The 576,716-nt window shown below is 44.8% G+C and overlaps 2 protein-coding genes across 5 annotated transcripts in view; one reads left to right on the plus strand and one right to left on the minus strand.

Moving 5' to 3' along the window:
• Positions 1-74,000: 74,000 nt before the first annotated feature.
• ASTN1 (astrotactin 1) lies at positions 74,001-438,520 on the plus strand. 2 transcript variants are annotated; one of them, XM_083157261.1, is made up of 24 exons: positions 74,002-74,474; positions 74,869-75,176; positions 260,866-261,053; positions 281,015-281,411; positions 292,306-292,479; positions 313,079-313,186; positions 313,409-313,561; positions 317,183-317,350; positions 317,441-317,525; positions 318,701-318,775; positions 321,673-321,810; positions 325,786-325,936; positions 348,997-349,163; positions 351,357-351,551; positions 352,393-352,520; positions 371,965-372,069; positions 373,889-374,077; positions 387,811-388,082; positions 395,942-396,075; positions 401,439-401,590; positions 402,813-402,948; positions 403,462-403,562; positions 418,759-418,942; positions 423,052-438,520. In XM_083157261.1, exons 2-24 carry the CDS (start codon positions 74,909-74,911, stop codon positions 423,287-423,289), a joined length of 3,906 nt encoding a protein of 1,301 aa, XP_083013387.1. In that variant the 5' UTR covers positions 74,002-74,474; positions 74,869-74,908; the 3' UTR covers positions 423,290-438,520. The 2 variants fall into 2 exon arrangements, with proteins under 2 accessions (XP_083013388.1, XP_083013387.1); XM_083157262.1 differs by having other exon boundaries at positions 74,001-75,176; positions 281,015-281,324.
• Positions 438,521-455,506: 16,986 nt separating this feature from the next.
• The window catches only part of PAPPA2 (pappalysin 2), a 204,632-nt gene continuing 83,422 nt past the window's right edge, over positions 455,507-576,716 (minus strand). For all 3 annotated transcript variants that reach the window (XM_083157266.1, XM_083157265.1, XM_083157264.1), the window contains exons 4-23: positions 572,715-572,860; positions 567,561-567,854; positions 563,283-563,475; positions 559,137-559,258; positions 557,143-557,635; positions 547,969-548,097; positions 547,253-547,344; positions 546,976-547,172; positions 543,849-543,938; positions 543,569-543,704; positions 538,409-538,613; positions 537,897-538,035; positions 531,484-531,658; positions 525,863-526,076; positions 516,336-516,498; positions 488,031-488,163; positions 487,665-487,774; positions 482,264-482,335; positions 459,721-459,819; positions 455,507-456,119 (exon numbers count right to left, since the gene is read on the minus strand). In XM_083157266.1, the coding sequence (XP_083013392.1) occupies positions 455,979-456,119; positions 459,721-459,819; positions 482,264-482,335; positions 487,665-487,774; positions 488,031-488,163; positions 516,336-516,498; positions 525,863-526,076; positions 531,484-531,658; positions 537,897-538,035; positions 538,409-538,613; positions 543,569-543,704; positions 543,849-543,938; positions 546,976-547,172; positions 547,253-547,344; positions 547,969-548,097; positions 557,143-557,635; positions 559,137-559,258; positions 563,283-563,475; positions 567,561-567,854; positions 572,715-572,860 (3,343 nt within the window). In that variant the 3' untranslated portion in view covers positions 455,507-455,978. The remainder of the gene's footprint in view (positions 456,120-459,720; positions 459,820-482,263; positions 482,336-487,664; positions 487,775-488,030; positions 488,164-516,335; positions 516,499-525,862; positions 526,077-531,483; positions 531,659-537,896; positions 538,036-538,408; positions 538,614-543,568; positions 543,705-543,848; positions 543,939-546,975; positions 547,173-547,252; positions 547,345-547,968; positions 548,098-557,142; positions 557,636-559,136; positions 559,259-563,282; positions 563,476-567,560; positions 567,855-572,714; positions 572,861-576,716) is intronic.

The raw sequence follows: 576,716 nt of genomic DNA on the forward strand, positions 1-576,716 counted from the left end.
ATGTCCAACAGAGCTTACAAAACTTACGAATTAGAAAAAATATATATTTCCCTTTGTTGGCAATTCTCTAAGTAGCTTACATATATTGGCAAACAAAATTAATCAATCAGAGTTAAAAAGTCATTTTTTTTGAACGTGTACTATTCTGGATTTCTAATTTGCAAATGTTTAATATGATTAATATATTTTTTGTTGTTTTCTTTAGATTGTTTTTCATCACAGCTGAATAGTTGTCTCAGGTCTTTTTTTGCACTTACATGGAATAACATAAGTTGTGATTGATTTGTTTTCAGCATGATTTCTGGAACAAGCAACCTTGGTTTAAACTGGCATAAATATATTTATTGGCTGCAATTTATCCACTTTAAAAAATATACTTTTAGACTTATTGGGTGAGATTTAATAAGATGAGAGATTCAGAAAGTGAGAGATTTGGTAAGAAATCTCCAGTTTTTTTAAAGGGGCAATCATTTACACTGCAAAACCAGATTGATTTTGCAGTGTAACTGATTGCCGCTTTAAAAAAACTGGAGATTTCTCACCAAATCTCTCACTTTCTGAATCTCTCATCCTATTAAATCTCACCCATTGTGTTTACATATCCAATAGTAGGCTACTGTTTCTGTTAGTACTGATTTTTTTTATCCTCCATACAGATGTAGCAGCTCTCAATGGAGCTACTCCTGGTGATGGAATCGCCAATCACCGCCCTGCGCCAACTGACAGAAGGGGGCACACACACGAGATGCGCGCATGCCCTGTTATGTCGGAAGCCCTCTGCCGCCGGTCCCCTGCACATCCCGGCAAGTCCCCCGCAGCCCCCACTAGCTGCCACCACTCCCTGACAGTCTCCCAGAACGGAGACAGGCAGGAATTCCGCTCCCCGCCGCCTTGTTGACGGAAACGCTCGAGCGTGTGAGATGCTCGGGCATCCCCATCAGATGGAGCTCCTGTCCGCTAGCCTGCGCCATCTCAGGGAATATGGCGATCATGCAGGCTGACTGACAGGCGCTCCATCTGTGCTGATGATACAATGTAAATGTATCTATCTCTCATTCCTTTTTCCCCAAAAAATGTAACAGTGTAATGTGGGCTAGGTGACATGAGGGAGATTGCTAGACTAATGCTAGACTAATGAGCGAGTGAGATTGCTGCTGTTTCAGGGAGTCTCCTGCAGAATGCAGAAGGGTAGGCAACGATGCTTTATCACCAGCCAATCAGCTCCTTACTGTCCATTTTTAAACTCGTTAAATGCAATAATTGTGCCATTGAGCATTGGGGCCATAATTACTCATTTAAATTACATGGTGCGGCCCCTGGACCTAACATCACTGAGAAAGTGGGACGGGAACCTGGAGGTAGGTCTCCATGTTCTACAGTCTCCCATGCATTCTGGGAGATTAGGCAACTATAATTTTATGGGATTTGCTTAACTCTTTTTATGTATATATATAATAAAGAGACCCTTACAACTGCTTTTAAAGGGATGACCTAGGACCAGTGTCATAACTACAATAGGTAGTAATGAGAGTAGTTATCTGTCAAAGAGCTGGGGAGGGTGGAAGCAGTGCTCTCTGGATGGGAGCTGGGGAGGATTGGGGAAGTACTCTGACTGCAGATGATGGAGCTAGTAGAATCTGACTGTGGAATGATGGAGCTAGTAGTCTCTGGCTGGGGAGGATGTGGCTAGTACTTGACTGATATGTGTGGAGGATGGAGGTAGTACTTTATTGGTAATAAGGGTGGAGTATGGGGGTCATACACTCTGGATGAGAGCTGAGGATGGGGACAGTACTGGCTAGCTGAGGTACTAGCTGTGTATGTAGCATAGATCTGGTGTTCTAACCCCCCACCACCTTAAAACCACCTGACTCCCCATTGTCTCACAGAGCAATGGGGGGGGGGGGGTAAATCTTTCTCTGGGAAGTACATATTCTAGTTACACCCAGCAGGAACCAACAGGAACTCAGTTCCTGAATCCTCTCATTGAATATGATATCATCATCGCATTTTTCCAGAGAAATAGTACTTGTTACACCCCTACCTGGAGCTACTGCTAATTGATTTTTAATTGCAGAGAATGGTTTCTGTAGATAATGGCAGTTGTTTTGTTCTGTTATTTGGCTGTGACAACCATAGTGTTTACATTACCAAGGAACTAGAAGAATCAGGCTTTAAGCCTGGACCCAGACAATGGTGCCTACTTTAAAAAGGGTCTGGGTTCAGCAGAGGGGTGCTACACAAAGCACAAAGTTACAGCAAGACGCCACCTCAAATCCTACATACTAGTGTTTCTGTGACAAATTATGGAGAAAGATCCGGTCTAATCCATACATTACTTGGTGCAATCCATCAATTCAAGGCTTTGGATATACGGTACTCAGCTTATATGCAATCTTAAATGCCACAAGCCAAAATGTTTCCGTTTTGTTAGGAAGAGGTTATGAGAACATAGTTACTAGCGTGAAGAAAAAAAGAAAATTCATCCCAAGAAAATACTTAGAGTAAAAGCTAAGTCCCTTTAACAGCAAAGTAAAATACTGCAATTTGGCTTTTATAAAATCAACTACATGAAATGTTCTGTGCGTCAGATATTTTGCTTTTCTAAATGTCCTAAATGTCATTTACTTGTATAGGGCGCTAGTGGTGTTAGATAAATCAGACATACAAGACAATTAGCTATCACTCATCTGGCTGGATCACTAACAATTATGGTCCGATTCAATTGTGATTGGTCCCTAGTGTATTGGCACTGGGGACCGATGGTGCGGTTCTGCGAATGCACCTGTGCAGGGCCGCATTACGAACACCTTCGGTAACTATCACTTTGCCGAGGCGTTCACATGGGTAGGGGGGCGGGCAGGGGTATCTGAAGGGGAACGCCTAGCGATTTATGGGCATCCCCGTAAAAATTCTTCACCTGGGAACGCAGGCAGGCCGATGGCGGACGGCTGAAATCATAGGGCAACAAAGGAAATAAAAGTGAGCTAAGACTGCCTTTTATTTCCGAAGGGGAGATAAATCATTCGTACATCGCCATGCATGTTACCGAAGGGATTCGGGCTGCATTAAATCGCTCACGAAGCAGCGAACGACCGCTGCTTACCAAGAGTGTTGAATCACCCCTTAATACAAAAGCCTTATGAAACTGGCTGTAAACGGCGACCATAAATGTAAAGCCAGATTATGTCTTACCGCATGTACCCCTTTAATTCAACCATTTCACATTCCAGTGGCAGTACACCAGGCATAAATAATAAAAGGAAAAAAGTATAAAAGGCATAAACAAAAGACAAAAAAGAGAAAATTTCATAACATGCTGTTTCAGTAATAAAAATGTTTATTAGGCAATATGCCTGCAGCATAGAGGGCAATATAAATCTTTTATCTCTTCGGTTGTATGCCATGAAATTCTTTTCATCACCCAACAACTTTTTTCCTTTTTTTCTCTAGTACCATCCAAATATGAATCCTTGTTCCTGCAGCGACAATTGCCCACAGGACAACTGGCACAATAGGACAATAGGAAGATAACTATTACCCAGTGAGCCCCTGATCATGACATTGGTGGAGATGTATTCAGCAGTGTACAGAGTGGGGAAGTGGACCAGGGAAGAAGTTGCCCAAAGCAACCTGTTAACTTCTACCTATCATTTTATAGAATGTACTTGAAGAATGCTTTTACTGATTGGTTGCTAATGGCAACTTCTCCACTTTTTCCACTTCACTCTCTATACTTCTTGATACATCTCCCCATGAGGCAGTACATTATAAAATCTCTCTTTACTCTTGCTGAAACACATCGGTATAGAACACGGGTTCTTGGTGAGCATCATAAGTTCTAGTGCAACAATAAAATCATTAGACAGATATTTAAACAATTCCCAATATATCTGCACAGACCTGTATGCTGGTAGTACATGAGATCTTGGGCCCGATTCAGTCCTGCTGTCTGGGCTGCATGTGTCCAGAGACCAGCGAGCAGGTTAATGTCGCCCCGCCGAATGCACACCCCGCCCTGGCCGGTAGTGAAGGGCTGCAAACAGATTGGTAAGGATGCGATGCACATCCATTTATAAGCGCCTGGACAAATAATTTGATGGTTACTTACCTCTTCTCCCTGACCCTCGCAGCCGCGTAACTCAGGAGTCACTCGCCCGCCCATAGCAGGCAAAGGAACACCTTCATTTGGCCAGGCACTCCCAGCGTTTCCATGGGCGCGCCTACTGTTTTGGGGGCTTGTCCATAAAACACCGTGGGTCCACCCTGACACACCTCGGCCTGTCAATCAGGCTACAATGCCTTGCAAACACAGAAGTTTGCAGAAAGCGCTCACATGCGCATTACGGATAATATTTAAAATAAAAAAAAACACAAACCACCCCATGCTTTAATAAAACTCTGAAAATAGAGCTAGGGTAGATACACAATGCAGTGTAAAAAATGACAGTAATCAATATTGGGGTTCTATGCTGCCTATAGATCTGTCAACACCCTAATAGATGTCACCACAACTAAACAACACACAGAAAAAATATATTGGAATTGACATGATCTAGTGGCGCAAATGAATATATATATATATATATATATATATATATATACATAGTAGAAAGTGGGGTGGCACTCCTGGATAGCCAATGGTAGCAAAAACTAAAACTGGTGCCTTCCTAAGAGGTGGTCGGTGCTGACCACTTGATAAGCAGCAATTCGGGTGACAGCGGCACTCAGAAATAACCAGGCAGAACAACAAGCGGTGTGGGGACCGACGTTCCAAGGCCCTTAAGCAGCCCATACACGCTGCGATGCCGAGTTGTGCGTTCTGTGCTTTGAGGTGCGCGCTCCTGCGGCACCTCATCGCACAGTACAAAAAGTATGTGCTTGCACATACTTTTTGTACTTAGTTTTCATCACATTGCATCGCATTGCATGCACAACGCATGCACAGGCAATGCAATGCAATGTGATCCCTGCTATTGAAGCCCACAACGCACGCCCGCATCGGGACGTGTCTGGGCTGCTTTAGGCCTTTTTATCAAGGTGCTGAATTGGAGTGGTTTTTCAGGTGAAGGTCCCACGGTGTATTGAGAAAGATGTTGATCAAATCCACCAGAGCGCCATGACCTTTGTTTTTCTTCCTTTCTTCCTTTAACATACAGTATGGTATTTTAGAATACCAGCATTGCTGGGAAGAAAGGATAATGAAATAGGAATTAGAGATGTCGTTTCTGATTTCTGATGTTTTTTTTTTTTAGATGTACAGTATAACAACACTTGATACATCATGGATGAAAAGTTTATTTGTACTGCCTTTCTCGCTCACCTCTATAGAAGGGATGAGGAAGCGCATACAAATATCTTTTTCTGTAGTTAACAAAGGGATCTACTCAGAAGGTGGAATCAGAATGGCGTACCCTACTCACAGTGAGCCAGATGCAATAAGTTTCAAAATTGATCAAATGGAGAGTGATAAACAGCCAGCCAATCAGCTCCTGTCTAACATTTTTCACACACAGTGTGACATGACAGGTAGGAACTGATTGGCTGGATGTTTATCACTCTCCATTTTATCACTTTTGAAGCTTAGTGCATCTGGCCCATAGAATGTGTTGTTATCACGCCTATAAAGGTATCTTTTAACCCTCTGTCTCCTGCTTTCATGTAGAAATAGCAGTAGTAATTGGAAATTTGCAGAGATTGCGTACCCAACTCAATTAGAAGTATGGGATGACTCATATAGTGGTATCTTTGGAAACATGTACAGGTAAGATTGACAGAAATGGCCAAGATTGCGTACTCAACTCACAATAAAGCATATAGGGTGACTCCTATCATGGTTTCTTTGGGAGCAGTTCAGAATTAAGAATTGCCCCTGGAGAATGTCTATTGAATGCAGCTACCAAATGGTGCATACCATAACTTACTCGTGGAGCGGTGTGATAAATACCATCAAGGTATATTTTAGGTTATTCCAGACAGGTGCGCCAGACTTCAATATCCATGCACAAAAAACTCCAGGAGGAGCAAAACGCGTTGGTTGTAACAGGCAGTGTGAACAGCCAATTCCCTCATCACTCTGGTTGTATGTATAAGTAATGGTCACAACCAAACCCAAGCAACACCGGGTATCTCAGCTAGTTTAGCATAATGTACAATTGGTCTAAGGCCCTCCACTGGACAAATTTGAATGAGAACTTCAAAGAGGGATGGCAAATGGTGCACAACCAAACCCGAGCAATACCCAGTACCTCAGCTAGTTTAACATAATGTACGATTGGTCTAGGCATTTCTGGTGCAACTGATGGGGTCATCTAAAGACAAAACTGCAACCCCAATTTCTTTTTGAAAACCCTTGCTAAAAAAAATGCATTATGTCTGTTCATTTCCTTTCTACACCACTAATGAATTGGTTTGATCTGATCATCTGTCTATACCTCCTTGCAATTTAATTTTCGATCATCAACCAATCAACAATGGTTTGGCTTAAACGTACATTTGCAATACTTTTATAATGGGTTTTAATATATATAGTAATTTATACTGTAGTTCAATTCTATATACCTAGATGTGAGGCTAAACTCTGTGTGTCTGAAATGTATACAATAGAGGACAATGGCATACTATGTTCACCTCCTTTATATCATTTACAATATCTCGCCTACTGCCATTTCTCATCATGTCACCTTTCCCCTTTTGCCCTCTTCATTAGACCCTCATTAATTTTTTTTCATCCACTACTTTTTTACTGCCAAGGCTCTGCATTGTGCGGTTCTGGTTTGAATCACCATGGTGTTATAATGGAGAAAATACCTGCATACATGTTCATTGTTGTACATTGCAGCTATAACAATTCAGAAGCAAGTCATTTGCTAGTACGTAGATAGTATTTGCTAAATTCCTTCTGCAATTGTATTGTGTTGACAAATAACATCTATAGATATGTGCTCATACAACTATTGTCTATGCGGTATACTGTATATATAGATGACCAGTGGTGGTGATGCCAGCGGTCAGAATACAGATGCCTGCATCCAGATGCATAGAATTCCATCAGGAGTCTGGTAAGAATACTTACATTCTCTAAATCTAATCCTCATTCCCCACAGCCGAACTCTAACCACATATCACACCGGATGGTTGTTTTGGATCTGTAACAGGCTGCGTTCCTGGGACGGGTTGTGCTTGGGGTGCTGGAAGCATGGCGGGTTGTATATAGGATCTGTGCATAAACCCACTGGACGTGTGACTTGGCTATACTCCTTGACGAGGGCGCAGAGTCTAACTGCCCAGCTGTGCATTTGAGGACTGACGTAGGAGTCTCTAGTCAGAAGGCAACTGGGACAACTTTGTCCCAGGCAACTGGGACAAAGGCCGACTTGCCTTTAGGGAAAAAATGAAACTCAGGTAATGACGGTAACTGAAATGGCCAACTTGGCATTCGGATACAGGGCTTGGTTATGTATACATGACAAGATCTGCAAGCTACTGTGACGGTTCGTACAATATCATTCCGTGCCATCAGTGATAATAATATCCTGGGTACACACTGGATGATATACACAATGATATCATCATCGTGCATATTGGTCATTAAAATCGTATTGTGTGTATCCAGGGAATATTTTGGGCCTACAACTTAAACATATTCTCCCACTGTACCTATTTTGCACATTTTTTTGTACATTTTTTTGTGGCCTGCACCAGCCAAAAAGGGCTTTGTACCATTGGTTCTTCAACTCTACTCTACATTGTACATATAGGAAGCAGGCAGAGCCACAACCCCTTTTCCCATGGCCACACCCCCTTTCGGCATTTGTACCAGTTTCTGCCCTTCAGATGTTGGAGGGTAATAGAGACACATGTCTGCAGCGCTAGGGAGTAGCGTAGTGTGTGATGTGACCCTGCAGCCACCACGCTGGAGGACTGCCAACCTCCACAGTTTAACACAAAGAAGAAAATAGCATGGGGCGCTCAAGAGGTACACATTAATAATCAATGAAATGTATTAAATACACAAACAAGACAATACATTGAATATAATATTTAAAAGTAAAACTCACTTATTATGCATGTAGGCTTAATTGCTCTTGAAAAGTCAGTGCAAACACCAGTATCTGGCTATATTTAATGGTACATTATAGCAATTTGTTATAAACGGGCTGTGAGGCTGACCATTTGAGACTCTGCTCAGTAATGAGGTAAGTGTTCAGCTTTCTTGTAAACATCCAGCGCCCAACCATCACAAACAATCTGCCCAGCGGACTACTGCAAATAGTAACGGCAAGAGCAATAAGGGCCAGATGTATCAAACTTCAAAATGTGATAAAACGAAGAGTGATAAACAGTCAGCCAATCAGCTCCTACCTGCCATGTTATAGGCTGGGTTTTAAAAATGTCAGGTTCGAGCTGATTGGCTGGTTGTTTATCACTCTCCACTTCATTAGTTTTTGAAGTTTGATACATGTGGCCCTAAAAGTGGTATGTTACCTCCGGCAATTTCAGCTGTGGATCACCAGTCCAGCGCAATGGTGACCGCTATTTGGGGAAGGAAAGGAGCCCCTGCAGATATGAGCTTGCACGGCTCCAGATGTAATGCAAGGCATCTGTTGCAGTGTGAGCCGCTTGTCTCACTTCCCACGCATGCGGCTTCCCAGCTTAAATGTCTGTGTTGCCCGGCTTCAGTTGTCCCATCGGCTATTGCCGCTTCTCCCGCTGGGCTCACGTGGTGTCATGGCGCTGTCAGATGCTCTGCCACAGCTCCGATCGCACCAGTATGTTAATCACCCACGGAGTCACTTGCGATATTGTAGATTCGGGCGGCCGGGTATCCAAATCAAATCAAATTTTTTATTTGTCACATACAAAATCATACATAGTACAATATGTAGTGAAATGCTTATTATACAACTGTCCTACATTACGATAAGTAGATCGGCTGAGGAAGAGTGTAGAGAGAATGTGTCAGGTAGGGAAAGAAAGAAAGAAAGAAAGAAAGAAAGAAAGAAAGAAAGAAAGAAAGAAAGAAAGAAAGAAAGAAAGAAAGAAAGAAAGAAAGAAAGAAAGAAAGAAAGAAAGAAAGAAAGAAAGAAAGAAAGAAAGAAAGAAAGAAAGAAAGAAAGAAAGAAAGAAAGAAAGAAGAAAGGCCTGTGGGAAGAAGCTCCTTCTCATTCGCTCTGTGTTTGCCTTCAATGAGCGGTAGCATTTCCCCGACCGCAATGGAGAGAATAGTCCATTGTTGGGAAGGCTGAGGTCCTTCATTATCTTCCTGGCTTTGGTCCAGCCTCACTTGCTGTATATAGTGCCCAGGTCAGGAAGCTCGATACGGATGGTACGCTCTGCCGATCGCACAACCCTCTGGAGAGCTTGTCTGTCCTTTTTGGTGCTGTTGCCAAACCAGGCCGTGATATTTCCTGTCAGCATCCAGTGGACAGACTCCTTAGAAAACACGTTTCTCCACTCTCAGGACTCTCTGAAGGGAATGCTAAAATAATAATACCATCTAAATCAGCATGTGCCCCAGCATATATTCCCCTTTACTGTTTATTTTTTGTTAAATAAATGCCTCTAGTATTTGGGAATTAAATTAAGTGGTGGTCAAAGAAAAAGTAACCAACACTTTAAAGTTAGTTATGTATTTCCCGAAATACTAATTACCATCTAGGTCCGCAACACTGAAGAAGGAAAAGCAATATTCCTGCATGGAAGCATATCTCAAAGCGGAATGTAGCATCTCTCTATACAGTATATGGATTGCACAAAACTAATGCATTGTGACTAATTTGCTGTTTCTGATAGATACTGTGAAAAGCGAACTGGTCCCTTTCAGCATACCCCTACTAAGGGAAGCATTGAAGAATGTTATGTCTATGTAGAGAATGTTATATGGAACATTAAAGAAACAAATGATAAACACAACATATGGCCGATATTTTATTCTCTTTCATGATATGTTTTTGAAAATTTGCATGATGACAGATGCTCTTTAAAGTAATGTTATTGGTTTCCTTTTAGATATTAGCATTTTCATCTGCTTTCTTAGACGTCCTTGCCACTGGCAACATTTATAAAGGAATAAGACGACAACAATGTAAGGAGTATCCTTGTAGTTTAAAATGAAAGACCTTGCCGCTGTCACTTGTGTGAAATTAATAAAAAATAATTCATTACACAAATTTTTCATTGTTTTCAAAACACTGTTCTCTAATCAAATCTGTATTTGATGTTAAAATGGGATTAACGCGCGTTATGTATTGATAAAAGATCCGGAGGTGTACCCCTAGTATGGTCCTCAGACGTGTCTATTGCAAGAGGATCTGGGGCAGCAAACTATGAAAATGATCAAACTAGTAGGGTTCTGCAATTTATGGCACACTCCTGACAGGGCATGTGGGACTTTCACAACAGCTAATGAGCCAAAATGACTTGATTAGGATGTCTTGCCCCCTATCAGCCCAGTTAACTATCCAGTCACGCCCCCTATGTGTCTGCCAGACTCGACCCTCCTGGAGGAGTAGGCAGCAAAGTAGGAGAATGTACTGAGCCACCTGTTGGATCTGTCTGACCTGTTTTACATACTGTATCTGGTATAATCTTTTATGCTGAATCTATGGGCCTAAACAGAGCCGATCCTATATAATTTGATGCCATAGGCAAGACTTTGATTGGTGCCATTTAGCATTGTTACTAGTTAAACCCCTGGTCCATTGTTCCTTATCCATATTACACCACCCTATATTGTTCCTTATTCACACTACACAACACAGTATTGCCCTTTATACATGGTATACCACACTGTAGTGCCCTTTATTCACGGTACACCAAGAGTAGTGCACCTTATACACATAATGCTGCACAATAATGCCCCTTACATATGTTACATATTATTCAACACATTAGTAATATCAATAAACATAATGCCACACAGTAAGTCCCCTAACACATTGTGTGACATTTAATGAGATGCAAAAATTTGATTTTTGCGATTTTTTTCGCCGAAATCGCACTTTTTCCCGAATTTGCATATTTAATGAGATGCAAAAAATGCATGAACACATAGAGGTGATATCGGTCAGAGGTGATAACTTTGCAGCACATGCATTGGATCCCATCCTTGTACACTATGTGGAAGAAAGACATTGGACACCCTGGTTTAACTCTGAAATAATGGAATCTTCCTGACAAAGTGAATATGGACTCTTCCTACATGTATAAATATTGAAGCAAGCATCGTAGCAGATCATTTTGCTGATAAAATGACAGACAGGAAACGCACTCGGTTATCATGGTCGAGCTGCAGCTCACAAGCCTCTGATCACAAAAACCAATACACGACAGACTTTGTTGGTGTAAGGAGCAGAAAAACTGGACGGAGGAGCAATAATAACAAGTCCTATGGAGCGATTAATCACGCTTCACATTGTTTAGATCAGATGGGAGAGTGTAGGTATTGCGATTGCCTGGAGAACGCCTGTTCCCCGAATGTGTAGTCCCAACAGTAAAATTTGGAGGTGGAGGCCTCATGTTCTGGTGTTGTTTCTGCTGACATGGCGTGGGCCCACTCATACAGGTGCATGGGAACATGACATCAGCGACCTATTTTGGATAACTCCATGTTACCTACGTTGTGGCGTTTCTATGGGAACAACGATTCTGTGTTCCAGGACGACAATGCGACGTGTCATGTTTTGAGCAGTAGCGATTTCTATTCTGAGCAACAGCATAATAGGATATATTTGTACAACTGATATATATACATGCCTGATTCAGACCTGTTAGCTAGGTTGTGTTTACTTGCAGCCTAGCGAACAGGTTAGTGCCGCAGACCATGGAATGATTTCTCTCCACTTTATTTCCGCCGCCAATCGCAGGAAAGGGGGGCAGGTGCTGACGTCATGTGACGCCAGCACCCGCCCCGAGCAGGCATGGACCCAGGTGTGTTCCCAGGGGAACCCCCAGCTTATCATGGGTACGCCCATAAAATGCTGGGTGTTCCCCTGCCTGCCCCCATCCCTCTCCTCCTGGAGTAAACAGCTCGGCGAGTGTGAAACGCGCCAAAGCCGTTCATTCCCGGGTTTGCAGATGCGCATATTCGCACATGTACATGCGCAAACTTCCCACCATTGGACACGGGCAGAATTCGGATCCAACAAGAACTGGTCTGAATCAGCCCCTAAATTGGGACATCAGACCAATTTATTGTATTCACAATAGGAATTATTATTTATGTGTTTAACTACTGGGTGAACATTTGTATTTTTTTCCTCTAGGACAATATTATCTATAATCAATTAATGAATTCTTTTGATATGTCTTGAATTTGTTCGGCCAGATCATTATAATTTATTTGATATACAGATGGAGCACCCCTCTTACTTGCAGGGGCTGGCAGTAGATTCGCCAGCCGCCAGCCGCTGGAAGGGGCCGCGCACACACGAGCCGCGCATGCGTCCCCTTACTTCAGAGCTCCGCCGGACCCCACCGCTTCGCCGCCGGTCCGCGCCGCCCGATCCCAGCTCCCCCCTAAACCTGCCCGTCTCCCAGGAAACGCGTGCGTGTGGGACCGGTTCGCTAGTGGGGGTGGTCTTGCGAGCCTCAGCACTGAATGAGCAGCTCTACATCTGTAAGCGCATGTACACTTTTTGCTAATTGTTTTGGAGTTTGCAGTTATAGTACTTTCCGTAACCAATTGCACTACATGTGTAAAAGTTAATTTATTTCCTCCGTATTATTTTATTATCAGCGCCTGGTCACTTATTGCGTTATTTGGAACTATATCCTACTTTATCTCCTGTATCAATCAGTATTACATGATAGTATTAAATATGTATAAAGAATATTTTTGTTGTTCTCTAGCTGTACTTTAGGATGCATTAGCATTTATTTTTTACTATGTGCAGATCTTTATGAATTATCTTATGTTATATTGATGTATTTTGCAGAATGTTTTTACTGTTGTTCTTTATTTACCTTGCTCAGTTATCATTAACATTTCCATTTTCTTTTTTAATCAGTGTTATTTCATTTAAAGTGTAACTAAATATGTTTCTTAGTATCTGAAACAAAAATCATTGGGATCATAAACAAATAAAATATTTGCAAATAAAAAGCTCCAAACAGAATTTCTGCGCTCACCTGACTCTTGCCTTGCTTAAAAGAGGAAAAAATCTCAGGATTCCCTTTCACATTTACTATAGTGTTTCCTAATAAACAGAAATGAACAATGTGGGTAATTCAGACCAGATAGCTCGGCCGCAAATTCGCAGTGGCTAGTGTTAAGTTAAGTTAAAACATTGTGGCACCCTGGTTCACTATATATACAGAGTTTCAGAAAAAATGATGGCTGAATAAGCACAGAGGTGGCATAAACCACTGAAGGGTTCTGGAATGCCATCACTTCAGATAGCAGGTTGTTAGGGGCTATGTGATATGATGAGAAAGGGTGAGCCAATAGGGGTATAGGGGGAGGAGTAGGCAGGCTAGGATAGACCAGGAAGTAGTGTGATCTGCCTCTTTGTGAAGTTCCCCCTCCCTCTCATCCCTATGTCTTTTTCTTTCGGCGACGGTAAAGAATGCTCATTTGTGTATATGTAGTAGTATATAGATAGTTGGTGCACTCTCCTGACATCGATTGTCATTAGCCCATACTCCTGGACGGAGATGGCTACACCACCTGCACATGTGGGTTGTGAAGGTAGAGTTGATCACCAGCGGTGTGTGAATCGTGTGTGGTGATTTTAACCCGTTCCCCTGACCGTTCTTTAGTGCCGCCACCATTTATAGTTAATAGTCAAGTTGTCAATTAATAAACTTGACATTCATTTTGAAACGCCAGCACTTGTGTCTGTGTCTTATTTTAGTGTTAAGTTAAGGTTTACGTTTATTAAAGTGTAAGCATAAAGATACCCAATGGTGAGTTTCAAGTATTTCTCCTATACATTCCGTGATCAAGAATTTCCTACATCCCTCTATTTTCCACCTACTGGATGATCCACTGCAGGCCAAGTCCCAACCTTTGTCTGTTCCAGTTATTCCTCTCTATATATGTGTCCTGTTCCTGCCAGCTTTCCCCGGCCCCTCAAGTATTCAGTTGCTTGTTCAGCAGAAAAATTGTCTTGTAATCCGCTGAATACAGTAAGTAATGTAACCAGTCGATCGATATTAAGAAGGAATTAACATCACACTTCATGTAAAAGAGAAAAATGACTTAATTAAAAAACGTAACTCAAATGAGCCTGGTAAAAGATAGATATATCAAAGCAGATCATATACAAGAAGTGCATTGTGTATATGGATGCTGCAGGGGTTATAAGCTGCATGACTGATAGCAGGAGAGAGCGGGGAGGAGAACAGAGAGAGACAGCTGCAGCGATTCAGTTCCAAGAATAAAGATGACCTGTTACCTTTTATATGGAGATATACCATCCAGCGCTGTTAACAAATTCAAAGAGGTCTCAGTGTGGCTGTAAGACACAGTAACTCTTCAGTGATTGCAAATTGTCATATTGTCCCTTTCTTGCCCTCTCCCTGATTGGAACGATGCTCTAGCAAACCGGAGCTGCAGGGGAATTAGAGAACGCATTCTCAAACTGTTGACCTGCTGAGCAGAAAGGTGACTTAAGTCCTCTCTTAAAGAAGCAGAGGAAAGAAGCCAAGATAAGGAAAGGAGCCAATATGGCGATTTTTCTATCGCAGAAAAGATGCAAACTTGCATCTTTTACAGCTGAGCCAGGGCTCACGTTGAATTTTCTATCAGTGCCGCGTAGCATAACTGTGTGCAAAAAATCCAGACAGGACTTTTTAATATTTCATGTTTGATTCCCTTTAAGAAGAAGATGAAGAGACGAGAGACGAGTTTGAAACTGACTAAGGCTACAGACCCAGTAATAAATAAATACGTGACAAAGCACAACTGGCTTTAATCTCAGGTTTTAAATGGCTTCTTAGGGACCTCTGGAGTGGTTAAGCTTGGTGCCTTTTACCGAGTCCCCCTAGGTGATGTCTACAATAGACAAGTTAAACCGGAAGGCATATATGTGAGTCTTTCTGTTCAAAGGACAGAGTCGATCAATGTGTGAGTACACGTAACAGAGTGGCCAACATAAATGTGACAGTGGCGCGACGGTTCTTTGAGCAATGAGGGGTTATTGCACATAATAATTTATACCTCCAACACCTTATAAAACAAGATGATTTCAAATGGTTGTTAAGAATGTATGTGTTGCCGCCGGTGGAAGCAAGCAGATTTAAAAGTTGTTTATAGCATATTTATAAATGTGAAACGGTGACCAGGGGCCTGATTCAGACCTGCTCACTAGGCTGCTTCGTGAGCAGGTAAACGCCGCCCCACCGAACGCTCACCCCACCGCCGACCAAATCCCCACACTAGCATGTGAGCAGATGTGTACGCTTACACATCACTCGCATGCGGCAACAAGTAGGAAAAAATAATTCAATGGTTGCTCACTATCGAAGGACTTTTCCTCCCTTCATGGATAAAGTCTATACTTTTATCCTGGAGGAAAATGGCCGAAATGTGACGTCAGCCGCCCGCTCCGAAGATGCATGGGCACGCCTGCGTTCACAAGGGTACGCCAAGGGTTCCCATGGGTACCCACATGCCCATAATATGCTGATTGGCCCCCTTCTTCCTCCACATGCCCACCCCCTTCCCACCCATCCTGGTACGAATGCAACTGCGAGTGTGAAACCCGCCAAAGACGTTCACTCCTAGGGTTTGCACATGCGCATATTCATGCAAGCGTGACCATCAGGACAGGGGGGGGCGAATTCAGACCTGAGCGATCAGATATGATCACCCTCCAAGTGCGCACATTAAGAGGAATGGGATATATACATAAATGTTTTCAGGTTGATGTCTGATGTCCCCAAACAGTAACCATTTTGCAAGAGGTCGCTATTTCCAGACCATCAGTGGTATTGTTCTAGTGTCGTTCTATTTTAACTTACTGGTTTCTGATTGGTGATCATTTATTAAATGCCAGAGGGTGGTTCCAACACACAGAGAAAGTCAGGTTGGCTGCGCGCAGCCTCTGTCAACCCCCGACCTGATGTATGTATATTGAAGGAAAATGGGGGCATGCTGCAAGGCCAGGCCCCTGACTCATGGTACACCCCTGTGAGCAGTGGAATTTCACCCTGTAATGTGTATGAGCATCACGCACAATAAATCTAGGGCAGAGAGAAGCCCTAGTCCATCTCAGGTGGCAACCCAATAGTGAGAATTCTGACGGACCTCCATAGTAAACACTGGGGATAGGATTTGGGTTAGGCACAAGGGGGAGGCTTAGGGTTTGGCTGTGGTGGGTAGTGGTTAGGCTGCAGTGGGTAGTGGTTAGGGTTAGGCTGCGGTGGGTAGTGGTTAGGATTAGGCTGCGGTGGGTAGTGGTTAGGGTTAGGCTGCAGTGGGTAATGGTTAGGCTATGGTGGGTAGTGGTTAGGGTTAGGCTGCGGTGGGTAGTGGTAAGGCTGCGGTGGGGTAGTGGTTAGAGTTAGGCTGCGGTGGGTAGTGGTTAGGCTGCGGTGGGTAGTGGTTAGGGTTAGGCTGCGGGAGGGGACTGTTAGCCTTAGACTTTGAGAGGTGTGGGTTAGGGTTGAGGTTTAAATACTTACCAAAATGTAAGATGTACCAGATGACTATAAAAATATGCTAATCTCATACGTTACTCAGCCCTTTTCATTAAAATACAATTTGTCAGTAGCTAAATCTTTCTCCAGCTATGCTGCACTTTGCATGTGTAGGTACTCAGTATGATGGAAAGAAAGAAAATGTTGCATTTTATTAAAATGTGCCCATTTTACATCTTAGACACTGGTTATTACGGCCTCGTTTATGTCTGAAATTAATCAGAGCGAGGAAACAACAGGATTCTTTTTATTATGCGTTTGTATGTTTGCTTATTAAAATTTTTATTAAAATAACTTGCTGCAAAATAAAATGTACTTTCTGAGGTTGGATGCAGTTAGGGTTGCCCAGCCCGCCTTAAGCTACAGAAGGTAAGTTCCAATTTTATAAGCTCCACCCATAGCTCATAAGATTTTAAACTTTGTAGCGCAGAAATGTTGCCACCACTATGTACTGTCAGAAATCAGGTATCTGGTGTTCCTGGCTATGGCAGCAGTGGGCCAGTGGAGGATTCTGGGAACTTGAAACTGGGAGGTTTGATGTAGTGGTGGTGCATGTACTGAGAAATACTGGAACACTGCAGTTGTCACAGCTAGAGAAAGTGCTGGTGGAGACACTATACAGAGTCGCAGAGTCTAAACCCACCGGTAGTCTTCTCCAGGGAACCCCGCAATGGAAAATGTTTTTCACTGCAACTAATGGACAGGTCGCGGCCCTCTGTTAGAGTCACTCTAGCTGAGCCTGGGACTGCTCTGAGGATCTGGTACTGGTAGGTAAGTATCGATGGTTGTGAGGAATGCATTGAGGATCTATTACTGGTAATTGTCTAAGAACTGATGGTTCAGGTTAGGGATGCCAATCCCGGGGCATTTTTTCAATCCCGGAAATCGGGATTGAAAAATGGCCAATCTCGGGATTCCCAGGATCCCGGTATTGACTTCCCTAATATAGGAATGAGGTAGCCAGGTTAAACCCACCCCAGCTGCCCCGCATAGTAACTTACATGTGCAGTGCGGTGCGGCCGGTGAAGCCGGGAGGGAGACAGTCTGTGAGAGACAGTGGGCGGGCGAAGCAGAGAGACAGTGGGTAGGCGAAGCCAGAAGCTGGTGGGCGGGTGCACAGTAAATACGTGTGCCGGGAAGCCGGATAATGAAAAGAAGGCCGGGCAGCGTGGACGGGGCTGTGCGGCTTTGTGGCCTGTGCAGCGTGACCTGGTCACACTGCACAGAGCCGCACTGCCGGGACGGGAGAAGCCGGGCAGCATCTGAGCACTCGCTCAGATACTGCCCGGCATTAGACTGCGCATGCGCAGTCTAATCCCGAAATCCCGGGATTGGAAACGCCAATCACGGGATTGAAATCCCAGCGTTTTAGGGGCCAAATCCCGGGATCCCGCCGATCCTGATCCCAGGATTGGCCACCCTAGTTCAGGTATCGTTTTGGGAACCGGTGGTCAAGGGGTTGGTCTGGGAACTGATGGTTCAGGTATGTCTTAGAACCAATGGTTCAAGGACCGGTCTGGAAACCGATGGTTCAAGGTTCGGTCTGGGAACTGATAATTCGGGTATCCTGTGCTGTAGCCTGGAAGCCGTTGATAACTCAGGAAGCTGGAGGTGGTAATAGCAGAGTATCAGGCAGGTGACAGGTGAACCAGAAGCCTAAAAATCCGCCTCTGGGTTTTTTCTCAGGAAGAAGGAGACAAATTATTCTAGACCACAAGCTATTCTAAACTCACTCCTTCTAAACTCACTCAGTGGCAGCTGATTGGAGGGCTGTCATGTGACTGCAGATTGGTCCAGGATTGGACAGTAGGATTTACACTGGTCTGAATTTACCTTAATCACATGACACATTCTGGGAATTCGGGATTGGAGTGCATGGGTCAGCTGACCCCGAATTTCATCTAGCCACATCCCGCCTTGCGACTCCAGACCGTGCGCCAGACCACAGCAATGAGGTGACAATAGTACATCATGCCAGCGCGCAGCAACGCCAGCAGCACCGGCAACAGACCTGTTGCAAAGTATAGATATAGACTAACACACGGGTAAGATGCACGTGCAAGAACCACGGTTCCTGACATGCACCAACCCATATGCTTCCTGTATACACTGAGGGCATTTCTGCATATTGTGCATATTGGTGCATGGTTATACTACATGGCAGATTTGGAGCAGGGTACTTTTTTCCAGGTTTAGAAAAATCCTTAATATATGTTGCAGTCGGCAACTAAGCTGTTGTAAGTATCGCCATTCAATCATTCTAATGTACTGTAAGCAATTATACTTAATGCTGCAAGGTTTTATTTATTGTTGTCTGAAGTGTTAGGCATAGTGCTGTGGATCTTGTGTACTATTGATGTGTAGTTTGTGTAGAAAGGATTGCTATGTACTGTTGTCAACCAATAACTCCAATTAAATTTTAAGAACAAGCTGTATATCAGAAACAGAACACGAGTGGGAGTATTTTGTAAACAAGAACAAAAAGCAAAACACAAATGTAGAATCTATAAAAGATACGAGTACACAATGCACAGGAGCTGGAGCACAATGACACAACTGACAAGAAATAATAAGTGAGAGGCAAATAATAATAATCCTCATCAAATAAACGTATTATATTACTACAGGGCATGGCTTAGCGACACTCGCTCAGGACTGCCCAGCCCTCTCCTTCTTCCGGCAAGCCGCAGCACCCTTTGCTTTGTGATTCTTGGCGGTGCCAAAAGTTAGGACATCTGACATACCACCCAGCACCCACCCAACGATGCTGCAGGAGCTGCTACTTGAACTTCCCCAACCCACCCTTCTCCTGTTGGCCAATCAGTGGCTACTGTCCTACTCATGACATTGTGCCGCCACTGCACAGTCCCACGCACCCCACCTACCTCCGGACAGTACAGAGCATAGGATGTTAAGCAGGTGACACTCTGCCAGGTAAACTGTCCTCCTGGCTACTGACACCTCCTTCTGTCGGGCCTGTCGTGGTGCCCAGGGCACATACAGTATACAATCTATATAAGGGCCATAGGATGGTTTATTACTGGGGTGCCGGACGGGTTCCCGACAGTCGGGATCCCGACAATCATTTACCCGACGTCGGGATCCCGACTGTCAAAATGCAGACAGCCGGGTGCCCGACGGCCACCCGCTATTTTCCCTCGTGGGGGTCCACGACCCCCATGGAGGGAGAATAGAATAGGTGGCTCGCGTAGCGAGCCACCGTGCCCGCAGCGTGGCGAGCGCAGCAAGCCCGCAAGGGTCTTTTTTGCACTCGCCATGCTGTCTGACTGGCCAGTCGGGATCCCGACGTCGGGATAATGACTGTCGGGATCCCGACTGTCGGAGTCCCATACCACACCCTTATTACTGTAATAGGCAGGAAAACACACAATGCAAGCTACTCTTTAGCGCATGAACCCACTAATGTTTGCTGCCTGACTACATGCTGTCCGTCTGGCAGGCTGCGGCATTGTAATGTGCTGTTTCAGCAACTTGCATGAGAAGAGGTACAGTAAGCCCAGCAGAAAGGGAGGTATCAGGGAGGTAAAGGTAGTACATTTGGAGGGGGTTCAGTGGCTCCAATCTGGATCTGACTATATTCTGATTCTGTAAAGTAGGGTCTGGATCCCATTTTAGGTCCTCTCTGGTCCCCCTCAGGTCCCCCAACCCCTGTATTTGGAAAACCAGGTTATGCTGGGGGTGGGGTAAAAAAAATTAGATACTTGCGATATAGTACAATATGCAACCTATTTCATATCACCCAAGATAGCAGAACAGAAGCAGAAATACTCCAGGGTGGTGTCCAGATAGAGTCAAAATAAATATTTAAGAGGGGTCACTAGAGGCTGAGCGAATCAAGTTAGACATAACATACAGTAATGATATATGTACAGGGGTGGGACTAGTGACCAAGGAGGAGTTCAGGTACAAATTAAAAACTAAAATATATAATGGGTGGGGGTGATGGAGAAATTGCAGCTTCATCATGTTAAATGTCGTAATAAGAGGACTGGTTGCACCTATTGTAGTTTGAAATAAAGCACCAAATGCCAATCATACAAATGTGTTGGGGTGAGAGTTGGAGGGAGGGGGTGAGTAACAAAGGCTATTGTCCCGGGTATGATGAAGATATACAGTATGGAGTTCATAATTCTCTGGGTACCAGCAACCCATCATTTAACAAAATTGGGGGTCCTACTTTACTTTTTTACTGTTGCAGGTACTATAGAAGCCAAATACAGTACCAACCCCTCAGCCTGGCACCCTGAGCTAGTGCCGTAACTAGACCTTTTGGTGCTGTGTGCCAGCAAGTGAACTGGTGACCCCCAACACATAGTGGAAAATATAGCAGCATGGCTTCACGTGGAAGGGGCGTGGTCACATAATAGTACCAATTATGCCCACAGGTATAGCACCATTTATACACATAATACCAGCAGGACTAATTCCGCATGTGCAGACAATGCCCACAGGAGTAGCGTCCCTTTCCTCCAATGTTAGCTCTGTCCCCCTTCCCCCAGTTTCAGCCGTGTCCCTCTTCCCCAGTGTCAGCCATGTACCCCTTACCCCTTTGTTAGCCCTGGCCCCTTCCCCCTTTGGTATCCCTGCCCCTCCTTCCCCCATACCTATTTTTTGAGCTGCTAGTGCCCACTGCTGCTCCTCTCTGACATCCCTCTTCCATACTATAGCCAGTGACAGCCATTCATGGTGCTGGCTGCCGAGCAGAGCACTGATTCTAGGACACAGAGGGGGAGCGCTGATCAGTATCAGCATACCACTAGGACTTGGTGTCCTAGACTCAGTGCTCTGCCTGGCAGGCAGCACAGGGACTGACTGAGAACCAGGCTGCCGGAGAGCACAATACAGAGTGGAGAGTTGACGAAATAGCAGTGGTGGGGTTAATTAGGAGGGATGATGAGAGTTTATATAGAAATGGGTAGCTAGGTTAGTGCATTGGAGCAAAACGAATCACCTTGTCCTGAATGGTACTAAGACAAAATAAATGGTAATTAATTTTAGAAAACGTACCGGCCTGGCTAAAGTGTCAGTAAATATAGAGGAGACCAATATTGAGATTGTTGACTCTTTTAAGTTTTTAGGTATCATGGTATCTAATACTTTTACTTTGACTTTACGTAAAACTACCATAAAAAAATAGGTTTAGAGAGGTAATATCTTGAACCAATGGACTGCACTGCACATAAACAAAATAACTCAAACAAATCTAACTCTCTCTATACATATTTCATCTGCCCCACCTGCAATGCACATGGTTTTGCCCATTTTGAGAAACTAATTTGTACTATGATCAGATCTGAATAAGGGCCAAGGTGTGTGCAGATGTGCTGTGGGCGAGGTACTGCTGGCACACACCTAGTTTTGGCCCTGCCCTCATGTTAAATATTGTATTATGGTTTTATTAAATTGTATAAAGTGGGCTTATAATGTTCTAGGAGGTAATTTACTAAATGCCAAGTTTGATCATTTTTTTTTAATTGATTTCAGATAAATTAAAAATCGTTCTTAATTCCTGGGCTAAAACACTAATTTACTAACATCTAAAAATGAACATGAAAAAAAAAATCATCTTTTAGTAAATGTGCATTTAACCCTGGAAATCCAACATTAATCACTTTTCAATCACAAATCGACCTTGAGTTAATCTACCCCTACCTATACAAAGCACTGTGCGTACCTCCCAATAGAGGGAGCCCGAACTTTCACTGTTAAAATGATTTTTATTGACTGTTATTAAGAGCAACGCACATGATCTCTACAGTTTATAGGACATGAGATAAAGATGGTGCCAGTAATGTGTTAAGTCCTATGGGCCGATTCAGTTTTATTAGCGAAGCAAAAAAGAATGTAAATGGGCAAAACCATGTAAAGAATGTAAATGGGAAAAATCATGCAGGTCGAGCAGATCTAATGTGCAGAGATTTGGGTGGGGTGTTTTCAAACTGAAATCCAAATTGCAGTGCAAAAATACAGCAGTCTAACACTTGTTGGCCAAATGCAAAAGCAGCCAGTATTTACCCTGCAGAGAAACAATATACTGTAAGTATATTTGCTCACCTTGCAAAACAACATTGTTTGTTCCAGGCCCAAAATGACGTGCTTTTCTATATACTGAATCTGGCCTTATGTACTGTATGGAACTATGCATGTATTATTTTGTAACTGCTTTTTCATCTTACCCTGCGTGCATTAGAAACCGGAGATGACCAGACTTTAATTAGAAATAAGTTCCATAAGTCTTCCAGAATCTTACCTTGCAGTGTTAAATATTATATCCCATAATTCCAGGCTGACAAGGCTCAGTTGATTATTGCCTCTTTATCCCCTGATGGTTTTATACAATGCAATGCCCTCCTATCACTGTAATTAATTTGTGTACACCAGCTGGATGTTAGCACATAGCTGCAAGTAAGAACTAGGTAAAGAAGGGCAGAGACAAAGCCACAGTTGTGTGCCCTCATTAGCTTTTATACATGTATCATTTTTTTTATTTTTTCATTTTCTCAACAACAGTTCCCGAAAACATTTGACCCTGCTCCATTCAACCCCGGGAGGAAATGAACCAGCCAATCCCACTGCGACCTTAATTATTCTTATGTGCTCAACTGTGCCTAGATACATTTTTTTTATTACCCAGGTTCAGGCATTATTTGCTACCTAGGAAAACATTGATAATGAAGTCTCACTACAGACGGACCTATGGACGGTGGTACTGAACTGACCCAATCGTTCTCACACTCCCCCCGATGATCCCATTCTTATAATTATGTGTCACAGCAGATGTTTCTTGTCCATGGGCATGGATTGTATATGCTACTCTACTTAATCACAGTCTTTCTATAAATAAAAAAATGATTTTACTGTATTGCTGTGAGTAAGAGGAAGAATCGGCGGTGTAATACTGTGATTATCCCTTTTTCAATTTGTTATGAGTGCCAGGAGATGAAATGAATAAAATGATAAATTTGGATTAGACAGTCGGGGAAAGGGGGCATTTCGCAATTTACAAACTACTTCAATAGAAAAACAGCCTTTTATCTCCATACTGAATAGTAACTAAAAACAGAACATGTTGAGCAAATTATTTATTCTGTATTTGGACCAATCTTCAGGTGTTTAAATGCATCTCAAATCTCAATGTAATATCCCACTGTCCTTCATTGTTACTAGTATCTCTAGATTACAATAGTGAAATAAAAGATATATTATTCTAACACTTTGGAGCAGAAGCGATTACTGCACCAGTTGGAACAGTGAATATTGGGTTGCAGCACGCTAGAGCCACTTGTACCTTGATATGCAGGTAAAGTATGGTTATGGGATATCAAGACCGGCCTTGACCTACTAGGTGCACTGGGCAGTCTTTTAGCTGGTGTCCCCGCCCAGCCTATAATTTGGGGGATGACTAATGAACAGCAGGGGGTCAGTATAAGCTCTTGGAAGAGCCCCCTAGGAGCCATGGATTTGTTGCATACAGTACCTCTGAAGACCCTCGTCATGGCATGGCCAGCAGCTCTCAGAATGGTAGCCGTGCCCCGACAGCATAAAAAACAACAAGTGCAATGGTCATAGGCCATGCCCCTGATCACAAGGCCACACCTCCAAATTTCAGGCGTCCCTCCTTCCGATTAGGCAAAGTTGGGAGGTATGGTTCTGTCTCTTCCAGTCTTCAGTGATGTTGATATTGTTCCCATTGGGTCACCTCTTCCGTGCGGAGTCTTTCGGCCTCATCAAAAGTTCTTCTGCCTGGGCCATCTGTGCCCAGAAGTGGCCCTGAGGGGTATTGTAACCTAGGCCAAATACAAGGACATGTTCCCCAAATTAGGAATACATACACACAGGTATGGAACTGTCTAAATATATATGCCTGGGAAAGCAGCATTATTTGTTAAATTATGACGTCCAGTGAGCCTGACTAATAGTTAAACCTTATGCTGAGGTTTTCGCAATTGAGTGACTATCAATAGTCTGTGCACGCGTCACTGCCGCAATGTGTGCGGAGATTAAATTGTAATTACATCATAGTTGTTTCATAGGAAGCGGTCATTTTGTGAGCGGTAATGGTGAGCAGCAACTTAGAATGTCTCCAGTGCCTCAGTTGTGGCAGCCATTTTAAGTGACCATAGACTTACTCAGGAAATTGGTGTTTCCTGCATCTGCATCGATGCTGCAAATGTGTACGCAGCTGAGGTCAGCTGAAAAGGCTCTGGTGGGAGTCTCTAAACAAATCCCAGCCTCTGTTACATTAGAACATATTCACACATCCTCTGAATCAGCGGCAGTCCGGCAGCATCATTGTACTACTTCCAATCTGGTCCACTGTCACAAACAAGCTGCTTGTGATTGGCTGTTTGCAGAAACTCCGCTGACACTTATTTGTTCTTTCTTTGTTGGTTTGGCATACACCTGTACTCTAGTCACTGTTTCTTTCCAGGGCATGATCTTCTAGTATAGAAAACATTGCGTACTCTTGTAGTAACTGGAAAATGAGATTAGGAACTGTTATTAATGCCGTCTAATCTCTCCATTATTTTGAAAACACAATGCTCATCATCTAACGGAGGATCATTAAACAATTCTAGCTCACGGGCGGTGAGTGTTAAATGGCACATTGCATGCATGAGTGCTGCCAGTTATAGCAGTACAATAATCTTTGTATTTCATTTTTTGGCATCATCGGTCATCTTCTATTTGACTGATCCAAATATTTAGAGCTCTGGACACTGATACACTGATAGAAGCCTAAAGAATTATTATATTCATTCTCCTCAAAGGCATTCTGCCCTTCGTTTTGTGGACATAATTCATATTTGTATGTGACTACACAACCCAAGGAAGCAGCTGAGCAGTTCTGTGCACTTTAAATTCAAATGCAGGAGGAGGCGCCTGTAGGAGATAGAAGCCTCCTGCATGCATTTGTGAGATCCAAGTGTTGCGTCTAAGGACACAGCCTCCAACCACCGTCCTGACCATCGTGCACAGGGCAGCCTACGTACACTAACGATGTACGATGCCCTGTTTTGTAGACTGATGCCAGGTGCTGCCACCCAAATAACGCAGAATGCCAATCAAGAATCATACAAGAGTCAGGAGTGGATATTGCGCCTGTGCAGAGTTCTCACCATTAAATTTGTACATAAACCATCAGGTTTACATAATGGGCTGGATGTAATGGGGCGGCAATGCGGAAAGCTAGCCGGACCCCGATTTATTTTAAAGGGGCAATCATTTACAAGGCAAAACCATGCCTTATAAATGATTGCCCCTTTAACCCCTTCCTGACAGAGCCTGTTTTTGCCTTCCTGACAGAGCCCTTTTTTTCAATTCTGACATGTCTCACTTAAGTGGGGATAACTTTTTTTTGCTTTTACTTATCCCAGTGATTTTGAGATTGTTTTTTCGTGACACATTGTACTTCAAGTTAGTGGTAAATTTTCGTCGATACAGTCTGTGTTTTTTTGTGAAAAATACCAAAATATCGTGAAAAAATGGAAAATTTAGCGATTTGCAAAATGTTAAATTTTCTGCTTGTGAGACAAATAATCTTACCACTCAAAATAGTGAATAACTAACATAGACCATATGTCTACTTTATGTTGACATCATTATTTCAACTTCCTTTTAATTTTTTGGGACACTAGGAGGCTTACAATATGAATAGCAAATTCTCAAATTTTCAAGAAAATTTCAAACACTGATTTTTTTAGGGACCAGTTCAGTTCTGATGTGACTTTGAGGGACTTGTATGTGAGACACCCCCATAAATGATGCCATTTCAAAAACTGCACCCCTCACAGTATTCAAAACAGCATTTTGGAAGTTTGTTAACCCTTTAGGTGTTTCACAGGAATTAAAACAAAGTGTAGGTGAAATTTCAAAATTTCTTTTTTTTTGCAGATTTGCAATTTTAATACATTTTTCTAAGGAACACAGTACATTTTACTAGAGAAATGTGACTAAAAATTGATTCCCCCAATTCTTTTGTTTTCATAAATATCCTATATGTGGCCCTAGTGTGCACGGTGACCAAACCACAGGCTTCATAATAGAAGGAGCACCTACTTGATTTTGGAGCCTCCTTTTTATGAGATTATTTTTTAGGCACCATGTAGGTTTCTAGGCACCATAACATGCTAAAAGTTAGGAACCCCCCCACAAGTGACCCCATTTTGCAAACTACACCCCTCAGGGAATTCAGCTAGGGGTATAGTGTACATTTCAAACCCGCAGGGGTTTCACCAATTGTGGTACAACTGGGCAGTGAAAATGAAAAATTATTTTTTTTACACAAAAATGCAGTTCTGGCTCCAAATTTGTCATTTTCAGAAGGTATGAAGGAGACAAAGCACCCCAAAATCTGTGCCCCAATTTCTCCCGAGTACAGCAATGCCTCACATGTGACCAAAAAATACCAGTTGGGTGCATGGCAGGACTCAAAAGGGAAGGAGTGATTTTTGGATTTTGCAGCTCAGATTCTGGTGGAATTTTGGTGGGTGCTATGTCGCATTAGCAAGACCCCCCAAGCACCAATACAGTGGAACCCCCCCACAAGTCACCCCATTTTGCAAACTACACCCCTCAGGGAATTCATCTAGGGGTATAGTGTACATTTCAAACCCCCAGGGGTTTCACCAATTTTGATACAAGTGGGCAGTGAAAATGAAAAATTACATTTTTTTACACAAAAATGCAGTTCTGGCTCAAAATTTTTCATTTTCAGAAGGTATGAAGGAGAAAAAGCACCCCAAAATCTGTGCCCCAATTTCTCCCGAGTACGGCAATGCCTCACATGTGACCAAAAAATACCAGTTGGGTGCATGGCAGGACTCAGAAGGGAAGGAGTGATTTTTGGATTTTGCAGCACAGATTCTGGTGGAATGAATGGTGGGTGCTATGTTGCACCAATACAGTGGAACCCCCCCACAAGTCACCCCATTTTGCAAAGTACACCCCTCAGGGAATTCATCTAGGGGTATAGTGTACATTTCAAACCCCCAGGGGTTTCACCAATTTTGATACAAGTGGGCAGTGAAAATGAAAAATTACATTTTTTTACACAAAAATGCAGTTCTGGCTCACAATTTTTCATTTTCAGAAGGTATGAAGGAGAAAAAGCACCCCAAAATATGTGCCCCAATTTCTTCCGAGTACGGCAATGCCTCACATGTGACCAAAAAATACCAGTTGGGTGCATGGCAGGACTCAGAACGGAAGGAGTGATTTTTGGATTTTGCGGCTCAGATTCTGGTGGAATTTTGGTGGGTGCTATGTCGCATTAGCAAGACCCCCCAAGCACCAATACAGTGGAACCCCCCCACAAGTCACCCCATTTTGAAAACTACACCCCTCAGGGAATTCATCTAGGGGTATAGTGTACATTTAAAACCCCCAGGGGTTTCACCAATTTTGATACAAGTGGGCAGTGAAAAAGAAAAATTACATTTTTTACACAAAAATGCAGTTCTGGCTCAAAATTTTTCATTTTCAGAAGGTATGAAGGAGAAAAAGCACCCCAAAATCTGTGCCCCAATTTCTCCCGAGTACGGCAATGCCTCACATGTGACCAAAAAATACCAGTTGGGTGCATGGCAGGACTCAGAAGGGAAGGAGTGATTTTTGGATTTTGCAGCTCAGATTCTGGTGGAATTTTGGTGGGTGCTATGTCGCATTAGCAAGACCCCCCAAGCACCAATACAGTGGAACCCCCCCACAAGTCACCCCATTTTGCAAAGTACACCCCTCAGGGAATTCATCTAGGGGTATAGTGTACATTTCAAACCCCCAGGGGTTTCACCAATTTTGATACAAGTGGGCAGTGAAAATGAAAAATTACATTTTTTTACACAAAAATGCAGTTCTGGCTCACAATTTTTCATTTTCAGAAGGTATGAAGGAGAAAAAGCACCCCAAAATATGTGCCCCAATTTCTTCCGAGTACGGCAATGCCTCACATGTGACCAAAAAATACCAGTTGGGTGCATGGCAGGACTCAGAACGGAAGGAGTGATTTTTGGATTTTGTGGCTCAGATTCTGGTGGAATTTTGGTGGGTGCTATGTCGCATTAGCAAGACCCCCCAAGCACCAATACAGTGGAACCCCCCCACAAGTCACTCCATTTTGCAAACTACACCCCTCAGGGAATTCATCTAGGGGTATAGTGTACATTTCAAACCCCCAGGGGTTTCACCAATTTTGATACAAGTGGGCAGTGAACATGAAAAATTACATTTTTTACACAAAAATGCAGTTCTGGCTCAAAATTTTTCATTTTCAGAAGATATGAAGGAGAAAAAGCACCCCAAAATCTGTGCCCCAATTTCTCCCGAGTACGGCAATGCCTCACATGTGACCAAAAAATACCAGTTGGGTGCATGGCAGGACTCAAAAGGGAAGGAGTGATTTTTGGATTTTGCAGCTCAGATTCTGGTGGAATTTTGGTGGGTGCTATGTCGCATTAGCAAGACCCCCCAAGCACCAATACAGTAGAACCCCCCCACAAGTGACCCCATTTTGCAAACTACACCCCTCAGGGAATTCATCCAGGGGTATAGTGTACATTTAAAACCCCCAGGGGTTTCACCAATTTTGATACAAGTGGGCAGTGAAAAAGAAAAATTACATTTTTTACACAAAAATGCAGTTCTGGCTCAAAATTTTTCATTTTCAGAAGGTATGAAGGAGAAAAAGCACCCCAAAATCTGTGCCCCAATTTCTCCCGAGTACGGCAATGCCTCACATGTGACCAAAAAATACCAGTTGGGTGCATGGCAGGACTCAGAAGGGAAGGAGTGATTTTTGGATTTTGCAGCACAGATTCTGGTGGAATGAATGGTGGGTGCTATGTTGCACCAATACAGTGGAACCCCCCCACAAGTCACCCCATTTTGCAAACTACACCCCTCAGGGAATTCATCTAGGGGTATAGTGTACATTTCAAACCCCCAGGGGTTTCACCAATTTTGATACAAGTGGGCAGTGAAAATGAAAAATTACATTTTTTTACACAAAAATGCAGTTCTGGCTCAAAATATTTCATTTTCACAAGGAATGAAGGAGACAAAGCACCCCAAAATCTGTGCCCCAATTTCTCCCGAGTACGGCAATGCCTCATGTGTGACCAAAAAGTGGCAGGACTCAGAAGGGAAGGAGTGATATTTGGAGTTTGCAGCACAAATTCTGGTGGAATTTTGGTGGGTGCTATGTCGCATTAGCAAGACCCCCCAAGCACCAATACAGTGGAACCCCCCCACAAGTCACCCCATTTTGAAAACTACACCCCTCAGGGAATTCATCTAGGGGTATAGTGTACATTTAAAACCCCCAGGGGTTTCACCAATTTTGATACAAGTGGGCAGTGAAAAAGAAAAATTACATTTTTTACACAAAAATGCAGTTCTGGCTCAAAATTTTTCATTTTCAGAAGGTATGAAGGAGAAAAAGCACCCCAAAATCTGTGCCCCAATATCTCCCGAGTACGGCAATGCCTCACATGTGACCAAAAAATACCAGTTGGGTGCATGGCAGGACTCAGAAGGGAAGGAGTGATTTTTGGATTTTGCGGCTCAGATTCTGGTGGAATGAATGGTGGGTGCTATGTGGCATTAGCAAGACCCCCGAAGCACGGTGAAATTATGAACCTAATATTCCATAGATGTGTGGTATAATTTAAAACACTCCTTTATACATAGGCCGGGTTTGTCGGGGCAAGTGTCACACTGGAAAATAGTTTGCTTTCTTATTCCCTTTTTATAGCAAACTTTGCACCTTTTTTGTGTCCTGCCCTTTTTTCCAGTGGAGGGGATTTCATCAGGAAAATGCTGCCCTGGTACAATACGGGGGCCAGTACTAGAAGTACTGGGGCCCTCTGCCTGCTGGTTCCCAAATATTAGGCCCTTTATGACTTCCTCTTGAAAGTGCATAAATGTCCCCCTCTGGCCGGTAGAACGGAATAGCACGTAAGCGTTATACAGTGCCATCTGGATGATATACACGGCCACCTTCTTGTACCAGATTTTTGTTTTCCGCAGGGCACTGTACGGCTTCAGTACCTGATCTGAAAGATCCACTCCGCCCATGTACCTATTGTAATCCAGGATACAATTAGGTTTTGAGGTGTGGGTACTGGTACCTCGTACAGGGACGGAGGTGGTACTGTCTCCGTGAATTGTTGTCAGTATAAGGACATCCCTCTTGTCCTTATATTTGACCAACAACATATTTTCGGTGCATATTCCCCTGCTTTCACCCCTTCTCATTACTTGGGCAATGTGCGTTTTTGGGAGGCCTCTTTGGTTCTTGCACACAGTACCGCAAGCTGCTGTACCTCTTGAACCAAGGGCCTTAAACAGGGGGATGCTAGTGTAAAAGTTATCCACATAGAGGTGATAACCTTTATCCAGGAAGGGGTGCACTAAATCCCAGACAATTTTCCCACTAACACCTACGAGGGAGGGGGGGCATTCTGGCGGTTGAATTCTTGAATCCTTCCCTTCATAAACCCTAAACCTGTGGGTGTACCCTGAGGTGCTTTCACACAGTTTATACATTTTTATGCCATACCTTGCCCTCTTACTGGGAAGGTACTGGCGGAATTTAACCCTTCCTTTAAAATGTATAAGGGACTCGTCGATACAAATAAATTTTTCAGGGATGTACACCTCTTCAAATTTGGCACTGAAATGATCAATGACCGGCCTGACTTTGAATAGCCGGTCAAAGGTGGGATCATCTCTGGGTGGGCACTGTGCATTATCGGTGTAATGTATGAATTTAAGAATTGTCTCAAATCGAGTCCGGGGCATGGCCATACGGTAAAATGGAGTACTGTACAGAACATCTGTACTCCAATATTGCCTAATTTCTGGCTTTTTTACTATGCCCATATGAAACACCAGACCCCAAAACGTCATCATCTCTACTGCATCTACAGGGGTCCACCTAGCAAATGATGACGTGGGGTTTTGAGCAATAAACTGCTGGGCATATAAATTAGTTTGGTCCACCATTAAATTTATAAAATCATCAGAGAAAAATAATTTGAAAAAGTCAATTTCTCTGAGACCTGTGGAATCAAATTGGATTCCTGGCATGGCCAAAAACTCAGGAACCTGGGGCTCAAAATTGTCTGGTGGTGGGGTCCATACTAGATCAATTATTGGGGGGGGAATCTCAGCTGATCTACGGGGGCGTCTTTGAGGGGGTCCCTCATCAGCAGAGGAGGAAGAGGAGCTTAAGGCAAATCCTTCAAATTCCCCGCTTGCATCACTGGCTGTGTCAGAGTCAGAAGCAAGCATGGCATATGCCTCCTCCACTGAATACATTCTCCTGGATGATTGGGAGGACATTTGGGAGGACATTTGGGAGGACATTTGGGATGCCATTTTTATTTTTGTGTTACCGGTAGTGAAATGTTTCAACACGTGTATAGTGTAGGGGGGGGCACAAACTTTATTTCAATCCGGGGGGTATGTAGTGTGTAGTGTGTATGTGGTGCAGAAAAAAAAAAAAATACTTTATACCAATAAAAAAAAAAAAAAATGAAGGGGTTAAAAAAAAAAAAAAGGAAGGGGTTAAAAAAAAAAAGGTCCTGCGCCAAAAATTGAGCACAGATGTTGGTCAGTAACGTCTGTCACTGAACAGCGCTCAAAGGCAACAGGAATTTGATCAAAAAAAAAAAAAAAAATAGATCAACCCTGTGCCGAAAGAGATGATCAGTGATGTACGTCACTGATCAGCGCACAGCGGCCACAGGACACCCACAAAATCACAGTGTGTGTAAAAAAAAAAAATAAAAAAATACCCCACAGCACACACACAAAAAAAAAAGGTGATCAGTGATGCGACACTGATTACCAGTGAGGTGCAGCAGGTGCACAACCTTTGGTGCAACTGACAGGTATATATAAAAAAAAAAAAACCTCTGTACCCCCAAAAAAGTTGCTGATCACCTCAGATATAGTGATCAGCACAAAAGGCGGGGACAGCAGACACAAAATTTAGCACTCTCTATCACTATCTCTCTCTATCTCTCTATCTCTCACTATCTAACACTATCTAACACTCTATGACACTGCAGCAGCAGCACTCACAGGTATATCTATATATAAAAAAAAACCTGCGCCCCCAAAAAGTTACTGATCAGTTAATTTATACTGATCAGCACAAAAGGAGGGGGCAGCAGTCAGTTATATAAAAAATATATAGCACAATCTGTCACTATCTCTCTCTATCTCTCTCTATCTCTCTCTCTCTATCTCTCTCTATCTCTCTATAACTATCACACTGCAGCAGCACAAAATATAGCACTCTGTCAGTAGGCCTCTCTCTCTATCTCTCTCTCTCTATCTCTCTCTCTCTATCTATAACTATATCACACTGCAGCAGCACAAAATATAGCACTCTCTGACACTATCTCTCTCTCTATCTCTCTCTATCTCTCTCTATCTCTCTCTATCTCTCTCTATCTCTCTCTCTCTATCTCTCTCTATCTCTCTCTATCTATCTCTATCTATCTCTCTATCTATCTAGCTAATACTAATACAGTGCAGCAGCACAATATCACAGTATGGCACAATTATTGCACAGGATCCAGGAAGCAATCAGCAGCGATCAGGTAAGTATTGCAGCAAGTATTTCTGGTCAGTATGGCGGCAGGGGGGTACGGTGACCGCACTGCACGCTTTCCAGACCGGAATGGCGTCTGCAGTGCAGTCACCGTTAGTTTAAATCTCCCTCCTTGGCTGTGATTGGTCCGTCGGTCCGACGGACCAATCACGGCCTTTGGGGGCGGGCGGGGTGAGGTGGGGTGACACCAGTGTCACCCTTACACCCCGCGGTGATTGGTGCTGTACTTTACAGCACCAATCACCTCTGATCCCGTGTCACCGGCGAACGTTATTCGCCGGTGACACAGGAAAACGCTGTGAATGGCTGTTCACACTGAACAGCCAATCACAGCGATCGCCGACGGGGGGGCGGCATCGCAGCCCCCCCGGGGCATGCACGGACATGTCTGCTGTCAGGGACAGCAGACATGTTGAAACTGTCACCGCGTCTATAGACGCGGTGACAGTTTAAATCCATGACGTACATTTACGCCATGTGTCGGGAAGTGCTTCCCGACCATGACGTAAATGTACGTCAAATGTCGGGAAGGGGTTAAAAGAAATGTCTGAGGCATCATGCACAGCCACCGGACTCACACTGCATTACATCTGCACCCAATATCTAAATTAGGCCTTCTGGCTGCCCCATCTGATGTTGTTGGCATTGTGCTAGGACCAGGAACTCAGGCAGGGGTAATGTGACTCAACAGTAGTGGAATGGAGAAAGATTTAGAATACAGTGTTGCCGTCACCAGCGCATGCTGAGATAAACGGAGAAGACTAATGTGACCTACACACTTAATTTGACTGGATTACTTAGAAAATGCCCCTACATAACTCCATGTGTAGGGGCCATAGTGATTGCAATGCGCGGCCCCGCGCATCACTCTATCGCCTGGTCATTAAGATCCAGCATGCTGGATAAGTCTAGTAAGATCGTCGGTCAGGCCCGGTGTTCTCATCGGAGAACACTGGCCCTGACATATCGCGCAGCACACAGTGCCAGCACATCGCTGTGTGTAGAGTGATCTTGTTGATAGAATGGACCATCGAGGGACAAGTCAATCTGCACACACTAGCGAACTGCATACATATAAGTAGATGCACTTTGAAATTGGAGGAATGTAGATAGAACAGTAATATACACTAAGGTAAAACTTTTATTTTTTTATTCAGACGCGTGTACTATCAATAAAATAGATCCTGCACCACACAAAATAAATGATAGTGATGCCATCAAATTTCCTGATGGAGTATTATCAAAAGCTCTAAAGAGGACAAACTGGAGGTGTTTCCCAAAGCAACCAATCAAATCTTAAGCGATTAGAGGAGGAGATAGGATTGTCCCACGAACATAAGAGACTGGTGCGGGAATCATTTTTGTTTTTGTATGTGACCAATCAAATCTTACCTATCATTTTATAGAATGTACTATAATAAATGGTTGGTGAAATCTGCTTGGTTGCTACAGCAACACATTCACTTGTCCTCATTAGGTTTACTAAATTTCATATTACAGAATGTCTCCCAGGTATTATGCAAGCATTGGAAGAGTTAAGAATTCTATCCCGCACTCCTATATAATAATTTGTTTAATTAATTTTTAACATATTATTTGAAACAATCAAATGGGTATGAATTAGGTTAAAATTTTTAAACTAAAGCTTTTTTAATGTGTAGGTAAGATGTTATTTTATATATATGTGTGTGTGTAATTCTATATATAGGAGGGGCCGTGCAGAGTCAGTATACTGTATACAGATGACCTTTAGGTCTTATCATTAAGGCCATATTATGGGATATAAGATGAAGGTGGAAGGTAACCAAGGGTTACTCTTCTTAAGAGCTAGGGTTCCTAGGTCATGTGGAATTGCTATAATCTGTCATTTACTGTACACAACTGTAGCTGTCAGTCTTTCACATGACATGACCTGATCTAATCTATCATCTACCAATTTGCAATGGTCTAAAATAAGATTGTGCCATTGATTTGTAACGCTATTGTGCTGGAGCTGGAGCCATACGTAGAAAAAACACTTCAATCAATATAGTTGATAGCCCACATTGCTCAGTATTTACAATATATAGAAATGAGCGTGTATTTGAAAACAAGAGTTGCAAAATAATTTCCCAAATTGAGGCAAAACATCATCATCCTGGAATCGGACGGGTTTTGGATTTTGTATAAGGACCTTGTGGTGCTCTGCTGTGTCCATCCACACACAAATGCTGTGTCCATCCACAAGGTGTTCTGTGATCTGCTGTGTCCCTTCCCAATACTTTGTCTATATACAGTATAAGTGTCAGAAGTTACCCTGTGGCGCTCCGGGGATGCAGCTCCCGGCTGTTGCCTGGCGAACGGGATGCTGCACCTCTTCCAGTGGCCTGCGGTGGGGTGAGGCAGGTGAGGCACAGTCATATTAACGTATATGCTGAAGTTTCAAGTTTATAAAGTATGTCGAAGATACGAATAATATATATATATATATATATAAAATGCTAATAATTTTTCGAATGATTTATCTGCCCTTTTGAAATAAACGTCATTCTGAACTGTCTTTAATTTCCTTTGATAATCACTGAAGGCGTTTGCACAGCGGCCCTGCACATTCGCAAAGCCACGCCATCGGTCCCCAGTGTGAATACGCTGGCAAAAGATCACTATTGAATCGGGCACTACTGTATGTCAGATTCACATTGCCTTACATTTCTCTTTCATACTTGCATTACCATGTTTTACCACTGTGTTGTTTAGTGCTACTGTGTTGCTTTATGTTTGTTTGCAGGTAAGTCAATTTGGAAGCAGCATGCTGATCTCAGCTTCTGGTCTGCATATCTGTTTGTGCCAATGAGCAGCGGTGTAGCTAGGTGCCATGCTGCCCGGAGCAAGGGCATATTTCGCGCCCCCCCCCATGGTAATGAATTGGGGGCGTGGCTAACATGTGTTGGCATGTTACATTTGAAAAGAAAAAACGGAATCTGCTGCGCTATATAAGACACTGTAACGGAATCTGCTGCGCTATATAAGACACTGTAACGGAATCTGCTGCGCTAAATAAGACGCTATAACGGAATCTGCTGCGCTATATAAGATGCTGTAACGGAATCTGCTGCGCTATATAAGACACTGTAACGGAATCTGCTGCGCTAAATAAGACGCTGTAACGGAATCTGCTGCGCTATATAAGATGCTGTAACGGAATCTGCTGCACTATATAAGACACTGTAACGGAATCTGCTGCGCTATATAAGATGCTGTAACGCAATCTGCTGCTCTATATAAGACACTGTAACGGAATCTGCTGCGCTATATAAGACACTGTAACAGAATCTGCTGCGCTATATAAGACACTGTAACAGAATCTGCTGCGCTATATAAGATGCTGTAACGCAATCTGCTGCTCTATATAACACACTGTAACGGAATCTGCTGCGCTATATAAGACACTGTAACAGAATCTGCTGCGCTATATAAGACACTGTAACAGAATCTGCTGCACTATATAAGATGCTGACATCTGTAAATAAATAAATATATATATACAGATAAAGATATACTGTATACTGTACAGCACAGCAGGGCGGCAGCAGAAGCAAGAGAGATTCACTCTCCCCCTCCCCTCCCCCAGGCCCCACGAATCCTCCAAACCCCAATTACTAAGTTTATTAACATCATTAATTAGCTTTAAAAAATAAATAAAAGAAATCCACCTTGAATAATAACTGAGCACAGCAGGGCCGGGTGGCACGGGCGGCAGCAGAATACCTTCTCCTCCTCCAGGCTACAGCCAGCGCTTGGGAAGGCTGATGACGCTGCTGTAGCCAGGGAGGAGGGAGTGAGTCACTCTGCGAGTGACAGGTGACTCTCGGAGGAGTCTGGGGTGCTGCTTCGCTGCGCTGCTTTGCCCGGAAGCCGGTCCGAGCAGCAGCAGCAGCAATTTAGAGAGGAGTGAGGACAGCCGCCCGGACAGTGCGCTTGGTGGCAGGGACCGCAGGGCGACCAGGGCAGGAGGCAGGCACCGGGCAAGGCAGGCGCCGCGCACGCTGCCCGCCGTTAATACTTTTAAGTATGATACTTGTGCGCTAGCATTCCCTGCGATCATTTGCGGAGGGGGGGCGGGCCGGCGGCGCCATTAGACCAATCGGCGCCCGTAGCATGAGCTCCGGTGGATCCGCCCTCCCTACGCCTCTGCCAATGAGCACCTACACAGCCACTACAATGTACTATGCTATGTTGTGTCCGCCCGCAAGCGCTTTGTCTAACCACAAGTTGTGCTGTGCTCTGCTGTGTCCATCCACAAGCTGTGCTGTGTCCATAAAGTGGTTGTCCAGGTACCTTAAGGTGCCCACACACTAGAAAGATCTGCGATCATAAGATGTGCGCATAAATTAGCCTTGATATTTTTTTTTGCGTCCTGGACAAAAGATTTCAGGCAAGCGCACATCTTTACCAAAGATTTTTCTTAAGATCCCGTGTGCGTTCCTATGGATCTTTTGTTAAATCTTCTGATCTTTTGTGCAGAACGTAAGATCAGAAGATTCAGCTAAAGATCCACGGGAGCGTGCATCGGACCAAAATCGGCCGATTATCGGTAAAAATCGGACGATATATCTGCCAATTTATCGGAAATCGGCCAATCGGCCCAAAAATCGTTCTAGTGTGTGGGCACCTTAAGGCCCCAATACATAGAGCCGACTTGTCCTAAGGACAAGTCGGACCCTATTCTCCTCCGAGCCGCCCGGCAGCTCCCCGGGAGGCTCACATACGATGAGGACTTTGATGTGCCATTTTTTACATGTGATAAATCTAATGCGATTTATCACATGTAAAAAAAATATCAGGGAGCTGCAGGGCGGTGAGGACCAGTGGGGGAGGGCAGCTGGGGAGGAAGCAGTGGGGCAGCAGCGCGTTACCAGGTCAGTGCTGGGGCGGCGGTGACCATCAGTCTCACTCTCCACTATCCGTGTCCAGACTCCAGCGATGTAGCGGGCAGCAGCCACGGCTATTAGATCTTTAAAATATGTCAAATGACTGCCCGGCTAATGATTGGCTGAGAAAGAGCACTCTCAGCCAATAAGTGGCCTCCCTCCGCGGCCGCTGATTGGCTGAGAGAGCTCTATCTCAGCCAATCAAAAGCCGGAGAGTCATTTGACATATTTTAAAGTTCTAATAGCCGCGGCTGCTGCCCGCTACAGCGCTGGAGACGGACAGTGGAGAGTGAGACTGATGGTCACCGCCGCCCGCCCAGCCAGCACTGATCTGGTAACGCGCTGCTGCCCCACTGCTTCCTCCCCAGCCGCTCGCCCCCACTGCTCCTCACCGCCCCGACTGATCACATCGTTTGTCCCGCCGGTCCGACCCCTGGGGCCGGGTCCGATATGCACGGGACCGCGCATCGGACCCGACCCCATGTCACAAAGAACCGATTTGGTCCGATTTATCGGGCCGATTGATCGCAATCGGCCAAAATCGGTCCAAATCGGCTTGATGAATGCCCACCTTTACATGGGCAGAGAGAGTAAGATTTGGGTGTTTTATTGTTTCTGTGCAGTGCAAATACTGGCTGCTTTATTTTTACACTGCAATATAGATATCAGTTTCAAGTACACCCCCCACCATAATCTAACTCTCTCTGCACTTTACATCAGCCCCACCTGCAGTGCATATGGCAAATCCTTTTAATCCCCAGCTGTAAATTATTTTTTATTTTTATTGTTTTGTACGGTTCTGTGTGCTGTAACTCAGTAAGACTTTGTTCATGTATTATATAGAAAACACCATTTGAATCCCTGCAGTGTGAGGTGAGATGTGAATTTAAAACAAATATATTGTTCTATTGTTTGAACTGTTCTTTGCACTGCACGCAAGTGAGACTGTTTAAGTACATATAAAAACCCTATGACTAAACTGCCGTGTGTTTGTGCCGCTGCTCTGTTGTTTAGCAACCGGCTCAGCTAAACGGGATGAAAACAATGTTGCGAGGTGGTCAAATTATAGCAGAAACATTCTGAGAATTGTAGTTGGGAATATATCTGTACATTAGAGCACCGGTTCTCAAACTGTGGGTCCTGACCCCAAAGTGGGTCCCAACCTTCTCAACATGGGGTCACGACACCATGTTGCTGACCATCAGGCTGATGACTTTTCTAATCTCAGTCAGTGATTCAAGGAGTCTGAAAAATCTGTTGAGTTGTCTGTTATTTTAGGCTCCTCCCATCACTCTGTGCCTCCACAATGCTGCCATGTATGTGCTGTCTGCTGCCTACACATGTGATGTGATGGGTTATGGTATATTAGACTCCTCCCATCACTCTGTGCCTCCACAATGCTGCCATGTATGTGCTGTTTGCTGACTACACATGTGATGTGATGGGTTATGGTATATTAGACTCCTCCCATCACTCTGTGCCTCCACAATGCTGCCATGTATGTGCTGTTTGCTGACTACACATGTGATGTGATGGGTTATGGTATATTAGACTCCTCCCATCACTCTGTGCCTCCACAATGCTGCCATGTATGTGCTGTTTGCTGACTACACATGTGATGTGATGGGTTATGGTATATTAGGCTCCTCCCATCACTCTGTGCCTCCACAATGCTGCCATGTATGTGCTGTCTGCTGACTACACATGTGATGTGAGGGCCTTCTGCAGTAACTTGTTGCGGTCCCGTAAATTATTTTCATTGCCTGATGGGGTCCCAGAGCAAAATAGTTTGAGGACCTCTGCATTAGAGTATCCATAATGTATTCAATGCACCCATGCTTAATTACTAAGCCGTGGAAGAACTCACTAAATGTCGGTTCAAAAAAAAAAAAAAAACAGTGAAAAAACTCATGTCAACCTTTTCACATTGTCGACCTTAGCTTGTGTCGACCTTCCAACCCTGTCGACATCACTTCATGTGTAGGGACCATAGCGATGCACGGCCCCGCCCATCAATATCGCCTGTCGATTAAGATCCAGCATGCTGGATAGGTCTAGTCACCGAAGATCACTGGCCCTGACAGATCGCTCAGCGCTCTACAACAAAAAAAACCTGTGAAAAACTCATGTCGACCTATTCACATTGTCGACCTTATGACTGTGTTGACCTTCCAACCCTGTCGATCTTAGCCATGTCGACCTATTTAGGTGTCGACGCAATGCCTGTCGAACTTAATAGGGTTGCCCTAATGACTGTATCCCCTATTACTCTAGGAATAAAAATCTCTGTGACATCTTGGTCATTTAAGATGTCACAAAGGGGGAAATTTACTAATATGAAAAACCTAGTTTTTCGTATTAGTATTTCCCCTACGACTGCATACGACTGTTTCAGTCGAATGCAAAGTCGTGTTCCGGAGGGGGATTTACAAAGCAGTCATACAGTGGCGTAGCTACGTTTTGGGCGCCCATACCCACCCCCCGCCGCCGCCCCGTCGAGCACCCCCCCCCGGCCGCCCCGTCGCCCCGCCGCCTATGCTAACCCCCTCCCCCGCAGTCTTACCTATCACGCTGGTCCCGGCGGCTCCGTCCGTTCATCTGCTGAGGACCACCACAAAATGGCCGCCCCCGTACAGCAGACAGTTTCAGAGAACTGTTTGCTATATGGGGGCGGCCATTTTCTTGTGGTCCTCATCAGAAGAACGGAGCCGCCGGGACCAGCAAGATACGTAAGTCTGCGGGGGATTTGGGGGGGGGGTAACTATAGCACCGCAGCCCCCGGCGCCCCCACATGCACAGCGCCCCCCCCCCCGCGGTGGCGGGGGCTGCGGTGCTATAGTTACGCCCCTGCAGTCATATACAACTGCTTTGTAACCCTCCGATGTCGTAGTCATTCGTATTAGCTGGCCATAGTATATACGGCCGCTAATACGAATTTTTCAGGCAGTCTGCACGGATCAGTCAGATCCGTGCAGGCTGCAGTGTGTAAAAAAATAGAAAAAATAAATAAATAAAAAAAACGGCGTGGGGTCCCCCCCACAGCTGTAACCAGCACCAGGCTGAAGGAGCCGGGCCGGTAATAAAAAATCAGGGAACCCGACAAATAGGGGTTCCCCGATTTTTAACAACCAGCCCCAGGCTCCAGGTCCGGGGCTGGTTCCCAAAATACGGGGGACAAAATGACTAGGGGTCCCCCATATTTTAAGAACCAGCCCCAGGCCAAGCCAGCCAGCAGGGTAATGTCACAGCCGGGGGACACTTATTATATAAGGTCCCACGGCCAAAACATTAACCCTACCGACCAGTCAGTCTGGCCAGGGGCCCTGGGGGAGTGGGGAAACCCCCAATAAAGGGGTCCCCCCCCCTCCAGGACTTACCTGACCAGGCTCAATCCTGGTGCTGTCCCCAGTGACCCTGGGCTGTGGTCACCGGGCTGATTTCAGTGTAAAAAAAATAGATGAAAAAACTATTGTTTAAAACTGTGGAACTATGAGTCCCAGCAAGCCTCCCCCGCAAGCTGGGACTTGGAGAACCACAAGTCCCAGCCTGCGGGGCATTAAAGGGCCCGCTGGGTCTTGTAGTTCCACAGTAATAAAAATAGTACAATAAATACACACTGACACAATGAAAATCAAAGTTTAATACATACATTACACACATACTGATACTTACCTTTCTTGATCCCGTAGGTAGCCCTCTGTCCTGGTGTCCGGCGTCCTGTGTCATCCTCCAGGTCCATGTTGGCAGTCCGTGTCATCCTCCAGGTCCATGGCGGTGTCTGGGTCCGAAGTAATCCATGGTGGAGCTGTTGAAGGAAAACCTACTCACCTGGTCCTGTGCTGACAATGTCTTCTCTTGGTCCGCCGTAGTCCAGGTAATCTTCATGCTGCCGCGCTCCCCGCACTCTCCGCATCGCACTGAGGAGAGATGCTGAGATATTTCATATTCTGCGCCTCTTCTCAGAATGATTCTATTCGGCGCCTAGCGGCCAATCAGGAGCCAAGAAAGTCGGCTCCTGATTGGCCGCTAGGCGGCCAATAGACTCATTCTGAGGAGAGGCGCCGAGTATGAAATATCTCAGCATCTCTCCTCAGTGCGATGCGGAGAGTGCGGGGAGCGCGGCAGCATGAAGATTACCTGGACTACGGCGGACCAAGAGAAGACATCGTCAGCACAGGACCAGGTGAGTAGGATTTCCTTCAACAGCTCCACCATGGATTACTTCGGACCGGGACACCGCCATGGACCTGGAGGACGACACGGACTGCCGACATGGACCTGGAGGATGACACAGGACGATGCGGACAGTGCGGGGACCGGCGACAGCTTGAAGATTACCTGTACTACGTTGGACCAAGACAAGACATCTTCGCCACAGGACCAGGTGAGTAGGATTTCCTTCCACAGCTCCAACATGGATTACTTCGGACCCGGACACCGGCATGGACCTGGAGGACGACACGGACCGCCGACATGGACCTGGAGAACGACACAGGACACCGGACACCAGGACAGAGGGCTACCTACGGGATCAAGAAAGGTAAGTATCAGTATGTGTGTAATGTATGTATTAAAGTTTTATTTTTATTGTGTCAGTGTGTATTTATTGTACTATTTTTATTACTGTGGAACTATAAGACCCAGCGGGCCCTTTAATGCCCCGCAGGCTGGGACTTGTGGTTCTCCAAGTCCCAGCTTGCGGGGGAGGCTTGCTGGGACTCATAGTTCCACAGTTTTAAACAATAGTTTTTTCTTCTATCTTTTTACACTGAAATCAGCCCGGTGACCACAGCCCAGGGTCACCGGGGACAGCACCAGGCTTCAGCCTGGTCAGGTAAGTCCTGGAGGGGGGACCCCTTTATTGGGGGGGTCCCCACTCCCCCAGGGCCCCTCGCCAGGCTGACTGGTCGGTAGGGTTAATGTTTTGGCCGCGGGACCTTATATAATAAGTGTCCCCCGGCTGTGACATTACCCTGCTGGCTGGTTTGGCCTGGGGCTGGTTCTTAAAATACGGGGGACCCCTAGTCATTTTGTCCCCCGTATTTTGGGAACCAGCCCTGGACCTGGAGCCTGTGGCTGGTTGTTAAAAATCGGGGAACCCCTATTTGTCGGGTTCCCTAATTTTTAATTACCGGCCCCGGCTCTTTCAGCCTGGTGCTGGTTACAGCTGTGGGGGGGACCCCACGCCGTTTTTTTTATTTATTTATTTTTTCTATTTTTTTACACACTGCAGCCTGCACAGATCTGACTGATCCGTGCAGGCTTAAAGCAAATACGACAGGACAATCAAGGTGTATTTTCCTGTCGTATTTTCGTGCCTGTTTTACACCAATTAGCAGCCGTATGATCAATACGGCTGCTTAGTACATCAGGAACCACCATTCTGTTGAATGGTGATTCCTGTCGTATTCTATCGATGGTATACGAATGTCCCATCTTTAGGAATACGAATTGCTGTATTTTTGGGATAGTAAATCCCGAAAATACAAATGTGTAAAAAATAGGTGTATTTCTGCCTACGAATACACCTATTTTTTACGAATTCATATTAGTAAATTTTCCCCAAAGAGTCAAGATGTCCCTAGACACTTTTCATCTAAGATTTTTAAATGTTTCTGATGCCCGTGGATTAATTGCAGGTTTATTTATAATCGATGCAGGATGTGTGGTGCAGAATCACCATTGATGATGCAAGTTGGCAGGGCCATCATCAGGGGGATTCTATGGGAAGCTACGGCCTCTCTGTATCCCCACAGCCCGCAGGGATGGTAGCACCACACCCCCCACACACACACACCCTGCAGCCGCTGGCAACTGGCCACCATCCCCTCTCATTACAGCGGCGGGCCGCAAGTCATCCGCAGCCCGCCACACAGACAAAGTCTCCTGACACAGAGTTGTGACACAGCACATACCCCCCCACCGCGCGATGTGACACCACTTCACCCACCAGCAGAAGGATGGGCCTAAGGAGTTGGAGCCCCCATCCTTTAATGGTAAGTATGTATTGTAATTTTAATACAATTATCTCTGCATGTGTCACCTTCCACAATATTACTGGGAAAATTGCACCCCTCGGAGAACGTACAGGGGGGATCTGCACACGGGGACACTTCATAGGAGGGACGTCACTGCCACAACACCCCCGGGATGTTAATAAGCCCCCTGTCCAAAGAATGCACACTTGTTACTCTTGACGTAAACCTGGTGCATATACTGGTATACTACTGAATAAATATGTCATTATTAAAATCCTATTATGAACCAAGGTTACTGAGCACATAAATATATCATCCAAAGTTGCCTTATTAATTTAAGCTATAAGTTTGGAAGGTATTTCATTTTGTGATCCAATAAACATACTGTACCTCTGTAAGAGTCTGCATTTCAGTATCTGTAGTAAATTTTCTTGACGTTCTCTAACAACATCCAGTGCAATTCTGCAGCATAATGTTTCAGTAATTTAAAGTGCTAAACAACATCAGTATTCCTTTTTCTGTTCAAATTGATATTGGTTTCAGTTAGTTTCTTGTTTTAATTTTCATCTTTTTCTTTGTAGAAAGAATAAATCACTGATCTACAGTGTGTGTTCCTTAGCACAAACATTTACATACAGTAAGGTCAACATTGTGAAAGTCGATATTTATCATGTTTAACCCATACTTATCTACTCTCCCGGAACGGCTTCAAGGCTCCCGAAAATCGCAAAGCTTTCAACCATGAATTGAGTAATTTCGCCGCGGGGCTGCGCATTGGGGTCGAATCAAAATTGAATGCGTTCGATTTCCGTTAGATTTTAATTCATTTTCTATAAAATTTTGCTTATAAAAGAAAAATCGAATAGGAAAATAGACAAAATCGAACCATGTATACGCACTATAAGAGTGTTATTTATTAAAGCTTTGAGAGAGAGAGATAAAGTACAGGTTGAGTATCCCTTATCTGAAATGCTTGGGACCACAAGCATTTTGAATAAGGGATTTTTTGGATTTTGGCAAAAAAAAATGTCATACTAACTTGGTCCCCTGGTGGTGCACCGATGGTCCTCCAACATCCACTGTGTCCTCCGGCCACGGGGGCCTTCAGGATCCTCTTCAGCAGCATCTCCAATCCCAGGGGTGCATTGCGTGAGTGCCTGGACGCGCCGGTGACATCACCCCTGGGAACAGAGATGCTGCTGAAGAGGATCCCGTAGGCCAGAGTGGACATCGGGGGACAAGGTAAGTCTGAAAAAAAAGGGCTTGGGGGAAACATCCCCCCACATACACGGATAAGGGAGACCTGACCTGTACCAACCAATCAGCTCCTAAATGTAGACTTTCAAGCACAGCCTGTAAAATGGAAGGCAGAATCTGATTGGCTTTATCTCTCTGGTACTTCCACAATACAGATATCTAATACTTACACAAACAACGTATTTCAGGTTTTTTTTCCTACAAAGTTTTTGTGAATTAAACTGTGTCATAGGGATTGATGAACCAAGCAGTGATAAAAGTGGTGCCGTGGACAAGTGGAAAAGTTGCCCACAGCAACCAATCAGCTTTCAGGTACCATTTATCAGGTACATTCTATAAAATGAAATGTAAAAGCTGATTGGTTGCAACAGGCAACTTCTCCAATGGCCCACTTATCTACTCTTTTCACTGTTTCATACATCAACCCCAAAGGAGGAAAACTCATTGAGAGCCTCAGTGTTTTAAAATAAAGTCATCAAAGGACAACGAAATTCCAGTGTATGTAATATCTGGTAAATTCAGAGAATTGGCCAATACTTTTGCAAAGCTACTGCTGTAACTAAATTCTGTAAAATAGGTTCCCTCCTGATACAATTGGTCTTCCTGAGGGATGGAGAGAATCCTGAGACAGTTTATGTTACAAATATAGAAGCGTTATGTGAGGATAAGACAGAGATGAGCCATCGAATTCACGATCAATTACACCACAAGACAGAGCAAACAACTGAAAATCCTAATTTGCTATTGGAAAAGGCAGCTGTAAGATCCACAGTGAGCTACTAGAATATGTATGGTCTTAATCCGTTTTAATAAAGGTAAAAAGGTTGTTTTTTTTCTCCATTATTGTATTGTATTGACTTATATCTGTATGATGCCTTAGATATATATGTGTTAACATTGTGGTGTGCATTTGCCATTGTTTTCTTGCAAGCAAAACAGTGATACTTGTATTTGTAAGCAAACTTTTATTTTCTTGAGAATGAGCCTGTTTCAGAGATAAGGCCAGATGAAATAACTGTGATGGATGCCAGGCGAACTCGGACATTTATTTTTAAAGGAGCAGTCATTTACAAGGCCTGATTTTGCCCTGTAAGTGATTGCCCTTTTTAAAAAAAAGACCACGTTCACGTGTTTAGCAATGAAACGTTGCTGTGAGATTAAAAGATTTGATTAAACAGATGGAGTGCTGCTTCTAATTGGAGATTTGTATGCTATTGTAGCAAGCTGGCACCCTCCAAGAAAATTGCAATACAGTAGATCAGCGGTTCTCAAACTGTAGGTCCTGACCCCAAATTGGGTCCCAAACACCTCAGCATGGGGTCACGATTATGATGCTGACCATCAGGAAAATATGTCTGTGGAGGTGGGACAGGGTATAACTCATTAAGTAAACACCCACTGCTTCACTCTTCCACCCCCCCCCCCCCCCCCCCATTACCTACTGCCTCCCTGTCACAATAACAATCGCTTCACTGACCACACATGTGGCGGCAATTCAGTAGTAATTTGCTGGGGTTCTGTAATCATTTTTATTGTCTGATGGGGTCCCAGAACAAAATAGTTTGAGCACCCCTGCAGTAGATAGATAGATAGATAGATAGATAGATAGATAGATAGATAGATAGATAGATAGTAACTGCAGTGGCACTTAATGTAGTATTCTGTACAACATATTTACTGGTAAATGGTAATACCAGTTGGATAGTATTAAGTTTGCCAGAGCAAGGATGTACAACATTTTCAAGGCACCTGCAGGTGGTGCAACTCATGCAATTATAACACCCAGGCCTTTTACTCAAGAACACTTTAACCCCTGAATATATATACAGTATTACATTTTATGTATTGTCAGTCATGATATAACTAATATAACTTTAGATTATTTTTAGTCTGTTTATCTGCGATATTCATTTGTGACGTACACGCTTAGGTTATAATGCTTTACTGGAACAATTCTTATTTTCTGTTGTCTCTTATTGACTTTTATGCTTTTTTATGTGTTATTGTATATGTATTTTTTATTATGTTCTGTTATTTTTTCACAAATATTTCTCTTTGTGTTTTGACTAGTTTATTATTAGTTCCCTATGCCTTATGTTTGACACTATTGTATGCTCAGTTGACTTGCAGCATTGGTGCATTGTTTTTGGTCTCTATGGAGACGCTGTGCTAGTGGGGGTAGCTGCCTACTCTGTGCTGTCTGTTATGAAATTGTTCTGTTTCGGTGGCGTTGCTGATGACATCACCACATATAGGGCCTTATTCAGATCTGATCTCAGTACAAATTTGTTTGGAAAATGGGCAAAACCATGTGCACTGCAGGTGGGGCAGATGTAACATGTATAGAGAGAGTTAGATTTGTGTGAGTTATTATGTTTCTGTGCAGGGTAAATACTGACTGCATTATTTCAGCACACCCCACCCAAATTGAATTCTCTCTATACATGTTACATCTGCCCCACCTGCAGTGCACATGGTTTTGCCCATTTTCCAAACAAATTTGTACTGAGCTCAGATCTGAATAATGCAGCCCACACACGCATCGATTTTAGAACGCGTTTTGTACTTTTAAAGTACAAAACGCATCGTGCGTACAATTATCGGGGTGTATTCGTGCGGCGTGTGCGACGCGATGCTGTGCTATGCGCGTTCCCGGGGGCCGATTTTAGATGTCCAAAAAAGTATGTGCAGCAGGTACTTTTTTGGACATTATCGCATAGCATCGGGCTCAGCATTATACAGGCATACGAGCCGATGCTATACGACGGGTTTTTTTTTTTTTTGAGGGAAATAATTACATACAAATTGTTATCAACAACTTTATTGCAGGTTTAAAACATGTGAACTCGAACAAAATAAAGGTCAGAAAAAGCCAGTGAAAAAATGTGCTTAAATCGCACAGCATCGCATCGCAGACAGCAAAATAACCATCACATCGGGTCATGCTTAATTCTGGCAGAAAAATTGTAAAGAACCATTGTACAGCCAAAAACGCATAGCACTGAAATCGGTGCGTGTGTGGGCACCATAAGGCCCATAGTTTGCTAGTTGCATGTGACTCAGACTGATGATGTCAGCATAATGGTGGTGGTTGGATGCGCGGAGATTCGTTATGCACATTGGATGTGTATTTAGGATGTGTATTTATTTACAGTTTCTGATATAGCGCAGCAGATTCCGTTGCGCTTTACAATGGTAGACAGTGATAAAACAAATGATGTAACAGACAGACTTGGAGGTAAGAGGGCCCTGCTGCAAGCTTACAATCTATAGGGAAATCTATATGGTATTTAAGGATTGTGGACTTGGTTTTTGTTTTGTGTTCAAAAAAGGTAGCAACACCGAAACATTCTACATTTATTGTTTGTCCAAAAAATATAACAGCTACATAATGTGGGTAAGGTGTAATCAGGTACATTTCTAGGCCCTTCAGGGAGTAAGGGAGTTCCCTGCTGTTTCAGAGAGTGGGCCAGATTCTCTAAGCTTCAAAAGTGATAAAATGGAGAGTGATAAACAGCCAACTAATCAGCTCCTGCCTGACATTTTTCAAACACAGTCTGTGACATGTCAGGCACTAGTTGATTGGCTGGCTGTTTATCACTCTCCGTTTTATCACTTTTGAAGCTTAGAGAATCTAGCCCAGTCTCCCTGACAATCAGGAAGAGTTGGCAAGTACAGCATGAGATTACGTAGTCAATAGACTATCTATGTTCGTATAGAAAAGTAAAAATAAATATAAATATGTGTCATATACTTTTAAATGCCTTTTCAATATATGCAGGATAAATTCATCCTATTAATAAGATAATAGATCAGTAATAAATCAGTAAATAAACAAATGTAAGAGATGTTGCAGAGTTTGATAGGCTGGTAACAAAGCAGGAGCACTACAATACTGGATGTGTCTAGAAGTGCCTCATGACGGTAATGCAGTGTATCACTGTAAATATGAATAGGTTTGTCCTTCGATGCATTTGCAAATATGTGCATACTGTACTGTACTGCCCATTGTTACATAGCTTCCAATGATACAGAAGTAATATACAATGCTGTGAAAGAAAACTCCAAATGCTTTGATAGGCATTCACAGATGGAAAAAGAGAACAAATGACAATCTAATGTGTATCAATATGCATATTTAGGGTCCTAGTGTAAACCAGGGGTCACAGGCGGACGTGTGGGCCGAAATGTAACATCTAGATTTATTTTCAATAAACATATTTAATTTAAATCTAGCAGCTATCTTTTCGCCGGTGCCTACAAATTGCAGGATATTATATTTGGGTATCCTCCAATAATCCAATTACTGACTCCTGCATTAGTGAAGCTTGAGGTTTTCAAGGTGGTTATTGAAAGGTACATAGGTTCTATTCAGAGATGGATGCTAATAGAGCCACAAATACAACTTTTTACACAGCCAGGGGTGTAAGTAGGTATTCGTAGACCTGTAAAACATTACTTAGACAGTAAAGATGGGCCCACTTCAGCTATGGGCCCCATAGCAGCTGCACCCCTTGCACCTATAGTAGTTGCACCCTTGTAAACAGCTAATGCCAATGGAGTTAATATAGAAGCCTAGTGGCTGGGACGCTAATCTGCCACTTTGCATAAGAAGATATGAGTAGATCTGCCGATTGTGTCGCAGAGTGATTGTTGGAACATTGCCTCTGGCTCCAGTTCAGCTGCATCTTTTGGATTCAGGCGGTGGCCACAGCAGACCCAAGTCTGGCTAGCCACTTCTCTGTTACTACCTTGGGTCCACTTCCCCGTTACTACCCTAGGTTGCCCACTTGATTTAATCAATGCATCTGAACAACAGTTTCTGCCCATTTTCCAGTGTTTGGGAGCAAATAGTTGATTGTCATTTGCTCTCATCCATTACCAGATTTTCATTCACACTAATCAAATCACGCGAATAATCTGCCAGATAATTGTATGGTGTGTGTCCAGTTTTATAAATTAACTAGTTCCACAGCAATCAAAAATGAAGGTCCTGACCTTCTCGCTAAGCAGCAGATTTTCGCTGCCTGGAGAGCAGGTAAATGAGCAAACGTCTGCGCCCCCCTGGGGATTCCCCAACCATGCGAATATCCCCGCAATTGCACGCAATGGGATGTGTATGCTTTTTTTTTCCTATTCGCAAATAAAAGTCAGTCTAGGCTGCCTTTTATACCTGATGAACATGGCCGAATTTGGGACAGGCGCTAACATCATGTGATATCAGCCACCCACCCTGACCAGGCATCACAGGGGGAAGTCCACCATTTTTTGTGGGCATTCCCAGGAAACACAGGGTGTTCCCTGCCCAAAACACTATCTGCCCACCCTTCACATTACGAGCACTGATACTCGCCGAAGGCATGCATACAGCGGGTCTGTACATGCATATTTTTAATCATGCACATGAGCAGACCCGCAATTCGTCACTGGGTCGAATTCAATCCATACCGATCCAACCTAAGAGGGGAGTCCAGGAAAAGAGCATTGGGTACTTCCTCATCTTTGCAGCCACCGCTATGCCAGTTACATTAACCACTACTTAATCACTATGTAAGGATTTTCGGCGAAGGAACCATCATTATCTCCGCTTTGCTCGCCACAATTTTACTAAAGGTAATAGATGGTGAAGCGGACACAGGAAGGTTTTCCATCCTCTCGCCTTCGCGGCCGTAGAGTATGTAAGTTCCATAGCGTAATCGCTGGCTGCAAAGATGAGGAGCTGAGCATTGTATAAGTACTGGAATGGGTCATGTTGGGAGGTATGGTAGCACAATCGAAACCAATTGTTTTTCTCAGGGGAGTGAGGTGTCTCAAAAGAGAGCATGAGAATCCAGTATATTGTATCTGAATTTTGCAAAGCACCAGTTAAAAGTCTGGAACAAAGGGGTTACAGAAACAGAACAAAAAGAAGAGCTCATAATTCCGGCAGCTGCATTTAGAATGAGCTGAAGGGTGGAGAGTTAGGAGCTGGGAAGGTCAGTAAGAAGATGATTACAGTAATCAGGAGGGAGAAAGTACAACCGCCTTAGTGAGTGTTTCAGCAGCGGGACACATAGAACAGGTGTACAAGTGCTAGAGGAGGGATTGACACGGTGCTGCTGTTCAGTGCTGCATGTGTTATAAAATGAAATATGAATAAATCTATTGTGACTCTTAAATGCTGCGGGGCTCATGCTGAGCGTGGGTGCATTCACTTGCAAAATGCACAAGTAAAATATGCTCCCTAAAAATAAAAAATGATGCTCATATGCTGAGTTGCGTCAGGAGCAAAATGTATCTGCTGTGCTAGTAAAGTAATTACTAGATTTACGTCAGAAGGACAAGTGATGTTTTGATTTTATGAACATATTTTTGAATGGGATTTACGATTTATGTACTAGTTTACGTTTATATTAGAAATATACCTTTTATAATATATGGTTATAATCTTTTTTCTTATTTGCAAAAAAAAAAAATCTCTTATATATTTGCCCAGATCTGTCACTCCGTGAGTGTGTGTATAACGCTGGGCGGAGTCAGAGTGAAACAGCCCAGTGTTATACACACAGATATGGACTAATATATAGGGGGCAGTGGGGCACACCAGTATGTACAGTAATAGGGGGGCAGTGGGGCACAGCAGCATGTACAGACACTACATAGGGGCTGCGGGGGGGGGCAGCCACAGCATGTCACCCCCTGCCAATGAGCATTTACCCCTAGCATTGTTCACCCCTGCCACAGCATGTTAACCCCTGGCACAGCATGTTAACCCCTGCCAATGCACATTTACCCCTAGCATTGTTCACCCCTGCCACAGCATGTTAACCCCTGGCACAGCATGTTAACCCCTGCCAATGAACATTTACCCTTAACACAGTATGTTACCGCCTGCAAATGACCATTTAGTCCTGGCACAGCATGTCACCCCATGGCAATGAGTATTTACTCCTGGTACAGCATGTGAACCCTTGGCAATGAGCATTTATACACGGCACGCTATGTTAACCCATCGCACAGCATGTCATCCCCTGGCACTGAGCATTTACCCTTGGCACAGCATATTTACCGCTGGCAACAAGCATTTACCCCTCGCACAGCATGTTAACCCCTGCCACAGCATGTCAACCCATGGCAATGAGCATTTACCCTTGACACAGCATGTCGCCCCATGCCAATGAGCATTTACCCCTAGCACAGCATGTTAACCCCTGCCAATGCGCATTTACCCATGCCAATGTGCATTTACCCCTGCCACAACATGTTTACTCCTACCACAGAATGTTTACCCCTGCCACAGCATTTTAACCCCTGCCAATGAGCATTGACCCCTGACACAGCATTTTAACCCCTGGCACAGCATGTTAAACCCTGGCAATAAGCATTTACCCCTGGCACAGTATGTTTACCCCTTGCACAGCATGTCACCACCTGTCACCGAGCATTTACCCCTGACACAGCATATTAACCCCTGGCAACAGCATGTTAACCCCTGGCAACAAATATTTACCCTTGGCACAGTATATTAACTCCTAGCACAGCATGTCAACCCCTCACAATGAGCATTTACCCCTGGCACAGAATGTTAACCCCATAGCAAAGACCATGCAACACCTGGTATCAAGCATGAAACCAGGGCCGGCGCCACCACTAGGCAGGTCTAGGCATTTGCCTAGGGAGCCGGCCACTGGAGGGCGGCAGTTCACCCCTCGCCCCGTGCAAAGGGGGTACCTGCTGCGCCGTCTGGGGAGCGGGCAGGGGGGTCCATGCCGGCTTCTGACAGGAGCCTGCAGTGGTGTCCTTGCTGCGTGGGTACCTACGGCGCTGTGTATATTAAAGCTGGTGGTGGTGGGGGGTCCCTGCAGTGAATAAGAAATAACTATCGCTATGCGGCGCCGCGGGAAATTCAGCCAATCAGCGTGCGGCCAGTGTTTTCAAAACAGAAGAGCTTCCCGCGCCGCCGCATAGCCCGACAGATAGCGCTAGTTATTTCTTATTCACTGCAGGGACCCCCCACCGCCGCCAGCTTTATACACAGCGCCGCAGGTACCCGCGTGGCAAGGACACCACTGCAGGCTCCTGTCAGACGCTAGTATGGACCCCCCTGCCCGCTCCCCAGATGGCGCAACAGGTACCCCCCGGCACCGGCCCTGCATGAAACCCATATCAACCAGCAATTACGTAAGCGGATCATATGTGGCATACTATGTAATAGGCATTACAGTGTGTGTGTGTTATTATATGTAATGCCCATCACGTGTGTGGCATACTGTGTAATGGCCATTATAGTGTGTGATATAATAAGTAATAGGTATTACGGAGTGTTGCATAATGTCTTATGGCCATTATAGCATATTGTATAATAGGAACTGGGTGTGTGCTGTGTAATAGGCATTACTGTGTACATTTTTCCCGCTCAACTTTTGTGCGCACTGTCCCTATTTTTAGTTTGTCTAGCTCCTACACTTTCATCCTCGCTCCTACATTTTAAACAATTTTGGCAAGCCCTCTACTAACCTGGATGTGCAAAAGTGTCTTTTCTTATGTAATTTTCTGCCATTTCCAAATGTGTATAGTTACTGTATATACTATAGGTGTATAAGTAGGTATATACGGCTATAAGAAAATACAGTACTCGAGGCAACACTCACAAGTAAAGGGGTCAGAGCCCCTTACGACGGTGTGAAGAGTGCCCGTAGGGCACGATGAATCGCCTAATATACAGTGGCGTAACTATAGCATCGCAGCCCCCGTGGTCGCAGGGGGAGCTGTGCATGTGGGGGCGCCGGGGGGCTGCGGTGCTATAGTAATGCCCCCGCCCCCCATCCCCCGCAGGCTTACCTGTCTGCGCATCCCGGCTCCCCTCCTGGCTTCAATCAATTCTATGGAGACGGACCACGATAAAATGGCCACCCCATAAAGCAGACAGTTCTCTGAAACTGTCTGCGGTATGGGGCCGGCCATTTTATCGTGGCCTGTCTGCATAGAATTAATTCAAACCAGGGGGGGAGCCGGGACGTGCAGACAGGTAAGCCTGCGGCGATGGGGGGGGGGGGGTGCCCCAAACCATTAACGGCGGGGGGGTGCCCCAAACCAAGCTACGCCACTGCTAATATATAAATATATATAAGTCAACCAAATAAATTGTATACGTTCTAGAAATTAAGAACAGACAGTTAGTGATGCCGAATGTCATCATTATTGGTGTTAATTACCTAAACCATCATGCGTCTGCATGTAGCTGCTGACAGGTACTGTATCTCCATCCCGGTCTGGCCCGCTTGATAATTCAGCAAACATCCCTTACTGTAGGGAATCCCTCATGTACAGACTCCCTTTGTGCTGCCTATCCAGCCTTGGGATCTGACATTGGTGATGTCAGCTCTCCATCGCTCTCCTTTTGAGCCCCTGGATTCAGTGGATCTCAGGTGGCTGAAGAGGAAAACCCTATTTTTGTTGGCCTTGTCACATGGTTCCTCTTATATGTTTTTCATCCAGACAGGGCGGTTCTCCTTACCCGCATAGAGTTCCTACCTAAAGTTATTTCTCAATTACATATAAATCAGGAAATTGTTGTTCCAGCTTTTCCTCCTTCAGAGGACTCTCCAGAACTTTGTTCTTTAGATGTTGTTAGAGCTCTGTGGCTCTATGTTAGTCAAACTTGAGACATCTACAAATCAAATGCATTGTTTGTGTTGTACAATGTGGCCAAGTGCGACTGGCCGGCATTAAAAAAAAAATTGCCCCGCTGGCTTCGCCTAACTATTAAACAGGCAAATTTGTCCTCTAATACACCAGTTTCTTTATCTATTTGGACCCATTCTACTCGCTTGGTAGGACCCAGTTGGGCAGCTCGTCAGGGGGCCTCTGCAGAGCAGCTGTGTCATGCGGCCACTTGGTCCTCCTCACATACTTTCCTTTGTTTTTACCAATTTGACAGATTCTGCGGTACTTGTGTAGTTTCACGGCGCCAGTATGACGCCGTGCGTCTGAGTCCCCTTGCGGGGCTCGCTTCGCTCACCCACGCTGCGGGCTCAGTGGCTCGCTACGCTCGCCACGCTATTTAAAATCAACTCCATGCCAACATGGATAGTGGGGGTATGACCTATCCATGTTGGCATGGAGTTAAGTTACTTTTTTTTAACATAGTTTGTGGCGAGCGTAGAACCCGGAAGTAGCGCCATGCTGGCGCCGTGAAACTACACAAGTACTGATTCTGCTTTTGAACACCTTGTCCTCAGTGCAGCTCAGTTGCGTTCCCTCCAGGATACGGTTGTTTGTTCTACAACAACTAGGGCGACAAGCATTGGGTCGACACCACTAGGTCGACATGCAGCAAGGTTGACATGTGTCAACAAGGGTTAGGTCAACAGTGTCAATAGGTTGACACAAGCATTACATTGAAATGGGCAAGGTCGACAGTCAAAAGGTCGACATGGGGTTTTTCATTGTTTCTTGAGCCGACATGTGCCAATAGGGGGTATTTCGTGCCCTACCATCCACTAGGGCATGGTGGGAGGATAAAATAGTGTGCCGAGCGTATCGAGGCACCGAGCCTGTAGTACGAGCATGGTGCCCTTTAACCTGTGTCCATGTCAACAGTGTCAAAATTCAGGTAAAAAAAACAGCGAAAAACCCCATGTCACCCTTTTGACTGTCGACCTTGCCCATGTTGACCTAATGACCCTGTTGACCTAACCCATGTCGACCTTGTCCCATGTCGACTAGACCCATGTTGACCTTGTTGCATGTCGACCTAGTGGTGTCGACCCAATGCTTGTCGACCTAGTTGTTGTAGACCAAATGATCCACACCGTTCCCTCCCATCAAAAGTGACAGCTTTGGGACGTCCCACTGTCCCAGTATCCACCATTGGTAGGAAAGAAAAAACTGGATTTTGGTCTTACTTGTAAAATCCTTTTTTCTGAATCCATGGTGGACACTCGGCGTCCACCCTTCATGCTCTGTGCTTGGGGTTTCCTTTGGAAATGTTCTTCTTTTCTCTGGTTGCATGGTTTTCTTTTCTCTTTCTCTTCCTGTTCCTTTATGGTATACTGTTGAACAAACGAAGCCTGTAGGGGGCATGGAGGAGGAGGAGCCTTTGCTGCACTCAAATAATCTAATCTCCTTGGTGCCTGTATCTGAAGCTTGACCCATACACCACTGTCCCAGTGTCCACCATGGATTCAGAAAAAAGGATTTTATAGGTAAGACCAAAATCCAGTTTTCTCTTTCTATACAGATTCAGTCACACAGATATAAAAGGGTAATTGATTACAATAAACACAGCAGTCTCCTATTGTGTCCAAATTACTGTACATTATGTTAATTTTCAGCACAAAAAAAACCTTAATGCTAGAGGATTCTCACGCAATGTGGCATGCCAAGAGAGGAATGCAGCAAAGATGTACTATATGAGTAAACTTGTAGGTTGCACACCCATAACTCCCAACATGTGAAGGAATGGAAGCGGGACCCAACATTTTTGGGGCGTGAGATAGCAGCAAGGGGGCATGCCCTATACTCACAATGCTCCCGCATGGCCATGCCCCATTTTTGCTGCTATGGAGGCATGACCAGTGGCGCTGTGAGCCACTGGCCATGCCAGCCAGATCCTCTGTCTCTATTCACCACAGAGCAGTGCCAGACAGTGGGGACTCCCAACTACCCCCCCACCCCCCCACCACCACCTCAGGATGTTGGAGGCCCACAGGCGGGATGAGGGACTGTCCCAAAAAACCTGAATGGACCCTTAAAATGTTGACAGTTGTAAGGTATGCACACTCCTCGTTACAACTTTGATTAAGTATTCTAATAGTTATATAAGATAAAAGGGAATTACGGTCACACCTTTGCTTGTAATGCTGTGCAATGCTATGTCTGAGTAAGAACCACTGATTTAGGGCATGTAAGAATCAGCACAGAAAGCAGAATTCCTCTGCTTCTCTACTGGTAATTGTCACTGGATCCTCTGCAGCACAGATTCTACTGACCCCTTAAATTGTCAGTACAGACAGTTGCTGATGAACAAACGAAGTAATACGCAAAGCCCAAAATCCGACAATAAGGTCAGGGGCAGGCAGCAGGAATGAAGCTTCACCTAAGGAGCCGTGGTCAGTAACCAAGGTGGTTTACATTATACAGTATTGCACAGCATGATAACCTGTTGCTCTTGTAAGGAGACAGAGGTAAGCATTGTTTGAAACTTGATTGGCCACAGAGGGAACACAGATTTAGCACAAGACTCAAAGCAACTGCCAAGCAAAGATATGAAGACCCGTATAATGATTGCCTATGTACAGAGAAAACAAGATCTAAACTCAAGGACAGGTAAATAATAAGGCTTGGCCAAAAATGCATGACCCTAAGAGTATTGCTGTGCAGTGCACAGTATATAATATATGTCCCACTGGAATGGAGAGAGAAGAACACACCGTGGATGTCCTGGATGGACGGCAACCATGCAAAATAGGCATGTCACCCCCCCCTCTCTCTCTCTCTCTTCCCTCTCTCTCTCAATTGCAAAGCGATTAAAGTTCTGCAGAATGTAGATGATGTCTTTTCAAGATCCTTAGAAAGAAAAGGCATTGATGAGCCTTCTTTACTAAGCCCTAGATATTTGTTGACCATGTCAGGTCCTCAGAAATATGACTTTTGTCTTACTAGCATTAATGAAAAGATTATTATGACTGCTCCACTCAGTCAGATGTTGTACTCCTCCCTGTAGGCCATTTCATCATTATTACTAATAAGTCCTATCACTGTTGTGTCGTCTGCAAACTTAATGATAATATTTGACTCTATAATATGGATTCTGAAGCACCTACTAAGAAGACAAATTCAGGAATACAATTTTGCAGCATTGCCATCACTACCTCCTTGTCATCCACCTGTGCTCCTACTGATCTCAATTGCTTAGATATGGATAACATATTGTCAATGTACTCATTCATATCTCTCCATGCATTCAGTTAGTGGACTACATTGAGAATGGATCGCTATTGTGAGATTTTGCAGTAGACCACGAGGAGAGAGCTGCTGCCCAGACAGAAAGAAACCCCGCCTTGTGTAAATTTGTGAATGAATCAAAAGGTGTTTCGTTGTCTGTACAATTGTGAGTAGCTCTGACGCTTCCAATAATCTGTGATTGAGATAGGGTGGAAGTGGTCATCGCTGATGTCACAGACCCTGCTCATAAACACATCGGTACTCCTGCAATTTTTCCCAGACACACCCAGAAAACGTCAAGTTTCTGCCCCCAGATGCCGGCTTCATGTCAGTCAAAGCTCAGCCGCATTGCGTTTACATTCCATGCACATTTTCTTTCACTAATCACCCTTGCGCATTCGTGATGTGTATGGTACGAATGCCCAGTCATTCAATAATTGCTCGATTTGCAAATTTTCTAATTAGCAATCAAAGCTGAATTAGCCCCAGTGTACACTGTACACCTAAGGTTTCTACTTCTCAGGAGCCCCTTATGTGATGCTCTAGAGCTTGGTATACGGACTCTTCTTGTTATTATTATCAGAGCATCGTGCTCTCTAAAGTATTTAAAAACATATTTTAAACAGTAATGAAAGAACATTTTTTTTAATGATAAAGCACTTATCTTGTAGACACCCAAGGCTAATACCATCCTAAAATGTCATTAGCAATCACTGGACAGTTGACATTAGCAACTGCAGAAATTTATAGTCAGTTTCTAACATTTAGCAGTGAAATGAGGCATCAGGATTGTTCATAAGTACAACGGTATCATTACTTAACAATGAGCAGTCCTTTATGGTAAATCATTGGATATCCTATCTGGCCCAATTACAACCCTTTTAATGACACACCCACAACATTCCTATAAGATGCATTTCAGTGTGTCTGTTTACACACTTACTGTTGCTTTTGAGCCACATCAAGGAACGCCCTAACATTTATTTGCATCTAAGTTTGATCTGCAGTCTCATACTGTATGGTAATGATGACTAGATGGTAATGATGTAATGTAGATGGTAATGGTAATGATGTAATGATGTATGGTATGGTAATGATGACTAGATGGTAATGATGTATGGTATGGTAATGATGACTAGATGGTAATAATGTATGGTATGGTAATGATGACTAGATATTTGGTCTGTTATAGTACAGTTTTGGCTTTAAAAACTGGTAGCTGGTAATTATACAGAAGACACACTTGCCTTTTTGGACCTGACTGTGCTATCTGATTATTCTATCTACTGTATGAAACATTAGACTGTAAGCAGACAGATAGATAGCCAGACAGAGACATTTGTTGGCTATGGAGGCTGGGGCGCTGGCTAATGGTCTGATACTGTTACTGCTACTGCTTTGCCCACTTCCCAATGGTTTCGTGGTTACAGTGAGTTCCGACCAGCGATGTTTGGAAAAACTGGAGGACATAGAGTGTGAGTCAATATGATACAGTATTCTCAATATCCAGCACAAGGATCTACTTGTGGAATTGTAAGAGTAGAGCTATACTTTGTGGGGTATACCATACCATACCAAACCAGTGGGAGCTCACTCCACACCCATAGGCCAGTGCGGGGGGTGGAGGTGGGGGTTTCCAGTTGCCCTGAAAGCCTCTTCTCCATAGCCTGACCAATGGCCACTCCATGCACGTATTATGGGAGAAATGGAGTTTCTAAACATGGCCAGTGGCAGCAGATTTTTCTGCCAAGTCTGGTTTGTGTATGTGTGTACATGTCTGTATGCTCAATCATTGAACCAGAGAGAGAATTTGTGTGGAGTTTGTATATTCTCCCTGTGCTTGCGTGGGCTTTCTCCAAATGAATGTGTGCGCATGTACATGTGGTAGGGAACAAAGTTTGTAAGCTCCTCTGGGGGAGGGCTAAATAATCTCTGTAAAACGTTCTGCGCTATATAAATAATGGGTAATAATCTTACCATGACCATTGGGCCTGCATATGTCCATAGAGCGGTATTAGATAAAGCGCAGTTTGTGTGGGGCAGTCTATAGCTTGTTACATGCTGATTATGCGCCTTTCATAGGCTGATGACAATCACCTTCCTTTAGAAATCTTACATTGGCCACTTCCACCACTGCTGCACAAATGCATTTGAATATTCTAATTGATTAGAAAATGTCTGTCCCGTGCTTTGATCAATCATGCTCTTTGAATTTTCTTACTTCAGTTCTACAGCACGCTTATATCTAGGCTCAAATCATTAACCTTTAAACATATAATGGCGTTATTACAGAGGGTTTGTGGTGGGATGGGGGTTTAGAACAGTTGGACACTGATTGTAGACTTAAGATGGTCAAGCAGCCCTTTGGGAAGGAAATACAGATTTGAGCATCAGCCTGCTGATCAAATCAGTCAAATCTACTGCTAATATCCTTTATTAGTAATAAGTGGAATAAATATACAGTATGTAATTGGAAAACATACGAATGGCCAGCGGTCACGATGCTGGTGCTCAAAAGACCAAGAGCAGCATCCCAATGGTCAGAATACCAACAGGGGCTTGGTAAGTATATGTTCCCTTCACCCCTACCCGCTAACCAATCCTACCAGAGCCTAATCCTTTATGTAAGTGCCTAATCGTAACCCTCTTTTTCTGTGTGTTTTATAATTTTAGTTTTTATGTAAGGCTCTGCAAGCACCTTTTTGCGCCAGGGTGCAGTCAGGATCTAGGAGGTCGGGGGTTATGCCAGTTAAAATCCCAACATCTGAATACCGGTATGCACAATGCAGACAGATTCCCAAGTTGAGTATTAGGGTTGAGATTAAGGTTAGAGTTAGGCACTAGAGGTAGTGTTAGGCTGCAGACGTCAGAATCCTGACTGCTGGGACTCAGACAGTAGGGCGAGCGCAACGAAGGCCCTTGCAGGCTAGCTGTGCTCACCATGCTGCAGGCACAGTGGCTCGCTAAGCTCACCACCTATTCTATTCTCCCTCTATGGGGGTCTTGGACCCCAAGGAGGGAGAATAGCCGATGCCTGTCTGTCAAGGTTTTAGCAGTTGGGATTCCAATATCAGTGTAATGACTGTCGGAATCCTGACTGCCGGTATGTCATCCGGCACCCGGCTGCAGGTGAGAGGCTGAAGGTGTTACACACTATACGTTATACCATTACTGATTGCACTATAACGGCATTGTGAATGATGTATTGTGGATATTGTATAGAGTGTTACACCTTGTCGTTAATGATGCATGCTCCCATTGTCTAAACATACAGTACTGTCAAATTTTTACTATATTTTCAATGACTGTATGTTCTCATTTAAGTCCGGGTAATGTCGCTGAACACTATAGTTAATTATTTAATTCCGTATGTATTACCCGATTCCAAGGTACATCTCTAATGATATTGCTGTGTACCCAGCTGTTGGCTGCAAGAGGGGGCAATCAGTATTAGGCTGCGGGAGGGTGGGATGGGATAGGGTTCAAATATTCACTGGGATCTATCTGCATTCTGAGCATCGGAATTCTGCTGTTGGGACACTGTTTGCTACCCAAACACCGATATTTCTATACCAACCTTTGGCTCAATATAAATAAAGGATAATAATGAAATCTCTGCTATATGATCTAGGGAGATTTGCTTTCTAGATCCTTTAGGACTTGATTTAGCTCAGCGCAGTTTATAAGTGCATCCACAGAGCAGTTTCGTGTTCTATCCAAAGGCAAATAAAATAAACAATGCAGACTCACGTGAACACAAAAGCAAAAATTATCTGCAAGAGATACCCTCTTTTTTGTTATGCTTATAAGCTTGAAACCTGCTAGTGTTTGCTTTATTTTATTGTTCTAATAAAACACAGGTTTGTTTTGTTGTACAAAGGGACTGCTTCAGATTTTTGCAAGGAACGTCCTGCTTTTTTGGATGTTCCTACGTCCCACCCGGGGCCACCAGCGTCCCATGGCAGGGGGACAGTTGGGAGTCTCCCTGTCACCCACTGCCCTGCAGTGAATAGACACCTATTCCCACAGGCAGCGGCAAAATGGGGTGAGGCCTCACGGGAATGAGGCGATTTCTAGGCCACATCCCATTGCCACCAGGCCATGCTTCCAAATTTCGGGCATTCACCTGCGGTGGGCTTGAAGGTCTCGCTGTGTCTTCTTAAAAACGTTGGAAGGTATGCAGACCTCATCGATAATCTACAATTTGCAGATGACTGTGAGTGCTTAGCCGCCACCCAGACATAAAGAAAACCCGCCCTCGGTAAATCTGCAGGTGAATTGTCAAAATTTCCTGTCACACATCCATACACATTTCACTTAGCAACAAATTATTTTATTTTTTAGTCTGAAAATGTGAATAAATCTGACCCTTCCACAGCTCATTGACAGAGACGGGCTAATCGAGGCAGGTACTGATGTCACACACCCTCCCTTAAAATTCCTGGGCACGCCAGCGTTTTTTCTGACACTCCCAGAAAATGGCAGATTAACATCGCTAAACGCCAACTTCCTGTCAGTCAAATTGCGAGGGAATTGCAATTAGATATTTTCACTGTCTCTGTTGCAATTTGGGCTCACGCAGACACTTCAATCCGTACCCATGCGTAGTTATTTGATCATTGTGAATTCGTACCATAGTGATCAACTCTGAAACAGGCCCCAAGTCAGAACTTTTTTTACATTTTTATTTAAAGCACAATATTTATGTACTGTATGTCTTCCTAAGCCTCTAGAATTCAGCCCGACCTGCTAAGTACATAACTCCAAAGAGCTGTTCTCTGCGGTGCACTTTGGCTGAATTCACTTTGTGCACCTGTGGATTCTCTGCTTAAATGGACAAAATGAAATTGTTTTACTTTGAGGTACAATAAACATCAGCTGATATCGGCCACTGAAGAAATGATATTATATTGCAAGATGTACCAAGGGACATCACTGTATCCACATGATCAAAATCATTCAATTTTTAGAACTGCGCCATAGTCCACACACACTTCCAACAAAAATAAAAGATGAATTATCTTCAGAAATGTGAAATCCCACAACAATAAAATGTGATTCAAAGCACTGGGCAGCATTGTAACAAAACACATAGCTACAGGTACAGCTCCTCAGATGACATTTTCACACTGTCTACAATGCAATGCAGACCAATACTGGGGAAAAATATGGTAATATTTCTTATTATTTAATTTCATATTTACAGTACATACATTGTGAGAGAAAATGTTTAGCAAAAATGTGAAAGAATACGTGTAGGATATTTATATTTACTGTACTTATATCCTATTAATAATACTGTTAATGATTGCAAATTGATTATTATCATATAAATATTTATATTATCAACTGGGTAGCCAAAATCACATAGACTATGGGTGGTATGCAATATAGTCCAGATGAACATATTACTTGTTTGTCTTTTTTTGCTCGTTAAAAGGTGATAATAATTTTTCACCTATTCAAATTGTGTTTTATAGACTGTTGTTGTGGTTTCGCTTGTTGGGGGGGGGTTCTTGATCATTTTACCAATCCCCCACCCCCCCAGCTAGGGAATCGAAAATCGGTTTTATTACTTTTTGCACAAAAATGAACCTTTAATAATCTTCGGCAATTCTACGTTTGTCTTGCAGAGGATTTTACACAATTTATTGATCTATTTTCCCCTCTGTAATATAGAATATTTTTTTTCTAGCGCAATCATTGTACAATTGGAATTCATTCATCTATCTAATCTATTTTTTATTTAATTAGCAAATCCATTTTGATTGTCTGAAGACTCATTAATATATATATATATATGAAGACAAGAAAAGGGTATAGAGGTGCGCTGATAGTTTCACAGATTGTGTGTGCACACGAATATATAATGACAGATTTTTTTAAAAAAATTTATTTCATAAAATGACATAAAACATACTTAATCATGGATCAAGTGGGATAAATTTCATGTGTGACACACAATTTCCAACAGATTGTAATTATGATACAATAAAATTTCTTAATTTCTTAATTTCCAGTTGAAGAACCCTTTATTCTGAAAGACCCTACGCGTTTCGTCCCGATGGGACTTCTTCAGGGGTGTAAGGGTATCTAAGGAAGTGAAACAATGCCGAAGAGAGGTTTTTTTTTTATTTAAAAAAAAAAAATTAAATAAATAATAAAAGACAAAACTGGTTGAAACAATATTTCAGATACCTTGACAGTATCCAATCCGGTCAGGGCACAGATTTCCCTTTTTTTTTTTCATCCAACCGGTTTATCTGAACTCACCTGTCGATTGGTATGTTAACCATCCATATTGGATTTTCACATTCAGGTGTTTGGGAATAAAGGCATCGATATCTATCACCTTTTTTCCTCTTACGCCTTTTCACCATCACTGATTATACAATATCCTCCTCCTCGTTCCACCCATCCTCTGTTATCCTCTTTTTCTAAACCCTATATTAGGGAATTCTCATATCAATATTTATCAAGCAGTTTTGTCTTTTATTATTTATTTAATTTTTTTTTTTTTTTTAAAAAACCTCTCTTCGGCATTGTTTCACTTCCTTAGATACCCTTACACCCCTGAAGAAGTCCCATCGGGACGAAACGCGTAGGGTCTTTCAGAATAAAGGGTTCTTCAACTGGAAATTAAGAAATTAAGAAATTTTATTGTATCATAATTACAATCTGTTGGAAATTGTGTGTCACACATGAAATTTATCCCACTTGATCCATGATTAAGTATGTTTTATGTCATTTTATGAAATAAATTTTAAAAAATTATATATTCGTGTGCACACACAATCTGTGAAACTATCAGCGCACCTCTATACCCTTTTCTTGTCTTCATGTCCATTATATACCTCTATTAACAGCGAGGTATCTAGAGGTGCTGCGAACCTTAGAGCGCAGACAGAGCCCCAACCCCCCTTTTTTTTATATATATATATATATATATATATATATATATATATATTATTTTTTACTGGATTATTTTGACATTTTATTAACATGTACCCATGATGCTGAGTTGCACCATGTGATAAATTTTATTTCCCATGATTCAGTTCATCCCTCAGAGAAATCACTCCTATTCTGAGACTTCAGGGAGATCACATCATTTTGCAGTCTGCTTGTTTTGGAGTTGTTTTTCGTAGGACTGTGGTACCCTGAAGTTGGGGGTACCCCTTTTTGTGCCCCTTTATTGTATTTTAACTTTACATTGGTGGCCAGTGCTGCCCTTTCAGCATCCGTGACTTGGCGCATTGTGACAAAGAGGAGAGGTGCCGGCAGCGTGACGCTGCAGCGACCTGGAGCTGAGTGACAGGAGAGTGGTGATTGACAGTGGGGATGAGAGCCACTGAGGAGAGCAGAGGTAGCGTGCCCGGAGAAAGAAGCTGACGGTGCCTGGCTGCACAGAAAAGGCAGGGCCCAGAGCAGACCACAGTGCCATAAGAAGCACAGCGCTGAGTGCATCAGAGGGGTCCATATCCTGAGCACAGGAGGATCGGCAGGAGCCAACATCAGAAGAGGCATACAGGTAACCAGCAACCTCCCACACACACCAGTTGGCCTGCTTAATGTGGTCTCTGCCCTACAGACACACACCTGCAGAAGCAGAAGGGGCATATTGAAGGAGATCCCAACAAAGTACCAGAGAGGGGACAGAACCCTGCTACTCCCCACCAGACGATTCCCTCCTCCATCTGGAGTCCAGTCCAAGCGGGCCACTCTTCTTGCCCACGGCCCTAAATCAGACCTTACAAAGGGATACTGGGTTGCGGGTTATCACCCCTTTCAATAACTTATCATTCAAGCCTGTCAGCTTCCTCCCCAGTGTTTGCCTTATTTGGCCTGTATTAACCGGCCTTTACAAAACCCATCAGGTGGACCTCACTCCTCTTCCCAGGAACTTGATCATACTTGTGCCCTTTCTTCTACAAAGGACGTCAAGCACATATAGCAAAGTAGTTAGCTGCCTCATAGCACAAAGGCCACACCAGCCTTTATGGGAACCTTTTTGTGAAGTTAACTTTCAGTGTTGGCATTGTCCAAAGTTTGGGATACTGCCCTAAGGTGTCACCTGTTCTGGATTACCAGTCCCCTTACTACGTACCAAACAGTACAGTGCACCTAGGCCAAAGGTACCTTACACTGTATTGAACTTCGCAGTTCAGGGAATTATTGCTGAGTTCAGGACACTGACACACATTATGCATTGAATTTAGTGCATTGTACAATTGTTGATTTATTCCGGATTTTTGTGATTTTTTTTTTATGTATTACACTGTATTATTCGCTGCTTGTGTTTCTCATTTGTGATTTGAATTGATTGTATCATAATTGTTCTTAATAATACTTTTGGTGCAGCATACCGTGCGAATTGCGACCCGCGGTGACAGGGTCCCATCGCAAGCAATATCCTAGTTCTTATCAATGTTATGCTTATTCTTTTGTCATTGATTGTCATTGTTATTGCATAATTTCATATTTCTTCTGGCGTTGATTCGTGATTCTTGGCAGCTTAATAAAATATCCTATCATCATCTTCACGTGTGGTGACAGTATTGTGTGTGGTTGTGTTTGGGGTATTGCTTTCTCTGGGTTCTTCGTCTCTCTATCCTCCGAGTTCAGGCTCCAAGAGAGGACCAGGAGTGCAAGGTACACGTCACACCCATTTACGCAATCTGACAACATTACAGGACCATCCTCGTTCCCCTTTATCATCACTGACTACAATAATGGAGCCATTCACTGACTCAATATTGATGCTGCTTGTAAGCATGATTAGCAGTCGTCACAGAGGTCAGCAGGACCATGGTCAGGAAATATCTGTATTGGGTTAGTCAGTGTTTCATGTTTAAATTCCAAGACCACGCTACTACCGTGCTAGGCGTGTGTTGGAGTCTCTCTCCGTGGTGGTGGTAGTGATTCAAAATTTTTGCTTGTCATCTCGGGAAATATATCTGCTGTATGATCTGATGAATGCCAACCTGGAACCATGGAAATGGTCTAATCATGAGGGCATTGGTTTCCAGAAATTGCTGGCTGGCTTGCATTTTTTTGCGTCAGGCACATTCCAGCCTAATTTGTCTCAGATTTGCGGATTCTCACAGCCCCCTATTTCACGCTGTATTAACCAGGTCCTTATGGCTCTCCGCAAATTAACAGCCCAGTTCATCAAATTCCCAGATTCCCAGTGTATTCAGACAGAGGATGGAGAGACATTCAATTTGGCTTCTACTGTGATTGGAAATGGAAATTTCCCAATGTTCTGGGCGCGATTGACTGCACCCACGTGAGAATCACAGCACCAAAGGAATCTGAGGAATGTTTTTGAAATCGAAAACACTTCCATTCTGTAAATGTACAGGTTGTTTGTGATTCTAATAAAAACTTTTGGGATTTTGTCGCAGACTTTCCTGGGTTGGCCCATGACTCTTCATCTTGAGCTAGTCATCCATGTTTGAAGACCTCAAAAATGGCAGAATGCCTGAGGGCTGGATGTATATTTTTTCCTAATTTATTTAAAAAGTATTTTATTAATCTCTAAAAGTGTATTAATAATTTTTGTTCATTATGTTTTTGTAGGGTTATCCAAATAAACCTTGGCTACTGACCCCATTATCTGATCCCATAGGTGATGTAGAAAAGAGATACTAAGAGGCACACATAACATCAAGGGCTGTAATTGAGCATGCCTTTGGTGTTCTTAAATGCTGGTTTCAATATTTAGACATCTCCGGCAGTGCCCTTTGTATTTGCCGGCAAAAGTTTGCAGCATCATAAATGTATTGTATTCTCCACAATAAATGTGTTGACAAAAATCAGCCAGTGAATAAATATACTGTAGATGCTAGAGTTTTTCGGGATCTTTCTTCTGTGTTAACTGTGGGCGTCCATGAAGGAGCTGAATCTCAAAGTCATCTGATAAAGACTTTTTTTTTTTCATGTGAGTATTCTTATTGTATTCTGGCCCAGATTTCCAGGGAAAATGGCACATCAACCATTTTCCTGGAGAGTTCCTTACTGTGCATGTGTAAGTTGCCTGGAAAATGCCCGCGGTGCTGCCACCAACGGGACTCCAGGGAGGTGAGTATTAAAAACTGTATGCGTGATATACCCATTATATATGGTCGACCACTGAAGGTGGAGATGGCAGGTCAATACCTGGAATAGGTTGACATGCTTAAGGTTACATAGAAACATAGAATTTGACAGCAGATAAGAACCACTTGGCCCATCTAGTCTGCCCCTTTTTTAAACATGTTACCTCAAACCATATTTGATCCTTATTGCTTTGTAAGGAAATCAATATGCCTATCCCAAGCATGTTTAAATTGCTCTACTGTATTTGCCTCTACCACCTCTGATGGGAGGCTGTTCCATTTATCTACTACTCTTTCTGTGAAGTAATTCTTCCTCTAATTTCCCCTGAATCTTCCTCCCTCTAGTTTCAGTGCATGTCCTCGTGTTCTGTTGCTCTTCTTCCTGTGAAGAATGTCTCCCGCCTGTACCTTGTTAAAACCCTTGATATATTTGAAAGTTTCTATCATGTCCCCCCTTTCCCTTCTCTGCTCTAAAGTATACGTATTAAGATCTTTTAGTCTTTCCTGGTATGTTTTGTGCACTGATACGGCGTCCATGGTACTGCGAACCATGCACATGCACGGCCATTCGATAATTGCTCGGCTGCGGATTTGCATGGGTCTGAATCAGGCCCTAGAAGTGCTGTGATAAAATGCTGATAATTTAGGAAGCAGTCATTTGCAAAGGTTTGGGAACCACTGGGTTACAGAGTTTAACATGTGGTGAATTTTGCTATTCTGCCAATGTGCAATGCCAGTAATTGCAGTCACGTTTAGAAAATTCAACTGCAGTCCGTCACGGGGTGACACAGTATTGCTGAGACGTCAGCTTGGGGGGCTGCAGGTCGGGTCACAGCCACTGCATGATGTCACATGAAACATGGCCACTGTGCGCCTGGCCTCACAGCCAGGGGCGGATCCAGGATAAAATGACAGGGGGGGCACCATGATAAAAGAGGGTTTGGGTGGGGGAGGGGTGGTGTTAGTGGTGCCAGTGTACATGCTAAGAGAGCGGCAGAGAGAGGGTGGGAATGGGATTAAAAATAGGCCCTGGCATTTAAAGTATGCAGGCCCACCACGCGCTCCGGAAAAGGGGGTGTGGCCACTCAACAGGTGGCGTGTCCTTGAGTGTAGTGTACCACACCATATACAACTTGTACACATTGTGCAACAAAATACTAGACCCCATTATACTTGCCCCTTACACATGATGCCAAATGGAATGAGCCAAAATTCACATAATGCCACATGCATTGTGTCAAAATTCACATAATGCCACACGGATCGAGCCAAAATTCACAAAATGCCACATGGATTGTGTCAAAATTCACATAATGCCACATGGATTGTGTCAAAATTCACATAATGCCACACGGATTGAGCCAAAATTCACATAATGCCACACGGTTAGAGCCAAAATTCACATAATAACACACGGATTGAGCCAAAATTCACATAATGCCACATGGATTGAGCCAAAATTCACATAATGCCACACGGATTGAGCCAAAATTCACATAATGCCACACGGATTGAGCCAAAATTCACATAATAACACACGGATTGAGCCAAAATTCACATAATGCCACATGGATTGAGCCAAAATTCACATAATGCCACACGGATTGAGACAAAATACACATAATGCCACACGGATTGAGCCAAAATTCACATAATGTCACACGGATTGAGCCAAAATTCACATAATGCCACACGGATTGAGCCAAAATTCACATACCGTGTTTCCCCGATAATAAGTAAGACACTATCTTATTTTATTTTTTTTCATCAAAAAACACCATAGGGCTTATTTTCGGGGTAGGGCTTATTCTAATCAACCATGCCCCCATTCCTGCCTTCACAGCCCCCATTCCTCCTTTTAAAGTACCATGCCCCCAGTCCTCGTTTCAGAGCCCCCATTCCTCCTTTTAAAGTACCATGCTCCCAGTCCTGCTTTCACAGCCCTGTTCCTCCATTTATAGCACCATGCCCCCAGTCCTGCTCCTCACAGAACTTTCCAGTTCCTCTTCTCGTTTTGTGTCTGCGCCGCTGCTCCCGCCATGTACAGAAGCCGTGTGATGTGCGCGGTGACATGTGCAGGGCGCAGTGCATTCCTGGGACAAGGGGCTTCAAAGGCTTCTACAGTACAGTACAGTACTGTACAAGCAAGGCTGCGGTGAAGGGGGTTAGCGGGGATGGAGATGGGATCATAGAAGTTAGTGCGCACACTCGGCTAAGAGAAATTTTGATAGGGCTTATTTTCGGGGTAGGGCTTATTTTGGACCAGTGTCCAAAATCAAGGGTAGGGCTTTATTTCGGGGTAGGGCTTATTATCGGGGAAACACGGTAATGCCACATGGATTGAACCAGAATTCACATAATGCCACATGGATTGAGCCAGAATTCACATAATGCCACACGGATTAAGCCAAAATTCACATAATGCCACACAGATTAAGCCAAAATTCACAATATGCTTCATAAACAGGGACATTGTCTGCCAAAGGTGCGCATTAAACATTTACACCATAATGTCCATTACACGTTAAGTTACACGCCATTATGTCCATTATGTATTATGCCAAACTCCATAATGCCTATTAAAACTTATGCTACACAAGTGCTGCTTATCTACATGCTCATTGCCAAGGATTCCATGTTCATTGCCAGAGGTTCCATGCTCGTTGCCATGTGGGATTACATGCTCATTGCCAAGGGGGAATACATGTTCGCGGTAAATGGGGGACAGCCGCCGCCAGGCAGAAGTGATAGCCACTGACAGTGGCAGAGCCTGGCTGTATTTAGAGCACTGCAGGTCCCGGCTATTTGAAATAATACCCCTTTCACACCAGAAAATGCATTCCCAGGTTAGCCCATTTTACACCAGCCTAGTCCCTGCATTTTTTGGTGTGAGGGGGAGAGAAAACCACCCCTCCCCCCCTTTAACCAGTTATCTCATTTAACCGGTTATATCTTCGGAACCAACTGACCCATTTACATGAGACAAGTATCATATTGAAGAACCTTTGAGTGGGCTTTGAATGATTTTGGTCCAGTGAAACTGGAATGTTTGGTTCCAGAGTAATCTGCCCTCAAAGAACATGAACAGCCATGAAATTACATTTCAAAAATAAAAAAATTGGTTTATCCGCAATATCTCTGGAACCGATTGACTGATATGGAACAGCCTGGTATCATATTGAAGGCTGTGATGCCAGGGGTGGGGGGGGGGGGTGGGGACTGGCAGCCGTCGGAACTGGGTGGGGGTCGGAATTAACAGGTTCCATATTATCCTATGGGGAAAAAACGTTACAGCTTTGCCAGGCGATATCTCCGGTTTCCAGGGGGCTAGAGACACGGGGCTAAGCTCGTTGGAAAGCATGGAGTTAAAGGGGGAGATTTATCAAGCCTTCTAAAAAGGACAAGTGGAGGTGTTGCCCATAGCGGGGGAGAATATTTCGGACATGCGTGAGCACTGAGGGGGAATTCGAGCTGTCAGGTAGGAGGGATGCATGTGTCTGTGTGTTTGTGCCTGCAGTGAGGGATTGTAGCAGTGCATTGTATATGCCCTCTGTGGGAATATAGCATGTGTAGGATGTATCACTAGCAAGTTGTGTGTGTGTGTGTGTGTGTACACTGAGTGTCACCCAGATGACAGCTGCCTGTCAGGTAGGAAGTGAAGTGGCTGCACATCTGCAAAGTAGCAGTAAGAGTGGAAGAAGACGCGTGCGTGCATGGGCAGTCTGTGCGTCTCTGTGAACACTTCTAACCTCTGCTGCTGCTGCTGCGCCAGTTGACCTTTGCGCCCATTTGCAGCAGCTACTGTTAGCCAAGTGTGCCCTGCATGTGATCCATCTGTGCGGCCAGATACTATAGATTCTGTGTGTGTGTCTGCAGCTAGGATCCACAGACAAGGGGAAGTGTTGGAAGAGTAAAGATGGCTCCTGCTCTGTAGGTACTGCTTGCCGGTTCCCTTCTCGTAGCCAGAAGTGGAGGAGAGGATTCCAAGGATTCCATGCTCATTGCCAGAGGTTCCATGCTCGTTGCCATGTGGGATTACATGCTCATTGCCAAGGGGGAATACATGCTCGTGGTAAATGGGGGACAGCCGCCGCCAGGCAGAAGTGATAGCCACTGACAGTGGCAGAGCCTGGCTGTATTCAGAGCACTGCAGGTCCCGGCTATTTGAAATAATACCCCTTTCACACCAGAAAATGCATTCCCAGGTTAGCCCCTTTTACACCAGCCTAGTCCCTGCATTTTTTGGTGTGAGGGGGAGAGAAAACCACCCCTCCCCCCCTTTAACCAGTTATCTCATTTAACCGGTTATATCTTCGGAACCAACTGACCCATTTACATGAGACAAGTATATTGAAGAACTTTTGAGTGGGCTTTGAATGATTTTGGTCCAGTGAAACTGGAACCTTTGGTTCCAGAGAAATCTGCCCTCAAAGAACATGAACAGCCATGAAATTACATTTCAAAAATAAAAAATCGGTTTATCCGCAATATCTCTGGAACCGATTGACCGATATGGACCAGCCTGGTATCATATTGAAGGCTGTGATGCCAGGGGGGGGGGGGACTGGCAGCCGTCGGAACTGGGTGGGGGTCGGAATTAACAGGTCCAATATTATCCTATGGGGAAAAAACGTTACAGCTTTGCCAGGCGATATCTCTGGTTCCCAGGGGGCTAGAGACACGGGGCTAAGCTCGTTGGAAAGCCCTGGTCCTCAGCTACAAAAAAATGACAGGGGGCACGGGCCCAGGTGCCCCCCCTGAATCCGCCAATGCTCACAGCTAGGCTACGCAGTCAGGGTTACCGGTATTCTGTATAGCTGTATAGCAAAGCGCTCGCATAATAGCGAGGTGCCGGACACGGTATGTGGGGTGGCTTTGCCCTGTGCTGGGCTGCCACCTGCATGCTGCAGCCAAATGCTATAGTTTTGTGAGTAATCTCAACGCTACAACTGAAGCTGAATCAGGCCCAGTGTCCACAGACAATTCCCTTATCTGGCAAGAATCAGTGTTTGGGGACTGTCAATTTCTAGTATAAGTGTATAGTCATGTGACATTTGTTGCTTCATGCTGATTGGCTTCTTCCCATCCCATGCACTGTGATTAGCCTGATCCTACAGCAGGAATTCATTAATAACTACAGTTTGGGCAAGTAAGGATCAATTTGCAAATGCAATAATAATTAGATTTTTAATGCAACATTTTTCTGCCTTTACAGCATTTGCAAAATAAACATTATTCAATTAAATGGCACTTTGTAAGCTTTTCTGTAACAATGTATAATACGAGCACTATAGTATATACAGCTATAGTATATTGTGACAGTAATGGATATTATGGTAGTGTGAGTGAGATACAAGTTGGGGATAACTAGTAAAGTTAATTATCATGGTAACAGTCAGCCCTGTTAAACATCAGAAGCCAAGGTGTGTATTTGGAATTCATTTCCCCTTGCATTGGTCACAGTACTTAGAATTCAGCATCCCTTGTAAGAGGCAGGATTATGCTGCATATATAGTCACTCCAAGCACGCTCCATTCATCCCTCCCTCTCACATCCATCTCCTCCTTCCACCTCTCTTCTTTCTCATCCTTCTTTCATCTCCCTCCAATCCCCACTGCCTACAGACAAAAGAAATCACAGACAGGCTCAGGGTCCTCATTGCACTGAGCCGCTTCTTGTTGCTGTGCCCTGGGAAAAAATGGCTTTCTTCCTCCAGCCGAGTACAGGAGAGATGGGAAGCTAGGAAGAAAGGCACAGGGAGGGGAGGGGAAGTATAAGGGAGCCAGAGGAGGGAAGGAATAGAAAGGAAGACAGATAGGCAGAGGTGATAGGCAGATGTGGCTTAGGATGTACCTCTGTGCTGCTATTTTAGGTGCAGTGAGGAGTTAAAGGGGGAGATTTATCAAGCCTTCTAAAGAGGACAAGTGGAGGTGTTGCCCATAGCGGGGGAGAATATTTCGGACATGCGTGAGCACTGAGGGGGAATTCTGCAGTGAAGGGTTACACGAGCTGTCAGGTAGGAGGGATGCATGTGTCTGTGTGTTTGTGCCTGCAGTGAGGGATTGTAGCAGTGCATTGTATATGCCCTCTGTGGGAATATAGCATGTGTAGGATGTATCACTAGCAAGTTGTGTGTGTGTGTGTGTACACTGAGTGTCACCCAGATGACAGCTGCCTGTCAGGTAGGAAGTGAAGTGGCTGCACATCTGCAAAGTAGCAGTAAGAGTGGAAGAAGACGCGTGCGTGCATGGGCAGTCTGTGCGTCTCTGTGAACACTTCTAACCTCTGCTGCTGCTGCTGCGCCAGTTGACCTTTGCGCCCATTTGCAGCAGCTACTGTTAGCCAAGTGTGCCCTGCATGTGATCCATCTGTGCGGCCAGATACTATAGATTCTGTGTGTGTGTCTGCAGCTAGGATCCACAGACAAGGGGAAGTGTTGGAAGAGTAAAGATGGCTCCTGCTCTGTGGGTACTGCTTGCCGGTTCCCTTCTCGTAGCCAGAAGTGGAGGAGAGGAGGATTCTTCCAGGGAGCTTGAGTGTAAGATGAAGAGCATCACCGTCTCGGCTCTGCCTTTCCTCCGGGAGAACGACCTCAGCATCATGCACAGCCCGTCTGCCTCTGAGCCCAAGCTCCTGTTCTCTGTCCGGAATGACTTCCCAGGGGAGATCGCAGTGGCTGATGACCTGGAGAACACTGAGCTTCCTTACTTTGTACTGGGTGAGTGGAATCTGCATCCTGTCCCCCTAGCTCATGACAAACTCCCTCTCCAGTAACTCACATGAAGCTGTGTTGCAGAGCATCATTCATCATACACTGTTGTTGTAGGCACTGTACTTTGCAAGGCCTTGCAGGATGCTAAAATGACACATACCTGTATATACAATATCATTGTGTTAAGGCTGCAGATTGTAAGTTTGCAAGCAGGGCCCTCTTACCACTTTGTCCATTGCCCCCCATATGTGTTTTGTTATTGTTCTATTGCTGTTTTGTTGCCAAATGTAAAGTGCAGCGGAATATGCTGGCACTTTATCAGTTAATCTTAATTATAATAATAATTTGCAGATGCTCCGAATTTTATGAAATGTCCTAAATTGTCAACTCGGCAGAGTCTCTGCTCCCTGCATTGTCATTTCGCAAGTGGTTAATTAAAGCAATTTTAACGACACCATAGACATGCATTGTATAGCATAAGTTTCTGGATCTATGCATGAGCAGCCTGACTCTTCAAAGAAGACAGGCGCAGCGAAAATCCTAGGATCCATCTGATTTGTCCACAGGCACGATTGGTAAATTGAGGGCGATTGATGTGAGAACTTGATCCAACAGTCGAGAGAGAAATGTCAACTTTAACTGTCCGTCTTGATCTTCTTATGCCAGATTTCTGTCCTCTGCCAGCTCAGCAGTGACAGGCTAGAGGTTACGTGGAACATCTTATGATCAATTAAGCAATTCACTGTCAACCATGCTACTAATGCATTTCATTTAATCTATGAGGATCAATTAGTGACTTAGGTGTTCTTTGTATTGGGCCAAATATCGAATTCATTCATGGTGGGATGACGTAGAACTTCACTTACTATCATTCAAAACTTAACTTTAGGTACCGGTGTAAGCAATGTGTTCCTATTGTCACTTAGTAGGTGCCAAATAAGAGGAGGGGTGCTCATCTGAGAATAGTGGAAACTAATTCAAACTTAACTTTATTTTTTTAAGGTGTGTTTACACGGTGCGATTTTGCTTGCGGTTCGATCCCAATTTGATAGGGATCAAAGCGAACAGCAAGCATTAGATTTGGACTATAGGATACAGATCTGTACTATATAGTCCTGCACAATCTATTTTACTGTTCGATTTACAATAAACAGGAGCGCACAACGGGATCGAAACAGCATCATATGAGGCTGAAAACCGTTCGATGTCCATTCGATTTTGAATCAATTTTGACTAAATAGTCAAAATCGAACACAAGATCTCACCTACATTTGTAGGTGCTATACTGTAAGTCTTATGGTGTGTACACACTTGTACAATTACCCTGCGTTTTAACCCTTGCGATCCCAATGCGTGCTCCCGTATTGCACGGCAGAAAGTCTTGGCTGCCTTGACTATATAGTGCAGATCTGCACTATATAGTCAAAATTGTATGCCATTGCATGCATGCCGTGCGATGCGATCTGATCGCACGGCACATCGCAGGTGTGTACACACCTTTACCTTTTATCCACCTTATCGTTTTATATATGTTTTGATGGTAGAACGTTCATACCCCCACTATCCATGTCCGCGTGGTGTCGATTTTATATAGTGTGGCGAGCGCAGCAAGCCACCGAGCCCGAAGCGTGGCGAGCGGGCGCATAAAACTAAGCAAATAGTGGGCGCCCAACTAACATATAAGTACCGTTTTTGATTTATACATTTGTTTTATACAAACTTGCCACCTTGCTTTTTGTGATTTGTACAGTATATGCTGTACGTTTGCATCTTTTGAGAACAAAAAACGGTACTTGTGTACTTTCCAGCATGGCGCCGTGTGTCTGTGTCCCCTTGCGGGGCACGCTATGGGCTCGGTGGCTTGCTACGCTCGCCACACTATCTAAAATCACCTCCATGCCAACATGGATAGTGGGGGTACGAACTATCCATGTTGGCATGGAGTTTACAGCCCCGCAGCTGGACACAGACGCACGGTGCCATGTTGGCGCCGTGAAACTACACAAGTACCCAAAAATCTCTTGTTTATGTTGTGTGTTATATAGGATTGATTATTTTTTTGATGATTCAAATATGTTGTGGATTGTGTTCTGTTTGGGTGGACTGGTGGGAGATTTAGGAATTTATAATAAACTAAGTTTTACCTTACAGATAACTTTAATAGTTTATGTACTATCTTATGAAAGTCAGAGATTACTGTTATGCCTTTTGATATGATACAGATCAGATATGCTCTATACTGTAGACCAGGGGAGTCAAACTCGTCCGCTGTTTTGCAACTACACATCCCAGCATGCCTTGCCACAGGTTTTCTATAACGGAGGGCTAAAAGTGTAGACACATTTGTGTCCACATAGCAATTACTGTACAGATGGGGTGCATCCGAGCCAGCTCAGGGAACCACCAGATTCCCTGAGCTGGCACAGGCTGGCGGAGAAGTGCTACATCTGACAGGGACGCAAGAGTGTCTCCCACGCTCGTGCACCCCAGTCACACGGTGGATTCACTGCCTGTCTCCGCTTCAGGGAGACGGGCAGGGTTAGTGGGGGGTGTGGGCAACTACGAGGGAGGATGGGGGAGCAGCGGGGAGCCGGTGGAGGGTGGTGGGCTCCGTCACAACGGGGCGTGCGAGCGTCTCCTGCGTGTGCGCCTGAACGTCGGCAGATGACGATTCAAACTCCAGGAGCTCCATCTGTATGTGTCATATTCAATGGCAATAGATCTAAATAATTTGCGTTTGGCGAGGCGGTGTTAACCTGTTTGATAGGCTCCAAATAAATACAGCTTAGTGAGCAGTTCTGAATCAGGCCAATTATGTGAAAGTTTTAGGAGTCTACTGGAAACTAAATATACTTGAATATTAAACTTGTCCTTATAGTGGGTGGGACAAGCATAGGAAATGATTAGTATTAAAGTGTAATAGTGTAAACTCTATTGATGGGCCCTGCAGGGGAGACCGAACTAAAGCAGAAAGCCGCAGTTTGCTAACAAATGTCAATATACCGCACAGTGCTGGAGGGGAGGGGGTTCATAGGTCAACAGTAATTCGATCGTCAGTAATTAGATGGCTACACATGGTGGACACAGAGGTCGACATGAAAAAGGATGACATCAGGTGGGTCCTGAGGAAGCTTGGGTCCTGAGGAAGCTTTTTTGCGAAAGCGTACGCTCGACTAACTACACACCTAGTGTGTCTAATACCCCACTTTCCCCTCCCCACTTACAAACTGTATATATATTTGTTGTTGGCTACATTGGGGTTTCCGTTGGACACGGTCCCCAATCAGTACACTGACACGGTCTCTGGCGCCAGAGCCGTGTGTGTCCCTGCCTGTTCTAGATCCACATGAGCGAGGGAGTGCACACAGGCACACCTCAGACTCAGCTCTGCGGTTGGAACGCAGGTTGTGGAACTACTGGCTCCAGCAAGCCTAACAGCAGCGCTGAAACGGCATCACATCCGTGTTCAAGCGCGTGCTGGTGGCTGCACTAAGTGAGCCTCAGGACTATTGTGATACATTGTATATGATAAAGTTACAAACCTGACTTATCCACATTACATGACTTTGGTAATATAAACAAGTCTTCCGTGCCACATTATATCTATTATAAATAATAACGGTGATAACGGGTAGTGGGGTCCCGCTAGGTGAGGATTCTTATCCTTTTTACAAATCACTATTTGTTGTCTTATGTGTTGTCCAGTCCTTTTTATATCTTCGCAACTATTTTAAATGAACTCAATAAAAGTGATGTTTTACTAAGTATTATTTCTCTAGGTGCACCAAGAAAAGGCACTCTTTTCTATCCTCCTTAAAATATCCTGTCTGTGCCTCTGGTAGCACACCCTCGCATTTACATATATTCAATTAATCAATTATGCTATGAGGGTCCACCCGTTTGTTACAATAAATCTACCTCTGTGCGACTGACAAACCTTTCTCTAAACATTCTACACATGGTGGACACAGAGGTCGACATGAAAAAGGATGACATCAGAGCATTAGAAAATATTTTTATATATGTAATTACCCAATAAAAATTTGAATACAAAAAAAAGAAAAAGGTTGACATGAGTTTTTCACAAAAAAAAAAAAAAAAAAAAAAATGTCATACTTTACTATCCAAGTGGGCATAGAGTGAAATTATAATAGTGCCCCATTCCCGAAGCAATGGGACGCGGCATGCTTATACGATGTCCATGTCGTCTTATGTTGACACAGACACCAAAAACCATAAAAACCTCATGTCAGCATCTTTCATGTTGACCTTTTCCATGTCAACATATTGCTTGTGTCGACCTTCTGACCATGTTGACATAATGCAAGTAGACCTTTTTCATGTGTCAATCTTTGGCATGTGGACCAATAGCGATTGACATTAATAAATCGATCTAATTAATGTTGACCCCCCATACCCTGCTGGAGCAGGGCAAGTTAATGCTCTGTGCTGCCCCCACCCCCATCCCTATGTACACAGGTGATGTTATGATGCCACATCAAGGGGGCCAACCATGCCCAGAGTATCTTCAGGACTTCATCAGACAGACAGCTCTGCAGGCTGCAGGTGTGTGCCCAGATAGGGTAACCTCTGCAGAAAACACCCTGCAAACCAAGAGAGCGTGCCGTGGGGCTGCACACTGGGCGCTGGCACTGGTCGCACACCCCTAGTTACAGCCATGGTCTCATATCTGAAATATTGGTACTTGTGAGTTATCCGGACGCCCGATTTCAAAATCGGGTCGGATCGGGCACATCGCATCGCATCGCATGCGACCATCGGATGCGATGCGATGCGATGCGATGCGATGACCCGATTTTTCCATAGGAATCAATGTTAAAATGGACTGAGTCCATTTTAACATGGAATTCAATGGGAAAAAGGGGTCCTTTTCATACCCCTACTATCCAAGTGGGCATGGAGTTGGATATAAACCTGTGGCGAGCGTAGCGAGCCACCGAGCCCGAAGCGTGGCGAGCGTAGCGAGCCCCGCGAGGGGACACGGAATACCGTCCCCTCGCGGGGCTCGCTTCGCTCGCCACGCTTCGGGCTCGGTGGCTCGCTACGCTCGCCACAGGTTTATATCCAACTCCATGCCCACTTGGATAGTAGGGGTATGAAAAGGACCCCTTTTTCCATAGGAATCATTTTAACATTGATTCCTATGGAAAAATCGGGTCATCGCATCCGATGGTCGCATGCGATGCGATGCGATGCGATGCGATATCGCATCGCATCGTATCTGATTGTATGCCTTAACTTAAGGCATACAATCAAAAAATCGGGCGTCCAGATAACTCACAAGTACCGAAATATTGGTATGGGGCAATATACACTGCTCAAAAAAAAAATCCTAGATCTGAATGAATGAAATTTTCTTATTAAATACTTTGTTCTTTACATAGTTGAATGTGCTGACAACAAAATCACACACAAATTAACAATGTAAATCTAATTTATTAACCCATGGAGGTCTGGATTTGGAATCCCACTCAAAATTAAAGTGGAAAAACACACTACAGGCTGATCCAACTTTGATGTAATGTCCTTAAAACAAGTCAAAATGAGGCTCGGTAGTGTGTGTGGCCTCCACGTGCCTGTATGACCTCCATACAATGCCTGGGCATGCTCCTGATGAGGTGGCGGATGGTCTCCTGAAGGATCTCCTCCAATACCTGGACTAAAGGATCAACTCCTGGACAGTCTGTGGTGCAACGTGGTGTTGGTGGATGGAGCGAGACATGATGTCCCAGATGTGCTCAATATGATTCAGGTCTGGGGAACGGGCAGGCCAGTCCATAGCATCAATGCCTTCGTCTTGCAGGAACTGCTGATATACTCCAGCCACATGAGGTCTAGCATTGTATTGCATTAGGTAGCGCCTCCATGCTGTGGACACTACACTGACAGACGCGGCGAACCTTCTTGCCACAGCTCGCATTGATGTGCCATCCGGGATGAGCTGCACTACCTGAGCCACTTGTGTGGGCTGTAGACTCCGTCTCATGCTACTACTAGAGTGAAAGCACCGCCAGCTTTCAAAAGTGACCAAAACATCAGCCAGAAAGCATAGGAGCTGGGTACTTGTGAGTTATCTGGGCTGCCGATTTTTTGATTGTATGCCTTAAGTTAAGGCATACAATCAGATGCGATGCGATGCGATGACCCGATTTTTCCATAGGAATCAATGTTAAAATGGACTGAGTCCATTTTAACATGGAATTCAATGGGAAAAAGGGGTCCTTTTCATACCCCTACTATCCAAGTGGGCATGGAGTTGGATATAAACCTGTGGCGAGCGTAGCTAGCCACCGAGCCCGAAGCGTGGCGAGCGAAGCGAGCCCCGCGAGGGGACGGTATTCTGTGTCCCCTCGCGATGCGATGCGATGTGCCCGATCCGACCCGATTTAGAAATCGGCAGCCCGGATAACTCACAAGTACCAGGAGCTGATTAGTGGTCTGTGGTCACCACCTGCAGCACAACTCCTGTATTGGGGGTGCCTTGCTAATTGCCTATTATTTCCACCTGTTGTCTATTCCATTTGCACAACAGCATGCAGAATTGATTGTCAGTCAGTGTTGCTTCCTAAGTGGACAGTTTGATTCTGCAGAAGTGTGATTGACTTGGAGTTACATTATGTGGTTTAAGTGATCCCTTTATTTTTTTAGCAGTGTACATGTGAACATCACAAGCTGCTCAACCTTCCATTACTGAATAATCTTGTATATCAGATTTACTGGCCTCTAGCATAAAATGTGCATCGTACTGTGCACCTGGCACCTACTGTAGATATAAGTGAAATACACATGTAAGGGTACAGTACCTTGTTTTTAGGCTCAGCCAATTTCTGTTTCTATGATACTTTTGTATAATAAACAAGTGTAGAGATAGACAATACATAGGAGTACATTTACTAAAGGTTCTGCAAATAAAGGGCCAGATTCTCTAAGCTTCAAAAGGGATAAAATGGAGAGTGATAAACAGCCAGCCAATCAGCTCCTACCTGACATTTTTCAAACACAGCCTATGACATGGCAGGTAGGAGCTGATTGGCTGGCTGTTTATCACTCTCCATTTTATCATTTTTAAAGCTTAGAGAATCTGACCCAAAGAGAGATAATGTTGCCCATATTATACAATAGTGAAATAATAGACATAATGTAATTGGTTGCCATGGGCAACATCACCTCTTTTTATTTTTAGTAAATTGACTCCATACTGTACAGTAACTGAACATATTAGCATTTACAATGTGCTACAGCTGTGCTGTAGTTGACTTTACTGTACTTCCTGTCTGCATGTAGCTAACCATCTTCTCAGCAGCTCTGAATATTAATTGGGGTTCATTTACTAAGATGGGAGTTCTATTTCAGATAGGATGTTGCTATGGGCAACCAATCAGATTCTATTATCTTCTAGAAGGACCAAAAAAATGAGAAGTAGTTTCTGATTGATTGCCCATAGCAACATCCCATGTGAAATACAACTCACATCTTAGTAAATCTCCCCCATTGATAAGACTAATGACTAATAAGAGTGTGAGCATGTAAAGCGTGTACACAGTGTCACGCTGACAGAGCCACCAATTCAGGTAAGTTTGCACACTTACCATTCAGCCAATCAATGTGTCAATCCTCTCATCCAGCTGGGCAGTCATTTGAATTTGCCCGCCCAGCTGTGATGTCAGCCCCTGCAGCAAATCATACACACAGCCAGATGTGCCGATATATCTTTAGACATATTGGGGGCAGGCACCAATGGTCTTGAGATATATATCAGCTATTCACCTAAACATTGCCAAGTTTGTACCCAGCTTTACTGGCTGGAGCAGTAAAGGACTGTGATCCTGAGAAACATCCTCACAACATGAAGCTGTCAGCTTTCACTACACTGGTTTTCAGTGGTCACATGACAATAGTGTCATAGGAACGTCTTCCCACATCTGAGAATTGGAATATTGGCCCTTATTCTAGTTGACTCGGACGGATGCGTATTTTCGGACGGCCACCGAGTGTTCTTAGCCCCGCCTACCGTATGGTTCGCTATCACTGTCCGAATGCGGTAAGACGCCGAGTGAACGGACCGTGAGTGGATGTTTCATGTGAACAACTCCCCCATCTTTGGGAACCTCCCCCATCCTCCGATGGTCGCCGATCATCGAATAATGGACCGAGCGGTCAGACAGCTCTGAGTGCTCCAGACTACTCGGGCATTTCTCAGTGCGAAAGCAGGTATATGGGCAGGCAGCTGGCATCCGGCTATGTCAGATGTCCGCCCCCCACATGTGCGTCACGGCCGGATTACCATACATACACCCAGCTGTTTCATGGGACCGCCCATGAAACGCGGGGCATACTCATATGGTAATGAGGCCAAACAGACCTTCACGCCCCTCTCCACCCCCGGTTTGGATTGTTCCGACCGATCATTTTCTGTACGGAATTCATGCCTTATTCGGACGTGTGCGGCATTCGCACATGTACAGAAACGCCTCTGCACATGCGCAAACACAATACATCGGCCGTCAGACCGAACACGCAGCCATCCGACTCAATCAGAATAAGAGCTAATGTCTATGGGGGTATTTAGCAAAGTGGAGTTATTTTAAATTGTGAGAAATAAAGTACTAGCTAATCAGCTTCTACCTAAAGGCCCCCATACACTAGCCGATTTTGGTCAGATTTCAGCCAGATCAGTCGGATCTGGCCCAAATCGGACCAAAATCGGCTAGTTTTGATGTCCCCTCAGATCCGATGCGCGGTCCCGTGCGCATCGGATCTGCGTCGGGTGGTCGGACCTGCTGCACGTCCGACCACCCGACTTGGGACCTAGTGGGGCGGCGAGGCGGTAGAGGGAGCAGGGGGGGCTGGGGACGCTGCGGGGGACACAGGCGGCATAGAGCCGGGCAGGGGGAGCCGGCGGGAGCTGTCAGTATTGAATAAAAAAAAAAAAGCCCATACAATGCATGGGCGGCCTGTGATTGGCTGAGCGCTCTCTCAGCCAGGCAGCAATTGGCTGAGAGAGCGCTCAGCCAATCACAGGCTGCCCATTCATTGTATAGGCTTTTTTTTCTAGCACTGACAGCTCCCGCCGGCTCCCCCTGCCCGGCTCTATGCCGCCTGTGTCCCCCGCAGCGTCCCCAGCCCCCCCTGCTCCCTCTACCGCCTCGCCGCACAGACGCTGTCCCCCGCAGCGTCCCCAGCAGCGGGGGACACAGACGTGTCCCCCGCAGCGTCCCCAGCCCCCCTGCTCCCTCTACCGCCTCGCCGCACAGACGCTGTCCCCCGCAGCGTCCCCAGCAGCGGGGGACACAGACGTGTCCCCCGCAGCGTCCCCAGCCCCCCTGCTCCCACCAGCTCCCACCTCTGTAGCCCCCCCCCCCCCCCCCCCCCTGCTCCCCGGGTTTTTTACATGTGATAAATCGAGACGATTTATCACATGTAAAAAATGGCACATCAAGTGTCAATCTAATCAAGCTCCCCCGGGGAGCAGCCGGGGAAGCTCAGGGGGAAGTCGGGGGCGACTTGTCCTAAGGACAAGTCGCCCTAGTGTATGGGGGCCTTTACAGTTCACTGGCTGTGTTTAAAAAATGACAAAAGCTGATTGGCTGGCACTTTATCTCTCACAACTGAATCTCTTTTCAAGCTTTGATAAATACTCCCCAAGGCACTTACGGCACAGTGGCATTATTTTATTTTTATATTTTACAGTTAATGTTTTTACATTATGCTTTTCTGCAACTAAGCTATTATTTAGTCTGCACCAATTATGTATAATTAATATTTTTCACAACTACATAACAGGATCACTTTAGTTTCACCTCAGCTTTATTAAAATTAGCAATACCATTTTTGTATGGAAAATATAAAAACATGATCTAGCCCAGTTATAACAACCATTGCTATTAGTCATGTCATTCCGCAGTGAAGGTTTGTACAATAAAATATTAATGTTTAAACTTAGAGTTCTTCCACTGTATGCTGATGATGTGAAACACAAATTTCTCTAGGCGTAAATTGGGTGTTACATATCTGCTCACAAGGTATAAAATGTAAGGTCAAGTGTAATAGGGTGTGAGAATCAGAAAGTGAGAGATTGGGGGGTTTCCCATTTTTTTCATGCGGAAATCAATTCATTGAAAAAACAGGTTGATTTTGCCATGTAATTACCTGTAGCCGAGCAGTGACGTGCAATGAGGTCAATAATAGCTATGGAATGTGATTCACGTTACATTTCTGTCCCAAGTGAAGGGGCTCTGATACAAATTACAGGCAGCGGGGTCCAGACTGCGGGGATCAGGGCAGCGGCGGCTGGGCACCTGTAGCGCTATTTGCCGGTCAGCAGGGTGGGAAGGGCTGCTGGATTTGAAAACATATTGAAAAGACTGGCCAGGCGCTGATTGGCTGAGAGCGTCCGGCCAGCCTTTTCAATATGTATTCGAATCCAGCAGTGCTTGTCCGCCCTGCTGCCCAGCAAATAGCGCTACAAGCACCCAGCCACCACTGCCCAGATCCCTGCAGTCTGGACCCCACCATCCGCTACAAGGACCCTGCTGCCCACCGCCCAGACCCCGCTGCCCGCACCCCACTGCTCGCTGCCCGACTCTGCTGCCCAGGTAAGTTCCTTTCACACCAGCCAGTAACCCGAGCTAGTCGCTGGAGCAACCCTGCTAGCTAGGAGGGTTGAAATCCCTGCAAATTTTTCCCGGAATTCGGCACGGGAACCTTGCATACTAGCACTAGTCACAGGTTGTTCCCGTGGCCAACCTGGGAATTTTGGCTGGTGTGAAAAGGGTATAAATGATTATATCTAGAGCTGATAGCCATTTCCAGTTGCTGCAAGCTTGCTCCATCGTGCTCACTCAGCGGTAAATTTACTAACTAATTATTAGAAGTTTGAGATGTTGCTCCTAGCAACCAATCAGATCCTGCTTATCATTTATCTAGTACGTTCTAGAGGATAATTGCTCAAATCTGATTGTTTGCAATGGACAACATCTCAGACTTCTAAAAACTCTCACCTTAGTAAACTTACCCCCTAAGTTTCCCCATCTCTGATTTCCTTGATCTCACCTGGTTAACGCTTTCCGTCATATTCAACAAAGAACCAATCATCAATGTAAACTACATGAATATATTGATTTTCAATTTTCACCTAACATTCTACATTCTTGTTGCATCATAAATGTACTAAAATGTACAGATACGTGAAATGTAATTTTCATGTATTGTATTGATTCTGTATATACAGTATATACATTTTAGTGAATACCAACAAATAACATGAAATCAGTCTGTTGCAGAAAGTTGTCGGTAAATAAATAAGACTGGGCACAGCGAGCACTAAACAGTTCTTCAACCCCACTATACTTCACTAACCCATTTGTCATCGCCAAATACTGAAATCTCACACTTGCCCTTTAGAGCAAATCTGTATTTTTAGGCATATCGTCCCCTGGGACAATGAAACCCTCTGCTAATAAACAGAAACAGGTCAAAACAACAACAGAATCTTAAGCTTCAAGGCATCAGCTCACAACATTTGGTCCTATATTTTGAAAATTCTAAATATAGTGTATACAGGTAATGTGAGTATATTAAAACTCATTCTGAATACTGAAACCCCTTGTTTGCTGAAGGCAGGTACAGATGGAGCCATATTCATGTATTCCCGTATCGCCATTCATAGAGACGGGGACATGTATCTCACATGTTGTCCAATGGCGCACTGTCGTGATGAATGAAAATGGCCTCATCTTTAATACCGGTCAAAGGTCTTTAAAGATACATTCCTCCCAATTTAGGGCTGCAACTAGGAAAGCTCTAGGAAGTCCACTGGTGCTGGATGTAATGCCCATACATGCATGCTTTTTTTTGGGGGGGGGGGGGGGGGGCTGTCGCACTGGGTACTTGTTTCCTATCTGGGCGCCCGCTAAGTTAATTGCGCACCATGCTATTCTCCGTAGAGAAATCTGATCGCATCGCATCGTATACATACACGATATTGAACGATGCGATGCGATGCGATCCGATTCGATTTCCCATAGGAAACAATGTTAAATGGATCAATTTACCCAAATCAGCATAGGGAAGAATGGTAAATGGGCCAGAAACCCCAAAAAAACCCACAGAGCAGTGGAATGTCCCCCCAAAAGTAGTTGACGCCACCCCGCCATCAACGTGAACCCGAAGCGTGGCGAGCGCTGCGAGCCCGCGAGGGGCGGCGGTACGCGTCCTCCGACCTTTTCATGCCCTACTATCCACTAGGGCGTGGAGTGAGAATAGAATAGTGTGGCGAGCGCAGCGAGCCACCGAGCCCGAAGCGTGGCGAGCGCAGCGAGCCCCGCGAGGGGCCGCGGATACCTTCACAGGTAAACGCGTCCCTTCGCGGGCTTCCCAGGTGTCCGCGTCACCATGGACACCTGGGAAGCCCGCGAGGGGACGCGTATAACTGTGAAGGTATCCGCGTCCCCTCGCGGGGCTCGCTGCGCTCGCCACGCTTCGGGCTCGGTGGCTCGCTGCGCTCGCCACACTATTCTATTCTCACTCCACGCCCTAGTGGATAGTAGGGCATGAAAAGGTCGGAGGACGCGTACCGCCGCCCCTCGCGGGCTCGCTGCGCTCGCCGCGCTTCGGGTTCACGTTGATGGCGGGGTGGCGTCAACTACTTTTGGGGGGACATTTCAATGTTCAGGGGTGTTTTTGGCCCATTTACTATTGTTCCTATGATAATTTGGCTAAATTGAGCCATTTCACATTGTTTCCTATGGGAAATCGAATCGGATCGCATCGCATCGCATCGTTCAATATCGTGTATGTGTACGATGCGATGCGATCCGATTTCATTACGGTGCCGTACGTAGAAAACCTGGGCGCCCAGATAGGAAACAAGTACCTCGCACTGTCTTACATGCTGGTACATGTGTCCCACGCGAGGGAGGGTTGGGGCAGTTGGGAGGCCTCCTATCACTTGCTGCTCAGCAGTGAATAGATGCTGTGCACATGTGTACAGCATCTATTCTACTAGATTGTAAGCTCCTCGGAGCAGGGCCCTCTTCCCTCCTGTTGTTAAAGCCCACTTCTCTTCACATTTCACTCACAGCTCTCCTATACTCCAACACTCAGTGACCATCTTCGTCTGCATACTCCTCTCCATCATTGGCCTCAAGCCCCTAGTAGTATGCTGATCAAGTCCTCACTACTTACATTTAAGCTGTAATGTGTATTTAACTGTGGTATTCATTTTACCTGTAATCTATTTCTGTTATTTATTTACTGTAATGTTAAGTTTTGTCTCCCTGTACTGTTCCTTTGTACACTTTTGGCGCCTTATAATTAAAATGATAATAATAGTATTCACAGGAAAAAGAGGGGCTGGGGGCAAGCCAGTAGCTCACAGATCACTGGGTATGTCCCCCCTCCCCATGACAAAAAACAGGATGTGTGACTCTCGTTCTCACTTAACCACGCCACTTTTGCCGAGGCCACAGACCCTTTCCAGAAGCAAGAATCCACATTCACAAAGCATATATGGTGGGATTTCTGAAGATTCTATTTACTTCTGGAACACGCGACGACTCCGGGACAGCAGATCTACTTGTCTGTGATCTTGGCTCTCCTCCTGTCAAGCTTATTAATGAAAATGGACCTCCCAAAATGGCTGCCCCTTAACAGCAGACACTTTTTGAGGATGCTAGAGGAGGCAGAGGCCTCCTCTAGCATCCTCAAGAACAGTCTGCTGTTAGGGGGCGGCCATTTTGTGAGGTCCCTTTTCATTAACAGAAACCTGACAGGAGTAGAGCCACGACTGCAGACAAGTAGATCTGCGGTCCCGGCGGTGGCGGTAAACAGAGGGGCAAAGTCGTCTGAGTGTCCCGCGGCAGCGGCGAACAGAGCGGGGCAAGGTTGGTCAGCAGTGCAGCGCATGATAGCCCTGCAGAACCCCGGCGCCCACACTTAATCAGCACCTCCCCGTGATTACAGGGTCTGTGGGGCTATTGTTACGCCACTGATGGAGATCTAGATGTAGTCTGCAAAGCTTGGTCCTGTGACTCTGATCGAATCTCCAAATAAATGTTTTTGGAAGAAATAACCAATCCACATCATACTGTGGTGTTTTCATTGGGAGAAGGGACTAACCTGGCTCCTTTAAAAGTCAGATGAGTCTTTCCTGTTGCTTCTCTCTCTGCTCAGTTATGAAAACAGAAGTTCTGATATCATATATGTATGCAGCCTACAGGTATGCTTGGCCTACATTTATAGAGCACATTAAATCAGAGTGTCTATGCAAATTAGATTCCTCTTCTTAGAGCGGATGAAGCAATTGAGGGATGCATGGAATAATATGCTAAGTCTGGTTCTATAAAACACAGTCGCTGCTTGATATGCAAGCAATGTCACGGTACGAAAGTGCATTGCCAAGTTACTGAAATTTAAATATAGATGCTTCATTTTTCCATACATTATTAACGTATGAGTTTACAATTACATGAAACAAAACATTCCGGAAATACACATAATATTGTGAGATTTCATAGGATTCTTACCCAGCAGAAATAAGTCTATTAATTCCAAAATATTAAATTCTCATAGATAATAATGAATGTAAAAAGTAATCAGGTAAAGCACTAATCAGGTAAAATTAACTGTTCAAAATGGGAATCAATGTTAAGCCAACCTGATAAGTTGAATAGTAGGTGATTGGGAATTTACTGTGTATATGTGGGCTGTTGTATAGCTGAGTTTGCATGGTCTAATATGAACGTGCCACATATTTCTTTTATCTTGATTACCTTTATGTTTTGTTTAGTATTTATTAAATGTGTGCTATTTGCTGTATTTCTACATATACATCGTCATGCTGGCCCCTCCCAGATCATCATCTGCTCCACCCATGCATAAACAACCCTAAAACATTCAAGATCCCATTTTATTTTTTTCTCCAAGGACTTGGACACACTGATGTACAACGAGGGGTAACATTAACTGAACATTATCTAAAATAAGAATGGAAGTGTGTAAAACAACGTGCAATGAACATTTGCAGCTAGACCATTTACACAAAGGGAAATTTGCAATAAAACCATGTACAGTAAAATAAAATTCCAACCTGTGTTGACAAGGCCTATCCTCATGTTGTAAGGCGGTGGTTACCAAAGTTAGTGGAAGCCTCAGGGTATCTTAAGAGCCTCGAGTATTTGAAGAGCCCCAATTATCAGCATTGTTACTAAAGCACACCTATAGGCCAGCAAAAAGGATTAAATTACTGTAAGTGTGCTTAATGTATCATTCAAGTGCACAGTCTATAACGTGATCCCTAGAGGAGGGGTGGGCCCTCAGGCAGTGGGTTTCACTGAGGATTCCCCTGTACCCCTATGGGCTAGCTTAGCACTTGCAGAGAGATTTTGGTGGGGTGCGTTCAAACAAAAATTAAAGTTGCAGTGTAAAAATATAGCTAACAAGTAAAAGCGACCAGTATTTACCCTGCACAAAAAAAATATTACACACCCAAATCTAAATCTCTCTGCAAATCTTACATCTGCCCCCCCCCCTGCAGTGCAACATGGTTTTGAACAGTTCTGTGCTTCTTTAATGCTTCTTGATGTGACTTTGCATTGAACATGTCATTAATGTCAATGTAGTGCTCATTCTCCCATTAAGTATGTATCACTAGTCTCAGACATACATCTACTGTACTGTGATACCATGACCATTTTTGCCAGAGGGCGACTTACCTCCGCATCGGGTATCCTTCAAGGTAGGGGCACCGCTGCATCTATGATTTAAAGGGTTCAAACCTAGACACAATCTTAGTAATTATTGTACTGTAGCTTTTATGTCATCACCTGGTGGAATTGCGATTTTTTTTTTTACTGTCAGTCAGTAAATTTACTGTCAGTTGGCAATCTTGCCTGACATAAAGTAATGGACATCTTTGGGGAAAACAGAAATCCATTTACATGCAATAGTGAGACAGACTCTCCTGGCAGCAAAACAGCACAATTATTCCTACAGGGCTTTAGCTAAGCAGTCGGAGTGAAATCCTTCGCTTTATCTATATCTATATCTGTATTCTCCATAATGAAGAGCACAGATTGCAGACAGTGACACTCCAGACCATGTCTCCAATACATCACTTACAGACACATCATGTTGTTCCTTCATGTTATGATGTTGCTTGTTAATGCCATTTAAACCAAGAGTCGCTTTTACATCTTTTATTCTTACAAGTTGGCTCTAAAGAAAAGGAAGAACAATACTCAGCTTGGTATCTTATAAGTAGCCTAGTGAATATGTTGCTTGTACTCTAATAACTGCATAACGGCCTAGAAATAACTTCACACGTAGACACTTATCTAAAATAAAGACGCGACACCAAAAGCTTAGATTAAACTGTCATACTTATTTATTTAAGAAGTGGTATGACCCCCGATAAAGGGGATGGCAAAGACCAGGCACCTGAGACCAGAGACCGTTCAGGGGTGTTGCCCCGGGCAACGACCAGGTCGTTCCCAAATTCCTACACACCCCTTACCAAAGGCACAGCCCGCCCTGCGTGGACATCCCCCCGCCTCTAAGGCCTGACGCGAACATATCCGCCTAAATGTTCGTCGCCCCACCGCGCTGAGTCGAGGCCCGTCCGCCCTCCTGGCAAGGAGAGGGGTAATACCACGCAGGGACCACCTGACGCCCTTCTAGAATCCTGGTCGAGGGTGCTGTCCCGCCAATTTTAAACTTATAATAGCCAATTGATTCAAATTTTTGTGAGGCAAAGCCTTTAGAAGGAAGGGAAGGGAGGGTGGGGATCAAAGAATCAAAGAGGGCGCATACCCTTGCTGCCCTAACCTATATACCCTTGACCTGGGGTGCAACCCCCTTTGCCCCCCATTGGTGGGGGCTTCCCGCCCTGGGTTAACCCCTCCTTCTATGCCCTATCACTATCACTGAACTTTATTTACACAGCCCAATTCACAGGCTCTTAACTGCACTTGGGCTTATTCAGCCCTCGTTTAAACTAAGTAGCCTAGTGAATATGTTGCTTGTACTCTAATAACTGCATAACGGCCTAGAAATAACTTCACACGTAGACACTTATCTAAAATAAAGACGCGACACCAAAAGCTTAGATTAAACTGTCATACTTATTTATTTAAGAAGTGGTATGACCCCCGATAAAGGGGATGGCAAAGACCAGGCACCTGAGACCAGAGACCGTTCAGGGGTGTTGCCCCGGGCAACGACCAGGTCGTTCCCAAATTCCTACACACCCCTTACCAAAGGCACAGCCCGCCCTGCGTGGACATCCCCCCGCCTCTAAGGCCTGACGCGAACATATCCGCCTAAATGTTCGTCGCCCCACCGCGCTGAGTCGAGGCCCGTCCGCCCTCCTGGCAAGGAGAGGGGTAATACCACGCAGGGACCACCTGACGCCCTTCTAGAATCCTGGTCGAGGGTGCTGTCCCGCCACAGCAATGGTACTTCTCTACTGCCCTGAGCACCTAGTACCAATGCCCCGCCATACCCCACAGTAGTGACACCCACTAACATAACTGTTTAAAAATATCTTCCAGAAAAACTGCCATGCCCTCCTCTGAGAGGTGCACCCCGTCTGGCCTGTACAAGCCTGGTTTCTCCGTCACAATGCCCGGGTGTCTGACTGCCCTTCCCCCTTGCCTTAAGACAAATCTAGTCACAGCGTGATTCAGCTTTTTCCTAGCCTTCTCAATTGCCACTAGGTTTTTGGCGCCTCTCCATGAAAAACGTGGTACAATGTCTGACCACACCAACTTCAAGCCGTTCCACTTGCGCAACAAAACCAACAGATCCTTCTCCATTTTTATCCTTAGAGCAATGCCTGTAGTTTTAGCCAGGTCGTTGCCCCCCAGATGTATAATTAAGGTATCTGGCTTGACAAAACCGCTGCTCTTCTTTTCCAAAAACCCCAACAAGTCCTTCCATAACATGCCTCTAACACCTAACCACCTCACCGATTTTGCCTTTGCTAAAACTGGCGCTGTTCTGGCTAGGATATTTCTTTCTGCCCAGAAAACGTATGAGTGACCTACAAACCAAATCACCCCCGTGGGGCCAAGGGGAAGGGGAAGGGCTGAAAAGAAAGCAGAACCTAATGATTAGTAACCATACTTATGCTCTATAGTAACAATTAACTGGTTTAGACTGAGGTCCAAGTGGAGGTGAAAAACTCAAAAACCTCTAGAGGGCTTCTTTGTTTGGGGCCAGATTGAATTGAGCACCTCTTAGAGGAAAAATAAAAAATTCACTCCACACCGACGATTGCGGAACGCTAGCCGTTCCCCAACCGTTTGTAAACGATACGTTTTTGGACCCGCGCAACAGGCGCATGCTATACTTAGCTTATAATGAACTTATATTACTGTACTTAACTTATGATTAACTTATACTTATATTTATAACTAAAGCATTTCAACTCTAACGTATTTCCTAAAGCTGTTGGATTTCCACCTGCCCACGGCCTTGATTGCGCTTTGTGGCAAGCCCGCCACAGCTGCTGACGTAGCTGCGCCAATCCTGAACGAATGCGTTCCGAAATCCTCAGGCCTTAGCCCTATCGCTGCTAAGCCCTTTTTCATCACTGCAGTGAATTGAAACTTAGTTAGCGGCGATCCGTCAGCGTGCGCTAAGAATTGTGCGGCTGCACCCTGTCTCAATGCCACATACTCCCCAGTTAGAGTGACTGGGCAAATACTTTTCACCAGGTGGGGTCTTAGCGTGATCCAGGTGCCCCTGCCTAGCTGGTCTGTCTTAGACCTCTTCAGCTTGCATAGCACCTGATCCTTGCCAACCACCACATCCTCCCAAAGTATTCCTGAGTGTACCTTCTTATTGCGCGCGGTTAGCTCACTAACCCTAAATGCGCCATGGAAAGCCCAGGCGTAAGCCACTCTAAAAAGTGCCAGCTCCGTGGCATTTTCTGCCACCGATGCCAAGCCCTGTAATAGCTCTACCAACTTCGCCTCGTCCAATGGGCGTCTAGTATCCGGTTGAACTGGCTGTACCCTAGACCAACCCTTCATCGCTTTACTTAGGATAAAAGACTTCGTTGGGTCTGGCATGTTAAATAAACGGCAATGAAAAGCTATTCCCGCCAATGTCGCCGCCATAGCCGACTTGGACCTGCCATTATTGTAGTTGCCCCAAACGAAAGCCAGGAGGCAGTCGTCAACAGACTTACCCCTAGCCTCCGGCAGCTGCTGGTATCTACACCAATCCTCCCAGGCTTTTTCGTATGCCCTACGAGTCGCCGGCGCCAGTGACCGAAATGCCAATTCTGTCATGCCGGCTCTATCACCTGCCAGACAGAATTTGGACAACTTAGGCCGGTCTCGGCTGCTGTTGGAGCTAGGGCGCGGAATCTAGTGAACTGAAATCTAGATAAAGCGTCTGCCACTTCATTGTCCACCCCTGGTACATGCTCAGCCCTGAAATTGATGTTGTTCTTTAAACAAACAAGGACAAGGTGCCTCAGCAATCTCAATGCTTCCGGCGCTGTTGCCCTTTGATTGTTCACCGCGTGAACAACCCCTAAATTATCGCACCAGAAGATGATGTTTCTGTTTGCTAGCTGGCCAGCCCATAGCTCTACTGCGACTATAATAGGGAAGAGTTCCAGTAATAACATGTTCACCGTGAACCCTCTGTCAATCCAGGATTGGGGCCACTTCTCACAGCACCACTCCCCCTGAAAGAAAGCCCCAAAACCAGATGATCCCGCAGCGTCCGTAAAGAGCTGCAGGTCCCAGCTTGAGGCCGCCTCAGACTGCCACATTAGACGCCTGTTAAAGTCTACCAAGAATTCGGACCATGTCCTCAAATCCTCCTTGATTTCCTTTCCCAAGCGAATTGTGTGGTGCGGGTCCCTGACCCCTGCCGTGGCCCTTTCCAATTTCCTACAGAAAACCCTGCCCATGGGTATGACCCTACAGGCAAAATTTAAAGAACCCAGTAGGGACTGGACCGTTCGTAGCTGGACCCTCTTTCTAACCTCGCAATCGTCTATCAGCTCCCGCAGCTTGTGGACCTTGTCCGCTGGCAGCCTACAGCAACCTTCCCCGGTATCTATTTCAATGCCGAGGTACGCCAGGACCGTCACCGGTCCCTCTGTTTTGTCGTGGGCTATGGGAACTCCTAAAGAACTGAAAACTCTTAAAGCTACTTGCAATGTCTCCCCACATTCTGCTCGACCTGCTGGTCCTGCTATGAGGAAATCATCCAGATAGTGGGCCACCCCTCTGGAGCCAGCCTCCCTCTGGATGCACCATTGAAGAAAAGTACTAAATTTTTCAAAATATGAGCAAGATATCGAGCACCCCATGGGGAGACATTTATCTATGTAATAGGCCCCTTGCAACTTAAAGCCCATAAATCTGAACGATTCCGGGTGCAGTGGAAGCAGCCTAAAAGCAGATTCTATGTCCAACTTGGCCATAAGGGCCCCTGGGCCGAAACTTTTAACCAAACTAAGAACTTCCTCAAATAACTGGTAGCGAACGCTTGCCAATTCCTCTGGAATGGCATCGTTGACGGAATTGCCGGGTGGGTGGGACAGGTGCTGTATCAGGCGAAATTTGCCTGGCGTTTTCTTGGGCACCACACCCAGCGGTGATATGCATAGGTCAGGTATGGGGAGTACCTCAAATGGTCCCTCCATCCTGCCCAGCTTGACCTCATTTAGCACCTTGTCCCTAACCACCTCCGGCAATTCCCTGGCCGACTTTAAATTCTTATTTGTGGATGTGTAAAAAATTTTTTGGGATGGGTAATGAAAAAACCATGAACAAAACCCTCCAACAAAAACTCTGCATCGGGCTTATTGGGGTATTCCTTTAAGTAAAGGGCCAACTGTCTTATGATTATAGGGGATTCCGCCTTATTTAGAGCTAGCCGCTCCCTCTCCGGTGTCCCCCGACTTACCACCCCCTTTGCATGACTTGGCAGGGTGGCCTGCTCCACAGATCTTACATTCGTGCTTAAAACGGCACTTGGCCCCTCTGTCGCATTTACCGTCGTTGTAAGCGAAACAACGCCCTTTCCCCCCTGATTTTCCCGATGCTTTTCCCCCCTGAAAGGACTTCTTCCCGGCGGGTTCTGTCATGGGCTGGCTTTTTCCTATAACCTCCCACCAGATCTCGACATGCTTAGAGCCCATGGGCATGATGGGGGTGCCCTCGTGACATAACCTGAACTTCTCATCATATTCCCTCCACGCCGGGCCCTTATAACTTATAAAAGTCTCATTTATGAGATGCAAGTATCTAATCACGTTCAAGTATTCGGTGGGTCTTAGTGTTAAGTAACATGACGAGAAGGCCAGGAAACCCCTTAACCAGTTATGGAAACCCTTAAAGGCAGCCTCGCCGTTGGGCGTGGCCTTCTTTGCTTTATCGAATTCCTTCTTCATTTCTGTTGTTATGGTGAAGAAATCGATAAATTTCCCTTTGCGGATTTTTTCCCTAACTCCCTTCCTGAGCCCTCGAGCTACCGCCGTATTAGAGCAGTGCGATGCCTCAGTGTCCGCTGGCGCTGCTGGTGTGCTACGCTTCCTCTTGCGCTTTTTTCCCTGCACCTCCTTTGCCGCTTGTTTCGCGACTAGCTTTGCTAGCTTGCGCGGGCGTTTGGTAGCGCCTGATTCATCACTACCCCCTGACGATGCTGAAGACCCTGACTCACCCGAAGACGACCCTTCTTCTTCACCATCTCCCTCTTGCGACGTGTTCTCGTCAACTTCAACCACTGATTCGCTCGCCGGTGCTTCCTTTGCGGCCGAGGATTCTCCTGCTTTCCTGGGTGCCTTGACAGTTGATGCTTTCTCCCCCAGAGTCGACCGCGGAGTAACTGTACGTGTTGACCCCTCACGAGACCTTGACCCCAAAGACGGCACCGGTGAAGTTGGACGTGCTTCAGAGGCTGAAATAGAAGGGGCGTCAATGACTGTGCGACTGGGTGAAGGCGCAGCCAGATCTAAAACTTCCGCTGGCGCTATGTCTACCTGCACTGCCGGCCCGCGAGCGCTAGACCTATGCATTTCTGCCGCAACCTCCCCCTGCCTCAGGTGACTGTCCGTGTTCCCCGCGAAATGGCCCCTTGGCGGCGGCGCCCAGCCCCCGTACGGCTGCATTTGATATCCCGGGTACCCATATCCCCCTTGCTGGATGTAAGGGTTGTATGCTGGCATGCCTATATTGACAGAGTGGCCGGGCCCAGAACCCCAGTAGGGGAACTGAGGCCCGCCGTAACTCCCAAATGTCTGGTACTGCATGGGCCATTGCCCCTGCCCCTGTTGCCCCATGAATTGCTGAGGTGAAAAATGTGTTGGGCCTCCCTGGGCCCTGTTAAATTGTGGGCCTGACTCATAATTGTGTTGAATATGGGTCCCATAATCCCTTAAACCTGGAGCCACACTTCCCTGGGGATGCTGAAAGCCTGTTCCCCGACCCTGTTCCTCATAAAACATCTCCGTGGCCGGGGGGTGTGCTGCACCCTGCCCGTAATGTCCTCCCGCCAATGGGGGTTGCATACGCCAAAACCTGGGCCTCGGTGCATTAAAATGCCCTGGTATGGGGCCACCTGTGATGACCATCATGGGGCTAGGCCCCCTGCCCGGGCGACCCTCCCCCACTTCCACTAAGCCAGCTTGGCTGCTGGCACCCTGTGAGCCTGCATCCCTGGCCTCCCTTCCTGGCTGTTCATATTCCTGTGCCTGCGCTTCTGCGGCCTGGCCAGCAGGTGGAGCTTCTGCCCTTATGCTGCCGCTATATCCAGGGGAGCCAGCAGGGGGAGCTGCTGTCCCCCTGTCTCCTGACTGAGGCACCGAGACCGCGCAGGGAGCCGCGCGGTCTCCGTCCCCGCTGACACTCCCCTCCCTCCCTGCTGCTTGACGCGAGGGGGAAGCCAGGCTGCCGCCGTCTCCGGCGTGCAGAAGAGAGCCGGGTGAGCGCGAGGGGACAGCTGACGCGCCTCCCGGCTCTCCCTCCCTGCAGACCGCGGCCGCCATTCCGGACGCACCGGCATCCCCGCCGCCCGCCGCCATTACGCTCCCAGGACCCTGGGACTGCAAACCACCCGCGGAGGGAGCAGGAGGGGGAGTCCCTGCGCCCGACCCGCTTCCACCTTGAGCGGCGGGTGACACAGGCCGCGAACCACCGCCTCCAGCTACCAGCACCACCGGGCGGCCACTCACATCCCCACGCCCAGGGACATGGCTGAGCGGGCGCGCGGCGTCCGCCAGCCAGCGCGGCGGTGGGGCATTCCTTCTGGGTCTGTTAGACATGTTTGAGGTAAGATGCTGCAAGCTTTTACTTATCTTTATTCTCCGTGACGCTGATCCCTGCAGATCAAAGAATCAAAGAGGGCGCATACCCTTGCTGCCCTAACCTATATACCCTTGACCTGGGGTGCAACCCCCTTTGCCCCCCATTGGTGGGGGCTTCCCGCCCTGGGTTAACCCCTCCTTCTATGCCCTATCACTATCACTGAACTTTATTTACACAGCCCAATTCACAGGCTCTTAACTGCACTTGGGCTTATTCAGCCCTCGTTTAAACTTCCACTGCAGTGTAGATAGTTTCTAGTATCAAACTAGTCCAAGTGGTATCACTAGTGCAAAATGATTCTGCAAAGGAAAAATAGTGCACCATGACTACTGCATATAGAAACCACCTTACAATTGATGCAATCGTGGTTGAGCTGGTCACCACCTAATAGGTTGTACAGTGTGTGTCACGCTAGGCTTGGTTTGTGGAACTGGCAGGTGAGGAGGAGCTGAGGAAGTGGTGGTGGGAGTGAGGTGGAAGCTTGGTGGCTGTATGTAAAACTGTCTCATGTAAGATAAACTGGAGAACTCTGGATGAAGACTGAGGAGAGCCGAATAAGGATTTGAAGATTTAATGAAGAATTTTCACAATACTGTTCATTGGTAACGATATGAAATAATGTAGAACCAGAATGAAATGGTTAAAGTCTCTTGGAATAAAGGAGAATTAGGAACCGGATCTGTGAGGGGGCTAATTGGTATTGTAGGATGGTAAACTGTGAATGGAGATGAGGACGAGGTATACTGAGGACTTGCAGGATGAAGAACACTGTTAAGACTTTGCAGACTGTGGCTTGGAAAAGGGTGCTGAAGAACACTGTGAAGAAGAGCGCTGTCAAACATGGCACTATTCACCGGAGTGGGCTTGACGCACCCCTGCAGCAACCTGGCTGGCAAGATGGGAACTCCAAACCGCAAACAGACCACCGGACAGGAACAACTGCAGGGTAGGCAAGGTTTAATTCAGGAGCACTGAGCCAGAGAAACTTTCAGCAGAAACTAACATGAAGCACTGGCAAGGAGTTATAGACCGAGCCCCACGCTGGAAAAACCCCATGAAAGAGATTTAAGCAATCTTGATCTCCAACCTAGCAGACCCCATAGGGACACATGTGGAACTAAGGCAAACCTCCACCAGCCTCAGCCCCAATGTCAGCCTGACTACTCCTCAGCGTGTCACCACACCTGCCGAGCGCTAACCCCAGACCCTGAATCCTGAGCGTTCACGCTCCCTGGCACCCTGACCAGACCAGACGTCCAAAAGGGAGTGCCCTGTAACCTGCACTGGAGGTGAGTCTCTGTGTGCTGACTATGTGACGCCACATGTGGCTCACGTTAGATACTTGAGTGCACAAAGGGCAACAGTGGTTCTGAAAATGATGCAATCAGGCTTTATCAGATTATTCTAGGGTATCCCAGTAATTTATAGGCTCAAACACCGGCTCAGGTATCAACCAGTTTGTCTATATCAGTGCCTATGTGTTTACCAGTAGGAGCATGGCTCGCGTTTACTAAAGGATGAGTTTAGCATTTATAACATGTGCTCCCAATACACGCAAGGTCCTTACTTAGAACCCTATCTCACGTCACTTGCCATTAATGCCCTGTTTATTGTCCAGATATTAGGATTGATTTGCTAATACAGTATTATTCCTAATTGACTACTCTCCCCAGAAAGGCTGGGAAGCTCTCAAAAATTGTGTGCTGCTCCCTGCATGTCTTCCAGAGCCTCCCGAAGCTGCCCACATACCAAGCGTAAGTGGGAGGGGGAGTTTCTGGTCAACTGGAAACCCCCCCCCCCCCCCTGAATTTGCCTATGCGAGATCTCCCAAAACATAGCAATTTATCAGATTCTATCTCATATTTCTAGTGCAATTTAGAACACAGAAGCATACAGTACGTCTGGTGGTGTTTGCACCATCCCCGCTCACCAGCTTTCACAGATCTTCCTCGTGTGCTTATTAGATCAAGTCCACTAAAGACTTTTTTATTACAGTAATTCCGCTGTGAGCACTTATCTCATTCTGATGAGAAGTTCCAGCTGTGCTCCTAATTCCAAATTACACCAAGTGTTCAAAATATTTTTAGAATACTTTTAGTTAACAGCTTCTGTTTTAAGCATATTCCTTAGGAATTGTCACAGAGGACGTTTCCACAAATAGATTTAAGGTGGGCCTGAGGTCTCTGGTGGCTCAACAATTGATGAACCACTGTGGGTACATAAATTTGCTAAGAAATGGGAGAGATACATTGATAGTTTGGATGGAGATACACATTCATTTACAAACTTTTTGATTCGACTTCATGGTTTTCATTTAGACAATTTACAAGAGCCCCCTAAGGAGATGATTTTCCTTTTGCCTTTACTTAATTGATAAAAAGATAAAAATCTAAATAAAATGAAAGTCTTTCATATTTTTCTTGTCTTCTCCCCTCCCACATACACCCTCCCCCTTTTTCCCTTTAATGTTCAAAGTTTATTGTTATTTAGGAATGATATTTCAATATTTGATCTTAGGAGAAATATGAAGTTATCCGGGAAAGATTCTCTATGTAACTTGCCTTATGTTCTTGACACTTAGGGCCTTATTCTAGTTCACTCTTTCTGAAAAAATCCTTCTTAGATGGACAAAACCATGTGTACTGCTGGTGGGGCAGATGTAACATGTGCATAGAGAATTAGATTTTGGTGGGGTTTTACTTCAAAGTGAGATCTATATTGCAGTGTAAAAATAATGCAGCTAGTATTTTCCCTGCACAGAAACAAAATAACTCACCCAAATCTAATTCTCTCATTTTACATCTGCCCCCCCTGCAGTGCACATGGTTTTGTCCATCTAAGAAGGAATTTGTCAGAAAGAGTGAACTAGAATAACCCCCTTAGTAATGAGGAACTTATGTTATCTCAAAGCCAGCTTATATTGTACTTTCTAAGAGAAAGAAATGGTTGTGGAGCGCTCAAGAATAATATATTAGTAGTGTATTAGTATATTTTGTACTTTCTAATTTAATGTACGTCCTAATTTGTGAAAAATGTGCTTCCTAATTTGTGAAGAACAATAAAAAAAAAATACAGAATCATGCAGTAGTTCTAATTGTTGCATTTCAATCTGACTATAGTGCTTCTGCTATGACCTCATGGTTATTGTTACGTGATTGCTTTTGAGGGCCTTGTTTGTATTTTGAACATTATTGACTCTATATGCCAGGAAGTGTATGGCTATTTGCCATCATTGATGAAATATGCAAAATCATATCCACCAACCAAACGCTTGTATTCATTATCCAACCTACTGTGATTGGCTGCTAAAGTTTAAGTGTATACAGACACTCAGAAGAGCTAGACACCTGTCGAGACCGAGCAATGTAGCATAGCAAAAACGATGCTGAAGAACACTGTGGAGACTTTGCAAACTGTGACTTGAAAAACTATGCTGAAGCATTGCATTATGGATAACGCTGGCACTTATTTATAACATATTCTGCAAAAATAAATAACAACCAATCAGATCTAGTTATCATTTTATAGCATGTACTAAATAAATTAGATTTACCTATACTATCACTATACACTGTTACACAGGTTATGTGGTTGGCTTAATTGAAGCCTGCATTTGATATGGTTTTAATCAGCCACAGAACCTGTGTATTTTCTGAGTGTCTCGGTTTAAAGGGATGATGTGGTATCCAATTAGTTGTGGTAATTTATCACCTCTAATGGATTCGCCAGGGCCGAAACTAGGGTTTCCGGCGCCCGGGGCAAGGCAGTCTTTTGGTGCCCCCCCCTCCTAGTGATGCTGCTGAGCGCCGGCGGCGAGCCGAAATTTTCGGGGGGGGGGGTGGCCTAATTTGGGGCGTGGCCTATAATCGCTGCTCTCCCGCGAGGCCACGCCCCCATTTTGCCGCTATGGGGGCATGACCCAGAGGCTCTGTGAGCCTCTAGCCATGCCCCCAGCCCCCTGGCTGCGGGAATAGACGCTGTGCGCATGCGCACAGCGTTTATTCCCCGCTGCTTAGTTAGCAGCTGACAGGGGGGACCGAACAACTGACGCCTTGTCCCTGGCGCCGGAGACCCCCCCCTCCCCGCACAGTCCTCTCACCGCTCACCCCGCAGCCGCATCTTCGTCCGTCTCCTACTAGCGCTGCGGCGGGAAGCGCTGATGACTTCAAAAAGACTTGCCGGACGCTGATTGGCTGAATTCAACCAATCAGCGTCCGGCAAGTCTTTTCGAAGTCATCAGCGCTTCCTGCAGCCGCGCTAGTAGGAGATGGACGGACATACCTGTCAGCGCGCCCCTCACCTCCAGCGCCCGGTGCGCGTGACCCCCCAGCCCCCCCCTAGTTACGGCCCTGGATTCGCTAGGGGCTATCCAATTAACCCTGATACCCAGCAGTTTTATGGGATTATGCTTCTGATGCCTCAGTCACCAGTAGCATAATCCCTTATCCATAGGCATGCGCAGCACATTTTATTAGGGGGTGCACTGTCAAAGGGGTGTGTCTAGCACCACCTACTGGGTATGTAACACCACCCATTGGGCGTGTCTAACACCACCAATCAGGCGTATCTACCATCATCTATTGGCACTTGCTACAATATAACATGTGTCACAGCCGCACCATAAACTCCTGCCTAATTCAGTTTTGATCTTCTAATTACTCTGTGTAACAGTATATGCAAATAATGTCACAAACATATATGGATGACGCAGGTATGTAGTGATATGACAATGGTCTAGTTCAGGGGTGGCCAACCGGTCAGAGGTAAAGAGCCGAAAAATATCAGTTGTCAAGCCAAAGAGCCAACGTCATGCGCGCGCCGAAGGCGCGCGCGCCAAAAAGGGGCGTGATCCGGGGAGTGGTCAGGGGCGTGGTCATATGACACAAGGAGAGTGGCCACATGACAAAACTTTATGCCCCCAGTGCCAGATATGCCCACCACAGTGCCAAACATCATATGCCCCCCACAGTGCCAAACATCATATGCCCCCCACAGTGCCAAACATCACATGCCCCCCACAGTGCCAAACATCACATGCCCCTCAAAGTGCCAAACATCACATGCCCCGCAAAGTGCCAAACATCATATGCCCCCCACAGTGCCAAACATCACATGCCCCTCAAAGTGCCAAACATATGCCCCCCCACAGTGCCAAACATCATATGACCCCACAGTTAGGAAGCTGGGCCCTCCAGCACAGGTGTTGCCCACAGTGCAACACCTATGCTGGAGGGCCCAGCTTCCTAACTAAAGGGCCCACCTAGAGGGCCAGGAGGGCCCAACAAATAAATGAGCCACGGGCCAAGAGGGCCCGACTAATGCGCACACAGGCCAGAAGGGCCTGAATTTGCCCACGGGCCTAGTGCCCGACACCCGGTGGTCTAGGGTGGATGGAGGGTAGGAGGCCAAAGGCCCCTACCTGGTGTTGGGAGAGGCCACTGGGGGGAGCTTCGTCAGCTCTTTTGCTTCCCACCCCCGCTGGCCTCTCCGGGAGCCATCTTCTTTTTTCTTGCAGAAGGCGCCGGAGATCTTCTGTCTTGATCCCGGCGTCTTCTGGCCTCTTCAGCGGCGCCGGAACTCTTCTCCCCGCCGCCATCTTCTGCGCCATCCTCCGGCGGCTTCTCGCGTCTTCAGGAGCGCTCCTGCGCTCCGCCGGCGTGGAGAAGACTTTTCGCCCTCCCGCTGGCGTCTGATGTCAGATGCCGGGGGGCAGGGCGGAAACGGCGCGGCGAGAGCTGATGGCTCGCCGCGGTCGTTTCCTATTGGCCGCCGATGCGGCGTTTTGAATTTGGCAGCCGAATTGGCGCCAAATTCAAAACCCCGCTTTGCAGACGGGAGGCTGGAGCCGCAGTTTACAGCTCGGCGAGCCGCATGCGGCTCGCGAGCCGCGGGTTGGCCACCGCTGGTCTAGTTAGTACAATTAACAATGCAAACCACACACAGTTGATTGATGGGCGCTTCTTTTAATGGATACAGCTCTAAAAAGCAAAAGTCTTTGGAAAAAGGTATTGCTGGTATTGCTAGCGGCAGGGAGGGTGGGCACAGCATTAGGGTGTGCCTGTGCACCCCTAACAATATGGTCTGTAACTGCATAGGCTGATAAGGACCATCAGGCTTAAATTGTGATAGTAGCCCTATTTGTATGGCATCTAATTGGATATCCCTCATAGTATGGTAAGCCATATATGGCTAGAACCCATCGGGTCGACCACTGAAGGGGGCTAAGGTTGACAGGGTTAGAAAGGTCGACACAATCATTAGGTTGTCAATAGGAAGTTTGGCACTCAAAAGGTTGACATGGGTTTTTCAGGTTTTTTGTCCCAAATGTCGACATAGTCAACATGGACACCATCTAAGTGTACCACGTCCCCTCGTGTGGCACGCTGCGCTCGGCACACTATTATATACTCCAACTACGCCCTAGTGGATGGTAGGGTATGAAATACTGCCCGTCGGCACTTGTCGGCTCAAAAACAAAAAGATGAGTTGTTCTAGTCGACATTTTTACTGCTGACCTTGTCGACCGAATGCTCGTGTTGACCTTCCAACCCTGCTGACCTTAGCCATTTTGACCTATTTCAGGTGTCGACCTACTGTAAGCTCTTTCGACCTTCACTGGTCAACCTAATGTATGTCGACCTTCACTGAGTTGACCTAGCGACCATATCCTGAATCTGGATACTATGGGGGGAATCTCCCCCTAGCCCCCAGTGTCTACAAGTGGTGACAATATACTGGTAACCTTTGTAAAGGTGGCCATACACACGCAGATTTATCTTCAGATCTGGCTGGTTGGAACAAAAACATGGTTATGGATTAGAGCAAATGACAGTTGACCATCTGTTTGGAAATGCTGGAAAACTGACAAACTGTCACTCATCCATAACCATGTTTTTGTTCCAACCAGCCAGATCTGAAGATTAATCTTACTAGTGTATGGGCACCTTTAGAGTGGGAGAAAAGCCAATTTTTCTGCCTTATTGGAATCACGTAGTAATTTGAGTTGTATTTGTAAGTAACTGAAAGTCTTCCAAATTGGTCACTTTAAATGTATTTCTCCTTTAAGTCAAAGATTTATTTTCAGTTGTTTTACATACAGGATATGCCCCCACCCCCAATGATTACATAGTCACTGGTATCGTCCAGCTTGCGTCTCTCAGAACAGGGCACCAATATGACACGAAATCAATCAGGCATTTGTTTCAATCCAATTTAGAAATGGTTATAAATGGATGACCTACCTAAAATATCCAATCGATTCATTTTATTTGCATGTCTAGCCGTAAGTCCTTATTTTATCGATCCTGTTACCCAACTATTATAATAATGATAAGAGGATGTCATTTTAATTTTCCGAGTACCCAGTCGTATCATTGAGCTCACATTTGGCTCGCTTCCTATAGCAGACATTTGAATTAAACCTTCAGGGAAGCACTAGCGGTATTATCTTACAGTTATCTCACATTACCGGTAGATACATTTAGTAGCCAACACTTGCATTTTTAGCACTTTTAGTTGGATTCGCTATTTGCTTTTAATCACTTTTTTTTGTTTTTAGAGCATGGTCTTTTAACTTTTATTGGTTTGTTATGTATGTATAAAAATGATGATTTATTCCGGCACGTTTCTGTATAGTTTGCAGATGGTCTTCCTTTGCCTGACATTTATGCAGGCAGGTATATTAGATCTTGAGTGCCCTTTAATTAAGCACTTAACTCTTCTAATGTGCTCTGTTATGCCCAACGCTGGTTAGAACCTCCCCCAATACTATAAAAATGGTTTTGGATCATATGTTCTAGACCTCGGTGCAGAGATATCGTTTTTTTTTTTTTTTAGTATTCTCAGAGAAAATTAGGACGTGTTTAGTCAATTTACTAGGCATGGACAATTTAATTTAAACTTCAATAACCTGATTTAGGTCATTTTTAGGTACAAGTTATATGAGGAGTCCATAAAAAAAGTCAATCCGGAATAATCCAGACTGCATAGAGAAGTACTCAAAATCTTTATATTCAAATACTGTATAATGTATGTGCTTTTCAATGATGTAATGGAACAAACAGCATGCTGGGTAGAATAGATATTGACTTTTGGAGTCGATTTAGATGTTCAGATATTACCGATATACAGTACCACATAGATTTGCATTAATGGCCATTTCCAATAGTGGGTTAAGTATATTGCTTTGAGAATAACCCAATCACTTGCAAAAGTAGGGCCAGGGCTGTATGTATTGTGGTGCTGATTATGCTACTGCACACAGCACTATAAGGTACAGGACATTATTGACAGCACTTGTCAATTATCTTTTTTAATTGCTTTTACTTATACTGTAGCTTCTGTCCTCTTTGAGGCCAGGAAAACCTGTCTCCTTCCCCTACCATTTTTGTCGCTCATACCTGAACAACATTCTTGAACTTCACTCATTGTTATTTGGTCATACGGTCCGTTATTACATTTCAAGATGCTGATATACCCTGGATTATTTATTTACTTACAGTTTCTTATATAGCGCAGCAGATTCCATTTCGCTTGGATTCAAACCCATTGCCTGTAGCATTGCAGTCAGACACTCTTTTCATTAAGCGATCTGCCCCTGCATAGAATGCTAGAGATTTCTAACCATTTAAAATTCTCCTTGTACTTTGTGAAAAAATTATCAGCATTGCAGCTGAGCAGATCTGCTTTAGTGTGTGGTTGCATAGGTTTGGATGTGTGGCTACACACTACATACAGTAGATCTGTTCAATTGCACTGCTGATTATATTTTACACAGTTGTTTCTAATGCTGTGTACACACGGGGGAGATAGGGGCTATAATCTCTGGGAATATGGTCGCAGGCGACCATATTGCCAGTGATTGGAGTGCGCACCTCGTGATAAATCGCCGGGTGCGCGCTCCCGTTTTCTGCCCCATTGTAATCGCTGGTCGCAGGAGCTTGCTCCTGCGACCAGCTAATTAAATCTGCAGCTCCCCCAGCAGAGGTTCCTTTTCATCAGCGACCATCTCTGGTCGCTGATGCAAAGGAGACACTGGGCAATATATTGCTCAGGAATATATTGCTTGCAATATATTCCTGGGCAATATATCTCCCCCCGTGTGTACGGGGCTATATAGTTAGAATATTGGTGCTTGTAGTTTTTCTGCATAAACAAATAGCTTATTAAGTAGTGTGTTTGAAGGGAATGCAACTAGTTACAGGTTCGAAACCTGGGTATAGCAGTATATTGAAATGTGTCATCAGCTAAAGGGTACTGTAACTGAATAAAAAAGCGCTTTCAAGTTAAGTGCACGAACGAGGTATAAAATCCCAAGAAGGGTCGACACTCCTAAAGCCCCGTACACACGGGGGGGAGATTTATTGCCCAGCAATATATTGCTAGCAATATATTCCTGAGCAATATATTGTCCAGTGTCTCCTTTGCATCAGCGACCAGAGATGGTCGCTGATGAAAAGGACCTCTGCTGGGGGAGCTGCAGAGGTAATTAGCTGGTCGCAGGAGCAAGCTCCTGCGACCAGCGATTACAATGGGGCAGAAAACGGGAGCGCGCACCCGGCGATTTATCGCTGGTGCACACTCCAATCACTGGCAATATGGTCGCCTGCGACCATATTTCCAGCGATTATAGCCCCTATCGCCCCCGTGTGTACACAGCATTAGGTCGACACCGGAAGGTCGACAGGCAGAAGGTTGACAGGGACTGAAGGTTGACAGGGTCCTTAGGTCGACCAGTGGAAGGTTGACAATGTAGAAGGTTGACACAGTTTTTTTTTTTTTTTTCCCCTCTGCGGTTCCAGAACAGGTGGTAGTTCATGCCCTACCATCCACTACAGCATGAAGGGAGAATAGAATAGTGTGCCGAGCGTAGTCCAGAACTCGATGTCTAGATCTAGACTTCGTGTCGACCTTCAGTCCCTGACCTACTTTCTGCCTGTGTCAACCTAAGGAGTGTCGACTTTTCTTGGGTCAACCTAGCGATCCATACCCCACAATGGGAAGGGGCATCATAGCATGGCATGGCATCAGCCCTATCGGAAAAATTGGGGGTGAGCATTCTTGTCCTGGCACAGGGTAACAAAAAGTGTAATTACTGCTGTGGATGGGCCTATCCCAACAGCTGACACATTATTGCAGCTGAACCACTTGTTAGGAATGCTCACATTGGACATGGGGTTATAAGAAGAATAGTCTATATATGTGGATGCATAAAGGCTGCGAGGATTACGTTCCCTCATGTTAGAGCAGAACTGATTACTCTTGATTTGTTCTAGGGAGTGATTTGTTAGATTGAGTGAAATATGCTGAACTCTCTATGGGCGGGATGTTATAACATCCGCGGCCCCCCTTCGCCGGACATCGCATTTTTAATAACGGCATATGCTATAACATATGCCGTTATTCATGCAAGGGACAGCTCTTGCGGTAAGAGCTGTCCCTTGCGATGCGGTGCCGGCACTGGACTTCCGGGTCTGTGACCCGGGAGTCCATCTGCGCATGCGCAGACCCCGGCGCCGGCCGCAGGGCACGCTGGGAGGGATCCGTGACGGATCCCTCAAACAGCGCTGCGGTAAGAAGCCCATAGGCTTCTGCAGGGATTCGCCAGCTTTAGCTGGCGATTCCCTCCGCAGCGCTGACACTGCGGAGGGGGCATATAGCATATAGAAATGCGGTAGAAACCCCGAAAACGGGGTTTTTACCGCATTTCTGCTATATAGCATCCCGCCCTATATCATTTCACTGAACATCTGGTGGCAATAATTACTGTATGTGTGCGTTGCAATAACCTGTGCAGCTTGATGGAGCAAATCATGTCATTATGACCCACATTGTCATTCACTTGCATTTTGAGTTATCGCTGAAGGAGGATGACTTAATAGCACAAGTTTCCTCCCGCACGCATGTGATGACCTCATAGGCACCTCTTGTTGCTGAGCTACGGTGTGAAGGGAGAAATCTGGGATATCTTGTTCAGCAACACAATGACTAATCTTCAAGAGTTGTTTAAAATTAGAGTCGACATCACATAGGGCAGCAGGGATGGTGTAATGCTTAGCTTTACTGCTTCGCAGTACTTAAGTAATGGGTTTGAATCCCACCATGGCTCTAACTGTGTAGAGTTTGTATTTTCTCCCTATGTTTGCATGGGTTTCTTCTGGGTAGAGCGGTAGCAGGGGTTAAAGTGAGGGGAAGGAGGTGGAACTGAGTTCCACCACCTATAATGGTGAGGTAGAACATTTTAACCTCCACATTGGCTCTGCACAGTAATTCTCACAGAAAAGCATTCTAGTTTCCAGAGGGATGCCAAAAACCCTACTACTGGCTCTGTCTCTGCCTAATGGGGGGGGGGGGGTAAATAGGTGGCATAGAAAAATGAGTACCCGCACCTATGCATGACCACTTTAAGCCCAGAGCGGTAGGTTTATTGGATCATTACAAAAATAAATTGACCCTACTGTACATGTTGTAGGGGGTGGTATCGCCTTGCAGGAAACAGCTGAGGAATAAAATGAAGGCCTAATTTATAGTATTGATGTACCGTGGGGGATAAAGTTCTTAAGGTGACTGCCAGATGTTTGTGCCAATGTAACTTACTGATGGAACCATTACTTTGTGTACATTGTGCTACAGCGCCAGCTGGTCAGCCTAAAGCCAAAGTCTCCTTTCCAGGCCACAAGCATTAGATCCTACATGCCAGTTGTAAGCAGTATAAGAAGGGGAGCTACATGTGTATCAGTGGCGTAACTACAGATTTTGCCTTACCCCTCCCAACCCTGCCTTACCCCTCTGTGTGCGCGTCCCCTGACGGTCAGGTCTGCTGTCCTGGCTCCTGCTATTGAAAACTGACCCTCACAAAATGGCTGCCCCTAATAGCAGACCGTTTTTAAATATGCTAGAGGAGGCCGCCGTCTCGTCTAACATCCTCAAAAACTGTCTACTGTATGGGGGCAGCCATTTTTTGAAGGTCAGTTTTCAATAGCAGGAGCCAGGAGGAGAGCCGGGACCGCAGATAAGTAAATCTGCGGTCACGGCCAAAGAGGCGGCAGCTCCCGGCAATGGAGTAACAATAGACCCACAGACCCTCGGCACCCCATACTTTCTCAGCACCTCCCCACTACCAAGGGGTCGGCGGTGCTATAGTTACGCCACTGATGTGCAGTATATTTGCCTGTGGCACCTGTAACCTTTACTGAGGCCTGTGTGTATTCCCGGATAGCACCCCCGCCATGAAAAACTTATGAAAAGGCGGTCCCTATAGACCCTAAAAAATCAGAAGGGTTCAAAACCACCAGTGTGCGGATTATTACCTCCTCTTCACCCTAACCCCATTTTTGTAGCCTGTGTGTATGCTCCATATTATTACCAATGCTTCCCCCCCTCATTGTCTGTACATGCAGCTCAATGTTGACTATCGTCAACGATTTATGTTCAACGGGAGGGGGGTGAGGTTTGGTCACCGAACAAAATCGATTACACTATTATTGAGTGTATATGATGTGGTGTGGTGTCCTGATAGCCGGGATTCCAACGGCAGTACTCTGACAGGGAGGCGACCGCCATTAAGCTCCTTGCGGGCTCGATGCACTTGCCACGCTGCGGGCTCAATGGCTTGCTTTGCTCACCACAGATTCTTTTATCCCTCTATGGGGATTGTGGACTCCCATGAAGGGTTATAACTCCTGTCAGTTGGGATCCCGACTGTCAGGCTTTTACACAGTCAGGATTATGATGTTGGTGTATTGAGCATTGGAATCCTAACTGATGGGGTCATCTTCCGGCACTCGAGTGGATGCAGTAATTTGTTTGCCTGGGGGCTCGACCATATAATTAATTATAGTATTCATTAATGATATACTCTAATGTGTATGAGGCTTTACATACAGCCCTCTCTGTTGTTGGATTTACATACAGCCCTGACTGTTGTTGGATTTAGATACAGCCCTGTCTGTTGTTGGATTTACATGCAGCCATATCTGTTGTTGGATTTACATACAGCCCAGTCTGTGTTGTTGGATTTACATACAGCCCAGTCTGTTGTTGGATTTACATACCGCCCAGTCTGTTGGATTTACATACAGCCCAGTCTGTTGTTGGATTTACATACCGCCCAGTCTGTTGGATTTACATACAGCCCAGTCTGTTGTTGGATTTACATACCGCCCAGTCTGTTGGATTTACATACAGCCCAGTCTGTTGTTTGCTTTACATAAAGCCCTTTCTGTTGTTGGATTTGCATACCGCCCAGTCTGTTGGATTTACATACAGCCCAGTCTGTTGGATTTACATACAGCCCAGTCTGTTGGATTTACATACAGCCCAGTCTGTTGTTTGCTTTACATAAAGCCATGTCTGTTACCCCAGAGATACCCAGCTGCCAAGCTTTGGGCAGAGAGGTTTTTAGAAAATGGTATAGATCAGTGATAGCTGTAGTATTGTTTATCCCGGTGTAGACTAACCATTAGGTCACCCCTGTTGTTTCGATATACTGTATCATCCGTGTCTTTGCTGTATCTGAAAGTAAATGTTTTTTTAAAAGTGCAAGAGAGAAACTATTTCTTCATTAGTTTGCTGCATATTTTCTCATCTGGCTCTTATAATCCAGGCGATTATGCTGGGATTTTTAAACTTTCTGTAGTTGACATGAATAATCCGTCCTGCTTACTGGAGGGAGAAAGCCTTTACTCATCTCTTTAACATTACAATGGGGTGGACACTAGAAATAAGTAGTGTTTTATGGTAATGTACTTAGGGTAGACACTTATGGGATTTATCACGTTTACCGTATAATAAAAGCATTCAGGTAGAAGGCACCTAATTGCTAAGGACAAGCTCTGAAAACCTTGAACTTCTCTGCATTATTATATATAGAATTTATTTTTTCCATTTCCACTAATTTTGTTTCCTGCAGGTGAAAGCTAATTTTGAGCTGTGATTTATCTGTGAGTGTGAGGCCCCCAGTCCCCAGTGCTGATTACTGAAATGTTTGATCAAGTAGTTGCCAAGTACTATCATAACCAGAAACACTGCAAATGCCGGACTTGCACTTGTGGGAGGTCAAATTGTGGTTTCAGCGGGACTTATGTATAAAGTGCAAAATGGTTATGGCCTAGTGCAAAATCCTGTGTGGCAATGGGATACGGTCATTTGGTCTACAACAACTAGGTCAACAAGCATTGGGTTGACACCACTAGGTCGATATGCAGCAAGGTCGACATGGTTCCAGGTCAACATGGGTCAAGATCGACAGGTGATTGTGTCGACACAAGCATTAGGTTGACATGGGCAAGGTCGACAGTCAAAAGGTCGACAGTCAAAAGGTCGACATGGGGTTCTTCACTGTTTTTTGAGCCGACATGTGCCGACAGGTGGTATTTCACGACCTACTATCCACTAGGGCACAGTGGGAGAATAAAATAGTGTGCCAAGCGTAGCGAGGCACCAAGCCCGAATCATGGCAAGCGCAACAAGCTACGCAAGGGGACGCGGTGCACTTTAACCTGTGTCCAAGGTGACTGTGTCGACATTTGGGTAAAAACACCTTGAAAAACCCCATGTCGACATTTTGACTGTCAACCTTGCCCATGTCAACATAATGCATGTGTCAACCTATTGACCCTGTCGACCTAACCCATGTCAACCTAGACCCATGTTGACCTTGTCCCACGTTGACCTAGACCCATGTCGACCTAGTTGTTGTAGACCAAATGATCCACACCCGTGGCAATGATGTCTGATAAATCGCATGGGTTGTGGTGCTAGTGTTTTTCTCATTGATGGCGATACTGATGCCATACCTTTCATGGTGGCACCCGATGTTGAGAAAACATCTACGACGGGGGTCCAACGATCTAGGTATGCGCATTCACAGTACTCAGCCAATTGCTGAAACAGTGGTGTTTCGTCGACCATTAGTTTTAAACCATCAGCCATCGATGGTACAGCCTTTACTAGTCTCAGAACGCTCCCTGATTTCTGAGTCCAGGAGGGTAGTAATGTATAACATGATTTGTAGAGAACTGGAGCCACTGTTGTGTTAGTTGCCAAGGCAAGTGGTCCGGATGTCCCATCTACAGTATAATCTGTCTCTGGCAGTAATATACAGTAGTTGGTCCTACATGGAAGTAAGAAGTGGGAATTTCAGGCTTATAAATGCACAAACTACGCTAGTTAATAAAGCAAGTGGTTTCCTTATAAAAAAGATGCTTTGAAAGCTAGTCTGCTACTTTGTGATTGTCTTTGTGTTTGCGTATGTGTGGGAGAGAAAGAAATGTAGGTTCACTCACTGCCAACAGATGGCACTGTTTCGGAGACACACAAACGGACACTAGACATAATTAAATTGATACAAACTATTATATCATAAGAACATCTTTGGTAATACAGTATACAGCCCATAAAGTAATGTGTCAGCCTAGTGCAGACAGCAGGTAGCAGGACAGTCACATATTGCTCAGGAATAGTACCAACATCTTCTGTTGTGAAATAATGGAGAACAGGGCTTATCTCATACAAACATAGGCCAAACAGGAAGTGATCGCATCCGCTTTGCAAGACATGACGTGATGGGGGGATGGCTGATAATGTTGTGCCTATTGTTGACCTGAACCCTAAATTCACCCCCGACAACTGACAAGGATGGATGGTGCGGTTTTGCATTACCAGGATTTAAAGTTGACTAAGTCATATTAAATAAATACACATTCATATGAGAACACTTTCTAGACTCCTTTAAGGGAATGGTAGTTTAAGCACCAGTGAATCAATCATTGGCGCAGTCACTTTGATTGATCTATCTGTTCCTTGTGGACTGTTAGCGGCATTCAAAGTCTGAATCCTCTTACTGAAGTTCTGGTATTTCAGTGATACCCTCTTCAATCCCTTGCCTTGTTAAATCCTCAAGTGCATTTAACATGTTCTGCTATAAATAATATTCTCCATAGCGTTTCTCTCAGACCATACAGTACGTGTCGGGCTAAATTCCCAAACAATAGACAGTGATTTCTGCTTGTGACTCCATACACTGAGAAACAGCCTTTTTCTCTACATATATTAAATTGGGACAGCAATTCAATTCTCGTCAATCTCCCCAAAGTGCCCTAGAGGCGATTGGAACGCCAGCACATTTCAGCACCAGCAACTCCAATTTTCCAACAAACCCCATACAGTTCAGTAGGAAATTTAGCTGATGTCAATAATATAATTAATAACACTTTGATATAACTTATACCCCTTTCATACAAAAATCCGGGGTCCAACCTGGGATATGTAACATGGCTTCAGTTCGGATCAGAAACATGACAAACTTCATTTACACCGAGCTCCGATCCGGGTTATTCCCAGGTTAGCCCTGTTTACAGTGCAGTTGGGACAGTGTTAACTATTCTGCCAGCACTTGGGGATGACATCACCTCCAACCTCAGTGGATCCAGCTCTCCCTATGCTGTAAACTGGACACAAGTCAGATGACCTAGGTCGAACCATTCACTCTGCCCCATTACAAGGGTAGTTCCCATGTCCAACCCAGGTCACAAATCAGCCTGGTTTGCCGGGTCACTCAACCCTGGTTTTTTTTTTCCAGGGATTCTTTCACCACTAGTGTCAGTGTGGAAGGGTTATCGCTGTATAATTAGCACATGGGCCCTTATTCAGATCTGATCGCAGTACAAATTTGTTCTCAAAATGGGCAAAACCATGTGCCCTCCAGGTGGGGCAGATTTAACATGCGCAGAGAGAGTTACATTTGTGTGAGTTATTTTGTTTCTGTGCAGGGTAAATACTGGCTGCATTATTTTTACACTGCAATTTAGATTTCACTTTCAAAACACCCCACCCAAATCTAACTCTCTCTGCACATGTTACATCTGCCCCACCTGCAGTGCACATGGTTTTGCCCATTTTGAGAACAAATTTGTACTGCAATCAGATCTGAATAAGGGCCATGGACACAAATCCTGGATCCAAAGTAAGGGCCTGATTGCGTATACTTGCAGCCTAGCAAACAGGTCAGCGATGCCCGCTGCTCCCCCGAGCTACGAGCGGGTTTGAATTGGTCAGCTATTTAAATAACAATAACTACTGTATAAGGTAGTATTAATAGAATAAAAGTTGGACAAGAACACAACACAAACCTACAATGCACTGCCAACCAATAAAGAGCATGTATGGTAAGCCAAGGATGATAACATACCCATAACATTGGTATCTGACTGACTTTCTAAACGTGACTACCGTTTCCATAATCAAATTCCCCTTATTATGTTCTTTTATGAATGTAGTGTTTGCTGATTTATATGGAAATTACGTTGTCCTTACAGAAAACATACATCTTGCATAGAGAAGTAAACACTAAAGTAGCTTTTCATTTAAACTCACTGTATGTTTATACTATCAGTTATGTAACAATCATCTTACCCTCTCCAAGGCCTAAAATGTGATTAGCGGCACAAATAACATTGAATATTTTTTTATTTTATTTCTTCAAAACAACAATTAAGCAAACATGAAGAAGCTAAGGTCCTAAATCAAAGATGGATGAAAAAAGACCCGCCGCTCATTTATTCCCAAATGTCAAGAAAATCTATGACTGTGCAGGGCCGGTCTGTGCATGTGCAGTATGGGCCTTTCGATAATGCCCGTAGAGCTCCTCTGCACTGTCTAAGTGACACAGAAGCATTGTGGGGGTGGAGAAGGGACAGGGTCAAGAGTCGCCCCCATTATCTGAGAGGGGTAAGTACAGGGCTTGCATACCACCATGCAGACTTCCTGGCCTTGTACACCCCCCTTTCTTTGGTTAGCTGCGTAAGATGAAGTTACTGTCAAGGACCTTGGTTCTTTGTGTTCCTGACAGTCCTGTGTGCTCCCAGCAGTGACTCTAGTGAGCCAGTGGTAGGAGCTAGATGGAGAAACTTGGGAGCTTTGGGTGGTTCCTGCACATGAGCAGAAGCAAGAGGAATGGCTAGAATCTGAGAGTTGGTGTGAACCCAGGACAGAGGCAATCCCGCAACATTGTTTGGACTTTGCTGTGCCCAACGTCATGGCCCTCTGGCCCGTCCCTCAAAACTGATTCCAGAATATCTCAGGTGAATAACATGGTAGGAGCTAGAGTAGAATTGGAGTAGACAGTAACCAAGAGGGCTTTGCAGGGACACCATGTGCAGACTTCAATACCAGCTGAGAGCGATGTGTAGAGAGATCAGTTGGACAGGGGTAACACTGCAGAAGAGAGGGAATATCCCGCACAGGACAAGGAACTTATTCGATTATTTTTGTAGATCCAGCAATAACACAAACATTCTTTGTTGTGTAAGACAAGTTATTTATGTTGACAATTACAGACAAATTCAGGGGTAGATTTATTAAGTTCGGTGAAGTGATAAACTGTCTGGTTTTTTTTTATCACCGGCCAATCAGCTCCTACCTGTGAAGTTACAGGCTTGATTTGAAATATGACACGTAGGAGCTGATTGGCCAGTGATAAAAACCAAACAGTTTATCACTTCACCGAGCTTAATAAATCTACCCCTCAGTGTAGTGTTGTATGAAACAATTGATTGTTAATCATTCAGGAACATTCATGAAGAATGTTCATTGGCCGATGGGTTCTTTTGGGTTCTTTCAGTGTCTTAGGTCTTTTGTATGACTTAGGTTGGCCTACAAAAGTCAGTAACTGCCTTCGATGACTAGAATAATGGGCTTCAAATTGTTTGGCAATAATCTTAGAATCCTTTCCAGACTGATGATCAACAACCTACAGTTTAGCTGAATTACTCCTCCGAGACTGGGACACAAGCCAAATCATCTTTATTGATATACAATTACAATGGAGGCTATACAATGTAGTAAATAAAGTGATGCTTATTGAAGTGTAGTGTAGCTGTATCTTTGGGTGACATATTGTAGTCAGAATGGGGCATGATATGTTTAAAAATGGGGTACATAATTACACAACTGTAAATCAGAAAGCAAAGCAATAATCGGTACACCTCTAATAAGTAAAACCCAAATAATCTATTATTATCTAGTCCAGGCATGTCCAAACTATGGCCCTCCAGCTGTTGTAAAACTACAAGTCCCATCATGCCTTGCCAAAGATTTGGTATTAGGGATTGATAAAACTATGGCAAGGCATGCCGGGATGTGTAGTTTCACAACAGCTGGAGGGCCACAGTTTGGACATGCCTGATCAAGTCCCTCTGAGCATCTATTTAATCGTTCTATTTTGGTTATATATAGCTGTTGTGGACAGATTGGCTCTTTGCCCGTTTGATATCTCAAAACTAGAAGTGTAACATGGACCTGCAGTTTTTGGATTCCTTACAATTAAGGGCATTTGCTGATTATAAAACCCAATAAACGTAGCCACATCCAATAAAAGATTTCATTTTCTAGGAATACTGTTATAACAATTCATTCATCTCTCTTAATTGAGCATAATCTTCTTCACCCCAGCAAAGTTTCTTTAAACCAAAAACGATGAGGTATGACAACTGTCAATCACAGCGTGTCAGAGTTACAGTACATTAAGTGATAATTCTACTTGGGCACGTCAAGAGAGTAATTAGTGTAATAAAAATAATAGATAATTCCAAAAATATTGATATGTAAAGATGGAACATTAATATGAATGATTTCCGTGCGTTTTACGATCATGCGCCAAACAGCCCAAAAAGCTATCTGTACTATTTTAATGCAAATTTAAGTATTTTACATATAGATGACATTAGTACTATATAAATTTGGGGTTTACTTTTTATATCCATCCATCTTATATAATAAAGATGAATGCTGCTCCTCATCTCAGGTGCTCTGGCAGACACTAGGTGGCGCACCGACAGAGATCCGCTCACGCATACACACACTCCTACACGCACACATACGTGCATATTTGAGCATTACAGAGGAACTCTCGCAGTGGTGGTCACAGATTCTTTGATATTCGACCATCTGAGTGACTTTATGGTCACGTAGAACGGCGATGGGAACTGGGACACTGTCGTCATGTTTTCTGTGTATGAGATCACAGATGTAGAAAGAGACACACCCCCCCAATCGGCCTTTTTTGCCACTACTCTTTGTTACCCCCCATAAATGGCATCATTATGTCAGTCATTTATGATTGATTCTTGACTGCAGCAAGCACTCTCACAAAAGTACCTTGTGTGAGCAGTGCAGTCACAATACAGGCATAGTCATCTGACTGCACTGCGTTAATATCGGCATCTGGTACCCTGGTGCGTGAGCGGTGCAGTCAGGATCCATGCATAGTCATCTGAGTCCACTGCCTTAATGTCGGCATTTGGTATATTGGTGCGAGTAGTTGACCTTATACATTTCGCAGATGCATTGGGCGTACCTCTAACATTTAGACTGTACAATAAATAATTTTAGAAGTATGCTAAATGAATACATTCAAACAATTAAAAGAGGGTGGCTCTCACACACCCCTGTCATCTCTTTTGTGAAGGGTCCCTGTTGTTTGTATATCCTCTTATCCTCTGGTTGGGCAAATTTCTCTGTCCCTCTTTGGGTGCTAGTCACACCTTCACTGGTGGCTGGCCACATACCCTAGGCCCCTACTACTGCATTGACTGGTGGGACCTTAATACCCGAGTCCAACACTGTAAGCAGATGTCCGATGTTCACGTATAGTGGTCCAATGCTATGATATCTGATGCATCTGTGGATTACAAAGGCATACAGGAGTATCTATTAACATAAGATGCCACCTGCAGAATTAGCATATTTATACACAACAGCTGCTCCAAAGAAGTAGCTGCTGTGCTTACTGCATTCATCTCTGAATCAGGCCCAGAGTTTCCCAAGTTTGGTTTGGATTATAATAATGTGATCAAACTCGTCACAAAACAGGCCCAAATCTCTTTCTGCCATCTCCGGTGCTCCACCAGTTCCCTACTTGGCAGGGACCTCTTTCCACATACCTGTGGCTCCATCATGGCTGCAGCCTCTACACCACTCCCTGGCATACACTTGCGATCCTTTCCACCAACACCAGGTGGTGGATACCACCATGACAGTCTACTGCTGATCGCTGCACCTCTAATGGGAGACCAGTATCTGAACAAATGACATTCATGACCAATTCCGTGTAAGCCAGGCATATATAAGAAACTTCCTGCCAACCATCTGGCGCCAGTGCAATTTTAGTACATTCTTAGCTGTGTCCTGCATGCTGTGCTCCTGAGAGTTCTCTCTGATACTGTATGCTGATACCAGTGCAGTTACTGCTGAATTGCACTGCTGGTTCCAGTCCGACTCCAATGTTTTTCTCGGGTTCTAGTCTGGCTCCAGTGTATTCCTCTGGTTCCAGCTTGGCCTAAGTGTATTCCTCCAGTTCCAGTCTGGCTCTAGTGTATTCCTTCGGTTCCAGTCTGTATTGAGTGCATTCCTCCAGTTCTTCCAATCTGACTCTATTGTATTCCTTCGGTTCGAGTCCATTGTGTATTACACTTGTCCCAGTCCGTTCCAGTGACTTCCATTTCCAATTTGGTCCATGAGCTTCCTTGGTTCCCAACCAGTCCAGTACTAATACGATTCAACCACAGATGCAGTCTATTGAAAGCTCTTTTAATGTGACTCCATGTACATTCCATAATTATTGTCAGGTATTGGCTGCCGTACTAGTGCCTTTATTTGTCAGCAGGCAATCACATATGAGTATTAACCGCGCAGATTGCGGTCCCAGTGCCCTCATCATTATCCATCAGGAGCGGTTTAAGGCCTTCAAGCTTCCGCTACAACCCCTCTACCCTCACACCTGCCAAGTGACACAACTCAATAGCAAAACAAATAAAGGCAAACATTACAAAAAATTTAACTTTTTACACTGATGTTAGCTTATTTTCATTCCATTTTGAATTGATATTGTAAACACATTTTGGGGTTTCTTCATATTCTGCTTCAATATTTAACCTGATTTCCCAATTGCATTGTAGATGACAGTTTAATTTCGTTGAGTTGTAGGTTTCTAACCTCATTACTGTTTTTGTATTTCTGTTTATATATTATTTACGGGTATGTTACTCCTCCTCATTTAATAAACCTACTCCAGAATGCATTATTACGTGGCTATTCGACATTTGTCCCCCTGAGAAATATGGTAACCAGTGTCCACATTATCCAATTCTCAGCCATTGTACGAGTACTGTACAGTATAATTGCATTGCGCTCTATGTTGGGTAGGATAATTTAACTGGCTGTCACGCTAATGCTGAACTTATGGACACTCTACTCTGATGAGATTCTAGCCTCAATATTTTAAGAACAATGGGTTATTCACCTTAATCCAAATCACATTCATTAATTACATTGTAATATGTAAATTAACTTTTCAACCATTATAATCTGCTGCACTCAATTTCTTGAAAGTACTTTCTTCTCTAAATTGCATTAACGTAATCAGGACACGTAATTAATGGGGCACATGAGTATTTAAGCATATATAGAAATTGCTGCTATTGGTGAGAGGAGATCTCAGATTTTGTAACAGGTATAGTATTTTGGCTATTGAATAACACAGTGACCTTGTGTATTTATCAAGTCCCAAAACTCATTAGTGATGTGTGGCAGGTAGAATATTAGCTTTCGTATTAACGTTACATACAGGATAATAAATTGCCATGCAGATGCTTTATGGCACACCAACAATTCAGACTGGATTGCAAAGCACATTTTTTTTCTCTAATGGACAAAACCATTGGGTTTAACATGCAGAGAGAGTTAGATTTGGGTGGGGTGCGTTCAAACTGAAGTCTAAATTGCAGTCTTAAAATAAAGCAGCCAGTATTTACCCTGCACAGAAATAACTCTCCCAAATCTAACTCTCACTGCACAGGTTACATTTACCCCACCTGCAGTGCAACAGTGGCCCAATGTATGCTGTAAAGCTGGACAATCTCCCTGGACAGATGGACAAGCCTCCTGCGTGCCCTAGACCCCCCCTCCACCGATGAAATACTGGCATTTGCGAACCTTTGTGGAGGGGGCAGGGCTTAAATTATGCAAATTGCCCCATTGTAGCCCTTCCCACGCCTCATTGACCCATGAATCGTAACATTTACTGTAACAGGATGGGGCTTGGATATGCCAGGCTCCATCCCTGCCCCCCCCCCCATAATGCAGCTGAGAGTCTTCTCTGGAGAACTGAAAAAATAAGTAGGGAAGTCTGGTCTCTAGTACACTATGGCCCTGTTTCTGATCCATACGGTCCCCCACGCGTTTGTATGGGGGACCGATGGTTTTGCCCTGTGTATGCATCCTCACCGTCCTGCACTGACAGCATGGTGCTCGCACAAGTAGGGTTAGGGTGGGACAGAGGTGGTGGTGGGGATGGCGCATGGGAAAGCTCAGTGTTTCATGGGTGTTCCTATGCAAATTGCTACATAACGTTAGATGCCGGGGGTGGGCAGCTGGCGTCTCATGTCATCAGCCAGCCGCTCTGTCTTCAGCCGGAAGCCCGCAAATATAAGTCAGTATCCACTGACTTATATTTGCAAGCCCAGGAGAATTCATTTGATGGTCGAGGACCATTGAATGATTTCCCCGGCAGCGGGACATGCGAGGGGATTTGTCTTTGTGACACTTCTTCCCCTCGCGTGGTTTCGAGTGGGGGTCGGCGATTCGGCGAGGCGGGCACTCTGGGCCCGAGTCAACCAGAATGAGGGTCTATAAGTGATGATTTGTTGCTTCTACGATGTAAATCAGATGATATATTTAAAGAAATTTGAGGCTTGGGTGTGTGAGAACACATCTGTAAAGTTATGTGTAGTCATTGATGCTAGTGGACTATTGCAAAACTGATACTGATTGGTGTGATAAGTTATTTCCATTCTCCAGTGGGTCCATCATGCACCATAATGACATTAGCCACACCCCTCCTGCTGATTACCATACCTACCCAATGGCTGGTAATGCCCCAGTGGGCACCTGCTATTGTATTCTCCTGGTGAGTCCTGTCCCGGTGCAACACAAGTGGATGCTAAATATTAAGTGTTTAACATTATTAAAATCCAAATACCTATGTTTTATCACTTAAAGTATTTTTTTTTTAAATATTAGTAAGATTAAAACTTTATTAATCTAAATCCCTAAAACATTGGGGCCTGACGTTGGGGAGATGTGCCATTCAGTGCCTCCACTTCCAAATTCCCAGTTAAACCATTGTATGTAATCAATTACCTTCTAAATCCTGAAGGGATCCTGATCAGAATTGGTAGATTCTAAGTAGTGACAGAATAATTCATTTTATATATTGATACTGTTTACAGAAGTATGTACGTACAGTATATTTCCTTCCCCACCAAATACTCCACTCATGTACTGTAAATCTACCGCCACAGGAGTCTGGGGATAAATTGGCTGTGACTGAAACTCTCAGTAGCTGTATTTGTAGATTACGTTTGCTTTTTATGTCGCTGTTCTCACACAAGGAGTAAGTCGCATTATACAATAAGGAACTAATTTGTGATATGCAGGGTCATTTGTCTGTCCTGCAGGAACATGAAAATGAGACTTACTTGCTATTACAGAAGATGCTTGGAGAGGAATGGTCATGGCAAATTTAGTCCCAGCATCACTTCTGCATCTGGAGGGCTGAAGAGATGCTGGGACTAATAATATGTACAGTAGGGGGTACATAATGGAGTGGGGGTTACATTTTGCCATATACAATCTGCTGTATGTTCTTCGCATATCACAGCCAAGTGTCGATGCCAGATTCATTGTCTTAGCTCTGTTGGGATCTTGAATAATGGCAAGAGGGAGAAACTTTGGAACAATAGTCTGACACTCAGTTTATCCATTGACACGGTATCCAGAAGAGTTGAATGTAGTTTAGGTTTGGATTTTGTGAGTGTTTAGATTCCATCCGTACATTATATGATCAGACGTGTTATTAGGAATGGTTGCCCAGGCAGAGGTTTGTCATTTTAGTCCCCATGCAGATTATATTATACTAGTTAAAAGCCAATCAAAATGACGGCTTCTGCAATGTACTGTCACTTTGAGCTATGACAGTTTTCACTTTCACATTGAGCTGTGACAGTTTTCATCCCAAAAACTCTACCCCCACCCCAGTCCCTATCTGCTCCTACCTCCAATCTCTGTCTTCACAGTTCAATCTCTCCATATCCAGAAAGTATGAAACAGATCAGTGTTCCTGCAAAAATTGCTTTGACTTTCTGTTATGACATGTTGTATTGCTGCCCGTGCAATCAGTGGCAGTTTCTTCGGATTACATATACTGGTGGGTAGAATGCCGGTACCGAATACTAATGTTGGCATCCCGATAGAGGTAATTGGGACAGGGGTCCGGTAAGTTTACTTACCTTCTCCTTGCCCCCTAACCCTCCCTTCCCACAGTCAATCCTAACCCTGCTGCCCCACAGCATAACCCTAACCCCCAATTCTAAGTACCTAACCCTAGCCCCTTCTAAGTGCCTAACCTAACCCGCCTTCTAAGTGCGTAATGGTCATTCTCCACAGCCGCAAACTAACTTTCCATCCCCTCCCCAAAGCCTAACTCTAAGTCCTGCATTAGTGCCTAAATCCTCCAGTCTAAGGCATACTTACGCTTACATTTGGGATACCAGCAGTTGGCATATTCCTCGATGTCGCCAATCTTTTGTCTGCCAGAATTTTAACTTCATCCCATTTCCTGCAGCACCAAGTTTGGTAATTATCATTATATTACCTCCCAATAGTACCATGCATTCAGGATTATGGCAATGTCCAACAGAAATGCAGTGGCAGAGTGGCAGTATAGTAGCAGATGACAACATATTTTATCTCAGAGCACTGCAGAATACTATAAATTATATTTAATGGTCTAGTAGTTTTTTTGTAGTGCTCACCGTGACAACAGTCATTCCCATGCTAGGCATCACTTTGCTAATTTCCGGACTGAATGGTTTGGTCTGATACAGTATTTCACAACACGTCTTGAGTTCACCAAACAGATGTGTTGACTGCTGTAGGTGTAGATCATGGGGAAGGCCAACATTGCACCATGTTTGATTCCATTTTGAGGTATTTAGGTAGTCATCAGGTAGCACAATGCCAGGTAACAGGAAGTGGCATCCCAGGTGACATCACGTATGTTGTTTAAATATTGTAATGTGTTTTCTGGAGCTTATTGTCGGTTTATTGACCTTAGGCAGCCAGTCATGTGTTTGTGTCTTAGTGTTGTCATGGTTTAGTTAGTTAAGGGGTTTATGGGTAGTTTAGCATGTCTATTTGGATGCCATCAACTGTCAATTATTTCTGCTTAGCAATTTTCTACTGCTATCCTAAAAAAAAATATTTTTCTTGGCGTGTTGCCTCCGTATTTCCAAATCTCTTGTCAGCTATCCTCACTCTTTCTAATCAATGCCTAATACCTTACTCTTGTATTTATCATGCTCCTTTCACATTATGTAAAAAAGGAATGGGAATGATAATAAACCTTTGTAAGTCAATTTTAGGAGTGTCTGATGAGATTCACAGCTCTATAGGAGGCGTTTCAGTGTATGGAATCCAGAGAGAAGCTTTGTTGAAACCAGAATAAGCAACAGATTTTCTCAGAGCAGTTACAGTATATGGTTGAGGTTTGACAAGATAGCTGAGATTTGACATGAGAAGAGGAATTGGAAATGAAAGTATTTTGGAGAGGCCGGGATGGAATTTGAAAGAAAAAAATGAGACATTTCAAAAGAGAGAGGATGGATGACGGCTTCTTCATATGGAGCATGGACAATAAAGTTTGGTGGTGGGTGTTTGGAATGAGTAAGGAGGAAGTACAGTTACGAGAGTCTTGGAAGCTGAAAATAATTGGCAGATGTTTAAAGAAAAGATGTCCTAATTGGACACTATTTGTAATACTGTAGCTCTTTTTATAGCTACATGATTTGAGCTGCCATTAACTATTTGTCATAGACAGTCAGTTACAGACTAGTTAATCCACGTGTATGAGAAGTGAACATCAGATAATTACTGTAGTCACTACAACTATTTCATTAGAACAAATGCATCTTGTAAATAATGCCTATGGCAGTAGAGGAGGACTGTTGTCAAGGAGGCTTTAAGAGAGGAGGAGCCTCATATGCAACTAATATCAGTTTAAAGAAATACAGGGTGTGGCAACACCCCCCCCCCCAAAAAAAAAAAAAAAACACCTAGTTTTTAAATGTTAACAAAAAACATGGTAAATGCCATTCAAAAGGTTTGTAGATATACTAAAATGTATGGAATACAGTTTATTTTCAGTTGGTTTTGAATGTGATATCATCATTAATAGATCTTAGTTGATGTTTGTAAACATCAGCTTTTAGATGACCCTCTTGGCCTTGTAGAGGCTTCTCACGAAACGGATGAGAATAGTTTTCTTCCCAGTAACGGAAATTCTGCTGGTTATTGTAGTAGGACGAATGATAGCGAGCTTCATCAAGAAATGGCAGTGATAACATCAGAAATGATCCTCCAGGAGATGGGAAGTCAAATAAAAATGTTTATTGCTAACCAGTTGAAAATAAAGTGTATTCTATGCAATTTTAGATTATGCACTAGATATTTATTTTGCTTTTACTATGCCTTATTTTATTAACCTTTAAATCTGGGAGGTTTTTATTTTTTTTTGGCCGCACCCTGAATATTTTTTACACCTTAGGGGCTGTCTACAAATGTTTTGCATAGTTAATTCTTACAACAGTCAAAGTAGAGTTAAAGAAGAATGCAACACATGCAGTTATTCCCATACATAAATGGGTGCCGGATGACTCGCCAACAGTCGGGAAAGCGACGTCTGTTTCTCTGACATGGGAATCCCGACTGTCGGGACTCCTGACTTTCATGGGCTACTTTCCCTCGTGGGGGTCCAGAACCCTCATAGAGGGAGAATAGAATAGGTGATGAGCACAGCTCGTCACCGAGCCCACAGTGTGGCGAACACAGCAAGCGCTTGCCCCCATGTAGAGCTCCTGACAGTTGGGATTCCAATGTCGGAGAAATGACCATCGGAATCCCGACTGTCGGAGAGTTATACCATACCCAGTTATACCATACCCACATATCCTATTGTATATGTATAAATACATTTTGGCACTCCCTTGAATGTATTTATATATTAGTGTAACCCAGTTTTCCGTTGGATGTACTTGTAGTGTAATATAGAACATGGCTTATTGAAAAACCTACAAAGAAAATGACTAAATCATAAAACATGTATTAGAAAAATGACAACATTAGAATATAATAATTCAAAAGAAAATCCAGCCTAGAAATAGTGGTATACATTAATACGCCGTCTGACCCATGTTTTCTGGACAAACAAGCAACAGATGACAGGAGATTGGCAGAGTGTAGATGTAGTTGTAGGGCTGAGAGTGACAGTAGTGATGAAATAGAATAGGTTGGGAGAAAGCGATGGTTCTGTGTCAGGGAAGAGTGACATGCAGCATGGATGGGAACAGGCCAAGGGACGAGAGGAAATAGTAGGATAAAATGAGAGTGGAAATTGCTGTCAGGAAGAGATGTGACATGAAGGGATCTGAAGCCATTCTCCATTCATTTCTGCATATATTTTATAACATAAAAACACAGAGGGTGTCACCTATGAAGCATCCAATAAATTCCTCGGTACTGGCCAGCAATCGTCAAGGTGCACGTCGCCTCCCTTCACTCAGCAGCCTCCACAAAGTAAAAGTGGTCATTAAAGTAAATAGAGAAGAAAAGAATGGTGCATTATGCAAAAATGTAATCAGCAAATAAAAATGACCTGGGTTGAGTACAGGATCCCGATAGCAAGGATGCCGGCGGTCAGAATACCAACATTGGCAGCCCGACTGTTCAAATGCAGACATATTTTATTAAGTAACCTCCTTACCCTCCCCCTAATCCTCTCTATCCACAGCCTAATGCAGTGATGGCTAACCTTGACACTCCAGCTGTTGCTGAACTACACATCCCAGCATTCTCTGCTACAGTTTTGCTATTTGACCATGCTAAAAATGATGTAGGGCATGCTGGGATGTGTAGTTCAACAGCTGGAGTGTCAAGGTTAGGCATTTCTGGCCTAACCCTAACCCTACTGCAGCCTAACTCCATCCTCCCCCTCCCTGCAGCCCAACCCTAACCCTCATTTCCCAACAGCCTAACCCTATCTGCAGCCTGTCCAGGGGAGGATTGGGAACTACAAGTGGCCCTGGAAAAAAATCTAGAAGTGGCCTCACGGGGACACCAAATCAAATGTAGGTGGAACCAACACCAAAATAGGTGGGATTAATACATCTCTACACCTACAGTATGTGCTTTCAATATGACTGGCATTCCGCAGACCTTTAAGTAGCTGTGACAAGCCACAAACCTTCACATTTCAAATAATGCCTCACAACTCCACTGAGACTGACCACAGACCCAAAACCTCCATCAAGCAGACAAACAACTCATTACCATAATCCCCACAAAATCCCCACCCCTCCCCTATTAATTGTTACAGCCAGTGGCGGGATTCAGCCGGTTCACCCCAGTCCTGCAGAACCAATACCTAATGTGCTGTCGGTCTGCAGAACTGTTTGCTAGCGCTGTCTGCACCTTGTAATTTAGGGGGTAATTCTAGTTCACTCTCAGAGGCAAATTCCTTCTCAAATGGACAAAACCATGTGCACTGCAGGTGGGGCAGATGTAATTTTTGCAGAGAGAGTTAGATTTGGATGGGGTTTTACTTCAAAGTGAGATCTATATTGCAGTGTAGAAATAAAGCAGTCAGTATTTTCCCTGCACAGAAACAAAATAACTCACCCAAATCTAATTCTCTCTGCACATTTTACATCTAACCCACCTGCAAATGCACATGGTTTTGTCCATTTGAGAAGGAATTTGTCTCTGAGAGTGAACGAGAATAACCCCCTTAGACAGCCCGTGGCTATTTTGAACACTCCCACTGGACTGCGAGCCAATGGGAGCTCGTGGTCAGGAGCAGCTCCTCATTGGCTGCTGGGCTGTGAACTCCTACTGGGAACATTCAAAATAGCTGCGGGCCTGCTTTTAGCATACAGCTGGGCAGCCCAGCGCTCTCTGCCCGGCTGTCACAGCTTTACATTGTGTGCGGCTGGTGGCGGTGTTATTTACAAAGTGCAGCAGCATTTCACTCCCCCTTGACAATGAGCAATTTACTCCCCCTTGGCAATGAGCAATTTACTCCCCCGTGGCAACCAGCATGTATTTCCCCTTGGCAATGAGCATGAAGCCCCTTGGTATTCAGCATGAAGCCCCCTGGCATTCAGCATGAAGCCTCTGGCATCAAGCAAACCCCTCCTAGCAATGAGCATGTAAATAAGTGTCACTTATGTGTCAAATATATAATAGGCATCACAGTGTGTAGCATAATGTGCAATGGGCATTACGGTGTGTGGCCTTATGTGTAATTGGCATTATGGCGTGTGGCTTTATGTGCAATGGGCATTAGGACATTTAACCTGTTCTTAACCTGTTCTTTATTTATTTGAATCCCAACATATATGTTCTGGGCATGGTGCCTCGCTGCGCTGGTCACACTATTATATTCTCCCACCACGCCCTAATGGATGGATGGATGGTAGGGTATGAAATACCGCCTGTCGGCACCAGTCGGCTCCAAAAACGTGAAAAACTCATGTTGACATTTTAATGACCTTCCCATTGTTGACTTAATGCTTGTGTTGAACTTCTGATCCTGTTGACCTTAACCATGTTGACCTATTTCTTGTGTCAACCTAAGCCCTGTTGACCTTTGGTGGTTGCCCTACTGTATGTCGATCTTCCTAATGTCGGCCTAGCGATCATATCCCGATATACTGTAACATATATATATATATATATATATATATATATATATACGTCTACTGTCAGTAGAGAGTGAATCCTTAATTGGTGATAGACATATGGTGGTATGCAGCCGTCACAAGAAAACCTTGTGCATGTTGCCCTCCCAGAGTGTTATTTAATATCCATCCCTCCATCTGAGTCTCCCTCCATCTGAGTCTCCCTCCATCTGAGTCTCCCTCCACCTGAGTCTCCCTCCACCTGAGTTTTGCATTCAGCGGACTGGTTACAATCTTGTCACCTAAGAAGCTGATCGGAGCGTGTAAAGAGAAAACCCTATTATTTATCTCATTACTATTCGTGTTCCATTTCTACATATATCAGTTAGAGATCCCATCTGTGGTAATTGATTTGACTGAAAACAAAACAAATTTATTTTTGATTAACCTTAGGCACTTCGTAAATTGTGTCCTTTCAGATTTCTGCAGCGCCAATTCAGACATAACTGTTTCTGTTTTGCTGAAGAGCCGGTTTCTTTCATACCAGGAATAATGCTTTTAGAGAGGGAGATACTTACATGTAAGATTGTTTTTATATTCTTTATTAGATCTCCCAGGAGAAGAGATCTTAGGTTGCGGTATCCTCGTCCGCCCACTGCTCCCTAGCATCATCTCTTTACAGATAATTGAATTTACATACGCTACAATCCCACACAAAGGGGGGAATTTACTCAAAGAAATTTACTAAACTACAGTTTGATCAAACCATAGGTTTATTCAGGGTTGCCTACCCTCCCGGAATGGCCGGGAGTCTCCCGAAAATCGGGTCCCCCTCCCGGCCCCCCGGAAGGGTGGACAACCCTCAAGGATTCAGGGGAATCGCGGCATTTAAATGCCACAATCCGTGGGTCTCAGAAGAGGGGGCGGAGCTAAAATGGCAAAATCGTCATCATTTTAGCCCCGCCCCCTCCACGGAGATCCGCGAATTCAGCTGTTTAACACAATGGGGTCGGGGCTTAGCGGCGTTGCGCTCAAGCCCCGCCCCCAGAGCAGCTGCTGAAACTCTCCTCTCCGGGCTTCTCCCGGAGAGGACAATCTTAAAGTCGGCAACCCTGGGTTTATTAAAGGTCTAACTGTACAAATTAAAATGCAGGATAGACTGTACATGCAGGGCCGGTGCAAGGTATTTTGGCACCCTAGGCTTACTGCTTCCGCCACCACCCACACACCAATACCGACTTTCCAGAACCTCAAATGAATGTATGGAAGTGACGTCTTAGAAGTACAACACTTTCCGTTCCATTAGGTTCAACAAGGATGCTGGAGACATCCATAATTCTGGAGCCCCTTGGCAGCTGCTTCTACAGAAAGAGCGCGTGCCAGCCTGAAGAATTGCCAGATCTCCTGAGCCCCATGTTCCGTTGTCACACACAGATATATAAATGTTGCATATTGAACTAATCAGCAGCACAGTCTCCCGCTGCATGCTAATTACATTGCATTGCAGCTAAGATTGGGGCAGATGTATTAAGCCTTAACATGAGATAAATACAAGGTTGATAAAGAGAGATAAACGTCCGGCCAATCACCTCCTTATTGACTTTTTTCGAACACAGCATGTAACATGGCAGTTAGCAGGTGATTGGCTGGACGTTTATCTCTCTTTATCACCCTGGCATTTATCTCTTGTTAAGGCTTAATACATCTGTCCTATTGTCGGGTACAAAGATGCCCAGCGTTAGCAGAGTTGCAACACAGGATATAGCGGTCCAATCATGTCAGGCATCTGGCGTCACATGGCATATTGGGGCCAGTTGCACAGTATAATGCACAATGCTGTACCAGGGTTACGCGCTAGCTGGAATGTTGCATACCCTATGGATATTTTACATTATTCTCACTAGAATTGTGTATTGATACTGTATATTGATTATAATTGTGGCACTGTGTAATTTGGGCCAATCTGGTTGCCACTGTAGCAGTTTATAAGATATGCGTTGGCATTGCGGCAATGGGGGTTATTCTAGTTCACTCTTTCTGACAAATTCCTTCTTAGATAAACAAAACCATGTGCACTGCAGGGGGGCAGATGTAAAATGTGCAGAGAGCATTAGATTTTGGTGGGGTTTTACTTCAAAGTGAGATCTATATTGCAGTGTAAAAATAAAGCAGCCAGTATTTACCCTGCACAGAAACAAAATTACTCACCCAAATCTAATTCTCTCTGCACATTTTACATCTGCCCCCTGCAGTGCACATGGTTTTGTCCATCTAAGAAGGATTTTGTCAGAAAGAGTGAACTAGAATAAGGCCCAATGTTAGGACGAGTTATTCCTGTAAAGCTATTGACTAATGAATTCTTACAATAGTGGCAGCTAACTCACATTGGGAGCATAGCGGGTGCTTAATTTTAATGTGGGGACTAATTCATTTTAAGCAAAGTGGTGGTTACTGAGTTTGGCAATGTGACAGATAATTACGTGATGACTTATTAATTATGAGCAATAGGGTACCTCATTTATTGTGGCAGCCTAATTATAAATTAAGCTTAAATTACTCCACAGTACTGTATAATATGGTGGCTATTTGTGAAAATAATATATCTTATTTATTTTTGCAGCATTGGTGGCCTATGTTTATTTGATCAGACTGTTGTCTGAATATTTTTGGCATTGTAGCGACTCATACATTTTGACCAGTATAGGGGTTAATGACCAATGGCTAATATGGTGGTTAATGACTCTTGACCAATGGGCCCAATTCAGGCATGATCGCTCAAGTCCAAATTTGTCCCTGTACCCTATGGTTGGGGTTTTCCGCATGCACATACACGAATATGCACATGTGCAAACCCCCTGAGTACGTCTTCCGTGAGTTTCACACTTGCTGTGGTGATCACTTCAGTATGGGGGGGGGCGGACAGGAGGTGAAAGCTGGGGGGGGGGGGGGGGGGGGGAATGCCCAGCATTTTATGGGCACGTCAATAGAAACCCTGGGCATTTCTTGTAAATGCATGCACATTGATGCCTGCTTGGGGAGGGCGGCTATTCACATGACGTCAGCGGCAGCCCAAATTCGGCCACCTACGGCCAGGATGAGTCAGTTTCGACTGACTTTTATCTATGAAGGGGGAAAAAAATCATTCAATGGTGTAAGCGTACACATCCACTTGCATGCTAATGTGGGGATTCGCCCTGAGAGGGGAGGATTCGGTGGGGGCGGCACTTACCTGCTCACTGGGCTGCAAATACACATAGCCTAGCGAACAGAATGCCCCACCCCCCCAGCTTCTGCTCCACTTCTGGTCCTGGTCCCTGCCACTGCCACTCCAGTCCACAAGCTTCTTCGGTACTGCACATGCGCTGGCCCCCATGGTCAAATTGAGGGTCCTGGGTCTGGTGCATGTGCAGCATCATCCTTGTATTGTGCATGCGCGGATCCAGGGTTTTAGGGGCTGCCGGTCAGCAGCCCATATAGAGACGTCCTGAAGGGAGGTAACACCTCCCAGTGGGACTGCCTAGGGTAACTGGCAGGTCGGATTTCCAATGGGAAGTCATTGGCAGTCACAGTGAAGCCAGAATACTGCATCTGGCTTCACAAAGCAGAGAACAGTGGCGGATTTTACCTGGGGGGGGAGGGGGCAGCAGCCCTGCAGCCCATAGGTAAAAACCGCCACTGGCTATTACATAACTGTTACATGTACCGTATGGTGATCATTTTGGTTAATATAATGCTGGCTTAAAAAATTTGGCTATCATAATAAAATAATATACTTATGAAACCTAACAAAAGTTTTCCAGTTGGATGGTTGATTACATTTTTGGTATAGGATCGCTAATGAGATTTTGGCCAATTTGAGCTATAATTTGGCAAATTCTTCTCCTATAACGGTAATTTGTAATATGCTCATCCGTGGGCTGTTTTTGAATGCACATTTTCTGCCTTTTAGCTCTTTTCTATAACTAGACATACTGTACATTTCTAGTCAGTGGCCCAGCAATGCGAGCGAGTAACATTCTGTACATCATTTCCAGCTTAAAAACAAACATATGCGACTATGGGCAGAAACAAAAACATGAGAACTCTACAACGACAAGAGATGAAAAGCACAACAGGGGTTTAGCTTCTTAAATCAGTTTTATCGTCCTGTTACTAGTGAGGTTTCCTGGCTGGCAAAGGCTGATTACAAGAATGCTGAATGTTTTCACTAATCTCAGCATTTGGATTAAAGATTAAAGCAAGTATCAATTGTAAATAATTCCGTACACAGAGAATCTCTTCCCTGGCTATACCGCTAGCCCATGTGGGTTAATAATGATGGTATTTTATATATATAGTTATGCTTAAAATGTGGTGCTAGCAGTGTGCAAAGTTCTCTGCATGCACCAACTTCCCCAGAATGTCTCTATAGTGTACAGTATTTAGAGTTATAATATACAGTATAATAAGGCTCGCTATGCAGAATACATACGCTGCTTAGCAAGCCCATAGATAACGTCCACCGCCCGGCTAACGCCTGCCCCCCTCTCCCCCTTCCCTCGCCACCGCCACCTCCCCTCGGTACCATGCGATGGCATGTACGTGAACACATCCCCCCGCATGTGACCCTAGCGGAGAGAAATCTTCGACCATTGGCGACCATCTCCCCATCCGAAATAAAAGTCAGTCTAGTCTACTGACCTTTATTTCCATCGGTGTGTCCGGGTGGGAGCTGATGTCATGTGAATTCAGCCGCCCACCCCAGGCAGACTGCATTCCCAGGGGCACATGGGTAGACCCCCAACATCAGAGCAGGACCCCGCACAATTTTGAAATAAAACCGAAATGTTGAAAATCAACTTGAGCTTTGGTTTCTCTATATTTAAGACCTTGAGTGCTGCCTACTTGCTCCTCTCTCTCTCTATATCTCTCTCTCTCTCTATATATATATATATATATATATATATATATATATATATATATATATATATAAATAAAAGCCTAACTACACCTCACATCTATGAGGTGAAGTACCGCTACTGACCACTAGAGGCCACTCCACAGACCAAATTACTCCTTAACGGAAAGTGAAAGCAAAATGATCAGTTTCAAACTTCCTGGATATATGGGAAGACAGAGATTGGAGGTAGAAGCAGATAGGGACTAAGCCGTCATTTTGACGGGCTTTTAACTAGTGTGCAAATAATGTAAATAACAAATATACAGTAGATAAATTATCTCTGTAATCTGTAGAAAATTCTACTGTATGCTGTATAATTCATTTGACTTCTATTCATTAGCTCTGCCTATTGTACCTATAGATTCTGCTCACTGTAACTGCTGAATTGCATTTTACAATAAGATCAGGAATTTTCTATTTATGCCTGACCTTTGCTTCTTCCCTTTGCTCAAAAATCCTTTTTTCATAGACTTCATTCACCAAGCTTCAATACAATCTTAAAGACCTACTGGGGAACTTTGTATTATCAGGTGTATGTTGTTCTAACTATTTTGAACCGATGTATTGTATGTATTGTACATGAGCTGTTATATCTGTTGTGATCTCGATTCTATCTGCTGTAGATTGAAAACCTAAACAATACAAAGGAAATAATTGCACACTTGCTGCAATGTTGCATCATTGTGGGAATTCATCTCCCACATCAGGATTTCCCTGTTTATATTGTGTCAACAGGTTTGATCGCTGCATGGAAAATATTACAGTGTATATTGAAAAAAATAATCTATTTTTCTGGGTGGCTACAGCAGCTTACAACAGCTTCCTTCATTCATTAGTAATATAAGCTCTTTGGGTCTAACTATTTTCTGCATAAACCTCAATATATTCTATTATTGCAATGTTTATAAAACAGGGTTGCCTACTCTCCTGGAATGGCGGGGAGGCTCTCGAAAATCGGGAGAGAGGAATTTTTTTTGTATTGAAGCCCAATTCACCCAGTGCAGTGCAAAACTGTGCTGGGAACATGGGGGCAGATTAATTAAGCTTGGAGAAGAGATAAACTGGAGATAAAGCGGAGAAAAGGTAAAAGGAGATAAAGCACCAACCAATCAGCTGTGTTTGAAAAAGACAGTTGGGAGTTGATTGGATGGTGCTTTATCTCCTTTTACCTTTTCTCCGCTTTATCTCCAGTTTATCTCTTCTCCAAGCTTAATAAATCTGCCCCATGGGACCTTCTCCAATAGTAGAAGGGCTCAATTTTTCTCCATCTCCTCAGGATCCAAAAGGCTCCAATGAATGAATGCAAAAAGGTATTCTTTTGCATAAATTAGGGGGAGGGGGTGGGGGGTGGGGCTCCTTGAATAACCTGATACAAAGTAAAGGGGCAAAGGCTTCCCTCTGACAAAAAGTTTGGGGTTGTCACTTTGGGGTTCACTGAAGTTTCCCCTTGGGAGCAAGGTTCTGCCGTTCTCCCCAAAAGTCAAGAGTCTTAGGAAATTAGGAAAGAGGGTGCACATAAGTGTCTCACACAATACCCCCACAAATGTGTCAAGCTTTGAAAATAATAGCAATGTCTTATTAAGGTGACTACAGTATACTCAACAAAAAAACAGAACCAGGTACAGTATACTGTAGATTCAAAAGTCTATGCAGCAGTTTTGTAAGACAAAGGCATCGGGAACTGTTCATATTTTCATAGAGCCAAACCAGCTGGATCCGTTCATGTCATTCACCCCTCTCATTTCATTTTATGTTCCCATTTCATTTGCATATTTAAATGTATTGCATAGTGAAATCCACTCTCTTTCCTATTTTCTGAGCATCCTCAAGATACTGTGCGCTAGGTAAAATGTTGACTGTTAAAAGCTAATTATGCAGCATAAATAAGTAAGACTTCACGGGAATTTAACACTGGAAAAAATGCTGCAACATTTTTGAGAGATGTATATTTTACAATAGCGCTCGTTTTGCAGGTATAACGAGAACATATGCTGGAATTTTCCTATGCCTGCTTTATGCCGGGTGATTGAGCTTGACAGGTTTATTGTATTTTGAGGAGCTAGTTGGATTTTGGCATGGAGAACACCTGCAGAGAGGATGGATGATTGTCTCCTCTTCCTCTGCCCTGTGCATTCTAAACTGGTGGTTGCGCATCTGTGGTTTTTCACATAAGGGAGTTTGCAGTCCGGCAACTGTGATTTGTGTCATCTGTGCATGATATTGCACGTTACTGAAGCAATTTAATACACTGTGGGCCTGATTCGCTACGGCTGGCTTAGCAAGTGTCTTAATGCCGCCCTGCCAAACTCCCCCCCCCGCGTCACCAGTGCCGCTCTTATTCCCTCAGAAATCATTTGATGGTCTCCGACCACTGCATGCATTCCCCCCTAAACTGACTTTTATTTCCGCCAGAGTCCGCCGAAGAGGGGGCAGGCGCTGATGTCATGTGATGTTATCTGCCCACTCCCAGCAGGCTTCGGCCCGCCTACGTTCACAGAAAACACCCAGCGTTTTCATGGGGACATCCAAAGGACACTGAGCGTTCCCATGCTCCCCTCTATAACCCTAGTTTACTTTATGAACCATTGTAGGTCCCTAGTTCACATGATGTCACATTGTAGCACTGCCAACACACATTATGCAAAATAGTATCTCCAATTCACATTATAACAGTGTCCCCAGGTCATGTTATGCCACATCACAGTGCCGCCAGTACGTACTGTGCCACATTAGAGATTCATTCAGGTCAAATTATGACACATTACGGTGCCCCAGTTTATATTATGCCACAGCATGGGCCTTAATTTCATATTGGGCCACATTACAGTGTCCCCAGTTTATATTCTGTAACATTATAGTGCCCTTCATTTTTCAATGAGCAGATCGGACTATCGCACATTACAGTGCCATCCAGTTTATATGTGCCATATTACAGTGCTGTCCAGTTCAAATTATGCCACATTACAGTGCGATCATTCACTGCATACTCATCTCACTCATTATAGTTATGGTGGGTTTGAAAAGAGATTGGTTGTTAGTTGCTCAACCAGCCTAATGCTGCCATGTATGAGAGTGATCACGGCTTCTCTTAAAACAATCATAGCTATGGAAAACATAGAGTGTGTACAGTACTGCCGCATCTACAGTGTCCAGAGGTGATGGGGACCTGTAGCCACTCCCTGTAATGACAACATTTCTGCTTCTGCCTGTACCCATTTTCACAGAGAAGCGTTAGAAGAATAGCGCTAGCTACCTATAGAGGGTGATTCTGGTCGACTCGCAATTTTGCAAGTTCAATGTTTTGGGGACTGCATGCGCTATTATGCGCATGTCCAGCCCCCACTTTGTGAATGGCTTCGGTGAATTTGCATAGTCGCTGAGCCATACACAAGCAACGGGGTGGGCCGTGGGTGGACGACGGCAGGAATGGGGCTTGCCAATGGGAACGCCCAGCGTTATATGGAAAATACTGGGCATTGCCATGGGTACGCAGGCGGGCCCTTGCCTGCCAGGGGTGGACGGCTGACGTCACAGGACTTCCACTGACTTCTATTTGCGAAGGCAGCAAAATCATTTGATGGTCAGCGACCATTGATTGATTTCTCCTGCAGCGGAGGCATGCGAGGGGGTGTGTTTTTGTTACACATCCCCTCGCACGTTAACGAGGGGAATCGGCAGCAGCGGAGGAGCTGGCATTCAGACAGGCGGTACAGACCAAGTACAGAACCAGCCAGTGTATTGTTTACAGTATGTGCGACCAGAAGGCTGCTCATACACCAGAATGTGAATGATGTATCCCTTAAGCTACTGTGGGCTATTGCCATCTGAAGATGGCATGAGCTTCCTTGCATCAAGCTTGTAAATTTCGCATTTTAGCAGCACCCATAAAAATCTATGGGGTCTTCATTTGCAATTGAAAATACATACAGTACATCCTGTGGATGGTTAATATTTGCGTTTTTCCCCTGAAAACAACTGTTTTGGGGGGAATTCCCCCCTAATGACTTTGTTCAATATGCCCTTAGTGCATTATAAGTTGCAATTTTAGTGGTTTTAAAAAAAACGTTGCCACTTTTGATCTTCCAGACTTTCACGAGATTATTTCCCATTCTGAACACGCTTAAATGTTGCTCTTTAATATGATTTTTTTTAAATAATTCATTTACCCTTGAATTTGTCTCCTCTTGTGATGTTCCATGTATGGTCATGAGCTCAAAGATGTCAATGCTATTATCTATGGGGAGTGACCATAATATGGAAATAAACTATCTAATAAAGACAAATCTTTATCTTTATATTTCATGTCTAGGCCATAAAGTTCTTGGACCTTCTCCCAGGATTACCATCTGTCATTTTCAATGAGGTCCTTTGCTCGGTCTATACCCTTGATTCTCCAACTGATTGTGTAAATTCATGACCTACAGTGGGAATCTTCCATTGTTTCTTTAAGATTTAAGACATATTTCACCTGGTCAAAGAGTTTAATAAAAAAAGTTGGAAAAGATTAATATTCAGAATGCCCTTATTGCTATTCAACAAGGAAAAATGTCCTTCGAGAGAAATTCACTAACAACTGAGAACTCAAGAGAACACCACATAAGCTGGGTTTTGGATGTATGATGTATGATACAGTATATGTTATAAGACTTGAACTGTAATCAGAATGCCAACATTCTCTGCAACCATGCTGACATTCATCATGTCTACCCGTATGATATGTAGACATGATGAACGTTTGACAAACTGTCCTTCTAACATCTCTTTCCTTCTCCCGGGAGTGGTGGTGGCTCCATCGTCTCCTGGGATGCTCCTGCCTTCCAGGCAATATTACTCACCCATACACACTAATCCTAACCCATCCCTAATTCCCCCCACCCCCAGTGCCTAATTCTAACATCCATACCCCCCAGCCTAAAGCCTGACCCTCTAACTTGTTCACAGTTTGAGGATTTTGACCCCGTGCCAGTCAATATTTTGTATTTTTTCAACATTCTATTGTCAACACAAGGGTATCAACATTGTGAATGTTGATCCAGTCATCGTATACTGTACCTTAATATTGTGATTTGCTCCAGTACTGCTGCCCTACAATAATGCTATAAATTAGGAGCCCCAGGTTGTCCAAGATCTCTTGAATTAACCATTACTTCCTTTGGGATTCTTGAAAAACTATTATTACAAATAAATCGTATTATGTTTCGGAAGGCACGCTCCCTGCTGGCGCGGTAATAGGCTCTTCTTCTACTATGACAGGTTGGAGAAGTTTGAAATTAAAACTGAGGACTGTGAATGGTTGTCAAGTCAGCTAAATGTTTCTGTGAGCTGAGAAAAGGGTTGGGGGGTTATTGTCAAAATGATATGTTTAGGTAGGGATCCTCTTTAATTCCCTCCAGAGGGAAAAATGTAAGTACGGCTTATTTTTTCCTTTTTTTTTTTTTTATTAAGAAGACCATTTTTCCGTAGGGAGTTATAGCTGCTGCAATGTTTGCTCCACAAGTGGACACATCAGAGACAAATAAAATAGCGCCCCCTCTGCCCAAATATGGCACACAACACAGGACATCATTGACATTGTTCAGCAATGTTGAACAAAGCCTCTGTATAGCTATATGGAACAAGCACAGGACAAATCATCTATATAGGCTATTTACATTCAGACTAGTATTCAAATTATTTTTGTTTATTATAAAGCCCCATACACACATAGAGATCCTAGCTGACGATGATATTGGTGGTGGCAGCGACCCGGCAGGGGGAGGGGGCTTAATGCTTTCGTTTTATATAAATACAGTATAGCAGAACAGGTGTAATTTACTCATTATCTAGGTAGTCCAGTATCACACCCTTTCCAACAACCATCGATGTAGAAGGCCAACTTGAAATATATGCCCCTCATAAAAACCCCACCAATCCACTCAGATATTGATCCCCCTCCCACCATACGCACACATTACATCAAAATCCCCTTCACTATTGCATGACATAGAGAATATCAGAATCAGAACCACTTTATTGCCAACTATATCAGTGCACACAATACACAATACACGAGGAATTTGTTTCTGATAACCGCTGCTCCCATACAGTATACATACATAACAGACTAATACCAAACAGGACCGATAAACGTGGGGGAGGGCATTCTTGTTGCTAGGTACATGTGTCAATTTTTAGTTGCAGATAGGGTGTGATGACCGTCCATTGAATTTATTAGGGAAATTGCTTGTGGAAAAAACTGTTCCTGTGTCTGACTGTCCTCGCCAGTCGAGAGCCAAACCTCCTCCCAGAGGGCAGCTTTCTGAACGAGTCATGACCTGGGTGGGAGCGGATATTTACAGAGAAGTCCCCCACACACTTCTGCATTCTACCTACAAAATGGAAACATGGGGAGCTAAACAGCAGTCTGATATAGGAGCAGTGCCTAGTTACAAGACTCTGGGATAATCGTGTCAATCAGCTGACCCTATGCACATTTAACAACAATCCTGGCATTTTTCCTCTCCCTGGGGCGGGACCTAATAACCCAATTGGCCCGGCCCCACCCCTGTCCCTTCCCACATGCTTATCCTCTCTGAGCATGTCCCAGAGAGGCAATGCTTGAAGAAGGTAAGATTGAAATATATAGTGCAGCCAACCATACAAAAAGAAGGGACCCTATGGGGAAGATGTGCATCAAACTTTAAAAAGAGGACATTTGAAAAAGAAGCCCATACCAATCAATCAGCTTCTAGCTGTCATTTTATTGAATGTACTTGATAAATGAAAGGTAGAATCTCATTGGTAGCTACTGTATGTGTAGCTCCCTGACCTGTCTTCATTAGGAGGTTTGATGCATTGCCCCCTGTGTCCCTATTTTACAGTGGAGTATGATTTTTCCTCATTCACTTTTTTTTAACTCTGCACTCTCTTACTGTACATACATTTTATATCAGTATGATATTACTGCTACTCCAGTTATGCCCATGATATAGTATGATACTCTGTAGAATATGAGCAAACACCCTTCAATAGTCTCCCCTATCTTTGCGGCGGACATAATGGCTGACTTTTAATTTGCACAGTAACGTAAACAAAGTAATTTTATTTTAACTTAATCAGAAATGACTTGAGGTAGCCCGAATGCTATTAATTCACTCAGAAAATAAATCACCTATCGTTCTTTTCACCAAAGTCATTAAATCATTAAGGAACATTTGCAAATTGATTCTCATTTCATTTTGATGCAGATGTTTTGCTAAAATTTTCAGTGTTCATGAAACTGTGGCAAGGAAAATGATTTTCCAGGTAGTTTGTTGAAATGGCCCGATGCTCCGTTAGAGGCCATTGGTGTACAGGCCCATCTAGCAAATAATTAGTAAAGAATATTCTGTGGCTGAATAACCATTTGCAGCAGTTCCAGAGGCGATATGATGTCATGTGGCGTGAATGCTTAGTGTACCCATAGGAAGAGTTAAGGTGTTTTCCACTTGAGCTCCTGCAGTTTCTCCTCAGTGGGGACATCTGCTGGTAAGTTTCTGTAAACGTCTATGGTTATCAGAGGTGAAAGGGATTCCATGAATCTTCTAGAAATGACAACTGGTTTCTGACAGATGGGCAGATGTACTGTATCAAGCCCCAGCGATGTTTTAACAGCATTGCAGGCCCTGGGCAAAAATCATACGATGTCCGTCCTGAGGTCCCGCACCATCTCTCTACATGCCTCCATACTGCCATTTCTTGACTCTGAGGAATCTGTCTGTTTTTTGGCACTCATAGGTATTTACCGTTATCATATATAGAGGTCATTGTTGTACAGATAAAAATAGAACTGTATGTAACTCCCTGGCCACACTGCACTCCAGTACACAGCACATACCTACCTACCCTCCTGAAATGGCCGGGAGGTCCCCAAAAATCTGGTCCCCATGAAGGATGGACAAGCCTCCCACAGTTACCTGGACCCCTGCATCAGTTACTGTAATAGAGCAGGGTTTAATGAAGTCTAGCCCTGCCCGCAGCCACAGAAATGCTGCAGAGTCTTTTTTCTGGAGGATACACAATAAGTAGGAAAATATGACAAAGCAGCATGTGCTGTGTTCAGAAGAGATGCTGCAGCTGACAGTTAATGGGGGACCCACTTTGCCCCTCCATCAGACCTGGGCCCTGGTAGCCAAATGTTAAAGTGGAGGGGAGGATGAGGAGGAATCTGCAATTGTAGGGGGAACTGAGTTCCACCACTACCACAGCCCTGCACAGGGCTTCCTTATTTGTGACGGCATATGTGATGTCACCGCCACTGTCAAGTGAAGAAGAGCCACCAAGAGGAGCAGGCTCTGTGCATGCAGAAGACAGGATGGAAAGTGGAAGGAGGAACACAGAGAAAAGGGGTTGGAGAGACACAAGGCATGGAGCTGCTGGAGGGACACGTGACATGGAGCTGCTGGAGTGACAGAGACAGATATGTGTATAAGCAGCACTAATGTGGAAATTTTGTGAATAAGGGCACTACTATGTGGTGTAATATGAATAAGGGGCACTACATGAGGTGTAATGTGAATGAAACCCCTATCCCTTTATAAAGTATGGGAGGTAGGGCACAAATGTATAAAGTAGATTGCAGGAGGTGCTAATAACCATGGCACTAGCTTGGGCTCTGTCTAATAAGGAGGGGGCTCACCCTCAGCTGAAATGAGTTCCACCACCTCTCCAGAACCACTTTAAGCCCTGCCGGTGGCCTAGTACCCCCCCCCCCCCCCCTCTCTATGGTACCACTGTGCACACTGTATATATATTTACCATGTGACTAGTATCTAATATCAGATTTTCAGTGCATACACACAAACCTGTAAAATCTGAGACTGAGACTGAGAATGCAAACTAACAGCAGCACCTATTCCATTGAGTTTATAGGTACAGTAAATGATCTCTGTTATCTCATATGCAGAAAATCAGATTGGACTATGACTCTGATTGGTACCGTACATGCTCAAGATCATTAACTAGCGACAAAGTAGATAGAAAATGCTGCAATGTGATTGTGTCATCCAGTTTGAATTTTTCAGTTTTTAACCCTTCATGGTAGAATACTTGGCATTTAAACAAAAACATTGTATTAGATAGCAATACAAAAGAATGAAAAAACACTTCAGCGCTGTCCCATAAATATATCAGCAGATATTAACTTGCTACTGGATATTGAGGTTGATAGTAGTCCTCAGTTATCTTTGTACAAAGTTGGGGTCTCCTACTGACCTCCGTGGGGGTCCCTATGTGCACATAAAGGTATCTTTATGTGGCTTCAAAGATGATACTCCTTCTGCACCTTCCTGCCTCTTCAATACTCAATACAGATGTTACTGACCTGATAGATAGGCCCTATTTGCACGTAAAGGTATCTTTGAAGGTGGGACAGCACTGAAGTGTTTTTTCATTCTTTTGTATTGTATTCTATTGGTGGGAGTGTAGTGACCCACAGAATTTACACAAAGCAGCAGTTCCGGGCGCAATCATTCACTTGTCGAACCCTTTTTTTGCGTATTGTATTAGATAGCATGCAAAATATGTACCAGCCCAAGCACTGTGGTACATAATCGCCTACATTTCGGGTCCCCTGGAGAGTAGCTATGTATGCATTCTTTATTTTCCACGGGTTGATGTCGTGATTCCGTATTGTCAAATTTAAAAATAAGTAGGAATCAGGATGTGTCATTGTCATATTTGTTCATGTAAAGGCAGCAGATTCTCTCCTCCTACTATGGATTTGGCAGTTTATTATCACGTCCTTTGCATTCTGCCCACCTCTCCCAGCCCATCCAGACAATTTAATTTTTCTTTACTGCAGAGACACACGCTCCCACTGTCTGTATAGTCACTTATTGTACGTCCCTTTTCTTTGCAATGTCTGAGATTGTGAATCATTGCTGGCACTGTATAAATAAGAATACACACACACATTAACCTGGAGATACTGCAGGTACTGCAGAGAATGCATTGAATTTTATATTTCTAATTCACTTCACGTTTTAACTAACATTACCCCGTCTGTGTCTCTGGGTATATTTACCTCTTTTCTGTAAAAGCTGTTCTTATGTTTTTCAATGGTTGGAAAGCTGCTGTGTGAGCACAGATTTCCTGAAGCCGATCTGACCAGAATCTCATGGGTGCTGCCATTTTGTACAGCGCTACAATTAGAATGGAAGAGCCGGTTAATGTCTTCAGCGGCTACTTCTACACATGATTATCTTTTTATGTATGTACATTTTTCTTTGGTGTTTAGGGTGACCTACTTTTTGTCTCAGTTTTCTAGAACATGCTTGTTTTCTATAGTGTGATGATCTCATGGTTGTGGATAGAGAAACATATACTGTATGAGATTCAGTTTTAAAGGTTTTTTGACCCTGTCAGGGAACCAACCTCTGCCACCCCCCGATCTTACTACCTATCAAATAATTCACAATATGTTTTCTTTGCTTTCTTGTTGCTCTTGACTACCTTTACCCGTCACAAACTGCACTCTGTGCGCCTGTAACTAGGAAGTTTACTGTGAGGGGACCCTTAGACTTCAGTGCTTATGTACTAAGGGTCACAGGCTGGGATGAACTAAAGGGAAAATAAACCTTGTTTTAGGTTTTTTTTACTGCATTTCCGCATTTCCGGATGTACTTAACACCGCACTTTGGGGGTTTATTGAGGAGAGTAATGCCGGCAAAAGTGGATGTTACCCTAAAGAAGCATTTGATCTCCTATCCATTGCGCAGGTTGAGGGATCTGTCACAGATTCCTTCCAGCACGCCCCTCTGCCGTCACCATCACTCTGGGAATACACAGAGGGACTAGTAAGTTTAGTGTTCAGTGATGGCGGCACTTCACCAAGTTTCGCTTGCGTTCATAATTGCATTTGTAAGTGCATATGCGAGTATAACAATGCGAATACAGGCGATGTGTGGCAGGATGTATCAGCATTAAAACTACAGTACAGAAAGGTATCCTTAAAATGTATCCAATTTTCAGAATCCAATGGTTTCATCCCCCCAAAAAAATATATATATAAAGAAATAATACAGGAAAATAAGGGAAAATTCTATGTTTTATGGCATTTATGGTCATGTGTTGATGATAACATCGATGTTAAGCTGTCGATATTCCATCTCTTCCTTGGTACACTGCGAGCTGAGTGCGGGTCAGCTGTGTTCTTCTAATGTGCACATGACGTCAAAGCCAGGCCTATCCCGCTGTATTTGGGACAGTTGGGAGGAATGCAGTGGCAATCTAGCCAGGGACCGATGCACAACTTTTATAGCTATTTATATCGCTATTTATAGATACATTACTGCACCATGTTATCTAATTACATGACTAATTTACTGTATACAATTTGTTTATGAGCAGATGTAAATAAGTACATCCCACATGGTAATGTCTCACTGGACCTGGGTGCATTACAATATTCATTATGTTCTGTTACTGAACATGGTTCTTATTGCTATTGTTTGGCATGTTAAGGTGGTATGCAAAGCAGGGTGGTTTATGAAAATCTATGAATAGAGCTGTACAACAGTATCAGATGTGTCAGGTGTATATATCTGGTACTGATGGCCCACGAGAGCATAGGGATGGAGCTGGACAGTAAAGTGCTAAACTTGCGTTACCCTATTTGTACACAATATAATAATGTAATATAAAGTCACATATACAGGAGAGATTAGAGTCTGGTCTATTCTTAATAAATGCTAAAGCTGCATTTTCAATTTAAAATAGAATTAAATAATAGTACAAGGTAACGGAAATGAAGTACAAATATCTGTTGTTATTTTCCATTTTAACAGTAAATATACTGCGTGTGGTTCCTGTGCAGGCGCTTCTTCCCATAATCCTTAGACTGCGTGCGCCACACCACTTAGTCACACCTTGGGCCAAATGTAATAGGGTGAGAGTTTCAGAAAGTGAGAGATTTTGGGAGAGTTTTCCCATGTTTTTTAAAGCAGCAATCAATTACATGGCAAAATCAACCTGGTTTTGCAGTGTAATTGATTGCTGCTTTAAAAAAAAGGTCTGACCTTTTTCACCAAGCAAGGGTCAGGTGTAAGTGCTTATACAACAATTGCAGCTGTGGATTGAAAACAGTGGGTGGTGTGACATGACTGTGAACATGAAGCCATATAGATACCATACTTGCCTACTTTTGAAAACCAGTTTCAGGGAGATTGATTCCTATAGCATACCTCCCAACTTTCCCGACGCATTGCACAATTTGCACAGTTACTCCCCCATATGACATTATATACAACTCCCTGATACTATAGTACATTATATACATTCACCCCATAATACATTATAAACAGCCTCCCCCTATATTACATTATAAACACTCCCCCCCCCCACACACACAAAGTGCACAATGTGCACACAGTTTCTCTCCCATATATTTCAGCCCACACTCCCCAGTACACACAGCACTCACCTAGCTGTGTTGATCCTTGTAGGGGAGTGCAGGGACCCTGTGTGTGGTGGGAGCAGGCAGTGTGGTGAGGGGGAAGCAATGGGCAGCCGGTGACAGGAGCAGGCAGAGCAACCATGAGTAGGGCTGAGGCAAGGTGTGGTGGGCGGAGCCAACTACTGAAGCCCTGGCTGCTTCAGTGCTTATGCTTACTCTCCTGTCTCGTGCAGTGCTCCTCCCGACTTCCTGACAGCAGCAGCTCGGCCACCCATATCCCCGCCCCCTACGTTTCCGGATGCGCACATGCGCAATCCAGATTTTATTGAGGGACCCAAAAACCGGGAGGTGCCGGTATGTTTCCGGGGCAGCGGGAGGGTAATGCAAATAGCGGGAGCCTCCCGCTAAATGCGGGAGGGTAGGCATGTAAGATAGATACTAACATTACAATAAGGTAATAAATCTGTCTGCCATGGCTATACATACACATGGCCAGGCCACCATTCATCTCAAACAGACCAATATGGATACGCTCTTTCCAGTACCAGTAGAAAAGGAACTAAGCAAAGGAAATATTCAGCTGCAATTTGGTGATTTAAGTTGAAGGGGGGAATCCAGACCAGCCAACCAGAAGGCGATATATATATATATATATATATATATATATATATATATATATATACATACACATAATACGGATAATAATCTTCTTCATCACTGCATCTCTCTGTACCATCTCTGCTTCACCCACCTCCTGATTGGTTCATCTGCATCCAGGTCTTATTTAGCCAAAATGGCATTAAAGGAGTGTACACACGCTTAGATTTTGACAGGTTTTTTATTTGATTTTGCTTATAGAAGCAAAATCGAAATCAAATGTTTTTTAAGACGCATTGGGTCTGAATTCAAATCGAAACGCGCTCCAGTTTTCTATATATCGAAAAGAAAAGAAGACTGTGCAGGCAAGGAAATATCTAATTTGATCCAGGAAATCGAATGTGTACACTGTGCCTTGAATGCTAATCAAAATCGATATCGCATGCAAAGTGCAGATGGAATGTGATATCGAATGGAAAGCAAATGCCTAATCAAAAGGGGGAGGAATGGGGGAAATCGAAAGCAAATCGAATCGAAAGTAAATCGATGCGTGTGTACACACCTTAACATGCCTTTACAGTACTCTCCCAATATTGGCTTCTCTAACATGTCCCCTTTCTCCAGGTTTAAGGAGTCAAATGTGAGAAGAGCCAAATCTGTATGCGGACACATGCCTATTTTTTTTGCTACTCTTCCTGTGCAGTATGGACGTGCGTTTCTGTGCATGCGCCGATGGCATTATGCGGGAAGCAATTCCAAGCACATAAATAAGCCTGTTCCTGAGTCATTTCTGTTTTACAGCATAAAGGCTGATGAACAGCTGTCTGTACCTATGACTTTGAAATCCGTACTAAACTTTAGTAGTTAAGATATCACTAATTATTTTTCTCATTAATAGCTTGTTGCCATAGGGACAACATTATTATTGTTAATGTATTCGTTCCTGTTAATGGTCCCTGAGACTTCCATTCTGTTTCACTGATTCCGGTCCTTGGAGGTTTTAGTATCTCGGATCAGTTAATTGTGTATATGGTAATTTACAGTAGAGTTATTCGAACATCACAACATGTGGGAGATTGGAACATAATACAGATATCAAACAGACAGTGAGCGGAAGGATTCCTGGACAGAGAACGTATAAATACTGCAGTAAGGCAGGAGTCATTGCGCCATATAAAGTGTACATACTGTAAAACAAGACATGGTTCATTAAACAGATCTTTAGATTTGCTTTACTGCAATGGATGTATACAGTTATTGGTTGTTAACAATGTTCCCATCCTCCCTTATTAGACTCTATGTATTGTTAGCTTGTAATAGAGTTGGTAAAGTACCATTTTCTTCTGTGGGTCCAAGTATTTTTTCATGAGAACCAGGATCGCCAAGAATCGTAAAGGGCTGATAAAAATGACCTGGGCCTTAGTTCTGTAGGGGAACAGGGGGTGCAGGGGAATACTAACCATGTCCTGCTGCAGTGTTGGGACCATGCCCCCATTACACACACCATAGTTATGTATAGCACCCGTGAGCAACCATCCCCCCTCCAATATCTTGGCAGCCCTGATGAAAACTAAATACATTATACTCAACCACTTGGTTTATTACTAGTGCTAGGTTCTTCTTCTGGCACTGTACACAGTGGCGTTGAGGCGAGGGGGCGCGCGGGGGGGGGGACTGGGTACTTTAAACCCATTCCTGGGTCTGCAGGAGGGTTGCAGGCAGTGGGGAGACAGATGACAGGCTGCCGCAGCAGCATAGCCTCTCACTCCAGCTCAGCACATGCTGCTAAGTGCTGCAGTGGCAGCCTGTTCCATCTGTCTCTCTCCCTCTGTGTGTGCTAGTAGGAGAGGATACCGCATCCCATACAAATAATGTTTCTTTTTCCACAGGGGCGTGGCAACGCAACCTTCAAGAGGCCACGCCCCACCATTTTACCGGGGTCCGGCAGACCTGCCGGCGCCCCTGGCTATATATAGCACCAGCACTTTTATAAGAATTTTCATTTCTTACAGTTATGGAAATTAGTAAAATAATGAATGCAGATAATTTGAATAATGCAGAAATAAAGCATTGGAAAACTTGTCTGCAAAAATGAAACTGTGCCCACAGCATTGTGCTTACTTTCATATGCTAATACCACAATCCACCACTGTAAGTTGGAATTCCGTGCGTCTGAGAGTGCAAGCCCAGTGTTCTAGCTTCTGTAGATGCAACTTCAAGTATTGGCACTTACCCCAAATCTCTGTGTGCATGGCTCAGACTCACACAAAGCTTTAGATCCACACCCATCCTAAACATCTACTCTCGTTTCTTGATACTTGCGCCCATTTACATCCTAATAGACCATATTTGCACAAGATGCCACATGCCCATACCTACTTGTCGCTTTGGACACATTGTGCGGCACATGCACGCAATTGACTTGTTTGGCAAATCAGATCTATGCACAGTTTAGGGGATGTTATTACAGGAGACAATAGAAGGCATCACCTCCAGGCACCAACCGTGAAGTGGGAACACTGACCTCATCCATTGCTCCAGTCTCTGCTTTATGTGACCCAGAGCAGGAATAAGAAGGGAGCACAGGGAGCATGGGCAGCAATCCTGACTCTCCCTATTTGGGTTCTACTGGGGTGGCAGTGAATAAGGATGTGGGGGGGGGGTGGTAGGTTAGCAGGCAGGGCCCTTTCTACACCAGCCTGCACCTATGGGGAAATACTTCCTCTTGACTGCCCACACCCCCCCCCCCCCCCCGCCACCCCCAATCTAACTTCTCTTCCTCACAGCTGTACAGGGGGCACAGGCAGCCGCACAAGTTTACCTTGTCTATCTTAGCAGATGGCCCAGGCTAGGATTTTCTAACAAGCCCAGGCCCAGTTATTTCAAGTGTGTGTCTGTGTGATGCTGGGACCCTGTGTTGGTAGTGAACACAAGCAGGGACAGGGGGCAACAACTACAGTATCTGTCTCCAGGCTCCTAGTATGAACTAACGCCCATGGCACAGTCTGTTTGATATCAAGAAATGCATTTGATTTCACAGATGTACCCTAATCAGAATAATCCCCAGCATGGTGCTGGTGTAAATGCTTACATCTGCGGAAGCTAGGGGGTGGCTGGATAGGCTCATAATTCTAGAGGTACTGATTTGTGACTTACTTTGGACTCTTACATCGGCTTATGAAAGTAAGTGAAATGCACAACTATTTGGAATCATGACTGCAAAAATGTCTGAATCAGGCCAATTGCATGCACGCAACTATTTTAGCATAAGCAGAGTTGTATGGATCTAAGCAAACACCCTGCCCTTATTTACATGTTTGCTTAACTAGCCATCAGCATCGGCGCACACTTGCAGTTTGCATTCAATCTCTGTTGTTGCTACACACCCATTGTATTACTCCGCATTAGCCTACTTGTCAATACCCCATTGTTGCAGAGGTATGGCAATTCAGCCATTGAGATGTGACTGACTATGTACAACCTGGAATTGCCTGAAGGTGCATGCGCTCAGCTACAGAGCATGCACAGTGCTGGAAATCACATAATCCGGCGGCAAAGCGGGCGTACATATGCCTTACTATCGCCCCCCCCCCCCATTTGTGTATATACAGGATGCCAGCTTTACTGCAATGCTACATTGAATTCCATAGATGCAGTTCTTATTTTCTGTGCAGAACATAGCAGCCAAGAATTATTGTATTCAGCGAGTAACATCAAAACAATTCACGTTCCGTTGAAAAGAGGACATGTATCATACCATCCCATTTAACATCATATGTAAGATTTGGCAGCTCTTTCTATCTAACCCACATATTTTAGGGCAAGTTCATCAGACAGTTGGACGAATGGCAAGGAAACTTGGAACCAAGCTGACTTCGTCTATGAAATTAAATGTAACTTTTATTAAATTATCTTCGGTTAAGCCACAATTTTAGCGGATGGGGAGAGTAACAGATGCAGAGGACGGCTGTGTGTGCACTCAGATGTTATTGCCTAATGAAAAACATGAACCCTAACGTCACAATGATGGACTACGAGATGGAGACAGCGGCAAGCAGTAAAGGTTAGGAAAAGTACAGATGGAAAGTAGACATTAGTAAACCTTGTTTGCATCTCTGAAATGTTATCTATGAGACTCCAACATGTCTCAAAATCCCAAGGCAAATTACTTTTCTTCTATATTGCGCAGATCCATTTAAGCGAAGACAAGCTTGGAAAATAAGCATAAAAATACTTAATTTTGCCATGTAAGGGAATACAATTTATTTGCTATTTTAAATATGGGTCTTGGATCCGCCGACTTGATTATATTTATATTCCTACTAAGGTTTTTTTGGCATTCAAAAAAAACGAGCTCTTGGCATGATTATTTAAGCACTTGGGAGACAACAAGAAGACGAGGAACCTCCGCTACTGCAGAATGTTCAAATTAGCGCCATTTATCAAGGCAAACGTTTCCAAATCTGTTCTTTTAGTTCTTGGGAACCTTCATCAAGGGCAAAGATTCTATAACAGGCCCTTATCACGTAGGTAAATAGTCTCTGGAACTGTGGGGTCAGACAATAGCCATCGCCAAAAGACAGCGATCTGTCTGATTGTCAAGTTAATGGCCCGCATCCTATAATAATCATCAAAATCTGTTATAATAGGCTAAAAAAAAAAAGATGAAAATAAAGCTATCAGAACGATTTAGTAACGCAACAGGTTTGCAAACCACAAAGGAAAGTATGGAAAGCCATCCAACTATAGTCTAGATTATACTATAATATCACAGCCAACATTTTGAGTTTTTATACATCCAGCACATCTTGTGCTTGAGGCTCTTTGCGCTGTCACTTATCCCGGTTTGCTTTTGACACATGCTATATAGGCAGAATTTGCATGTCTTTAGTCTGTGCTGACATTTAGAGAGCGATCATTCCTGCAGTCTCCCTATCTTCTTTATTAAAGGGAAAATTTCCCAAAGTTCTAGAAATGTTTGATCTCTGTTCATTGATGCACTTAACTTCTCCTAGAAGATGTGTTCATCACTTACCTTTTCCCAGGAGATCTTCAGCCTGAACAGGAATGACATAAGTAAGCGTTTCATCATCTGCGCCATAAAGATGTTGAAATTTATTAATTTTTTTATTTTCTTAGACATCTGTTTTCATAAACCTTAGCACGAAAATATGATTTCTAATTAACGTTGCTTTTTAATACCAAGTAGTAACTTTTATAGTAATCCTCTTAGTCTGCCAGTGTATGTTCATTGCAAGTGTTTTTCCTGCCCAGTCTCTTGGGTATATACTATCCCTTTAAACAGACAACTAGGCACTCAGGTAGAAAATCAATCAAACATCTAATAAATAAAGCACGTTTTATTCCATTGTGGCAAATTCACATCTAGTGGCTCAGTCTCGCTAGGTTGAACTAGGCAAATTGAATTTTGCAAATTAATTTGATCAAATTTGCTACGTCAAGCGACTGAGCTAGTTGCTGTGAAATTTTTTCAGAATTGGGCACATTCATGTTTTAAAAAAGGATGTTCGAATGAATTTACATCTTGAAAACCAATTTGATCTGAGAATAAAAAAATAAATGACGGATTTGCATGGTATCATTGAGGGAACAGACCTTTTAAATACAACTTCTCAAAGGCTAAAAATAGTAATATGTAGCTGGTTATTACTGACAAAAGAGTTTTATGAAAAGGTAATATATACAGTATATATGCAGATTACATTCGTTTATGTACCTATATCTTTTCTCCTCGTTTTTGCATTCCTCTTTCTCTCTCTCAGGGCCAGAGGTACTAAGATTGAAAATTGATACATTGGAGAATGATAAACCACCAGCCAATCAGCTCATAACTGCCATGTCACAGGCTGCGTTTGAAAAATTATAGGTAGGAGTTGATTTTTAGAGTAGGGGTGGGGAACCTCAGGCCCCGTATGCGGCCCCCGTAGCAGGTCTGAGTGGCCCACCCACCTGCCTGGTGGCTTTGCCGGGAGTCAAGTACAGGGGAATTCTCAGGAAAGGTTGGTAGTTTGGACGAGATTCCTCTTAATCAACAGCGAGGCGGAGACTGTCAGCCCTATTCAGTGGAGCGTGGGATGGCAGTAGCAGGACAATTTGTAAGATACATTTTTACATATGGCCCCCGAAGGATTTTTTCTCCATACAAATGGCCCTTGGCACAAAAAAGGTCCCTCATCCCTGTTTTAGAGCTTAGTACATCTGGCCCTTGGCCTGTCTCTTTTCTCTCTGCCCATCTCTCTCTTTCTCTCTCTTAAGCATCGGAGATTATCAGGGTTGTTTAAGATTAACGTTATTTTCTATTTAGCTCTTGTGGCAGGAGTGGTATTTTGCCACCAGGAAAAACCCTAGGGAATCAATAGTTGCTCGTGCCACTGTTAGAGTGGCTGGTGGAAGCTACTTACAGGGTCCCAGGGGTAAGTGGGAAGTGTGAATGGACTGGGTTGCCATCCATTGGGCCCAGAACGGGTCCTATGGGCTTTTCATCCCAAAAAGCGGCTTCATCATCTAGCACCTGGCTGCAGGGTTTGAAGCAGAGTCTCTCCAATTAGTCAGGGCTCCTGATGACAGTTAGCACCCAGGTGATAGGACTTCTAGGGACAGTGGAATCCAGAAGACTGGGGCACTAGTATCAGGATGCCAAGACCTGAAGAGTTCCTTATTAAGTGAAAGGGAGTGAGGTAGGGCCTAACCTCCCTGATTATTTATACGAAAGACAGCAATCTTTGTTCATGTGTATTTTTGTATTTGAGCAACATAAATTAAAGGTATTTGTTGTTTTTGCACAAGCCTGGAGTCAGTCACTGGTAGAATTTTTGTAGCAGAGCGCACTCTATCAAGACTCCTGTTATAGTCTTTATTATTAAATTCTCATTTTGCTGAATTTATTGACTACCAGCGGATTCTGATGGGAATTCCTTATGTTAGGCGACTGTCTTATCCAGTCAGGATTATGACCCAACTGTGGGGGCAGTTGGAAATTATATCCAAGATTCCTCGACTGTGAATAAAATAAACAGTAGAGCAAACCGAATTGCCCATGTATTTCTGGGGACTGGAATCAGCCAAGGGCTGTCTAAAATGAAAACCATGTTTCAGATGCTTTGCTTAGGGCACTTGGAAATGTTGTATTGGTAAGATCCTACCTGTGTTACGACCTGCCTCTGGTGGGTCTGTGTAAATGCAGCCTGACTCTTGTTTTTTGTTCTGTTTCACCTGTCACACAATTAGGCAATTAGCATTCTGCCTAGTGTGTCAGGCTACTCACCTGCAATGACTTTCCTCATCAAGGGGTTTGTCCATTCTAGCTGTTCTGATTGGATATTGCTCCCTATATTACCCAGCGTGGTATTTTCTCCACCTTCCAAAGAAGTGTGGAAAAAAGGGGGTGATGGGGGCGCAAAGTCCAGGAGTTGATTGACTGAGTAGCAGCTGCTGGTATTTAGAGGTATAGTCAAACCTGAAAGATCAAAATAAAAAAGGGGGAAGCAGCGCTTGTAAAAAAACTCAGAGAAAACTGTTGGATTGACTTCACATATGTATTAAAAATATTCATATACAATGCATTACAATCAGTTTAATAAACCATTTGGTTAGGGTTAATAACAAACTATATAGATTAAAATCAAGCAAAAATATAGAAAAAATATTGATTGCTAAAATAGCTGCAGCACTATCCTCACTGTCCATTCCTAGTACACCTGGAAAACATATGGGCCAGATCAAGAGTGAATATAATTACCATCCGCCTATTGGAATGTGGGATCAGAGTCCTTAGCAGGTAGTTGGTAGTTCCTCTTTAATGAATATAAGAGAGTGCAAAAGTCCCTTTGTAATCCATTTGGTAGGTGTGGAGAGATCATTGTTTATATACTTAAGTCAGATTCTGGTCCGTCCAGGCTGGTTTGGGCAGAGAGTTGATTGTCAGGGTTGTGCTGTGACTGATAATCTACCTAACACGTTTCGCTGTAAAGCAGCTTTATCAAAGTTATCTTTACAGCAAAACGCGTTAGTTGTACTATTTGGTGGACTCTTTGTAATTCAGGCATACAGAGACCTCCAACACTTTGCTTAAATTCAAGTGCAAGTCTGCGAATAGATCACTGACCAATTCACAACTCACTAACCAACGAAGGGTTTTCCCAGTCTGTACAAATGTGCCTAACACTGACCCTTCCACAACTGTGCGACAGAGACAGGCTGATCGAGGTAGTAGCTGACATCACACGCCTGTCCTTAAAATCAATGAGCACATCTACATTTTTCTGACACTCCCAGAAATGCCAGCTTCCTGTCGGTCAAGGGGATTGCAAAAATGTTTTTAATTTTGTTGTCAATGTTTGGCCTCGTGCACACGCGCTATGATCCATATGCATGTGAAGGTATTCAATAAGTGATTGGCTTGAAAATTCACACAACAGCGATCAGGTCTGGGTAACCCCCTTATTACCTATAACATGAACACACATACACATTAGAGTTATTTATTTTTTCCAGTACCCAATGACTCTTTTTAATATCTTTGTTAGGGAGATTGCATATAGTATAAAAGGGAAAACTATGACTTTTAAGACTAGGATTGATGAAACAAGTGACTGAGGATCTACAGTAGGTTTGGCATGTCCAAACTATGGCCTGCCAGCTGTTATCAAACTACAAGTCCCATCATGCCATGCCACAGTTTTGCTATTAGGGAATGCTAAAACTTTGGCAAGGCATGCTGGGATGTGTAGTTTCACAACAGCGCGAGGGCCACAGTTTGGACATGCCTGCTCATGTAGACTAGAGGAATGTTCAAGAATGTGGCAAGTACAGTTTAATGCCAAAAAGTACACTATAATGGAGACTGTTGAAACTACTAAGAAAAGAAGGCATTTCAAATGACTTAAAGGTAGGTAAGCAATGTAACAAAGCAATGAGGAAGGCAAGTCAGATGCTTGGTTGCATAGGAACAGGAATCAGTAGGAGAAAGTAGTAATAACGCCACTGTGTATAGGTCATTGGTACGGCCTCATCTAGAGTACTGTGTTCAGTTCTGGAGACCATTTCTTCAGAAGGATATAAATACATTAGAGACGGTACAAAGAAAGGAAACTAAAAAGGAGCATGGCCTACATCACAAAACGTACCAGGAAAGACTAAGAGACAGATTTAGTAACATTTGGTTTTTACTATAATAATGTGAAATGGGGGGTTTTCGTACACTTTTCTCATTAAATTATTATGACTTAAATGTATCCAAACGTAAACTGCTGAAAACCTTTTAATTGGTATTTTTACGTAACCAGATCTCATTTCCCATCATAATGACATCTGTTTAAATGTTCAAAATAAAAATAAAATAAAATAAATGTAAAAAAGTACCATAGATCTCACTGCGATATGCCAGCCTTGCTGTGCAGGGCCCGGGCCATTGTGATCAGCTACAGTATGAACACAAAAGGCTGATCACATATCATATTATTTCCCAGGGACCTTTGATTGGTACTCAAGTGAGGGCAGACGGTTATTGGGCCTCCCTTCTGCTCCTGTGAGCCCCAGTACAGTAAAGTGATGCTGTGGAGCAGCAGCTCATTGTATAGCACCACAAAAGGGAGGGGGTGCCAGCAATGACAGAATGTGCGATGTCATAAGGTATTTTTGTAAGAAGAGCTATGGAGTGACGTAGCTGGTACAGAGCTTTCTCACAAGCTCTGTCCCTGGATGCCAAAATTTATACATCTGTGTGACAGTCATTTATCAAATTGTGAGTTGGGCCGATATTATCACAGCACAAACTGAGAATCTGCGAATGGAGATGGTGATAAATCAGATCCTAAAACAAGGGAAAAGGCGGGACATGATCAGAGGTGGATTCACTGCTAGGAAACCAGAGTGGTCAAGTAAGGGCTAATGGGGCTGTCCGTCAGGGCTGAATGATGGTGCAATGCTTACAGTGGATGGTGGTAGAAGAGATGGTGCCACTATATTCCAGAGGGAGGAAGAAGTGAAAGAGAAGCCAGCAGGGGGGAGTCAGTGCTGTAGGGGAAAAGAAAGCCTGCTGCTGATACTTGCAGGCAGGGCCAGTCACTCAGTGTAGACTGAGTGGGACTCAAACAAAGAAGAAAAGTCTGGACCTGCAGTAAGTGCCCTGGTTAATGAGCACTGATCTCTGCTGCTCAATCAAATGAGCTGCTCGATCAAATTAGAAGAAGGAGATGAGATGCTCCCACAGCTTCTGTAGTATCTATTAGGTGCTGTGGCACATAATGCCCTCCTCCATAATCCATACCTGTCCCACAACGGCTCTATTGCCTGCAGAACCCAGACCATTGTATCAGCAGCCTTGTGATCATTACCAGGGGGTAACCAGCACTAATTGCGCAATGAGCGAAAGAGACTATGGCTGGGGAGGAATGCATACCGGTATATGTGACCAGTGGTTGGGTTACCCTCGCTCAGAAGACCGACAATGGCATCCTGATGCTGAGGCTTCCAATATGGGCCCCTTAGTACCCTAAACCTCTCCAAATCAGAAGACAGTATTTTCTGCAGTGTGGTTGTAAAAAACTATTTGTAGTGGTATAGTGTTGGATTAGAGATAAAAGAAAACTGCCTTTTAGGGATAGATGTACAGTATTAAGCAGTGAAAAAAGTTGAGAAGTGGACCAGTGGCAAAGTCACCCATATCATTCAATCACCTATCATTTTATAAAAGGTGCTTAATAAATGCTACCTCAAATCTTATTGGTTGCTTTGGGCACCTTCTCCACTTTCCCCTTTCTTCACTCTTCACTGTTTAATATAAAGGGCTTGATAAATCAAGCAGTGAAAAGAATGGAGAAGTGGACCCAGGGGTGTATTAAGAGAGGAGGCCTATGTGCAGCCTCCTCATCCGGGCCCGCTCCTCTCTGCCGGAAGCCATGCCGGGAGCAGACCCTACTGCACATGCAAGAACTCTCTGCCGGAATCATGCCGGGAGCAGACCCTACTGCGCATGCGAACTCTCTGCCGGAAACATGCTGGGAGCAGACCCTACTGCTCATGCGAGAACTCTCTGCCTGAAGCCATGCTGGGAGCAGACCCTACTGCGCATGCAATCTATCTGCTGGAAACATGCCGGGAGCACACCCTACTGCTCATGCGAGAACTCTCTGCCTGAAGCCATGCCAGGAGCAGACCCTACTGCACATGCGAGAACTCTCTGCCTGAAGCCATGCCAGGAGCAGACCCTACTGCGCATGCAAGAACTCTCTGCCGGGAGCCATGCCGGGAGCAGACCCTACTGCTCATGCGAGAACTCTCTGCCTGAAGCCATGCCAGGAGCAGACCCTACTGTGCATGCAAGAACTCTCTGCCGGCAGCCATGTCGGGAGCACACCCTACTGCGCATGCGAGAACCTCTGCTGCGCAGTGGAGTCTGAACTCTAGAGTGCTCAGACTCCACTGAGCATGCGTGGCAGACATTTTTCCAGTGATGTCTGCGGCGCTCCTGCCGCTGCTGGCAGACTCCGCAAGATAGGTATTAGAACATGGGCGCAGTGTGCACTCACCAACAAAAAAGGCTGAGTTTTTTTTCTTTATCAAATGGATCCAATAACATCACGTACTGTTACATCCAGTATTTTCCTCTATTCAATCCGTTCTTTCAAGCATAAAAACATATTCCATTAAAAATGCCTTTTGTCACAACTTTCTGAATTTAAACCAACAAACCTTGGGAGATTTAAGCCATGCTTTTGTTTGACTTTTGCATCAGAGCCTCAATTCAAAGAAAACGCCGGCACCAGATTTCAGAATACCGAGTTCAATTCATTCCCTGCCCTCTAATCCCCTATATCCTCATTTGCTGCTGGTGTACATCAGTTGAGTGAAGATACTGAGCGATTGACCATGCCCGACCTAGTATTCCTTGCCAGTTCAGGGAGATGAGAGTGCCTCGTCCACAAAAGGCCTTCATCAAGCATTCAAAAGCCAGTCAGCATTGTAATACAGATTTAGGCCTCTTTCAGCTTTCACTCCTATTTTAGAAGTTGTTTACAAACTGGCAGAAAGCACAGAATCGCTCATTATGGCGCTGCTGACCTGGATTTATACGGGAAGCATAAATATTTACAGTTTCTGTTAAAATAATGGTCTGCTAAATTGCAAATAATTTACCAAAATTTGGGTGCTGTTGACTGTCGCCTCATTTGGAGAGCGTACAGCACACCCCCCCCCCCCCCCAAAAGAAAATAAAGAAAAAATAAACGAAATTGCAATGTGTCACCTCACCGTGATTTAATAATGAGTGTGAGAGAGGAGAACATTTTTCTGGCACGAGCCGTAAACAGATGTGGCGATACAGCTGCTGGAATGGTTAATTCTGTAAATAAGCGCTAGGTGACACAGGATGAAATTGGAAGGAAATAATTACATTTTCCAACATACTTCTCCCAGCTTTCAGGGAAAGAGGCAGAACCAGCAGTGTGTCTCGCTGGGATTTCTGCTGATCCACGCAGGTCTACTTAACTACTTTTTGGGTAACCATGGTTACTGCATATTGCTTCTCATTCTAGTGCTCCATTGTGGCTTAGCTTGTCAGCTCGAGCTAAATTGGGAAAGCAGGATAGAAATAGACAGAGATGGGTTTTTTTTTCTTAACGTGGATTTTCTGATTAACCTTTATGCAGCAACACAATTGTAATGAGTCAGTAGGTCTTCTGACAGAAGAGCATTTACAACTCCGTAAACAGCCTACTATCTGGCTTATTGAAGACGATTTCCAAAAATAATGGATCTTAGGTGCGTAAAAAGAAAAAGGAGAAAAAAAACACAGCGGCACATAAAAGAACAGTTTGTTTGGAAGAAGAATAAGTCGAACGTGGGAGATGAGCGACTACGGTAGTAGGCGAAATCTAGAGTATAACAAATGAGTTCCACAAATAACTAAGGATTTAGTAACTTTGAAATTTTGAATAATTTGCCACCCTTTTTTTTGGGATTGGGTAAAAACCGGAGCGGTCTGGAAGTCGGAACACCGTACCGGATTCCTTCAGTAATCTTATCCACTGGAGATGGGTGGGTGGGGGTGTCATATCCGGGGGGTACTGTGTAAAAGCAGTTACCAGAGAGAAGAAGCCACCAGCCTCAGATAGCTAGGATTTTTTGCAAGTATCCAGACTATACCCAATCCCCCATTTTTTATAAATGCGTGGCTTTCATTTTGCATTGGTTATCCAAATATCTAAAACAAGGGGCCAGGAAGCAGTCATTGAGCATGACCATAGACCTCATCAGAGTCAGGTAGTACTCTAAAGTCATTCAGGGAACAGTTGGTCCTCTGATGTTAATGTAATGAGATTAAACACTGACTTTCTGTGTAGGCATCGCTGGACATCATATCTGCATTTACCGCTGAGTTTATTTAGACAGTGCCCAGCTTGATCTAAGTATGAGATAATGGCAGGTAACTGAAAACTTTCCTTTCAGGTCACGGCAAGAGTACAGAGCAGTGTGACAGCTGCTGTGCACTTTAATTCAAGGGTATAGAGAACGCAGCAGCAGCTGGACCACACTCCGAGCTGTAAACCATAGGTACAGCTTTGTCCTGTTTGCAATCTTGCTCTGCATTCATTCATCTTGTCCCATGAATTTCATACTGTGATAGTGGGAAAGACATGTTTATAGACAGCACCTAAACACAGGGATTTTGTTTTTTAATTCTTGCTATTCGGTTTGTGGTCCCTCATTCTGTTTGCCATGCTAACGGGGATCGAGTAATGATTGGTGTTCTACAACGGGCTGAGGAAAGTATAGTTATTAAATACAACAAAATATAAATCAATACATATTTCATTTAGTGCTTTGTGTCTTGCAGCATTCTACCAGACACAACCCGCTCTCTGATTCATAGTTATTTATTACCAGTTATTTGTATAGCGCACACATATTCCGAAGCGCTGTACAGAGAATATTTAGCCATTCATATCAGTCCCAGCCCCAATGGCGCTTACAGTCTACCACATTCACACTATAGTTAATTATGTTCGGAGCCAATTAGCCTACTACCAGTATATTTTTGGATTGTGGGAGGAAACCGGAGTACCCGGAGGAAACCCATGCAAGTACGGGGAGAATATACAAACTCCACACCGTTAAGACCATGGTGGGAATCAAACTCATTGATGTCCCATAACAATGTTTTTATGACTGGATATGCCAGCATACACTTTCATCTTGTAAATGCCTTGGTGTCCCAAGCCAAAATGGGACAGCATCCATAGATGCTGCACTGCCAGCGTGGGTGCGGTGAGCAATGCCATCTTTAGATTGCATTTCCTCCTGAGAGGGATCGGATGACATACTTCCCAGCAGCCCCCGCGGTGAGTGAGGTACTCTGCACATGCTCAGAAAGACTCATGGGTCTTCTATAGCAAAGGTCCACTCTTTCCAGGAGAGCTGGCCCTTGTAATTTTCTTCAATCATACATTAATAAACATTGTTATGCTTGTGATGAGTGGTGATGCCTAACCCTAACCTGCCCTTCCCCCCTGCAGTCTAACCCTAACTCTCCCAGAGGTGCTTATCCCTAACCTGCCCTTCCCCCCTGCAGTCTAACCCTAACTCTCCCAGCGGTGCTTAACCCAAACCTGCCCTTCCCCCTGTAGCGTAATTCTATCTCTCCTTGCAATGTCTAACCTTGTCTACCACCACACCCTAACCCTTCCTAGCCCCAATTATCGGCATAATGGAACTGTCGACATTTTACATGGCAACACTGTGAACCTCTCAACAGTTTGACTATGTCTACTCGGTGTCTGCCACAGTTTGAACCATGTTGATATTCTGATGACAACATTGTGGTGTTGGTTGACCTTATGAAGACATGGAATCGTTACTGTCTACTATTAGACCAGCTATAAAGTCGTTGACATTTTACTGGAGGACAGACACAGATGGTTAAGGTGAAATGGCGCAGTGAGTGACGTCATTGTGATCCATCATCAGTGCTCAATGCTGTGAGCCAGATGCACTAAGCTTCAAAGTGATAAAATGGAGAGTGATAAACAGCCAGCCAATCAGCTCCTGCCTGCAATGTCACAGACTGTGTTTGAAAAATGTCAGCCAGAAGCTGATTGGTTGGTTGTTTATCACTCTCCATTATATGTCTTTTGAAGCTTAGTGCATCTGGCCTATATTTGGTATTGTAGACTAACCAACAGATTGAGTCACGCTGGTAAATAATAGGCATCTGACTGAGCTTTTCAATTGCTTTTAAGCACGATGCGCCCCAATGTCCTGAGTTTAGCTGCTCTTATGGGAAGTTTTGCTAACAATGACCTTGCAAACAATAACATTTATATATGGATTCGCTGATCTGCCCCGTTCCACTACTTCCAGTAAGCTTGGGACAGGCAGGGCCGGCGCCACCACAAGGCAGTGTTAGGCATTTGCCTAGGGTGCCGGGCACTGGGGGGTGGTAGTCAGGAGCAGGGACCCCGGATGGAGGTGAGAGCGGCAGTCACTACCCCCCCCCCCCCGGCACACAGCAATATCATTGCACCCTAATCGCCCCGCCAGATCAGCGCGCCAGACGTATCGCACACACCCCCTGGAGCAGCATGGCGGCTGTACTCCCCCTCCCCCGATCAGCGCCCCGGACCACATCGCACCCCTGGCCCCCGGAGCAGCACGGCGGCCGAATCCCCCCCCTAGATCAGCGCGCCAGCCCGTATCCCACCCCCATCCCCCAGAGCAGCTCAGCGGCCGAATCCCCCCCTATGGATCGGTGCGCCATATTCCTCTCCCCCCCGCCGGATAGAGCGGTGAGCGCCGGGGCGCCCCCCCCCCCCCCCACCGGCACTGGGGACAGGTACAGCTGAATTTGGAGAATATGATTTATTTTCACAGGGTTGTGCATCTGAATAATCAGTGCTGCTGCACCTGATAAGTGGGCCTGCATGTCCCTAGCATATTTGTATCATCAATCATCAGCAGCATCTACTGTATACAGGCAAAGCTATGGAATATAATATTATCATGTAATCATTCATTTTTTATTATCATTACTGATGGCAAAATTGGATGAACTTGAAGTGCGGAACAGCTGGACAAGATAAACTGTTTATAAATATAGTCTGTGTCATCATTAGAAATATGTCAAAGATCCAATGGAACAATTTTGTTTGTCACAAGAAGTGGTGTAAACAGTTCATGCTGACTTAGACCAACAGTGTCCATAGCAACTGCAATCCCGAGATTACCTAGTTATATAGACAAGCCTGCATCAATTTAGCATAGGAGACGACATGTGGTTCTAAAGCCATCAGTAGAGCCATAGATTACAAGGGCTGAATTAAGGGGCTCATAGGCCTGGAGCTGAAAATGTTCAAGGGCCTGTCATGAGAAGTGGAGGAGGTGAGGCAAATGTTATGTAGGCATGTAGAACCCATGCACGATATGCCCCAGTTTCTCCTTAAATATATAAAAGTACAAAAATAGCACTTAGGATTTATGGCCATTATATATTGACTGTATTTGTACTGCTGGGAAAAGTACTGGCAACACTTTCCAGGGCTGGTCGCGGTAGTGTTCTCCTGGGGAACCGGCGAAAATGGCTGAAGTTGCACCGTGTGTACGGGGCTATACTCTTGAAGTCCCATGAGAGGGAATTGCCATGCCAGAGACACTGCAGTGGCTATCGTCGGCTTCCCAACCTGCCCCCCTTCCCCGCCTGTGGGAAATCGTGACTCCCTGGAGGTCAAGCTGGACAATCTTCAATTAGCTGAAATGGGGACAGTTGGAAGGGGGTGTGGTGTAGGGGTCCGACGTCGGGATCCCGACTGGCCGGACCCAGACAGCATGGCGAGCGCAACAGAGCCCCTTGCGGGCTTGCTGCGCTCACCACGCTGCACTCGCCACGCTGCGGGCACAGTGGCTCGCTGCGCGAGCCAACTATTCTATTCTCCCTCTATGGGGGGTTGTGGACCCCCACGAGTAAAAATAGCTGACACCCATCGGGAACCCGGCTGTCTGTGTTTTGACAGTCGAGATCCTGACCTCAGGTGAATGCCTGTTGGGATCCTGACTGTCGGGACCCCGTCCGGCACCCGTTGGAAGGTATTCATTTCAGCCGCATCAACACTTCCACTGAAGGTATTATAATCCGCCGAATGTCAAAAACAAAAAGAAGAGAATCTCATGGTGCAGAATCAAATGTTTTCTGTGCTGGCAACAAAGGGACACCGTAGTAAATTATCCATAATTTTAGGGGGCCTTCGTCAGGCCAGTTCAACAGCATAAGAAGGGGTCAGTGGATTTCCTCTGCTTTTTTTTTCAAATACCTCAAATATACAGATAAAAATTCCACATAGTGTAACACTGATACATTTTATTCATAATACTGTATATTCACCACCCGATGTGCTTAGCTCTGCGTTTTGAAGAATATATGGATTCCATGCCCACTGTATAGGAGTGACATAAGCCACTGCCTCCAACTATGCATTATGGATTGTGTGTATTAACTTGTTACTATTTACACATGATTTACATCAGGTATATCAGAAGAAGTGGAGGAGAGGGGCAGTATAGAATTTTGAAAGAGTGGTAATCTTGCATGCCATCCATTTCCAGAGCAAAGTGGGCAGCCCAAGGTTAGATGATGCGATAATCAATTAATCATTGTTGTGGCTCCAGACTCATAGTACACTGCCACAAACTGTGGCTTTGAAAAGTGTAGCAAAAGTAATCAGTGTGTCATGTCTCCTCCCTTCCCCCCACACCTCTGATGATCGTGCCCTCTCCACCTGTTTTCATAGCTTTTCTATTTCTGCAGTGAAGTCATAAACAATGCACTATATGGTGCCCCACGTCACACACAATGGCCGGACTGCCTATCTGACGGGTGCTGGATGACTCGCTGACGGTTGTATCTCTGACATCGGAATCCTAACTGACTAAGAGTCTTAATCCCAATTTAGGCAATTTACCTTCATGAGGGTCCACAACCCCTATAGAGGGAGAATAGAATCTCCAGCAAGCCCGCAAGGGGCTTCAATGCCCTTGCCACCTGTCAGGCTCTTGGCAGTCGAGATTCCGATGTCAGAGAAACAACCTACAGAAGCCCGACTGGTTGTAAGTTACTGTGGGGTGAATTTATGACGCTTGGAGAAGTGTTATCTATCCCCATAAAGAACGTTATGAGCAAGGTGATAATGGTTCATCCAATCAGCTCTTACCTGTCAATTTACATATTGTAGCTGATTGGCTGAACCATTATCACCTTGCTCTTAACGTTCTTTATGGGGATAGATAACACTTCTCCAAGCTTCATAAATTCACCCCTGAATATCATAGCCCTATCTGAAACTTCTGGCAAATGCCAGAAACGGCAATGTCGTGTTGGACTGGTAAAGCCACACAGAAAAGGATGGCTCTCTCTTTACCCACTTCCACAACTAATGTGCCTTTTGCAAAAAAAAGTTGGGGTGTTCCATGAAGTGTGCCCCCCCCCCCCCCCGACTTATGGTATACCAACAGTGAGAAGTGGCTGCACCTCCTGTGGTATGCACATGTTTAATACCAGTAATGAGAGCCTGCCCCAGTCTGTCCCTGCACACATTCCGGCCACATGTTTTATTTGTTAAAGCTACCGTAGTTCCAGAAAGCAGGAAGAAATAACTGAAATAATTTTAGAAATGAATAAAATTACCTTCAGAAGAGGTGTTCTAAAAATGGAAGCGGCAATAGATCCTGTATGAGCTGAGTCTCCCATATTTGAAATGCTTGGCACCAGGAGGTCTGGTGGGGTTGCAGGTGGGGGTGTGAGGGGGCTATCCAGCCAATGTTGCATGTTGTAGGAGTCTGTAGGAGAACGTTGCAAGTTTTTGGTGGGGGTGTTGCGGAGACTCAGGCACGGTCTACGTGAAGTCCTGCATGTGTTGCGTGGATCTGACTGGATAGATGTGCTTGCTGGTAGGAGGTTTAATTGCAGTTCCTAGTGAGGGTATGGATTGTCCACTGACACTAGTGACGTCATGACACATTTCCCCCAAAATATTCAGTTTTTTTTTTACTTTTCAGGTTAATGGGATAACGGATATGGGAGACTCCACCTGTATCTGCTTGTTATGTTCGATGAGTAATGGCACCTGTTTTCTATGCGACTGCACCATTTTCATAGGGAATGAGCACTGATAGCTACCTATCATTAGCCACACAAATGAAGCCATTTAATAAAGTAATTTTACTACAATCTGGACAGTTATTTTTAAACATTGCTTATGGCAAAAAATACTACATGTATTAAGCATAGCATTTTTCCGAAAATGTCAGTGATCAAGCTATTGTAAGATTTCCGCACTTAAAATGATTCTTCAATATTTTCTTGCTAATTAAAAGTGGAATATTTATGCAATGCTTCATTTGAGAAAATCAAGTGTTCTGCAACTTTTCATGATAATTAGATCATTAGATGGCAATGTTTTATTGATGCCTATAGATGTTAGACGGAAAAAGAACAGTCAGGCAACAGCTGTTGCAGAAGTGGCTCTTGGTTTGTTTTCTATGTTATTTAGAATCTTGTTAGCATCGACTGCTGGGCTAATTTTCTAAACTTACAAGTGAGGTTATGTCAATTTTTGAAAGACCTGAGGGTTGTTAATTTTACCCAGACTTGGCAAACACTTGTCCCTTTCCCTCTAGTTAATCAATGCAAATATACTGAGAAATGAAGTTCTCTTTGCACAATAAGTTAGGTCCACGTATTATTTTACTAAAACTATACTATTATGTACTATGCAGTTATATTATTATTGTCATTATTATTATACTAATTATATATTATTATTTTATGAAAACTTTATTTATATTACAGGTTGAGCATCCCTTATACGAAATGCTCGGGAGTCAGGACCACGAGCATTCCGCATAAGCGATTTTTACGGTTTTGGAAAAAAAAATTGTAACATAATTACCTGGTCCCCGATGGTCCCCCTGGCAACCCCCTGCGTCCTCTGTGTCCATGGCAGCCTTCAGGATCTTCTTTAGCGGTCCCAGCAGTGCATTGCGTGAGTTTGCAGGCGCGCTGGTGTGTCACCGGTGCGCCCACGCAATGCACTCCTGAGCCCGCTGAAGATGCCGAAGAAGCACCTGAAGGCCGCCGTGGACATCAGGGGACTAGGTAAGTATGGGAAAAAATAGGATAGGATATCTCCGGATACGGGGGACTCTACCTGTATTATTATTATTATTATTATTATTTTACTAAATATGCTGTTAGATTATAATTATTATTATCATCTCATCTCATGTTATCATTATACTAACTCAATATTATTATTATTATTATTATGTTATTTATTTATTTATTAACCGTTTCTTATATAGCCCACACATGGGCTTATTCTGGTTCACTCCCAAAGGCAAATTCCCTCTCAGATGGACAAAACCCATGTGCACTGCAGGTGGGGCAGATGTAATTTGTGCTGAGAGAATTAGATTTGGGTGGGGGTTTACTTCAAAGTGAGATCTATATTGCAGTGTAAAAATAAAGCAGTCAGTATTTTCGCTGCACAGAAAAAAAAAATAACTCACCCAAATCTAACTCTCTCTGCACATGTTACAATTGGCCCCCCTCCCCCCTGCAGTGCACATTGTTTTGTCCATTTAAGAAGGATATTGCCTTAGCAAGTGAACCAGAATAAGGGCCATATACTGCAGCGCTTTACTGAGAATATTTTGAACACTCACATCAGTCCCTGCCCCAGTGGATCTTACAAACTATATTCCCTACAACATGTACATACACAGACATTCTAGGGTTAATTTGTTGGGAGCCGTAGCTTAATTTATGCTGGACTAATGGAAGCTATTTGCTTTTATTAAATTTGCTAGTTACTTAAAGTAACAGAGCAAAACATTAATACATGTCCCATGATGCCAGACCACCATAGTATATATTTACATTAAACAAGTCTTTATGGGAAAAAATGAAAAAGTTGCTATTCGTTATAAGCATTAATATCTCACCAACATTTATCAATGCAAAATCAAGTCTATATAAGACCAACCCCTCACCCAAACTTAATTATAGTTGAAATCATGATATATTAAGTAAATATGTTTAGAATATAATTGTGTTAGCTTATGCTTATCGGTATGGAATATTTATTTGAAAAGCCTGGAGTAGATCACAGAGGGTGTGATGGTATTAGGGTTACTGCCTCACAGCATGAGGTCTTGGGTTTGATTCCCACAAAGGCCATAACTGTGTGAAGTTTGTATATTCTCGCTGTGTTTGTGTAGGTCTCCTCTGGGTACTCTGGTCAAATATTCTCAGCAAATCGTTGTGAAATTTGTGCGCTATAAAAAGCTGGTAATAAATAAAATGCATTTTATAAATACTTTGACAGAAGTTATACTTCCCAGCTGGTCAATACTAAAGGGTAAGGACATTTGCACAGAAATATTATCTGGGGATATAAAGGTGATATGTGTGGTAGCCCCTCCCCCATACCTGTTTCAGCGACACCATCTTTCTGATGATATAAGAGGAAAGATAGTCGACATTACAGTGCTCAAAACATGAAAGGTTGAGAGCTTTGAGCTTTTAAAAAATATATATTTTTTTTTTTTTTACATTTTTCATACTTTGCCTTGTCCATGTTGACCCTTTGGGGTTGACCTTTTGACCCTTTATACCATAATCAGAGATACTGTAATATTCAAAATGATGGTCTGTGTGGAGGGTACTGGGCTAGTGAATGCAAATCACATCATTCTTGCAAAACCCCCTCTGCACAGACCTGCAAATCATGGCCTAATGCCCTAGAGAGTGTAAGAATCCACTGCTGTCCAGGAAGCTGCTCTGTCTTAGCGTACACCTGGGCAGTTGCATAGCAACCTGTCTGAGGCGTCCGGCTCCTGGAGTAGCAGGGAGCTTCCGGCCGCTAGGGAAAGACAGGGGAGGCTTCCAAAGGTTGCGATTAGAATGCCAGAAAGCTGCGGTGTCTGTCAGGTGTGAAGCTGCAGCTGTGAATGCTCTCACATGGACCTCATTGTGCTGATTGTCTGCTCTCCCTGTGATTACACACTAGAAGATTATCTGGTACTTCCTCATATTTGCGGCCACCGCTTACACTACGGAACTTACGTAGCGTATGGCGAGCCGCAACGGTTATTTTCGGGGTCCACGCCACCCTCCTGTGTCCATGTCACCATCTATTATCTTTAGTAAAGGTGTGGTGATAATAACAGGGTTTTTGCTGCATTTTTTCTTTAGTGCTGTATACAGAAGAATTAGAGCGCTAGATTCTTGACACAGTGCTACCATGCATGAAATGCGTAGAATAAACCACCAGGAGCCCAGAGGAACCCACCACTAACACTAGCTCCAGTGCCATTTTTTTATTTAATTGTTTATTTATTCTTTGTATTCCTATATATATCTTTTTTTTATTATTATATTTTCATTTTGCTGTCTGTATCCCACCGCATACTTAAAAACGACCCCTCCTGGAGTCAGAAGTACTTTCTGCTTGTTGTACTTACTGTGTAGTCTGCATTTATAACATCCTGTGCATTGTTGCATTCATAGGCTGTTTTCACTTAGTTGATTCCGCTAGCTTGTGCGTTGTTTCATTTAAATCCAACATCATCTGGTTGTGCATTACACCTGAATTACATACTCACACTTCTGTTCAGTTTGGTTTCATTCCCACTTCCCAGTGAGTTCCAGTCCTGTTTTCTTGCCTTGCCCTGCCTCCAGTAGTCACCATGTCCATCTCTTAGTCCTGGGGGCATTTGAGTACTGGGCAGACCTAATTTGCCTGGGAAAGGTGGCTGCTAAAGGTGAAGCCTACTGTACCTTGCAGGAGGCAAGAGGTCAGCTGGACAAGTGTAGCATACTGTAAGCCCACTCTTGCCCCCATATCTGTCAGCTGCCTCTCATCTCCAGGCTCCTCTCATAGAAAAAATTGGCGAAATTGGCAAGTAATGTATTTATGCTTTTAAAAAACACTGAAAATTGATTTTTTTATTGTGGTAAATATTGAAAAAACAAGTGCAGGGATACCCCGAAAACAGGGCTGGCCTGAGCATAATTTATTAGGTAAGAAAACATAGATTTTAGCACCCATCACTATGGATATTGTAGATGGGGCTACAATGTGGGAGGAGTTTCAATTGTTACGTAAAAATAGGGACAGTGTTCACCAGAGGAGCTCACCAAATATTTAGGGCGTAGCCACATAATAGTACCAATTCATATTACACCACACAGTAGTGCCTTTTAGACACACTGTGCCAGATAGAGCCCTTTAAACACATTGAGCCAGCTAGATCCCCTTAGCCACACTGCACCAGCTAGAGCCCCTTAAACACAATGCACCATAATACCCATTACACATTGTTCCACACACCATAATGCCCATTAAACATTGTGCCACACACCATGATGCCAATTACACATTATGCCACACATCATGTTGCCCGCTACACATTATGCCACACACCACAATGCCCATTACGCATTGTGCCACACACCATGATGCCCATTACACATTGTGCCACACATGATGATGCCCGGTACACATTATGCCACACACCATGATGCCCATTACGCATTGTGCCACACACCATGATGCCCGTTACACATTATGCCACACCATGATGCCCATTACACATTATACCACACACCATGATGCTCATTACATATTATGCCACATAAAAGCCACTTACCTACATGGCCGCCAGACTGCGATCTTCGATTGCCTCTTGAGCCATTTCAAAATAGCCATGGACCTACTCTGAATACAGACGGGCAGCACACCACTCTCTGCCCGGCTGTCACTGCTTTCAGTTCTGGCTGGCTGGCATAGGCTGTCCCCTTTACCGCAAGCACACAGTAAGGTGACATAGTAATCAGGTTGCTGACAGCAATGAAGAAGACACTGTCAGCGCCCTGATTACTCTGCTGCCTTACTCAGCTGCGTACTCTGAGTTACGGTAGGGCCGGCCCTGCCTGAGAATTTGGGAGAGTTGTCATACATGTTTCTACGAGCAAATAAAGCCTAGTAAACAAGTATGATACAAGCTATACAGTGAATACAGAGTGAGTCATGTGAAGCAGTGAATACAACCATATAACATTGGAAAAGCAGTGCACCAGGGTCATGCTAATGTATGAATGCAGAGGAGTTATTTCCAAAAGCAATGCTTTAGCTCCATTAAATACTTTCCCTTAATACTTTACAATTGCTTTTTATTTGAAATAGATTTTCAACAATGCCAGAGTGAAAGCTGAACATGGAAACAAAGCATAAGTTTATAAGAGGATATAAAAAAAGACATGTCAAAATAAATGGAAATACCAAAATAAATAAAAAAATCACTTGAAACATGAAACAGATACAATTTAAAAAATGCATTAGCAAGGGGTAGTTAACAGGAGATTGCGCTCTCTGAAAATCCATCTGTGCTCTTTCTTTCTGCTCCCACCTACCTTTCCTTGTTCTACTCCCCAAGTTCTTATCTAGTGGGTCACTGAAGATGAACAGTTAGACCACACAGATTTCAATGGCAGTTCTGCTTCTGTAAGCACCTCGTGATGGGCCTCCTGTCCCAATGATCCTCTGTATTCTACCTGCTGCTGCCGAGATTGACCTGAACAATCAAACCGGTCTTGTGTCATGCCGGCCTGTCTACTAGCTGATGACAGTTCCTGGCAGCCGACAGCATTTCCCCATAGCAACAAATAAACCGTGCTCAAGGTATTAAAAATGCCAGAGGATCATAATGCAGGGATCTATGTTAGGGGAAGGGGCAATTATCCCAATGAACACAGTGATCTATGGGACCTTTTGTACACCACACCCTACACCCCTAGTAGATATAGGGCCTGATTCAACAACGCTCAGAAGGGGCTGAATTTGGCCCTGTACCAACATTTGTGGGTCTGCGCATACAAAAGCGAGTATTTTCACATGTGCAGACCTGGCAACAAACAGACTTGCTGGGCTGTTAGTTGCGGGGAGGGCGGATGGCAGCGGAATTGGGGCTCTCCCATGGGAATGGACAGCATTTAATGGGCATCACCTTGAAAACGCTGGGTGTTCCTATGGGGACGCAGGCAGGCTGATGCCTGATGGGGGCAGGCGGCTGACGTCACAGGAGGTCAGCACTCACCCCGTCTTCAGCGAACACCGAAGGAAATGAAAGTCAGTTGAGACTGACTTTTATTTCCGAAGGCAGGAGACTATGAATCAGTAAGAGATTAGCAAAGTTGGGACAAAGGGAGAGCTATATACTATACACAAGACTCCTCCCATTACATTAGCATATTTTGGCACAGCAGTAGCAGCAGCAGCAGCTTTGTATTAGTGTCCATCTCTTAATCAGGCACCATATGAATAAAATGCAACTTCTAAACCTCCATTGTAACATGGTGAATGATATGGTATGTGGTCAATAGGTCGCCAGTCACAAGGCCCATCCAATTCCCTGCAATTCTACACACATATGTGCGTGCCTTACGCACGTTCCTTCGCCATCATTCCATGGTCGGCGACCATCTAAAGATGGGGGAGGTTCCCACTGGCATGCGAATGGATGTTCATGTAAAACATCCATTCACAAGCCTTGTGAACGAATCCCGCTCATGAATGGGACGCGCCGGCAAGGCGGGGTTAGGGTGACTCCTTAGGATGCAAAAGCATCCAATCGAATCAACCGGAATAAGTGCCAATTTCCATAATAGTTAACAGTGCAGGTTGAACTACAGCAATTATTGTCTGTGTTGTCAATAATGACGTTAATCAAACCAATGAAAGAAGACAAAAAAAGTTACAGATTTTTCTGGTCAAATCGACGGCAAATTCCTATCTAAAAATAAGAGTTCAGACCTGTACCTAAACATTTTTTATAGCAATATATACCCATCTATAATCCAATCTTATAGCGTAGAAAATGGCATAACATTCATTAATCTTTGTCAGGAAAAGTACAATGAATTTGACCGCAAAATGATTTTTTTTAGTCGTTGGGTTTAAATACGCTAAGTAGGACCTCTCATATCACCCGCTTCAGTGGCCTTATTATCCTGAGCAGGCGAATCACTTTCACTGAGCACGATGGGATTCTGCTGAGAATATATTGCTTGAAATTTGTCAAAGTTATGGTTCCATAAAAGAAATTTTGTAACTGCTAAACTTTGGGTCAAAAATTGTTCGAGCTTTCTAATATAATACAACATAAAATGGTATCATCGTACACAGACACGTAGAATTTGGCAGCAGATGAGAAACAAGTGCCCCATTAATCTGTCCATATTCCTATCTACTTTAAAAGCTTAGATATTAAAACCTTGGCAATGCTGTATACTAGGGGCTGGCAATAAGCTCCGGAATGACCTGCACAAAGAAATCGCTGCTAAAGTACCACATGTGAATATAATGAGCATATTACTGTAGGGACTGCCGCAGTTTGTGAAAGTGCATTTGGGGCGCACCAAAAATAGGTTTTACAGGACTCAGTTTAGAGGTGAGGATACCAGGCAGGAACAAGCAGGTACCCCAAATCCTGTATAAATGTTGTATGTAAAAAAAAAAAAAACACTGACTTTATTTTGTGAACATCTTTATTCCACATAAAAATATAGTCCATCATGGGCATAAGTGTATAAGTGTACTGCGTCCGCTGCGCTTGCCATGTTTCTGGCCCACTATTCTATTCTGCCTCTGTGCCCACCGGAAAAAAAAACCATGAAAAACTCATGTTGATCTTTTCATTGTGTCGACAATTTGATCATTTCGACCAAATGCATGTCGGCCTTTTTCAGTTGCCGACCTTTTGACTGTCAATCTAATTACCGCATACCGTTAGGGTTATGTGCCAGAATATACTGGGCATACGTAGGTCTCCACAATGTGTGGGGTGATTCTAGTTGGTTCACCAAGCAGCAAAAATTTGCTGCTCAGCGAGCCTTCCAACGCCGCCCGGTGTGCAAATGCCCGACCCCCTGCCACGGTCCGCATATCCCCCGCCAATTTGCGAATGGATGTTTTACATAAACTACCATTCGCAGCCTAGCTTACGTGGGGAAAATCTTTCGATGGTCATGACCATCGAATGATTTTTCCCCTGCTCTCAAATCTGTCTTTGCTGACTTAGACTTGCGGCGTCTGGGCCCGAGAACTGGGATGGCGTCTGACTTGACAGGATGCCCACCTAAGTTCACATGGGGATGCCCAGGCATACACGTCGGGGATCGAAGGAATTAGAATGAAGGCCTATGTTCCTGAAGTCATCTTTACTGCATTTCGGGACAGATGTATCAAGCTTCAAAAAGTGATAAAATGGAGAGTGATCAACAGCCAGCCAATCAGCTCCTACCTGTCATGTTACAGACTGGGTTTGAAAAATGTCAGGTAGGACTGATTGGCTGGTTGTTTCTCACTCTCCACTTTATCACTTTTTGAAGCTTAATACATCTGGCCCTTTATCTCTCTCCAAGGATTAGTACATCGACCCCTATATAAGTTAATGTTAATAAATAATATTATATTGTCATTGCTATAACCGGAAAGGATGGCCCTGGAGGCCAGACGATCTATAAAAATGTAATTGTTCATTATGTTTGGTTTGTGTTTTAAATAAAGCTTGTACAAAGCAGTAGAGGGCCTGCCTGTGTGTCTGCTAAGGTGAATACAGTGTTAAAAACGAGCTCTATTAAAAGGTTCCCTCTTCGTATACTTGATCATGTCAAAGACATCTGTTCTACTTCCCTACTGCTTAGCTACGGAACCTGGCATTCCAATAATGTTACATTATAGCAAGATTAAAGCGGATTTAATCAGCCAGCGATTTATCATTTTCACTGAAGAGTAGATAATGTCTTACAAGACCTTCATTTCCAATGACAGGAAATAAAGAGCAGGTAGAAGCACTCTACAGATTGTCTACGTTGTCTCATTGACTGCTCTATGTGGCAGTACACACTGAGCGTGATTTATTGTAATGTATTTACACGCCGCAAGCGTCAGTTTGTCGCACTTCATTATTGCGAACCTCTGTCGGAAATGAGTGGCTGCCGATGAATGGAGCGCACCGATGAGTGGCATAGGCGGAACAATTAGCCTCATCATTTGATACAATAACTCAAGTTACATTACTGTACATCTGGAGCTTGTAATTACTCACAGCATCATAATGCTTCTTCTTGGAGTCTAATCAAACTAGAGCAGGAGAACTGGCACATCCTGTATCTCTGCAATACCTGCTGGTTCTGTAGGCCCCCACCACGAAATGTCGCTAGGGGTAGCAACACACTTTTCAAGTTATTCCCTTTCTAGGACTGGGACTAGCCTTTGTTTACCCATGGGGCGACTGTGCTGAGCGATGCTAGATCACTCGGCAGGATCACCTAGCACACAGTGCTGCACAGTGCTGTGTCAGCAATGTGCTGCTGAGCGATCTGTCAGGGCCAGTGTTCTCCACTGAGAGCGCTGCCTGTGACTGGCAATCTGACTACATAGATCCCAAATGCGTCTTAATCGCTTGCTGTTCAAAGATATATCGCTCGTACACACTGCCCGATGGTGCATCAATTGAACGGCCGATATATCGGCTAGTGTGTACGCATCTTAATCCTACCTGCTTAATTGATGCATCGGATTTCTGCACAGATGTTGTCTAGAATCATGGCTTGCACAGTATTCTGTATCATTAGTATGGAGATTCTGTACATGTCTCACTCTAAATGTATACAGTGTTTAGAGGAAGTGTTATTAGAGTCCGATATACAGCACTCCCTATAAAATATATACTTTTTGCAATATTGTGCCTAAATGGTGCTGAAGTATTATTATTCTAGATTCAGAATTGTGTTCTAAATGCAGCATCAGGGGACTTCATGTAGCATGTAACAGCTGCATTTTATGCTAATACTTTTGATTAATTTAATGTTTCAAACATTCTATATATTCTATATACTGTGTAGTTCACACAACTATTTATAGATAGAGGGGTCAATTCATCATCACACAAAGGCCCTTTATACATGCAGAAAGGCTAGTCTTGCATCTTTTACTGTATGTAACAGGCCATTCATCATTAAGGGCCAAATAGGGCCACATAATTTTCAGCAAACTCTGAACACTAAAAGTTTTCAGAAGTGTGCTTGATACAAATGCCATCTTCAGATAGCGCTTGTTATTGGAACCCTGCTCCTGTTATACCTCTGTACAGTATGTGGGGGCTCCAGTTCCTCCCACACTAATGAACTCTTTCTGTTTTCTGTGTAAAGTGCTGTGTAATATATGGGTTTTCAAATACATGCAATTAACAGCAACAACATGTATGAGGTCTAAAATTGCAGTATGGTAAATTATATTTTTATTACATTTTATAAAATAAATTACAGGACGGCTACAATTTTCCATAAGGTTTACATTTTCCCAACCAATGTCATTGCATCAGTTGGACTATAGTTTATCTGATTTTGGGCATATAACCACACTTGCAGTACTCCTGCTGTGAATGAATTCGTGGGTGATTGGATTGACCCCTATGGATTTATTTTCAGATACTAGATTTACAGTCTATTGACAGTACTGTATTTTGTGGTATTTAGGTCAAATGCAGCATTTATTGCTAAACAGTGAATTCACAAATCGAATGATTATCGAATGACTGTCCACGCATGAAGCAAACGCCAGCTCAAATAGTAAAAAAAAATATCCGTACTTAAAGAAATCGCAGAGTGGCTGCAGTTTGACTGACAGGAAGCTGGCAATTAGAGGCGGAAACATGGCGTTTTCTGGGTGTGTTGTAAAAACGCAGACGTGCCCAATGCGTTTTTCATTGGGTTTCTGATGTCAGCGATGACCACTTCCAGCCTGGTCCTAGTGGAAGCCCTAGACTGGCGCAGATGGAAAAAACTATGTGAAGGTTCATTTTATACGAATGGTTCTGCAAATACATCGATATTTGCAGTGCATTTGCAATTTTGCAAGGAGATTCTTTCAACTTGCAGTCCACTTTGAATTTTCTGATTTGTGATCCATGTTGAATTCACTGTCAGAAGCACTGATTGGACCACTGCAAAGATATCTACTCAGTGGTGTTTGCTGAGGTGTTTAAACACTTGAATTTTAAACCAGTTCTGCCTCCTCAGGCAAAATATTGAACTGACAGAAGTGGGGGCCATCTTCTACAATAAAAGCCATAACACTGCTCCTCACCTCTAAGGAGGGTATTCAAGTTTTGCCACAAGATGGCGCCCAACAGGGCAATTCAAGCGTTGCTCCATTTGGGCACGTACAGCTGCCAGCAGTGACATTACTGTTATTTTGTTCTGTCATTTTGACGGGCTGGTAACTAGTCACACATATCAGTGTAGTTGTACTGTAGTTTGATAGCTGAAGGGACTATAGTTTTTTCTTTGGTTTGAGTTCTTTATAGGAGCAAAACTAATTCAGCTATGTACTTCATTTACAGCCTCACAAATGCATTTTGAGCTAATGACAAATAAGGATCATTAATTCCTATATTAGACTTTCTGTCTTCACAGAATGTTCAGTCTTCAGTGGTTCCATGCTAGACTATAGAGATTCCATTTCTTAAACACAGATTTGTGAGTTTACATACACATACAATGGAGATGCGCTGATCACAAGAGGCCCCGACACCCATGAAGCCCCACCCCTATGTTTTGATTGGCCAGTCAGTTAAAAGAAATGGATGACTATAAATAGGTAAAACCATTGCTACTAACGATACATGGTCACACCCTTGTCATTAATGACAACTCTCGATGATGACCACATCTATGGCCTTCCCTAGTGCTGAGAAGGGGGGAACTTATTAACAGGCCTTACGGAGGGGCATAGCCAGGGCTGCCATCAGAAATTGTGGGGCCCAGGACTGACAAAATAGGCAAGTTCCCCTTCTCCTCTACAATTCTGCAAAGGAAATGTGATGACAAATCAAACTTAAGGACTCCAGTCCCCGGACCACTTTCTGTTTGGCCCGGGACTGTAGTCACGGCAGTACCCCCATTACATTTTCTATTTTATGATCATAAGCCATAAGCCCTGATTTCTCTTTTTTTTTGTTAATGAGGCATTTGAAAGAGTACAGTGTAGACTGTAAATTACTCATAGGCATCAATATTATTAAAGTTCAATCAATTCAAGCCGAACACATCATCTGTATAGAGAAGTGTACTTCCATCCAGCCACGTGTCCTTCCCCTAATAATATGCTGTTCAGCCGCAAAAATGTTCCCACCAGAATAGTTTATAAATGCTGTCATCTGTGACTGCGCCTCTGAAAAGAGAGCGGCGTCTGTCCTTGTTTTATAAAATCATAAGTCAAACACAATGTTCCTGCGCATAGAGAATTTCTTTGCCATTTTGGGAATTATGATAATTACGTCTCTTTGTGTACAGTGAAGTTTACCTTAAAGATAAAGATGTTTACTGTCAACCGAGCAAAGCCTTTTTTCATATTTCACAGGGCGTTCGAGCTGCTCCATAGTTCTGCTAGAGCACAAAAGCTACAATTCTGACAACAATAGTAAAAGCCTACTATAAGTATTTGTACACTAATTATACGTCTAGTTTGCAGCTGCAAAACTTTTGGAACTTCTTCACCAGTGTATGCGAAAGAAAATAAAGGCTTTTCAAGGGAATACGCCATAGTCGTCAAAGGGAAATTGACTAAGATGGGAGTTCTATTGAAGATGCCCATAACAACCAATCAGATTCTACTTCTGATTAATTGAGAAACTTCTTGAAGAGAGTAGATAGAATCTGATTGGTTCAACAGAGCCTTGATCTTAGTAAATTTACAGATGGTTAGATTTTTTTGGGGGGGGGGATTTCAAACTGAAATCTAAGACAGGGTTGCCGACCCTCCCGGAATTACCGGGAGTCTCCCGAAAATCGGGCCGCCCCCCCAATGAGCCCCCCAATCGCGGCATTTAAATGCCGCAATCCGCGGGTCTCAGAGGAGGGGGCTGAGCTAAAATTACACACTCGTGTCATTTTAGCCCCGCCCCCTCCATGGAGATCAGTGATTTAGACTATTTCCCATAATGGGGGCTGGGCTTAATGATGTCACAGTCAAGCCCCGCCCCACGAACGGGTAATGAAAGTCTCCTCTCCGGGCTTCTCCCGGAGAGGAGAATTTGAAAGTCGGCAACCCTGATCTAAGATGCATTGTTAAAATAAAGTAGCAAGTACAGTATTTACTCTGCACAGAAACAAAGAAACACACCCAAAGCTAACTCTCTCACATGTTACATCTGGCCCACCTGCAGCACAGCATGGTTTTGTCCATTTGCTAAAAAATGTGCTTTGCGATAAGGATGGCTCCTTGGAGCATAAAGTGACTGACAATTTTTCAGATTCGCCTTGTGGAAATACAGAATAACAGGAATGAATTGCCCATGCCGTTTTTGTGATATCATCTCCTATATTTTCCCATGCAATTGGAATTGGCTGCATCTGCGTGGATGTAAATGTTATCATCTGTGATGGGAGGATCAGGGTGTACAGATGTTCTACTAGCTGTGTGCGTGTGCTTTACCTACTATGGTGCCTACTTATTTACACACATGCTTATCCAGAGGCGTAGCGAGGGCGCCATCTCGACCGCTGAAGTACTGCTAATTCCGTCTCCCCCGCCGCGTTCGGCGAGATGTGCACAGTGCTGCTATTTAAAAGTCACATTTCCCGCTGGACCGCGCTAGCCAATAGGCGCTTGCGGTCCAGCAGCCAATCAACTGGTGGCTGCTGGACCGCAAGCGTCTATTGGCTAGCGCGGTCCAGCGGGAGATGTGACTTTTAAATAGCAGCATCTGTGCACATCTCGCTGAACACAGCTGGGAGCCGGGAGCGGGCAGGCGGATTGTTCCGCTGCATTGCCGGCTGTGGGTGGGGTGGGGGTGCCACCGCACACTGTACCCTGACAGCTGGGGGGACTCCACACTACTCCTCCCACCCTCACTCCACACTATCACTCCCTCCCCTGCTCTGCACGATCGCACCCACCTTCCCTGCTCTGCACGATCGCACAATCACACCCACCCACCCTGCTCTGCAATATCACAACCACCCACCCACCCTGCTCTGCACTATCACAACCACCCACCCACCCTGCTCTGCACTATCACAATCACCCACCCACCCTGCTCTGCACTATCACACCCACCCACCCTGCTCTGCACTATCACACCCACCCACCCACCCTGCTCTGCACTATCACAATCACCCACCCACCCTGCTCTGCACTATCACACCCACCCACCCACGCACTATCACACCCACCCACCCACCCTGCTCTGCACTATCACACCCACCCACCGTGCTCTGCACTATCACAACCAACCACCCACCCACCCTGCTCTGCACTATCACAACCACCCACCCACCCTGCTCTGCACTATCACTCCCACCCACCCTGCTTTGCACTATCACTCCTACCGACCCTTCCTGCTCTGCACTATCTCTCTCCCTCCCCTCCCCTATCAATTACTCACACCTACCCTCCCTGCGAGCAATTTCAGTCCCCCTTGGCAACGAGCAATTTCAGTCCCCCTTGGCATTGAGCATGAAGCCCCTGGCATCGAGCATGTAGGTAAGTGGCATTTATGTGTTTAATGTGTAATGGGCATTATGGTTTGTTAAATAGTATGCAATGGGCATTGCTGTGTTTTAGTATGCGATGGGCATTACGGTGTGTTAGTAAGTGACGGGCATTACGGTGTGTTCTATAGTATGCCATGGGCATCATGTGTGGCCTTATGTGTAACTGGCGTTATGGCTGTGGCTTTATGTGTAATTGGTATTACAAAGTTTGCTAAAATGTGCAATGGGCATTAAGGTGTGTGGTATAATGTTGGGCCATACCCACTTTTCACTGCGCAGGAGCCTCACCTACTACAAATTGGGGGGCGCGAAACATGCCCTTGCTCCGGGCGCCGTGGCACCTAGCTACACCACTGTGCTTATCCAAGCTTAAATATATAGATAAATAGATAGATAAAGTTTGGTTACATGAGATGCAAAGGGTAAAGATAGAACATTTGGTGTGGGAGTAGGTGTGTGTGTTGTTGAGGGGAGTTTGCACCGACCATGGATCAGTACCGCCAGCAGATTACAGCTGTAGCACCGAGGGCCAGCCAGGCGAGAGAGATAGAGCCGGTGGCATTTCTCATAGGGAGCCGGCTGCAAGCCAGTTGTAGCTTGCAGACCAACAGCCAGTCAAGAGCCACAGCTCCTAATTGGCTGCAGGTCCGAAAGTTCTGATTGGCTCACAACCAGCTCTGTGTTCGAAATGCCTAGTGCACTGTTTCTGCCTGCCTGCCACCTGGTGCTATATCTGCAATCATCTGGCGGCACTGAGCAACACTGCTGCTACCCAGGTCCCCTCTCTGTTCCGGCCAAGGAAGCCAGGCCTCGAAGAGAACTGTAAGGGTTATGCACTAGCTAGGGGTTAAAGTTAGGCACCAGGGGGAGGGTTATGGGTAAGGCACCAGGGGGAGGGTTATGGTGAGGCACCAGGGGGAGGGTTATGGTAAGGCACCAGGGGGAGGGTTAAGGCAAAGGCGTAACTCTGGGAGACAATGGAGTCATCTGCCACCGGGCTCCTGCTCACAAGGGGGCACCTCTCCTCCCCTGCAAGTTTGAATCTGTTAATTGAAAGCTGTTGAAATCACTTCTGTGGCTGACCTATTGATTGTCGACATCTGGTGTCTACCTAATGACTGTCTATATACTGACAATCTTTTCATCCACACTGATGGGTTAGTGCACTACAGTGTATGGTATCTGTATATTATGCAGCATTCTAGCAATGGCAGCAGTTAAGCAATCTGTACGCAGTTCTAGCCCTTGTCTAGTAGGATTATCACGTTATGGTAAGAAATATGTAATGCTCCTCAAATCTCAGTCACCCCATAATTAACACCTCTCCCAGATAGAGTTTGGGTCATGGCAGGAGATAGGAGAGGATGGACTGTGAATTGTAGACGTCTCACCACAGCTGTATTTTTCAATTTCAAAATGTTAACCTTTTGACACGCCAGGGAGATTCACCAAACCCAAACACCCTTGTTCTATCTAGGTATTGGGAACGCTGGATAAAGTTATCCCATAAGACTGCTGTAGTGGTGTTTATGTAGGAGAAGGGCTGTTTTACTCTATAAACTCCAACTGTCATTTTCCATCATTCATGATACTGAATTTATGGTTCCACCTCTGTAAGTAATTTTGTACAATCCACCATCAAAACACCGTAAGCTACTGTATGATGTCCCCTAAGAAAACTAAAGTGGGGCGTGTTCTATCTGAAATCTAAATTGAAGTGTCAAAATTAAGCAGTTTAACATCTGTGAGCTAAATGTTAAAGCAGGATACGGTTGTCTTGTCGACCCGACTTAGGTCGACAGTCATTAAGTCGACACCGTTGGGTCGACAGGCAACTAGGTCGACAGGGTTCTAGGTCAACATGGATAAAGGTTGACAGATGTCTAGGTCGACATGGGACAAGGTCAACATGGTTTCAGGTCGACAAATGTGTTAAGTCGACATGGGTTAGGTCGACAGGTGGACATGGGTTTTTTCACTGTTTTTTTGAGCCGACATGTACTCACAGGTGGTATTTCATGCCCTACCATCCACTAGGACGTGGTGGGAGAAAAAAATAGTGTGCCGAGCGCAGCAAGGCACTGTGCCCGAAGCGAGCGATGGGAGGGGCTGCGGTTCACTTCCAACTGTGTCCATGTCGACTGTCAACCTCTCGACCTGTCTACCTAACCCATGTCGACCTAACGCATTTGTCGACCTAAACCTTGTCCTATGTTGACCTAGACACCTGTCGACCTTCACCCATGTCAACCTAGAACCCTGTCGACCTAGTTGCCTGTCGACCTAATGACTGTCAACCTAAGTCCCTGCATAGAAACGATATAAGTGTATTTTCTCCCCTTGTACAGCAACATGGTTTGTTCCAGAATCAAAACTACTTGCTTGTTTGCTTTACTGAATGTGCCCCTATATTCTGGATAGTTGGCCATGGAGGAAATAGAGTGCTTCGGTGCTACCAGCAGCTGCCGGAGTGATAGGTGTTAGAGTGTGTACACACGGTTCGATGCTCTGTGCGATCCGATGTACGATTCGATGTTTTGTCCGATTTTTACTTTTCCCTTTTTTTTTTTTTTTTTCTCTACTCCTTAAGATATGCCTTAAGATATGCTTAAGATTTTGACTTTTTACCATACAATTTGCTAAGTGATTTCCTATTTGATTTACTATGCGATTTCCTATGTGCCTTAAGATTTGCTTAAGATTTTGACTAAGCGATTTTGACTTAACAGCAGGATGACTGACAGGGCCCTGGAAATCGTATAGCACATCGCATCTTAAGCATATCGCAAGGCACATACGATGCATGCGATATGCTTGCGATTTGTGCTAGATAGAGTGTGCTGCCCACTCTATCTCCCCTCCGATCTCTCCTTAAACGGGAGCGCGCATCGGGCTAGGAAGCCCTTACAATGCATACAATCAGTATGCGATATGTATGCGATATGGCTTCCGATGTCGACGATATCATCAACATCGGAAGCCATATCGAACCGTGTGTACACACTATTAGGCATGTGAATAGATTTCTAAATGAGTGAACCAAAAGTGTAAATATTATTGTATATGTTGATCGTTATCACTTATCAACCAATGGTATTGCAAGACTGTACGGAAGCTCTGTGATCTTCTCTGGGGTTTTCCTGCTTCATGTCAGGCATAGCATCAAAGCTTGGAAGGATGAGAGGTTCTGCTCACGTCCTGATACTAGTGAAACAGTTTCTTTGTAAGAGTACCAGCCGTTCCATTGATGGCCTAAGCTCTGTACATCAAGAAAGATGTAAAACAGTTATTTAGTATAGAACACTTTGAGAGTATTAGCTCAACACCTGAAATAGGTTGACATAGCTAAGGTCGACAGGGTTGGAAGGTTGACACAAGTTTTTAAAGTTTTTCTGTCCCGAATGTTGACATTGTGGACATGAACACCATCAAAGTGTACACACCATGCTTCAGCACAGTGTCTTGCTGCCCTCGGCACACTATTTTATTCTCCCACCACACCGTAGCGGATAGTAGGGCATGAAATACCGCCTGCCGGCACATGTTGTATACCTAGTGATTGTATCCCTTCTCAAAAGCCGACATCCTACCGGGGAGTGCTACCGGGAGAGTTCCTCACTTTTCTGGGCACTGGGGTTTCTGGAGATTCCTAGACATCCAGGAGAGTAGGTTAGTGTGGCGCATGATTTGTTTGCTACCAGGTGTAATTACATAGCCAGCAACAGAGGCATACTGTAACTCTGAGAGACAATGGAGTCATCTGCTGCCGGGCTCCTGCTCCCAAGGGGGCACCTCTCCTCCCCTTCGAGTTTGAATCAGTTAATTGAAATCCGTCAATATTGCTTCTGTGGCTAACTCTCCCTTCTAGCATCATTTTTGCAAGTGTCACATGCTTTATTAGAACCCATAACCTGTCTTAATAGGGGATGCGGTCAGTTTCCCGGCGGTCGGAATCCCGGCGTTCAAAATCCCGACCGCCAAAATCTCGAGACTTTCTCCCTCCGTGGGTGTCCACGACACCCAAAGATGGAGAATAAATTAGCGTGCCGAGCGCAGCGAGGCACCGGGCCCGCTGGGTGGCAAGCGCAGCGGGCCCACTGCGTGGCAAGCGCAGCGAGCCTGCTAGTGCGGCCATCCACTTCCCCCCCTTGAACGCCGGGATTCCGACCGCCGGGATTCCGTACCTAATCCCTTAATAGAGATGGACACCTTACTGATTGAGCTATTTGGGGGGCACCAAAATGCCTTTGGGCAACTGCGGCCCCTAGTTGTGTACATTGTCTTCCAGAGACAAACACACAATATACTCTATGGAAAAGGACTGGTAAGCAACCTCCATCAGCTGAGAGAGAATTATACAGAAATTCCCTAATAAGTAATTCAAATGGGAAAGATAATTATGGGACATGTTATTTGATTTTGGGATCAGTTGCCAAAGCGGCCTGTCCTGATATTTGAGTCTGATTGACTGGTTCTATACCTGATTTAACAAAAGGTAAATAATTATGGCTTGTCAAGGTAGTTTTAATATGTCTAAAGGGTCCTAGACATTAGACGACACTGCTGAGGGATCTGAGCAATGTAGATTGCTCAGCAAGATCGCTCAGCACACAGCGCTGCACAGCAATGTGTCAGTTCTGTGTGCTGAGCGATCTGTCATGGACAGTGTTCTCCGGTGGGAACACTGGTCCTGCCCAGCAATATAATTACATTTATCCAGCATCCTGGATATTAATCTCCGGATGATAGTGATGCGCTGGGCCACGCATCGCTACTGCTATGGCCCTCTACATTGCTCCGTGATCGAGTCAGATCGCTTAGAAAATGCCCTGAATTCATCCCGTGTGTAGGCCCCATTAGCATTTTTAAAGTTTCAATTAGAGGTGGATACAAATACATATAAAGCATATATACTGTAGTTAGTCTAAAATGAACAAAGTTAAAACACTTATAGCATGCAAACAAAAAGGTTGCTTCACAGTCCGTAGACTTGGGAGTAAACATTCTTTAAATAAATGATACAGTAGGAAAAAAGGTAAATAATTGTGAAAACTGAAGGGGGCATACAGAAGGGAACAAAGAAAGGGCAGGGTGCCTTAATTTTATTTATATATATATATATATATATATATATATTTATTATATTGTATATATATATATATATATATATATATATATATATATATATATATATATACATATTTCAGTACTATAAATGTAAATTGTGGAAATACATATGCTACTGAATTGCAGGCACAAATATATTTACTAAGAAGGTGTCAATGAACTCTCGAAAAGTATTCAAAACAGTATGTCTATACTAGGGCATACATCCAAGAGTATTACAAGAAGTCAGATTAGTGCTTGCAGCATCATTAACCAAACTTTATAAGCAATCATTGCTAACAGGTATAATTCCGCATGATTGAAGACTAGCAAAAGCAGCTTCCCTACACAATAAATAAAGTGGGCAAGAATACAATAAATATAGACCTGTGAGTCTCACATCAATAGAAGGGAAGTTGAGGGTATCGCAAAAAAATATTGTTGGCCATTTAAAGTCACACAAATTACTACTAGTTCCAAGGCAGCATGGATTTGTGGCTGGCAGATCATGCCAAGCAAATGTAGTCAGGTTTATTGACTTGGCAACTAAAGTGATAGATCAGGGTGGATCAGTGAAAATCCTCTGTCTCGATTGTAGCAAGACATTATATATAGAATACTACAATGCATGAATACAGAAATCAAAGCTGTTAACCAGTGGAATTCTCATGGTGCTGTCCGTGGTGCTGATTTGTTAATGTACTGTAGTAATTCATCCAGACATGAAACAGGACTTAATTGCACATCCTGGCCCTGCACACACTCAATGATGGAAAGTGGGGGTCTCTACAGCAGATTGCTAGATCACTAAAAATATTGCTTATGGGGTGCTACATCCCTGTCTAGGTCCAAACATACATATGGAGCAGCTCTCATTTGAGCTGCTCCTGGCAATTCTATCGCCGCCCACCGTCAGCCGCCGTCCTCCGACAGAAGGGGGCATACATGCACGAGTCGCTTGCGCGCCCCATCCTGTCGGAGGCTGTAGCAGCATTCCGCCCGGCGCTGCCCCTCCGTACAATCTGCCCAGCTACCCCAGCCTGACCTAGCACCCTGCCCATCTCCCTGAAGTGGAGACGGGCAGGGAATCCCTGTCATATGGAGCCGCCATCCGTCATCTGCTCCATCTGTATATGTTGGTTGCAATGGGGAGCCATACCAACTGCCAGTGAGCCCCCCTGATTTACATTTTGGCTTGTCTTGCAACCCCACCTCTGAAGCCACCAATGAGGTGGTGGCGTATAATAAGGATATGACTTCAAATGTTTCACCAAAGCCCAGGTTCTATTACATAACAGCACAGCTTGATGCTTGAGGAATAAAGAATGGAAGTGTACCCTACAGCAGGGGTTCTTAAACTCAGTTCACTTTTCCAGGTCACCTGACAAGTGCACAGGTGCATTCATTACTCATTGACACATTTTAAAAGATCGACAGGTGGAGCTAATTATTTCACTTGTGATTCCGTGAAGAGGCCTACAAAACCTACACTGTGTGGGGTCCTGAGGACTTGAGAACCTGTGCTGTACAGTATAAGAGGATGGAGTGTAAGCAGGAAGATTAGAGAGTGGGTGACTGGACACAGTTGCTGAGTATGAGCAGGGATAATAGACTTTTGTATGGGCTCGTGTGAAGGTGTGCATGCTGGCATACAGTCTGATAGAGTACAGAGCACTGGAGGAGCACTGGAGACAATCTTGTCAGTGTATTCATCTCATTTATAACCATTTTCTGAGCCAGGTTATTATTATACAGCAATAGGATAACGTTTGTTTTGCTGCTTATCGCATCAATAGAAGATTATTCTTGTGCCACATTTGAGCTTCCAGCTCCACTTCTGCCAAAAATTTATATTACTGAAGAAAGCTAAAAAATACTTATTAAAAATAGAAGCAAGTCTTTACATATAGAGTATATGACATTAGGAGCGGATTTTCCTCTGTACGGCCGCATGCGAGTGAATTTGTAAGCGTACACCTCCGCTTGCATCTTAGTGTGGGGGCTCCATGTGTTTGGTGGGGCGGTGATTACCTGCTCGCTGGGCAGCGATAATACACAGCCTAGCAAGCAGGTCTGAATGACCCATTTTTTCACTTCCAGCAATAGTGTGCAAAATAAGAATCCTGCTGGGAGTTGTAGTCACATTTATCACTCCTTAGAAAATTATTTAATAACAATAATTTGGTCCTTACTTCGGTCCATTCACTCCCCTGCGTGTTCGTGGGAGCGGTGGTGAACAGCTGCGCATGTGCATAAACTGTTATGTCCATATGCAGCCGCTTGGTGCGAGCAGGCGCGGCGAACTGCATTGTTTGCCGTCCCGTTCGCATCTAGCAGTGATGCGGGGGGGTCAGGCAACAAACATCACCATCAGCTGCCCGCCCTCTTCCCGTACAGGGAGCCCGCAGATCTAAGACACCAGACACTGTCTTAGATTTGAATGCACCTTAGAAATAATTTCAGGGTTGGCGATAATCGAATGACTTCCTAAACATCCATTTGCACGCATGCGGAGGATCTCGGCATGTGAGTGGGGGTTTCAATGACTCGCAAAGCTGCGAGATTAGCAGCTTTGCAAGTCAACCAGAATAAGTCCATTTATTTCTTGCGTGTTTTTCACCCAGCACAATGTTTTACTATGAAGTAATATTTCTCAGGGTAATAACAAAATCGCGTCTCTTTCCTATCCGCCTTACACCGGCTCCTCCGCACACAGATGGAGTTAGGATCTCTGAGACGGTGCTGTTGTGTTTCTCTCTCTCCTCTTTTTTATTTTCATGCTGTCTGTCAATGTGACTTTTAATTAAATCAGAGACTTGCTTAACTTCCCAGCAAACAGCTCGGCAGTGATAGGGAACCGTCCCCAGGGGGAACTCAATCAGTTTTAGTCTGTCAAACCAGACTGTCCATCAGGTGCTAGAGGAAAGTAAATCTATTTCTGATTGCCCTTTGTGTTGTACTCATCGCTGTTTTTATTTACATTTAAACTTTTGGATTGTTCGAATCGCATACTCTTTCCACATTTAGGCACATATCCCATAGACCTTGTTTTATCAGGTTTCACGGAGAGTTTATTTTTCTTTCGTTATTTTTGTTCTGTAAATGCTTAGAACACCAATAAATCGTTCTGTAACGGGAGGTCATTTCTCTTCATAATGTCTATTCATATGAGTGAAACTAACTGTTCTGTTTCATAAATCTAAATGTATAATAGATAATGCACTACTATAATATATGGGGATATTAGAAGTCACAGAGACGTTACTGTATTTGATTATATTAAAGCTCAGGACTGTAGAATGAGTTCTTTGATATGGGTTACAGAAATGCAAACTGACTTCTTATAGCTATAATTTGCAGTAGGGATTGCAGTCTATACAATGGGTTTTCTAACCAGCATTTAATCATCCCTTCCACATTAGCTTATGCAAGATTGGGACAATGTTAGATCTTCCTGTAGCCAAAACAAAGCAGCCTTGATCTGCTCCAAAACACCCACTTTTGGACTATATCAGTACCACAAATTGCTTTCAAAAACTGGACATTTGGGAGATACAGTATGTAGATGCCAATCAGACAGCTCCCCTAGTGGCCAAATTATTGTATGCGAAACAGCATCCTTACGCCACCCAATGCCTCCTTTCATTGTCCCTATTTTCAGCCATATGTAGTGGTGCATAGATTGCATCAGTGCAAATTACTTCACAAGAAAAAAAATAGGAACTCCACTTCAGCCATATTGAACTCATAAATGAGCCCCAGTGTGTTTCTCGCAGTGCAATAACCAGTGTTTGACATGGTCCTAAAAGTCGTATTGTGTAAAGGGTGTAATAATCATTTTCAATATTTGTTATACAAAACAAAGAATTAACAAGACAATATGAAGGAGAGAGAGAGAGAGAGAGAGAGCAGTAGAGAAAGTTGGTAACATAAGACAAATGAAAAGGTAAAAAGCGAAAGAAGCAAGATAGATTTAGCTGTCGGAACTGGTAAAGGTAATAATGACTGCTGAGAGAAGTGGCTATACCGTAAGTGTTTAAAGAGCATGACGTCTGGGAGGGGAGACTTAGTGTACGGCGGCACAGCACAGGAGGCTGGCACAGGTAATCGGAGGATGCAGCAAAGTAAGGACTGGAGAGGAAAAAAACAAATCTCAAACAATTGTAATGCATTAAGTGGAGTGGATAAGTCAGTGGGATATTTTCTCTCCTGAGATTGAATTTGACAGGTAGCTGTCTAAAGGAACATCGTTTTTCAATATTATAAGTATAAAATCTGACATTGCACATGTGAAAAGATTTCCATTCAAAGACTCCAGTCTGGAGTTTCTGTACAGATGATGTCTCAGTGAATTATTGGGGATTTTTAAATAGATCAAAAGCAAAATGTTGAAAGCTTAGTAGGAAGCATAATGATATACAGTAAAGGCATTTATACAGCTGTGTTTTAATCTTAACAAATACAGTATTGCTTAAGCCTACAAAACAGCATTGCCGTTCAAAAGCATTACGCCTGGCTGCTGGGGGACATTGGAAAAGAAAAAGATGGTGGAGCTCTAGAAAAAATATTTATGATCAATTGGGTACGTATATCACAATAATATATTTTTTATTTTGTTAAATTAAAATATAATATAATAAAACACACTGTAAATATATATATATTAAAAAAACTGAAAGAAAAGGTCAAATGACAATAGCAAGTGTACTAATTGAAATAATCCAATTCAGGTATAATAATAAGGAAGCACCAGCACTTTTTGAAAAATACCATTGTTGGACTCTTAAGGCCCATACACACTGGGCGACTTTGACCTGAAAGTCTCTCAAAACAGCAGGTTTGAGCGGCTTACAGCTCAAAGCCGCCCAGTGTGTATGGACCAATGAGAAAGCCGCTCATCTGCTGGTTGTACCAGCAGACGAGCGGCTTTCAGGACGGCTTTACATAGCGCTCCGCTATGCAATGCCGTCCTCCCCCCTCCATCGGCGCTGAGCAGGGGGAAAGCCTCTCAGTGTGTATGCACTAAGCGGCTTTCCCCCCAGCGATGAACGTGATCATCGCTGTCCATACACACTGGGCATAATCGCCCAGTGTGTATGGACCTTTAAGGTTGTATTGGACTACCTATTCTAGCCAGCCACCTGAGCTGACTCCTGGGCTACAGTCTGCACAACATTTTGCACTGCAAGCACTTTATTGGGACTCCAGCACCTGCATAATCTGGATACAAACACCGCAATATTGTGAGGATGCCTCTATCCAAATAACTGAGGACTCCCATTACCTTCCAGCGGCCTTCCCTGCAAGGTTTATGGACCCCCCTGAGAAATTTCCTTTTTATTAAGGATACCCAGTGGAAAAGTGAGCCAAAACAAGAGCTGTGAAAGTGGGGCTCCGACTCAATAAGTATACAACCTTATTATACCTGAATTTGATTATTTCAATTAGTACACTTGCCATTGTCATTTGACCTTTTCTTTCAGTTTTCTATATATATTTACAGTGTGTTTTATTTCATTATATTTTAATTTAACAAAATAAAAAATATATTATTGTGATACCCAATTTATCATAAATATTTTTTTCTAGCGCTCCACCATCTTTTTCTTTTCATGTATTCATATAGGGGATTTGACATCCCCCTGTGGGAGCAGCTGAGCACTACACCCAAGTAGGCGCCTGTTACATTTGCAAAGCCGCAAGGCTTGTAAATATATTTCTATTTTATTGCTGGCGGACATTACCACACAAAATCCCTTAACCCAGGGATGGCCAACTGGTCCTTGAGATCTACCAACAGTCCACATTTCCCAGACCCCCTAGCTGATGCACAGCTGTAGTCATTACTAACTGTCACATTTCCCAGGTCACCTAGCTGGTGCACAGCTGTAGTCATTACTAACTGTCACATTTCCCAGGTCACCTAGCTGGTGCCCAGCTGTAGTCATTACTAACTGTCACATTTCCCAGGTCACCTTGCTGGTGCACAGCTGTAGTCATTACTAACTGTCACATTTCCCAGGTCACCTAGCTGGTGCACAGCTGTAGTCATTACTAACTATCACATTTCCCAGGTCACCTAGCTGGTGCCCAGCTGTAGTCATTACCAACTGTCACATTTCCCAGGTCACCTAGCTGGTGCACAGCTGTAGTCATTACCAACTGTCACATTTCCCAGGTCACCTAGCTGGTGCACAGCTGTATTCATTACTAACTGTCACATTTCCCAGGTCACCTAGCTGGTGCACAGCTGTAGTCATTACTAACTGTCACATTTCCCAGGTCACCTAGCTGGTGCACAGCTGTAGTCATTACTAACTGTCACATTTCCCAGGTCACCTAGCTGGTGCACAGCTGTAGTCATTACTAACTGTCACATTTCCCAGGTCACCTAGCTGGTGCACAGCTGTAGTCATTACTAACTGTCACATTTCCCAGATCACCTAGCTGGTGCACAGCTGTAGTCATTACTAACTGTCACATTTCCCAGGTCACCTAGCTGGTGCACAGCTGTGGTACTTTCTAACTGTCACAATTTCAAACATGCTGCATTCATTCCTACTATAGATCCACAGGTTGCCCGAGACACCTGGACTGTTGGTAGATCTTGAGGACAGGATTGGCCAACCCTGTCCTAACCTATCACATGCAAACATCTGTGTACCTATTTGGGCATCATCAACTTCATACCTCCCAACTGTCCTGATTACAGCAGGACAGCCCCGCTATATGAACACTGTGCCGCTGTCCCACCCGCAGGCTGAAGTTCCCTGTGGGTGGTGGGAGGGGACAGTTGGAGGGGCCTTTGATCAGAGCTGCTCTCACCCACCAGATGCCCCACCTCTTTTCTGGATATCTCCCATGTGCAAAATAGTTGGGATCAGAAGTGTTTCGTATTTTGGAATTTTCCTGTATTTTGCCGTATTTACACACCATAAAAAGATATCCCGGGGATGGGACCCAAGTCTAAGCACATAATACATTTATGTCTCACACACACCATGTACACATAGCCTGAAGAGATCTTGTCTGTGCTCTCTCAGTCTGCCACTGTGTGTATCACTGTATGAGAATGTAAGATTAGAACAGTCTTACGTTCTAGAAATAAACAGTTTCAGAGCGGCGCTAGTCAGTTACAGAGGCGAGAAGATAAAAGGCCCTCCGAGGAAGAGGACGCAGCATGTGGCGGAGTTGCACCTTCTTGGCATGTGTGAATGTGGCTAGCAGGGAGTCTACTGTTCTACTGTATATACAGTAGACACAGCGGTAGAATCCCGAGGTACTGACTAGTAATGAAATCATTTGCGTTATTCAACTTGATTAACCCTTTCCGTTTTATTAAGATCTAATGAGCATGGAAGCTCTATTAAATGAACCCTATGCGCATTGGTAAAATGATTATCCGTGTTTACTGTACACTTTGTTAGTGTTTGATTGTCAAGTAATTCTAGCATCTGCCACTTACAGAATCTCTGGTACCATGTACACAGATTCGAATTGATGTAGTCCAGCAATGCACTCTAGACTGCATGGATTCTGTTAGACCAGGAGCCCGAGCAGCACTGGCTTCCCCAAGCCACCACTGGATGAGAGGAGAGATCCATATTCATATGTAGAGTTGTTAGAAGGTCATTATTAATGTAGATTTTTTTACCTGCTTCCTTTTCTTAATTTAACATACTCAAATTTAAAATGCTAAAATGATTGCTGATTTTGTTTTGGAATAAAACCTTTGCTCCAAAATGAAGTATTATTAGCCCCTTTACGTCAATTGTGCCTTTGGCTGTGCTCCTAACTGGCAACTTGGTGCATACATACTTGCCTTCTCCTCCAGATAGCCAAATTAATTTCTGAATGAAAGCAGGGAACCTTCAGTATCCGCCCACTCTGCATTACACTCTGATTTGCTGCATCACACCATAGGGGTGGGGTTAGGATGATGCAAAGAACATTGCCACTTGACCCTCCTCTGTGAGATTTCCTGGAAAGAGTGCATGTTGTGTAAATGTAATTACTTTTAGGCACTCGTGATATTTTATGTATATTAATTAGCTCGGTATTACTCATCCTATGAAATAGATTAATGTCAAATAATATCCAGGCTTGCTCATGTCTGTCACATCCATGGGCACTCGTTATATATGCCTGTCCTGTGCAGGCAAATTGTTTGCTTCTGCCTTTTATTATATATACGGGCAGATGTATTAAAAATAGATAAACGGGAGGGTGATAAAGAGTGATAAATGTCCAGCCAATCAGCTCATAGCTCTCTTGTTATAGGCTGTTTTGAAAAATCTAATTTAGGAGCTGATTGGCTGGATGCTTATCACTCTTTATTACTCTTGCGTTTATTTATTTTTAAGGCTTAAAGCATCTGCCCCGTAGTTTCCTATCATCCCTATAGATTGTAAACTTGCGAGCAGGGCCCTCCTACCTTTGACTGTCTGTAAATCCCCTGTTTGTTGTATCACTGTCTCCTTTTGTGAAGCGCAATGGAATATGCTGTGCTATATAAGAAACTGTAAGTAAATATATAAAGGTACTTGAACGGCGCCCATTGCAGGCATCGCATGTACATCGCATGCCATTATAATGGCATGCGATACGACCGATGCGATGGCCGCGATTTTACTTGGAAATGCATGGTAAAATGTAAATCGCATCGGTCGCATCGCATGCGGCCAAAAAATTGCATGCGATGCGACCGACGCGATTACAGATTTTACATAGGGAACAATGTTAAATGGCCCAATTGATCCGATTTTACAAAGGGAACAATGTTAAATGGCCCACAGACCCCAAATAGCCACCCTGAAGTGTGAAATGGCCTCCCCAATTGTTAACGCTACCCCACGATCAATGTCAACCCGAAGCGTGGCGAGCGCAGCGAGCCCGCGAGGGGCGGCGGTACGCGTCCTCCGACCTTTTCATACCCCCACTATCCACGTCGGCGTGGAGTTGAAAATAGAATGTGTGGTGAGCGCAGCGAGCCACCGAGCCCGAAGCGTGGCGAGGGGATGCGGAATATGAGCCCGAAGCGTGGTGAGCGGACACGGAATACATGTTAAGTAATCCGTGTCCCCTTGCGGGGCTCGCTGCGCTCGCCACGCTTCAGGAGCGTGTTCCGCGTCCCCTGGCGGGGCACGCTACGCTCGCCACGCTTCGGGCTCGGTGGCTCGCTGCGCTCGCCACACTTTCTATTCTCAACTCCACGCCGACATGGATAGTGGGGGTATGAAAAGGTCGGAGGACGCGTACCGCCGCCGCTCGCCACGCTTCGGGTTGACGTTGATCGTGGGGTGGCGTTAACAATTGGGGGGGCCATTTCACACTTTTGGGTGGGTATTTGGGGTCTGTGGGCCATTTAACATTGTTCCCTATGTGAAATCGGGTCAATTGGGCCATTTAACATTGTTCCCTATGTAAAATCACGGTAATCGTGTCGGTCGCATCGCATGCAATTTTTTATCTTGCGCTGCGACCGACGCAATTTTTTTCCTTGCGCTGCCTAAGATCAAAATCGTGGGCGCCGTTCTAGGAAACAAGTACCTATATAAATAAATGCAAATGCTAATTAACACAAATGCAATCAAGCCTCCCCAATTAAATAAAATCTTAACCTAAAGACAAGTCATTAGTAATGTTAACATGATTCTTACCATAAACCGGAACTTCAATGTTGCACTGTAATGAGCAAAGGAAATTTGAAGTTTTAAAGACATAATGCATCTCTATAATTAGTATTGCCAGGTAGCTAATAAAACATTTAAAGAACATAAAACTGACACATAATTGCAGAAGACCCGCATCACACAACACCGCTGTGATGTATGAAACAATTATATGAAAGATTCCTTTTAAAAATGGAGAAAATACGGCATTCATGCTAATATAAATAATTAGTTTCTGCGTTACAGTATAGATAAAGCAATCAAAGCATAACAGCCAGACTAAACAAAGCATATTTCACGTTGCAGTCGTTCAGATGCTGCACTGTACAGCGATGCTTTATGGCTCTCTTATAATGTATTAGTAATTGTTGTTTATGCTACGTGTTTACAATATAGAAATAATTTACAATGCATTGTTTCCTGGCTAGCGGTAAACACAAAGGTACTGATAAAACAAAAACACATTGTTGTTCTACCTTGCAAGCCGTTAATTTCACTGTATTAAAAGGTCCAGAGGGATATGAGAGCTGTAATATACAACAGCAGTAAAGCAGGCGTTAGAGGACATTGCTACAGTACTGTATGTCGTTTTAGTTTACTTATTTGTTTATAAACAAATGCGGTACCTCGCAGGCAGTACCTCGCCAACTGACTCAGCAGCTGCCGGGCGGTAGGATCGCATCCGAAATTGCATACCTCCCAACTTTTGCACTAATCGTCCGAAAAGTTAGTTCGGCCTATGTAAATGAGGGAACTGCCTATACAAATGAGGCCGCCATTGGACCACGCCCTACTTCCCGTCCTCTTCGTCCCTGAAAAAGACATGCCCATAGCGTCTATTCCCTTCAGGCTGGGGGGACGCCCAGCTGCCCCCCCAGCCACGGGACACTGCCGGCCCTGGATGGGGGGGCGGGGCCATCCCAAAAAAGGTGAGGGTCCCATGAAAAACGGGACTGTTGGGAGGTATGTACATTGTCCTTTTGCATACAATGTATCGTATGCGATCCCAGCAAAGGGGGACGGGCAGCCATGAATAGTCATGGCAGCCGGTAGGATCTACGATGCAAGGCGCACGGGAAAACATTTGCAGGAACATGACATGCGATGTGTCACTTTTCATGCGATCCGTCGCAGCAATGCATCGATATCGCATAAAATGTGGCCATATAGCACTAGTGGGTGGTCGTCTTTAATGTTTTCTAAGTAGGAATGCTGCACAGTACCAATCCTCTTTCTCGGTTTAATCTTACTCTTAGGGGTGATTTACTAAGATGGGAGTTCTATTAAAGATGAGATGTTGTCCATAGCAACTATTCAGATTCTATTGATAATCTTCTAGAATGTGCTAAATAAATAAGTAGAATCTGATTGGTTGCTATTAGCAACATCCCATCTTCAATAGAGCTCTGATCTTAGTACATTTCCCCCCAGAGTATCCCTGTTTTACATGTTTGGGCTCTTGTACCGTCTGACAGTCGTGTTGTTCTGCTGCAGGAAGTACTCCTCACTCTTATTCTATGTAATGTAAGGGTATGGGTCATAGGGTTGACACAGCTAAGGTCAACATGCATTGGGTTGACCACTGAAATCTGACCTGGGCTTAGGTCAACACCTGAGAAGGTCAACATGTTCTAGGCCGACAGGGCCCTTACGTCGACATGGGCAAGGTCAATAGTCAAAAGGTTGACATGGGTTTTCATGTTTTTGTCCTAAATGTTGACACAGTCGACATTGACAACGTATTGGTGCATTACGGCCCCTCGCATGGCTTGCTGCGCTCGCCATGCTTTGGGTACGATGCCTCACTACAATCGGCATGCTATTTCATTCTCCCATTCCCAGAGAGTAGGCGAGTATTCTTGTCTCTGACCACAGCCAGATCATGAACAGCCTCCACATTTTGGTCCAACCTCCAATGGCTTTCTACCGATGGTTTCAAATCATTGTCCATAAATGGATAACACACTAATCTGCCCAGAAAAGCTTTATGTACAATTGCTTGTAAATTGCGTCATCCTGACCCAACCCCTTTGCACAATGCTGTGAATGGCAACACTGCTGGAGCATGTGGTGGCGCTGTATGATGTGAGTAACAGCGCCACCTATAGGGACTGATTAAAAATTCTACATTTATGCATAAAGTAGTTTTATTTCTTTGATCCTCAGATGATCCTGATACTGTATAGAATTAGAAATAATCATAAAGATATAAAGTGTATTTAGTGTGTGTATATATATATATATATATATATATATATATATATACACACATACATACAAACATACATATACACATGTATAAGTACAACCGTGAGCCCTCCCTGTTGCACTTAACTGCTTGAGAGGTGCTTTATATTCGTTCTACAATTTAATTGGCTTTTAACATAGGCTGACCTGAGAGTATTCTCCAGGAAAGTGCGTTTCTAGTCCATAATGATTTCCTCTAACGTATACAGACACTCATCCTACTGTGGCCGTGGAGCAATTCAGCTATCGAAAGTGGAAACCATTAGCATGTTAAACATCCGGGGCCGCTTGGCCGAAGTGCTGCACAGTCTTATCCCCCAATGGGGTCCTGACCTTGGGGAATATTTTGTTTTTCTAATGTGTAAAGAGAACAGAACACAAATAACTAGAAGACATCGCCCTACACATTGCACTGCGGCATAGTGACATGTAGCGGAGAAATAAGGAAAGCGACAACGGAGGAACAAAATATTCCTGTGCCCAGCAGGCCTCTCCGAGGGTAACGAGGGTGTGTGCCAGTTGTCAGGGCTGGACTCGTCAGCTGCTCTGCTCTTAGCGAATGTGACAGTTCTGACTGGACTTTGCACTCCATAGGGCACTTCCGTTACTGCATCACTCTAACAGACCTGACACATGTCCGCTTCATGATTCCAACTCACTGCTGCTGTCTTTTCCAATAGAGCTTTGTCATGGAGCACCTGTCCTACTCCACTGGCTCAGTGGTTAGATGCACACACCCATAACATCATGCACTGTCTAATCCTCCATGCCGGCCTCCCTGTTACAAAACACCAGCCAGTGCAGTTGAAATTTATATTCTGCACCTCCCAACAGCACCATAAACACTGTACATAGGGCTGCGTTGCCAGACGTAGGCCTGTCTTCGGCGCAGTGTGCATTATAAATGTTTCCCATATTGCTCCGCTCTGACATATAGGTTTATCCTCCCTGAAGCTTCCTGGTGCTATAAACATTATAGATCTCACTAAACCCTGATATACGGATTTACCTTCCCCGCTTCTGTGGTGTTAACAGCATTATATGTGGATGGATTCTTTGAGTTGCCACCGTGCAATAAAGAAGTGAATAAGTAGGCACGGATGGATCGGGCGTGATGGTATTTTTATGCTGTAGGGAAGCCTTAAACCCGTGAGCTCTCTTAGAAAGCTCGGATAATATAAACTGCTTAGAATGTAGCGAGGAAGATTTCACAGAAGCCCCTTTCATTAGACGAGCTCGGCAGGAGCGTAATCAGAAGGTCAGAGTGGGCTGTAGATATTGGGTTTTCCCCCTCCCTGTGGCAATCCAGGGGTTAAGGGCAAGGCTGCTGGAGTTCATTATTTCGCCTCTCTAGGTTACTGTGTTAAGTAAGAATAATTAGGCAACCGAATAGAGCATTATGGGTTGCAAATGTTTTAATGAACTAATGGGCTCAATTGCAGATAATTTTATAACCACAGACCGTGACTAGCAGCCCGCGACGATGCTATTGCATCTCTTAAAAGCCATTTAAAAATAAAAACCCATTTTTTTGCCCTATTACGCAGGCCCCCTAGAGAGAAAAATGCTGATGGATAAATAAGGCTGTAATAAATTTGTTTCACACACTGTTGTATCCTATTCTATTCAATTAGATTTGTAAGACCTATTAATGTCGACTTTGTCTTCCCACATCCTCTGAGTCATTCCCCCTGATAAAGAGCCAGTCTGGAAAGTGCTTGGCTGCTCTGCGCCGCACTTAGAATGGATTAACTCTTCGTGAGCTGGCCGGGTAGGTAATATGACAGCAGGTTATTACAATGCAGTGCACCCTAGACATATATTATAGTTATTATGCCAATGACCAGGTCACGAGTGTTGGTGCATTGTCCAATATTTACTTAGAACTGCTTTCATTTCTTTAAATGCAGATAACGAGATGCCTGTATTGTTTCTACCTCTCCTAAATTGTAAATTAGGGAGGTATACATGACTCGGCGGCGCTTTGTGTTGGCCATAACTTTATACTAGGGGCGGAGCCACCAGGAAGAACAGCGCTGACCGCAGCATACGCAGGATGATCCAGTGGGTTGTACCGGCAGCAATGTGCATATCTGCAGCAAAGGAAGCTCTGGTTGGCACTGCAGCAGTGATACTGGCTGCAGGCTGCTGTTCCGGGCAACCCGATAGTTACATATAGGGAAGGTGCTGCGCAAAGGGGCGATTCAGACTAGCTCAGTGTGGGCCGAATTCGCTACCCCGGCCGATTGTTGGGGTTTGCACATGTGCAAACCCCAGAGCAAACGCGTTCAGCGACTATTGGCTCACCGATGGGCAAACTGGGTGGGTAGGAAGTGGATGCAGGTGACCGCCCAGCATCGTATGGGCACACCCATAGAAACATTAGCCGTACCCTTGCAAAACGCAGGCATGTTGATGCCTGCTTGGGACGGGTGGCTGACGTCACATAATGTCAACGCCCACCCCCATTTCGCCCATCTCCGTCCAGGAAAAAAAATAAAAATAGACTTACTTTTATCCAGTTATGGAAGAAACATCATTCGATGGTGATCCACCATCGAATGATTATTCCTCAGAGCATCGGTATGCGAGTGGATGCCTAAGGGTACACATCCGCTCACATGTATGCTAGTGCGGGGATTCAGTCGGTTGGGGGGGGGGGTTGGTTAATAACGAGGCACTGTGCCCAAAGAATGGTGAGTGCAGCTCACTTAGATGGTGTCCATGTCGACTATGTCAACATCCGGGACAAAAACATGAAAAACTCATGACGATCTTTTGAATGTCGACCTTCCCATTGTCAGCCTAATGCCTTCGGACCTTGTGACCTTCAGACCCTGTCATAACTGTGCAGATCCTGATTCTATCTAAGATGGGAGCTCTATTGAAGATCGGATGTAGCTATGGGCAACCAATCAGATTCTATCTGTTATCTTCAAAAAGGTGCTAAATAAAGAAAAAGTAGATTTTAATTGGTTGCTCTGGGCAACATCCCATCTTCAATAGAACTCCCATCTTAGTAAATAAACCCCTAAATGTCTGTACTTGGACTGGAATTACATCCAATTGGGGACCACACGCTTCAGAGTTTTTCAACAGCTTTATTAATTACTATCCGGCAATCAGAACTGTACAGAAGTGTGTTTAATGCTACGAACTAGAACTTCAATAACAACTCTCATCTGATAGCTGGCGCAAATGGTCTTTCTGACATTTCAGACTAGAGGATTCTATTCTATCTTAAAAATAACTTGTCAGAAATGAATTTATCATCCCATGTCCCCAGATCTCTTGTGCCATTTCCTATAACCGTCATCACCAGTCACCGGAGCACATTGCCTGTATGTAATATTTCATTCCTCAATCTTCTTACATTGCTGCTCTTGAAGAATTGTTCTGCTTATCCTTCAATTCTGAAATCTGCACTTCCATCTGCTCTTTCACAAATAAATCCTTCTCTGGCCTTCCTGCCACTGAACTAGAAACTCTTCTATACACTCCGAATGCAGCAGTGAAGCTAGCTCCTGTCCTTCAGTTCTCTTGTGTCCTCCGAACTGTAATCTCCGGCTTTACCCTGTCTCTTCCCTTGCAGCCTGCCGACGGCACTCTCTCTGCTTCTCCAAATTCTAGCTGTAACCCGCTCATAAATATGGCTGGCAACTTCCATTCTGACGATTTCTTTCCATAACAGTGTACAATGGCACCCTTATCTTAAAAATAAAAACAATTTCACAAACTAAACTTTTTTAACTGTAAAGAAGGGGGTTTGTATATAAAAAGTGCACACATACAGTATTCTGTTATATATATTCATTCACTTCTGACTCCTGTCTACATTCTTTACTACGTAAAGGGCCATCCCATCTATTCACTACTCTATTATCTTTGGAGGAGCATCGGGGCACATTGCTCGTTATCAGAGGTTGTGAGTGTCGGACCACCCTGTATTTTTATTATACATGTTCTCAGTAAGGAAACACTGATTACTCTCTCTAGTAGCTATTCTTTCTATTGTGGTAACATAGACCACATCCTACTATTAAGAATACCACCTGTTATTGCTGTTTGCGAGAAAAATTTGTCTCCATCATTAAGACCCATATAGGGGCTAATCCTTCCATCTCTGTGGTTACATATACTACACCCAGCCGTGATTGTGAGAAAATATTGTCTCTTTCATTATTATCCATATAGATTCCTACTACCCCTGATAAAGTCCATGTTTGGACGAAACGCGTAGGGTTTCTCTCATGAAATTAAGCCATACTGGTGTTGGATCTAAATTCTATGTAAAGTGAATATTTTAATCTGCTGTAAAATGGAATAAATCATTTTTGTTTTATATGCTTACATTTTTATCTATTCTTTTATTAATTATAATGTTGTGAACATTGTATAGAGCGCACTTCTATATCTTTTTGTTTTCTATCTACTCCTTTGTTCCTCAATTAACAGCGAGGTTCTATAGAAGTGCTGCCATATCCAGCGCAACAAAAGGGTCACACTCTTTATATTTATATATATATATATATACACATATCCTGACGAAAATCTTAAACGATTGAAACGTTGCAAAACTTTCGCTTGTACAGCGTGTTTATTTCATCTATATCCAAGTGCCGCATCTCCTGCTATTCTACACATATATATATATGTATACAGATGGAGCAGCTCTCAATGGAGCTTCTCCTGGCGATAGTATCGCTAATCGCTGCTGTGCGCCATCTGACAGGAGCGCGTGCCTCATCCTATCGGAGCCCGTAGCCACCCTCCGCCATCTGCCCGCTGTTCCCTATCTCCCCCGCAGACCCCACTCACCCTGCCTGTCTCCCTGAAGTGGAGATGGGCAGGGAAGCCGATCCCCGCCACCATGCTGACGGGCGTCCCTGTCAGATGGCGCTCCTGTCTGTGGTCTGCAGGCTGGCCCACAGGCGCTCCATCTGTATATATTGAAAAGGCAAAATCCTCCTCACCTTTTTGAGGTGAAGTACTGCCAGTAACCACTAGAGGCCAAACAACGAACCAAATTAGATGTTTCAAACTTCCAGAGGGAGCTGTGAAGACAGAGATTGGAGGTAGGAGCAGATAGGGAGACCAAGCCATCATTTTGACGGGCTTTTAACTAGTATATATAAATATATTTATATATGTACAAACATACAGATGTAGCAACACTGGTTGTGGCTGTGATAAACCCCTTCAGTGATGGTTTTTTTTTTAGGCGGCGCTCCCCACTGGAAGAGTTTTTTAGGGGGAGCGCTCCCTAAAAAAAACACCACTGTCTCTCCTAGGGCTGGGCAGCACCGCTGAGCACTACAGTATATCAGCCTCTGCCCAGACCTGCCCCCGGCAGCCCGGCGTGAAATTACAACAAGGTCATGACGCAAACTCGCACACAGCCGGGGGGAGGCGTGGCCAAGCAGCCGGAGCCATGCAGCACTGAAACTGATATTTTACCGGGTTTGCCAGGCTGGGAACTGAAGCATAGCCTGGAAAATTCTCAGGAATGCCAGTGAAGGGGTTAATCCCAGATATGGATCATATGATAGACAGTGTCTAGGTCAACAGTCAAAACTTCATCACACAAACCCCTATTAAACCCTATTGTATCTTTATTTCTTTGTAAGGATGTCCTTAAATCTATCTCATGCATGTTTAAATTATCTTAGGCTCTACCACCCCTGATGGAAGTGCATGTCGACAATTGGTCAACATGCACTAAGTCACCGTTGACATATTGTCGACGTGCACAAGGTAAACATTGACCAAATGTCGACACACAAGAAAAAGGTCCCAATAGGAGTCCAGGTGGATGGTTAAGCATGCAAAGGTCCAAAAATAGTGAAAAAAATATTGCAGAAAAACTCATGTCGACCTTGGTGTGTGTCGACCTTTTGCCATTGTCAACCTAGTGCATGTTGACCTTTTGGTGTCGACCTATTTTGACATAAAAAGATAAATGTGGGTCAAGTTTAAAATTGTATTTTTTTTTTATTTTTTTATAAAATATCAAACAATGCTGTCAATGTATAACAGTGAGAAAGAGGTTATCTGAATGATAGGGCAAATATTAGCCAACACGTTTAGTCAGGATGGAACTATCTCTCACCTCTCAGACTTCCCCAGGGACAATTGCATTGAAATACTGTATGTGTAATACTGATTGCTTCCATTGCACTCATAGCGGATATGGAAAAGTGACCGCTTACATAGGATGTTTATGGGATGTCAGATCCCATCAGTTTCAGAAAACCTCCAGCGTACCAGCTCTGGTAATGGTCACTTCTCCAGGGCTGACACACGAGTGAGGTGTTAATGTACTGTATACCCTGCTGTGCTCGATGAAGCTGACAGGACGCTTGAAGAATTTTGTCCAATCAGATTTGTTGACATACTGTACTGCAAAAAAGGAGTATTCATTCCAACTTCCCACAGGGTCATCCTTAAACAAATACTTGTCACTCCCAGTGCAACAGTGGGGTGCAGGCTACTCTGTAAACCAGGGGGTAAATTTAGTAAAGCTTCTTAAAAAAAAAAAAAAAAAAAGATGATGTTGCCTATAGCAAACTGATTTTGTCTTTCATTTTCTAGGATGCAATATAGAAATGATAGGCAGGATCTGATTGGTTGATAAGGGCAACATCACCTCTTTTCGTTTGTAGAAGCTTTAGTAAATTTACCCAAGGTATCAGGACTAACTGGACCAACATTTTGGTGGACAACTCTAATAACAATTAAAATATATATATATATATAGGTCCGATTTGGCCTGTTTTCATCCGATTTATCTGATTCTGATATATCAGCTGAAAACTGGCTAAATCGGAATTGGATCCTCAGGGGCACATCGCGGGTGCTTTTTGGCATCCACATCGCATTCGATCCATAACTACAGTAGGTGTGTGCCAGAGGTGCAAGACTCTGTCAGCCAGTGTCCACCCATTGAATAGGAGTTTTGGTAGGGGCAGACGGGCAGGAGATTTCAAAACTCTCATTTAAATGAATGGGCTGCTGCTGATTGGCTGAGAGAGCTCTAAGCAACCGCACACTAATTTGAATGGGAGTTTTGAAATCTCCTGCCCGCCTGCCGCTACCGCAGCCTTTTCCCCGTCAGCCTCTCTTTCCAGCTGCGGGGGGGGGGGGGGGTGCATTCCCAGGAACTTCCCTGGAAGCTCCCCCAGAGTCCTTTACATACAATAAATCGCATGTGATAAAACGTATGTAAAAAAAGCACATAAAGGGCCAAATCGCATGTCGTCGTCCCGGGAAGCTGCCGGGGGAAGTTGAAGGGAAATCAGGTCCGACTTGTCCGACGTGTTTGGCACCTTAATACTTGGTACTGTGACATCTATGGTAGGGTGCCAATCAATTTGGCCTTTTATCTGGTAATAGTGCTGCTCAGTTGTACGTGACACTATGAAGAAACAAACCAGTGTATCTTATACGTTCCATGCAAGCATATATAAATAGCTTTACACGAAACACATTCAGATAAGACACATTTTACTGATTTCTGTATTTTAAGATTCTGCTTGTTCACAATCCTGGTATTACTTTAAATTATTTACTCATAAAATGATATTTTGCATTTCAGTGGAAACTACTGACAGGGGTGTTGTTCCAGCAAGAGGAGAGCCATATATTTATAATGCAGAAAGATTTAGTGGCACATATAACAATATGTGATATTTATCGCACATGAGATAAACATCTATTCAAACAGTGTTTTTCTAAGAGCCTAATTCATCTAACAGTGAATGAATCACTGCTATATGGATCGGCAGCAATAAATTGTATCAGTCACTGATGAACGTCTCCGGCGTTAACCCCGCCGAGCTGGATGCAATTCTATTCATCTTGTACGAGACCCTTTGAGTTGTAGATTATTAACATTAGATTAATTTATTTGGCCGAACGTTTGAGGATGTGCAAAACGTTTAGCAGACAGGTCATCTGTAAGTACCAACAGTCTGAAAAGGAAGATGGGAATGAGAATATTTTGGATGAAGGTGACAATTTAATTTATCAGACCTTCCAATAGCACCCCAAGTAGCAAGGAGGCAGCATCGCATGGACATAACTGAGGTATGTGACGTAGAGTACTGCAGTTGGTTCTTTGTGCTGGCTGCCTGTAATATTTTCCTCACAAAGGGCGATGTGTATGCCCTGTGCTTTATACAGTAAGCATATAGTCAATTGGTCGAAACCAGATGGTTGGCGGTGAATAGGATTAATTGGGTCAAACAGTCGAAAGGGGCATTGGGTTGGCAGGTAATTTCTCAACAGTGACTTGGGTTGGCCGAGTTTAAAGGTCAACTGATTTAAAAAAAAAATACAAGTCAACATGATTTTCTTTACCAGCGGTCTATTGGGGCAATTCCCCAATCCCCTGATGGTCGCGTTGGGGTATCTGGGATATTAATTGTGTGTTAAAATTTCAATTCCCAGTGGATTGCAGAATTGTGACTTTTAAACATGCTTAATATCCGCAATCCCCCGATGGATCGCCGATCATCACTGCCTGCCGATCATTGTGACGAGGGATCGGGGGATTAAGCCTGCAGGTGTATAGACCCCTTACGTTTTTCCCTAGTGCCTAAGCATAACCATAATACTTTACCTACAAATCATGAAAATTCATTTGGTCTGCTGAGTGGCCTCGAGTGGTCACTGGTGGTACTTCACCTCATAGAGGTGAGCAGCAGTGTACAGTATGCTGTAGATCAGGCATGTCCAACGTTGGCCCTCCAGATGTTTTGAAACTACACATCCCAGCATGCTTTGCAATAGTTTTAGCATTCACTAATAGCAAACCTGTGGCAAAGCATGCTGGGATGTGTAGTTTCACAACATCTGGAGGGCCAACGTTGGACATGCCTGCTGTAGATGGATAACCTTTGTTTCATGTAGAAGCTTACTGAATATATTGTATACCATTACCTTCAGGCCATGTGATTAGAATTGGTCGCCTTTTCAAAGATATCTCATTGTGGTATGCAGATATTCCAAAATTCTAAAATCCAAAATACTTCTGGTCCCAGGCATTTCATAATTGGGAGATTCAACCTGTAGTACATTTTTTAATAGCCTTGTTTTGCATTGTTACCTTCTTTTTGGTAAACAGACTAAGGGGGGTATTCAATGTTTAGGTCCCGTTCTTAGTCAGCTCGACCGAGAACATGCAGACGGGGAGTGAGAAGGGGGCGTAGCCGCGAGTTGCAGCCAGCAGCTCGTCACTTCCCGGCCATTCTCGGCAGAACGAGCCCGACAGCTAGTGAAGTCGGGCTCATTCTGCCGTGAAACCCTGCTCAATGCTGTCGGGGAAGACAGCATTGAATAGGGCCCAGCAGCCATCTCCCCTGTGGGGAGATGGTCGCCGGCGATTGAATACCCCCCTAAGGAGGTATTCAATTAGTGGTGTTAATATTTTTCACAGAAAAAGTGGGCAGTTATTGCAGATTTTGCCCGATGATCAATTTCAGGCTATCCAATTATAGCCCATTTTTCCAGGCAGAAAATAACCCCCGATTCACGGAAAACACATGGGTTCCACAATAAGCACCAGCATTGGTGCTAATAGGATAGTAGGAAAAAGTGGCTCTAAATTGCACACCCTCAGTAATGAAAGGTGTCATCTGCTGAGAATAAAATGGTTTACACAGAGAGAGAGAGGGTGCAAATGCACTATGCGATCATTACATTATATAATAAGAGGTTGTTGGTATATCATTGGCCAGTGATATTGGCCTGCCCACCAATCGTCCAGGTCACCTCTTGTCGACTAATAGGATAGCCCTGGCTGAATCAATTTTCAACAGTAAATTAACTTGCCTAATTGGATACCATCCTACAGTATGTTGCTATGTGAGAAAAATAAATAAAAGTCAATAATATCATGCCAACTTTAATACATGGGACTAAATATAATAGGGTGTGAGAGATTTTGGGCGATTTTTCCCATTTTTTTTAAAGCAGCAATCATTTACATTGAAAAACTAGGTTGTGTTTGCCATGTAATTATTTTGCTGCTTTAAATAACTGGGACAACTCTCCCAAAAACTTTCTGATTGTCACACCCAAGGGTCCGTATCATCTGGTCCAATTGCGAAATTAAGGTGGGGAACATTCAGAACATGTCCCTTTCTACTAAAGGCTCCTACTCTGCGGCTTAGAGTGTATGTACGGGTACATGTACAGCCCAGCGTGAATTTAAAGTTCGGGAATTCACTTTTGAAGTGCCAGCCCATGCTCATGTTCATAGGAGCTGAGTGGGGATTTCTAGACCATATAGCGCTGCACCTGGAAGTGAAGTACAGTAACAATATCGAGTGACATAACTTAAATTTGAGCGCCCCCCCCCCCCTTCTCCACTCACCGCTGTAACTATCTTCAGCCGCCTGGTCCGTTCCCGGCCAGCCGGAACCAGCAGATCCTACTGTCTGCAGTCCCGGCGCTCCTCCTGATAGAATGTCACTTGCAAAATGGCCTCCAACTTACAGCAGACCATTATTTAGGATGCAAGAGGAGGTCACCGCCTCCTCTAGCTTCCTTAACTGCTGTGAGGGGGGTGGCCATTTTGCAAGTGACTTTCTATCAGGAGGAGCGCTGGGACTGCACCAGACAGGAGGATCTGCTGCTCCCGGCGGGCCAGCACGGCAGCACCAGATGTGGCGGCGGCCGTAACAATACCTTCAGCTGACCCTGCGGCGCCCAAACTTGCCTTTCGCTTCCAAGCCACCACGGGGTCTGTGGAGCTATAGTTACACCAGCGACAATAATGGATTGGGCAAACTAAATTACGGTTTATAAATGATGGTACTTGTGTATTGTGTAATCGCACAAAGTGACAGCATTGTCAATGTACCAAGTTACTACTAATTAGCAACAGAGTAATTGCAATGCAAGGCATCCTATCTACATTTATTATATGTGTCTTTATGACTTATATACCATACCCCTCTGCAACACTCTTTACCACTTGTTTGTAGCTGGTTAACATCAATTTCTAATTACACAATTTATACACCGTGTTCCCAAGGAATCTGTCAATAATTTCTCATGGTGTTGCAAAGTCATTCAACAACTGAGCTAACAGGAAGAGAGTGAGTGAGAATAATATGTGTTTGTTCCTAAGTAATGTGGCCCTTAAATGATCTAATATTGTCTACATTGTCAAGCCCATATAGCAAATTAACATTTCCAGTATGACGTTGGGTCTCTGTGTGCAAACCCCGGATTTAGGAAGAGTCCTGTCCTTTAGACAAGGTCCAGGAAGATACGGTATACTGATTTCCATTATACGTTGCCGCAGTGAATTGATATTAAAGCATCTTTCTGATTAATTTATGATGGATATTGCATTAGTGTCTGTTACTTGTAACTATTTTATAAGTAAGTATAATAGGATACTTCAATGTTTGAGGGATAATGTATTCAAAAGCAACTACTTGATAAAGCCATTTTTCATGATAATTCACTGTCCTCTTGATGGCTATAATTGACTTTTAATTCCAGCTCCATGGGAGACACAGTATAACTACTCTCAGTCCAATTACTAAATGCAAGTAAGCAGTAAAAACAAGCCCTGTGCACAGAATGAGATATAAAACTACAGTAGATATACTTATATAGGGGCCCATTTATGTATAAAAAAATAAATAAATACAACAGTTTAGGAAACCTTTTTGCATGTCGGTCTCTACAGGGTATATTGCTCATATACTGGGCTTGGGGGAAGTTTAGAAAACACTATTACACAGTACAGATGTAGCAGGCTTCATCCTTGGCCGGCGCCCGCCAGTTCAGTTCCCTTTCACTGGCTAGCGCCGGCGATAGGGACTGGGCGCATGTTCGTCTCGCGCGCACGCGCGTCCCAGTAACACTGCGGCTGGGCAGTGTCTCCCTGCCCGTCTCTGATTCAGGGAGACGCTGCACAGTTGGGGGGGGGGGGGTCGGGGTGGCGAGGGGGACCGGCAGCGATGGCAGGGGAGGCGGCGGGGACCGGTGGCAGGCTCCGTTGCCACAGGGCACGCGAACGTCACATGCGCGCGTGCCCCTGGCGGTAGCCAGACGCTGGCGGGGGCTAGCCCCTGCAAAGATGTAGCCTGCTACATCTGTATGTTCTTGTCATACAGTACGTCTATTACACACATAACAGACTTGTAGAGCCTGGTGCTTATTACAGTTACAGTATACAGATTTTTTTTTTTTTTTTTTTTACAAGAGAGTTTATAATACAACTTTATTAAGCTAATAGCACAATGTGAAAGGCTGTCAGTTTATATGAGCATAGTGCACTCTGGGTAAAAGTTATGTCTAGTGAATGGGGTGGAGCTTTTGACACCTAAGGACATGTACCTACAGTTCCAGTGATCAGAGTCTGGTAAATCTGACCGTTAGGAAACATTTTCATTACCCAATGCATAAAGTATTACCCACATCTCCTAGATCATTGGTTCCCAATCATATTGAATCATGATGTCTTAGAGCAGTGGTTCCCAAACTGTGTGCCGTGGCACCCTGGGGTGCCTCAGGACACTTGCAGGGATGCCCTGAGTTGGTGGCCCAGGACCAATTAAAATTATTTATGATCAATATCACAGGTGAAACAAACCAGTGGCGTCAATGATAGCATGGACAAACAGTAGCAAATCCTGTCTCCTACCATGTAACTGAACCTAAGTATAAAATATAAACATCATTTACTTAATTTAATATTTTTTTCTGAATTTATCAATAACATTCAGCCTAGGGCTGCCATGAAATAGTTTTGATTTGATTTGATTTAGTCCGGGACCACCAATCGGTAACACCCCTATGGCAACCAGTTCGGGAATCATTGTTTTTAATGTAAACTTGCTTGTATGCAATCATGCTTAGCTCAGTATATACAGTACTGTAATTGTGCTAACTGTTTATATTGATCACCCTTGCGATCCTTGAGTGGCAGCAAGGAGTTGGAGGGGGTTATATCACCATGGTCCGATGCACAATGGCGCAATTAGCTGGATTGTAGGGGAAGAAAGACTACGATGATGCGATTCACAGCATATTACATCATTAAACCACTAAATCTCAGACTTAACTGGGGTAGCGGTAGCGGGAGGCTGTTCTGCTCTCCTTGGCGGTATGCATCCGTGTGTAGGCCCCTTAACTCTCAGGTTACTCTTAGGGTGTATGGCCAAATCATATTTCCAGGGTCAGTGAGACCTCTTATTAGGACTCAGCCAATGGCAATATCATGCCCAAAACACTGTTATCTGGAACACAACCCATTGCCATCCCCGAACGCTACTTGCTGACTTTTTTTCCTCTTTGGGAGAAGCCTTGTGAGGAGATGCTCTGCAGCTCTTTGAGTGGGCGTGGAAGTAACCTGACATCATTAAGCTCTGCCCCATTACAGTAAGTCTGGGGATTCTGAGGAGGAGCGGAACTGATATTATTTTTGACATTTTAGCCCCACCCCTTCTCGAAGAGCTGCAATATTGCGGTATTTGACTGGTGAATGGGCGGGGGCGGGTTGGAGGGGGGTGTCCTGCGGCATGGGCAGGGTGGCACACCCAATTTTCGGGAGCCTCCTCGCCATTCTGAGAGGGGAGGCAAGTATGCCCCAAACGCCAGCAGTATCAATCATGCACTGTGACTCTGCAGAACCAGATCTGTCCATGTGCAGTGCAACTCCTGCCCATGGAAGGATCCAAAACCATCAGAGACGCACCCAAGCATCAGATTTACGCAATTCTCTGAACCAGGCCCACAGACTATAACGCAGATGAAATAATTTGTATGACATTAAACAATCATTCTTTTTTATTTTATTTGGTACAGGTCAAAGGTTAGACTTAAGTGTTTATCTTGTTGTTGTTGTTGTTGTTGTGATTGCTTTCTTCATTATAAGTGAGACTGGGCCAAAACCCGGAGCTTGGATACAAGCTGCAAACAGGTCTGAACAAATTGTGTTTCAGTGAAGGAAACATCAGACTTTACAGGTGATCTCCTTAATCCACTTCTGAAATCGAGAATGAAAATATCAGATACGTGTTCGGTTTGGAAGAACAAAATCTTATGCAGGAACCAATCCCTCGCATCATGGGCCTGATTCAGAACTGTTCACTAGGCTGCACATGTTTGCCTCCATATTACCCCCTGAATCGGCCCCCATATTATCTGATTATCCATTAATTGCACCCTAGAACAATAACATCATGGACCAGCTACTGACGCTCATTATCACAGAAACTGATTTTATTGCAAATAAAAATACTTGATACAAAAATAAAACTGCTGGCGAAAAAAAAGATAATTTAATAGATAATGTTATCTGCAAGAAAAGCAAAACCAACATCCATGATAACGTCCTCAGCATCCTCCTGCGAACGCGGAGCAGCAAGGTTAAGCTGTGAGATGTGCTGCATCTCTGCTAATGTCAATCAGTCCCATTCTCAGCTGTGATTCAGGAGACGCGGCTCCCTATGCAGAATAAAAGGATTAAATATCCTACTTATAGAGATGTACTGCCAGGCACAATCATACATAGCCCATTATACTGTATATATATGAATGTATCGCGCCTGAGAGATTTACATTGCTCAGATAATACCAACCACAATGTAACCAAAGCTAATAAAGGAAATAATCAATGCCCTCGATGGAGCTTTGTGAGATGTTTGTGCGCACACATTGCTGCTTAATAACATCCACAGCTCCATGGAGCCCATACATTTTGTACTCAGTCTAACCTGATTTTGCTGTAGCTTTTACAATCCATCAATAGGGGATTTAGTTATTAATGTCCAACCTTTGACCTCTTTCTGGTCCACAACCACACTGGTGGGCAGAACGGTCAGGAGGAGCCGCCCCGTCCGAGTAGGGATGGCCAATCAGTGTTCACCATTTGATATAAAAGTTTTTTTTCTATTCAATGTAAGGATTACAGTGGTTTTTGCCAGTGGACTAACTAGATATTTGTAGGCCCCATAGCAAAAGTTTGTAAGGGCCCCTTTGTACCACCCAATGGTGAAATATGTATATAGCACATGTTACATTGGTATGGAAGGTGGCCCCTCTCAGCTCTGGGCCCCATAGCAGCTGCACTCCCTGCACCTATGGTAGTTACGCCCTAGGTTGCCACCATTGCTTGCTTATTAGAATGGCTCTTCCAATAGTTACTGTATCTCATTTTAGCTGCAGACACTAATAAGTGGTGTACTCTATACATTGTACCTGGCTTGTTGGAGGGGCCACTCAGATGCTTATGGGGTAATTCTGCCTCTTTGCACACACACACAAAATACCCTGGCCTGTCTCTGTTCTCAGCTACCCAGTGAGCAGGATGGAATGTCAGGGTGCCACTCTGCATGCACACTATAGGGGGTATTCTGGTTCTTTCACTCAGATGCAAATTTGCATCCTTGCGAGTGAACCAGATCACGCCTTGCGAATGGTGGTACGCCGGCCCACCAATCACAAGGCGCGTATGTTCATACTGGCTGCGAATCGATGTTTTACATAAACATCCATTGGCAACCTGTGGGGTAACACCCACATCATTCGATGCTCTCCGACCATAAACCGCTAGGTGTTCCCATACGCTAATGGTCCGCAATTCCACCCTATGCCCACCCCCGCCCTCCGTTTGCAGTTTGTTATAGCCGCATGCACATGTGCCGAAATGTGCATGCGCAATGCAAAAATATCAGCCCCGTGCAAAAGCACACAGCTGTGGGAACAGACCAGAATAAGGTCCTATCTAACCATAGATGATTGAACCATTGCATATTTCCATTTCCATGGCTACATGCCACTGCAAGGAATGTCCCAACGACTATTTACTAATGTCCATCACTGTACGAACATATCATCTTTCCACCACTGCACGGATTATATTCCCCTGATGTCACCTCTGATGACATCATGCAATACTGCAGGCATCATGTGACCTTGCTGATTGGTGATATCAGAGTAGGATTGTGCCGGTTAGTAACTGGTTTCCAATTTTGTGTTGCTGCAAAAAAAAAAGAATCAGTTCCATAAAAATATTAAATGGCAACAAAACAGAAAAAATACAGGAGCGGAAAAATAAAAGAAATTCAGAAATGTGTTCATGAAACACAACATAAACCCTGCAGAAATGGATTCCCACATACGGCCATTAAATGCTCCCATTCAGGCTCATTCACTGCTCCTTTCTCTCTGCTTCCTTTTACATAAAACTGTTTTCCTCCACATCCTATTGGTTTTTAGTAGTATCTGACGGAACTGTGCTAGCGTTTCACCTCTGATTACATCTCTCTATCCCAGCGCTCTTTATCTCCTCTCCCTGCCTCTGTCTGTACTTTCCCTCAGCTCCTCTTGTTATCCTTATCGCCTTTCCTCTTCATTTCTTGTTTCAATCCTCTCTTGCCCCCAGTGCCATACACACGGCACTTCCAATCCTTTCTTATGCGGCCATAACCATTTGTTTCCGCTGCTGTGTGAAGCATTACATCCCCAAATCATTTTAATTAGTAATAAAGGGCAAGAATCGGGAACTTGCAGGCATTTTTATTTTTGAGACCGAGCAAATGAGTTTCAGTGGCCTGGATATCAGGACATCAGTAGCCTTCCCCACACAATGGTAACGCAAGCTGCCTATTCAGCTACCGCAGAATCTCTTGACAAGTACAAATCGAACAACCGAAATCATCACACAGGGCTGGTTAAGGGACGTAAGGTCGGATGCACTAAAGTCTGCCACACATGCTGTGCTTCACATTCCTAACGATTGCATATGCACTCACATATGTGACTAGTAACGCAAAGAGTATATCGCATCGTTAAGTGCTCTCTAAAAGGGGTGTGTCCTCTGGGAAAGGTGCATGGTCTTGCAGGAATGCAGGGGCTGGGAACAACATCCCCATTTACCATCACCATTCCATACCTCCCAACTTTATCGATAGTAGAATAGGGACCATGCGAGCGCCCGAAAAGGGGGGGTGGCATATGTAAATGAGGGCATAGTTTATGCAAATGAGTCCGCGCCCCAGTTTTCGGCCACGAATAGACGCTGTTCTCATGCACACATCGTCTATCCTGTCAGATTGGGGGGGACTCCCAACTGCCCCCCCCCCCCCTGCCGGCCGTGGGAAAAATCGGGACGTTCCCGCGTTTAGCTGCCCATGTCCTTGTCCCTCTGTCTCCTGTGAATAGTTGCTGTGTGCATGCAACCAGCATCTATTCACCACTGCTCTCTGCTCTACTAAGCACAGCCCCAAGTGGCTCCTAACTGCCACCATCCACTGTTGAACACTGCCAGCCATGGGAGAGACTGCTTCAAAATAAGAGCATATCCTGCGCAAATGTGGACAGTTGGGAGGAATGTAGTAGTACCCACATCGATTCATACATTTCTGCATTGCTACTGTACACATGATAATAGCACATACACTTTTACTGTCCCTGGAGGCACCCAAAGATCATCCGAGTGGCACTATAAGGACCAGCATGTCCGCCAACTATTTGAGAAAATATGCTAATGGCTCAACAACAAAGAAGTAGAGTGCGTTAATCTGCTTGTGTTATCACAGCCCTTATGCATGAATCCACCAATAACACACATTGTGCATTTATACGGAATAAGCTTACACGCCTGTCAGTCACATTTGCTGGCTCTGGCAGAGACGCGCACCCTGCTAACACGCCACTTGCTGCAGTGAGATGTAAGAGAGCTTGATGGATATGTTTAGTTATGTATAAACACTTCCGCTCTTTCATGTGCACTCAATTATTCAGCAAATTTATACAATATCTTGGAGATATAGAAATGTCAAATAATGGCTGTATTGGCTCTCTAGGAGGCTAATATTCCCCTTGCACTGTACAGTGCATTGTCTCTTTGTTGTTGGGTTCCATTTGCTCCTCCACTTATAAGAAGGTTTTTATAATGAAGAAATGTACTTCTATTCACATAAGGCTCCTAGGGAATTATGTTGTTGTTGTTTATCTATACCTTAACTTAACTCTTAAGCCTAGAAATAACTGGACAAACCTTAACTGAAATAAGACACGGACACCAACTGCGTAAGGTTAAAGGTCATGAATATTTATTTAAATGGTATGACCCCTATTTGTATAAGGGATGGCAAAGAAAGCACTTGAGACCAGCCCCAGTTCCGGGTGTTGCCATGGTAACGACCGTAGCGTCCCAATCTAGCAACACCCCTTCACGTGGGGTACAGCCCGCGCTGTGACGGACATACCGCCCCCTTCTATTGCATGACGCGGACCTTCCAGGAAGTGTCCGACGCCCCCAGCCGGAGCATGGGGACTCGCCCGCCTTCTTGGCAAAGGGGGGGCAATACCGCACAGTGACCACCTGACACCCCACCTGACTGCTGGTCGAGAGCGCCTTCTCGCCGATTGGTTAAACTAAAACTATGGCATGCTAGCCGAATTTGGTGAAATGGCGTCAGGCCAGATAGCACGTGGAAAAAAGAAAAGGGTAGGGAGGGTGGGAATCCAGACTCAAAGAGGCCTCACTTCCTGGCTGCAATCCCAGATATACCCCTCTCTGAGCTGACGCCCCCCTGTGCCCTGATTGGTGGTTCCACCTACTGCTCTCTGCTATTACCCACGGCTATGCACTGCTGTTGATGTTACACTGCTTATGGACCACAAATTCCCAGTATCTTAAATTCCCTCTGACCTATGCGGCCCTCGCTCTATCTAAGGCTCCTAGGGAATTATGTTGTTGTTGTTTATCTATACCTTAACTTAACTCTTAAGCCTAGAAATAACTGGACAAACCTTAACTGAAATAAGACACGGACACCAACTGCGTAAGGTTAAAGGTCATGAATATTTATTTAAATGGTATGACCCCTATTTGTATAAGGGATGGCAAAGAAAGCACTTGAGACCAGCCCCAGTTCCGGGTGTTGCCATGGTAACGACCGTAGCGTCCCAATCTAGCAACACCCCTTCACGTGGGGTACAGCCCGCGCTGTGACGGACATACCGCCCCCTTCTATTGCATGACGCGGACCTTCCAGGAAGTGTCCGACGCCCCCAGCCGGAGCATGGGGACTCGCCCGCCTTCTTGGCAAAGGGGGGGCAATACCGCACAGTGACCACCTGACACCCCACCTGACTGCTGGTCGAGAGCGCCTTCTCGCCACAGCCCGGGCTCCCACGGCCCAAAGGGTCGCCTCTTGGAACCCGGACCCGCCATCCGACAAATAGCAACCCTACGCTAAACTACCCTAAACTAGCAAAAATATTCTGTAGGAAAACTGCCATACCGGTGTCCGACAGATGGACCCCGTCAGGCCTGTACAAACCGGGGGACCCGGTTACTATGGAGGGGTGCCTAACCGCGGTGCCACCCAATGCAACAATGTGCCTGGTGACCGCGTGGTTCAACTTCCGCCTGGCCCTTTCGATTGCCGCTACATTCCGGCACCCACGCCAGTTAACACGTGGAATGACGTCAGACCAAACCAGTCTCAAACCCGGCCAGAGTTCTAACAGCCGCGACAAATCTTTCTTGATCTTAACCGTCAGGTCGATGCCTGTACTTCTAACCAAGTCATTGCCACCTAAGTGGATAACCAGCACGTCGGGACGGCCCCACCTACGGGCTTTGGCAGACACAAGGTCCCAAAGACCGTCCCACTGCATGCCCCGAACCCCTAACCACCGTGTTTCTGAAGCTTTTGCTATGACGGGAGCCCCGGAGGCTAAAGGGTGCCTAGCTGCCCAAAATATAAATGAGTGTCCTATGAACCAAACCCTCCCCAGAGTCAATTCGGAGGGGAGAGGGGCTGAAAAAGAAGAAACCTAGAGGTTAACATCATGATATACTGTACACACAACAAAATACATTTTCTACTACCCAAGTGAAGGGGAAAAACTTAAAAAACCTCCTGTGAACTTGGGGGGGATGCCAATTGAATTAGTCCATCGAAGGAGGAAAAATTAAAAAATTCCCTTCACACCGTCGATTCCGGAACGCTAGCCTTCCAGAACCGATTGTAAACAATCGTTTTTGGGCCGGCGCAACAGGCGCTTACTTCTACTACTTATCTAACTTATCTAGCCTTACGTATTTCCTATAAGCGGAAGACTTCCACCTGCCAACCGCTTGAATAACGGAAGGTGGAAGCCCTGCCGCCGCTGCGCAAGTGGCTGCCCCAATTCGGAAGGAATGTGTTCCGAAATCTTGCTCCCGCAGACCTAACGCAGCCAAACATCGCCGAAACACAGCCGAAAACTGGAATCGGGTCAGCGGTAGACCATCCGCATGTGCTAGGAACTGCAAGGCAGCCCCCGGTCTGCGGGAGCTATATTCCTGATATAAGGAAACCGGACACGTAGCAGCGTTAGCCTGCGCTTTCAGGGTAACCCATTGGCCCCTGCCCAATTGGTCCGTTTTGGACCTCCTGAGTTTGCATAATACCTGTCCTCCTCGAGAGATTACGTCTTCCCCGAGGAGTCCAGTGAGGGCTTGCTTGCTAGCTGCCACCAGCTCACTGATGCGGAATGCGCCATAAAAAGCAAATGCGAATGCAACCTTAAATAAAGACGCCTCAAACTCATTTTCTGCTACTGAGGCTAAACATCCTATCAATTCCCCCAGTAAGTTCTCGTCTATGGGTTTGCGTGAATCCGAGGGCACCGGACGCACTTTCGCCCAACCCTTCATGGCTTTCGATAGGACAAAGGACCTCGTGGGGTCTGGTTCTCCGCGTAAGCGCGAATGAAAGGCGATGCCTGCCAAAGCCGCCGCCATAGCCGACTTTGACCTGCCTCGCCTATGGTGACCCCAAACGAAAGCGAGTAACCGGTCGTTGACCGACTTACCCCTGGCTTCGGGGGAGCCCTGAAATGTCGACCAATCCTGCCAAGCAGCCCCATATGCTCTGCGGGTGGAAGGGGCCAATGACAATAAAGCCAGGTCCGTCATGCCGGCTCTATGATCTGCCACACAGAAGGGGGACACTTAAGCCCCAGTGGTGAAGCTTTCGGGGCCAATTCCCTAAACCTACCAAACTGAAATCTGGATAGAGCGTCCGCTATATTGTTATCCACCCCCGGGACATGCCTGGCTCTAAAGTGAATGTTGTGCCGCAAGCCGAGTAACACCAAATGCCTTAGGAGGCGTAATGCCTCCGGGGATGACGCTCGCTGATTATTGATGGCGTGCACTACCCCTAGGTTGTCACACCAGAACACTATATGTTGGTTCCTTAATCGCGAGGCCCAGAGCTCTGCTGAGACTATGATCGGGAAAAGTTCCAGCAGCAGCAGGTTCACCGTGAAACCACGGTCAACCCACGACTGGGGCCACCTTGCGGCGCACCATTCGCCATTGAAATACGCCCCGAAGCCTGACGATCCCGCCGCGTCCGTGAACAACTGCAGCTCGACGTTGGAGGCGGGGTCGGAAGGCCAGATGAATTCCCTGTTGAAGTGCTCCAGGAATGTGGACCACACCAACAGGTCGTCCCTCATTTCTCTGCACAGCCTAACGGTGTGGTGGGGGTCCCTCACCCCTGCTGTGGCCCGTTCCAGCTTGCGGCAGAACACCCTACCCATGGGGATAATGCGGCATGCGAAGTTAAATGATCCAAGCAGAGACTGCAACCTGCGAAGTTGGACCCTCTTCTTCTGTCTGCATTCCTCTATGAGGGCGTGTAACTTAATCACTTTATCCTCTGGGAGTCTACAACAACCCGCTCCCGTATCTATCTCTATGCCCAGATATGACAGAACCGTGGTAGGGCCCTCTGTCTTATCTGCTGCAATGGGGACCCCTAGGGCCGACATGATCTCCATGGCTGCCGATAATATGTTCCCGCAAGTGTCCCGATCTCCTGGCCCCATGAAGAGAAAATCGTCCAGATAGTGCGCGACTCCTCGACATCCTGTGTCAGCTTGGATGCACCAATGAAGGAAGGAACTGAATCTCTCAAAATAGGAGCAGGAGACCGAGCACCCCATGGGGAGGCACTTGTCTATGTATATCCCCCCGTCGAGCCGGAAGCCCATGAACCTAAATGACTGGGGGTGCAATGGGAGCAGGCGGAACGCTGACTCTATGTCTAGCTTAGCCATAAGGGCACCCCTGCCCAACTCCCGGACCATGACTAGTACCTCATCGAATAATTGGTACCGAACACTGCAATAACTTTCGGGGATGGCGTCGTTGATGGATGCCCCGTGGGGGTAAGACAAATGCTGAATTAGCCTGTATTTGCCGGGTGTTTTCTTGGGGACCACCCCCAAAGGGGAGAAACACATTCCCGGTAATGGCTCGGTCTGAAAAGGCCCCGCCATGCGGCCCAACTCAATTTCAGCTCTGACTTTAAGTCTTACCACCTCGGGGAAATCCCTCGCCGACTTGAGGTTCTTGTGGGACACTACCATCACTGACTCAGGGACAGGGAGGTGGAAACCGTGGGTAAAACCAAGGCCCAGGAACGATGCGTCGGCCCTGTTAGGATAACTGGCCAGGCGGCGCAACAGTTCCGGTACCACTATCGGGGAGGGGGCCTTACTTACTGCTAGTCCCGGCATCTGCTTGGTGACCGGGTGCTCTACAAGACTTGCCCGGATGCCCTGCCCCGCAATGACGGCATTCATGGCGGAAGCGACATTTTGCGCCCCGTTCACATTTGCCGTCATTGAAAGCAAAGCACTTCCCTTTGCCGCCGGGTTTAGCCCCGGGTTTCCCCCCTGGAAAGGACTTCTTTGATGAGGACTCGGAGGAGGGCTGCCCCTTACCTATCACCTCCAACCATATCTCGACATGTTTGCACCCCATGGGCATGACTCTGGACCCGTCGTGATTAAGGCGAAACTTCTCGTCATATTCACGCCAGGCGTTAGCCTTGTAGGACATGAATGTCTCGTTGATTAAGAATAAGTAACGGATGACATTCATGTGTTCCTCGGGCCTGGTGCTGAGGTAACACGAGGCAAACACCAGGAACCCCTTCAGCCAATTGTGAAAACTCTTAAAGGCGAGCTCACCATTGCCTGGGGCCTTCTTGGCTTTGTCCAGGTCCTTCTTCATGTCCGAGGTGAGTGCGAACAGGTCAACGAACTTGCCCCTTTTTATCCTGTCCTTGACCCCCTTGCGTAAACCTCGGGATACGGCTGTGTTAGCGCAGTGCACCATGTCCCCGGAGGGGGGAGCCTCAGCTGCTGCGGTCTCCCTCCTGGGGCGCTTGGTGCCCTTGACCCTCTTTGCAACCGCGCGTGCCACTAATTTAGCCAGCTTACGCGGGCGCTTGGGGGAACCAGACCCATCACTACTGGCAGATGAGTGATAAGATGAAGAATCACACATAGAAGAACCAGTATGCTCACCACCCATAGATGTTTCTCCCTGCTCCACAGCGGCTGATGTTGACGGCTCTGTGTCGGCAGCCGCCGTTGACAGGCCCAATGCCTGGTGATCCCCTGAAGCAGAGCCAGCTGACTCCCCGCCTGTGGAGGCCGTTGGGGTGGGTGGTCGAGGTGGTGGGGCTGTTCTTCGGACAGACACGTTGACTGCATTTCGGGATGGCCCTCTGGGTACCGCGTCGGGACCAGCACTTGCGTCATGTTCTGGAGACAAAGGTACAATATTACTGGCTGGACCGTAACGTGCAGCCTGCGCCTGGCTGTATCCCCCAAATTGCCCGCCTGCAAAGCTACCAGCTGATGAGACAGGGGGCTGGGTGGGCGCCGCGTACTGTTGCTGCATTTGGGGGTAACCTGCGCCCTGATAAACTTGCTGGTGGCCGGTCGGCCATTGTGGAGCTGTTTGTGGGGGGTACCCCTGCCAGGAGGGGCCTGAAACCCCGCCCCCCAAACCACCTGTGCCCGGGAAATATGGGAAACCCGGGGAGGGGCCCCAGGTTGGCTGCTGAGAAAACTGAGGCGGGGCGGGCTGGTAGCCTTGGCCCCCGCCCACCGTTGGGGTAGCTCCGGGCCACGCCTGGGAAAATTGTCCCTGGGTGGCGTGGGGCTGGACATGGCTGAGCCCGTGGGGCCCTGAAGCGGGTGCCCCCTGCTGCATCTGATGGGGGCCCTGAAAACCACCACCATAACCTGCCCCGGGGCCCATGCCGGGGTACCAAGGCTGTTGCTGTGTGTATGTTGGTGCCATAGGAGGGGCATGGGCTGCGGCCTGTGCCCTCCCTGCGCCCCCCGGTTGCACCTGTATTACCATGGCCGTCAAAGGAAAGACCCCCGGGGCTGTCCCCCTGCTGCCAGTGGCGGGGGTCCCCCCACCCCTGGGAAATGAAATGACCTGGCCTGCCATGAGGGGGATGGGGCTGCCGGCTGGCCCGCCAGTGATGCGCTGGATGGGGCTGCCCACAGGAGTGGATGCCCTCAGATTGTCTGGGAGGGAACCTGAGGGGGAACCTGGCGTCTGGGTGGCGATTAGGCCCAGACCAGGTAACCGTTGGATGTATGGGCTGCCTGACCGTGATGAGGCTTCAGAGCCTCCAGCGGCGGGGGGGGTCCCCCACCCGGCCGCTGGGGTGGCGTCTGACGCCCTGCGTGTGCCGCTGCTGCCCGCTCCGTCAGCCGCGTGACTTGCGGCCTGGGGCCGGGACTCGTCGCCCGCTGTGCCGCTGCGACCGCCGGGTGAGCCAGGCGCATGGCGCGCGTCAGCACCCGGCGGCAGCATGTACGCGCGCACTGGAGAACCTGCGCTGGGGACTGCGGACGTAGGCCCCGCTGAGTAGCGGGGACCTGCCGGCGTCCGCCCCCCTCCCCGCGACGCTGCGGAGGATAGAGGGCGGGCGGCATCTGCGAGCCAGCGCGGTGGGGGAGCTGAGCGGCGTGGGCGGCCAGACATGTTTGCAAGGTAATGAGAAAATACTTAGCTTCGCTTCCAGACTGTCTCCAGATGAATCCAGACTCAAAGAGGCCTCACTTCCTGGCTGCAATCCCAGATATACCCCTCTCTGAGCTGACGCCCCCCTGTGCCCTGATTGGTGGTTCCACCTACTGCTCTCTGCTATTACCCACGGCTATGCACTGCTGTTGATGTTACACTGCTTATGGACCACAAATTCCCAGTATCTTAAATTCCCTCTGACCTATGCGGCCCTCGCTCTATCTACTGTATGTATAACAACAACACAGCAACACATTAACTAACATATAAAAATATATAGATATGATATATAAACCTGCATACGGTGCCGTTACTAGGTGTGGGCAAGTGGTGCTGTGCTTCTGGCTTGCAGGGTACATGGAACGGCACCCTGCAGCCAGTAGCATGGCAGTAGTGCCCCTACAGCTGTTTGGACTCTGGAGACTGCTGTGGTTTCCAGGTGCTGCTGACCCTGCGTTTCTGCATGACAACACATGTAAAGGAGGCGGGGCCAGCACAGTGCAACCAGGAGTGCATGTTACAGCGCTGCCTGCATAGACACATGGGATGAGGCTGTAGAGACAATAGAGGCTTGAGGCTAAGTTGGTCAACAGTCATTAGGTCGACACCAGTAGGTCGACATACTGGAAGGTCGACAGGAGTCTAGGTCGACATGGGTTTAGATCTACAGGGGTCTAGGTCGACATGGGACATGATCGACAGGTGTCTAGGTCGACACATGGGTTTTGTCGACATGGGTCAGGTCGACAGTCAATAGGTCAACATGGGCTTTTTGACAGTTGTTTTACCTGAATGTCAACACAGTCGACATGGACACAGTTTTAGGTGCACCGCTCGCTGTGCTCACCATGCTTCGGGCACGGCGCCTCACTACGTTCAGCACACTATTTTATTCTCCCACCACGCCTTAGTGGATGGTAAGGCTTGAAATACAGTACCACCTGTTGGCACATGTTGGCTTGAAAAACTGTCAAAAAACCCATGTCGACCTTTTGACTGTCGACCTAACCCATGTCAACCTAACACATGTGTCGACCTTGTCCCATGTCGGCCTAGACCCCTGTCGACCTTCCAGTATGTATACATGTAGACATGTGTGTATGTATGTATGTATGTACGTTGCAGAGGCGTAACTAATATTCTGGCGCCCCCCCGCCAAAAAATTACCTTACCCCTCCGCATGCCGCCGCCGGCCCCGCATTCAGTCCGGCACCGCAGATAGCCTCCGGGCTCCGTCTCCTGCAGTAATGAAAAATGACACGACAAAATGGCTGCCCTCGTACAGCAGACAGTTTTTTTTAGGGATGTTAGAGGAGGCGGCGGCCTCCTCTAGCATCCTTAAAAACTGTCTGCTATTAGGGGGCAGCCATTTTGTCATGTCATTTTTCATTACTGCAGGAGACGGAGCCGGGAGGCTATCTGCGGTGCCGGACTGAATGCGGTAGCGGCGGCATGCGGAGGGGTAAGGGGGGGTCGGGGTCTGACCAGAGTGCCCGGGCACCGGGGGCACCCCTCTGGCGCTTGCTCCCCCAAGCAGCCGCGGTGGCTGCCTTACGGTAGCTACGCCTCTGGTACGTTATTTATATTATGTTTAAAATAAAGAGAGTGTGACATCTATTGTACTGCTGGGAGGGGGAGTCAGCCACAGAAGCGATATCAATGACTTTCATCGAACTGATTGAAACTTGCAGGGGAGGAGAGGTTCCCCCTTGGGAGCAGAAGCCCGGCGGCAGATGACTCCATTGCCTCCCAGAGTTACGTCTCTGCTATTGTTTCACAAAGCATGCAATGTCCTATTTTTATATAGTCACAACATTTACTCAGCTTTTGTCTTCAGAAATAAGTTCTCCTTAAGGACATTTTGCACCTGGGCTCTCCCCATGCAGAGGACGTGATATATGGGAGTTTCAATAAACTACTTATCATCATTTAAACTACCCACACGTTTGTTCCTGCGTACTCCTGCCGGACGTCATAGTGACCTCGAGCAGTTTTCTATAATACAAGGGAAAACCTGCTGTAAAATAATAGCATTTCCAGAAGTAGCCACTTTGTAGGTCACCTCTGGGTTCGGTTCCTGTCCTATAATAGCTGATAGCACCTTACAGCCAAAGAGGTTGGTAATGGCTTTTCTGAATTGCACAGAATTGTCCCACATATCGGCGAAAAACACATTTTAATCGTAATCAAAGTTTGCTCCAGGGATACTGACCAGTCATATGGGAAGCAGGTCAAATAACATGGGGTCATTAAATGGTAAGTATATTTTTTTTGTTAACCCTCAGACTTTCCAATGGTGGTTTTGGTAGCGTCCCTTTCTTACAGTAAGCACGGACCTCTGCTAGAAGGCTTCTGTAGATGTCTACAACTTACAGTAGGTGGTTCCCCTCCATCGCTGGCACAGTATGGCAACCATCGATTGTACATACAACACCTAGGGTGCCATGAGGACTGAATTAAGGAACCACTGCTTTAAACTATGAGTCCAAGTAAAAGTCCATAAAAGGAGGGGTTGCAAGAATCTCTTAATAAGTCAAACGATAATGTGATAATTCCTTATGTCATACGAAAAGCAATACATACATCCCATATTGGTTGGGATCATTTGGTCTATTGTATTATGGTCGAAAGTCATTAGGTCGAATCCATTAGGTCGACATGCTAAAAGGTCGACATGACTCTAGGTCGACATGGGAAAAGGTCGACATGATTCTAGGTCGAAAGGTCATTAGTTCGACAGGTCATTAGTTCGACAAGGTCATTAGTTCGACATTGTCTATGTCGACATTCACAAGGTCGACATGGGGTTTTTCACTGTTTTTTTTACCTGAATGTCAACACAGTCGACATGGACACAATTTAAAGTGCACTGCATCCCCTCGCATCGCTCGCTGCGCTCGCAATGCGTCGGGCACGGTGCCTCGCTACGCTCGGCACACTATTTTATTCTCCCACCACGCCCTAGTGGATGGTAGGGCATGAAATACCGCCTGTCGGCACATGTTGGCTCAAAAAACAGTGAAAAACTCCATGTCGACCTTGTGAATGTCGACATAGACAATGTCGAACTAATGACCTTGTCGAACTAATGACCTGTCGAACTAATGACCTTTCGAACTAGAATCATGTCGACCTTTTCCCATGTCGACCTAGAGTCATGTCGACCTTTTAGCATGTCGACCTAATGGATTCTACCTAATGACTGTCGACCATAATGCAGTAGACCAAATGACCGCATCCCATCCCATAGAGCTGTACTAAGAAAGGGACAGGATCTGACTAGGGCTTGCCGCTCACTCTACTCGTACTCATACCTCTATGGTAACGGTGAGTGGGATTAAGGCAGTACGGATGGTGTAATGGTTAGCATTCCTGCCTCGCAGCACTGAGGTCATGGGTTTGATTCTCACCATGGCCCTGCACGTGCTGAGTTTGTATATTCTCCCCGTGCTTGCGTGGGTTTCCTCCGGGTACTCCAGTTTCCTCCCACAATCCAAAAATATACTGGTAGGTTATTTGGCTCCTAACAATATGAACCCTAGAATGACTGTGTGTGTGTACATGTGGTAGGGAATATAGATTGTAAGCTCCACTGGTGCAGGGACGGATGTGACTGTTCAAATATTCTCTGTATAGCGCTGCGGAATATGTGTGCGCTATATAAGAAACTGGTAAGAAATAATTAATGGGGATAAACAGAAAAATGATTTTTGAATAAGCTTGCTATTTCATCTGTACATTTGATGTTAAATGATATTGAATTTTAGCTTTTTGCCTAATATAATGTGTTTGTACAAAAGTACCAGCGGTGTTTGTTAAAGTTGTTGTGACATCATTTTTTAAAATGTTTAATTGAAAGTGTAAATTAAGTCGGGGTTATCCGTGCTGGCTGTTGGGGCTGATGGACTTCTGCAGTTAGATTTTTTTCTATTTCAAACCTGTTCAAAGTTTTATGCTGTCACAAAGCCGCACTTCGCTATTATCAGCTGCCACACTGTTCATTTAAATAGGCAGCGATAACATCATACCTTATAGCCAGGAAATGGAATCGGACATGTGTACATTGTATAAAAGTATAGCACCCTATACCCTGTTCAGTATCTGACTCCGCATTGCTGTCCGTCTGTTACTTATAATTGCGCTGGAGCCACGTTTTATCTTTTCGATCATAATTCTGTTTTCCTGCAGCCCTGACCTGCATCAATAGAAATGTAACCGTAAAAATCACATTGATAAGATTGGTACACGGATTGAAAGAACCCAGAAGCAAGGTCAGGATAGGAAGCGCAAATGGAATAAGCATTGAAATATAATCCAAGTTTCAGACAAGCAACTCTGGGGCCGATTCAAGCCTGTTTGCTCGGCCCTGTGTCCGATGGTGCGAACATTGCTGGAAATGTGCTTTCCTGTATGACTTGTGCTTGATGTGTGCTTCCAGCTGAAAATGCTGCCATCTTCCAGGGAGTGGAAGGCACATTCTGTAGGGAGGAAACCACTCTGCAGCAACCTGCTAAGTATATGCACTGTCCCCACGGGTGCCGGATGACTCACCGACAGCCGGGATTTCAAAGGTCGTTTCTCCGACATCCGAATCCCGAATGTCAGGATCCAAACAGTCGGAATCCCGGGAGAATAGAATAGGTGGCGACCCCGCAAGGGGCTTGAATATGCTTGCCCCCTGTCAGGCTCCTGACAGTTGGTGTTGCGATGTCGGAGAAACGACCGTCAGAAACCCGACGGTCGGAGAGTTATACCATACCTGTCCCCACCCATCTTATTCAAATATTCTTTAATTGTAAAACAAAATCTTCATGTTTGCATGTGGGTGCACTGAATAGGGAAGACCCCAAGTCCTGTAGCTCTTCCCAACAACGCAACCAGAATTTAGCAAAATGACTTTTAACCCAATGTACCCACTGTAGACTGACTTCTATGAAGCGTTTCCCAACCTTCAGGAAAGTATCTTACGTCATCGGACTCCAAAACATATACTACTTAGCTGCTCCCTGAACCTTACACAACTCCAATCTCCCATCACCCTACTTACTGGTCTCTCTGCAGCATCGGAACAAGGTCTGAATATTGCATGTATACAATATTGATGTACTGTTTCTACTGACATTTCACCATGTTATACGCTTGGCCACACACAAGTCTAGAGATTACAAGAAGAATTACATTCAGGTTCATTCAATATGCAGTTACATTGCTTGGTAATGATGTAGTAAACTGTGTGTAATTACCAAATTAAGTTAGGCTTCATATATTCTTAAGAGCTAAAAAAAAACTTTTATCGTCTTCTTTTATCACCCACAACCGTAGAGTTGCTCAGGTGATGGTTTCTGCGACTAGTGATATGTCTTTGTACGCAAGCAAACGGATTAGAGACGCCATCATGCGTGTCTGTGCGCAAGATTCATAGATCTGCACAATCACTGAGCTGTCATCTGTCTCAATCAGGTGCAATAAAACAAATGGCCAAATCTGGGGGTGGAAACTGGCCGTTTATTGGGGGTACTAAGAAAAATGCAGGCATGCCAGAAAAACCGCCGGGAGTGTCCAGGAAACTGCTAGGCGTGCCTGAGGGCGGGATGTATTAATATACATCGCCGCCGCCCGTCCACCGCGATGCCAGCGCATATATACTAACATATGCGGCTGGCACTGCAATGCGGTGACGGCGGGCCCCCCCCCCCCGCGATACCTGTAATGTGATGTGTGGGGGGGTCTCTGTCACCTCCCTGCTGCCTCCTGCTCCCCTCACGCCGGGGACAGCTAAGCATGCTGTCCCCGGTGCCTCCTCCTCCCCCCTGCAGCCGGAAGGACGTCCGGCTGCTTTACTAGGGGGAGGAAGGTTTTACCTTCCGGCTCCAGGAAGACCTGGACCAGGATAGCCAGAGGGAGGGGGAGAGGGAGGGGGAGAGGGAGGTCGGCGGGTTTGCGGTGGAGGCAGCGATACCCTATTATGCGGTAACGCTGTGGCCGGGTTTTAATACATAAGAAAATGCGGTAAAACTGGAGTTCTACCGCATTTTCCCCTTAGTACATCTCGCCCTGAGTGTTTTGTGGAGGGTGTGTGTGACGTCAGTTCCATGCCGTATATGCCAATTACCATGGAACCACTGAGTAAGTCTGTGGCTACGTGGCGCCTGGGATGACTGGCGCCCAATCTATAAATAAGTTGATGGTGAGCCTGTTACGATGGGTTCTGGACATATTAACACATATTAACACAGCTGTGAATAGATTTGTTGCCGTACACATCCATTCACACATCAAGCACAATGATTGGCAAGGTGGGATTCTATCGGAGCAGCTGCTTAGCTGGGCGTGCGAAACCGCCACTGTGCATTCAGGTCTGAATTAGCCCAATAACCCACATAAAGTTGCCAGTAAATGACTTTTCTTTCAATCACTTAAAAATAAAATAATAAAAAAATATATATAACAACAATTTAAGCATTTCAACAACTACAGATGATTATTGGCCAGGTACTAAAATATTAGAACTCAAGAAGATTGCAGAGGACAATTAGTCCAGAGAGAGAGCAGCTAATCAATATTCATTAATAATAACACAGTAAACCAATAGGAGATATAAATATGCAGGACACAAAGATGTACAGTAGTCAGAGAAAACAGAACCATAAACCAAACTTCCTCGCCAACCAAGTAACAATGTCGTCAAGATGTACGGTAATGCCAATGTATTCTCCAATTGTTAGATTTGCAAAGCTGCCGGTGGTCACTTAGGCATGCACTGTAGGTGATAACCAATACGTTGTAAATCCTTTCAGACAATTGGTACTAACAGTCCCCTGAGTTATTACCTTTGATGTCTGAAACCTGTGATTTGTAAATAGTTTTATCTTATGTACTGTATCACCGTGTTCTGTAAATGTGTCATACACGATATCAGCACACTGATATAAATGAAGCCATTGTATCAAACCAGGGCCGGTGCTAGTCACCGGAGTGCCCCAGGTGGGGCGGGCTTTGCGATGCGGCCGCTGCGCCTCTACAGGGGTGGGGGGTTGATGCGGTCACCGTGGTCGCTCCACAGGGGTGGGGGGGGTGGGTTGGGTTGGCGGGTGCGATGCAGCCGCTGCTGCTGCGTCCCTGCAGTCAACTTGGCATACTGTGCAAAACGCATCACCCAACTCTATTTCATCCCCTAGGAGATGAGTGCACCCCCATACTGTACTCTGTCATTATGCAGCAGCAGTATGAGCAGGTGATTGCTCGGGGACTGTATATAAAGCTCAGACACCAGACTGCAGCGTGATTCTGGACAATCTGTTACCATTCAGATCTACAGCAGCCCTGGACCATGAGAGTCTGGTCTTGTGAGCATGCGTTCTGGTGCAATGTGAAGCAGCGACAGGGCCCACGCATTATATAACATTATATAGCAGTAATGCCATGTTGCCTATTATATATTCTTCCCAGCATTCAGCAGTGAGGTTTGCAATGAGATTTCAGACTTAATGCCAGCAATGATGTGTTAGAAATACACCGTCCTACATTCCTCACGCACTGATCTCTGCTATTTCTGGCGATTTCCATTTCTACAATTCCTGGAGGGTAATTCTGAATAAGAGTGTGTGTTTTCAATGTTAAACATTGGCCATTTGTAGATATATGCTCAGTGGCCCCTCATGCTATCGCCTGTGATGACATGAGGGCCCTAGAGTAGAAGCAGTGATGTCAGCACAAGAAAGCAAGAGCATACTTCCCAACTGTCACGATTTACGAGGGGCAGATTCGTTTTTTTGGGACCGCTGCTCTGCTGCATTCAGAGAGACAGAGGGGCTGAGCAGCTCTCAGAGTGCTGGCAATGCCCTCACAGCGGGAAAAACGGTAGGTGTGGCCTCATGGGAGGATTACGGTCATAAGCTACGCCCACTTCCCGGGAGCCCACACGCTTAGATATTGGGCACATGAATTCGGCGCGACTGTTCCTCCACAGCAGCAACAAAATTTGGCACTTTATGAATTAAAGTATGTGCTAAAATAAATGTAAATAATGTAGCAGAAACTAGGCTTCGCCATTGTTGGCTGATGAGGAGGGAGTGTTGTTTCAATTAACCATTCGGTTTATTGGGCCGTACGTTACTGTGCGGAATTCCTGCTATCCTTTCTGAGGCCAAATTCTCTAAGCTTCAAAAGTGATAAAATGGAGAGTGATAAACAGCCAGCCAATTTATCCTACCTGCCTACAGATTGTGTTTGAAAAATGTCAGACAGGAGCTGACTGGCTGGCTGTTTATCACTCTCCATTTTATCACTTTTAAAGCTTAGAGAATCTGCCCCCTGGTCTCATCAGAATTCCCCTGGTACTCTCCTTAGTTACACTTCAGAGTGAAATGCGTTGATGCTGTCACCATTACATGTGAATTTATATCACGGTTGACGACTTTCTGGCTGCCCCCTCCAGGAGAGAGCAGTCAGCTTGATGAAGTAGTGTGGGGAGCTTGTGAAAGCGGGGCTCACCTTTTGCTAGGGTGAAAGGGGGGCTCATCAGAGGAGGCTGTCTAAGGAGAGTAGCATATGTGATCACATCATTGTGGCCACGCCCCAATGTACAATACCGATATTACATGACATATGATGATATCACAATGATGTCATCTGGTTACCACAAATTTCCACACCAAGGGGGGTTAGCGGGGACAGTGGGGAACTAACCCACCTTTCTAGGGGGGCAGGAGATGGCCCCCGATTTTCTGCATCAGCAATTGTGTGAAATGCAGATTACAATACAATATAGTGGTTGTAGAACCTTGTATCACATATGTCAGATTGATCCTATAGACAAATTCTTCCACAAAACAGTCTAAAAAAGCACAAAATGTGGCTGCGTTTGAGCTTGTGTGAGTGGCTGAACCACTGTTACTGAGCAGCGGGGTTCTATGTCCCCGAGTGCCGGCCCTGCGGTGTGGTGTGTAGTCTCATGTAGAAATTGCGTGAAGTGGGTTCACCAAACACAACACAACAGTGACCAGCATGTACTAGCATGAAATAAATATTGAAAGTGCAATGCCTGACACATACAGTATTTACCCTTCAGTGGCCATCAGATGCCTGTAATGAATAGCACATACAGTATCAGCAGATGTCTGCTCATTATCCATCTCCTCTGATGGTAATGCCAGCAGCCATAAGCTGTGACTGCCATTTTCAGCACAAAGTTCCCCCTCACTGGGAGGATTGGAAGCTATGTACTGAACTGGCTGTGACTGCTTGTAGGAGAATGCTGTCGTATCTGACGCTTGTACCTCCTTATACTGGGAGGAGAAGGTATAGGGGAAGGGAACAGAGTAGTAAGGGCATTTTGGGCAATTGCATCTGGGAGAGGCATATACACCTGTTAGTTGCTGTCTTATAGTACAGGGGCAATGAGTGAGTGAGCCACGTAATCATCTGTGTGACATTTGTGTATTCCCCATCTGTGTGCATACCTGTATGTTTCCTCCCAGTGGAGTGTCTGCTCCTGTGCGGTGCGTGCCAGCCTATGGGCCTTATTTTGGTTCACTCTTTCTGACAAAATCCTTCTTAGATGGACAAAACCATGTGCACTGCAGGGGAGCATATGCAAAATGTGCAGAGAGAGTTAGATTTGGGTGGGGTTTTACTTCAAAGTGAGATCTATATTGAAGTGTAAAAATAAAGCAGCCAGTATTTTCCCTGCACAGAAACAAAATTACTCACTCAAATCTAATTCCCTCTGCACATGTTACATCTGCCCCCCTGCAGTGCACATGTTTTTGTCCATCTAAGAAGTATTTAGTCAGAAAGAGTGAACCAAAATAAGGCCCTATGTGCGCTTAACAAACAGGCGGGCGGGTGGCTGTGGCGGGCGATGTACGGAGTAAGCAGTGATGTCTCACTGCATGCTCTCTCCGTACATTGCCGCCAGCCGGCCTGTCTGTTAAGCGCACATGGGCATGCGCACGAGGGGTGCCAGGGGTGCACAGGTACCTCCTAATGGCACCTCCCACACCATTGCACGCATGTCGTACTGCCGCCGATCCCCCCAGTCATGGACACCGCTGTCACTCACGTAACGTCACATTAGCAGTCAGAGCCTGATGCTGCTGCCCCGGACTGTGCCCACATCCCCCGACGCGGGGGGGGGGGGTTGTTAGGGGTGGGTGAGCGGGGATGGACGCCATGTCATGGGCTTGCCCTGACTGCACCCTACGCCACTGGGTACATTCAGTGTTCTGTGAGGTAGATTGCACGCTCCACTGAGTCAGGGACTGATATGGAAGATTATATATATCCTATAAATCACTGTGGAATAATAAGTGCACTGTACCCTAAAATTTGTAATGCAAAAACACCATGGGTGAAATGTAATAGGATGAGAGATTCAGAAAGTGAGAGATCTGGTAAAAAATCTCCTGTTTTTTTTTAAAGCGGCAATCATTTACACTGCTAAAGCAAACTGGTTTTGCAGTGTAAATGATTGCCGTTTGAAAAAACTGGAGAATTCTCACCAAATATCTCACTTTTTGAATCTATCATCTATTGATTTCCCCCTATATTCCCTTACTGACCAATACAATGCGCAGACCCATAAAGCACTTTAGACAGAGGACCTACAGCATTTATCAAATCATACAGTATTTACACCCCCAAAAATTTTTTTGGGGTGTGTAGCAGCAAATCTTAAGGAGTATATTTACCAAATTGCAAGTGTACTAATGAGAGTCTGACTATTATCTTCTACAAAGTGTTAGATACATGAAAATTAGAATCTTGTTGGTTGCTATCGGCAACAGCTCCACATTTCAAAACCTGCACTTTAGTAATATACTATTAAAAATCCTCAGGTGTGGATCAGTTTGTTGACAGTAAATAGGTTGATAGTCAATAGTTTCACCACTATTGGTCGACCATGAAAAAAGTTTGACATGGTTTAGGCCTACATATTTAAAAGGTCGACTTGGAAAAGCCTGATTGTTAAAAGGTTGACATGAGTTTAAAAAAATATAATTGGTGTCTATGTTGACAGATGTCGACATGGACACCATATTAGTGTATGCCGTCCCCATGCACGGCTCGCTGCTCTCGCCATGCTACAGGCACAGAGCCTCCCTGCACTTGCACTATGCCCACTGGGATGGTAAAGGGTGAACAAGTCAGTTTTTAAGACAAAAAATCATAAAAAAAACTCCTGTCGACCTTTTGCCATGTTGACCAGCTTGTGTCGATCTTCTGAACATATCAACCTAAACTATGTCGAGCTTTTCCTTGTCTCGACCTTTTGCTTCTCATCGACCTATTGACTGCCTCTAAGTACATGTGCGGGGAACCCATTTAGGTTACTATGGGGGCTGCTTCATTGCCGAATTTACCAAGCACCGGAATCACACTCTACCCATCATCGGGACCCTGACTGCTTCATCTCATATCTCATACCTCCCAGCTTTGCTGATCTCTGAATCGGGACATGGGGGCGGTTTTACGTGGAAGAGTGGTCAGGGCATTGGGTAAAGGGGCGATGACCTAGTGCAGCGGCAACCGTTTTGAACATTTTTCGTGCCCAATGCTTTCCTAGCTACTGGGCAGCCCCTGCCCCCTCCCTGGTCTCCTTCCCTCTTTCCTGTACTGAAGAGATGATGTCCCCCCTCCAACTGCCCCTCCCCCTTCCCACGGGACATTGCCACCTGCGGGAGCGACAGCAAACAGTCCCCAAATAGTGCGACTGTCCCACGGTAATCGGGACAGTTGGGAGGTACTGTATGATATCTGTTACCCTGGGTTCTATTTTTGCTCTCTCACATTTTATGAATCCCGCTGCACAGCCACAAACTATATATATAACACTGAGCGCAGTCAGGGGTGAATTCGCCCTCTAGTAATGCAAGCACACTGTATTGAAATATTAAATCTTGAAATCTCTTAAACATCTCTCTTTTCCCCTAAGACAGTCATTTTTTAGCTTCATTTGACACTCTTGTCGCTTATAATGTCTGAAACATATATAAAAGACTGTTTTCTTCATGGATTCTCAAACACAATTTCATTTATCTGCTTGATACATTATCACCAGAAACTCGATGGAAAATGAAGATTATTCATAGGCATGTGAAGGGGGATAAAAAAAAAGGAAAGAAAATAAAAATAAAAAAATAAATAAATTCACGTTTTTTTCCGATGCTTTATCTATTTATTAAATTCCACATACTCTCGCATATTCTATTTTCTTGCTTACATCTGCATTGAGGGCAAGCATCTCGTTAATCGAGTTTCTTCTATTTTCTATGTGTCTGTATCCCAGGGAAATTTACACCATCGCAGACCTAGCAGATTTTATGTTAACAATAGATTTAAAAAATGACATCCAGAAGCGCCGTAATGCAATACCCATATAATGTATGCATTTCTGTTCCGCTCTATAACTACTGTTGACACATCTTAACCTGAATACAAATTTCATGAACTCCCCCCTTTCTTGCATCTTCCATTGACGACAGTCCAGGCAGTGACGCGATACAGTGTTGTATAAACATGTATCAAATTAATTGTAAATGAATTTGGGACAGTTTATAAAAATCTAGTTTTTACAGCACAGATAAGATACTGTAGTTATGATGGACTCACACATACAGATGTAGCGCCGCTCATCTTTGCAGGGGCTGGCGACAGTTTCGCCAGCTCCCACCAGGGGGCGTGCGCGCACAAGATGCTCACGCACAACGGAGCTCCCCACCACCTCCCTCGCCGACAGAGCCAGTCCCCACTGCTGTCCCGACTGCCCCCCCCCCATAACCCTGCCCTTCTCCCTGAAGCGGAGACAGGCAGGGACCCACTGCCTAGCCGCCGAGAGACTGGGACGCGCGTGTGCGTGAGACGCATGCACGTGCCAGTTTAATGGAGTCCCTGTCCGCCGGTGCTCGCCAGAGGGGACGTTCTGGGGGGCGCCGGGCAAAGACAAGGCCGGCTCCATCTGTAGGGCCTGATTTTGTAGGCTGGGTATGTATGCAGCCTAGGAAATAGACAAAACCATGTGCACTGCTGGTGGGGCAGATGTAACATGTGCAGAGAGAGTTAGATTTGGTTGGGGTGTGTTCAAACTGAAATCTAAATTGCAGTGTACAAATAAAGCAGTCAGTATTTACCCTGCACAGAAACAAAATAACTCACTCAAATGTAATGCCCTCTACACCAGGGTTGCCTACTTTTAAAGTCTCCTCTCCGGGAGAAACCCGGAGAGGAGACTGTCAGCAGCACTTTGGGAGTTGGAGCCTGATGTAGAAGTCATCAAGCCCCGCCCCTGTACTGTAAATCCCACAATCCGCAGGTCTTCGAGGAGTGGGCTGGGTGGAATTAAGCGATTTGCATCTCTAGCCCCACCCACAAAAAGCCGCGAATCGCGGGATATTAACGCTGCAACAGGAGAGATGCGGGGGAGCGCCAGTATCCGGAAGGGTTGCTCACCTTTCCGGGTGGGCCATGAAGGGGACCCGTTTTTGGGGAACCTCCCGGCCATTCCGGGAGGGTAGGCAACCCTGCTCTACACATTTTACATCAGCCCCACCTGCAGTGTACATGGTTTTGTTCACTAGCAAACAAAATATGCAGTGTAATCAAGTCTGAATTATCACCCAAATTTTGAGAGAAAAAAATCCACCACATAAACACATTATTATTTGCACTACTCCGGAGGACAACAACCCAGCATTGTTTTCAAGGTTTTTTATTTATTTCGTTTTTATTGCTTTCCTCTTAATTTCCTGTAATGGAGTTCTACACAGTGTCCCCTGTTGCTGTTGGCTGTCTCCTTCCATTTCCTCAGTGAGGGATAAACCCCGGTAGGGTTATGCTCAGAGTGTGATTGCTCCTGACTGGTTTGTGCTGGGAGAAACTCTTTATATCCCATTATCATCAATTCAAATAAAGAAGAATTTCAGGCAGGAGTGAGGGAAACAAGGTCTGCTTGCATGTAATGAATAATTACATAGACTGGAAGTACACGTATGGCTACGTCATTTAGGGAGAACATTGCAGATGGTATCCATATAATGGATCAACAGTCACTTTGCCGACATGCACTTGGTCGACAATGACAAATTGTCGGCACAAGCTAAATGTAGACATGACAATGTTTGACACATGAAAAGGTTGAATATTTTTTACTTTTTACTTCTAAGGACGACAGGGTTGGAAGTTCGACACAAGCATCAAGTAGGACGACAGTTAAAGTTAATATGAGATTTTCACGTGTTTTTGTCCCGAATATCGACACCATCAAAGTGTACCGCGTCCCCTTGCATGGGCTTGCTGCGCTCGCCATGCTTCGGTAGTTTGGAGCTGATGGACTGGTACATTATCACTCTTCTCTTTATTACTTAGTACATCTGGCCTGCTAAATTGATTTACATTCACCACAGCTCCATGCATTATCCATCTGCTAACCCCCCCCCCCCCCAACAACCACCACCACTCCTCCTCCCACCGCCAGCACCACCACACACACTCATATGTCTGATAAGAAAGCAGTGTCATTCCCAGCGGCGGTCCGGTAGTGTGGTGTAGACGGAAGTTGAATATGGAAATTGTTAGACCCAGGATAAGGTCCTCTGTTAGAATACATCAACTGTAACACTGGGGCAGATGTATTAAGCCTGGCGAAGAGATAAACTGGAGAAAAAGTGGGAGGACACAACACACCTGCCAATCAACTCCCAACGGTCATATTTCAAACACAGCTGATTGGCTGGTGCGTTATCTCCTTCCACTCTATCTCCACTTTATCTCTTCACCAGGCTTAATACATCTGCCCCAATGTATCTTCCAACCACACAACTTCTATTTGTATGTCTTGAACCATACAGGATGCCAGTGATCACATAAACTCAGTGGTCCCCAAACTTTCTTGCCCAGGGCTCCCTAGAATATCAGCATTTGTTTAAAGCACCCCGAGTCAAAATGTTTCTCATGGATAAATAAAAAAAAAAAAGTAAATAAAGTCTAACTGCGATGAGTTGTACTGATACTGAGGGTAAAATGTGTCTTTTTGCAGATGACACAAAGGTATGCAACAGGGTAGACACACCAGGAGGGGAAAATCAAATGATTGAGGATCTAGGTAGATTAAAGGAATGGTCAAGAGCATGGCAACTACAGTTTAATGCCAAAAAAATGCAAAATCATACACTTGGGTCTCAAAAACCCAAATACTAAATATAGTATAAATGGCACTATAATGGAAACTACTGAGGAAGAGAGGGATCTAGGTGTCACTACTTCAGGGGACTTAAAGGCAGGTAGGCAATATAACAAAGCAATGAAGAAGGCAAGTCAGATGCTTGAGGTATCAGCAGTAGAAAGAAAGAAGTAATAATGCCACTGTATAGGTCATTGGTACGACCTCATCTAGAGTATTGTGTTCAGGTCTGGAGGCCATATCTCCAGAAGGATATAAATACATTAGAGACTGTACAAAGAAGGGCAACTAAAATGGTGCCTGGCCTACATCACAAAACGTACCAGGAAAGACTAAAAGATCTTAATATGTATACTTTAGAGCAGAGAAGGGAAAGGGGGGACATGATAGAAACTTTCAAATATATCAAGGGTTTTAACAAGGTACAGGTGGGAGACATTCTTCACAGGAAGAGGAGCAACAGAACACGAGGACATGCACTGAAACTAGAGGGAGGAAGATTCAGGGGTAATTTGAGGAAGAATTACTTCATAGAAAGGGGAGTGGATAAATGGAACAGCCTCCCATCAGAGGTGGTAGAGGCAAATACAGTAGTACAATTTAAACATGCTTGGGATAGGCATATTGATATCCTTACAAAAAAATAAGGATCAAATATGTTTTGAGGTAACATGTTTTAAAAAGGGGCAGACTAGATGGCCATAGTGGTTCTTATCTGCCGTCAAATTCTATATTTCTATCTACCGAATATCCCGGTACAGTACCGTTTTTTAACTGTCTGTACCAGCAAACAAAAACCGTACCTCCTGGCTCTGGGCTGTCACTCCGGGCTGTCACTGACGGTGCGCTCTCCCCTGGCCAAGCACCCATTCCTAAGGGTTGATTGCGGGTCCCGGGCCAGCGTGCGATGTGTCATTACGTCATGACTTCACGCGCCGGGACCCAGTGCACTCAGGGTACAGGACTCTGTGCCTGTTCGCCCTCTTCCGCATGCGCAGTGGCGTCCGATTTCTGGGCGCAAAGCGCAGCAGAGAGAGCTGCCGGGGGCTGTGCACAGCTTGGGTGCGCAGGACGAGTGGATCCGAATCATCGGGTGCAGCCTGGCGAGCGGAGGCTGGAGCACAGCACATGAAGCAGCAAGGAAGGTGGCTACACCAGTTATTTATCAATCTACTCTTCTCATTTGTGGGCTGCACCTCATGTGATATGTGATGGCTGCTGGCATATTAAATAAATAATGAATTTATTTTTAATGTTCTTCCTACAATATTAAGAATAATTACTTTTTTTTTACATTTAAAATGTAAAAAAAAAAAAGATTCATAAGTTATTGTAGGCAGAACATTAAAAATAAATTAATTTATTACAAATCTGGGACACGTCCCATTAAAGGAATTCAGCCAAACAGCACTTAAAGTGTTCCATAACAGTTAAGGAGTATCACCTTATAAAAGGAAAAAAAAATGCCCAGTACACATTTGGAAAGGAGGCATGGCCATGCCCCATTTACCCATGACCACGCCCTGTTTACATGTGGCCGCACCCCCTTTCTGAATGTGTACCGATTTCTGCCCTTCAGATGTTGGAGGGTATGCTAATTGTCCATACCTTTTATAATTGGCAGCCACCAGCACTGGTTTTGCCAATCATTTTGGCATTAATAATTTGTTTTGGTCGTGGACCCCCAACCCGAGGCACCCTCGCAAACATCCCAAGGCACCCCAGGGTGCCTCGGCACACCATTTTAAAACCACTGCATTGTAAAGTGCAATAGAATTTGTTGTGCTATACAAGAACTTAATAAATAAAAATAAATGAACCATGTACAGGCGCTCATGATGCCTTACAAGATGCTCCTCAAAATCATTCTCCTGCATATTTATATACAGTATATTTATTTATTTATTTATTTTTTCAGTGCCACAGTGAAGCCCCAGGGGTGTAACCAATCTCTGGAGGGCAGTACAGCAGGAGCTACCAGTCATTCTCTTCTTGGAAAGGCTGCTTTTGTTGATATAGAAACCTGCACTAGGTAAATAGCCAGACATTCTATGACTTCACAGCCAGAACAGACAGCGCCATCTACTGAGCAGTTTAAATACAGCAACAAGCAGGTTGCAAGATACATAGAACATTTTGTTCAAATCGCACTAATAAATGTGCAGTAAATGTGGCCACCTGCTTACATAAATAGCACACTCTAAGTGGAACTTAAATGCAAAACCCCATCCATATGAAGCAGCTTTTAATACGTGTGAAATGGGTGTTCTATAGACTGACTTACATTGCTTTTGTAATTGCAGCCTTTGCGAGTTTCTATAATTATGTGCTTGAAAGTAGATGATACTGTAATGTGTGTACTCAGAGCAGGAATAATAACAGATATTGTTCTGCAGTGTGGAGAATTCGTCTTTTCCCATTTGTGTATGCGCAGGTGTGGAGGCCGGCAGCCCACATACTGGATGTCTGTATATATTTGGCCTTGCATATACTTTCAATATCTGTCTAGTACTGGATAAGACCCCCAGCTTCCAAGAGGGCTCCAGTATTTTCATCCAGTATAGTAATGGTCATTAATATTGATGCTTAACAACCGTCGAAGGTTCCTCTCCCACCCATCCATTGGTAAATAGTTTTACTGTTGGGGATGGCTGATGATAGAGGGCCTAATCCAGACCCACTCGGAAGGGGATCCTTTCCGATGGTGGGGGGTCTGAGCATAAGTGTCCGCATGAACCTGCTGGGCGTTCCCCTGGGAACGCAGTCATGGCGTTCTCTGCTCAGAGCGGACAGCTGACATTAGCGCCCGCCATCTTTTCTCCGATTTCCGATGGAAATAAAAGTCGGTTCTGACTGATTATTATTACCAAAGGGGAGATAAAGCAATTACTGGTCGGCGACCATCTAATTATTTCTCTCCCCTTCGGCCGCAATCGAGGGGATGTGTTCTCAGACACATCTCCTCGCATGCAGCGGGTGGTGGGGGGTCAGCGGCGGCACTGACTTGTTCACTATTCTCCGAGTGAACGCAGTCTAGCAAACAGGTCTGAATTAGACCCAAAATTCCATCTTTTTTCATTACAGCAGATGCCCAGCCACAGCCCCCACCTGTTTAAGCATGCACAAACCTGAGCCATCGATGGTTTACAACAGGGTGTGGTCACGCACTCACACACTTAACTATCCGCCATTACTACCGTGGTAATATCTGATGGCAGCCTTATTACATTAGTTATATTGCCATAAACGTTGGTACTAGATTTATATTGCCATAAACGTTGGTACTAGATTTATTGTACATTAAAAAAAATATATATATATTATCCATGTCATCATTATTAGACTTAAAAGCAAAGCAGAAATGATTAATTAAAAGAATTTGCAGCTCGCTCATGTTTTTCCTTGTGTCTCCTATCCTTGTACATACATTCCTTATTTTCTGTTCCCTTTTCCATTAATTTGTAAACAGATGGGTCCTAAAGAGTAACAGATTTTCAAGGCATCTAACATACGAAGGCTTTAGACTAATGATACAAGCTTATGCTCGGTGCAAACAGAGATCTCATTATCAGTGAACAAAAGATTGATTTTCTATAGGGGTTATTACAACCAGACAGCTTATCACTAATTAGAAGTTCTCCTTTTGAGCTGTTACACAATTAGGCTCAGATTCTGAAGAGAAAGTGGATGCCCAGGGCTGTGTTCTGAAACGGCGCTGTCCTTGGTACTTGGGAATAGATCTCTCCCTAGAAATACATTACAGGCTTCACTTCTTTTTTTTGGGCATTACCAAATTTGTCATGTGACCGCCGCAGCCTAATTTAACAACGGTAGAAGTTGGGATGGCAGGTAGGACGTGAACAGATGCCCTCGATCCGAGATCTGAATCAGTGCTGCATCCTAATTGGAAAATCTGCTCTCAAAGTCAGCTTCTGTAGGAAAATAAGCCGGAACTCTCAGGAACCGGGCAGAAGGAAGCTCAAATAAGGTGCAGAACATATTTATCAAGTGTTGGATGCGGACACTGGTGAGGCTCCTTTCCCTGTGATTCTTGACCATTTAATGTCTGCACATTCGTTTGCACTGAACAAACCATCTGATAGAAATGATTCCTGGAAGACCAGGGCTATTTTTCAGCAGGCTCCAGCAGGAACTGAGGCCCTTATTCTAGTTCACTTTTTCTGACAAAATCTTTCTTAGATGGACAAAACCATGTGCACTGCAGGTGGGGCAGATGTAACTTGTGCAGAGAGAATTAGATTTGGGTGGGGTTTTACTTCAAAGTGAGATCTATATTGCAGTGTAAAAATAAAATAGCCAGTATTTACCATGCACAGAAACAAAATGACTCACCCAAATCTAATTCTCTCTGCACATTTTACATCTGCCCCCCTGCAGTGCACATGGTTTTGTCCGTCTAAGAAAGATTTTGTCAGAAAGAGTGAACTAGAATAAGGGCCTCAGTTCCTGCTGGAGCCTACTGAAAAATAGCCCTGTGTAAGACGATACATATCAAGGCTCATTCTACAGGGTTTAAATAGAGAATGTTTCCAAAATGTTTTAAGCACAGTGGTCCAAATTCAGCTGCTGACTATGCTTAATCTACGCATGCGCGACCCCTTAAACTGCAGTCGCATTCAGGAAAATGCAACCGCATTCTAAGGGCCGGCAGAGGGAAAGCTGTGGGGATGTTGTCGGGGTGATGCGGGGGCAGGCATGTCCAGACTTTTAACAGAACAGGCCGCGGCGGCTGCGTGTAAACACACACAGCCGCTTGGACTCAAAACATGGCGACCTGGCGATAATGGCATTGCAGGGTCTAAGCACTCGCATAATACAGTATGTACGTGATTGCAAAATCTTTGGCAAACGTGTAATGCTAACCATTACACCATACCGTTATACCGTATTCTGGACTTGATGCAAGCATCAAATATTGAACATAATCCCGACACTGCTTGCATGCATAACAGCATTACTGCATGAAGATTTAAACAAAGGACAACTCGATATCAGATGCCCTTTGCAGTCTGGGGACTTCTGGGTCGGTGACCCGGTAGTCTTTTGGGGCATGCACAGACACTGAACCTTGTTTTCATATGTCTGACCTCATTTTCACCATTGCTGCATCCTGGCCTCAATTAATAACTAGATTTAACCCAAAACCACTAAATCAAACCACAGCCTTCACTGTTGGAACCCTTACTGGCTATTGTTAATATAATATAAACAAAGGTTTGACCAATACCTAGCCAATCTAGAAGTAAAGTCATGTAAGCAAGCAGTCCCTAGTATGGAGAGCTATGATATGTGTAAGGTAGAAATAGGTGTAGAGGAACGAGCACCTCCTATTGCTAGGAAAACAGCTGCAAACAAATATTGTATAATACTGTATGTTAAAATATACACATAAAAGTGCAATGGAAAGAAAAGAGTTAAAAAACAGCATGGCCAGTGTAGTGGTTAGCATCACTGCCTTACAGCACTGAGGTCATGGGTTCTATTCCCGCAATGGCTCTAACTGTGAGGAGTTTGTATATTCTCCCCGTACTTGCGTGGGTTTCCTCCGGGTACTCCGGTTTCTCCCACAATCCAAGAATATACTGGTAGGTTAATTGGCTCCCAACAAAAATAACCCTAGAATGTCTGTGTGTGCGTGTACATTTGGTAGGGAATATAGACTGTAAGCTCCACTGGGGCAGGGACTGATGCAAATGTTTTCTGTACAGCACTGCAGAATAAGTGTGCGCTATATAAAAAACTGGTGATAAATAAATGAACTGGAATTCTCCATTCTGGAAACAGAACCCATTGAGGAATTTATACATCATAGCTAAATGCATTTGAGAAAGTTCCTACATTCTTAATAGCTCGACTGGAATAAATCTTCCTGCAGTATTGAATGGAAATAAATTTAGCTGAGCTCTGAACTAATTCAACTCACTTGATTATACTTATCTCACTCTTATTACAGTGATAGAGGTATAAACTCAAAATAAATACCATACAATGGGCCAAATATATCAGCCAATCAGCTTCTACCTGCTATGTTAAAGGCTGGGTTTAAAAATGACAGTTAGGAGCTGACTGGCTGTTTGTTTATCACTCTCCAGCTTATTACTTTGTCAAGCTTAGTACATCTGGTCCAATATTCTCTATTTCCATTCTTGGGAAGATAAGCTTAAAAAAAAGACAATTTTTTATTTAGTAAAGTTAATTAATTTGTTTTTACATTCAGCAATTTTATTTTCCCTATTCCCAAACAGAATTGGTTTATTCAACTGATGATGGGTGGAAACCAAGATTTGTGTATAAATGGTAACCAAACTGACACCTATATATATCCTAGCTGGCCAAAACCAACATGCATATAATTAATTATAACCGCAAGACAAAACCTCTTTCGAATTACAAATCTCTGGATTATTATACATATGAACCAAAGTTGTCTGCTGTTAGGGGCTTCTCTATCATGCTTAGACCAGTCTTTCCCAGGGCCGGTGAGCGCCCCAGGCGAGTCAGGGTGGGGGCGCCCCGGGGGGGGGGGGTGTACCTGTCCTGCGGCTGTGTATATAAAGCTTGCGGCAGCGGCAGCGGGGGGTCCCTGCAGTCAAGAAATAATGAGCGCTATCCGCCTGGCTACGCGGAAGCGCTTCTGTTGTAAAAACACTGGCCGCACGGCGCACGCTGATTGGCTGAATCTCAGCCAATCAGCGTGCGGCCAGTGTTTCCACAACAGAAGCACTTCCGCGTAGCCAGGCGGATAGCGCTCGTTATTTCTTGACTGCAGGGACCCCCCGCTGCCTCCGCCGCAAGATTTATATACACAGCCGCAGGACAGGTACCCCCGAGGCACGGGGGGGGGGGGGGGGCGAAATGCCGCCCTCCAGTGGCCGGCGCCCTAGGCAAATGCCTAGATTTGCCTAGTGGTGGCGCCGGCCCTGGTCTTTCCCAAACTCAGTTGTCAAGGAGCACATGTGGTTAAGGATTTAAGTAAAGCCTTTGTTCAGCAAACTTTGCTCAGCACAGATGTTAAATCAAATTGACTAAGATACTAATTAACACACCTGTGGCCATGCATGGATATACGTAAAGCCTTAAGGGTGCCTTAAGGCCTGTGTTTGGGAACAACTGGCTTTGACCATAGTAGAATTGACAGAAACAATGTAATTTGAGTCTACAGTACTTAGCATACAGTAAGCTCAGTTAATGACTCTATCTCATCAAGCAATGGATGCACATATCTGATTATTAAGCATGAATAAAGTAGACCTAATTGAGCCCCATGCTAGTTGAACTTGTTTAACTCTCTTGTCCATTGGTCAATTCTACTAAATCGTGGGTGATCTTTAAGCTAATTATTACATTTTATGTACTACAGTAATCCAGGGCATAACTAAGGTGTTGCAGATTGTGCTTAATAGAATGCACATTTGCATTGTCTCTCCCCTGTGTAGGGGCTCTGCCTGGCATAATGCGTATAAGGGGCTCTGCCTGGCATAATATGTATAATGGGCTCTGCCTGGCCTAATGTGTATAAGGGGCTCTACCTAACATAATGTGTTTAAGGGGCTATACCTGGCATAATGTTTATAAGGGACTCTACTGTTGTGTAATGTGTGTAACTATTGGTACTATTATGTGGCCACGCCCCTTCCCCATCTTCCCCAGGAATGTATTTAAATATGTCCATAGAGTACCATCTGCGCCTTATATTACTGTCTCTGCCTCATTTATATCCGATGAGAGTTTCTACCCTGGGAGTTATTTTTCTACAAGAAGGTATAGGAAGAACAGTATGAAAATTAAATCTGCCAAATGTACTGTAAGATGGTAATTGTGATTGTATTTGTTATTTAAAGGAAAGCCTGATCATTTTAACACATGAGCTTTAATAAACACAAATCTTTCTTCGATGACGGCAATAATAAAATGGCCATACATATCGAAAGCCAAACTTACTAAGTCTCATTTAAAATGTTTCACTTGGCAATGCTGGCTTTCTTGCGAGGCCACAGAGATCAAGGCCTTAGGTAGCAAAATAATTAATTGTGGCATGCAGCTGGTAAGTGAGACACTTTGACCCAGCTCAGGGCACAGTGTGCAATGAGAGGATAGAAGAGGTGAGTGTTTTATATAAATCAGCACCTGTTACAGCGCACAGCTTGGTGCTAACTGGAAAGCATGACATCTTTTAAGGTAGAATTGAAAAATTAGTGGCGGTAAGGTAGAATTATATACAATATAAATGCGATACTGAACTTGGAAGGAAGTAAATGAGTGCATTAAGGATGTACATGCAACTTGGATTTTTCTTTATTAGTTGCTGTAATTTGAAAGTACAGTATGTTTTTTTTTTTCTTGAGATTTTCCAAACCATTTATCTGTCTGACAGTATGCACTCAAACAGGTTTCTCCCAGTGAAAACAATCAATTTGCAAAATAATGAAACATAAAGCGGGATCAGTAAAAGACAAAACATATCTAAACAGGAGACTGTGCAGCCAATTTAACAGCATCAAGAATCATAAGAGATTGCAGCCTGGTGTGCTCAGCATAGGTGAATTCTAAGCAGTGCAAACTAAATTCATCCGTATTTGTCATTAGTCAAACTGCTGTTTATAATTATGTTTTCTTTTACTTTTTTTTTATTGCACGCAAGACCCAATAGGGGGTATCAAATTCCATGCGCTGAAACAACGGGAGAGGAAAATGGGAGTTTATCGCTTTTTATTTCATATGTTTTGACAAAAAAATGTTACAGGGTATCCCGTACATATTGTTTTCACGACAATTCGCAGGTTCATTAAAACTTGTGTGTTTCAGTCACCCGAGCCCTGGAAAGCCAGCACTTATTAGGGATTTTGCTTCACCTTCCTGAGGCAGGTGTAACAAAATCCCCAATAAGCAGAGGCTCTTGTCAGTTTATCAGGGCTAATAGAATAGCCCTCAGTGAAGCAATTACCTGCAATCAATGGTCGCGATTTGTTGTATACCTTTTCCTATTAACTTTTCCTATAGGAAATAATAATATATGTTTCCTGATGGGGGAGGGGGGGGGGGGGGGGCGGGGGTAAATATACTAAGATGAAAGTTCTATTAAAGATGGGATGTGGCCCATAGCAGCCAAATACGTATATACATTTAACTGTGTAATATATCTATTTGTTGATTTAAAAAAAAAAATAGTGACAAAATACCTGTGCATGTCTGACATTACTCCCTTGACAGCTGTCACTCACAGTATGTTGTAAACAAAAAAAATGACACCATAGCGTATTAAATTATACTATCTATTATTTATGCCCGATGTCTCTTTTTTTGTCCATAAAAATGCATCCGCAAGCACCAACAGTGTACCCCCACCCTTCCCCCGTAATAGGCATGCCTGTGTGCACTAGCCAGCAGTTTTCCAGTGATTGACACTAGTAGCTTGGGTAACAGCAGCAGCTGTCTCATAATGACAGATGTTCCTATGTGATTGCAGGTTCCGTAGTATGTTGATGCCTATTTACTATGTCTGGTGCGTGGTCCAGGATATGGAACTTGTCAATGTTTGTAAAAAGTCACATGCAAAGTAGAATTTAATGCATCAATTGTGTGGTGATATTATTACTTTGTATGTTACAGGTTTTCTTTGATCACTGTGATTGGCTGATGTATTGGCAAATAGGTTTGGGCATTATTTGATTCCATTGATTTCAGTGTTTAGATGCAGCACCTGGTTATACTGCACACATGGATTTGCTATAAAGTTTATTGCTTGTAATAGTTACACAATGGATGTGCTCATAGATAGAAGTAGTGTCATCAAGGAATTTTCTTAGTCGCTTGCGTTCCCAGGACTTAACGGTTCAGTAATCCGGGCTATTGGCTAAGGACCTCTGTGATTGAACCCTTTGGGTACAATAATCTTCCGTATAAGCAGGAGTCATTTATCAGCGTTGGGTCGGAAGTTGAACATATGTCCCTATGGCATATGTATCTCTGTTTCCATGGCACAGTCCTTTTAACACAGCAACCCTTCACAGTAGCATGTTATAGATATAAATATATCTCTATCTCTAGTAGCAACCCATTAACTAATTTGACCTAAATCTAAGCTGCTAGCATAGTTAAGAAAAGGGAAAACATTACAGCATCAGGCATGTTTCCAAGACAACTTGAATGTACTGTAGTTATTTCAGGTTGCATCTTGAGATTGACATGTTCATTGGTGGTAAAGACATCACAGAATCGAAGATTTTTGTAAGAAAATAAATCAAGTATCAAGATGTTTGCCTGTTATATTTGCACTTTCAGTTTTGTCTTATATTGCTAGGAAGCTTCAAAAGTCTATTAGTGCCCGATTGAGAGGCAAATCCAGCCATGACACCGATTCTTGACAAACTACAATATGCATAAACCAACACACACTAGAGCTAATCGGCTGCTTGCGTACAAAGATGCACTGTCTGACTCACATCCTTATGGATCATCTGAGCAACTCAGTTGTTGTCCGCTGGAGTCATTGTAATTGGGTATAGAGACAATTAATTAATTAACTTAAAAAAAAAAAAAAAAAAATATTTAATTGATTTTTAACTGAAATAACAACCAAATTTGAACCGGAACACTTCAGGGTGGTTTTGCCAAAACCAAAACACAATGATGAATTAAAGCCAAAACTAAACACGATGATGAATTAGAGCCAAAATGCTATGATGGATCAGATCCAAAACTACAAACAAAATAATGAATTAGAGCCAAAACTAAAATGCTATGATAAATTAGATCCAAAACTGAAACACAATAATGAATTAGAGCCAAAACCAAAACACAAAAATTAATTAGAGAAAAAAACAAAACACAATGATGAATTAGAACCAAAACCATGTCACAATGATGAATTAGAGCCAAAGCCAAAACACAGTGATGAATTAGAGCCAAAACACAATGATGAATTAGAGCCAAAACCAAAACACAATGATGAATTAGATCCAAAACTAAACCGCAATGATGAATTAGATCCAAAACTAAAACGCAATGATGAATTAGATCAAAAACCATATCACAATGATGAATTAGAGCTAATGCCAAAACACAGTGATGAATAAGTGCACATCTCTTATTGCAAGATCCCTCACCCCTATCTGTTGCTCAATCAGACTCTTCACCACTCCATAAAAACTAAAGCTATTCATTAAAGCCTGTTAGCTCATCTTATTTAGAATAAGGACTCTGACAAGAAAGACCCTCCTTCCTTTTGTCACCACTCTAATTCCAACCCATGCCTCACCTTACATTACTTCATACATGTTTGTTAGGTTACCTAGTATGCTTCCATCTTATTCTCTGTATTTTGCTTTTATGTATCATGTAGTTATTCTTCCTTTGCCATTCTCTTATCTGTTATCTAATGTGTATTATATTAGATGTGTCATTTATATAACTTGCTATGTTATGTGTCTTATGTTACATTACCCTTATTATGTTTTCTATACTGTACCACTGTATGACCACGAGGGATGACACCAAAGTGCAGACTCCTGCTCAGTGATAGGAGCCAGGTACTGCAATGTAACATTATGTGCAGCATCTGGCTCCTGTCACAGTGCAGGAGCTTACAGTGCAGACAACACACTCACAGCGTCTTCGGGACCCCAGGAGTGATGAAATTAGAGATTCGGGACAAAAAGAAATCCCCCACCCATGAAGCAATGCCCCTTCCATGAGGCCACATCCTTTTTATGGCTTGCGTCTATGGAGGACGCATGTAATTATCTATGCCGCACTGGGTGTCAATGAAGTAAGCGATGCCCTTATGGTGTGTCTAAAAATAAATGATAATAATATTTTTATATTATCCAAGTTTTTGTTGGCTTCCCAACGTCACATATATCATCCTTGCTGCTGCAAAGTGTCAGTAAGTGTATTGTGCTGGAAGTTTTATTCTTTTCCAGTTGCAATAACATCAGCTGACGATAAATCATTGATGTTATGAAAACAGCTTTAACATCAATTATTTAATTCACACTAGGCTTTTAAAGTAGGGAAACACTTGGGGGAAACAGATGCAGAACATCCGGTGATGGAAAGTCTTCATTTGTCTGCGTGAGATTGGTGGTTTGTGATATGATGTGCATTATTTTCCTGTATATATTATACAGCGCTGTCCTATTAGATAGCTTTTTTTAAAGTAGCCCAGATCCTGTCCCAATAGAACTTATAACCAGTCCAGCACTTATTATACATTTCAGCAAGGTCAAAGTTGAACCCAGTAGCCCAGTGCTACTGGATTTACAGTTTTGTATACATTGTATCCAAATTACAATATCCAACAAATATTTCTGTGCACATCTATACCTCCATACTATACTATATAAGGCAAGCATTTTCAGGTAGTAGAGTAGTTCCATTGGTCAGCTTTTCCACTCTATATACTGTTTGATACATTAAACGCATAGTGGTCTATTTACAAAGCCTTGGAGAGGCTAACTCCCAGAGGAAGGCCCCACGGAGGTCTGAAACACATTGGGGGCACAAGATCACACAGCCAAAAGGAAGTCTCCCTCATATTATCCTTTGTTACCGACAATACCAAGCGGTGCAGACCAGAAGCATGGCCATGTGACCTGGAATCTGGAAACCAGAGACACCAACCATGGTGGAAGGCTCTAAGGTCCCGAAAAAAATCCCCTACAGGTACTTTGTAAGCGAGGGAGGGGTTACGTCAATTAGCCTATGGTAAGTTACCGCGGCTACTTGAATTACCCCACCTGCTTAAGAAACAACGGGAACTGATTGAGTGGTACTCTCTCCAGGGCTTAGTAAATAGAGTCTTTAAAATATTCTTGATAGAGATAATTTTTCCATTTTTCAGCATTTCTTCGAGTAAAAATAAATAGTTGGTTTGTAGTAAATAAATGTGATATATTGCCTTAAAACTTAGTATGTGCAATGCATGTTTAGTTTGCTGTAGCTGGGTGCAGCACATTCTGGGCTTCATCACCACCATGTAAATGATGTGACAGAAGCTACTGAGGGATTTCAAGCACCAGTGTGGCTTTTTTCTCTAGTCTTCTCCTTGAACAGTGGATCCCAGTCCAAGTCCAACAGTGGATCCCAGTCCCAGTCCAAGTGGCAACAGTCCAAGTTTTAAGGCTATCCACACTTGAGCACAGATGATTTAATTAAATTGACTGGGGTATTAGGGAAATATCTCATGATGAGTAAAAGCGTAAAGCTCTCTCCAGACCTTTGCTCCCTTAAACACACTGATAGCATTGGTTACAGAAGAATTCTGAATGTTCCAGAGAGGTATTGTTGGCTTAATAATTTGGAAGTGGAAAGAACATAACTTCACCATATACCGGCCACTACCAGGTGATCCTCACAATATTTCTGACAGAAATCAGAAAACAGTGAAAACAATTATCAGAAGAGTTGTCGAAAAGCCAAGGACCACTTGTTGGGAGCTTCACAAAGAGCTTAACTTTGTAGGTACAATTGTTTCAAAGAAAACAAAAAGAAATACACTCAACTGCAATGGCCTGTATGCACGCTCACCACCAGGGCCGGTACAGGCGGGGGCGCCCCGGCGCTCACCCGCTCCACGGGGGGTGCCCGGCCTCCCTGCTGCTCTGGGGGAGGAGGGTGCCCGGGCGTCGTTCTGCCCCGGGGGGGGGGGGTGTGTGCCTGGCCGCCATGCTGCTCAGGGGGAGGGGGGCGCCCGGCCGCCGTGCTGCTCTGGGGGAAGGGGGGGTTATGGGGAGTGTGATGGCGCAGCGTTGTGCCTGCTGTGCTGCCCTTCCATACAATAGCCCCATTAGAAATAAATTTACTGAGAAGATGTTGTGTTCAATACTTATTTTACCCGCTGTATATAAACTGGTTCTTAAGTTTGGGGGATCTCTGTCCATGCTGAACAGTTGTATATATCTGTTGTCATTTCTGGAAGCCTCTGGATATACTTCTATATTTAGCCAGTAATAGCTCCGTAGAGTCTGAAGTAGGTCCACATTCCCTAATGTGCATATTAGATTTTATGATGCCCCACTTTACTTTTTCAGCACGTGCTGCAATTTTTCCGCAAGTATGTTACATGTGTTATTCAAATAAACAAATGCTGACAGTAAGAATATTTCGTACTTGTTTCCTAGCACGGCGCCCATCGCATACCATAGCAAACCGTATTTAGTGGTATGCGATGCGTGCGATTCGATGCGATATTTCCGTTAAATTAACAGGAGTGCACAATGAAATATCGCATAGCATCGCATGCCAGCAAATGACATGCGATGCAATGTGATTGTTAATTGTACAAGCACCCTGATGGGTGCTTACAATGTTATATGCACCCCCATTGTCAATGCCACCCCCACTATCAACGCCAACCCGAAGCGTGGCGAGTGCAGAGAGCATGCTCGGTCAGCGGTACGCGTCCTCCGACCTTTTCATACCCCCACTATCCGCGTCGGCGTGGAGTTGATCTTAGATAGTGTGGCGAGTGCAGCGAGCCACCGAGCCCAAAGCGTGGCGAGCACAGCGAGCCCCGCGAGGGGACGCGGAATACATGTACATGTAAATACATGTAAAGTAAACTGTATCCCCTCGTGGGGCTCGCTGTGCCTCGCCGCACTCCGGGCTCGGGGGCTCGCTGCACTCGCCACACTATCTTAGATCAACTCCACGCCGACGTGGATAGTGGGGGTATGAAAAGGTCGGAGGACGCATATTGCCACGTTTCGGATTGGCGTTGATAGTGGGGGTGGCGTTGACAATGGTGGGTGTATTTAACATTGTAAGCACCCATCAGGGTGCTTGTGCAATTAAAAATCGAATCGCATCACATGCCGCTATTTTGCATGTGATGCGATAAGATGCACTTCGATCAAATTGGGGGCGCCGTTCTAGGAAACAAGTACAGAATATTTTGTAGGGGCAAAAACTACTTACACAGTTTATAGCTGAGGCAGTTAAATTAACATCGGAGCCTAGGGAAGAACAACAACACATAGCCTGCCCCCTATTTACAGGGATTGGCTGGAGGAATAATGGCCGACTTTAGGTGGCTGTGCCTCTTTAAAGTGAACAATCCGTAGCTGCACTTGCAGGTATTGTGGTCAAAGTACTAAGCCTTGGTGAAGATAAATTGGTGAAGATAAAGCACCAACCAAGCAGCTCCCAACTGTCTTAAAAATCTTAAAAATAAAGATTCTAAACCCATGATGCAAGTTACTATTTTATGTAAAATCATTCTAGCAGGATCCCAGCAGCACAGTTATAGCGCTGACATATTCTCCCTTTCATGAGGGCCAGTTGAAATCCCGGAGGTCGGAATCTCGGCGGTCAAAATCCCGACCCCGGAATCCCGACCGCCGAAATCCTGGCACTTTGTCCCTCTATGGGTGTCCACGTTGGGATTTTGACCGCTGGGATTCCGACTGCCGGGATTTCGTACCAATCCCGTAGTCAGTCTGTGGCCAGACACAGGTCACACACACCCACATACATGCAATGGGACAGACCTTGGCTTACTGTATATTATATTATTATAAACAGTGGCAGCTTGAGAGGAAGCACAGTCCAAAATCCAAATAGGGAGAGCAACAATTACTGCCAGTGAGTCAGTTTGGAATGGCGGTTGGTGGCAGTTTCTGTGCCTCCCCTATTTGAATTTTGAACTGTGCTGCAACCCCCTCCCCCTCTGGAGCCTCTCCTGATCCCTGCTGGCTCTGAACTTTATCAGCCATCTAGAAAATATAGAGTAGGATGCATTGCACATGGGAATTAGTATAGTGGCTAGCATACTTGTAGTGGCTTGGAATTAAACCTACCACGGTAGTGACAGATAATAGGACCCTCTGGGTCTTGTCATATAGGAGTCAAAACAAATGTTTGCACTTTAACCTCCTGTACTGGACATATTGATCAGGTTCTGAGTTTATTATTGTATCAAGATATGACCTTTATTACAGGTTGTTATACTGTGGCCATTATTCTGATCCACTTGCAAAGGCAAATTCCTTCTTAGATGTACAAAACCATGTGCACTGCAGATGGTACAGATGTAACATGTGCAGAGAGAATTACATTTGTGTGGCTTATTTTGGTTCTGTGCAGGGAAAATACTGACTGCTTTATTTTTACACTGCAATATAGATCTCACTTTGAAGTAAAGCCCCACCCAAATCTAACTCTCTCTGCACATGTTGCATCTGCCCCACCTGCAGTGCACATGGTTTTGTCCGCTTGAGAAGAAATTTGCTTTTGCGAGTGAACCAGAATAAGGGCCTGTATGTAGCACGTTTTTGTTTTTTAAACAAAAAATGTTTCTCAATGTATTATGTTTAGTTTAAACCCTTTAGAGATTGCCCAGAGTGGCGGATAAATAGGTAATATTGCTACGTCATATAAATGACTTGTGTCTCTTTATACAGTGCTGATAAGAAAACCTCCATTTTTCCCAGATAAGTTAATAACACAGTTGATAATTAGGCTCAGTGCCAACATGCCAGATGTTTGGAAATACAAACTTTTCTACATTTTACAATTGAAAAAAATAAAGATTGTTTATGATACATCATGTTCCATATTTACCTAGGGCGCGATTTTTCTTGCTTTCACATTGTGTCACTCAGCGTGAAAAATTTCAAAAGAAATATACAAGATTTATCAAGCCGTGATTGAACAATGGGAGGTAAAATGCACCATGTAAATGCAAAGTTTGTAGGCAAAACGGGTTTGCTTGCTCTTTGGAAAATGTCAGGTGGCTGACGTTGTCAATAATGTTTAGTCCTTTGATCCTGTCTCTGCTTGACATGCAGAAAGGCATTGTGGGAGCTATTCACGAAACAATGTGCTTTGCTGTTCTATGGATTCGGAGCATTTATCCCCTGGTTTGGTATAGATCTTGTAGAGAGAACAGGAACTAAGAATTATTTTACTTTTTTATAAGATGATATACATTGTTTTATTCAAGACCCTGGACCTGTTTCTTATGGGAGGCAAATAACTGTACTCAACAAGATACAGGAAAACAGAGATCAAACTCTGTAGGTGCAATACTGCTCAGGATGAATTGAGACCGTAATTCAGAACCTGTTCTAAAGTATGCAGTGTCTAGTGACCAGGAGAGAGGGACTGGGGGCGTGGCCATCAGCAGTGATGAAAACAGGGGCGTGGCTCATAAGTCCATCACTTCCTTTGAGCCAATGCCCCTAAAGTTGTTCCTTCTCACACCACCAGCACAAAGTTAGGAGGTATGGTTTAAAAATGAAGCTGTTCAGCATACAGTATATGAGCTACATGCAGAGGTAAGCATTATTTACCCTGCAGGCAAATAACTTATATTTTAGCACCTATTAATATATTCTGTTAATCATAATGAGGCTCCCTGTACCACTATATGGATGTTAGGGCAGGGTCTACCATCAGGAAGCTGCCATGGGTGCCAGGATCTGGGGGAAGGGGGAAAGGAGGCAAAGCACCAGTGAGTATGCCTTTCACAAAATTGAGGATGTCTATGAGTAAGACATCATTGTTGAGGGGGGGGGTGAATATACCCTACAATTCATGTCTGACTACTCTCCCGGAGCCTATGTAGAAAAAAAAAAAGGGGGGGGGGGCTACTTTCCCAGAGCCTGTTGAAGGGGACATAATAGGAAAAATATAAAATGAATATAAAGTCTCAGCAGAATGGGCCTAGTAACGATGATATGGTAATGCTACAATTTCAGCCCCACCCCCTATGCAAATACACATGATTATCAGCACTTTGACATGAGTGGGCGGGGCTTACTTACTCAGCTGCCTAGTCACGCCCCCATCACAGCCCACTTGCTTGTCCTCTCCAGGCTTCTTCATGGAGGACATGTTTGACCAAGTGGATGTACAATACATTGCTGGAATTTCCAGACTGTTGCGTCCCTCCTCCTGTGATCTGGACCCTGCCCCATCCAAGCTTCTTTTAGGGTGTATGGAAATAATCGGCCCTGCATTTGCAAAAATAGTTCAATGCTCTTTGCAGACAGGCGTTTTTCCCGAACCACTAAAGGAAGCAATAGTCAGACCACTTCTTAAAAAATCTAATTTAGACCCTGACTGCATGACCAACTACAGGCCAGTATCAAATCTTCCTTTTCTAGGAAAGGTTATTGAGAAAGTGGTTGCAACTCAACTAGAGACCCACCTATTAACCCATGACATTTATGATCCATTCCAGTCAGGATTCAGGAGAAGACATAGCACAGAAACAGCTCTGGTATGTGTGCTCAATGATCTTCTAAATGCAAGGGATAGAGGAGACTGTTCAATCCTAATCCTTCTGGACCTCTCTGCAGCATTTGACACCATTGACCATGGGATTCTAATTGAGCGCCTGAAGAATTTCTGTGGCCTGGGTGGCACAGTCCTTAGCTGGTTCAAATCATTTCTCGCTGGCAGGTCACAGAGAGTTGCATCGGGAGTATACTCTTCACCACCAGTGCCGTTGTCTTGTGGTGTCCCACAGGGCTCTATACTATCTCCCATGCTTTTTGCAGTATACATGCTTCCACTTAGTGACATAATCAGACGTCACGGCCTGGTCTACCACTGCTATGCAGATGATACCCAACTGTACCTGTCCTTTGCTCCAGGCACCGATAACACAATAACAACCTTAAATGGCTGCCTAGCTGAGCTCCAGGAGTGGATGAGTGCCAGTTGGCTGAGACTGAACCCAGATAAAACAGAAGTCCTGATGATAAATCACAGGACAAGACGGCAGCATAGCCAACTGACAGGTCTTAAGCTGGGGGGCACAGCACTAAAAAACTCTGATCATGTGTGGAATCTTGGTGTTGTCCTGGATAATGGCCTGACACTTAAACATCAGGTGTCAGCCACAATCAAATCCTCATTCTTTCATCTGAGAAACATAGCCAGAATCAAGCATTTAATTCCCTCAGAAGACCTTCCTAAAGTCATACATGCATTTATATCATCACGACTAGACTACTGCAATGCTCTCTACCTGGGTCTTCCAGCAAAAGAATTGCACCGCTTGCAGCTGGTACAAAATGCAGCCGCCAGACTATTAACTAACCAGCCCCGCTCCTGCCACATAACTCCCATTCTCTACGCCCTTCACTGGCTACCTGTAAAATGGCGAATCGTTTTCAAGATTGGCTTACTCACTTTCAAGGCCCTACATGACCAGGGCCCAAGGTACCTGCAACAGCTGCTGATCCCTTACTGTCCTACTCCATTACTGCGATCCACTGAAGAAGGACTACTAACAGTACCCAGAATCTCCTTGAATTCATCTGGGGGTCGAGCTTTCAACTTTGCTGCTCCAACTCTGTGGAACTCTCTTCCTCGCACAGTGCGAGAAGCGCCCACTATAGAATCCTTTAAAAATAGACTAAAGACATACTTATTTACTCAAGCATTTCACTGACATCTACTGTTAAGCTTGTTTTGTATTTCGAGCTGTAAAGACAATGTGTGAAGCACTTTGAGTCCTATTGGGAGAAAAGTGCTATATAAATATCATTATTATTATTATTATTATTATTATTAAAAAGTAATTGTGCTACAGTTTTTTTAGGGGGCCTAATTTCACATACTACATCTAAATGTAAATGTAAGAAATAATTATTGAGAAATTATAAATCAAAAACAGAATAAAGGCAGCACACATTACGCTTTGTTAGCACCACCTCTGCTAAGTCAGAATTTTCTGATGGCGATTTACAGTATGTAAGCCTATCCATTGTTCTTAGACACACAGGGGCCATTTAAGAGTTGGCCGTAGTTGTACCCTAAGTCGTAGGCTAAAATTGTGTTCAATAAGAAAGCCATAGAGTAATTGCTGCAATATGCAAAGCAGCAACTAATTAGCTGCCTGCTGGCCGGCAACAATGGGCTTGTTCCAGACATATTTCACATTCACTTAGGCCCATAATGTTAACCCTTTATTTTATTTGCAACAAACACATTCCATACAAAGAATCAGTAAAACTGGTAAAGCCTCTGTAATGAAGCAGAAATAACTCACCATGATTAAACATGCGCACAACAGCATGATGTGTGCTGGAACGGGGATGAAACTGTCAGTCAACATCAGCGAACAGCCAATATTTGCGAACAGCCAATCAGAAGTGGTTTGCAAATGATGGGAACAGTCATCATTATCATCTCTGGCACCTGGCACTGACTACTTGCAGATAATTATGCTTTCTCAAGTGCAAATGCTTCTTTGTCCCAAATGCCATTTATGTGCAATTGCACAAACATACAATACTGTACTTGGCCTAGAACACTTGTCTGAGCTCATGCAGGTGCATTTGTCAGAGTTATGTAAACCTGCATGGGATTATATTTGTTTTGTCTCCTTAATAGGCACATGAAGAGGTGCCAAGTGGAGGGGGTGGATACTGATTACCCCAGCGTAGGCTTTTGTTGTAGAGGCCCGGGTCAGCTGCAGTGGCACCCTATCTTGGTGTTCTCACTTTTAATCACAAGTTATTAGGAGCTCCTGTGACATTGGGGCCCTTGCAAGATTTAGTGATAGGAACCGCACTGCGTCCACCAAATTCATGCACCATAACCCCGCCTGCCACCAGCAGAGTTGGTGCTCAGGGAATATAGTCACCTTGTACCCACAGAGTCAAGGCTATGCCACCAGGGTGTGTGTCATCAGGGCTTAGGCCCCTCTGCTTAGGGGTAAAGATGGACACCTTTGCGAGGTGCAGCGCATAGTATTCTTTATTTCAAATTTCTGTGGGAGGAGTAATGGTTACACCTCCTGGATTTGGATACCCCCCATCCTAGGCCCTGCTCAGCTGCCCTAGGACTGGTACCTATACTTTGTCTAAATCAAGATACTTTATGTTGCAAATTTCCAATATGGATATGGATATAAATGCACATGGGGAATGAATGCTGATGAAAATCCTGCCTGTGGACAATGTCTAAACCACATTTCAGCTTTGATTTACTCTGTTTTGTTAGTTTAATTTGGCAGTTGTGCCTCTATTGAATGAGACAAGTTCAAGGAGTGCCCTCTTCAGTACAGGACAAGTCTTGATTGTCGTCACCTATAGAACGCTGGGAGGAAACAGGCTGTTCAGTCACCTACTTACATTGCACTCCTTAAAATGTATTTAATTATCTTTCACTAAATATCTAATTTTGTTACATGTGGGTGAAACATGAGATAAATAAGGGTACCCCGTGTATATTAGGGATGGTATTGACATTTCAGCAATGACTATTCTGACCATCAGAATGCCAACAGTGGTATCTCAAGGGTCATTCCTTTGAATGCTGGTATTTGAACTCTACCCTTCCCCTATACCAGGGGTGGCCAACCTGTGGCTCTTGAGCCGCATGCGGCTCTCCCCCTGTTAAAGTGCGGCTCCTGCTCCCACTGCTGCCCGCCGCCCACCGTCTGTCCCCATCCCCATCACCCACTGCCGGTTCCTCAAATCCCTTCCGCTTCTGAGGGGAGGAGAGCATGCATCGCTTATCTCTCCTACCCCTCACTGTGCATCCTTGTGACTGGGGGAAGGAGACGCGCGGTGTGCTGTGCTCTCCTCCCCTCGATGACATGATAGGACTGCAGGGGGACACCAGACTGTCCTCTCCACGCCCGGCAGCAGCAGCAACAACGGTGAGTGCTGCTGCTGGGAAGTTAGCACTGTGGGGGCATAGCAGATTGTGGCACTGTGGGGGCATAGCAGATTGTGGCACCATGGGGGCATAGCAGATTGTGGCACCGTGGGGCATACCCAGCACCGTGGGAGGCATACCTAGCACCGTGGGAGGCATATGTGTATCTGGCACTATTGGGGGCATATGTATATATGGCACTGCACTATTGGAGGCATATGTGTATCACACCCACCCAAGGGGTCCAAATAGACCATGCCCTTTTTTGGCACGCGCATCGAAGACGCGCGCATGTTGTTGGCTCTTTAGCTTGACTACAGATATTTTTCGGCTCTTTACCTCTGACCAGTTGGCCACCCCTGCCCTATACTGAAGCCTAATGTCCTCTGCACTCAGCATTCTGACTGTTGGCATCCTGACTGCATCCCTAATTTAGGTAAAAAATGTCCTCAACCATCAAGTTCCAATCAGATAACCATGCAGAAATTTAACAGCCCCTTCTAGCCAAGTACTGGAACTTCTGATAATCTGTCTGTAAAATATCAGAACCTACCAAATCAGCAATGGATATCTATACCAGGTTGAACTAGATGGACGCAAGTCTTTTTTCAGCCTTACCTACTATGTAACTATGTAACTTCCAGAGATATGGGGTTGCATTTTGTTGACATATTTGGACATAACAATCATTATTTAATTTACATTTGAATAACAAGTTTCTGGAATTGTTTGGAGACTACTTTGTAGCCTTAACGTTGCTGTTGCTTTGTAACTGAGGGGAAGATTTATTAAGCTTGGAGAAGAGATAAACTGGAGATAAAGCGGAGAAAAGGTAAAAGGAGATAAAGCACCAGCCAATCAGCTCCCAACTGTCTTTTTCAAACAAAGCTGATAGGCTGGTGCTTTATCTCCTTTTACCTTTTCTCCGCTTTATCTCCAGTTTATCTCTTCTCCAAGCTTAATAAATCTGCCCCTCAGAACGAACTCTGACATTTCAAGCTAATGGTCCGTAGATGTCACTCAGGTCTGATTCACATTTATTCTACTGGAAGTCTATACTTATTTGTTTTCTTTTAGAAAAATGTCTAATGTTTGTTCACCGGATACCTGAGTATAACATATACACAGTATATGCTATATAAGACATTTGTCAGTGTTTACTAAGTCTACTGCCATTCTTACCTTGGCTGAATAACTAATATGCTTTTATTCCTCGGGGTTTATTTTATAATAGATTGTGATTGAATACTTACTTTCCATTTCAGAAATCGCAGGAAACACGGATGATATCCCGCTGGTCCGATGGAGACAGCAGTGGCTTGAAAATGGGACTCTCTTGTTCCACATACACCATCAGGACGGTTCATCAAATTTGCCAGGACAGGAACCCACAGAGGAACCTCAAGGTGAGGCAGCTGAAGAGGAACTAAGGATACTGCACATTTCTGTTATGGTAAGTGGATGTTGCAACCTAAACTCTAGTCTAACTTTTGATGGTTTTAAATAATCTTATTTATCAAATTAGGAACTAAGAGTGGCAGCAGGTGCAACGTGCCATGTAGCCATAGATGATCACATCCATACCCCCAAGAGCATACATTCAGTTCCTTTAACTGCATGTTGTGGTGGCAGCTATAATAATTGTATTATATGCTATTGCTATTGTCATACAGTAATTTGAGCTGTTGGCCAAGAGGAGGGGGTTTCCGGGAAACCTGAAATCACACACCCCTTCCCCGCCACCCTCCATTTTCCTATGAACACACCGCAAGAATGAAGAAATATAGATGTGTATGATGTGGTATAAGATGTTCATGATTCTCATATAAATCAGCCTAGTAGCAAGGTTCTTCCAGTGACAGGGTAAAACTTACTGTACAATCATGGAACATAGTGACAGGTGACTGCATACACCAATTATTCCCAAACTTTTTTGAATCCCAGCACCCTAGAGCAGTGGTAGCCAACGCCAGTCCTCGAGAGCTACCAACAGTTAACATTTTCCAGGTCTCCTCGCAGATCCACAAGCTAAGTAATTATCTCTACCTGTGGATCTTTTGTAATTTGGCAGTGAGTAAAGAGTGCACCTGTGCACCTGCTAGGTGGTCTGGAAAACGTGAACTGTTGGCTACCCCTGCCCTAGAGTATCAGAATTCTTAGTCACTTCACCCCTAGGCCAAAAGTTTGTTATTGATAAATTTTGAAGTAATATAAAAATTGTCCTTACATAGATGTAGCTATTCTACATCATGGCCAATGCTTGTTTGGCACACCAAGTCACACCCACGGTGCAGTCAATGTAATGTAATTGGTGCAACTAGAACAACAGAAGGAATAGCAACTATGCATACCTCCCATTTGTACCTTTTTGGGTACTGTCCCGCTGTACTGCCCATGGGCAACAGTACAGTGGGGGCACAACATATGCCACAATTTGCGAACCCCACCCCCTTTTGCTGAGGTCCCACCTCTCCCTTTCAGGATGTTGGGAGGTATAACTATGCAGTGTGGAAGTGTAATGAGTACCAGCAGGCTATATGTCATGTGGTGGGGAAGGGGCACAGTCCAACAACAAAACAGGGATTGCATTCCACTGGTAATGTTTTTTTTTTAAAGTTACCTTAAGTATTCTACTGTTACAGTAAACTGTCTATAAGACGGCAAATTGCTTGTTTCCTTGTGCTTATACATTATGTATTATATTGTATGCTCAAATGCCCAGTGTTTACTGTAAAATGAATAAATGCCTAAGGCCAGATCCTTCCTGACCCAGGGAGATTTTTTATTTTGTGGATGATTAATGCTGAAAATTTGTGCCCCAGCCGGAAGTAGGTTCTGTTCCTCACATTACCCAAAATAGCTGTCTTGTTCATAGTTTATTTTAGAAAATAACATAAACTTCTGATTGAGCGCTATTCTTTCTACTAACTATTTTGTAGTACACCACTTTTAGGGGTGATTCAAGTTGGTTTGCAAAGTACATTTGGTTTGCTAATGGACAAAACCATGTGCACTGCAGGAGGGGCAAATGCATCGTACAGAGAGAGTTAAATTTGGGTTAGCTATTTTGTTCCTGTGCAGAGTAAATACTGGCTGCTTTATTTTTACACTGTAATAGAGGACCTTATTCTAGTTCACTCTTTCTGACAAAATCCTTCTTAGATGGACAAAACCATGTGCACTGCAGGTGGGGCAGATGTAACTTGTGCAGAGAGAATTAGATTTGGGTGGGGTTTTACTTCAAAGTGAGATCTATATTGCAGTGTAAAAATAAAGCAACCAGTATTTACCCTGCACAGAAACAAAATAACTCACCCAAATCTAACTCTCTCTGCACAAGTTACATCTGCCCCCCTGCAGTGCACATGGTTTTGTCCATCTAAGAAGGATTTTGTCAGAAATAGTGAACTAGACTAAGGACCATAGATACATAGTTACCTCACAACATTGAACCTGAAGGAGGATGGACGATTTGCGCACCCAACATTTTGGGGCATGGCCTCACGATGAGGGGGAGTGCACTAATGCCATGAGGCCACGCCCCTGTTTTCACCGATGTGCGGGCATGGCTAGCGGCTCTGTGCACAGCGTCTATTCACAGGGGACAGAGGAGGACTCCCAATGCCCCCCCCTTCCACCACGGAACACTGCGGGCCTTGGGAGAGACGGGGGAACATCCCAAAAAATTGGGACATTCCCACGAAAAACGGGACAGTTAAGAGATACAAGCCCCACCCAAATCTAACTCTCTCTATACATGTTACATCAGCCCCACATGTAGTGCACATGGGTTTTGTCCATTAGCAAGCCCGATGTGCTTTGCAATCCAGCCTGAATCACTGCCTTATTGTATATCCACAGTAGGGCATGTGGCGAACTGCAGTACTCTAGGTGGAGAAATCTTCATTTTTACTAAAGGTCTATTTCTAGGTACATGCAAGCAGGTAGAAACTTTACTACATTTCCTAAAAATTAAAGTTGTTGCCGATAGTAACCAGATTTTACTTTTTTTTTAACTACTGTACATTCTAAAAATAACAGGCGGAATCTGGTTTATGTTTAGTAAGTTTTAGCAAGTACGGGAAACTTGTACATCGTATTAATTTCCTCATTACATGCTGTCCTTTCCTTTCTCCACTATCTAAATGCTTATAATTGTTGTTCATTTAAGAATAAATACTGTAGCGAGGTTTATACAGTATGAATAACTTGGTGGTCCAGGTGCTAAGCACAGGGAAGACATCTGAAAGAGATCATTTATAAGATAGATGAGACTGTACGTCATGTATAGTGACCTATAGCTACCAATCAGACCTGTGCTTTCATTAGTCCTGGACTGATCAAAGCTGAATGCTGAATTCTGCACGGTGACCTCCATGAAAACAGGTTATGCTCACCGATCCCTGCCCACATAATATAAGCATCCTGCTTTACTGTATAATGAGTTCTAGGTTTGTTTGATAAAAGGTTGAGATAGTTTTGAGTTATTGCTCATCATCCAGTTCTGACTCATTTGCAAATTCTACCATATACTGTAATAGATGAAGAATTCCATCCGGCCTTCAGGACAGATTTTTATTTTAACTGATAAGACGATGACCAGGTTGGTAGAGCGAGACAAAACTCTGTGTGCTATTGTAGCTTCGCAGTAGCCAAGCCTAAAAGCTTTGAAGACGGAGTATTAGCAAAAGGGTCTCTGTAAAAAAGAGACGGAAGTTAAAAGGAAATGCTCCCTGCACTGGTTTGGGAACTGATAACTTCTGCTGCTGAATGTTCTCTATATCAGGCTTTTACACTCTTTTAGTGTCTCCGCTCTGGGAGAAGCCTGGAGGGGAACTATCAGCAGCATTTCCAGGGGGGGGGGGGGGGCCTGATCTCGCCATCGTCAAGCCCTGCTCCCAGTAGGCAAATACCATAACTCACAGGTCTAAGAGTAGGGGGCTGTTCTAAAATGACAGGATTTGTGTCATTTTAGCCCCACCCCCCTCCCCAAAAAAGCCACTAATCATGTTATTTAAACGCCGTTGCCGGGGAGATGCTTGGGGGAATGGAGGGCAGTAGCGCACGCAGGCAGGGGGGGTTTCTGAGTACCCAGAACCCCCCAGGAGTCTAAGGGCCCTAGGCTGAAAGCTGAGGGTCCCCTCTTTCCATGGGTGCAAGAATTTTAAAAATCGGCCCTGGGGAACCGGAGATATCTGACTTCAAAGCAGTGGTCCCCATCCAATCCTGTTAATTGCTCTCCCCAGTCAGATATTTCAGTTTCTGTCTGACTTAGAGTTTTTCTGAGCATATATTCCAAAAGCTGGGACTCTCCCCCTTTGATGGACACTAGTAGCTTGTCTCTACTATGCCCAGAACCAGAGATATCAGCCTTCCAGCAGCTGGTTACTGCTCCAGCTCCACACACCTGGTATGTAGTTTTGTATACTCGTTGGCGGATTGCTCTGCCTCCTGTACTCTGATTCCCTAGACCCCAATAGCCTTTGGTAGGTGGGATTCTCTAGTTTTAATTCCATTAAAAGCTAAGAAATCTATTTCCGGGAACTGGAGATATCTGCAGTCAAGCAAGCTGTCCTCCAAAGAGAAAATTATGAATAATAAGCCCACTCCACTATACACCCCTCCTCTGCGTATTAAACATCCTCTACCACCCTGGAAGTTATGTATCAGGGCCCCTTCATTCAGCCCAATGCCCCCTTCTCCCACCCCATCTCCCACAATGACCACAATGTTTGGCGATACAGAATGTTCTTTCTCGGGGCCTTATTACATTATGCCCTTGTTTTATTTGATTTATAAGAAGACTTATTTGGCCTACTCACATAGCGATGTGTGTAGATGAGCGATGCTAGATTGCTCAGAATACTCCGATTGCTCAGCACACAGCATTGCACAGCGATGTATCAGTGATGTGTGCTGAGCGATCTGCCTGTGTGCAGGGTATGAATCACCGGGAGATAGCAGCGATGAAGGACCATCTGAGCGATGTAGTTAAATTAAGTAAAATTGCTCAGAAAATGGCCTGAAATTGATACATGTGTAGGCACCATAAGGAAGAACTCAATACTCACAGAGCACCCCAATACTGCTCACTGAGCACCCCAATACTACCATGCAATTTAATGCATAAAGCAGCTGTTTTACCATACATGGCTGATGTAATATATTAATATGCTCATGTATAATTCTATTTCAGCTTTTCCTTTTAAGTTATGAGGGCTTAACAACCATATTAATTTCAGTTTGGGATTCATTTTGTAGGGATAAAACACCATCAAGCAGAATAAATGAGTAAATGTGAGTGGTAGGGTTTAGACACCTTATTTTGCATGATATTGTCAAGAAATCTTTAAACAAATAAAAAACGTCTCCTCACCAGTCAGTCATTACCGGCTTCTCTTTGAACCTCTCCTGCCAGCTTCTCTCCGCGCTTTGTTGTCTTTATACATAGCAAACATTTCAGCTGACTGGAGATGAAAGATTTATCCAACATCTACTTGTCTCTCGACTTATTTCAAGTCACACTTCACGTGTACAGCGCACATTTAGGTGTACCCATTCGATTCTCTCCTTAATGAGGTGCTGAGTTAGCCCCGGATATAAATTCGGAGCTGTGAGTGGTAGACAATTATAATCTGCGCCTTTTTTATACTATCTGAAATGTACATCCAAAAAAATGCATTGGTGGGCCCTCTTTAGCTTTGATGAGAGGGTATTCAAACAGTAGCAATTATCTAGATTTGGCACATTAATTGGGTCCCTGGCAGCCGCCATCCTGACATATGTCTGCAGCAGGATACACCGTAGCTAATGAATTGAAAACAATATGTTTTATTATAGCAGACATCTGACTGTGGAGTACTCTTGACACCTAAATTGAGCACCCTACTGCAAAAATAGCTCAATATTACTATACAGTTCAAATGAACAGTACAACCGCCAATTAATGGAAATTTAATGAGAGGTTGAACAACTGAGAAACATGTAGGGCTTAGACATGAGTCTGTTAATGGTACAACCTAGACTGCCTTCCACAATCTGCCCATAAATGCTCCATTGTAAAGGTGCTTTAATCTAGGGTCTGAGGTGGAACGCTATCAAATTTTCAAAAGCGTACAAAGTAGGGAAGTCGTCCATTGTAACCAATCAGATTCTACCTATGATTTTATAGAATGAACTAGACCATTGATAGCTAGAAGCTGCTCCATGGGCACCTTCTTTACTTGACCTCTTTAGAAGGTTTGGTAAGTCTGTCCACCTTAATATCTCATCTCCTAAACCAGGCATGTCCAAACTGTGGACCTCCAGCTGTTGTGATACTACAAATCCCATCATGCTGAGATATGTAGTTTCACAACAGCTGGAGGGACACAGTTTGGACATGCTTGTTGACCTAAACGAAGGACATTTTCAGTTTACATGTAAGCAGGGAAACTTGTACAGTAACTACTTTGATGGGGTCTTGAGTTATTGTTAATTCATCAATTCACTAACCAGGTAATTGACCTAATTTAATAGAAAAACTAAAAACAGCCAGAAACAGCACATCAGGAATGTTTTTAAAATGTTTATTAAATTCATTGATTCTCTGGTGGCTCACTCTTCATCGTTGACCATCGAGGATCAGTGAGCCGATTCTGGCTGTTTTAATTGGTTCTATTAAAATGGACCAATTATTACAAATTAAAAAAACAGCAAATGTGGATCTCTTAGTGGATGGATGATTTTACCAGTATAGTTATAAATGGGGACAAGGAAAGAAGGTGGATTTTTGGCTGTTCTAAAAACAACTACTGTACCTTTTGCAAAGTAGAAGAAACCAACTAGAGGCGGATAACTGTTGGACTTGACATTTCGAACCTAGTGATCACAACACGGTAACATTTTACGTGAGTGCATCAGAGAATAAATGTTTTTAAGGGAGCTACAAAAACTATTGATTTTAGAAGGGCAAAGTTAAATCAGTTCAGAAAAGTATTGAGGTTTGTAGGCTGATAAAGTCTAGTTGTAAATAAAAGCACAGATACAGATTTGGAACATTTATCAAAATAAAAAGAAAATACCTTGTAAAGTACATAACGTGTGGCATCACATTTCCTGGTGCAATCAATCATTTTGGTTGAAATAGTTTGTAACTTAGTGTGTAAAAGCGGTGCCAGACAGCCGCCATTTTAGTTACCCCAAAACATCTGCATGTGGTTTACAAGGAACACCACCCTACAGCCAGTAGCATTGCCGCATGGCCACCCGGGGCACGGGACAGGAACTCTGCAGATTGTGGGATGGCCTGAAGCATCCTACTTCCTAGAGCCGGTAGGCCTGCCGCCTAGGAGAGATGTCATGACATTGCAGGCTTAGGGGGCAGTTATAGAGAGAGGGTAAACAAGTTATACCACCATTGTGACAGTTGGAAGATCATCACAGATCCTCAAATAGAGCAAGGTGAAATGTAGGTTATGCTCATTTTCCAAAGATAAGTTATTATGACCCATACTATTCCTTATTTACACAGTTATCAATGATTTTAAGAGGAAAAGCTTCAGATTGTTTTTTTCACATAATTATAAGCTTTTCCTCTTAAAATCGTTAAAGTTTAATAATGAAAGCTAACAGAGCTTCACCAAGCAATACAAATTAAACACAGCATATCAGATATATATGGCCTAGTTCCTAGTCTGCGTCTGCATCACTAGTATGCAGTCAATCGATAATCGCCTGGCCTGCAAATTCATGGCCTGCGATCAGGTGTGAATCAGGCCCCATGTGCACTGCAGGTGGGGCTGATAAAACATGTGGAGAGAGAGAGTTAAAGCCCCCATCTACTGGTGCACTTTTAGCCCTTTTCATTCAATTCCGAGGCACTGGGCTTCTGGAATCAGGTGAAAAGACCCCAAAACAAATGTGTTTAACCTCCGATTTTGATCCTATGCACGGTTCCATCAGCGTCGTATTGGAGCCAGATATCGTCACTGCCGTACCAAGTATCCATCATATCCCACAGCAGGGAACGGGATCACTTCCCAGGCAGATCAAGGGGGATCGGCTGCGATATCTCTCCTCGGAAAAGTCGCATTAGTGGATGCAGGGTCTTTAGATTTGGGTGGGGTGTGTTCAAAATGAATTCTAAATTGCAGTTTAAAAATAAAGCATCAAGTATTTACCCTGCACAGAAACAAAATAAGTCACCAAAATCTAACTCATCTGCCCAACCTGCAGTGTAGCATGGTTTTGCCCATTTCAGAAAGATTTAGCATTTGCGATCATTTCTGAATCAGGCCTAAAATTGCCTGCAAATGTTTCATCTTCCCTACCTGACGTAGAATATGTTTTTTTGCTGTACTTGCAAATATGAATCAGGCCCTCTATGGGAGTTGGCGGGCGAGGCTGTGCCGAACTTCTCATCGTCCAAAAGACAAAACTCTTCTTAAATTGTAAGTTGCTATTTTTTTAATGCAGAATTTCTGTTTCCCTTTAAGAATACAAACATACCGGGCTATGGGGCCTACACACGTAGCTAGATCGCTCAGCGTACAGTGATGTGTTAGTGTTGTGCTGAGCAATCTATCAGGGCCAGTGTCCTCCGCTGAGAACACTGGCCCTAACCACAGCGATTAACTAGATTTATCCAGCTTGCTAGATATTAATTAGGGATGGCCATCGACCATCGATGATTTGAAATCATTGATGGTTTATGGCCGATGTCGAATACTTTTACCATTGATGGGGAGAACCAGATTTTTCCCTCCATCGATGAAATAGCAAAACAATGTTTTGCTTTTTTTTTCTTCAAAGTGCCTGGACACTGAGCATAGCTCCGCCCTCTGACAACCGAGAAGCCCCGCCCCTTGTGTTTTGATTGGCCTACAGGCCAATCAATCAAATACAATGGATGACCATCAATATGTAAAAATATTGATGGTCATCCATTGCATAGTTAAGCACTATCGATGGCCAGTTGCAGAATTGCCATTGATGGCAACCATTGATGGCAATGGCAACGATGGCCACCCCTAATATTAATTGCCGGGGCAATAGTGACGTGCGGGTTCTCGCATCACTATTGCTATGGCCCCTACACACGGAGCAAGGTAGGGGCATTTTTATAAGTGATGTATTGAGATCGCTTAGAAAATGCCCCTAAATCCCTATGTGTGTAGGTCCCATATGCATCGTAATAGATATCTCTCATGACCGTTTAAATAAAAATAAACTCGTCCACTGTGCCAGATTACACTGCTGCGCCCTCTCTGGGCTGCCCATTCTCTGCCATCTTTCTATACTCCTCTGAAATCGCTGCCGCATTCTCTGAGTGGGTGAAGATTCTAATGACATTAATAATCTTCAATAATCTTCTAACCGTGAAGTGTATGATGGATGTGTGCCCTGTAGACACACTTGCATATAATAAATTGGGACACGGAGTATTGTCATTTACAGAATAGGTCAGAGCCTGGGGGCTTCTAAGTGACTTTTCCTATTCCTCCCGAAACTGGAAGATCCCCTCGTCACTCTCGCAGGCAATCTCACTGGATATTTATTTCCTGGATAATTAATTTTGATAACAAGCTGTCTGAATTCCCCTCTCCACATTCTATTTCCCCTTCCATCCATCACACTCCCAGCTCACATCTTAATATATTATGTGAATAATTAGAACAAAAGCAATGAGCTGTCAACACGACTCCAGGTCCTTATATTAGTGAATGCCGCTCACTTTGTCTCTCTCAACCCTACTGTCTTTGGGATTAAGCCTTTGTTTGCTTAGAATAATATTGTGTCACTGTGTCCCATTACCTTCTCGCAGAATATTAATGTATCTTAATATGGAAAAATAAACCTTACTCAGCAAGTTCAAGCAAACGTTAGTATTTCTTATCTCCTAGGTATAAACTCACCATCGGGTATCCTCCCGGTTTACACCTTGTCTGTTGACAAACCTAAACACAACCTTAACTCTAAACTTAAATAACTTAACCTAAAATAAGACACGGACACAAAGTGCTGGCGTTTCAAAAGAATGTCAAATTTATTTTGACAACTAAAACTATGACTAGAAAATAGTGGCAGCACTAAAGAACGGTCACTATAGGAAAGGTGGGGTTAAAGATCACTATGCATACATACATCGCTGGTGATCACTCTCCCTGGTCAGCCACCCGGCCTGGTGGTGACGGCCACCCCCCGGACAAAAGCATGGCCCATGACAATCGATGTCGAGGGAGAGTGCACCCCACTACCTACACACACACAGAGTTCTTAAAGAATGACCGTTCTTTACCGCCACCGGAGAAGAAGAGAAAGAGGGCAGGGTGGGTGGGGCTTCTTCAGACAGAGAGTCTATCACTATAACTTGTGATCCCTTCCTACCCTGTCTAGAACCCTCCCCCTGCTCTGATAGGCCTTGTGCCCATCCTCATTAACATACATGTGACCAACAGCACTGTGTAACCTGTGAAGAACCCTTAGTGGTTTATGCCCCTTCAGGCTTAATCAGCCCTCTGTGTTTCTTTAATTACAAATGAAGTAGAACATGGCAGTTCTTCTTGGGAACTATGGATGCATGCAGGTCTTGATTTAAATGCCCACATTGGCCTTGGGTGGCTTTTCAGTGGAGACACAGAGACACTAGACACTAGATATATATATATATATATATATATATATATATATATATATATATATATATATATGAGAGAGAGAGAGAGAGAGAGATGATATATATTACTTGTGTGTCACTATAATTAAACTTGTGGTATATACCTGTGCACCTGATTCTTGTCACAACCTTCCATTTTGATAGATCGACAGTGTCTAGGTTAACAGTCAGTAGGTTGACACAAGAAAAATATTGATATGAACTAGGTTGACATAAACAAAAGGTCGACACACGTAAAAGGTTGACATGCCAATGGTCAACACATGAAAATTCCAACACGACACATGAAAATACTGATGCATTTTGACCTTATATACAGTAGATCTTTTACAGAATAAAAGGTTGGAATGCGTCGGATGGGAGGTGTTGTCGGGTCTCTATTGATATCACCGGCCCAAAGGGGATGGGGCACTTGGCCCAGGTCCGTATTCTCTAGGTATATTGTAACAGCTTCAGTGATTCCCCCCCTCCGCCAACGCTGATTCAACCTCTTTAACATGCTAGGGGATGAAAACACACCCCCTCGCATGTCTACACAGCAGGAGAATGATTTCTCCTGCCATAGCAAATAAAAGTTAGTGGAAACGAAGAAGTGGAAGGCTAACCCTAACCCTAATTTAACCCTACATTAGTACTGTCAAGAATCACAATGTCAACATCAACATTTTGGGAGGTGCTATACAACTGTAAAATGCTGTGCGCTACCTGAAAGAGCTGCCAGTATTTCCCCAGCATGCCAAAAAGTTTGCATTTGTGTCCGGCAAAGTGTGACATTAACCCTTTGAGTGCCAAGTGAATTTGGCAAAATAGGTGTGAAATTTGCCAAGCAAACATTGTTATTCATCATCATGACCTGTAATGTTTACCTTATACAGGAAATATCATCTTTTTTTACCCTTTTTTTTTTTTTACAACATTTTTGTATTTGAATTTATATAACAAATGTGAGCGTTGCTGGCAATATTTTGCTCCTCTCTCACAGAGATGTTGGCACTACTAGGTGTATCCAATGAATAATGAGGAAACAGAATAATCTGCAACCTTGGCAATTCCCTAGACAGGACCACCAAGCTTAGTGGTCCAATTACTAAGCTTTGGACGGAGATAAAATTAAAAGAGAAAAAGTGCCAGCCAATCAGCTACTAACTTACAAGTTACAGGCTGTGTTTGAAGAATGACAGTTAGAAAAATATATATTTCATTAAATAAAGCATATTTGCCACTTCTGGCCCTTGGTATAACCATCCTGAGCTGGCAATAGCGGTAATGGGATTGCGGGAATACGGGCAACACAACAATATTTCTACCACAGGCAGTAGAGAAAGTAGAGGCAGGAAAGATAAGCTGTAGCTAAGTGGCTGTAAAAATATCAAATGTACGGTAACAACTGCTGGGATCCTGCCAAGCACAACAGGTGGACCAGAATGAATGGTGTTGAAAGATAATTATGACATAGTTGGTCTGGCTGAGACTTGGCAGGATAAATGTTATGTCTGCAGTGAAGATGGAAGGTTATAGCATGTTCGTAAAGGTGGACAGGTCTGCCTACAGTATCTAAAAGCTTGTTTAAAAACCTAAGGATACTGTATCTGTGCAGATAATGACGATGCATACTGCAGTTGCCAACTGTGATCCCTTTAAAGGGAAGTGTCAGTGTCAAATTATGCTACAATCACAATGTTTGTCCCGATCCGGGGGAAGTTGGGCGGTGGTCCATTGTGACCGCCATTGCAGTATAAAAAAAAAAAAAAAAAACAGCAGCAATATGCCACTACAATGCCCCTGTTTTGCGAGACCTTGTGACTAAAAGCGGGCATACATTAGGGCAACTTCTGCCCTTGGAGAGGTCGCCATTAATCACCCCTTGAGCTTCCTGGGAAGGTCCCAGGCGGCAGGATCCTTTTTCATGCGTTATATCGCATGGGATCCCAGCCAAGTCTGCCCGGCTCGGAAGCAAACCAAGAGATTCCTTGTACAGCCATTTGGACTAGCAGGCAATGTGCATGGGACATAGCACGGCATCAGACCTGCTGTCATCTAACCTGCTGTTAAAAAGGGGCAGACTAGATGGGCCAAGTGGTTCTTATCTGCCGTCAAATTCTATGTTTCTATGTCATTCACATGCAATTTGGGCTCTTTTCCTGCGATTGTTCGCTGCAATCACAGGAAAATAGCCCAAATTGCATGTTCATTGCATAATAATATATGGGGGCCTTTAGATATAAATGGAGACTCAGACATCATTGATGTACTGATTCAGGTTTTTTATAGGCCACCTAGCATAAATGTTTGCACTGAAATTAAATTATAAGTACAAATGGAAAGGGCAGCCAACACAAATGTTCTGAGGCTTATGAGTGAATTTAACTATCCAGGTATAAATTGGGACAATGAAACTAGTAGCTTTAGCAAAGGAAGCCAAGTTTTATCTAATTTAAAAGACAATTACTGTACTTTTCAGAAGTACAGTATTAGAACCATCGGATGTTTGGGAGCTCAGTTCTATCTAGTAACACATGTACAGTAACACCCCATTGGTTCCCGTGCGAACGGACCTGTGTAAGGTCCTATATGTAGAGAGTGTGGGTTCAGATTTATTTGGTACTTATCGCCAAATTAGCACAAGTCCGGTTTTATTCAAACTGTTCTTATTGGCTATCCAAAACATGTGACAGTCGATAGCCAATAAGATTCCGCTTTGAGATCCAAGGATATATCGGAACCCGCACATCTCTAATTAAATGTTACTTGTCTAACACGAATTGGAGAAATGACATCTAAACATGATCAATGTAAATGTGCCCATACACTTGGGCGATTCACATGCGATTTGGCCACTTTTTTAATGTGATTTCAGGCATAATTTGCTTGAAAAGCATGTGATTGACATCCGTTCCGATGTGATGCAAAGACCCATGTGCATTGCTTAAGAGTCTATGAGAGGTACCGGCTGCATGAGTGATATTTTGGGTCTCGCACCTACAGTAACGTCAGATACACGCCCTGAAAACAGCAATCACCCGTCTGCATTTTTACAATCACTCCCTGATACAGTGTTGGACTGTGGCATGAAGGGTCCAACCAGGAAGTACAGTGAATGGGGCTCATGTTTAGAGGTGTGGTCAGTCTCCAGAGGGGGTGTGGCCAGCTACCACAGTGACTGGGCTAACCATTAGATGGTGCATGGTCTGGGTTCCTTGATAAATATATATAGTACACACTGCTAGTTCATGCATGACAATGTACCAGATTAATAACAGCAGTGCACGGTAGAATCTATACCATAGTCCTGCGGAATGTAATGTAACATATCTAATAAGTATAATTCAAGTGCACAGGTTGGAACTTGATTCCTTTGAAGAGGAGGTGGGGCCCCAGGTATTGGGGCCCACCCGGGGGGTTTCCCTGTATCCATGTGGATCAGTCCAACACTGCCCTGATTTCACCATGTTAACAGCCCCCAATGGTCAGTTCATGTCAATCACTTTGCGGAGGCATGCCTATTGTGTGCGGGTACGCAGCAGCACCTTGACGCATGCGCAATGCAAGCGGCAGTCTGATGATAATCCCATCTAAGTAAATACCCCACAGTGTCAACTTGGATTTAGACTGGGCTGACAATACTAATGGTTTACACCGGGATCAGTAATGAGATCAGTCACTTTTAGTCCTTGTGTTTCCGATATTGTAGATGGATTAGACTATAGAGATACGTCAGTGTAGTTTTATAGGATAATCACATACGCCTGTAAATATATTCTAACTTACCATTGATTTGAGATCCTTCCGCACTGAGTGGCTGAATGGGACAGAACAAACATTAACAAGGTACAATAAGGGTTGTACAAGAATTAGGGGTGATTCAGGCCCGCTCAGTGCGGGGTGAATTCGCTACCCTGGGCAATGTTTGGGGCAAATATGTGCATGCGCAAACCCCCGGAGCGAACGACATGAAAAACTTGACTGTTTGACCTTTGACTTTCCCATTGTCGACCTAATGTATGTGTCGACCCTGTGGACCTTAAACATGTTGACTTATTCAGGTGTTGAACAAAGCCCTGTCGACCTTCAGTAGTCAAACTTTTTTTATGCACCGCTTAATATTATGAACAATGTACAGATGGAGCCACTATCATTCAGCGGGGGTCTGTCAGTCGGATTGCCAACTGCCAGCCACCGGAAGGCCCCCCAGCCGCCGGCACCTTCTGACTGAGCTCCCGTCGGTCCTCGCCGCCTACCCGAGACTGTCCGCTGGTCCCCGCCGCCTCCCCACACCCCCCCACAACCCTGCCCGACTCCCTGAAGTGGAGATGGGCAGGGTTTGCATACCCCTCCGCCCGCGCGTCCCAGCCAGATGGAGTGCCTCTCAGCCGGCGATCGCCAGCGGGGGCATTCTGGTGTGCCACAGCACTGGCCGAGAGACGCTCCATCTGTAGTAAGTTCAAAACTCTTTAATAGTACCAGACTTTCCTTATTTTATTCATCTGCTCTCGATAACCTCAAAATCATGTCGGTTTCCAGTGTCTAAATCAACCATTACCACCCACCATAAAACTTCTATTTTTTCCAGTGTTCAGCTTGAAGAAAAATATAAGCAAACTCTCTGAATACTTAATAAACCAACTTTTTGCTCCTTTGACATATTGACTGTCTTCAGAGGTCTTAATGTTTCATAGTCCATCAACTGTACTTTTTTTTACAAAATGCCAAAAAATGTCAAAACAAAAGGCAAATGCTAGAATTGTGCTGATGGGTCTGGTGTCTGAGAGTGTGCCAGCAAGTGATGGGGTCAGGCAGTTGTTAAAAGAGGGGAAATGTGACCATACTGTATTCTCCCACATGAGACCATTACATTTACATTGGATTTTCAGCAGAACAAAATCCCAGGCACTGCTGAGACAGAAATACCACATCACTCCGATAGCGTGAGGGAAATCAGGACCGTACAAAGGACATTACTGGCCTGATGCAGAGATTCAACGTCCTGGCATAAAACGTTAACTATTGCAGTAAAGCATATAAATCTAACCAATATAAATTTAACTTAAAATAAAGTTGAAGACATAGAGCCCTGGAGAATGATTTCTCCAGGGAACCCAAATATAAGTCAGTGGAGACTGATATGTACTTGAGGCCATCCGGCCGAAGAGAGGGCAGGCGGCTGACACCATGTGACATCAGCCGCCCGTCCTCGCCACCCCACGTCATGCCGCCATTTGCATCGGAAATCCCAGTGTTTGCATGGGAATGCCCATGAAATGCTGAGCGTTCCCATGCCCCCTTGCCACCACCGCCCCTGTCTGCCCACCTCCACCCCCCCACTGTGTGAGTGCCATGCCAACAGTGCAAGTCGGCGAGGGTGCTCGCACAGAAAGCCTGCACATAACTAAATATGCACATGCGCAGGCCCCAACCATTGGTCCCGGGGGAATTAGAATGAGGGCATTGGTGTAAAATAGGTTACATTTTTCAAACAACTTTTAAAAACACAAACATTCATTGGTGATCCACATTCCCTCAGAAGACCCTTTTTGATGTACCTGTGTGGGCGGAAATTGTTACCGTGCTCATGAGCAACACCAAAATGAGGAAGGTGCGTTCTTGGAGGAATTGGGGCCTTATTCAGACCTGGTCACTAGCCTGCGTATACTAGCAGCCTAGAGAACAGATAAATGCTGCCCGCTGAATGCCCCCCCCCCTCCACCGCCTAGATCCCGTTACTAGCATGCAGGGGATGTGAATGATAACGTCTTGCATGCGGCCACCTGGACAAAAAATAATTTGATGGTCATTGACGACTGAATTATTATTTTTTTCCCTTCATGGATAAAAGTAAGTCTATACTCTTATCCTGGACAAAGATGATCGAAAAGGGGACGGGTGCTTACATCATGTAACATCAGCCTCCCGCCCCACAAAGGAAACAACATAAAATACAGGGTTCTCTTCTGATCCCGCCCCCTGCTCCCCCCGGTCCTAGGCGAGTGTGAAACTCGCCGAATCGGTTCGCTCTCGAGGTTTTCCCATGTTCTTATTCGTACATGTGCAAATCCCCCACCATCGGACACAGGGCCCAGACGAAGGGGTCTGATACTGCCCCTTTATTAGGCTGGACACATTCACTGCTGCACTGAGTTTCCCCCATTTGTAGATAATAGATCTAACTCTGATACACTGGAGTCTCTAGCCCTAGAATGGCTTTGTAACCCTGTCTAGGTGCATATACTGTATATATATAGCTTTCTCCTCTCTTCTGGAACTTCTTTAGACCATGGCACACTAGGCTGCTGTTGAGACCTTTTAGTCAACTTCAACTTCATTGCTTGTGAAGTTCAGTTTAATCTTTATTTCAACAGGACGGCCATTAATCAAATTGTGCTATGTTTAATCCAGCCAAATTATCGATTCTATTTGGTTCTATAGTAACTATGGGTGCAATTATTATTTCAAACATGGGGCCATATGCACCAAGTTTAAAAAAATTGATGAAATGGAGAGCGATAAAGTACCAGCCAATCAGCTCCTTCCTGCCATGTTACAGACTGGGTTTACTTTTGTGTAATTGTAAGGTTACATGCATGTGTTAGTATCACAGAAATCCCTCCTGACTAGAGGAGCTAGTCCAATGGTCAATAATATTTGAATTGGCGGTGCAAGACTGACACCTTCTACTAGGTGTTCTTACATAGAGCAAGGCTGGCTGTACCATTGGGCAGCGTTAGGCAGCTGCCTAGGGTGCCAGGATCTGGGGGGCCCCCACCAAGTCTGCTTATCACAAAATTAATCATGCCTATGAAGAATACATATTTGTTGTACGTAATTCAGGTGGTAACTGTGGGATTTCTACGATGCCATCTGCACACTTTCAAGTAACATGCTGGAATTGGATATTGGTGGCAGTGAGGGGTTGGTCTGGGGGCAGTATGTTGAAGTTTTGCATAAAGTGCCGAGAAGTCTTCCTTTCATCTGGACCTGGACCAATTGTATCAATCCTCTCCAAGGAAAGTTCCTAGTTATACATTCTATAAAACGATAGCTAGAATATTATTGGCTGCTCTCCCCCATAGGGCCTGATCACATGTAGACTTGCTCATTAGTACACTTTTGCCTACTAGGTGCATATGATATGAATCTTGAAATGCGTTGTACTATGCTTACTGTATGTGTAGAAATACACTATTATGCATTTCCAAAAAACGAAATACACAGCACACCCATTGTCTTTTGTGTCCGATAACTGACCTCTGCCATCTCTTAAAAGTAGGCCCAGTCCATGGCACAACCAACCCTATACCAGAGTACCCAGTCGCAATGATCGTTCCTTTATCGCTGCCTGTCAGACTGAATTCCACTATCTGCAACCAGTGCACTATCACTGATTACTGCCGCAGGGCAGACCACAGGGATCCCAGGCTTTTCTCACATACTGCACTATATAACTGTTTCTTTGCATTGTGCACATGTTATGTTAAAAGCTACAACATTTTGACAAGCCAGTTACAACCTTCCCCGAGTGATGTGAACAGTCCAGGGACACCGTGAGCAGTTCTATACTCATTGACCTCCTCCTATGCAGCCATCATTGCTTATGTTAGATCAGTAACAGACAGTGATGGAAGAACAGTTAAGCTATTGATGTACAGGATCCTACTAAACCACCAGCTTCTCAGCAGGGCTTCATTTTGCTGTCTTATCTTGGTTGTCATTAGCCATCAGAACGCCCTTTAAAGTTTCCAGCAAAAGGAGCTGCAGCATTTCTTCTTTCTTGGTCTGTTCTGCATGAAAATAGACCAGAGGGTGAGGCAATGTTGCATGGAGGGGAAGATTCAAAGAAGGGGGGGGGGGAGACAAGGTAGGTTGAGTGCTCTTGATTCTGGACAACGTACGATAGTCTACATTTTCTTGAGAGCTATAAAGGACACAAAATTATAATGTGCAGCAAATGGATCAATTTTCCTTACACTTATTCCACTTGTGTGAATAAAGACAGAGCTGATTCTTCACAGCACAGCACCAAGGGCACACCAGCAATTGAACACCAGTCACTGTCACTTTTCATTAACTCCATCAATGCCATATTTTTCATCACAGTGAGTCCTCCAATTCCATTTCCCTTGTTCCCTTCCTCCTAATGTTCTTCCCCAACTCCAAGTGCATCTTACCCTAACCTCTATTCTAGTATATAACCCTCTCTCTCTCTCCATGCTATATCATTATAGAGAAACAAGCTCTATTTTAACTATAATTTTCTTTTGAAATGAAAGCAACCCATTTCTTCCCAGACCATCCAACCATTACTGCTGACAGCATAGAAACCTATTTGTACGAAGAATATAATTATAGAAACATTATATTGGAGTAAATAGTTTTTAAATATCCACTTATCACACAGAGAGCCGTTTCAGCACCACCGTCTGTGGACAGTTCCCCCCAGCTCGTAGAAATCAAGTTTATTACTGATCTTTTCACTCTTCATCTCTTGTTTCTGTGCAATTAAATGTTATCTTATGTTTAATTAAAATACCCATATTGCTTTAGATTCGGAGTATAACATACTTAAAACTGCCCAGGTTAAACATAAACCATGCCAGACTCTATCAGATCTTATTCCTCCTTCAGAATCCAGCTGCTGCTGGCTGCAGGGTCAGATGTGAAACGATTTTTAATAACAAATCTTAAATATTCTATAGATTGCTAATCAGCAAAGTTTATGGCACCATCCATTACAGTGGAACTAAAACAAGCCAGACTGACATAGCTGAGATGTGGTTAGCGGTTAACTATACTCAGAGGCAAAACTCTGGGAGGCAATGGAGTCATCTGCCGCTGGGCTCCTGCTCCCAAGGGCACCTCTCTTCTCCTGCAAGTTTGAATTACTTAATTGAAACCGGTTATGTGGCTGACTCCCCATCCTAGTGGGACCATAGATGTAACTCTCTATTTTAAACACAATATACATAATATATATATAAGAGGGTGTGTGTGTGTCTGTGTGTGTGTGTGGGGGGGGGGGCACCAATACTTATCTTGCCTCAGGGCAACTGGGAGGAACTTACACCACTGACTATACTACTGCAATATTGTACACCCTAAACCTCCTATTTATAACCGTGTCACATTGTTTGCAGCAAGCGTTCATGTGGAGAAGTTAACGAGATTGGATATTTTGTTCTGCTGGGTATATAAACAGGAGCTAATATCTTGTTCTGGTGTAAGCAGCTGCTTTTGTCCTGCTAGCTGCACTCGGGAAAGTCATATATTTTTTTCCAAAATTGATTTTTAGGTGTTGAATGCCCAAACTTGCATTTTTCATTTTAAAGGGAAGGAATAGTAAAATAAAAAAAAAAAAATACAAAACTATGATGTACGGTAACGGAATATGAAATGTTCTGGTATTATATACCCAGCGCTTCCCCTTGCAGAACTTACATAAAATAGCTCCATTGTTAATTTAATGTAAACAGCGGCGAGAGAATTGTTTGGCGATTCCTGAGAACTAATTTAACATGTAATACAGAAATAAAGTGATATGATAATAAATCTTGTTCAAGCTGACTTTTCTTTATCTTCTATTATTCAGTTTCATTCTGCCCGGATATCAAAGATTTTTATATGGCTGCAATATGCAAAACATGGTTTCAGAAACTCAGTTATTGTGTCTGTCCTCTTTGTCCCCAACTTGGCTGTTTGCGGTGAATTTGTTCCGTTCATTTAATTTAATACTTTTTCTATATTCTTTCTGTTTCCCAATATATTAGGGTGGAATGATCGCCCTCCTGCTATGCATCCTGTGCCTGCTCCTTATCTTATACACAAGACGCCGTTGGTGCAAGAGGAGGCGCGCACCCCAGCCGCAGAAGAGCGCAAGTGCGGAAGCGGCCAATGAGATCCATTACATACCATCGGTGCTTATTGGAGGCAGCCATGGGCGAGAGAGTCTCCGCAATGCCCGCGGACAATCCACCCACCCAGGAGGAACCCTCGGCATCCGCGAAACCCCTATCCTTGACGGTTACGAGTATGATGTCACTGAGCTACGTCACCACCTACAGCGGGAATGCATGAATGGTGGGGAAGACTTTGGCAGCCAGGTGTCCCGTACTCTGGACTCCCTCCAGGGATGCAATGATAAGAACACCATGGACCTCACTCCTGGTGTGTGCTCAGTGGCAGGACCCATTGCATTAAGCCGCAAGCCAACAAATCCCATGCGGTGGGATTTGGTGGTTTATAGCTGGTTTTGTGTCCATGTTTGATGAGCCGATACTTAATTGGGCGTTTGGCCTGGTTTGTTAAGAAGCAGATGGAGCTTGGTTTCTGGTAGCAGATTATCTCCATGTCACCTAAAGAATAGATGAGTCTCAAATCATGCAATACCAATGCTTACAAAGATGCATGTAATAGAAAGCAATGGTAGGCAAAATGAACTATGATCAGAGGAGGCTCTAGAATCTGCAGTGCAGTTCAAAATTCAAACAGTGGCACAGCAACGGCCATTCCAAAAGGACTCTGTGGCAGTTGGTGGTGCTCCCCTATTTTAATTTTGGGTTGTGCTGCAGCCCCTCCTCCAACCGCCACTGACTATGACAAATTGCATCACTATTCTATTCTAAGGTGTGAAATGGTCAGCGGTCATCTTGCACTCTCCAATTATTTGTTTTCTAGTCATTTACTTGGCTTGAACTTTTTTAAGTATAAAGTAACTAAGAACAGTAAGGGGACATTGTTGCTGCATTAATTCCCAGCGTATCAATTAGATTTTCACATTTGGATGATATTGGCTTATGTACAGCATATAGTTTTTGATTTATAGTATATACTAAACTGCCCAGTAAACCTAAGATAATAAATTGACAGCTCCATCCCCCCCACCCCCTTTTATTTTAGCATACCACCATCTGGTATAGTTATCTATCCATGATTTGAATTCATAATACATTACTGGGAAGTACTTAAAGTGCTGATACCATTACATTGATTTTATTTTTAAAATATTGTTCTTTATTTTATGAATGAGTTTTGTTTGTGAGATGAACATGTTATTATGAGAGATGAGAATGCATTGTAGCTTATTCATATCGATCTGATAAAACAGGGAAAACTAGAGCTGTGAGTTTATTAGGTTATTTAGTATAATAGTATTATGCATATTACATAACTCCCAACTTGTAGTCTTGTGGAAACGGGACAGCGTGCCTCAGAAAGGGGGCATGGTCATGCAGATGATGCTGTCCCAAGGCCACGCCCTCGGTTTTCTGTCCCTCGGCAGTGCTGAATAGACTGTGCGCATGCGTCTATTCTCGTCAGATTGGGGGGTCTCCGAGTCCCAACTGCCCCCTCTCCCCCTGCCGCGGGACACCGGCGGCCTCAGAAAACCGGGACATTCCCACAGAAAGAAGGACAGTCATGAGGCATGATATTATCCCATATACAGTAGTAAATAGCACAGGTATTAAGCTCTGCAGCACCCCCTGTTATGTAAGATTATGCGTCATCTCCACCATTTCTGGTGTATGGTGATAGCATTAGAGCAAACTGAGCTTGATGGAGCTTTTTCCAGAACTAAAACATCTTTATCCATTAAAAAATGATTTCCTCCAACCAGATCCAACCATTAGTCCGGGCATCAAAAATACACTCAGAGACGCTGTTGTTCCACATAATCCATGCTCTATTACATAAAAATGCTAAATTCATTTATGACCATCAAATTAATTTTCGCCCGTATGGCAGCACAAATGTATGTGTAAGCGAACACATCCAAATGCAGCTATTTGCTTGGCAAAGGGTGGCTTTTACCTGCTCAGTAGGCAGCAAATTTCCGCTACTTACTTAGCTAACCTGAATAAGTCCCCTAGTGTGAAAACTCATATAGAATAGAGGTTTGGTACTTTTGGTATTATTTAAAAAATGTAGAGACGAGAAAACTAAGCATACATCTGCTTCTTATAATAAATAATGCTCCAGGAGGCTCCATTTTGTGCAAACTATTCAATAAGTTGAGAGTAGTTTTTGCCTGACTTTCGTTTAAAGTGCAAAAGGCATTTTCAAGATTCTTTAGCTGGATTTACAATTCGTATAGCAACTTAGATGCATGTTTTTTTCTTTTTAGTGGTTTTGAAAGAAAGTGACTGAATGATTTGCTCTTAAGAACCTGCCCTTGTTTGGAGAGCGCTATCTCCTGTTATGCGGTGCTGAAAGGCTGTCAGTGACACGTACAAAGGAAAAAGCTGTGCTGTTTTCTAAAACACTTATGGAAAATGTGTGTGTTACTTTTTTTGGTGCTTTTACGGCATCTATAAAAGCCGTGGGATTTTTTTTTTAACCATGTTTCTGGAGTGGTGCTTCTGCTGCCCAATTGCTCTGCGTTCTACTTAAAATTCATGCTTTAGAGGCCTCATTATACGCACGATTCTCCTGCCTGCAGTTCCATCAATACTAAAAAAATCCTACTTATTACATTTAGTTTAGATTGTTTGATGACAGAACATTATGTTAACGTTATTGACAATCTTTATATCACAGTTTATAAAAAAAGTGTTCTAAAAGAACAAACTTTTATTCCATTAAAAGCTTAATTATGTCTTCAGAGTCTATGTTTATCTCTGAAACTCAGGAGGTACTTCCAAAGCAGTATGAGGGGTGTGCTGCCCTGTTAGCCCCTGTATCTGGTTGTAGGGTGACTGTAGAGGCACTCAGCATGTGCATATAACATACCTCCCAATATAATGGCCAGCAGAGCCGGTCCTAGGCATAGGCAAACTAGGCAAATGCTTAGGGCATTTTGAATGGTATGGGGAATGCAGCTGATACAACTAAGCCAGCATGAGCAAGCCCAGGCTTCAATATCTGCAGATTCCAGGCCAGGTGAGGGCTGTGCAGGGGCGGGCTTAAGTGGTTGCAAATATTTGTGGCGTTATGTGTATAAGGGCATTATTAATTTGTGGTATAATGTGTAAGGGGCATTAATGTGTGGAAGTATGTGTATAGTGTGCACTACGGTGTAGCGCAACATGTTTAAAGGGCACTACTGTATGGTGTAGTGTGAATAAGGAGCAATACTTTGTGGTGAAATGTGAATAAGGAACAATGGGTCAGGGGCGGAACTAGCAGCAGTGCTAGGGGGCACCAACCAATATCTTGCCTAGGGCATCTAACTAGCTAGGGCCAGCTCTGGTGGCGAGGTCATCCGGGGAACATCTGCCTAGCGAGGGTGCCCACAAAAGCGGCGTGGTCTCATCTGAAGGAGCCGTGACTTTGCCACTTCTGCAAGCCACGCCTCCTCTTTTCATCTCTATGGGGCATAACCAGCGCTGTGTGACCTGCTGGCATGCGTTCCGCCCCTCTGACGCCAGTGAACAGGCGCTGCACACAGTGTCTACTCACCACTGCTCTGCTAAGTAACAGGGGGTCTCTCAACTGCCATCTCCACTGCCAAGCCTGGGGTGGGATAGAATGGTCGTCCTGACAGTTTGGAGATATGTTATCATAAGCCCAGAACCCAGGTTCTTGCTTTCAGCTCCCTCTTATGTGGCCTCATGGGGGCACCAAAGCTTGGCTCATGGCAAAGAAGTGCCCTATTATGGTCCTGGGTTCTGCAGTCATACACCTAAAGTCAGGGATGGACTTTAAAATAGCTCATAGTACGTGCTTGTAAAAAGGAGCAGGGTCACAGCTTAAGAGGCTGAATTATGAGTCAAAGGGACCTGGCCTCATGGCACAACCCATGTCTCTGTGGTCCCTGTATGCAGATGGCTGAGTATAGTTCTACCTGGCTGAGCAGAGTTCCGGGAGGCTGTGTTGTTCAGCCAGCCCAGTTTACTGTCTGGCCAGAACGGCCCATCAAACCAAGCCTACAGTACCTTCTCTTTGCACATTTCAGGATTGTTGGCACCACCATGATAAAAGTGAATATAGTGCAAATTATACCTTCCTATAATGAAGGAATGTTCATAAGAAAATAGGTTTGTTTAATAGTCCTTGACCGCATTTAGCATTATCAATAAATCCTCCTAGAATGTGCAGTTTTGCATCTTGGCAAAATCATGTTGGAAAACAATTTAAAAAGTATGATCAACTTTAGAGATGAGAGGAATGCGCTTCCAATTCCAACTCTAAACTGCAGGTTACAAATAAATCTGCACAGTACAGTATATACTGTATGTGCCACGTGCAAATCAGACAATGGGGTGCATTCAATGATTTTTGCAAGCTGTGACAGTGAGCACGGTCAGTATTCAACTGACCCCCTGCACACGCCGTTTCCCCCTCGCTGGGTTTTTGTAGCGAAGGGGAAATGGCATGTGCTGCCGCTAAAACAGCGAGGCTCATGGTAAATGCAGCGGGCTTCCTGCATTAACTGTGAGCCTCGCTGTTTGGGAGAATCCTCACAGTCCCCTGACAGTGAGGGTTCCCCCGGAACATAGAATAGGGTGAGTGGCCAGCACGGGTGTCAAACAGCGAGGATCATTTGTTTTCGGCGATCCTCGCCATTTAACCCCCTCGCTGGCCGCATTGAATACGGCCCAATGTGTTCCCTGTATGCAAAAATATAATAAATACTGTAGTATCTTTCATCCAGCATGGTTTATACGAGATCAAATGATCTCCTTTAGCTATACTCTATATACTCTAATAACTGTAAATACAGCTTAAAGTAATTAATAGTTATCAGCATGCCTGGTATTGTTACTCAATGTGCCCTCAAACACTGTTTGTTTGTTTTTTACTATGATGGGAGTTCTATTGAAGAGTGGATGTTGCCCATAGCAACATCCCATCTTTTGTATGTTTTAAATAGATATAAATAATGTAGCACTGGTTGAAGCTTGCTAAGACTGGAGGTCACAATCATCAATTCTATAATCAGCAACCCAACCAAGAGGCATTAGGTTTATTGATCCCACCCAGATAGGACTTATGGGTTATGACCTAGTCATGATGTCTTGATTTCTTTGACCTCCGTGAGCTAAACAGCGGTTATCTAGCGCTATGATAATAGGGTCATAGAATACTTATTCTTCTTGATAATTTTGGCACCAGTTTTGGTACCATTCTATTACAGTCTATATTGAATTACACCTTGTATATACTTTTTTACACATACAGTAGTAGCAAGTAAAGCGGCCATACTTTTGAATGCCAATGCAAATATGCACATCAATTATATTTTTACCAAAAAGATTATTATACAGTATGTTACTCTTTTTTCCCGACGGTTTATAGACACAAAAATATGAGCACTAGTTATAGAAATAAGTGTCCCTAAACCAAAAATTCAGTTCAAGAATGATGATACTCTTGCATTTGCCCCAAATAAATCTGTCTAGACTTCCCCTTTGACTATCCCCACCATGAAAGTAAATTATAGCCAACCCCACATCCCCTACAGAAACTTAGGACTGGTTCATTAAAAGCATAAAGGTTGGGTGTATGTTGATTGTGTAGACATTCTCGATAAATAGAAGAAGCCTTCAAACTTCTATCTGAAAGGCTTGGTCGTGGATGATGAGCTTTTTAGAATTCTCCTTGAAGTTTCAATTTGAGTTCAGAACTCTCTATTCTCTGTTGATATCCTGACAATTTGCACTAATGTGTATATAATCCCCTGTAGAGGAAAAAAAAACCCATATACTTTGTGTTGTTATAAGGCTACTTATTGGCTTGGTACAATGATTCATACATTGGTCAATACAGTACATCAATGTTGATTTTGTTGTCCATGAAGCAATATAGCCAATGACTAAGTAAACCATGAAGTAATGTAGACAGCACCATACTCCAGAAGAGAAATGTCTTTGGAAAACAAATAGAAATCAATTTTTTTTTATTTTGTTATTTGTTGTATTCTTTTAGATTTAATTGTATATGATAAAACATTATATATGGCTAAAGGTATGCGACATACATAGCAGTATTACATTCCTGACTAATTATTGATACTGCAATGTACAGGAGGTGAAAGCTGAGTCTTGACTATACCAGATGTTCTTCTTGATGAGATGCAAATAATGTGATAATGAGTCCTAAGCGTACCCCTGTAGTTGACATATACAGGTGTTAATGGCAGATCATAGAATCACACTTATAATCTTGCACATCAGTATATGTTAATTTTCCACATTTCTTGGCAGTTGCCTAGCTTACTCAAGTATCTGTGGGTATTAAGATAATAATATATAAAAAAATGATTACTCTATACAAAAGATAATAATTATTAAGCCCTTTTCTATAAGCACTGCTCAAATTCTACAAATTTATGGTCGTTTTTCTGACCAATACAGTCCTTTTTTCAGTAATAATTTGTGTTTTTTTTATTAATCTGCTTCAGTATGACTGATGCTATCATTAGTAAAAGATTACTTTAAAAATAAGCAGTGAATATTTAAATTATTTTCAAAAGCATAAATCAATGTTGAAGAAGGGGGGCTGTTGAGGGGGGAATTCAATTCACTGCAGGCTAATTGATCCCCAGGGGCTATTCAATTAGTCCCTGAAGTCAGCCTGCAAGGATTTTTTTTTATGAGCCTGAGCAAAAAATGTTCATTAAATGGTCTTTTTTTCACAAGCCATGGCAATGTTTACACCAAGGTCCAGGAGCTTAAACTGGATTCTGTATGTGAATGCCCCTTAAGCTTTCATTTAACGGGCAAGAATAAAGGGCCCATTTTCACGCCCATTACATCAACGGGTTCAATTGAATTTTCCTATGTCAATTGAAATAAGAAAGAACAGTTTTATTACGCATTTGAGGCAAAGAGTTACTAAAACACAGTATTATTTAAGTTGTTTAAACTGTTACGGTGTGTACACACGGTGCGATTGCCTTGCTATTCGATCCCGATTCGATTGGGATCAAATCGGGATCGAATTGCATGACAAGGCAAACACATTCAATTTAGACTACATAGTACAGATCTGTAATATATAGTCTTGACTGTACCGTCTATTTTTCTATTCAATTTGATGCTACGGGGCCACACATCGGAATTGAATGGAAATCAAATGCGTTCGATTTCCGTTCAATTTCAATTTGATTTTGCTTATATAAGCAAAATCGAATAAAAAATAGACCACATCAAACCGTGTGTATGGGGAAATAGATTTTGACACTGGCTCCTAGAGAATTGATAGATCTTCATCAGTATTATAAGTCTAGTCTGATAAACTACTGACCTGTACAGGATGGCATTATATAGCCGATTTTTCATTATGACTAGGGTGGCCAATCCCAGGATCGGGATCAGCCGGATCCTGGTATTCGGCCCCAAAGTGTCTGGGATTTCAATCCCGGGATTGGAGTATCCAATCCCGGGATTTCGGGATTAGACTGCGCATGCGCAGTCTAATGCCACGCAGTGTCTGAGCATCCCTAATTCTAATTCTGACTAATACTGTACAATACAGTGCTAGATGGGGGATAGTGTACCAAACATAACCATTCTAATGGACAGTATGAATGTAGATCACAATCCGTTGGCTAGTATATGGTTAGCTCATCCATTCTGGTTAATAGTGTATGGCAGGTATTTCAATGGTACTGTATCTACTGTTTATAGTTTGTGAGGGCTCCAGAGAAACAAACTTGAGCAGGACCTGAACCATAAAAATGTCAGTAAAATACGCCAATAATGTCAGAAAGTAAGATACCACCAGCACCACAAATAAAATGTCTACAGTTTATAGTGTGCCACAGAGAAACCCCAGTTCACATATGCCGCAGCACTCCCCACTCTGGTGGTGATGTAGCTTTGTGAGTGCGTGTGTGTCTGTGTGTGTGTGTGTGTGGGGGGGGGGGGGGACAGTATGTTCTGACTGCTGAGCAATAGACTACCCAACAATGATGCAAGTTAATGCCAGGTGTCAAGTTGCTATAAAGTAACAAGTATATGTAATAGGAGAGAAACCATTATGCTGATATGGAGATAATCTGCTACAGCCCATTGCATGTAATTACAATGTATTGCCTTGTAATATGTTATGGACACATGCAAACAAAACAGTTTGAAATTTTAAAACCTGAGTGCTCTATTTTTTGTTAGTGGGAGATGTATCAAACCTACTAGACGCAGGGCTGCTATTAGAAATTGTGGGCTTGGCACTGACAAAATCAGCAGGGGCCCTCCCGCGCAGGATAAGGTACGGGGAAAGAGGAAAAGTGGTTGTGAATGGCAGAGGAAAGGTGGATGGTGGGGACACTAGGAAAAAGTGGGTGCTGGGGAATAAATGTTAGAATTAGGAGGGGGGGGTAGATATAATATAAAGTGCAATAGGAGACACCAGCAAAAGGAGGTAAAAGATAGGTCAGACACACAACGAAACACTGGGTTAACATGGAGACATTGACACAGGTGACTGATGGTGCAATGGGACGCAGCTACATACATGCTGGTAACTGGAGGGGCCAGGCATGGAGATATACACTACCAGTGAACTGAAGGGAGAAATACTCTGCTGGTGTATGGGGGGGGGGGGGGGGGGGGAGACATAGAGACATACACTCTGCTGGTGAATGTGGGGCCTGGTAGGGTCTGTAGGGGACATGGAGTCAGAGTGACTGAGCAGGTCCCTCCCTGATACAGTCATCACCTATTACACCTTGCGCCCTGAGATACAACTGGAAGTGCCAATCTACACGACTGCTCTTCCTAATGGTCGCCCTGACTAGACGAATAGTAAAGAAACTGAGCACAGTGACCTATCAGATTCTAGTTATTATTTTATAGAGTGTACTGGTAAATGAAAAGTAGAAGTGGATTGGTTGCCATCGGCAACTTCTCTACCTGTCCTCTTTAGATGGTTTGATACTTTCCGTTTTATTTCTTCAATTCTCTAAAGGTTTTACCTCACATGACCTTCTTAGTGCTCTAATGTCATAACAGTCTGCTTCTTAAAAATTCACAATATTCCAAGAACGTATTTTGTGTGAAGATGTTTATATGTCGCTATGTCAAGGACAGTCTGTGTCAATGTCTGATTATGTAGTCTAATTATTGTATTAACAATTTCTGTTTATGTTTTTGGACTGAGTACAGTTATAAATTAATTGAATATTTATTATCCGTCTCAAGTGTGCAGAATAGAATAGAAAACACTTAAATGACAGTCATAGTTTCTAAGGGTATCTATAGAAAGACACCACTTTACCACGTAAGAGGCTGTGAAGTTTGACAGGAGGCGGCTCGAGTGTCTCTTATAACTAATAACTGACCGCCAAAGACAAGAATATTTGACTTAAAATGTAGTTACTACTCAGTTCTAATATGGCAAACATGCATCTATAGAAGAATAGAGAAACAAATAGTAACCAATATATTTTATAATATGTGTATATATATATATATATATATATATATACATATATATATATATATATATATATATATACATACAGTGTATGTATATATACAGCTCCATTTTAATAGGCCCTGGACACCCATTCACTGAAATAAGAAAATCTGAATTTATCCCTCCTGCGGTCCCACACCATCTCTTCATATGCTTACATACAGTGAATTACTATCAGCACTCTGATTGCTGGACAGCTCCAAACATCCACCAATCAGCAGGCTGTCAGCCATTCACTGTCTGGCTGCAGACTGAAGTTAGGTAGAGAATGCTTCACTCTGATTGGTGGATAGCTCCAGCCATCGACCAATCAGAAAATTCACAGTCATTCAGTGTTCTACTGCAGCTTGAGATTCAGGAATAGAATGCTGCCTAGCTTCTCTGATTGGGTGTTCACAATTAGAGCGACAAGGCAGCGTTCTCTACATGCTTCCCGAGAAGCTGCGGAGGCACCAGCCTGGGAGGTAGATGCCCTCTGGAATAACCCCTAAAATCATGAGGCCCCTTTCATCTATCCAGTGTGCCTATGCGTTAGGATGGCCCTAGGAGCAAGCCAGGTTCCTATAATATATGCAAAAACGCACATAGCAGCTTCAAAAATGGGTAATCTGGGTTCCCATATTGCAGATCTGTTTAGTACATAAATAATATGCTAAGTTAGTGTTCTGGTTATGGACAACCCTTTCCTTGCAGTAAGCCTAAACCTGTGGAATCTCTCCGCGGGATCTGGAGCAGTTCCGGCAGCATGTAACATGCTTTGAAATTCCTCCAACCCAACGAGATGTGTGCTGAGGTTTCCTCATAAAGCTTTAACCATTGGCTAAGAATACAGCTCCTTTCCTACCATAGCCTCTGCCCAGATGTCTTGACCTCTCCAGAATACACGATTAAGCATTGGGCAGCTATTGGTGGTACTATGCAGATAAGGTCAAGCTATTGTCCTTACTGGGAATGCAAAACTGGGAATGCAAAGGGAGCATGGACAATACTAACCAATAACCACTATTCTGCTTTTCATGCCTACGTAATTCACTTTGGAAAGGTCTGAACAATTATGCGCTGCCAAGGGAATTACTTCCCCCAACAGTGCTACAACCTTCAGCCGCCATGCTATTGTCTTGCTGCATCCATTTATCAAATAAATGCCTTTTTTTTTTTAAAGAAAGGATACAATGTACTCTTTATACTTGTCTCCTGCGGATCTCTGCTAGCCGCATCCAGCCACATAACTGTTCCTAACAAAAAGGTGCCTCTCCCAATTGCATCAGCACATTTAAGTTTATTGATCATTCAAGATGCATTTCTGCATTACAAATGTGTACGTTTGGGTGTAAAGAGCCCACTTTATCTTTTTTATTTTTGTGCTTATTTTTTAGGACAGACCAATTTACTATAATCTAGTTTCATAGCCAAATAAATAAACCTCCAAATGTGACATTCCCCCCACTAAAATGTAGCTGCAAGCTGCCATCCAAAATAATGACACAATCTGCACCTTTCTCTCTATTATTGATACCTCTGAATATGTGGATAGGGATTTCTGCAAGGCCGATACAGTTACTACCTGCTAGGATGACAGCTTCTTGGAGTACCTGCAAATATGAGTGTGCCATTGTCGTATTATGTTGTCATTTCAAATGCCCTTGAACGAATTTAAATACCTGTTTTGATCTGCTACTGTTTTTCTTTCTCCCTCTGTCAGTGTTTGCTCTGAATTCCGCTTCCACGGGTGGAGACAATGCCAAGATGTCTTTGATGAGCAAGTATAAGGAAAGCATGATATCCAATAACCCAATGGACCCCAACAACCAGCCTACAACCCTGCTGTCGCACGGTGCTAGCAGCCAGCATAAGCGAATCAACAGCAAGTCGCGAGGTGCCCGCGTGTGAGAGAGTCTGCGTGGGTGTATTTCTCCGATTGCGTAAATGCCTGTTTTTGCTAATTAATTTCAGTGCATATGTTGAGTTCAGTATGGGGGAAAATCTGTGCGTGCAAGACATATTTGTTATACTCTACATAAATATGTGTAACTGCATATTATCCATATACTATAGCATTTAGTATGTATTTATATGTGCAAAATGCGTCTTGTCTTCTGTCATTACGTTTTACTAGGTAAAATATACCCTCATCAATGGTCTCCTTAATGTTGTTCTCCATAAGGCTGCATTAATAAACACTGTTTATTTCAAATGAGCTACTTTGCGTGCCTTTGTTAGTAGTATGTGTTTGTGATTGGTTAAGGGCTCATAATACTGTATATGGGCAGTTTATTTCTGCCTGTGTTACACTGCCCTGGTTGAGAGACCATCAATGGCACTTGCAGTAAGGATCATTGAGGCCTATGTACATAAAGCACCTCAGCCAGTTATCCCCACGTTTGCAGTAATAGCATAGCTAGATTGTCAGGCAACCTAGGCTCCTACCTATGGTCCAATAAACCCTGAGGGGCTCAGATTACCTGGCCCATTTGTATGTTTTGTTTATTTTTTCCCTGACAAATGGATAGGGTGAGGGGTTTTAAGCCAGTATGTTAAACGGGGCACCATGGGATCTTAAATCAAGCTAGAGGGGGATCAATAATTAATCATAGTTTTTAGCCACTGTCAAGGTGTATATGTACTCTGTAAACCACAGCTAATAGAATGTAATGAACGGAATGCGCATACTGCATAAGAATATATACCGTATATACTCGAGTATAAGTCGACCCGAATATAAGCAGAGGCACCTAATTTTACAACAAAAAAATGCAGATTGGCGAAAAGGGGGTGTGTCCGCAAAAATGGCCTTGGATTGTCGATCTACGGCCGGAATCGCGACAATCTTCTAGAAGACAGCTTGTAAAGTGGGGCTCGTTCTGCCGTGATCCCTCTTCAATGCTGTCAGTAAAGACAGCATTGAATAGGGCCCCGCCACTATTTCCCCCGTCGGGAATATGGAAGATACAGTAAGGGTAACTCACAAATCTTTTTATGCTGTGAATCAGGTACTTCATTGTATCATACATACAGGGGCGGATTGGCCTAGTACGCCTCACAGATCAAGGCCAAACCATGACAGGCTACTTAAATCATTATACACTCTTTATCCGTGATGACAATTACACATTATGTCGCACACCGTGATGACAATTACACATTATGTCGCACACTGTGATGACAATTACACATTATGTCGCACACCGTAATGACAATTACACATTATGTCGAACACCGTGATGACAATTACACATTATGTCGAACACTGTGATGACAATTACACATTATGTCGAACACTTTGATGACAATTACACATTATACCGAACACTGTGATGACAATTACACATTATGTCGCACACCGTGATGCCCAGTAGACCCCACATTGTGATGGCAATTACACAATACTCCCTACACCGTAATGCCCATTACACATTATGCCCCATGCGCCGCTGCCGCACAACTGATGCCGTTTAATAATATGCCCCCACAGCGCCACACATATATGCCCCCACAGTGCCACACATATATGCCCTACCATGACAGCTATGCCCCCACAGTGCCATAGATATATGCCTCCACAGTGCCACACATATATGCCCCCACAGTGCCACACATATGCCCCACAGTGCCAAATATGCCCCACAGCGCCACAACCCCCCTAGCACTTTTAATACCCTCCTAGAACCTGCAATACCCCAGCACCTTCACTAACCCCCTAGCATTTTTAATACCCTTCTAGAACCTGCAGTGCCCCCTCTTGCCCCTTCAGTAACCCCCATAGTACATTCAGTAGTCAACAACAGCACCTTCAACAGTCCATCCACACATTTTTAATATCCAGCTTCATTTAGTAACCCCCAGAACTTACAGTACCCTCTAGAACCTGCAGCATACCCTTTAGCACCTTCTGTAAACCCTCCTAGCAACTGCAGTACCCCTCTAGAATTTTCAGTACCCCCCTAGAACCTGCAATACCTCCAACCCCAGCACTCCCCCCACACACTTTTCAGAACCTGCTTCAGTACCTTGCTGTATACAGAATGGCAGCTGCTATTCTGCCTGCCTTTGGTCCTTCCACCTGCAGACAGCCACAGGGCGGAGGGGATCCATCGGCGGTGGGGGGGGGGAACCGGGACACTCCACGTGGGTGCCCGACAGGCTCCAGCAGTGGTCCACGGTGCGGCTGCTGTCTATCCCCGATCGGCGGCGGCTACTATATGCGGCCCCGCCTCCCCCCGCCCGCTGTTCTCCGAGCGACGGAGTCCTGGAGAACAGCGGGCAGAAGGAGGCGGGGCCGCATACCGTAGTAATTGACACTCTGACAGGGCACTGTATGCGCCGGTATAGACATAGAACAGCGGGCGGGAGGAGGCGGGCTACTGTCTCTGATGGATAGCAGCCACCCACCAATGTGGAGGCAGGGCCGCATACAGGGACTGGGGGAAGCCTCCTGCCGCTGAGCGGCTGAGCAGCCTCAGCCCCAGCCAGGCTGTCAGGCTGTTACTGGTAACTGTCAGTGTGGGAGTGCGCATGCACAACTTGCGGCGGCGGCCTCTGTAGTGTCGGCCTCCCGGGAAAGTTCCCGGTAGATATAATGGCCAATCCGCCCCTGCCTACATACGTTTCAGGATGCAATCCATCATCAAGGACCCTGGTAATGGGTGGGACCAAGTAAACATAGGTAGGACAAAGTATCTAATAAACAGGATAACAAGACTCGCAAGTGCCACCAGGGCAGCCACCAGGGGGGGACTGCAGGGACTCCAGTCCCAGGCCCAGACAGATAGGGGGCCCAGGACTGGAGTTTATAAAGTATAATTTGTCATAAAAAAGTTTCTCTCAAAGCAATGTAGATTAGTATGGCCAGAGCTGCAGACACAGTTCCCACCAGGCATTCCATGAGTTTGAGAAAAGGAAGGGGGCCCTGCCGCTTCTGCCAGTCCTGGACCCCATGATTTCTTGTGGCAGCCCTGAGTGCCACCTTATCTTCCAATTTATTTTATATACATTATATAGAAAAGTGTAACTGTGCTGTTATGTGTTGTAGCTCAATGATAGTGTATACAAAAAAGATATTTAAATAAAATTATAAAAGTTAAATTTTATAAAAGACACAAGTGACTGACCTATGGCACTGTGCTGTGTCAAAGGAGTAAATCTTAATCGTACAGTACATTCTGCCTCTTAGCATTTCCTGGTCTCATATACGGATTGTTATAACCAACTCTAACATCTGATTGGTGAGATGTTTTCTTCAAACTGTCAGCATTAGTGATATCAGTGACACACTCTCATTTACCCTGTTAATGAATAATTAAGGCACAAGAGGAATATACATGTTTTCTATTTATAAAAGCTTCTTAGAACTGTTAATCTCTGTCTACAAGTTGAATATCTTGACTGGGGCTGTGGGAGGGAAGCTGGCATTATCCCAGCTTGCTGTCCTTTAATTGGTCTGCCCTGTGCTTTCAATTGTATAGAAATAACTCCACACAAAGGAAGGAATGTAGGAAGTAGAGATTACAGGGTTGTCAGCGCACAAATCAGAGCGGACATAACCCCTGTTTATAAGTAGAATTGTTTGGACAATTTTTGAAGACTTGTTCAGTAAATGGACAGAGTATTGTAGAGAGAACTCCACTTCATGCATTTAAGGAAAATATCTGATTTATACGCATGGATTATATACTTTCGTGTTAGATTTCTATGCATGATCGGCATGAGTCCTGCCAAGAAAACATTTTCGACTTGTTGAATTTGCCTGATTCCCAGGTGGATCAGATCACTAATCGGCAGATTGTACCAGTAGAATGAGGAACTCAGATTAGACTTTGCATTTACAGTATTTTTAAGTGAAAAATGTTTCATAGTTTGGACCTCATTTAGGAGCCTTTCTAGTGCGGTATCCAAGTGAAAATGTTGAAATTGCAATAATGCTCTAGAGCAATTCAGCATTGTCTCTGAGCTGGAACAGCTGATCTGATAAGCAACAGTCTCGCAATTCCTATAATAAAGTAGTTTGCACGTGCACAAAGCAGTGGAGGCTAAAGGCTCATACACACTGGGTGATATTGAGCTGGAAGCCACTCAAACTTGGTGTTTTGAGCGGCATTCAGCTCAAAGCTGCCCAGTATGTACGGCCCAGCGATGAGCGGTGATGCGCGCTCCCGCATCATCGCCGGGAAAGCCATTTATCTGCTGCGATCCATACACGCTGGACAAAATCGCCCACTGGACCTTAAGAGATTTGCTTGGATCCCAAATTGCAATCCTTCTTTCAATAGGAAAGAGCAGGGTTATTGGTTGATGGTCTTGGTACAGTACCAACAATCAAATTTTTTTTTGTAGCTTCATGAATAGAATCAGAGGCAGAACTACCGTTGGTGCAGCAGGTGCATTGCGCCGAGCCCCTGAGGATTAAGGGCCCCACTGATGCCACCAACTGCTATGTGTCATATTGTGACCTTGGGTTGGAGTGGAGGAGGGGGACACAAATTATATTTTTGCACCTGGGCCAACCACTCACAAGTTCCACGACTGAATGGAATTCTCAACAATCTCTAGTGGTGAATGAGTCCATTATTTAAAACACATGGAATATGCCCGTTAAGAAACGGGCACCTTAGAACTGAAAATGAATCTGGTCATAACATAATGTAGGTTGGTCCGAGGCATGTGGTTTTCCCAAAATGAAAAAGTTAAATTTCATTGTGTTGAGATTAAACTTCAGGAGACTAAGGGCCCAATTCAGATTGGCTCAGTAAACTGTGAACAACAGCTTACCAAGCACCTCAGACGTTTTTATTTGCGTGACGTCCTGTGATGACATGGGTTTTTTCACAGTTTTTTGAGCCGACCGACAGGCGGTATTTCATGCCCTACCATCCACTAGGGCGTGGTGGGAGAATAAAATAGTGTTCCGAGCGCAGCGAGGCACCGTGCCCGACGCATCTCGAGCACAGCGAGCGATGTGAGAGGATGCGGTGCACTTGAAACTGTGTCCATGTTGACTGTGTTGACAATCAGGTAAAAAAACTGTAAAAAAACCCATGTCGACCTTTTGACTGTTGCCATAGACATTGTCGAACTAATGACCTGTTGAACTAACGACCTGTTAAACTAATGACCTTTCGACCTAGAACCATGTTGACCTTTTCCCATGTCGACCTAGACCCATGTCGACCTTTTCCCATGTCAACCTAATGGTGTCGACCTAATGACTGTCGACCATCATGCTGTAGACCAAATGATCCCAACCCCGGTACGCACTACACAGTTGCACAGCATAGAGAATCCAGGCAGCAGCGGCTCTCCAATTAAACAGTTCTCACCCTGGGAGAAGTAAAATCTCCAAGCCAGCCCGAACACTTTTACATCTCCCGCAGTGGAGAGCAGGCATTGTTGTACTTGAACTGAGCTCTCACATTCCAAATGGGTACTTGATACATACGATACAGGGGACTTTTTCTATATTATTCATCTATACTTGATTTAGAAGAATCGTTAAGAAACTGATCCACCTCTATATTTGTATATACGTATATGAGCATAAACTTTTTATACAATAATAATATCAACTGAGTTGTTACATTTAATTAATATCTTTTATATGTTAATTCAGTGTTTGAATTTTTCATGTCAGCCCTGTTTTATTGAAAAGCGCAGAGATATTATTTACTATGACCACTTTTGTCGGAAATGGGACTGGACCGGTTTGTGTTCCTTGAAAAGATTGAAGGTTATGAGCTGAAGGAGCGGTTTGGTGCTGAAAACTGGATGGAGTAAATATGTTTCAGAGCATTTGCAGAAACTAGGAGCACTGCTAAAGAGAACTGGTGGCCTGAGATTACCACTAGACCACTACTATAGACTAAATAGTCGTGAACTCTCAATCGGAACCAGAGAGACTGGCTAGATGTTGTCTTAGAATCATGGAAGTGCTGCTTGATGATGAGGTGGCTTTATGAGACTACTGACAATGACTGGGCAGATACTAATGATATGCTTAGACTGGACACTGAACTGGTACCGTTGAGATGCTGCTGAACACCGAATTGCTAATGATGAAATGTTGCTGAAGACCAGAATGGTACCAGAGAGATGCTGCTCAATACCAAGCTAGGAACTACTGGTTCCGTGAAATTTAGGCTGAAAACTAGGCTGGTACTGGTGAAGCTTTGGCAGGACAGGGATCTGCTGGTAGGACCTCTGTGGAGATACACAGGAGAAACACAGTGTACCACGATTACTATGTAAGCAAGGAGACCCACTGCACTGGTGGCTTCCCAGACCTATGGAGGATCTTTTTATAAGAACTTCTGAAGACAGATTGACCAGAATCTCAGGAACTGGATCACTATTGCCAGAACCTTGGTAATCTTATGCAACTGAACAAGGCAGCGCCCATGCTACAGAGCTAGTTGGAGATCCTTCATGTGGCACATCTGCATTCTGTCGATCGGCAACACACCTATAATGAAGAAAGGAAGCGGGAGCTGACTGAAAGTGAGGAGACAGTGTTTCCGCTGCAGCTGCAGATAAGAACATTGACCAACAAACCCCTCAAAATACCACAGACCTTGCAAGAAAGCATCTCTGGACTGGTAAGCAACAGTCTGAGTTCAACAAAGTCCATGACAGCTTTGAAAGTTCCACAGAATTTTGCTGGACAGTTTCTGTAAGCCCCATCTCCAACTGTCATCGTACGTAAGTCCTGCTTCTAGGTGACATTAGCCATCAATCACTGGGAGAGCAGATATTTGGAAGGAAAGGTCTGCAGAACCCCCAGCCATAGAAGTAATGAGCCACCACTGGATTTGTTTCTTGGCTTTAAATTCTTGTACTGGGCATGTGCAGCATGCTTTCTTACTCTCCTAGATGTTGCTGGAGACTCGTGATTTTTTGGGAAGTTCCCTATGCCCCAAAACAAGAGGCCAGATCTCAAGGCCAGATCTCCCTCAACCCCCCATCCCCCGCACCACCCCCCAACACCCAGCCACACCCATACACACACTTCTTAGTAAAGCAAGTAGGATAAAGAGATAACACTGGTAATCATGACTCCATTTAGCCCCTTGCAGCCCCAAAAATCATGGTAATTTGTTATTACAGAGGTGGGGCTACATTATAGCACCTCCCCCTGAAGTGACTTGCACTATCTCAGAAAAACGGGTCAAGTATGTTGTGTAATGTGAATTCACACAAGCTATGCTACACTACTCATATGGGCTCACGTTCAACTCCGGATTGGCAGCTGTGAGTAATCTGATCAGCGTAATATGGAATACAGAGATCTGACAATATACTGCAGACGAGAGAAGCACAGATAACAGTAGGTGCCCCAGGGGCTCTCACATGTATTATTTCATCGCCAGATACTTTTTGTCCGGTTTTCAGATTTTTTTGGGGGCAGTTTTCAAACCAGATGGAAAATGCTGTAAAACCAAAACTAATTGACTTTTATGTGATAATTTCCCTATATTTTTTGACAATATATTATGCTGCCTGATTTCCAGTGTCACACTCTGCATTTTTGAGTTATTCCTACACAGTAATTTGAATGATGTTAAAATGGAAACATACAGTAAAACAAATGAATAACAAATGTGGCTCAGCCACGATACACATGATGCCTCTCACGTATAGTACCTCTGGGGCCATTTTTTTGTCATTACAACTTTTTTTCATATTTTCTTTTTCAACTGTCAGCAGGGAGACAATAGGCAGCATTAATCTTGAAGGTGATAATGAGTTGACGTTGGGTCTCCTTTGGCGGTATTGAGGCTTCTAGACGGGCACAGCATCAAGGGGTTGTCACATGATAGGGATAGGGGTGAGCAGCTGATAATTTGCCAGAGGCCTGACCCCTAAATCCACCCTACTCTGACAGCACAAACATACCTTATAATTTTAATTGATGTACAGTACAGTAGCATATATGGCACCTAAATGCTGTTTTCTAATACTTCTAATAGGTATTCGGATGACAGGTAGTTTGTAGGTAGGCAGGTACAAAAAGTAAACAATTGAAAGACAGACAATGCTTAAGGTCATCAGGTATAGATGCATACCTTCCAAGTTTGCATCTTCAGAAGAGGGCGTGGTCTATGTAAATAATGGTGCCGCATATGCAAATTAGGGCATCATTGGGCCATGCCCCCATTTTCCACCCTCTGCGTCGCTGAATATATGCTGTGCACATGCACACAGCATCTATTCCATCAGGCTGGGGGGACTCCCAACTGTCCCCCCACCCCGGGACACTGCCGGCCTCGGAGGGGGGGCAGGACCCTCACAAAAATTCGGGACGGCCTTGCGATAAACGGGACAGTTGGGTAGTATGTAGAAGGTCGGTAAATACTAAAGGTTGACAGTAGGTTTCCTCGACCATTGCCATGTCAACCTCTTCAATCTGTCGGCCTTTTTTACCTGTTGACCTGATGCATGTCCATCATTCCTAATAGGTGTCCACCTATTGGCTGTTGCCCTACTGTAAATACTGTATATATTCTATACCTCACCCGTCATACAAATAATAAACCTTTAGGAAGAAATAGGTCACACCCGAGTCTGATACACTTCTCACTTACCAGTAACAATTCAACAATAGGGTTTAAATCAGGCATGTCCAACGTTGGCCCTCCAGATGTTGTGAAACTACACATCCCAGCATGCTTTGCCACAGTTTTGCTATTAGAGAATGCTAAAACTATTCCAAAGCATGCTGGGATGTGTAGTTTCAAAACATCTGGAGGGCCAACGTTGGACATGCCTGGTTTAAATAATCAAATCTGTCCAATTATTTGGAATTACAATACTGGTGTCTTTGAACACTAGATTTTTTCAATAATTATATTAGTAAATTAAATAAGTGCTTTAGTGGAATTTAAAATGAATATTTAGAAAATGAACCTGTTCTTTTAATCAGAATCGGTGGCAAACACTAAACTTTGTCTAAATGTAAAATCTGTTGTTCTTCTACGCACATGCTTGTCATCCAATCCAGGGAAAGGTCTGTCTGGGGAGAGAACCTATAGGGAAGTTTTAAGGCTGAAAGCTGGATATAAGTAGTACAAATAGAATATTCTTAGAAGACCAGAACTAAAATAACAGAATGACTCTGCGTGTATTCATTTGCTTTTACACATCGCACCATTCATGAACTTTCTTCCTGTTCTCGACAGGTCTTATTAGTCAGACAAGAAGAAAGTGGGATCGGAGACTGGGGGGTTGCTAAGGGTTGAAAGGCTTGTATTCAGCACATGTAAGAATTCTACCTTGATTTGTAATCTTTCAAAGATAGCTTCTACATTGTATCCAGCTGTACTTTATTCTTAGCCTGACCGTATTAAATACCCTTTATCTACTGTAACTCTTTTTTTTACATTTGTGTTGCTTTAAGTTATACTGCTGAACATGCACTTTTGTGGGAGAGGGGGTTTGTACCCAACGCTATTGTTTTCTCCTCTGGATTTACCCTAGCCTGATGCTAGGGGAAAGCAAGGATATTTTCTACATGAATCTACATATATTTGGGTTGTTGCAGAGTTGGCATCCAAATGGGCGTAATTTCTGTCCTCCCCATCCGCAAAAGGAAACATGCCCATCATTCGTAAGGCGCGTTCCTTTGCACTGACTGCGAATGGATGTTTCACATAAGCATCCAATAGCAGCCTGCGGGGGAACACCCACATTATTCGATGGTCGTGACATTGAATGATGTGGAACATGCACGCTTATGTAAGGGTGCTCTGAGGCGCCCTTACATATGCCTGCATGCTCAGAAGGAAGTGGGGGGCAGCTGACTTCCAGTGATGTCAGCTGGCAGCCCTTGGCGCCCACATCACGGCCTCATTAGCATGAGAATGCCCATGAAACGCTGGGTGTTTCCATATGCTAATGGGGCCGCCCGCCACCCCACATCCCTCTCCACTCCCTGTCCGCTGTCCTGGGTGCATGCACCCAGCGATCAGAGTGTTCGCAGTATGCACATGCGCAGAAATCTGCATGCACGTTACACAACATCGGTCCCCGTGCAAACGAACGGCCGCAGCAAACGGACCTGAATAAGGTCCATATTGTAAGTCCCACTTGTGCCTCTCACTGTTCGGTATATAAGACACTATTAGAACCACTCATACAGCAGAACCAACTGCCCGTTGCAATTATTCAAAAATAAAAAACCTTGCTCACAAAAGGATAATCTATATGTGACTGACGCTGAAAGCTCCAATAGGTGCCAGAGGTGCATCATAAATAGCCAATCACTAGTGCTGGTCAATATCATCTTCTGTTGACATTTGCCCCGTCTACCCGTAAATACCGTTTTACATCTTCCTAAGGCACATACTGTATATTCTTTCCAGACTGCATGTATTTGCAATTATGTAAACTCACTCTTGCTGTACTTGCCTATGTTATGACGCCCTGCTCTGCCTGTACAGCGTATTACCCACCCTGCATCAGCCCCATAGTCTGTACGGTTTCTGGGCGACTGTATTTTGTTATGGAAATGCATTGGCAGACAGTTATCAGCTTGTATCTAACTGGATAGATCAGTGGTGAGCAGTGAATAGAGCCTCACTTTTATTCATGTATTGGAGATGTATCGAACCAGAGTGGAAAAGTGGACAAATGGAGAAGATGCCCGAAGCAACCAATGAGCATCTACCAATGATTTTATAGAATGTACTTGATAAATGCTAGCTACTATCTCATTGGTTGCTATGCGCAATATATTCACTTGTCCACATCCACTCTTTAGATGAATATATAGATTTCCCCTTATGTCCTCTACTGTGTTACAATACCGAATTTATGATTCATTATTACATTAGAAAAAGACATTGGACCGTTATTTTTGTGTTTATTCTGAGATATACTAAATGGATTTTTACTACTTTAAGGATTTTTACTTTTAGAAGATGAGTTTTTTGATGTATAGTGTTAGGAAAGGTGTTTTTTTCTTCTTCTTTAATGCTACATATATCAATTGGCAATAGGCAACATCTCTAGCTTTTTTAAATTAAAATTAATCAATTGTGCAAAAGTAACATTATCTTCATGCCACATAGCTATATCTTATTATAAAAGGGTTATTAACCTTTTGTCACCAAACACTTATATTTAAGTGGTGTAATTGATGAGCAAAACATTGCTGGTCTCAGCACAGGGACAGGAATGTATTTGGAGCTAGTCCTCTAATTTAAAGTTGTTTTGCAGCAGAGGAAAACTCTTCATAATATGTAAAATGTAGACCTTGCAACCACTGCGGGTTACACACAGACATTATAGTCTATGGACCTTATTCTGGTTTGTTCGCTTGCATGCGAATTCTCACGCGAGGCTCAATGTTTTTTAAATGGGCATGCGCATTTCTGTGCATGCACCGAGTGTGTGCGCCATTGCGAACAGATTGTTTGCAGGGTGCATGCACCCAACATTGTGGGCGGCGGGCGGCGGGCCGGGGTACTCATTCATGGGAACTCCCAGTGTTTCTGGGGTGTTCTCAAGAAAATGCTGGGCGTTCCCATGGAAATCACCAGATGACGTGGGCGCCGGGGACGGGCAGCTGACATCACCGTGCATGTGCATATATAAGTGACCTGAGAGTCACGTTATATATGCGTGCACCAACCACATCTTTTGATGGTCGGCAACCATCGAAAGATGTGGGAGTCACCCCCCCACGGCCTGCGAATGGATGTTTATGTAAATGGGGGGGGGGGGGGGTGGGCTGCCATTCACAGTGCAGTTTCTGGTGGACTCGCAACGGTGCGAATTCGTATTTGAGGGAGTCAACCAAAATAACCCCTAATGAGCTAAACCGAACAAGGAGACTAGGCTAAGGCTAACCTATTTACTGTAGCCTAACTGGGTATAAGTAGACACAATATTGGTGCGCTGCAGTTCTGAAAGGACATTGCCAAATCCCCTTCATTTTATACATTATATTTTATATATTTATTTATATATTTTAATAGGAACAAATAGAAAATAATGATTGCGCTGATTAACAAAGATCCCAACAACTGAGTTGGCAATAAATATAAGTACAATATAAAATACAACATACAAAAATAAAAATATACCAAAAAAAAATGATAAACTGGCTTTATAAAATATAATTTACAAAAAATAAATATGCCCCTCCACAAAAAATTATGATGATCCAGCTCTATATAATAATAATAATAATAATAATAATAATAATAAATGTAATAAAATATCATAAGTCATAAAAAATACAGTTAGAATCAGCACAATTGTGCTTGATGATAAATTTGTGGTTATTTTATAGAGCCAGCTATATATACAGATACAGATATATATATATATATAATATCTGTGTGTGGCCGGCACTCTGGGTGCTGATGAATAATACTTGCCCGGTGCCCTCCAACAGAGTCACCTGTCATTCAAGCAAGGACGTATCTAGAAATGTCGGGATGACAGCACTCTCAGACGATAATAAATTTGCAAACAATACTGAGTTGGTTTCAGTGCTCTGTGCACCGTTCTTGATAAAAGTGCACAGGGCACTGAAACGTTGAACCAACACAGTATTGTTTTCAAATTTATTATCGTCTTAGAGTGCCGCCATCCCGAGATTTATATATATATATATATATATATATATATATATATATGTGTATCTATTTGTGTGTGTATGTAAACAGTACTTTGATTTGTAAACAAATAATACAAATGCAAATCTAAATGAACAATTTGTCAGAAGCTGAGACTTAATTATTAAAATGGTACCTCGTTTAATGATTTTGGTTGAGTTTGAAGGGAGATAAATGGATTGTCACCAAAAATCACTGTCTAGAAATAATATATTTGATTTATTTTCATTGCCAACTCACAATTGCTAAGATTAAATTCCATAGGCGTGTGACACCTTCTTCAGGTGTTTCAGTCATAGTTAAAGTGTTAGTGTTTTAAATAGAACGGTGATAGATAGCATAGTTCTGTAATTAATGGATGACATTGCAGACATACCATAAAATTAAAGATTGATAACAACATTGTATAATACATCTGCTCTGTAAAAAGTGCATTAAATACTATAAAACATAAAAATAGCGCCTGTATAATGAGCAAAAAAATGAATACAAGAAACGTCATTATATCAGAGCTACAATAAATCATGATTCAAAGAACATCTTGCTGAGAAAGATCCTAAAAGATGGGGTCTGATGAATCGTAATTGCAATATTATAATCCAGTATTTGAATATCTGGGAATATCAGCACAGACTGAGCTGTGGGGTCGTGTTGTTATTATACAGGGGGAGCAGCCTGTGGGGTCCTGTTATTGTATTTATACAGGGGGAGCAGCCTGTGGTGTCCGTGCTTGCGGTCCAGCAGCCAAACAGAAGCAGCATTGGCTGCTGGACTGCGAGCGCCTATTGGCTAGTGGTCCAGTGGGAGACTTGAGCTCTGGCTCAGGGAGGCACAGCAGGGAGTGGGGAGGTGGGCGGGCGGGGGAGCGGGCTTGGCAACGAGCAAGGTCAGTCCCCTAAGCAACAAGCAAGGTCAGTCCCCCTTGGCAATGAGCATGAAGCCCCTTCGCATCGAGCATGAAGCCTCTGGCATAGAGCATGAAGTTTCTAGCAATGAGCATGTAGATAAGTGGCACTTATTTGACAAATGTGCAATGGGCATTACGGTCTGTTATATAGTATGTAATGGGCATTACGGTTTGTTATATAGTATGTAATGGACATCATGTGTGGCCTTAAGTGTAATTGGCATTACGGCATGTGGCTTTATGTGTAATGGGTATTACAAAGTTCACAAAAATGTGCAATGGGCATTACAGTGTGTGGTATAATGTTAGGCCATCCCCCCTTTTTGCCGCACAAGACCCCCGCCTACTACAAATCGAGGGGGGGGGGAAACATGCCCTTGCTCTGGGAACCGTGGCACCTAGCTACACCACTGGCCGGGAGCCTCGCTGTTTTGGCGGCCGCACACACCGTTTCCACCTCGCTGTAAAAACCCAGCGAGGTGGAAACGGCGTGTGCAGGGGGTCAGTTGAATACTGATCGTGCGAGCTGTGACAGCGAGCACTCAGCACTGCTCACCGTGTGTGAGGTTTGCAGATTCACTTATTAGCCAGTTTTATTTCAGGGCTTTGTAGCAAAAGTTTTTAATTGTTCATTATGCGTGCTTTTATTTTCCTGCCAGTGGTTTAAAAATGTCTTGTTTTAAAGAATTTATTTCACTTTAGCACAACAAACATATTTCACTATGTTGTTAAGTTTTATGTATTGTTTAACTGTGATTGTCACGCCTGACAAGGGGCATTCCCCATGGAATGTAGCGCTTCATACTGTCTTTCCTTAAACCTTTGAGTGGCAACATTGCTGTGAGAGATCCTCAAAATATCCTCCAAAAATGCCAGCGTCGCTCTCAGCGATGTTCTCTTATCTATAAAAAAGTACAAAAACAGCAGCCAGTTATTTATAGTTTAATTAAATATTGCCCCCCCCCCCCCCCAAAATAAAAAAGAATAGTCGCTGTGAGCGGCACTGGCATTTTTAGCACATATTTTGCACATCTCTCATATCAGCAACGTTGGTTATGGTTGCGGGTGACACCAGGGCGGGGGCAGTCCTGACCTAACAGCATCCCCCTACATCCCCACTTCCAACAGCGCCTTGCACCACAGGATAGCCATGGGAACATAGAGGTGTAATAGAGGGAGCCAGGGGAATAAGAGAGTCTGCAATGAGGCATGAGAAAGGGGGTGGGAGGGACAGAGATGAAAGAGATAGACACGGGGTGGGAGACAAAGATGAGAAATGGGAACACAGGGATGTGTAAAAGGGACAGAGATGATGATGATGATGATGATGATGATGATGGGGAAAGTCCTGCATAGCAAGCAATGATAAACTAGTGAATCAAATTATACAGTGGTGGATTCAAGATGGGCAACCATGCAGCTGGGTGCTGAGCTGGGGAAGGTCCAGGGAAGCTGCTGGGTTGCACTCTCTGCTGTCTCCCTACCCTGATGTGCTGCACTCCAGTGCACTCCTGCGCTGCTAGTGCACTCCACAGCGGTAGTGGGCAGGAAAGGTGCATTGCCTGGGTGGGGGTGGAATTGCCTTGATTACCCCCTCATTCTCTTCTGAATCTGCCACCGGGCTAGTGAAGGATCCGACATATAAGTACATAATACAACATGCAATGAATCTCTGATTTTGTCAACAAAACTTTAATATCATAAATTGTTGTCACATTAACTTGGGAGTTGACATTCAACACAAAACTACTCTGGCAGTCCACGCTCGGGGAGGTTTGGGACGGCTCGCGGGGACTGCTGATGCAGTGCGAATGGAGGCGGGAGCAGCGGCAGGAGAGCTTTGGCATACGATTGCTACAGCGCAGAGGTCAGGGGAGGAGCAACAGGAGGGGGGGGCAATGGGAGGGTGCCGCTAAAGGTGGTGCACCAGCGGTGCACAGCTAGAGGCACCACCGGCGTACGCCTACCTACTGGTGGTATGCCCAGAAATTTTCAGGGACAGCTTGCTGCGGCAGCGCAGCTGAGCCCGGAATATTTCCGGGCATACCACCGAAGTTGTTAAAGATGGGATGTTGCTTTGGTCAGCCAATCAGATTCTGTGCCTGATTCAGACCTGTTGACTAGGCTGCCTATGTTCGCAGCCTAGCCAACAGGTAAATGCTGCACGGCCAAACGCAAGGGAATGTGTGCTAAAAAATTAAGCAGATTCTGATTGGTTGCTATGAGCAACATCCCATAGTCTATAGAACTCCCATTTTAGTAAATAATCCTCACAGTTTAGAAACATAAGGAAGAGTAATCTTTGTAACATAAGGTGATAATGGTGGACAATGATTTTCCAATTATATGTAATAGCTTTGTTATAATTGAAGAAACACATTTCCACACCATTATATCATTATCACATACAGTATATTATGTGTCTGGTGATGTAGACAATGTAACACCTCTCATAGAGCCTCCAATCTGACCATTAGTAATGACACACTAGCACATTGTCGAGATGGGACAGCGATTGTAATTGACAATACACCACTGGTTACACTGAGGTCACTTTCTCAAAGTTTAATACTATTGCCCTGGGGATTTCTAATTAGTCCTTTAGTTTACCCTGTTTGTAATTATTGGCTTATCAGAATAACACCCAGCAGCTTCCAGTGCCTCTAGGCCAATCATGTCCAAACTATGGCCCTTCAGCTGTTGTGAAAATACACATCCCAGCATGCCTTGCCAAAGTTTAGTATTCCCTAATAGCAAAACTATGGCAAGGCATGATGGGGCTTGTAGTTTCACCACATCTGGAGGGCCATAGTTTGGACATGCCTGCTCTAGGCTAATTATTGGGATACCTGTGTTATTGCTTCGCTACTTTGGTCACTGTAGCCCGCGTACCGGACTGGCTTGTCCATGACTACATCGCCGCTTCATTGTACAAGCACTTACTTCAGTCTATTTACCTTCGTTCTACTTTTTCCTGCATTGACCTTGGCTTTTAACTGGTGCCGTGAACTGAGGAAACTGGATTTCTCGTTGACACCAGATCTACCTCTGGGTTATTTACATGATCTACTTGGGTCAATGCAGGGTAAATGCTTAACGGAATATACTGTAGGTGGGACAAAACGACTGCAAGCTATCCCTCCGATCAATCCAGTAGCTCTCTCTTAGGAGATCTTTTAAAGTGGAAATGTGCCCATAGCCCGTATGCAGACTGTGGCGTCCTCGGTGGATTGTTCCGTTTCATAGCATGGTTCTACAAATAGACCATAGAACTGTCATTTTCCAATCAGGTAGCATAAATCTATCAGATGTCTACCTCAAACGGACATGTTAAGTCGTAGACTGCTTTCTCAGGGCTATTGAGTACTATCAGCCTTCCTTACCAATGCTTTATGACACACACACACACATACTGGATCTGCTGGCTTATTGTTTCATATACTGTATATGACAAGACAGCAGTTGTAGGGGTTGACCACTTTTTGACCCCTGCTGTTACCTGTAGCTCGAAGCCATTCTGCCCAGCACCTCCAGAGAAGGCTGGGTTATAACGCTTTTGATCTTATCAGTTAAATTGTTAAAGATCAAATGTGCTCTACCGAGTTATAGACTTCAGCGTCTGCCTTGATATTAATTCAGTTTCAAGTACAAGCTTAGATCCCAGAGGAAGAAACCCACCTAATTGCTACATTAAAGTGTGATCTAAAAGTGGAGAAGTCCTTTAAGATGTATTGAATACAGTATATTGGAAGCCATTTTATATCATATAGTAATAAAATACATTGTTGGATATTTTTGTATTTTTTGTGTATTGTGCATTATCCGTGACATTATTCTTGACTGGTTTTCCTGCGCTGTCCTTACATCAATATCATTCTCTCCCTTACGTTAATGACTCCTACGTTTATGAATATATCAAGGTTCCGTCCTTGGCCCCCTCCACTTTTCCATATAATCCGTAGGCAAACTAATCAACTCTTACCGTTTAAATCACCATCTATATGCTGATGGTACATTAATGTATATTTCCATTTGCATCATATCTCCTAATTTTATTGCAAATTGCCTTAAATCCATCTCTTCCTGGATGTCTTCCAATTGTCTCAAATTAAATGCAGCCAAAACGGAATAAATCATATTCCCGCCATCTTTATCAGAGAATTCTCGATAGCAATTGACCACTCCAAAGTTCACCCAGCTCCCGCTGTTTAGTGTCTTGGAATTGCCTGATATCCTGGCAAATTAGTGGTCATATTAAAAATCTAATTAAATTCTGTCATGTCCAGCTGAAAAACATTACTAAACTCAGACCATTACTAAATCACTTCACAACCAGTGCCCTGCGCATAATTTTGTGCTTTCATTAATGCAATGTTCTCATTGTCTTTTTTTTTTAACTGCTCTCTTTCCAATTCATCGCCTCCGATCATGTAACTACCCTACTATACAACGCCACCATTACGCGCCTCAATTCTCTGCCCTTCTCCATTCTCTCATAAGATACTCCTCTGTGTTTCCTTAGTGCTTATGGTTTATTTTCAAAAATTCTTCCCATTTTCCGTAAAAGTATTGTAGCTAGAGGTGTGCAACTTTTTGTCTACAAACCATAAAAGGTGGGGATGTCATTCACAAAGATATTGTGATCTATGGGGTAGATGTATGAAGCAGTGATAAGGGAGGAGAAGTTGTAAAGTGCATGGTACTTTATCACCGGCCAATCAGCTCCTGACTGTTAAGTTATAGGCTTGGTTTAAAAAAGAATAGATAGGCTGATTGGCCGGTGATAAAGTACCAGGCACAGTATCATTTCTGCCTTATCACTGCTTCATACATCTACCCTTATGTTCTAAAATTCCAGCTTTAGCAAGGCAAGAAGCAGGAAGCTTGACGCTCATTTGCCAATGTGCAGAGCCTGAAGTGTTCATTTGCTGTTTCTCATTGCACAAGATCGTACTCGTATCAAGATCTCCCTGAGCAGCCTGGGGGGGGGCGGATTACTCACCGACGATCAGGATTCCAACGGTCATTTCTCCAACATTGGAATCCCGAATGTCAGGAACCCGACAGTCGTAATATCGACTTACATGGGCTATTATCCCTCATGGGAATAGAACGGGTGGCAATCGCAGCTTGCCACTAAGCCCGCAGTGTGGGCCCGCAAGGGGCTTGAATGCACTCAACCCCTGTCCGACACCTGACAGTCGGGATTCTGATGTTGGAGAAATCACCGTCAGAATCCCGACTGTCAAAAACTCATACCATAACCGCAGCCTGGAGCCGGCAGCCACTGTAGCCAGGGACAGAGCAGTCCCTGCAGTGCTAAATATTAGAGATATTTAGAGTTAAAGATAAATTATTAGAAGTTAAGAATTGGACATACCACTTTTATCCACAAAATAAATAGGCCACCAAGATTATGGTATAGAACAGGGGTGGCCAAACCTGTCCTCAAGATCTACCAACAGTTCATGTATTTCAGGCAACCTGTGGATCTATAGTAGACAACCAGGTTGGGTCGATGGGTAATGTTGACATATGATAGGTCAACAGTGATTAAAGTTGACAGACACAGAAGGTCAACATGACACTGGTCAAAACATTATGTTGATCTTATGAACCTGTCTACTGTACCTTCCATCTGTCAACCTAATGCCTGATGACCATGTGGTGTGGACATATAGATTGTTGGCCGGGATACCAATATAAAATAACAATGTTACTATGATCCCTATGTCATTACACCTTTATCCATTCAGCAACCTAAATTTATAGTATCCTCCCATATTTGATGTTATAGTAGAACAGGGATGGGAAACCTTCGGCCCTTTCAGCTCTTTCCTGAACTACACATCCCAGCATGCCCTGCAACCGTTATAGCATGACCAAATAGCAAAACTGTAGCAGGGCATGGGACCTTATTCTGGTCCGTTCGCATGACCGTGTGCGTTGTCACGGGGCCGATATTTTCGCATTACACATGCAATGCAACAAACAAACTGTTGGCTGGGTGCACGCAATTATCCTTGTGAAAGGAGGGCGGGGGGGGCAGGGAAGACGGTGGTGCGGCCCATTAACATATGGGAACGCCCAGTGTTTTATGGGCGTTCCTATGAGAATGCTGGGCGTTCTCATGCTAATGGGCCAATGACGCAGGTGCGGGGGCGGGCAGCTGACATCACCTGATGTCAGCTGCCCGCCCACTTCCCTCCGAATGTGTACGCAGATCTAGCCTTAGATATGTGTGCACATTCGGCGACCATCGAATGATGTGGGTGTTACCCTGCAGGCTGCAAATGGATGTTTATGTAAAACATCCATTTGCAGCCACCGCGAACGTACGTGCCTTGCGAATGGTAGGCCGGCGTCCCTCCATTCACAAGGCGGGATCTGGTTCACTCGCAAGGATGCAAATTCGCAAATGAACCAGAATACACCCCATGGTGTAGTTCAACCTCATCCCTGTACTAGAAGAATGCATGTTTTTAGATGGCTTTGTCTTGCAAATAAGTTTCCTGGCTCTTGCACTCGTCCTTCTTTTGTCCTTGAATTATATGTAATTAAGATGAAAAATTGTGATGTGCTAATAAGACAATGTTTTGCCATTTTAACATACCAACAGGTAGCCAATGGCTATCTTCCACTAGCCGCAGGTCATCCTGCAAAAGCATCTCTATCTATTGTTTAGGAAATTAGATTCAATACCAGACACAAAATGAAGAGATAAATGCTACCAGCTACATAAGATTTCTTGACATATTCTTTTGTGCTTCTTTTAATCTCTGAACAGCCAGGGGCTTTGGAATTTGTCGTTTCGCTATTTTTTACTGGACCCTCAAGCTGTGGAATATGTTTGTGAGAGTTTATTTCATTAGATTATTGCATTGATCTTACACTCTCTCTCTCCCTGTGAATCCTATTTTAATCATGCTTATCAAAAGACACTGGCTTGTATCTTACAGCTGGCTCGGCCTTCCTCAACCCTGAAGCCGACTGCGGCGGAGAAATGGATAGCGAAACTCAGCTGACCTTCTATACCGATCCTTCTCGCAGCCGGAGACGCAGCCGAGGTCAGTGAATCAGTTATCTGCGGTTGGAGATTGACAAAGGCTTGTGTGTAGCACTTAGATAGATAGGCGCTCTTTATTTGAGATATTGCCTTATATGTGTGTGATCTAGTAACTTTATAAGCATTACATATATTTATTATAGTGATCTGTAACTTACTCATTGATATTGGCCACTTGTAGAATTTGCTTACATTTTCATACTGCTGCGTTTGATATTTACAGCAGTAGGCTCTCCTCGAAGCCCCGTCAACAAGATGACTCTGACGCTCCTCAGTATAACCAGCTGTGTTATTGGTTTGGTGTGTTCATCCCATATCAGCTGCCCCTTGATCGTGAGGATTACTCTTCATGTGCCGGAACATCTCATTGCTGATGGTCAGTATATATCCTACGGGAAGGATTGGCCCATTGAATGGTAACAGTGTGGTTTTGGTGAAATTATGTATAGCTGTACATTCAGCATGCCTGCCTGACCCTCACACTCATCCAAAGGTGCCTTATAAGTCTGGATTCTGTTCTCGGACTCACCTTTGTTGTACCAGCATTAAAGGTTTACTCAGTGCTTCTACTAACAGTATTTCTGGACTTCAAGTATGTAGCATTAGTACAAAGTGATGCGGGCTACAGATTTCCTGTTTCCTCTTTATATAGCAACGACATACGGATGGAGCCCCTCTCATTCATTCCCAGCGCCCGCCAGAATGTCCCCACTGGCGAGCGCTGGCTGAGAGGGTCTCCATCAGACTGGGACGTGCGAGTGTCTCACACGCATGCGCGTCCCAGTCACGCGGCGCCTGGGCGGCAGAAACCCTGCCCATCTCCGCTTCAGGGTAGGGTTAAGGGGGGTGGAGGGAGGAGGTGGGGACCAACGAACGTCGACGGGGAGGCGGCGGACAGCAGCAGGGAGCTCAGTCGGAATGTGACACTCGAGCGTCTTGTGTGCGGGCGCCCCCCCTCTTGCCGGATGGTGGGGCCTGGCGGCTGACAAGGGCTGGTGATTCTATCGCCAGCCCTCGCAAAGCAGAGAGGGGCTTGATCTGTATGCCATGGTGCTGTACGTAGAAGGCCTGCATTACAGTTTATAACTAGTCTGCTATGAATACAGATGGGGCCGGGCTCATCTTTGCTGGCGAATTGCCAGAACGTCACCGCTGGCGATCCGCCAGCAGCCCGGCTCGCCATCTGACTGAGACGCGCGTCTCAGTGTCCGTGCGTCGGGGCAACGGGACCCTGTCCGTCTCCGCTTCAGGGAGACGGACAGGGTTAGGGGCATTGGTGGGATTCAGCCGGTTCGCACCGGTTCTGCAGAACCGATACCTAATGCATTATCGGTTCTGCAGAACCGTTTCCTAATGAGCTTGCTGACTGCCTGATAGAGGCTGATTTCCACCTCTGGTTAGGGGGGGGGGGTGCGGGGAGGCGGTGGGGACGCGTGCGCACGAGATTTCGCAAATACAAATGGCGGGTGGCGGGGGATGGCGGATGGCGTCGCCATCGCCATCCCCTGCAAAGAAGAGCCCGGCTCCATCTGTATGTCTCTTGCAATTTTTATCAACTGTGCCATGGTCAGAGCTAGGGTGGCCTGTCGCGGGATCCCGGGATTTGGCCCTAAAATTGCCGGGATTTGAATACCGGGATTGGAAACTCTAATCCTGGGATTTCATGATTAATGCCAGGCAGCATCTGTGCACCGACTCAGTTGCTGCCCGGCTGCTCCCGTCTCTGGCTGTGTGGCTCTGTACAGCGTGATGTGGTCAGAGGGGAGGCGTGGCGTTTTTTTGTTATTAGTGAGGCCAATCGTGGGACTCTGGGAATCCCGGGAATGAGCATTTTTCAATCTCGAATCCTTTGAATGACCACAGGTGACTTGGACTCACTTGCATCTCAGCCGGATCTCCACAGCGATGTGCTCCTGCTCAGTGGTGCTCAGTGGTGCCAAAAGGTGGGATGGGCAGGTGGTCTTTCAATGGGTCTCCTGGCTTGTTAAAGGTAAATTGCCTTTGAAGTGATAGAGGTTGGCCAGCCCTTTGCTACAGTATGATCAGGGCTGGATTTTCCACTAGGGTCCGCGAAACGTGCAAGGGGGGCCCTGCTGCTCCATATCCCAGCACCAGCTGAAGTGGCAGCAGTGACATCTCCACTCCAGCACTGGGGAGGAGGAGAGGACAGGGCGCCTCTTCCAGACCTGGGACTGTGACAGCTATACATCAGCAGGTACTGGAGGAGGGGGGTACAATATTGTGCCTGTGGGCGGCCTGTCAATTAAATTCGTCCCTGATAGTATGATAATTGGCTTCTAACAAAATATAGCAGCAGAGGCTGATGTAAGTGACAAAATACCCTCAGTAATGTGCAGCAGAATATGTGTGCGCTATATAAATAACCGATAACAGAAATATGTAGCACTGATGCCAAAACTTTACATTAGTTTCCAAAAAGGCGCATTCACCCTCTTTTTAGCTGCTTAGTGCAATAATTTACACCTTTGGAAACTACCCATAGGGGGCGACTCAGACCTTCTCAGTGTGGTCCGAATTCGCTCCCCCAGCCGATGGTGGGGGTTTGCCCATGCTATTACGCAAATATGCGCATGAGCAACCCCCCGGGGCACTCGCTCAATGAGGCAGACAGGGGGTGGTCGCTGGGGTCCGCCTAGCATTTTATAAGCTTGCCCACAAAAATGGTGAGTGCGCCCATGGAAATGCTGGGTGGTCACCTGCGAACAGGCGTGTCCATGCCTGCTTGGGGCATGACATCAGCGCCTGACCCTATTTTGCCCATCACCGTCCAGGACAAAAGTAAGTATAGACTTACTTTTAGGAAGGGAGGAAAATATTTAGATGGGGAGTGACCATAGAATGAATTTTCCTCTGTACGGCCGCATGCGAGCGGATGTGTAAGCGTATACATCCGCTAGCATGATAGTGCCGGGATCCGTTTAGGGGGCCTGCATTTGACGGGGCGGCATTTACCTGCTTGCTATTCGGGGCTGTAGTTGCATGTAAGCACTGTCCTATAATCTTCAGAACAGGGCCGGTGCTAGGGTGTCCGGCGCCCTCCTGCAAAACATACATTTTGCGCCCTATCACATTGCCATTGCAACAAGCTGCAGCCCGATTGTGGGAGTGTATGCAACATGCGATCCTATGGAGGATCTCGGGTGCATGTACATGTATGCATACACCATCTCAGCGCTGTGTCCGCAAAATGTTGCAGGCACCAAAGGTGCCCATACACGCTGCGAGAATCGTAAATGTTATGGGCTAGACCGCATCGCACGGCATGCATGCAATGTGTGTGCGATGCGATCCGAAAGCAGTACAAAAAGTATGTGCAGCACTCGTGACTGAGGGGGAAAGGAGGGGAGAGAAGGAGGAGATGAAAGAAGAGGAGAGGAGATAGAGGGGGCGGAGTGTTAAGGACTGGCAGTGGCACTGGCACAGCACACTGAGAAGAGGGAAGGAAGGGGAGGCGGTGCTGCTGCCTGTTCGTCATTTGATTGACAGCTGACAGGCCCAGGGAGCAATGGGTAGGGGGCGGATCCGGACATGACATATCATCCAGGCATTCACAGACAGCGCTACATGCCTCAGCGCAAGTGTCCGTGAGGAAGAGGGGGCAGGTCGTAGGAGGAGGACAGTGTGTGCGCGGTGCAGGGAACTGCTCAGTCTCTCCATACTGCTGCCCGCTGTCAGACAGGCGCTGCGGGCGGCATGCAGAAGGCAGTGACAGTGAGGGCTGAGGCAGCTTTAGCAGAGCAGGGAGGGAGACAGCGCCTTTTCAGCATGGCGCCTCCCTGCTTTGCAGGAGCTGCTGAGTGGGTAGCGCCGGTCCTGGATTCGAACCACCCACAAGACGATTATGACATCAGAGCTGCTGTATAGAGTATGTCACAGTGCTGGAAAGCAGAGACGGGGAAGGGTAGTGTCATGTTATTAATTGCTGAGTTCCACTAATGTTTCCAATAACTGTCACTGGCTTTCTCCTTACATATAGGAAGCCGCTTCATCCTGTTGGAGGGTAGCCAGCTAGATGCCAGCGATTGGCTGAATCCTGCCCAGGTGATCCTCTTCTCACAGATGAACTCTAGTGGGCCCTGGGCACTGGATCTTTGTGCAAAAAGGATTCTGGATCCTTGCGAGCATTTATGTGACCCGGATACAGGTAATATTTACCCGAGTGACTATAAGTACCCGCTGCATAATACACATATATTATTACAGTCTTTCACAGAACTCCTCTTTCTACTTCCAGGGGACTGTTTATGCCACGAGGGTTACATGAGGGATCCGGTGCACAAACACCTCTGTATACGTAACGAGTGGGGAACCAACCAGGGGTAAGTGCAAGAGCTGCATACATTATTACAATACAAATATGGCAGCCCCCAATCATGTTTGTCGCATGAGAGCAGGCGGAGAGGTGTGCATCAAAGGGTCAACAGTGTCTAGGTGGACAGTCTTTAGGTCGACACCAAATGGTCAACAGGCACAGGGTTGACATGGACAATATCGACGATTGACTAAAGGTCAACAGGAAAAAAAGTAGATACATGAAACGGGCCAACATTCGGTTATTGTGTCAGTGTTGACATCTATCGACATGGACCGCCAGCTACTGTAGCACATACCCTTGCATGGCGCTTTGCTCTCCTTTTGCTTGTGTCAACATTTTGTCAATGTCGACATAGTGCATGTCAACAATATGTGTCAATCTATTGCTTGTCAACCTAGCCACTATCATCAAGATACCCCACCAGACACGCTTCACTTTTTGAAATGGTGTCTCCTGTAGAGGGGTTGAGAATAGACTCATGTGTGTTACACGTATGATCCATCGGCTTTGCTTGCGGTCTTAAGCAGAGCATATGTGCTCTTACATAACATTCGCTCGCACTTACAACCTGCATGCTATAAGGTCATATGTAGGTCGTTGTAATGTATGGCCAGCTTTATTCTTCCACATAGATCGGAACCATTTCATAGAGCAGCTCCTCCCAACAAGTAGCACAGGAGAACACAAACCCCAAACAGATACTAGCCTAGCCTTATTTATGAACAATGCTATTGACAAACCTCACCTTGGATGAACAGAAATTATAGTGCTTGAAATGGTTTTAAACAGGTTTCAGAAGTGAATCAGAGATGGTGATTTACAGTATATATTCCCCATTTACCTTTATGTACCAACCCAACTGTCTTGCTCATGTCTAGGAGGTGTGATTACCATAACACATGAACATGAACCAACAGGGACATACACCCGGGGGATTTTCACCCCATTTCTAAATGATCTGACTAGATTGCTTAGAAATGGAGCACTGATCGCTCCGTGTGTATAGTCCGGGCGATAGAAATGTGCGGTCCTGCACATCACCATCTTCAGCAAGGAAATACAATGCTTGCGCTGTCTTTCCTGCCAGACCCCACCATGTGTACGGGACTTTAGAGATAATTGTAAACTCATCATTTGGACCAATCTGACCTTTGACCTTATTGTTGCCATTTAATACAGCCCATGGCCTTATACCATGTTCCAGAGGGGATTTGACCTGGTCTTGGGGGAGCAGCCAGCGGACAAGATATTCAGGTATAACATAAACTCACTTCTAGATCTGTATGTATGAATTGTGCACAAGACAGTGTGTGACAATGGCTGTTGTTCTAGAAGTGTGGGCTATACAGCCAGTTCATACCATGACCTTCACAGCTCCGAGCATCCTCTGTCAGCCCACTGCAATGTATTTGTCAGAGTCAAAACCATCTCTCCCATCCATCTGCGGCACCTCGCAGGCTGACATCAGTCAAGGACTCGAATTTCACTCACAACCTCAAGGCCCGGAACTTCCTCACAGTCATAACAAGTCAGGTTTTGTCTCAGTCATTTGTGTGGAAGAAAGCCATACACGCTGTACAGGCATGTTGTTAATAGGGTTATTCATAACTAAATACAGGATGTCCGCCATGCCCTTTTTTTACTTTACTGGAGCGGACTGCCATGACAGGAGGAAGGGCTTCTGTAAGCAGTTTGGGGTAAATTTACTAAGATGGTCGTTCTATTGAGGATGGGGTGCTGCCCGTAGCAATCAATCAGAGTGTACTTTTTTAGCACCTTCTAGAAGATAATAGGTCACTGTTCTAAATGGGTGGGATGTCAGAGAGGGTGGGGGGGGGGGTACTTGTTAGCAGTGCTGCAGGGAAATGACAGCATAACTCTAAATATACTGTACTGTAGTTTTATAGCCCACATGTAGAGAAGTCAAAGTGGTCTTTTAACAATGTGATGCAAACTGTACATTTATAAATCTATGGCAAAGAAACCAATCAGTTAGCTGTCACTATTTTAATTACGTTAGACTGCGACCAATAAAAATTCCTGACACATATTTACAGTACTGTAGGACAAAAACAGTAGACCCTAAAACCATTAAAATAGGTCGCCATATTCCCAGCATGCCTTGATAAGTCACTGGTTCCCTCAGCTTGATTTGTCGGCTTGTATTCAGTTATTAATTCATATAATTTTTATTGTTAAAAAAATATATTTTTTTCCTGACTAGCATCATCAATTTATAGTTTGTTTCATATAAAATAAGGAAACAGAAGGAAAGCACATAATGTACATACAGTATGGATTGTAAGCTTGCGAGCAGGGCCTTAATTCTGTTTTGATTGTCTGTAACGATCCATTTTGTTTTATCACTGTTTTTTTCAATTGTAAAGCGCAACAGAATTGCTGCACAATATAAGAACCTGTTAATAATAATAATAATAATAAAAACAATAATAATAGTTTTCAAAAATAATTTGGAGACAATTTTGTCACAAAATAAATATCTGTATCAAGTATATGCATTATGGGCCTTATTCAGATCTGATCGCAGTACAAATTTGTTCAAAAAATGGGCAAAACTATGTGCACTGCAGGTTGGGCAGATGTAACATGTATAGGGAGAGTTAGATTTGTGTAAGTTATTTTTTTTCTGTGCAGGGTAAATACTGGCTGCATTATTTTTTACATAGCAATTTAGATTTCAGTTTCAACACACTGCACCCAAATTTAATCTCTGCACATGTTACTTCTGCCCCACCTGCAGTGCACATGGTTTTGCCCAGTTTGAGAACAAATTTGCACTGCAATCAGATCTCAATAAGGGCCCATGTGTACCTACTTTGTAAAGTGTTATATGCTGGAGGGGTCAACGAGGTGCAGGGGGCGTGGCACAATACAGCATGCCATTGTTGCCCCACCCATTGACACATGATTCACCACTAATTGTATTGGCCCTTCACTTTGTGGTGCATAATAAATAAGTAATAATAATAATAATAATAGGTGCACATTCTACATTATATTGAACACAATGTGCCCCTACTTCCCATCCAGGGCTGGCTCTGTAATTAGGCAGATTTAGGCAGCTGCCTAAGGGCTCCAGAATCCAGAGTCTATCACAAATTAAAGGCTGACTGAGAAAGGCATCCTTCTTGAACTTAGATCCCAATTCAGACCTGCTCGCAGGTAAATCTAGACTTACTCATCGCTGCAAAGGCTGTAGGGAGAATGAGGCCGCTGCTGACATCAGAGGACCTCCTTTCCGGCGGTCAGGCAATGAGCCTGAGTTTTCTGAGGCACGTCCAGAAAACATTGGCGTTCCGCCCCCAAACGCCTGTCCATCACCTTGATCACCGTGGCGAGTTTAGCTGGGGAGGTACACCTTTCAAACCGTAACGCAGGTGTCCTAAGGCGAGCTCAGAGAGGACAGAAACCTCACGTGGAGCAGAAGGGCAAGCCTTTGTAGACTCGCCTTCGCATGGTCAGTGTGGAGGGGGATCCCGCAAATGCGCACTGCAGACCATGAGCATCGATTATCGAACTGGCTTCAAATTCGCAGCAGTCCAAAAGCGTTGGACCCTTTATGCAAAGGGCAAGGGTTGAACTTATAAGATGCCACCTCCACACCTTTACCTAAGGTCCTGAAGAGTCGGTATTGGTGCGTCGGTGGTGGTGGGAGACGTAAGCTAAAGTTTTACTCAAAAACCTTGTGCCGCCTCTGTTTCCAACAATACTAATTGGAGAGCGGGTCAGAGAGTGGTTTGGTAAAATCCGGAACGTGGCCTAGATTCCCCCAATTATTCAACTGTCCATACACCCAAGAGGCTGTGTCTCGGAACACAAATAACAGGCCTCTGTTCCGTCCCCAGGACAGAACGTCCTTCTGATACTGATAGATTGCAATTTCATAGCTGTTGTACAGTCTGCCCACTTTCCAGGATGCATTAATACTGATGGAGTACAGACTTCTGTGTGCGCAGCAGAAGTCACAACAAGTCATAGCTCATCCAATGTCATAAAGAGCTATTAAATTGATGCTCAATGACGAGCCCAGGGAGCTAGTGTAAATGCTGCAATAAAGCGTCCTTTACCTGCGTTCATGCATGTCTATGGAAGAAGGAGTCTCTGACACATTTTTCTGTTTTTCGACACAGATTTACTTACACTCTGGGAGAGGGGATGTGGCTGCCTCTCAGTAAGAGCTTTGTCATCCCCCCAGCAGAACTGGCCATAAATCCATCAGCCAAGTGTAAAACAGACATGACTGTCATGGAGGATGCCGTTGAGGTCAGGTGAGTGCGTGGGGATACTCAGGGGAGGAATAATGTCAGTGTACGGAACCTTTGCCTGTGCTCTGATTAATGGACCTTCGGGTATCAGGGACAAGTAGTTCTGGTAAATAATGGCTATATGGTACATGCATGCTTTGTGAGTCGCACTCATAAACAGCTACTATCTTACAGAGGCAGCATTTCTGCCAGATGATTTGTATGTTCTTATCAACACATCCCTCACTATTTGCCTCTGTCTCAATCCTTTCTCTCTTCCTTAATCTATTTTCCCCTCGCACTGACCTCTCTCCTGCCCCTTCCACTGACACAGGGCTGCCAAGAGAAATCCTGGGCCCTGGTACAACAACTTCCCAGGGCCCCTATTTGGGTGTAGTATAGGAGCCCGACAGTCATTAGCCTGATGTGGGATACCAACTGCCCAGACTCAGAAAGCAGGGGGGGGGGGGGGGGGCGCAACAAAGTCCCTTGCAGGCACAGGGCTATTCTATTCTCTGTTTATGGGGGTCGTGGACGAGGGAGAATAGCCGGTGGCCCTCGGGACCCTGAGTGTTGGAGTTTTAATCATTACACCGACGTCGGAATCCTGACTGTCAGGGACCCATCCAGCATCCCCCATTTCACATATCAATACCGCTTTGATAAGCTGCAAAAAACATAGAGGGACACATCTGTACACACAAACACACTCACATAGGGCCCAATTCAGAGCTAATCACATGGCTGCAAATTTGTACAGTGGGCGATTATCAATGTACTGTGCATGCCTATGGGCTTCAATGCGTGTGCGCGATTCAAACCAGCGATGAAGTCCTGCTACAGTACGTTTTCTATTAGCAATCCGTTGACAAGGTGATTAATAGGAAGCCGGCTTCTGGGGCTGGTAGCCGACCATTAATTGGGAGTGCTAGCCGTGCCAAAAAAAAAACATTGGGGGTGTCAGAGATAGCATAGGAGTGCCTAAGCCTGTTAGGGAAGGGTTTTTTATGTCAGCTCCAGCCACGATCATGCTGATTTTATTACATCCTAGTAAATCCCTGTCTACTCAGAGCTTGCAAGTGAAAAAAATCATTGCAAGTGAAAAAAATCATTTCATAGTGAGCGTCTCACAAATGGATTTACTGTAGATATTTTTGCTCAGCCCCGAATAGATTAGCAGCAGTACACAGCATGCACACTCATTCGCAAGGTGGGATTTCACTACAGTGGAGCGGCTTTTACTCCCATACTGTATATATAAAGACATACAAATATAGTGTTCACTCTAGAATTTTATTAGGGCAGGGTGCTGCAAACCGGCCGGGCACCCCCTCTCCCCCCATCAAGCGGGCAACCCCCCCCAAGGCTTAGATGGGGGGGAACTTGGAATAGCTATATCTGACCTGCTGCTCTCAGCAGAGCACCAGTCACAGCCTCATTGCAGAAGAATACAAGAAGACAACCAGTTTGTACATTTAGATTATTCTGTTTGTGCCTGATAAACAGGCGTATTGCTGACAGCATGCACAAAGCCTCTGCTTGATGCCCCCTGTAGTGCTGCTGCTTAATGCCCCCTGTAGTGCAGACTCACACTGGTAGTCCAGGTCTGGCCTCCACCTCCACCACTGTATGAGAGCAGATAACAGCACCACAGGCTTCCCTCACCCATCTGGCAGCTGTCAAATATGGTGCGCTGACTAGTAAGCCAATCGCAGCTCGTGGCCCAGCAGCCAATCACCGCAGCTGCCGGTATGCAAGCTCTGATTGGCTCAGGAGTCACACGGCATTTGAAATGGCCGAGAACTGCCGGAGTGGTGGTGGAAGTTTGTGGCGCTATGCACCGCTCTCATACACTTGCAGCGACGGAGGCACCGGGGGACTCCGGAGGGCTGAGAGGGGCAGGCCTTTTAGCACAGTGGGAGCAGGAGGAGCTGCAGATAACAAAGTCCTGTCAGCGCGGTGGGGGGTTGTGGAAGGGAGCACATTACCACACAAAATAAGGGCAGGGTGCATTTACTGTACATGTTAGAAAAATGGGCAGGGCATGGCCTAGAAACCAAGGGGGTTATTCTAGTTCATTCTTTCTGACAAAATCCTTCTTAGATGGACAAAACCATGTGCACTGCGGGTGGGGCAGATGTAACATGTGCAGAGAGAATTAGATTTGGGTGGGGTTTTTTTTCAAAGTGAGATCTATATTGCAGTGTAAAATAAAGCAGCCAGTATTTACCCTGCACAGAAACAAAATAACTCACCCAAATCTAATTCTCTCTGCACATGTTACATCTGCCCCCCTGCAGTGCACATGGTTTTGTCCATCTAAGAAGGATTTTGTCAGAAAGAGTGAACTAGAATAAACCCCCTAGTGTGAACACTACAATATACAGTACGCACCCACAAGGCCACAATGAGATATTGAATTGGAGTGTGTTTTTATAAAAAGAATTTGGACACAACCATTGAATTAATTTTCTGTAGATCAGGGTCCTATAGTTTATAATCAGCACCATTTGGAGCATGCCTAGAGGCACTGAAACATCAGCTTCTTGTACAGTAATTTACTTTTAACGGCTTGTTGCTGACGCCTATTCTTCACCTATATATATATATATATATATATATATATATATATATATATATTCTATATCATAGAGAGACAGAATCCCCATCACCAGTGCCAATCTTTATCCCCATCACCAGTGCCAATCTTTATCCCAATCTGGACATATCTGAGGAAACTCTTAGGCATATATTCAATGCCGTGGGCGAGTGGTGACTGCGAGCAGGACTTTTTGCTCGCAGTCACCGCTCACCCTGTCAGTATTCAACTGACCCCCCTGATTCGCAAATTCCCCCTCGCTCCGTTCTTTGAGCGAGGGGGAATTTGCGAATGTGCCTCCAAAAACTGCGAGAGTTGAGGCTAATTACAGCGAGTTTGCTGCACTAGCCTCGGCTCTCGCAGTTTAGGGGAATCCTCGCAGTTCTGTGACGGCGAGGATTCCCCCGGAACGTTGCATAGTGCGAGCGGCCGGCGCGGGGGTTAAACTGCGAGGATCACTGGTTTTCTGTGATCCTCGCAGTTTAACCCCCTCGCCGGCCGCTCGCACCGGCATTGAATACTGCACTTAGAATCTGGTCTCTCATAAATCTACTAGCAGCCAGGAGTAGCAGCTAAGTACAACTTACTATCAATGAATCTCTTTAAATGAATGACTACATTTTACCACTGTCTTTATTATTCTAAAGAAACCATATGGGATCAGTAACATGCCATTCTATTAATACATGTTAAGCTCTCTAAGAATCTATATAAGCTATATATTAAGCCAGGCAGGGCAGTCAACTGTACTTACAGGAAGCACTGCAGCGTTTTTAAAATTTACTGGGTCTGTCTGTCTACATTTTCTGGGTCAGTGCACACAGTGACCTCAGGCTCTCAGTTCCTCCGGCTCCATCGCAGTGCACCGTGACCTTCTTCTCCCTGGTCTCCCACGTGCAGTCTGCACTAGCATAGCGTCCGGTCTCTCCCAGCTGAGCTGCAGTCTGCAGATACTATAGAGACAGTGAGACCTGCGAGATCATCTCACGAGAGTCTCTCTCTGCACTAAAGCTCCGCAGCGGTGGACCGGACGCCTCTGCCACTGTCTGTACTATAGTCTGCACACTCACTGACAGTGACAGACACAGACGGTAAGCACCCGCTCGCCTCCATTAATTTACCGCCGCCTGCGCTCCCGAGTCCCGCTACACAGAAACGCGCGGCACCCGCACCCATTGCCCTAAAAAAAAAAGTGTGTTTGTGTGTGTCCTTGCACCCGGGCCCCCTGATAGGCCCGGGCCCGGGTAAAATGTACCCGCCCCCCCTGCCTCTCGGCGGCCCTGCACTGACATGCGGCCTTTTTATTCTAGCTTTCCTTGATTTGATGTATTTCCTCCCTGTCTCTTCCTATCTATCATCCTGCTCCCGCCTCCTTTCCCTATTGTTTGCTTTGCCCACAGAGAGGAGCTGATGACCTCCTCGTCGTTTGATAACCTTGAGATTCTGCTGGATTCTTTTGGTCCTGTTCGGGATTGTTCCAAAGGGAACGGAGGGTGCAGCAAAAACTTTCGCTGTGTTTCCGACCGCAAGCTGGACTCCAGTGGCTGTGTGGTGAGATTATTAGTGGATCTTATTAGTATAAAATAAATGTCATGCTTTCAGTGATTGGATGGAAGGTAACTGAATAAGGTGACGATGAAAGCAGAATTATGTTTGTCCACTGCCACATTTCTGTCAGATTCATCCTCAGATGCAATGTGGTAATAAAATTGTAATATTTATTATTTATTTACAGTTTCTTATATAGCGCAGCAGATTCCATTGCGTTTTACAATTGTGTAATACATACTGGGCCAGATGAACTAAGCTTCAAAGGTGATAAAATGTGAAGTGATAAACAGCCAATCAGCTCCTACCTGACATGTCCCAGATTGTGTATGAAGAATGTCAGACAGGAGCTGACTGGTTGGTTATCACTCTCCATTGTATCAACCTTGAAGCTTAGTGCATCTGGCTCATAATGTCTGTCACTATGTTTATCAGTTTATCATAGTGCTAGATGTGTTTGGATAAATGCATGTATACAGTACGTCCATGGGTTTCTAACGATATCATTAATGTACCTTTCATTAAGGTTTCTATTGAACATGAAAGTGTTAGCAGGAGGAAGGTGACACCAGAGGCATTTCCTTATAACACCACTCTTGGAACTGCAGTATGGGGGTTATTCAGAGTAGATTGCTATTGTGCAAATTCACAAGTCTATCGATAATCGAATGACTGCTGATGTGTAGGGGTCATATTGAGCACTCGCGAGGCCAGAGACAAAAATCAGCAATTAATCTAGGACCTTATTCTGGTTCATTCCTTCGGATACGTGTTCGCACGTATCCGAGCGAACGAACCGCAGACCAGCGCGGTGAGCGAAGGCATGCCTATAAGACCACCGCATCCGTTAGGACGGACTAACACACAAAAGGGAGTGTAACCATGCACGTACGCTACCGTGTGCGGACGGAACTCACAAAGTTTGCACGGTCTTGCTGCATGCGGACGGCCGGACAGCCGACCAAACGCCCTCTGCTGGTGTTTAACATGGGCCAGCAGGATTCCGTACGAAACTCATGCTTCAAACCCATTAACCAATTACCCAAAGTGTATGTTGTTAATTGCATTCAATTAACTAATTGCCTTCCCAATTGCATATGTGTGTAATGTGATGAGAGCATCATGGTTGTGTTTGCATGGAAGTATGTGAGTTGACACATGTGGACTTTTTGTGATTAAGGGGGACATTTACCAAAATGGATTCGTAGAAAAAAGGTGTATTCGTAGGGAGAAATACACCTTTTTTTTACGAATTTGTATTTTCGGGATTTACAATCCCAAAAATACAACAATTCGTAGTCCTAAAGATGGAACATTCGTATTTGTATTTACAAATACGAATGTCCTACACCAGGGGTCCTCAAACTACGGCCCGCGGGCCAGATGCGGCCCGCTGAGGACTTTTATGTGGCCCGCCTGGTGTGCCGCTGCCCAAGTGCTGGCGCGGCAATCACTTTCACTTGCCTCACATGCCGGGAGGATGGATGGGCAGGCTGGCTGGCGAATGGACGGGCGGGGGAGTGGCCTAGGACGTCAGGGGAAGCGACAGTGTCTGCAGGTCCATCCCGTCTCCCTGCATAAGCTTCTCCTATGCGTGTGACGTCACCACGTCACACGCTGCGGCTGCACAGAGGAGAGTAGCTTACAGAATCCGGAGAGAGGAGCCGGACAAGAAGGCAACACGGAGGGAGCAGTGGCACTGACTGAGCAGACACTGACTGTGTCCCAGTCCACACACAGTCTACTCTTGACTGTGTTCTTATTGTTAGAGGTGCGGTTTTTTTTTTATACTAACATATTTAAAATGAGAGATATATATATATATATATATATATATATATATATATATATATATAGCGCAGCATGCACTGTACATCCCCCGCCCCGCCACGGTAACGGCAGCCACCACAACAGACAGGGGCGGGGGATGTACAGTGCATGCTGCGCAGTGTACATATATATATATATAATTATTGATTCGATACAACCCTCCTGCGTTCGCCTTTCTGTTTGAAAAAAATGGCCATACACACCCATGTCCGGCCCTCCGACAGTCTCAGGGACAGTGAACTGGCCCCCGATTTAAAAAGTTTGAGGACCCCTGTCCTACACCATCGATAGAATACGACAGAAATCACCATTCAAAAGAATGGTGGTTCCTGATGTACTAAGCAGCCATACTGATAATACGGCTGCTAAGTGGTGTGAAACACCCACGCAAATACGACAGGAAAATAGAACACCATTTTCCTGTTCTATTTGCTTTAAGCCTGCACGGATCAGTCAGATCCGTGCAGGCTTCAGTGTAAAAAAATCGAAAAATTAAATAAATTTAAAAAAAAAACGGCGTGGGGTCCCCCCCACAGCTGTAACCAGCACCAGGCTGAAGGAGCCGGGGCCGGTAATTAAAAATCAGGGAACCCGACAAATAGGGGTTCCCCGATTTTTAACAACCAGCCCCAGGCTCCAGGTCCGGGGCTGGTTCCCAAAATACGGGGGACAAAATGACTAGGGGTCCCCCGTATTTCAAGAACCAGCCCCAGGCACAACCAGCCAGCAGGGTATGATATAAGGTCCCGCGGCCAAAACATTAACCCCCTGACCAGTCAGCCTGGCCAGGGGCCCTGTGGGAGTGGGGACCCCCCCAATGAAGGGGTCCCCCCCCTCCAGGACTTACCTGACCAGGCTGAAGCCTGGTACTGTCCCCGATGCCCCTGGGCGGTGTACACAAACACTGTGCGGCTCAGCTGTCCGGTCTGGTTTCGGGGTGTCGGTTTGTTTTTTTGCCAAGACACTTACCTGGACTACGTCGCGCTGGGACAGGTGAGTATGGTTTCCTTCCACAGCTTCCACATGGATTTCGTCGGATCCAGACGGAGACGCCATCGCCGACAGCGACGTCGACATGAAGAAGGACGTCGACATGGATCCCGAAGACGACACAGGACATCAGGACCAGGGCTACCTACGGGAAGAAGATAGGTAAGTATTAGTATGTGTGGGCTTTGTATGTATTAAAGTTTTATTTTAAATGTGTGTCAGTGTGTTTTGTGTACTATTTTTTTAACTGTGGAACTACAAGTGCCAGCGGGCCCTTTAATGCCCAGCAGGCTGGGACTTGTGGTTCTCCAAGTCCCAGCTTGCTGGGGAGGCTTGCTGGCACTTGTAGTGCCACAGTAAAAAACAATAGTTTAATCTTTTTTTTTACACCATAATCAGCCCGATGCCCACCGCCGAGGGGCATCGGGGACAGTACCAGGCTTCAGCCTGGTCAGGTAAGTCCTGGAGGGGGGGGACCCCTTCATTGGGGGGGTCCCCACTCCCCCAGGGCCCCTGGCCAGGCTGACCGGTCAGGGGGTTAATGTTTTGGCCGCGGAACCTTATATCATAAGTGTCCCCCGGCTGTGACATTACCCTGCTGGCTGGTTGTGCCTGGGGCTGGTTCTTGAAATACGGGGGACCCCTAGTCATTTTGTCCCCCGTATTTTGGGAACCAGCCCCGGACCTGGAGCCTGGGGCTGGTTGTTAAAAATCGGGGAACCCCTATTTGTTGGGTTTCCTGATTTTTAATTACCGGCCCCGGCTCCTTCAGCCTGGTGCTGGTTACAGCTGTGGGGGGGACCTCACGCCGGTTTTTTTTTTTTATTTATTTAATTTTTCAATTTTTTTTTACACCTTGCAGCCTGCACGGATCTGACTGATCCGTGCAGACTGCTAGAAAAATTCGTATTAGCGGCCCTATATATGGCCAGCTAATACGAATCATTACACCATCGGAGGGTTACAAAGCAGTCGTATCTGACTGCTTTGTAATTTCCCCTCCGGAACACGACTTTGCATACGACTTAAACAGTCGTATGCAGCCGTAGGGGAAATACCAATACGAAAAACTAGGTTTTTCATATTGGTAAATTTCCCCCTATGTGAAGTATTGTCGTAACATGGGCAGAGCACTTGTGTGACAATTGGCACATAATAGCAGTTAAGAATAGTGGTGCCTTTGTGTGTTCAAAGAATGAAATATACAAGTGATTTGAACGCAGAGAAGTGTAAATGGTTCCCCGTGTTGCTGCCATGGAGTTAGTTAATTGATAAATGAGAGAAACCTGTATGCTGCATGGGTGTGTATTGCGTGCAGCTGAAAGTAATGTAGCTATTGTGCATGTTGATTGTCCGACCGAATACGGGCCCGCTGATGCGGCAGGGTTGCGAGGCGTGAGACTCGCTTTTTCCTTCCGAGTGTCTCTCATGAAAACAAGTCCAAGCGGGTCCGTGCACTCGGTGACTCGAGCAGGATGTACGCCCAGCACTTGTTGTCACCACCCACATGCACGCCCCGTTTACCCCCCAGTTTTGCCCAGTTTTGATGCCGCGCCCAGATTACACCCACTGTGTTCAACCGTGCACGCAGTGGCCTGAAAAACTCACTCCGTCGCAACTCTTATCCGACCAAGTCAATCAGAATAAGGGCCCTAATCACAGTCCCCTCACAACTTGACTGACAGGAAGTTGCCATTCTAGGGTGGTAACATTTATTGGTTCTGTCAGAACCCCCCGCCATGGGACATCCTGCAAAATGTGGCACATTTGGGAGGTAAGCATACAGTAATTTTCACAACACATTAGGAACACATTTGTGATGCAGGGAACATACTGAGCAGGAAATAATGTGAAAGAAATTAAAATTATCCGTTAAACACTGCATAATACGATGGCACTATATAAAAATATTTAATAATAATAATTATAATAAGAAAATACAATGTCGGTTTTTGATTGCTACTTTAAATTGTTTAAATAAGCAAATTTGTATGCTGTTAATGCACCCTAGTGCTTTAATACAATATATTTTTCCAGAACCCGCAATAAGCAGCTACAAACCGCTTTCCTTTCTTCTCGTTATTGGTGATCGGTTAGCTGTATATATACAAGTAATGAAGTGGGCATGGAAGTGTGCTAAAAGAACAAGAGGAATGTAATTGTAGGGCAGCATACAATCATTTTTGTATTTCTGAACTGAAATAAGCTGGGAAAGCGCTTTGATAACATTTCGGCGTGTTGTCCCTAAGCATCATGGGAATTGAGCAAGTCAGCCGGCATATAATAGACCTAGCTCCCGTCCCAGTGAGTGCCAGCATTAACCCCTTCACATTCACATCAGCTGCATGGGCACTGCAGTGTATTTCTCAGTGTCCCCTTGACATTGAAGGGGTTAGAAACTGAGATTTGCAAACTCTCTCTCTCAATATGTAGCTCCTAATGGCTTTAATACATCACAGTCATCTGGTTCAGTTAACTGGGTCATATGGCATGCACCAGGAGTAATCTGGTGCACGGTTACACATTACATGCGTTTAATAGACATTAAACATCTAGTCCACCTCTGCAGTGATTTTATATGACTCATATTCATCAAGTATGTATGACTGCAACAATGCGGGTTATGTAAAGGCTGTGTGAATCACACAGATAGAAATCACACATTCTGGGTCCTTACCAGAGGCATTAAGTTATTTATCCAGTCAGAGCCATCCCTAGCTAATTTGATGCACTAGGCAAGATTTTGTTGGGGCCCCCTAGCACTTCCGCTAGTTCCGCCCCTGCTCCTTATTTCATCACAAAGTATTGCTCCTTATTCATACTGCACCACACTGTATTGCTCCTTATTCATACTACACCACACAGTAGTGCCCTTTAAACATATTAAGCTACACCATAGTGCACCTTATACACATACTTCCACACTGTAATTCCCCTTACACATTTTACCACAAATTAGTAATGCCCTTATACACATAATGCCACATATAATTACAACCACTTACCCCCCGCTCCTGCACAGCACTCACCTGGCCTGGACTCTGCAGATATTGAAGCCCGGGCTAGCTGCTGCTAACTTAGTTGTATGAGCTGCATGCCCCATGGCATTCAAAATGCCCTAGGCATTTGCCTAGTTTGCCTATTCCTAGGGCTGGCTCTGTATCCATTGCTAAAATCTCTTCTTCATATCCTCAGAATCATGTTTGAAGATCATTCAGTGTTTGCGCATAGTAAGCCTGGGGTCTGATTCAGACTAGCTTCCTATGTTGCATAGTTTTGCTGCTACTGTATGTATTAACGCGGGACCATCACGTTTTCGACACATAGGGTATTGCCAGGTTTTTTTGCATCACCCGCTGCCCCACAATGGACCCCGCCTCCCCGAACCTCCTGCTGTGTTGCCCAGACCCAGTGACCTCCTCCTCCCTACCAGCAGTACTTCCCCTTCAGTGCAGGAAGGAGGAGCCCAGAAGTCCCTGCGGCCATCTGCAGCAGGAGGTTCCCGGATGTAGAAGGTGAGAGGGACCCGCGGGCACCTTCTCACCCGACTCCGGCGGCTTTGCCAAAGGGCAGCTCTTTTGGCTTTGTGATACTACTCGCATATGTTAAATGCGATTAGTATCAATGCGAGTTGAAAGTCTTATGCCTGCTGAGATAATTAAAAAGAGGAGAGCAAGAACCTCACATTGGGGGGACACACTGGCAGCCAGCAGATGGTGCCCAACATAGCTATTCAATTGTTGCTTTGTCGGAATACGATTGCCTGCTGACACTTGTAGTTTAGTTTGCCACCTCCAGGGGGGGTCAGCTGACGTGCAGGCGCCAGCAGAGATTGTGAGCGCCCACTATGCAAGGCTAAATCTGACCATAATTCGCACGATCAGAGCGATGAAAAGCAACAACTGAATATCGTCCCACAGTCTCTCGTCATTTTAGACAGATTTCACTACTGCGCAAGCCCGGCTGCCATTTTCTCTGCAGAAGCAGCCCCCGATGCAGGGAACCGGAAAGGTGAGTATTACAACATGGGTGCAGTGTGTGCTGTGTGCCCCCCCCCCCCCCCCCCTGGCCCATGACACGGCAGCAAATTATTACATCAGACTTCTCCTAGTTGTGAAGTAATGGTCCCCTGCTGGACTCCTGTGATGCATCACACGGGACAAAGTCATCCTTCTTCTATTACTCTATGCAGTTAGGTTTACCAGTGAACATATGCTTAGCCCTGCATAACGAGGTTAGTCAGAGTCCACAATGCACCCTTTATCTGTTGCAATGTAGCACCTGGCGCTGGGTGCTGATGCTAGCGGGTAGGAAGGGAGGACTTGTGATCACACGGCCTCTTATATAGAACGTGACACCTCGGTGCACCTGCTCTGTGAAAGACAGGCAAAGGCAGAAAGAGAAGGTGTCAGTGGTATTATGTTCCCCTCTGAGGGACCAGATCTGTTAACAAGAGCAATGGAATCACAAGCAGACTGTGATTGTGAAACAGGGAACAGGATAACAGAGGAAGGGAGGTGAGAATTGTAAGAGACGCCAGGAGAGAAGAGTATATTTAGAATGAAGGATTGCGTGGCAGGCAAATATAAAAGAGCTCAGCGTGCAACTTTCAAATGATGGCAGAAGAGAAGAAAAAAAATCCCTGTGAAATAAAAGTCAGGTGCAGGGAAACAGAAAGGGGGAACATTCACACGTTTGCCGCGATGAAACAGATGCATTCAGATTTTTTTTTATTTTTTCTTAGCTGGGACACATCAATCAATAGGCATTATAGACTCAGCGGCGTACAAAGGTTTTTTTTTAACCTATTTCTCACCTTGGATAACAGTTTAACATAACAAAGATAATACCGGACTGCTATGAACATGCAGAAGCGAAACAGTCCAATTCTACATCCAGCGACTCACAGATTGGCGCTTCAAGTCACAATAGTGAATAGCTGGTGTATAATACAATAGAATAGCTTACTGCAGGGGGCAAGTGGGCAGGATACAGCAGCCTGTACCCCATGACGGCATAGGAATGTAACAGCAGCACAGAGATTTAAGCTTAACCGTAAACTATCACTTTGGATCATTTGACTGTTCAGCTAAAGCAGGAGGCTAATATGTAAATTATAATAATATAATATGAACATTAACAGAAAGTAATGGGAGCCTGATTAATGGATGGCTGCCTCTGCAACTTTGTAATATGCTAATAATGACACAGGAGGCATCTTGTGTAAATAGAAGCCTCCTCCCAGCTTCTCTCATCCGCTGCTGTGTCTGAATACGCAATACTAGATCATCTGCAAGAACATTATCCATTATTATTATTAACTACCGACCGTATATGGGCAGTAAGAGATGAGGGGTGACATTTAATCGAATGAGAGTTTTAGTAACTTTTCAAAATCGCCCATTATCACACTTTTTAAAATCCCATTTTTTGCTGCAAATTCGCATATTTAATGAGCTGCGTATTCCGGGCAAAAAAGTGCAATAATGGGCGATTTTTAGTCATGAAAATGTGTGATCTTAGTCATGAAAATGTGCGAATTTGAGGAACTATGCGAATTTGTGTTTAAAAAAATGAAAAAAAAATGGCGTGAGGTCCCCCCTCTTGAGCATAACCAGCCCCGGGCTCCTTGAGCCGGGCAAGGTTCCAAAACTACGGGGGACAAAAAGCGTAGGGATCCCCGTATTTCTGAAACCAGCACCGGACTCTTGGACTTTTACCCATTTTTTAAGACAGGACTATGCACAGTTCGCAATGATCTGTGCATTGTTCTGGCCAATTCGCCTGTCAGAAGCTGGTCTGCATGTGTGGCGATTATTAGTAACATTTTCCGTTTTTCATCTCATTAAATATGCGATTTGTATACTTTTCAATGCGAAAACATAATAAAAATTGTCTTCGATTTTGTGGACATTTCAGTTTTTCGTATCTCATTAAATAGGCGAATTCGGAAAAACGTGCGATTTCAGACATTTTTTGCCTAAAAATCGCAAAAATCACATTTTAATATATATATTAATGATCAAATTATAGCAGAAATAATTCCAGCAAAATAGTGTATAAATGAAAGCTCCGCAAGAGCTTGTACACATGCAATAGCACAATGCTGCCTATGATACAGTATGCCAGTTATAATTCAGAGATCAAAGTTCTGAAATGCCATGGATAATGCACAGTAACATGATATATGCTCGCTGATAAAGTGCTGCGAATTCTAATCTACCATAGATAATAAATATCCAGCAACATGATGTAACTGGTAATGCCTCTCCCCACAAGCCGGTGACAATGCCCAGTAAGGTCAGATATGCCAGCGTTACTGCCCATAATAATACCTATTGAAATTAGTTAGCTATAAGGAAGGCAAATGCTTTAATGACCATTTAATAACTAATCCCATTAATCTCATTAATTTTCTACTCACATAGGCATTTTTCAGTTGACCCAGAACTGCAATTAATTTTATGATCTAAAAGAACAGTGTACGTATTAAGGGGCCTACACACTGGGAGATTTGATGAGCATTCTGAGTGCTGCTAGATCGCTCGGAACACTCAGCAAGATCGCTCAGAACACAGCGATATGTCAGTGCTGTGTGCTGAGTGATCTATCAGGGCCAGTGTTTTCCAGGGAGAACACTGGACCTGACTGGCAATTAAGAAGATTTATCCAGCATGATGGATATTAATAGCCGGGCAATAATGATGCGCAGGCCCGCGCATTGTTATCGCTATGGCCCCTACACACGGAGCGATGTAGGGGCATTTTCTAAGTGATCTAGTGAGGTTACTTAGAATATGCCCTGAAATTGCCCTGTGTGTAGGCCCCAAAACTACTTGATGTGAGAATCATGGTTGAGATTGTTGATGAGAACTATGGCGGAAATTCTTGATGTAAGAACCATGGCTGAGATTGTTGGTGTGAGAACCATGGCTGAGATTGTTGATGTGAGAACCATGGCTGAGATTGTTGATGTGAGAACCATGGCTGAGATTGTTGATGTGATAACCATGGATGAGATTGTAGATGTGAGAACCATGACTGAGATTGTTGATGTGAGAACCATGGCTGAGATTCTTGATGTGAGAACCATGACTGAGATTGTTGATGTGAGAACCATGACTGAGATTGTTGATGTGAGAACCATGGCTGAGATTGTTGATGTGATAACCATGGGTAAGATTGAAGATGGGATAACCATAACTGAGATTGTTGATATGAGAACCATGGCTGAGATTGTTGATGTGAGAACCGTGGCTGAGATTGTTGATGTGAGAACCATGGCTGAGATTCTTGATGTGAGAACCATGACTGAGATTGTTGATGTGAGAACCATGGCTGAGATTCTTTATGTGAGAACCATGACTGAGATTCTTGATGTGAGAACCATGGCTGAGATTCTTGATGTGAAAACCATGGCTGAGATTCTTGATGTGAGAACCATGGCTGAGATTCTTGATGGGGGAACCATGGCTGAGCTTCTTGATGTGGGAACCATGGATGAGATTCTTGATGCGAAAACCATGGCTGAGATTCTTGATGTGGGAACCATGGCTAAGAATCTTGATGTGAGAACCATGGCTGAGATTCTTGATGTGATAACCGTGGCTAAGATTGTTGATGTGATAACCATGGCTGAGATTCTTGATGTGGTAACCATGGCTGAAATTGTTGATGTGAGAACCATGGCTGAGCTTCTTGATGTAAGAACCATGGCTGAGCTTTTTGATGTGAGAACCATGGTTGAGTTTGTTGATGTGAGAACTATGGCTGAGACTGTTTATGTGAGAACCATGGCTGAGATTCTTGATGTGAGAACCATGACTGAGATTGTTGATGTGAGAACCATGGCTGAGATTCTTGATGTGAAAACCATGGATGAGATTGTAGATGGGATAACCATAACTGAGATTGTTGATATGAGAACCGTGGCTGAGATTGTTGATGTGAGAACCGTGGCTGAGATTGTTGATGTTAGAACCATGGCTGAGATTCTTGATGTGAGAACCATGACTGAGATTGTTGACGTGAGAACCATGGCTGAGATTCTTGATGTGAGAACCATGACTGAGATTGTTGATGTGAGAACCATGGCTGAGATTGTTGATGTGATAACCATGGATGAGATTGTAGATGGGATAACCATAACTGAGATTGTTGATATGAGAACCATGGCTGAGATTGTTGATGTGAGAACCGTGGCTGAGATTGTTGATGTGAGAACCATGGCTGAGATTATTGATGTGAGAACCATGACTGAGATTGTTGATGTGAGAACCATGGCTGAGATTCTTGATGTGAGAACCATGACTGAGATTGTTGATGTGAGAACCATGGCTGAGATTCTTGATGTGAAAACCATGGCTGAGATTCTTGATGTGAGAACCATGGCTGAGATTCTTGATGGGGGAACCATGGCTGAGCTTCTTGATGTGGGAACCATGGATGAGATTCTTGATGCGAAAACCATGGCTGAGATTCTTGATGTGGGAAGCATGGCTGAGAATCTTGATGTGAGAACCATGGCTGAGATTCTTGATGTGATAACCATGGCTGAGATTGTTGATGTGATAACCATGGCTGAGATTCTTGATGTGGGAACCATGGCTGAAATTGTTGATGTGAGAACCATGGCTGAGCTTCTTGATGTAAGAACCATGGCTGAGCTTTTTGATGTGAGAACCATGGCTGAGTTTGTTGATGTGAGAACTATGGCTGAGACTGTTTATGTGAGAACCATGGCTGAGATTCTTGATGTGAGAGATATGGCTGAGATTGTTGATGTGAGAACTATGGCTGAGATTCTTAATGTGGGAACCATGGCTGAGATTGTTGATGTGAGAACCATGGCTGAGATTCTTTATATGAGAACCATTTCATATATTCTTGATGTGAGAAACATGGCTGAGATTCTTGATGTGGGAACCATGGCTGAGATTCTTGATGTGGGAACCATGGCTGAGATTATTGATGTAAGACTTAACACAACATGAAATCTTTCTTTCCAGTTGGGTTTTGCCTTTTGAATTATTGGCGAGATGTCTGGTTGGAGTTAGTCGGCAATTCCTGGCAGAGACATAAAGAGTTCCGTGCTTGTTTTGTCAATTAGTATTCTGCGTTGGGTGTCTTCTTTGCTGAAAACATGTAGCATTTCATATGCAAACATGCAGAACATAGCCATTGCCAGGGCTGATTTTATGAGTGAGGCAACACAGTAACCACCTCCTCCCCTTTCGCTTATTTTATTATTTTCATTGATTGGTAAAAAAAGTTTACAAGAGCATATGCTACAGTACAGTGGAAATATTAACCCTTTGCAGTCCAGATTTATTTTTGCAATTTAGTCTGGTTTAAATTTTTAAATTAATTGTAATTGTTTAATTTAATTTTTTATTCAAAAATGGTCTACATTAAGGGTGAGATTTAATAGGATGAGATATTCAGAAATTGAGAGATTTGGGAAGAAATCTCCAGTTTTTTTAAAGCGGCAATTATTTACACTGCAAATTCAAACTGCTTTTGCATTGTAAATGATTGCCGCTTTAAAAAACCTGGAGATTTCTTCCCAAATCTCTCACTTTCTGAATATCTCATCCTATTAAATCTCACCCTATATGTTGAACAATGTTATGTTCTTATTTTAAAGTGGCTCACCATTGGATCTTCTACTAGCGCTAGGGCTGTTGAGCCTGACTAGACGTTGAACCTGAAAGGGTTAAGCTGTTACTGGTACATTTTGGGCCGACAGTGCCACCCCTAGGCATGTGCCTTATGTGACTAATAGGAAATTTAGCACTGGCTATGCCACGTATCTAGTTATTCAGTAGAAGCTGTTTGTGAGTCCTATTCACATAGCAATGCAAATAAGATACATTTTAATGGAAAACGTTGCACGAAAAGACACTTGGCACTACCGAGTTACTAGAAGGGCTGTTTAATGCGACTGCAACAAGGATGTAGGGTGCATCTGTAGTAGGTAATACATTCTAGTTGGTAGTGTGCCCGGTATCTACACAGTGCAGGAGAGAGCCTGGGGGCAGCCCCCATGAGACCACACACCTTTTCATGTGCACCCAAATTATAGGTATACACATATCATGCTGTATTCTGATAGGTACTGTATATACATAACAGCACAGGAGATGCCATGAGGGGCCAACAAGAATATTTCTACATATGGCCGATATTTTACATTGAAAACACACACTCCCTTAATATAGTGAGAATCTCTTTATATCTTGGGCACTTCTTCAGAATTACCCTCCAGGAATTGTAGAAATGCAAATCGCCAGAAATAGCAGAGATCAGTGCGTGAGGAATGTAGGACGGTGTATTTCTAACACATCATTGCTGGCATTAAGTCTGAAATCTCATTGCAAACCTCACTGCTGAATGCTGGGAAGAAACAGACGTTTGATCATGTTTTCATTAGACAGCTATAATAGGCAACATGGCATTACTGCCATCAGGAGTTACTGCAGGAAGGCTCAGATAGGCTGTGGGGTAGAGTTAAGCTTGGGGGAGGGGGGGGGCGTGGGAAGTTTAGGTGCTTGAGAAGATTAACGTAATGTCTGCAATAGGCATGGAGTGGCTTAAACATCCAAGGCTGTTGTGTGACCTAGGGAAGCATGTGACTCGGGGGTCCAATAAGGACTCAGGGAAGGGCAGTATTATCTGGGATATCAGTGCAGGAAAGGGAGGAGTCTTCCTCTCTTTCCTGAAAGTTTTCCCGCCCTCCCTCCCTTGTGTTTTTATGGTTGGGTGGGTGTTTAATTGCGTTGGCTGATAGGCGGGACAGAACGGCAGGTTAATAGAATTGGTTCTTATTCAAATAATGATGCTACGTACAGTATATGTTTGTTTTTTGGTGCGCTCGCCTCTCATTGGCTTAGGCCTTCGCTGGATCCACTCGGGGACAGCGACCCCACCCTGATGGGTGGGTAGTCAATGCAGTAGGTCGAGCGGATACCGATTGTTAGGGTAGGCTTGATTACATATGCAGATTGTGTGGGTGGAGCTTAGTTAATTAGCCGTTCTTTCTGGGCCACCATTAATTAATTAATTATTAATAAATTAATCTAGCTTAAAAGTGCTAAAATAATTCAGCTAACAATTTCTGCCAAACCTAAGTCTCCAAGTCTTTATTTCAGGTTTAGTTTGTAAGTCTTGAAATGTGAATGTATATACATGCTAGAGGTCACACACATCAGATGCTAGGATTTTTATGGGGTTAGTACACAAGAGGGGCTAGTTAGGCTATGAAAGGTCTCAATGAAACTGCTGGAGGTAATCTTTGAAATTTAGTAATCAAACTGACTGCACTAACCCTGCATTAAGCTCACTGTGGGCTAGATGTATTGGTCCTTGTTGGTAGGTCAACTGTGTCTCGATCAACAGTCAATAGATCAACCACTATTGGTCAAGAGGCAAAAGGTTGACATGGTCAAAATATCGACATGCACTACTGTAGGTCAACATTGACAAAAGTTCAACACAAGCAATAAATCGACTTGCCAATGGTTGTCAAATTAAAAGGTTAACATGATTTTTGCCCAAATTCTTTTTCCTCCAAATGACTTGTTGCTTTACCTAGTTTGGGGTCAACAGATGTCGAAAAAGATACCAAAAAAATGTTCATGTGTCAACAATTTTCATTTTGACCTATTGCTATATTGATTTTTTTTACATGCCGACCTACTGTGTGTCAAACTGTTTCCTGTGTCGACTTTTTTTTACTGTCGACCTAATAATCCACACCCTGATGTATAAAAGTGAAAAGTGTTGCAAAGTGAAGCAGTGCTAAAATTACCCATTGCAACCAACCGTTTGCTGCATATAATTGTATACAATGCATTTGTTAAATGTTATTTCAAAACTGATTGGTTCTCCACTGGCTTCTCTTCTCCACCCCTTTCACTTTGTCATACATCCTCCTGTGCCCACTATGTTTACTATGATCACTGTTTTTCAATTTGTGCACTTTGTGCTGTAACACTGATCTATGTTGTGCTATGTGCTATGTTTTGATGCTTGTAAAGTGACTGAGGACCTTATTTACGTTCGTTCGCTGCGGCCGTTCATTCACACGGGAACTGATGTTATGTCACTGCGCATTTCTGCACATGTGCATACACATGGTGAGTGCACCCACTGTGAATAGACAGATCGCAGGGTGCACGCGCCCAGGACAGCGGGCGGGTGGCGGAGAGGGGCGTGGGGTGGCGGGCCCACCATTAGCATATGTGAACGCCCAGCATTTTATGGGCGTTCCCATTAGAATTCTGGGCGTTCTCATGCTAATGAGGCCGTGATGTGGGTGCCAGGGGCGGGCAGCTGATCACCGGTTGTCAGCTGCCCCTCCACTTCCTTCTGAACGTGCACGCATATGTAAGGATGCCTCATAGCACCCTTACATATGCATGCACCTTCCACATCATTCGATGGTCACTGATCATCGAATGATGTGGGTGTTCCCCTGCACACTGTGAATGGATGTTTATGTAAAACATCCATTCACAGCCAGTGGGAAGGAACACACCTTGCGAATGGCGGGACGGCATACCACCATTCGAAAGGCTGGGTTAGGTTGACTCGCAAGGATGCAAATTCACATCCGAGCAAATCAACCAGAATATCCCGCTGAGTCCTGCTGGTTAAAAGTATAACAAATATGACCATCCCATATAGATTGTATGCTTGCGAGCAGGGCCTAAAGTGATACAATGGAGATTGTTAAACCACCAACCAATCAGCTCCTACAGTACCTGTCATTTTTCAAACACAGCTTGTGACATGGCAGTTAGGAGCTGATTAGCTGGTACTTTATCACTCTGGTACATCTGGCCCATTGCAAGATACCTAATACATAAAACAGAAGTACAGGGCTCCACTACCCATACCAGTCTACATACCTCTTACTGGCCTCAGCTGGTAACCTTCAGCTGTAGAGGTAGGGGTGGCAGATATAAAAATTATTTATTCCTATTTTTAAATTTTAACATTTCAAAGAGAAAAATAAGTCACTAGAAGCCAGTTTCAAAAGTGATAAAATGGAGAGTGATAAACAATCATCCAATCATTTTCCTGTCTGACATATTTCAAACACAGTCTGTAACATGGCAGGTAAGATCTGATTGGCTGACTGTTTATCACTCTCCATTTTATCACTTTTGAAGCTTAGTGCATCTGTCAGTACGGATGGTGTAATGGTTAGCATTACTGCCTCACAGCACTGAGGTCATGGGTTCGACTCCCACCATGGCCCTAACTGTGCAGAGTTTGTATATTCTCCCTGTACTTGTGTGGGTTTCCTCCGGGTACTCCGGTTTCCTCCCACAATCCAAAAATATACTGGTAGGCTAATTGGCTCCCAATAAAAAATCAACCCTAGAATGTCTGTGTGTGTGTGTATACATGTGGTAGGGAATATAGTTTGTAAGCTCCACTGGGGCAGGGACTGATGTGAATGTTCAAATATTCTCTGCAAAGTGCTGCGGAATATGTGTGCCCTTTATATGAAACTGATAATAAATAAATCTGTCCGTTAGTGTAATGTACAGATAGTGGTAGATGCTCAAATTAGTTCAGTAAAACTTTTCAGGTGCATGCAAGGGAGGGGTTAATACTTAGTAAGTAACAAGACATTGGTTCCCCCGGCACACTGAATAGTTTTAGCAACCAATCTTGAACACTACATGATAATAGAATTCAGAGATATTGGTTACATATACCTGCGCAGGTGTATGACATGCCCCCAAGCCGCGTCAAGGCTTCTCTGTATATTGGGGGTCCCTGGCGCTATATCTAGGTGCAGTGTGTGGCACCCCAAAAACTATCATAAGCTAGGAGGCCCAGTGCGGCATGCCAGTGAGATACTAAGTGCAGGGTTGCCGACCCTCCCGGAATTACCGGGAGGATCCCGAAAATCGGGTCCTCCTCCCGGCCCCCCGGAAAGGTGGGCAACCCTCCCGGATTCCGGGGGGGCCCCACGCCACCCCCCCCCCCCCGATTGCGGCGTCTTCCCCATACTTTTGGATTGAAATCCGTCAATCCGCGGGTCTCAGAGGGGGCGGAGCTAAAATCGCGTCGTTTTAGCCACGCCCCCTCCACGGAGATCCGTGAATTGGGGGGGTTTTACCATCCTGGGGGCCGGGCTTAATGATGTAAAGCTCAAGCCCCGCCCCCCGAACTGCAGCTGAAAGTCTCCTCTCCAGGCTTCTCCCGGAGAGGAGACATAAAAAGTCGGCAACCCTGACTAAGTGTTAATAATTAGTGATAGGAAGCCGAAGCTATACATAAAGAGAGAGATAAATGAAATGTAATTAAAATAAGAGAGAGAGAGTGTTAGTGAGGGAAAAGTGTTAATAGAATGTAAGGGCATGCCGAACTAAAGCCACCCAGCCCATCCAGTCCAGGAGCACCGCACCCCACATCACCGTTACCCTAAATTGGGTCTGCAATTAGTCAGCAAGGAGCCACATGATAATGGCTCCTTACTTGGTATATCTGAACTAAGAGCTACCTACCTTGGAGCAACCCCAGACTACTCCATGTGGCATATCAGGACCCACATCTCCTCCTAATACAAGCTCCTCTCTGCCTCTCACAACATACATACAGATAGTGGTAGATGCTCAAATTAGTTCAGTAAAACTTTTCAGGTGCATGCAAGGGAGGGGTTAATACTTAGCAAGTAACAAGACATTGGTTCCCCGGCACACTGAATAGTATTAGTAACAAATCCTGAACACTACATGATAATAGAATTCAGAGAAATTGGTTACATATACCTGCGCAGGTGTATGATATGCCCCCAAGCCTTAGTGTAATGTACAAGTCTACTTACAGTATATCATGGTTGCACTCAGACAACTGAAGAAGACATTGAAGAAGATATTAAAGAACTTTATATCTTGTTTGTCATCACCTCATTAGGCAACTAGTATTCACCAGTCATTAAGTGGTGCTAATTCACAGTCATTTACCGCTTGGTTTACTTCAATGAGAGCAAAGCAAGCAGCACATATATAATGTATGCAGTGATGAACCAACAGCAGAAGTAGTGAGCTGGTCTGCAGCGCCAAACAGTCACAATAATAAAGTATGACAAATACAAATCACACAGAAAGAGTATTCACTAGTTTATCAGGTTGATGAAGGAGGTACAAACACACACCTCCCAACTGTCCCGATTATGTCCTCCTCATCTTGGGCTAATAATCGTCGGTGCATCCTGTAATTATGCAATTGATAATGCAAAGGACACCACTTCTGATAAGAACTGTCCTTTGTGGTGCACCCCCGTCACTGTACTTGCGGGTCTGTGACCCTGAAGTCCCTCTGCGCATGAAGTGACAACATCAGCCACAGGGCATGCTGGGAGGGATCCGTCATGGATCCCTCAGCCAGCGCTAAGGAGTTAAGCCCATGGACTTCTAATAGGGTAATGCCAGCACCACACCAAAACTCTGACGTGTGGAGTAAAATGCATTGGGAAATGTGGTAAAAATGCAGAAACCAGCATTTTTTCTTTAGAGCATCCCACCACTTCCATCAAAGGAAAAGGGATATCTCCACATTTAGGGCGGGATGTATTAATATACATCGCCGCCCTTCGCATGGCAGCCGCCGCGATGCTGCCGCATATGTACTAACATATGCGGCCAGCATCGGGTTGCGGTGACGGAGACCTCCGCGATACCTGTGATGTGGTGTGCGGGGGTCTCCGTCACCTCCCGGCGGCTGCCAGCGTCCCCCTGCGTCTCCTCCTCCCCCCTGCAGCCGGATGTCCTCCCGGCTGTGACACCAGGGGGAGGAGGAGATCAAAGGAGGATGGGAGGAGGGGGGGGGGCGCGGACGACGGGCGGCGAAAGAAGCCCATAGGCTTCTATAGGATATCGCCACCCAGAGGGTGGCGATACCCTGCCTAGCGAAAATGGGGCGGACGGGTATTGATACTTAGGAAAATGCGGTAAAACGGGTGTTTTACCGCATTTTCTCTTTAGTACATCCCACCCTTATTGCAGTTTGTTTTCTATAATTGTTGGGGTGCCCTATTACTCATAGATATAGTATATTCATTTGAAACTGCCGTCTTTCCAAAAAGACGTCAGTTTTCAACATGAATAGATCGGAAGGGGTTCCGATCTATTCAATGCTAGCTGGGTTTTTTTCAGCAGGTTGAATGTGTGCAGCAGCTTACATGGCGACATCCTTCTGTCCCCGCCACCCGAACCCTCCTGCTGCCCACCCACCGACTGCCGTACCCACCCGCCGCACTCACCTGTCGCGCTGCCAGCCATGTGAGAGCAACTCACGCGGCCCCATCCGGGCACATGCTGCCTCCTGCTGCTGCCGTGCTCACCCGGTTCCAGCGCCGGCCGGGTGAGCATCAATCAGCAGCCAAATCCGGATGTCGGATTAATGGATGCCAGATCCATTCCGGCAAAATAATTTTGGAATGGATCCGGCATCAATTGAATATACCCCTTAGTATGCATTTAAATAAAGATATGGAAAAATGTTAAATAATTTTTATAAAAAAAAATATTTTTAGGTGCAGATTTTTTTAGATTGAATAAAAACACTTCTTGAAATGTCATTAACTGATGACCCCCGCACACTTTTTTGGGTAATTTTGGTTAAACATTTTACAAAAAACAAAAAAAAAACAATATTTTCTGAAGATGTTAAGTCTATTCACAATGTATATTAGGCCTGATTCAGACCTGTCCGCTAGGCTGTGTATGTTCGCTAGGCTGTGTATGTTCACAGCCTAGTGACTAGGTAAACGCCACCTGACAGAATGCCCGACCCTCCATGCAACTCCTTAATTTGCATGCGAGGGGATGTGTAGGCTTACGCCCAGCGCTTTTTGGGCACGCCCATAAAATTCTAGACATTCCCCTACTTCAGCGCCTGCCCGCCCCCATACCTCCTGCTATGGAGCGAATGGCCCGGCGAGTGTGAAACTTGCCGAAGTAATTCGCTCCTGACCATTGTGGACAGGCAGGAATTTTGGGCTGAATTGGCCCCATTCTGTTTCCTGCATATGATGAGTGCAATTGCCAGAAAATAGGCTCAGTAGAGCAGAGCAGGGGTTAATGGGAATGCCCGTTAAATCTTTGCTTTTTACCACTATAAATAACTAGAATGCTATGAACTTACAGCTTAAAGTATTATTGTGAATGATATGAATTCTGTTTTCACCGGGGATTTATCAAAACTTGAAAAGAGATACCGGGGACAGAAAAAGTAAGGACCAATCAGCTTCTTATTACAGGCTGTGCTTTAAAAACGGCTGTTGATTGGTGGAGATTTTATCCTTCTCCACCTTGGGGATTATTCTGGTTGACTCGCTCGGATGCGAATTCGCACCCTTGTGAGTCCACCAGATTTGGTGCGTGCACACATATATAAAGTGACTCTCAGGTCACTTATATATCATATCCTCCAACATTTCATGGACAGAAATCGGTACACAATTGGAAAGGGGGCGTGGTCAATGATAAAGGGGGCATGGTTACGCTCCCTTTCCAAATGTGTATTGGCCATTTTTTTCATTATATATATATGTATGTACTATATCAGCCGGGCACTCCGTGGGTTCCTGAAGCAGCTGCCGAGGGGGCCCTCCAGGCACAATAGACTGTGATACGTGAACAAACAGAGGCACTCCAGCGGTCCCCTCACCACCCCGCTGAATATGCTGCTGAGCGGTCCCCCTGACCTCCCGGCTGAATAAGGTGCTCAGCGCTCCCCCTCACCTATCATGTGAATAAGGTGCTCAGCGCTCCCCCTCACCTACCATGTGAATAAGGTGATCAGCGCTCCCCCTCACCTCCCACCTCAGAGACGCTGCTGCCCCGCCGCGTCCGCCAAGAATTTTAAAACCTGTGTAAGGCAGCGTTCGGGAGCAGGGCCGTGGGCTGCGTGATGTCATTGCGCGATGCACGCTGTCCCAGGCCGTAATGCACCTCCGGGAACGGGTGCACTTGGCTAGATCTTAACCTGCGCAGTGCCTGATCCGACCAGCATCACTGGAGTGAGAGGAGCGGCTGGGAAATGTGAAAAAAACGGTACATTCGGTACATTTGTATTTAGCCGGTACAGACCATAAAAAAACGGTACTGTACCGGCTAAATCGGTACAGTTGGAGGGTATGATATATGCATGCACATTCGGGAGGAACTGAGCAGGCAGCTGGCATGCGATGATGTCAGCTGTCCGCCCTCGACGCCAACGTTACCTGGCAATTACCATGTGTGAGTACCCCTCCCGCTCCGATGGGTGAGTAGACCCCCCTCCACCCCCCGCAGGCCCAGCGTATACACATGCAGCTGCACGCGGTCCCTGGGCGACCTAATGGCCGCTGCGAACGAACCTGAATAACTGGCCCTTATCTATCTCTCCCCATGGTTCCGCATCTGGAGTGCAATAAATTAGCAATATATTCTAAAATGGAATGAGCTACCAATAATATACTTATCAATATAATCCCTGGGGGCGGCATTTTCTCTGGAGGAGTCTCATTGTTACTCTGAACAAAAGGATTATCATAAACACATTTGGGATAAGGCCATATGTGTGGTGAATTTGTAAACGAGAATATCACAAGGAATACATAAAACCCTTGCATTGATGTCATAATGAGTATGAACATGACAGGAATCACTTTGCTGAATTTTGGCAACCGATTATAAAAAAAATAAGACGCAATTAAAAAGGAGACCTAAAACTATTATAAGCGAGACTTACTTTTATTTTTACATGATATTATTAATGTTCAGTAACACACGAGAACAGCAATTATCCACCGGGAACCTTCTGCCTGCGAATATATTTATCCATTATTTATTTATTACGAGTGAAAACTGCCATTAATTACGCAGCTGAGCTCCTACGACTTAGAACTCTGCCGCCAAGTTTTGTTTTTCTGCTCTTTTTGATCACTGGCTGCGTTGCAGTCTGATCGCTGTAGGATTTGAGTATTTTAGGTTGCACAAACTCCTTCTTGAAGTTTTGTTCTGTCGAGTCGATTGCTTAGCAACCTCCGATTCCATGGCAGCCGTGTCACTCCTGCTAAAAAGTGGTTTGTGTTCTATAAACCAGACTCTCAGGAATGAAACGAAAAGATGTGAACTTCGCCAGCTAGGAGATCAATTGTCAGACACTTGATGAAAATGTTTTATATTTGGCAAAAGACGCACAAATAATCAATACTTCAGTCGGTTTTTTTTCTCAAATATACATTTAAAGGCCCAGATTTGAAGATGTACCCTAATGCATTTGCAGCTGCTGTGTGATAATATAGTAATGTTACTGTCTCCTGGTAGGGCCCTTGTGAGGGCCTTATGGTGGCTGTGCAAATATCAGCATCGGTGTACATAGGCACAGTGGAGGTGACAGATGCTTCAGTAGTAAACCATCTGAGTGGTGCTATAGCATGCACATTATAATGAAATGCTGGCACTCAATCATTTCTGCATACGGGATCACAGTTGTAGGGGGAGACACACCCCAGCCCAGCTAATTGGAAACTCAATGTCCCACCTGCGGGTCACCGGTTGACCCAGTGATCACCGCTGCCCTGCTCTGCAGAGCAGCTGGTGATCACTGTATAGATGCCCTGTGTATGTGTACGGCATCTATTCAGTGCAAGGAGGGGAGCCAGGGACTGCCCAGCTGCTCGGGGAGTTCTGGGCATGCCGCCACAATGCAGGAAACCGGGGTTGTGACTCTAGGCCACACCCGAGTCACCTGAGGCCACACCCACAACCCCCATTGCTCCACCCATTTATGAATCAGAGGTCCTGATTCAGGACACATAGTTGTAAAGTTGGGTGGTATAGTGTAGGTATGGAGGATGTAGAAAAATAAAACCACAGCACTCAATAGCAAACATAGGTGCAAGATTTTTGCTATTCTCAAACCTTAGGCATGCAGTTCCTGATTAACCAATAAGCTAATTAGGTGCAAGGACTGGGGTAGGGGCATTCTGCAGGTGACAGCCAAGGAATAAAATGAATGCCGAATTTATTCCATGCTTGTTAGTTATCGCCTGTCCCAATGTACTGTGAGGGGTAAAGTTCTTTAGATGACTGCCAGATTGCAGTGCCAATGTAACTGATTACTGATGGAACCATTGCTTTATGTACATTGCAGAACATAATTCTACAGCACATGCGGAACATAATTCTATGTGGAAATGGTAATAAATTATATCGGGACTTCTTTCTCCACAGTGCCCCTTAGGACTCAGTCCAATGAAAGATCTATCGGGCTGCTACAACCGCCAGATGGGAGTTGACTGTTCGGACGGCTTTAATGGCGGCTGTGAACAATTATGCCTTCAGAAAGAAGTTCCTTTCCCTGATGACCCTGAGATGTACAACATCCTAATGCTTTGTGGGTAAGAGCCATCAGCACAATGTTCTATGGAACGGACTCTATTCTAACAATAGAGTGTTACACTCAGCTACACTCAGTAGCAGCAGCCTATCATTAGTAACTAATTACATTACATAGACATGAGAAACAGGGTGCATCTGATCTTTAGTATTAAATGTATTGGAGAATGGAAAGGTTTGATTGCATGAATACTGTTTGTAACCAGTGGTTAAAGTGTAGGGGGGGGATGGGGTGTAACTGAGTTCCACCACCTGCAATGGTTGGTGGAACTAGTTTTACCTCCACCATGGCCTTACACAGTAATTCCAACAAAAAAACACCACCCAGGTCAACAGATGATGCAGCCACATCCAAAATTCCCCTTCCTAAGTGCCTGGAGGCTCCATGGTTCTCTTCCAGCTGCGGTCTGCACCTCTTGGTTCCACCACCACTTTAAACCCTGTTTATAATCACAAAAACATTCTCTCTTCTACAGAAGCAATAGATGAAATGAGTGAGATTGTGTGTAAGAGCCCTCCTTGCTCCCTCCCCATTATGTACCAAGTGGAGAATGGTTGAGGAATATGTCGGTCAAGGCAGGGGGTAGCTTCAAGGATCTATACGACATAAGCCCACCCTACATTTCCTTGTGAAATGTGCTCCTACTCCAATCCCCTCCATGTCAAAATTGTCCCGTCTCCCTCTTACTGCTCTTGCTGTTGCCAATAGTGACTAGGGGAGTGATTCTGATTTAATCGGTCCCCCGCGCGTTCGCACTGGGGACCAATTTTTGGTGACTGCACATAGTTATATATGCACATGTGCACCCACTTTGTGCGAGCGGCCACAGTGTTTGCATGCATGGGTGGCGTGGGGGGCATGGGGCGGGTTCCAGTGGATTCGCCCATGGTAACGCCCAGTGTCGCCAACCATCCAATGATTTCTCCCCCGCACCCAAGGCTGCAAATGGATGATTTTGCAAATTATCCATTCGCAGCTGTGCGGGCGTTCGCCACATGCGAGAGGGCGCGGGCGGCTTCTGGAGGGCTCGAGTCGACCAGAATAAGGGCCTAATGCCCCATCACATCTGCAATGAATTGTCACAATTTACCAGTTGACCGGGTTGGGGAATATCAAAAAGGGTCGCAATCCGAAAATCTGGGATTTTAAACGTAACATTTTTTTTCCAATTCATCGATAAATCGCTGATCATCAACAATCATTTTTTGCCTATTTTAAGGTCAATATAGTTTGTAATGAATTTTGTATCAAAATTGGATGATGATTGATTAAATTGTGTTATTCTCATTTGTAAACTTGCACATGGACTAAATCCTCTCTGTTTATATGTCTCAGCAAAATTTTCCTTTTCTTAATTGTCTTGCAATAGCAATAGCGTTCTCAGGCAGCTGACAGATCACCTTTGTATACACAGGGGGGACCAATTTTCTTTTTAACTGAATTGACCATAATGTTCTCAAGGTCGGTCATAATGACAAAATCACTTTTTAATACCATATTCATATTGGGTTTTCTTTATTGCTAACACAGCGCCTGACTAACCAATAGGCTGATGAGACCGCAGCCGAGGGCATCAGGGCATCGGGGGAGGGGCGGGCTTGCAGGTGACAGCCGAGGAATAAAATGAAGGCCTAATTTAGTGCATGCTTGTTAGCGATCACCCGTCCTGATGTACTGTGGGAGGTAAAGTTCTTAAGGTGACTGCCAGATGGCTGTGCCAATGTACCTTACCGATGGAGCCATTACTTTATGTACATCGTGGTTACATGCGTGTTTAACAGCATTAGAAGGGGAGCTACGTTTGTATTAGACTAGGGCACCTGGAACCTTTAATCAGGCCCATGCAAACACCACTGTAATGTGGACAACACAGAACCCAACAAGGATTGATCAACATTAGGAAGAATTTACGATAAGCGGACGACACCTAGCAATTATAAAGTTCCATAGTTTAGAAAAAAAAAAGTCTAGTGTATAAAGTCAATATCATTAATGTCCGCCAATGTCTGGTGAATATGAAGGTCAACTGGCTATATAGCCAATGACCCACATGTTCAGCGAGTCCCATTGACATCATTGAACGATATCATTTAGTGTGTACACTACTAGTTACCTGTGGTGTGTGCATTGGGCTTAAGTCTCTATAATTTAGGGCATGGAACCCATTACTGCCATTTCTGTGTTTCTTCCGCAGCTGTATCGAGGACTATAAACTAGGCCCAGATGGCTTGTCCTGTCACCTGGTCACTGAGTCCTGCCCCGGAGGCGCCCACTGCGGAGACATTCCTGAGGTGCCCATGAACCAGACACTCTTTGGAGAGCTCTTTTATGGTTACAATAACCAGACCAAGGAAATCGCACCAGGACAGCTGCTGAAGGGATCATTTAGGTGAAGAATATTTGTCATATATCCACCATGGAATAGTCATTGTGGGGTCTATGTTCTAAGCCTTGAAGAAAGATAAAGTGGATGGAGATAATGTTCCAGCTGTGTTTGAAAAGTGACAGGAGCTGATTGGTTGGTACTTTATCTCTCTCCAAGTCTTAGTACATAGGGGTCTTGTCATTTATTGCACATTTTACTTGGATTTCCTCATTGCACATATGTGCTTATGGCATCCTATTAGTAGAACACATCTTTCTAGTTACGCCAGTGTGATAATCACAGATACTAATAATATTGTGTAGAGCAAAGTTAAAAATGATATATTGTAGACAGGGCTATTTTTCAGCAGGCTCCAGCAGGAACTGTGGCCCTTATTCTAGTTCACTCTTTCTGACAAAATATTTCTTAGATGGACAAAACCATGTGCACTGCAGGTGAGGCAGGTGTTACTTGTACAGAGATAATTAGATTTGGGTGGGGTTTTACACCTGCCACACCTGCAGTGCACATGGTTTTGTCCATCTAAAAAATATTTTGTCAGAAAGAGTGAACTAGAATAAGGGCCACAGTTCCTGCTGGAGCCTGCTGAAAAATAGCCCTGATTGTAGGTACAATCAAAAGGTTCAGCAATAGTATAAGGGGTTTGATAAATAGAACACACAGGGGAACCTTCAGTAATATTCCTGTAGATGCTATGGGCCTATTACTTAGAACTGAATCTCCATTAGTAACTCTATATTTGTATACATAGAGTGTCAATCTCTTCTAGGAACCTCTTTAATTGAGGAATCCACCCTCCCTCCCCCTCAGTCTGTTGTCAATGACATGCATTCTTCCATTGCAGACAGAATAACTTTGCACGTGGTCTAGAGCACCAGTTACCGGATGGTCTACTCGTAGCCACTATACCATCAGAAACTCAATGTCATGAAGAGATATCTGAACCTGTTCCCGACCCTGATTTTCTCACAGGTCAGTAAATCCATCTATTAATCCACTCATCACTGGTTTGGAAAAGCAATATGAGAGATAGTTAATAGGTTTGCAAAATTGCATGCTCGTGTATGAACAGGACTTGTGCACTCTTATTATATTGGTGAAATGTGTGTTCACTAGTTTATTGTAGTACTATTATCTGCTTTTTGCTAGTACAGGGGTCAATGGGTCTGATTCTGAGTTGGGAATAAAGAAAGCGCTAGTTTCAATGCAAGGGTGCAAATCTATACATTGGCATGCAAGGTAAATACTGGTTGCTTTAACATGTAGCCTACTGCTGGGCAGTTTTATTTTCATTCTTAGAAATATAGAATATGACAGCAAATAGGAACCACTGCGCCTATATTTTTTTACTTTTATGTAACCTCAGTCCTATTTGAACCTTAGTTCTTTGTGAGGATATGCATATACCTACCCCAGGAATGTTTAATTTGTTTTACCTTTTTCTTATCCAAACTATACATGTTAAGATTTATTTGTCTTTCTGGGTAAGTTTTGTGCTGTAGGCCATGCACTTAGTTGCTCTTCTTTGCACCGTCTCTGATGTATTTATATCCTTCTGAAGATATGGCCTCCAGAAATGGACACCTCATTTTAGATGAGGTTGTACCAATGACCTATACACAGTGGCATTATTACTTCTTGCTTTCTTTCTGCTGATTCCTCTCCCTACGCAACCAAGCACCTGACTTGCCTTCCTCATTGCTTTGTTACATTGCTTACCTACCTTTAAGTCACCCGACCCAGTGACTCCCTTTCCTCCTCAGTAGTTAATATAGTACCTTTGAAACTATATTTGGTCATTAGGTTTTTAAAACCCAAGTGCATGATTTTGCCTTTTTTAGCATTTAACTGTAGTTGCCACATTCTTGACCATTCCTCAAGTCAAATTAGATCATCAGTCATTTGTTTTACCCATCCTGGTGTGTCTACTCTGATGTTTATCTTTGTCATTGCTAAGCCGGGTCATAGATCCCAGCTCCGAGCTAATTCCAGCTCTTTTACATTAAACCAGGGTCACCATTATACAGAGGCAACCCAGGCTTTAACCCTTTTTTATAGCCCAGGTCGAATTTTCAATTTTCAAAAATAGCTGCATATTGTCGAAAATGGCAGCAGATTCAACTATCTAGTGGTCATTTCAAAAAAGCAAATTCAACTTTTTAAAAAGAGGAATGTGCGCAGTTTCAACGTTTCTGAAAACAAAAACATTGAATGGGTGTGTAGCGATATTTCCGACTGACAGAAATATGGGCACACATTGAATAATCCCCATTATATTTCTGCAAAATTCAAATCTTCCTCGTCTGCACTACAACATGGTTTTACCCTACCAAGCTCTGCTTTCTTTGTATTCCCAAAATCAGAATCAGAACTAATGCTGTTTAATGGGTGTTCATCCTCTTAGCAACACAATAGGAGTTAGATAGATAATATATAGTGTACATACAGTTGTGCTCACAAATCCCATGCGCAGCTTCCGGGCTGATGAGTGCAAATTTTCCTACAGTATTTTTTGATAACATGCTGCATTCAACTTTTCATCAATTTTGACAAAGTTTCCAGTGCCATTGTAGCTCACACATCCCCAAAACATCAGCGATCCACCTCCGTGTTTTACAGTAGGAATGGTGTACCTTTCATCATAGGCCTTGTTGACTCTGTAACGTTTATGGTTGTGGCCAAAAAGTTTGATTTTGGTCTCATCACTCCAAATGACTTTGTTCCAGAAGTTTTGAGGCTTGTCTCTGTTCTGTTTGGAGTATTGTAAGCAGGATGCTTTGTGGCATTTGCGTAGTAATGGCTTTCTTCTGGCGACTCGACCATGCAGCCCATTTTTCTTTAAATGCTTCCTTATTGAAACAACCACACCACTTTTTTTCAGAGAGTCCTGTATTTCAGCTGAAGTTATTTGTGGATTTTTCTTTGCATCCCAAACAATTTTCCTGGCAGTTGTGGCTGAAATTCTTGTTGGTTTATCTGACTGTGATTTGGTTTCCATAGAATCCCTCATTTTCCACTTCTTAGAGTTTGAACATTGCTGATTGGCATTCTCAATTGCTTGGATATCTTTTTATATCCTTTTCCTGTTTTATTCAGTTCAATTACCTTTTCCCGCAGATCCTTTGACCATTATTTTGCTTTCCCCATGACTCAGAATCCAGACACGTCAGTGCAGCACTGAATGAAAGATGCAAGGGTCTTTGAGGAGTCCAGAAACTCACTGACCTTTTATACATACACACACTGATTACAAGCAAATAGATCACAGGTGAGGATGGTTACCTTTAGTAGCCATTTAAACCTGTATGTGCCAACTTGTGTGCATGTTATCAGGCCAAAATCTCAAGAGTATGTAAACTTTTGATCAGGGTAATTTGGGTAGTTTGTGTTGTCATTATGATTTTAAAAACACAGTTGTTTGACAATAAATGGCTTCACCCAACCACTTACCACGAGTGAAAGAAAAATGTGTGAGTTCATATGGCCAGAAAATCATAAATTCTGCTAGGGTATGTAAACTAATGAGCACAACTGTACTTTACTAAGATGGGAGAGAAAACGGGATGTTGACAACCAATCAGATTCTATCTATTATCTTCTAGAAGGTGCTAAATAAATAAGTAAATAATTAAATTTACCACATTGAATTTTAGGTGCAGCAATTATTAAGAAACTGTATTGCATTAACGGATTAGCATTTATCCGTCACATTTGTGCAGGAGCCCAGTGTCAGGAGCTGACCCGCGGTACTGTAAACTCTCCTACTAGTATACCTCCCAGTGGCGTAACTATAGCCCCGCAGTCCCCGTGGTGGCGGGGAGGCGCTGAGAGGGTGTGGGTGCCGGGGGGGAGGGTCTGTGGAGCTATTGTTTCCCACTGCTGTCTGCGGGTCCCGGCTCTCCCGGCTACTACTGCTAATAAAAGAAGTGACACTCTGGAAATGGCTGCCCACATACTGCAGACAGTTTGGGAGGATGATAGAGGAGGCGGCAGGCCTCCTCTGGCAACCTTTAAAATGGTCTGCTGTATGGGGACAGACATTTGCTGAGTGTCACTTCTTCTATTAGCAGCAGTAGCTGGGAGAGTCGGGACCCGCAGACAGATGCGGCAGGAGGTAACGGCCAAACGGGGGGGTTGTTAACTCTACAGGGGATTGTTAACCCTACTGGGGGGGGGGGTTGTTAACCCTACTGGGGGGGCGCTGCCAAAATTTGCGGCAAGGGGGCACATAATTAATAGTTAGACCACTGATACCTCCATAGGCTTAGAGCTGCTTATGTCTTCTAAAGATGGTGTGCAGAGAGCTAATGTGGCCTGACTCCAAAAAGATATCTATGTTGATAACAATGAGGACTGCGATCAGCAGCGCTAATTAGTCTGTGTAATCTAGCACATTTTACTTGGCACACAGCAACAATTCATTAACTTATGAAGAATTTGCAGTTTTTACATAATTTTATGTAAGAAAATACACTGGATAAAGAGGCCCCTTAATTGTAAATTGCAACAATATCAGATATTGATAGATAGGCCTAAGTATGCCCATAGTTACAGCTGTGACCTTATTTCTCTTTACACATCTGTCCTTTTCACTGTGCTAATGCATGTCGCTGCTCCTGCTTCATGATTATCTCCTCCCATTTTTCACGTGCTGTTCCCTTTCTCTGGAATATTTTCCCTCTGTCTCTTAGTCTCTCCTCCCCTCTACAAAGTTTCAAGAGGAATCTCAAAACCCACTTCTTCTCCAAACCCAGTCAAATCTCATCCTAACCCTCTGCTCTATGCTTATTGTCTGCACCCTATTAATGTCACCACTGTCTGTCTGTCTGCCCCTCCCCTATAGAATGCTAGCTCTCACAAACAGGGCCCTCTCCCTTCATGTGCTTTTACTTATCTTATTTAGAGCATTTTCGACCAAATCCTGCAGTTTTCCGCCACCCTGAAACCTACAGTATTTCAGTGTTGTCTGCTGATGCAGCGATGTTTATGTACACTGTATTTGTCTTTTATTGTATACAACTTTATAGAATATTGTAGTAAAAATGACCCATGACACAGCTGAAACTGCCAACACCAATTTTATTTCTCGCTGATTCATTTTTGTGCTTCCTGGCTACAATTGTTACAGCATGGATCTCTGTATGATTGTACTTGTCATGCACAATGATAATGCCAAATAAGGGTTATACAAATCACCTCTGTGTTTCACTTGCCATAAGCAGTGGCCAGGCGGCATTCTGTAACATAGCTGGGGTACAGGCAGCATTATGTAGCATAGCTGGGGTAAAGGCGGCATTCTGTAGCATAGTTGGGGTACAGGCAGCATTCTGTAGCATAGTTGGGGTACAGGCAGCATTATGTAGCATAGTTGGGGCATAGGTGGCATTCTGTAGCATAGTTGGGGTACAGGCAGCATTCTGTAGCATAGTTGGGGTACAGGCGGCATTCTGTAGCATAGCTGGGTACAGATGGCATTCTGTAGCATAGTTGGGGTACAGGCGGCATTCTGTAGCATAGTTGGGGTACAGGCGGCATTCTGTAGCATAGCTGGGGTGCAGATGGCAATCTGTAGCATGGTTGGGGTACAGGCAGCATTCTGAAGCATAGATGGGATCACACGCAGAGGTTGTTCCAGGCAGTGTTCTTTATCATAGTCAGGTCACAAGCCAAGGTCGGTCCAGACAGCATTCTATGGCATAGTCGGAGTCACAAGCGAGGTCGGTCCAGGCAGCGTTCTATGGCATAGTCGGAGTCACAAGCCAAAGTCGGTCCAGGCAGCGTTCTATGGCATAGTCGGAGTCACAAGCCGAGGTTGGCCCAGGTAGCGTTCTATGGCATAGTCGGAGTCACAAGCCAAGGTTGGTCCAGGCAGCCTTCTATAGCATAGTCGGAGTCACAAGCGAGGTCGGTCCAGGCAGCGTTCTATGGCATAGTCGGAGTCACAAGCCAAAGTCGGTCTAGGCAGCCTTCTATGGCATAGTCGGAGTAACAAGCCGAGGTTGGTCCAGGCAGCCTTCTATGGCATAGTCGGGTCACAAGCCGAGGTCGGTCCAGGCAGCGTTCTATGGCATACAGTAGTCGGAGCCACAAGCCGAGCTCTCAGGTGACATAGCTTCAGTAGTTCATTATAATGGTCACCATGCTTCTCATAGTCGGAGTCACAAGCGAGGTTGGTCCAGGCAGCGTTCTATGGCATAGTCGGAGTCACAAGCCAAGGTCGGTCCAGGCAGCCTTCTATGGCATAGTCGGGTTGCAAGCCGAGGTCGGTCCAGGGAGCGTTCTATGGCATAGTCGGAGTCACAAGCCAAGGTAGGTCCAGGCAGCCTTCTATGGCATAGTCGGAGTTACAAGCCGAGGTTGGTCCAGGCAGCGTTCTATGGCATAGTCGGAGTCACAAGCCGAGGTCGGTCCAGGGAGCGTTCTATGGCATAGTCGGAGTCACAAGCCGAGGTTGGTCAAGGGAGCGTTCTATGGCATAGTCGCGTCACAAGCCGAGGTCGGTCCAGGCAGCATTCTATAGCATAGTCGGAGTCACAAGCCGAGGTCGGTCAGGGAGCGTTCTATAGCATAGTCGGAGTCACAAGCCGAGGTCGGTCCAGGGAGCAGTTTGTATACACTCTCAGGTGACATAGCTGATTAGAACTTACTAACGACTACAGCTTTCAATAGTTCATTATAATGGTCACCATGCTTCTCATAGTCCTTCCATGCACAGTATATTATTATGCAAATACACAGCAGCAGGAATACACCAATGATGACCAGCCACTTTGATAACCAGGAAATGGCCACCTTTATGAGACGCCGGTGCTGGCGTCCTTTCTGGTCTTCTGTATTTTTTTCCTCCTTTGTGCTGCTGTCTGATGGCATTGGATCAGCTAGGACCTCGTATACCAGCCACAAGATGACCAATAATCTGAAGAGCATTATCTTCATCTGGTGGTCTTTGTCTTTACAGTCTTCCTCTTCCTGGGTGTGGTATAGGGGTCCGACAGTCAGGATCCCGACAGTTTTTAGCCCGACGTCGGGCTCAGACAGCATGGTGAGTGCAACAAAGCCCCTTGCGGGCACGGTGGCTTGCTAAGATTGCCACCTATTCTATTCTCCCTCTATGGGGGTCGTGGACCCCCACGAGGGAAAATAGCAGGTGGCCGTCTGTGTTTTGACAGTCAGGATCCCGACGTCGGGTAAATGCCTTCCGGGATCCCAACTGTCGGGACCCCGTCCGGCACCTCTCTTCCCACGCTCTCTAATGTGTCCCCAGGAGGACTGGTGCGTGGTGGATTGTAGATCAGGAAGTGTGGTGCCGCGGTGACTTCCTCAGCGTCCTGCGCATCTCCTATTCTTCTCACTGTTGTATCAGCAAAAAAGCAGAGTTAAAGCAATAAGCAATTGAACGCACGCTCAGCTAATAACTTCACGACATGTATCAAGCAAGGACTTGTGTGCCATACTGTGCCTGAGTGACATCATCAGCCTCACCCTGCCTGCATCTCCCTACTGGCTGTCAGGATGCCTGTGCTGTACTGTGCAGTGTATTTACCATCAGCAGGTTCAATGTAGAAGCACATTTCTATGTCATCAATTTCATATATAATACAGTAAACTTTTTTGTTTTTGTTACCAATGTGCAAAGAAATTGAAAGAACTAAAACTAAGGGGGCGACTTTCTTGGCCAAATCGCTCCCCTGTCCTATGTTTGGGGTTTTTGCATGCACGAATATGTGCACGTGCAGACCCCCAGAGCGAACATCTTCGGCGAGTTTCTCACTTGCCGGGGAGTTCGCTCCAGGATAGGCGGACAGAGGAAGGATACAGGGGAACGCCCAGCCTTTCATGGGCATGCCCATAAAGTATAAATAAATATGTACATGAGCCTACGTTTTATTATAGTCTTCAAATCCATATTTTGCCATTAACAAAATTATCCAGAGAAATACAACTGAAACATCTATTGTCCTTAATTCACTGTCAGACTTCCCTCCTCCACTGACCATAAACAATCGGTAAAGTTAAGGGCCGCGCTGACGCCGTTCTCCTGGAACAGATACATACAGATGGAGCCCCTCTCATTCATTGCCGGAGCTCGCCAGAGCGTCCCCGCTGGCGAGCGCTGGTGGAGAGGGACTCCATTAGACTGGGACAAGCGTCTCACACACACGCGTGTCCCGATCTGTCGGTGGCTGGGCGGCAGGACCCTGCCTGTCTCTGCTTTATGGAGAAGCGGAAAGGTGGCAGTGAGCTCTGTCAAAACTGGGCGCGCGCAGCCCCCTTCCGACGGCTGGCGGGGCCTGGTGGATGGCGATTCTATCGGCAGCCCCCGCAAGCATGAGGGGCGCTACATTTGTACTGTAACAAAATATTACTTTGTCTATTACCCATTTTCCACCTTCTAATAACCCGGGGTTTTTGCCAGGTTGACCCAGGACTCAGGTCAGGGGAAACAGCTACAATAAAAAAAAACAGCTCTAGTGACCTGGGTTTTTTCTCGGGACATGTTCTGTAGCTGGTAAATCACGGATAAGCTGTGAAACGACTCTACCCAGGCTTGCCATTGCGAATCCACCTCCCACTTCTGGCGCCCACCAGTGGCCTGCCGCTGTTCACTTGCCCGCCGGTTCCCGCATGCCAGTGACTGCCCAGCGGTGTCTACATTCCTGCTGACCTAAGCCCACTGCTGCCCGGCTTTCACCTGCTGACACTGTTTCAGTGGAAACGGTGTCAACCTGGGAAAAAAAACATAAAACAGGGTAGTGGACATGGGTACGGAGACCCGCTAAAATCCATGGTCAAAAATCAGGATTTTGTTGGAAGTTACTTTTCTCTGATTTGTGTTTTCATTATTGTAGCACCATATAAATAAAGGACGATGAAATCATGTGGTGGGCAGGCAGCTTCCATATTTACAGCAGAGGAATCCCATAAATTCAGGCTTTAATTAAAAGCACTGGACTTTAAAATCAACTGTACCTGTTTGTCCACACAAATCCTCTAACACTTCCCGTCACTCTCCAGCTATTTATCTGTCAGGTTCGAGGGATTTCCAGTATCGGGGAGGATTATGTTATACAGAGCAATCTCTCCCAATCTGCATGGCTCATATGTGACTGGTGTCCTGGTGGCTGGGGCTGCGTAATACGGCTGAGACTTGATAGCCAAGGGTTAAAGTCAGAATGCTCAGTCTAAGAATTTCACAGGCAGACGGTTTCAGCTGAAGTCATTACTAATCAGCACGGTGACATTATCGAACCATTACGCTTTTCTTAGACACCTTCTTATCCCACTCTAACATATGCCGCGTAGTCAGCTCTCCGATATTGTATGAACCCCGTCTAATTAGCAGCTTTCATAGATAAACAGGATCTGTCATTACTTCTCTACTCACCTATCTCCAAAGCTGTCCGCAGCCTCCTCTTTAACTCGCGCTGTAACCTTATGCATACATACATTATCTTCCCTTTATGGAAATTGGTAACATGACTTCAACAGATGAGGTTGACCTTCTATTAATATGATAAAAGGATATTTTGGCACGCTAGGGTCTGCTCTCTGTGCCTTACACAGCATGCCATGTCCTCAAAAATCCTGACCAGATCTCACTATTACGTCCTGGAAAGTTCTCAATCACCGGCTTCTGTATTCCAAAATAATCCCTTTTATATGGAGGGAGAGAAACCATAAACGTGTTTTCCATGAGAACGGCGCCGTCTTACTCTTGGCTGACTGATGATAAGACAGTTTTGTTCATTCAGACAATGGGGGTTATTCAGACCTAATCGTTGCTCAGCGAAATTGCAGAGCCTTGGGATCAGATTCCTGTGCAAGTCTGTGAAAGGCTTGCAAAAATCACGCCGATCAGCTGCTGGCTGCAAGTCCGTGTGCAACTCATCACTGAATGATTTTGCCAGTCTAAGGGTAACCTAGAACCTACTACCTGTGTCATAGAAACAGGCTGATCGGGGCCTGTGCTGACGTCACAAGCTCTGATCGGTTCTGGGCACTGCACCTTAAAAAGGACATAAATGATTTGGAACAGGTACAGAGAAGGGTGACTAAGCTAGTAACAGGTCTCGAATCACTAGAATACAAAGATAGGTTAACCAGGCTGAATATGTTTTCACCGGAGAAACGGAGGTTGAGAGGGGATATGATTAGTATGTTCAAATACAGGATTGGGAATCATATGGAACTGGGAGATGATTGGTCACTAACAGGCCTATACTTAGGACACGTGGGCAAGTACTGAGGCTCGAGGAAAATAAATAAATAAATTAAGAAGAGGATTCTTCACCATTAGAGCAGTAACATTCTGGAACTCATTGCCGGAGGGGGTGGTTACAGCAACTACTATTAATGAATTAAAATCAAAAGTGGTTACAAGCTACCGCTCTATCTCTCTTCTCCCATTTGCCTCTAAAATACTAGAACGGCTGGTTTACAGGCATCTCACCAGCTACCTGTCTGACCACTCCATCCTTGATCCCCTTTAATCTGGCTTTTGCCCACTTCATTCCACTGAGACTGCCCTAGTGAAAGTCACCAATGACCTGCTGTCAGCCAAATCTAAGGGTCACTTCTCCCTGCTTATCATTTTGTACCTATCTGCTGCCTTTGACACTGTGGATCACCCTCTCCTCCTCCACACACTCCAAAACATTGGCCTCTCTGGCACGGTCTTCAACTGGTTTTCCTCTTACCTCTCCAACCGTTCCTTCTCAGTCTCTGCCTCTGGCTCCACCTCACCACCTTCCATCCTTCCTGTCGGGGTCCCTTAGGGTTCCGTCCTTGGCCCCCTTGGCCTTAACACTGTGTCGATGCCCACCCACTGCTGCCATTGCCACTTAGACTGCGGTTGCATTTTTCTGCGTGCGGAAATCGCCGTATAGCAATTTCTGCCCTTTAGACCCCAAAGTACAGGCTTGCTGATGTGAGTGCATCTGGAGGCCGGCGGACAGCCTGTATCACCAGGGTAGCTGAGTGTTGCTTAGCAATATTTTTTTTTAAATGTGGGGGAAGTGGTAGAGGGGTCGGGTTGGATAAATATAATCTCACTAGTTAAGAGCCTGTCAAAAGGACAGCTTAGTCCCGATCCGCTCATACCTCCAATCTCTGTCTTCACAGTTCCCTCTGTCCATATCCAGCAAGTTTGGACAGATCATGTTGGTTTCACTTTCTGTTAAGGAGTAATTTAGTCCATCGAGTGGCCTGTAGTGGTCGCTGGCGGTACTTCACCTCAAAAGGGTGAGGAAAATCTAGCCTTTTATATATAGATATCAAAAAATATAGGTCCTATAATCTAGTAAAAGATGCACAGAACACAGATATATGTAGCAAGGAGGTAACATTGCAATATGAATAGGTAGCCAAGTACTGGATGTGATATGTTGACAGTTGTCTTTTGGGACAATATTAGGTGGAGTTTTGAGTTCTTGAATCTTTCCAGTATGCTTGTGACTATCTCACTAATGTATGTCATTGATAATACAGGAACCTTATCATTATCATGTATGCAGATGCTGCTGGATTTATAATATGTTACAGTTGATGGATTTTTGTATTCTTCCCCAAGAAGCTATTACACCTTTCACATCGCAAATGCCGGCCACCTCCGGGATTCGGACACGGGTCTGTCCCATGAGCGACCTAGCATTTGCGAGGTGAATCTCCCCTCAGCTACCTGGCGATTAGCCGGGTCGCTGATGTCACATGGAGGCAGAGCAGCGGCACATCATCGGGGGGTCATCGCTTGGAGCTTGACGCTGCCTCCTCCCTATAGTGTAAACGGGACCCGGTTCGCTCAACCCGGGTTTCCCGGGGTCCGACCTGAGTAAAACCCTGCTGGGTCGGATTGCCGGCTTGCTGGACCCGGGTTTTAACAAATGGAAGTCAATCATTTGATTGTATTTTTTCCACTTGTATGCCTTGACAAAGGGGCGTTGTAGCCCCGAAACATTGGCCGTTCTTGTTGCAGTGTAATACACGTTTTTCATTTTTCTAAAGTCCCTGGAGTGCCTTCTTTCTTTCATCGCATATCCATAGTCACAGAAAGGCACTGGGGCCTTTGTTGAGAGTGCCGGTCCGCTCATCTACTATATACATCTATATATATATATATATATATATATATTGGGATGCGGTCATTTGGTCTACTGCATTATGGTAGACAGTCATTAGGTCGAATCCATTAGGTCGACATGCTAAAAGGTCGACATGACTCTAGGTCGACATGGGAAAAGGTCGACATGATTCTAGGTCGAAAGGTCATTAGTTCGACAGGTCATTAGTTCGACAGGTCATTAGTTCGACATTGTCTATGTCGACTTTCACAAGGTCGACATGGAGTTTTTCACTGTTTTTTGAGCCAACATGTGCCGACAGGCGGTATTTCATGCCCTACCATCCACTAGGGCGTGGTGGGAGAATAAAATAGTGTGCCGAGCGTAGCGAGGCACCGCGCCCGACGCATAGCGAGCGCAGCGAGCGATGCGAGGGGATGCAGTGCACTTTAAACTGTGTCCATGTCGACTGTGTTGACATTCAGGTAAAAAAACAGTGAAAAACCCCATGTCGACCTTGTGAATGTCGACATAGACAATGTCGAACTAATGACCTTGTCGAACTAATGACCTGTCGAACTAATGACCTTTCGACCTAGAATCATGTCGACCTTTTCCCATGTCGACCTAGAGTCATGTCGACCTTTTAGCATGTCGACCTAATGGATTCGACCTAATGACTTTCTACCATAATGCAATAGACCAAATGATCCCAACCCTATATATTGTATTGAGGTGTTTTAAGTCGACAGTACATCAATCGGATTACGTGCAGAATTAATTATAACACTTGGCACATACCAGGTTTCAGATGGATTATGTGATATCACAACTTTTCAGAGTAGCTTATTTAATGATTTTGATCAATTAAGACTTAAATTAATGGATGCAAGTTCTTAATCTTATTTGTGCTTCAAGGGGTAATTTCACAGCTCTTCACATTCATCCACACAATGATCATCACACAGCTAACAATGATCTCTCACTGGTCTGTGTATCTGATATATGACTAATGTGGTGAATAAGCGCCATGTGGATTTTCGGCATGAGTATATGAAGTCATACAATTCGCCTACAATTACTATTTACAAACAGCGCATGGCAGGAAGGATTTGCTTTTCCACCGGGAACGATAGCCCATTGTGCACTATTTGTCGGACCTAGCATGTTAAATAAAAGATGCCTTTTAACAAGATGTCACTTTAAAGCATACTACAATATGATACTTAATCAAAGCAAATCTGGACAGGACAGACATCTCATTATCATCTTGTTTAAAATAAAATTACAGACCCCTATTGTGTAAGTAAAATACATGTATAAGATTTATCATACTCAACTTAGGGCCTGATTCTAGTTGATTCGGTCCCCGGCGTGTTCACACCGGGGACCGATGTTTCTGTATTGCGCATGCTCATATTTGCATATGCGTATATGCAGGGCTTCTTTGCGAGCACCTTTGGCGACTTGCATAGTCGCTGTGGCGCTCGTTCAGGGGTGGGTGGGATGGAGGCGGGCAGGGGGTGTCCACATGCCAATGCCCTCCATTTCCATGGCACAACCATGAAAATGCTGGGTGCGCCCAGGAAAACGCTGGGCATCCCCTGCCGGGGACAGGCGGCTGATGTCACAGGACATCAGCCTACAGTACAAGTACAGTACAGTACGAGTTTTTAATTTCTATGTACGTAATGTATGAGCAATTTCTGCTGACTTGCATCAGCTCTCGTGTATGCACCTTGCCAGTTCCACCCCATGAGGACTGTCAACCCTATGGGCACGAGAGTATGCATTTACCTAATCTCCGGGAACAGTGCTCTTGGCCACCTGTCTGTGTGGGCAAGTGTCCCACAACTGCCCTCCACCTGGCCAGAAGTTCACAGCCCCAACCTATCAGGACCACAGGGTGCAGGGCCTTTGGCACCTATATTTGGTATGATTTCTTCACCAACATTCTGCAGCCTAGGAAACCACTGCCTGGAATGTCCATAACACACTTCCTATGCTCAGCTTTTCCCTCATCCGGTGTCAAGCTGCTGCAGGGCCACCTGAAGTGTCATAAACACACTCAGCTAAAGTGGCCTCTTGTTGCAGCATCAAGCTTCCTTTGGATACTCCAATTGCTTAGCTTCTTTTTGGTCTCGATTGCTGTGCTCCGTTATAGTGACTTTGTGTAACAAGTTTAGGAAGCAGGGCCAGCACAAGGTCATTTAGGAGAACCCTTCAGGACCACCAAAGACAAGAATTATAGCACATGGACAGTCCAGCATTTGAACTGCTGCTGACATAATATATGTACAGATGGGGCAGGTCCCATCTTGGCAGGGGATGGCGCTGGCGATGCCAGCCGCTATCCCCCGCCAGCGCCATATCGTTGTCGAGAAGGGGAGGCGCGCGCGTCCCCTTCCGACGGCACTTCCATCCGCTCCCCCGGGACCCCGCCAGCTAGTCGGCGGTAACCCGGGGACCCCGCCGCCTGCCCCCCTAACCCTGTCTCCCTGAGGTGGAGACGGACAGGGTTTCCGTCGCCCCGCCGACGGATACTGAGACGCGCGTGCGCGTGAGACGCACGCGCGTCTCAGTCTGATGGATGGCGGGGCTGCTGGCGGATCACCAGCGGGGACGTTCTGGCGATCCGCCATCCAGGATGTATAATAACACAACCAACAAACTACCAGCTGTACCATTCTCTGGCAGAGAATTTAGAATACAGAAAAAAGAGACATTTTTACTATACACAGGGCATCCGAGAGGAATGCCGTGCCTCTGTAACATTTTGGGGTTGTGGCCTAAGTGTGGGAGGTGTGGCCACACCCCCAAAATGTTTAGAGGGGGTGAAAGAAAACTCTAAACTCAGCAGCAGCAGCACACACCTGCAGCATGTGCTGTGCTGACAGCAGGCTCAGCATGAGTTCTCACGCTGTCAGTGAAACACACATGCTGAGCCTGCTGTCAGCACAGCACATGCTTTATGTGTGCTGCTGCTGATGAAGGAGGGACAGAGGGGGAAGGGGGGGGGGGGGGTCGGACCAGGGCCCCTGCCAGGCCCCTCCAGCAAGCCCAGGCCCGGGTAATTAGTACCTGCCCCCCTCCCCTCTCAGCTGCCCTGACTATACATATTTTTTCCTTTTTTTATAAGACAAGCAATGCACAGTGCTCATATCCAAACACATTGCTAGACGATTGTACACCACAAATAATACTCACGTGGTTCCAGAATCATTGGCACACTCGGTAAAGATGACAAAAAAAGCTGAATAAAGGTAAAAGGACAGACAATGGGCAATAAAAGAAAACAAGCCTTTATTTTTATAACATAATTATTTTTAATTTTTTACAAAACATTTTACATGTATAATATGGTTTCCCCCATAAGTATAGGTTTCCATATTGATATTATTGGTTCCTTGTACTAAAATTCTGATTCCTCTGGCACAGGCCCTTGTTCTATAACTATTATCTTCATTCCACATTTGATGATTTTTAGTGTTCTTAGGCCTATCCAAAGTTAACCACACTACACAAAATTAATGAATCATTGTCACCCCAGCTCTGTTCTTTAGGTTAGAGCATAGTTGTCTATCCTCCTGCATTCTGCAGGAGACTCCCTGAAATAGGAGCAATCTCCCTCTCTCCCTGAAGAGTCTACAAATCACCCTGATTTCTCCTAACACACCTTATGCAGCTGTTACCTTTTTGGGGGGAAAAAAGAAATCAGAGAGATATACAATCAGATGGGATTTGCACTTGGAATTCGCATTTATTATCACGTACAGTATGTTGTGCTGAGATAGAAGAAACCAAATATCACAGCAAATAATTGCAAACAAATAATCCAATATTACAGGCAGCAATGTAATGTAATTATCAATACTTGCTGCATTTCCCAAAGTATATAGGGCCTTATTCTGGTTGACTCTTTGGAAATGCGCGTTCGTTCGGAAATGCCCGAACGAAACGCACGGCGGACATTCTAAGAACACACGCCCACAGGTCGTCCTCATCCGTTCGGACGGACTCTCTAAGAAGAGGGAGTGTCTTTGGACTGCATCCGAACATGCGTGTGCGGTGGGAACTCAAAGATTCTAGACGGTCTTACTGCGTCCGAACGGACGGGAAGCTGACCATACGCACCGAGTTGGTGTATGTGCGCAAACCTCAGTAATCTATTCGGAAATCATGCTTCAGCAACATGACACTTATCCAATTAGGGTACCTCATAACATATATATTATTTTTAAATGTAATCAATTACTTCCTAATTGACACTTAAGCACATTACTTGCACTTTAGATTAACCTTTACATCTTGTTAAGTTTTATTACTTCATTGTTGCACCTTTACCTGTGTTAGTTGTTCCAATTGAACCTGTGAAAAGTGTTTAATTAATCACTAATGACCAGAGGACTGGATTATATTGTGCTCAGCTGCGAGTGTTTAAGGTGCGGGCGTACTAATTGGGCAATCCAAATGCCTAGCGCATGAACCTTCCGAGAAGTGAAAGCTGCTTATTGACACCGAAGATTTCTGCCGTGTTGGTTCGCTTGCGCTCGGTGTCCAGTCCGAATGCACGCCTACCACAGTTCGTGCACTCCCACGTGTACGTCCAGATTTACACCCAGTTTTGCCCACTTTGAAACCGCGCCCTTGTGTACGCCCTCATGACGCCCATATTATGCCCATATTTCCTGAGGGAGTTTGTGGACATTTGTAGACAGTATTGCTGAGAACGAGTTCGAAGACACTGCGTTGCACATGCGCATTGCGTTGCTTGCGCATGCGCAGGTAGCTAAAAATTGCCATCCTAAAGAATTCGGAACGGACCGCACCAATCAGAATAAGGCCCATAGTTACTAATGTTATCTAGAAAATTCTCACAACAAGAATTTAAGCACATTTATGCCCATATAAGGAACTAGACACGCCCTTTGGGTGGAGCGGGACACACCCCCTTAATGGGGTGCTGTGCAAAATTCTACTGCCAACTATAATCTTCCTGAAACTAATTTTTTTAAAATAGGTAAGTATGGTTTAGAGTTAGACTATAAATGATACAATGTTGTAGATCCAACCTGCAGCAATGCAAAACTCCTACCACGTCAACGGTCCACTGAAATATTTCATATGACCATGTGTATTTGTGGAGACCAACACTTATGTGGCTTTTTAATGTTTGCCAGGTCTTTGTCTTTTGCTATGGTGATGGATGACAAGTCATTTTTATACTTCTTTAGATTACTAAATGTAAAATGCATCTTTAGGGATTATTTCCATTAGCTAAACATTTTGCATATTTCATTTATTTATTTTTTTAAAGAAAGGGTTTAGTCTTGAATTATTGTAAGCAATTGAACTGGAATAAAAGCCGGTGGTTTTACCATGTGGTTGCCCATGGTATTTTGATGTATTGTTAACTTTATTGTAATGTTTTGTTCATATTTTTATTGAAATGCTTATACTGTATGGCCCAAACATAGGATTTATTAGAATAAAAAGACCCGCACTATACCTATTGGATTCTATGGGATTTATTTACTAAAATGGGAGTTCTGTTTCAAATGGGATGTTGCGATGGGCAACCAATCAGATACTATCTATTATCTTCTGAAATGTGCTCAATAAATAGGAAGTAAATTGGTTGTCCATAGCCACTTCCCATCTGAAATAGAACTCCAGTCTTGGGACAGTATTCAATGAAAAAAATTTGCCATGCATGGCGAGAGATTTTTTCTCTCGCCATGCACTCGCCCTGTTCCGGAGGGCTCGCTGCCACTCCTGCTCGCTCTATTCAATGTGGTTAAGACTCGCCGCCACCCGCGGCGAGTCTTAACCCCTGCAGCGGACGAGCGTCCGCGGCAGGGAGCTGGCAGGGAGCCGGGGGACGGTGGCAGCCAGGGAGATTAAAGTCTCCCTGGCTGCCCCAGAACATATGTGGAGGGGAGGTGGGCCCCCCCGGGACCCAGGCAGCACAAGCTGCCCCCCCCCCCCTATAGCCAGAGGGGGACCCAGTATTCACTGCACCCGATCGTGCATATGTAATGATCGGATGCAGTGAATATATGAATATCTAATGAGCGGCTCGAGCGCTCCGGCCCCCTGCTGGCTGCTCTGTGTAAAAAAAACATAACATGCCCCTTCACAGAAAAAAAATCCTGATTTTTTGACACCAAAATTAAAAAAAAAAAACCTTTTAGTTTAAAAGTTCACATTCCAGCTCTCCATGAAAAGATGGAGAATTGCTACACGGAGAGAGACGGCGAAAATCACTTAAAAAGACGGCGAATATTTCACATTGAATAGGGTTGCTCGCTTTTGGAGAGCAAAATGCTCTGTCCAAGGCGAAAAAAGCACAAATTCGCCATAAAACAGGGCAAATTTTTCTCATTGAATACTGCCCTTAGTAAAAAAAAATAACAAAAACCTATGAGTGAGAGATTTGGTGAGAAATCTCCAGTTTTTTTTTTTTTAAGTGGCAATCATTTACACTGCAAAATCAATTTGTCACCCTACACTTGCTGTAATAGTAAATCATTTTTACTTGATTTGCATTTGACATCTGTAAAGTGTCCATGGGAGAAAGATTGTTACATAAAATCATTATTATTATTATTATTATTATTATTATTATTACAACAACAGGTACAGGCATACTCATTTTGTATACACACTGGTAATGGATCAAAGCTTTGAGCAAAGTGGGGTTTTATACCACCGCTCTTCAGCCAATGAGTGTGTGCTGCTAATGGATAGTGGCGCATGGTTGCTGGAGCAGCTTTGTATTACAGGTCTCTCTGGAGCTAGTGGAAGACAAATGTCTTCATCACTGTCTCACTGTACTTAGTAAGGAACTGCAAGATGGGTGCCGCATATGTGCAGTAATACATCAGATTGGAGGCTAGACCTCGAAGGGTCCTAGTGTCCACCATTTATGTAGTGCTTTCTAACACAATCTAATACTGTTATACATGTGGCTTTGCTGTGGAGGCTGGTAAATTATAAAGTGTTTGGTGAGGGCATGTTGAGAGAATTGCGGGCTAGGGAGAACCGTACATTAATTAAAATGAACTTTTTTTTCCCCAGATTAATATTTTACTGATGATGATGAGTATCAAACCAAGAGTATAGATAGGGGCTGTCTGCTTGTATAAATGCACATCATTTTACATACAGTACAAGTATATAATTTCTTTGTACATAATGTACGAGCAATTTCAGCTGACTTGCATCAGCCCCCAGTATGAACCTTGCCAGTTTTGGCAGATCCACCCCATGAGGACTGTCAACCCTATGGGCACAAGAGTATGCTTTTACCTAACCTTCAGATCGGGTCCCATTGCATACCTTAAGTTATGGTATGCGATGGAACCCGACGGGCGCCGTGCTAGGAAACAAGTACCTTTTTACCAAGCGGCACACTAAATAAGATATTAAAATTGCCAAGGCACACCATGAGATCCCCACAGGGCAAAACACATTGGCCCACACAGGAAAAAAAACAAACCTATTGGCCCCATATAAAAAACAATCACACTGGTTCCCACAGGTCACAAAAATAAAATACATTGGCTTTTTACATGAAAAGAAGAGACCAGTAAATAACAGTTGAACTGGCGGTGGTTGTAAACTGGTTTTGGCATCTCTAGATCTGGGGGCACACTTGAGAACAGCTAAAGGCACATTAGTGTGCCACGGCACAGTGGTTGAAAAACACTGATTGGTTGAAAAACACTGATCTAAGCTATTTAGTTTATATAGAGAGGGAAGGATTTCTCTGCCTCATTGAGAAAATATATGGATTTAATATCTACCAATCAGGATAGAGCTGTGGAAAGAGCCTTGAGCGGATTGTGTTTTCTGCAACCAGGCATGCTGGATGAGCTGGCCGATCCGAACATCAGTTGGGCTATGATTGCTTAGTGCTTTGGATCACCAAGAGGAAATTATATTTATTCATATGAACATTGCCTGCCATCCTACCTTTAATTTTGAGCATTATCTTGAAAGTTATCATAAAAGTGCCAATGTTACATTATATAGGTTTGTATACTCTCCAACATTTACATACAAATGCAAATATAAAGAAGCCTGTATATGTGTTTCATCTGTTACAAGCTACAGTAGTAAATGTACGTAACGCATACAAATCATTTGTTCCTGTGGCTTGTTACATTTCTTTTTTCTTCCAAATAACCGCCAGGTTCTCGAAAATGTTAAGTCCCAGGTCAGTAAATAAAAACCCGATAACACCAGGCTGTATGAAGAGCAGTAGGTACCTTCACGGCGAAAAAGAAACTGCTGTTCAAATGATGCATGACCGAAAAGTAAATGTCTCTGCGCTTAGACATTGTCTTTACTTGCAGGCATGGTCAATTTCAGTGAAGTGACTGGTTATCCTTTAATCCAACACTGGGTCGTGCGGTCTGTTATGTATCACGTCCGACTCAACCAAGCCACAGTCTCTCAAGGTAAGAACATGAAAGAAAATGCATGTACACCGAATAGAAACAGATGGTTATTATGGATATTGAACAAATGCCACTTAAAATAAGATGTAGCACTTAGTTACCACTCAGCACTATTTCGAGATTTTGTCAATAAGCCCTTTGGAGCACACGGATTGCCTTTAATGATACCTCTGCTGCGGCCACAGATGACCTGCTCTTTCCGGGGCATGAAGTGCTGAGCGAGTTCATCGAACCTTGACCAATTTGAATACAATTTTACAAGTCTGGAGAATAATGCAATCTTTCTAGAGTAATCCTAAAACCAAAATAAATGAGTGAAAATGTCAAAGCTACTAATTGGTTCAACTTTGCCTGCTTATGTCATGTAACCCGGTCCGCTAAGGTTTCTTGATGAGAATATGAGCTATTTGATAAATATTCCTACTCATTAAAATTGACCTTGTGTTCTTGGCTGCGGAAAAGCAAAAAATATTGCTAAGAAGAGGGCCAATCAATTATGACATATTAATACTAGAAGAAAATATGTTATTTTCATCAAACAATGAAACACAGTTCAGTACCTGTGGTAATGAGATGTTTGTACCAAAAATGTATAAAAGAAATACTAATGCTTAAAAGGATTATTTGTGTTCTTAGGAAACCTTGGTAGCACCAAAATAGTACATTTATAATCAAACAAAATGTATCCTTTATTTGTTAGAAGATATTTCATTGTTGTTCCCATGAATATCTATTCATTTCTTGTTTGGCTTATGGGCAGGGCTGCCATCCGGGGTCGAAATGCCGGAATTCCAGTCAGGGTCCAGACAGAGAGGGGACATGGGTTGAAGTCTATCAAGTATAATTTGTCATAAGCAAATTTCACATTTCCCTGAAACAATGTAGAGGTAGAGCAGTTTGGCCAGTGTTGCAGACACCAGAGGTCTCACCAGACACAGGACTTCAAGAAGGGGCACTCTCTACTTTGTCAATCCTTAGGGGTAGTATACAGTATATCACTGTGATAAACAGGCAAAACAGAAGAACCATCAGCAATTTAGGGGGAAATGCATCAAACCAACTGAAAACATAATGAATAAGCGGTACTTATGTAGTAACTGGGCTGCCGATTTCTAAATCGGGTCGGATCGGGAGATCGCATCGCATCGCATGCGACCATGCGATTCGATGCGATGCGATGCGATGCGATGACCCGATTTTTCCATAGGAATCAATGTTAAAATGGACTGAGTCCATTTTAACATGGAATTCAATGGGAAAAATGGGTCCTTTTCATACCCCTACTATCCAAGTGGGCATGGAGTTGGATATAAACCTGTGGCGAGCGTAGCGAGCCACCGAGCCCGAAGCGTGGCGAGCGAAGCGAGCCCCGTGAGGGGACGAATACCGTCCCCTCGCGGGGCTCGCTTCGCTCGCCACGCTTCGGGCTCGGTGGCTCGCTACGCTCGCCACAGGTTTATATCCAACTCCATGCCCACTTGGATAGTAGGGGTATGAAAAGGACCCATTTTTCCATAGGAATCATTTTAACATTGATTCCTATGGAAAAATCGGGTCATCGCATCCGATATCGCATCCGATATCGGATGCGATGCGATGCGATATCGCATCGCATCGCATCTGATTGTATGCCTTAACTTAAGGCATACAATCAAAAAATCGGCAGCCCAGATACTACATAAGTACCGAATAAGCTATAGAGAGACACCAGCTGATTGGTTGGGAATTTACCTCTTCAGCTGATTCTATTTAAGTCATAAGTAGGGATGACGTTGCAGACAGCTGTTTATTGATATTGAACTTGGTTGTTTCCTGTCAGCTTTCACTCACGCTCTTCATGCACTTGACGGAGCTACGTCGCGCCTGGAATTTATGCCGCTGTTAGAACAGTATGGAAACCATTATATTCAGGAGGCGGTCTATGGGTTTGAGGAGACCTGCTCCATCTGGTACCCCAACAGGCAGGTTCAGAGACAGCTGTGGATTGAATTTGAAGACATAAGTAAAGGTAAGACTGAGTCTAAGGTCTATGAAGATGAAAATAAAACACAGGATGCTATACGCATTTCATAGACATTAATTAGGTATCTATATATTTTCAATCATATAAGCCATACTGTACTTACATATTAAGGTTGCCTACTCTCTCCAACTGAATGGAAGACTTTTGAGTTTCAGGGCCTTCCAATGGACTCTCTCTCTCTTTGATCTATGATGCAATTCGCCATGCCCAGGCTGCTCCGTGTGACAGTAGGAGGTGCCGCAATGATAATATTTACAGTGCCATGCCCCATCCCACCCAGGCCTCCGGGTCCATGGCAGCCTGGGCAAAATAGCACCAAGTATGTTACAAATTGGATTAGGAAAAGTGGTGCTGAGAGAGGGAGAGGGGGTGTACTAATTACCTGGGCCCAGGTCTGATGGAGGGGCCTAGTTAGTCCCCTATTACCTGACAGAAGCCGCAGCTATTCTCAACCTATCACACGCGTCTCTGTGCTGAGCTGTAGTGTGGCCGGGAAGGTGCATTAAGTGATAGTTTTTTCTGTATTTTATTCAAAGGGTGCATAGCGACACCTTCCATGATTAGGCCACACCCCCTGAAAAGTACCTGGGCCCGGTCAGGCACTCTACTGCCCTGCAAGTACTATAGGAGGAGAATGTTTGTTGGGTACATAAGGATTAGAGATATGGGAGACCCTGGTGTTTTTGCTTTAGTTCCAATTCATAGTCATGCTTTGGTTTTATAAAAATTACCCTCATTACCCCTTTGGTTTGGTTTTGGATTCCTTTCAAATCAATAAAAATCAATGAACATTAATGGAAAAAAAATCGTAAAATAGTGTCATTTGGACCAGTTTACTTGCAATCCAAAACCCCAGTTTGGTTTGTAAAAGTTCCGAACTAACAACAGTCCCCAGACAGCACTGTATTCCCCTCGGAACCCCACAGTGATTCAAAACTGTGACTCAATTTGACTCAATAACCCCAAAGTTCGGAATTGTTCATATTTCAGGAAAACCGATCCGTACAGCTCTGATAAGGACGGGTAGTGGATCTTTGTACGGTTTTTAGTTGGACACTCGTAAATATTTGTAAACAACATGAAGCTGAACAAATAAGGTGTAGATTTTGGCAGATGCCTCTAATTTCCTACAATGAAATGTAATTTTCTTCCTTGCAGCGCATACTGCATTTACTAATAGAGATATGAAACTGTTAGGTTTATGCTGAAGCATTAATTGTTTCTTTTGTAGTTTTTGAAGCCTTCTGAAGATACATATCTCTTTGTTCAGTTGAATTCTTATCTATAATGACTAACAGCAAGCGGGACAATAATAACTGCAATCTTAACAGTGTCGTATGCGGCAGATATCAGGCGGGATAAAAAAAGCGGACCGACGTTTCAGGTCATAGATGATAACCCTTCATCTGTTCATGGTTTTACAGGGAAAATATAAATTACAAATAAGGTGATTTGTGACATACATGGGATTGGCAGAGTTATTTTGCAGTGAATATTTCAATAGTGGTAGAAGCTACTGAAGCAGCAAAACCATATGGGTATGGGTCATTGGGTCGACCAACTTTAGGTTGAAATGCCTACGGTCGACGGGGTTGGAAGGTTGACACATCCCCCTCCTTCCCCCCACTTGCACCTCCCTCCTTGTTGATGTCGGCACCCGCCGGACATTGATATTAAATCGGTATCGCCGGCCGCCGGATCGAAGCGTGATTAGACTTACGCATATGTGCGATGACTACAACCGTTGCCTAGAAATTAATTTCCCCCATTGATACACTGAACATAGGCCCTTATTCTGATCGCTTCACTCGGAGCCGAATTTGGCCAGTGTACTGATGTTGTGTGTATACGCATGCGCACAACCATTGTGTAAAAAACTTGCGGCGCCGGCATCCCTGCAGTGCTGGAGCGGGCAGGGGTGTCTGTGCCGCGGAGGAACCTGCGGCACTGTCATTGTGTATAAAGCTGGCGGCGGCCGGTGGGTTCCCTGCAGTAAATAGAAAATAACTAGCGCTTCCAGCGCCGCCGCGCGCATAGCGCTAGTTATTTTCAGGGATGCCGGTGACGCAAGTTTTTACACAGTTCGCTAACCCTCCATGCTGGGGGTGAGGGGCGAACTGCCGCCCTCCAGGTGCCGGCGCCCTAGGCAAATGCCTAGAGCTGCCTAGTGGTGGCGCCAGCCCTGGGACCATCGAATGATGGAGGAGGTTCCCACAGGCATGCGAATGGATGTCCACAAAAAAACACCCGTTCGCATGCCAACCATCTGTTCGGCGCCTGCTATCCACTGGCTAGGTGCGGTTTGGAACATTTGCTTCAGCCCGTGCACGGGTCCAAGCGAAGCGGTCAGAATAAGGCCCATAATGCAGCTAATGTATGAGATGGGATGCGGCAATTAGATCGACAGTCAAAAAGATGGGCCACTATTGGTCCAAAGTCAAAAGGTTGACACATGAAAAAGGTTGACATGCATTGGGTTGGCATGGTCAGAAGGTCAAGCAGAACGTCGACATGGAAAAGTTTGATATGCGTTTTCTTGATTTTTATATTTAAAACCGACTTGTTTGTACCATCCCAGTGGCGATAAAGGTTGAATAAAATAAGCATGGCGAGCGCAACAAGCCATGCGAGGGGACACGGTACATTTATACGGTGTCCGTGTTGACTTATGTCGACATAGACACCAAAAAAAGTGGAGAACTCATGGTGAAATTGTTCCATGTCGACCTTTTGTTTGTGTCAACTTTTTGGCCATGTTGACCTTAAGCAAGACGACCTTTTTATGTGTTGACCTTTTGACTTTCGACCAATAATAGTCGACTTTTTAACTGTTGACCTAAAATGGTCGACCTGTTAACTGTTGACCTAGACACGTCTACCTAACAGCCCATACCGGAATGAGACATGCTTTGTGGCATTTGTTGTCACTAAATGTGATCTATCAGTACATATGGAAGATTTCGCAAACACCATATAGAGCAGTGGTTCCCAAACTGTGTGCCGTGGCTCCCTGGGGTGCCTTGGGACACTTGCAGGGGTGCCCTGGGCTGGTGGTCCAGGACCAATTCAAATTAATTATGGTTAATTATTTATGTGCAAAACCAGTGCTGGTGGCTGCCAAAAATAAAATATGTACAAACAGAAGCAAATCCTGTCTTTAACACATAACTGACCCTGGGAATCGCATATAAACCCAATCTAATACATTTTTCTGTTGTCTAGGGGAGCCGTGAAAATATTTTTATACCCTTAGGGTGCCATGATTCAAAAAAGATTGGGAACCACTGATATAGAGTGTATTGTTCTTTAACAAGTTTAGGAGAAATGATTCTCCTTTGCGAAATAAACCACTGAGCGCGAACTCTGGATTGGCGCCCTGGATAAATCCTTAACCAGGTTTCAGAAGCCAGTAATTCTGGATGCACTGCCGCTGTGGGATTGCCTGTACTTAGCTTTATCTACTATGCCCTGTCTCATTAATCCTGGTATCAGATGATGTGGCACCAGTGACAAAGCTCAGTCTGTCGATGGGATACCGTCCTATGGATAAGCCTCTGTGGGTACAATGTGCGCAGTGTTGTTTGTATTGTACTGTAAATATCAGTGAGAGACGCTTCCTGTGCATACTAAATGGGCGCCTACGAGGCAGCGCTGCACTTATTAGTGGCGGCAGTAAATGGTCTGAGAATATATCGCTGATCTGATTTAGCGGTTCTGACAAACTGAGCTGTGCACATTTATTTCAGGATCTTTCCCATAAGCGAGAGGCATGGCAGAGAAATATGATGGAGTATATCAGTGAGTGACATGATACTTAAATATTGCCTAGATTGTAAAACTGTGAATAGTTTAAATGTGGTGATTGGCAAGATATATGGAAGTGCTTGTATTGGGCACTAGAGGGTTTTTAGACTTTACTCAAAAGTATAATACATACAGTAGCATCATTATTAACCTTTACTTATAAAGCACCATGTCTCCCTCCTCAGTGCTGCTGCCCAGTTCATCTTCCTCTCGACAGGTACTAAGGGGATGATTCAGATCCATCCGTTCGGCTCTGAATTCGGACCCGTTTTCGATGTTGGGGAAGCTGCGCATGTGCGGATATGTGCTTGCCTATGCCTTCATCACACTCTTCAAGGCATTTGTATAGTAAGGGGAGAGAATGGGGGGGGGGGGGAGAAGGGGAATGCCCAGCATTTTATGAGCTTCCCCGTAGAAATGCTGGGTGTTCCCCTGGGAATGCAGGTGTGGTGATGCTAGTGTGGGGCAGGTTACACATGACATCAGTGCCCGCCCCGTATTTGGACTACAGCACCCATCTGAAGAGTAAGTATTGAGTTACTTTTCAGACGCAAGGCTGCAGAAATCATTTGATGGTTGCATCTCTCTCGAGCGGCAACATGCGAGGGGGTGTGTTTGCGTACACATCCCCTCGCATGCTGGCGGGCGGTGCTTTCCTGCTCACTAGGCTGCAAGCATATGGACCCGAAATCTGCCTCGCCTCCCTTATACATCCTACACTGCCTCCCCTTACCCTTCCAACCCCAATTCAAGTATCTCACACTCACTTACAAAAGCACTCACCCTTCCCTCTCCCAGTAACATCTCCGACCTGAGGCAATATGTAATAACCTGTGAGGAGCTGACTGGTATGGGATTTCTGCCCTCAACAATCATTAACAAGGTAAAACATATCTTGTGTTGTCTTGCATATGATTGCCGCTTTAAAAATACAGGCAGAAATTCCCAACCACCCTGCAGTCACACCTATCACACTACTGTTGATCCTCTCTGTTCCACAAAGAAATGCCACCTCTCCTGCCAACTAAGTACATCATCCTACTCTCGTCTCCACACATTTGTATGCATTCCTACAGTATCTCTGGAATTCTGTACCTCTCCCCACCATCCAGCTCTGTTCCTAACCCATTGCCCATACTCACTATCTGCCCCATGTGTGTCACCCCTGTCTGCCTGCCTCCCCTTCCTGTTTTTTTTCTGCATTTTCCAATGCACTACACCCCCCCTCTGGTAGAGCTCAATTGCTGAGGGTAAATCAAGCTGTAGCCCATTGTTGTAATGGGTGGTGGGTGTACCGCCAGTGCTTGGTACATCCCATCCTGAGTTAGGAGGTGTCACCATCTGAGATCTCAGGAGATCTCGGCCGCTCATAGTGTCCATCCAAGAGGTGTATGCTATGTTTGAATTGTGATTCATTTCCAGTTAAACTCTGTGGAAAGTAGCCCAAAGGCTCCAAAAAGTACTGGAGCAAAGAATTCCATAGCTTGGTAAATTTTGCAATCACATAATGCAACCCCCAAAGAAACAGAATACATAGAGGAGACTGGCGTTTGAGATGCCGGTGGTCATATGACTTAAAGCGGAATCCTGATGCTAAAAATCCTGACAAGTGGTGGATAATTATGTCTACCCTAAACCTAACTCTCCCCTACTACCAAAACCTAACCCCCCCCTCTCATTTGCCTAATCCTCCCCATTCCTCCCTGTTCTCTAACCCTTCCTCCGCACAGCCTAACCCTCCCCATCCCTCCTCCTAACCCTAAGCCTTTTGTCTCTAACCCTCCACCCTTTGTGCCTAACCATTTCCTTACATCCCTGAACTCTAACCCTTCCTCATTTGTGCCTAACCCTCCCCATCCCCTCCTGCTCTCTAACCCTTCCTCCACACAGCCTAACCCTCCCCATCCCTCTGCCTAACCCTCCCCATCCCTATGCCTAACCCTAACTGCACCCTAACCCTTCCTTCCCGCACTCTAACCCTCACCACTTTGTGCCTAACCCTAACCCTTACTGCCCCCTTACCCTTCCTTCCTGCACTCTAACCCTTCCCACCCCAAAGCCTAATCATATCCCCACCCTACAGCCTACTTAGGACCATGATCAGGATTCCAGCATTGGCATTGAGAACAATGTTTTAATTCCAGGTGCCAGTCTTCCTGCCACTGGTCATATTCCAGTGCCAGGATTTCAACTGCTGGCATCCCCGACCGCCGGTATGGTGACTGCATCCCATAGAAACCTATGGTGGCTGCTTTTACCATCGAAAAAATAATTCTCTACCTCCAAATCCTGATATGGTCCTCTGTAGATGCCTCCAGGGGACACTAAATATTTCAGTGTCCCCCTAAAATGGGTGTTGCTAAATAATTCCCTTAAACGTAAATGCAAACCATGAAGAATCTTGATTACCGTGTATCTTTAAACTGTGTTCTTCGACTTTCAAACGTAACAAAAAAAAAAAAAAGCAGTTTCATGTGTAACAACATGAAAAGTGTTGCTTTCGACAGACTTTTGGTTATTTGCCTCAATACTGCTAAGTTGTAATATCTGGCTGAATCGTGGTACCCAGCAGTGAGACATCTCACGTCTTACTGTTTTCAACACAGACAGATCCCAGAATAAATAAAACTTCCATCTTGTGCATCTGTCTCTGTCTCATTTCTGACTATTGCATCAGCATTTTATTTGCATGTGCAACTAGTTTTTCCATAAATGTGCTAAACTACACGGGGAACACAATGAGGCCTTCACACTTAATTAGTTCTGCTGTTTGCCCCTGCTGAACGTACGTCTTGGACTGTGCTGACTTCTGCAGACACCTGCAGAATATTGCTGTGTTACAGCCAGTGTTTTGCACAAACATGTTGATATATTTCGCAGATCACCTGAATACGTGATTTTTATTAACTCAGTAGAACATGTATTTTAACCTGTACCTTCCTAGAAATGTAACTGTACATATCTTGTCGTTGGATCAAGGATTATGGGCCTAATATTACATCATTATTATCTATACATCTCTATTTGAGATACATATGAATGAATGTGGTATGAATGAATGTGGTAAGGATGCTGATCACCATGTTGGCATCCAAAAGAGGGAACCCCCGACAGGCATCAGAGTACCATTGTTGCCCCAGTCACAGCACTCCGACCCCTGCTGCCAGTGGCAGCGGGGGTCGGAGTGCCGTGTACAATTGCAGGACTCACCCTTCCCTAGAAGCAGGCTTGAGAGGCTCTTGTAGAGAGCATTTTAATGCTGTAGGAGAGTCTGATCAGGCCTGATAAGGAACTCCATACCTGGTAGCCATGCGGTAGACATCCATATAGATGGAAGTGACCAACTGAGGAGCAGGTTTGGAGGTAGTTAGATGTTATTTATTCATTCACAGTTTCTTATATAGCTCAGCATATTTCATTTCACTTTATAATAGGAGACAGTTATACAACAAACTGAGTATTTACAGTCAAGCTTACAATCTATAGGGAAATAGGCATTAGTTCCACCAGAATGCCAAGGTTCCTGGTGTGCTGTATAATAAGGTGGCCCAGCAGTTTGGCCAGGGGTCAGGAGGATGGAAAATGGGAAAAAGAAAGATAATGGACTGTACAGTGGGGATGTGGTTAGATAGGAATGGTATACGAAAGTTAAGTAGCTGGTTCTGGAATTTGATAAGCTTGCCTGAAGAGGTGAGTTTTCAGGGAACACTTGTAGGTTTGGAGACTGGAGTGCTTGGGAGAGCATTCCACAGAGCGGGTGCAGCCCAAGGAAAGTCCTGCATTCGGGAATGTGAGCGAGTAATGAGTGTGGATGAGAGACGTAGATCTTTCGAGGAGCGAAGAGGTCATGTTGGAAGATATTTTGAGATAAGAGATGTATGTTGCTGTCATTTGGTTTATGGGTTTGTGTGTAAGTAAAATAATTTTGTATTGAATACGGTAGGATACAGGTAACCAATGAAGTGACTGACAGAGTAGCTTTGCAGACGATGAACGTCTGGCTAGGAAGATTAGCCATGCAGCTGCACTGTATTGGTGAGAGTCTGTATTGGGGAAGGCCAATAAAGAGACTATTGCAATAATCGGTACTTATATGTTAGTTGGGCGCCCATTACGTAGTTTGCGTAGTGGTGTATTGAGAATACCAATACACCACTATGCTGGCTACGTAAACTACGTAAATTACGCAAATTACGTAACTGGAGCCCAGCTAATACATAATGGATCATATGGCCACTATCCACGTCATACCCCTAGTGTCCACGTGGGCGTGGAGTTAATTTTATAAAGTGTGGCCACGCTTCGGGCTCGGTGGCACGCTGCGCTCGCCACACTTTATAAAATTAACTCCACGCCCACATGGACACTGGGGGTATGACGTGGATAGTGGCCATATGATTGTGTTTGTGGGTGTTGTGTGTGTGTATATGACTGTGTTAGTGGATGTTAGTGGGTGTTTGCGTGTGTGTGTGTGTGTGTGTAGTGTGCATTATACTTACCTTCCATGATGTCCCCGGCGCCTCCGGCACTCGTCTCCCCGCATCGCGGACGCCATGACAGTTCTCCCCGGGTACGCTATTAGCCACCTGATTCTCCCCCAGCGGGGACTACACTAATAGCGTACCCAAGGAGAACTGTCATGGCGGCCGCGATGCGGGGAGACGAGTGCCGGAGGGGATGTTGTGGATGGTAAGTATAATGCTCCCCCCTCCGCCCGCTGCCCGCAGCCCACTGGCCGCCTGCCCGCTCAAAGCCCACCCGCTGCCAGCCTGCTGAATCCTATATGTTAGTCGGGCGCCCGACAATGGCTACGGTGAGAACGTAGCCAAGCGTAGCCGGGAGCCCGACTAACATATAAGTACCCAATAATCTATGCGTGAGATGATGAGAGCATAGATTAGAGTTTTTGCTGTGTCTTGTGTTAGGTAAGGGCAAATTTTGAATATGTTTTATAGGTGCACGTGGCATGATTTCGAGACAGATTGAACAAAGGAAAGTTCAGAGTCAAGAATGACACCTAGACAGTGAGCTTGAGTGGTAGGAGTGATTGTCATATTCTCAACAGCTATTTCTGATATCTGGTTGGTAACTTGGTGGAAATATAAATACTGTAATTCTGTTTTAGAAATATTCAGTTTGAGGTGGCGAGATGAAACAGCAGAAAGGCATTCAGAGACACGGCCCAATACAGATGGGACAGGTCCGGGGAGGATAGGTAGAGCTGAGTATCTTCCACATACAGATGAAACTGAAATCCAAAAGAGCTGATTAGATTACCAAGAGATGAGGTATAGAGTGAGAAAAGTAGAGGACCTAAGACTGAACCCTGAGGTGCTCCAACTGATAGAGGTAGCGAAGAGGAGGTGGAATCAGAGAAATGAACACTAAAGGAGTGTTAGATAGGTAGGATGAGAACAAGGAAAGGACTGTGGGCTAGATTCTATAAGCTTCAAAAGTGATAAAATGGAAAGTGATAAACAGCCAGCCAATCAGCTCCTACCTGCCATGTCACAGACTGTGTTTGAAAAATGTCAGATAGGAGCTGATTGGCTGGCTGTTTATCACTCTCCATTTTATCACTTTTGAAGCTTAGAGAATCTGGCCCTGTGTCTTTAAGACCTAGGGATTGTAGTGTTTGTATGAGAAGTGAATGAAATGGATTCTGGAGGGCATGATGGGTCAGTTCACATTATCTGCACAGTGATGCAGCAAATGTGGGGCAGCGGGAGAGGCTGGTCACTCTTGCTGAGGCATTGAAGAAGGACAGGGGTGGATTAAGAGACTTGCCTGGAGCTGGAATTGTTCAAGGGCCTATTATGAGAAGTGGAGGAGGTGAGGCCAATGCCGTGTAGGCATGTGGAACCCATACACTATACGCCCCAATGTCTCCCTAACTATATAAAAGTACAAAAATTGTATAATTGTGTAACATAAAAATGCAACTGTAATACTTATGATTTATGGCCAGCCATGTGGCCAGCTGGTGACAGTCTGGCAATCATCATGGGCCTTTTTTTATGTGGAGGCCTGGAGCTGCAGATGGATTAAAGCTGGAATATAAGGGTTTGGGGAATGCCAGATAATAGGAGGCTGAAGTTGTGATGAAGTAATGAGTGGATGAGTATTTTGTTAATACCTTGGGTAAGAAAATGGTGTTTTCCGGCAATATATCTAAGGTGTCCAGTCCAGGATAGTGACCAGAATTGTCAAAAACAACAGACAGAGCCAGGAGGGTGAAAGTTATCATTAGACTTTGCTGTAAGTAAATCATTAATCGCCTTTTACAAGAACATTCTCAGTGGATTGTTGGGTGCAGAAGCCGGTTTCAGGGAGATGAGAAGGGAATCAGAGAGGTAAGTAACAGGTTGTTTGGGGGCACAGGGTAGTAGTCGAAAAGATTGGGTGGTTCCGATGATGCATTCTTTGGGATTGGGGAGATTAGTGCTTGTCTAAAGTAGTGTGGAAATAAGCCAGTAGAGGAGGTGCTAACGGGTAGAAAAGCGAGTTGAAGTTAGAAGGTCAGAGCTTAGAGGACTGGGTGAATAATAGAGATCTGACATGCTGATAGGACGGAACTAGGGCAGTGCTGTAAGATGAAGGGATACTGTTATCAGTGCTTAAAGTGGTCCAAGGGAGGTGGTGGAACTCACCCCTCTACACCCACCCTTGTGGGCCACACCCCTAGCACCTCCCACCTGACCGAAGCCACACCCATAACTCCACCCCTTTAAGTATATTCATTGTTTACCCATTTGCTGTTGGACTTTAAATTATATCCACGCAGTATGAGGATCCCACACTACCACAAAACTCGGACTTCAATACAGCTTACCCTTTGTGTGGGTATGCATAGGTATTACACACCCAATATAGCTTTTAAAACACTAGCAGTCACCCACAAATAAATAAAATACACATCACCCATTTAAAACACACTAAGGGCCTTATTAAGGTTCACTCAGAATGAGGTAAATTTGGTGCGTTTCCGATGTGTGCTGTTAGCTTCAAGGAGGGAGGGCCAAACAGGACAGCGGGAACAGGGCTCACCTATGGGAATGCCCTGCGTTTTATGGGTGTCTGGACTGATACAGCATACATGGAGCACCCCTGGAATTATATAGCACACCTAGCAGCACCACTGAAATGATATAGTACACCTTGCAGCACCCATGAAATTGTACAGCACACATGGCAGCACCCCTTAAATGATATGTGGTGTTCATTCTAGCACCCGCCATATTTGAAAACCCATGCAGTTCCTCTTACCTGTCTGGGGTGTCGCTGTCTGCTGTGGTGTTTCTAGCACAGGAGTGGTTTGCATATCACTGATATACAGACCACACTGTGCTAGAAGCACTACTGCAAACAGCAACACCCCAGGTAGGTAAAAGGAACTGCATGGGTTTTCAAATATGGCGGGTGCTAGAATGAACACTAGATATGGCACACTTAACAGCAAACTTGCAGTAAAAAAAAAATCAAATAAATGATTTTAATAACAAAAAAACAAAAAAAAGCCAGATGCCCTGGACTGATAAGGCACATGTGGCGGCACCCCTGGACTGGTAAGGCACACATGGCGGCACCCCATGACTGATAAGGCACACATGGCGGCACCCCTGGACTGATAAGGCACACATGGCGGCACCCCTGGACTGATAAGGCACACATGGCGGCACCCCTGGACTGATAAGGCACACATGGCGGCGCCAGTGGAATTATACAGCACACATGGCAGAACCAGTCAGACACAAAGAGAATTATGTTCAGGGATGCCGAAGAGCCAACTTCATGCAGATCCATTTATACACCACCACCCTCATACATGCATACATTTACACCACCCTTATACATACATTTATACACCGCCTCCCTCATACATGCATACATTTATACAGTACTTACACCACCACCCTCATACATTCAGTACATACAGCACCACTCTCACCGATCTATCCCAGACAGTGCCACTGAGAGGATCTGGCGGGCGCCTGTGATAAATTAGGCAGATGGAGTATCTGTATCATATACATGAAACACCCCCCCCCCCCCCCCCACAGTGAGGTACAGCATGACCCACCCTACCCCTCCTCAGCCCTAGTAACATACACTACCCCACCATCCCCCTTAGCAACCAACCTGAGCTACCCACCCACCTCCCCCTCTTCCTGGTCTCAGTGATATACACTACTTTCAGCCCCATCTATGTAATCTCACTCCAAGCCAGCATCAGAAATACAAATACAGTATGCAAAAAAAAATTGGACAAATGAAAGGTTTTAGACTAGTCCCCCAGCCCAGCCCCAGGCATCAATGACACAACATTATACAACATACTGCTGCTCCCCAGGCCCCACATCACTGAGATAACAGCTGCAGTGCAGTCAGTAGTAAGTACACTAACTCACCAACAAAATAGATACACCAGATTGAGGCAGCAGTGTGCAGGTTAGGTAGGTAGGTTATGGTCACATAGCCTGAGGCTGGACTCTGGAGCAGGAGGTGGAGGAGAAGCAGACTGAGTGCGCAGTAAGATAGAAAATGGCGCCAGAGAAAAGGCCCGCCAAAACTCGACCCATCCCCCCATCCCCTCAGGCCACAGAAGCAGACTCACTCAGGGTAATAGTTGTTGTCTGACTCCTGGCTGGGCTCCCGGCGGGGGGGTACTGGAATTAGTGTCCGGCGGAGGCAGCAAGTGGTGAGCGGGGCAGCATCCGCACTAGCTTGCTGCCAATCTGTCTGAGTGACAGCCTGCGCATAAGCACGGGTCCCTCCTCTGTCCCCTGGGTGGCCAATCCCAATAGCAGGAGGGGGAGGCACTACCAGGCAGTCAGGCCAGTCCCCGCCCGGCGCTGTGTACCGCTCGGCGCTCATAGTCACAGCCGCCTGTCACTCAATAGAGTCTCTATTGTGACAGACGGCTGTGACTGTGAGCGCCCAGCGGGGCACATAGACAGTCTCGCGGCACTGACACCCGCATCGGTGCATCAGCGCGTCCCCCCGTCCCCGCATTGAGAGATCCAGATACAGGATTTTCGGCGGGGAGGCAGCAGCAGCAGGCTGGCTGAAGGAGGCAGAACTGAGTTCCGGCTTCAATTTGAACTGCCGGAACTCAGTTCCGGCGCGTTCCGGCCCACTTTAACCCCTGTTATACCGGAAGAAATGGGTTTAAACTGAGATATGGAGTGGATTTGGAATGCTCAGTTGTGCAGGAGCTACCTTGAGTTAGGTCAACACGGTCATTAGATCGACACAAGCATTATGTCGACATGGAAAAGGTCGACATGAGTTTTTCATGGTTTTTTTTCCCCAAAAAGGTGGTTTTTCATACTTTACTATGCAAGTTGGCACAGAGTGAGAATATAATAGTGTGCCAATTGTAGCAAGGCACCGAGCCCCGAAGCATGGCGAGCGATTCTGTACACTTATACGGTGTCCATGTCTACTTAAGTAGACATAGACACAAAAATCTTGAAAAATGGATGTCAACCTTTTTAATGTCAACCTTTCCATGTCGACCTAATGCATGTGTTGACCTAAAGACCATGTCAACCTAATGCATATTTAATCTATTTACCTAATGACTGTCGACCTAAGTTTTGTCGACCCTATGACCCATACCCCACCCATATTACAGCCAATCAACAATTACTTTAATTAGTGTAGTACAGTTAAACAGACACATATATACTTTTCCCCTGGGCTGGTAAATTATTATTGAGTAATAAAAGGAACCAACTGAACTACGGAATATCACGCGTATTGGCCTAAGAGGTTATGCAGTAGCTTTTTTTTTTTGCATACATTACATAGAGTATTCTAAAGCATGTATGACCAACTGGAACATGGCAACAGAGTACACATTTCACTGCTTAATCATAAGCTGCCCCATCTAATTATACATTAATCCACAGGAAATACCCCATCAGATGAGTCGGAGGAGCGGGAGAGAGAACCAAAAGTGCTGACATTTCCCGAATACATCACCAGTCTCCTGGACACTGGCACCAGGCAGCTGGTACAAGGTTTGCGCATGGAGTGCCAGAGCCGCGGCCGATGCTCCTCCTACTGTCAGCTGTGCCACGTCACCTCAAGCCCTGACGCGCCTCCTGAGCCAGTACTTCTAGAAGTGACAAAGACAGTCCCCATATATGAGCTGGTCACTAACAACAATGCCACACAGCAGGTAAGCGGAACATGGCACAACAGTGCCACCACCACCACAGCATACACGGTATACAGATACTGAGTTGCAACTATTTAACAATGAGTTTTAGCTTTTTAAACTCATTGTATCAGACAGGAGATGTTGGGTTGGAGATTGGCTGGAGATTTAATTAGCTTTGGGAAACAACATTGAAAATAGCATTGCTTTTAGTCTCATCCATAAACAATGTGACAAAAAAGCCCTTCAAATCCACAACACGTAGCAAGCAAAATAAAAAAAAATAGCTCAGATGCAGCAAAAATGTTGGTCCCTATCTACATCTCTTCGAAAACAAAGGTTTACTCAGGAGCCACCTGCCGGACAGAAATAAATCGGCTACAAGCTACTGTATTGTGCACATCTCTGATGAAACAGGTAGATCTCCCAAGAAACGCGTCAAAATTCTAACCTTCTTACTGTAATCACCCATTCACCTGGGAGCTATTGGACCTTTATCAAAAAAAGAAGCAAGAAAATATATACTGTACCTTGGCATAAACATGCCGCACTGCAGATGGGGCAGATGTAAAATGTACACCGAGGAAAGCACGTCCAAACTGAATAGTAAATTGCAGTGTGTAATAAAAGCTGCTCGGCATTTGTGGACAACATGGAAAAGCAGCCGGTGTTTATCTTGCTTTCAAAATATAAAGGTATTTGCTTACCTAGTTTTATGGCAACATGGTTTGCCTAGGATCAATTGGGGCAATTGTGTATTTTGCAGACGATTGTAAAAATGGGGTTCAACAATCGGGATACGGTCATTAGGTGGACAAGCATAAGGTCGACAGTCATTAGATCAACACCACTAGGTCGACATGCTGAACGGTTGACATGAGTCTAAGTCGACATGGGACACGGTGCACTGTATCCTGTGTCCATGTCGACTGTCTACATTCATGCAAAAAAAACAATGAAAAACCCCATATCGACCTTTTGACTGTCGACCTAGCCCATGTCGACCTAATGCTTGTGTCAACCTAATGATCTGTTGACCTTGTCCCATGTTGACCTATACCCATGTCAACATTTCAGCATGACGACCTAGTGGTGTTGACCTAATGACTGTTGACCAATTTATGGTCAACCAAATGATCCATACCCCAACAATCATCTTGTCCAACATGTTGATTTCATAGTCCAGATAGGGCTGTACATGGGCAGACTTGACCACAGGGGAAACTCCTGGTGGTCCCCATATGCCTTCGTATGACACAGGGGCGTAGATTGTGAGAGTATGGTAGCAATCAGCTGATTTGTAGATTATTACTAGTATTAAACTATTACAAATGGCCACGTTTACGAGCTACAGATCTGATCTTTGGAAGAATATGATCTGTGAATCACTGTACTATGGGCCAGATGCACTAAGCTTCAAAAGTGATAAAGTGGAGAGTGATAAACAGCCAGCCAATCAGCACCTGCCTGACATTATTCAAACACAGTCTGTGACATGGCAGGTAGGAGCTGATTGGCTGGCTATTTATCACTCTCCATTTTATCACTTTTGAAGCTTAGTGCACCTGGCCCTGTATCTGCAGTGTATGGGCGCATATTGGTAGAATGTAGATTTGATAAATCATGGACACACAGCATCTGTGAACCATGTGAATGATTGCTGATGTGTGGGTTCCATTACTTGATTTTTGTGCCCAACTTGAAATATTGCGTTATAAGGAATAATACACCATCTACAAATTACAAGGACCATTTTAATTGACTTCACAGTGCCATAACCTGTATACAGTACCTCAAAATTCCATAACCTATTTACCTCAGAGTGCCATAACCTATTTACCTCAGAGTGCCATAACCTATTTACCTCAGAGTGCCATAACCTATATCCTTCCGCCACTATACGTTCGAGCAATTCCTCACTTTTAATATCATTACATCTCACAGTACTGGGAATACTATTGCATATATAAACAATTTTCATAACTAACTTCTTAAATTACTTTTTTACCAGTTAATGAAAGATTTATGAATCAATTTGCTCAAAGTAGAACTGTTGGCCCAATATCACGATTACAGCACAAAATGAACTGTGGAAGATTTGCTGATATCTCGCGTAAGAGTAAATACATCTAAGCAGTAAATAAATTAAAAGAGAGAATTCTATAATTAGGGACAGAAATAACATGTTTATAATGAACTCTATCAGTTTATAGTTATAGCTATTAATCTTGTTTTAAGATGATACATTTAATGATTAAAACAACTCACAATGGTCCAATCAGTTATTTTTTTTTTTTAAGTTGTACAGTATCTATTTTTTATTCCCAATGGCCCAGTCTTGTGTACATTAGCTGCAGATATAAGTGCGGCTCTTATAATGAACATCACGTTCACCAGAGGGAAACTTCAGAATATGTAGCAAAAAAGTAGAGCGTATTTGCAAATGGTATATTATTATGTTTTGTTAGAAGTATCATTATTTTTTTTTCAGTTTTATTGTGGTGCATGAAAATATAACTTAATTAAAAAAAATGGGATGTATTGCATGCTGTGGCTAATTCCCTTACTGTATTTTGACATTTAATTTGGAATAACTATATAGTCAATGTTTTCTATTATCTTGAATATTTCTATTCTTTGTTTTTGTTGTTGCTATATACAGTATTTGTATGTTTTTACAATATTTAAACTATAATCAGTGGCGTAACTAGCAAATATGCGCCGCCCCCCCCCCCCCCCTGCGCCGATTTTGGCATCACTGCTCCCCCCTCCCACTCTACCCCTCCCCCCATTTACCCCTCCCCCCCCCCCTTACCCTTCTGCATGCTGCCGCTACTGCCGCATTGAGGGACCCGCAGCACAGATCTCCTCCTGGCTCCATCTCCTGCAGTGCTAATGAAAAAGGAGCATCGCAAAATGGCTGCCCCCTAATAGCAGATAATTTTTAAAGATGCTAGAGCAGGCCACCACCTCCTCTGGCATCCTTGAAAAACTGTCTGCTTTATGGGGGTAGCCATTTTGGGAGGGGCGGTTTTCAAGAGAACTGCAGGAGGAGACGGATCGAGGAGGAGACCGAGAGCCGGTACCGCGGCGCAGTGCACTGCACACACAGAAACAAGTAATACGCGAGTCCCGGCCACAGACAGCCGTGGCATAACCATAGCCCCGTTTGAAAACACACTTCAGCGCTATCCTAATAAACTAAACAGCCTCTACACACAACAAAAAGACTTGCTTGCAGAATTTCTGGGTCTGCTTGTGTCAAAAGATAGTGCTGTAGAATAATTGGGGCCTTCTACTGACCTCCGTAGGGGTCCCTATATGCCCGTAAAGGTATCTTTTTGTGTTCACACTCCACGGTGGTCTCCTCTATATTTCTGTGACCGCCCGCCACTCATAAGAAGAATATAAGGATTACTGACCTGTGTCACACCTTGAAAAAGGGCTGCAGCTTGAGCCCGAAACGCGTTGGTGAGGAGAAGGGGGCACATTTGATGCGTGTGGAATAAAATACTTTTTATACGGAGCATTTTGGATGTGAGAAATCTTCGTATCAGGACCGCATTAAAGAAACTGCTCTATGCATATAGGGCCTCACATAGAGGTGAGTGTTATTCCACCAGACGAATGATGTTTTATGATTGAATACGGGGTGTCGTTTTATGGTTGAAGATTGTCATCCTGGCCTAAAGATACCGTTACATGCACATAGGGCCTGTAACACAGGTCAGTAATCCTTATATTCTGCTTATGAGTGGCGGGCGGTCACAGAAATATAGAGGAGACCACCGTGGAGTGTGAACACAAAAAGATACCTTTACGGGCATATAGGGACCCCTACGGAGGTCAGTAGAAGGCCCCAATTATTCTACAGCACTATCTTTTGACACAAGCAGACCCAGAAATTCTGCAAGCAAGTCTTTTTGTTGTGTGTAGAGGCTGTTTAGTTTATTAGGATAGCGCTGAAGTGTGTTTTCAAACTGTTTTTTTGTGTATTCTAGTAGTGGGGGGTAGTGACCCACAGAAAACACACACAGCAGCAGTCCAGGGCGCATTTACCTCCTGTCGAATTCTTGTTTTCTGTACATAACCATAGCCCCGCAGACCGGTGCCAACACTTACTCAGCGCTTCCCTGCCACAGCGGGGTCTGCGGGGCTATAGTTAAGCCACTGACTATAATTATTATTATTATTATTATCATTATGATTCAGTAACTTAATAATAATTTATTGGTGTTAACCACAGGCAATTGACATCAAAGTTACATCCAAAATATTGACGAGATTATCAACAGTTCTAAATTGTTCCAACCCCCCCAGGCATTCCAATTTGCTCCCTATCATGCGAGTGGATGTGTATGATTACACACCCACTCGCATGCTGGTGCACAGAGGAAAAAATAATTTTAAGGTCGATCACCATTGAATGATTTTTTTTATCCGTTCATGGATAAACGTAAGTCTATACTTTTATCCTGGATGGACATGGACGAAAAGGTGTCGGACGCTGACATCTTGTGATGTCAGTAAACCCTCCAATCAGGCATCGACACGCCTCCACCAACTGTCTATGGTTTTTGTATTATGTCTCTATCCATGGTGTTGCTTATTGTATATGCTCTTATGTCTAAATAAAGATTGCAAAAAATCTATAACATAAAATTGGTGGCATAAAAACACAACCAAATAGTACTTGGGTGTCCAAAATGGCAGTGCCCAAAACCCCAGTAAAGTTGGCCTCAATAACTAGCTCTTATGAGGAAGGTGCTGTGAATAGTATCTTGTACCCAATATGGCTGCTGCTGATAGGAACCACACAGCTTGCCACCATAAAAGCACAACCTACACCCTGACAACTACACTACACCACACCACAGCACCCTTACATGAATGTACACCCATCTAATTTCTCTGAACAACTGTGGTGATTCAAGCACAAGCATGTTCTTAACCAAGCCGTCCAGGTTCAAGACCTCATGCAAAGGGTGATACACCTAGTAGGGAAAATTTAAAGTTGACCCGTTAAAGGGTGTTCACATAGAGTCCCCAACTTCTTTAACAGACCATGGGAGGGTTTTGCAGAGAAAAGTAGCGGCCTGATAGTGGGACCCAAAAAAGGGGGCATGGCCAAACTGGAAACTTCATTAAAGGGGGAGTGCGACCTTAGCTTATAAATGGAGAGGGTTTTCTGTCTTTGAGGAGAGGCATTTACAGCTGGGGAGCAGGGAGAGAGCTCCTGTGCATCCCCATTGGGGGGCCATGGCAATTGCCACAATGCCCATTTAACGACTGAAGAGCATGAAGTCTGGAGATAGACCACAGAGAGTTAATGCCTTTGAGAGACAGACTATATAAAAGCAACTCCACGCCGACGTGGATAGTGGGGGTATGAAAAGGTCGGGTGGACGCGTTCCGCCGCCCCTCGCGGGGCTGGCTGCGCTCACCACGCTTCGGTATGACGTGGATAGTGGGGGGGGTGTGCTTAAATAAATGACATTATATGTAATTTAATTGTATTGCACATTAAATGCCATTATAACATGTAAAATTGCATCTCATCGCATCCCATGCCATACAATATTGGCATGCGATGCGATTTGACTACGTTTGCGTACGTAGTAAAATCGGGCGCCGTGCTAGGAAACAAGTACCGAAATGATACTAGAACTTTTGCTGTATATGTATAAATACCTGTGTCTGTATGCGTGACACTTATAAAGCCTGCGCGAGTAAGGGCCCTGTTCTCCAGTATTGACCGCACCCTGGAGAGCTAGTCTGGGGCAATGGGACAAGTATCACTCTAAGGGGGTTATTCTAGTTGATACACTCTCCTGCATGTTTGCACAGGGGAGCGATGTTGAGCGACTGCGCATAAAGTTTTATGCGCATGTGCAGCCACTTGGTGTGAGCGGACTTGGCGAACTGCTTGTTTGCCATCAGTGCAGGCGTGGGGGCGGGGAAGATGGGCTGCGTCTAACGGAACGCCCAGCGTTCCGTTGCACCACACCACACACTGAAGAGGGCTACAGTATAGCAGCATATTGTATGCCACCGCATACATTTCAATAGCCGGCTACCATAGACTTCAATGGACCCTCTGGCTCCCATTGCAGTCATAGAAACATAGAATTTGATGGCAGATAAGAACCATTTGGCCCATCTAGTCTGCCCCTTCCATGCATAACAGAAGTGTACACATAGCCTACAGCCCAGTATGCGTGGATCAGTGTGCAATACTGAAAGAGCATACTGTACATCTGTAGTTATATGATGATTTCTATGTTTGCGTGTAAAGTTAGGTCTCTATAGAGGCTTATCTAGCTATTTCATAGTAGTTATCTATGGTGCCTTATCTATGTGGACCTGTAGGGCTTTATGATAATTTCTCTGTCAGTGTGTGACTTAAGGGCTCTATGGTGACTTGTGGTGACTTATACTGTATGTGTGTAACTGTAGGGATCTACATCGACAACTAATTTCTGATATTTATTTGTAGCTGATTGCTCTTGTGTTTGCATGTCTTACTGTTACTGTGAGGTTCAGTGCTCAGCAGTCTGTCTGAAGACTTACTGTTACAATGAGGTTCAGTGCTCAGCTGTCTGTCTGTCTTTCTGTTACTACAGGGTTCAGTGCTCAGCTGTCTGTCTATATGCCTATTACTGCAGGGTTCTGTGCTCAGCTGTCTGTCTGTTACTGCAGGGTTCTCTGCTCAGCCATCTGTGTATTTCTGTTACTGAAGGGTTCTGTGCTCAGCTGTCTGTCTTTTCGTTACTGAAGGGTTCTGTGCTCAGCTGTCTGTCTGTCTGTCTGTTACTGAAGGGTTCTGTGCTCAGCTGTCTGTCTTTCTGTCTGTTACTGCAGGGTTCTGTGCTCAGACATCTGTCTGTTACTGCAGGGTTCTGTGCTCAGCTGTCTGTCTGTCTGTTACTGCAGGGTTCTGTGCTCAGACTCAGACGTCTGTCTGTCTGTCTGTCTGTGTTACTGCAGGGTTCTGTGCTCTGATGTCTGTCTGTTACTGCAGGGTTCTGTGCTCAGTTGTCTGTCTGTCTTTCTGTTACTACAGGGTTCAGTGCTCAGCTGTCTGTCTGTCTTTCTGTTACTGCAGGGTTCTGTGCTCAGCTGTCTGTTACTGCAGGGTTCAGTGCTCAGCTGCCTGTCTGTCTTTCTGTTACTGCAGGGTTCTGTGCTCAGCTGTCTGTTACTGCAGGGTTCTGTTCTCAGCTGTCTGTCTGTCTTTCTGTTACTGCAGGGTTCTGTGTTCAGCTGTCTGTGTCTTTCTGTTACTGCAGGGTTCTGTGCTCAGCTGTCTGTTACTGCAGGGTTCTGTTCTCAGCTGTCTGTCTTTCTGTTACTGCAGGGTTCTGTGTTCAGCTGTCTGTCTGTCTTTCTGTTACTGCAGGGTTCAGTGCTCAGCTGTCTGTCTGTCTGTCTTTCTGTTACTGCAGGGTTCAGTGCTCAGCTGTCTGTCTTTCTGTTACTGCAGGGTTCTGTGCTCAGCAGTCTGTCTGTCTGTCTTTCTGTTACTACAGGGTTCAGTGCTCAGCTGTCTGTCTGTCTTTCTGTTACTGCAGGGTTCAGTGCACAGCTGTCTGTCTGTCTGTCTTTCTGTTACTGTAGGGTTCTGTGCTCAGCTGTCTGTCTGTCTGTCTTTCTGTTACTGCAGGGTTCAGTGCTCAGCTGTCTGTCTGTCTGTCTTTCTGTTACTACAGGGTTCCATGCTCAGCTGTCTGTCTGTCTGTCTTTCTGTTACTACAGGGTTCAGTGCTCAGCTGTCTGTCTGTCTTTCGGTTACTGCAGGGTTCAGTGCTCAGCTGTCTGTCTGTCTGTCTTTCTGTTACTGCAGGGTTCTGTGCTCAGCTGTCTGTCTGTCTGTCTCTCAGTTGCTGCAGGAAGCGGTTCTCAGCTCTCTCTGGTGCTCTGGCCGCGGGGACGTAATTGAGGATTGGTGTCGCTGCGACTCTACTGCTTTTGGTGTGGATGGACTTCCAACCTGTGCCCCTCTACCTCAGCCCGTGTAAGGTTTCACATTTTCGATCATGTCCGTAGATAGACCTGCCATGCCATACTGTCTCATGCTCTGTGTGTCCTGCATGACACGTGTCCATTCATTCCTTAAGTCTTGTCTTTCCCTTGTGTTCATGCACACGTCCTATGTAATTATTATCTCCCGCAGTCCGTTCACCGCCTCTCTCAGATTGCTGTCATCGTTGGTGCAGGCTCTCAGAGTTGTGACATGTCACAGATCCTGACTCCCTAACAGACTATTGTTTGTAGCTGTCTCATCTTTTATATGATCCAATAAAACATGTTTTATTGATAATTATGTTCCTACAGTTCTCTCTCTCTCATGTTCTGTTTCACACACCTCTGAGCTTTGTGGGATATGAGTAATCATTTTCTTTTTATTAAGTTATGGATCACAGCCTACGAAACCTATTTTGTAAGCTGTGTGTGCCACTGAGTCCCCCTCCGAATGAATGTTGCATTTTCTGTAATGCTCTTTATTTTACCCATGATCTCATCTGTGGTGTTGTATTACTGATTTATTTTGTGCAATTGGTTAGATAAATGGTAAGTTAATGAATAAATGAACTAAGTACAGACATTATTCACTAATGCAATATATATATAGAGCATAGTCAGTCCGACGTTCTCCAGCTGTTATGTCAGGGCATGCTGAAATATGTAGTTCCACAATGGCTGGACTACTACTGCCCTACAGGCAAGAATAGAAATCCAAAAATACACAGCCCCAAAGTAGCTATTTTATTTTACCTGCCCAGAAAACAAATAACATGTCTGTATAGCGGCCTGTACTGGAGTTACGGACATCTCCAGCCATGGCCTCTAATGTATTTGAGAAGCAGCAGATTTTCTCCTCCCACCTGAGGGGGAAATTTACTAAAGCTTCTAAAAATGAATATATGTGATGTTGCCCATGGCAAGCAATCAGATTCTCACTATAATTTTCTAGGGTGCAATAGAGAAATGATAGACAGCATCTGATTGGTTGATATGGGCAACATCACCTCTTTTCCTTTTTAGAAGCTTTAGTAAATTTATCCTTAAGGTGCCCACACACAGATCGATATTGGATCCAATCTGATATCTATCCAATTTTCCTTGAAAACCAGAACACCGCTTATCAAGGCCATACACAGAACGATTGAGTAAACGATCAGAGGGTTTACTCAATCATTCTGTGTGGCCATGATCAGGGGTGTTCGGACTTCCCAACTGCCCCTCCGTCGCACCTCTGTCGCTGGCAGAAGGAGATATAGGCCGGCAGCGGGCAGGAGATTTCAAAACTCCTATTCATTTGAATATGGTGGCCGCTGAATGGCTGAGAGAGCTCTCTCAGCCAATCAGCAACCGCCCCATGCATTTGAATATGAGTTTTGAAGTCTCCTGCCTGCCACCGACTGCTCTCTCTTTCTGCCAGCGGCAGGAGTGTGGCGGGAAGTGGTGGAGGTGTGGTAGGGGGAGAGGGAGATGCCTGTGCTGGAAAATGGCCACATCGTTCATCATGCCTACACATGGAACGATGTGGTCATGTTCCTGCAGGATACGTTTTTTATCTTTCCGCCTATTGAAGGGATCAGCAGGCTCAATGAATGACCCACAGGCACCCGCATTTGATTGTCGGCCCACAAACAGCAAGTTGTTAAACAATAGGTCATTCCGATCGGTCGGAAATAGCCATATCATTTAAAGAATCTTACCGTATGTGGGCACCTTAAGTCTTCTGCTGGACTAGCAATGATTTGTTTTATTTTAGCACCACACAGTGGATGAAGAACTTCATACCAGAGCAGTATGATATGCATGATATACTGGGATAACAGCAAGTCTAGACAGTGGAAAACACTAGGAGAGAGAATAAAATCAAACACATTTTTTTTAAGTCACACCAAAAGGAATGCAATCTCTGTTTTACAGGTGACTGAATGTAGCCTACAAACCTCTTCATTTACTTTGCAGGGGTCATTCACCTGCAGGAAAACATTTGGAAAATGCAGATTAATCTACATGCAGAATATAACTAAGATTCTAAGCACATTTGTCCCAAAATACACGTCAAGATAAGCTTGATCAGATGGGTCCTTGGCATCTCTAATGCTGACACATTGTATAAATTCTTATGGCATACTTTCTAACTTTGCAGTTGCCCACTGCGGTAGGGGGCAACCGGGTCGGTCAAAGAGGGGGTATGGCCTCCCAGCATGTGGGTGGTGCAGGGGCATTGAAAGTGCGTTGGTTTCATTGTGGTCCCAACCCTACTATTCAATGCCAGATTACTGACATTGCTAAGCAATGGGTAGGGCTACAATGGTAGCTGGTCCCTAGACCATCCAGTTTGAAGGTGGCTGCACAGGGGGTGGAGCTGTAGGCAAGTACAAATTATAGTACACCCCCATCCACCCCCCTTACTCTCGTCTATAATTCTGTATATTTATACGTACTGTACACTTGAAGGTAAGGCTCCTTCTACCTGCACTAGCACCCCTACCCTCTGCCCTAAAGTGATTTTAATAAGAATACTACATCCTGGATGAATTGATGTAATGTGTTAGTATTAGAAATGTTAAGGACCTACTCAGGGCTTAAAGTGGTCCCAAAGAGTCAGTGGAACTAATTTTCGCCACCTAAAACCCCCCACACCTATTTGGTAGAGCACATGCCAGTGCTAGGGTTTTCTTCACCCCTCGTACGATACACTTTATTACCCCTAATACATGTTATACCACACAATAATGTCACTTATATACAATTCCCCCAGTAGTAGTGCCCCTAACACATAATTTCCACAGTACACACTATTACAACCTTCAGCTAACTGCCTGTGTCCCTCCAGCAACTTTTTTGCCTCTTTATGTCCCTCCATCCCCCTCTCACTTTGATTTCAGCATACACAGAGTCTGCTCCTCTTAGTGGCTCTTTTTCACTTCAGCAGTGGTGACAACATGTCATCACATACACCTTGCCAGTAAAGGAAGAAATTGGACAGGCTTTTCTGTTGGCGTTACTGTGCAGGGCTGTGGTGGAGGTGGAACTCAGTTCCCCCTACCATTACAGGTTGTGGAACTCCGTTACACCCAGACCCTCCCACCCCCCCTCCAACTGTAACCCCTGGACCTACTTGATGAGTTCACCTTGATGTGATATGTGGGCAGGCATTTTTAGCTAAGCAGGTGCTAAGAACCTTATTTGTATTATCTTTGTACAATTGTAGAATCTTTTGTAATTGTATTGATTATCAATATTTTTAGTGTTTACAGTGCGCACCTGCATTTTCACAATTTCATATGTAGCACTACAAGTCTCAGCATGGTAGCACCAATTACTTTTAAATTTAGGGGGTGTAATCCAGTCCCCTCGATTTCCCCCCTCCCTTAGTATGAGTTATACAAATACCTAGTTTATAATACTGCCCACTCTTGCAGCAATAGACCAGGTGAGGCAGGGAGTATGATATCCAAGCGCTTAGGATGCCAGCGGGTAAAACACTGACACCAGCATAGCAGTACGGAGAGTAAGTAAAGTAACCCTTTCCCCTAACCCACCCCCCCCCCCCCCTGCCTGACCGTAACCATCCCAGCTAGTTCCTGATCCCCGTACCCAACACCTACACCTAACCACTGCACACCCTGACTCCCCTTTCTAAGTGCCTAAATCTAACCCCCCACCTTTCCGTGGCCACCCGCTGGCCCACCCTGAATACTCACTGATTGGGATGCCAGCTACCGTTAGTCCAGCATCGGCTTCCTGATATTGTTGGAGGTAACGGAACCGGTCTCCTGACGACTGTCGGGATGCCTGCGTCGGTATAGTGAACGCCTTTCTGTGCTGCAGAGAGCATCCTTGGAGCTTGCCTTCTGACTTTCAGATCATCAGTTTATTAGTTTGCACTTGACCACCTGCAACTTTTTCTAAAAACATTGCTTCTGCTTTCTGTATTCCTTTGTATTTTTACAGAGTGATTTATATAACCCTGACAGAGTTGTTTATGTCTATAGCACTTGGATATGACACAGTTCTCCTACCCAACAGAATTATGGCAGGGAAATGAAACAATGTATTTAGTAAAAGTTGAAGGATGGCATTGACTAGCCAATAAATTAATGTTTTCTGAAGATTGAAATCAAGTTTATATAGCCTGAAATCTTTCACCTTACCCAAAGTCATCCTCCGCAAACAAAGCTTCCAAAACACTTCAGGCACCTATAATTGTGCTCCTTCTAATATGAATTTGGATAATTGTCCTTAAAATAAAATAATAATACATCTGCCCCTGAGTTTGAAAAAAGTAGATGACTGGTTAGATCTCCAAAGCTTAGTACATAGACCGCTTAAGCTGCCCATACTGTGTGTGGGCATGATCACGATCCAATGAGGGTGCTCACGATCCTTCATCGAGCCTTCCAGGGGCGTAGCTCGAAATTTCTCCCCCCTGCCAAAAAAAAATTCCGTGCTGTTGGCAGAGCTGACAGGCGACCCAGGCAGCAGTGAGGGCTGAGTTGGTCTCGCTTCATGCATATCTAATGAGCAGGGACCCAGCACAGTGCATATTTAATGAGCAGGTCCCCGCAGCATGCATATGTAATGAGCGGGACACGCTTATTAGATATGTATGGAGTGGGACCAGCTCAGCACTCATTGCTGCCTGAGTTGCCTGTCAGTTCAGCCAGCAGCGCCCACCACAGACCCGGCTGGCGCTACTCCCCCAAGCCGCCGCGGGGTCTGCCACATATGTAGCTACTCCACTGGAGCCTGCAGATCCCTTTAGCAGGTGGAAAGTTGAACAACCCATTGTGCATGGTTTGGCCACATCGTTTTGTGTGTAGGCATGATGAAGGATGTGGCAATGATGTCGTGTATGATTGTCAGTCGTTAAAGGACCCATCTAACCCTCTGATCATTTACTCAATTGTAAATGTGTGGGCATGATCAGGGGTGTTCTGGATTTCTAGGGAAATTGGATACACATTGGATTGGACACAATATCTATCCGTGTGTGGGCACCTTTTAGTGTGGAGCTACTGTACACACTGCACAGTGGTTCGCTTGTTTGATCAAAGTTGACATTTGTGCCCAGTTTTAAATTAGTGTTATTTTCTGGCAGAAAAATATTTTGTAGCTTTTTAGTGTCAATGGGAGGAGCGCGGATACATTTAATCTTCAGAGCTATTCATTTAGTCATTCAGGACAGTCACTAAATAACAGAGTATTTGCAATATGACCTTCCAGATATATGGTGGAGTTGGGCACAGAACTGACCATTTACAGTTTGTTCCATGTTTTGACTTAAATTAGAAATGGATAATTTATTTCTGTTCCTTCAGTCAGGCTGCAATTCTCTCTTTTCCTTCTCCTCAGGCTCCACCTGTCTATGCTGCAGGAACCAAGCAGTTCTCTCCTGGTGCTGGAGTGGCTGCATTCTGAATCCCCCATTGGTGCACGGATAGTGGACTATCTCATTAGTCAGGAGAAGGTTGCTGATAGATTGGATCATTCCAAAATGGAGACAGGTATCAATGCTCATGACGGGAACTGGGTGTAGTTTATACAGACACACACACATATATAGAAAACCAAAAGTCCTGCACTCTCACCTTTAACCCAGGCGTCCACTGGGGTGCAGTTTAGAGAGTACTGTGATGAGTCAGCACTCCCAATTACTTACCCAGAAATCCCAAAAGATGGAAAAACAGCATTTTCCAGACTTCTCATGAAAGTATAAGTCCAGAGTTTAGTCCAATCGATAGCCTGCCGACGTTTTGGTCCTGGTGCGGACCTTTGTCAAGGCGATGGCAATACAAGCAACAGTGAGCAGCAAACCACCAATGGGGTAGTGGCATTAAAATGAGTTGTTTGCTTGTAAATGTAAATCAGAGCCTGGATGAGTTAGTAGGCATGAATGATCCCCTCTATAAGAATGACATGCAATGATCCCCTCTTGGGGGGTATTCAATTTGTAATTCGGGAAACGTCCTGAAAGTTTGAATCTCAGGCCATTTTAGTTTCTTCCGAATGTAACTCGGCAGCCGGAATTCAATGCTCCGGCTGTGGAGTGTAGGAAAGTCCTGAAATCAGCGAAAACGGCCGCGGATTCTTGAAAAACGGCCGTGAATTCGACAATCCACTTCCGTTTCCGACAAAACAGATCCAACTTTCTAAAAAGTCAGATCTTACACCCTCCACTGCGGTCATTAACTGCAGCATTGAATAGGTGAGTGCCGTTATTTGCCCTGTCAGGAAATATTGTCACAGATTGAATACCCCCTTTAGTGGCAAATTTACCAAAGAGGGGATGTTGCCTGTAGCAACCAATGAGATTCTGTCTATCATTTATTGCATCTTAGAATTGATAGACAGAATGGATTGGTTGCTATTGGCAACATCATCATTTTTAGAATCTGCAGTAAATATACACTTAGCCTTTTTTTATTGTCAGTCTAGTTCCTATTAACCTGCAGATGTTAGTTTGTGCTAGATTACAACCATTGCTAATGAAGGTATTAGTCTGACAATAGACCATTGTCGCAAATATACATATATATTAAAGCAGAGAATCATCAGAACAAAACTGATTTAAAATATTTCCCATTATGTTAAATTGCTGCTACCCCTTATACCAGTGGGATAAATACTTCCTAATAGGATTGTTATATTATGCAGCTTTCATTTCCACCTGTAACCCCATCCTGTACCGATCTCTCCCTGCTTTCCTCTAACCCGTCCATAATACAGAGACAGTGCTGAGTTTTGTGGAAGATATCATCTCAGGAGCCAAGTCTCCATGTGTGATGCCGGCTCAAGTCCCCGACAAACATTCCTCGGCCATATCGATTGTGGTGCGCTGCCTGGAATCCGACACTTCGTACACGTGAGTCCTCTGCAGCATCCCAGGCTGACTTGATTATCAGGAATATAATGGAGTCAGACTCTGCCGGTTAAAGTGCCCTGATTCTATTTTCATTTAAATTGACCATCTTTAACATTAGTAAAGTGAATCAGTGAAGTGAATTATTACGGGGCATTGTGGGAAAAAAAGGTTAATAGATTTTGCTATTAATAGTCTCTGTATTATTTAACGGGTGACATACTGATGCCTTAGGACTTATGGGCCTGTTAATAACCCCTGTTTGGTGCATTAATCTTTCTCATATTGCTCCCATTTAATCATCTTTGGTCATATCTATTCATGTTGAGGTGTTAGTTTGGCCAAAGTGTGAAAAACTTTGCAACCTGCCTTCAGGGTCTGCTATTTAAATTAAAGGCAGTTAGAAATAATTTGCAGACGGTTTCAAACATCCCCCCTTCCCTTTAGAACTTGACCGATATTGCTCAGCATGCTTTGTTCAGTGTTCAGTGTAATTAGAGATTATCTCCTGGCCAGGTTTACGTTATGGGGAGTTGATAACACGGGCAGGCGCTCCGAACCAAGTCAAGTGACCGTACGCATGCCGTGTCCAGAAGTGGATGATGTCAAGTCACAAGGTAAATGTTATTGTACATTATTGTTATTCATTGACATTGATAAATATCATTATGTTTATACATGATGTGTAGAGATCAGTCTGTATATGTACTTTTTGTGTAACTGTAAAATTTTGGGGGGTCTTTATATGTCTGGTGACCATTTTAAGCTTTAGATATTCCGCAATCCCAGCTAGGTAAGGAATGGTCATACAGTATGTGTGTGTTACACCAATCGGAACATAATCGGAACATAATACTGTAGTTTTACATAGTTTCATATCTTTTTTCTACCGACAGTATTGAGACTTTAATTACTTCCCCGGAGTTAGGTTGTTGTGGAAGCAAACGCCATTGATGGTCAATGATTTTTTTTCACCATCGGCAAGAAAGCCATCGATGGTTTGTGCTCCCACATCTGCAGACTGTTTCACATATGCACACACCTCTGCCATCGGCTCTTCACCATGGATGTGCAGCATCGGGCCTCTCCATGATGAGGAAACCATCTACCATCGGACACAAAACATTGACACTGCTAACCATGCATGGCCATCCCAACTCAAAAGGTCTGCAGATCATTGATCCAGTCACGTGATTGGTAAAGTTTATCTCATGTATCCAAACTAATTAATTAATAATAACAATAATCGTATGTATGTGGTGCTTTTCTCCAACAAGGATTAAATAAATATTACCCTTTTTCCTGTTATACATACAATAATAATATTATACAGATGTAGCACCCCTCTTCCTTGCAGGGGCTGGCGATTCTATTGCCAGCCCCCGCCAGTGGCCAGCTCCAGCCAGGGGCGCGTGCGCACGAGACGCTTGCGCGCCCCGTGGCAACGCAGCTTGCCCTGGGTCCCCACCACCTCCCCCGCCACCGTCCCCCTCGCCGCCCCCAAACCCTGCCCGTATCCCTGAAGCAGAGAGACGCTGCCCAGCCGCCGTGATACTGGGACGTGTGTGCGCTAGAGATGCACGCACGTCTCAGTCCCTATCGCCGGCGCTCGCCAGAGGAGAGGATCTGGTGGGTGCCGGCGATGAATAAGGCCGGCTCCATCTGTATGCAATGCAAGGAAAATGAAAACCAGACACATCCATAACAAATAGGTGTGGTATATCATAAGCATGTTATGGGTAGTCCAATTTGTCAATTGGGGTAGAGCCTAATTTGACCTAATATACCAAATATAAATAAGAAAGAAGTTGCTCATTGCAACTGGCTCACACTCCACTCTTTACTACTTTATACATCTCCCCCTACAGTAGTGCTACATTATGGACCACAAGGGCCTGCAGCTGAAATTTCTGAAATGTCTATTGTGTGCTACCACAGGGGGTGTAACAAGTAGAGATGTGCACCGGCCACTTTTCGGGTTTTGGGTTCTGATTACCTTGAGGTTTTGGGTTCTAATGGGTTTTGGCAAAACACCTCCTAAGTGTTTTGTGTTTGGATTTTTTGGGGTTTTGGGTTCTGATTTTTTTGTTAAAAAAGCATAAAAACAGCTAAAATCGCATAATTTGGTGGGGTTTTTTTTGCTCCTACGCTATATTGACCTCAATAACATTCATTTACACTCATTTCCAGTGTATTCTGAACACCTCATACCTCACAATATTGTTTTTAGGGCAAAAGTTTGCACTGAGGTAGCTGGATAACTATGCTAAGCCACACAAGTGTGCGGCACAAACATGTGGCTCATGTAAGAGTGGCACTGCAGCGGCAGATACGGCAGTATTAGGCAGTGAGCCCCAGACCAGACGGCAGATACGCCAGTATTAGGCAGTGAGCCCCAAAACAGACGGTAGATACGGCAGTATAGGCAGTGAGCCCCAGACCACAAAGGTAGAGATATACGGTAGTATTTAATTATTTATTAGGCAGTGAGCCCCAGACCACAAAGGTAGAGATATACGGCAGTATTTAATTATTTATTAGGCAGTGAGCCCCAGACCACAAAGGTAGAGATATACGGCAGTATTTAATTATTTATTAGGCAGTGAGCCCCAGACCACACAGGTAGATATACGGCTGTATTTATTAGGCAGTGAGCCCCAGACCAGACGGTACATACGGCAGTATAGGCAGTGAGCCCCAGACCACAAAGGTAGAGATATACGGCAGTATTTAATTATTTATTAGGCAGTGAGCCCCAGACCACAAAGGTAGAGATATGCGGCAGTATTTAATTATGTATTAGGCAGTGAGCCCCAGACCACAAAGGTAGAGATATACGGCAGTATTTAATTATTTATTAGGCAGTGAGCCCCAGACCACAAAGGTAGAGATATACGGCAGTATTTAATTATTTATTAGGCAGTGAGCCCCAGACCACACAGGTAGATATACGGCAGTATTTATTAGGCAGTGAGCCCCAGACCAGACGGTACATACGGCAGTATAGGCAGTGAGCCCTAGACCACAAAGGTAGAGATATATGGCAGTATTTACTATTTAATTATTTATTAGGCAGTGAGCCCCAGACCCCAAAGATAGAGATATACGGCAGTATTTAATTATTTATTAGGCAGTGAGCCCCAGACCAGACGGTAGATACGGCAGTATTAGGCAGTGAGCCCCAGACCACACAGGTAACTAGATATACGACAGTATTATTTATTAGGCAGTGAGCCCCAGAACACAGACCACCAGACTGGCAGATTCAGTGCAGGCAGCACCAGTGGACTGTATATATATATTTATTTAATATAATTAATTAATTATTAATATATATAATAAATGGAACAGCTCAGCCCCAGAGGTATGCCCCAGCGCAGAGGAGACAGTAGTACTACAGGCAGGTACACAGTTAGACTGTTCTCCTAAGCAGAGGAGAACAGAGTACACAGCAGCACTGAGGGAGACAGCCCCAGCAAATAAAATAATTAATTACAGCACAGGTCACCAGAGGTAGACCGCACAGAGGAGACAGTAGTACTACAAGTACACAGTTAGACTGTTCTCCTAAGCAGAGAACAGAGTACACAGCAGCACTGAGGGAGACAGCCCCAGCAAATAAAATAATCAATTACAGCACAGCACACCAGAGGTAGACCGCACAGAGGAGACAGTAGTACTACAAGTACACAGTTAGACTACTACACAGCAGCACTGAGAGACAGCACCAGCGATTGCAAAAGCTCAAGGTCAAGCTCAAGTTTAAGCCCCAGCAGCAGCACCAACACACCCTCTCCCAACCCACTACTTGACTGGAGTGAAGATGGCGGGCGCGGCAGCCACTTATAAAGCCTCGCGAAATCCGACGCCCGGGAGATGACGTTCTAATCACGCGGACGGACCGAGTCAGGCGCGAATCTCCGAGCGCTGCTCGGAATCGGGCTCGGAATGATGACGTCCGTGGGAGCTCGGATCTCTGAAATCCGAGCCCGCACATCTCTAGTAACAAGTACAACAATGATGTGTCACATTGCTCCTTGCCTGGCTCAAAGGCACTCTAGGTCCTAGTGCTGCTGGCTGTAGCACAACCTTGTTGCCTCAGGGCCTCCACAAGCCTTAATTCAGCCTTGAGATGATTAGATCTAGAAACCAAACAGAGCGTGTTCTAAAGTGGCAATCACTGATGCTCAGATAGGAGGTAACCAACCCCCTATTTCAGTCACATACAAGCAGTATTCCAAATTCGTTTTTTGGTATCTATGTGTATAGGTTGTTGTTTAACAGTGGTAGTGTTGTTGAGGATGGAAGGACACACAGGCATATACAATAGAGAGGATGTAGAATAGGTAAATAAGTTATTAATACAATTTTTAGTGCAATTTGGTCCCGGTATTGCAGAATTCAACAATATTATCGGGTGAATGTATCACAGGGACAGGTACAGGCAAGGACAGGATCACCAAAAGTAGCCCTTCCTTGCAATGAACTAAAGGGCTTCTGCACATACATGATTGATCTGACCACCATGCAGATAGGCCATTTCCAGGGGCGAGTTCCTGTGGTACGCTGCTGGAACTACATCCTGCAAAGTGTAGCCCATAGGCTACAATGGGGTACCGTAATCAGAAGATTGTGGTAGCTGCGGGTGCCAATATTGTTAAATCAGGGAGCATTGCACACCCTCATAGGACCCTAGGGGGGATGGAGCTGCGTGTGGCATGGAGGGCTTCTTAGGATTTCAGACAGAGGGGTGTCATTAACAAATGTATTATATTATGCCTGGCATTTCAACCCTAGCATGACTAGGGGAGGGTAATTGTACAGTTGTTCTGTCAGAGAAAGTTTGGGGTGATAAGGGGAAACAGCTGCCAAAATACAGGTGTGTCACTACTGTTGGCCTCTCACTTCGGCCATGCTGTGCAACCATAGACAGGGCCTGAGTAAGATTTCCAGCCTCCTTAGGCTAATACAGAAGAGAACCCCCTCCCCCTTTCCACCAACAATGTATTTGCTCATACAGTATGCAGCTAAAATTCTGTAACAGGCTCAGGTCTCAGGTTTATATTGCAACTTCCCACCCTAGCAGTGCTGGCAGTGGCGGCAGTGGCATCAATCATAGCATAGGCAGTGGAGCCAGCCGCGGCTCTCACAGGATCTCCTCTTCTTGGGGATCCTGCCTGGGTGACACAGGCAATCCCAACAGGCACCCACTTGCTCAGCCCGAACTCCGGCGGCTCTAGGAAGCCCTACAATCCCAGTTCAATCTATTGTGCCGGAGCTGCACCCTCTCAGGACCCAGCACCCTAGGCTACAGCCTAATCAGCCTATTGGTTAATCAGGCCCTGACCATAGAGCTACTCAGAAGGTCGATAACCAACTGATCTGTAAGTAATGCTGTGTCTTAGTATGAACCCACTGGGACTCTCCATACAAACCCAGACAGCTGCAGCCAGCATCTGTGGACCCTGCATACATTAATATGCATCTCTGAGGTCTTCCGCTTCCAGCAACGTGGAGTGAGCAGCCTCTCCACACCGCACTGCGATCCCCGTTACCTGCAAGCTGCCAACGACGCACAGAAATCGCTCCAGGTTCCCCCGGCAGAGTGCAGACAGCACGGACAAGTTTATGACCCCCCCCCGCTGACCACCAAGATGCCGCCACAACCTCCGCAGCAGCAAGGAGAGGAGAAGCGGAGAGGTGACCACAATATGGCGTCGAGCCAAGACAATGCCCAAGGCACTCCAGCGATAGCTGAGCCAGACTTCGCACAGGTATTTCTTCCCTTACCTATGATGATCTGGTGGCAGCAATACACTCCACCATGGCACCTTTACTGCAGAAAGCTGTCACAGACACAGCTACACAGATACAATCACTGACAGGCCGAGTTTCAGTGGCAGAAAACAGAATTGGGGAAAACACAAACCATGTTAATGCCTTACAGAGGATGGTTCAGACACTACAGATTGAGAACAAGCGTTTGTTTGACAGCATAGACCATTTTGAGAACAGAACAAGACGTAATAATCTTGGGTTGCAGGTAGGGTGACCAACTCATCCCTTTAATCCAGGACTCATATTAATTACACAGGTTCTGTGGCTGGCTTTCACCTGTTTTAAACTGCCAAACCTCAAGACTCCATTTCACCTGGTTTTAAACTGCCACAGAACCTGTGTAATTAATATGTGTCCCGGATTAAAGGGATGAGTTGGTCACACTAGTTGCAGGCCTCCCTGTGCTAATCAAAGGCCCACAGTTGGAACACTTTGTACATACTACACTGCCTACTTTGCAACAGATTGAATCCGCTTGTGCAGACATAGTAGTGGAAAGAGTACACAGATTAGCCGCCCACCAGCCTGCGCCCAAAGAGAGACCAAGAATAGTAATATTTAAAGTCCTGAATTATCTGCATAGACAACTAATATGGTCTGCATCCCGCAATATTAACCCCATTAAATGGGAAGGGAATACATTACGTATATACCAAGACTTCTCTATAGAGCTTTCTAAAGCCAGGCGCTCTTTTTCATGTCTGTTCCTCACTGGTACAATCTAAGAGAAAATGCTATTTCCAGCGAAATTACGAGTTTTCACACTGACAGGTTCTGGTTTCCATGATTTCCTCTTGGCTGCAGAAGCTGAAGCTTTCTTGAAGGAGGAAAACAGCTCACAAGAAGCAGAAGATATATCTGATGGGTCACATAGTTGAGTACAATCATGCTGCAATATCTAAATATGTTCGTCATGTTCCACACCAACTTTGTTCAATACCCTTCCCCCCATTCACCTTCTCTACTGTGGAGTTGGACTTTGAATATATCCTACAAAGGGCGACGGGTTCTAAAATGTTATTTAATAAGTTAATATCGACCCTATTTCACTAACTTTGGAGTTATATACTTTAAAGATATTTATTGAAGGGGATGCGTAGGTGGCAGGAGTCATGTTGTTACCTGAAATTACTCTAATTGATAATCCTGATGTGTGGCATACAGGAGATGCCCGCATCAGACAGATGTTGGAAGTCCAAATTGGATGTATATTGGATGTATATTTGGCTGCCGTGATTAAAGTCACGTTTTGCAATTTATTTTGTTCTCGATTCGCTTTCTATATTTGTATATTTGTTGTATGTCTTGTCCTAGTGTAATATGTATACCCCATGTTTTACCCCCCCCCCTATTCCTCCCCTTCCCTGGGATATGTCAGGTGCCAAGTTTTGACTTCTTAATTTTGAAATGTCTATTACCATAGGCTCTTTAAATATCAGGGGTATCCATGCACCAGCCAAGAGGAGGAAACTCCTGACTTATTTAAAAAAAACAGAATGTGGATCTTTTCTGCCTGCAGGAAACTCATCTTTTGCAAACGGAAGTTAAAAAACTTAACTTTGTACAGTGGAAATATTAGGATCGGCATCCCACACCTCCATCCTGTGGAGTTGTAATTTTAGCAAAGTTACTTTTAGACATTCAAGTTTCTTCGATGTATGCAGATCCTGCAGGCAGATATGCTATAATAAGCTGTACAGTTAGAGGCAAGGAAATTACTATTTGCAATGTGTACCCTCCTACCCAATATAAAAAATCCTTTTTCACCCAGTTGTTATCAAAACTATACACAAACGAACCATCTTTGTTAATTCTTTGCGGAGACCTGAATTTACTCTCATCCACGTTTATGGATCGCTCATCGTCACTTATTTAGCAAAAACAATTAATATGATAGATTCTTGAAGATCCTTGAACCCGGAAAAGAGGGATTTTACTTGCCTTTCATTAACCTACAACACATGGTCCAGAATAGATTACATACTTGTAGCGGATCCATTATTTCCAAAACTCACTTCAGCAACCATTGTGCCTCCAGTATTGTCTGATCACGGGCTAATAACCATATCTATGGTCATACAAGATAATGTAAAAGCACAACCAATATGGAGATTCCCCTCTCATTTATCCCAGTCTTGAGGCATGCAAGATTCCATTCAGCAACATTAGAACTGTTACTGTTCTGATAACGAGACTTACCAACGTAAAAACCCAACCATTTTTTGGCAAGCAGCCAAAGTGGTGCTACATGGAGAAGTAATTGAATATTTCTCGAGACCGGAGAAATCAGACGGGTAAATATAGAGAATTGCAGTCTGTTTTAACAGAATCCTTTCAAAAATTTAAACTAGACCCATCACCTGTAAATAAACTGTCATATCAACTAGCCAAATCGCAAAATAACTAATACCTGCAAATCCAAGGGGATAAGTACTTGTTTAATGTGAACTCTAAGTTCTACACCTTTGGGAACAAAGTAGGGAAATTACTCATCTACTGCAGGGCTATAGACAGTAAGTAGTGGTCCAGCCCTTGATACGGGAAGACAAGACTTTAACTACCTCAGATGCCCAGATAGCAGCAGTCTTAAAAGAATATTATGAAGCACTTTATACCTCGCCTCGGATATCTTCGGGTGGGCCAGGGGATGGGTCCCACTCCTCTTTCATCTCATCTGATACCTCTTCAAATAATTATTGGGACTCTCTGCCAATGCCACAGGTCCCTGACAATCTTGCCACGGCCTTAATTAACCCTACTTCTACCTCTGAAGTCCTCTGGGAAATAGTAAAATAAAAATTAGCTAAAGCCCCAGGCCCCGACGGGTTCACAAAGAAATTTTATAAATTAATGGCCAAACATATTGCTGGGCCTTTGACAGCATGTTTTAATATGATACTTACCGATGGCATATTACCGGATAATTTTTCAGATGCTGTTATAAAGGTATTACCAAAATCTGGGAGAAATTTGCAGTTGCCAGGGTCATACAGGCCAATCTCTCTACTACGGTTCTGGAACAAAGTAGTTACATACATTAACGGAATGTTCAATGTCAAGTTCTCTAACGGTGCAGCAGCGAGTATGGGACTACATTTTTTAGCATGGCAGTTAGACAAACTCAACAAATACAAGTTTCCTCTATTGATTACAATATTATCTGTGGCCAGGAAATGTATCCTAATTCATTGGACGAAGCGGACCGCCCCTCAATTGAGGTTAGTCCAACAAAAAATGCTTCAGAAAATGGAAAGAAAATATGCAAGAATGGATATTGAATCTGGAGCAGTTGGGTTTTACAAGACATGGACGTTATTTATAGATACTCTCGATGTGTCCACTAAAGACCATATTACATCTGTATTTGAAAATGTTTCATCTATCGACTTCTTAGTGCAAACGTAGCTCACACAGTGAACTATGACTATAAACATTTTATGAGACTACACAAGCAGTGTATAGTAGTAGATGTAAGTGATAACCCCTTGTGATGTAAACATAACAATTGGTTTGCATATGGTATAGTACGTATGGCAGAACCTGATATCCCCCCCCGCCCCCGGCCCCCTTTCATTGTCATAACGGTTTGTCTTTGTCTAAATGTTCTAGTTAATACAATGTGTTTCGGTATTTGATCAGCGATATCATTAATCAGGACGAATGTGCTGAAAATACTTATTGCTGGGAAATATAGCATATGCTCTTACTAATTAAGTTGATCCACTTCCTATAATATACCGAACTGGGCAACATAACGCCAGTATGATGTTTTGGATGTTATTATTTATAATTTTCTGAAACACAATTGTCTATGCAGCCCATATTTATATGTTTGTATGTTTATTTGTATATCTGTATTATCATACAAAATGTTTCAATAAATATAATTTAAAAAAAAATGTATCTCTGAGCCAGGCCCTTCATAAGTCTACCTACAGTACATACTTGAGAGTTCTCTATAACTTTGGTGGTAGGCGCCGCCGCACTCCCTCCGCCTCCGGCGGCGCTGCTGTCATTGACAGTGCCGGGGCTTCGGGACGCAGCGGGCAGTGCCATCTTCCCTGGCAGCAGCTGGGTGCTCAGGACGGAAGTGTCGGGTGTTGCTAGGTAACGACCCGAACTTCCGTTCCCGGCTGCATCAGCCAATCGAATTTGAAATATAAGGCCAGTGTCTGCTGGGCACAGCTGCCGGTTATAGCTCTGTCTGCCACTCCGTATACAAAGTGTTCCTGGTTCCTGTGAAGTCACCCTGCTGTGTCCAGTGTGTCAGTCCAGTCTGTTTCTGGGCCTCTGCCTGTTCCAGCTGCAGTGTTTGCTTCCAGTCTGCCCGTCCGATCAGAGGATCTCATGCACAGTCTCCACTCTCCATTATTTGAGATAAGCCAAGAGTTGCCCTCCATTGTTATTTATTGGTATCATCTCTTTTTACATTGTTGCATTCCTGGTTCTGTAGTTTTACTAAACGCTGGTTCCATCTTGTGTATTCTTACATATATTATTGTTTCCGGTACCACCTTCAAGCACTGTTGATTCCCCTGGATCTCGTTGGGCTTGCCTCCAAACTACAACCCGCATCTCAGAGACTCTGGGCTATCCCGTTCCAGTCTTTGTCTTAGTTAGTGTATCCTCTTGTCATCCTGCTGCCTCGACAGATGCGTTGCCCTACGTAAGACCTGGCGGCATTGAGGGCGGAGCCGACATAACCAGCTCTGTCAAACGCGGCTGTTATAGGTGAAGCCTAGCACCGCACGCGTTCGCCAACCACGGCCTGAGGCAACAAGGTTAGGGTTCTGGTTTGGTGATATTCCCCAGAACATTTGGATTCTGATACATTTTTGTTGATTGCAATGCATTCCTCTATTCTTGCTGTACATTTTTGGTCACTCTTAAATGTTTTATATGTACAGAAGAAAATATATTATACACTAGGTGATTCATCGCGCCCTTCGGGCGCTCTTCACACCGTCGTAAGGGGCTGCGCCCCCTTAATTTGAATGAGAAAGATGGTTAGAATTGTATGTAAGATGCCTGTATTGCAACTTGAGTTATAGGTGAAATGTGTTAAATAGAGAGCATATGATGTGGAAGGGGGTGTGTATTGTTTTGTTTAATTAAAAAGCGGTTACAGAGTAAGATGTACATTGATAGTGTGGATGGTACAGTGACATTTGTGGGTGTGGGGGGGGGGCTGTGTGTGCGTGTTGTTTAGGTGTGTGTGTGCAATAGTATAGTAGGGTGTTTCTGAGTCAGCGGCTCCCCACTGGCGGAGGTCACGACACAGGAAAACAGGAGGCTGGGTAGTGATAGGGGTGTGTGGGCATAATGGGGACTAAAGAGGAGGGTGGGAGATACTGTGCAGCTTCTGCCAGTGGGTGAGGGTCCAGCGTGGCAGTACAGGAGTACAGGATGGTGGCCCTTAGTCAGTGTCTCCTCCTACTGGGTGGGAGTTCGGGTGCATGAGAGCAGGAGGCTGGGCTATGAGGCATGATAGGGGCATGTGGGCAAAACAGCGTCAGCGACTCCCCAGCGGGAGTCACCGGGGGTGCCGCGAATTGCGGGGGGTGTGCTGCAAATTGCGGGAGGGGCGTCGCGGGGGGTGCCGCGAATCGCCACAAGAAAAAATCAACACAGAAAGTTCAACACATGTAAATGTTGACATAAGTGTGGCACTTCATCGGTGTCCATGTCGACACATGAGAATGAATATGAAAACATTAAAAAAAAGAAATATAAATCTTCAAAAACTCATGTCAACCTTTTTCATTGTCGACCATAGCCGTGCCAGTGTTTTGCATGTGCCATTTAATCCTGGGGTTGCCGTGAATCGCGCGCGGGGGTGGGGGGGAGGGAGGAGGTGAGGGGTGTCCGCGAATCACGGGAGGAGGGGTCGTGGGTGGAAGCCGTGAATTGCGGGGGGGGGGTCGCGGGGGGGGGTGTGGGTGCCGCGAATTGTGGGAGGGGGGGCGCGGGGGTTGCAGTGAATCGCGGGAGGGTGGGTCGCGGGGGCGGGGGGTTGCCGCAATGACAGGAGGGGGGGTCAGGGGTGGGGAATCGCGGTAGTGGGGGTCGTGGGGGGCACCATGAACCGTGGGACGGGGGGCCCGGGGGGTTGGCGCGAATCGTGGGAGGGGGGGTCGCGGGGTGCCGCGAATCGCAGGAGGGGGGGGTGTCACGGGGTGGGGCCGCGAATCGCGGGAGTCACCGGGGGTGCCGCGAATTGCGGGGGGTGTGCTGCAAATCGCGGGAGGGGGGTCGCGGGGGTGCCGCGAATCGCCACAAGAAAAAATCAACACAGAAAGGTCAACACATGTAAATGTTGACATAAGTGTGGCACTTCATTGGTGTCCATGTCAACACATGAGAATGAATATGAAAACATTGAAAAAGTGAAAAATAAATCGTCAACCTTTTTCATTGTCGACCATAGCCATGTCAGTGTTTTGCATGTGCCATTTAATCGTGGGGATGCCGTGAATGGGGGGGGGGAGGGAGGTGCATACCTCCCATCATGACCCTCTCCAGGAGGGACACATTGCTCTGTTTCTGGACTTTCTTCTTAATTTATGGATTACCATCACCTGTGTTTAAACACCTTTCTTATCAATTACCCTGTTTAAAACAGGTGATGACAATCATAAATTAAGCTGGAAGTCCACAACCCAGCGTTACAGCTCCAGACACACTTTGAGTGACAGATGTAGCCAAATATATAAGAGATTCTTGTCTGAAGCTTCCTGCAATACAAGGTCAACATGGTACCTCAGGGAATGACTGTAATGTTTACTTGTACACTTATGTGCTGGCTTTAATGTAATCCAATGCCTAAGAATCCATGTATGTCCTCAGAGTATTTCCAGGTTCTAAGGCTCAGTAGAACATACTCAGTATAAGTTAGAGAAATTTACTCAGGATGACGCAGAGCCGTCCACCACCCTGTGCATATTTTATAAGTAAGTGCTCTGTGCTGTAAATAAATTAATAGGTAGATGATGTTAAAATAAAAACATCTAAAATGCATCCAAAAAAAGAACAAACATTTGAAGTAAAAGAAAAACTATCATTAAAATGTAATAATAAGGGAAACTGGCACCAGGACAGATTTTGGTGCCCACTCAGTCCCTCTTAAGACCCATACACACTGGGCGACTTTGAGCTGAAAGTCGCTCAAAACACCCAGTTTGAGTGGCTTTCAGCTCAAAGCCGCCCAGTGTGTATGCCCCGGCGATGAGCGGTGATCGCTGCTGCGCGCTCCCGCAACATCACTGGGAAAGCCGTTCATCTGCTGGTTATACCAGCAGATGAGCGGCTTTTAGGACGGCTTTGCATAGCGCTCTGCTATGCAACGCTGTCGTTCCCCCTCCGTCGGCACCGGGCAGGGGGAAAGCCGCTCAGTGTGTATGCACTGAGCTGCTTTCCCCACAGCGATGATTGGCATCATCGCTGTGCATAGCCGCCCAGTGTGTATGGACCTTTACATAGACTTTGAGATTACAAATAGAACTAGAATCTCTTTATGAATCATGCAAGACTTTCACCACCAGAGTTTGTAGTGTATACTGTATGTGTACTGGGGGGGGGTTGATGTATTAAGCCTTTGGAGAAAGAGAAAGTGGAGCAATTAAAGTCCTGATGGAAAACCTACCTTAGAGGGGGTGCCAGATGTCCTCTCGACAGTCGGGATTCGGATAGTCAGTAGACCGACATTGGAATCCCGACTGTTAAAAGCCCGATAATTGGAAACCTGACTCGCAGAGGCTATTCTACCTCATGGGGGTCTGACAGAGGGAGAATATAACCTGTGGTGAGCCACTGAGCCCACCACAGAATTTCGAAATCCCAACTGTAGGGCCCCGTACCACACTGCTTAGAGGCTCATGCTAGCATGGATAGGTCTGGTATGGGGTCCCAACTATCATCAAGTCCTAGACTCTATGGGGTACATTTACTAAAGGTTCGAGGATGCGATAGAGAAATGATAGACAGAAACTGATTGGTTGTTATGGGCAACATCATCTCTTTTCACTTTTTGAAGCTTTAGTAAATTTACGCCTATGTATCAATTTACAGAAGATTTATCAAAGCTTTTAGAGGATAAAGTGGAAAGAGATAAAGAGGTCTACGTCCTATGCCTTGGAGATAGATAAAGTGGGAGGAGATAACGTACAGTTCCAGCCAATAAGCTCTAACTGTCATTTTGCATGTTGTGTTTGAAAAATGACCTTAGCTCTTCTCCCAGTTTTGATAAGAACTGGATTTGAGTGAAGCAAATTTAATGTGCATATTCACTATACAATAATTGTTAACAAAATGCATGATAACAATATCATTACTTTACAAGTTACTTTACAAGGTACATTTTATGTGTCAATTCTTCAGGTGCACCAGCAGTAGACATTCTTCTCTTTTTCGTTAAACCCAATATCATTATCTGTATTATCGTGTTGATAACAACTCCCCTGTCTTATGGACATCCAGTCTAATTTTGATGATATCATCAACCTGTTCTGAACAGGGGCTGGGTGATATCACTGAACAATATTGTTCAGTGTGCATGCACTATATCTTTTAACCAGCAGTTCAGCGGAAATCGCTAACGATATTGCTCGTGGAGCAAATCATCTAGTATGTCCTTATTCTAATTGCCTAAATGGTGAGCGTCTGCGCATTTATGCTTGGTGCGAGCAGGTATGTTCGCATCTAGCAGTGCGGGCGGGAGGCTTAGGGCAGCGGCAAGTGGTCGTGCCCGTGGAACGCCCAGAGTTTCATGGGTGTTCCCATGAAAACGCTGAGCATTCCCATGTAAAAGCACCCATGCCCCAGGTGTGGGGGGCGGGCAGCTGATTTCAGCAGATTTCTGCTGCCCTCTCGCTTCCCGCACAGGGCGCTCGTAGATGTAAGACACCAGAGAGGCGTCCCACATCTGCGAGCGCTGTAGAAATCATTTGATGGTCCGTGACTATCAAATTATTTCCTCCCCGCACACAATCTGTGAATGGATGTTTATGCAAAACATCCATTCGTTTATGCAAAACATCCATTCGCATGTGTGTGGGGGAAACTCGGCGTACAAGGGGGGCGGCAGTGCAGGCGACTTTGGTGGACTCACAAAGCTGCGAAATTTGCAGCTTTGCGAGTCAACCAGAATAAGATCCCTAGATACTCAGCTTGGGCTCATTCACATTTATCCATTGTTATTGCACAGACGTGGTTCTCTGGAATTCTATTCTCAACTGTAATGCTGAATTTAAAATAACAAAAAGGAAAAGGGCTATTTCCTATGTGTTTTCCCGGTGCTTGTCAGTAATTGAGCCCTAATTCTGGATTTGTTTGCTGTAGGAATACCGCAGGACTTCTGTATAAGTTTGTTGTATCCATCACCCCAACATGTAATGAGCCCCTGGAATGTACTATAAGTTTAATTTCTAGTGTTCATCAGGACAAGCAGTATTACTATACACCACCAACGGTTCTGCCTCATGAAATCCCCAAACTCCTGAAAATGTTCTTCCAACTGCGGGCGTATTGCTTGGCAATTCTAATTAATTAAATGTTATAAATTGCTTGAATGTTCTTCCTTCAGTTACATGACCTTAACTGCTATATTTTGTATATTCAGTGATACTTGTTATAGCGATTCATGCAATTTAGCTACTTTGGCAAACCAATTAAATATAATTAAGACTGAAGTTAATAAACTGTTAAAGATGATAGAGAACATTTAAAATAGGTTATTGTTTAGTCTTGATGCATTTCCTGTACGTTTTGTCTAGTGCTTTTCTTTTCCGCTGTTAAAAAAAAATTAATGAGTTTGGGGAAAATTGGGAGAATTAAGAGTTGATCCGGAACACTGTAGTCTACTCTGTGGTCATTACGCGGCAATGTTGGTTGCAAGATACACACTATTAAGTACGTGATGTATATTTTACTGTCCTCCCTTCTCAACTGTGCAATTGATCACTTTCCTCTCTATCCCAGAGGTGGCTGATAAGATCTACAACCTTTTTAATGGCTACACTAGTGGTAAAGAACAGCAGACGGCGTACAACACCCTATTGGAACTGGGGTCTCCCAGCTTACACCGGGTACGATTCCACTACAACCAGCACTTCCAGAGTTTTGGGGAGTTCACCTGGCGTTGTGAGGATGAGCTAGGTCCCAGGTATACCTCATTTCAAATTTTTTTATTATTTTGTGTGCTCTTTTTTCCCCCTTATTTTTATAAGTCTATTAAAAGTTACATTTTAATTCAATTTACGGTACTTGTTTCCAAGCACGGCACCCATCGTATGCCATCGCATACCACTAATTAAGGTATGCGATGGGATGTGATGGGACCCGATTTTCGGGTCGTAAAACCCGCACTGTACAATTTTAATATTGCGCTGCATCGCATGCCATTACAATCCACGTCGGCATGGAGCCCGAAGCGTTGCGAGCGTAGCGAGCCCCGCGAGGTGACGCGGAATTCATGTGAAGTAATCCGCGGCCCCTCGCGGGGCTCGCTGCACTCGCCACGCTGCGCTCGCCACACTATATAAAATCAACTCCACGCCACGTGGATAGTGGGGGTATGAAAAGTTCGGAGGACGCGTACCACTGCCCCTCACGGGCTCGCTGCGCTCGCCACGCTTTGGGTTGGCGTTGATAGTGGGGGTGGCGTTAACAATGGGGGTGCATTTAACATAGTAATCACCCATCAGGGTGCCTGTACAATTAAAAATCGGGTCGGATCGCATGCAATGCGATGCGATCCGATCTATACGATGGCATAAGATGAAAATCGTGGGCGCCGTGCTAGGAAACAAGTAACCAATTTACTATACAACAATAATTGTTTTATTAAGAGTGTGCCCAAAAAGCACATTTGTCTTGTGTTTGGTTGTGTGTGGTTTAGTAACATACATAGTAAGTAAGGTTGTAGAAAGACGTACGTCCATCAAGTCCAACCTTTTTTGTTTTTTTAGCTTATTAAATAGTAATAATAATAATAATCAAAAAACATCTCTACATACCTTGGAAACTCATCCAATCATTGTGTGGATCAGGGTATGTCCTATTGTCCCTACTTTCCAGCCTGGAACATTGCTCCAAACTTCAAATTTGAAATTTGCAACCTGGCCGCCTTATCATTAAGTTTTTTCAAACTATAGCAACATCTATATTTACTCCTAAAACTATATAAAAAGACCCTCATTATTACCTGAAAGGTATGCCCTATATACAGTATTACTTGTTTTACTAAATATTTATAGGTGTGCGCAGTATTCTGTGTTTAAGGGGGTATTTATAAAGTACCATCCAATCAGTTTCCTCCATTTTTCTTGCACAACCTGTAACACAAGAGTTTCTGTAGAAGCTGATTTGTTAGTGCTTCATCTATCTACCAAGCTACAGATGTAGGCTGTCTAGTCTTTGCAGGGGCTGGCCCTTCAACTTCCAGCTCCCGCCAGGGGACGCATGCCCTGTGGCAACGGAGCTCCCCCTAACCCTGCCCGTCTCCCTGAAGCGGAGAGACTGGGACGCACGTGCGCGTGATGTGAAAACACCCCTTTTTGACATTAAACTTCATACCTCCCAACATTTTAACGATGGCCAGTGGGACAGAAAAAGAGGTTGGGCCTTGGATGGATGGGGGGCAGGTCCAGAAGCGGAGGTGGTGGGACTGAGTGCTTTGACACACACACATACCCGTTCTAGTAATTGTAGGATGTGCTCAATGCTCATTGGGCATCTATTTAGTGATCACTGGCTCCCCAAACCTTCTGCCTACTGTCACAATGACCGATTGATGGGAAGGCAGGACAGTCTCCAATTAGTGAGTCTGTCCTGCTATAATTGGGACAGTTGATAGGTATGACCATATTCTGTTCTTTTTTCTATAATAGCATCACATTTGTATATCTCTAGTTTGTTCCAGTCATGTTTCTGAGGCACAAAAACATTTTAGCAAACTTTCTAAATTGCTGTCAATTGCAGCCAACCATTGTTTTTAGAAAATGTAAATAGGATTTGTTTTCTTAAATGTTGGTTACATAAAGTAGAGGATGTGCCACAGCTTGTTTACACAAATGTTTTTCCTTGGACTTTTAAAAACTTGTACATTATTTTTCTACTGCACTTAGAAGCATAAAAAAAATACACAGACACCAGGTAGCTGAGTCTTAAAAGAAAAACACAAGCTTGAATTTAGTGTTTTTTCTCTCTTTTATATCTCATGTCCCCTTGGTTATTTAGAAGTGTTTTGCAAACAATTGAGTGTGTTCAAAATACAATTATAAGCCTCTAAAGTATATTTAAGTGAAGTATAAACTTTTTATTCCTCCTGTCAAAGACACGACGAGGCAGGGCTATTTCACAGTGCGGGTAGCCATTTTGTGACAGAACCAACATGTATGAGAACGAAGCATATCCTGTACACCGCAAAAGTAGCCATTTTGTGGCTGAACCAAAATGGATGATGGTGAATCCATGAATCAGTTAATCAGGAAAAATTCATGTGACTAATTTCTAGTCAGCTGATTGGCTGCTATCTCATGAATATCAACAATATTGGACCAATCATAAAATGGTTTCAAACACTATTTAAAAAAAGTACATTAAACTGCTAGAAAAGACAATATGTATATCAATTGTTGTGTATTATGTATAGAAATAATGTTCCTGAAATAGTTGGTATATTTATATTACTGTACATAAATATGCCCTTTCAGCTCTATGCCAGTGGTCTGTAGCAGATATATAGGTCAGGTGAAAGTTAATTCTCTTACTAAACAAGCAGACAGTGAAAGACACACGGACAATGTATTTTACCTTCATGCCTCATATGTAAAAGTTTTCATTTAGGGGTTTAGTGGCCTGTTAAAATGTCACTGCCGCTGCCGGAAGGCCATTAGCCAATGAAAGTGAAGATACAGAGAACTTGAATGGGAAAGTATGCATTTTGTTTGGCAGTGATTAGCATTGCATATCTCTAGCTTATCACTGAGGGGCTTATTTACTAACAAATAGTGATAACAATAATTTTTATGAATCATATAACACTGAACAGCTGAGCTACATTCAGCTGCCTCCTTGATACCAGCCCAGAGCGTGTTGGTTTAGTTTAACATTCTCTGAGCCAGGAATTGCTCCTGGCGGACACATCTAGCGGCTCAAAAATGCACCATAAAGCTCAGACTAAATATTAAACCATGAAATGTAAATTCATGGTAATATATATATAAAAAATGGAAGAACTGTATTGACTACAGTATGCCCTTTGAAGAACAGAAGAGAATTTACCTGAGTGCAAAACATGAATGTGTAGTGCACATCAGCCCCATGGTCAACTGAAGCCCACCACACACACTCTATACTTATTCAAAATAATTACCATTCCACCAGCGCCGCTGGTATCACCCGGTCACATGTTGCAGACGCAATGTTTATAGAGCTCTGCACATTTTTCCGCAGACGGAAGCATGCACAGTAGATTCTTGGCACTTGCCAAGACTCTCCTGTAGAAATAAAAACGTAAAAGGGGGAACACGAGCCCTCAGACTCTCTTGTTGCATCTCTGGTGCAGAGGGCATATGCCCACTTGGCATATGTTCAATTTAACAGTAAGTACAGATAGAGCCATCCTCATCTAGCCCTTTAATAGCATGAAGTCAGCCAGAGCTGTCAGATTTAATCCTGTGCTAATCTTCTACTGTATTGTTCTATGCATTGTATTGCAGCTGAGAACAATAGATGATAATAAGCCTTGGCTCACCATGGCTCTCCAGAGAAAGCTAGTTGGAGAAGGCTCCATCTGTACATTTCCCATGTTCTCTTAATAAATTTCTATGGTCATGGTCACATTAATGTTTCTGTGGATACAGTATGTGTCCTACTCATTTTTGGGATTTCTTCTTTTCCATATCTCTTAAGGCCCCCATGCACTGCTGCATGGGGCCTTAAGAGATATGGAAAAGTCTCATGCGATCCCCTTTGAACCACCAGGCAACTTCCCAGGTGTCAAGATTATGGTCCTATTGCAATCCTAGCAAGGGCTGCGGGATCCAACAAATCTATATTGCAGCCCTTGTGATCTCTGGCTCCAATCTGATGCATCAGATCATAATCGGAGAAAGAACATACGATTTGACACTTCTCCCCCGATTTCTTGAGCCGATCCATCGAAATCGCGTGAAAAGGGCCCAAATCATATAAATAGTCATATAAAGGTAAATATTTGTTTTCATTTAAATAATACAAGGAAAACTTTGTCATACTTTGTTTTTACAGGAAAGCTGGCCTAGTATTGTCTCAACTTGATGCCTTGAGTCCACGGTGCAGCTATCTTCTGGGAGAACCAAGAATCAGCCTCCGTCGCACCTCTCTGCGTTACCTGGCCTGTCGTTACAGTGAACCCAAAGTCCATGCAATGAACTGGACGGATCTGAACAGAGACCTGCGGAAGAACTGTGAGGAGCAGATAATGATAGTTCTGAGCAATGATTATGGAGACAGCAAGGACAACTGAAGGTCACTGCTACCCCATTCAGCACGAGGACTCAGGAACTGATTGTGTGTTAAATACAAGCAAACTGGCTGAATCATTGCACACACCGTACTGTTGTCAGATTAGCCTTTTGCTTAGAACACAAATGAATTGACTGGCACCTGCTAGCTTCTGGAATCATGGATAAGGCAAGAGGATCAATTACTAAATATAATCTCCTACTTCATGGTGCACTATACATAAAACAAGTGTCATACTGGAACCTTAACCTTCCCTACTACTTCTGTTCTACTGTATTTTACCCAATGTCATGGACATTTCAATGGTTGCAACAATTGAGTAACTCAGGCTCTAGGTCATGAAGATGTTCTACCATAAGGTCTAAGCAATGTCTTGTCATTTCCATCATATAGTGGTAGCAAGAATCAGTGTTCCAGCATGGTGAAGAATGTCAGACCCAGAAGAATAACCGCATAAAATTAATAACTTTTCCTTTGCCTTAAAAGGAAAATTATAGAAAATTACACATTGAGCATTCTCCATATGTTAACTAATAGTAACCCTGTTGCAAATCTGATATCTTCTTACAGGACTGGAAGCCACAGAGCCGTTCACGCAGTGCCTGATTTTTGTTGGGTGGGTTTATAAATCACTGTCTTCCAGCTGCAAAATGAAACAACAGATGCAGTAGTAGCTTTGGCCCCTGTTTTTTTAACTAAATTGTCACAGATCCAGACTAAGCCTATTCCGTAACATTACTATTGTGTACCAAAAAATTATCTAGAACATTTTTAAAAATTCCCAACCAGGTTATTTCACCTGTAGCCAAGATGTAGTCACTCCGTGTTAGACATGATGGTGTGGAAGAGGTGAACACTGAGCGTGTCATGTAAACTGTAGTTGGACGGTAGACATCATCCAATGGCAAATTGGTTGGGTAAATTGCAGTTTGAAAGCCCCACTTTGATGGTTGATCATGTTGATCCTACACCAATGTCTATGACTAGATTATGAATACATATGGAAGTATTTGGTTGAACTTTATTTAGAATTAACTTTACAAAGATCAGATAAATGTTAGAAGTATAAGAGCCAGCACTACATATTGAGTAACATCTATCCACCACCTACTACCTTCTACTGCATCTGCTCTACTCATTTCCAGTATGACTATTTCAGGTCCACCTCTGTGTCTCCATTAAGTCCATTGCTTTGTGACATTCAGGATTCTTTTACACCGAATGCCATGTACAGTACTCCTTCTAGTCTGTGGTGTTAGCAATTCTACCATTGTCTACTTTACTCTAGAGATGTGTGGGTTCGGATTTACCCGTATTTACACAGATCTCAAAGCAGGATCTTATTGGCTATCTGGCTGTCACCTGTTTTTGATAGCCAATAAGAACAATCTGGAAATAAACAGAACTTGCACTAATTCGTCGGTAAGTACCGAGTAAATCCGGAACCACATATCTCTACTTTTCTTACATCTGTTATATTGCAGTGTCAGATATATGGATCCTACATGACATCACTAGATACTTTTGAATGTATGAATTAAATACTGTATTGTCTGAATATGTTCCCAATCACTGAATATTTTTAATCCAGGGCACGTCACAACTTCTTTTTCTCATTTCCCATTTGGACATTTACAAACATGCTTTACGTTAATAGTCTATGTTCTCTGCCACCTGTTAAAATATGGGTTGGCAGGTTCATTAACCTCAACCACTGATCTGCCTCTGATTCACTGCTGTGTAATTCCCTGTACTGGTCTCTTATTTGTTCATCATCATCTTCACTCATCTAGTTGCCCTGTGGTTATCCTCCACTCCTTTTTTGATCATCTTTTTCTAAAGTCTTCTCCCCGTTGACACATCTTAGATGTCACCACACTTTTGGAAATTTCCAATCCTCAAACATTGGATTACTTCCAAATCTTAACACATTTGGTTGTGCATATTCAATACTAATTCTTCCTTCCACTGGTTCGGCCATGTTTCACAAACTTAAGTTAGTCATTAATTAGGTAGCTTTAGGAAGCTGCCTAGAGTGCCGGGATCTGGCAGAGCACCACCGAATCTGGCTAATCCAAAATTAAGGCTGTCTACGAGGAAGACATCCTTGTTGTACTTAATGCAAATGGCGGCTGTGGAACTTTTAAGATGCCACCACCACCCCCGAGGGGCTGGAAAGTGGGTATTGATGGCAGTGTGGGTTTGGAGGGGACAGACTAAGCATGGAAAATGTTAGCAGCTCTTTCATTTATAATTCTACTTAAGTCAATGAAGTTCAAAAAGTTTCTTACCAACACAAAGTGGTGGAAACCCATTGATTTGCTAGGGGACCAAGGACATCGTTAAGGCATGAGACATAGGTTTATTCATCTCAAAGTACTCTACAAAAACACACATTTTAAAACAAGTGATGTTGTGTGATTATATATGGAGAATCCCTCACCAATGGACTATTATTGGAAAAGTAGGTCTATTAGTACAACCAATCAAAAACCTCCTTTTGCTTTACCATGAATTCATTTATGGTATAAAAGAAGAACAATGGTAAAAAAGCCAATTTATTTCTATAAATGTACTTAATATTAAGGTATAATGCGGATATTTAACTTACTAAATGGCCTGTCGGGTTTGAAATGAGCATACCACTTATGTAAAACTAGCGATCTGTCAGGGCCACTGTTCTCCAATTAAGTAGATTTATCCAGCATGCTGGATTCTAATTGCCAGGCGATAGCACCGTGTGGGGATTCACATCGCTATCGCTATGGCACCTGCACACGGAGCAATGTAGGGGCATTTTCTAAGTGATCTAGGGGTAGATTTATTAAGCTTGGTGAAGTGATAAAGTTTCTGGTCTTTATCACTGGCCAATCAGCTCCTACCAGTCATTATTCAAACCAAGGCTGTATCATCACAGGCTGATTGGCCAGTGATAAAGTACCAGCCACATTATCACTTCACCAAGCTTAATAAATCTGCGCCCTAATGAGATTACTTAGAAAATGTCCTGAAATATCCCCGTGTATAGGCCCCATTATTGTACACAAGCCACAAATAAGAGAAACTAGAGTCAGGAATGTGAAGTTATCTGGAGATTAGAACATCCTGAAAAAAAGCTCTAGTTATTTTCCCCTCTCTTTTTACTTTGCACTATTTTGTAGCAAATAAGCGGCATTAATGGCAGCGCAGTATCGGACAAGTGCTCCCAGGAAACACATTTTATTCTTACACTTGAATTTAATGAGTGAGGAGGGGGAGGGGAACATCCCTTCCTGTATGCTGCAATGCTGATAAATGCCTCGGCTCATCATTCATAAGGTATCATAAATCTGGAAGATCATTGACCTGTTTAAACAAACACGTCAATGTCAATGAGACAGGTAGGAAGCCGTATTACAATGAGTTTAGTGAGGGAAATATTGTGTACTGTAAACATGTAATTCTGCTCCAGGGGTTTCTGCTGAACAAGCTCAATGACACTTATCACCTTTCTGAGCGGACAATCACTGTTTTGTTTTATGCAATTGGTTCCACCGTAACAAGGCATCAAACTAAATGACTGTTGTGTCTCCCAATGGCTTAGTCATACAGCTGTTTCCACATTCATTTGCTGAGGTTCCCCAGCTCTTACCCCTTCTCCTACACCACAGCGACTTCTGATGTGGGCCTCGATCATCCAATTCATGCTCAAAAAGGTGACAAATGAATCAAATGTTAACATTTGTTTAAACAATAGAAACATATACAATATGTGTGCAAATGGGCAAAATCACGCTGCACTGCCACAAAGTAAGCTGCACTGCCACTGCCACAAAGTAAGGTGCAAACACACTGTACAATTTTTTGACCAATTTGGTTGAAAGACATTTCCATTGAACCCAGTGTCCTGGACGAAAGATGTTGACGAAAGACGAATGATGATGCGCATACCCGCCAGTTGTTCATCAAGATTGTTTGTCAACTGTGCATGCAGCTCAATTTGAAAATCTTTCAAAAAGAGCCTATAAACTGTAGCAAGATCTTTCGTCTGTCGTCAATATCTTTCGTCCAGGACACTGGGTTCAATGGAAATGTCTTTCAACCAAATTGGTCAAAAAATTGTACAGTGTGTATGCAGTTTAACAGAAGGGCCAGATGTATCAAGCTTCAAATAGTGATAAAATGGAGCGTGATAAACAGTCAACCAATCGGCTCCAACCTGTCATGCTACAGGCTGGGTTTGAAAAATGACAGGTAGGAGCTGATTGACTGGCTGTTTATCGCTCTCCAGTTTTTCACTTTATGAAACTTGATACATCTGGCCCAAACAAACAAATCCTAACTATTATTTTTCAAACACAGCCTGTAACATAGCAGTTAAAAGCTGACCGAATGGTACTTTTTCTCTCTCTAAGTAAACAGACCTCAAACGAACGCATACTGCAATGCATATAATATTTTGTCACTTTTTTCTCTTACTGCAATCATTTTGTGTTGGCAATCCCAAGTCCCTGTAGTTCGTGATGTTCCGTAAATGCAGAAAGGTCTTTTGTTGTACCAGAAAACAACAATGCATACTTTTAAACTCTTGAGGAGACTGTCAGAATCAAGTCTTGGGGCGGGTCCTGATGTAGACGCCATCAAGCCCTGCCCCCAGCACTGGAAACCTCCCCGATTTCTGGGGCATCGAGGAGGAGGCAGGGCTAAATGGCAATATTTGCATATTTAGCCCTGCCCCTCCCCACGACTACCAGGGAATTTAACGACGCGGCCGGGCAGCTGCTGGGGAGATGCGGAGGGTGAGGCAGAATCCGGGAGGATTGCCCACCTTTCCAGGGGGGCCAGGAGGGGGGACCCTCCCGGCCAATCCGGGAGGGTAGGCAACCCTGAGAAAACAACACTGTGATAACTGCACCTAGCAGTCACATGGTCAGGGGAAGTCACATGATTCTTTTGCTTGTTGCACCATTTTTGTTTGACGTAGTTATTGTAATTCGCATTATGGCCAATTAGCAAAAAAGAAAATAAGATATGGATGTCTTTTTGTTAAATATTAATATTTGAAAACCAATTTTAAGTTGATCATTATGTAAATATGTGTATTTTTAAATGACCTGAATTTGACATGTAATTATTAATTAGACATAAAAACAATAGCATGTGCATTATATAATTATATTATTATTATGTTTTTTCAGCTATATCATGCCTGATTATAAATTGTTGTTATATGGAGGTAAAGAGTCCATCATGGTACCTTAAGTCAATATGTGAAGGTTTAATGTGTTTTATTAGCTCTTTGCATGTCATTACTATGTTTAAGTGAAGATAAAGTTTTGCAAGTGTATATGGCTAGCGGCCAATCAGAAGCTGTCATCATCTCCTCTGAGGCTAAGAAATGCTTATACGTATCCTTATATAACTGCCACATAATCCAAAAGGATGGACTGAACGGAACGTAGAGACACCTGTGAAACCCATAAACACATTTCTTAATATTAAGATCATCTTGTGCTGTAATTTGTCATTAGCAAACTGCCCATTGCACATATCACACATAGGGGGTTATTCAGAGTTGATCGCTTTTGTGCGAATTTGCAATCCTATCAATTATTGAATATGTGCGCATGCGTACAGATCGTAGTGTGCGTGCGCAAGGCCAAATAGCAACAGAAAAAGCAAAAAATATATAATCACAGGCCCGCTCCCAATTTGATGGAGAGGAAGTCGCTGTTTGTGTGTGCTATTTTTTTGGGAGTGTCAGGGAAAACATGGGCGACTTAGATAATGCATGCATATTAAGAGAGCCACCACGCAATGTCCCTGGAGTTCTGCACATGCTCAGTAGACTCTAGCACAGCGCTAGAAGATAGCACTGCCATGCACAGATTACACTGCCAACTAGAGGGAGAAGGTCTGGATCTATGCTGCACAAAGGCCCCTCCTCTCTGACTATGTCCCAGGCTACACTCTAGCTAACTGGATTACTTAGGGCCTTATTCTGGTCTGTGCGGACGGAGCCGAATATGCGGGCAGGACCGTGCGTCCTAAACCCCGCCTTTTGTACGGATCGCTCACTCCGTCCGAATGCGGTAAGAAGCTGTCCGAACGGACCGCAAGTGTATTTCTCATGAATACACCTCCTCCATCTCAGGGAACCTCCCCCATCATTCGATGGTCGCAGACCATCGAATGCAGGACCGAGTGGTCAGGCAGCTCCCGCAACCTCAGACCACTCGGGCATTTCTCCGTGCAAAAGCAGAGACCTGGCGGGCAGCTGACATCCGGCAATGTCATATGTCCGCCCCCTACACGTGCCACACGACCGCATTACCATACGTACGCCCAGCGTTTTCATGGGAACGCCCATGAAACGCGGGGTGTAAACATATGGTAATGAGCCCAAACAGCCCTTCACGCCCCTTTTCGTAGTGTACACATTTCATGCGGAATTTGGACATGCGTCCCGTTCGCACATGCGCAGAGACGCCTCTGCACATGCGCAGACACTAAACATCGGCGGACCGACCGCACGCGGACATTACCGCACCAACCAGAATTAGGGCCCTAATGTTTGCATTACTTTGCTATGGCTCTGGCTGCATCCATATCTCCCAACTGTCCTGAATACAGCGGGACAGTCCACTAATTAGAAGCTGTCCTGCTTTCCCTCCCATGAGTGGCAGAATCCCGCGGGCAGGGGGGGGAGTTGGTGGGAGCCAGCGATCACCGCTGCACTGCCCGCCTGTGATCGCAGAATAGATTCCGTGCGCATGTGCACAACATCTCCTCAGTGATGGGAGAGAGCTGGAGGAATGGAGAACCCCAAAAATGAAGTGAGTGGGGGCCACACCTCTTTTCAGGAGAGCCCGCGCCACAGCTGGTCCTGCAATTCGAATGATAAAAGTTGGGAGGAATGTACATTTGTATATGTATAGGTGAGAAAGGAACAGTCTCATGCCATGCAATATCGAAGAGAGCCTAGAAGCCTTCAAATTATTATTATTATTATTATTATTATTATATCTGCTGTTCTATGGCAGAGACAATTCTTAAATAGAATTTTAAAGCCAGGCTAGAGATGAGCAGGCTTTTCTGTATGCAATAACGTACAATATTTATCCCTTTATATTATTTAAAATGCTATTTCCTGTTCAATTTTTAATTTTGGATTTCAAGTAAAACTTCCATGCCACCACTACCAGCTTGTCTCCGGGGGGAGAAGTTTTTTTTCTAAGAGTGAAAACAAATGATCCACATACACAGTATACAGTACAGGGAACCCGATTCTGAATTAAAGCTAAAGAAGTAACTGGGCACCTGAACGGGATCCGGACAATGGGTCTACAGTAAAAGGTCGACAACCATTAGGTTGACACCAATAGGTCGACAAGCAAAACGGTCGACATGTAAAAAGGTTGACATGTAAAAAGGTCGACATGCCAAAAGGTCCACATTCAAAAAGGTTGACACAAACATTAAGGCGACAGTGTCTAGGGGTTTTTCACTGTTTTTTGAGCCGACGTGCCACCAGGCAGTATTTCATGCCCTACCATCCACTAGGGCGTGGTGGGAGAATAAAATAGTGTGCCCGAAGCATTGCGAGCGATGTAAGGGGATGCGGTGCACTTCAAACTGTGTCCATGTTGAATGTGTCGACGCTCAGGTAAAAAAACAGCGGGAAAACCCCATGTCGACCTTTTGACTGCTGACCTAGAAACTGTTGACCTAATGCCTGTGTCGACCTTTTTGCATGTTGACCTTTTTGCAAGTTGACCTTTTTGAATGTCGACCTGTTTGCTACCTAATGGTGTTGACCTAATGGTTGTCGACCTTTTTGCTGTAGATCCCTTGTCCGCTTCCCACCTGAACAAACCAAGCCTCCGTGCAAGGGGTGCACGTGCATTTATTTTTATTGAATGCGGGGTTAATACTGGCTGTTTTTGCATGTAGCTGACAAATGCTGGACTTTTTGAATGCCACTGTGCAATTTAGATGTGAGTTTGGACACGCTCCTCCCAAATCTAAGGCTGGTCCCACACTTGCTGCTGATATACCATTCGAACTGCCGGACTATCGGCTCATGTGTAAAATCCCCATGTCTCTAAATGTTGGTGTTCAGGTCAGCAGTAGCACTGCGTACGGTGACGCAGATTTATCATGCAGATACATTGCTACTTCTGCCTATAATGTATGTATGGGAGACCCACTGACCGAACAATATATCAGCTGCAGAAGCCATTGAATATGATATCACAAGTGAGCAGGCATATTGAAATGGGTCCTGCGGTCGTACGATTGGTAAGTGTGTAAGATTGTTTGTGCCTCCACACTACCAATCATTAGATTGGTTGGCTGGACACCCAATCGATCAGACCGGTGAGTACCCGCAGCCAAACAGCCAAACAACGTGTCCCTACTTGGCGACCTGACCACCATAGTCGTAGCTAGAAAGAAAATGCTTGTAATGTCTTACAAGCCCCCCCCCCCCCCCTTTTCATCCCTGCTTGATGCTGCACTGTAATACACAAAAAAATCCTAGTGTGCGCAAGCATACATGGCCAATAAAGTTGATTCTATTCTATTCTACCCAGCCATATCTACAGGTTACATCTCTTTGCTCTGGTGCACAGTTACTTACTCTCTGTTGCTTCACTCTCTCTTTAGAATAAGGTCCATATTTTGCCTATTAATACAGAATCACAATGAAATAGGATTACGTAATGAAGCTTCTTATCAGGCTTAGAAAACTTATATCAGTGGCATAACTATGTTTTTTTAAGGGGGTTGCACTTTGTAGTCAATAATATACCAATATTCAGAATGCTAACAATGAGAATGGGTACAGTCCAAGGTTTGGCTGCGCCTAGGTTTGGGCTGTGGGTTACTGTTAGGTTAGAGTTAGGCAGCGCTTAGAGTTAGGCTGTGTGTTACTGTTAGCTTAGTCTGCGCTTAGGGTTAGGCTGTGGGTTACTGTTAGGTTAGGGTACGGCCGCGCTTATGGTTGGGATGTGGGTTAGGTTAGGGTTAGGCTGTGGGTTACTGTTAGGTCAGGGTAAGGCCACGCTTATGGTTGGGATGTGGGTTAGGTTAGGGTTAGGCTGTGGGTTACTGTTAGGTTAGGGTAAGGCCGTGCTTATGGTTGGGATGTGGGTTAGGTTAGGGTTAGGCTGTGGGTTACTGTTAGGTTAGGGGTAAGGCCGCGCTTATGGTTGGGATGTGGGTTAGGTTAGGGTTAGGCTGTGGGTTACTGTTAGTTTAGGGTATGGCCGCGCTTATGGTTGGGATGTGGGTTAGGTTAGGGTTAGGCTGTGGGTTACTGTTAGGTTAGGGTAAGGCCGCGCTTATGGTTGGAATGTGGGTTAGGTTAGGGTTAGGCTGTGGGTTAAGGTTTACTTAGGGTTACGCTGTGGGTTACTGTTAAGTTAGGGTTAGGCTGTACTTAGGGTTAGGTTGTGGGTTAACTTGTGAAAAAAGCAGAGTTCCGGGAATTCTCTAGCGCTCCTTAATCCCTCTGCTGCAGTGGTTCTCAAATGGTGTTTCAATCTCAATAACACCCAAAAAAGGTACAAATGTTGACAAGTGGAATGGGAACCGTTCTGCAGTCTATTGTCATATTGGCCCTTATTCTGATCGGTGCTGATATTCCCGAATTCTTACGGTGCGGTCCGCACGCCACGGTGTGCTGCCGCGTGCGGCCATCGTCCGTAGAAACGCCCACGTGTCCTCCGCATTCGGACGGACTCACTCTTTAAGAACAGGGCGTGTTTACGGACGAAATACAAACCATACGTGTGCGGGTGAAACACTCCGATTCTGCACGGTATTACAGAGTATGCACGGGAATCCCGCATCCAAACGGATGGCAAGCGGTGCTTCCGCACGGAAGCGGTGTATTTACGCCAAACTACAAACTATTATGTCTATTCTGCAATACATCACATGACCCACTTATTCAATTACCTATCCTCATACAAAAATGCCTGTTTGGAATTGGAATCAATTAGATGCCAATATATCCTTACAAGCATGCCTAACACATGCATTGCACACATTAACCCTTACAGCAATTGAAGTGCAATGGTTTCAATTAAAGCACTGACAAGCGTCCTATTAGTGAGTAATGAGTAAAGGAGTCGATTGTATTGGGTTCAGGTGTTAATGCTTGTAGTCATTAGGCGTTCCGTTCGGCTACCGCAAGACCGAGTGATTTCCGCAAAGCAATACTTGACTTATGGACACCGCACATTTCTATCGGTTTTGGTCGCGTGCATTCGGAGTGCTATCCGAATGTACGCCCCCCAACATAAGTGTACTCCCCCGTGTCCGCCCATGTTTCCTCCCAGTTTTTCCCACTTTGAAACTACGCCCATGTCTCATTCCGCATGACGCCCATAATACGCCCATATTTCAAGACTGATTGCGGGGCACAGTTTTGTACGGGATTTGCACGAACAGGTACGGAGTCAATGCGTGGCACATGCGCGTGGCGTTCTCCACGCATGCGCAGACGCCGTAAAGACGCTATCCGAAAGTATGCGAAAAAGTACGCATCAATCAGAATAAGGGCCATTGTCCAGCGCTGCAGAACGGTTCCCATTCCACTTGTCAACAGGTTGTGGGTTAAGTTTAGTTTAGGGTTAGACTGCAGGTTAGGGTAAGGCTGCACTAAGCGTTAGATGGTGGGTTTAGGTTAGGGTTAAGATGTGGGTTAGGATAGGGTTAGGATAGGGTGAGGGCTGCAAGCACCGAAAAACGCTACAGTATGTCAATATGCCAACTGTTGATATTTATAATTTTCCCATTCTGTTAATGTCAACATTTAAAATGTCAGCTTATAACCATCCATGTGATCATTCTAAATGTCAACATTTTTACTACACCATGTTTTGAGTCCTTTAGCAGCATTTTGAATGACTTAAAGGGGGTATTACATGTACAACAAGCTCTCTGGTGGTACACGTCTAGTGCCTCTTGTAGCAGGCTCCTCTCACCCTCTTTGTATTATCCTCAGCTTCTCCTTCCCTCCCCCTACTTGTATTCTACTCCCTCCCTAGCATACTGCTGTCACGTACTCACCCTGCTTGCATTATGCCCCTCGTCCTCTTCTCCACCGCTGCCCCTTTGGTTTGGTTGATGTGGGAGAGATTTATCAAAGCTCGGAAAGAGTAAAGTATGATCCAATCCGCTACTAATGATCCAATCCGCTACTAACTACCGTATACCATGGTTTGAAAAAAGATAGGTGTTGATTGGTTGGCAGTTTATCTCACACTATTACTGTATATGATTGCCTGCAGCTCATTTTCAACTGGTATCAATGATGTGCCATCGTGCATGGAGTAAGTGTAAGTAAATTAAGTTCCCCATCGCTAGCTGACGATTTAAAAAAGAATCTTAAAAACCCTGATTTGTAGTTTCCATGTAGTTCATAGCTAATGAATCATATGTACAGTATATCTTTACCCATCAGTAACCATCTATAAAGGGGTTAGTGTGTGCAGGTCCAGGGACTCCACCCAGCAGACGCTACATCTCAGTACCTACCTCAATGGGGTCCAGGGCCAGATTGTAATGAGGGCACAAGGGGTCAGTACCCCTGACCCCCCTCCATCTAGGGTCCCCCTGTGGTTGGCATGTTTTTTTTTTTTTTTAGCTAATGGTTTTGTGCATGGGAGTGGGTTAGTGCTGCAGCTTCACCTACTGTATCTGCCAATGTGACAATAATTAATGGTGCTGGGCATCAGGAGTCAAGGCACAATGACTGCACAAGTGTGCAATGCATTACTGGGAGTCCCATAAGAATTTGCACAAGAGGCTGAGATGCTGAGAGGCTTGCGCTGAGCTCTGCTTGGTGGAGCTCATCATATGTTTCTCAGGCCCATAAAGGATAGCAGCAGCTGCCTTGTCATGGGAGGGTTTTTAGTCAGAGGCAGCGTTGAGCCTGTCAGGGCTCCTACAGAGTAAGGTACAGAGGAACAAACACAGGCTTTTTTAATGTGGTATTTTATATATGTTTTTATTAATCCCCCCTGCAGTTGACCATTGACCAAGTTTATACTGCCATTACTCTGTGTTTTGACAGTGTAATATTCTCCTGTGCAGTTTGTGTCCAGTAATCACAGGTAGGAGGGGGCTCCCCTTTCTAAAGTGCCCCGGGCCCCCCAAAGGCTTAATCCGGCTCTAATGGGGTCCTACGAACAGATGGAGCCCTCCTCATTTAGTTGCTCATGAAACTTTCCTATAAGTGCTGAAAAAGTAGATCATATACTTTAGGTGCAGATAAAATGGTGTGCACTGTGCTAACAGAAATCTATCATCAACAATCCTATTTCTGAACAATGACACCTGTTCCCAGTAATGGTGATATCTGCCCCTTTGCATTGTGATATTCCACAGGGCAGGATTAAGGTTTGATACATAAAGTAGAGATGTATCGAACCTTCCAAAGAGAACAAGTGAGGATAATGCCTTTAGCAACCAATCAACTTCAAGTTATCATTTATAAAGTACATTCTATAAAATTATAGGTAGAAGCTAATTGGTTGCTTCTCCAACTGTCCCCTTTAGAAGGTTGGATACATCCCGCCTTAGTTTTGAGGGCTTCAATATACATGTGATGTAATCTATATGCCTGGCAGTATGATGTGCATAGGATAATAGTGTGATTTATTGGTAGGGGGAGGAGAAGATTAAGTAACTTGTTATCATGTATTACATTTATTACCACCATTTGTCTAGCGCCCCATCAGAGCCGCCACTAGTAATTTTGGGGCCCGGGACTGACCTTCAGTCCGGAGCCCCCTGCACCGCACCCACACACCCCTGGGTGCTTGATCAGGGAATGGGACCTATAGTTCTGTTCAAAATGCTAAATTGAGATTATGGGGGGGGTGTCAAGTGAAACTTTGACATTTTTTTAAAGTGGCAATCATTTACTAGGCAAACACATGTCCTGTAAATTATCATTTTCAAGTTAATCCGGCATCCGCACCTGTAACTGTCCATTTACATGGAATCGCCGTAACACAAGGCTCTCATACAGATATTATTCCTATTAAAAGATTTCTCGGTACTTATGTATTATCTGGGCTCCCATGTTAAATGCACCCCATTTTTTCATACCCCTACTATCCAACTACGCACGGAGTTGATATTATATAGTGTGGCGAGCGCAGCGAGCCACCGTGCCCGAAGCGTGGCGAGCGCAGCGAGCCCCGCGAGGGGACGTGGTCTCATAAGAAAAACGGGAGCCCAGAAATTACATAAGTACCGATTTCTCTTTTTATTACCGTTTGTAAAGTAATGAAGAGATTTCACTAATTCTTTCTAGATTTTTTTAAATCTAAATCACTATAAAGATTGTATAATAAAGGGACACTGTATTGAAAATACAGTGTCACTTTATTCCAAATCTTTAGGCCAGTGGTTACTAGAGCAGGCTGCACCTTTGGGAGGTGGGTTTCCCCCAGCGAAGTAGGGGGGCAGGGATAGGATTTTCCATAATGTTACATTAATTGTTACTGTTTTATGTTTTTATCTTCTTCATAGGCTTGGGGGCATTGGGGTGGAAACCAAAGGGGCAGTGGTTTTGTAACCATTACTAGGCCAACACACTACCATTGGGTAATAGGCATTGATGGCATGCAATACCCAATCTCAGCCAGTAGGGGTGCTATATGTTGTTGATCATGCATTGAAAACTAAAGGGGTATTCAATCCCAGACGCTATATCCATGGGAAATTACATTTGACCTAATAATGTCAGAAACAAACGTAAATTTACTAAAGCTTGGCATCCATGGCAACCATCGGATCTGTCTTCAGCGGCATTGCATACGTGGTCCCAAGGATGCATTGCGCAGGTGCACTGGAGCTCGAGTGACATCATGATGTCACCAGTGCACCCATGCAATGCATCCTTAGGACTGGGGATGCCGCTGAAGAGGAGTTTGATGGCCGCCATGGACACCAGGGGACAAGGTGAGTATAAAAAAAGGTGGGGGGGGGGAGACAAAAAAAATCCCAAAATATTCTGTAAACCTACTGTTTTGGGAATATTTCGGATAAGAGATCTACGGCTAAGGGATACTCTACCTGTAGCAGTATATAAACTTAAATACAGTCAGTGGCAAGGTTCTTGCCAATTTATTCCCAGCAATTGGCCAGACTTTATTTTGACCATACCTAAAAAAACGAAATTAGCATATATATTTAACCATATTTGACATGAAACTCATGAAACTCACACATCTTCTATAGTAATTGTTCTTTTGCACATACCTGTATGTCATTAATATTTACTGGAAAAGGAAAAGATTGGTTTGTACAAGTATAAATGCATGCCTAAATCTCTGTAATTGGTGGCAAAATATTCTGTATGTGCAGTTTTAGCAACACAAAGACTTTGTACTCAGTAGATGACAGCGGACTTCACTGTAATATTCAAACGATGACAACTTACTGGTAGGTGGATATGAATTTTCTGCTCAAAATACTGCTAAAAATCTCAGATATAGAGAATTACACCTGACAACTTGCTATGGATAGGAGCACATGTCTGTACAGACCCCTGCTGGGTGACAGGATATAAAAGCTTTCTCTCCAAAAATATGATGGTAATGGGGAATAGCACTGACAACCTAGACACGTTTTTAAACTCTGTGTAATTGTATATGTATATATATATATATATATAATCATGTTATAATAGTGCAGCCATTGTCTGGATCCTCTATAACAGTGATTTTCAACCTTTTTAGCTTGCGGCACACTAAATAATATTTTTAAATTGCCAAGGCACACCATGAGATCCCCACAGAACAAAACACATTTTCCCCACAGGGGAAAAAAAAAAACCCCTATTGGGCCCCATATAAAAAACAATCACACTGGTCCCCACAGATAACAAAAATAAAATACATTGGCCTTTTACATGAAAAGACAGCAGTAAATAATAAACTGGTTTGGGCATCTCTAGATCTGGGGGAACACTTGAGAACAGCTCAAGCCACACTAGTGGTTGAAAAACACTGCCCTGTAAGGTTATTAATTGCTGCCATAGGCTGGTGCTTGATCAAAGTCTGCCAATATAGAGGCAATTTGTGATGCTTTTTAAAGTTCTATATTGTTTAAGATGTTTATTACCTGTAAGTGATCATTTCTATGCTCTTGATTGTTTTACGTATACTCTATAAAAGTGTATGATATTTCCTGTATATTTGCTAAATTGTAAATAAATATCTGAATACTTCACGATCTCCTGGATATTTAAAATGATGAAGTATTCAAATCTCTGGTGGAATCTCATGTTCAGAAGCAATAAACTGCATCTCTGTTTATGACTGTTTACTGAAAATTTAAGACATTTGGGCCCCAGAGTCAGATTATGAAACAAAGGAAGAAATATCCTAATGACAAAATAGTCAATTGGGGGTTGTTATGTACTAACGTGCATACTAAAAAGATTAAAAGAGAGATTAAATTACGCTTATACTTCCTTTAATCCATCTAAATGTCTTGTTATGCTCCCTTCCGTGGAACATCTATTCTGTCTGACTTATGTTTCGGTTTGTTTTCAAAGCTGGTGTTGTGTTTGCTCTTGCCCATCTGCCGCCCTTGTTTTACAATACTAAAGCTTGGTAGGCACTGTAGGATAGATTGCATGATGGTCCGATGTGCGATGGATCGCAAAGATCATATCCGTCATCGTCTGTTGTACCACCGTGGTGGTGTTCTATGCAATGATGTATTGTGCCGTTGTAAAGCAGAGTATCCAGTGTGATGTATTAGATCACGTGGCTGGGTCACACCGGATCTTACATATGTACCCATGCACCACGGCTGCACACTGTATAGTGAACACAGCTTAAAAAAATTTAAAAAACGTAAAATAGACTTCCCAGAATTATATGTGGAACGGAGCATCAAACAAGGATACTTGTCATGTAGATTACTGCCCATAAATTGATCAACAAAATATTTTGGTATTTGTGTAGTTTCACGGCGACCGATATATCGGATGCGATATCGGCCGATATATCCATGTACCAATATTTTTGGCCTGTTATTCTAAGCCATGTACATCTGAAATGGTCTGTATGTGTAATTTCCATCAGTGCCAGATTAAGTGTTCCAGCCACCCTAGGCTAACACAGAAGTGGATGCTCATATAATGGGCAATATTCAATGATATTTTTCACTATGTGCAGGGAATCCTGTTTAGGATTCCCTGCACATTCGCTGGCATTCTCTGTCCTCCGAGTCCGCCGCCAGCCCTCCCTCTCCCACTATTCAATGCGTCAGGGGCTCAGTGCCCCGGACGGCGAATCTGCACCCCAAGGCGAATGCCGCAGGGAGCCAGGGGGGCGGCGGAAGGCAGGGAGATGGAGGCCTCCCTGCCCTGCACCGCACGCTGCACACAGCAGCAGGGGGAGAAGTAGGGCTGGCGGGGACACAGGCAGCAGAAGCTGCCACCCTGAAGAGACAGGGCAGGCGGGGAGGTGCAGGGAGCTCTGCGCTGGTCCAGCTCGTGCATATGTAATGAGCGGGACCCAGTGCAGTGAATATTAATGAGCGGCTCCCTGCCCCCCAGCTGACTTCATGTAAAAAAAATAAAAAATGTTATTAAATATATATTGATGTGCTGCAAGTTCATGAATCCAAATAGCAAGACCCTTAAAATAATAAAATTAATGATTTTTTGACACACAAAAAAAGAAAACCTTTATTCAGATCACATTCCAGTTCACCTTAAAAAGATGGCGAATGCAAAATGGTGAAACATGGCGAAAATCATACTGAAACCAGTTCTCCATCCTAGCATTGAATACACTCTCTGCGAATTAGAGTCAAAACCCCATTGAAATACACCAGCGAATTGTAGCGAGCATGAAACGTAGAACTGGCCGGCATTCACTGTTCGCTTTCCCCAAACAGTGATCGTTGAATAGGGTTAATATTGAATAGGATTTGTTATTTATTCAATGTTATGCCAAGCTTTGTCTCCCTGTATTGTTCCTTTGTACGGCGCTGCGAAACACTTGTGGCGCCTTATAAATAAAATTATAATAATAATAATAGGGTGAATCAGATTTTCAGTGAAAAGATTCACAGTAGAGTGAAAACAGCCCGATTCGCCGAAAAAAACCCCCAGGTGAATCCAGAGCATTGAATACTGGCCATAGTATCTTACTGTACCTACGTGCTCATTGTCAGGAATGTGCCAGTTGCCAGGGGTTACATGCTCGTTGCCAGGGGTTACTTGCTCATTGGTTGGAATTACATTTGCTTGTTGCCTGGGGTTACATGCTCTTTGCCAGGGGGTCACTGCTCAATGATCCCAGGCTCTGCACTTCCGGGTAGCGCTGGGCTAGCTGCCTTCCCCTGACAGATGCTAGAGGTCTAGTAAGACCTCTAGTGTCTGTCTTCAAGAAGGCAGCGGCCATTTTTGGGAGGCTGTCCGCATGGAATGGAGATCGCCGCCCCTCTTTCCCACGGCTGCCGCAGCTTCCAGTAGACAGTACAGCCACAGCGTCTATTGTGCTGGCACTGTACCCCCCAAGGACCCAGTGCTCCAGGATGCAACCTGATCAGCCCATTGGTTGATGAGGCCTTGATTTCCATTCATGCCTGTTGATAGCCGATCACCAGTATAAACACCTATGTATAGCCACCCAAAGCTGGGTACACACTAGGTAATTGTGTGTACCCAGCGATATAGGCAGCGATGGGGAACCAGTGCAGTGCCAGCATCAGCAAATGCATACACACTTGCCGTGGTTGGTGGGCGTGAACGATAGTGGGGGAGAAGAAAAGGGACATGATACTGACAGATGAGATAGGGTTTATTAATGATACACAGGATCGTGCATCATTAATGATATTGAGTGGACACACTAGACGAGAAAGTAAACACTATCGCTCAGATTGGCCCTGCTGAGCAATATCTTTTACTTTCTTTTTTGACAAGAAAAGGTAAGTATGGTATAGGTCCACTGAAAGTCAAAATATTACTCATAAATTTTAACTTTTAATCATATTCAGTGAAATTGGTGAAATATTAAAATATATTAGAAAGAAATAAAGATAAGAAAAGTGTAAGATTTAAAATATGAATGACCGCTACTCCACCCTGTATCAAATTTGAAGGGTTAAATCTGAAGATGCCCTGAGGAAGCCTTGGTGAAACGGTCGTTGGCTAGCAATGACCGCAGCTCCCATGTCAATGCTTCTATAATGTGTATAGCAAATGTTAATAGAAATGCAATGTGTGTGGTATAAGCCAACAGTGATATACTGTAGGCAGACCGGTAGAAAGGGGAGTGGCGGCGTGTGTCCTTTCCGGCTGCTAATAGCCGACTCACAGCCGCGTCCCGCCCGGTACACACGGAAGCTGACATAAGCATCCAGCAGCCTTTTCATATAGCCGCTGACACTACAGCTATAGCAGCTCACAATAGCCGATAAAAGCCTGGTCCACACGGACATAGAACTAAGTGCTCAGCCAGCGGCACTTTTGTATTTGGGTACGAGTGCAGTGGGTGATCAACTGATCACGGCTAGTAGTCCTATAACCGGACATAATTAAAACGTTCAGCGGTATGACATTTTACATAGCCGCAATATAACTCACCATAGCGGCAGAGAACAATCTTGTGTATGTGAATGTATGAGCTGGGAAAGAGGTTATTTATTATAGCGGTACTTATATGTTAGTTGGGGCCCACTAAGCTATTTGCTTAGTTTTACGCGTCCGCTCGCCACGCTTCGGGATCGGTGGCTCGCTGCGTTCACCACACTATATAAAATCAACTCCATGCCAACATGGATAGTGGGGGTATGAGCGTACTAACTATAGAGGGCGCCCAACTAACATATAAGTATCGTTATAACATATAGAATAACAACTATCATATCACCGGATATAGGCCCTTATTCTGATCGGTGCGGACTTTTCCGAATTCTTTCGGATGGCGTTTTTTAGCCGTCTGCGCATGCGTGGAGAACGCTACGTGCATGTGCCACGCATGGTCTCCGTACTTGTTCTCACTAATACCGTACAGAAATGTGCACCGCAATCATTCGGCCAATATGGGTGTGTTATGGGCGTCATGCGGAATGACACAGGGGCGTAGTTTCAAAGTGGGCTAAACTGGGCGGAAACATGGGCGGACATGGGGGAGTACACACATTTTGGTAGGCGTGCATTCGGACAGCACGCCGAATGCACGCGAGCAAAAAGGGAAGAAATGTGCGGTGTACAAAAGGTTACTCTTGCTTTGCGGACACCACTCGGTCATGCGCTAGGCAATCGGAACGCCTAATCAGGACGAACGCACCTCAACCAATACACCCACAGAGAAAGAAGTATCTTATAGGGTGCACTGAGAATCAAAATAATTATTATAAAATATAACTTTTAATAGTTCCTATAAAAAGGTATAACCAATGTCACCTGAACACAATACAATCACATACTTTACCCATTACTTGTTAATTACACGCTTCTCACTGCTACAATTGGAAGCATTGCAGCTTAAAGGGAACATTACATGCTGCACTTGTCACACACTTTTACACTGCAAATAATCAACACAACTTAATATTAATAATACTAATACACATGGCACTTGTGCATGTATCAATTAATACAGACATTTGGGGGGCCAACATAAAATTTATTAAACAAACTTTGGTACAAATTTCAAAACCATAACAAAACAAATGGTACCATACCAGGACAAAAATGACATAATATATAATAAATAGCCACAGCAGAATCATTGGGAACACATCAGGTGGCTTCACAACAATAGTACAGCACCAACACTTCAAGTACAGCACACAGTAATGGTAGCCGAAACAGGGCAACAGGTGAACCAAACATGACATTTGAACCGCGGGCAAAAGTGGTGACCCTGGGCACGGATTTGGACACAGGATGCTGACACACACAGCTCAATGGAAGATTTGGGAAGACATAACGGAGGAGATTAATGGGGACACAAGTTCATTAGCGAGCACGTTTGCCCCTGGCAGGCTCCTTGCCACGTGCAGCAGCTCTTCTGCCTCGTCCACGGCCAGAGTCCGATGGTGGCTCATGTGGAGCACATGCTGGTGAGGGGGTGGATCTTCTTCCCCCTCTGGCAGCAGGGAGTGATGAGGTTGGTAATGCACCCGAAGCGGGTGACATTAGGGCCCTATTGCTGTTAACTAGCTCCACCATAAGTTCATTATGGCGGAGGAGGAGGTCGTTTTGCCGCAGGGCTTGATCAGCCAGCACCTGCAGGCTACCAGCAATAGCTTGGTGGCTGCCAGCCATAGCTTGCTGGCTGGCACTCATAGCCTGCAGGCTCTCAGCAATACTCTGCTGGCTGGCCAAACTTACATTATATTCATTTTTCATACCAACCCTTAGAAGATACAAAAACAGTCACCCTCCAATAACTATCAATTCAATGTCATGGCCAACATGTCTGTGCCTCCAAGCAACGTGAACACCCATTGGCCAACTCCATCTAATATTGAATGTAAACATTACTGGACTTGTACTACTCTAATGTAACACACATGTACTTGCCTCTTCTTAACATGCTCCGTCTGACGAACTTGTGGAGCCACTGCATTAATCTCCGCCGTTATCTCCTCCCAGATCTTCCATCTCCTTGTGTGTGTCAACTTCACCGCTGGACACTCAATTAAATCACGTGCCCGGGTCACCAGGATGTCAAGCTCCCGCGGTTCATATGCCATGTTTCGTGTTGTTGGTTCCCGTGTTGCCCCACTGCGGCCACGGGCACGGCCACCGGTTGCTGTACCTGAAGTGCTGGGCTGGCTACTCTGTTGGGAAGCCACCTGCTGTGTTCCCAATGATTCTGCTGAAGCTGAGGATGGCCTAGCTGTTGATTGGCCTGATGTTGATGGGCCATCTGGGTCCTCTGGGTTGAGGGGGACATAGGTGGTGTTGGCCTCCATGCGTGCCAAGAGATTCTGCACCACCTGGTCTTCCTCTGACTCTGAGCCTGGCATGTTTGCAACAAGTGTTTGCCTTTCTAGGACTACTTTAAATACTAATTCTGTAATTGGCGTTAATCAGCTGCAACCTGCGTTCCGTACGGCCGCGTCCCGTACGCCAGCGTCAACCGTGCGGCGCATACGGGCCGCCCCTTGGTGTTGAAAAATATGTACAAAAAACCTGGCAAACTCAGTAAGTCTGATTTATTAGCTAAATGCAGATTCCAACACCAATGACCCAATACAACTGAGGTCAGACATTACATGTATATTTGAATGTACTTCTGTACGGGTTGGGATCGTTTGGTCGAATGCATTATGGTCGAATGTCATTACATCGAATCCATTAGGTCGAATTGCTAAAAGGTCGACATGATTCTAGGTCGACATGGGAAAAGGTCGAAATGATTCTAGGTCGAAAGGTCATTAGTTCGACAGGTCATTAGGTCGACAAGGTCATTAGTTCGACATTGTCTAGGTCGACATTCACAAAGTCGACATGGGGTTTTTCACTGTTTTTTTACCTGAATGTCAACACAGTCGACATGGACACAGTTTAAAGTGCACTGCATCCCCTCGCATCGCTCGCTGCGCTCGCAATGCGTCGGGCACACTATTTTATTCTCCCACCACGCCCTAGTGGATGGTAGGGCATGAAATACCGCCTGTCAGCACATGTCGGCTCAAAAAACAGTGAAAAACCCCATGTCGACTTTGTGAATGTCGACCTAGACAATGTCGAACTAATGACCTTGTCGACCTAATGACCTGTCGAACTAATGACCTTTCGACCTAGAATCATTTCGACCTTTTCCCATGTCGACCTAGAATCATGTCGACCTTTTAGCAATTCGACCTAATGGATTCGATGTAATGACATTCGACCATAATGCATTCGACCAAATGACCGCATCCCTTCTGTACTGTGCACTTGTTTGCTATGTAGTACAACTGACACTACCCATTCCATATGTCAATCCAGTCCACCACTTAGCCACAAGTAATCAGTGCTAGCATCCAAATCACATGTGAAAGCACTCCAAATTCAGGCTGGATGCTAGCTACTTTTCATTCCACCTCTGTAGTATGGCCCAGTAGAAGGTAAGTGTACACATGGCACCATGGCGTAATTTTGGGAAAAGGTCTGCCACTATTTGCTATGTTTCTGTTGCATAGCTTTCATTATAAAATAGCTGTTTAGTACCTTGTTGAGTTAGGTGTTAGTGTCTAGTGATGCAGACTATTTCACCTGGTGCTTATACCCATGTTTGGTGAATGTTATAGATTATATATAATGTGTTTACATCTTAGTTTAGACTGTGTGTTTAGGATGGGGGTGCGATGCAATGGGTTAGCCGTCTGTTCGGGCGCATACACGCTGTTAGTGTACAAATGAACAATAAAGTTAATACCAAATATCACTCTAACCAACCAATGACAGCACATGATTGTTTGATTAGTGCCACTCCTAAAATGGCTGCCTACCAGCGTGCAGAACCCTTCTCCACTGCAGAGCTACTGGCGCTGGTGGGAGTGATGGAGCGGAGACTGGGGCAGGCAGGCCCCTTCATCACGAATAGGGATAAGCGCCGGGCATATGTTGCGGCCCGGCACCGCATATTCGCCCGCACTCATGTGCGGAGGACCATCGCCCAACTGGAGAGGCGATGGTCCGACCTGCGGAGGCGGGAGCCGGATCGTCTGCAGGCTCTGAGGCGGCGTCTGCAACGCTGTAAGTATTTTCGCCAAATACCTATAAATTACAGTGGCCAGGATTCGGTCTGCTTCAAAAGTGTTAAAATGGAGAGTAACAAACAGGCAGGCAATCAGCTCCTACCTGGCATTTTACAACTACAGTCTGTGACATGACAGGAAGGATCTGATTGGCTGCGTGTTTATCACTCTACATTTTATCACTTTTGAAGGCTACTGCATCTAGGCCAGTGAGTGTTTGCATTTTAACATTATTTAATATTAATACTACATGAGGTCAATTGGGTGTTTATGACATAGAAAAGCCATATACTATATGTGTGATATATAACACATATATAATGTGGTTATGAGATGTACTTGTTAGAGTAATTTAAATGTGAAATGACACTCACCCATTTTGTTTGTTTAACCCACAGCGCGGGAGAGAGCCAGACAGGCCCGTCAGGAGGTGGGCAGTGCGGAGGCCAGACAGGAGGTGGGCAATGAGGAGGACTCCCAGGAGGTGCCCATTGAGGAGGCCAGACAGGAGGTGGGCATTGAGGAGGAGTCACAGGCCCACAGTTATGTGACAGAGGAGGACACGGAGGAGGCACAGGAGGTCGACGTGGAGGAGGAGGAGGTGCCCCTACCCCTGGACGATGTGCCACCACCTCCCAATGTGGAGGATGAGGACCTGGTGGAGCTGCCTGGCAGGGGTAAGTAGACCTAATGCTTCATTACTGAGTTAGGTACAGGTTGTTATGTCGCACAGCTGATTCAATTTTCCTATAATATAGTAAAGAGTCCCATGTGGCCAGTTTGCATGGGCCCCCCTCTAGCCAGTGTGCCCGTGTTGTTGTCATGTATTTTTGTAAGGTATTATGTATGATGGATTGACCTTAGAAATTGTTTGGTGTATGGAAGCGGATTAGTGCTGCACTTTCACCTATGTGGCAAATGTGACAAGGAATCATGAAGTAATGGGAAGAGGGAGTAGCCTAGCATTGGCCCTTATTCTGATTGATGCGGATATTCCCGCATTCTTACGGTGCGGTCCGCACGCCACGGTGTTTTTCCGCATGCGGCCATCGTCCGTAGAAACGCCCACGTGTCCTCCGCATTCGGACGGACTCACTCTTTAAGAACAGGGCGTGTTTACGGACGACATACAAATCATGCGTGTGCGGGAGAAACACTCCGATTCGTCACGGTATTACAGAGTATTACAGAGTATGCTCGGGAATACCGCATCCGAACGGGAGCCAAGCGGTGCTACCGCACGTAAGCGGAGGATTTCCGCCAAACAACCCACTATGAAGTATCTTCTGCAATACATCACATGACCCACTTATTCAATTACCTATCCTCATAAACTTGACTGTGACATGAATATAAATAAATGTGTTTACTTTACCCAAAATGTGTGGTTTCATGAGTACATGTCAAATACACATGTGTATTGCTAGTATTAATATTCTGTCATGTCCATTGTTAGCAGTTTGAAAGTGTCTGACAAGTACAGCATATGTGGGTGTTTAGTACGGGTTCCTTGAAGCAGCAATGGTTTCAATTAAAGCACTGACAAGCGTCCTATTAGTGAGTAATGAGTAAAGGAGTAGATTCTATTGGGTTCAGGTGTTAATGGTTGTAGTCATTAGGCGTACGTTCGCCTACCGCATGAACGAGTGGTGTCCGCAAAGCAATAGTACACTTGTGGACACCGCACATTTCTGCCCTTTTTTCATCGCGTGCATTCGGAGTGGTTTCCGAATGTACGCCCCCCAACATAAGTGTACTCCCCCGTGTCCGCCCATGTTTCCGCCCCGTTTTGCCCACTTTGAAACTACGCCCATGTGTCATTCCGCATGACGCCCATAATACGCCCCTATTTCCCGACTGATAGCGGCGAACAGTTTTGGACGGGATTTGGCCGAACTGGTACGGAGTCAATGCGTGGCACATGCGCGTAGCGTTCTCCACGCATGCGCAGACGTCATAAAGACGCGATCCGTAAGTACGCGGTAAAGTCCGCATCAATCAGAATAAGGGCCATTTTCCTGTGGTATCTATTCTATCTATTCTATCTATTCTATGTATTCTATCTATCTATTCGATCTATCTATCATGCAGTTTAGCTATTAAGCAGTAACATGCAGGTATATATGTATGGGTCAATGTGGCATGTTGTAGTGGGTGTATGTTTTGAGTTGAGTGAGGAGTCTTTGGCCAGGACAAGTGTGAGTGATCCTCAAGTGTGGTTCTGTTTTTGATATATAGATTGTGAAATGTATATGTCACACAAGTGTGTGTGTGTGTGTGTGTGTGTGGTGGCAGCATCATGATCATATATTTGATGACATAACATACAAGAGTGGATAAGGCTTTTTTTGTATGTATGTTTTCTCATGGTGTAGGTCATGGGTCTTCAACCTTTGGCCCTCCAGATGTTGTGAAACTACATGTTCCAACATGCATTGCCACATTTTTTCCTATAAGAGCATGCCAAAAAACCTCAGGGCATGCTGGGACATGTAGTTCCACAACATCTGGAGGGCCACCGGTTGAAGACCTGTGGTGTAGGTACTTAGGATTGACTGTACAAGGTGTACGTGAGTAGCATAATTAATGTTGTACCCCCTTTCTCATGCACACAGATTACCAGGAGCCACCCCAGGGAGTAAGAGGGGCTCTCATGAGCTTAAGGGAGGACCTGAGGCGGATGACGGCTCATGTGGAGGACCTCTGTGTCCTGCTGCTGGACGAGTGATGGTGGTCCATGTGTTGTATTTATTTTAATAAAAGTTTGCCGTTGTTTAAGAAGTTGTCTGTGTGTTATTTTAGAATTTAACATTAAAAGTATAAAAAGCATTTAAAACACAAACATGTGGATGTTTAGATATGTACACAGTAAAAGGGTAGATAACATTTGTATCCACATAGGGAATGTTAGGGTTAATGTATAGTGCTTGTAAGTGTTTAAGGATCAATTAGCTAAATAACAGATGACCAGGAGCAACAATCTGTTCTCAAAGTGGTTTGTTAATTGCATAAGTGTGTCATGTGATCTATTTGGGAACTCAGATAAGAGTAGTCTGGTTTTGTGCGTAAGTACACCGCATCTGTGCGTAGTGGCCGCTTCGCGTCCGTTCTGACGCGGGAAGGCCGTGCATACGCGGTCAGACCGTGCAGAATCGGAGTGTTTCCCCCGCACACGCATGGTTTGTATGTCGTCCGTACACACGCCCTGTTCTTAAAGAGTGAGTCCGTCCGAATGCGGAGGACACGTGGGCGTTTCTACGGACGATGCCCGCACGCTGCCGCACAGCGTGGCGTGCGGCCCGCACCGTAAGAATTCGGGAATATCCGCACCGATCAGAATAAGGGCCATAGTTCAGTAGCCACATATTCAGATTGACAGCCTGGGGTTAATCAGACTGAGTTCGGTTTAATACAATTAGCAGAATATAAACACTGCAACAGATATTCTGACACAAATTGTATCTATACAGCACATAAGTAGTTTGCAACAGTAAAAAGCATGAAAAAAGTAACAGAAAATACAGGAAGAGAGTGCGATAGGATAACACATTAGAAGCATACAGGGACAATTTAACCCTGCAAATTTGAGACAGGGTGGAGCAGCGGTCATTCATATCTTAAATCTTACACTTTTCTTATCTTTATTTCTTTCTAATATATTTTAATATTTCACCAATTTTACTGAATATAATGAAAAGTTTAATTTTATGAGTAATATTTTGACTTGCACCTATGTCATACTTACCTTTTCTTGTCAAAAATGTGTGTCTCTAACTAAGTAGTAAAATGTCCATATTAACAGCGGGATGTACTAAAGGGAAAATGCAGTAAAACGGGGGTTTTACCGCATTTTCCTATGTACCATTACCCGTCCGCCCCATCTCCGCCGGGCAAGGTATCGCCACCCTCTCGGTGGCGATACCCTATAGAAGCCTATGGGCTTCTATCGCCACCCACTGCCCGCCGTCCGTGCAACCCCCCCTCCCATCCTCTATCGATCTCCTCCACCCCTAGCAGGTGTCACAGCCGGGAGGACATCCGGCTGCAGGGGGGAGGAGGAGACACAGGGGGACACTGACAGCCGCCGGGATGTGACAGAGACCCCCGCAAACCACATTACAGGTATCGCAGGGGTCTCCGTCACTGCACCCCGATGCTAGCCGCATATGTTAGTACATATGCGGTAGCATCGCGGTGGCTGGGCGGCGAGGGGCGGCGGTGTATATTAATACATCCCGCCCCAGAGGAGATAAGATAGTCTCATTACCAACTTGAAGACTTGTGCGGGAATCATCTTTGTTCTCTTTTTGTTAATGACTGAAATAAAATAAGGGTCAATTACTAAAGGGGTTATTCGGACCTGATCACAGGGCTGCAAATTCGCTGGTTGGGGGTTTATCGCATGCGTACGGATCATATCGCTGGCAGTATGCAAGGCAATTGACAGGAAGCATTTATGGGTGGTAACAGGCAATTTTTTGGACAGTTGGGGGGATCTTATAATGCACACCCTATTTACATGAGGTGCTATCAGGCTGGGACTTGTAGTTCTTCAAAGAAGAACACGTGGTGCAGATGCACACTCCATATTATTAATCAAAATCAATCAATAATAGATGTTCTTGGTATATTCATTGGCCAATAAATATTTGCCCACCAACCAGCTTCACGGTGACCTCATATCTGGTGGGTCCCTAATACTAAGTTTGAATTTTTTGGACACCTGAGATTTGCAGGTGTATCCAGGTGTATGAGGAATGGGTGTAGCTGTGTGATGTCAGCTCCTATCCAGATCCGACTGTTTCTATCGCAGGTAAGTATATAAATGTATGTAGTATGTATTCAAGTTTTATTTTTTACCAGTGTGTGTCTGTGTTCTTGGGGTATTGGCTCTGTAGTAGGACTACAAGTTCCAGTGGGTCCATTAATGCCCCGCATGCTAGGACTTGTGGTTCTCCAAGTCCCCAGCATGCGGGGGATGTTTGATTGGCCCTGTAGTTTTACTACAGAACTCAATATCTATTTTTAACAATATATTTTTACACCATAAGACTGCCACCCACAGCCCAGGGGTGGCAAGGACATCCCTGGGCTTCAACCAGGGCCAGGGTTCCCCTAGAGGGGGGACTCCTTTATTGGGGGGTCCCCACTTCCCCCAGGGACCCAGCCCGGGCTGACTAGCCACGATGCTCAAGCCTTGTCCAGGGGACCTTATGTAAAAAGTGTTTGAGCCCAGTGCTGGTTTCCGAAATACGGAGGACCCCTGCTCCTTTTGTCCCCCATACTTTGGGAACCAGGAATGGGCCAATAGCCTGGTGCTGGTTATAGAAATACAGGGGAACCCCATTTGATTTATCCCCCTGCATTTCTGCAGGTTTTGCTTGTAAGGTTGAGCTTACGCCTTTTTTTTTTTACACAGAGAAGCATTGCAGGGATCTTGCTGATCTTCGCGATGCTTTATGCTTGTCCTTATTTGGCTGCTGGGAAACACCGTAGCCAAATACTGTACAAATCATTTTACCATTGGAAAATACAATTCCGGAGAATATGGCAGCTTTGTAAATTAGCTGTGTTCTCCAATCGTATTTTCGGGCAGATTACGGCCGTTCCTGGCCATACCCATTCATACACGGGATCGGCCGTAATCGGCTGTCTTAGTAACTCTTCCCCATAATCTTTAATATCACACACAATTTGTAACTGGTATTACCTTAGTATAGTTATCATGAGACTTTGCCCATTAAAGCCAGTTGTTGTTTTTTTAATTTATTTATTTCTGAATAGTAATTGGCCTTATGTAACCAGCTTTGTTCTTTTCTACGCGTCCTTTTGGCAGCCTGATGGGTGAGTGTGTAGTGAATAATTTGCTAACAGGAATCATGCCATGGGCTCTCAGGTCATGGAAAAAAGCCAGTTTTGAGATTGTTCCATTTTTATGGATCACAACTTACTGTATAAGTAATGAGAAGACCATTTTACCCCACAGTCTTATCTTTAAGGCATTATATTGGTGCATTCAAAGGTATAACATCACTAAAAAAGAATCTATTATCTGCAGAGGAAGTCAGCTTCCGCACATGTGTGCTTTACTAAACATTTGTAGAACATCAAATGAATTATTCTCTGTTATCATCCAAATATTCCTCTTTGCCCGAACTGCACATGAATAACTTTGCATTTTATAAAAATGAATTGTTAATTTGCTAAAAAGGCTGTTGATATGAATATTCGTATAAAGAGATGTCTACAGTACAGTGGTGTGATGAAACAACCGTTGGCTTTTACAATCATCCAAATCATGTTTCAGCAATCCCTAATTCCCATTATTATACACAGGACGCCTTATACCACAAGTGTTTGCCAGTAAACTACAAAGAGACTCAGCCAGGTCATAGGAACAAGGGCCTTACCCAGTAACACATTATTTTTTATAATTTTACGTGTTCCACAGTTAGAAGAGATTGAGAAAGTGCAAAACGCATGGGTCCAGGGCAAAATCAGTTTTAGTTCAACTGTTTGCCTTCATTTATGTTTTTTAAATTTCTACCATAGTGAAAAAAGTAGCAGAATTCAACTGCCTAAAGATGAATTATCAGAGCCTTCTACTAAGAAAGGTGGCTGCTATAGGTGAAGTCTACTAGTGGTTCTTGGGGTCTTACCAGGCATTAGTTGCACCGATTACATTGGCCATAAATAATTTTAGTTAGTCCTGGACCACCAATCCCAGGCACCCCTGCAGGTGTCTTGAGGCCCCACAGGTTACCACGGCACACAATTTAGGGAACCACTGGTCTAGATCATAGGATTTGGGGCACCGAATCATACTTGCCTTTGCTTACTGAATATCCCAGAGCCTCACGAATTTCAGTCATTTCTCCTGGACAGCGATGTGGGTTGAACACAAGGAATTGAATCATCATGGCTCTACCGCCTGTTAATTGATTTAATTAATTACGAGACTGGACTGCAATGATGCAACACCAACCTCCTCGCAATGCCCCCCTTCATCAGCTTTTCAGAGGGCCAATAGGATTAATTCTTTGTACACAATTGTTGAGAAGGGTGGTGCTCTGACATCACATGCCTGATCCCCAACCTACTTGCATGCAGTTACTGCACATCTCCTCCATCGAATCAGTCTGTTTCCATAAGGAAACGCCCACTTATTGGTGCACACAAAGAATCCACCCTCTATTTCTCATAATTTGGGAAGTAGAATACATTAAATACATACATAATATATCCAAGATGAAGTTTATGGGAGAAATGCATTTTGACTGTTTACAATGAGAGCCTGTTTACAGGACAATAAAAGTCACTTTTACCCACATCTGCATTTGAGCAACTGACTGGCTGACCTACAGATGTTTCCGCATACCTTCTTGCATGTTAAACAGTCCTTCTAGTGATTTGGCAGCGCCAAGCGACTTTTTCTATTAAAATGGGTCTTATTCGCAAAACTATGGGGATATGACGCATAAGCAGCTTATGCTAACTAAAATGATATGCAGCATGCCTACATTCTGTGTGCGACCACAGCTGTATCTGCATATGAAATACAGTACTAAACTGCAGTGTTTTCCTAGAAAACACTGTAATGTACCATTTATTATGTTGATACAGCTGTTGCCACATTACAAAAGAGACACTAATAAAATATGGATTTGGATTTGAAAATTACAGTAAAAGGTAGTCTCATTTACATATTTATTTTATGCCATCATCAGGTAACTAGGAACTAAAGGTCCCATATCGAGCTTTTATTTTCATGGTGGATTTTATTAGATTTTGTTTCAGTTCTTAGGAACTCAGTCTAACTCAGTCTAATGCCGGGCAGCATCTGAGCAGGTGCTCAGATGCTGCCCGGCTTCTCCCGTCCTGGCAGTGTGGCTCTGCATGATGAGGTCAGAGGTCACGCTGTGCAGGCCACACAGCCGCATAGCACACCTTGCCCTGGGTGCGCTGCGCTCCTGTGTCATCATTCATCCTGCCCTCCCATCCTGGCTGCATTGCCCGCCTCCCTCCAGCTTCACCGCCCATTCCACTCCCAGATTCACCATCTGCCCACCCTCCCGGCTTCACTGCCCGCCCACCCGGCACCTGGCATCACCACCCACCTGGCTCCTGCCATTACCGTCCTCCCGGCTCCTGGCACCACCACCCACCTGGCTCCTGCCATCACCGCCACACTGCACATGTAAGTAAATATGTGGGACTGCAGGGGCGGGGTTTTTTGTTAGGGAAGCCCGGGATTGGGCATTTTTCAATCCCAAATTCCGGGATTGAAAAAATGCCCCGGGATTGGCATCCCTAATTGGCACACATCTATAGGAGCCTTCAAATAGGTGCAGTTACACAATCAGTGCTCTGACAGCGTTTTCTCAAAGCCTGCAGCCAGACAGTGAATGACTTTCAACATACTGTATCGACTGGTGGAGCCTGGAGCTATCTACCAATCAGAGTGCTGACAGCCATTCACTTTATGGAAGCAAAAGGAGAGATAGTACAGGGTCACAGGAGGGACATACAGTATTATGATTTTTTTTTTTTATTGGTTCTCATGAATGCGTGCGCAGGGGCCACAGTGCACTGCTTTGCCCAAAGCCTAAAATGCTGTTAGGATAGCCCTGACAAGGAGAATTTTATAGGTACTCAGAAACCCACCCTGCTGCATGCACCACGGCCCCTTCCCATCTTTATGGCTTCTCCCAGAATTTTTCAGGCTTTCAATGCACCGGTCATTGTGACAATCTGAAAGTGAAAACCAATCCTGCTCATTGGTTAATATGGTTAATGTAACCCCTCATGCGTTCTAGGTTACTATTAATCACTTTTAAACCTAGGTGCAGGGCAGGCGAAGGAGCCACAAACAGTGCAGAGTATAAGAATATTCCTGCTTCAACACAAATAGACAAACCAATGTCCCGCTCACCTGTTATATGTGCCACATGGCCAGTCAGTGGTAACATAGGTGACGATTTATCGTTTTGCTGGTGGGTGCTCAAGCCAAAACTATAGGGGAGTGGCTTCATGGGGAAGGGGCGTGGCCACAAAATAATACCAATTTATATTAAATGGCGTAACTATGGAGGGTGCAGGGTATGCAACTGCTATGTGGCCCGGGGCTTGGGGGGGCCTGAGGACTAGCAGGCAATCCCCTGCACCCTTAAGTATTGTTTGGGTAAGAGAGTGCGCGGGATGTGGACTGCACAGGCAGGGCGGAAGAACAGTAAAGCGGCCGCGGCAAGTTAGGTAGGATTTGATTTGTCAGATTCAGCACTGCTGCAGCCTGTAGTGCACTATTAGTGCTCCTACAGTGGCCCAGCAGTAGCCAGTGGGACTTGGGGGGTGGCCAGTGGGTGCTCTTGAATTTCCGTGGGTGCTCAAGCCCTTGAGCACCCACAGAATCGGTGCCTATGAGTGGTAATCATATTCGTGGAAAAATTAAAAGCCACAAACATATTTTTTGCTTGGAAACATAACGCACAAGTACATTAATACCCTGGTATTTATTCATATATTATAATTTTATAAACTACCTTGGACTGCAACGATACTGACAAATTGCTAATACAAAACTACTCCATTATACACAACATACTGTGGTCATGCAGGTGACAGGACGAACAATCAGAGACATACTGCAAATAATCTGCCTTAGATTACTTATATAGCTTATACTGTATAGTGTAGGGCAGATAACGGAACGCTTTACAATGAATAGAGGTGCTCTGCAATATCAGTCTACATTTGGTAAATAACAGGCGGAGGTAAAGATGACGACGTTTCTGTGCGTAGGTCTCAGCGGAATTCCCCAGGATGGTGCACACATGTTGTATACTCCCATTTCCAATGCTATCCAGGTCATCTATTTCAGTGCCAACGGCCATGCGAGGTGCCAAGCTGCACTGGGGATGTTGCCATGGCTGAATGTGAGATTAGTTTTTTTCCACAAAGGTTCCTCAAGTGGTTGGTGTGTGCAAGTTCTCCCCACTCGCTAGCGGCAGCCATCCTCTTCCTTGAGATCGGTTCTCCTCCGCTTCTGGGTCAAGGCATGTACACTCATCCCCGACACAATCAGTGCCAAAGGTCACCACCTCACCCTGCAAAACGGAAGAGAAGAACAGACGATTTATGTGCTGTACTGCACTGTACCATGGTATCAATAGAGAAGCACCAGGTAAAGCCTGGGGACCAGATGTACTCCTAACTGTGGGAGTGCATTGGGATGATGTCACCACATTGGTGGACCAATCAGAAGTAAAAAGACTCAACTATGCAGACCCTGCTGGTGTGTCTGTCATCAAACACAAGTACAGATTTGTCTTTATACATTATAGCTGTTGTCACGCCAAACAGTTCCCTCGGTGTCCCAGGTAATGAAAGACTGTGCTAGCACCAGGCATATGTTTTGCTACGTAATGCAACTTTGTCACAACTAAGATGCACCGAGAGACTGTTCTGATTAATGTGATATACTTTATCTGACATTTGTATATCTGTGTGCAACTGAGTCTCTTTTTATGCTTGATGGACTTCATATGTGAACAGGGAGAACTTTTACATATAGCACCTCACATTTGTTTCCAATATTCAACCTTTTTTGTTCAGTCTAAAGCCCTGTACACACAATCGCTCAGCATACATCGTGGTACACATATGATGCACCCGCTATGCTGTGTGCTGAGCGGGCTTTGCCTATTGTCTATAGGCAAAGCCCCACGATCTAACAGGAAAGCCAGTGCAAGCAGTCTTTACCTCCGGGCGATGGCGACGTATGGGACCTTGCATCCCCATCACTGCAGGGCATACATACAGAGCAATCAGTGCTTCATTTTTAAGCAATCTAGTCAGATCGCTTAGAAATGGGGCTGAAATCGCCCTGTGTGTATGCCCCTTAAATTTTTAGGGGTAATGGTGTTACCCTTTCTTTGAATGTTGGGATCTACATTGGCTGCTCATGCTTAATTTTTGGGAATTATACACTTTTTAAGGTTTTCATGACTCTGTATACGAAGTGCTACAATGCAGCAGCCACAGCCTTTTTCCAGTAAAAGTTCTGTTCTGCTCCTTAAACAGACTCGGTCACACTCAACATACAAGTGTCATATCACATTACTCAGCACAGTCTTCTGGTGCTTCCTAGTCACATTACTTGGCGACCAAGATGTATTTACTGCAACAATAAGAAAAGATGCCTGATGCTGAGTTTATGCAGGACCTGGCAGCTCATTCACACCAGTAATCAGTAAAGTTTTTTGGGAGGAATATTGACCTAGGTGGCGCACTGCTGTCTGAGAAAGTTGAGTTACTACAAAAATGTCACCACATTTTTACAAACAAAACTACAGGTATATAGATAACCAGAGTGCGTGAAACACAATCATATAGGCGCAAACTCAAGTAATCTCACACTGCAAGGAGTACTGAGTCTAGATGTATGAGGACACATATGTCAAAAATAGTAAGGGATTTTGGCATAGAAAACAGACATGGACACAAGGGGTCTAGAAGAAAACAAGTACACAACAAGCGATGGGGAAGCAGAAGCACAGAAAGAATGGCTTCAAATACACTTGGCAGTCTAGTGGCCTCCAGACCTTTGTTCTACTGTGATAAACCACAGAATCGCCAGAATATTGAAAAATATCCCGAAAATATACCGATCTCCAGTGCAGCCCAGAGACACCTCAGATTTGTTACACTCACGGATAGCATCAACTCCTGTCCCTTTAACAGATGTCACATTGGTTATAGATTGGCACCAGACTTAGATGAGTATTTGCAGTGTTGGGTTCTCTGCTCTGTGAACAAGCAAAGATTGCTTATGAGGGAGACAAGAGAGGGATGGGGCTAAAACTCTGGGCAGGTGGCCTCAAGGGAGCGTCGGCCTCCTGGGAACATTCCCTGTAAGGTCTATAGCCAATCGCCCCTGTTCCTACAATCTCTTTGATTAATCTTTTGCTATTTATGTACAGATGGAGCCGGCTTTATCTTTGCCCAGCGCTCGCCAGAGACTCCTCGCTGGCGTGCGCTGGCGATATGTACTGGGACGCGCGTGGCGGCTGGGCAGTGTCTCCCTTCCCATCCCCGCTTCAGGGAGACGCTGCGCAGTTCGGGGGGGTCAGGGCGGCGAGGGGGACCCGTGGCGATCGGGGCCGGAAAGCATCTTGTGCACGTGCACCCCTGGCGGTAGCCGGCCGCTGGCGGGGGATGGCGATAGAATCGCCATCCCCTGCAAAGGATGGAGCCGGCTCCATCTGTATTAAAAAAACTTTTGGGATGTGTTTTGCTTTCAGTGGCTATTAGCTTTTCATTTTTCCTTTTAGCTGCTTTAATTTCCCTTTTACAAACTTTATTTAATTCTTTGTACTAAGTGAATGCCCCCTTGTCCCCAATAGCCTTTTAAATTTTAAACACTCTCCTCTTATTGGTTATTGCTTCCCTTACGTTTTTGTTCAACCATGCCGGTTTTGTTCTGTTGATATTACTCTTATTTATTTTTGGGATAAATGTATTTTTAGTGTACAGTATCATGCAACTTTTTGAAAGTTTCCCACATTTCCTCTGTGTTTTTTTCCCCTTAAATAGGGAATCCTGCTTTATTTATTTTAAAGAGTCTCTAAACAATTTCAAATTAGCTTTCCAGAAATTAAGAATTTTAGATGGTCCCTTTATATTGTTGTTTACAGAAGCGAATTTCCAAAGAAACCATGTTGTGGTCACGGTTTACTTTGGTGTTTGATACTAAGCACCTTATTCTGGTTGACTGGCAAAGCTGCGAGTTTTGCCAAACACCGCCTGCATGCTCCCCCTCGCACGCAGTGTTCCCCCGCACGCATGCAAATGGATGTTTATTCAAAACAGCAGCTTGCGTGCAGGGAGAAAATCATTCGATGTTCGGTGACCATCAAATTATTTTTACAGCGCTCGCAGTTGTAAGATACCTCTCATCTACGAGCGCCCTGTGCAGGAAGCAGGCGGGCAGCTGGCATCTGCTGCCCCCCCCCCCCTACTACATTGTGTGCAAACCAGAATACGGGCCTAAATCCACATTACTTGTTAGTACTAATTCCAAGATTGCCCCGTAACAAGTAGGTGTTTCTACCCATTGTGTAAAAAAATGGTCCTTCAGTAAGTTTAGAAATCCACCACTTTTAGCTGAAGTGCCACCGCCTCCTCTAGCATCCTCAGAAACTGTCTGCTGTAAGGGGGTGGACATTTTGTGTGGGCCATTTTTCATTAGCAGCAGGAGCCAGGAGGAGCCAGGAGGAGCGCCGAAACCGCACACAAGTAGATCTGCAGGTTCCGGCCACACGCCCTGCTGTGACAAGTGGCAAGCAGAGAGGTAAGGCAGGTCCCAGCAGCGGTGCAGCTCAGCGATAGACCTCCGGCACCCACACTTACTTAGCACCTCCCCACTACCATGGGGTCTACCTTCCTAGTTTAGTTAAATCGATTCGCTGATTAGTGCTTCAACCCACAAAATAGGCAATTTTTGGTTTCACTTTAAAATATGTTGATGCTATCTGCTGAGTGCAAAAGAAGAAATGACTTCAGTTTTCGATCCATGTGACAGAAAAAATAAAAGGATTTACTACTCCTAGCGGATAGATTGCAGCTTGAAGCCACACAATTATGTCCATACACAGAGGGTACATTGTTGGGGGAGAATAGAACCTGTCAGCTGAATGGTGTCCTTACCTTGTGTGAGGACACAGTAGAGGCACAGCAGTCCCCTCCGTCATACTGACAATACGCTCGGTTATTAATTGTGTCACACCAGCCATCTGCTTGAAAGGGCTACACAGGAACACACAGTAAGTCAGCATAATACACCAAGGAAATCAATAGACAGTATGTAACCTTTACTGATTTGACTCTGAGGGTATAGAGAGAACAATATTTTTTTCATTGCTTGCAGAAGATTGCGGAGATGAAACGCTTTGTCTGTTAGATACATTCCCAATGTGTAGGTGGATAAATGTGACACTTTTATCAGGCTGAGAGCTGCAGCATCTGTTGTGTCGTCTTCCGGAAGAGAAAAGAATCGGAGCAGAATACAACCATTTACATAGCGTACAGACAATAGATAGATCCAAATTGCATGTGTAGAGGGAGAGAAAGCTGAGGATCCTGTGTTTTGTGTACGCCCTTCGTACAGGCACATTGGGAGGCTGCAGAATTGCTAATAAAACAATGTAACCCCTTCGGCAAAATGACATTGTATAAGGGTCCCGTATGTGGTCCTTGAACCCACGAAGGGACAGCAATGGAAATAGCTCAGTGACAGCGATGGAAGGGACAGCGATGGAAATAGCTCAGTGACATCTGAATTGGTGGGAGATGTGCCAGAGGGGACATTAATTACTGTTCCACGAAAGGCATATGGACAGCTGTGCTCTATAGAATAGGATTGAGGTACTTGGGGGATGCAGTCCTATATGAGAGGTTAAACTCTTATTAGTGCCGGTAGTCAGAGAAGAAGTGCTGTATGACCTATGTTATATCTATATGGTAATGATATAGATATAAAAAAAAGTATTCACTTGTGAATGTAAATAGTGGCAGTACATGGGAATATACAGTACAATGTGGTCAGGATCTGTGTATACGATGAGGTACCCCCATCTCCTTTTTCTGAGGTGTAGCTGAGGGGATCAGCATGTTAGCATTAGCATTGGCTGTGAGTCCCGACATGTATCGGACAATGGCACTTATTCTGGTTCACTCACAAAGACAAACTCCTCAAATGGACAAAACCATGTGCACTGCAGGGGGACAGATTTAACATGTGCAGAGAGAGTTAGATTTGGGTGAGTTATTTTGTTTCTGTGCAGGGAAAATACTGGCTGCTTTATTTTTACACTGCAATACAGATCTCACTTTGAAGTAAAACCCCACCCAAATCTAACTCTCCCTGCACAAGTTACATCTGCCCCACCTGCAGTGCATATGGTTTTGTTCATTTGAGAAGGAATTTGTCTTTGCGAGTGAACCAGAATAAGGACCAATATTAGAACCCTACAAAGACAATGAAGCAACCAGTGATAAATCTTAGTTTCATTGCAAGAACACAGTTAACTAATACCACCACCTAGCCCTAGTTAAAGGGACTTTACTATTCTAGCGGGTGCCGGACAGGGTCCCGACAGTCGGGACCCTGACAGGCATTCACACGACGTCGGGATCTTGACTGTCAAAACACCGACAGCCGGGTTCCGGACGGCCACCTGCTATTTTCCCTCGTGGGGATCCATGACCCCCATAGAGGGAGAATAGAATAGGTGGCTCGCATAGCGAGCCACCATGCCCGCAGCGTGGTGAGCGCCTCGAGTCCGCAAGGGGCTTAGTTGCGCTCACCATGCTGTCTGGGTCCGGCCAGTCGGGATCCCGATAATGACTGTCGGAGCCCTATACCACACCTGCTTCTAGCATTTTGATAAACACATATTTTTAAATTGACCACAGATCACGTTTTTCAAATACCTATATTATAGCCACGTACACCTAATTTAGGCACCAGTGAGCACTTTCCTCAGGGCCGGCGCTACCCGCTCAGCGCAGCCTGCCCAATTCCTTTTCTGCCACAGTTACAGCTCTGGTGCTGTGTAATGAGAATAAGATTGTGCTACTGTGTGTCATGATTTGAACTGGGAGTACTATTGTGTACACATGCCCCTTCCTTGTGAGACCACACACCTTTTTTGGTGTGCGCTGTCTCTTTGTAAAGTATGAGGGGGCGCAAATGTAAAGTTTGCAGGAGGGCGCCAAACACCCTAGCACCGGCCCTGATTTTCCTAAATCTTATTAATTACTACTTGGATACTGCTCACTACAGATCACTTAGGGCAGTGATGGCTAACCTTGACACTCCAGATGTTGTTGAACTACACATCCCAGCATGCCCTTCTACAGTTTTACTATTTGGCCATGCTAAAACTGATGAAGGGCATGCTGGGATGTGTAGTTCAATAGCAGCTGGAGTGTCAAGGTTAGCCATCACTGACTTAGGGAGTGATTAAATCGCAGCTGCTACTGCATCTTTATGATCCTACTGCAGCTGATAGGCATTGTACAGAGAAACCCGTTGGTCACGGTGTGAATCTACCAATGCGCACACAAAGATGCACTCACAGATATTGGCTGCACCCTCACACATTAGAGCCACCCGATGCTTCTTTAGAATGTCTGTAGGATGGAACATATCTACCGGTGCCACTGAAAGTGCGCTTTTCAATGCAGTCCCTAACACAGTAACCATTGGGACGGGATGCGGTCATTTGGTCTACTGCATTATGGTAGAAAGTCATTAGGTCGAATCCATTAGGTCGACATGCTAAAAGGTCGACATGACTCTAGGTTGACATGAGAAAAGGTCGACATGATTCTAGTTCGAAAGGTCATTAGTTCGACAGGTCATTAGTTCGACAAGGTCATTAGTTCGACATTGTCTATGTCGACATTCACAAGGTCGACATGGAGTTTTTCACTGTTTTTTGAGCCAACATGTGCCGACAGGCGGTATTTCATGCCCTACCATCCACTAGGGCGTGGTGGGAGAATAAAATAGTGTGCCGAGCGTAGCGAGGCACCGTGCCCGACGCATAGCGAGCGCAGCGAGCGATGCGAGGGGATGCAGTGCACTTTAAACTGTGTCCATGTCGACTGTGTTGACATTCAGGTAAAAAAACAGTGAAAAACCCCATGTCGACCTTGTGAATGTCGACATACACAATGTCGAACTAATGACCTTGTCGAACTAATGACCTGTCGAACTAATGACCTTTCGACCTAGAATCATGTCGACCTTTTCCCATGTCGACCTAGAATCATGTCGACCTTTTAGCATGTCGACCTAATGGATTCGACCTAATGACTTTCTACCATAATGCAATAGACCAAATGATCCCAACCCCATTGGGACACATGCTGCCATCCACCTAGAATCAGGCCCTTAGTACATCCTATCTGGATGAACACCAGTTATCAATGGCGTAACTAGAAATTTTTAACCCCCCAGCAAAAATAATTGCTGGGGTTTCTATGCTCATTACCAGGGGGGTTACATGCTCATTGCCACGGGGTTACATGCTTGGTGAATGGGTTGCAGTCACTTTAGACCCTCTAGGACCTCTAGCATTTGTTTGCAACAAGGCAGTGGCCATTTTTGCAGGACTGTTTTAGCCGATTCCAGGGCTTGATTTAGGGCCTATGGGCCTGGAGCTGAAAATGATCACGGGCCTATTATGAGAAATAGAGGTGAGGCCAATGCTATGTAGAACCCATACACTATACGCCCCAATGTATTCCTAAATATGACTACAAACATTTCATAAATAAGTTAAATAGAAATGCAATTGTAATACTTATGATTTATGGCCGGGCATGTGGCCGTGTGGTGTCTGCTTGGTGGTCATCACGCTGCCATGATGTTGGCCCAATTTTTATGTGGAGGCCTGGAGCTGAAGCTCTATCCACCCCACTGTTAATCTGGCCCTGGCTGATTCCCTGCGGATGGTCAGTCACGGGGGAATCACTGATTGGCAGAGAGCTGTTACAGGCGACTTACTCAACCAATCAGCAGCCTACCACTGGCCCATGGGACTTTTAAAAATGGCGTCCAATGCCGCAAGATCCCACAGCTAGATATTGAGGTTTTTCCTGAGGGAGGTGGAGATCCAAGCTGCGGCAGGGATCAGTTATAGTTCAGATTTTAAGAAATCCAAACTGCTCTTCTCTAGCTGGTGCTACCTCACAACTATCAATAGGGGTGGCAGCGGTAAGCCTCCTCCATCGCAGGGATCAGTCAGGTCCAAGAGCTTAACCCTTTGAGGTCCACACCACAAAAAAGCAAAGGAAAAAAAAACTTCTTTGCATTTTTTATACACTGAGGATAATATTAACAACAACCAACAACAATCAATAGTTTTTTAAAATGAGACCCCACAGTTTTTGAGCTATAGGCCTCTACCAAACGGTTGAGAAATCCGTTTATAATAAAAAAAAAAATTGGTGCGGACCTCAAAGGGTTAAGGTGCCCAAACACGGAGCGTTTTGTGCACGCTGCTTTAGCACATCACACGAACTGTCCAAAATGCACAGCGGTCACCTTTAGTCCATCACCGCACACACAAGTAGGTAGGAGCGCAGGACTACAGTACCAATTTCAGGCATCTCTCACAGCACCTGGACGCATACAGCAGGGGACGTGGCATCATGGTGATGGCACACAATAATGAAAAGTCAGTACGCTAAGCATATATCACATTATAAGGTAATAAGGTCACAGGGAGCATATACATCGAAAACAAGCAACACAAAAATAAAATGCGGTACTTATGTAATATCTGGGCTCCCGTTTTTCTTATGAGACAGCGTCCCCTTGCGGGGCTCGCTGCGCTCGCCACACTATATAAAATCAACTCCATGCGTAGTTGGATAATAGGGGTATGAAAAAATGGGGTGCATTTAACATGGGAGCCCAGATAATACATAAGTACCTAAAATGCATATTGTCAAGTGCACAATACTGTATATATATAACACTTCAATAGCCTTCCCTTGTAGAAGCTGACTAGAATAAAAGATTTATTACTGAGATGCTTTGGCTGATCATTTTCCTGTAATAATGTTAATAGATTGTAGCAGCATTATTCTGGAAATAACTGGAAGTGGTTTAGACGGATTCAGTATGAAATCCCGGCGGTCGGGATCCCGGCGTTCAAAATCCCAACGCCAGAATCCAGACCGCCGAAATCCCGACAAGGGGGGGACGTGAATCGCCCCTCCTTGCGGGCTCGCTGCGCTCGCCACGCTAATTTATTCTCCCTCCAGGGGTGTCGTGGACACCCACGGAGGGAGAAAGTGTCGGGATTTTGGCGGTCGGGATTCCGGCGTCGGGATTCTGAACGCCGGGATTTTAACTGCATCCCGTTTAGACACATTCAGCAAAACATCATCATCAGTTAGAAGAAGTTTGTCTAGGCAGGGCCGCCGACAGGGGGGTGCTGTGGGTACAGCTGTCCTGGGCCCTGGCGTCTGGAAGGGCCCGGGCAGCTCATTTTGCCCACCACAAACACCCCAGCTTGTGCACCATTAACCAATCAGAGCAGCTGCAGGTACACAAGCTCTGATTGGCTCACCAGCAGGTTCTGCATTTTAATTGCCTGCTGGCGTCCTGCATTGAAGAAGCCTGTGCTTCAGGACCTGCAGCAAGAGTCGGGCGGTAAGTGAAGGTATGGGGGAGGGGCCCAGACTGGAAATCAGTCCCGGGCCCCAAAATTCCTAATGGCAGCCCTTTGTCTAGGTCATATGTGTAACTATTTGTGGCAGACTCGTTTGCCACAAATAGTGTGCCGGTGACTGTATGTGCAAGTGCAGTGCATTTGTTTCCAAATCTACTTTTGCCTCCAATTAGGGCGGCCATCGCCGATCCCGGGATTTGTCTCCAAAAACGTCAGGATTTCAATCCCGGGATTGGGAGTTTCCAATCCTGGGATTTCGGGAATAGACTGCGCATGCACAGTCTAATGCCGGGCAGCGTCTGAGCCCTCGCTCTGATGCTGCCCAGCTGTTCCCGATGCCTGGCCTGCAGATCTGTGCAGCGTGAATGTCAGAGGTCATGCACAGAGGCCAGATCTAACAAGCCTTGGTCACCAAGCCCAGGAAATTTGTACTCAATGGTTCTCCTCCTTTGCACAGCTAAACTATAACACTAAAAATTCTGCAACAATGAAAAACATTACAATGCACCGAAAGTGTAAACTAGAAGCAAATGATCTCCGGATAGAAGTTAGCTGAAGCTATTACAGCACATTTGTATGCAGCTCACATGTGATCTTATGCATTGGAACAAGATGATTCTGCTTCAGGCTACAGATGCAAAAAATATGGTTGTACCAGCAAGAACGCGGGTGGCTTCCAAAATATGTCCTTTTATCACTAGTTCTACAATTAAAACGTATGCACCGAAAACAGTACAGTATTAAAGGTAAATACACCTGTTGCTTAAATTATTTAAACAGAACATTTACACATTCATGAAAAGGTTCAGTGCATGGTTAGCACAGGGCTACTCTATGGCCCTTATTCTGGTTCACTTGCAAAGGCATATTCCTTCTCAAATGGACAAAACCATGTGCACTGCAGGAGGGGGGCACTTCACTATGTAGCGAAACACTCACAAAAAACCAATGTGTTTATACAGTATGTCTTATTGATGTTCAATTAGAGACTGGATTTGATCTCTGTTTGTCCACATACTGTATATTACTCATAGCTGCCTACCCTCCTGCATTGTGCAGGAGACTCCCTGAAATAACAGCAATATCCCTAATTAGTCTAGCAATCTCCCACATTTCACCTAGCCCAGGGGTGGCCAACCGGTCAGAGGTAATGAGATGAAAAATATCGGTAGACAAGCTAAAGAGCCGACATCATGCGCGTGCCGAAGGCGCATGCGCCAAAAAAAAGGCCATAGTCTATTTTGACCACTTGGGTGGGTGTGATACAAATATGCCTCCAATAGTGCCAGATACACATATGCCCCCCACGGTGCCGGATATGCACCACACGGTGCCGGGTATGCCCCCACAGTGCCAAAAAGCTGGTATTCCCCCACAGTGCCACAAACTGCTATGTCCCCACAGTGCCACAAACTGCTATGCCCCCACAGTGCCACAAACTGCTATGCCCCCACAGTGCAAATTTCCCAGCAGCAGCACTCACCATTGTTGCTGCTGCTGCCAGGCGAGGAGAGGACAGTCTGGTGTCCCCCTGCAGTCCTCCTGTCATGTCACCGATGGGAGGAGAGCACAGCACACCGCGCGTCTCCTTCCCCCTCACTTCCCTGTGACTGGGCCGCCCACCAATCGAAGCTCGCTGGCCGGCTCCTGATTCGCTGCTGGCCCACGAGCTCTGATTGGCGGACAGCCCAGTCACAAGGATGCACAGTAAGGGGTAGGAGAGATGCACGATGCGCGCTCTCCTCCCCTCAGAAGGAGAAGGGATTCAGGGAACCGGCAGCAGGGGGGACTGGGACAGACGGTGGGTGCGGCGGGCAGCAGTGGGAGCAGGAGCCACACTTTACAAGGGGGAGAGCCGCATGAGGCTCAAGAGCCACAGGTTGGCCACCACTGACCTAGCCCACATTACACTGTTACATTTTGGGGGAAAAAAGAAGTGAGAGATAGATACATTTACGGTACATTGAATCATCAGAACCACTTCGGAGCACTTAACCAAGTATAGTAGCTCTTGCTAACTGCATTGGGGCTCATCCACATTTGGATATAAGTCATTTTGAAAGATTCCTCTCAGATGTAGCAGTACACACCCACTAGGTGCCACATTCACAATCTCTTTTCACAATCTCTCTCTATATGAAACTAGACACGCCCTTTGGGAGGAGCATGACACGCCCCCTCAATGGGGTGCTTTGATAAATTCTATTACCAACTATAATCTCCCTGAAACTAGTTTTCAAAACTAGGCAAGTATGATACTACTATTGGCAGCCACCAGCATATACAGGTATATACTGTATAAAAGAGCTTTAAGAAACAAGACTGAATCACGTGCACAAATGTGTCGGATATAAAAGGGGATCTGTGAAACGTTATGAAGAAGACAGGACAGCCATATCCCAAGGGCTTAAGCAACACAATCTCGCTATCACCATGGGAAAACTTATAATGAAAAGAGAGATCTGGAGAAACTCTGACAATGAAGATGGGCAGTGGGTGACTGTGAACATGAGAAATGAAAGCAGCAGGCCATTATCATAGATATAAAAGCAGCATCAGCACTGAAGTTTACAAATCCATATATGATATTAGCCAGGAAGGAAAAAAAGCTTTTGCTGGTCTCAACTGAAGGAGTATTGTTCTAGTGCTGGTGTTTGGGCAAAGTGGATCATTTTCCACCATGTACACTGTACAGATTGTGGTGTCTGCAGGCCAAGGGGATGCTAGTGTGGATCTGGAACCACACCAAGGGGGACATGCATAAAACCATTTAAATGGGACAGGTATAGTCCAGATGAACAAATCAGCTTTGATCTTCTATTTATCAAATGCATTCAATAAAATAATTGGTTGCTATGGGAACCTCTCTACCTGTCCCATTTAGACAATTAAAAACATTTCCCCCCAAGTGATCACCACCCTCACCACATACCTCCCAACATGACCCATTCCAAGAGGGACACAATGCTCTGTTCCTGGACTTGCTTGTCAGTGGCAGTTGAAGAGTGGGATTGCACCACTGTCCAAAATTCAAATAGGGGAGCCACACCTGCCAGTGTCCCGGACTGTGGTGTTTGGGGTGACAGTTGCTGGGACTCCCCTATCTGAATTTTGGACTGTGCTGCAGCCCGGCATCTGCAACTGCCACTGGCATGGAAGTCCAGGAGCAGAGCATCTTGTCCCTCCTGGAATGAGTCATGTTGGGAGGTATGCTCACCGGCTGGGTAGGGAACCTCAAAAATACAAGTACTTGTATTTGTGTGTTCCATCACTAAGGTGACAATGGCAAGTGACAGGGATAAAGAAGAGCTACAAGGTGAGCTTACTATGCAGTGACACGCAGACAGTCTTCAGAGACTATGGGGAGATCAAAGCTTCCAAAGGGTAGGGAAATGGATAAACTGAGAAGTTGGCCACCATAGCAACCAATCAGCTTGTAAATGCTATTGGTTGCTATGGAAAACTTCACCTCTTGGCCTCTATTCTACTCTTTAGAAGCTCTGATACATGGCAGATCTGTAATGGATGTAGTGTGCGTGGTGCACATGGGTCCCTGAGTCCCAGGTGGGCCCACACCACACACACTCTGTCCCCATTTTGGCAATACTTACCCTCCGGAGCGCTGCAGAAAAAAATGACATGGCGGCCATTTTTCCTTAGATTTGCACATGCGCAGTTGAGTCTGAGCGCTCTAGTGCTCAGACTCCACAGTGCAGCGGAGGTTCACACATGCAAAGTAGAGTCAGGGCACTAGAGCGCTCAGACCATACTGCTCCTGGCAGAGAGGAAGAGGCCTGGCTGAGGAGGCTGCACACAGCCCTCCTCCTCTCTTAAGACGCCCCTGCTCTGATACAGCCTTGTTAATAAATTAAAAGCCATCGTGCCCCATCCCCCACATTGATCAGCTGCATCTCCCTTCCAGGACCCTCCTTAAGGGGAACACTTTAAAGTATGCTTGAGAGTAATCCCAACATCACACATTGCTGCTTATTTGTAGTGAATGTGAAAGCTGTAATCTTACTGGATGCTTCATACAAGTGCAAGTACAAGTGCAGACACGGCTAGCCAGTATGGACATTCTGGAACCAATTGGCCCAACCATTGTACAGTGTTTGCCCCACAAATATGATCTTATATTATGGAGTTGCATCTGACTTGGGAGGATGCAGAACCATGTTCACCAATGATCCACCTTGGCACTTACTGTAGCTGGAGACTGAACAGCTGTCCTCTAAGTGGCAGGGAAGGGTGCACAGACAACCTCTCCTGCAATCTAATTGACTTTAATGACTGCAAATAGCTAGTTACATTGTTAGTAATTTGATCAGTTACCAAAAATAACAATATGTACCAGACGTCGAAGTCCCACTTGACGTCCTCCGTCCTCATGATTACTGAGTGACATTTAGAAGACAGCTAAAGTAGAGTTGAAGTAGACATAAAGTTCAGTAATTCCCACTCAAAGCATTTTAATGACTCTTACATAAAATTAAATATAAAAAAAAAAATGATATACAGGACAAGCAAATTCCGAACGAACCTCCTGATCAAAACCTTGCGCAATGCGCCATATTTCACAAGAGTTTATATTCCCTTTAAAATGTTGCGAGATTTTACTTAAAAATGAAGGTTGCATTTAATTTCTTTTTCAAAAGATCATTTGATCTCTTTGCAGAAGTAAATCACTCTCCGCGGAGCAGATTCACCAGGAACTGATGAGAGACATCACACCCTGATTTGGAAATAAATTGCCACCGAAGTCATTGACACTTAGTAAATCCCAGAACATGTGCTTATAAACCCGTCAGTTGCACTGACATATGGCTCCGTACTTTCTGAGCTGTAACACTGCCAGAAAGTCTCATCTTTGTCAGCACGGAGAAATTTTCGAGTTCAGCAGCTTCAAAAGCACGAAAATAAAGGCTTTGTGGTGACCTCATTTTGCTAGAATTAGCAAAACATAAATCCTACATAAAAATATGAAGAAATCACTGCAAATAAATGTCAGAAAGAGCATGTGGCGGCCTACGGAGCAGGAATGTCTAAGAGGAAATATATTCATCTAATTATTGGCGGGGAAACAGTACGTTGGTTTATTGCTGGCTGGAGCTACAGATGGGTCTGGTCCCATCTTGGCAGGGGATGGCGCTGGCGTCGCCAGCCGCCATCCCCCGCCAGCGCCATGGCGATGGTGAGAAGGGGACTGGCGCGCACGAGAGGCGCGCGCGTCCCCTTCCGACGGCGCTTCCATTCGTTCCCCCGGGTCCCCGCCGGCTTGCCGGCGGTAACCCGGGGTCCCCGCCGCCTGCCCGCACCCCCCCTAACCCCCCCTAACCCTGTCCGTCTCCCTGAGGCGGAGACGGACAGGGTTTCCGTCGCGCTGGCGATGGAGACTGAGACGCGCGTGCGCGTGAGACGCACGCGCGTCTCAGTGTATTCGCTGGCGTGGCTGCTGGCGGGTCGCCAGCGCGGACGTTCTGGCGACCCGCCAGCAAGGATGGGACCTGACCCATCTGTACTGCACACTTACTGTGGGGCCGATTCCAGGATCGCTCATAGCTATCCAAGTTTGGCCCCAGCCCCAAAGTTCAGGGTCTGCGCATGCGCAAGTCTGAGTATGTGCAAATTCCGGCACCAAACGGCTTCAGCGAGTTACACATTCGCCAGGCCGTTCGTTGCGGGAAGAGAAGGCCGGAGGCGGAAACGGGGATGGACAACGGGGGCTGGGCGGCAGGAGGCTGACATCACATGGTGGACACTGACTGACTTTTATTTCCGAAGAGGAGAGAAATCATTCGATGGTCGGCAACCATCAAATTATTTCTCTACCCTTCGGCCACATGCAATCACATACAGTCCATCATCCTGCATGGTACCAAGAGGATTCGGGAGTGGGGGGGAGCGGACGTTTGGGCCAGAGGGGTGTTTCGGGGCTTGCTAAGCAGAGTACAACCGCTGCTTAGCGCGCCTTGCTGAATTAGTCCCTATGGTTCTTACCCCTCAGGGAGAGTTTCTGGATGCAGGTGACTGATGTGGGCCCTCCACATCAGTCACCTGCATCCAGAAAGTGAAGAAAGTGCTTCATTATGCCCCACCCACTTTAACACTCTAATGTAAATTATGGCATCATGCAGGGGGAGGGGGGGGGGGGGTATGAGGACATTATTCATAAAAAAATGCATCAATACAATCCTGTGGGGTGTATCTATAATGGCAGTGTGGTGCTGACAGGCCCCAAGGTCCTGGAGGCCAATACTGCACAAACTGCACCCAATTTTTGAGTACTTGTGCAGTGTTGCTGCCGCCGTTGTTTCACAAGTCATCGAGAAACGAGGCAGCCATTTTCCTTACATTCTTCATGTGTTCAGAAGGAAAATCACTGGGAAAATGTCCGCCGTACCATTTTTCTGGAGTCATGTACAATAGTTTCTGGAAGAGGCTTAGGGCTGCTAGTGACCCTACTGTTCAGAAATGACTTTGCTGCCATTCAGAGAGGAGGGAACCCAGATACACATGGGCCCTATCCTCTCATAATTTGCCCCTGATGCAATCGGCCCTGTCCATTTTACTGGGAAGTGGACAGGATGAGGTTTTGGCACCCGTGTCTCCAGGGAGTCCATTGGACAATCTGAATACCTGAGATTCTGCCACACATTTTGGGAGAGAAGGAAAGTGTGAGTTACTGTATGGCAATCCCCTTATTTCTAAGGTAATGCGTATTCATTGCAGGAAAAGACATCTGTTATGTCAGCCCCAAACAAGAAAGGTCTTAACAGAAAGACTAAGGGACAGACGTACAGATGGAGCGGGACTTATCTATCCAGGGGATGGCGATGGCGACGCCAGCCGACATCCCCTGCCCCGCGCCATCTGTATGCCGGAAGGGGACGCGCGCGCACGAGGTGCGCGCGTGTCCCCTTCCGACGGTGCTGCCGGCGGTCGCCCGGTGTCTACACCGGGTCCCCGCCCCCCCCCCGCAGCCCCCCGCAGCCCCCTGAAGCGGGAGGCGGACAGGATTGCGTCCGCCTTGCCGCCCCGCCGCCCGGATACTGAGACGCACGCGCGTCTCAGTCAGATGGAGCGCCGTGTTGCTTATCTCTCCTCTGAGGCTCAGTTTGGGTGGAAGCACTGCTGCAGCATCCTAAGCTGTTGGCTATACAGTGCTCCTCCATCCTCTCCCGCGGCCCAGGAGCTGGAGACGCACTGTGCATGCCCTGTGACCTTTCTGGCTCCCTGAGCTGACACTCCACTGGAACCACCATCCCTATGCTGCTGACAGTGTGCAGACTCAGTTGGGAGGCTGTGGAGGCTTTCAAAGTCATCCAGATTCCGGGAGAATCCCAGAATCCGGGAGACTGCAAAAACCTCCTGGAGGATTGGCACCAATTCAAGGAGAATCCAGGAAATCCTGGAGAGGTGGCAACCGTAACAGTACCTGAGAAGCAGTAAGAAGAAAGGAGTAAAAGCATAACTGCAAAGTACAGTTAGATCCCATTTTAACAGCGGTTTGTCACCATCATTTAAAATGTTCCATTTTTCCAGGACAATGGAGGTTATTCTGATCGTAGCGGCCAAATGTGCGTACGTTCCCAATTAACGTACGCTCTCCGTACGCGGCCGTTGGGGTTAAGTCCACCCACAACTCAGCCGCATACGTACGGCCAGAAACAACGTTGAAGGGGAGTGGCGTACAATTGAGCGTACGCCAACGTACACGGACGGCCCAGCCCTTACACTCCGACAACTGGCGTACAACAGAGCGTATGCCACCGTTTACGGACGTCTCTCGTCCGTCTTCCCACCGACTTCTTGCGGCTATCTGAGCGTACGCCAGCTTGCACGGACGGGTCCCTATTGTTTTCAATAGAAAACTCAGCTTATGTCACCGCTCGTGAAAGTGAGCGTACGTCCGTGCACGCTGGCATACCCTTCACATATATGGACCTGCAAATCTTGCCTTTCAACTACAAATCAGACAATTAATTAATTATTCTAATTGTTATTCAATTATTGTTTTCTATTAACTCAATTGTCTACCTTAATAAAGACCCTAATAAAACAACATTTTAACCCTCATTACATGTATATTTGTTATGTTCTAATGTGGCATTTTAATCACTATCTATGTGTCCCCATATTGCTGTTACTTTTAAATCAAGTTATGTTGGTGTTTCTGTATATGTACTAAATTATGTCCATAATTAGTTTGTCCAAAATGTGTAACATGTATACCTACCCTGATGTTATGTGTGATGTTTTAATCTAACAACATTAAACATTCATGCATTTTCACTATGTGTTATTTTACTCAAAAACACACACATTCACACATCAATCATTACCCCTCACCTCAAATTACAAATATAACTTACATTACACATCTGTATGTACCTACCCTTACAAGCCCTCTAACATATTTATTATTAACAACACAGGCAATTTCTAACAGAATATAAACTTTTATTTTGAACAAACATAATAAGGGGGGGGGGATAAAAATAAATTAAATGCGGGCCTCCAGTTGGGCAAAAAGGATCTGCAAATACAGGAGGGTCAGGAAGATCTCCCGAATAATCGCTGCCACCTCCTCCTGGTGCTGTTCAGTGTCTGTAGTGAAGGGATAAAAAAAAAAAATTAATATATAACATACACAAATGTTTGTTGTATTTGTACATAATAAAAAGTTGTGAGTTATGTGTGAAGGCCACATACATTTTTAAACTACATTGAAGATGGGTCTGCTGTAAACACAGTACTAAAAAATAATATGTTAACACACACATACTGTACATAGTAAATAACATTAATTAAATTACTCCTTCTTGGATGAATGTATGCTGTATCCCAATTGGTAGTTTGGTTTTGGGGGACTCTCCTCTAACCTCACAATTAGGCTGTGCTATTTAAGGGTTATGACATTGTTGCGGCTTAAGCACTCCTTACTATTTTAAATTTAGGACATTGCTCTACAAATTATAGGCCTAAAGCTATGTTTGTAAAGCATGCATCCGCATGGCCTCACACACTATTAACAAAACAATCGATAAATTTATGTTGCACATCATGCTGGGAAGTGGAGTTACCCAACACCTGGAGCCACATACAGATAGGGCAGGCCTTATGCTTGCTGGCAAATCGCCAGCAGCATGCTGCTGGCGATCCGCCAGCAACACGGCGCGCCATCTGACTGAGACGCGCGTGCGTCCCCCACGCACGTGCGTCTCAGTATCCGGGCGGCCGGCGGGCGAGGCGGACGCAATACTGTCCGCCTCCCGCTCGAGGGGGGCTGGGGGGACCCGAGGAGGCTGTGGGGGGGTGCGGGTGCCCGGTGTGGGCACCGGGCGACCGTCGGAAGGGGACGGCAGCACCGTCGGAAGGGGACGCGCGCGCACCTCGTGCGCGCGCGTCCCCTTCCGACACACAGATGGCGCGGGAGCAGGGAATGGCGAATGGCGTCGCCATCGCCATCCCCTGCAAAGATGAGCCCGGCCCCATCTGTAACTACAACACCACTAATGTCGGATATCTCATTGGATGTACTGTTATGTCAATTATTCAAGGGGTGAGGCATGGCCACACTCCAAAAAACCACCAAGGGGACCCTTGTTCCTGGAGAAGGACAGGCCACACCTCATGGTCGCCCTGCAGTGATATGTTGCAACTAATGTTGATGTTGGATACACATATGTGGTTGTTGTGATTGTTTATGTGTAGAAATGTGTAGGTAAACATTAGACACATTATTTACTTACGGCTAGTTGAGCCATCCCGCTCGCCGCTGGTTGGGTGTGCGGTGGTTGGGGGGGTCAGGAGCAAGGGGGATGGGATAGGACTTTGGATACTGGTAGTGGGTGTGAGTGGGGATTGGAGAGGTTTGGGGGTGGGTGGTGGAGAGGTGTAGGGGGGTTGGAAATGGGGTGGGGGTAGGGGAGGGGGTGGGGGTTGGGGAGGGGGTGGGGGTGTGGCTGGGGGTACGGGTGTGGGTGGGGGTTGGGGAGGGGGTGGGGGTTGGGGAAGGGGTGTGGGTGGGGGTTGGGGAGGGGGTGGGGGTGGGGGAGGGGGTGGGGGTTGGGGAGTGGCTGGTGGAAGGGGATGGGGAAATTTGGTGGGCCCCAGCTTGACCCATTGTCTCCTCCTCTTCCTCCTCCTCTTCCTCCTCCTCTTCCTCCTCCTCTTCCGCCTGCTCCCGGGCTGCCTGCTCCCGGGCTGCCTGCTCCCGGGCTGCCTGCTCCCGGGCTTCTATGCGGGCCCTTGCCCGTGCTGAAATGTTCATGTTGATGGTATAGAAATCGAAGATTGGGGTTCATAAAAAAGGGGGAAAGAAAAATTCACATTAGTCATGCTCATAACCTTCCAAATTATCATTGCTGTTATATTTCAGACATTTATCATGCAAACTAATTGATATGCTACACCCAAAAACTGAGCAACTACTTAAACCCCCCCCTATACACCCCATATACACCCCCTATACAACCCATATACACCCCCTATACACCCCATATACACCCCATATACACCCCATATACACACCCTATACACCCCGTATACACCCCATATACACCCCATATACACCCCCTATACACCCCATATACACCCCCTATACACCCCCTATACACCCCATATACACCCCCTATACACCCATATACACCCCATATACACCCATATACACCCCCTATACACCCCATATACACCCCATATACACCCCATATACACCCCCTATACACCCATATACACCCCATATACACCCCCTATACACCCATATACACCCCATATACACCCCCTATACACCCCCTATACACCCCCTATACACCCCCTATACACCCCATATACACCCCCTATACACCCCATATACACCCATATACACCCCATATACACCCATATACACCCCATATACACCCCATATACACCCATATACACCCCATATACACCCACATACTCAGGAACATATTTATAAAAAGTACAGAAAACATTGCAAAAAAACACAGACATACTAGTAAATAAAAACTTACATCGGGCAATATGGCGGCGAAGTGTCGAAAGCAACACTGGCTGCCGCCGGCGCAGGTCAGACCAGCGCCGCTCAACTTGGGCCAGGCTCCTGCGGACGCCGGTCCGGGCGAAGATTAGCCGGCGGGCAGCATTATACGCCCGCCGCTTGTCCATATTGGACACATATGGGCCCCTGGGCCCCAGGCGCCGGTCCATGACCTCAACCAAGGCCAACAGCTCCTGGGTAGAAAACGCCCTAGCCCTGGTTGAAGTCATAGTGGCAATGGCGCAGTTATTAATTGCAGGTACATATATCACTTTTGGTGCTTGCTGATTGGTGTAAAACATTTTTTGTTTAGTATTAACTTTATTAATCCTTCTTACATGAACAAACTGGATGCGAATAGAAACTTACGCGGACCGTTCCGATATACACACACCATAACCAACAGCATGCATTCAATGTATAGAGAGGAACTGTATATACAGTGTGCGTAAAATAATACACGCAACCGTCTACTAATAAATACGCTGCTAAAAGGGGCACAATACACCCATTTCCATGGAGAGACGTACTGTATATACAGTGTGCGTAAAAGAATACACGCAACCGTCTACTAATAAATACGCTGCTAAAAGGGGCACAATGCAACATGTTGGTGTATGACAATTTCATACTCATTACATATGTAAGGAAAGCATTATAACGTGATGTTTTGAAATGTGACTCACAAAGCATACACGAACTCCAACAGATACCAGCTGACAACACTCATCATTGGAATGACAGGTGCACACATTTCACGATGTAGCACACAATGCTCCACAACCTGTGTATGTGCATATACAGGTGATTGATCAGGTGCGTGGAGACCTGCGTAATTTAAGCGGCAATTATCGGCGTGAAATATCGGCGTAAATTAGCAACTACATTGCGGGGAAAAATATACGCCCCCTTGTTCATGGCGGGAGATTAACATATAAACATTCAGTCAGATGCAGGCCAGAATTGCTGCAAACATGTCTAACTCAGACGATTCCGCAGCTGAGGACGCTCTACAGAGAGCACAAGCAGAATCCCTGCTTGAAGCTTTACAGAAGAGGGAACAGGAGCGGAGAAGGAGGGCTCAAGAGAGAAGTAGCCTGCAAGACCAAGCGGGCCCCTCACTAACAGGCCCTGTTCAACCTCCACCAGCTCCACAAGGGCCAAGCAACCAGCCAGAACAAGAGGTTGCATCTCTCCAAACAGGTGTGACCCAGCAGGTGCATGTTGAGAGAACTGGGGCCACCAGAAAACGAGCTGCAACATCTAGGGTGAGGACTGAGCAGGATACCACCACCAAAAAGAGAAACCCTGCATTTGTAGAGGCAGAATTAAGAATTTTAGTGCCCAGAGCACGCGAATGGATAGAATTGCCAACCAGGAAGCCGGGTGCCAGTGCAAGGAGAAACCTTTGGGACAAGATCACAGAGGAAGTGAACCAGGTGTCACCAGTGGTCAGAGATTGGCTAGCGGTGAAGAAAAGGCAAGTGTGTTTGTCCCCCTGATAATGTCATATGTGTGTACATATGTTACATGTATGTTTTGAGAATAATAGAAAGGTGTGTTTGTAGATAGTGCTACACTTCAATGTCACATGTGAACACAACCATGTCTAATAACCCACATTGATATATGAAACATGCACCATTGGTGTGATGTGAGGTTATGGGCACAGTTCTGCTCATGTGAAGTATGTGAAGTATTTGATGGGACAAGAGAAAGTGTGTTTTGGAAAGAGTTGTTGTAAAGGTGCCCATACACGTTACAATTATTGTATACAATATTGTATACAATATCGCATCTCATAGCATATCGGTTTAGCGATGAGTACAAAAAGTATGTGCAGCACATACTTTTTGTACTAGATCTCATCTCGTCTGATCTCATCGCAAAACCGATATGCTATGAGATGCAATATTGTATACAATAATTGTAACGTGTATGGGCACCTTTACATGTTCCATATGATGCAACTGAAACAAGAATGAGCAAACTGTGCACATGTAGCTGGTGAGAAACTACACATCCCAGTATGCCATCCCATAGTTAAATGACTCCATAATAACCACACTGTCAAGCTATGGTGGAATGTGTAGTTTCACAACAGGTGGAGGTGCCTAATTTGGCCATGGATGATGTCATTTCTGCATAGTGATCTATGTATGTGCATTTAGTGGCCTAATGAATGAGATGAGACACTGAAATGCCTCCTAATGGAGACATTAATGTGTGTGTGGGACACATATGGCTAAAAAACATAAGATCACCCACACTAGGAAATGTCACGTAGTCATGATGTTCACTAGCACAGTGGTGCACATATCTCATGGTGATATTTGTATTTTTAAACTTGTAGGTGGACAGACTTCAAAACGACACTGAAGAGGAAGATGACTGACCGGTACAACCACAGCATGTCCACCGGGAGAGGTCCTATGCCCGATAATTTGGAGTATACCCCCCTGGAGCAGGACGCCTTGGACGTCATTGATGTGGCCGAGGTTAGGGGGATCTCCAATATGGACAGTGAGCTCCCGGCGGAGGTCTTTGATGCTGCTTTTGATGGTAAGTCACAGTAATGCATTGTATTTTGAAAGATATATTTTAGTGCGTATGTGATGGTGACATATTATCTTAGCAGAAGCAGAAACCCAGGATGAACCGGCAGCATCTTCCTCTGCAGAGCCACAAGTGGTCCAGCCTCCACCAAGAAGACACCCCCAGCCCCAGCCACAGGAGACATGGGATGAGAGCGTGATGGTGATGCTTGAGAGGATCGAGCAGCAAGGGGTGGATGCTGCGCTCCGTCAGCAGCAGATTGGGGAATTTTTGGAGGATTGGAAGGCCACAAACAGGCAGCAGTGTGAGGCCTTCAACCGCATGAATGACACTCTGGCGGCTGGCATGCAAAGCATTGGCCAACACCTCAGCCGCCAGAATGACATTCTTGCGGAGCTGCTGACCACCGCCAGGTCCCTAAGGGACAATCCCCCATCTGCTGGCCCACCCCAAGCTGCTCCCCAACATTCCACCTCTGCTGACCCTCCTGTGTCCACTAGGGGAAGACGCCGCAAGCCATCTGACCCAAAGGCCCCTGTCCCCAAGGCCCCATCTAAAAGGGGGAAAAAAGGGCCCAAATAATGAGACCTGGTTCACTTCCTCTGTGGTTGGACCCCAAATGTTTAAATTGCACTGGACATCCACTTCCTGAGTTGGCCATCGATCCATTTTCGTGCCATGGGCATTAAAGTTCTTATTTTGACCTCTACAAATGCAGGATAAATTTTTGGTGGTGTGTATCTTGCTTAGTATTCACCCTGGTTGTTGCAGTACGTATTCTGGTGTCCCCATTTCTTTCACCATTGCATTTGCAGGGTAACACATGTTTGGAGATATGCAACCTCTTGTTCTGGCTGTTTTTTTATTTTTGTGTCTATTTTATTTGTTTATTTGATTTATGACATGAAAGTCTCAAATAAGCTGTGATGCTGAACAGCAAATAAATTTATTTTACCAATTAAAACAAAATTGTTGTATGTGTAATTTCTTGTGTGAAACAAATACTAGATTTATGTGTACTTACTGACCAGGGTATTTTTGAACATTTGTTGAAGTGTGGTAGAAGTTTCCCATGTGTAACCCTCTCCATGGCCATTCCCATGTTCCTATCCAACTTTTCCCTGCTAATTAGTTTGTGTCAGCACATGTGCAGAGCAACTTAATAGGTGAGAAAGCAGTTTGTGTGCAGGTGAGGTAGCCCCTACAGTAGTAGGTAAAAGCAGGTCCAGAACAATGCTTTCCTCATGGAGTGGGTGAGGCAGACAAACAAGGGTCAAAAGGTACATTTGTGTAGGAATGCATATGTGTCCTCCCTAAAAAAAGATGTGTGAATCGGCCAAACATGAGAAAATTGCTTGTGAACAAACATGTATAAGTTTTTAAATATATATGATTTTACAGTGTCATAAGCAGATGTAGGAATCCTTTGTTAGAGAGATGTGAGTGCAATAATGTGATTGGTGGCATCTTACATCCAGAGTGTAGTCAAGTCCAATTCATAGCAGATCAGATAGTGGTACAGTTCTGTATTTTGGGTACTATACAAAGATTGTGTGCAAAATAGTGGGCATGGGCTTAAAACATTGCTGAAACATCCTTTGTAGGTGTTAGATGTGGTTTATGTTATTGTATCATAAATACAAAACCTATGTTTGTATTAGAGTGAACACGTTGACACATGTCGACTTGTGTAGGGTGAGTGTGCTACTGTGTAAAGTCTATGAAAGCACGTAGTGAATGTGTATAACTGTTTAGCAAATACCTACCTTAGCATATATAAGCAGGTCTTAAAAAGATTCTTACCTTAAATTAAACAAACCTTTAAATGTAGAGAAGTATAGAAAGATAAGCTTCCAATGTGTTTGAGTGCTGTGTGTGGCTTGCAGGTAGTGAAATCATGGTTTGGACTTAATAGACTGCAGCATTGGTTATTACATTCAGGTGTATGTGTTTGAGTAGTAATCAGCGTAAATTAGCAAACCCAGGCGCACGCTGGCATGCGGTATCTGTAGGGGTGGTCTGAGATGGCGGTTGGCGGCCGCCTGTTTTGTGTCCGAAATGAACGGTGCTTTAGTCGATCGTGCGGTAGTAGCACCGCTCATTTTTAGTGCACACCCCCGTGTACGCCCATGTTTACGCCCATTTTCCCTCATTATTTCGGCCGCTCCCCTCAACACGCCCCTATGCCGCCCCCAATGCCCGTACACTCGCGTACAGGTTTTTTCGCACGTAGAGACCCGTCCGTAAGCGTTGTGGAGTGTTCGCGCCTGCGCATTAGCGAATGTACGCATGCGCAGATCATAAAAAACCCCGGGACGTACGCGTACGGCCCGGCCGCACCAACCAGAATAAGGCCCAAAGTCTGGATGCTCTTTAATTGCACATTGCAAGAGCTGTAATAAGATGTATTGCACGCATTATCCTTCCTAGTGGCAGAACTTGTGGGTGGTTGATCCAGGTTTAAAAATATAGTTTGGGCCCCCTCCTCCACCCCAACCCAAATTTACAATATGCAACAAGGCAGATGGTGACAGGGAGAGGCAGAGTCTGACAGCGAGAGGCCGGGGGAGGCAGAGTGTGATAGGGAGAGGCAGGGGGAGGCAGAGGGTGACAGGGAGAGGCAGAGTGTGATAGGGAGAGGCAGAGGGTGACAGGGGGAGGCAGAGTGTGACAGGAAGAGGCAGAGTCTGACAGGAAGAGGCAGGGGAGGCAGAGGGTGACAGGAAGAGGCAGAATCAGGCACCTGGAGGGCGGCAGTTCGCCCCTCACCCCCAGCATGGAGGGTTAGCGAACTGTGTAAAAAACTTGCGGCGTTGGCGTCCCTGCAGTGATGGAGCGGGCAGGGGTGTCCGTGCCGCGGGGGTTCCTGCGGCGCTGTCATTGTGTATAAAGCTGGCGGCGGCCGGCAGGGTCCCTGCAGTGAATAGAAAATAACTAGCGCTTCCCGGAACTTTAAATGTAACTTTATACACTTAACACTTAACCGTATGTATAGGTATGATCAAATCATTAATCTTTACTCTTTAAAATGGGGCTGATTCAGAGGCAGGTGCTAATGACACTGCTAATGCATCTTGTATGCAGCGGTGTGAAATTATGCAAAAGCCGCATGAGCTGTCTTACGGTAAGTAAAAAGATATCCACTGCTGGCTTCTGTGATTCGCTACTGTATCCGATGATGCATCCAACAACACAGCCACGGACTTCAAAATGCCCTGGAAACAGGGACACAAAACCCCCATTTTCTGGTATGTTCTCTGTCGCTGCCCCCAGATGCCAGCAGCATGTCAATCAGGATGTTACAGAACTGCATGCCACATTGAAGACTCCCATACTGTACTGTAAATCTCTCAATCAGGCCAAATGCCCCATATGTTATCATTTTGCATAGATATATCAGTCTTACCTCACAAGATTTGATACAGTGCAATCTAATGGGGTCCGGGTACCACTGTAGGCTTCCTGTACACATGATATCCTGTCGGTGGGAACGACAAAACAGTATCACCAGGCTTGTACAGTACATTTAGCTGCCAGCATATAAATCACATACGTCTAGTGCAGGGGCTCTTGAACTATTTTGCTCTGAGACCCCGTAAGGCAATAAAACCTATTACAGGCTACTAATTTATGATTATTATCATGGTTTTATTGTGTATACACTGCAATGATGACTATTGTCGGACATTTTGGGTTCATTGTAGTCCTTGACGCATACCTCCCAACTTCTTGGCTGCTGGAATAGGGACACTCGCGCGGCGAAGGGGGTGGGACCTATGCAAATGAGGGTGCGGCTTATGCAAATTAGCTGCTACCCCATTTTCGGCAGCGAATAGACGCTGTGTGCATGCGCACAGCGTCTATTCAATCAGCTTGGGGGGCTCCCAACTGCCACCCCCGCAGCGGGACAATGCCGGCCGCGGGTGGGACAGTACCCGAAAATCAGGACTGTCCCGCTGAAATCGTGACACTTGGAAGGTATGTTGACGTCTAACTGCACGGTATATTTCTTATTCATGTTATTGCCCACTGCAGCTTTAAGAAAATAAATTTGAATGGAAAAAACTATTACAGGGTCCCAGCGAGTTACCGCAGAATAGCCACCGCATGTGATCGGGCATGGATCATTGGACAGACAGCAACTAGGTCGACAAGCATTAGGTCGACACCACTAGGTCGACATGCATGAAGGTCGACATGCAGGAAGGTTGACATGACTGAAGGTTGAAATGGGTAAGGTCGACAGGGCTGTTAGGTCGACATGCATTAGGTGGATATGGGGAATGTCAACAATCAAAAGGTTGACATGGGGTTTTTCATCTTTTCCTGAATGTCGACACAGTTGACATGGACACTGAAACCTAGCACCGCATGGCTCGCTGCACTCGTGTCGCTAATGACCCTGTCGACCTTCAGCGCAGGGGCGTTGCTGGCGAAGATTGATGTGGAGTCGGCCTTCCGACTGATGCCACTGCACCCGGACTCGTTCCGGTTCATGGGTTTTCGGCTACAACCACGGGTTTCTACGTGGATAGGTGCCTGCCCATGGGCTGTTCGATCTCCTGCTCTTATTTCGAGCGATTTAGCACTTTCTTGCACTGGTGCGCGCAGAGGGAGTCGGGTGAGTGGGGTTTAGCGCATTATCTGGACGACTTCCTATGCTTGGGCCCGGCTGGGTCCCCGCGTTGCGCAGTGCTGCTGGGGGTGGTGCAGAGACTGTTTGGGTTTTTCAGGGTGCCCATAGCCGCCGTAAAAACGGAAGGGCCGGTCACCTGTCTCTCGTTTTTGGGCATAGAGATCGATACGCGAGGCGGTTGCTGCAGGCTTCCCCTTGATAAGCTTGAACTGCTACAAGGGGTGGTCTCGGTAGCTTTGTGCGCGTGAAAGCTTCGGTTGCGCCAGCTGCAGTCGCTTCTCGGTTTACTACATTTTGCGTGCAGGGTGATCCCCATGGGTCGGGTTTTCTGCAGAAAGCTCGAGCGCGCCATGGCGGGGATTCGACATCCGTTGCATTTTGTGCGTTTATCCGCTGAGTTGAAAAGGGATCTCCGGATATGGAGCTCCTTTTTGGAGCATTTCAATGGAGTATTGATATGGCCGGCTCCTCGGCGTAGCAATGCTCAATTGGAATTGTTCACAGATGCTGCTGGCGGGAATGGGTTTGGGGCCTACCTGCACGGGGCATGGTGCGCTGCGCCATGGCCCATGGAGTGGGTGGCTGAGGGCCTCACGAAAAATTTGCTGCTGCTGGAATTGTTTCCCATTGTGGTGGCGCTCGAACTGTGGGGGGATAGCCTGAAAGATTCCTGCATAGTTTTCTGGTGTGATAATCTAGGAGTGGTCCAGGCGATAAATCATCAGGGCTCCTCCTCTCTCCCAGTGCTGCGACTGCTGTCGCGTTTAGTTTTGCGTTGCTTGCTTTTAAACATCCAGTTCGTTGCCAGACATGTGGCGGGGGTAGAGAATTCTATTGCTGATGCGCTATCTAGGGGGGATTGGGCCCGGCTTCATACCTTGGCCCCTGCTGCTAGTTTGGTTGGTGAACCCTGTCCCCCTTATGTTTGGCAGATGATCAGGCCGGCATGGAGGGCTTAGCCATGCCGGCCATCGCGCCCAGGATTTTGCGATGCTACCAAGAGGGGTGGCTTGAGTGGGAGCAATTCAGGCTATCCTTTGAGCAGGCAGGTATGGTGGCCTTTGTGTGGCACCTGTATTCTTTGAATTTTTCTGTTGCCGCTGTTAGGCGGGTGCTTTCTGGTGTCTCCTTTTTCTCTTCTTTGTATGGTCGTGCTGACCCGTCTTGGTCGATTCTCATTTCTACGGCATTGAGGGGCTGGCAGAGGGCCACTCCGGCAGTCTCCGACCGAAGGCGTCCTATTGATATTGCACTGCTCCCACCGCTGCTGGGTGCCCTCCGGGACGTATGCTACCCTCGTTCCAAGGTGCTGCTGTTCAGGTTGGCATATGCAATGGCATAACACGGGGCCTTTAGGATCGGGGAGCTGGTGGCACCGTCTAAGAATGCCCCGTCGCCTTTGGATGTGACTGATGTGGTGGTCCAAAGGGATTCTGTGTTGTGTCACATGCGACGATCCAAGACTGATCAGGCTGGGAGGGGGCGGTGGCTGTCTTTGCTCCCATGTGCAGTGGAAGGGGTATGCCCGGTGGAGTTGGCCCTGGCCTTCCAACGGGTACGCCCGACCGCCCGGGCGCATGGTTGATGCATGAGGACGGGTCACCGCTTACTAGATACCAGTTCTGTCATGTCTTGGGCCGGGCGCTGGGGGCCTTGGGCCTCGATCCAAAGGATTTTGGGTCTCATTCCTTTAGGATGGGGCTGCTACGTCTGCAGCTGCGGGGGGCCGCTCCGACGCAGAGATTCAGTCTCTGGGCCGATGGCGCTCCGCAGTCTTTCGCAGGTACATTCGGCCAACTCTCTCTGTCACTTTGCCGGATCATGGTTCACTGGATGCATAAGCACTTGCCAACCTCCTGTGGGGGTCTTGATGTGTGTTCACATTTCCCCCGGGGGCACAATTCGTCTAATCTCTAATTTGTCATGGCGTACCTGATAGATTACTCCGGGGGTTTGTGTGTTTTGTGCCTCAAGATCTGGTGCATTGGTCCAAAAAACTTTTCTCTTTCCCCTTGTATGTTTGTTTTGAGTTTGTATTTGTTAGTATGGTGGTTCATTTCTTGTACCCTGTTGCAGGTCGGCAGGATGTCAGGAGCGTGTGGGTCATGGGCCATTCGTACGTCTATTGGGCCTCAAGGTCGCCTGTGGCCTCTGATGTATGCGTGTATCCTGAAGCAAGCATGGTGCGGTGGCTAGGTGTGAGATGAATGTGTTGGTGTGCCTTGCAGGAACAACTGTCGAGGGCTATGCAGAGCTATGGCACCCCCAGGGTGCTGATCATTCGTTTAGGAGGCAATGATGTTGGGCAGTGTACGACCCTGGAGTTGCGGTCTCTTATCATCCGAGACTTGCATATTGTGGCTCAGGCTTGGCCGTCTTGTAGGCTGGTCTGGTCTGCTATGATACCCAGGCGTGTATGGAGGTCGGCGCGATCTTGCCCACGTGTGGATAGCTCTCGTAAAAAAGTGAATACAGCTGTGGAGAGATATGTATTGGCGAATGGAGGTGGTGTCATCCGGCATGATGGCATCATTTTTCAGAGGGAAGAGCTGTATAGGGAGGATGGCGTGCATCTGAGCCCAGAAGGCGTGGCTATGTTCTTGGCTGATTTGTTCTTATGGTTGAGGAGTTGGTGCTGAGCGTTTTTTTCTTGTTGGTGGCGGTGCTGCGGCTTAGGGCCTATCTTGGCGGTAAAGAATGGTCAATTGTGTAGATGGAATGTGTGTAGATTAGTGGGTGCGCTCTCCAGGCATCAATTGTCACGTGCCATACTTCTATGCATGGAAGATGGCTGCCACCACCGACCCAGGTGGTTGGCTGGGAGAGTTGATCACCAGCAGTGTGTGAATGCTATGGTGATACTACCCCACCCCTTTTTCTTACTCTGACCGTTCTTTAGTGCCGCCACCAATATTATAGTCATAATCTGTTGTCAAAATAAAGTTGACATTCATTATTTTGAAACGCCAGCACTTGTGTCCGTGTCGTTATTTGTAGATAAGTTTTTGTAGGTTAAGTGTTGAGGGTTTTAAGCATGAGAGTACCGATGGTGAATTTAAGTAACACCGATGGCTGATTAGGCTGGAGGTGACATAAATCACAGAAGGGGATCATGCTGATAACTAGTTAACAGTTGTGCTAGGGTTTAGGCAGTGTGCTGCGTCTGGCAGCCAATAGGTGCAAGGGGAGGAGTTGGGCAGGGGAGAAGGGTCTGCTGAGCAGGAAGTTCAGCCTCTCTGGAAATTTTCCCCACCCTCCCATCCCGGTTTTTTCTGTCTCTATTTCTTTCCTTTAGGCGGCGGTAAAGAATGGTCAATTGTGTAGATGGAATGTGTGTAGATTAGTGGGTGCGCTCTCCAGGCATCGATTGTCACGTGCCATACTTCTGTGCACGGAAGATGGCTGCCACCACCGACCCGGGTGGTTGGCTGGGAGAGTTGATCACCAGCGGTGTGTGAATGCTATGGTGATACTACCCCACCCCTTTTTCTTACTCTGACCGTTCTTTAGTGCCGCCACCAATATTATAGTCATAATCTGTTGTCAAAATAAATTTGACATTCATTATTTTGAAACGCCAGCACTTGTGTCCGTGTCGTTATTTGTAGATAAGTTTTTGTAGGTTAAGTGTTGAGGGTTTTAAGCATGAGAGTACCGATGGTGAATTTATGTACATTGAAGAGCTGTCCATGGTGCTTGTTGTCATACAACCCCCTCTGTGTATGCATTCTGTACCATGTGATGTGCTACCCACATCATGTGATTCCTTATAGGCCAGGATAATGGGACTCAAGCCCATAATACAGTACATCTATGGATTGTGTTATTGCTGATCCGATGTGCACATGGGATCGAACATCGGATCAGATTTCAAACACATCCAATTTCGACCACTTTTCCGGAATCAGGTGAAAAGTGGCCAAATCAGATCAGTGTATGGGGAGGCCTTTAGATCTATTAGAGTTCTATTAAAGATAGGATGTTGCCCATAGCAACCAATTAGACTCTACTTCTTATTTATTTAGCATCTTCTAGAAGATAATAGATAAGATCTGATTGGTTACCCATAGCAACCTCCCATCTTCAATAGAGCTCCCTTCTTAGTAAATGAACACCCCTGAACCTAATTTGGAAGCAATACAGTATATCCCATTGCACTCTGATACCGTACCTGCACCCTGGTAGGATTCATCCATGGTTCTACAGAATCCGAGGTCATGTTCTCAGGTAGAATGACTGCGCCACTGAGAGGATCAGTACATGAGGCTGTGCAATTAGCACCTGCAGTGACAGAAAACCCCCAATAATAGATTGTAATGAAAGCTAATAACAAAATAGACAAGCACACAGCAAGCAGTGACTCACAACTGCAAAGGCGTATTATTCCCTGCTACAATCCTGGCAACAGCAATCTACTCACTATGGTACTAGATGTGTAAGCAGGGGACGGTGATCACGCTCTCTACAAAGTCATTTAACAACATGTTTACAACAATGTCAATTCCAAAACTATCTGAGCTACAAGGGATTTTCTCACCAATGCCAAGGCCATGGATGCACGCGTACTGAATGCTGTTGAGCTCTGGAGGTGGAGGGCATGTCCCTGTTAGTCCCTTGCAGAGGGTCAGATTCTCAGTCCAGGTCCTGTCCTTATTGCACACTGTAGAGACCTAAAGCACAAAAAGTTGTGAGGAATGTTATTTATATGGCGTGACAATGGTTCTGCAATAGATGATACAGCATACAACAAGGTTACATAGGTATAAAAAGAGAAATAAAAACAGTTACAGACAAATTCACAAGTTTACATAATTACAACCTGCAAAATGACATAATTATGTAACAAAAGGAGAGCAAGACCTGCTTGCAAGAGCTTGCCTTATGCCTGTAATATGCAACCTGATAGACTTTGGAGGCCTGCTTTGGGCATACATCTAAACCACTGGCGGCTCCTGACTTTAGACTTAAAGGGGGCTGCAATTTCCTGGGTACTGCTCGTTGCAAACAGTCATTAATTACTTGAAGGTTATTAGTTTGATTTGCGCTGTACAAGTGTTTGTATGCATTTACTGTAAATAAATGATGTACTCGTGTGCACACAAATACAGGTACAGAACAAAATACACTTTAATATTAATTAACCCCTTCCCGACAATTGACGTACATTTACGTCATGGTCGGGAAGTACTTCCCGACACATGGCGTAAATGTACGTCATGGCATTTAACTGTCACCGCGTCTATAGACGCGGTGACAGTTTCAACATGTCTGCTGTCCCTGACAGCAGACATGTCCGTGCATGCCCAGGGGGGGCTGCGATGCCGCCCCCCCGTCGGCGATCGCTGTGATTGGCTGTTCAGTGTGAACAGCCAATTACAGCGTTTTCTGTGTCACCGGCGAATAACGTTCGCCGGTGACACGCGATCGGAGGTGATTGGTGCTGTAAAGTACAGCACCAATCACCGCGGGGTGTAAGGGTGACACTGGTGTCACCCCACCTCACCCCGCCCGCCCCCAAAGGCCGTGATTGGTCCGTCGGACCGACGGACCAATCACAGCCATGGAGGGGGGTTTAAACTAACGGTGACTGCACTGCAGACGCCATTCCGGTCTGGAATTGCGTGCAGTGCGGTCACCGTGCCAATCTGCCGTGATATACTGACCAGAACCTTGCAAAATACTTACCTGATCCTTGCAAATATCTTGGCTGCTTCATCTGTGCTTGTAGTGTGCTGGATGCTTCCTGGATCCTGTTACTTGTGACTTCCTGTGAACTTGTGCTGCTGCAGTGTAATAGCGTTAGTTAGATAGAGAGAGATAGAGAGAGATAGTGTCAGATAGTGTCAGAGAGTGCTGTATTTTGTGCTGCTGCAGTGTGATATAGTTATAGAGAGAGAGATAGAGAGAGATAGAGATAGAGAGAGATAGAGAGAGATAGAGAGAGATAGAGAGAGAGAGAGATAGAGAGGCCTAGTGACAGAGAGTGCTATATTTTGTGCTGCTGCAGTGTGATAGTTATAGATAGATAGAGAGAGATAGAGAGAGATAGAGAGAGAGAGATAGAGATAGTGACAGATTGTGCTATATATTTTTTATAGAACTGACTGCTGCCCCCCCTTTTGTGCTGATCAGTATAAATTAACTGATCAGCAACTTTTTGGGGGCGCAGGGTATTTTTATATATATATATATATATACCTGTCACTGCTGCTGCTGCAGTGTCATAGAGTGTTAGATAGTGAGAGATAGAGAGATAGAGAGAGATAGCGACAGAGAGTGATAGAGAGTGCTAAATTTTGTGTCTGCTGCCCCCGCCTTTTGTGCTGATCACTATATCTGAGGTGATCAGCAACTTTTTAGGGGTGCAGAGGTTTTTTTTTTTTATATATATACCTGCCAGTTGCACTGTCAGTTGCACCTGCTGCCCCTCACTGGTAATCAGTGTCGCATCACTGATCACCTTTTTTTTTTTTTTTGTGTGTGCTGTGGGGTCTTTTTTTAATTTTTTTTTTTACACACACTGTGATTTTGTGGGTGTCCTGTGGCCGCTGTGCGCGGATCAGTGACGTACATCACTGATCATCTTTTTCGGCACAGGGTTGATCTATTTTTTTTTTTTTTTGATCAAATTCCTGTTGCCTTTCAGCGCTGTTCAGTGACGGACGTTACTGACCAACATCTGTGCTCAATTTTTGGCGCATGACCTTTTTTTTTTTTTTTAACCCCTTCAATTTTTTTTTTTTAACCCCTTCAATTTTTTATTTTTTTTAACCCCTCCATTTTTTTTTTTGGTATAAAGTATTTTTTTTTTCTGCACACTACATACACACTACACACTACATACCCCCCGGGTTGAAATAAAGTTTGTACCCCCCCCTACACTATACACGTGTTGAAACATTTCACTACCAGTAACACAAAAATAAAAATGGCATCCCAAATGTCATCCCAAATGTCATCCCAGTCATCCAGAAGAATGTATTCAGCGGAGGAGGCATATGCCCTGCTTGCTTCTGACTCTGACACAGCCAGTGATGCAAGCGGGGAATTTGAAGGATTCGCCTTAAGCTCCTCTTCCTCCTCTGGTGATGAGGGACCCCCTCAAAGACGCCCCCGTAGAGCAGCTGAGACCCCCCCCCAATAATTGATCTCGTATGGACCCCACCACCAGACAATTTTGAGCCCCAGGTTCCTGAGTTTTTGGCCATGCCAGGAATCCAATTTGATTCCACAGGTCTCAGAGAAATTGACTTTTTCAAATTATTTTTCTCTGATGATTTTATAAATTTAATGGTGGACCAAACTAATTTATATGCCCAGCAGTTTATTGCTCAAAACCCCACATCATCATTTGCTAGGTGGACCCCTGTAGATGCAGTAGAGATGATGACGTTTTGGGGTCTGGTGTTTCATATGGGCATAGTAAAAAAGCCAGAAATTAGGCAATATTGGAGTACAGATGTTCTGTAGAGAACCCCATTTTACCGTATGGCCATGCCCCGGGCTCGATTTGAGACGATCCTTAAATTTTTGCATTACAACGATAATGCACAGTGCCCACCCAGAGATGATCCCACCTTTGACCGGCTATTCAAAGTCAGGCCGGTCATTGATCATTTCAGTGCCAAATTTGAAGACATGTACATCCCAGATAAATTCATTTGCATAGACGAGTCCCTTATACATTTTAAAGGAAGGGTTAAATTCCGCCAGTACCTTCCCAGTAAGAGGGCAAGGTATGGCATAAAAATGTATAAGTTGTGTGAAAGCACCTCAGGGTACACCCACAGGTTTAGGGTATATGAAGGGAAGGATTCAAGAATTGAACCGCCAGAATGCCCCCCCTCCCTCGTAGGTGTTAGTGGAAAAATTGTCTGGGATTTAGTGCACCCCTTCCTGGATAAAGGTTATCACCTCTATGTGGATAACTTTTACACCAGCATCCCCCTGTTTAAGGCCCTTGGTTCAAGAGGTACAGCAGCTTGCGGTACTGTGCGCAAGAACCAAAGAGGCCTCCCAAAAACGCACATTGCCCAAGTAATGAGAAGGGATGAAAGCAGGGGAATATGCACCGAAAATATGTTGTTGGTCAAATATAAGGACAAGAGGGATGTCCTTATACTGACAACAATTCACGGAGACAGTACCACCTCCGTCCCTGTATGAGGTACCAGTACCCACACCTCCAAACCTAATTGTATCCTGGATTACAATAGGTACATGGGCGGAGTGGATCTTTCAGATCAGGTACTGAAGCCGTACAGTGCCCTGCGGAAAACAAAAATCTGGTACAAGAAGGTGGCCGTGTATATCATCCAGATGGCACTGTATAACGCTTACGTGCTATTCCGTTCTACCGGCCAGAGGGGGACATTTATGCACTTTCAAGAGGAAGTCATAAAGGGCCTAATATTTGGGAACCAGCAGGCAGAGGGCCCCAGTACTTCTACTACTGGCCCCCGTATTGTACCAGGGCAGCATTTTCCTGATGAAATCCCCTCCACTGGAAAAAAGGGCAGGACACAAAAAAGGTGCAAAGTTTGCTATAAAAAGGGAATAAGAAAGCAAACTATTTTCCAGTGTGACACTTGCCCCGACAAACCCGGCCTATGTATAAAGGAGTGTTTTAAAATATACCACACATCTATGGATTATTAGGTTCATAATTTCACCGTGCTTCGGGGGTCTTGCTAATGCCACATAGCACCCACCATTCATTCCACCAGAATCTGAGCCGCAAAATCCAAAAATCACTCCTTCCCTTCTGAGTCCTGCCATGCACCCAACTGGTATTTTTTGGTCACATGTGAGGCATTGCCGTACTCGGGAGAAATTGGGGCACAGATTTTGGGGTGCTTTTTCTCCTTCATTCCTTGTGAAAATGAAAAATTTTGAGCCAGAACTGCATTTTTGTGTAAAAAAATGTAATTTTTCATTTTCACTGCCCACTTGTATCAAAATTGGTGAAACCCCTGGGGGTTTGAAATGTACACTATACCCCTAGATGAATTCCCTGAGGGGTGTAGTTTGCAAAATGGGGTCACTTGTGGGGGGGTTCCACTGTATTGGTGCTTTGGGGGTCTTGCTAATGCGACATAGCACCCACCATCATTCCACCAGAATTTGTGCTGCAAAATCCAAATATCACTCCTTCCCTTCTGAGTCCTGCCACTTTTTGGTCACACATGAGGCAATGCCGTACTCGGGAGAAATTGGGGCACAGATTTTGGGGTGCTTTGTCTCCTTCATTCCTTGTGAAAATGAAAAATTTTGAGCCAGAACTGCATTTTTGTGTAAAAAAATGTAATTTTTCATTTTCACTGCCCAGTTGTATCAAAATTGGTGAAACCCCTGGGGGTTTGAAATGTACACTATACCCCTAGATGAATTCCCTGAGGGGTGTAGTTTGCAAAATGGGGTCACTTGTGGGGGGGTTCCACTGTATTGGTGCTTTGGGGGTCTTGCTAATGCGACATAGCACCCACCATCATTCCACCAGAATTTGTGCTGCAAAATCCAAATATCACTCCTTCCCTTCTGAGTCCTGCCACTTTTTGGTCACACATGAGGCATTGCCGTACTCGGGAGAAATTGGGGCACAGATTTTGGGGTGCTTTGTCTCCTTCATTCCTTGTGAAAATGAAAAATTTTGAGCCAGAACTGCATTTTTGTGTAAAAAAATGTAATTTTTCATTTTCACTGCCCAGTTGTATCAAAATTGGTGAAACCCCTGGGGGTTTGAAATGTACACTATACCCCTAGATGAATTCCCTGAGGGGTGTAGTTTGCAAAATGGGGTCACTTGTGGGGGGGTTCCACTGTCTTGGTGCTTGGGGGGTCTTGCTAATGCGACATAGCACCCACCAAAATTCCACCAGAATCTGAGCTGCAAAATCCAAAAATCACTCCTTCCCTTCTGAGTCCTGCCATGCACCCAACTGGTATTTTTTGGTCACATGTGAGGCATTGCCGTACTCGGGAGAAATTGGGGCACAGATTTTGGGGTGCTTTTTCTCCTTCATACCTTCTGAAAATGAAAAATTTTGAGCCAGAACTGCATTTTTGTGTAAAAAATGTAATTTTTCATGTTCACTGCCCACTTGTATCAAAATTGGTGAAACCCCTGGGGGTTTGAAATGTACACTATACCCCTAGATGAATTCCCTGAGGGGTGTAGTTTGCAAAATGGGGTCACTTGTGGGGGGGTTCCACTGTCTTGGTGCTTGGGGGGTCTTGCTAATGCGACATAGCACCCACCAAAATTCCACCAGAATCTGAGCTGCAAAATCCAAAAATCACTCCTTCCCTTCTGAGTCCTGCCATGCACCCAACTGGTATTTTTTGGTCACATGTGAGGCATTGCCGTACTCGGGAGAAATTGGGGCACAGATTTTGGGGTGCTTTTTCTCCTTCATACCTTCTGAAAATGAAAAATTTTGAGCCAGAACTGCATTTTTGTGTAAAAAATGTAATTTTTCATGTTCACTGCCCACTTGTATCAAAATTGGTGAAACCCCTGGGGGTTTGAAATGTACACTATACCCCTAGATGAATTCCCTGAGGGGTGCAGTTTGCAAAATGGGGTCACTTGTGGGGGGGTTCCACTGTATTGGTGCTTGGGGGGTCTTGCTAATGCAACATAGCACCCACCAAAATTCCACCAGAATCTGAGCTGCAAAATCCAAAAATCACTCCTTCCCTTCTGAGTCCTGCCATGCACCCAAATGGTATTTTTTGGTCACATGTGAGGCATTGCCGTACTCGGGAGAAATTGGGGCACAGATTTTGGGGTGCTTTTTCTCCTTCATACCTTCTGAAAATGAAAAATTTTGAGCCAGAACTGCATTTTTGTGTAAAAAAATGTAATTTTTCATTTTCACTGCCCACTTGTATCAAAATTGGTGAAACCCCTGGGGGTTTGAAATGTACACTATACCCCTAGATGAATTCCCTGAGGGGTGTACTTTGCAAAATGGGGTGACTTGTGGGGGGGTTCCACTGTATTGGTGCAACATAGCACCCACCATTCATTCCACCAAAATCTGTGCTGCAAAATCCAAAAATCACTCCTTCCCTTCTGATTCCTGCCATGCACCCAACTGGTATTTTTTGGTCACATGTGAGGCATTGCCGTACTCGGGAGAAATTGGGGCACAGATTTTGGGGTGCTTTTTCTCCTTCATACCTTCTGAAAATGAAAAATTTTGAGCCAGAACTGCATTTTTGTGTAAAAAAATGTAATTTTTCATTTTCACTGCCCACTTGTATCAAAATTGGTGAAACCCCTGGGGGTTTGAAATGTACACTATACCCCTAGATGAATTCCCTGAGGGGTGTAGTTTGCAAAATGGGGTCACTTGTTGGGGGGTTCCACTGTATTGGTGCTTGGGGGGTCTTGCTAATGCGACATAGCACCCACCAAAATTCCACCAGAATCTGAGCTGCAAAATCCAAAAATCACTCCTTCCCTTCTGAGTCCTGCCATGCACCCAAATGGTATTTTTTGGTCACATGTGAGGCATTGCCGTACTCGGGAGAAATTGGGGCACAGATTTTGGGGTGCTTTTTCTCCTTCATACCTTCTGAAAATGAAAAATTTTGAGCCAGAACTGCATTTTTGTGTAAAAAAATTAATTTTTCATTTTCACTGCCCAGTTGTACCACAATTGGTGAAACCCCTGGGGGTTTGAAATGTACACTATACCCCTAGATGAATTCCCTGAGGGGTGTAGTTTGCAAAATGGGGTCACTTGTGGGGGGGTTCCTAAATTTTAGCATCTTATGGTGCCTAGAAACCTACATGGTGCCTAAAAAATAATCTCATAAAAAGGAGGCTCCAAAATCAAGTAGGTGCTCCTTCTATTATGAAGCCTGTGGTTTGGTCAACGTGCACACTAGGGCCACATATAGGATATTTATGAAAACAAAAGAATTGGGGGAATCAATTTTTAGTCACATTTCTCTAGTAAAATGTACTGTGTTCCTTAGAAAAATGTATTAAAATTGCAAATCTGCAAAAAAAATGAAATTTTGAAATTTCACCTACACTTTGTTTTAATTCCTGTGAAACACCTAAAGGGTTAACAAACTTCCAAAATGCTGTTTTGAATACTGTGAGGGGTGCAGTTTTTGAAATGGTATCATTTATGGGGGTGTCTCACATACAAGTCCCTCAAAGTCACATCAGAACTGAACTGGTCCCTAAAAAAATCAGTGTTTGAAATTTTCTTGAAAATTTGAGAATTTGCTATTCATATTGTAAGCCTCCTAGTGTCCAAAAAAATTAAAAGGAAGTTGAAATAATGATGGAAACATAAAGTAGACATATGGTCTATGTTAGTTATTAACTATTTTGAGTGGTATTATTATTATTCTCACAAGCAGAAAATTTTACATTTTGCAAATTGCTAAATTTTCCATTTTTTTACGACATTTTGGTATTTTTCACAAAAAAACACAGACTGTATCGACCCAAATTTACCACTAACTTGAAGTACAATGTGTCACGAAAAAACAATCTCAAAATCACTGGGATAAGTAAAAGCAAAAAAAAGTTATCCCCACTTAAGTGAGACATGTCAGATTTGAAAAAAAGGGCTCTGTCAGGAACGCAAAAACTGGCTCTGTCAGGAAGGGGTTAAAGTACACAAAATGCAAAATGCTACTCTTAATAAAGATCTACACACACACATATTATTAACATAAAAAGAACTTCCATGCACCTCTCTGGTGCAATGCATACCTTCCTTCAGATGCATCACACTGAGTGACTCACTGAAGTCAGGGCATGCTCACTGCAAAGAATTGCTTCTGGGCTGCACAGGCAGCAGCCCTTAGAAGCACTATAGCTCTGGCGATTTGCACAGCATGACTTCCTGTTAGAAGCTATTGCTGTCATGGCTCCATGTACTGGCAGTTCAAGAAGGGGAGGAGTTTCCAGCTCTGTGTATGATGAGCAGTAGCAGCTTCCAATAGTAGGAATCTACTACATGCTGAACTCCTCCCCACAGGGTTGGGCTGTTGCTGTGTCTGTCCTGCTGCTTCATGGAGCCGGTTAAGAGGAGGTTACCAGTGTGTCAGAGACACAGACAGCCAGCACCAGAGCTGCAGAGGTAGGGGTAGGGGCTGCGGGGGGGGGGGGGGGGGGGATGCACCGGAGCAGGAGCCTCCACTGCATCTAACCTTCAAAATGCCAGTTTTTTACTTCTAATCTCAGTAGTTTGTAAAATATATTGATATATTGAATATATTTAATCAATAAGACACCTACTGTAGTTAATGTAATAAATGGCTAAGACTCATCACCTCTATGGGGGGGAATTCAAGCATTTAAACCGCCAGCAGCCACTAGATGGCACCCAACACAGCAATTCATGTGTTGCCCTGTTCAGGTGCACCAGCCGCCAATGCTGACATTACTGTCATACTGTGGTATCGGTTGTTTGATGGGCTGAAAACCAGTCTGTAATAACATATATTAACTTTTAGAATGTAAGCTCTCACGGGCAGGGCCCTCTCTCCTCTTGTGCCTTTCTTAGAATATATAAACCTCTGCCACCCTGATGATTGCTTCAGTGTCCTGTCCCCTGATACAACTATCCATATTTACCATGTACTTGTCCTAAACTGTCTTGTACTGTAATTTGATATATGTTTTTGCTCCTAATTATGCTTTGTAAAGCGCTGCGGAATCTGTGTGCGCTATATAAGAAACTGTTAATAAATAAATAAATATGTCTGAAACACACATACAGCGGTGGTGGAGTGCGGAGGGCCAGCGAACGGCTCAGTCGCTCGTGCATTCCATTGCCACATCATAGAGGGGGTGTGTCCGAGGGGGTGTCAACATCAAAGAGGGGCATGTTCACATCATAGAGGGGGTGTGTCTGAGGGGTGTCAACATCAAAGAGGGGCATGGCCACATCATAGAGGGGGTGTGTCTGAGAGGTGTCAACATCAAGGAGGGGCATGTCCACATCATAGAGGGGTGTGTCTGAGGGGTGTCAACATCAAAGAGGGGCATGGCCACATCATAGAGAGGTGTGTCCGAGAGGTGTCAACATCAAAGAGGGGCATGTCCACATCATAGAGGGGTGTGTCCGAGGGGTGTCAACATCAAAGAGGGGCATGGCCACATCATAGAGAGGTGTGTCCGAGAGGTGTCAACATCAAGGAGGGGCATGTCCACATCATAGAGGGGTGTGTCCGAGGGGTGTCAACATCAAAGAGGGGCATGGCCACAACATAGAGAGGTGTGTCCGAGAGGTGTCAACATCAAGGAGGGGCATGTCCACTTCATAGAGGTGGTGTGCCTGAGGGGTGTCTACATCAAGGAGGGGCATTTCCACGTCATAGAGGAGGTAAGTCCAAGGTGTCAACATCAAGGAGGGGCATGTCCACAAAACAGAGAGGGTTTGTCCGTGCGTAAAAGCATTAGTCTCCCCCTTATCCCCCACTTGCAGCCTCCATTTCTATGTCACATGCACCAGTGGCAAGTGTTTGAAGCACCCATTAATTGCATGAATGGGCTGTGCCACAAAACTTCTAGGCAGATCGGGGACAATGCACCGGAGGCGACTACCGCCTGATGTTATGACATCACATGGACCAGCCTACACTCCAAAAGTCCCTTTGTTGTTCTTTAATAGGATAATAAAATATTTGGACACAAAAAATGCTTTAATTCTCTGTATGTGGGCAGTCAGTTTAATTGTGACACAGGTATTAACTTTCAAAAGCCTGTTTCATATTGTATGCAATGCCGATGTTTACACAGCTAAGCATTTATCGGTAGACTGTGCACCCGCCCAGGTATTCTGTCGATGCCGGCTGCAATTTAGATCTATTGGGTTCTCTGCTAATTTGCAGGTATATACCGCTTAGCCAGAGTGTAATTTCGCCCTGAGCAAGGTTGCGATAAGCCTGTGAAAATGTTGCAAGCCTGTGATTAGCTGCAAATCCATTCGCAAGCGCTCACCATCAAATAATTTTTCCTGTGTATGCAGTCTGCGCATAGCCCAGGACTTACTCAGCGGGTGAGATAGACTCAGGCTAACCAAGGCAGGCGTTGACGTCACATGACCTCCCTGCAAACACCTAGGCACGCTTGCGTTTTCCCTGACTATCCCGTAAAAGGAATGGTTACCACTCCCAAACACCAGCTTCCTGTTAATAAACTTCAATACGGTCAGCGATCAAAAAGTAGCAGGATTTTATCACAGGATGGCCTAGTGCATACATCCTACAAGCCAAATGCATGTGCCTATTGATTTTCACCGGGCCTACAAAATCACAGCTGTGAGATCAGGTCTGGGTAACCACTACATCTGCCTCTGCCATGCAGTCTTGATCATGACATTAGGACAGAGGCCCTAAATAGGACTAGATGTTGGTCTGACTGAGTGGGTGGGGCCATCAAATTAGTTAGGAGCAGCGTTTCAGAAAGTTAGAAGATGTACGGGTCAATCATCACTAGTGTGTGCTTGTATATGTTATTTTATCTCCCCAACTGGAATGAGAAAATCCATACCTTACACTCTTATAAATAAGGGAAATACTTAATCCCCGCCGCTAATTCCAACAGGGGAAATATCGATAGGCACCTGTATTCAATTATATCATTTCCGACAGCATTGAAAAGGCAGCTCGACAGAAACGGCCGTGGATTGTCGAAATAACGGCCGAATCCTAACTATTTGCGCCCGTTTTCGCTGACACGCCCCCTTTTCACCGCTCATCAGGCGGAACATTGAATTCAGTCTGCCGATAATCCGGCAAGCGGACCGAAAACGGGGCAGGGTTCTGACTGTTGGAACTTTCCAACAGTCGGAACCTGGGACTGAATACCCCTCTAATGCTGCTTTCAGACCGCATAACTGGCTTTGACCCCATATTTGAAAACGTTTCCAAAAACGGGTCTGCCAGGTAAAACCCCTTTCACACCGCATCTCTTAAACGGTATATTACCGTTTAAGTGCCGTTTTTTTTACACTGGCAGACCCGTTTTTGGAAGCTTTCCAAATACAGGGTCAAAGCCAGTGCGCCCCCCCCCCGCATCCTCATCCCGCCAGAGCCCGGCCACCCCCGGGCCCGGCTCCCGCAGCCTGGATCGGAAGCTGCTGAAGAGCACAAGCAGTGGGCGCAGGAGCGGGAGTGGGTGTGCGGGGAGCTGCTGCGTGCACATCTACCTGAGACACGCGTCCCCCGGGCTCTGGCCGCTGCTCTGCACATCAGTCTCCAGCGGGGACAGAACGGAGAGCAAGGGGGGAGCCTGGATGTTCAGCAGGACGGAGCTCGGATGCCCGGGGAGGGAGTGTTGGGAGGAGGGCAGCGGCGTGGCTCTATTCCAGGACTCTGACAGCCTGAGCCCCGCTGTGTGCCAGAGGCTGGAACTCTCTCCCCTCCCCCAGACCTATCGCAGCACTCTCATTGCTACCTGTCTCCAGGGTACCCATCACACCAGCCGCGTCGCACCCACCGCGTCGCACCCGCCACGTCTCACCGAAGCCCAGTGGCGCCAAGCCTACAACAGAGCTGTCTGCAAACTGCGCAGACAGAGGGTACAGAGGTGGTACAGAGGTGAGGTACAGCAGGTCTGGGGAGTGGGGGCTACGGGGTGGCGGTGGGTTGCTCCGGTGCTATGAATATTTAATGAGCGCTCATTAAATATTCACTGCACTGAATTTAGGACCCAGCTCATTGGCTGGGTCCTAAATACCGTTTCAGACCCGATTTTGATGCCAAAATACCGGGTCTGAAACGGGTAGGACCCTCCATTTTAACCGTTTTACAAAAACGGCTTTTGTAAAACGGTAAAGTGGTTCTGCACCTTTCAGACCGCACAGATTACCGTTTGAAAACGGTAAAAAATCGGCAAAATACCAGTTTTTAAGTGCGGTCTGAAAGGGGCATAAGTCTTTATCAATGATCCTTAAAAAAATAATAATAATAATAAAACACAAGAATCTACAGGCACAACTATACCACCAATCCAGCGACAAACATACTGTACATTAATCTCCAATATAGGCCCTCTGAAAGAAATCCTTGGCCGTCAGTGCATTAGAACTGGAGATTCCATATAATGTATGGCTGTAGGGAAGAGGACTGTTGTTGATCTTCCCAAATTGACCTGATTCCATTTTCATATCTCTTTAATTAACACAGACTGGCACAGTACTTCATAAAAACATAATAGTGACAATAGTCATATATCATGCGGCTGACATGTTGTCTATTCAGTGATATCATTTAGGCAGCAGGAAGGTAGACTTGGAACTGTATAAACATCAATAACGTTTCACATAACTCCCGGCTTCCTCCAGATGACAGGATGATAAAATAGCACTAAATTATCCCACAGTTCAGATATGTCAGGCAGTGGTGACACTTGAGTGCTAAAACTGTTATATTAAAATCATATCCTTTTTGTATGCCTCCCTCCTGCGGTTATTAACGGTCCGTGTGAAAGAATCAGCATCACAGGAAGTGACAGTCGGACAGCGGAGAGATGCAGATCTCTGCATACACCGGTCTCCTGCTGACCTTCACCGACATTCCATTATTTCTGGTAATTATAACCGCAATACCCACTTTGTTTATTAATTATTTACATCGTTTGATTAAATTTGTCATATAACAGTATTCTTTTAAATGGCACGGCATATGAAATGTGATCCGGGCCTATTACACCTGTAGCCAACTCCTACCGACTTCCTGTCCAAAAGAAATGAAATGGGATGATTCTGGTTGACTCGCTAAGCAGGGTAACTTGGCTGATTAGCGAGCCTGCGCCAATGGCCGCCCCCCCCTGCCGTGGTCCGCACATTCCCGCCTCTTTGCAAATGGATGTTTTGCATAAACATCCATTCGCAGGGCAGTGTACGGGGTCGAAAATATTTGCCTGCCCCAGCTGTTCACCTTCGCATAGGGGCGCCACTGGGTACCCCTATGTGAACCCAGCATTTTTGTTGGTACGCCCAACAAAAGCTGGTCTTTTCCAATGCGAACGCCACCTGTCTGTCTCGATCCACCCCCCCCCGCCTCCCCCCTGTGCGAACGCTTCGGCAAGTTGCCGAAATCGTCTGCACAGCAGCTCTGCACATGCGCAGTGACTAAACATCGATCCCCGTTATAAATTTGCAGTGACTGATTACAATGACCCCCTAAATGCTATCTACGGTACAGCAGGAAAATATCATCCGATGTAGAGAGTGTATTGCAGTGTTTCATAAAGCTATCTGTTCATGATTAATTTTTTAAAATGATTTTTGAAACAAATAATTGCATTTCTGTACAATTGCGCCAGTATACTTTGGAGGCAGACGGGTCGCCATCGCTCACAGATGTCGCAACAAATCAATAACTGTATTGCTTTACATCGTAATGCGTTTGTCCATTTTGGAAATGGTTGAGCATTAGGAGACTAACATGCAGGAAAATCGCTGAGATTTGACTCATAATAAAGCTCATTAGGAGTAATAATATAACTAACAGGCTTATCAATCAGTTTAATCAATCAATGGCCGTCTCAGCTTAATGCATCTTAGAACAGTAAATATAAATAGAACATAACCTCAGCTGTGGAGTAGGAGATGTTTTGCTGGCTACAAGATAGATAAGAGTAAGTAATGCAGCACAGATCTGCTCTATTGCTGGGAAATGACAGCCTGTTGCATTGTGGGAGAAGGAAGTTGAGGATAATTTACATATATCAAGCAATGAATGGGGGAGGGAAAGCATTTTAACCCTTTGAGTGCCAACATCTCTGCGATTGATGTGCAAAATATACGCTAAAAACGCCAGCGTCGCTCACATTTGTTATATAAATTCAAATAAAAAAAATGTGTAAAAAAAAATACTATATTTCCTATATAAGGTCAACATTACAGGTCATTATGATGAATAAAAATGTTTATTTGCCAATTTCTACACCTATTATAACAAATGGAATTGGCACTCGAAGGGTTAAGGCAAAACAATGTCATGTTCTCATTTCCATAGACATTTAGGATACAATCTCACTATGGGCCAGATGCACTAAGCTTCAAAAAGTGATCAAATGGAGAGTGATAAACAGCCAGCCAATCAGCTCCTACCTGTCATGTTACAGGCTGGATTTGAAAAATAACAGGTAGGAGCTGATTGGCTGGTTGTTTATCACTCTCCATTTTATCACTTTTGATGCTTGATACATCTGGCCGTATGACACAAGTTTTAATGAAAAAGGAGTGTTTTGGTTTAAACCATTCAAATTGTAATAATTATGTATCTCACAGAATTGACTATTCAGATGTCTAGGTCAGAACTGTTATTTTGATTATCTAGTAAGAGAAATGAAATAATTAATAGGGACACATGGGCTTATACTGGGCCAGGTGCTGAAAAGGTCCAATACTGAGAAGGTGAGGAGCTGTAACCATGCGCATTGCATCTGTCAGGGCCCCGCGACCAGCGAATTAAAATAAACACCGGTGGTTTATATGTATCACAGCTCGGAGAAAGATAAAGTGCAGGGAGGTGCAGTCAGGGGAGGCAGAGCCTCCCCTGTCATTAATGATTAATATAATAAAATAATACAAAGAAAATACTTATGACACATATTAGTATATGCTTCGTATTATTATAATACTTTTTTCATTTTTAATAGTGCGGTGCCTCCCACTCCCTATAGTACAGTATTAGAAATGGGGCAGGCAGTGGGAGGGGCCGAGCACCAGGCTGCAAAAGCCCATTTAAAAAAGGTGCATATACGGCACCTATAGCAGTGCCTCAGTGACAGGGACGTGCTTTCTGCGTACATGAAAGCACGCCCCTGTCACTGAGGGCAGATGTGATTGGGGACAGTGGCGCCTCCACAGTGACAGGGGCGTGCTTTCATGTACGCAGAAAGCACGTTCCTTACTGTCACTGAGGCTCTAACTAAAAAGTGCAGTTTATATAGGCGGACGAGCCGTTGCATGGCTCGTCCGCCGACCTGTAATGTAATTGGGGGGAGGGGGGGCGGCGGCACGGAGCGGAGCCAGGCCGACAGTTTCCGCTGGTATCTGGGCTCCGGGAACACACTGTGCTCCATTCGGTCTCTCACCCTGCACCCTCTCCTGTCCGGGGTCTCCTGTATCTCGCATGGCGTCTCACTGCTGCCAGTCTGTGCTGCTTAGGTAAGCAGCATCTGTGAAAAACGGTGCTGTGTGTGTGTTAAGTGACACAGGTGTTTGTGTGTGTTTTTGTTAAGTGACAGAGGTGTGTGTTTGTGTAAAGTAATATAGGTGTTTGTGTGTGTGTGTGTGTGTGTGTGTGTAAAGTTATAGAAGTGTGCATTGTATCTGTGTGTTTTTAAATGAAAGAAGTATTTTGGCCAAATGTACTAGCCCAGAGCCGGCCCTAGCCTAAATGACGCCCTAGGCAAGATTTTGGCTGGTGCCCCCTAGCACCGCCACTAGTTCCGCCTCTGACCCTGCTCCCCTTTCCCAGCACCATCAACCCTCATCATAGCGTTCATCATTTTGGTGCTCCTACCCGCAATATTTTAAATAGAAACAGTGCACACATTCGGTGCGCAGTCCAAACAGGGGTGTGTTCTTGTTGGGAAGGGGCATGGCCACACAATAGTACCCCCAATTCAAATTATGCCACACAGTAGTGCAACTTTATTCACATTATATCATGCGATGGTGTCCCTTATTCACGTTACATCACACTGTAGTACCACTTTACCTTATGTACATTACTCCTCACATTATTCACATTATACCCTTAGAAAAAAATCCTGAGAAAATATTGTATTTTAAGCACCTCCATGGCCACACTGCAACCCAGCACAAAGCAGCGTGTGCTGGGCAGAGGAGAAGAGCTGCAGCTGCTGCTGTCACTTAAGGGGAGGGGGCCCAGGCCCCCACTGGGCCCTTCAATCAGACTTTGGCCTGGGTAATTTGTACCCCCTATCCCTTTCTCTCTGCACCCCTGATAATACCACACAGTAATGCCCCTTACACATGACACACATTATTAATGTCCTTATAACCATAATGCCCCTTACACATTATGCTAACCTTTATTAATGCCCTTCATACACATAATGACACACATAATGCCCCTTACACATATGTGGCACATTATTAATGCCCTTATACACATGACACACATAATGCCCATTACACATATGTTGCACATTATTAATGCCCTTATACACATGACACACATAATGCCTGTTACACATATGTCGCACAATATTAATGCATTTATACATGACACACATAATGCCCCTTACACATATGTCGAACACTATTGCACAACCAACCCACCCGCAGACAGCACTCACACAGCCGCTAATACTGTGACCTCTGCCTCTGCTTAGATACAGATGTTTCCTCATACATCTTGCCTCAATAGGCCATGCAGCTCCTGGCCAGTTCTGCTAACGTTGGGTGGCTTTTTTGCTGAAAATTCATCTTATTTGCATTGTTATGACCAGTACACACAAGGAGCTTCTGATGATTCAAATGATATGTGGCATGCCTATATTCTGTGTGTGACTGTGGCTGTACCTGCATACAGAATGCTATGTTACAGTGATTTCCATGAATAAACTATTTCATATGCAGATACAGCCTCACTCACACACAGAATATAGGCATGCTGCATATCATTTTAATCAGCAGAAGCTGCTGATGCCCCTAGGCATTCCAAATGCCCTAGGCAATTGCCTAGTTTGCCTATGCCAAAGGCCGGCTCTGTACTAGCCTGTGTTCAGTAGTTGTGCAGGATGCTGTCTGAACTCAGAAGTTCTTTTAAAGAGGCAGACATTTACAAAGCAACCCCATCCCTTGTAAATGATTGCCCTTTTAAAAAAACCTCGGAGTTCAGCCGGCGTTACGCACAGCCACTGAACTCAGGCTAGAACATTTGGCTACAAGTGTTTGGTTTTTTTTTTAAGTAGAAGAGGTATGTGGGCAGACCAATGGGCAGACACCGTGACTTGGTGGAGCCAGCGACAACTGGGTCTGTTCTAAGTGCTGGGTCCGGGTTGCTTATGCGCTGTCAGACAGAAGCTGCTCTGCTGGTCTCTGCTGCTTATGCAGATGGCAGCTCCAACACCTGCCTGTCAGCGCAGAAGCAAACCAGACCCAGCTATCCCCACGAACCCCGTCGTCGCTGGCTTACCAAACCAGTGCCTCACCAACCACTAACCTCACCGCACGTCACTGATAAAGTGGAAGGAAATAAGGTTGTGTGGCTGCAGCTGTATCTGCATACGAAACTGTACCTTACAGTGTTTTCCTGGGAAACTTTGTGACATTCCATTTCATATGCAGATACAGCTACAGTCCCATGCAGAATATAGGCATGCTGCATATTATTTTGATCAGCAGCAACAGCTTGTGCTTCCCGTTTGCTCTGTTCCAGACAGCATGAAAGATTTTTTATTTTTTTTGCTATGGGTTTTCAGTAGTTTGCAGATGTGTTAATTCTCATAAAGGCTTCTTTATCATAATCAGTAGGGATGACAGTGCAAGTTCAGAACATGAGGTACTGTATACTGGCTTTCCAATAGACATCGATGATGTTGGTCCTTCTCATCAATGCTGAACCCTTGCACACTCAGCTGACTGTCTCACAGCTCCACATGCTGCTGGCACTGTGGTAATTCGCTCCTTTATCAAATTAGCTCTGGTCAGTGCCAGACAGCTGGTAAATGCCGTCTGACCGCCAGCATGGCATGGACGTCTCTCTTCTGCTGCAGCAGCGGTAGCTCGGCTCATCTTCTAAAACTCCAGGGACTGAATGTCACCAAGGGGCAGATTTATTAAGTTCGGTGAAGTGATAGTGTCTGTTTTTTATAACTGGCCAATCAGCTCCTAACTGTGAAGTTACAGGCTTGGTAGGTAGGAGCTGATTGGGCGTGATAAAAACCAGACATGTTATCACTTCACCGATCTTAATAAAATACAGTGCGGTGTGGTGGTACACTGACCCGGTCCAACTCAGCAGCGCTTGGTTCAGTTGGTCAGTCAGACAGTCAGTTAGGTTATCCTTATCTGGTTCACAAACCATCCGTCTCTTAGTCATGTCAGGAGCCAGGCTGAGGTGCGCTGCCAGAGAGGACAGGTGACAAGGTCAGATCCAGAGCATCCTGTACCAGAGCCGGTGCAATTGGTAATGTTCTGAACTTGAACTGAGGAGCATTTATACAATGCATGACTTGTAACAGTGACATTATTAGAATGCTAGCTCTTCCTTACTGTCTGTCCAGTCACCGAGGAGAATCATCAGGGGAGATAGAGTCTCTGGGGACAGTACAGCATCTCCGGAAATGCAGGACACACCCCCCAGAATGAGAAAAAAAAACACATGGGCGTGCCATAAGACCACACCCTTCGTTTATACTGGGTGACAGCTATCTCAGTGACGCCATTGACTTACACAGATCAGCTCATGAATATATGTGCAAACAAGCAATAATTGCTACTTTTAAAGGTGTGCATCCGATATGAATGATTACTGTCAAGGTCATAATTGGTCTTCCACCCTCTCACCAGTTTGCTACGTCTCTAGTTGTTGTATCATGCTAGGGATACAATGCCACCCAACCATGTGCAGATAAGATGGGATGTTGCTATGTAAAACCAATCAGAATCAACTTCTTTTTTTAGCACATTCTAGAAGATAATAGAGAGGGCGGCATTTTCTAATAACCCTGGCAGCAAATCGCCGGCACTCGCAGTTTTAATAACAGTAACATATGCGACAAAGGTGATGGCTGGCGATGTGCAGCGGGTTCCCCCCTCCCTCCCTGCACCCTTACCCGGCTGTGTGAGGGCTCAGTTTCCTCCTCCATGCACCCGGAAGCTGTGTAGAAGGAGACCACTGGACCGGGCAGCACAGCAGGAGGCTGCCCGGACACAGGCTGCCCGTAACGGCGGGGGCGTGTGGGGCGGCGGGGTACACAAGGGAAGCCCACAGGCTTCCATGTGGTTACGCCATCTAGAACTGGTGTAACCCCCCGCAGCGAAGCCCCAGCGGTGGGGCTTTGCTAAATATGAAAATGCGGTAAAACCCCCCGAAAACATGGTTTTTACGGCATTTTTAGTTTGGAGAATCCCACCCATGGTCTCTTATTGGTAATCCATCGCAACATCCCATCTGAACTAGAACTCCCATCTTAGTATATTTCCCTCACAGTCTTAGAACTACACCCTCTCCAAGTAGAACATGAGGTACTCTAGCAAATAAAATCTTTTAAGCATATTTTAGATTAAATATAAAATTCTACAAAGTGGAACCTTAAGGCTGAGCATCGGGGCTATGATTCATGTGTGCTAATAGGTGCCATTGTAAGACCTGGCGGAGTGGAGGGTGAGCATTTAGCGAGATGATTGTGCCTGGCAGCAGAATTCAGCATTAATCCACTGCACAGCTGTAAAATGTCAATAGGGTACAATAAGCTACAGAAGGGAAACTCACTTCATGGCAGCGGGAAAGTTTTATTAAAAACACTTTCACAACAGGAAGCAATTTCACTTCCTGAACACGGAGATGTGTGAAGTCCACACGGCTTCTTCACTTTCTGCCATTCATCGATACGTAATGGATTTTACTCACACCGACGGGATGATCTAATAGCTGCTATAGAACAGCATGTTTTTTTTCCTATATTCATGATGTAGATGTAAATGCTTATAAAAGGACATTGCTGCAATGTATCACCATTGGATTCCAAACACGTAGCTATAAATCAATAAACTGCCAGAGGGATACAGAGACAGCGATAAAAGTAGTTGAGTTTTGTCTAGTGTTTAATTGGTCCCGTTATAATTTCCTGTATTAGCCGTGTCTATTCGGCCAGAGACAACAGCTCGTGTTTGGCCATGTCTGGTTAATATTCAAGGAATACAAGCTTTCCCTTGGTATGGAAGTAGGAGGTTGTAAAACTCACCCATGATAACATTTGTCTGTTGTAGATTTTTGTATCCAAGGTTGCTTTAATCCTTCCCCATCTTCTTTGAAGCCATGCTCATTTATTGTATTTTTTCCCATATATTGTATTTGCAGTTTATTTCATTCTTGTACTTTAGGACGCATAAGCAGCTTCTGCTGATTAAACTGATATGCGGTATGTCTATTCAGTATGTGACTGCCACTGTGTCTGCATTAGAAATGAAACTTTACAGTGTTTTTCTGGAAAACAGTGTAATATACAGTAGCATTTCATTTGCAGACACATTAGGGATGGCCATTGGTGCAGACGCCATCGATGGTGATTCTGCACCCAGCCATCGATAGTGGTAAACTATTTGATTGATTACCATCGATAGTTTTAGCTGTCGGTGGGCATCCATTATACTTGACTGAATGGCCCATGGGCCAATCAGAACTCGGGGATGGGACTTCTGGGTGTCTCAGCACCTTAAAAAAAAAAAACATCGGCTCTCCTTTGCCATCGATGTAGGGACACCATCTGGTTCTCCCACATCGATGGCAAAAGTATTCAACATCGGCCATAAACCATCAATGATTTCAAATCATCGATGGTCGATGGCCATCCCTAGATACAGTACGGCTGCAGTCACACACTGAATACAGCAACAATCACACACAATTCACACTTTGCTATCGGTTGTCTCTTTGGCTTGGTTGGTCTGTCCAGGGCATATGGCTCACAGACAGGGCCTACCCAGTTTAGTTTACTTGTGTTGTCGTCTATGCCAGTGGAGTAACTTCATTAAAGTTGCCCGGAGGCAAGATAGTGACCACAGCACCCCCTGCCCCCACATCCCAATTGCCCCTCTCCCTGTGCGCTCATACAAACACTGAGTATCAGAGAACTCGGTGCGCAGAGATTTGGGTGTTTTGCAGGTGGGGCTGATATAACATGTGCAGAGAGAGTTAGATTTGGGTGTTTTAATGTTTCTGTGCAGGGTAAATACTGGCTGCTTTATTTTTTAGACTGCAACATAGATATAGGTTTGAAGTACAAACCATACCCAAATGTAACTCTGCACATGCTACATCAGCCCCACCTGAAGTGCATATGGTTTGGTTTTGTCCATTAGAGAGTGATTGTGCCTTTGCGAGTGAACTGGAATAACCCCCAAAGTCCGGCACACAGACAAAGGTTCCGGTCGATCTACAGTATGTAAGTAGCACCTGCTAAGCTGAGCTGGGGAGCAAGCGGAGGAATGCACTGGGTGGGGGGGTGGGTTTCCATCAGAACAGACGGAGACACCAGCATTCCCTGCCCCATAGCAGCAGCAGTGGCGGGGGCTGGCAAATACCCTGTTTAATAATTCTCTCCTCCAGCTCAGACTATGGCCAAAGTGGGGGCTTCAGGTGCCTGGACAATAGAGCAGGTGGGATGCAATAGAGAACTGATAGAATCTGATTGATTACTATGGGCAGCCGTAATTTTACCCCAAAGCCACAGAGTATCTCATGCTGCCCCTGTACTTGCGTGTAACTGACCAAATACTGGTCTTTAGCTCCACCCTGTGAAATCAGTTCCTACTGTTGCTGTTATTGTATGTCTGGGGACATAATGACCACCTCTTTGTATATGTTTTAATTACATCATGTAAAATCATGCACTCGGGTCTCAAAAATCCAAAGGCTAAATATAGCATTAATGGCACCATATTGGAAACTACTGCGGAGGAACGGGATCCAGGTGTCTCTGTTTCAGGTGACTTAAAGGCAGGTCACAAATGTGACATACAGTAGCGATGAAGAAGGCGAGTCAGGTGCTTGGTTGCATAGGGTGAGGAATCAGCAGCAGAAGGAAGTAATAATGCCACTGTATAGGCCACAGGTTCAAAACGTCGACACGAGCAACATGTCTAAAGTCAAAAGATTGACATGAGTTTTCCATGATATTTTCAGAAAAACTGTATTGTTCATACCCAGTGGGTATATAGGGAGAATAAAATAGAGGGCAGCGAGGCACCGTGCCCAAAGCATGGCAAGTGCCAGGGGATGCGGTACATTTATATGGTGTCCATGTTGACCTATGTCGACAAAGACACCAAAAAAGCAAAACTTTCACGTCTACCTTTGTCATGACGACCTTTTCAATGTTGACCATTTGCTTGTGTCGACCTTTTGACCATCAGTGATTGCCCGAAACCTTGTCGACCGTTTGACCCATGCCCAGGCCCACCGGCCACCAAGCAATTACCCAGCATTGCCGGGAGCAGCCTGACCACAACTCACACCACCCGCAGGGTAAACACGGGTCTTAAATCCCGGTGCTCTGACCCTGGTCAAGAGCAGGGTCGGAGTGTCAGGATTTAAGACCCGTGTTGACCCTTTCACGCTAAAGAAAAACCCGGGTTTTTCAGCAAATTCCCAGGTTGAAAACCTTTAACCCAGTAATTTGCTTGTGGTGTGAAAGGGGTATTAGGGGTTAACCACTTCAGTGGTGGTTTTTTTTGGGGGGGGGGGAGTGCTCCCCACTGGGTGAGTTTTTTATGGGGAGCGCTCCCTTAAAAAAAAACACCACTGGGTCCGGGCAGCGCCGCTGAACTGTCAATCAGCGGCTGCCCGGACCTGCGCACCCGTCCCCGGCAGCCGGCTTGTCACAAGCCAGCGCTGGGGGCTTCAATAGAAAACCCCAAGGGGAGGGGGGAGGAGGAGGCGCGGCGGCGGGGAGGGAGCCGGGCAGCGCCGAAGCTGCCTGAGTTCAGTGATTGAACTCAGCAGCGCTGCCCGGCTCTAAACAGTGGCAATCCCGAGAATTTTCCGGGCTTGCCAGAGTGGACACTGAAGCACAGCCCGGAAAATTCTCGGGATTGCCACTGAAGTAGTTAAGCTGTGAGGAGGGGCGGAAGGGTGTCAGGTTTAGGCGGTGGGGGGTAAGTTTAGGCACAAGCCAATGAATGAAAGTCATCTGGAGGTTGAAAATTCCTTTAAAGAAAGAAAAAAAGAAAGAAGACCTGAAGTCAACACGTTTTTGCAAGTCGATGAAAAAAACAAGGGTCCCATATGCTGATCGGTGTGCTAGACTTTCCTTTGTGAATCAGAACCTCTTGTAATCCAATTTAAAAGATTTAAATGACTGATCGTTTTAAAACAGACAAGGGACACAAAGTTCAATTAAAAGCCTCGTTCGGCACATTGTGAACTAAGCACTTCTACCAAAGGTGTGAAAAACAAATTTATTCCAACGCTCTCATCACTGTCACAGATAATCAACTTAATTATGTGTTAATTATGTTTCACTGTTAAAATGAAATGTGACTATATCTGCACACAATCAAAATTAGTCTTATTACCTGAACACCAGAATATCATCGTTTTGCATTGTGCTATTTTTAAATTGTGCTGTCTACGGAGGACTTGGTCAAAGTATTTCTTATCCGAGTAGGAAAAAGTGCTATTTTGTGCTGGATGAGCAATTTGGGAAAAATAACGCATTTTTGTATGATTCTACACCTGCAGAATTGTAAAACCCAGGGGCCATGGAACTCATCCCTATTTAACGTAAACCGCTCGGGAGATAGGCGAGAATATTAAGTTAGCTGCGAGGCTGGGGTTATAATGTCACCGTAATAAAGCTGAGCTGTTCCGTTGGCAAAAGGAAAACATTACGGCTAGAACGTACGAAAAACCGACAATGTAGTTCAAGGTCAGGAATGACCCCTGTAAGCTTTTGCATTGATTGCTAAATCTCATCAGACTTCTGCAACACATGTACTGTAATGTTAACTGGGCAAACAAATGGTGCAAAGAGGAAAGCTGGTGTTCGCTAGGTACATGCTGCGCTACAATAATCTAAGCTATCCGAAAAAAAAATAGCAGTTATATGTAGCATTGGCAGTAAAATAGCATAGAACACAATGGGGGTAGAAGAAAATAGTGGAGAAGTTTGCGCGCAGCAACCAATCAGCTGCTGCGTATAATCTTATAGAATGCACTTGATAAATGTAATCTCAAAGCTGATTGGTTGAGGTTGGCAACTTCACTTCATTACTCCACTCTCTTCACTGATTCATACAGTTAAAACATTAGTACCCTTTATATCTTTAAAAACAGTGCATAGTGATGTCATCATATTAGCATTCCCTACACAAGGATTACAGTAGTATAATGATTTTCTTTAATCATACCAAATCTGGCTACTCCAGATCCTGCATTCAGGTGCGGAATTTTTGTTCTCAATCCTGCTTGCCTGGCTTCTGGCTGCTGCTTCCTGCTGGCTCCCGGCTGTTGCTTGCCTGTCACTTTCACAAAAGAACGCCTAGCACTACGAGCAGACAGGGCAGGCCATTCACAGAGCGCAGAACAGACAACCCCGCATGCGCAGTAAAAATACAGGAGCCAGAGACTGAGGCCACAGCACCACCAGTGGGTATGGCTGTGCGTCTGCTGCCCGAGGCCGTGTGCACACACAGAGTAGACGGCTCTGAGCCCAGAGCGGCAGGGTGCACACACAGTAGACAGCAGTGGCACAAAGTGAGTCAGTCAGACTCAGCCACACACAGATGGTGTTCAGTAGACAGCCAGGCCGCAAGGGTCACTGACAGACCATCTACTACAGGCGGCGGCCATGCTGGGGCATGAAAGCTCTGGGGCCCTTCAGATCACTGGGGCCCGTCACACTTGTCTCCCTTGACCCCTACCCCCCCCCCCCCCTTCCGCCTGCCCTGGTCCTCATAAGACAAAGGGTAGGTTTAATAAAGCTTCTTTAAAAATAAAAATAAATTAAAAAAAAGATGATGCCAAAAGCCAACAATACAATTCTGTATTTCATTTTCTACATCACTTTTTTTTTTTTTCATTTTTAGAATCTTAAATAAATTTACCCCTTCACAAAGTAAATTAAAACCTTTGTAAATGGCATGTAAAGGCTTTGCCATGGGTAGCGCAGCGTCCCTTCCCTAAACATTGCGTCTTAAAGTCCCTGTCATTCCAAATATGGCTATATATGCCAAGATTTGAAGACAGGGGAACTCATCTGTAGGTTACCTCAGAAACTTAGGTCATGAACAAAAGATTAACAATGGAACAGGTGGAGCTGCAGTTCCAGGCCTCCACATAAAAATAGGTCCTTCATGTCCACACATAAATCTAAATGTTAATAATAACTCATAATCCGGCAATGGCTGTTATGGCTCTTCCAGTCAGCTTTGATGCAGCCCTGGATGTCACATTTGGCGGAGTGGCAGAGTGAAATTATAAATCATGCAGCAGTAAGCCAAATGCCCCACACAGCGCCATATGCCCCACACAGCACCATATGCCCCACACAGCGCAGCCTCTACTTCACTGAGCTGTGATATTTTTTTCCTGTGAGGGTAAAGGTGTTGTTATTGTTTCCTATCAGGTCAATGCGTGTGTGTTTCCTTTCCTATTGTTGGCAATGTGTAAGGTGCAAGGTACAACACTGTGTAGCGTTTTTCTGCTAGGACATGCACCATCTTTTGGATGACGCAAAGGATCTACCCTACGCTTTCCAAAAGAAATGATCCATTTTTAAAATATACAGGGTGAATGGGGGGAAGTGGGAGGGGGGCAACTGTGTGCAGGTCAATAAATGTCATTATTATCCACTACTGTGTCTGCATTTGTGCAAATGACTGCTAGTACTGTGGGCACCTAACAGCATGCAGTATATATATCTTCGAGCAGAATGGCGTCAGCAGTGACCTTACTTGTACTTTACCACAGTATGACACACATGTCCCTGCTTGGTAAAGGCCATTGAGTTATTAGCTGAAGCTGATGGTGTTTTTTATTGTATTTGGCTTTAGCTTATTATCTTGCAAATGGCACATTGGGAACAGGGATAATACAAAAAAGGCTGTAGTCATTAGTAAGTTCTAACCAGCTACAGTATGTCACCCAAGAGCTGATACTGACTGCTCCCTGCACCGATCTGGGCTTGTGACCCCGACTAGGCCATAGAACGCTGCCTGGACCGACCTCGGCTTGTGACTCCAACTATGCTATAGACTCAGTGGCGTAACTAGGTTTTGGGCGCCCCCCGCCGTTAAAGGGAGGGCGGCCATGCAAACCCCCCCATCCCCCGCAGTCTTACCTACGTTTAGTACGCGCTGGTCCCGGCTCCCTTCTTCTGCTATGAGGACCACCACAAAATGTCCGCCCCCATACAGCAGACAGTTTCAGAGAACTGTCTGCTAAATGGGGGCGGACATTTTGTGGTGGTCCTCATAGCAGAAGAAGGGAGCCAGGACCAACGTGTACTGAAGACAGGTAAAGACTGCGGGGGATGGTGGCGGGGTGTAACTATAGCACTGCAGCCCCCGGCGCCCGCACAGCGCCCCCCCCCCCTACCGCGGTCGCGGGGGCTGCGGTGCTATAATTACGCAACTGTATAGACTGCTCCCTGGACCGACCTCAGCTTGTGACCCCGACTATGCTATAGAACGCTGCCTGGACCGACCTCAGCTTGTGACCCAACTATGGAACAACCTCAGTCTGCATGTGATTCTATCTATGCTACAAAATGCTGCCTGTACCCCACTATGCTACAGAATGCCGCCTGTATCCCAACTATGCTACAGAATGCCGCCTGTACCCCAACTATGCTACATAATGCCTCCTGTACCCCAACTATGCTACAGAATGCCGCCTGTACCCCAACTATGCTACAGAATGCCGCCTGTACCCCAACTATGCTACAGAATGCTGCCTGTACCCCAACTATGCTACAGAATGCCGCCTGTACCCCAACTATGCTACATAATGCCTCCTGTACCCCAACTATGCTACAGAATGCCGCCTGTACCCCAACTATGCTACATAATGCCTCCTGTACCCCAACTATGCTACAGAATGCCGCCTGTACCCCAACTATGCTACAGAATGCCGTCTGTACCTGAACTATGCTACAGAATGCGGCCTGTACCCCAACTATGCTACAGAATGCCGCCTGTAACCCAACTATGCTACAGAATGCCACCTGTAACCCAACTATGCTACAGAATGCCACTTGTACCCCAGTTATGCTACAGAATGCTGCCTGTACCCTAACTATGCTACAGAATGCCGCCTGTACCCCAGCTATGCTACAGAATGCCACCTGTATCCCAACTATGCTACAGAATGCCACCTGTATCCCAACTATGCTACAGAATGCCGCCTGTACTCCAACTATGCTACAGAATGCCGCCTGTACCCCAACTATGCTACAGAATGCCGCCTGTACCCCAGCTATGCTACAGAATGCCACCTGTATCCCAACTATGCTACAGAATGCCGCCTGTACTCCAACTATGCTACAGAATGCCGCCTGTACCCCAGCTATGCTACAGAATGCCACCTGTATCCCAACTATGCTACAGAATGCCGCCTGTACTCCAACTATGCTACAGAATGCCGCCTGTACCCCAACTATGCTACAGAATGCCGCCTGTACCCCAACTATGCTACAGAATGCCACCTGTACCCCAGTTATGCTACAGAATGCTGCCTGTACCCTAACTATGCTACAGAATGCCGCCTGTACCCCAGCTATGCTACAGAATGCCACCTTTATCCCAACTATGCTACAGAATGCCGCCTGTACCCCAACTATGCTACAGAATGCCACCTGTACCCCAACTATGCTACAGAATGCCGCCTGTACCCCAACTATGCTACAGAATGCCGCCTGTACCCCAACTATGCTACAGTATGTACCCCAAGTATGCTAAGTGTCACTTGTAGGTAATATATACCTCATCATTTCAGTGCCATACAAACTTGTTATAGGCAATTCATTAAAATTGCAAATAAAACAGTATATTAATTAGCATTTCTAACACAGAGACATGAATTCAGTTATTTGCACACATGTGCACCATGATACAACACATAGCATTGCAGTATTGGGGTCTGTGTACCATACCGTGTAAGAGCCGCAGTACAGTGTACACTTGCTGTCCACCTCCAGACCACGAGTGCAGTTGTACATCCCGTGGAGTATCAGGGGTAGCGGGTCACAAATGACAGGAATGCAGCGGCCCTTGCTCCAGAGTCCTGTCTGTAGACAGTGTATTTTCATGAACTTTCTGTAACACAAATATGAACAAGACAATAAGTCTCTTTAATACAACATTATCTAGCATCAGTCTTAAAGGCAAATTGAGGGTCTTTTCAGTATCACATTTCATTTCGGAAGTTAACGCTTTATTTATTATTATTATTATTATTATTATTATTATATTAAGTCTGACTTGAGGCTAATTATGATTAATGGGCTGAGGGGTAAATGTATGAAGCTTGGAGAAGTGGTATTTATCCCCATAAAGAATGTTATGTGCAAGTAGATAATGCACCAGCCAATCAGCTCCAATATGTAAAATAACAGTTAAGAGCTGATTGGCTGGAGCATGATCACCTTGCACATAAGTGTCTCAAATGGCTACAGATGAACCGGTTCTTCTTTCATCCTACCACAAACCACCAGCCTTACTATAATATGAATAGTATTTTATTCACATGCAAAATTTTCGCATGGGCCACCTAGGTTATAGAAAAGTAGGTCAAAAATTTCATATTCACCTGCTTTTGTATAAATTAAGTGTCGATGAACAGTCCCCTAACAGTTCCCTAAATTAGACCTAGGGTGACATTCTATGGGATGAGATGTGTGTTTTTTGGTGAATATTAGTAAAAAAATGGCGACATCGCATTTTTCCTTGAAATCGCATATTTAATAGGATGCGCTAAGAGACGGATATCGCATATTATGTGCGAAAACTAATGCGGTCCAAAAGTGTGAGAAAAATTCGCATTTTTATCGCATCCAGATGTTTTCGTACAGAAAAGTATAGAAATCGCTTATTTAATGGGATGCGTTTTCGCAAATCGCACTTTTAAGGTGTCTAATAATCCCACTTTTTTCAGACCAGGTTCTGTTGGGCGATTTGGCCCAGAACTCATTTTGGTCAAGTGCAACACAGGTGCCCTCAAGTTCACTCAGAAACACCCCTACATATACCCCAACATCATTAAGGACACCTGTGAGGGTTTGAGACATGGAGATTTTGCAGAGTGGTTTGGAGTTGCTCATTTGTGATGTGGCCCATTTGGAGGAGCTGCACAGGAGGGAGGAAGCTGCACACCAGATTCAGGTAGCCCCCCGACTACTGCGTACCCCACGTATGTATCTTGCTCGGCTGTACCTGGACTCCCTCTTGGATCAACAGGTTGTGGGGATGTTTAGGCTGAACCGCAATAACCTGTTGGACTTATATGAGCAGGTGAGAGATGATTTGGACCCCTTCAGGGGAGGCAACTATGCAGTGTCTGGGCTGCAGAAATTAATGTTTACCCTCTACTATTTGGCCACAGGCTCCACTCAGTCTGTGACCTCATGGTCCTTGGGGGTATCACAGCCCACTTTCTCTAAGCATTTTACTCAAGTGTTACTTGCTTTAAAGAAGTCTTGGCGGACATACATCAGATTCCCACGTTCTGAGTTGGAGTGGCAGGACCACAAGACTCTCAGCATTCCCTCACGTGCTGGGAACTATAGACTGCACACACATTGGGATTAGGGCAGCACTCTTTGAACGTTCAGGTGGTATGTGATGCTCATCTCAAAATCCTAAGTGTTGTAGAAGGCTTCCCTGGGAACTGCCATGACGCCTATATTCTGAGGCACTCAGCCCTCTGCAACCGATTCAACCAACAACAAATGCCAGGGGGCTGGCTACTTGGTAAGTACATTTTTACATATTACCCTCTCTGTCCTTATTTGTACCTGCTCAAATGTGTGTGTTTCCAGTTTCACAAGCATATTGCTCTTGTCCCAGTGTCTCCTGTTTGCACAATGCACATACCTTACCATATAAGGCAATAACTTCCTATCTGTGTTTTAGGTGACTCAGGATATGGGTGTGTTTCCTGGCTCATGACACCTTTGCGCTCCCCAGAGGGCCCTGCACAGCACCGGTATAATGAATCCCATATTGCAACCCGCAATGTGGTGGAGCGTACATTTGGCGTATTGAAAAGTAGATTCTGGTGTTTGGACCGGTCATCGGGTACGCTGCTTTACCACCCAGCAAAAGTAGTGATGATCGTCCAGGCTTGCTGCATGTTACACAACATAGCCCTGTCCCAACCTGCCTATGTGGAGGAGGAACATGCAGCAGTCGTGCAGGAAGCCCAACCTACCACACCTCGGGTAGTGAGGGGTATGCAGAGGGGGAATCTGGTGCGTACACAAATCATCAGGCGTTACTTTTCTGGTAAGCACATGTGCCCTGTATTCCAACATGTACCTTTGCTGTAAGTGTACTCATAAACAAATTATTTAGCAATACCATCTGTTTCCACCCACATTTAGCCTAATACACAGAGCCCAACTGATGCAGCTGGTGGTGCTGACCTATCCCTTGCTGTAATCAACCTTGTAAGTACATTTGTAACATGTATGAATTAATTTTGCTCTAAAACATGGCTCACCTGGTGTTGTGGAACTACACGTGCCAGCATGCCCTGACACACTATAACCATTACAGTCCAAACAATGAGTGCCAGAGCTTGCTAAAATATGTAGTTCCACAACCTTTGACGGGCCAGAAGTTACCCAACACTACTTTTCAGCAATCCCATTGTCATATAACATTACACTATGTCATATTTCACACAACAATTGCTTTAAAAATAATACACCGACAAAATGGTATGCATTTAGACATTTTTACTGCAGTATAGTTTGTCATAAACAACCTGCATTTTTATCACTCAAACATTCGAACTGTCGGGGGATGTAACAAGATGTATTGCATATTAGATGCAAATTAAAAATGTAGAAAAAATATAAATTATTTTCTCCCACCATCAGGCCACCCTAAACCACTTCTTGAAGCTGCACCCAGGCCACCCCGGTTCCTAATACTCCGACGGGGTGGGGAAGTGGGGGAGCCACTTACTGGGGTACTAGATACACTACTCAGTGTAGATGCTGCTGCACCTATGACATTGCCTTCCATCTGCTGAAGTTGTGCCTGCATACCTATTAAGGCATTGGTCTGCGCTGTACACGATTGGCTAAGTGCAGCTATACTTTGCACAAGGCTGCCAATATGGCTATTCTGTTCCCTTACAGCAGAAGTAAGATCTGCAAAACGGGTGTCAATGCTATTAGCCATGCGCACATGAGTACCTACACCAACCCGTACACTCCTTGAAATTTTTCTTAATTGAAGAAAAGTGTGACGCATGTACCCCTGGATATTCCCTATTTGCAGGCTTTGGGAGGCCATAAATTCAATTTGTTTCTCCTTGAAATTTACCAAGGAGTTAGCTCCCTCCTGCAGCTGCTCTGGGGTACGGAATAGGTCCTGGGTATTGGATGGGGATGCCAGTGGATCCTCCACCTCCTCCTGCTGGGGCTGGTCCGCCAGGGCCTGATCTGGGGCTGGCCTTGCTGTGGCCATGCTGCCTGCCACAATGCTGCCACTCCCTGTAATGGAGGACGACCTCAGCAGTCCTCTGCTGCCTCTCCCACTTGGCTGGCTGCTGCCACTGCTCCCTCTGCCACTTCTCCCTCTGCCACTTCTCCCTCTGCCACTGCTCCCTCTGCCACTGCTCCCTCTGCCACCAACACCTCTTCCTCTGCTCACACTGCCACTGCTCCTCTCCATGCTCCTTACTTCCTATCAAAGAGTGAAATGGGGCCAGTGCCCCTTTATATAGGGGGTGTGATGCATAATGGAGGGGACAGAGGTGGGCCAATAGGTTAGGGGGTTCTTAGTCATGCGGAGTCTTGTAAATCGCACTCCGGTTGGTCCAAAACTCGCACATGACCGGCGGAATAAATCGCACTTTTTTGTGTCATAAATTCGCACCACTTCGCCGCAAATCGCACTACATCGCACTTTTCAGCCTCCAAATCGCAACCCATTAAATATGCGAATTATTACCAAAAAATGTGAAATCAAAAAGTGCGAAGAGCGGCGATGTGGTGCGAGATAAAAAAATGCGCATTTATCTCATCCCATAGAATGTCACCCCTAGAGTCCAAAAATAATAGGGACGTTTGACACCACCAACATTTGTTAAACGGTCTGAGTAACAAATCTGACTGTTCCTGTTTTAGGAACTCCTCCCTTGTCATCACCAAAGAGTATGTAGTATACTTTAAGGCTGCGGTTCCCAAACATTTTTGAATCGAGGTGGCCAAAAGGTATCAGATTTTTTTATCCAGGGAAACCCTGGGAAAAAAAAATCTTCTTATTGGGAAATTTAGAAAAAAAAAATGAAATAAATTGTGTCCATGTAATCCTTATGTTCAGTTATGTTACAAGAGACAAGACTTGCTTAAATTTGTCCACAGATGTAAGTATGGAAGCCACCAGCACTGTTTTCGCCTACAGTATTACATAGTTATTACATTGTCTAGAAATAATTTGAATTAGTCTTTGGTCAACAATCCAAGGCACGGAACACAGTTTGGGAACCACTGCTTTAAGATTTAATAGAAGGAGACAATCAACTCCTGACACTGATGTGTTTATTTGAGAACGTCAGGCATTCCTGAGAGGCTGTGGTGGAACTCTTAATCCCTGTACGCACTAGGCTCTTAATCCACGTACTCAGTAGGCGATATAGCTCATTTTGGCACTTCTGCACGATATCGCTCATAATATTGCCCAGTGTGTATGCCTCCAACGACGCGTGCTCCTGTGGGTAGTTAACGACCAACTCCATCGACTTTGCATGTACAGATGAAGGAGCGGATCATTAACAACGGCCCCTACTCTACAACCCCTGCCCCCACCACCGTTGGAAAGTTGGTTAACGATGGCCCTTGTCAACGATCCAATCCTTCGGGAGTCGTTAACAACCCACAGGATCACACATCGAGGGTCTTTGGACTCATACACACTGAGCGATATCATGAACAATATCGCACAGAAATGCCAAAATGAAGAATATCGCTTATTATATCGCTCTGCCAGCATGAGAAAATGGGGAAAACCCTTTATTTCGCAGTATACTTTCCACGTGTTTATTTTGCTGATGAACAACTATGCAAAGCCACCTGATCTAGTAGATTTCAATGTAAAATCACCAGTAGATGGTTGGATGGCAGAACAAGTAACCTTTCTCTTCGGAATGAGTCCAGGGGACATGAATAGATGACGGCACCCGCAGTTACAGTACTTCCGATGGAGTTGCTTATAATGCTTACGCACGGAATCACTGTCGCTGTAGTGTGATTGTTTGTTTAGGGTTTGTGTAATAATTAATATTTTATACAGTCTTTCCATGTAGTTTATTTACCAACATCCGCTGCAGAATGTTTGCACTTGGCACAGCAAACACTGTAATAAGAAACGGCTTCATATTTCTCCGTTCGACAACTATTAAGTAAACAAAAGGAACTATGTAGCTGACACCACTCAGAAACCGCCTCGGTCTAATGAAAACAATCCATGGGTTTGTAGAGGGGAAATAAATATCAACACGTTGGTTTGACACTTTGGGATATCATTACTAAGATGGGAGTTCTATTGAAGTCCATAGCAACCAATCAGAATCTACTTCTTATTTATTTAGCAACTTCTAGAAGATATGGATAGAATCTGATTGGTTGCCCACAGCAACATCCCATCATCAATAGAACTCCCTTTTTAGTCAATAAACACCCGGAACCTAATTTGGAAGCAATATATCCCATTGCACTGAAGCGGTTACATGGCCTGGATCTTGCAGGCTATCACCTCTGAGCTATACATTGTCTTAAGGGCCCCATACATCAGCAATTAATTGTGACAATTTTCAGATATGGAGATGATTGCCACAATTAATTTTAGATGTGTGGGCTCCCCCTTTTGGCCATCCCAATCAAAATCGCCAATCGATTGCTTAATCAGGTTTTTAAACATGTTTAATAATCTGGTATTATCTGCAGATCTTTTTTATATGTGTGGGCATTCCCAATTCGTCTTCTTCATCTATTTACATTATGAACAGCAATCGATTGGGCAATTTCCAGATATGAAGATGCAATCTTTAGATGGAAAAATCTGCCGATCACTGAAATAAATCTGTAATGTGTGGGCAAGTCAGATAGATTGTAAAATCCATTTATCTGGCCAAAAAATCCCTGGATCTGGAAATCCATTAATTGTGATTGCTGATGTATGGGGCCCATTACTCTTTGGGTACAGCTGGTGGATTGCTAAGAACTTTAGGCTGTTGCAGTCCTATCATCAGTCACCCTCTGGCCGGCATCCACCAGTACAGGGTGGACAGTCATGGGGTGTGGATCTGGCAGGACTGCACCTGTATGCATTCAGTTTTATTGGCACATTTAAATGCCCTGGTGTCCCCAAATCTTAAGCTGGCCTTGAATGAACCTGTACTGTAACAATGTTCTTGTATGGCTTTTCCTATTCGGTTTTCCAAGAAAACACTGTCTGTAACATGATATTTCATATGCAGATACACCCGCAGCAACACACAGAATATAGGCATGCTGCATATTTTTATCAGCAGAAGCTGCTTGTGCGTCCTATTGGCACCATTTTGCACTGTAACATAAAAGGTCAAACACAAAGATGCTCAGGGGCTACCAAGTCACACAGAGTCACACAGAGCTTATGCGTTATGAGTAACGTAACTTGTAGCGCAAAGGAAAGATGCATTCGGACATCTATGCATTATTGTCCTACAGTGTTCCATAATAGAAGAGACTGATATGTGAGACTGGACTTGTGAACTTAAGCATTCTATACCAGTGGCGCCAGGTTGAGGAGTTTAAATGTGTTATAGTATTTGTGGGAAAATGCATTGATCCGATGGCTAAATTTACAGAAGTGTATTTTAATATGTTTAATGTGCATATATTTCTCCTCTCAGAGGATACCAGATTTTAGAGAATTCTGCTTGTCTGAAATGTTTGCAGGAGAATGTAGATCTCGTTTATTGTATTTGGGTGTACCCGCATATTAAATAATTTGGCGACAAATTAATAGCTTTATTATGACATATCTGGTTAATTTCACTCCACTTACCTCTGAGTGGGAGCTCTTTGGGATCTTACCTATTAAAACTAGAATTTAGAGAGGGGCAAGAAAACTGCTACTAGCAGTATCCTCCGCAGCATGCAAGACCATACTTCACTTACGTTATTTAAGGGAAAACTTTTTTTTTTTATATATATATATATATATTTCACATGGACTGGCTGGAAGCCTCTCTTCAAAAAAAGTCCTGTGTTCAAAAGTTCTTGGGAGAGTTATATTGAGACTTTGCAAATCCCCACAAAGGACTCACGGCCTGAATTTGTCCCTTATTCTGGTTCACAAAAGCAAAGGCAAATTCCTTCTCAAATGGAGAAAACCATGTGCACTGCAGGTGGGGCAGATGTAACATGTGCATAGATATTTAGATTTGGGTGAGTTATTTTGTTTCTGTGCAGGGTAAATACTGACTGCTTTATTTTACACTGCAATATAGATCTCACTCTGAAGTAAAACCCAACCCAAATCTAATTCTCTCTGCACATGTTACATCTGCCCCACCTGCAGTGTACATGGTTTTGTCCATTTGAGAAGGAATTTGCCTTTGCGAGTGAACCAGAAGGCCCTTAGGCCCGGTAAATGCCACCCACCGACCGAATGCCTGTGGTTCCATATGAATGGATTTGTACACTCCCACATCTATCCGCATGGTGCCATACGGGTGAAAAATCCTTCGATGGTCGCCAACCATCGAATGATTTCGTAAAAGACCGAATTTGGCCTAATGCAAACCAACCTGAATCACCCCCTCAGTTCAGAAATGCTTTTAAAGAACGTCAATCCTCTTAACATCTTAATTGTTTTACTGTTTCTTGTTTGTTTTGCTTTTGTGCAATTGTGATGTATCATTTTGGCATAAGTGAAACATTTTATAACCCTTTTCCAATGCAGATGGCAACAATCACACTTTCATAAGATAAATCTTTTTTGTTATTGCTTTACACTGAAGCTTCAATAAATAAAGTAATAGTAAAAAAAATAAAAAAAACATTGTCTTCCGTTTATGTTTTGTGCTGGGCTTTCGCTTTTCTCTGACATGATGATGAGGATAACTGAAAACGGTTTGCCAGTGATTCATTTTAATCATAAATGAGAATGAAGTTTGGAATATGACACATACGCATGCCGCAGGATTGGGAGGCGGAAAGATGATAAATTATGTACATTAGTGTACTGCGAGAGTGGACAAAGGTTCCAATTTAGAAATCTTCATGTTGCAAGTGTTGAAGTGACTTGTGAGTTATAACAGTTGGTAGCATGTAAGAGATGGGACCAAGCTGGGAAGATTTACATATAAGAGGAGTGTAAATGTGATCGCTGAAGGCGAGAAGGGTTTAGCATAAGAACGAGATTACGTAATTGCTCTGAATCTATGGAACTTGAATTTGAAATGACAGTATATTGTCTGAGAAGGTTATGGTATAAAATAAATGATAGATTGACTCTATGTCGACAGTCATTAGATCGATCACTATTGGTCGACATACTCAAGGTCGACATTGACAGAATATTGACACAAGCAAAATGTCGACATAGACATGGTCGACACTGACAACGGCAACACAAGTTTTTGCTGTTTTTGGGGGTGTCTACAGATGGAGACCCTATCGTGCTTGCGATTCTATCACCAGTCCCCGCCAGCTGCCAGGCCCCGCCATCCATCGGAAAGGGGCGCGCGCGCACGAAGCGCTTATGTGCCCTATTCCGACGGAGCTCCCGTCAGTCCCCGCTGCCTCGCCACCGGTCCCCGTCAGTTGCCACCGCCGCACCCCTGCACCCCCCCTGACCCTGCCCGTCTCCCTGAAGCAGAGACAGGCAGTGTTCCGCCGCCGAGTGACTGGGATGTGTGGTCATGTGAGACGCTCGCGCGGCCCAGTCTAATGGAGCCCCTATCAGCCAGCGCTCCCCAGAGAGGACATTCTGGCGAGCGCCGGCATTGAATGAGAGGGGCTCCATCTGTATTTCAACGTATGTCGAAATGGACACCGTATACGTGTCCCACGTCCCCTCGTATGGCTCGCTGTGCTCGCCATGCTTCGGGTACAGTATTCATAGTAAAGAATGAACCAAGTCGGTATAAACAAACAAAAAACAACAACATGAAAAACATGTGTCGATCTTTTCAGTGTTTATGTTTATGTCGAACTTTACTTGTGTAAATATTGGGTATGTCGACCATTTAAAGGTGTCCACCTACCCACTTAGACCTTTAGTGGTCGACCTACAGTCAGTCTATCATGAGTCCTGATACGTCTGTGAAATGTCCTCTCTCTACACTGACATCTATGATATTGGTGATGCTGCTTAATCTTGTACTTTACTCACATACAGTAAGTGAGCAATATGACAGCTTTATAAAGTAGGGGGGAAAAGGATTTTGGACACTAACCTCCTATGCCGTCGCTCAGCAGCTTCTGCTACATGGTAGCCCGGCTTACACCTGTATCTGCATGTTGATCCCACATCGTGGTTACCCTGCAGGCAGTGGTGCGTTAGCAGTTTGGCATGGGCGATAGCAGTAGGGGCATCACATTCAATCTTGCAGTAGCCTTCGGGCAGAGACCATAGACCATGCCCTGTACAGGTCACCCACTGACTCATTCCTGAGAGAGAGAGAGAGAGAGAAACCATTTATTTGTCATCATACTTGTAACCTGCAATATGAGCTGCTGACTGTTCTGTACCCAGAGCCGGCGCCACCACTAGGCAGCTTTAGGCATTTGCCTAGGGCACCGGCCACTGGAGGGCAGCAGGAGGGAGCAGGTGGATCGAAGTGAGTGGCAACTAACCGCCCCCCCCCCCCCCAGGCTGCATCACCCCACACCCCCCGTGGAACAATGCTGCTGCGCTGCCCTCACCACATCACCCCCCACCTTCCCCGTGTGTAGCGATGCGGAGCCAGCCGTATTACATTCCCCCCCGTGGAGCAACGCGGATACCCTCATCCCACGCATCATCACCGCCGCCCCCCCCCCCCCCCCCGTGGAACGATTCGGCGGCTGCATCGGCAATGCTCTCCCCCCCCATGGAGCGATTCGGCGGCTGCATTGGCAAGGCCTCCCCTTGAGCCATGCTGCAACCGCATCGGCAAGCCCCCCCGTGGAGCGATTCGGCGTCCGCCCCCAACCCCCCTCCCCATGAAGCCATGCGGCTGCCACATCGGCAAGCCACCACCTGGAGCGGGTGGGTGCAGGGGCACCATAATCCCCCCCCCCCGTGGAGACATATGGCTGCTGCATCGGCAAGACCCCCCCCCCCCGGAGCCTTGCGCCGACTGGACTGGCAAGCCTCCCCATGGAGCGGGTGGCACCCCCTGCTTGGGGCGCCCTGCCTGTACCAATGTTCTGCATTGCATTCAAACTAAGCAGGGGCAACCTGTCCTCCTTTGCTGTCCAGTGAATGTATTATGCGATATGCTCTTCTGAGCAAGCAAAGTTGCTGGTACATGAAAAACTAAAAAGTCGCTTAACTGCAAATGTGCTGCCCTTGATCATACTCCAAAGTTGGATATAAAATGTTCCGCCAATGATTCAGAGTATGACATAGATCAGTGCGGAGCAGGGGGCCTGGACAAATTTCTCTGACAGCCAGGAGCCAACCAATGTTTGCAACCAACAATCAGGGCCGCCATCAGGGGGGTGCTATGGGGACAACTGTCTTGGACGCTCTGACAGAGGGTGCAGCCACCCACGGGTCATCTGGCCGCCATCCCTCACTACACAGCGGCGGGCCGCGGGTCCTCCGCAGCCCGCCGCAGATATGCCCAGGGACATTCACAGGCAGTGCAGCATGCAGCAGGAATGCTGAGAGCCTGAACGGTAAGCCCCCACCACGCGATGACGTCACACAGCGCATGCCAGATGGTGGAGGATGAGGACGAGCCTGAGGAGCCGGCACCGCCACCATCCTAACGGGTCTCTACTTTTTTAAAGCTATTAACTATTATAATTTTAATAACATGGGAGGGGCGGGGATTGTAGGGGGTGGCGTGGGGCCATGGAATTTGTCAGTCCCGGGCCACACAATTTCTGATGGCAGAACAATTTTGTACAGAAATTGTGTACAGAAACACATTCTACAGTAGCAAAATATACTACACTAAACAGTGACCAGAATATACAGTACATTAATTGTCTAAAATATACTACAGTACAATCCAATATCATGCCCATAGCCAGTACCAACCAACCTCATTACGCGGAGCCTAGCACATTATAGCAACAATCCTATCTCAGTCCATGTGCGGCCCACCAACCGCATACAGGAGACTCTACTAAAGCTTACTCGCAGGTTCAGGTTAGGAGGGTATAAGATAATCAGGTCGGCTTTGTAGAGAAATGGGGGCCTCAGATGAAACAATATATGTACTCTTATTTACTATTTTCTTTTCTTACCGCTCCTTATGGGCTGGACCTTGCTGCTACAATATATCTTATTGGTTGACATTGGGTAGCACATAGGCCTCCAGTGGCCTGGTGAGAAATCCCCTACAGCTTTTTATAATGGTAGCAGCTGATATCTATGTCACATGACTTTGCGTGCAAACTGCAGGAAGGTCACACAGCTCATCCAATCAGGGGAGGTAGAACAGTGTATTGTGCATCAAATGTCATCTCTGGACTAAATAGAGATTAGTAAATGTTACTATATTAGTGACTAGTGAGTGGGGAACTTTGGATTGCATTTTTTTGGAGGCCTGGAAGATCTTGTGGGCATGTTATGAGGTGTGTGGTATGTGGGAAAGTCTGGTGGGCATGTGGTAAGTTGTGTGTGGCATGTAGGCAGGCCTGGTGGGCATGTGGGAAGGTCTATTAGGCATGTGGTGAGGTGGGAGTGGCATGTGGGTAGGTCTGGTGGGTATGAGGTGAAATGTAAGTGGGGAGGTCTTGACATTATGTGGGTAACTTGCAGTGAGGGGGGTATTCAATCTCCTGCCGCTATTCCCTACAGGGAACAGGGCCTGCTTAACATTAGCAAAGGCTCCTGGGCAAAATACTCAACTGAGCCCCCCTCTCTCTCCCCTCTGTGCAGGCAGCGGCGCCTGAGAGCTTGTAGCGCTATTTTCCGGACGGCCGACAGAAAGTGCTGCTGAATTTAAAAAGACTGCTGGGCTGCCCGGCAAACTGCTGCCCATAACCCACCTCCACAGCAGCTCCCAGAGGCAGTGCCGTCTTCCACATTGGGGTGGGCGTCAGGGCCCTAGAATCCTTGGGCCCTTGGGTATCTACTCATTAATGGCAAAAAAAAAAAGTTTTTTGGACTAACTGTGCGCTGGGTCGCTGCCTTAGGTAATGTTGGATACTATGAATCACCTTACATACAAAGCATAGATACAAAAAAGAAAAATACCAACACTGTCCTTTAGGCGCTGCCAGAAAACCCGGACCTGACTTTGAAAATAAACACTTGGGAAAGGTGGGGAATAGCAAGTAGGATGAATCTGTGTCTGGAATTAGGTTTCCCCGGATAGGGGTATAAATGTAGGACCTTATGTATAAGCTCCATATGCCTTGACAAAGAGACCATTGTGGTCAGGAAACGCGTTGGCGGGGGAGTGGAGGGCAAGGAACTTTGGACTTTACACCGGGAGAGGCTGCAGGGACGCCTGATTTACACCATCTGCCTATTTTGTCTACATCTCTTGTGTGGACAATACTGCTCGGTGAGAGTCTGATGTTTTGAACCCTGCTGTATGTATTTTTAATTATGTGTGAATAAAGAGGTATTACACTATACCAGCTTTTTTATTTCATATGCTACAAGTGAAGAGTGGACATCGTGGGAATCTAATGGTGATTTGACCGCCCCCATATAAGCGATCTAAGTCTACCCTAAAAAAGTAGACCAACTTAAAGGGTACGAGTCCCCCTATGTCCAATAAGGATTAAAGTGTACTGATTTATGATTGAAAACAACCTATCAAAACAGTATTACACTATTGTGGTTTTCCATTTGTCTCTCTTTTTTCTTGGGTATTTATCCTATGAGCTTGAGGGAAAAACTCCTGTTGAACTACTCATTAAGCCTAATGGGAAAGACGGCCAGGAATTGTTGAGCTCACGGCTGGCGGGACATTGAATCCAGCATGCCGAGCTGAGAACGTGACCGGGTAACGGCTGTCAGGGTAGCCCGACAGTTGTGACGCCAGATTGAATACCCCCCTAAGTGCCATTTGGAATGCCTGTTGGTAGGTCTGAATGCTATGTTGGGGAGCTTTGGAGCACATTGGAATTTTATGACAACGGAGGAACTGAGTACTTGTAGGAACATTTTGTGTGAAGTGTCTTGTCTTAGGGGCATGTGGTGGAACTTTTGGATGAGTAACTTGGAGGTTGCATGTGTTGTTCAGCTCTCATCAAAATTAATTGGATAATAGAGTTCATATTCAGAGTCATACTATATATACTTGAAACACAAAATACAACAGCTCCAATACAGAATCTAAAGCTAGGCCTTGCCATATCAAAGGTCAGTTTGAGGGTGGAGGTACTTTATCATATATTATCAACCGTGGCTGTGTATGTGTAGATCACATTAAATTAATATAAATTAGTACTTATTGGTCCTTTAAGATACTGAGAATTATGCTAGAGGCTATTGTCACACAAATTATACTGATCTCTGTGATCATTAAAACACAAGCACCGCAGGGCTGTAATATACATGTTTTGAGAAATCAACTTGCCATTGTTCTGCTGAAATGTAAGTGATTAGCACATAGAATACACAGTCATAACATGTAGTCAATTCTATTTCTGTCTATTACTGACATTTTTATTGCTGAAAAGATTTTTTTTTTAAAAACAGTAATCATATATTTTTAACATATAATACAAGTGCAAGTAACATCCATATGCTAGGAAATGGATCTGTAACCAGGTTCTTGGAACAGGTTGAGTATCCCTTATGCAAAATAATGGGGAACACAAGCATTTTGAATAACGGTATTAGTCCGGATTTCGATTTTTTTTTTTACATACTCACCTGGTCTCCTGATGCACAATACACTGTTATACCTACCATGATTGGATGAGCTGTGTGACCTTCCTGCAGTTTGCAGGAGAAGTCATGTGACATGGACATCAGCCGCTACAATTATTAAAAGCTGTAGGGGATTTCTCACCAGACCACTGGAGGCCTATGTGCCACCTAATGTCAACCAATAAGATATATTGTAGCAGCGAAGTCCAGCCCATGAGGAGCAAAGTCCAGCCCATGAGGAGCGGTAAGAAAATAAAAAATTAAAAACATGAAAAGACCATGTCGACCTTTTGACTGTCGACATTCCCTTTGTCGATTTAATGCTTGTGTCGACCTTACGATTCTGTTCATCTTGGCCATGTCGACCTATTTTATGCGTCGACCTAAGCCCTGATGACCTTTAGTGGCCGACCTAATTTATGTCAACCTTCATAGTGTCGACCTAACGACCATATCCCCAGGTTTTGTCGTTCTGACAACTTCCAAGTGAGTGTGGCAGCAAACTGAATCCTACATATTCATATTTAAGGATCTTTTTTTAATGATCATGCTTGACATCTTAAGTGTTTCAGATTAAAGGTCCATACACACTGGGTGATTATACCCAGCATGTATGGACAGCGAAGACTGCTATCATTGCTGGGGGAAAGCCGCTCAGTGCTTTCCCCTGTCCGGCGCGGTCAGTGGGGGGCAGACAGCATTGCATAGTGTAGCGCTATACAAAACCGTCCTCAAAGCCGCTCATCTGCTGGTAATACCAGCAGATGAACGGCTTTCCCGGCGATGATGCGGGAGCGCACATCACCACTCATTGCCAGGTCATACACACTGGGCGGCTTTGAGCTGAAAGCCGCTCAAACGAGAAAACTGAGCGGCTTTCACATGAAAGTCGCCCAGTGTGTATGGGCCATAAGATTGGTCCTCATACTGTTCAATAAAATTATATTTTTGAATTAAATAGTTTAACTCAAATTCATAAAATGTCTTTAGTCTAAGCTGAACATGGCCTTTATTGTTAACTTCTGTTACCTTGGAATTTTGCAGGCGGGAGACAGGTGAAGAAGCAGCTTTTCCCTGCGCCTGTACCATAAGGGCAGAAGAAACTGGCATGGAGTACAAATGATGGAGGTGGGGGTCCGCAGTCCAGCAGCTCACAGGTTACGTTCATGTTCCAGTGCCCGGCAGAGCATTTCAGCACGGCATCCTGATTTAAATGACAAAACAATACAATGTAATTAGTAGAGATGAGTGTTTTGCATTCAGAGGTGTCAGTTTGTCCCAGTTGCTCAGAGGCAAGAAAATTATCAGGGGAGGAGAGGTGGAGGAGAGGTGCCCTCTTGGAAGTAGGAGCCCAGCAGCATATGACTCCATTGCCTCCCAGAGTTACACCTCTGATTTCATTATAAACAAAGGTGCCAATCAGGTTTGAGCGAAGGTCACACAAAGCTAGGCTCAGGTCTAATGGCAGAAATGCAGGGCTAATTTAATCCCCCCTATTTCAGGACTTTACAATTATTGCTTTATCATGTTGAAGCTAACAGAGGTCTACAAGCGATATCGCAAGACGCATTCTGCACATGTGCAGACCCCACACCAGCAAATTTGTATGCAAACCATTGAGTATACATCAGGGTTGCCTACATTTGGGCTGCCTGTTCTTTTGAGGCAGAGGGCCGGGGCAGCTGACGGGGTAGGAAAGATGCGGGATGGGGCTGCTCGAAAGGTATGACGCATGTGGGCGTGGCCAGCATAATTGCGTCATTTGGTCCCATGAACCCCCCTGCCGATGGGGGGGGGGGGGGTCACAGAGGATGGACACAATTCTGGTAGGCTTGCCTACCTTTCCGGGGGGCAGGGAGTGCGACCCGATTTCCGAGACCCTCTCGTCCATTCCGGGACGGTAAGCAACCGTTGGGCTTACATGCAAATTTGAATTAAGCCCACAGCGCAGTACAGTAGGCAACATTTCTTATTTAACAGAAGCATTTAGAATAATGTTTAAGTTGCTAAGGGATTACATTTGGGAAGTTACTGAGCAAGAGAACGGACATGAGAACCTCCCAGGGACTGTGCACACTTCTCTGCTGCTAATAGAACCATCCAGTGCTGGCAGTTACGTGATACGTCACACTCACATGGCTTCATGTTTAAGCTGTGAATGTTCTAATGCTCTTATTGGCTATATGCTCTGGCTACATTCACCAGATGCTGGTGAAGGTCGACAATCGAAAGGTTGACATGAGATTTCACACTTTTTTTCATACCCTACCATCCATTCGGCTCAAAAAAAACATGAAAAACTCATGGCCACCTTTTGACCTTCCAACCCTGTCAACCTTAGCCATGCTGACCTATTTCATGTGTCGACTAAGCCATGTCGATCTTTAGTGGTCGACCCAATGTATGTCGATCTAATAGGCGTCAACCTACTGACCGTATACCGAATAGAAGAGTGTGCCAAGTACAGCGAGGTGCCGTGCCGCCTGAAGCATGACGAGCAAGGCAAGCCGCGAGTGGACCCAGTACACTTACTTACGTCTACCTTTCCACTGTCGACATAATGCTTGTGTCGACCTTCTGACCCTGGCGGCCTTAGGTCTGTCAACCTATGTCATGTGTCCACCTAAGACCCGTCAACCTTTAGTGGTCAACTTAATGTCATACTGTTGACCCTATGCCCCAACCCACCCAACTGATATCTTGACCCTTCTGATCGGGTTTTGGATGAATTGGATCCGTGTCGGCGAGGCGAGGATATTGTGAGTAGTAAAACCGTTATGTGCGCTGTACGTCGTAACTTAATCTACAATATGGAAAGAAAACCTTAGGTTATATTACCCTTATATATAATGGTTTAAATGGGAACTGACAAGATTTTCATAGGACTTTTACTAATACTCGTCACATCCAGCGGCGTAACTATAGCACCGCAGCCCCCGCCACCGCGGGGGGGCGCTGTGCATGTGGGGGCGCCGGGGGCTGCGGTGCTATAGTTAAACCCCCCCTCAATCCCCCGCAGACTTACCTATCGCGCTGGTCCCGGCGGCTCCGTTCTTCTGCTGAGGACCACCACAAAATGGCCACCCCCATATAGCACACAGTTCTCTGAAACTGTCTGCTGTATGGGGGCGGCCATTTTCTGGTGGTCCTCAGCAGAAGAACGGAGACGCTGGGACCAGCGCGATAGGTAAGGCTGTGGGGGATTGAGGGGGGGTTTGCATGGGCGGCGGGGTAGGGGTAGGGGTGCTTTAGCAGGGCGGCGACGGGGGTGGGCGCCCCCCCCTAACGGCGGGGGGGCGCCCAAAACGTAGCTACGCCACTGGTCACATCCCTAAAATGTTGGTAGAAATATTAAATGTTACTTAACCCTTTGAGTGCCAACATCTCTGTGAGATGTGCAAAATATCCCCTAAAAATGCCAGTTTATATAACATTTATATGTTAAATAAATTCAAATAAAAAATGTTGAGTGAATAAAGATTACATTTCCGATATACTGTGGGGTAATTATTACAGGTCATCATTATGAATAAAAAATGCCTATTTTCACACCTATTTTGACAAATTCACTTGCCACTCAAAGGGTTAAATACAGTATTAAAGGACCTAATCATCATGCTGAATGGGTCTACATGTGGTAAATAATAGTTCCTGCCTGTTTTTAGTAACTAACTTGTTCAGCATTGCTTTAATGCAGGAGATATAACTGATAATAAAACTGACAAGACATTTGGTGAGGGGGCAGAGGGGGGGCATCACTACTCAGTTAATCTACCATAGGGTCAAAATTCATCTTCCCAGCAGGAGGGGAAAGGAGATTAGGCTGTGGGAAGGGGTTATGCTGTAGGAAGGGGTTATGCTGTAGGAAGGGGTTATGCTGTAGGAAGGGTTTATAGGCTGTGGGAAGGGGTTTAGAGTTAGGCTGCAGGAGTGGTTTATCAGAGGCGTAGGGAGGGTGGAGCTGGCGGAGCACCAGCTCCGGGCGCAGAGACATCAAATGGCGCAGGAACGGTGCAGCCTGCTCCCCCGCTCCCTCCCTGCACTGCCAGTGGCGTAACTACTGTAAGGCAGCTGGGGGAGCAAGCGGCAGCGGGGTCTGTGTGGGTGCCGGCACCCGCTCAACGCACTGACATGTTGCTGCCTGCCGATGCCCACTGGCTGAGCACTGGAGGAGAGTCAGCCGCAGCGTGGGTGCGGTCATGACAGAGACTACAAATCCCCCTACTGATTCAATTGACTGTACACAGAGCCGGCTATTGGCTTCTGTGTACAGGATGGGCGTGCTGGGGCGGCCTGGTATGCGTCGGAGCCAGAGGAAGCAGCAGTGTCTGCTGGTCTCTCTGCCTCTCTCCTGCTTCAGCCTCTCCATTATGCATGTGATGTCATCACATTACATGCTGGGGAAACACGCTGGAGAGGAGCCCGGGGGGCACAATTTTTTGGCAGGGGGGAGCAAAATTTATAGTTACGCCACTGTGCACTGCCCTCCCCCCCCCCACCTATGAGTGCAGCGGCAGCGCTGCCTGAAGCCATTCACAGCCCTGTGCAGTCTGTTTGGCTGCGTCTTGTTAGATTGAGTGACAGGGTGCTGCTGGGCTGGCTGGAGGTAGGGGGCGCTGTTTACAGAGGCAGCCTATAGTTCCTCCCAGGCAGTGCTCTGCTCCGTGGCTGTGTGAGAGAGCAAGCAAGCCAGGAGAGGGGAGAAGCAGCTGCCGTGAGGATGGTTTATGCTGGGGGGCTCAGGGGTTGTCCTGATGTTTGTTTGAGGGTGGAGGGTGTATGCTATGTTTACATATTGTGCATGTGTATGTATGGTATGTGTGTGTACATGATGTATGTATGTGTACATGATGTGTGTTTGTGTGTGTACATGATGTGTGTGTTTTCCTGATGTATGTACTGTATGCTTGCATGTGTCTTTTGTGCACGTGTGTATGTATGCTATGTGTGTACATGATGTGTATGTAAGGTATGTGTGTACATGATGTATGTATGCTATATGTGTGTTTGTTTGTGTAAATAATGGATGGTATGTGTACATGATGTGTGCAGGTATATATCGTATATGTATGTGTGTGTGTGTATGTAGGTTATGTATGTGTATGTACATGGTGTGTGTGTGTGTATATGAATGGTATGTATGTATTATGTATGTATGTGTACATAATGTGTGTATGCTATGTGTGTGTACATGATGTGTGTGGGTATTTGTGTATCTATAGTTATGTGCATGTACAGAAACCCGCCCATGAAAACCCTGCGTTGGCCCCTGCTCCTAGGAGTGCAGCGGCAGCGCTGCCCGATCCCACTCAGTGAAGCCACAGCGTGGGCAGCTCTGCCTGACACTCCCCCCCCCCCCCCTCCTAAACAGAGCAGTGGATCCCCCCAGTCAAGCGGCGGGCTGGCACTGGGGAGCAGGGGATAATGAGGCAAGCAGCAGCCAGTGGACGGACCAGTAGCTGAGCAGTGGCTGGTGCTGAGGACCAGGAGACCCACAGATGCTGGTGAGAAGATTTGCCTCCCATACTCTGTTCCCCTGTCATTTCATCCCAATTATCTCACTCCCTCTTGCCCCTTATCACAGCCCCTCCACCACCTCACCCTCTCTATTGCCCCCTGTTGTCTCACCCCCTCTCAAGTAACCCCTGGTCACTTTACCCCCCCCTCATCACCTCACCCCTTTGCCCAACCAAGCACCTTTCCCTCCCTATCACTCCCCTGTCGCCTCACCCCCTCTCACCTAACCCCCTTTCACCTCTTCTTCCATCACCTTACTTATTCGCCCCCCTGGCACTTCACCCTGTATCACCCCCCCCCCCCTCTTTTACCGTCACCTCACCCCTCTCTAACCTCTCTCCTACACTATCTTTCCTCTTTTTTGCTCTCTTCCCATCCCCTTTTCTCTCTCCTGTTCTCCCACCCACTCAGTCTCCCTCTCTCTCCCCTGCTGTCCCCCCCCCACCGCTGTCTCCTCTCTCCTTACTCTCTCCGACCTGCCACCTCTCAACCCTCACTCACCAAACCCCCCCACCCCATCTGTGGCTTTATGTGTAATGGGTATTATAAAGTTTGCTAAAATGTGCAATGGGCATTACGGTGTGTGGTATAATGTTAGGCTGCGTCCCCCAAGAGCCCCGCCTACTACAAATCGGGGGGGGGGGGGGCACAAAACATGCCCTTGCTCCGGGCACCATGGCACCTAGTTACACCACTGGGGTTTATAGGCTGTGGGAAGCGGTTAGGCTGTAGGACGGGGTTATAGGCTGTAGGAAGGGGATTTAGGTTAGGCTGCAGGAGGGGTTTATAGGCTGTGGGTAGCGGTTAGGCTGTAGGAAGGGGTTATAGGCTGTGGGAAGGGGATTAAGGTTAGGCTACAGGAGGGGTTTATAGTCTGTGGGGAGGGGATTAAGGTTAGGCTACAGGAGGGGTTTATAGGCTGTGGGAAGGGGATTAGGGTTAGGCTACAGGAGGGGTTTATAGTCTGTGGGAAGGGGATTAAGGTTAGGCTACAGGAGGGGGTTATAGTCTGTGGGAAGGGGATTAAGGTTAGGCTACAGGAGGGGTTTATAATCTGTGGGGAGGGGATTAAGGTTAGGCTACAGGAGGGGTTTATAGGCTGTGGGAAGGGGATTAGGGTTAGGCTACAGGAGGGGTTTATAGTCTGTGGGAAGGGGATTAAGGTTAGGCTACAGGAGGGGTTTATAGTCTGTGGGGAGGGGATTAAGGTTAGGCTACAGGAGGGGTTTATAGGCTGTGGGAAGGGGATTAGGGTTAGGCTACAGGAGGGGTTTATAGTCTGTGGGAAGGGGATTAAGGTTAGGCTACAGGAGGGGTTTATAGGCTGTGTGAAGGGGATTAGGGTTAGGCTGCAGGAGGGGTTAATAGGCTGTCGGAAGGGGTTAGGCTGCCGGAGGGTTTAAAGGCTGTGGGAAGGGGATAAGGGATAGGCTGCAGGAGGGGATTATAGGCTGTGGGAAGGGGTTAGGCTGCAGGATGGATTTATAGGCTGTGGGAATGGGATTAGGGTTAGGCTACAGGAGGGGTTTGTAGGCTGTGGGAAGAGAATAAGGGATAGGCTACAGGAGGGCTTTTATAGGCTGTGGGAGGGAGTTAGGCTGCCAAAGGGGTTGGTTAAGGTTAGGGTGCAGGGGAGGTGGCAGGTTAAACTCAAAAGGGGCAGTTAGTGTTAGGCTGCAGAAAGGGTGTTTTAGGGTTAGGGCTGGGGTTTAGCTGTAGCATACGAACCACAGATTGTCGCCATTTTCACTATCGGGATACAGTTGCCGACATTCTGCGTTTAAGCATTTCATACTGTACCTCACTACTTTGAGATCAAAGCTCTGGCTCATCTAATGAGGTCTTTCACAATACACAGTATCAAGCTGTACTACTGTATCTTATATTTCAACCTGGAGGATTTGAGTCTGAAGTTCTCCTCTTACCTGTATGACTTTACGTCCAGTCTTGCTGACAGCATAGAGAACATGACCCTTGTCACATGTCACTGAGCACTGGGCTTCTCCGTCCATATCTGTGGAACATTCAGTAGACCCATGTGCCACATACAATGGGGAACATGATCTAGAGTATTCATTGGAAATGATATGTCAATGTACTAGTAGAATACTTATCATTTACTTTATATGTTAAGTAGTCCTATACAGTAATGACCGAGTGTAACTATACTCGGAATGATGATGTAAAGTATCTAAAGTTTAATTTAAAGCAGCACTGATCCTAAAATACAAGTGGTCCAAATACTAGATTCTAGTAATGCTGGCCCCACACTGCGAATTGCAATCGCCCAACTTGGTAACAGGTTACAGATCGAACTGTCAACTGAGCAGAAAGATGGAATTTTGTGAGAACCCATGAAGCCTAGGTAGACGGCAAACCCCGTAAGGAAAGATATAATTATCAAATCCATTTCCCTTTAAGAACTCTCATTCCGTACCTACAATTGTTCCCAATGGGCTGTTGATTTGCCCCCATCCCTGGATGGCTGATGTTAGATGGAGACCTAAGGGCCACTCCAAGCACGCCAATGAGCGGGGAGGAGAACTCCAGTGTGAGTGACGCTACTTTGTACAGAGGACTCCTGGGACTTCTAAGTCCACTCAAAACCACAGGATTCTTTCGACATGAAAGCAGGTGAGTTCCTAGAAAACAAAGGATGAGGTCAGTTAGAGGCGGAATGTGATGCATGTAATCCCTTGTACACACTAGGGTGTAAATTTACTAAAATGGGAGAAGACAGGATGCTGCTCAGAGCAACCAATTCTTATTTATTTAGCAAATTCTAGAAGATAATAGATGGTATCTGATTGGTTGCTACGAGCAACATCCCATCCTGAATAGAACTAGCATCTTAGTAAATTTACCCCATTGTCTGCAAAACCAGAGGTGGGTTCCATAAACCCCTGCTTTCCATTAATGTATCATACTCTGATTGTCAGAGTGATAAAATAGTTTTGGCTTAAATACTACATTAGTCTATACCAGGGATATAACCTTTGGCCCTCCAGCTGTTGTTGAACTAAACATCCCAACATACCCTGCAACAGTTTTAGTATGGCCACATATCAAAACTGTAGAAGGGGATCCTGGGATGTGTACTGATGGATCCATCCTCATCTAGCCCTTTAATAGGATTAAGTTAGTAATAGGATTACTCTGCTAATCCCCTACTGTATTGTTCTATGTATTGTATTGCAGCTGAGAACAATAGGCCTTGGTTAGCCATGGCTCACCATGGCTATCCAGAGATGGCTAGATGAGGATGGCTCCATCTGTAGTTCAAAATAAGCTGGAGGGCCAAAGGTTCCACATCCCTGGTCTATACAGTAAGGCTTACACACCTTTGTATGCAGCCTCACAATGGCAAGGTTACCAAATTAAAATATACATTACCTGTATGTTTGGCAGCAAAATACAGGCCACATAATAGAATCCACAGCATATGTCAAACTATTTATCAATAATAATTGACAAGAGATAAATTCAAGGGTGATAAAGAGGCAGACGTATTAAACTCCATATAATGTTTTGTAAATAAAGGATCCCGCTTCTCCAGCATAACGTGGAGAAGCGGGCACCCATTATGTGCAGATGTATTAACCACTGGCGTAACTATAGCACCGCAGCCCCCGCCATCACGGGGGGGGCGCTGTGCATATGGGGGCGCCGGGGGCTGAGGTGCTATAGTTACACCTCCCCCCAATCTCCCACAGGCTTACCTATTTCGCTGGTCCCGGCGGCTCCGTTCTTCTGCTGAGGACCACCACAAAATGGCCGCCCCCATATAGCACATAGTTCTCTGAAACTGTCTGCTGTATGGGGGCGGCCATTTTGTGGTGGTCCTCAGCAGAAGAACGGAGCCACCGGGACCAGCGCGAAAGGTAAGGCTGCGGGGGATTGGGGGGGTTTGAATGGGCGGCGGGGGGCGCCCCCCCTAACGGCGGGGGGGGGCGCCCAAAACGTAGCTACGCCGCTGGTATTAACCCCACCCAGGCCAATAAGGAGAGCCGTTATGCCCAGCGTGAACAGCTCTCCTTATCGGCTCCCCCGGCATCATGCGCATGCGCAATGTGCTTTATTCCTCCTGGCCGGCTGTCTGGGCATGCGCGAGATCTCGCTAAAACCGCGAGATCTCCAGCACAGCGAGAGCCAGAAGCAGGGCTAGTGCTGGCGAAGTGGCCGGGCGATTTAAAGCCTGTTAATACATCACTGGGGGTCACTGGGGGGGGACAGCCCCGCCGAGCGTAACTCAGCAGGCTGTCACTAGCGCACATTAGGTGTGCAAGTAATACATTGGGAAAAACGTAATCGCCCAGTTAACTAGAGTTAAGTGCATTTCTGCTGGTTCATACATCTGCCTCAAAGCGAGATAACCGTCCAGCCAATCAGCTCCTTACTGACTTTTTTCAAACACAGCCTGTGACATGGCAGTTGATTGACTGGACGTTTATCTCTCTTTATCACCCTTGCATTTATCTCTTGTTAAGGCTTAATACATCTGCCCCAGTATGTGTTATATTCAAAATGTAAATAGGGGGACCACACCAACTGCCAAAACTGCAAATTTTGCAATATGTTCACTTCATGAATGTTAACAAGTTGCTGAATCTAAAATTAAATTCGATGATCAGATGCCTCACAATGGTAGCTTTGTGCTGATAATGACACAGTACATTCTTATTGGCTTTAGACTTACAGACATGTTAACGCATTCAATAATAACTACATTTGTGACATTAATCTCACTGAAATAGCTTTACCAGATGGGATGATTTCATAATTAAAAAAGAAATCATTTCATAATATAACACCTATGATATGCAGAGCGTACGGTACCTAGCAGGTTGCTAGGCAACCATTGGCCCTTTTATTTTACCTCAGGGCTGTAACCCTGGAAACATTTGTACTGATATTGACAGGATCTATCTATCAAGTGGGAAAAATTTTTTATTTGTTATATGGAATGAAGCAATAATGAGGCAAAATCCTTGCGGTTCTTACCATTTCAAGTTTACAGTTCAGATTTTGACTTCAATTCTGTGGGCCCTTTATGATTATAACATGGGGCCTATTGTGTCTAATTCCTTTTGCTTTCTATTTCATGTCCCATTACCCAATATGCTGGTCATTTTTCTATTTTGATACTTAGGCTTAGCAGATATCTGGTAACATCTGGAATTGTTCTCCTTCTGAGAGGTATAATTGGGGCTGACCACCATTCTTAAGGTGTTTTGGGGAAAGAGGAGTTTGATCCTGAATTTGGCAGCGGGCCTTTCTCTGACAATGAATGGTGTGGCTATTGATGGACCCATATGGCAACCCTGATGTCACTGCTCTTTCAGTTTAATAATGCGCCGCTTCACTATAGATACTATAGATATTATAGAATGTGAAGCATCACAGTTGGCTTTGGTATACAGTACTTTGTCGACATTCCTCCTGTCAAAACTAATGAAATGCCAACCAACATAGCTCCAGCAGTAATCCTGCCTAACTCCAACCCTCTCCTTTAACAGCCAAACCCTAACCCCCCATACCTAACCTCCTGTGACCAAACCTTAACCATCCCCATAGTGCCTAACCATAACCTCCCATAACCTAATCCTTCCCCTATTACCTAATCTCCTGTTACCAAACTCTAACCCTCCTCCAAGTGCCTAACTCAAACCCTCCTGTACCACAACCAAAATCTAACCCTCCCCATAGTGCCTAACCATAACCTCCCATAACCTAATCCTTCCCCTATTACCTAACCTCCTGTTACCAAACTCTAACCCTCCCCTGAGTTCCTAACTCCAACCCTCCTGTACCACAGCCAAAATCTAACCCTCCCCATAGTGCCTAACCCTAACCTCCCATAACCTAACAGTTCCCTTATTACCTAACCTCCTGTAACAAACTTTAACCCTCCCCTGAGTTCCTAACTCCAACCCTTCTCTACCACAGCCAAAATCTAACCCTCCCCATAGCGCCTAACCCTAACCTCCCATAACCTAACACTTCCCCTATTACCTAACCTCCTGTAACAAACTTTAACCCTCCCCAAGTGCCTAACTCCAACCCTCCTCTACCACAGCCAAAATCTAACCCTCCCCCCCACAGTGCCTAATTCTAACCCCCCCTAGTGCCTAACCATATCATTCCATTTCATAGCCTAACCTTCACTCTCCTGATAGGGCCTAACTATAACCTCCCATAACCTAACTCTCCGGCTGGTACCTAACCCCCTTTTACCAAACCCTAACCCTTCCCCGAGTGTCTAACTCCAACTCTCCTCTACCACAGCCAAAATCTAACCATCCCCACAGTGCGTAATTCTAATCACCCCTTGTGCCTAACCCTATTGTTCCATCTCATAGCCTAGCCCTAACTCTCCCGATAGTGCCTAACCCTAAGCTCCCATAACTTAATTCTCCCGCCAGTACATAACCTCCTGTAACCAAATCCTAAACCTCCCTCGAGTTCGTAACTCCAACCCACCACTGCTACAGCCAAAACCTTACCTTCCACACAGTGCATCATTTTTACCTTCTGCCTAGTGCCTAACCATAACCATCCCCTCTAGTAGCCTAAACCTAACCCTCCACTCCATGTCCATGCAGAATGTCGGCTTTGTGCAGGCACCGGAATGGTCAAATCAACTATGTAAAGTTCTACAAAGCTAATTTACCTGCATGTGGCAGTGTACAAAAGTTGAAAAATAAATAGGCTTCCACTCAGCCTCAGACTGTTGAGTTACTGTCGGAACAGACGAAAACGGCCCGGGATTCCGACTGTCTGTACATTCCGACAGTCGGAATCCCGGATTCAATGCTCCCCATAGGCTTTGTGAAACGTTCCTGCTTCTGCTGCTACAACTACTTATTAGTATTACCTACCTATTCATTGCTATGAAACATTTCCATTCTTTTTAATGATTTTCATTTTTTTATATGTATTTTTTTTTTTACCTTTTGTACGTTGACAAATGTCAATAAATTAGCTTTATAGATTTATACATTTTGGCATTGGATCTTTTTGTATCCCACTTCACATAATATCAACAGACAACTAAGAGAATGTTGGATAGGTTCTGAGTTTGCCGGAGATGTGCGATGCTGGATGATTTCGGAAACTTTTTTAAAACAGCAAAAATTTACAAGGCAAAATTAACCTATTTTTGCCCTGTCAATTATTTTGGCTGTAAAATTAACCTAATTTTGCCCTGCCAATGATTGCCGCTTTCCAAAAATGTGGGATATCAGCACTGCAACCGGTCACAAGCTGAGATCCAACATCATGGCCATCGGTGGTAACATGCAGATCCCTGGCCTCTCCCTGCTCCCTTCTCAATGCTGCTGCCTGTCAATCAGGCAGGGGCAGAGGGGAAGTGTGGGAGAGATTGCAACGCCCATTCCGCACGTTAAAGCTTGTTATTGCCAATAATCATGAATCTACGACACAGATCTGCAGTCAGTTCAGAATCAGGCCCAATATAAACACATCATCTACACACCAGTCAATATAGTATATAAATATATTTGTAGCAGCAATATTTCTTGCGATAAAAGGAAATACTGTCGTTGAACTATTGGTGATTTCTATCATTTTTACTCACCAAGTGAATGGTTCTGTCCCATCACATCCATCAGATGTGCAGTGACTGTGGACACGGGAGTGCTGTTGGGAAGGCTGCCGTCAGAAGACAGGTATATGTAGAATGAGTCTGCAAAACTTGGCTTATCAAAGCTGACCTAAGTGAAGATGGAGCAACAATGAGAAATAGTGTAAATGGTGATCTCTCCACTTGTATACTATACTGACATAGTTACAAAGCAGTTCTATCATTTTAGCCAGACGTTCTGTCCAACTGATTTGTTATATAAGAGGCAGATTACCTTTAACCAAACACGCTGATCCCGATAGACATTACAGGGGAACCATGAAGACATCTGGGTACCTGATATCCCATTTAAAGGTAGGCAGCCCTACAAGCAAAACAAAAGATATGTCTATAAGGATACGGTTTGTCCAATATCCCAAAATTTCCAATATTTATCAAATATTTTCTATGAACACCAATGGTGGGAAGTGCTACAGTAATTTGGCTATCCCAATGGTGTGCAGATTCCAAGATGAATGGGTGTGGCCTTGAGGGACATCCTCTTCTCTGCAGTCTGAGGGTGTGCCCAGCGGATGCTGGCTGCCCCCAGAGATTGCCCAGGCTTTGCCAGCTCCTTCTCAGAAACAAGAGCTGGGCCCTGCAAGATTGTACCACAGTGCAGTACCTGCAGTGAAGCTGGTATTTTCGTGTCACCCGCTCAGAGGGTGACAAACAGGTGTCCCCACTAGTCACGCCACTGGCACAACCTGCAGTGCAACAAGGTTTTGGCCAGGTGTTTCTTACTTTATTTGCTTTGCTCTAAACTCACAATCAGATGCACTGTAAATAGAACGTTAGTCTGTGATGTAAGGATGTACAGATGTAGCCACGCTTATCGGCCACAGTGCAGTAATGGTGAGTGTGGCTACATCTGTATGAGGGTTTTCTTATGGCACTCAGAGACCATGATGTTGGCTGATATTTCTTGGCAGACATATTTCAGCACTCTTCAGAAACACAGGCCCACTACTGAGGTATGTGAACATGTTGCCAATGGAATCTGCATGATACATCTACAATGTCTAGGTAGACATTCAACAGGTAGACAACATGTGGTCAACATGCATTAGGTCGACATAGCAAACAGTCCACAGTTTCCCAACTTCTGCTTGATATACTACCATGTGGACCTCTTTTGGGCATTATAACCTTGCCGGACGCCTGACTTGACCAAAGCAATGTTGACCTTGTCATTGCCAGTCACTTAGGCTGGCTTAAGTACATCATGGTTCTAAAGTAATTGGCTTTATTTTTAATAAATATATATTTGTGCACAAACCTCAAAGACTGATTTATTTCTAGAGATAAGGAAATAAGCCCTAAAACTTTGGCAGACAGTCACCACCATGCCTTGCCAGCCAGCAGTGGTTCCAAAATCTGATACCACCAACAGTGCACGTTTTCCAGGTCACCTGTGGATTTTTAAAATGTGACAGTTGGTGATACAAAGTGCACCGGATAGGTGACTTGGAAAATGTGACCTGGGTTTAAGACCAGGGTTATATGCGGACCAGGGTTAGGAACCACTGAGCTAGAGAAAGTGTTGGAAGTCAATGATTGCCTCTCACTGCTGTACAAGTTGTACTTCATCAATGTGCTGTGAAGTCACTTGAAAATGTAGTGTCGGCGAATGCTAGAAACATAAAAACCTGGTGACAAAAGCTAAGAGCTGTCACATATACGATACGAGTGAGTGGTGATAAACGTTCTTCCATGCTCTATCCAACAGTTTTATATAGTGTTGAATTAGCAGCTTAAAATAACTTTCTGTGATTTCCAGTGCAAATAAGATGTTTGTTGTCAGACGAGCGTTATGGGCATTTTCACCAATTTCCACTTGAAGACATGCGATCAGGAAAGCAAGTTTGTCAGATTTCAGCACTTACATCTACCAGCATCACAGCTTGAGAATTGCAGTTTGCCAGATGTAACACTTTCGATTTGCTGAAACTCTCATTGTGATGTTGGGAGGAATCCTGTACATTTATTTTTTATTATTAAATAATAGCAAAATAATTTTCTCGCTTTGACACACAACAGATGTATCAAAAGACTGAACATTACAGCATGCTGGATGATACCATATACAGATGAAACCAGCCTCTGCCATCCTGCCAGTGCCACATATCCATAGTGCTGGCGGGGGGGGTGGCGTGGCCGGCTGACGGGGACACGCTAGTGGCTTACGCGCTCGCACATCCCACGCTGAAAGGCAGCGGGGACTGGGTGCTTCCCTGTCCATATCCACTACAGGCAGGGAGAGGGGGCAGCCAGCTGCTAGGCTTCCGACAGAATGGGGTGCGAGCGAGCTTCTTGTGCGTGCACACACTATTCTGTTGGACTCCGGCGGCTGGCGGGGGGAAGGCGCATGGCAATTCTGTCGCCAGGAGCCGCGGAGAAGGGTCGGGGCTACGATGATGCAATTCCTCAGGAATCGCCTCATTGGGTCCCTCTCGGACCACCCACTTGCATTCTGTTGTGGGAAGCTAAGGAAGGGTGTAGTGGGCTGGTAGGTTCCCCCTGGCCTGAAAATAGATGTTTATGTAAAACATCCATTCGCATGCCTTGCGTGCAAACCCGCGGTGTGAGGGGGGCCAGCGCAGGGCAGGCACAGGTGGACTCGCAAGGCAGCAAATTTGTAGCCTTGCGAATCAACCAGAATAACCCCCTATCTGTAAAATGGGCACTTCTGACAGTAATTGTCCAGCGGCCACGTGAATGCAGGGATCGGTTTTGTTTTGGTGGACTGTCTTGGATGTGTATGCTGGCTTCCATGTTTAATTGTAGTGTACGCATGGAACTTAAGCACCTGTTTCTGACGGATGTTTTGCACCCCCCAGCAAGGGGCAGATGCAACTAATAATTGCAGGCTGTAGAGGGCGGCATCAGTTTCCACATGTAGATCACAGATTTAGGACCTTATTCTGGTTGACTCGCAAGGCTGCGTATACGGTATCCCCCCCCCCCCCCCCCCAAAATATTCTATGCACTGTGCTGTGCACTTGGTGACACTGTATGAGAAAAGAATTTAATACTGTAGATCAGTGATGGAGAACCTTGGCACTCCAGCTGTTGTTGAACTGCCCATCCCAGCATGCCCTACTACAGTTTTGCTATTTGGCCATGACAAAACTATTGCAGGGCATGCTGGGATGTGTAGTTGAAACCACAGCTGGAGTGCCAAGATTCTCCATCACTGCTCTAGATTGTCTTCAAATAGCATTCGGGTATAGTTCTACTTTTAAATATGGACAGAAATTGTATGGATTAGATATCCTTTATTTATGACCACTGAATACAGGCTCTTGAAGTACAAGGAGTGAAAAGACGAGCCTATTAAAAGAATCATCAGACAAAATTACCTTTTGCACAGGCTCTCCTACCAGTGCAGACACCGGACACTCTCTAGGGTCCTCGTGTGAAGCAACAGCCTGACTAGCCCATTGTTCCCTGGATCGCTGTGATGTCTCCCCACCACAGATAGCAGACACCCCAATTCTGTCATCTGGAAAATCACTGCCGTCTTCCTCGCCGAGTACAGAGCAGAGACTGGGCTCTCCTGCCAATACAAAAGACTCCAAGTAATTAAAGTAGCCCAACTATATTTCAGAACGTTTTTCCGAAATGCCAACTACGCACCTCGGCAGATGTAGTTTTCTTCCAGTTGACACTTTTGAGAACAGCCATCCCCATTATGCAGCGCGCCATCGTCACATTCCTCTCCCAGCGCTCTGCAGCCATAAAACGTATGACAGTTAACTATTTGCATTGTCTGTAGATACAGTTACTGGAGACCTCTAAGAACAAAGTGAATGACAGTAGTGTACATTATCTTCCAGTGCCTAATACGCTTCTCCGATTCAACTTATTTTTATTTCAAAACTTGTAGATAATAAGAACATGAAGACGACCTGAGGACGTGGATTCATTTTCCTCTGCTCAAAATATTTCAACTTCTCAGTTTCTCGGCAGCACTAATTATTCAGTATTTTGCAGAGAGCTGAACCAAACGAAAGAACTAACTGTTGCACGCCAAGACCTTCTGTGCCCAGGAGCGGGTGAGGGAGGCGAGACTGCTATCTTTTCAAAATGCATTGATACATCAGCTGGAATTTCCATCTCACCAGTAAATAGGCGAGACACAACTTTATGTGTGTAAAGTTTCCATAACAATGTAGCAAATCCAGCTGGCTGTTTAAGTATGTAGCACCCCGTCTCTCACCCAACCTTCCTGTGTGTGTGTGTCTGGCTCTTGATTAAATACAAGTGACAGATATATCAGCTGAGCACAAATGGTGCTTCTTGGCTATGCCAAAATTAGCTGAAAAAGAAGTTTATTGCTTATTCTCACTTACTCATTGACGTCTCCATCTCCACAGAAAGGGGCTCCATGAATGTGAGTCAGTGGAGGAGAAGACTCTCCGACTGCTGATCCGGCAACCACCTGCACATGATACTGATATTTCTGTCCCGATGTCACGTCCCTGAGCAGATGAGATAAAGACACTGTTACAGGTTACCGGAAAGGATATGTTCAGCTAAATGGTGCAAAAGGGGTATGGGTAAAATCCGGAATCGGATAAAACACCGGAATGCCGGACTGGACATCAAACTCTGCATTCCGGAGCTTGTAGTATCCGGTCCGGGGGTGTCCTGTCCGGGGGTGCTCCATCTGATGAGGCTGCTCTCGCACCTGTCACCTGGGAGAGGAGAGGGGGGAGAATACAGCCTCACCGCATGGTTCGGGGGTGTAATAAAAACTGGAACGGTCCAGACCACACAGGGAGGCTGTAATCTCCCGTTCCCCTTGTCCCTGGTGTGAGCAATCACAGGCATCCCCCCGGACAAGACACCCCCCGCATGGGACACCCCTCGGACCAGACACTATAAGCTCCGGAATGCAGAGTTTGATGTCTGGTCCGGCGTTCCGGTGTCTTATCCGGGTCCGGTTTTTACTTAGTCCCGGTGCAAAAGTCAAATTGTACCAAGGAATTCAATGCTGCACAAACATAGAGTAGTTACAAGCCCGAATGACGGCTTCTGCAATGTACTTCCAATTTTAGCTGTGACCGTTTTAGTCCACAAATTCTTCACCCCACCCCCGTCCCTATTTGCTCCTACCTAGGGGGTTATTCCGGTTTGAGGACCGATGTTTTGGTTGTGCGCATGCGCATTTCTGCGGACGTACACGTGTCAGGTGGGTGCCCAAGACTGCGGGCAGGTGGTGTGAGGCTGCGGGCCTGGGGGATACGCCAAATGGGAACGTCCAGCATTTCATAGAGGTGAGTTAGCCTCTATGTAGTTAGCCTTTTATTTATAAATATAGATGATACTGTATATGCTCCCTCATGAGTGGATCTGTGTTACAACTGCAGGAAAGTACAAAGCATCACCAATACTATATCTCACCCTATATCCAATTCACATAACTCATTTCTATAAACAGAATACTGGTGAAGAGAAGATCTTCCAAATGGACGACCTACCAGAAGTACGGTAGATCTTTAAAGGTACTCTAGCAGCAGACCTTTGAGAAGATGTAAACGGAAGGGAAGACCTTTAAAATGAAGACGTGTGCAGGGAAGACCTTTATAGAGAAGCCCTGTGAGAAGAAGACTTGTCCCCAAACACTGGCAGACAACACCCCTTTTCCAATGCTGCAATAGCCCAGTATCACCAGGATCATTTGTGCGAGATGCACTGGTTTTGAGCACTCCCACCAACCAGGGTTAAAAGCTCACTGTTTTGACGTGTGTAGCCACAGATCCGGTTGAACAATAGTGACTGAAACCCGGCTGACAGGTAGGGATGGCCATCGGCACATCCCCCATCGATGGCCTTTAGAGCAGGAACCATTGATGGCTATAAACCATTCTACCTCACACCATCGATGGTTCCTGCCATCGCTTAGCCGCACATGCGCAGAGCAATAGGAAGGGTTGCTGCGGGCAGCCTGCCCGGCCGGGATCCACACGCATGCGCAGAAGAAACTTTAGCCATCAATCCGGTTTGTTTCTTTTTGCGCATGCGCACACCTTCCGGCGAGGCGGGCCACCCACAGCGACGCCGCTGGACGCAATGATGCTGCGCACACAGTGCGCATGCACCCCCAACTTTTACCATCGGAAGCCATCCATCGATGGCATAAAACTATTTGACCATCCACTATCGATACCCAAAACATCGAGCACTAGGTCCCAACCATCGATGTTTTGGGAACGTAAAACAATTACCATTTCTCTCCAAGTAAGAGCTGGAATTAGATATAAAGGACCCCAGGGAGGAGTACAAAGAAGTCACTTGACACTAAGCTTAGACTGAGAAATAAAGTAAAAATCATTCATTCTCAATCTATCAAATACTGTAAAGTCATGTCAACACATATCATGCCAAATTGTCCTCATTTTCAGTCCCAGGTTTAAAGAAAATTGTCCCTGGAGATTTCCATCCCTGACCACGTACATACCACTTACTGGGGCAGATGTATTAAGCCTGGTAAAGTGGTAACGCACCGGCCAATCAACTCTCCACTGTCATTTCTCAAACACAGCTGATTGGCTGGTACGTTATCACCTTCCACTTTATCATCACTTTATCACCACTTTATAAGGCTTAATACTGTACATCTGTCCCGATGTATCTTATTCTTTAGGTTTCAAAAATATTGTATTTTTGTATCTTTTTTTTTACATGCTACTATATGTCATATATTATTAGACAGCATCTAATATAAGCTCAATACTCAATACAATAAAGTTATGGTTAGTTGACAGGTTGGAGGGGAAAAGTACCTACATCATGCTTGATCATACTACACTGCTTGGCATTACAATGAAGCTACTATCAGCCACATTGTGTATGTGCTGCCATGGTGTTGAAACGTACTGTAGGTCGCAGTGTGGATTTACAGTTTGGTAGATAAGTAGGTACTATTTGGGAGCATAGGTGCCGATTCTGTGGGTGCTCAAAGGCTTGAGCACCCATGGAAATTGATGAGCACCCACGGCGGGCCCAAATCCCGTGGCTGGGCAGCTGTATTACTGCCCATACCCGCAATATTATACAGCACACTTCCGCCCTGCCTGCACACCTATAGGCAGCAGCATAGCAACCCCACCACGCACCGTGCACTCTTATGCGACCTCACGCACATCCACCGTGTGCTGGCGCCAACCTCCCCCCTCCAGCGTGCACGATCACACACAGTCGGTGTCTGTCACAGGGGCAGCTGCTGCAGCAGAGTACGAGGAAGATACGGGGATTGTCTCCTTTTATATAGCAGTTAAACACCAATGTCTAAAAATAAGTGAGGGATGGGGTAATGTGCAAAAAGGGGGACTCTCCTGCTGTAATGTGTAAAAAGGGGAACTTTGCTGCCGTAATTTGAATATTGGAGACAACTGTGCTGCGCAATATACATTGGTAGTATTTTGTGGCCACACCCCCTCACCATGGAGCCACTCCCATATATTTTTGGCTTGCGCACCCTCCAGCAAAAACATAAATTGGCACCTATGTTTTGGAGAGGTAATGATGAGGGGTGAATAAAATAAAGCTGTGACCGTTTTGGGGGCGCAATGCAGCCAGTGTATACGTGTTTTATGTGCGGTTTCCCTACCCCGGCATCTTAATTGTGGCTGGAGTTATAAGGAACCTTTGGGGAATCTCATTACAAAAGCTGGTTCCTGCCACTCTGGCATATCTTCGGCAAATGGAAATACAGCAGCGACAATATTTGCGTCCATAATTTATTCAGGGCCATAGTGAAGACATAGCGAAGTACAAATAAACTCTCTGGGGTGTATTCAATGCGGCCGACGAGGGAAAACATGCGATCCTCGCTGTTTAACCCCCACGCCGGATGCTCACCCTATTCAGCGCTTCAGAGGACATAGAAGATTCCCCCAAACAGTGAGGCACGCGGCTAATGCAAGGAGCCCACTGTATTTAGCCGCAAGCCTTGTGGTTTTAGCAGCCGCACACGCGGTTTCCTCCTCGCTACAAAAACCATTGCAAGCGGGGGGGGGGGGGTGGATCGGTTGAATACTGACCCTGCGAGCTGTGACAGCGAGCAGGTAGCGCTGCTCGCTGTCACAGTTTGCAGAAAGCATTGAATACACCCCCCTGTCTTGCAGCAACATTGGTATTAAATCAAACTATTTATCTTTATACATAAATGACTATGTACAGAAAACTATAATGTTTCTATTTGCACAGGCACATCTAAAAAACAATAAAGATAGTGATGAGAATGTGCTGTGACTTATTTAATGGTGTCAAGTTTTAAAGCAGAAAGTAAAATAACACCATGCCTTGCAGTTACGCTGCACACAAATCAGGTTAAGGCCCTCGGCAGTTGATTTAAGGATGCTGCCAATATAAAGGATATGTAAATATGCAGACATTTATTATGCAGAACGGGAATGCACCTACTGGTGTGTAACAGAGGGGGGAACAGGTGCGACAGTACCATCATTTTATGGCTGACACATAAGCATATGGGTCTCATTAAAGGAAATTCACAGATACAACACAACTTATAGGTCACAATAAAAGACAAATGACATATAAAATACTAGTTGTTGAGCCAATGAAAAACATTTTAGCATTGCCATGATTGTCTTTGCTCATGATCAGGGTATTAAAGCTTTTTTGAACAGCACCTGTTTCTCTGGGAATAAACCTGGTAGAAGCGGTAAATAAGAAGAACAGGAAGTTTTGCATCTTTATGTCATTCTGTGCATCTGTATGAGACAACAATGCCAATAAACAGTGGAGGACACTAATGAGCCACCCCTGGTTTCACTGCAGGGGACATGAATGGAACGCTCAGTCAGATCTGCCAATAGGGGGATGCTGTGGGTACAGCTGTCCTGGGCCCGGCCTCTCTGAGAGAGAGGGAAGGGCCTGGGCAACTCATTTTGCCCACCGCACCCCCCACCACTGCCTCCACTGTGCTGCCTGCTCTCTCAGTGCTCTGAACAAAGTCATGTAGAGTCCCGGAGGCTTCTTCACCTCCAGACGCCGGCAGCCAATCAGAGCTCACATACTGCCGGCAGCCGCTCTGATTGGCTAACAGTACACAAGCTCTGTTTGGCTCATCAGCCGTGCCACATTTTAATTGGTTGCTGGCGTCCGAAGAAGATTGCACTCCAGGAGCAGGGCTTTGTTCAGCCACAGCACACTGAGCAGGAGGCAGCACAGCGGAAGGAGGTTGAGACATGAAGCCGGGGGCGGTGAGTGAGGGGGGAGCCAGGTGGTAAGTGAGGGGGCTGGACTAAAAATCAGTCCCAGGCCCCCAAATTCCTAATAGCAGCCCTGCTTTCAGTTGCATGTCTACTCTACACAGAGGGGTAATTGTATGAAGCAGTGATAAGGGAGAAGGGGTCTGATGTACTAAGCCTTGAAAAGTGATAAAATGGAGAGTGATAAACCACCAACCAATCGGCTCCTAGCTGTCATTTTTTAAAGACAGCCTGTGACATGGACGTTAGGAGCTGATTGGCTGGTGGTTTATGACTCTCCATTGTATCACTTTTAAACTTTAGTACATCTGCCCTCAGCACTGAAGTAACATCTATAATTTGCATAATATACAATGATACCGAACAGCTGATTGGTTGCCATGGACCACTTCTCCTCTGGCTCACATCTCCGCCCTTATATCTACTTCATACATCTACCCCACAGTCCTTAGGCGATAACTACACAAACCTTAAGTGTGTTTCCATGTACATTTAGGGTGAGGATGGCTTGGGCAACAATGTGTCACATCACAGCCTGTCTACTACAGTTGTACTACTACCTTCTAATAAAATAATCTCAAAACAGCTAAAGAAGTTGCCTATAACCAATTCCGGAACTAGAAGTCTGAGTGCCCATGAATGACTTACTCCACCCTCCCCCAATATAAAAAAAAAAATTTAAAAAATTCTGGCTTAGTTAAATTGAGGCAACTCTCAATGATATCCTCCAAATGAATATTCTCCATCACCTTTTGCTCAATTGAAAGTATTACATAATCATGTAGATAATAACATCTCTCCAGTTTATCTCCCAGCTGCCAGTTGTTGCTACAACATTGAAATCCAGCCAATAAAGACTAGTCCAAAGCCAGGTTTGGTCATGATTCTTTAAAGAACTACTAACCCAACCAAGTCAAGAGGTTTTATCATGAACTACAATTCATTGATCCAAATTATGCTACGCATACACTATACAATTATTGGGCAGACCATCAGACCAATCTGGCTGGTTAGAATGAAAATCTGGTAATGGATGACAGCAAATGATAGATAACGGCAGATAATGTACACGCGCCGAAAGCAGCCATGAGACACCTGCAATTCCCCAACCATTCCCGTTTAGCTACCGGTTTATACATCCGAATAGTCACTTCCCGTCAATTACATTTCCAAAAATGTCCTCATTTCGAGCAGGGTTGCGGGAACACCTTTGCTCATGCGCACTGTGCATATAGCACCACATGTGCAGTCTACTGATAATCGCACCATCGCCAGATAATAAGCCATTGCATACAAATATGAATTAGGCCCAGTGTGTAGGGGTACTTCTTCAGGATGGCTGTGGTCTCAGAGACAGGTAAATAGGGCAACATTCTGCATGAACAAGACTTTAGCCACCCTAGTCAGGGGCGGAGATATCGTGAGGCAGCCCCCGCTGCTGCTTGGGGGAGCGGGGGCTGCGTGGGCGCTGTGTGCTGGTCCTGGACGGAGTCTGGACAGAGTCCAGAATACTTATGGGGCAGCGGCAGCATAGTGGGGGCGCCGCCGCCGGACAAGTCAGTGTCCGGCTGCGGCACACTGACCACAGTTTGCCGGCTTCTGTGTGCTGACTTGTGCCACCTGCCCGGCCCCGCCGCTGCCCGTGCGCTCGCTCAGTCGGCACGGGCGCGGCCATGATGGTGAATCCGGATGTCATTTAAAAAAAATAAAAAAAATTACTGTGGGCAAAAGAGCCAATGGGAGGGGGGTGGGCGGCAGGGGGCGTGGCCTAGTCGTGTCAGACTGAGGCAGGGGAAGCAGCAGTGTCTGCTGGTCCCTGCCTCAGCTTCAATTGCTCCTATGCGTGTGACGTCATCACGTCACACGCTGGAGCCTGGAGAGCCAGAGGAGCCGGGAAAACAGCAGAGGGAAGAACAGGGGAACAAGTCGCCCGTCCCACCCAGTCAGTGACAAACTTCTGAATAAAAGAGGTTTTTTTTTTTTAAACCAGTGCTATTAAAAAAAAGCATTTTTTTCCATGTGTTTGCCTTACCGAAATGCCATAGGGGAAGGGGGGGGGGGGGTAAAATTTTTGGCAGGGGGGAGCAAAATTTATAGTTACGCCTCTGACCCTAGTGATTTTAATTAATTTGGAATGAGTTTAACTAGGCAGTATAATATTCCAGGAGTGATACCACATGTTCATTCTCATAAGTTGCCCATTCATGGTGCATTTTCCCCGTGCGATGCGATGCGATGCGTGCTCCCGCGGGCATCACATCGCACAGTACAAAAAGTATGTGCTGCACATACTTTTTGTACTGCCCTCGCATCGCACGCAAATCGCATGCAAAACGCATGCGTTGCGATGCGATCCAGCCCATGATGGGTGCGATCATCGCACTGTGTATGGGCACCTTTAGTCCATGGGACCAAACAATGGATACTTTTGATAGACTAGGTTTAACATAATACCAGAATATATGAAATTATATGTCACAGTGATTTAATGGAACACTGTAAAACATTGCGCATTCAGATACAGCAGTGGTCACATACTGAATAGAGGCATACTGCACATACCTTCTTGTGCATCCTATTCACATATTAAGGGAAAGAGTCTAACAAAAAGACACTCCTTGCTGCTAAGTTATGCCACTGCATGGTGCAACTGTTTAATGCGTCGAGGCTAGATGTACGTGGACACAGCTGTATGACCCTAGACCCAACGTAACTGAAAGTCATGCCATGGCCTAATTGGTGTCCCATTTCTTAGATTGAGGAACAGAGGGGCAGATGTATTAAGCTTGGTAAAGCATACCTCCCAACTGTCCCGCTTACCGTGGGAACATCCCGTTTTTTTGGGGACGTTCCTGCATCCCTCTCGCGGCCGGCAGTGTCCCGCGGTGGTGGGGGGGGCAGTTGGGAGTCCCCACACTGTCCCTCTTTAGAACGATGAAACGTTGGGAGGTACTGTATGGGTAAAGTGATAAAGTTGTGATAAGTGGAAGGAGATAAAGCACCAGCCGATCAACTCCTGCCCTTTATTCAAACACCTGATTGGCTGATGTGTTATCACCTTCCACTTTATCACCACTTCATCACTTTACCAGGCTTAATACATCTGCCCCATAATTCTCTACCGGGCATCTGTAACATTATGCATTGTGTAATAATTGCCTCTCTGGCTCTTCTTGCAGTGTTTTAATGAAAATAAATATTTATATTTGCAATTGCTATTACGGATCTTTTGGACTGCTTACGTACAGTAATGATTGAGGGCCAGCAGTGCTCTGCTACATTATTATTGTGATAGCCTAGTCACATTTATAGTACATTTGGTCACATTTCGAACCTGACAGCAGGGCTAGTAAGATAAATGAGTTTATCTGTTCAGCCTGCTCGCTTATGTAAACTACTAATCCATTCAAACCATGTGGCAGAGCGATTCACTAAATTCATTTATTTGGCATCTTGTATACCTCCAGCTGGGGTGGAACTACATATCCCAGCATGCACTCCTGGAGACAGGGCACGTACATCTTGACAGGGTGTTGCTTCCAAGATGTTAAGAAACTAGACGCCCAGCATGCTCTGCTGTTGGGTGAAGGACATCCTAGGATGTAGAGCTCTATAAGAAGAGAGCTGTATACTTTATAAGCTTACGCTGAGTTTTATGCACCGAAGTCTATACTCAATAAATGCCAAAAAGTATTTTATTGAGCGGCTTTTTAGAAAGTGCAGTCTCCGGTCTGCAGTTTAAACTGCATTATTTAGGCAAAAATGCAATTACCAGTTGAAAGTGAAATTAATCACAGAATTTATTCTAAAAAATATACCACCCACATTCAGTATGGTTCATTAGTTTCAAGGATAATGACTTATTATCTTCATCACAGATCCCCACCCACTGTGTCCTACACTATTCCTCACACACAGGCACATTAGTCATTCACATCAGTCTCATAATGAGCTGGCATTTATCTCCTTTATATGTTCTACATTTCTTACAATCTCTGATTTGTTAACCCTCAGTCTATGTCACATTACATATAAGGTGTGTCTGGCTAGGCTCAGGAATCTATTGTGTTCTGTGGTTACACACAGACATGTAGGAGAGGAAGTGGGTGGGGCTAGCCTAGAACAACCTGTAACCAATCAGAGCATTTAAATGTTAATGGCCGCGCCAGCACAGATGAGTTCAGCTCGGAAATCTCATTTCGGTTCAAACTTTTGCATGCCATGTGTGGGCAACAGAACGGAGAAAGAAGGTCTATCGTAGACTAGGCCAACGGTTCTACTCACGTGTCTGTGAAGAAGCGTTGGGTTTGGGTCTTTGTGAAATGACGATCTCTCAGGAAGGGGGGATCCCTGAGTATCCTGTACTTCACCGGTCTGCAAGATGAGCAAACAGGGTCATGAGGCATGGACACCAGGAGAGCTGCGTCTATCTCCATGCGTGGATCAAATGTATAAATACGGACTCTCGCAATGTTCTTGATAGTGGTCAACCTGATGGTCAGTGGAGTATCACAGAAGGCTTCCATACTTCCCAGGTGCAAGGACTCATTGTGTTCCGTTATTAACTCAACGTCTGACAATGAGCTGGATAAGTTGGGAGAAAGATAAGTTATCCATATAGTCATGGCCTGGGGTTGAACAGGCTTTAAGAACTGGAGCTCCAGCATACACCCGTGAGGCAGAGTACACGCTACAGACTTATTCATGTTGAACAGGTGTATTTCGGGGCTCCATGCTTGCATGCTCGACTGGCAGGGCTGGTCAACATCTGGAGGACCTAGATTGAAAAACATAAAACCCTGTGAAGATAATTTCCTATTTGTGCTCCGCTGATATTCAGTTATGCCTATACTGGTGTATTACACAGATGCAATTTTAAAACATTTCTGAATGAATTCAACAATTTAATTTAGATTTGTTTAGCTAGTTAAGTACCTTAGCCGTAATTCATGTTTATATGCAAATGTATTTGCAATTGCCATTGTCTAAGCTACGGAGCTGCTTATATTAACATGTGAAGCTGCCACCCAGCAATGAAAAGTATGTCCACCAGACTCATTGCAAGCTCAATCGCAACTGCGTACACATTTGCAGCCTAAATGCAATAACAACCACATTGTCAGTTTAATCAGAGGGGGCGTGGCCTGTCTGAATTCCAGCCAACCAGCTACATTAACCAACTAAAGGGTGGTGTTCAGCCATAGAATCAACATTGATACCTAGTGGCCAAATAGTCGCTGAGTGGAACTCATCAAAGAGATTGCCATATTGAACTATTGCTTGTGTCAACCTTTTAGCAATATCTAGTGCATGTCGAACTTTTGACCATGTCGACCATTATCCTGTTGATCATTATTAGTTGACCTATTGACTGTCGAACTAGACAGTCAATTTAACAACTGGAACAAACTCCCATACCTCTTAACCATCCCAATTGTTAGCAGGACAGTCCTTTTTTGTGCATAGCCAGCAGTGTCCCACGTTGGGGGGAGGGGGCAGTTTGGTGTCCCCCGTCAAATAGACACAGTGCGCATGTGCACAGCTTCTATTTATGGAGACAGGAGGGCCGGGGGTGTGGCCAGCATAGTTGCCTACTTCCTGGCTGCTCTCTCCGGAGCCACTGACAGGGCGGGCGGTCGACAGATGACCAGTGTGGGGACATGGCCAACGTAATTGCGTCTTTGTGGCTCCGCCGTGCAATGCCGGTATTTTAGGCATTGCACGGCGGGGCCCAGTGCTACAGTGACACGATATGCGCCATTTGCTACCACGGACCCCCAGCCACGGGGGGTGGGGGGTGTCGTGGGATGATGTCTGGATTCCGGGGAGGCTTGCTTACATTTCCGGGGGGCCGGGAGGTTGACCCGATTTCCGGTACCCTCCCGGCCATTCCGAGAGGGTAGGCAACCCTGCTGGCCATGCCCCCACAGCGCCAAAACTGTGGCATGGACATTACCATGCAGCCAAAAACACTTTTCTTTCAGACACACCCATTTCGGGAGCGCAGTGTCGCACGCAGGAGTCCCTAGCCCTGCCGGGAAAATGTTGGAAGGTATGCCACTCCTACAAAGGCACCTAACCCTTAGTTTGTGCCCCTCTAATTATTATTACAGTGTCCTGTCCCCTGAAGATATAATGTTTATATATTATATACTTGTAAATTGTCTTGTACTATAAGTCATTATATTTGTATTTTGACCCATAAATGAATTAATGAAATTAAATAATTATTACAAACTGCTTTTAGCACTCGTGGCACAGTAAAGACTGATGCCTACCGACAGCTTCTTCTGGAGTCCAGTAGTCAGAGTTGTCACACAAACGTATGGAGGAGGCCTGGTGTGCATACTGCAGAAATGCTCCATCAGCTGTACAGGACCCACACACAGATCCGGACTCTCTGTACAAGATATGACACAGACAAAGATCAGAACAAGATACATTCCTAAAGTAAATAAAGGTAAATTCAATAAAAAAAGCCACCCTGGTTGGACAAAAAAAGTAAGGTCAGCTATCAACAATAAAACAAGAGCATTTAAATTCTATAAAAATAACTTGAATGAGGAGGCGTTCGCAAAATACAAAGAATCAAACAAAACTTGTAAAGGGGTAATCAAAGCAGCTAAAAGATTATATGAAGAGCGCATAGCCACCGAAAGCAAAACCAACCCAAAGAAGTTTTTTAAATACATAAATAGTAAACATTTAATTAAGGAAAACATAGGCCCACTAACTGATACTAGTGGAAAAAGTGTTACTGAGGACAAGGAAAAAGCAAAACTGTTAAATGAGTTCTTCTCATCAGTATTTATTAAGGGAGAGCAGACTGTGGAACGAACATTTACCACAAACGGGACAAATAAGCCAGATCTCATTGTGAATTTCACGCCGAAGGAAATAGTACTGAGGCTAAGCAAACTCAAAACAAATAAATCACCAGGGCCAGATGGGATTCATCCAAGGGTATTAATGGAATTAAGGGATGAACTAGCTACCCCCCTACATTATATCTTTAGCAAGTCACTATCGTCAGGTATAGTACCAAAAGACTGGAGAGTAGCAGAGGTAGTGCCAATATTCAAAAAAGGAAGATCCCGCTAATTACAGACCCGTTAGTTTAACATCAATTGTGGGTAAACTATTTGAAGGATTTTTAAGGGATGGTATCCAGGAATATTTAGACCATCACAGTCTACTCAGTACTAACCAACATGGGTTCGTGAAAAATCGTTCATGCCAAACTAATCTACTAGGGTTCTATGAAGAGGTTAGCAAAAACCTCGATAATGGAAATGCTGTAGATGTGATTTTCCTAGATTTCGCTAAAGCATTTGATACTGTCCCACACAAGACATTGATTAATAAAATGGAGAACCTAGGATTGGGTGAAAATATCTGCAGATGGGTAGGGAATTGGCTATGTAATAGAGAACAAAGAGTGGTTGTGAATGGTGCCGTATCAGATACGATACCGGTACTAAGTGGAGTGCCCCAGGGTTCGGTTTTGGGGCCCATTCTGTTTAACATTTTTATTAACGATATTGGGATAGGGTTACTCAGCAATGTATCCATCTTTGCGGACGATACAAAACTTAGCAAAGTCATCAAATCATCAGAAGATGTCACCATGCTTCAAAATGCAATTCTAGATAAGTCTGCAAAAAAATGGAAGATGAGGTTCAATGTAGATAAATGTAAGGTTATGCACCTTGGGAGACACAACCAGTGTGCAAGTTACAACCTAAGCGGAGAGGAACTGGGTAATTCCATACTTGAAAAGGATCTAGGAGTCCAAATAGACAGCAAACTGGGATGTAGTGCCCATTGTAATGTAGCTACAAAAAAGGCCAACAAAATTCTGGCATGTATTAAGAGGGGAATGGAAACTAGGGACTCAAGGGTAATTATTCCACTGTATAAGGCATTGGTGAGACCTCACCTCGAGTATGGAGTGCAGTTCTGGGCCCCACACTATAAAAAGGACATCATAGAATTAGAAAAAATCCAAAGGCGAGCAACAAAGCTTATTAGGGGAATGGAGACTTTAAGCTACGAGGAGAGATTAAGCAAGCTGGGACTATTTACACTAGAGAAGAAACGTTTAAGGGGGGACATGCTCAACATGTAAAAATATATCAAGGGCCAATATAAGGAACTGTCACACACCCTCTTTTCTAATAGAAAGGAATCTAGGACACGAGGACATGAGTATAGATTAGAAGAAAAAAGATTTCATTCAGCTAGTAGAAAGAATCTCTTTACGGTCAGAACAGTCAAACTCTGGAACTCTCTTCCCAGAGAGGTGGTAAACGCTGGCTCATTAAATGCGTTGAAGGCAAAGTTGGACAAACATTTACTGGATAAAAACATCCATGGGTACAAATAAGAAATATAATCTGTCTGTAAAATATCAGAACCTACCAAATCAGCAATGGATATCTAAACCAGGTTGAACTAGATGGACGCAAGTCTTTTTTCAGCCTTACCTACTATGTAACTATGTAAGAGCTGTGACCCCTGTACCACAGAAAGTAACATATAGATAGATGTGCAAAAAAAATGTGTTTCGCAAGTAAATGAAAGTTCTAGAGATGATTTACATCATGGGGCATCAACAACAATACAAAATACCTTTAATGGAACCATCACCAAAACTAATAGGAAACCTGCAGCTGTTCTGCACAACAGCAGCCTGACAATGTGATAATGTAGGCAGATCTGGGCAAGTCTTGGTTGGATCTGGGGGAGGTTTGGCTTGATCATGGGAGGAGCCTATTTTTATACCAATTTTGCTTTTTAGAATGTTGGGAGCAGGGAAAGAAACATAGAAACATAGAATTTGATGGCAGATAAGAACCACTTGGCCCATCTAGTCTGCCCCTTTTTTAAACATGTTACCTCAAACCATATTTGATCCTTATTTTTTTTGTAAGGATATCAATATGCCTATCCCAAGCATGTTTAAATTGTACTACTGTATTTGCCTCTACCACCTCTGATGGGAGGCTATTCCACTTATCTACTACTCTTTCTGTGAAGTAAGGGATTATTATTTATTAACAGTTTCTTATATAGCACATACATATTTCTCAGAGTATAGTTGAACATTCACATCAGTCCCTGCCCCAGTGGAGCTTACAATCTCTATTCCCTACCACATGTACACGCACACACAGACATTCTAGGGTTAATTTTTTTGGAAGCCAATTAGCCTACCATTATATTTTTGGAATGTGGGAGGAAACCGGAGTACCCGGAGGAAACCCACGCAAACACGGGGAGAATATACAAACTCCACACAGTTAGGGTCATGGTGGGAATCGAACCCATGACCTCAGCGCTGTGAGGCAGTAATGCTAACCATTACACCATCCATGATGCCCTTACACCATCCATGATGCCCTTACACCATCCATGATGCCCATGATGCTGGCAGGGCTATTGCCTAGGACAGCTGCAGTTTGCCACTGCAAGATCTCCATTAAAACTGCCAAGGCTTTATCCTGTGGTTCAGCCTGGTCATCCAGCAGAACTTCCTGGACATCGAGCTCATAAGGGAACAATTCATTCACGCTAATAGAGCAAGTAAGGGAGTGGCGGGGATCTAATTTATGGAGTGGCGTGGATCTCATTTAGGGGAAAGAATTATTTGTGAAGGTCATTGCCAGACAGAGGAAGCTAGACAAGCAGGGGCCAGTGGCTGTGCCTTAGGCAGGAGTACGGCATGTGACTGGGATTTGGGGAGTGAATATGTGTCAGTCAGTCCATGAGATACTATTACTGTATGGGAACAATAACGCTATGCGGGAGATTCAATTAGATGCAGGGTTTGCTGCATGGGGAGAAGCTATGGGATTAACATGTGGAGCTATTCAATAATCTAACCTTCTCCCCATGCAGTCACTCTCCAATAAATAGTGTAAAATGTGGAATCAAATGGGCTTCCCTGCATGCAGTGGTGGAAATAAGGGGTGCTACTAAATACCCAGGCCCTGGTCTGAAGGAGGGGCCCAGTGGGGGGCCTGGTCCTTTACAGCTTGTCTCCTCTACCCAGCATACACTGCTATGCGCTGGGGTGCCGTGTGGCCAAAGAGAGGCGCTTAAAGTACTATTTTTCTATATTTTATGTTTTATGGGTGCATGACCACGCCTCCCATGATTAGACCATGCCCCTGGAAAATACCTGGGCCTTGCCAGACTCTCTACTTCCCTGCCTGTGTGTTAAATACAGGGGGTGCATTTATCTCTTACAGCATCTAAGGCCGCAAGGAAACATCCTGCCTCTGAGGATTAGCATATGGGTTTCTGCAGCTAACTGAATTGGGCAGCATCTTCTATTGGTTGCTGGGATTTGCCAAAGGAAATGTTCGTGCTTGGTCTGGGGGCCCTGGTTTGGAGTAATGTCAAAGGTCCATGTACATTACCTTTCATACAGTTCTCCACTGATAGGAGGTAGCCAGTGAATGGTGAGATAATCCGGACTCTGTTTAATTACTATAGGTGCCAAAGGAACAGGGGAAGGTTTCTTAGACCTAGTCCAACCATGATATTTGAGATCAATGTAACAATGCATCCGGGCAACTTGGTTTGGGGTGAAGCTGTTGGCACAGTCATCATCTGAAAAGGAAAAGAAAGGAACAGGGTCAATTTCAGCTTTAAGTTCAGAAACTTATATTCTTTTTTAGTAGCTGGACTTTCTTTTCAAATAGCATTATTTGAACATAGTAGTTTTCCCTTTAAACAGGACATGGACTTTACAATGTAGCTCCTTGCCTGCTCACTGTGCAGGTGGCCCTATTGTACTTTGATGCAACATTTATCTACTGCTTATCATTTCAGTAGGAGTTGGTACATCAGAGAGGAAGGAGATACTGCATCACACCTCAGTCATGCCACTAGTACTTGTTCAGTTGCTAGGATAATTTCTCAGTCAATTGTTACCAGCATGCATCACAGAGTCAGCCAGTCTGGGGCGGCCCAGTATCTCCAGGATACTGGGCACACCCCCAGAGTATTGTAAATGTGGGTGGGGCAACAAAACAATACACCCCTTCCCATGAGGCTTTGTAGAAGGGCTAATCTTGCTGTAGTTTCCATAGAAACAAACCAAGCATGCAAGTTTACCCATGGTCCCCTCCACCAAGTTACTGACCTGTAGAGAAGGGGTTGAGGCCCTGTATACTTGTAGGCCAGTCCAATTCTAATACCGTACTACAGAAATCCATATATAATACATGACATACAAAGTAATGTAAACCAGTTATACTGTATATAAGTAATTGTGCACTATGTCCCTCTACCCAACACGTCATCAATTCCAGGAAGTTTGTTGAAGTAAACCAATGCATGGTAAATACCAAGTCATGTTAAAAAAATATATAATAAAAAGGAAAAAAAGTAAATAAAATCATCATAAAGACAAATAAAGTAATAAGTAAATGAAGAAGCAAATGAAAATAGCTCCATGAGGTAATGAAAACTATTATTGCCTGTTGTGTATCATTAATTGGAATCTATAAAGAAAACATTTTTATTGTATAATGTGTCTTTGAATCTATGAAAGTATCATATAGTTCAGCACTAATAGTATATAAAAGTGTCAGCTTTATTAATTTTAAGCACTTTAGTTTATTCATTTTATTTCATAGATCCATTTGGAGAGGGAAATATCATGAAACTTTCTGTTCGGCCTATGCTTGATTATTTTTTTATGGCATAAAAGGGATAAGAGCGGGGGGAGGGTTGAGACTTGCAACAAGTGCCCCACCCAGTACTACAAGATACAACATTTTTCAGTATTGCCCAGGGCTGAACAGGGTGGTTTATATTATTTGCATCAAATTCCATCATCACGGCACCACCCACAACAGCGGGGAGGTGTGGGTTTATCCGTGAGGGTTGTCCACACTCCTAGGGATCTCCTGGACATTCAGGTGTAAGAAGGCACAACATAGTACCACAAAAATACTACAGCAAGTATGGCTCAGCATACAAAATGGCGGCTCCACTGTGTGTCGCACTGGCAGGTGCATTCTAACATTCTCCTAGAGACAGACAAGTGGCTGAAAGGATTCCCAATGGTCTACAAAATGTCAGAATAGTTTCACTGGAGCCGGGTTATCTATTAAAGTACAACAGTTGTACTTTTGTGCTGTTTTGTCATTATTTCAATACTTTTCAGGTTCTTTGCAACAATAAGAGGGCTTCAGATGTTTTTTTCTGTTGAGGATGGGGCTCTTGTAAGTGGGTGTGGATCATAGGATCATTAGGTCGACCCCAATAGTTCGACATGCACAATGTCGATATGAGAAAAAGGTTGACACAAACATGGCGAGTGAACTTCTGGCGTTGCTGCATTTGGAACACCTTAGCGTTCAGTGGATGATTACGTATGATAAATGCATACAAATTTAGAAAATTGTGAAAAAACATCTGACTGTGCTCTATCACACGCATGCACGTCACAGTTTTTCAGCGGCAGGGGACGGGAACCCTGCCCGTCTCCGCTTCAGGGAGATGGGCAGTGATAGGCAGGGGGGGTGGGGATGTGGGGAGGCGGCAGGGACCGATGGGTACCTGCCAGGAGATGCCAAGGACCGACAGGGAGCTCCATCGGAAGGGGAAGAGTGAGCATTTCGTGCGTACGCGTCCCCACTGGATGAGGCCAGCCCCATCTGTACAGTAATTTATTTCACTGTAAAAGAAAAATTGCTCTCCTCTACAGAATATTTAGGAATACAAGGATTGAAACCTATACTAATGTAAAAGTGTGTATTTAATTTGAAGAAACAAGTTCTGTAATGAGGCATTTAGACAGTAAGCCGCCATAACTAAGGTCATCTGCTGTACTTTGCAGCCTTGCTTGATGTCCTTTAGAAGTGACAGCGGAGCAAGGAAGTGACAGGGCTAAAACCACCACTGCCAATTGTTTAAGGAATGCCTGGCAAGAGAGAACCCATCTGGCATAACAGTCAGGACCAGGAGCCATCCAGCCAGGAAGACCACCATTGAGGAGATGTACCGAACCTTCTCAAAAGAAGTTGACCATATTAACCAATCAAATTATATCATTTTATAAAATTAACTAAATAAATTAGAGCTAGAATCATTTTGGTTGATATGGACAACTTTTACACGTATCCTCTTTGGAAGGAATATATGTTTAAACATTGTGGGACATAGGGGGACATTTACTAGGATGAAATGGGTACGAATGGCTACAACATCAGAAAATCCGAATGAGGAGAATACGACAGCTTTGTAGATTTGTGGTAGTCTCCATTCGTATTTTCGGGATGTATATGGCCTATCCCGCATGTAAGGGATCAGCCATGGCCCCATACTGTCTCCTGCTAATGTAGACCAACTTCTGGGTTCCAAACATTAGCCCAAAGAAGTGGGTGGTCCAGAGACTTAATGATAGCGCTCATGTTGGAGGGCCCCCACATTTTATCACTAGGGTGAAAGCATATACAACTAGCAGTAATTCTGGGCTAGGATTGAAACTAGTTTAAAAAAAAGGACCTGTTATCTGTACAATAGTGTAGGCGGAAGTAATATCCATCATTATGTATTCTGTCAGTTCACTAGGGACCAGTACATCATATTCATGCATACAGTAGGTGACAGGTCCACTTTAATAACAACATTAGCCGGGGACTCATCTACCTGTCATGTGGTGTTCTGTCTTAATTTAATTAATTTATATGTAAATACTGGGAATTAAATGATAACCCCTGTGGTTTAAATGGTTTAAATGGACCTCCTATAGGGAACCACTTGAAGAATGTTGTCATTTATAATAGGATTGGGACATTACAATACACAAGAATAGCCAAAATAATCAATCACCACAAATATATATATATATTTGGTTATACGTAAACCTCTATATATAATTACATTGGTTAACACGGGCAGTTGCTTAGTGATGATAAACACTCCTGATGTTTTCCTGCAGAGGAATGAATAATCTCTCTCTCTCTCTCTCTCTCTCTCTCTCTCTCTCTCTCTCTCTCTCTCATTTTGTATCAGACTTCATCAGGGGTTAACTGTCTTAACAGGGAATTTGATTGGAATGTCTAATTTTTAGATGGTGTACATTCAATTAAAAACTAAATTAGGAATCACTAACTGTATATCAGAGGTCAGCTTGAAAAAAGAGCCTTTGTCCAACGTTTGTCCAAACAAACTAGTAGCAACTGTTTGGTATTTGTTCATTGTGGTTCTCCCCCTCTAGGGAACGTATTTAGCTGTTCTGCCTACTATAGTTTATAAATCATTATATCTTTGTTATGTTTAGCACGTTATTAGTATTAATTTAGCATATATATATATATAAATATATATATACACCTGTCGAGTCTGTGACACCTATATGTATGTACAGTGGGAGATGTGGCTCATGAAGAGGGGAATAGAGAAGGGTTGGGCCAGGACAGAGCAGTGGATGAAGTGCAGTGAGGAGCTTGGCAAAGCAGGGCTGCAGGATAGGGCAGAGCAGTATACAGATATGGGCCCAGAAATTACATAGTGGGGGGTGGACTGGAGTGGAGCCATCAGAAGGGGGTTGGAAGGAGCAGTAGGTAGACTGAGGCAGACTATGTACACACATATATATTTCCAATATATTTATTATTTACTGATGCAGATTTTAGGTCTTTGTTGGTAACAGATAAGATTGTCACTGGGCAAAGTCTCACCTGTGTAGCTCATGTAGTTGTTATATGGGGTTCCAGTGTATATCATTGGTCCACAGGTGTCATTCGTTGGGTCTGGGTCACGGCAAAACTTGTTTCTAGGTGTTGGCGCAGTGTCAGCACACAGGTCCCCCGTCTCCATGGAAGGTTCAGTCTCACTGCAGGGGTCATCACAAGACTCCCTCTCACTTACACCTTTAAATACATGGTACAGTCCCAGGGCATGACCCACCTCATGAATCATGGTGTTGGTGTGGCCCGGCATTCCATAATAAGATGGGTTCAAGACTAATCCACCTGTGAAGAACAAAAAGCTGTTTATAATACTTGGTTCTCCCAACTTCACTAATCTCTTTGCATGAAAAAAATATTTTACAGGCAGTTCTGCAATAAAGGATCCGCCTAGTTCCAGACAAATAAACCAATCAGCCGCAATAGGTTACTCTTTATTTGCACAGCAAAGGCTTGCTGGGATCGGAATGCCTGTGTGGCCTTCCGATAGTTTGCTGAGAGAGAAAGGGTACATGCAAAAGGTTGACATTGACAAAAGATCGACACAAGCGAAAGGTCAACATGAAAAATGTCGACATATGAAAAGTCGGCGTACGTTTTTTATGGATTTTTTGTGTCAGTGTGGACATGGACCTCCAATTAGTGTAGCATGTACCCTCGCATGGCTGGCTATGCTCGCCATACAGTACATATGCTTTACCCTTTGTAATTGAAGTCCATGTGAATGCTAAAGTATAAAAAAAGAACAAAAATTTTAAGAAAAACTGTGTCAACCTCTTTATGTTGACCTTTCACATGGCAACAGCTAACTGGAAAAGCCATTACAGCCATTTATGGTTTAAGAGCCGCATGTCCCGGGGGTAGACCATGTTCAAGGGTCTATAGCAAGTAGGGGAGGCACTGTGACCATTGGGTATGACCAGAGCCACATGGGTGAGTATACCGCCCACACTATCAGTAAAAATAAATAATAATCATAATAATAATAATAATAATAATAATAATAATAATAATAAAAATTGCAGAATTTGAGAAAAAAAAAGAAAAATAATACCAATACTTAGATTTATGGTTGACTTTGTGGCCATGGTGATGGGCCTATTTTTTTGGTGGAGCCCTGGGGGCTACAGCTCCATCTGCCCCATTGATAATCTGGCCCTGGTTAGTACAGCCCTGACCTCCCACTAACAGTGCCTCTGACTTTGTAGAACATAAAACTATTGTATGTGACACAATGTACAGTACATACATACAATCTCCACCCATGCTGGAATTGATGTTACTGCCACCTTTCTGGCGAATGATCAGATCTCCTACAATGGGGAGTTGTTTTAAAACCTTCGACACCGGACGAATGGAATAGAAGTCCATAACGACCAATCAGCTTCCATCTATTATTATCAAGTGTATTCAAAAAAATTATTTCTAGAAGTTGATTGGATGCCACAGAAAACATTCGCCAACTGTCCTCTATTTGCTATTTCTCCCAGTAATAATTGACCAAGTACACGTGCCACAAATTTAAGGTAAGCAGCAGAATTGTTACAGCATGAATATATTACTTGCTTCAAACTGTTGTGCACTTTTTTTTAATAACAAGGATCTGATGACGTCCATTTAAATGTAAAGAAGTAGAAGTACAGTAGATGAAAGGAACAGTGAAGTTCTGCAATGGTTAGAATTAATCTGTAACAATAACAGACTACCAGCATCCATGACAATACACTCCGAAAACTGCAGTGCGCGACAGAATTAACCAGTGTTCTAATAAAAATAGATAGGGACACAACGTATGACATTGAAGTTTCATGTGCTTAAACCTGAAGCATCCTGATGGTCATTTAGTGCAATACAAAGCGACTTTTAACCACAATGAAATGCTTAATGTCTCGAGCATCCATCCCTCTTGATGTAATTAAATTGGCTCTACATTGTCCACTGATCTGGTCTTATTCCAGTAACTTCCCTTCCAGCTGTAATTACAGAAGAGTCTGTGTTTTTTTTTTTAGAAGTGTGAAATTAAATAGCGTGTCTATAATTTAAATAAGGACATTTTCAGAAGAAGACTGAATAATACAGAAAAATAAATCACTAAGCACTTAGAAAACTATTACTTATTAAAGGATGAAATTTACCCAATACTTAAAGAAACAACTGAGGCCATTTACAAAACACAAAAGGGCTGATGCACAGCGTAAATTCACCCTGGCGATGACGTTCTCGATTTTACACTGACGTCACTACGTTTCCATTACCATTTTATACATCAATGGCAGTAGATCAATCTATGGCCCTTATTTAGATCTGATTGCAGTACAAATGTGTTCTCAAAATGGGCAAAACCATGTGCACTGCAGGTGGGGCAGATGTAACATTTGCAGAGAGTTTTAAATTTGGGTGGCGTGCGTCAAAACTGAAATCTAAATTGCAGTGTGAAAATATTGCAGCCAGTATTTACCCTGCACAGAAACAAAATAACTCACACAAATCTAACTCTCTCTATACATGTTACATCTGCCCCACCTGCACTGCACATGGTTTTGCCCATTTTGGGAACACATTTGTACTGCGATCAGATATGAATAAGGGCCTTTGTGTATTGCAATCAGGGAAAGGGATGTCACAGGGGTGGAGCTAAGTACTTCAGGCAATGGGGGAAAAAACAATCTCCACCATCAATGGTAAAATCATAGACCATCGTGGCAAACGGTCAAGGGATTGCCAACCATCAATCACCAATGACCATCCTTACTCGGCGCTTACAAAGGGGTTCACCCAATACCCCATGAGCAGAGCAGTGTAATACAGTATACACTTTGGTGGCACCCGAATGTTAGATGTGAAGTTTTAATGTTGTTTGTTTCTTACTTTGCTTACTTTACTTTGCTGAAAGACACAAAGCCATATTTCCTCCACAAACACATCACATTTCCACCAGATATAAGCTAAGGAAACTCATGTCTTGTTTTCTAACTTTAAGCACCTTGCATTTATAAACGCACTTTACACAATGTCATAAAAAAAAGAAAATAATAATAACTTTGCACTTTGATTTGATGTTAACACTTTATCACATTATGCCTCTTCAGATTTATACTTCCCTGCCAGCCTTTTACTTGGCAGAGGCATAAGCAGGCAGCGTAGAATAGGTGTGTATCGTATTGTGTGCTGAAAGGACAAAACCCAAAGACATTTGAGGAATGCTTCCAGCGCTCTTAGAAAATGGGTGTCTGGGAATAATGGTTGAGTTACCTATCTACTGAAAAAGGAGGCACTAACTATGGCCCTTATTCAGATCTGACCGCAGTACAAATTTGTTCTCAAAATGGGCAAAACCATGTGCACTGCAGGTGGGGAAAATGTAACAGATGTAACATGTGCAGAGGGAGTTAGATTTGGAGGTATTTTGTTTCTGTGCAGTGTAAACACTGGCTGCATTTATTTTTACACTGCAATTTAGATTTCAGTTTCAACACACCCCACCCAAATTTAACTCTCTCTGCACATGTTACATCTGCCCCACCTGCAGTGCACATGGTTTTGACCATTTTGAGAACAAATTTGTACTACAGTCAAATCTGAATAAGGGCCTATGTACCAATTGCTACAGATAGGGCAGGCCTTATGCTTGCTGGCGAATCGCCAGCAGCATGCTGCTGGCGATCCGCCAGCAACACGGCGCGCCATCTGACTGAGACGCGCGTGCGTCCCCCACGCACGTGCGTCTCAGTATCCGGGCGGCCGGCGGGCGAGGCGGACGCAATACTGTCCGCCTCCCGCTCGAGGGGGGCTGGGGGGACCCGAGGAGGCTGTGGGGGGGTGCGGTCGCCCGGTGTGGGCACCGGGCGACCGTCGGAAGGGGACGGCAGCACCGTCGGAAGGGGACGCGCGCGCACCTCGTGCGCGCGCGTCCCCTTCCGACACACAGATGGCGCGGGAGCAGGGAATGGCGAATGGCGTCGCCATCGCCATCCCCTGCAAAGATGAGCCCGGCCCCATCTGTACATTATTTTGTACTTATGTAATATCTGGGCTCCCGTTTTTCTTATGAGACCACGTCCACTCACGGGGCTCGCTGCGCTTGCCACGCTTCGGGCACGGTGGCTCGCTGCGCTCGCCACACTATATAAAATCAACTCCATGCGTAGTTGGATAGTAGGGGTATGAAAAAATGGGGTGCATTTAACATGGGAGCCAAGATAATACATAAGTACCGATTACCTAACCCATATTTGCCTAATTTTGAAAACTAGTTTCAGGGAGATTATAGTTGGTAGTAACATTTTGCAAAGCGCCCCATTGAGGGGATTTTCATGCTCCACCCACAGGGCGTGTCTATTTGCATATATGGAGAGACTGTGTAAAGAGATTGTGAACAAGGCCCCTAGAAGCATGAGTGTGCACTGCTACATCTGAGAGGAATCTTGTAAAATTACTTATATCCGAGCCCCAGAGCAGTTAGTAAGAGATACTAAAGTACTGGGAAATGGTGCCAATGATTCATTGTAAATGTATCTATCTCTCATTCCTTTTTTCCCAAAAATGTAACAGTGTAATGTGGGCTAGGTGAAATGAGGGAGATTGCTAGACTAATGAGGGAGATTGCTGCAATTTCAGGGAGTCTCCTGCAGAATGCAGGAGGGTAGGCAACTATGACCTAATCCATACCTCCCAACTGTCCTGATTACAGCGGGGCAGTGCTGTTAGTTTGACGCCGCAGTGGGAGGGGGGGGGGGGCAGTTGTGGGAGCCAGTGATTGCTAAATATATGCCATGCACATCTATCAGTGCATGAAGGTCATGGCGCTAAGCAACGGTCCATTCATCCTAGATCACGCCCACCCCATTGAGCCCATGCCCCCATAACCTATGCAGCAGATTACAGAATAACAGGTTAATATTACTATTTCTGCAGATAAGTAAGAAGACCACCAGCGTAATTAAAGCAGCCAGTACTTGTCCTGTTACATTTGCCCCACCTACAATGCACATGGTTTTGCCAATTTTGAGAACAAATTTGTCCTGTGATCAGATCTGAATAGGTCCCCATATCCCTACAATAAACACTGTATCATATTTATGTATAAAAGAAAAATGTAACTGAGATGGGTGACCACCATTCATCTATAATATCGCCATGGATTACCTTGAAAACCGAGGGCATCCTTGTCCCATGGCCAGGTGGCGGCTCCAGCTAGCTCCTCCCCTGCAGAACCAGCAAAGAAAATGTTCAGGAACAGGGTGTTGTTCAGCTGCAAGGCGTCCCTCAGTTCCTTTACACTCATGTATGCCCTATTAGGGTGTAAAAAAAACTGAATGATCATGATACATGACAAAAACATCTCTAAGTTTTTTTGTGTAATTTCGTCTATAATTTTCTAGGTTGCAATAGAGACAACAATGTACAGTATCTCCACCCAACACGTGTGTCAGATCACATGGTTGCCGGTATTCATGTTGGCATTCGAAATATCAACACTGCAATGTTCAGATTAGAATGCTAACACACTCAAACCATTGACAACGAGATCATGTCGACATCCTCATTATGTTAACATGGTCAACAGTTAACATGTCTCCATTTGAAATGTTGACATTCTGAGAATGCCGATGGTAAGGTTTGGACACCACCAGGGAGGGTTAGGCTGTTGGCAAAAATTAGGGTTGAGCTGCAGGTGGGGAAGGTAAGGATTAGTCCCATGGATAATGTCAACATATTATCAGGGTATATATGATAAATCTCGGTACTTATGTATTAGCAGGGCGCCCGGCTACGCTACGCTGACAACGTACCTTAGGCTACATTGTGAGCGTAGCCTAGCCGGGCGCCCTGTTAATATGTGCCTTTATACGGCAGGCTGAAGGGCAGGTGGCGGGGCTTGAGCGGCGGCTGGGTGGAGGGGGGAGATACCGGCATCACCCGGCAGACAGCAGCAGCCGGCGGGGGGAGACGCGTCCTGGGCTCCCGGCAGGGGGGGAGACGCGTCATGGCCGTAATTCAGCGTACTGCCGCTGGGGGAGCAACAGATGGTTTCCCTGCTCCCCCAGCGGCACTACGCTAATTGCGTACATTGCTGCCACCGGGGTGTCATGGAAAAACGCTGCCGGAGGAGGGGAACGCTGCCGCCGGGGTGTCCTGGAGGAGGCTGCGAGGGGAACGCTGGTGCCGGGGGCATTAGGACGTTCGGTAAGTTTGATGCACTACACACACACACTATCAACACACATTTCACCCACTAACAAAATCATATCCCCACTATCCATGTCATACCCCCATTATCCACATGCAGGGCCGTTTCTACAGGCGGACAAGCCGTGCAGCAGCCCGGGGCGCCGCACGGCTTGTCCACCTCTGTTACACAGCCGGGGCGCCCGGCCGGCAGCTGAGCTCTCAGCTCCCCACAACGCCGCTGCCGCCGCCTCCAAGTCTCACCTGCCACCTCCGCCTCCAAGTCTCCCCCGCCGCCGCCTCCTCCAAGTCCCGTCCCGTCCCCCCGCCCCCCCGCAATGAACAGGCGCACAGGTGAGCCCCAGGGGAGGGGAGCGCAGCGCGTCTCTCCTTCCCCTCGCTCACTGTGTCATTGGGCTGGCAGCCAATCAGAGGACGTCGCGGGCTGGCAGCCAATCAGGAGCCAGCCCGCGAGGTATGAATGGCTGCCGGCTCAGGGACACATCGAAAGCAGCAGCAGCATGCAGCGGCGGGGGACTGGAGGGGGAGACCCAGAGAGAGAGAGTGAGTTGTGCTGCTGGCACTTTGGGGGAATGTGTGGCACTGTGGGGGCATATATGTGGCACTTTGGGGGCATATATGTGGCACTTTGGGGGCATATCTGTGGCACTGTAGTGGCATATCTGGCACTGTGGGGGCATATGTGTGGCACTGGGGACATATCTGTGGCACTAGGGGCATATTTGGCACTGTGGGGGATATATATGTGGCATTGTGGGCTCATATCTGTCACTGTGGGGGCATATGTGTGTCACTGTGGGGGCATATGTGTGTCACTGTGGGGGCATATGTGTGGCACTGGGGGGCATATCTGGCACTGGTGACATATCTGACACTAGGGGCATATTTGGCACTATGGGGGCATATATATGTGGCACTGTGGGGGCATATATATGTGGCACTGTGGGGGCATATGTGTGGCACTGTGGGGGCATATGTGTGGCACTGTGGGGGCATATTAGTAAACGGCATGAGTTGTGCGGCAGCGGCGTGTGGGGCATAATGTGTAATAGGCATTACGGTGTGGGGAGTATTGTGTAATTGCCATCACAGTGTGGGGTGTAACGGGCATCATAATATGTAATTGTCATCATGGTGTGCGGCGTAATGTGTAATTGTCATCACGGTGTGCGACATAATGTGTAATTGTCATCACGGTGTGCGACAATGTGTAATTGTCATCACGGTGTGCGGCGTCATGGATAAATAGTGTATAATGATTCAAGTAGCCTGTCATTGTTTGGCCTTGATCTGTGAGGCGTACTAGGTCACTGTGTGGGCCTTTATATTTTTATGTCACTGTGTGGCCTTCAGCCCGCCAACTAAAGTGCGGGAGTACAATGACAATTCCTGCGGTAACCAATGTCTGGACATGCAGGTTGCAAAGGTGAGTTGTAAGGTAATTGTTTTCCTGCTAGACCATGCCCTTATATTAAGCCACGCCCATTTGAAAAATAAACCACGCCCCCTATTTCGCGCAATTTCTTCTGTGTCATGTTAACTTTTTTTGGGGGGGGGGGGGCGCATTTTTATTCCTTTGCCCTGGGAGCTAAATTGTCTAGAAACGGCCCTGTCCACATGGGCGTGGAGTTAATCTTATAAAGTGTGGCGAGCGCAGCGAGCCACCGAGCCCGAAGCGTGGCAAGCGCAATGAGCCCCTCGAGGGGACGCGTATTTTTAGCCATAATTGCAGGAGCAAGCTCCTGCGACCAGCGACAACTAAGGGCTGGCTGCGGGAGCGCGCTCCTAGAGATTTACCTCCCACAACACAAAAAACACTCTGGCGACATGTTCACTCAGCTACCATTTAGCCAGCGATAATGGCTTAAATCACCAGGTGTGTACAGGGATTTAGAAGAGTACATTGAAAGGGAAAAGCTGAGACCAGTTCAATGAGCAGAGATAAGCAAAACACCATGCATCTAATCAGAGGAGCAATTATTACAAATTGCACAATCAATCAGATTTTAGTAATTAAGCAGAGAATCACAGGGTCACAAACAGTGGTCCGTGGTGATGGCAGACAAGGATAACAAAACAGCTAATTTCAGTGAGGGCGGCAAAGATTAGTCAAAACAAGCAGCGGACAGGGCCAGCAGCAGGCAGAGTAGTCACAATAAGCAGGGTCAAACAATGGGCAGACTTAACAGATACAAAGCACAATGTCTAAAGTGAGCTAATGCTTTAACAGGCAATGAGTCACTGATGCACACAGCCTTATAAACCAGCAGAGACAAATCTCTGCAGTAGATCAATCAGCCCTCTCAGCATTGAAACTAATACTAAGCACCTGAGTAGCGGAATGTCGTGGCAACCATTATAAACAGTTTTAAATGGGATGGATTGAAAGTACAGCCTGCCACTGTGTAAATAGTACAGGGTAAAATCTGCCACCGTTCCCTGCCTAAGTGAACCAAGATGTAGCCTGTGAGACTGCACTGGCAGTGACTTCCTATTGGAAGTCCAACCTGCCAGTCATCCAAGGCAGTCCCATTGGGAGGTGTTCCCTCCCTCTGGGATGCCTCTACATGGGCTGCTCATCAGGAGTCCATAAAAACCAGGTTCTGCGCATGCGCAGTAAGAGGACGAAACTGCGCATGTGCCCGGAATATGATGGAATATGGGGGCTGCTGCAAAAGCAGCTCATAATGGCTGGGAGCCCCGCAGAGGGGACTGTGACCGACAGTTCGGACAGGGACCCTGGGATCGTGAATGGAGGCGGCGGGGATGAAGACAGCGGAGGTTGCAGCTGAGGGGGGAGCCTGCATTGCGGTAGCCCCCTCCTCCGCAGAGGTAAGAGCCACCACTGGTAGCAACACTGAGATATAAAGAGGACATGAATTAAGACTTTGGTTGTATCATTTGTCATATACAGGCATATATTAGAGATATTACTTAATGCTGGCTACATTCTGAGTG

Source organism: Crinia signifera, chromosome 8 (assembly GCF_055691185.1).
Source record: "Crinia signifera chromosome 8, ASM5569118v1, whole genome shotgun sequence".
In the NCBI taxonomy this organism is placed as follows: Eukaryota; Metazoa; Chordata; class Amphibia; order Anura; family Myobatrachidae; genus Crinia; species Crinia signifera.

What these genes read in the sequence shown, in the direction of transcription:
- ASTN1 (XM_083157261.1), top strand. Translation starts at nt 74,909, where the DNA reads ATGGCTCCTGCTCTGTGGGTACTGCTTGCCGGTTCCCTTCTCGTAGCC. An exon ending in AACATCCTAATGCTTTGTGG is followed by an intron (nt 349,164 to 351,356) that starts GTAAGAGCCATC and finishes TTTCTTCCGCAG; the next exon opens with CTGTATCGAGGACTATAAAC. An exon ending in CCAAGCCACAGTCTCTCAAG is followed by an intron (nt 372,070 to 373,888) that starts GTAAGAACATGA and finishes GTTTCCTGTCAG; the next exon opens with CTTTCACTCACGCTCTTCAT.